This window comes from Tripterygium wilfordii, chromosome 14 (assembly GCF_013401445.1).
Source record: "Tripterygium wilfordii isolate XIE 37 chromosome 14, ASM1340144v1, whole genome shotgun sequence".
NCBI lineage: Eukaryota > Viridiplantae > Streptophyta > Magnoliopsida > Celastrales > Celastraceae > Tripterygium > Tripterygium wilfordii.
Genome location: NC_052245.1, coordinates 1 through 530,848, shown reverse-complemented (window position 1 = coordinate 530,848; position 530,848 = coordinate 1). Strand labels below are relative to the sequence as shown.

Sequence of the window (530,848 nt, the reverse complement as noted above, 5' to 3'; positions counted from 1 at the left end):
ATATCAAGCTGCAAAAGTACAAATAAACATCAACAAGTAATATGGTGAATGTTAAGGATTTGTCATGTAGTTCATCTCACATTAGGGGTTCATGGTAAAATATTAAAACAAGATACAAGTCAAACCTCAGATGCACCAAACAATGACTTTATAGCTTTTCGGTCTGAGTCAGTCGACTCAAGTCTTTTTTCAACAAGTTGAGTAGTTTCTTGTAAAGCAGCTTTACATTCAGGACCAGCTGACTCACCAATCTGCATCTTAGCCAACCATACATAAATATTTTGCATCTGGGGGCCAAGAAAAACTACAAAAGGAATAATCTAAAAAAATTGAACAACAACTTAAGGCTGTGTAAGATTTATTAGACTACCATTACCTGCTGGTCAAATTCAGTATAGTTATAGACTGCAAGAACAACTGCAGAACTTGCAAGACTTCCACATGTTAAGTGAGGGAACTTGAGACGAAACCATGCACTGAGAGCTCCGGAATACGATCCACCAAAGACAAACCATGAATTTTCAACATCCGTTCTATTGAGCTTTAGGTTTAAAGACTCCTACAAACAATGCAGAAACAGCATTGAAGAACTAGGCAGAAACAGCATTGGATCGTAGACATAAGCTACTCAAATGATAAAAGATCAGCACTGGGCAGATTAGAACTTATAAATATATTGTCTTGCGACTGATCTATTCTGTGTTCCAGACGGCAGTACTGCAAATATGATTGGATGAAAGCCAAAAATGGAGCAGAAGTAGATCTATGGTATGGCTTGCATCGACACTATGCCAGATTTGAAACAAATACGAAAACTCTAATTAGTGGGGGCCCCCCCCCCCCCCCCCCAACTTCATGAGCAGTAACCTGGTAGCGCTGACGGAAAATAGCCAAATCAAACAGAGCTTGTTTTGATGAAAGAAATCTCAAATTCTCTGTCTTCAGTGATTTGAAGGGGGAACTTTTCCCATAATAACGATGCTCCAGTGCAACAACTGCTGCACCAAACTTCTTTGCCAAAACCTGTACAAGTAGACGGTCTAAGATTTTATTAGTTATTGCATCAAGAACCTTAAAAGATCCATAAAATTCAACTTATTCCCGCGCCTAGAAAAGTATTAAGATAATCCAAAAAAATTATTCATTTAGGCTCTTTCTTGTATGCCATCAAGTATTAACCAACGCCAGCCTCCTTCAAGCTACTGATAAGTTTTAATAAAGGATGAGAACTAAAACTTACACCGAGGTAGTCGTTCGTAATGCCAGTGCATGAAGATTCACCACAGATATTCAAGAAAATCGGCCCATCTGGTGCTTGGAAATAGTCGAGAAATTCATAGTAGCGCTGCTGAAATGTAGTATGATCCTGCAAAAATCAATGCAATCTAAATCAGAAAACTGGAGCACCGTGCACCTGAATATACCAAAATCAGCCAAGATTCCGTTCATTGCTTGCACTAATAATTATTGCAGATAAAACATTTTGGAAAGCGCTCAAACCGCTACTTAAATAGAGAAGTATGAAATTAAGTAATTCTGTAAAACAAATTGATTCAGTTTCTTAACTCGATCTCTCATATTCAATCTCATCATCTTCAGATCAAGAATTTAAGCTAATTTTCTACCACAACAACCGCAAGCAGATAATAGGAGCAGAGAGCAATAATCATTTCCAAAAGAAAAAAGAGCAAATCCGAACCAAAACATGTATTATCCACAGTTCATCGGTGAAATAATAGTTACAGAAAGAGAGAAGTACATAAGGAGAGAAGTGATCGAGAGTCTGATTGAACCAGTGCTCCTCAGTTGTCAAGTAATGGTCGCTTGCAGACACGCGGTGAAACATAGTGCGAGGTACTACATAACCATAAGAGAAGCTCGAGAACATCACCATCAACACCACCACTACCACAGACGAAGTCGTTGCGGCCATCGAAATCGAGCCTAGCGTCCGCATCTTCTGTTCTCTGCTCCACAATAGGAAATTTACGAAAGGATAATCAGATGCTGGTCAGGGGAATACTCAATTACTTCGTTAAACTAGACGAGACACGTGCGTCTTTTGTAATCTTGAATTTAATCTGATCTTCCATCTAAACTGCGATTAACCAAAGTAAAGCAGATAATAGGATGTTGAAGACTCAGAGAGTTGAAGTAGTTTCTTTCTTCTTTTCTTTTTTTTCTAATATTTTCTTTTTCTGGCAAAAACTCGACTTTTATAGAAAACTGGACTCCGAAAGCAACAGGGCCCGTTATATTTTTCAATTCGAGCCTGTCAGGCCCACTTATTGATAGGCATCAAATTAATGGCGGGTATATCCCCACTTTTTATGTTTTTCTCTTCTTCTTTTTTTTTGAATTCTAATAGTTGTGATTTTTTTTGGGTGACCGCACATCATATAAATTTATCCTTTAGACATTTGATATGGAACTAAACTCAAGCCATCAAGTCTTCTATCTTAACCCATGATACGTGGAACAACAAGCGATTCAGGAGATAAATATTGGGAATTGAAAAATTTGCGAGCACATAAATTTTTCACCTGACGATAATATAAGTTGGGCAGAAGTCTAGTGCATAGCCACAAGGACATTGCTTCTAATGAGAATCGAACTGTTGAATATCTTAAGCATGAAAATAGAATTAAAAGTGAACAGACATAAACCTATAAATAATGTAGGGTTATACAAAAATTATCGATATAACTGAACAAATCGATCGGTTGTTTTCAAAAAAAATTACATATTTCTTAAAAATCGACAGATAACCAAAATAATTAATTGGTTAGTCGGTTAAATTCATGTCAAAAAAAATTAATTGTCACCTACCATTTTCACCCCTAAATAATGATTTCATTAATTATTACTAGAATTATAAGAGCAATTTTTATGATTAATTATTATTAGACTTATAAGAGCAACTTTTTAAGAGATAAGGACATCGTCAACATCGTAGAGGTCCAATTAAGAAAATCCATATTTTATGGCCCATATAATAAACTTTAGCCTATGGGGACCAGTATTGCTTTGCGCGGACGGGAAGTTTCCCAGCACTTTCCCTCAAAGCTTTAAGCAACAAATTCAATCAAGAAGTTAAAAGACACATTCTTTGTTCTTATGCTGAAAATTTTGGATGATGCCCACCACAACAGGAACTCTAAGCTATACAAATACAAGGTCATGGTACAGTTCTGAAACACTCTCACCATGCATCCAATGATTCAATCAAAATATTGCAACATTATATTTCTTTGGATGTAACCATGTAAGGGTATGACTATCATCCAACTATTCTAACCATTGTGCTATGTTACCAAACAAAAAATATTCTTCAAGCCTCTCAATAAGCACATTGCTGGCTTTAGCAGAATGAAGAGAGCGAAAACACCAAAACATACTGGAAGGAAATACAGGTGTAGATGGACCTCGCTCGCCTTTTGGACCGTCTTACAGCATACCCATTGAATCATGCTTCCAGGTTGTTCATCATCATCACTGCAGTTTTAGAACAAAAAAATTATAGTTAACTTGAGATGTGACATGCAGTAGTAAACTTGTGATGCTCAGAAGAATCAACATATCTCACAAAATGGAACAATTAAGTTAACTGATGGAGAAAGTATACGAAATTATAATGCGAAATTAACCCAATACCCTTCGGAACTGACGAAAGAAGAAACCGAGATCCCTTTTAGTACTCCATCTCAACTTTATGTTTCAACTCCTAATTCCTAAAACTAAACAGAACGTAATTTATTTGTGAAATTTTAAGTTTGAAGTCAAACAGTGGTTTTAACTTTTAAGCACTCAGAAACTATAACCTTATTCATTTCGTCATCTGATACATACCCGCCTCGTGATTCATAACTGCCTGCAAAATCTTAGTCTCTAGAAGAAGGTAAAATCAAAACTATATTAGCTATAACAGCAACCCGCCTCGAGTCCAAAGGACAATGAGTCAATGACTCATGTGCCATGAACCCACATTGGCACTGTTCCATGTCTTTGGAAAAGATTGGATGCATGGAGAAAATAGATAAGCTTGAAACTTTACAATCCACTCCCAAAATGTCAAACCTGATTATCGGGTAGTCCATGTATTCGTTGAGGCTTCAAGTTCAAATCAATTAATTTGGTAGCATGCCCATCAACTGCACCATCTGGAACAGGTGAGGCCCTGTGATTCTGTTGATTATCTCCCACAATGAGGTTAGCTGGCTGACTTTGTCCTCTTTTTGTCTCACCCGGATCTGTCTGTTGTGAAGCTGGGTCATCAAGCTGATCAAGTTTATCCCCAGGAAACTAGAGAACAACAGAAGAATGTAAATCTTACACTGGCCTACGCATAACATAGTTGAAAAGTTAACCAGATCCATTATGGGAATGAAAAAGACAAACCTCAACTCTCTGCCTGAACAGCAGATATCTTCCATGCATTCTTTTACCTCCAACATGAACAGCCATATCACATTGCAAACAGAGTGAAGTTCCATCTATCTCACAGTAAAAGAAAGCTAGACAAATTCCAGGAGGCAAACATCAATTTTCTAATGTTAATACTTTCATAAAAGGAATGCTTCGGCAAGAGGAGTGCATATTTCAAAACAAAAGGAAACCGCATACCAGGTGCATTTTCACATATGTCACAGCGAGGAATATCACTGGGGGCAGCTAGACCCACACGAACATGCCGACTAGCAAGCTTATTACACAAGTGGACCTACCATCCAGATCAAAAGTTTTAGGCTTTTAACATTAAGAACAGTTGTTAAACACAGAGGTTCAAAACAACATAGCCTTGTGGTGAGATTTACGATCTCAAACTAATCATAACAAGATATTTGGTCAGTTACACCAAGAACAAGAGCATGATGTTACAAATTTTAAGCATTTATAAAGACAGAAGCAGTTCGAGTTCACATTTCTTTTAAAACTACAAGTCTACAAAATCTCTACTCCAAAATCTTTATCATGAGCACAAATCTACAAACATGGAACATCAAATAGCTCACATCGTTATGAACAGTTGACCCAGTAGATAAAGGACAAATTCCAATTTCTGGAAAAGGGTTAATAACAATAATAAACCTTAAAATCATCGCCTAAGAACAATCGGATGCTTAGTAACACGTAAGAGTGTAAATAATGGAGTTTGTATGTTGTGTGAATGTGATGACCCATTATATCAAATGGGTCTCTTCCTTAGCTGTTATACTAGCAGGTGGCGGAGCAGAAGAAGTATTATAAGTGGACAATAAGACATGGAGTCGAAAGCAAACCTTATCATCACAGGAACGGCAGAGAGCAGCCTCATCGGCGGCGCAAAACACGACGGCGACGGCGCTTTCACAGGCGTCACAAAGCGTTCGCATAATTCTCTTCCACTCTCATCTCTCCAACAACGGAACCACCCACCAATAACCGTACTCATACACGACAAAAAAAAAACCACCCAGAATTCAAGTACCTACGATGTTACTTTTTCTTGCTGGTGTTTTTATTGCTGTTGCTGAAGATGATGATGGATGGATGGGATTTCAATGGTGGACCTGGAGGGATCATGGAAGACATTGTCTTGGATTGGAACATGTGGCATTGTCATAGGCGCACAACGGCACAAAGAGAGAGTCACTCTGTTTCTGTTTGCTATGGTGATTTTGTGGCCACAAACTTAAAAGTCTAGTGGGCCAGGGTGGTTGAAAGCGGGCTCTGGATTATTCTAGCCCACTAATTTGATATCTAAGTGGGCCCCCATCTATCTCCGTTTTATTGAGATTAAAGCCCAGCCGTACACGAGGGATCTCAGACTGAGTGCACCGACACCGCATAGTTCATAACAGGTGTCACAATCACTATTGGTCGTCGAATTTTCTTTTAGAAAATTAAATTTCGATATTTTATATTTAAAAACTTGAATAATTCAAAGACTTCCACCATTTCCCTTGTTTATTATTATAAACCACATATTTAAAAATCAGAATTTTAGTTTGTTGAAAGATGACTATCAAAGTACGAAAAAGACATTCGTCCAGCAATTGAGATTCCAATTGTTGAGGTAGGGATTTCAGTTGTTGTGATGTCTAACATTGTTGATGCAAAGTAAAGGAAAAAATGCTCACCCAAGCGAAATTATAAAAAAGCAAAGAGACCAAAAGATTAATGAAGAATTTTTCTTTTGTGCTCAAACCATAAATCCAATTCTTACTCTACTTCTCTTTCACAGAGCATGAACAAAAGAGGCTTGTAAGTTGTAAATGTGCCTTGTGTTAAGCATGATCTTCTGGAGAACTTAACTGGGCCTGCATTCAGCTGAGGGCAATGTTGGGCTCGTGGTGGTCCATGAACAGCATTTTTGAGGGCACAAATTTTACTATGGACTCGTTCAGACAGGTTTCGGCGCTTTGCTTTGTTTCGATGTTTTGTACTTTTTGTTGGGCTTGAGAAGGCCCACATCACATGCTAATAAATATAACGAGCCCCGGGCATGTAGGGCTACTTTGTGGCTGGCTTGAATAGGGAACCTTGGGCCTTTGCTTTTCGTTCGTGATTGACAATTATGGCCCTCAAGATAGTCATAAACAACTTATTATTGACATGATATATTCAAATAAATAAGTTTTGGTTGAGATCGTGAAATTGATTGTGTTAATTCTTTATAAATACGGAAGATTACAAGTTCAACTCTTATATCCATCAATTTTGACGTAATTTCCCACACTCGGCCCGAGTTTAGAGCTTGTCTAGTACATGATATATGTTCAATTTTATATGCAGCATTCATGGGGAAGAAAGAAAAAGTGGAAGGCACACCGCACATGCGTAATACGCAGACATACATATTTTAAACATCACAAAAGTACAATTTCGAATGGATGCGTATGTATATTTGTGATAATTAGTGTCTCCATTAATTCAAAAGTATAGTAGTGACATGTATGGCATGGGGTCTCCTAGCAAAGACTAATGTTCATGAATGAAATTGGTTCTTCTCTTCTCATGTGGCACATGGGGCTGTTTACTTCATGATTGATTTCTTTTAGTCAAAATGGCCCCTCTATCAATCGGCAGCTTTTTGTTTGCCGAGCTATAAAAGGGCAGGAAATTCAACGTTGACCCACACCTAATACTTCCAAAATCCAGTATCCTATCTGTATATGTTACTCATTTTTCTGTATCTTCCGTAATAATACTTTTTAACCAAAAACACACTATACAATATTTTCATTTGGATATCCAATTTATATCTTTTAGACATTCAATTTGAGTCTAAATTCAGGTCGTTAGGCCCACATACACATAAGTTTATCATTCAATGACATGATAAATTGGGTCAAAACTCATACAAAATTGTCATCTAAACATTCAATATGAATATAAACTCAGGCTGCCAGTGTCTCTAACATCCATACAATTTGACTACATAAAGATTCACCAAATAGGCTATCATCCAAGTGATTTTTAATATTAATACACATTGAGACGATTTGATAACTTTCGATATATTAATAGATCGAGTATGACTTAAAAATCACCATTAAAAGCATTCATCCTCTCTAATTCAACCACCCTAACACAATTTCAAGGCCGTCGTTTTAATCGTAAGAACTACATTGTTGCACAAACTATTAACTACAAAATTTTGTTTGAAATCAAATAAATTTAAATGGCATCGAAGTATAGTCTCGATCCTAAGACCTCAACCCATTTGGATCACCTATTGTTGGACTTTTAAGATGTTCTTATGGATGGACCATCCACAAGGTGAGAGTGGTACTATATGGACCTTAATTAACTTGTATAGTCCATTTTTTAAACCTCGCATGATCTAACCCACAAGTGCAGAGGAGTGTTAGAAATACAAAATATCTCATATCGATTAGGTGAGAGCCAATCGAGTGTTTTATAAGTTTGAACTTAAATCCTCCCAATTGTAGATGACCCTTTTAAGGACAACTGGACGGATCTTATGGCCTAGACCAGACAACGCCTCTACAAATGGATTTAGTCAAACATTTCTCTCATCTTCCTACTTCTTTTTCTTGTCCCTCTCAAAAAATTTTCAAATTATAAATTAAATTTCATATAAAAAATAAAAGATTCTGACTTCAATCTATCCACCTAACACAAAATAAAAAAAAATAAAACACACAAAATAAAATTGATATTTTTATTTTATATAATAATTCATAAATAAGGGAAGTCAATCTGTCAATGGAAGCTTACAAGGCATGTAGTAAAGCAGGCCTGGCCCAGGTTAGAGGCACAGTTGCTTTCGTTATGGCCAATAGTCCATCACATATATATTAATTAATCTGTAATTAACCAAGCAGAGGCGTGGTTTGGAAGCAAATTAGGTACAGCTTTATGGCTCGAGTAGTAATTTCGCGGTTGTTATTAGCATTAACGTCCTACTTAGCGCGGTTGTTTGGCTAATAATGCAGTTTAATAAAGAAAGCTTAAGCAACCTAAGACAAAAGCAGCAGTAACGCCATAACTACTCCGTGATGATATGCGTGAATATAAGACCCCGTCATTTTGTTACCAATCATAGGAAAACCACTGAATTTTTCACTCTCTGCTTTGAATATTGGAGAGGCTACAATTGTCAAGTTTTCTCTTCGCTCTCGAAGATCTTGTTAGTGGAGGTCGTCTCTTCACTGATCATGACTGGACGTCAGATCACAGCTGCATGAGGTGAGATGATGTACAGAAGTTCTTTTGTGCTTCGTTTGTTATTTGTTTTTTTTTCTTATTTCGAATTTTCGCGTTCTTCTTGTTATTTTCGTCGTTGATTTTTCGAAAATGCTCGTCAAATCCCGAGAGAATGTCACGGAATTCGAGAAGAGTAGGAAGATTTATGAGTCATTGTTTCCAATCGGATTTGATTTGTGAATTCCATTCCTATGAACTTGAAATCGGTTATTTTAGTTGTTTAGCGACTTCAGATGCGACGAAAGATGAATCTATTAAGAGTTTCGTTGTTTTCTTAGCTGATGCAACCAAACACAGTCTTGTGGATGCTCAAATTTGCTTTGATGCTATCGTTTTCTGACTTTGGACAGATTTTCTTGCTAAGTCCTTGAAAGTCTTGTTTTGGTTTTGATTTCTGAATTGTCTATTTTTTGGAATCCTTGTCAGGATTAGCTGGAAACTCGTTAATGGAGGGCCAAATTTAGACGTCTCTGAAACCGACAAAAATCTGAAGAAAGAAAATCCAAATCCATTCACGGTTTGTCCGCGAATATAGATTTCTCTCTGCACAGCACTGCACTGCACATGGAGTCAGGGAAGAATCTCCGGGAGACCTCAAACATTCTTCGGAAGGGACTCTGAATTTTCAATCCTCAACGTCTGGTATTCCTTACATTCACTTTTTTTTTTCCTGTAAGTTTTTTATAAGAAAAACTTTCTAATTTTCTAATTGCTGTAACATGGCAACAGCGTTTCGACAGTCTGTTATCCGGGACCATCTAAGAAAACGCCAAATTCTCTAATAAATTACTGCTTGTTTTGTGCGGAAGAACTGTATGCTCATGATTTGGGATTTAATTGGTCTGGCATTATTTAAATTATAGAAGATAAGAGACTGGATTCCTATTTTTTAATATGTTATTCGTCTGCTCGGGGTGAATCACTTAACAAAATGTCAGTGATAGCAGGGTCAGACCATGATTAGTTTTTCAGTAGATCATGATTATGGGTGTAAAAGTTGGGTGGCCCTAATGTTTTGCATGAACCCAACACTTGCTTTGATACTATGCATCTTAATACATTAATTGAATTTTGAAGAGAGTTTTAGCAAGGTGAAGAAATGAGGAGGAATATATATGTGCATTGCCTTTATTAGAATGCATTTAGTTCTCTTTCTGTGGTCTCATTTTGAGGAATGTTGGGAGGTTCGTTTGCGCAGAAGCGGGAGAGGAGGTCAGAGATGGGGGCGGTCGCTGGGGAGGAGCTAATGCAAGCACCAAGCGGCCTTGATGAGAGAATTCTAGTTTCAGTTCGCGTACGGCCTTTGAATGTAAAGGAGACTGCAAGAAATGATGTGTCTGATTGGGAATGTATCAATGATACCACCATCATATACAGGAACAGCCTCTCAGTTTCAGAGCGCTCCATGTATCCAACTGCCTATACCTTCGGTAAGGAAGTGATTACATTTCAATTCAGTACCTTCTGAACCATTGTCTTTTTCTTCCCCATTTGTGGGTCAAGCTGATCAAGATGAGAGGCAGCCGGCATGGCTGTCAAAAATGGGCAACATAGGGAGTTCAGAAATTCGTGGTTATCTTTTCTATATATCAGAATTTGAATGGGCTCATTTTCTTCCTACTTTAAGTCAAGGAATTGATAACTATGAGTGAGTAAATGTCATATTGATTGAGTCTGCTGTTCCAGAAGTGTCCATATGGAAAGCATTTTGTACTTTGTATTTGACAGCCTACCAGTTTTTCTTCTTTCCTTAAAATCCATCTAATGCCGTTCTATTCTTTGTTTCCCGTATTCTTTGTTCCAGACAGAGTATTTAGCCCTGATTGCTCATCAAGACAGGTGTACAAGGAAGGTGCCAGGGAAGTTGCTCTTTCTGTTGTTAGTGGTATAAATTGTAAGTACCAATTTTTTTTTTCATTATTTTCCCTCAGTCTTGTTTTCACAAACTCTCATGGAATTCCATAACAATTTTTTTTTTCTTTTCCATATCAGCAAGCGTTTTTGCTTATGGACAAACAAGCAGTGGAAAGACATACACCATGAGTGGCATCACTGAGTATGCCATAGCAGACATTTATGACTACATAGACAAGGTGATAAAAACATAAAGATCTTATATGCTTTCTCTTACATTTATTATTGATTTGTATGCTTCATAGGTTTCATTGTGTTTGATGATCTTCGCATTATTTATAGCACAAGGAAAGAGAATTTGTATTGAAGTTTTCTGCCATGGAGATCTACAACGAGTCTGTCAGAGATCTCCTCAGCGCAGATAGCTCCCCACTTCGACTTTTAGATGATCCGGAGGTGAATTTGATTTTTGGTGAGGTACATAATTATTTTATTTACTTTTAATCACAATAACAGTTAGTTGCTTGACAGAAAGGAACCATTGTTGAGAAACTCACTGAGGAAACTTTAAGGGATTGGAATCACTTCAAAGAACTTCTATCCATCTGCGAAGGTACTTTCCTGACTAGTTTTGATTTTGCCAGATGGTTTGTGGCTCAATGTTTAGTTTGATGTCCTACTACACTTTTCCAGCTCAAAGACAAATAGGGGAGACTTTGCTGAATGAAACAAGCTCCAGATCTCATCAGATCTTGAGAGTGGTATGACTGTCTGATTACTTCAACCAAATATCTTAAATATAGCATTGCTTTAAAACAACCTGGCAGCCCCTATGATTTTTATATGTCCTCTCAGAGTATTGAAAGTTCTGCATTGGAATTTTTGAGCAACGACAAATCCAGCATGCTTGCAGCCACTGTGGTATAGTGCATGAATTGATTATAAACGGTATTACAGCGAACACAATATTTAAAACCATTTAGATGATATTTCTCTTTCTGTGCAGAACTTTGTTGATCTAGCAGGCAGTGAGCGCGCATCTCAGTCATTATCTGCTGGCACACGGTTGAAAGAAGGCTGTCACATAAATCGAAGTTTACTGACACTTGGAACTGTTGTTCGTAAGTTAAGGTAAGCTTAAGCAGTTTATTATTAATTTCGTCAGTACAACTTGAGTATCTTTATTGATTACATGAAAAAAAGTTATTTGGACATAGTGGTGTATTAAATAGCTGAACAATTTTGCAAGGTTATAGTTGGAACGCATTTCTCAATTTTCATCACATCTATCCTGTGCAGATATATTTGAAGAAGTACAATGACATATTTGACATCATATGTGCACTAGTCACTGCTTCTAGTATTATGTATGATTGACTGCAATGAAAATCATCATTGTCTTTTCATATGCCCATCCTATCTGTCAATACAATAGATATCATCTTTATAGTGCTTATTCTTTGTCCTTCTCTGTTTCTTTATTTTCGTGTTAGTATGAAATGATAATTGTTGAATCTATCAGTATATCACGCAACTATGTGGTTGACTGCAGCAAAGGAAGAAATGGGCATGTTCCTTTCAGAGATTCAAAGCTAACCCGCATACTGCAGTCCTCATTAGGAGGCAATGCTAGAACTGCCATCATTTGTACCATGAGCCCTGCACGAAGCCATGTTGAGCAATCAAGAAACACACTCTTGTTTGCAAGCTGTGCTAAAGAAGTGACGACTAATGCACAGGTGAATGTAGTTGTAACTGATAAAGCATTGGTTAAGCAATTGCAGAAGGAATTGGCTAGGCTGGAGAGTGAGTTAAAAAGTTCAAGACCAACTTCAACTACATCTGATTTGGCTGCAAAACTGCAGGAGAAAGACCTTCAAATTGAAAAGGTGATGAAAGTAGGTTATTGGCATATGTTTTAGTAACAATTAAATTTTGTGAGCACCATTCCTGTAGAATTATCCATATACGAAGAAAATTCTAAGGTTTTTTTTTAATCATTTTGGAGTTCTAGATCACTCTCCATGCACTAGGTGCATTTGCCTGCTAGAGCCTAGCTGCTACTGCTTCTTATTCTCTTTAGGTTTGTCAAACACATAAATTATAGAGAATCTTCTTATGCTATTACGGCATCATTGTCTCAATTCTCCATCTTCTCCAAATATGCAAAATATATATATAAAAAAAAAAACTATAGGAATTCTTTTTTGTTTACATATGCAATTATATTAGTAATTAGATTGAAAGAGATAAGAAGGCTATAAGTTCTCTCCTTTTTTGAAAAATGCATGTACCTTTTTTACTTCTATCAATTATTTTTTCAATATAAAAAAACATGTGACCTAGTGGTAGAGTTGTACGCGTGCAACCTAGAGGTTATAGACTTATAGGTTCAATTCTAGAAACAACCTATTCACATATTATATGGGGATAAGGTCTGCGTACATTCTACTTGTCCCCAACCCCACCCACTATGGGAGTTTGTGCACGGGAGTTGTTTATCAATTATTTTTTCAATCATATGCAGAGGAAACTCCTTCCGGGCCCTCTCAGACCTCCCAACCACCCGTAGAAACCTCCCTTTTTGATGTGATAGCATTATGCTTTTCTGTATTGGAACAAATACAATTTGGCTTGAGGCCTATAACCACAGCCTAATAGTTTACCCCTGCAGAATGACACTGCAGAGTCAAAAAAAATGTTGTTATAAACCTTTACTGTCAGGATTAGCTAATGCCAAAACATGTGTAGTTCTTCTTGAGAACTTAGCTTAATTAGATGCAGATAATAATCCGAACACAATTTTGTATGAACGTATGCAGGCACAATTTTGTTCATAGATGCTTCTGGTACTGACTTTCTTATTGTTTCAATCTTGAAGTTTTCTGTCTCTTCATGCAGCTAGAAAAAGATGTAATGGAGCTGACTCGGCAGCGAGACCTTGCACATGCTCATGTTGAAGATCTGCTGCAAGCAGCTGAAGATGATGAACCTTCAATAGTATTGGTATGTGCTGCATTTCCCCTCATTTTGGATGGGTGGGGGATAGAGATTGATGTATTCAGATTTATCTATATGTGTCTTCAGTGTTCATTGTCTTATTCCTCTATTTCCTCCAGCAGGAAGATCATCGGTACCCTAAATTGCGAGTACGAAGTTCTCGGAAATTTGACAATTCAATGTTGGAGTTGCCCATTTATGTGAACCCTAGATGCCTTGATGGTAGTGTCGGGTCTTTTGATGCATCTCAGTATTCAGATGGGCATAGTAGTCGCTCTGATGACAGTTTTATCCAACTTCCAGAGTTTGAAGGCAACTTTCAACATATCAATTGCTCTCCGCAACTGTCAATTAGTGTTTCTAATTATGGTGAAAATGATCAGCACGGGGAGGATATTGAAGAACCTACTTATGAAATTTCTGAACATCATTGCAAGGAAGTTCGATGTGTTGAGATACAAGAGACAAATCATAACAAGTACAACATTTTAGAGTCTAACAAAAACATGCGTGTTGATTCTAACACCGCATCTCCTGCTCGGACCATAGCTACTTCTGGATTGACGGTTCTTGAGAATGAAGGTACAGCAGATGAAAAAATAGGGTCTCTCAAATGTAAGGATCAGAAACTTTTGAATAGGATCCGTCCTTTAGTTCTCGAGTCTCTTGAAAAACCATGTCCTTACATGCTTGACAAGGATAATTTGTACACCAGCATCTTGAAGTTAACCCGGAGTAGAAGCTGCAAAGCAAGACTCATGTCTAATATGTCCTCACGTTGGTTTGAGAAAACAGATAGTAATGAAAGCACTCCCCAAAATTTGGTTGAGAAAGATTTCACTGGTAGACCTCAGAATTATGAAAGGAAATTGGTAGCATTGCAGTTCGATTTCAATACTGAGGGGTTATCAAGCAATGCTTCACAAAATTCTGTGAGGAGTACTTCGGTCGACGAGCATCAGATGAAAGATGTTGAAATGGTAGATGCTGAGGAGAAAGCCAGACTCTGTAACATAGATGCAGGACCGAAGGAAGTGTCTGATGTTCAGGATGAGAGGCAACTTGGTGATCATCTGGTGAGTCTGTCTTAACTCCTTTGCAACAGCTAAAAGCTAAGCTACTGGGTGCTCTGTCCTGTGGTAATATACTGCATATATTTACATACTACTCTTTTGTTTATGAAAAAAAAACTTCTTTTTTAATAAAAATCTAAAAATTTAATTTGGGAGTGTGTATGGTGGGGTGTGTGTGTGTGTGGGGGGGGGGGAGGGGGTACTATTTTCCTTAGTTTGGAACTTGACAAAATTCTAATGAATTTCTATCTATTCATTCAGCTTACATGGAGTGTTATGGATGTTAGGTACAGGAGACAGAACCAAAGACCATTGTACCTGATGAGAGGAATGTGAAAGATGTTGGTTTGGAACCAGTACAGAATGATGTAGGAAGTCCTTCAGAAATGAAGAGGCTCCCAAAAGATGCAAGAGATGTTGGCTTGGACCCAATACAGGATGAATCAAGAAGTCCCTTGGAGTGGCCTTCAGAATTCAAGAGGCTCCAAAGAGAGATTATTGAACTGTGGCATGCTTGCAATATCTCTCTGGTTCACCGAACATTCTTCTTCTTGTTATTTAAGGGTGAACCGACAGATTCTACCTACATGGAGCTCGAACTCAGAATGCTCTCTTCCCTTAAGGAAACGTATTTTAAGGAGAACAATGCTCTAGATGATGGTCAAACGCCAACACTTGCTTCAAGGTGCACTCATGTTATCTCATTTCATCAACAAGGTTTCTCTTGATTGTTACATTTGTATCCCTCAGATAGGCATTTGTTATCTCAGCTTGATATGTTTCTTTCATGAACAGCATGCGGGCTTTACGTCAAGAGAGGCAGACGCTGAGCAAGCAAATGCATAGGAGGCTTTCTAGAGAAGAAAGAGAGAATCTTTTCCTTAAGTGGGGTATCAAGTTGAATTCAAATCATAGAACATTGCAGTTGTCCCACCGCTTGTGGACTAATACAACAGATATGAAGCACATTACAGAGAGTGCCACCATTGTTGCAAAGGTTGTTGGTTTTGTACAGCCAGGAAAAGCTTTCACGGACATCGCTGGGCTCAACTTCGCACAGGAAAGCACAACCAGAAAATATTCTATTTGGATGCGCAATTTAATGAAGCCTAAACTTATGAAGCGCAGCATGATGTCCCTCTTGTAAGGTTAGAGTTCAAATTTATGAGTTCTTTTTTTGTGGTTAATTGTTGGTCTCAATTAACACGTACAGTTTCACTCTTAACAAATCTTCACCACCCACGTTCTAATTCACTGGATTGGTTTACGAAATCTTGTAATTAGTTTCTGCTAAAGGTGGTGCGTAATTGTAATGCTGTTGTTTTCCTTCTGTTTTGTAAACTGCTACTCCAATAGCAAATAATACTCTGAGAGAAATGTACCAATACGAGAGTTTAATGTGTTACATTACATATTGCGAGCCCTTGACTGTTGACATTTGGTTCCTGATCTCTCTCGGTTGTGCTGTCTGCTTGTTTCCTTAATTGGGCCCAATCGATGGGCTTATGGGCCAGGTCATGGCTTCCACTGTCCATTTGGGCTTGAAAGGTGCAGCCATTTTTAGACTTAAGGACAAGTTCTTTTTGCATTGAGCCCGGGTCAAGGGCCAAGCCCGATGATGGACTCTATGGGCCAGGTCATCGAATCAGGGGTTTTGCAGTATTTCGGCTTGAAAAGTGGAGCCATTTTTAGGCTTTAAAGTCAAGTTTCTTTTGCTGAAGTTAGGTCTATTATAAAATATTTGACCCATATTTTCCTTTCAAAAAATTATTTGTACTTTTTCATGTACTTGGCATTTCTGTCCCTACTAATCAGTAATCACACACTCACCCACGTGACCGTCGGCTAAACAAGAAAACACACATAATAACAAGACCTGAAACTGATAAGATCAGCTCCTTTATTGGTTATTTAGTTATTTGTTTGTATTGATGTCCTTTTAGAAGGTCAACCAACCCAATCCATCAATTACACCGGATTAGATCAGCTCCTTTATTTCTTTTTTAATTTTTGGTTGGGTGTTTCGATCATCAGAGTGGTTATAAATTTCACTTTCAAAAGCACAAGATAAAGTGGCGTGGCAAACATACTCGTACCAGAAGAATGAGAATCCCAAGACAATCATAGATTTCTTACCAGCTATAACTGCATGCCACCGTTGATCAGCTTTACGGGCAGATAACATTTCTCACTATATAAAACAAGGTAGCACCAGTGAGCACCAAATTCCTCGAACTCTCCATATGGGTTGGCACAAACTAGTTTACAGTAACTTCGGCCTCCTTTTTCTTTTCATTTTTTTAAAATTTTTACAGTTTTTTTTTTTTTTTGATACTAGGGAGAGGGAATACCCACAGACAAATCAAATGATTAAACCTCTACTTGCAAGACCCGCCTAAGCCAAGCAACTCCAATAAAATCCTCCCAAAGCAGACCTTGAATGCCAACAATAGGATGCTGAAGAATCGTTAGCCCATTGCCATGGTTGAGAGACTCAGATGCAAGGAAATCAGCAACCCGATTCCTTTCTCTATACACGTGAATTACTTTCACCTCCCAAGCTTGATTTACAAGCTTCCGGCACACACTAATCAAATTGGAAAGAGAGAGTTGTGGAACACTCTGCTTATTTAGCCAATCCACAACCATAGAGGAATCTGTCTCCAAAATAACTTGACGAAAGCTCTCTTCCCAAGCTATACGAAGCCCATGAATCGCTGCCCAAAGTTTGGTACATAATAATGCATCACGAATCATTCATTGCTGTTTAATAAATAATAATGTACCACTGTGGTAAACTATATTCTCCTCCATCAAGTGGTGAGACATTTCAGCGTCAAAGTGACTAGGTTTGTCCAAATCAAAATAAAAAAATCCATAATCCAGAGGACTAAATCAAGGATTCAATCTCTCAACTATTAAGCGACAAAGCTTGTACTCCTCCAAAGCCCAAACTATAGAGTATAGCCGACTTAATATAATTATAAAATAGCAGACATGCAGTTCTTGCTTAAGATTTCAGATATACTTACAAATCGACTAAACCTTCATCAAAATCGAGCACAAGACGACAAAGAACAAGGAGAAATCCCTGTTAAATACTTCAATTAGGATTTAGGTATACTAGTATGCCTTAGATTGCTATCGCTGAACATCCTAGAATCCTAGCCAAGCAGCCTCAAATTGCCTTTCCACTTTAATTAGCTACCTTAGTATGACTTTTCCCTGATTGCTAAGCCTGCACATCCTAGTTTCATTTCACATTTGCCAAAACAAGACAATCAATCCTTTCAATCCTTTTCTTTCTTTTAATCTTTAATGATAAACCCTATTAGCGGATTAAAAACATCCGTTGCCTTCCCAGCAACTCCAAATCATTTCACTCGAATGGACCAACTGACGTCTTCCCTGCGCTAGCAAAACTATTCTCGACACAATTAGGATTTTATTAACTTTAGAAAAAAAAATCCACCTGTGACACGTATCTGCCTTTCCGCATTAATCATGGGCTTATAACGATGCTCCCAACCCCTCCCCTTTCCCTTCAAAGAAAAAAGGAAAAGGAAGAAAAGAGAGAGATTAGATATAGGAAGGAAGGAATGCAAGATTTAACTACTTTAGACAAGATATTGACAGTGCACAGCCCAATTAACTACTACTCGTCTCATTACATTAAAGTTTAAGATGCCTACCTCCACCATTTTGATGAATTTCCGTTATGCTGACGCCTGACGGGTACATAAAATATCACAGCACTGCTGTTCATCTGAGAGGTTCAAAACATAACAATGAGATAATATGATCTACAATCACTTTGTTTCATGCGGAGTCTACAATGGAAAATGATAAATAGCCGCACTAATGAGTATCTAATCATAAAATACATGTTCCTTAGCCTCCAATTGAATGCCTAGCAAGCACTACTATTGTTTTCAGTTGTCTGCGACCAAGAAGATCATCTTGTGTACATTTGATGTAAAATGACAAAAAAACTTTTAAAAGTTACAATAGCCATGTCAGCATTGATGGAACATTGGAACCAGATTGAATTATCAACAAAATTTAAAATTTTAATTGAACATCTCAAAGTACAAGCACCAAATTGAACCTAGAATCTAAGTCGAAGGACAGAGGGTGCCTAAGAAAGAAGAAAAGAAGAGGTCAAGAACATAAAGATTCAGAGAGAGAATAAGAAAAAGGTGACTCACTAATCACTATTGTCAAGGACTTACGCAGCCATATAGTCAAATATCGCACCCCTAAGAACATCAGGATTTTTGGCTGATGAGATGGTCATAAACAAGCAAAACTTGAGGCAAACAGTAATATAGCTACTTTGGGGGGGGGGGGGACAGTAATATAGCTAAAGTCACCATCAAGTCATCAAACATTACAGAGACAGTGAGATGGGTGAAACATGGAAACCTAAGGTACTTCTTACATAGACCTTATAACCCAGAAATATAAACAAGAAAAGAATCACACAAAACAACACCAATGGACAAGGCTCCCGCAGTGAGTGGGGTCAGGACAGGCAAGATACACACATGGGTGGATCCTCAAAGGAGTTTGTTGCCTCACCCCACATAATATGTGGGGAGGTTGTTTCCAAGAATTGAACCTTGTAACCTCACCCTTTCAACTCTATCACTTGGCCATATGTTCACCTATAAACAAGGGAAGAATCACAGAAGATAAAAAGCACAGAGAAAACAATTTCATGTAGGCAAGATAGAAAACAAGATAAGGAGAGATGGATTTGAGAGAGCAGGGAAGCCACAGACTTTTTTATCCAACTATTTGATCAGAAGTGAGATAATTTATACTTAGAAACAATAAACAAACACATCGAACTGTTTTGCAATGAAAACTACAAACAATTGTTTGATATTAAGCATACATCAAATAGAAAAAAACAAGCTTCACTTCAAAGAAATGCTTTGGCAAAATTATATCACCAGCATGATAAAGATACATCCAAGAAACCGCATGCATAACAAATAACTTGACATAATATTAGCTACACCAACCTCAGTAATGGAAGCAATCTCACACATTAACAGGCCTTCTACTCTACTCTGGATTGACCAGCTCGGGAAGAGAGGATGATCCCAACAATAAGGTCATATAAACCCAATGCTGCAGCAAACATAAGAATGAGAATCATTCCAAAAAAAGCTTTGGCTGCTGTGCAATAGCCCTGCAAAGCTAGAATAATATTTCAGCAAAGCCCATGCAATAACATTCATAAAGTTAGAATTAACTCTAAAAAAAAAGAATTAAAGCTGATGACAAATAACTTAGCAAAGCCCAGCCTAAAATCTAGCAAAGTATGAAGTTGCAACTAAGAGGGTCTTGGTGGAAGAAATATGTGACGGAAGAATTTACAAGAAATGTGACATTACAATATGAACAGCATGAGATTCAATGTAATTGCATATACTGTTCGGTTTTTGTGCTTAGTGAATTTTCTGGACTTATGTTGGATTGAGGGATTAGAGCTGGACCTCTGCCTACAAAAAGGGGATAGAAACCGTCTACCTCCTATGTGGAAGAGTGAGAAGATCTCCTTTTCCTTCTGTCCGCTAGGTTATCTGTGCTTTGCTCAAAGGAATATGACTTAGCTACCAGAAAAGGCCAACTGGACAGTTATATTTTATGCCTTTGGAAAAAGAAAGGGGCAAGCATAATTAAGTTCAAACTACATCATGCCAAAAATACTACATATTAATCAGTAACAACACATGTACTTGATGCCCCGCCCAAGAAAGAGACCCAAGTCCTAATAGCCCGGCTAAATGGTGATTCAACATGGATTCTACATCTTGGAACCAAGCCAATTTTAGAGCAGCATTGTGATGCTATGCACACTAGATGATGGGGGTATAAAATTATAAATAGTCCACAGTCAGACTAACAGAGAAAAACCAAATCATTATATACAACAAAGCATATGGAAACTGAAGTTCTACACTTCTACTTTTACTTTCCGCTCAAAGGAAACTTGTCTCAGCATGAAATGCATGCACATGCCGAATCCAAAGCCTTGAAAATCCAAATGGAACCATCCAAACGAGTTTTGATTCAGGTTAACAACTTGAATGAATCTACAACTCTATCATTTAAGAATATATAAACATAAATAACTATTGGCATTTATTCCTTTTGTAATTTATGTAATCGTCTAACTTGCAAAAAAATAACTTTAAAAGTGAAGAAAACCATCAAACTAAAATCAGTGCATATCTCATAGACGAATTCCATAACTGAGATTCTAGACAACAAAAAGGCCAATGACATTTATTCCTTTTGTCACTTATGTAATAGTCTAACTTGCGAAAAAATAACTTGAAAAGTGAAGAAAACCATCCAACTAAAATCGGTGGATATCTCATAGACGGATTCCATAACTGAGATTATAGTCAACAAAAAGGCCAATTAAGCCTCTATAACTCTCCTATCTAGAATTCAGTGTCATCAATAACAAGATACACCTAATGCCTACAATCTACATAATGGCAGAAACTATTCCATGATCATGCTTCTCTATTCACTTTGATTCCGAATCACACAAACAAGGCCTACCATAGTCCAAAAAGAGCTACAAGCATATTAGAATCGAATTTCTGATTCAATATAACAGCTATTTAAGCTCAATAAAATGCGCAGGAAGACAAAGTATTAATAGGAGGAAGTGAGCAGCATCGCCGACAATTCCAATAGTCATACCGGCAGATAGACCAGTAAGACCACAAGCGAGACCAGAGGAAAGGTAGTATAGCCATCGAAGAAGTAACACGAATTGGCCTTAGGGTTAATTCTTGTACTACTAATGACAGCAATGATCAAACCTTACCGTAAATACCTAATCCTCCCGCCACAACAACTGGCACACTATCGATTTCATTACCAGCTCCGTCCTAATCACTTCCATCGAAGCCACGCCCACGCCGCTCTTCTCCGTACCATATGCAGCTCCCATACCTACACAAATCTTTAGTTTCACTTGATACAAATGAAAAATAGCATATGAATTAGGTATTCTTACATGAGAAAACGAGCGCAGCTGCAGCGCAGAGGAAGCCGAAAGAAGGGGGCAGTCTCATCGCCGCTGAATGTCGATGAAATTTTCTGATTACGTCTTGTTCCAGAGTGAGAGATCGCGAGTTCGAATTTGATCGCCCGGGAGCGGGAGAGAAATTTGGTCCACTTTTCAGTGTGTCCCGCGACTGCGAGAGTTGGATTCACGTGACGTGAGAAAGATACGTATGCCTACTGCCTGCCTGCCCGCCTGGCTTTGTTTGGGCCTCTAGAATTGGGCTTCAGACATCACTTGCATTGACTTGAGGCCAGTTGGACTCACTGACTCAGTCGTTTATGAATTGAACAATCTTGAAGTTGTTGCCCAAGATGCTCCTAGAGAAGGGCTGGACCAGTTGGCCCATTTTTGAACTATCGGTGTCATCGTCACACAAGCCTTTTAAGATAGAACCATTGTTTGGTTTATGCAGTAGAAATCTTTGAATATAAATGGTGGGATATTTAACTATAACTAGAGATAATTAACCAAATGACTTGTAACCTAATCAATAACGCATATGAACGATAGTATGGATTATGGACTGAATTTCAGTACCAGAAACTCTAAACCTATTTTTTGGGTTTAAGAAGATTGAATAAAGAATTGCAAGCTGAGACAAAATTAGCAACACATTTGACATTTAAAAAAAAGGCAACAATAATGTTGAAATTCTCAACCCAAACATATTGAAAATATTGTCGTCTCTGAGTTACAGACTCGCATGGATTTGTTATTCATGGGAAGTAGCCAATGGTACTTTGGCTCAGAAAACGTGTCTTCAATGTGAGGGGAGCTGAATTTTATTTATAAATTACTTAGTTAGGTTATGTTAAACCTGAAATTTTTAGTCTTGACAAATAATAACTATGAAATTGGTGATAACTCATTAAACTTTGAGAAAAGGTCTAATTAGTGGAATGGGGAGGGTTTGTGCTAATAAAGGATATTATATCTACTATCTTGTCCGTGCACTTTGGGGTTTCGGTTCCTATGGACATTGGATTTTCTCGCGGGTTTATCCTTCCCAATAAGAGCAAATGGGCTAAGCTCAACTTACTAGGGTTTAGAAAAAGGTATAGTTAGTGGAATGAGGGATGACTTGTCATTATAATTTATAAAAGATATTAGATCCACCTATCTTTTCGATCGATGTGGGATTGTAACAGAAAGTGTTGTTCTACTATCTTCTGATCTTGAGTGTGTGTGCGCCCTTATGGTTTGCATGAGGGAGCTGAATAGAAAAAGATGGTGTTGTTGCGTGCCATGACTGGCATCATACTGTTCTCCAAAAGGACAGGGAGCTTTGTTTATAGTCAACTATTCTACTAATTACATGCCCTGGCCTCTCCCTCTTCTTATTCTCGCAAAAAAAAGCTTGAAAGATTAACGTGGACTCTCCTGGAGGTAGGTCCATTACGAAGCTCAAACCCATCCAAAGCCTCAACATGTACAGTGACAGCATATGTTTTATATCTTGTTAACAGTCAAGTGTAACAATCACAATAATTATAAAGAGTTTCATTTCTTTTTGGGTTTACAGTGATTATTCAATTCAAGCACATGGTTTCTTTACACTCATTTGATGCAATGTGATTGGTCGAGCGTCTCATGGTCTGCTGAGCAGGACATAGTGGCGTGGGGGTCCAACTATTTTGACATGCAAAGTAACTAAAAGCTACCTAGCATGGTAAAAGCTTTGTGACATGGTAGAAGATGTAAGTGTGGTAAATCGCCCTAACTTTTTTCTTTTTTTTTAGTGATCGCCCTAAAAGATTCATCTATAAAATTTATCACCATCGTCTGTAAACGTAGATTAAATTGGTCGAACCAACATAAATTTTATCTCTTGTGTGATTGATCTTGATTTTTTTTCTTTCTATTTCTCTATTTTTTACGCGTGAATATCTTGAGCTGTTTTCGCACAATAACAAGAGGTTTACCTCATTACATATGGTTTCCTTTATCTTTATCTTTTGTTGTTTTTGGGATCAACAAATTGGTCCACACTTTGTTAGTGTGAAAAGGTGGTGTCGTGGATGTAGGTGTTTGCCCAATCAGAGAATCATTTTGGGCACAAACATACATTCAAAAAGCACATGAAAATGTGTCCGAGGATTAGTAGAATATATATTATATGGCAGAAAGATAATTATAATTATCTCTTAAATTAGGTACTCTTGATTTAATTAGACAAACTTGATCAGTTCGCTCATAATTAGTAGCTCTCAGTCCAAAGGACAAACTGAAAATTAATTAATTAATTAATGTGGAAATAAGAGAGAGTAAATAAAGACAAAGCATGCTCAACAGGGGCCATTGGTGCACCACGCATGCTAGACAATTAACGGGCCCACCAAGCCCACACCGAGGTGTTCCCATGCTTAGACTACGATCCAGTTTATTCAATCAAACCTCTTCTTCTTTCACTCTCAATGTTCCTAAATTCCCAGTACCATGTGTTGCGTCTTTCTTTCTCAACCAGATTCTCAAACCCTAGCCTGTATTGTTTTTGGATTTATGTATCTTTCCACAACAACAACTAATTTCCTAAAAAAAAGGAAAACACAAAAGTTCTATATAAGTCCCTTTGCAATTACCATATATATGGGTTCATCAAGAAGTATTAATGAAAATATTAAGGAATCCAATGTTTTTTTTGTCTCAGTTATCTTAAATGCTATGATAGATGCACATGAATCATAGGGAATCGTGAACCCTAAATGTCCCACATATGAAATCGTGTACGTTGATCTTGACATTTGAGATAGCTGAGACCGTAAGAATTCTGAAGCGCTAAAACTTATGGTGGGCTATGAAGATAGAGAGAAAGGGGAGTTTCTGCACTTATTCAAAACCATATTCTTACAAACGAAAATTTCTTCAAACATTCATAGTATACTACAAATCATAAAACCCTCGTCATATATCCTTAAATAATATATCTATATATCTTCATTTATCATATACGCAGATACCAATATTATCACAGTCCGAGCTTGAACTCAACAACTCAGTAATGAACTGCTCATTGTTTCCTTCGTCTCTTGATAAACCAGTCTGCAATAACAAGATTCCTGCCATTTCATCATTCTCATTACCATTATGTGCTCCAAAGCTTGAAACTCCATCACCACCGCCACCCCCATCGTATCTTTGATCTTCATGACTCAATTGAGATGCAACAAACTTGTCTAGAGCTCTCCAGTCAGTCACTTTGTTCTTGTTGCTGTAATTATCATAACAACCTCTATTCATCTGTTCTTGAAGATCATGTTCTTCATTGTTATTGTTATTATTATTATTCTCCGATGATGAGATGAGAGATATCGAGCTTGACAGCCTCGTCATCAACGGCAGAGATGGGCTCTCAAGCTGAGGTAGCTGTACAAAGCTATCTGGCTGGTGCATGAAGCTCAAGTTTTCTGGTTCTCTTTCTTGCTTGCATAAGTAATTCTGAGCCAAAAAAGTACTCTGTGGCTGCTGCCTTGATATGTAGTCAATTGGGTCAATTACAGAACTTACTCCACTTGTTTCATCATAGAAGTAACCTGAATCCCAGGCTTCAATGCTCTTGGCTTGCCCAGTTGTTCTTTTCTTGAATGCACGACAAACCACCCATCCTTCTTCCTGCATCAATCCCAAAACCATGCATATTATTTTTCAGTTTGAACGTTTGCAAATTTAGTGATCGAGTTGAACTTAGTCAACTTCTTAGTGAACAAAAGTTACATTACTCCTTATTTTTCGACTTCTTGAATATTATTAGGGGTCTTTAGAAGAAGCCCCCTAATATTGTCATTATTGAATTAATTTTTTTGTTTGTTAAAGAGAAGATAATTGAAATAGTAAGAGCGGGGGAGTCAAAGAATCAAAGGTGTTAGAAGCAATTAAGAGGAGAAATGGAATTTGTCCTTTGAAAAACTGAAAGAGGAGGAAAGGACATACACTAGAAAAGGAATGGTGGAGAAAGCTAGCTATTTGCATATATGATTTGAAAATGCTAATAACTTTTGACTTATAGAGAGATGGTGGTGGAAGTCATAGTTTGTAGACGACAAACATTCTTAGACTATAGATAGTTAGTGGTCAATGTATGGAAAAAGCTAAACTAGTACTGGGTCTTTTTGTCTCATGAGCTTCAGAGGGGATTGTGTTGTGGAAAAATCTTACAACACTTTCCATACATGAAACTGATAGTAATTAATGGATTAATTAACTTTTATGTATGGTTACATGAAGACAACCACATTAACCTTTAAAGCAACAAATGATCAATAAGAGATAGAGATTAAAGACATTAATAATAATGCACGATTTGTGTATATGTTCTTGCCTGGGGTGGTCCATTCTCGTCGGATTCAAGACGGTATTCGTGAATGATCCAATCACTTTTCTGTCCATTTGGTGCTCTTCCTTTGTAGAAAACAAGTGTTTTTCTCATCCCAATCAGCTTTGATTTGTCATACACAGCCTTGTCTCTTCCTGTTGCTTTCCAAAACCCTGCCATGGTTGCTCTATTGGTTCGTGTTCCGGTCGGATACTTCTTATCTTTGTGACTGAAGAAGTACCAATCACTCTGCTTCTCGTACCCGATCCGACATTTCTCTGCACCATTTTCCATATTCGGATCTTATAAGAACTAATATGCGAACAATTTTACACGTTGAGTAAATCATCTAGGGTTATAGTGTACGGATGTAAGATAGAAACCCTAAATAGGTAGATATATAGTCTGAGAGAGGAAGAGATTATATACCTTGTAGATCCCATGGTTCAATTCTATAAAGATCAATGTCTCTAATAACATCAAGATCGATCTTCTGTGACTCAACCTTCTTCCTTAGGTAGTATCCAACTAGCTCCTCGTCCGTTGGATGAAACCGGAATCCAGGAGGAACACATGATTCCATTGGCTCCATGATAAGCCCTGGCTGTTACTGCATCAAATTGAACACCACTACAACTATTCAATTTATCGTATTTGAATCATAAAACCAATCTAGCTTTTAAAGAGAGGTTGCTTTGAACAAAAAGTTTAAAAAGGCAAAGATGAAATTTTTTTCAAATTCTAGAAAAAAATTAATAATAATGAAACCTCCATTCGAAAAGGTGACAAGTGTTATTTGGTGGTAAGGAACACTCACTCACACCAATTTATATGAGGCGCGTGTTACATATATATTTGGATGGATGAAAGAAGAAGCGGTGAAAAGGAAAGGACAACTGAATCATGAGAGTTTGGTTTTTTTTTATTATAAAAACAGAGAGAGAGAGAGAGTTCATCTTCAGTTTGTGGAGGGTCATGTAAGAAACGGACAACTAGAGGTTTGTGCTAATGATGTTGTCTTGTGTTGGTGAATGGTCGAAATGATGCATCAAGAACGGGGGTCTCCCTCTTAAACTATTCTATAAAATACCCAACCCAGATCGACCCATAAACCAAAACAAATATATTTTTAAAAAATATATGATAATTTATGTAATATATATGTACATCTAGTAATATATATATATATATATATATATATAATAAACCCTAACAGAGATGACAGACCAAAAAGACTAACGCATAGAAAGACATGTAACAAACAAAATTTTTAGACTCCTTAATTAAACAAGACCCTCCTTTTCACAAGATTCAAACAAATTGACCTCTTAACTTATACAAGATTGGGTACGGTTATTGCGTCAAGGTAGCAATGATGAATTGAACATTCTAAGTTCTAACGATTGTAATATAGCTCTCTTTTGACTGGCCTTCACTCCTCACAACAACTATGACCAATATGACCAAAATCAAGTGAAGTAAGACAAAAACCGATTAGGGTAAAGAATACAACTGCACCTAACTGAAAGTGATGCTCTATCAGAAGACCTAATACACATTGAATTTTATGATGAAAAAGAATGCATGTTTTTCACACGTGATGGGATTGGGTTTGCCGTGAAAAAAAAATCTAGCTTAATTAATTACCTGCCGTCACTGTGAGCGTCGACCGGATTGTTGAGTCTATTAGTAGTATTGGTGGTGGTGGTGGTGGCGGCGGCGTTGATTGGGTTGAGGACAGAAGGAATGAAGAAGAAGGAGACAGAGTACTGAGGAAGAATAAGAAGATGTGAAGTATTAAAATAGGCCCCCAATTTATGAGAAAGTGATAGAGAGAGAGAGGAGAAGAAGACGAAGAAAAATTCCTTCGAGAGAGAGGTGGAGAGAGTGATATAAAAGAAGAGAGGTAGGGGGAGGACCGCTCAATTGCGCATGGGTTTATGGTTGTCCTCTGTTCGTGACGTCACTGCCTATAGCTTCCTACAGAAGCCCACGTAGTACCTTTCCTTTCTTATTCCTTCGTCTCTTGTTATGAGAACTGAGAAGTAAAAATGTCTTTTGCTTCAGGAGTCTAATAACACACTCGTTAAGTTAAATTAAAATTATCTTGCTGCTGCATTTGTCAATAAAATTTTGTACAACAAATCCTTACTGTTTTCTAATGGCAATCCTGCGTGGACAATATCTCAAGTAGATTAGTCCCCAAATCTCTCTAAAATCCTTCTTCTATTTATAAATTTTCAAAGATTTTTTCATTTTGATAAAAAAAAAATTTTAACATCATATGTTCACTTATTGATAACAAATTATTACCACAATCATTTTACATGCACTTGTCTAGTGGCGTTGTTGTATGCTATGATGGCATAAATTAGCCATTATGTGCCTTGGCTAGCTGCTTAATTAATTACTATTGGTTTTTATGAAATAGTTATGCGAATTAAATGTGTAGAATTATTATAAAAAATAACCAAACATGGTATCATTCCATACCATGAATGACCAAACAATATTATAGCATCATCCTTATGTCATAAAGTCAAACAAAACTATTATTACGTTTTTTTTTATGGTAAGACCTACAGTTGCCACCATTCAAGTGTGCACTAGATAAACTCATTGAGTTATTTATTAGCTCACAGAATTATAAATGCCAGACAAACTCATAGAAAATTCATGTTTGAGCTTATGCTTCTGAAAATGATTGAACCTAATGGACATTTTATTACCGGGCCAACACCATAATTGGCAAAACTGTTAGTAGGCTTGACTGAATATAATTTCACAGTATTATTTGATTTTTCCATTTCCGATGTCACATAGTAATTAAAAAAAATAGTCCTTCATAAGAAGTAAGAAATGAAATTAAAAATTTCTTACTAAAGTGATTCCCTTTTTATTATCCTACATTATGCATCTCTATCCTGTTTCGCCAAACGGAGTCCTATTTCATCTAATCGAATCATCCCCAAAATCTCGCGAATTGGGTGCATATTAGCTTTTCGTTCCTGCCAAGCTGGCACAAACCGACGATATATAGTCGCCGCCAAAACGACGGCTAGTCAACAAAGATCTATCAGCTCTGTATATATTTGTTCCGGGCAACTTGCGGCTCACACATGGAATCCTAATCGGCTTCTGTAGCCCACTTACTGACAAATGACAAGCCACGTTAACATCACCACCGGGGGTTTGTCACTCGAAGTGGCTTCCAGGGGGCATTTTGGTCATTAAACGTTTGACTGAACTACCATGATTTCACTGAGACAAGTGTTTTGGAGAAGGAACAGGAAGAAAAGGCTGAGAAAACGTATGTTAAGGAGAAGAGTGGGTGAAACGTGTCGGTCACTGGTTGGTTGGTGTGCATTGAACTTTACGTATAAGATACCTTTGTTCATGGTTACTTTATTAGTACCCCCACTGCGGGCTGCCACTTCAAATGAATTCTTAGTTTGTTTTAGTTATTGATGATCCACAAATGACAAAACATCTATGTAGCTCCTACGATAACCCATCTTGTTGTGAATTAAACGAGCAAAACTTGAATGTATATAGAAAATATGTGGAAACAAAAAAAAAAGAAAAAAATACAAGATTTAACGAGGTTTGACACAATTTATCTATGTTCTCGGATGAAGAATAACGAAGAATTCCACTAATAAGAATAATATTACAAAAGAGATGAGTTCTTGAACTTAAGAACTAACTCAAATCATTTTTATTTCGCTCTAGATGACACTCTTAGTATTTACAACTTAATACAACCCTCTCAAGTCGGTTCACACGAAACTCTACAAGTAAAATCTATTTACAATGGATGTCTTGAGTGCAGATCTACGATATCTGTCCGGACGACTCGAAGATATGTTCTGATCCACCAGACAGATGCCCTTTTTGAGTGAATTCTCCACACATATGTCTATGTATTGCCCTTGCCCGTATAGTTCCTCAAATAATTGGACTGCTGAGTCCATATTATCGGTCGAAAGCGAATCAATCAACAAAAATTTGTGGACAACACCTTACATTTATTGACTATGGTCCTAGTTCCACTAGAGGACGAAGATTTGAGACGGCAGACTCCAAAGTATTGGGGACGATAAGTGGCAGAAAAAAGAGAGATTAAGATCAATTGTGATGATGAACATACTAACAAAAATGCTTATAAAAAAAAAACATACTAACAAATGTATATTACGAACAGTTTTTGGAATGAAGCAAGGATTAGCTGAATATATAAATCGTAAAATAGCTAGAGATTTGGACGGGTAGTCCACGTAGGACGGTGGTGGTCGGCTTTGAGGTCTACAATCATGCGGCGGACCGCCATCATGACCCCATTCTACAGGGTGGCCCCCACCCTCCACCACCGCCACGTATACCCCTCTAAAAATCTGGGACGGTGATCCAAAACAAACACACATCAACCTCCTAATTTCTTTTTTCTTTTTCTTAAAAATAAAATCCAAAACATGCTTTCTGTGTATAGAGTATAGACTTAGCGTAACCCACAGAAGGAGATCCTTGGGGGGGTCCTATATAAGGATCTTTCTACTGTTATTGAAAGTTCTCTCTCTCTCTCTCTCCTAAAATTGATTTCATTATGTTCATGATTGATCATCATGTGAATTTGGAGTAGTGGATATACTGTGAGTAACTTCTATATGTCGGAGGAGTTACATCTCTACATCATAAAGAAATAATGGAGAAAGGAAAGCAAGAACAAGCACAAAATTAGACTTCAAAAGCAATTCACTATAGATTCTCGAATCCCCTTACAATTTTTATTCAGTCCAATTGCTTGCAATCACAGCACCCCCCGTATTTTATAAGAGTTTTATCTAGTCATTCAATTTGTTGCATGACCAAAGAGGGACATGTGTACACGTGTCAGACTCCCATTTGTTAATTAGTCGCCTAAAACATGAATGTCAGGTTGTAGGGGACTACGAAGTGCTGTCTTTCTTTGGATGGGTTAAGTGCAGGAACTGTCAAGGCACCAATTATGGGGGATTCAATATGGCTGGGCCATAGATGGGAGAAAGAAATGGTGTGAATTGTCAAATGGAGCTGGCTGGCTCCGACTGGTCAATCGATCACACTCTTGCTGATCATGAACGGCGAGTTCGATCTAGCTAGTGGATATCAATGGAGTTGTTAGATATCAATCCATCTGTGTTTAATTGTTTACTTGTGTTACTCAGAGAGCGATATGGGGTCTCATTCTCTTCGGGGGTTCTAGACACAATCTTTTTTTGGTCATAAAGGAGGGATTCTTGATTCTTTGATTGGCTTTTCTTCTTTTTCTTTATTTAAGAACAATTCAACAACTTATAGACTCGGGAGGTTATGAGTTCAATTATCACTGAAAGTAATACCCGTAAGACCAACTTACCCCATAGTTAAGTGAGAAACAACTTATGTGTATGCGAACATGACGATTCGAATTTATACTCATATAGAATGTCTAAAAGAGAAGCTTTTATAGACATTTAGACATTCATTTTCACTATAGTACAAGTTTTAACAAAAAAATACAGTCCAAGTCGCCACTAACCACATCTTCAAGCTTATCGGTTACCCTAATGGCCATTCTCTTCGATCCAATTCGAAAGAAAAATGTCATTCCCTAGTGAAGATTAATTCCATTTTGTACAGTCAATTGTGGTAAAGGAAAATGTTGATGTTGCCATTCTATGATTGAGATTAATGCATCCATGTGTGTGTGTGTGTATAATGATAACTCTTTATATGGAGGTGTCCCCATACCCAATATCATCAATAATTTCCCAGTTATGTGCTCCAATGCCCATCCATCACATATTAACATTTTCTACATTATGATATATCTGCAACAAACGTGTGGCTCAACGTATTAATTTCTCTTTTTGGGGAAAACATAAATGAGAGTTAAATCATTTTTCAGATTCATCATAACAAGATCCTCAAATAAGCATAATCAATTGCAATAGAACGAACGTAAACTTTTTAGCATTTCTCCATTGCAAGTTTCAATAGTCAACAATGACTCAAATCACTATAACCATGTATTGTAATTTTAAAAGACTCTTTAAAAGAGAGTGAGTACTATGGCCCATTATTCTGGTAAGCCCAAGCCCAATGAAGCCAACAACTTAAAAGCATGTAAGCTGCCTTACAGACAAAAGGGTCAACGTCATCCATGCAAAGACAAATAATACTTGTGAACTGCTAGTAAAGAAATACAAAGCTAAGACAAGTCACAAGTACACAGGACCTAACATATGAAACTGAATCCTTCCTACTAATGCAGCTGGAGACCAAATGCACAAGCATCATGTAATCTCGAGTCTCAAATAAGCAAATAAATATACCTACAGAACTCGTAATTTTCTAGAGAACCCAACTGCCCTTTAAGGGAGCGATAATCGGTAGTGCCAGAAGCATGTGAAGTGGGTTTATTATAAACAGAATGTCCAGTTACCAGAGGAGAGGATCATCACAGAACAAATACTACAACACAGGATGAATGCAATAGCCAAAAACGGAGAAGCAACACTGTTTGGCAATCCAGATGTGCATGCAACAACAAAACGCAAGAAAATACAAAATCTAGAATAGATAATCTGCAAACAAGGAGACAAGGGAAATTCAAGAAAGAACATCATCAAGCAACATTTGGTCTATACGTCTAATTTCCTGGAACCATTTCTGACTCAACAAAGTGCTTCATAACCAACAATGTGACAAGAAATGAAGAATAGAACTCAAACACATAGCACATCAACTAGGAGCTAAGAACAGAACTGAATCGAAATAAAATATCAGTGGGCAGAAAATGTGCTTGGATAAATTAAGGATGTCATTATGAATAAGTATATTAGCCAAACATCCAACACCGCAGCTTTATATTGAAATAAAATGTCAATACTCCAAGTCAGAATTCACGACACTAAAAAATTTGAATATGATGAACTTAAAAATAATATGCCCCACAAACTTGTATCTACCATAACTCTGCGAGGAGTGTAAAGAATTCCATTGATGAAAGATCAACAGACAAAAGCAGCCAACATAGGAGTAACAAACACACAAAACCAGATTTAGCATCTAATAAAAACATTACGAAAACAAAAGAACCAGATTTAAACTGTAATCCAATAAATAACAACAAAGAGGACAAGTACAATAGAGTAAACAGTAATACTGCTGTCTTTGAGAACAATTAAAGAGTGCAATGTTTCTAAATATCAGTAAAGAAACTCACAATATACAGCAAGACTTATTAGACTACGGTAGCAAACCTAGTAGATAGCGAGCATAAACGATGAGGTAAGCAAAAGGAAGAACAACGAACATCTAGGCCCTTTCACCGCGAATACGCCTGGCAAGCTGGATGTCTTTAGGCATGATGGTAACCCTCTTTGCATGGATAGCACAGAGATTTGTATCCTCGAACAAACCTACAAGATAGGCCTCTGCAGCCTCCTGAAGCGCAAGAACTGCATGGCTCTGGAACCTCAAATCAGTCTGAACAAAACAAGAAAAACCAAAACCAAAAGTTACATAATAAAAATTTATGACTCAAGAAACTATTTAAATAGAATGAACTTTGCATAAAAGATCACCTTAAAGTCTTGTGCAATTTCACGGACAAGACGTTGGAATGGCAACTTCCGGATCAAAAGTTCGGTGCTCTTTTGGTACTTACGAATTTCACTATTCAGAAAACATATTATTAGTGAAAAACAGAACTAATATTCTCTACCCAAATACAACTAAATCCAAAGAAGTGCACTAAAGAAAATTCAATGAAACTAAATGTAAAATTTGTACCGAAGAGCCACAGTTCCAGGTCTGTAACGGTGAGGTTTCTTGACTCCACCAGTGGTTGGTGCAGACTTTCTCGCAGCCTTTAAGTAAGAAAATAAAACAGTATTCGAAGTCAATACATCATCTAAACCCGATCATCCATTTGAAAAAACAAAACAATTGATGAATTCCGATAATTTGTCTGAATCAAAATCGAATACAGAAAAACATTACAGACAACACAGATATGAAGAGAGAACGAGAGAGAAGGGGGATGGTACCTTGGTGGCAAGTTGCTTCCTTGGAGCTTTACCGCCTGTGGATTTTCGAGCAGTTTGTTTGGTACGTGCCATGTTGCCTGTGAGAATGAACAAAAAGTTTTGAACAATACCAGATAAATAAAAGTATAAAACTGAAGCTCCTCTCTCCCAGATCGGTGAAGAGACGATGACGGCGAATTAGGGTTTGATCACCTGAAGAGGAAGTTCTTCTCTTATTTCAAATTTCGAATTCGCGTTGAAAAGTCCGTTGTGGGGGATCAAGGAAGCAACCCTTCTATTTATAAGCGGGGTTTTTAATTAGGTCGGTTTGTTAAAATCCTACGGCCGCTGTTCGAGGATCGAACGGCTCTCATCAATTCACTTAGGTTGGGTTTAGGCTTTTAGCATGGATAATGCCAACGGGCCTGGGTCCACGTAAGTTCCGGATGTTTGAAGAGGTTCCTCAACCGAGACCCAAAACCCAAGGCCCAATTAAGTAAAACGTCACTGAAAGGCCCAAACACTGGCCCGATCAAACCTTCTCTTGATCAAGTAAAATCAGATTGTTCACGTCAACTTCATTTGTGCAAATGTTGCCACGTACACAATGCACTGCAAATTAGCCCCGGCCATTTTACTAGAACTTTCTCGATTCCCTTCGTTAGGACAAACGGCCACCCGATTTCATTTTTTAACCACTGTCATGGAAAAGTAACTGCAAGATGAAGTTATCTTCACAGGCCAAGGAAACAGTGGCCACTAAAGCAACTTCTTTTTTTAAAAAAATACTAGAATTATACTTACAATTGAAATTAAACCTTAACCAAATCAACTCTCATTTTGATAATTTATTCTCCTTTTACTCTACCGTTAAATTTGCTATGAATTATAGACTAAAAAATCACAGAACATCTTCGAAAAAGAAAAAATAGTGATCGTCCGAAGGAAAATTCCAGAACGCATTTCCATTAGAACAAAACACGAAGATTTAAACAGATCCAAACACTAGATACAACCATCTACATACACAAAGGCCGTTAGTTTTTTATTTTTTATTTACTATTTCTCGGTTTCAACTTTCAACTTTTTACATTTCAAGCAGTAGCAGTAGCCCTCTTGGCCTTCTTAGCAGCAGGAGATTTAATGGACTTGGGCTGCTTGGGTTTCGCTGGGGCCGATTTCTTGGGCCTCGTGGGCCCAGCCTTCTTCGCTGTCCTCGTTGTAATCTCAGTTTTCTTCTTAGCGTCGGTGGTTTTGGCTGCCTTCGGCTTCTTTGTTGCGTCGGTTCTAGGTTTTCTAGTTGCAGGCTTGTCCTTCTTGCCTGCCTCAGAAAGCTTGAACGAGGCCTTGATCTTAACGAGCTTTCCTCTCGCGGCAGAGTTTTTAAGTTGCAGAGTCAGCATCTTCCTGAAATTCGCCGGAAGTACCGCTTTGTGTTTCTCTTCCATGTGCTTGGCTATGGCATATGGACTCGATCCGCTCTTCTCGTTCAAGGCCAATAGAGCCTCCTTAATCATCTATGTAATCAAAAAATTGATGAACACATAAAACAACAAAATCGAAAACCTAAAATTCAATAGATCAGCAGTTTCGGTTGTGAAGATACCTGAAAGTAGGGAGGATGAGAAGCGGTTTTCGCCTGTTTCGGCTTCTTCTCTTTAGGAGCCTTTGTCTTCTTTTCCTTGACAGGCTTCTCAGCCGGTTTGACTTCCTCCACCGCCGGAGGCTGCTCCACTGCTGTCACCTGAACTTCCTCGGTGGCCGCCATAACAGAGACTAAAAACGAGTACCCGCACAACAAGACGAATATTTGCCGATTTTTTTTTTCCCTGAACCGCTTTAATGTCCTTTCTGCTATTTATGCTACGGAGGCGATTCTGAGAGGGAGGAATATCGAAATCTGATTGGTCGAGTTAAGGTCACTAGGATTGCAACCTTGCAGCGAAAACAATCTGGAACGTACACCTGTGAGAACGCGAGCCGTTGCTTAAAGGTGCTTGAATTTAGAGCTTAGATGGTGTGTGACGTGTATTATTCTGGATAGGAATAGAACGTACGCTTTTGTTTCTCTTTCAGAGAAAACAACAAAGGTGTGTGTTTTTAGGCCAATCTTAGGATTGAATATTTTAAAGTTTTGTTTGTCAACGAACATAGGATATTTGTTAAGATGAAGATACGAGAATGGAGATTTCAATGACGTTCAAGCAGCAAGAAATGGTTACGATTTGCGGGAAATGTAGGGCAGTAAATGGAAACAGTCTTCATTTTCTCTTTCCCACCCTTTTTTGGTTCATCCTAGTAATGTTCTGGAAGCCAGATCCGTGTGATGAATAGAAAAGTGGGTGGAAAGTGAAGCCTATTATTCAAGACACTTGGAAATAATTAACAGGTAGGTAAGGTAAATTCCTAGACTAACCCTTTAGCCAAGGAAGCCGTTTCCTCTTGGGAAGAAACATTTGCCCTCCGCCAGTGCTCCGGAATCTCCAAAGCGTCAAATATCCTCCTGAGGCAATTGGGTGGTCTAATTTAGCCTTTAGTTTCCTCCCTTAGTTTTATGTACGGTTATTCGTTCGGTCTATGGGCTTTTTCGTTAAGCTCAAGTTCTATTTTTTGTTTCCTGTGTTCCTTTCTCGTGATTCTAACCTGTGGGAAAATAAAATGCATATCAAGTGCTGATCAGTTAAAAAGCACCACAGAGGGAAACCACAAGATCCTTGAGCCAAGTGTAAATCTCCTATTGAAATATTGCATATCAAGTGATTATCAGTTAAAAAGCGTCACGGGGAAACTGCAAGATCCTTGAGCCAAGAGTGAATCTCCTATTAGCATACAGAAAAATCGCAAACGGTGGAACGGGGCTCAACATCACGTCACAAAACAGAAATTACAGATTTTCCTACATCATCTTTCCAGCTTCAGATGGCTTTGTGGATTACCCTATCTCACCCAACATAAAACAATTCATCCAGTCAGTCCATGAAATAGGAGATAGTACTCCTGAACTTCAAATATATAACAGGAGATATTATAGACGTTATAGACAGACTACTATCAAAAAAGGGACTCCTGAACTTCAAATACATAAAAGCAAAACATCCTTAGTCGGGCCTAAAATTAACAAAATCATGCACCCTGAAACTATTGTGCAAACAGCAGAAAGAAGTCAAAAAACAACAATCATAGAGTACATATCAAATTCCAGCTCAAAGACTTCAAATTAAACAGAGATTGGATTTGTGAAAGCATCGTAACACCAATGACCAATCCTTCCCATTCGAACAAGGATTCCTAGCAGGCATAAAGAGAATTCAACCTCAAAAATGCCTGATAGCAATACCTTATCTAGGAGCTAAACACTCACGGCAGACACCAAATAATATTCCATCTTGACTGGTGGGAAAACCGAGACAACGACAACCATCAAGTTGTTTTTTCTTGTGATTCTAATAACCACCCAGTCCAAGCTTGGCTAATAAAAAGCCAGGCTTTTATTTTACAGCTACAGCGCACATCCCAATCATAGATAAATCAGATGACTAGCAGACCTTTAAAAATATCTACAAGGCCCCTTCCGATTGGAAGTACAAAGAATCCATCTCTATTGCTCTAATCAGTCATAAAGCAAAACAAAAAAAAATGCCACATGATCTACGAGAAAGGACAGAGGAAAACACCCACCGCACAGAACTCCAACAATGAAGGCAGTGCCTAAGAAAGGCATATGGATGCAACCTTGCCCCTGCATTGCAAAATGCCTATTTTCCCCATGATTTATGATTGAGCTGTTTTTGTTGCAACTCTAACATTCCTCTATGAGAACCAAAATGAAGAAACTGATTCAAATGTAGAGAAAGCAATGTGACTGGTGATTTTCACTAATAACCGACAACATGGTTATCACCTAGCAACCACAAAAGAATTACAACACTCCTAACATCCCCCAACCTTTCTTCAAATAAAGATAAAAAAGCATTACAGATCACATAATAACTTCAGATTATCAAAACCATACTCCGCTATGTCACAGTAACTTGATTATAATGCTAACATTTATCCTCTCGTCTATAAGGCATGATAACTAATTCATGATCCAGTCCTAATCTTACATCGATGATGAAATTACTCGCCTAAATCACCACTAAAATTGCTGGAAAAATAAAATTCATGTAATTCAACTATCAAAGTTCAAGACACATTAGACATATTGCATCAGCCTACACTGGCAGGAACTCCAGAGTGCTACTCCTCACTCAAGCATCTAACATCTGAGGATTGATAGCAGACCACCATAACCCATCCATCAAACCAGATAGGTTAGTCTGACCATAAAACAAAATCAGATCCAGTCTCCAACACAAACCACAAAATTTCCAATCAATAATAAAAGGATAACACAAGGAATGTTCCCAAAACATATGTAACAGCAGAGTCGCTGAAGTACCAAATCACACTTGACGTCTATCACTTGTGTCATCAGACAATCAAAAGACAACAGGTTAAAATGATACGTTTCATCTGAAGGTAGCGTCCATAATTGAAAAGATGAGCAAAAAACATCAAAATCATAAATTCTCCAAGTCATCCAAGTCATGAGCACCATGAGAGATTTCAATGCTTATTTTAGTTTGATATAAGTAGGAATGAAATCAACTTCAAGTGCTCCCTAGATCCACCAAAATAACCACAAACACTTCTCGAACAAAAACTCTATTCAATATTTCAATTGAACTCCAATAACACAACAAGTTCCATCTCTCATGATTGTGTATTGCATGAGCCCTAAACCTTTCCAATTCGCAACAAAACCTTTAAACCTGCCTCCCAAAAGCCTCCATCTGCACAGCTCAAAATTTTAACTTTGGCCTATCCACAAGTATATGAAGGCATAAATTGAAACTCTTCACTTCCAGAAGACAAAAGTCACCCAGACTGTTTCCTTCATCTTCACCATTAAGAATTATCGAGAGGTAAAGTTCTCACCAGGTTCATGCCTAGAGAAAGATGACCAGGCATCCATTCTAGTCTTTAACATAGAGAAAACCCCCTTTCTTAGTCAAGATCCTTCAAACACATAAGTCACATAACCTAAACTACAGCAATAATAAATTAATACATACTACCAAATAATAATAAAGGAACCCAGGAAGAAAAAAAGGCGGCAGGGCGTTAGGAGGAAAGCTAAATGAGAGCCATTCTCCAATTATCGATGAAGTTCATCCGCATTTCCCAGCTCACCTAGACATCATCAATATAAACCTTAGAAATATCAATATGGAATATTTAACATCCAGATATACAAATAAAATTGGGAAGTAACATTACCGATATCTCAGAGATTAGTAATAACCACGTCGATATGGCCGATTAGCCCCATAATAAGAAGGATATGCACCGTACTGCAACATGAAAGATCATTGATATAATAAACAACTATTAACTGTACATATGGATTGGATAAGCTTGGTCAATTGCTTACATCAGATCCGTAATAATCCTGTGAGTACATTCCAGTGTCAGCTCCAAAATTATCTATAAAAGCAAAACCATGTATATAGATGATTAGATGAGCCCGAATAAATAAGCACACAAATATATTTTTTCAAAAAATTAATAATACTATGCATAACAATCTGTACCGTGGTACCGAGTTCCAGGAAATGGAACTGCCGGATCACTATAATCCAATCGAGGGCGAAGTCTCCTGGGCTCCATGTAATCAGGATCAGGGTCCTAGACGGTGAGAAGCAAGGTAATAAAGAATAGTTAATACACGAAGAAGAATGAAGAGAGACAATAAATTTAATCTCTAAAAATTTGAGAAAGAAATGAAGAAAGATATAACCAACTAATTCAGCAAAAAATTGAAACCCACCCTCAGATAAAAGGGCCGCTTCATCCCAGGGGAGCCATCATTGTAGAAGTAAGGGTCATCAAAGTGCCTTCCAGTAAACGGTCTGTTAAAGGCTTGTCCGGGTGGAAATGGGTTCCTCCTAAAAGGAATTTGCTCCTCAGGCTCAATATCAGAAGCAGCATGCCAGGGTCTCTCATAATAAGATCTTGATGGACCAGCAACATTGCCACCTCTGCTAGGTACATGATAACCACCCCTAAAAGAACCCCTTCTTCCACCTACTTTCAAAAGGCATATATTAGATTCATAATGACAGCTAACTGCCGTATCGAGTCACACACCCTGCATTTAAGCCCGTGCAGATAAGAGAGAGAGGAGGTATTACCTCGTCCAGTGATTTGCCTCTCAGGAAAATCATCATATCGGTTACCGAAACCATAGTCATTGGGACTCATTCTATTATATTGACCACCTCCGCGTTGATAGAACCCCCTGCCACGGTTAAAATTATTCCAGTTGAAGTTATGTCCTTCACGCCCAAAACCCCTCCCTGAAAGGAAAATTGAATAGCATTATCAAAGGAACTAATGTAGTTGTACACGGGCATAAATAATCATAGATGGTGAACTACCAAATCTCTGAAAGACTCCACTGCCAGCGCGACCAATTTTGAATCCACCGCACATTCCACCCTTCACAGCTTGAGTTTTAGGCATAGGATTTGAAAGCCTTGCTTTAACTTTTGCCTACGAAGGAAAGGTGCTCAGTTGATTTGCATCTTTTACAAAGGCAAAACATGGCTCCATGTCATATACATGAATTCGTTATTGTTTTAAGGGAATGAGCAATAAGTACCTTTATGTTCCCATCAGTCAAGTCTTTATTGTTTACAGCATTAATGCAAGCAACTGCATCTGCATGTGTAAAGAAATCGACAAATCCAAAATCCCTCCTCTTGGCAGTTGACATGTTGCGGGCTAGGACAACTCGTACCATCTCCCCACAGCCCTTTAGTTGCTCTCTGACATGATCTTCATCCCACTGAGGAGGAATGCCATCAAGAAAAACTGTCTTCACCTGGGACATCACTTCTGGGTCAGGCTCACGTAAGGGTTCGGCAAACGCAACTTTGACTGTTCTTTCAGGGTGACCAAAAATAGCGTCAGGCTTCTGAAGCCTCTTATATGCAAGCATAGCATCATTGTGACAAGAGAACTCAATGAATGCAAAGCCACGACTCTTCCCTTCATGTTGAACGTCTGCTACAAGAGTAATGTTCTCAACACCTTCAACACCATAATCTTTCAACTTTTGTTTGATCTGCCAATCCATGTTATGTCAGAAACGAGTGACACAGACAGAGAAAAAAACGAGCACTATATATTTCTATTTACTTACAGCTTCTTTTGTCCATGTATTACAGATATTCCCAACAAATAATGTGTCATTGTCCTCACTGGGTGCTGTTCCACACCTTTTTCCATGAATCTGCCAGGAAAAAAAAAAGAAGAGGAATTAGAATGGGAAAGCAATATTAAGCAAAAAGAAACTACAAGGAGATTCATACCACAGGGTTTTTCATTTCTGACAGAGCCCGCTTTGCATGGTCTTTATTAGCAAACCTCACAAATGCATAACCCTTGTTCTTATTATTTGAGACATTCTTGTGCAGCCGAACGTCAACTACCTCTCCAATATTTCCAAATACCTTTTTCAAATCATCCTCAGTTGCATCCCTGTCCAAACCACCAACAAATATCTCGTGCTCTTTCTTAATCCTTCGTGCTCTAGCAATAGCTGTTAGTTCCCTGTGTTCATCTTCCAGTGCCTCACTTTCTTCACCAGGTTCCTCGGCATAATCCTCCACAAGTTCATCCTCCCCATGATCTTCAAAGTCCACCCTGTCTTCATAGTCCTCCAATGCTTCATCTCCATCAAATTCGCCGTGTTCAATTAAAGCATATTCCCCCATTTTGTCTTTGATATTTATTTCTGTGGTAACAGCCTCACTTTTGAGGTCCTCATTGTTAATATTTCTTTCCTCTTCTGGCTCTTCATTTAATTCCACTGCCTTCTCCTCATTGTTCTGTCGTTCCCTATGGGAGGACTTGCTGATCCGTACTACAACAGACTCTTCTTGATTGATAGCATCTCCAACAATGGCAACAGGAGGTACATCCATTTCCACTGCAGTTTGCATACCTTCCATACCAATAAATGAGGTTGTCTCGCTCCTTGTAGATTCTCCAACATTTTCAACTACAGTATGTTCCCCCTTTGTTGATTCTCCGACACTGGCATGAGCATGTTCTCCTGATTCCATAGTTGCCCCTTCATACTTTGCAGATGCTTCAACATTTTCAGCAGGAGGATCCTGTGGCCTCATACTTTCCAAATCCTTTGCTTCCTCCCCCTCCTCCCTTTTTGGGGTTCCTTCAACCTTCTCCTGTTCAGCCTCCCCTGATTCTGTCTTCGAGCCAGCAGATTTCCTCGAAGCAAGAACTTTAGGTCTTCCAGGTGTTTTCTTCCCAGCTAATTTAGCGCCCAAGGCAAATTTTGTCTCTGGTGTAGCAAGTGTTGCATCTGTAGATGCATTTGTTTCATAAACAATATAGTATGTTACTTTTGTTAATAATAAATAAATGTCAGATAATCAAACAGCTGTTGCATGAAAGTCAATTGGAATGAACATTCAAGAGTAGTGTCAAAATTTATCAGTTATCAGTAGGACATGGACATCATCAAACGGCCCCCTCAAAGAAACTTTGGCAAGAAGCATAACCTCGAGGACAATACTTTCCAGTCTTTGCCCTGTCAGCGTCGTACCATCATGGTTCATTTAACATTATTAACAAACGTGAATAGAAGGATTGGACTGGTAGTGGGAGTAATGAAGTTTTGGAAAACTATCGTTGATATATAATTTATAAGCAACAAGAATAGTGGACTTGCAAATAGTTATCCGGTTTACTCTGTTAGATAAAATGATAAACAAGCTGTATCCTAAAGATTACAGCAATTCTTGTGTACTACCAATTCAACAGTAAAGAACAAAAAGATGAGATTCCACAGCAGTTCAAGAGATTCGAGAAGAACGATATAATTAGCTACTCTATGTTCATTTGAATCTTCAGCAAATCCACAAACAAATTTCAGTCACGGCCATAATAGGTTCACAATAATTTCTTCCAAACAAACTCACAGATTTTCTTTTCTGTCTTTGACTGATTTGTTTGGCGCCTATAACTGCCTAAAAGTCTTAAGAGTTATAAACTACAACGATACCAGTAGTACCAAACAAAAACAAGCTATAACAAGAAGGAAAGCAATTATACCATTAGAGTGTTCAGGGTTTGAATCCGTTGTTGCTTTGCTTTCTTTCGCCTGCTTGGCTTTCGCAGCAACCCCTCGCTTCGTATCTGCTGCTCTGGGAGTCTGAGATTCCGCAGCAGAAGGAGCAGTAGATGCAGGTGCAGCTTTACCAGCGGACTTGGTCGCCGGTGATGTCTTCTCCGCCGTCCCCGCTTTGGGCGTCATCGATCTTCTAGTTCTCATGTCGTAAAACCCTAGGGCCTAGACGACGATATAACCAAAGAGAACTTGGCGTTTCGATCTCTCTCTCTGATGAGGTCTTCGGCGAGTGCAAAATAGCGTTGTTGCCTTTGTGGGGAAGATCAGCTACTACTTTTCAGGACTGCCACGCACACAACCTGACACCTGTAAGCCTGTGAATGGTGATGGGCTCGTGATGTGGCTTGGGAATTTGGCAAAAGGGCCCAAAAGGTATTAAACTAGGCCATGTCTACCACAATAACTGGATCGGCCCAAACTGAATAATCACTTGTGCTGGATTCAGAGAATAAAAACGGGACTTTTGGTGGAGGTACACTGGATTATACTTAATTGTAAAAAAATGCAACCACTAAAACATCATTTTAAAAAAATACACTGGGGATCATCTTTTACCAAAATAACCTCAAATTTGATTTTCTCTCTCCACGAACTGTGATACAATAGTGATACTTTTAAATAGAAGATTCAATTTAGTGTTCAATTTATATATTTTGCTCATAAAATGATAATACAAATGTTAGCATGTAAATTTGATTGCATTACATGTATTTATGGTTCAATTATGTCATTTTAGTGGATTTTTGGTGTTGGTGATATTATAGTGATACATCTCTGCAGTTGTAAATGTTTTTTCAGAACAAGCAAGAGATGTACAAACCAAGAAAATAAAACCAAGAAAGGAAAAGTAATTAGGAAGAAGAAGTATGCATATTGGTTCAATTGTATCATTTTAATGAATTTTTGGTGTTCGTGATACTATAGTGATACATCTCTACACTTGTAAATGTTTTTCCAGAACGAACAATAGAGGTAACCAAGAAAAGAAAATCAAGAAATGAAAAGTAATTAGGAAGATGAAGTATGCATACTGGTTTAATTGTATCATTTTAGTGGTTTTTTGGTGTTGGTGATACTATAATGATACCTCTACAAAAAAAGAATCATACTCCAGATCTATCAAAAAACGAAGCACAACCCAGATTGAACAACGAAGCATAGTCCAGATCTGTCAAAAACGAAGCAGAGCAACTCGACGTAGTCTAGATCGAGCAACGATGAAGAAGGCGATGAAGAGAGGAGAAACTCGGCCAAAAAGGAGAAGAAGGCAACGAATAACAAATTCAGATCGAGAACCAGAAGAAGAAGAAGGAGAGAAAGAAGGAGATAACTTTTAGTAGAGAAGAAGGAGAGAAAGAGATGACACACTAGAGTCGGATAGTTGGAGGGAGAAGAAGAAGAATAAGGGTATTGTAGGTATAAACTAAAAAAATCTTAAGTCAGATGACCAAATTACCCTTAAATTGCATTTTTTTATAATTTTTAAAATGTCCATGACCTTTTTACAATTAAGTTGTCAAAAGTGCTCTTACTGCCAATTGTCCAAATAAAAAATAAAGAGAAAATGTATCTTTACACTTTATAAATAATATATTAATATAAAAAACATGAAGAATTCATACCATTCAAATGTAGAATACTGTATCAATTTGAAAATAATAAACAAATCATTACACAATGTTCACACATAATTTCTGTAAATTTTAAAATTATAAAAAAGATTGAAATCATTTTAATTTTAATTGAAATTGGGTTTGCACTCATATGTCGTGTGCTTAGTGCTTTCTCGTGGGTCATCCTCTAATTAACGATTGAAAAATACTTGACTTGATTTGGATTTGAAGTCGTTTTTACTGGAGTCAAATTTGAGGCCCTTTTGATTTGAGGTGGATTTGATTTGTCTTTAAAGGTGTTAATTTGAACTTGATATTGTTGAGCTGTTTGACTTGATTTTATTTTGTGGAGGCATGGATTTGATTTGATATCTTAGAGTTCTTGATTTGATTCGCATAGATGTTGAGTTGATTTAGAATTTTGAAGGCGTTGATTTGATTTGACGTCTTGAAGTTGTTAACTTTATTCGTAAGCTTTTGATTTGATTTGGAGACTACCAACTTAATTCAAAAAGTTAGATGGAGATTTCCTAAAAATTTGATTTAGGACTGCAAACTTCACTTAATAGGATCAAATATTTGATTTAAAAGAGACCATAAAATTGATTTGATGAAGGCCACAAACTTGATTTGAGAGACAGCATAGATTTCTTCACTTAATAGGATCAAATATTTGATTTAAAAGAGACCATAAAATTGATTTGATGAAGGCCACAAACTTGATTTGAGAGATTGCATAGATTTCTTGTTGATTTTATTTTGAGAATGTGAAAACTTGACCTAGCGAAATAGAATAAATGTATTCTTTTATGCAGTCATTTTGGGAAAAAAAGAAAATCATATGTCATAAGTCTACTTTTTGGGCCTGGACGTGGGGTCTACATAGTTTGTGAAAGGGCCTTCGATTATTTCAATAAAAATTATTTATAAATTAAAACTTTAGTCACACTCCTATATTTATTAAAGATTTTCAATTAATTAATTTTTATAAGAGGTAATCAATTTAAATTGGAGTGTTTTTCATAAATTTAAGGGTGTGATTAAAATTATCCTTTATAAGATTCAGTTAGGCCTGGCAGGCCCATCAGTATCTGGGCTCGACTGAGCCCACGAAATCCGACTTCTCCTGCTTACATTGCACGCGCCTGCCGGGCGTTCTTCTGTGGGGCAGTGGACTAGCAGAGGCCAGAGAACGGTTGCAGACTCTCTCTGTAGCAATGATAGTCAGAGTTTGTTGAGCTCATAACCAAAATCAAAAAATACCGAATGGGCGCTTCGGAATCCATTCTATCGAGCTCACAGGTAGCTAGTTACAGTCCTCAAAATGCACGAAACTTTCCTTGATTCTGCGAAATTTCATCCTTGTTTAATTTCACTATTTATTAACGTGAAGGCACTCGCTGATGAAATCACCACCGTCTCCGAGCGAATGGAAGTGGTTGACCCGATCTTAGAAAGGCTCAAATCCCTGAAAATGGTAAGGTTAATGCATTATTGTTGTTCCTTGGGAAATGGATTCTAGGGCTTTTGGTGTTGGAATGCTCAAATATGCATTTCTATGAATCAAGGGCTTTTGCATTTACAGGGTTATCATGTTTTTTTACTGGGAAATTTGATGTTTAATTGTAGACAACGCCTATATTAACTTCACCACCCGCAGAGGGCAGTTTGACTGATATTCTGGTGAGGAAACCATCTGCTTCTTCTGCTCCTGGTAAGCTTCCTTGCTATAGTTGTTCAATTAGCTGTTTGTATCTACTTCCTGTGAGAACGTTATTTTGGGTTGGATGGGGAGTTTGCTTCTGATTCGGTGTTGTGGCATTGAAATTTTGTAGAAATGTCCAAATGTAGCTATAGAGAAAACCTCAATAAAACAAATTATCATGATTCAACCAGCATTCTAGAGTGGGCAAATGACTTTGAAAGATTTAGGTATTGATGGATATTCTCTGAATGCAGGTTGTGATGGGAAAAAACTTTTGAGAATTTTCCTCTTTCCAGGATTTGGAAGCTCATAACTTCAATATATAACGTTAAGAATGCATGTGAATCGTGTCAGAATGATCATGCCCAGTAATTTCTTCAACAAGGGATGCTTTTGTTTTTTTTTTTTTTGTGGCTGGTATTATCCCCATAAATATGCTAGAATGTCCTAGGTCATGATTTTTCCTTGGACGGATCAAATTTAAAAGGAAACTGAAGATTTTATTAGTACTTTGGTGCAAATCCCCTACCCATAACAAAATCCATTTTTAGAAAATGCCATTTCAAAGACATTCAGTAAAAGATTAGAGTTCCATCCGAGATTTGTAAACAAAAGGATGTAAATATACGGGCATGTGACTTCAGGAAAATTATTTTTGGTTTGGCTCATGGATGAGTTAAGTGCCTCTCTAGTTGTTTTGAGCATAAAGAATTTAGAATAGGTGGGAAGTTTGTCCATCCTCCAGTCATTTGGCTGGGACATTGAGATGTGCCTCCTTCCTTCTTGTACTTGTTCTGTTTTCTTCATTGTTCAATGGGGACACAGATTCCAACCCCTGCCCTAGGGAGTTTTACCACTTGAACCAGTGGTGTCAAACTCTTATACTGGTTGTGCTGAGGCTAAATATTTATTGTACTTATCAGCATCCAATGTGTTTTTGTGATTTGAGAATCTGTAGCTGAATACATTCAATTTATTCCGTTTCTCCCCATATGGAAAATATTCATAATAAGAACAACAATTTTGGATGTCAAGCAATTCTCTTCCAATTTGTGTGGTCACATCTGTGAAACTATTGTATTAAATTCTGTTATCTGTTATCTTGTTTATGCTTGTCATCACCTGCTGAGGTTGAAATATTTTGGTTGAGAGCATAATTATTCTTATTTTCTGTGTCGTGGATAAAATAGCCACTGTGAATCCAAAGATACTACTTCAGCTATTTTCAATGTACCGAGCTTGGCAGGAAGAGAAGACCCAGAAGATCAGCAAGAAACAGGTTTGCCTCAATGATCATTGCTCCACACAGTACAGTATATAGATATGATTCAAGAACCATGGTGGCATGAATAGATTGGTATTGCGGTAGATCCTAATAAATTTGTGCAAGGTCTAAACATTGTCAATGTCGATCTCGATATGGATGAAGGTTCAAGTTAAACTGATTTATATATTGAAGGCCTTCCTTACTGACATAAACATTGAACTACGATCTAGAACAAAATGTCCGTAGAACTTATATTTAACTTTAATTTTTGCTTTCTTGTAGCCCATTACAACATAGTTTGGGCACCATCTGGAAATCTAAGAAAGATGTTTATTATGGTGTTTACTGGCAGGATGTAAATTTGTTATCTGAATTGTCCATCCAATTTAATTGGATTATGAGATCCACGATAAATATCAGTACTCAAGAAATCTGGTTTCATTTGCTCTCTGCTCAAGAGCTGAAAATTTTCTTTGGCCAATGACGTGCTTGTAGTGGATATAGGATTAGACAAGCAAGTTGTGGGTAAATTAGTGCTTGCGTACCAGATTGTCCAATCTAAATCTCATTTTATGGCACTGTCATCGGGTGGGGAGAAGCTTGATTTTGAATCCTCTTTGTAGTTTGGCCTCTCTTCAAAAAAAAATGCCTTTTTTCTCCCTGATTCAGATGTGGGATTATTATTTGGTAACTTATTTTGCTCTCCTCTGTATTGCTTGGACTATGATCTGATGAAAATATATTGCAGGAAGAGATAGAAAACAAGATAGAAGTTGCAGATGCTTTGGCGGTTAAACTTCATCAGCTCCTAAATTACTCAGTCTCAGCTATGAAGACGACTTCACAACATCTATCAGAAGGTAATTACCCAGGTTCAAAAGTTACCCAGCATGGGTTTTATTGGGTAAGAGAATATCCAAGGATTATGAACTTTTGAATCATTTTTGACCTAAAATAATGGAAGATCAATGTATATAATACTGCTGGAATCCTAGTTTCCTTACCATTTTGGCTGCACTTTTGATTATCAGAGGGATTGAAGATGATATGGTACAATTATAGTCGTCTATTATTGCTGATCTTTTCAAATAAGTTGTGGACTTCAAGTAAGTTGGCTACTTGTGCCTGCAGTTCATGGATTGCAGGTGGAGATCGGCGAGCTTAAAGGGAGGTTAACCGAAGTTATCAGTAATTGTGATGCATTGCGCAAGAGAATTGCCGCAGAGGGACCAGAATCTCTCAGGTCATCTATCAAGCCATTCCAGGTTGCCGTTTCCGAGTCCCCCACATCCTCTTCTACACAAAGAGAGCTCAACAGAAAGACACCTTCTAGTGAATGAAATTAGGCCTGGGTTTACTTCCCTTCTCTTTTCCCTCCACTTCTTGTATATATAATAGTAAACATTATTCTTCAACTATTCTCATTGTTCATTGGATTATGATCAAATATGAACTTTACTGAAACTGAAATGAATGAGGTGACAGAGAAAGAAGCAACAGAACACAAGATTTCATAACAAAACACAAGAACTAGAATAATGCCGATGATCAAATACCCTCCTATGTTTCTGTAAGGCAGAGTCAATCAAGGCTGTTGATGTGCATCCAGGTACCCCGCGTCGACAAGCACTTTCTCCCTCTTAGCGAGCTCAACATCTTCATCAACCATCATCGTCACCAACTGCTTGAATCCCACTTTGGGCTTCCACCCGAGCTCCTTCCTTACCTTGCTTGAATCCCCTTTCAAATTGTCCACTTCAGCTGGCCTGAAATACCTTTTGTCGATAACCACATGGTCCTTCCAGTTCAGCCCAACATACCCAAAAGCCACCTCCAGGAACTCCTCCACAGTGTGCGACTCCTCCGTCGCCACCACGTAATCGTCCGGCTTATCCTGCTGCAGCATCATCCACATTGCCTCCACGTAATCCCCAGCGAATCCCCAATCCCTCGACGCCTGCAAATTCCCCAGAAACAGCTTGTTCTGCAGCCCAATCTTGATCCTTCCCACGGCCCTTGTAATTTTCCTCGTGACGAAATTCTCTCCCCTCCTAGGCGATTCGTGGTTGAACAAGATCCCGTTGCAGGCGTACAGCCCATAGGCCTCACGGTAGTTCACCGTGTACCAGTGCGCGGCACATTTGGACGCCGCGTAAGGAGATCGAGGGTGAAATGGAGTGGTTTCGGATTGCGGAGGAGGTGTAGATCCGAACATTTCGGAGGATCCGGCCTGGTAATACCGGACATCGTTCCTCCCAGTGGCGGCGATGTGAGATCTCACTGCCTCGAGGAGGCGGAGGGCTCCAGTGGCCACGACATCAGCTGTGTAATCGGGAATCTCGAAGGACACAGCGACGTGAGACTGGGCGGCGAGATTGTAGACCTCGTCTGGGCGAATAGTGTCGACCCACCGGCGAAGAGAGGAAGCGTCGGTGAGGTCAGCATAATGAAGCTTCATGCGAGCTTTGTGCGTATTGTGAGGGTCGATGTAGATGTGATTGATTCGCTGAGTATTGAAATTGGAGGAGCGACGGATCAGTCCGTGCACCTCGTAGCCCTTGTTGAGGAGGAATTCAGTCAAGTAAGAACCATCCTGGCCAGTTATGCCGGTGATCAGAGCCACCTTGAGTGGCTCCGGCACTTGAGCTGGAATGGCCCCGCCGTTGCTCTCCGTGGTGGCGGATCCGGATCTAGACGTATCATTCTCGGACGCCATTGATTCTGCTTGATCGATGGCTGAGCTGTGGAATTTAACAGCCCGATTTTTTTCCCGAACAAGACGCGTCTTTTGCTTGGTAAGAGTCGTTCAGTCCGGTCAATATATATACAGGAGTAAATGTATTGATTATCATATTATAGGGTATTCAAATTAATTTTATTTTTTTAACTAACAATTACCTTTTGAACATTCGACGAGGGCTTAAACTCGAATCGTCAAGTTTGTGTTTACTTAAATTTTCCATCTTACGACATGATAAGTTGGGTTAAAGCTCAACACGTGTCTACAAGGCTTTTGTAGTGGTGTCCATGGGGTAACGCGACACGGGCCATCATCCAGGGCCCCCAAATCCCTGCGATCCCATATTTTTGAAAAAAAAATACTAGACTATTAGTTAGTAGTCATAAGATATGTTAAATAAGTTAGTCATTTGTCTATTGAGAGTGATTTAGCGGAAAAAATTGATGACACCAACATAATCAGTGATTTTGCATCTAAAAATGCTATAAGATTCACATCTTTAAGTAATATATGAGCATCTAAATTTTTCTCAAGAGAATCCATTTTTTAAAGTTTGTCCGAAGTCCCTCAAAAACTCGGGTACGCCACTGATATTGCTTATAGTGAGAATCAAAGTCGATACCTCCCAAATTCATACACTTTGAACCCATAAAAATTCACCAACTTATTACCACCCAAGTGGTTTTATTTTTGCTCCTTTTAAGGATGCATGCATTATGATGAGGCATTAAATCTTCATTTAATTTTTTTATTTTAGGGTTTGGTTTAGGACTTAAGATGTGATAAAAGCACTAAAAATCAAGTTAGGGCAACCGTTATACAAAATGAGCATTGAAAGTAGTGGAAAGTTAACAACGACAAAAAAAAAAGAACGTGTTTTTTGTACTTGTCGGTGGGTGGATCTGGTTCCCATTTCTGGACACATTTTTGAAGGGCCCAACCTGCAATACCTTTGCGTTTGTGTGCCGAGAGAGCTAGATTGGGCTTTCTGTTCGAACAACTTACAGTCTTCCTTCTCGGCCCAAAGACCTGCTATGCTTTACAATTTACATAACATACTCGTATGTTGGTTTTCAACTCAAAAAGCCCAAAATGTCCTATTTACTGTCGTCATACCATCACGGGCATCATCCATAAAAATTCACAAACCACAAACCACAAACCACAAACTAACAATGTCCTATTATCATAAGTTTCATAGCAATGTAAATAAAGCACAAACATCATATCAGTCTTGATGCCTCAAACACAATCAATGAGCCAATACCGCTGCACATTATAGGGTTATCACCAGATTAATCTGCAGCATATGACTAGAGGCTCATTTTATCCAGAGTATCAATGACTCAATACTCAAATATGTTTGCTTCACACAAAATAAAATTTGCCAAATAAGACGAATGCATCTCCTTTCCGCTTCAACCAGTCCTCAATATGATGTGGGCGCCACTATCAGTATCCACAATGTCACTTATCTCACCAACTTTCAGATCATATGTAGCATCTTCGAAAGGCTTTTGCATTTGTCCCCGACCAAATGGACCTGAAACATTATTTGAATACAACTCTGTTAAGACCAGTTGATGTCACCAGCACACTACGACCATTTTTTTCCTTAGCTAAGCACTATGACCAATACATCGTTCATATTGACATCATCAAAATTTTGATTTATGTAGTAGTGGTAAAGGAGTTCGAAGGCAACTCATATTAAGATATACATGGCCACAGTATAAGAAGACGGGGACCAAAAACTGGCCGAGATTTACTAGTATGAAACACATAGACAAACTTCAGAGACCACAGCAAGGAGAACAAAAAAGAAAGACAAAAAAGTAAATCTATATCAGAATAAAACAAAATTCTCAGGGTAATCAAACATTGTTTTATGGTAAGACAAGGATATCAAGAATGCAAGATGTAAACCAATCACTAGCCATGTACACTGAGACTATTCCATAAAGAGAAGAAAAACAAGCTGAATAGCATATTAAAAACAACATAAGATTAAGAAAACCATTACACCTGGTAACATATATAGCATTCAGGACTGTGGTCAATTTAACCAATGGTAGAATGATCCTTCAATGAATACCTAAAGGTTCAGTACTGTGGTCTAGGAAAGCATCATACTACATCTTCTATATTAGCATATCTGACGTGTGCACTTACATTGGACCAATGAAGACTTCTCCAGGAAATTTTGATTTGTCGTAAAAAAGCAATTCAATGGAAGCATCAAGTTGCCTTCAAATGAATCACAACAGCTCCCAGGATGAATCACTGGTCCAGATAAGTTCAAGGCAAGAGCCCGCAATCCAAAGTAATAAAAGTATCTACGATAACAGAATGATAAATGGAGATGCCAAAAAAGCTCAAGCACCTACCATCTCATGACACCAGCCTACTAATGTTCAATCCATCGTTCATGCAAGATAGATGAGAACACTATCCTTGATGGATAGAGCTAGTGTCCTGTAAATCAAATTTGCAGTATCACGGCACTTTTTATGCCACAAGTTAACCATGGAGTATTGACAGACATGGTGCATAGTGCATAGGCAGACTAGATTCAGGTATTAATTTCACTAATCCTATAAATATTTGTTCAGAGAATGGCTGTCTCAGCAAGAATCTAAAATTAACTTCCCTGTAACTCTGCTATGCCAAACTGTGAGTAAAGACAGATACAAAAATCTCCATGAATACAACTGTCCGGTAGCACTACAAATTTCAGTAGATAATTTCTAACTATAAAATCCATTCATACTTCAGTTGAATAATCAGTCGAGGAAAATGATACACAGTGAATAAAAAATCAGATATCTGGAAAAGCAAGTCAGTCAATACGAAATTTTGAATCAAAAATTAATAATCTGAAACTTAAAATGAAAGTCCGAAAACAAAACCCTAATATCAGATCCCAAACATCTCCAAACACGAAACCTAACAAGAACTCTGGGAGAACCAAGCACAATTAGATTCGTTAATCAACAACTGATATATCTAGATTCCACGCATCGAACAAAATTAGAAAGCTATTATACAACGAAAAGAAGGATATGGAAAATATGAACTAACCAAGATCGCCGCCACGCTTAGCAGAGCTACAGTCCGAGAATCGGGAGGCGATGTCCTCGAACTTAACCTTGCCAGAAACGATGTCATCACGGAAGGCTTTGAGCTGAGAGACGGCGCTCTCTCTGGTGGTGTTTTTGATGACACGGCCTTCTGGATCCTTCCAAGATGCCTTCCTGCGAGAGCCCTCGTGCTTTATGAGGATGTGAGAAGCCCTCACTTGATTAGCCGACGCCATTTTCGATTTCTTCTCGCTCCTCTCTCTTCCTCTCTCTCTTGTTTTCGCTGCTTCTGATGCCGCTAACTTCGCTGCCGTTCGATCTGCTGATGAGATCGAAGAAGGTTTTTTTCTCTTCCGATCGGACTCTATCTTTGCTAGCTGACAGAGGGATTACTGGGAGAGGGAAAGGGCTCCTTTTTCACTGGAGAATCTAGATGCGGTGTGAAAAATGTGTATGCTACAGCCGTTCCTATACTCATACAGTCCGTCTCCACTCGTGAACGTACACGTGTCCAGGAAAGGCCATATGGAGCCAATGGAGGTCAAGATTCTGTAAAAATAACCATACGAATCATTAATTGTTCCACTGAACGATATCATAAAAACATGTCTTTTGAATGTCCGATATTAATCTAAACATAAACCTAATGATCCGCACGCACAAAAATTTATCTCATATTCACATGTCTATATGATAGGTTGAATCAAAACTCATCTATCTTTCGGACATTAAATATGAGTATAAACTCAAACCTAATGGTTCGCACGCACAAAAATTTCTCACATATCAACATGATAAGTTAGATCAAAACTACAAAATTGCAAACACACCATGACAAATTTTTTTACAGTTTAAACCCTTTGTGTATAGATGGTTAGCCCAAGTACTAGATTGTTGATTCACATCTATCCCAAACAAACTATATAATGATAACAAGATATCCGCATCAAACCCCATAGCTTACCCATTTTCCGAGTAGAATAGATCATATAAATCAAAATAACAAGAAAAATTTTAGTATGAAATACTAGACTCCATATAAATGTACAAAAAGTCCCTATTTAAGACCCTGAATGTGATCTTTTCTATGCTGCAACAGTACAAAGGCCAGTAGCAAATTCAGGGCATCTAAACCCTAAAACTGAATCAATGAAATGTCGGGTTGCGATTCTTTTTCCGTAGCTTGTAAATTATCAAAGGCCTCAAGTAAACAAGCAGATGGCATGGATGGAGCCTGTAAGGAGAACCAGTTTGATCTAAAATTCCACTCTGAAGGCAAGTTACATCTCTCTCAAAACAGGCCAACCTCTTTTTATAATGTCATTGATCTTGGCATCAATCTGCCTTTGCATCCTAGGAGGGCAAAGATCTGCAGCATAGCCATTTAGTTTTGCTGCCAGTGTTGACCTCTCCAGCTCCTCTTCAGCCAAGTTTCCCATCAACTGGAGAAGAAGTGAACTCCGCTTTAGCTCAAATTTCTGCAGATTTCAAGAAATGGAAAGTCGCTTATTCATTCATGGAAGATAGTTACTGCAGTCTCTATGTTTAAAACAGCCAAGAAGTTGATTATAAATGAATGAGACAAGGTTAGGATGTTTTCCCATATCATAATCTTTATCAAAAGCCTTACCCATGTTTTCAAACTATCAAAAAATGGTACCAAAAAAGATAGAATAATAACACACATGTTTACTATATATAGAAGACAAATATCACACCAAGAATTGTGGAAAAAAAAATTGACATCACTTCTAATGATCCATTGCTTGTCCGAGATGAGACTGAATAAATTCTTCCAAGCTCATGTGCACACTCTCTTACCAATAACTAGAGATATCTGATACTGCAATTCAGAAAGTTCAGAGTCATTTCGATGGCAATCTTATATGTTCTTGCCATTTGTTTTTCACATTTACCTTTAATCTTATAGCTCTAAGCTACTTACAGGTTAACTATCAAAGGTAACGTTACAGTCTATCCAAGCTGCTGTCTGTGGTTCAAATACATTCGAATTTCCTCAAGTAAATTTCTGTTTGGGAGAACAGGATTCCAGAAAAAAAGGTGTGCAACTTAAACATTAACAATTATTTCACAAGAACAAGCTCAAATGCAGACAAACTCAGAAATATGTAGTGGTAGTAGTAGTGCCAAAGTAATTGTAATAATGATGTTACAAAATCCAAACCTGATGTTCAGGTTCTGCAGTGTAAAATGCTCCTAGTGGTAGAATCTGAGTTGTCACAATGTTACTCCTGGATTTCATTTGCTCTCTCTCTTTGCTCACAGCAGCTAGGCTAGATTCTTCAGTTCCATTTGTAAAAATAATTGACCTGCATCGCATGCAATAGTTTTGTGGGTAAGCAAAGGATCCAACATAAGGTAAGACACTGAGTGTCTGGTCGTCGTCTAGAAAATCACCTGTACTGATTACCCACATCAGGACCTTGTCCAAAGACTTGCCTAGAATCATGACTAGACCAGAAAACGTCCAAAAGTTTCCTGAAACTAATTAGTTGAGGATCATATTCAACCTACATGGCATTCAGATAGGGATTGATTATTGATTACAATAACGAAATCAGATTAAGAAAAAAAAACTCATAACAAAAGGCATAACTCAAAGATGTTACTAATGACCAAATAAATCAGGTCTCCGGATAAAAGAACCAAACGCCAACAGTGTAAGCTGGCCAAGAGAAATAAACTATTTTTACTTCGTAGGGCGGGTACACTTAACAATGAAAGCATATGCCATTAAATCTAATGAAAGACAAAGCTTCTTAGAAGCTATCACTTCCTATCTATCAGCATAAGACTGGACCTGAAGCGAAATAGAATTATCTAATGGGATCTGAAAATTGAGAAAGTTGTTCTATATTCTTACACTTCAATCAATGACCCATAACACCTTCAACTTCAACGAGGTACTACTAAGCATTAAATCGAAATTTCTTCAATTGGACATAACCTAGACTAAGAATATGCAAGTACACAAAACAGAGGATCCAGTCACAAAAATGCAAAAGTAGCTTCTCAAAAATCCAAGAGCCGTCAGTCACAGCATAAACTCTAGGCACCATTATTCCTGCAGCCAACAACATGATCCCTTTTCACTAACAGATATCAGGACGTCAGCATAACCAGAATGAACTGCATTTGACTTCAACTGAACAACATCATCTATGAACAGTTTTTATCAGGAATTCGCTACTTCACATTAAAATTCCACTTCAAGGCCAAGCAATTCAAAAAAGTTTCTATCAACTGGTTTCCGAAGCATGAATACATCCAGCACAACCCCTCATTCCACATTCAATCATTAATAACCATCTATTGTACAATAATCACCAATGCAAACAAATTAGCATTCAAAATAAAACAAATTTCAAGTGATCCCATCAATAATTCAATTAACAAACTAATTATAGAAGGGAGAGAAAAAAAAGAAAAGAAATACGCATCCAATAGCTAAATAAGGAGCCTCACGGCAGACCTTTACGGACTCGGCATGATCGCCAAGGCTTCTGTATTCCGGATTAAACTTGGATCCACCGGCATAACCGGCTGTTACCCTAACGACGCCGTCCAAGCAACCAAACACAGCCTCCGATCTCCAGAAGCTACCTAGGGCGAAAACCGCTGTTTTGAGGGGCGTGTCCGACGGGTACTTAACGGTAGTCGATACCCGATCCGGTAACCGAATACAAAGTCCTCGATCAGTCACCGAAACAAGTAACACGAGGAGAAGAAGATGAGGAAGAGAGAGGTTGATTCGCTGAATCATCGCTTGTTTACCTCGACGAATATCAACCGAGCGGTATCATATTAATGAAGACGTAAAAATAGCTCATTTTTATTGTTCTTTAATATACATCCACGTAAAGACTACTGCTCAAAGATGGGCCGTTCATACATGGGCCTGAGCAGGCCCAAGTGAGGCTCGGTCCATATTTTTTTCCACGTACAAAAAGATGGACCGAGCTGCACTTGGGCTTGCGCCTGTCTTAACATAGTTCTCTCAAAAGAGCTGCAAAAACCCGGCCCATTTCGCAAAAAAGAAGTTTATTTATATATGGATAATACTTGAGACCCTAAAAAGTGACCTCAAAAGACCCCATTTAATGTGTAGTGTTGGATGTGAAGTGGGCTCTACAAATGTGTTTTTAATCAATAATTATTTTAATGCCACATAGATTTGAAGACTTTTGAGGGTCATATTTTGGGGGTTTCTAGCATTGTCCTTTGTATATTATGGATGCGTTTTAAAAAAGTGTATTTTCTAAATTCGAATCTATTAATTTGCAACTAGACATAATTTTTAGATAAATATATCAAAGTAGTTTGTATATTGTGGATGCAATTTTTACGTTCAAGGTATTACTCACTCTGTGGTATCTCTACATACATTTTTACCCTCTCTTTCATTGATTTATTTCATAAAAATATCTCCTATCCTCTATTTGAACTCATGAACTCGTATGAACGGCTTTTGTTTTTATGTAGTAGTAGATTAGAATGACATGTAATTGAGGGCAATTACCAAACTCCTCACATGCATGCATGGATTTGAGTCCAAATGAACAAGGATTCATGTATTAAAGCAAATCTTCTTCAAGTTCACATTGAGGACGTACAAATCAAACATGTGAAGAACAACCAAGCAAAAAGCAAGCCATATTAATGTCACCAGACAAGCAGCTTAAAGAAGGCTCAAGCACAGAATACAGCTTCACTTGCAGGAGACATTTTTGATATTTTTCTTCTCAAATTTGGCAACTTGTGAAAGATTCAAAACTGACTGCCTTTGTGTGCCACAGCCACAGAAATAAAAGGACCCAATTATAAGTTTCTAACCAACCTTTTGTAAAGAAATCTTTTAAATGTCGACCCACAAATACAGGTACGGAACCCTTAAGATTGGTGGATCCAACATGTCTCTCCCTACATATCATCTTGGCAAAACCCTTAACTTATTTGAGAGAATGTCACGAGCCCTAAACAAAGAGACTTGTACCAAAGAATATTGCGAAGGTTGGATGATACTTCACAATCTCTGAACTTAAGGTTTAGGGATTTAGGGGTCAACAATTTCTCAACCGAGGTGGTCAAGACATATATTTGAATTTAATGTACCTAAATTCGAACCCCCACTCCCGTTTTGCTACCAATAAAAAAGTTGGGATTGAGATTATTCTACAGGTATATTCTAATTAAGATGGAGAAATTTTTCTAAGAACTAAAGATTTCTATTGACTGATGACAACCAAGTTCTGCAAAATATTTTATTTTCAAAATGTTATAAATAATATGGAAGGCGTCCTCAAGTTTCCATTATTCAAAAAAAAAAAAAAGAAGTTTCCATTATTGAATAAATATTAAGTTTGATTTTCATCTACTTAATTGGAAGGAATAATATAAAGAAACAGGAAGTCAAAAAATAAATATTAAATTTCAATTTCCTTCTAATCATAATAAAATTCAATTTCGGTTTATCAATAATGCAACTTAATTTCTAGTTGTGCTTACGCAAGATTGTTAATTGAAAGGATTAGAGACAAGAAATTAGGTGTCTCCTCATCAATCAACTGGAGAAATGAGTCCCCACTTGCATGTGCACCAAATGTACAAGTATGAGTGAGTTTTTTTTTTTTTTTTTTTTAATATTGTGGGAACCTCTCCAAGCATAGTCCTTTGAACCCATCCTAACGGAATAAATCCCTAGACTCATACATCGTATTCTCAAAAGTTTCTCTACAGAAAATCAATGTACCTCACTATAACCTAAGACTCGTGAGTTTGAACCAACTTAGCCAACCCTCGGAGTTAAGCACGAGTGAGTTGATTAAGCACGTCTATGTAGTATTCACACCAATTCATGGAAACACATTATTAATTCTGATTAAAGTTCTTCATTACAACTTAGGCATCACTAGTTTGTGTCCAAGACTACAGCATACAAGCAAAAGCAAGAGTTTTTCTTTCACTTATGTCCCAAGGACCAAACTAGCACTGCTGCTAGCTAATGCTAGGAAAAGAACCTCCATGAAAATAAAGCAATGTACATATACAATTATACAAACAACCAACACCATCTTTTCTTTTTTTGGTGTTGGGGTTAAGGGTGAATGATCAAATCTAGTTAATTAACTAGAGGTGTTTTGAAGAATATCAAAGAGTCTGTCAGATATAATGGTATCTTGCTTCATCTGATCGTCGCTGTTAGAGAGCGAAAAACGACTTCTTGACAAGGGATAGTAAGACCCATGTCAGGATTAAACCCAAACTCCTCTTCTGCACTTTGAAGTAGAGTCTGGAACTCTGGATGATTCAACCAAGAGATTGGGATAATGTATCTGCTTCTGTTCTCTCCGACGTAGACGACAAAGTGACCTTTCGGTACATCGTCTGGAAGCTGTTCGTATCCTTGCTTCTTCCCGAAACTTGAACATCTTTTCAGAATCTGCTTCAGAGCTGCTGTTTGAGGAAGTCCTTTGTTTGATGACTTCTTGATGGCCATATCTTAAAAGTATTTCTTCTTGAGAAATAGTTTGGATGTGGTTCTGGTGGGGAAGGATTGATGGAGCTAGAAGCATTTATAAGAAGAGAGAGGAACAAAGACATGTGGGATGTTTAACTGTGGACAAGGGCATGCATGCAGACTGCAGAGGTCTTAAAGCCAATGGGGGATTTACCCTAACTTGTTGCCCTTCACTAGGACATCATGGGGGCCATTCTTCTTTCTCTTTCAAGTCCTTGTTCCACCATATTTGTCCATAGTCATATACAGCCTATTCTATCATTTCTAAGGTCAAGTCTTTCCAAACAAATTAAAGAACAGGATACAAATACAAAAATAAAAACATAGTCCGAGGGTGGGTTGATAAGTTGATTTATCTTATCATATTCTGGTATGATACTAGACACATTTCTAAACACATTTCCAGAAAGTTTTTTTTTATTGGCCTGTGCATTAAGCAAAATCTCAACCTTAATTGGATTTGGAATTACCACTATTGCTATATGCCTAAACAATTTAATTTCCACAACATTCACTTAACCAAATATGTCAACTCTGGATCATATATCATAGGTGCTGGACCGATGGCAGGCCTAAGGAGTTTATCCTTTAGTCCCCACCTTATCCCCTACTAAACAATGCCCTAAAGCCATGAATGAATGAGGGGAAATATATTTAGAAACAAGTGTGAGAGTTGAGGAAACTAGTAAGTAGTAACCCATCATACTGTCTATCACAAAATTTCCAAGGAGAACCAAAGCTTGTTCCATTAAAAGCAGTTGGACCACCAAGAAGTTGCCAATATGAATAATGCCTAAAATCTGATATTGGTTTCTAGCTGCTAGTCATTTGGGATCCTGTCAAGGACCAGAAATCTGGTAGTTTTCTTACCAATGGACCACAAGGCACAAATCAAGCTAATTACTGATATCCATCCATATAATTTTGTCGTTCTATCTCGAAGAAACGTGCTCATTCTTCTAGCTAAATGTTTGAGCTCTAGTCACTGCATCTACACTCAAAACCATCAAACTTTCCCCCAAATACAAGGCCACAAAAAACCCCTTAAAGACAGAAAACTTGGCTGGGCTTGAAATTCACTGTGAAACCCTTTGTGTCAAAGACAAACAGGGCAGACATCCACTGAAGCAGCAAACATCAAAGGCTTGTATTATTGGACTTTCCTAAGAGAATATAAATGTCCTCTGTTCAACCATGGACAAAGTAGAATTGTCTGAACTCTGAACCACAGTTTCAAGTTACGATGTCGTATATTATCCAGCTATATTTCATTCCCATCATTGCATTTGCAATGAAGAATTGGGGGGAAAAGGATCCAAACATTGGGTTTTTTGGTGCTTCAGTTGGCTATCAAGAAATTTATTCCTAACACGCAATCATCAAGAGAGATGCTAGAAGAGATATAAGCAGACATTTATTCCTCCTAAAATGGAGCACCACTAGTTATCTCAAATGCTTTTGTAAGAATGACACAACTTACTACCCATGTTCTGAGGTCAATAGAGCTACCTTTAAAGCCCATATGGGCAGCCAATCTGTCTTCCCTGCTCCCCTTTCGTTTTCTTTCATATTCCATGGCACCCAACCACCTGCACAAAAGACAGCAAACAGAACTCCTATTATTAAGATATATCACCAAACACCGAAGCTTGGAACTACTTCCAAGTCATCCCATAGCAATAGCTCATCTGACTAAGACACTATCAACAAGGGGGTAAGCTCTTAAAGGCAACTTCCCATGTTCAGTGAATGAAAACGAAAACACAGATGTATATTATTCAAAGGATAAGCCATCATTGTCAATAAGAGGCAGAGACCATAATAGGTAATCATGAAATAGCATTCTTCTTCAGAAGATGGTGACCAAATCCAAATGATTTAACCATGTGAAGGCCATGTTGCATGGTCTTCAAAACACCCTATAGAGACAAATTGGGAAGACAATGCAACGATGTCTCAATAGCATACAAATTCAGCTCATCAAATGCAGCCATCAGGAACTGTTAAGGGGGAGTTCTTCCGTGGGCTTTTTCCTGTCGAACTCAATGAAATATCAGCCGTCTCTCTTTCTTTGGATTAGAATAGCTTTTTCTTTCTAACATAATTGTCATTGGCAGGGAGTGGAGAAAGCTCACACAATCAGGTATACATCTAGGTTGTCAATTTCCATTATAGGTGCATGTAAGAGTTCAGGAAAAGTGAGGAAACTAATTACCGCAAACAAAATCTACGCTAACCAATATGAAGTATGTTTTAATCACATTCTACTAGAAGAAGGTTCAAGTTCAACCTAGTTTCTCATAATTCATAAGATTTTTTTACTCTGGCTGAGGAATTGGGTATCACAAGGAAGCCCAATGTTTCCCGGGGACGGGTAATCAAAATATATCACAGAACAAGTACAAGACCCTATAAATGGTTAAAGGATGATGTCCTCTGATATGGAGAAGCTACATCAAAGACTGCGGAGAAAAAAATGTTTATGCTTGAGAATCAAAACATTACGACAAACAGATGTGAAACTGCATTATAACAACACAATTACAACCATCAATGCTATCTGGGTTCAAATTTCCTGACAGCATAAACAGTACTATAAATAAAACATGGGGATTGAGATCTTCAAATACATTTTCGAATAACGTATCTGAAACGACTGGCAGAATCCAGCATTCTCCGATTACCCATACGCCCTCTGGCATACTGTCAAATTGTATGAAGAAAACAGCTGCCATCCAATGCAGAACAATGGCAGAATACAATACGCCCAATGGTTAGATATTTGAAGCATTCAACGCCATCACCTTGCATTGTTCATTCATAGCTAGAAGCTGGGCTTCTTTTTTATCAAGAAGAGAACTTAACCTCACGTTCTCTTCCATAAGCTTCTGAACTTCTGCCTCTTTCTGCATCTTCTCACCCTCCAATTGAGTTGTCTTTGCAACTAGCCTGCAACACAACTTTTAGGTGACTGACCAAAAAAAAATTCCAAAAGAAAAGTATTTCGTGTAAGGGACAAAACAACATTGAACCTGGAAAAAAACATGCAATGAGATTCTGGGGTAAGAGGCCCCCTAATGAGTATAATAATTGAAACCAACCCAATTGACATCCCTAATTGCCACAGTGGACTATTCAACTGGAAGAGGAATTTCCCAGATCAAATCCACTTGGCATAATAAGCAGCGCAGCTAAGAACACGGCACCCACCACCAAAACACATATCGACAGCTACCAACCACAAGTTCTGACAGCAATTTCAGAAAAAGGAGGATGGACATTTGAGAACTAAAAACTAAAAACTGAAAAAAAAGAAATCCGTGTTGAAATCATATAATTCATATTGTTAAAACTTAAATGTGAGTTATCAGGCAATAGGGAAATTCTGTGAAGCAGACAGCTACAAACCTGGAGAACAATATGAAGTAGGGAAAGAAAAAATGAGCAGAAGCATCAGGCCCAATAGAGTTAAAAGTCCTTTTTTTTCGCTGTTGAAAAAGGAACTAACACCCAATAGAAATTAAACTCTTAAAGTAATCAAGCAACTTCAATTGAAACTTTAGATATGTCCAACTATACTGACCGTTCACAGAGCTTCTCAATAGTTTGAAATTGCTTCTCCGATGATAAGAGAGTTTCCCTTACACTTATGAGACTGCTTACATAGGATTTCAATGACTCAAAGTCACTCCTCACCCGACAAAGCTCCTGTTCATTTTCTGCAGCTCGTTGCCTCTGTCTGGATGTTTCTTCTACCAAATCCTCAACCTTCTGGCGCATTTCATTCAAAATGCTATTTGTTCCCAGGGCAAACCTTTCCATTTCATCTAATTTCAAAGACATGCCATCAATTTGTACGGACTTCTTTCTGATTTCTTCCTGTCCTAAAATTACTTTTTCCTTTTCATTTGCAGTTTCAGATTCTGCCATTACAACCCTCTTAACAAGAACTTCCATTACATCAGTGACCATCTGAACAGACTTAAGTATTTCACCAATATAAGCTCCATCCTGCTCATCCAAGGAGCCATGGAGCTTACTAATTTTAGTCCACGTTTCTTCATCAGGACTATCAAATGAAGAAAGATCAACATTCCTTGACCAATCAGATAAAGGAGTCCCATTTCTATCAACAAGCCCAACCCCTTCTAACTCTTTGATGCCACATGATGTCTGGGCCAAATGGGGAACAGCCATGATTCTTGCTTTTGATCGCAAGTATGTCAATAATGTTGCAGTAGTTTTTACTCTTTGCCAAAGAAGGTCTAACTCTTTCTTTGCATCTTCTTCAGAACTCTGTATACAAGCCTTTACCTCCATAAGCTTTGCTTGTAAAACATCAACTTGGGACTGGCGCCACTCCATCTCCTGTTTCCAAACTTCATGAGTTTTGCTCAGCTGAGACTTCAAACTTGACAAGTCAACATTTTCCTCTGTTGCCATGCCCTTTCCTCTGCAGGATATAACATGAATGAGTACTTCAAGTTCTAAACCAGCATAAAGGTTATATCCAAAGCATGAGCTGACCCATGCAAATAACACCCATATAAATTCATGGGCATAGGTATCCTCACTAGATAACTAAACCTAGTCAAGAGAGTCCAAAGGGATAGTTGGAGACAAATTCTTGCCTGGACCAGAACATCTGTTCTTCTATTTAGCTAAAATTCCAAAGTCTATCTCATAAAGCTCATGGGAATTCATTAACAGAAGGATGTGACTAGCTAATTAGACGAAGTAGGGCGCACCCAAGGAGATTAAATGTTATCAACACAGAATCAACCACTGTCCAATTAGGTTAACGCCTGCGTACATCCTACCTGTCCCTGACCCCGTTCATTGTGGGAGCCTTGTGCACGAGAGCCGTTTACCTTTTAGAATCAACTATTGTCCACTTAGCTGGAATTCCAAGGCTTATCTTGTAAACTCATTTATTTTCAAGGGCACAAAAAATCTTCACAAGCTAACTGAACATAGTAAAGAAGGTCCAAAAGGACAGTAGAAAAACACATTCAGAGAGGCTCCTATTCCCTTCTCTCCTTTTTGGGTATAAAATAATTTTCAAAAAATCTCAAAAAAGAAAAAGAAAAGAAAGTATGTAAGATTTTGATCCTTAGATCATGTATTCACCTATTCGATCTTTAAAAAACATATTACACACTTTGCATCAAACAGTTTAGAGCCATTCAGTTTTTTCATCCATTTTCTTTAATGAATTTGGTTTTTTTACTCAACACAAAATACAACATTAGGTTCAAAACTATTGATACTTATCATTTATTATTTTTGGGAATTTTTAAAAAATATTGATGTCAAAAAAAAGGAAAAGGAACCCCTCCAAATCCATAGCACATTTTACCGAAGCAGAAATATGATCTCTTCCAATAAACTAAAGCTCCTACACTCACTAACGCCATTCAAGCAATCCATAAAAGAAATCATGATTTAGCATAGACCAAGCGAAACTATACAACTTTCATAGTCTAGCATTCACCTGCATCAATATTTACACACTGTCCGCTTAGTCTGGCCATCTATAATTGTTTACAACCACATTACTAAGGAGGAAGTTGCTTGTTTTACATTATTCTTTAAAACAAACAGAAGTAGGTGAAATATGCAATTCCAAACTCAACCCAAGTCTAAAATCTTAGAGCTACCTAGAAATCCAAGGAGAAATACAATATAAACATGATAAATGCGTTTACTAGAAACACCTACAGAATCTCTTTGACTTCCAAGGGACACCATTTTGGCCACTATCATAGAAATATTAAAACAAAAATATTTATGTCCAGCACAGCTAATACATGATATTTGCAACCACAATCGTTCGAAAAACTTACAACCGATATAAGATTCTGGATCATCTTAAACTACATATACCACTACCAAAAAAAAAGCCACTATCGCGATCATGAAACTCAATTAGAAGATCGCACCTAATACACCTAAAAATTCCTGGTTAGCTTTAAGAATCCCTAAATGAACCCTAATCTTCGTCAATCATTCAGTAACACCACGCTAAATGCACCATTTTCCTAATCAAACCCTTAACGAAACAAAAATTACACTACAATTAGAAAAAAAAATAAAGGACAAACCAAACGCGTTGGCGGAGAACTTGAGCTCGCCAGACAAAGCAAGAGGAATTGATCGAGAGAGAGACCTAACGCTCTGATTGGAAGGGAAGGCAGGAGAAAGGAAAGGGCAAAGAGGTTTTGATTGAATGCAACTTACTATAAAATAGGAAAGGTCTTTCTGTTGAGTTCAAGACGACACGTGTCAAATAAAATGGATGATTGGCCATCTCAGCCTGCACCGGTAGCAGAAGTGATAGAGATCCCAGTAAAAAGTATCTCAGTTATCCCAATAGTTGATGTGTCATTCTCTGGTTCAATTATCAGGTTTTGTGGAACTACACTTACATCAATAAAGGGATGAGATTCACTATTGAGATGCTTTTTACTGGAATCCCTAACATTTTTGCACCGATAGTTACTTGTCTTCTTGTTAATTTACTTTTTATACCTTTTGCCTCTCATTAGTGGAGTGGTTACCAACTAATTATTTATCACACAACAGAAGCATACACATCCATAAAATAAACATTCATAACATACCTATGTGGCTTGTTACTTATGTAAGTTTATGGATGAGAAAATTATGAACATGTATTATTTTGGATGACAGAAACTATAAACTTATCACAAAACATCAATTCAACCCTCAAGTTTTTCTTTTCGTATTCAAACGAATCCCTCAATTTTAAACAAAAACAACGATTAACAATAACCCTTTGATCACTTTTTGATAAGTTTAGGGTTCTGTTTTGCTTATTTGTTATTTGTATTTGGCTTTCTATACGCATTTATTGGCTGAGCTTGGGATGGTCTCTTATGGCACCATCTTAAATTGAGGGATCAAACACCAAAAGATCTCCACCAATGTATCTTACATATAATACATCACAACAAAACCATACACGAATTGATCAAATACCAAAACACTAAAACTCAACCAAAGCAACATCTGCGATAGTCGACACTGAACTTATGGCCTAGGGTGGTGTCCGAGATCGGGAGTTTGAACCAACCAATAAAGATATTTTCTTATGGAATCCTAATTCCGTGAGTTTGTCCCACTTCTGGGCCCCTACCCGCATGGTATTCGGCCTAGTCTTACCTATCACCAGTGTGGTGAACATTGTTCTTGTGACCCGAGATCATGTTAGACTGAATGCTTCCAGACAAACTAATTCTATGAGGCAACAAAGATTGCAGAGAGCATGTACAAAATATACAGGTTTGATTATTGTCGAGTGCCCTAGTGGAGGAAAGACTGCACCACTGACGAAGATGCAGTCAAGCCAGAGAGAAGGGCAACAACTAGAGCACTGTTGTAAGTAGTTGGTTCACCTTGCATTGAGTTGTTCCGGGAATCAATGTAAGTTTCATTCAGGAAGGGACCACCAACCAGTGCTCCAATAGCCACATTTGGATTGGGAGTAACTGAGTCGAGCCAAATGAATCCATCAGCGCACCCAGTGTTAGCATCGATTGGAATTGAAGATCCTCTATGGTGCACAAATTGAGGGTAGTCACTTCCATACCCAACTAGATAGCTCATTTTCATTGGATTGTTCCCCAAAACATAATCTGCCTGAAAGATAAAGCAGACTGGTTAACAAGTAATACAGAAGGAACGTAGTTTTTGCACTTGACATGCTCAAATGTTTCAGCAATCACCAAATGTCTGCTTAGAAAGAATAAGACATGTATGTACATAAGAAACAAGGGAATCCATTATTTTTATCTGCTTCTAAGAGTGCCGAGGAATAGAGTTGGTGTGGCAGATAATCAGGTTTCTTGAATGCATCGAGTCTTTTGAGAAATTGAATATAAGCATGTATTATGTATTATGTATACCTTCTCAAGAATATCACCTTCCTCTTTATAACTTATAAGATCTGGTATTATAAGTAAAAATGCCAAAACAACTTTAGTTCCCCATATATCATGATTAGAAATGCCTTAATTATATGCTCCATTCTATTAGTGCCTGCCATTAAGATGGAGGCTTAGGGTTATGGCTCCTATAAGAAGAAAGGTGAGAACTTAAAAATACTGTACAAGGAAGCATTCAGTTCAGTAATATATGTTCCTCTTACCGTGGGTTTTGTATGCTTTTATGCCCCAATATTGTAAGTTAAAAAGTGAATTGTGTAAACTGATGCAGCTAGGTTGATGTGAACGCAACAAGTGAGAGTCGATCATCTTTCATCAATGAAAAGTAAGCATTTAATTCAATGCCAGACAAACACACACCTGTGATATGGCAAATTCACGCAGATCTGCCGGCTTATAGAGTTTCCCGCTGCAATACAGTGTTTCAGTCCGTGTTGTAATCATGTAATCACTAAATAGAACAGCTAGGAACGCAGACGCAACAGGATGCTGCAGGCTGTTCCACTTTTCAACCCATATCAGTCCACCTGCATAAAAAAAATTGCATCCAACGCATACATTACTGAGACTAGAAATGCATTCATCATTTTGGTGTGCAAATAAAAAAACGGAGAATATTATAGAATCAAAAAGCGTGTGCTACTGATATGCGCATAGTATATTGGCATTTGGCACCTAGCAACAAATGTGGCCTGTGTGGTGGATTGTTGATTAAGATATATCTCAAACCATTTACTTTACTGTAACTACTCGTGCAAAGCTTTTTCAATTCCGTTGTTCAGATTTTAAAGCACGGTCCACAAGCAGCCTGAAAAGCAAGAGAAACAGATAGAAATTCCAATTTTCTAAACTCAAACAAGAGCCTGTGCATTATGCTTGTGTCTAATCAATCAAAATGGGAACATGGAAAAGATATATGCATGTAACTAAAAATTCCTATTAATAAGTTAAGGAAAATTACTTTCAGTCCTGCTTGATGTGGCAGTCGGTGAATCTGGAAGAAGCCCACACAAGATATGCTCTGAAGCTTTCTGGTAAAGCTGGAGGTCAATATTCTCCTCTCCAGAAATTCCTTTCATACCAAAGAAACCTACCCTGGACAGCAGAACCTGCTCCAATGTTACAAAAGAAAGGATTAGCACACGTCACCCCAATCCATAATACATACAGCAATATTCTTCATAACATTATCAGCAGTATTTTGCTTTCCTTTATTAATGCAACAACTTAACAGATGAAATGGAATAGAAGGTAAAAGAGGTCCAACTACATGATTAGTAATTTTAAACATGCTCCAAAAATAAGTCTTTATCTAACATTTCTGGCGCAGCATAAACAGATGGTATGCAAGAACTGCAGAGGTAACAGTATTGACATTGGTCAACACATACAACTTTGTCATAAAAACAAACAAAATTCTACTCAATTGAAAACTGGGATGAAACATCCAAAACACTGCATTCACAAAATATACACCTGAGTTCCAGCATGCTTGTCATCCCAACTGAACCAAGTTGGATTCCCCCAATTGGCAAACGCTTTGCCGTTTTCTTCAGTTACATATCTGAGGTATGAAAGGTCTCCAGTGGCATGGTAGAGCCAGGTGGCTGCCCATAAGAGTTCATCTCCATATCCTGTAGAGTTGTAGTACTTCTGCACTTGGGGGATGCTGACGGTATAAGAACCTCTATAAGTATCGGCGAAAGTAAACAGTTGTTGGGCATGCAGAAGAAGTAATCCAGCATAAGTGGAATTGGTTTTTTTGAAAACCAGAGATGCTGATGCCATAGCAGCAGCAGTTTCCGCAGCAACCTCCGTTCCTGGGAAAGAGGTGTTGACCTGCATGAGAGGCCGCTGCTCCGTCATGTTTTCTGGTCTTTCCCAACATTTATGGTCCAGTTCAGGATCGCCTACCTTCAACAACCCAAATAAAGATGCAACTATTTGAGAGACTACAAGCAATTTTTTGGTTAAGAAATTAATCTTATTGGGATCTTTAAGCATGTGACATACTAATGAACATATGCAGAAAGTGCAAGATTTTAAAAAAGTGGAAGACATGAATATTTATGAAACAAATGAGATATAGGTCATCATGAGTGATGGTTGGCAAGAGATTGTGCAGATCACATAAACATGAGTTGAAAACTCAATTAAGAAAAGTGAAAGTAAAATATTCACAAATTCTAGGCAATTTTTAGATCAAGACATTTGAAGCAGAGGCCATAAAACTCTTTAGCAGTGAAATGTAAATCAAGGGGCAGGTTGTTAAAATTAGAGAACCTGAACATAGAGAACGTTAGTAGAAGGATGGGCATTGATAAGAAAATCTGTGATCCACTTCAATGAGTCTTGCGCGTGCCCAAGCTGCTTCACTGCATTCATCTGATCACCATATTCAAGAATCGCCCACGACAGCATTGTTGCCGTGAAAGCCATCGGATATCCAAACTTGATCAGATCCCCAGCATCGTAGAGTCCCTTCGTTAAATCCAAGCCCTCTTCTCTCCCATCATGCAGTCCCGAATCCCCTCTCCATGCAATCTTGTTATTCACCAACATCCCGGCTGCATCAACCAACAGGAAACACCTCTAAAACGTTCCAATTGTAACAAAAACTACAATTCGGGAGATATACAGTTGGTAAATATCATACACTTTTGAACATCGAAGAAATTCAAAGCAATTTCAAGAGCGTCCGCATATTTCTTCACAATGTCCGCGGGACGATCCGAGACTGAGTCTCGCTTATTATGATGAAATTGTTTCAAAATTGTGAGGACGCCTGCAGCTACAACTGAAGCACCGAACACGAGCACAAGCAACCACCAGATCCACCCCTTCTTAGACTTCCTATCCTCCGCAGAAACTTTACCTTCCATTTCCAATTGCTTCAATTTCACCTAGAAAAAAGAAAAACTGATTCGTGTTTCCAGTTTCACTAAGAACCGATCAAACTCTCGACTGCTATTTCCATAGATTCATACTGTCAATGGTGTTGATGAACCCTAACGAACTTAAATATGCGCGAAATCGGAAGATTTGGAGCCAAAATTCAAGTGGTTTCTTTCAGTAAACGTCGTTTTCCAGGGCAAGGTAAAGGCCGAGGTGCGCCATCGGATCGTTTCGAGGTGATTGCGAGGTGGAGGACTGGAGCGTCAGGATGTAGCCGGACGTTGATATCGAAGTAGAGTATAATGGCAGATCGGTTTTGTCGTTTGCTTTGTAGTGTGAAGCGGTTTGAGAAGGAATATTGCGTTGCTTTGTCGAGTACCATAGATAACGAGGACGAAGAAAGATTCCGCAGTAAACCACTGGGATCTTGCTTCAGCGTCGTTTGGCTCAGTCCGCAGCTTCGAGAACATTAGCTTCCCGCCAGATTTTTCTCCGTTTTAGGGTTTTTTGATCTGAAAAGTTCGTTCTACTGCATCAACATGTGGAATAAAACCCAACATTTGAGGCCCACTTATCCGATATAATGGGCTGAAACTGAACTTATCGAGACTTGGGCCCAGCCACAACGGACAGAATAATAATTTTCCCCCCAATTTTCCAACGTTATGGGCTGTTGGAATGGGCTTAAGTTGTCGAGCCCAGGCACCAAGCTGACCCAATAATAAATCCGGCCTAATAAGTAATAAGTCTCCTCCTTCCCCGATCCCTGAGATTCCATAACGTCCAAAACTTCCCTTCTTCGCGGGCAATACTGAATTGGAAGCTGAGCTATAGTCGCCGGAATCTGTGAAGTTCGTCGCAAGAACGAAATGGGTGGTAAGAGAATTATCTTTTATGTTAATTTCTTTCTATTTGGCGTTTAATCGGTTAATTAAAGCTTTGATTTTGTTTGTGTCAATCTTGGTCTGGCCCATCGATGTTCCAATTTCTAGGGACACAACCGGAGAGGGAAGAGAAGGTCTCGTTGGAACTAACTGAGGAGATTATTCAAAGCATGGAAGTTGGCATGGCGTTTAGAGATTATGTAATTTACTACTTCTTCTTTTTGAATTTTGAGTTCAGTCCCCATTTCTTTTCAAAACCTATTTTTATGTTATATAGTGCGATTGTTAATGAAGTTTGAAGATTTTTTGTTTGTTTGTTACATACGCAGAATGGTAGAATTAGTTCTATGGATTTCCACAAGACATCTAGTTATCTGGTAACTGCTAGTGACGATGAATCCATCCGCCTCTATGATGTTTCCACTGCTACGTAAGCTCCCTAATTTTCTTTTTTGTCTGTCTCCGCTATGAACAGTTTGATGATTGTTTCTTATGAATATTAATTTTGGGGACATGACTTGCTCTTTAACTGTATTTGTGTGAAGTGTTTCAAGAAACCTTGATATAGATTAAAATTAAGCTTAGATGAAAGATATGGATTTCAGATAGTGTGTTGAGTTGTCGCCATATGAGATGTGAAAGGTGGGAAGGTTGAAAGATTTACCAATTTCGCTGGGTAGTCCTATGTTAGGGTTTTGTTTGTGTTTTAAGGAATTCTGAGAAAGGGTAATATGATGATACAGTTTGGTTCCCCAAATGGTGTCTTGTTTTAAGGCTAAATATTAGTCGTATACAACTTGGGATTAGTGTATAACAGTGCCCGTCTTGAAGAAAAACCTATGGGGGAAGTGCCTTCATCTTATGGTCTCTTTTGGATATTACATTACAATTTGGTCTTGTTAGTTAAATTTTTACTATTCTTTGATGCTTCAGCTTAATTGCCTTCCTTATTTTGTTACGGCTTGAATAATGAACACCTTTTTCTATTTTCAGATGTTTGAAGACAATTAATAGCAAAAAATATGGAGTTGATCTTGTCTGCTTTACATCTCATCCTACAACAGTCATATACTCTTCAAAAAATGGTTGGGATGGTACGTTTATCAGAAAAATTACTGTGATTGAGTTGAACTTTGCCCATACTTTTTTTAACCTACAGTCATATATTTAGAATCTCTAAGGCTTCTGTCCTTGCATGACAACAAGTACTTACGGTATTTCAAAGGTCACCATGACAGGTTTGGTTTCTGATTTCAGCAAATTTTCTTTGGCTTCCAAGTGACTGTGTCTTCCAAAATCACGTATTCTATTCTTTCTTTTTTCCTAGGGTTGTTTCTCTTAGCTTGTGCTCTCGTAATGATTGCTTTATTTCTGGCTCACTGGATCGAACAGTTTTGCTTTGGGACCAACGAGCTGAGAGGTGTCAGGTAAATAGCTTTGAACACATACAGAGGATTCTTCTAAGCATAATCGCCCTATTTTTCTTTTTATTTGATCTATCATCCATATTCTAGGGACTTTTACGTGTACAAGGAAGGCCTGCCACAGCATATGATGACCAAGGACTAGTTTTTACAATTGCATTCGGAGGATTCGTTAGAATGTTTGATGCTCGGAAGTATGAAAAGGTCAGTGGCTGATAACTCATGGAATGTTACAGCGTACAAGATGTGAACATGTTGCTCCATTTCTGTTAACAAGGTCAGGATGTTGCTAACTTTGGTAGATTTTTCAATCCTTATAGGGCCCTTTTGAAATATTTTCTGTTGGGGGAGATGCATCTGATGCAAATGTCATAAAATTCAGCAATGATGGGAGACTTATGCTTTTAACAACAATGGATGGACACATTCATGTTCTTGACTCATTCCGTGGCACAATAGTAAGTTCTTTTGCCTGTATCTGTGTTTGACAGTAAGTTCTTTTGCCTTTATGTGTGTTTTACAGTGGGCATGTGAATTCCTTTGTTTTTAGATGAAGTTTGTTGTCGTTTCAAACCTGAGATAGATTATCTGATGTCTTTTTATTGTCACTGTTGTTTTAGCTATCCACATATAATGTGAAGCCAGTTTCAAGCAATTCAACATTAGAGGCATCTTTCAGCCCTGAGGGGATGTTTGTTGTATCTGGTAGCACCTCTCTCTCTCTCTCTCTTAAATTCAGGTGATATGCTTAGAACATTTATCGTATCCTTGCGTTCACTAAGCAAAGGTAAGTTCCAATTTTTTGATGGTAAGCTGTGGCATGTGGGTACTCTTTGGTGTGTAGAATTACATGGGGCTTGAAATGCATTTTAAGGGCCGCACCTGCCAAATAAAGTAAAGCACCCTATGACAAATGCAGGCACCTCTCTTGCGAGTTTCATTGACACATTGCTTCTGATGCTTATGCTAATTGAGTTGGTTCTGACATTATTGCCAGGTTCAGGTGATGGTAGTGTTCATGCTTGGAGTGTACGAAGTGGGAAAGAGGTACTTTGAAAACTTTAATCAGTTCCCCTTATTCATAGCTAAATATCTCTCTCTCATGTTTCCACAATGTCATCATTGAACATGTGTGTTTGTTTACAATCCAGGTTGCACATTGGATGAGCTTTGAAACTGTATGCGCTGCTGAACCTTGCAATCTCTTCCTCTCTGTATCTCTCTCTCTCACACACACACACTACTCCCCTCAAATAATGGTTATGCTCTTTGCAGCCGGCAGGTGCTTTCTGCACCGGTTAAACTCGTTAACTCCTTTTGATTCTCTGCAGGTTACAAGTTGGATGAGTACTGAAGTTGAGCCCCCAGTGGTAAGGTGGGCTCCTGGAAGTCTCATGTTTGTGAAAGGATCTTCTGAGCTGGCCTTCTATATTCCAGACTTATCGAAATTGGGAGCTTACGCCGGAAGGAAGTAGCGCTGCTATTGTCGACGTTACTACGTTTTCACCAGAGTCATGAGTTGTGGGTTGAGCAAAGCATTCTCTTCCAGGCATGTTTCTTTTGATTGAGAAGCTTTACAATGTTGAATTACGCAATCCGCACATCTTTCACAGTGTATCATAGAACTGGTAGGAGGCATTGTAACTTTACACTCCTCTCTAAGTTCAGTTATTCAAGGGTAGCTTTCTTATTAAACGTTTTACCAATTCTACAGCTTTATTGGATGCGTACCGTGTGTAGCAACTAAGAATCGGATTTGGGTCTAATTCTAGTTCTAGCGGCAGGTCTATATATATACAAAAGTGGAAAACAAGCATGGATTTAAAATTTGGGCTAGCCCATTGTCTGAAGGTGGGCCTGCATATAATATAAATGTATATTAACTTTAACCCATTTAAGATAACGATGGCTGGTGTACGTAGAATCTACATGATAACATAAATGACATATATAATATATAAGTAGAATTAATTTAGTAACTTGGATAACATCAATCCATTTAAGGTATCACTGGTGTACGTAGGATGAGTTCAAAAGGCAAAGAAAATAAATTAAACGCAAAAGAAAAGCTTGTGGCTAGGGTTTACCCCCACCCCTCTCTCTCTCTCGGTATGTGTGTGTATATATATGATTATATGTTGTTAGAAGTCTCTGTCTTAGGCTCTTAGCATTAAAAAGACAGAAAGCAAAGAGTGTACATAGCAGCCTAGTAGTCTTGAGGGAGAGAGATGGAATGATATTGTGATGTGGTGTTTAAGAGATATGGAGTTAGAAAATAAGTGAAAAGTAAATGATTACCCCAAAGAAAAGGGAAGGTTTGCCTCTGCACTACTTCGGCTGCAGCACACTACTAGACCCTGATGAGGTAAGCACCCTCTCATCATCTCATGATCTAATTGGATAAGAGACAGAGAGAGAATGAGAGATTGCTTTACAGGCAAATCCAAAAAAAAACCCTTAAAAGAACGATCAAAACAAACAGAATGACTACTACTTACTTGGGCCAATGACCCAGAAAATTAAACAAAAGATATATGATACAAAACATAAACTTCCCCATATACCATATTAGTCTTTTTGAGCAGACGAAGACCTTGCAGAAGAAGTCACTGCAGAACGTTTAGTCTGTTCGATAAATTTAAAGAATTGTGTGGATTCCAAACTAATAAATATGCGGAAGGGGCATGATTAAAATTACAATGACTTCTGCAGATGTCCAGTGCCCTTAGCCTTGAGAGAATTGGGAGAGAGAGAGAGAACAAAAGGCAATGTAAATGCATGATAAGGAGAGGAAGATCTCATGATGGCAGTGTCAATATCAAACAAATAATGCACACTCTGTCTGAAAACCAACACAAAAGTTGAATGAGACACTCGCAGACAGGCAGCTATACATATATATATACATGTATTTTATTATATATTATGGGCCTTTTGGCTATGTAATGATGAGCCTTTCGAAAAAATTCGATTGCAAGAAACAAGAAACACTAGTTTCCACCAAGATACATATACTCAGTCTTGGCTTTTCGTTCTGTCAGTCTTTTCTTTCTTTTTTCTTTTACCCACATGAGACAACACCAATATTTTCATGTACTGTGTTGATAGTCCCCAAATCCAATATATACTAATATAAAGCAACATATACATACATGATTATAAATATGCATGATTGTTGAACTGGGTTTTGTTTAGTGAATGAATGTTTCTTTTACTCAATCATCAGAAGATCCAGAAACCATGACATTCCTCTAAAGAATGATACCATATCCCCCATTGAAAGAAGAACCCAGAAAAACAAAAGCCCAACTCTAGAGGTTTTTTTTATTTCATTCATTCACTGTTCTTTATTTCTTTCAATCCAAACACATCTCAGTTAGCAAAAGGACAAGTTGTACTAAAAGATCTCCATTCAAAGAAGATCCCCAAAAAGAGAAAACCAAACTCTAAAAATCAAAAATTTATGGCAAATTCATTCACATTTCACTCACTAGCCCTCTCTTCTTTTTCTTTTTTTCAATCCAAACATATCATCTCATATGCCTCATTCTCTACTTGATTTCCTTTTCTTTTATCTGCAGGTGCAAAAGGTATCATGATTAATCATATATGTGTATATATGCATTTATATATGCATATATATACACACCTCGTCATGCCTTTTGATCCAAGTAATTAAAATCCTCTGTTACCCTCCCAGCTTTCTATGCCTTCTTTTGTCCCTTCCCTTTTTCATCTCTCTGTGTCAACTTCACTAGTCCTTCTCTCTCAGATATTTCTCTGATCCTCTCCCTTTTTATAATCATCAACTACCACACCCTTCATCTCCATATCTCAACCTTCAATTTCTTTGTTTTTTTTCCTTCTGTCATGGACCCTCAACAACAACAACAAAATGATCAAGACAGTAATGGTGGCTGCAGAGGAGGAGTTGGAGTTGGAGGAGGAGGATCTTCATCAAGCTATCTTTGCAGGCAAAGTAGTACTAGGTGGACACCCACAAGTGAGCAAATAAGAATCTTGAAAGACCTTTATTACAACAATGGAGTTAGGTCCCCAAGTGCAGAGCAGATACAGAGGATCTCTGCTAGACTCAGACAGTACGGTAAGATTGAAGGGAAGAATGTGTTTTATTGGTTTCAGAACCACAAAGCCCGTGAAAGGCAGAAGAAAAGATTCACTTCTACTGATATTACTGATATGGCACTCCCCATGCAAAAAGCTACTTGGAAAACTGATCAAGATTATTCTCTCCACAACAACCACAAGTACCAAAACAACATTTCTACTACCACGCCTGGTGTTGTATCTTTCTCTTCTATTTTCGATTCTTTGTTTTTATTTTATGTGAATTGTTGTTCTATGTCAAGTATTTGTCACTGCTTCAGGGTTTTCTTCTGCATCTTCTTCTTCAGGTGCTGTGTTTGGCTCTGTTGGATACATGGGGAACCATGGCTATGGTTCCATGGCCTTGGAGAAGAACTTCAAGGCAAGTAATTATATATGGGTATCATCTCCTTTTGGGTTCAAAAGCAAAGCAAGCATTTCTGTCTAAAGTGCAATTTCTATGGAAACGATATATCATGAAGAGTTTCTATATAACTATTTGTTTGGTATCGAAGGGACAAGCCCGTGGAACCAGGATTCCACGAGAAAATATCCTAACTGGTTGGTTCGAACTCTCGCGGGAGTCCGGAGAGATAACCAACTAGATTAACGCCGGGTGGTTGAAGAGTTTCTAATTCTATACAACTAGTATACAAATGAAAGTCCAACTTTTAATTAACTCCATATTTGTCTCTATTTCTGTTTCTTGAAGCAGGGTTGCTCAGCATCAGCTGCAGGAGGTGGGAATGACATTAATGGTGGAACCATAAGTCACAACTTTGGATGGGTTGGTCATGAAGATCATCATCCTTATAATTATCATAAGAGAAGGTCAATTGACTTGACTTTTCAAGAACATCAAGAACAGGAAGAAGAAGAAGAAGAGGAGGAGGAAGAGGAAGCTGCACCAGAGATTGAAACTCTCCCTTTGTTCCCCATCCACGGCGAGGACATCAATGACTTCTACCAGAAAAATAATAACGAGTACTACTCCCATGGCCAGTATTACAGTAACTGGTATCGCTCCGGTGAGGTTACCGGCCGTACTTCGTTGGAGCTCAGCCTCAGCTCCTACACCGGAATATCACCGGATTAATTCTAATGTTCCCTCTCTGTTTGCCCTAATTTATAGATCTAATTAATTATTACGCTAATTGTGCATGGTTTATTCAAAAGCTAGTTCAAACGATGCTGTGAACTTGCCACTTGTTTTCATATTGAAGTACAAGTCTTTGTACTTTCTCTATGAAGTATATATATCTTTGATTAATTAGCTAAACTGCATGGATTAACGAACGTCACTTTCTCAGACTGACGATATCATTTATATATGAAGTCTGCAATCAAGGAGATCATGATCATGATCATGATCAAGATCCAGATCAGACGGCTGTCGATGTGGGCCTACTTGGCATAGTTCTCTTTAGGATTGTGTTTGTTTTTATTGATAGAGATCCCAAATAACTCAGATATGATGTGTGAAGCAACGAGTGAATTTGTGCGAGTCTCTTGTATTTAAGTTGAAAATAAAGTAAATCATTCATTGTATGACATATTATATTTAGGACAGTTCAAGGAATTTGAACTTCAATACAAGTGTGAGGTGAATTTTTTTATAACTAAGAATGCCTTGAACATTCGATATGGACATTCCAAGTCCATGCGGTTTATCTCCAGAGAGATTCACTATTAGACTATCACTCAAGTTATAAACCTAACCAAACACCAATGAAAAGGAAGTGTTTGATTGGTCCAATTAATCATTCTAGTACTTGATCCTTGAACAAACTCTGAGTTCTCATGTGCTAAAAGAACCAAAAAAAAAGGGTTTTTCTTCTTAAGGTGAGTTTTTGAAGAAGCATCTCTCTCTTTACTAGGCTGCTGAAAATTTCACAAAACAGAACAAAAATGGTGATGCTTATAAAGACATTCAACAAATTGAAGTTCATGTATTTATTGCTATTGCTATCTTATACAAGTGGTCTTCTTCATAAGCAGGCTTTGAAGGTTGAAAAGGTCCCCATCACAAAGATATTGAATGGATGCATTTCCTTTATTTGAGGTTGACATTTTGTCACTCTTCATGGTGAGAATGATGAATCTTGTGCCGTTTAGGGCATTGAGAAATTTGAAAGAAGGAAGAGAGAGATGTCCTAATAAGGTAAGTACGGACAATATGGGGTCCGGACTAGTAGGGTGATCCTAAGTTGGACTCCTGTTGAGAGCAATATTATTTTGGTCACGCACTGAACTTTGACCTAATTTACTATGTCATTAAGTTTGAATCTTAAGTACATATGAGCATGATGATCCAAGTTTAGACCCGTCTCGAATTTCTTAAGGATAAACTTGTATGACGTTATGATTTCAGTTGTCGATCCAAGACGTATCGCTAAAGCTTTTGGAGACTTCAAGTACGTAACGTCCAAGACCAGTAATGTGAAGCATGACATGCATTAAGCTTTTGCACCAATTTTGTGAAAAGTGTTGGGAAGGCTTTTCCTTGGTGGGTTTTCTTGCTATTCTCTTCACAGCCTCTTTTGTTCAAAACTTCACATTCTTCTCTTCTGCTGTAAAAACCCTTCACAGAATTATGAAGGATGAAAAAAAACAGCTTCAAAGAAATAAATTCACAGTTAATCTATCCTGTAAAAATATCTATGCATCCCATACTAGCTTAGCTAGACGTTCATCCAATAGTGTCAAAGTCACAGTTCACAACTACAAAAACCTTAATCAGAAAATCATAATCCTGTATTACAATACTCACAAATATCACACTACAAATATAATTTGAGGGGGAAAAAAGTGGAAAAACTCAATATGATACAATACAACACATGGATGCCATGCCGGTACAATCAATGTGCAGCTCAACTTCTCCAAGAAACAAAACCCATCAGACAAGCAGCCTAAAGCTACAGAATCCAGAGTAATTGGGTTCCATATGTGCTTCAAACCAGTATAACCTCGTCAATTACTAGATCAAACAAGAACCCACAAACAATTCGAGCAAAAATAACAGAAAACCATTCTTAGATACCCCTTCTGGCTAACTGAAAACAACTCCTACTCATATGCATCACCATTCACCAGTCACTTTGAAACCTTTAGCACACCTATAACCCATGTACACAAATATAATACCCCCTCGTACACAAATATGTGGAAATGTTGTATCCATGAATTGAACATGATCAATAGGCTGCACCCTACAACTCTATCACTGGGTCGCATGTTCGCATGTTAATAGGCCCTATAACTCGATCATTTGGCCGCATGTTATAGGCCTTATAATTCTACCACTTAGCCGCATATTCACAATAAATTACTTACTTGAAATACCAATTCAGATCCACATTCCACAATCAAACATAGCTGCCTATATATATTGGCCAATAACAAGTATATCTCCAAACTTATACACTCATCAGTAGTCAGGATTCATCCTAAACCTTCGCTTATAAATAGGCCCTTGTCTTGTCCGAGTCAAGTAATGGGGCTCTGGTTGGGTATAGCTTCTCTGAGAAAATCCTCTGCCTTCCATCTTACCCTCTCTTCTAAAAGGCTGCCTTTTAATACGGCTGTGAGACTTAGGAGAATCAAGCCTCTTCACTTTGCCTGTTTCATATGATAATGGCTGAATCCCTTGCAAATCAGGTTCTGGAACAAACCCAATCGGCCTCTTTGATTCATCCATTTTTCTGAATGTGATTGATATTCTATGACATGGTAAATAAACAGAAGTCAGTTTACCAACTGCAGTCACAACCAAGCTGTAGAATTATAATAAATTTTGACTTGATACCTCTTTGCGGCAACTGCAGGAACACAATGCTTCGCCACATCAGCCCCATTTCCATTTAGAACAAGAACAGACCTGGAAAAGAATAAAAATGCCAACTTTAAAGCCTTGAATTTCAGCAACCATTTTGCAGTAAGAAACCATGGGAAACATAAGGAAATACACAAGACAACTACAAAGACCTGCGGAATTTAAGTAAGTTGGCAAAAAATCATACTTACCCCACAGGAAGGGGAATAGCAATTGAGCCAGCAAACTCTCCTGCAGCCAAAATCTTTAAGTTTGACCCAAATACAATATTGCACTCGCTAAGAAATGACACAGTGCAGAAGGGTCGGACAAAATCATGGTTGTCAATGTGAGGAGGTATGCAATCCCCTTCTTCATAGATGTTCACAATGCAACTGTCAGGTACACAGCTTGGAGGAAGAACATGCCACTTGACCAACCTTCTAATGATGACCTTGAAAAGAGAAGGCAAAGGATCTACAGTTTCTTTTTGAAGAATGCCCTGAGGGTTGCCCATTTTATCCTGACACCATCATATTCAAATTGTGAGCTTTGCATCCCTCATTATAAATCTTATTGTCATCACATCACCACATAATGGCCAGATAACTTAGATCAAGAAGCAGCATGAAGATCACAAAGACAAGGCAGTGCCCACACCTACCATCAATCAATCGTGGATCTAACTAATATACAATAAAATATGCACACAAAGAAATTATTGGAAAAACAACCGAGAGAACCTACAATGGAATAATTGTAACAACAGCCAAACTGTATGGTTACACGCCCTTTGCCCCTCATCCACTTCTTGGGTGCTGAATAAGTCCGCTCTGCAAGAAAATTCGGGCAAGCATGAGTAGATGTTAAACAAAAACGAGGAGCACGTCCCTAAAAGCTGCATGCCAAGATATAGAAGTGTACATGCATAACAAATGAAGAACTTAAAGCACTAATTGGAAAAATCAGAGCAAATAAATTTCATTAAAACAAACAGAGGTATTTTCTTGTTAGTCTTTATGAAGAATCTCTCATAGTCTCATTACTTGGTTTTGGCATCAATCTCACAAGGCATATTCGCCACAGATGAGAATATCCCTCCATAGTTAAGGCAATTTCCCGGCATGTATTATGTTTCATATGTATCAACATGAAATAGAGAACTAAAAGTATCATAGATAATTGATCGAACACAATCAAAATATAACGCACAAAATAGGAAATCCTTATTAGGAAATATACAAAATCACATAAAAAAGAAGATAGGCTCACTAACCTTTCAATTCCCCCCTTTTGCCCTTCTCCTCAAGGGCATAAACTTCTTCAACTATTCTTTTCTGTTCTGCAGCACTGAAAACGCCACTGTGAAGCTCAAGCCCCCCAAGAATGTTAACAATCTTCCCGTTAACTCTCTCCAAGCAAATAAAATCTTTCTTCCTTTTAACATTTTTGAACCGAATGTACTCTCTCTGATCCCTAGAAAGCGTAGGCTTCTCAATAACCTTCGTCACTGTCAAGTCTCCACTCAAAGGATTCCTATTAACCACTCGCTTATTCAATTCAGATTCTTCCTCTTCTTCTTCTTCTTCTTCAAGCTCATCTTCCTGTGCCATGTCAGCCCAAGATATTCGAGGACTTGGGGTGATGTCAACAGAAGGTGATCCTGAGGTTAAACCACTACTAGAAGCTTCCTTGTGGGGTTCACAGCACCCATTTTCCCCATCTTTCCAACTATCTAATGAATTCGTATCATCACCATCTTTGCAACTGCCTCGCGAATATGTGTCATAGTTATCCTCATATTTCTCTATGGTCTCTCCTGATTCCTCATTGTTAGGAGACAAAGATGTTACACTCTTATCTGAATGCAAGGCTTCTGCTTCACCATCAAGTTCTACAATCATGTCAAAAAATAAGATCGTTCGAACTTCCAATCCAATGACAAACCCATTTTATAACCCCAAATTATGAAAATAAATTGCAACTATGAAACAGGAATCCCAACAAGATACCCTAACATACCCAACGTCAGGCATACAAAACACAGTTTGCGAAGCAAAAACATAATCTTCCACTAAAACTACAACAGTGCTTTTTCGGTCTTTTGGCCGCTAAATCTAAATTTCATTACATACGTCCCAACTCATATATTTGCATCAAAACGCACATGAGAAAGACGCAAAAATACAAAAACATGCAAGCAATAATCAAAATCTCCGTGGCCGGAACAAAATTAACTTTTCTCGCCCAACAAACAAAACCTAAAACAGACTAAGAGAGCACTACGAGCAATTGAAATTATGAGTCACCTGGGTCTAGAGAACGGATGCGGTCGGAGAGGTTTTGAGTGCAATTGTGACAAAGATCTCGGGAAAGGAAGGGGAGCCACGTCGTCAAGAACTCCGATGCTACGCGGAGTTCTGATGGCTGGTACTGCATGAGGAACGGGTCGTCCTTTCTGATCCGATCAAGATCGCCTGTAACAGGCATGGCTGAGTGGACTCCGTTGTTGGAGAGTAGATTCGGTGGTGGTCGTTGGTTCCCGCAAAATAGCCAAAAAAAAGCAAACTGAAGAAACACGAGTTACCCGGCTTCGGTCATCAAAGACGGGAATGAGTTCGAACTGTAAAAAAACCCGAGTCCATGCCCACCTATAAATCCACGGGCCTTTTTCTTCATTGGGGAATCACTATGCACTTTCACAACTGGCGTAAACTTTAAGCAGAAGAAAAGCAATGGTGAGTAAGACTCAGCTAAAATTCGTACGGATGGGGAAAAATCCACGAAATTGAGATTATATTTACAAAAAAAAAAACCATTTCAGCTGGTTAATTCGAACGAAAAATGATAAAAATTTTAAAAGTTGGCATCTTAATTATTTCAGTGACGGAGTTGGACGCATGTAAATGTATTTGTGGGCTACCCAATGTTAAAACGGGTAGGGGCCTTCACACCAAATCGGAACCCATCGAAGATAAAAGGGATGACAGATTACATCCACCCATTCAGTTCAAGCCCTCTAGCTATACCAAGCAAACAATGGATTCCAACATCCTCCGTTTCTTACCTTCAAAATCACCAGCGCCAGCTATCCTCATCTCCCCCAGAAAACCCTCAACAGCAACAGCTATGCCATTGCTTCTATCACGGCCGCCGCGGAGATGTCTCAGAATCATTTCTACAAACGGCACAAGCAACAGCAGTAGCAGAGACACTCCAGGCAACGATCCACCATCACCAACACCAGAAACTGTGGAAATACGGTTTAGACGAGGTTCGAGGAAGCGAAGACAGCAGATGAAGGATGGACAAGCCATGAAGGCCCAAACTTCTTCACCTCCTGCTCCCAAGAAGTGGGAGGACATGAGTGTTGCAGAGAAGGCAACAGAGCTCTACGTGGGAGAGAAGGGACTGCTCTTTTGGCTTAACAAGTTTGCTTACGCCTCCATTTTCATTGTAATTGGAGGTTGGATACTGTTTCGGTTTGTGGGTCCTTCGCTCAATCTGTACCAGTTGGATACTCCTCCACTGGCTCCTACCTCCATATTTAAAGGTTAATAAACTGTCGTCTTCAAGCAGGAGAGCCATTTACTTTCTTTTTTTTCTTTTCGCTCTTTACTACCAGAAATTTTGTATGATAGATTTCTAGTTCACAGCCGAATTGCTTATAGTATTTAGCAAACCTGCTACACAATTTGATAGTCAAATCAACATAAAACAGAGAGGGAAAGAAAGGAAGATCTCTCCCAAGATCTTCTTTACCAACCAAAAACTGATTTACTGTTCATTGCATTCATTGGGAGGGTAAAACTTGCCGCTGTTTTTGACAATTTCATTCTATGATATACTCCTATCACCACCATGACAGTACCTAATTAAAAACTGACCCAGAATCTAAGCAAGAAGAAGTTTAACCTACGGCAATTGAAGCCTCCATAAATTTGCAAATTGCAACTAGACTAGACAGCATTTACAGTGAGGAGCGTGAGGTTGAGCTTCCGCTTGGCTTTGACCATTCATATCACGACACGTCTCAAACGAGAACCTTTCGGTGGCTCTGGCTCTGAGCCCAAAACCATGTACAGAATTTGGGTATTAATGTAAGTCTCTAAGGTGGCCCAAGCCCATTAATGAACCGCTTCACGGCTGGTCTTTACTCTTTGTGCCTGTTTGGTAAAGCGGGCCCGCTAGCTGGCCCGCTCTCGCGACCCGCTTTACCAAACACCCCCTTACCGCTGAGCGGTACCGCCCGCAAAACGGTGGGGTACCGCTCTGCCATAAAAAGCTCCCATTGGGAGCTTTTTCTGGGCGGTGGGGAGCTGTTAATTTTTTTTTTGTATTTTTTAATGTGGGACCCACGTGGATCCCACATGTTTTAGGTATTTTTTAATTTTCATGTGGGACCCATGTGAATCCCACATGCTTAAAGGTCAACTTTTTCAATTTTTTATTTAAAAACTATGGGACCCACCTGTTTTAAATATTTAAATAATATTTATATAAATTAAATTAAATCCTTCCTAAACTACAACATGTACTATGATTATTGTATTTAATTTTTAATAAATATTGTATTAAATTAATAAATGAATTATTAATTCTTATAATAATTTAAATTTATCCATTTATAATTATATATATTAAATTGTATTTATTCATTAATATATTTATATAATTCATATTATATTACAATTTAAATATTAAATTAAAGTAATTATAATTTTTAGCCAACAAATTATATTTATAAATTAATAATAATACAAATACATATATTTTACACAACCTAACCGCTAACAACAGTTAACAGCTTCACCAAACACCTCACAGCTTATTTAAAAGCTTTAAGCTCAGCTTTTTTTTCACAGCTTAACGGTTAGCGTTGAAAATCAACACAACCTTACCTAACAAGGGAAGCCAAAAACTGTAAGGCATACTCTGAGCCCATTACAACGGTCCCGTCATAGTTATGAAACATTTCTTATCTCTATTCAAGGCCCAAGCCCACTTCATGGCCTTGCAAGCAAAACTGATCATTATAAGACTTTTGAAATAATTCACCAATTTAAAACACCCAAAAAAAAAGAGGAAAAAAATGCCAGTGTTCTTTGTGTCAATTATTCCAAATATTGAGATGAGCGCACATGATTCAAATGAAATCGTGTGAGTCCATTTCAGTATTTGAAATAACTGAGATAAAAAAACATTGAGATCCGTAATATTTTTTAAGAAAATAAAAATAAAAATTGAAGAACAACGCTAGACATTGATATTATTACCTCTCAATCCTAAAAATGCTACAATTAATATAAATATTCTCTAAAGGTCTCTCGCTCATCTTCTTCTTGGATTGCCTCTCTCTTAGACAAAAAGCCATTCTAAATAGGATTAATAAGTAATGGCTTCTTTGTCTTATTGACCAAAGGTGGTCTTTATAGAGTTTCTTATTTGCTCACAATGAATTGAGTTAGTGAAGTAGGAGTTGCAAACTTCACATATCTCTTCTTTTGGAACTACTCCTTAGTGATTTGGACTTGTTTCCTAGCCCTCTTGTCACCATAAAATGGACCAACTCATACCCAACTGTAGCACAAATCATTAGGGAATCCATAGTAGTGCCATATTTTGAAATAGAAAGGCCAGCAACGGAAATTTTTACTCACCTTAATACAATAAATTATTAATCTACGCTTGATATAATTTTTACTCAGCTTAATACAAGAAATTATGAATCTAATCTAATCACGGGGTAATTTCGTCATACGCAGGGGTAGGCCCAAAATCTGTATCTTTTGGCCCATTATGTTTCAAATTTAAGCCCATTGAAACAAGTATACGTGTAGGCCCAAAATCTGGATCTTTTGGCCCATTATATTTCAATTTTCAGCCCACCGAAACAATTATACGATTAGGCCCAAAATCGATCTTTTTCCCCATTATATTTCAAATTTCAGCCCACTGAAACAAGTATCCACCTGGGCCCAAAGTGCAGGCCGTTTAAGAAAGGGCCCGTGGAGATCCTCTTTATTAGCTCGCGAGCTGGATTGTTTCGTGTGTGAACCCCACAATCAAAACTAGGGGTGAATATCGGGTCGGGTCTCGGGTTATCGGACCGGGTCTGACCCGACCCGATAATTTTTAAGATCAGTAGACCCGGTCCGTTAGCCATGTAAAAAATATTCCGGGTTATCGGGTTCGGGCCACCGGGCTTTCGGGTTCGGACCGGGTTAACCCGGTGGCCCGGTAGAAAGAAGACATTAAAACAAACAGCTGACTGTTCAAAGGCTTCTTTGTGCTCTTTTTTTTTTTTTTTAAGTAAAACTTCTTTGTGCTTTAAAGGCCCGTTCCATGTGCCTCTCTTTTTATAAACAATGTGGGATACTAAAAAGTGAACTAACAAGTTGCTTAAAAAAATATATATATTATATTTCTATAAAAATAAATCGTTTGTCTTCACCAATACAAGCCTTCTTTTCTCCTTGAAACACCACCTTTTAACTAGACCAGGTGAAAGAGTGAGGAGACTGAGACGAGCTAAGTTTAGGGGTGTTTCAGTGTTTTTGTGTTGGTTAAAAAGTGAACTAAGTTTCAGTGTTTGTGTGTTTTGGTTAAGATTCTTAAGGAGCACTAGTTGAGCTCTAATTGAGCTTCAAAAATCTTTTTGATGCATCATGCCGTTGGACTGTACAATGCTTTTGTTTCACCTAACCCATTGGACTGTACAATTCTTGCTGGCAGAAAGATTTGTTTGAGAAATTCCCATCACAAGTGAGAATCGCAATGAGAAACACATGCAAAATCAAATTGTCAGACATGTCAGTATCCCACATCGTAAAAGTTGAAAGAGAAGCATGGGCAAAATGGCTATAAAAGCACAAAGAAACACACGATTTGACACAAAGTCAAAAACATTTAATTTAAAAATTATCGTGGGCCGGGTTATCGGGTGACCCGATAACCCGAAAATGACATAAATATTAACCTGGAACCCGGTCCTGTTATTAATTTTTCGGGCCGGGTTTGGTCCGGACCGATAAATAATGTTTCGGGTCAGCCCGATAAGCTCCGGGTCGGTCCGGGTCTCCGGGTCGGACCGGGTTTGCAGACCCGCTGAACACCCCTAATCAAAACCGACGTGGTTGGGCTCGGTGGGTCCACCACGGGCCTTCGTGAAAATTAAGCTATATATTGGGTACGAAGTGACCCGTTACGTATGTCTTTCCTAATTCTCTCGAGTCCTCGAGGACGTGAGGAACAGAAAGAGATGGAAGTGTTTCGTGATACAACAAACGACGTCTTTTGATTGATCCTACTCGCTTCAGAAACCCTAACCCTAACCAGACCGAAATCTCTTTTTAAGCACTCGCAAATACGTTTGAAGCTCGACGAATTACGCAATTTGTAACGGTTCGCTGTGAGCAAGTACGGAAGAGCTTGCTTCACTTGTTGGTGAGGGGAAGTGGAAGAATTTGTCGCGGAGCCACTCGAGAGGCAGTCACTGGGAAGTCCTAGAAAACGGAATTGAGAGGGAGTTTCTCTTCAATTGAGGGAACCGAGTTAGGGTTTTGTTGTCTCAATTGCTGCGGTTACTAAGCCATGGGTCCCGTTCAGAATTTCGAGCAGCACTCTCGCCATCTTGTTGAACAAGACCTCCGTAATATTTCCTACTCTGTCTCTCACTGCTATGTGTTTCTGTTTGTTTACACAGAAGAAAATTGATATTTATATTTGTTTAGTGCTTTGTGTTACTCGAGTATTCAAAATAAGACGTATTATGCTTCAATGTGCTCGTTATGTGATTCATTAAGGGGAATTATTTAAATTTATAAGTTCTTAAGCCGAATGTTTTAGCCTTTGTTACCATGCTCCCACTAACCTTTGGCGCCCGCTTGGTGAAGCCCTTTTTTTAAAATAATATTTTTTAATAACTGGAAAGCCTTTAGCTGCGTTGGTGGAAGAAAGGTGAGTTATGCAGTTTTGTTCTTAAAGTGAAGTTTTTCTGCTCTTACGTAGCACAAAACTTCCCAAAATTTGAACTCTTTTTAATATAATTATTTTATGTCTTCTTTGGAACAGCCATTCATACAAGGCTACAGATGGCAATGGAAGTGCGGGACAGTCTTGAGATCGCCCACACTGCAGAGTACTTGAATTTTCTGAAATGCTATTTCCGGGCATTCTCAGTCATTCTTTTGCAAGTCACAAAACCACAGTTTGTTGATAATCCAGAGCACAAGCTGAGAAACATTGTTGTGGAGATCCTTAATCGTCTTCCCCATAGCGAAGTTTTGCGTCCTTTTGTGCAGGACCTATTGAAGGTTGCCATGCAAGTTCTCACCACTGATAATGAGGAGAATGGATTGATTTGCATTCGCATTATCTTTGACCTTCTTAGGAATTTCAGGCCAACCCTAGAAAATGAAGTTCAGCCATTCTTGGATTTTGTATGTAAAATATATCAAAACTTTAGATTGACTGTCAGCCATTTTTTCGAGAGCAGTGCAGCAATGACAGGAGTGGAAGATGTTAAGCCCATGGATTCTTCATCGTTGGATCAATCGATTTCTCCTGCTGGCTATACTGGCACGGGCCAGCTTAACCCCAGTACACGGTCCTTCAAGATCGTTACTGAGAGTCCACTTGTGGTGATGTTTTTGTTTCAACTATATGGTCGGCTTGTTCAGACTAATATTCCTCACTTGCTGCCATTGATGGTCGCTGCCATATCTGTTCCGGGTCCTGAGAAGGTCCCACCCCATTTGAAAACGCACTTTATTGAATTGAAGGGTGCACAGGTTAAGGTAAATGTGGTTGTTTGCAATGTTATTTATTTTCTAGATCGTTCTTTCAATACTCTGAAGTTGATGTCTCAGTGGCTGATGCTACAGCTGAGATATGTGGATATGTTATCATTTGGAGTAATCTTTGCAACTATTACAGTTACGGGTTGTTTGACTCAGTATTGTACTATTTTGCATTTAGGCATGGGAAATAATCTCTTCTAATCAAATACGTAGGGTGACACATCAGTGCAGCAGATAATAGATTAAGGGATGCCGCTTATTATGCATTGAGATAACAAATGATGATGCATTATCATCAAATCCTTGCAAATATGTACTTCTGAATTTCAATTTTCGCCAGGAGGGAAGAATGATGGTCACTAGTTCTTTGAGGTTTTTCAACCCTTTGCTTCAGTGTTTTGTGTCAGAGAATTTCAAAAGGTTTGGAGTGAACTTTCCACGAGTCATGTAAGGAGGTTACCTGGTTTTCTTTGCTACAAATGCGGGAACTTCTTCTCCCAATTTCCTCCAAGTTGAATTTCTAAAGTGTTTCTGTGTGTTCGACTAACTTTCAAAGGGTGCTCTCTCTTTTTCTGCAAAAGCTGGGAAAGATACTCATGAAAGTTTAGGTGTGATGGAATTTAATTAAAACTAAAAAAGAACTTCACCATCTTGTTAAAGGATGAGCCAATCTGGTTGGACACATGGCAATATACTGCCTTAGTTTCATAATTTTGATACTTTCTTTTAACTTTAATTAAATTTTTATTATTGTCTTACACAATTATTTACTAACCTTCTTTACTTTATCCATCACTGCAGACGGTGTCCTTTTTAACTTATCTGTTGAAGAGTTTTGCTGATTATATTAGACCACATGAAGAAAGCATATGCAAAAGTATTGTGAATTTGCTTGTGACTTGTTCAGACTCTGTATCCATTAGAAAGGTGAGTATTCTAATTTACAAATATTGGTTTTTTTTTTTTATAAAAAAATTTCTGTACATCCGTCTTTTGGGGTCTAAATATTGATATTTAAGCATGTTGGTTGCAGGAGCTGTTAGTTGCGTTGAAACATGTTCTTGGGACCGATTTCAAGAGGGGCTTATTTCCTTTGATTGACACGCTATTGGAAGAGAGGTAACAGTGTCTAGGAGTGACATAAGGCTGTATAATTTGGATAAGTAATTGCAATTGTTGATATATGATGGAGTTAAGAATGAAAGAAGAAAAATGTCAACTACTTATGCGAATCTCTCTATGTATGCAAGTTTTTTGCTGGATCTTTTAAGTCTGTTATGATTAAAATTTGACTAAATAACTCATGCAGAGTTCGATTTTGTTTTGCGGCTAAACCCAATTTTTTCTTGTCTTTCTTTTTTTGTTTCGTGGAAAGGTTAATTATCACTGCATGTCATTTATTTTTCCAGTTAGTTTTAGGTTTCAGTTGCGTTCCTTCAATTTTCTTTTGTATGGTATTCAGCAATATGGCTCTACTTGTATGTGTTATACGCAGGCTTTTAATCCTTTTATCTTCTCTTAATTCTGAAAAGAGGAAAGTGGTCGTAAGAAAATGACCTGACTGCTTGAAACTGAATGTTAACCCCCCCCCCTCTCAAGTCTGATATTTGCTTGGCAGATAATTATCTATTATTCTATGTAGGCCCGTATTTTTGCTGGCTGTAGCATTCAAAATTTCTCGTTTCACACCTTTTACTTCATAATTCCTTCCAGGGTTCTAGTTGGAACTGGTCGGGCATGCTTTGAAAGCTTGAGGCCATTGGCTTATAGTCTACTCGCGGAGATTGTTCATCATGTGCGCGGGGACCTTTCTTTGGCACAGGTGTTACTTTTGATGAGACATCTCATGCCAACTTGTTTCTGTTCTATTTTTCTCTCATCTCTCAAGGAATTTTTTTTTATTGTTTCTGCTTTCATATTTGTCGACTTATCTTCTAGTACTTTCCTGCTGATATGACATGTTTTTGTCTATGAGTGCTGTTGTGCGATGTGTTTGATGCTTTACATTTTGCTGGCTAACTATTATGATATTGTACTGCAGTTATCACGGATTATTTACTTGTTTTCAAGTAACATGCATGACGCTTCACTGTCGCTCAACATTCATACTACTTGTGCTCGGTTGATGCTGAATCTGGTGCATATGCGAACTCTATTCCTTGAATGATTCACCTTCCTATCATATGTTTTCATTTCTGATTCTTCACTTCCTATGGTTTAATGTCTTGGGTTTAGGTGGAGTCGATTTTTGAGAAAGGGATTGACCAACAATCAATGGATGAAGCACGAATTTTACTGGTACAACTTTCAGTGCAATTGTTCATATGAATTTTCTTGTTTTGGTACTGTTTTTGTGGATTTTTTATATCTTGGAATAACTTGATTCTCTTTTATAGGGCCGTATTTTGGATGCTTTTGTTGGAAAATTTAGTACTTTCAAGCATACAATTCCACAGGTATTGTTACTTGTTAATTGCTTGGCTTTACGATTCAATACCTTGGTACACTTTCAGTTGGTTGGCTTAATTTACCTGTATATGAAATTATGCTTGAATCTTAGCAATTTAGTAAGGAAGGTCGCACATTTCTTTTCCGTTGCCTAAAATTCTTGACCCCTGTCTTTGGTGGAATTTGTTATTTACTTATTTCTTTTGTTTCCATTTCTGCTCTAGCAATTGATTGCATTTCTTTTGTGTAAGAAGTTAAGAACTTATTTCCTGAAGTTTTCCTCGGCATTAATTCCTTTTAATTTAAGTTCATTTTCTATGTTTCCACTGAGTTAAATTTCATTAGTCTAGTCACATATAATTTTCTTTTGTTTAAGTTATTCAGTACCCTTCTCCCCATTAGTGTATGTTTCAAAAAAAGCTACCTTTGACTTCGAACATTTGTTGAAGCATGAAAGCACACATATTGTTCTTGGAACTTGCATTAGTCAATTAATAGTATTTCTCATTATTTACTGTGTTTTTTGTCTTTTATATTTTTTGTATTGAAATTTATCTATTTTCTCTTATCATAGCTATTGGATGAGGGTGAGGAAGGAAAGGATCGTGCTACTATGAGGTCAAAGCTTGAACTGCCTGTGCAGGTTGTTGTTAGACATGTCTTTGATTTTGCTTCTTTAGTTATCTTTTGAGATTCTGAACTGCTCGAGTTACCTGATCTTTTTCTTTCCCCAGTTTTTTTCTCATCTATGCACTTTTATGCTCTATTTCGACAAAAAAACTTGATTTGGGAGAGATTTAGGATTGGGACCTAAAACTGTTCTGATGATCTAGGTTAAAGGAAATTTGGGTTCCAGGGTCAGAAATGAGATCTGGCAGCAAGGAAAAGATTTTTTTTTTTTTTTTGTGGTCTCTTGTTGTGAAAAGGTTATGAAGCATTATGGAGATTTGGCAGCTTGATAAATAAGATCCCAAAAATAGACTTTTGTTCCCGTAACTAACGAGTCTGGCATCATGATTTGCAGCTTGGTGGAGGATGTATTAGGTCTTCACCAGGCGCGCCTTTAACAATTATGTGGAATCTCCTATGTGCATAAAAAAATAATGGAATCTTTTATGATGATGATGTTGATTATTGATGCAAAAGGACTCTTAGCAGTGGGTCAATAATTTTCCTTTTTATTTTTGTGAATTTGCAGTCTCAGATGAGTCTTTATGATTGTTTTGAAACATCTAGAAGTCAACAGGCATTGTTTGCTGTTAAAGTACTTGGGTTTATGATGACTATATACTCCCGGAGAGAAGATAAGCAGTTGGACAGTTTCGTGTGCATTGGTTGTTGGGGGGGGGGGGGGGTGGCTGAAGTACCAGAGGATTATTGCATTTTTTTGCTGCATTAATCCATTGTAGTTCTTTTTTCCTTGTACTATCACATCATCTTAGACTACTAACTAACTAAGAACTGTTTTGTGGGGTCTTTGTGCCTTAAATGCTGACATGTGGCGTGGTTGCAGGCTGTTTTGAATTTACAGGTTCCTGTTGAACATTCCAAGGAAGTCAGTGACTGTAAGAACCTGATTAAAACCTTGGTCATGGGTATGATTGTCTTCATTTGTTTATGCTATTACTTTTCATGTGATATTGACTAATCATTTTAAAGAGTTTCAGGAACTTATGGTGCTTGATTCGTTACAAAATGACCAAAACTTTATTTCTTTCTATAAATAACCAACTTTTGGGCTCATCAATACTGCAGGAATGAAGACGATCATATGGAGTATAACCCATGCACATTTGCCTCGATCTCAGGTTTTCTTTTCTGACATTTTACTGATTGACACAGAGACTTGAATAATAGTTGACACTTGACAGTACCTAATAGGGTGATCTATGCTTCAGGTTTCTCCTTCCTCACATGGAACTCACTCACAAATGCTTGTTTCACCAAACTCTACTTTACCAGCATCTCAAGCATTTAAAGGGATGAGGGAAGATGAGGTACTGTCATGACTTGAGATATCATATTAGTTTTTTTTTTTTTGCTTTATCGGTTAGGTCTATTAAAGTCTTAACTTTAATATTTTCAGGTGTGGAAAGCTTCTGGTGTTTTAAAGAGTGGTGTTCATTGCTTAGCTTTATTCAAGGATAAGGAAGAGGAGAAGGAAATGCTTGGTCTTTTCTCCCAGATTTTGGCTATTATGGAACCTCGGGATCTTATGGACATGTTCTCGTTGTGTATGCCTGAGCTTTTTGAGTGCATGATTTCCAACAATCAACTGGTTCACATATTTTCTTCGCTTCTGCAAGCGTCTAAAGTATATCGGGCATTCGCTGATGTTTTGGTTAATTTTCTCGTAAGCAGCAAACTAGATGTCCTGAAGCATCCTGATAGTCCAGCAGCAAAACTGGTGTTACATCTTTTTCGGTTTATATTTGGTGCTGTTGCAAAAGCACCTGCAGATTTTGAGCGTATATTGCTGCCTCATGTGCCTGTGATAATGGAGGTTTGCATGAAGAATGCTAGTGAAATTGAGAAGCCTCTTGGGTATGTGCAGCTTCTTCGTACAATGTTTAGAGCACTCATAGGATGTAAATTTGAACTTCTTCTGCGTGAGTTGATTCCCATGTTACAGCCCTGCTTAAATATGCTATTGACAATGCTCGAGGGTCCAACTGGGGAAGATATGAGGGACCTTTTGCTGGAGCTATGCTTGACACTACCTGCTCGCTTGAGCTCATTGTTACCTTACCTTCCTCGTCTGATGAGACCTCTTGTATTGTGTCTTAAGGGAACTGATGACCTAGTAAGTTTAGGGTTACGAACGCTTGAGTTTTGGGTGGACAGTTTAAATCCTGATTTCCTGGAGCCCAATATGGCCAATGTTATGTCTGAGGTGATTTTAGCCTTATGGTCTCACTTGAGGCCTGCACCATACCCTTGGGGTGGGAAAGCTTTGCAAGTCCTTGGGAAGTTAGGTGGTCGAAACAGACGCTTTCTGAAAGAGCCCCTTGCGCTTGATTGCAAAGAGAATCCAGAACATGGGCTACGCTTGATTCTTACATTTGAGCCCTCAACTCCTTTTTTGGTGCCTTTGGATCGATGCATAAATCTCGCTGTAGCAGCTGTTATGCACAAAAGTAGTGGCATGGATGCTTTCTATCGAAAGCAGGCACTAAAGTTCCTTCGTGTTTGCTTATCATCTCAGCTTAACTTGCCAGGAAATATTTCTGATGAGGGATTCACACCGAGACAGTTGTCCACTCTTTTACATTCTACAGTTGACTCATCTTTGCGAAGATCTGAGACATCAGATATTAAGGTTAGTTGATATTTGACTGACTTTAATGCTCCAAACAACCTGGAAAAGAAAGGAAGTGGAAATGCAAAAAAGAAAGGAGTAAATTCTAGTTTTTGCACGGTTCACACTTCTTTATTTAGTTGTCTCCTTTTCTTCCGTTTTTCATTTGAAACTTTGTTGTGAGCATTGCAATTTTGCAGGCTGACTTGGGTGTGAAGACTAAGACTCAGCTTATGGCTGAAAAGTCAGTTTTCAAAATTTTGTTAATGACCGTAATTGCCGCCAATGCTGAGCCAGATCTTGTCGACTCTAATGAGGATTTTGTCATGAATGTTTGCCGTCATTTTGCAATTATTTTTCACATTGATTCTACCTCAACGAATGCTTCAAGTACCTCTGCTACACTTGGGGGTCCTATACTTTCATCAAATGGGAACTTACATGGCAGGTTAAAGAGTAGCACTTCTTCTAACTTGAAAGAGTTGGACCCATTAATATTTTTAGATGCTTTGGTTGATGTGCTGGCAGATGTAAATAGGCTGCATGCCAAATCTGCTCTTAACGCCCTAAATGTGTTTGCTGAGACTCTTTTGTTCCTTGCGCGCTCTAAGCATTCTGATTTGCTAATGCCAAGAGGAGGTCCTGGTACTCCTATGATTGTCTCCAGTCCATCAATGAATCCTGTGTATTCACCACCTCCAAGTGTCCGCATCCCAGTTTTTGAGCAACTTTTACCCCGTCTTTTGCACTGTTGCTACGGTAGTGCATGGCAAGCACAAATGGGAGGTGTGATGGGGCTCGGTGCATTGGTCGGGAAGGTCACTGTTGAGACTTTGTGCGCTTTCCAAGTAAAAATTGTCCGGGGTTTGATTTATGTTCTTAAAAGACTTCCCCTTTATGCTAGCAAAGAGCAGGAAGAGACTAGTCAAGTGCTTACACAAGTTCTTCGTGTGGTGAATAATGTTGATGAAGCAAACAGTGAATCACGCAGGCAAAGTTTTCAAGGAGTTGTTGAATTTCTTGCTTTGGAATTATTTAACTCCAACGCATCTATTATCGTCAGGAAGACAGTGCAATCCTGCTTAGCACTTCTGGCTAGTAGGACTGGCAGTGAGGTATCTGAGTTGCTTGAGCCTTTGTATCAACCTTTGCTTCAGCCCCTTATTGTGAGACCTCTTAGGTCTAAGACTGTTGACCAGCAGGTAGAGTACACAACTGTTCGGTACATAAATGCATGCATAAACTCTTCATATGTTTTTTTGTTTACTAATTGATATGATGGCTTGAAGGTTGGGACAGTTACAGCATTGAACTTTTGCTTGGCTTTGAGGCCCCCTCTTCTCAGATTGACTCAAGAATTAGTTAACTTCCTGCAAGAGGCATTGCAAATAGCTGAGGCTGATGAAACTGTATGGGTTGTGAAATTTATGAACCCAAAAGTGGCAACTTCATTGAATAAACTGCGAACTGCTTGCATTGAGCTGCTTTGTACTACCATGGCGTGGGCAGACTTCAGAACTCCAAATCATTCTGAATTACGTGCAAAGATCATTTCCATGTTTTTCAAGTCTTTGACATGCCGGACGCCTGAAATTGTTGCTGTTGCTAAGGAGGGCCTACGACAGGTTTCTTGAATTTTTACCATATTATAAAAAAAAAAATTAATAAAAATTCTTGGATTGTCAAGAAGTATGATTGAGGTTTGCTGCAGTGTCAAGTGAGCTTAGTTTTTGCGTTTTGATGCATGTTAACAAAACTGTAGTAACATCTGCAAGCAACTGTAAATCATTTTAGCAAATTATTTATGCTGTTAATTGGAATATTCATGAGTTTATTTGCTAATCTTCATTTTTTCGTTTAGGTTATCAACCAACAAAGAATGCCAAAAGAGCTTCTGCAAAGCAGCCTCAGGCCTATATTGGTCAACTTGGCCTCCACCAAGAACCTAAGCATGCCTCTTCTGCAAGGTCTAGCCAGGCTACTTGAACTATTGTCCACTTGGTTCAATGTTACCTTGGGTGGCAAGTTGTTAGAGCACCTTAAGAAATGGTTGGAACCAGAAAAACTTGCACAGAGTCAGAAGTCCTGGAAGTCTGGTGAAGAGCCAAAAATTGCAGCCGGTAAGGATATAGGTTCTGGCAATCTGGCTTGTGATTTGAGATGTTGATATAGTTAGTTGCAATTTTATCTATTGGCATACATACATATTTCGCACGCAAACACGCGCATGGACACAACACACATATACATACATATATGTTTACATGAACCACTTGGGTGATAGCCCATTATTGAATCTCTCTGGGGTAAAACCGTATGGACTCGGAAGGTCCTTAGTTTGATTCTCACTGGGAGCAATACCCTTGTGGTTGGGCTTTGACCCAACTTACTCTGTCGTCAAATGGGAAACTTCTTGTGCGTGCGGACCTGACGGCCTGAGTTTAGACCCATATCGAATGTCTAAAGAGCAAGCTTGTATGCAGCTATATATGTTTACGTGGTTATGATATCTTCTTGATTTTATTTTCTATGCAGCTATTATCGAGCTTTTTCACTTGCTTCCTCAAGCTGCATCTAAGTTTCTTGATGACCTGGTGACATTGACTATTGATCTGGAAGGGGCCCTTCCTCCAGGACAAGTTTATAGTGAGATTAACAGTCCATATCGACTTCCACTCACAAAATTCTTGAACCGTTATGCTATGCTTGCGGTTGATTATTTTCTTGCTCGATTAAGTGATCCAAAATATTTCAGGAGGTAATGCAGGAATGAAGTTTTTGTTTCATTAATGACTTGAGAATGTGAATTTAATGAGTATTCTTCTCCCTTTTCTTCTTGCTTCTATGAATTTCAGGTTTATGTACATTATTCAATCGGATGCTGGCCAGCCTTTGAGAGATGAGCTTTCAAGGTCACCGCAGAAGATACTTGCAACTGCCTTTCCTGAATTTCTCTCACAACAAGGCACAAATATGGGTGACAATGGCCTTATTAACCGCCCATCTGATAGTTCTAATGTATCATTTTTTCCTACTGGGGAGACTACGGATGCTTATTTTCACGGACTTGCTCTCACTAAAACGTTAGTCAAACTGATTCCTGGCTGGTTGCATAGCAATCGGCTTGTGTTTGATACCTTGGTGCTTGTTTGGAAATCGTCGGCAAGAATAACTCGCTTAAACAGTGAACAGGAACTCAATTTGATACAAGTAAGCTTTGATCCCTACCATAGTCTCATGTTTTGTTTTGGATTAGAGACGATAAGGTTAATCAATGCGACTATAAGTCTATAACCCCTACCCTTCCAAGCTAACAATGCAGTTTCTTCGCACTAGCCACCCTATATAATATTATCAACTATAAATGAAGTCTATAATAATATAGGATCCATTGGAATCGTTAGAAAAAACTGGATATAATGAAGCATAAGGAAAAATGTTCGGAAGAATTTTATTATTAGTGTTTGTAATAAAATTCCATATAAATTCTATGGTTTCTGGCATGTCATTGCCCTTCAGGTACGAGTAAGAGTTGTTAGCCTCCTGATAGCTCATCTTGTCATAGTAAAAAAGTTTGAACTATTTCTTTTTGTAAAGTTATTCGGATTGTCATTCAAATAGCTTCATTTTCACTGATCATGGAATTAAAATTGAAATGAACTTCCTGAACATTAAGATCGGCACTTAAATGTTCTCTTTGGAATGTTGCCCTATTTGATATTGATTTTTGGAGGATGTGTACATGAATTTGATATTTTTCTGTTTTGCCCTCTCGAAATTCATGCATGGCAGGTTCTAGATGCTATGTTCTTTATGTTCGCTTTCCTAGGGAAGTTCAAGATATTGTATAGGCAGCATGCTAACCCCATAGTCAAAGGCAGCAGCTAAATCATCGACATTGTCAATGGTGCCTAATGGGGTGACTTTACCTTTACTTGATGGACTTTTAACCCTGAAACATCTTGGAAACCCAACAGAATGGCCTGAATATTGATGAAATGCTCTAATTTGCACCACAAAAGCATAGAGTATCATCTGCATATAATAAGTTAGAAATCATTTGAAATAGCACCTTCAATTAGCCAATGTGAAACTTCTCTGTCCTACATTCAACTTAAGATTTCCATCTCCAATATGATGTAGGAGGAGAAAGTGGGTTACCCTGTCATACTATGTTAGAGGATTGGGGAATTCTGTCTAAATAGAAAATCTTATTAGAGCATGAAGCAGGTGCTCCTAGATGTTGACACGTAACTGTAATTTTCATTTCAGCAATTACATGGCTCATTTTCTTAACAAATATTGGATTTCTGCTCCTAGATGTTATTATCTCATCATGATCTCTGATGCAGATAAAAGAAAGCAAATGGCTTGTCAAATGTTTCTTGAATTATCTACGACATGACAAAGAGGAAGTGGATGTTCTCTTTGACATCCTCTCCATCTTCTTGTTTCATTCTCGTATTGACTATACATTCTTGAAGGAGTTCTATATTATTGAGGTAATTTCATCTCAGTACTCTTTTATACTGAAGCTAAAAGGATTGTGTGCCGTGTGCTTGTCTCACAACCCCAATGTTTGGGTTTAAGTAGCCATACTGGCACTTTTAAGATGGGTGGATTTATTTGTAAAAGTTATAATTTTTCCTGATATTCCGCATTCACCTATGTTTCGGTTTTCGTTTCATCTTTCTGATTTGCCTAGTTCATTTGGTAATAATTCTCCTCTTCTTTAGGTTGCGGAAGGTTATTCATCAAGCTTGAAGAAATCCCTTCTGTTGCATTTCTTGAACCTTTTCCAGTCAAAACAACTTGGTCACGATCATTTGGTGGTTGTAATGCAAATGCTAATTCTTCCGATGCTTGCCCATGCCTTCCAAAATGATCAAAGCTGGGATGTTGTGGACCATGGTATCATAAAAACAATTGTTGAAAAGCTTCTTGATCCTCCAGAGGAAGTGAGTGTCAAATAGTACTTCTTTTTTTATTCTTCATTACTTTTTCTTAGGCAAAAAGGTACTTTTTGTCCCTCAACTATGGGGTGAGTTTCATTTTCGTCCATAAGCTCTTTTTTTTCTTTCCCTTTTTCGTCCCTCAACTATGGGAAAGTATCATTTTTTCCTTCAAGTGAGATTGAGGTCGGAAAATGCTTGCGTGGCACCTATGTGGCACGCCGGCGAAAATGATGCCACATTGGATTTTTCCGTCACCGGATTTATTCGAGGGACAAACATGGTACTTTCCCATTGTTGGGGAACGAAAAAGGGAGGAAAAAAAAAAAAGGAGCTAAGGGATGAAAATGAAACCCGACCAATAGTTGAGGGATGAAAAATATCCTTTTGCCCTTTTTCTTATTAACTAAAACAGTATCATTAGTAAATCTTAGATTTTCTAACATTCAAATGTTCCGTAATTCTTGCATAGGTTTCTGCTGAATATGATGAGCCTTTGAGGATAGAACTTTTGCAGCTTGCTACTTTGCTTCTCAAATATCTCCAGAATGACCTTGTTCATCACAGGAAAGAACTTATAAAATTTGGTTGGAATCATCTCAAACGTGAAGATAGTGCTAGTAAGCAGTGGGCGTTTGTCAATGTTTGCCACTTTTTGGAGGCCTATCAGGCGCCAGAGAAAATTATACTCCAGGTAAGTTATGGACTTATTTATGTGCAAGTATTAGTTTGGACAGATTTGGAAGCTGATTTATCCTTTCGTGATCAGTATACCACATCTGGTTGTTTTTAATTTGAATCACAACATCAGAATTGGACTGTAGTTGATATGTTTCTGTCATTTCAATCTGATGTTTTGTTGGGCATGCTGACTTAGATTTGAAAATTCAGGTTTTTGTTGCTCTTCTGAGAACTTGCCAGCCAGAAAATAAAATGTTAGTCAAGCAGGCCCTAGATATACTAATGCCGGCATTGCCAAAAAGGTTGCCTGTGGAGGCTCGTATGCCAATCTGGATTAGGTACACTAAGAAAATTCTTGTTGAAGAAGGCCACTCAATTCCAAATCTTATTCACATATTCCAGCTCATTGTGCGCCATTCAGATCTCTTCTATAGCTGCAGAGCACAATTTGTGCCTCAGATGGTGAACTCTCTCAATCGTCTTGGCCTTCCTTACAATACAACAGCAGAGAACAGACGGCTTGCTATTGAACTTGCCGGATTGGTTGTTGGTTGGGAGAGGCAAAGACGAAATGAAATGAAAGTCGTAACTGAAGGAGATGATGCCCCTGGCCAGTTGACTGATGGATTTAATCCTGGGCCTGCCAGCACTGATGCTAAACGTCATATGGATGGGTCAACGTTCCCCGAGGACCCGAGCAAGAAAGTTAAAGTTGAACCTGGTCTTCAGTCCCTTTGTGTTATGTCACCAGGTGGTGCTTCTTCAATCCCTAACATAGAAACCCCTGGTTCCACTGGCCAACCTGATGAAGAATTCAAGCCAAATGCTGCTATGGAAGAAATGGTTATTAATTTTCTAATTAGGGTGAGGCTTCTTTCATCTTGTAGTTTCTGATTTTTGCTTGATATATTGAATATCCGAGGTTGTTGTTTTGTTGAATTTGGTGCTAACCATTTAAAATACAGATGCATTGGTCTTAAAGCTGTCTCAACTAATGATTTTTTAGCCCAAAATGCAATTTAGGCCAAGAATAAATCTGTTATATAAGTTGTGGATTCCACTTTTTCTTACACAACTTTTGTTTCTTTTCATTATGGCATTCAATATTTTGCTCCATCTTCATCATCATTGAGTTTCTCTGCCACCTACTATGTGCATTTCCATTTTCCATGATACCCATGCACTTCAAGTTTGTTATATTTGGTTGACCTCCTGGTTACAGTTAGTCTCTCAAAGCAATTTTCTGCAAATCATAACGGTATTCAGAGGTTGAGAGAAATGGGATTGTTTTGGAAATTTGCCCTCTCTGTGTATAAATGCATTATGCATGTCTGTGATCTTGGATTTTGAATGTGAGAGCTTAACCTGGATTCAACTCTTATTGTTGCTCCATTCATTTGCATATAAGTTTCTTGACTTTTCTGTTTCTTATTTTTGGCATTATTTAATGAAATGCAATTTAATTGGCTCTGTGAAAGTAGGTTGCCTTGGTGATAGAGCCTAAAGATAAGGAAGCAAGTACAATGTACAAACAAGCTTCAGAGCTACTTTCACAAGCTCTTGAAGTGTGGCCAAATGCCAATGTCAAATTCAATTATTTAGAAAAGCTGCTGAGCAGTCTCCAACCATCTCAGTCAAAGGACCCTTCAACCGCACTAGCGCAGGGTTTGGATGTGATGAACAAGGTCTTGGAGAAGCAACCCCATTTGTTTATTCGAAATAACATCAATCAGATTTCTCAAGTATGTTCCTGGGGTTTAGCTTTGTTTTTCTTTTCCCAATGTAGGGACACTCATTATGGTCTTGCTGTTTATCATAATCATTTCAGATTCTTGAACCCTGTTTCAAGTATAAAGTCTTGGATGCTGGAAAATCATTGTGCTCCCTGCTGAAGATGGTCTTTGTTGCTTTTCCCCTTGAGGGTGTCAGTACACCGCCAGACGTGAAATTATTATATCAGAAGGTTGATGAATTGATCCAGAAGCACATTAACACTGTTACTGCTCCTCAGGCATCGACAGAAGATAACTCTGGCAACTCAATAAGTTTTGTGCTGCTTGTCATTAAGACATTGGCTGAGGTACATAAGAATGTGGATCCTTATACTTTGGTTCGTTTCCTTCAACGACTAGCACGAGATATGGGATCATCTGGAGGTTCTCACCTGAAACAAGTATGTTGCCTTTTCTGCTGCTTTGGATCTATTTTGCTAGATTCCTTCCCTTATTTAATGGAAAAACTTTTGGTTTTTGTGCTTATGCTCTGATTTAAATGGGGTTTAAATTTAGTATGATATTGGTAAAGAGATGTTGCTCACCACTGATGAGCATCAACCACTTTGCTGCTTCATTTTGTTGTGCTACAAAAAAGTTGGAAGGGATGTGCTTGTAATTTGTCGATACTTCCTATGGGAAGAAATGGGGTGCATGCTCAGAGGTGGACAATAGTTGGAAAATTACTCAATATTTCCGTATTAAGGTTGAATGGTCCTCTTCTCATTATGTCTATATGTACTATGTAGAATTTCTTCTCTTTACTTGACTTTTAGTTGCTACCTATCTAGTGCTACAGTTTCACAGTTTTGAAATTTACATTAACACCATGAGCGATGAAATTATTTTTCTATTGGGTCATGGAGGGGGTATTGCAGAGATCAATTAGTGAGCTTTTTGAAGGGGTTTTAGAAATTTCTGATATTTGTAATTAAATTTTAAGGAAGGAGCAGATTTTTTATGGCCTTCACTGGAAATTCATCCATAAGCAATACCACAATATGTTGCCCATAGAAAATGAACTTCATTTAGCAGTTCACAAAAACTTACTGAGGCTGTGACTACCAACGGATATAATTTATGGGCTGTACAATATATATTGTTGTACTATCTATGTGCTACTAGAAACTAGAGAGTTAATGACACGTTTGATGCTATCGAAAATATCAGCTCTCTGATACCTGCACAACCTGCATAGATACAGGATTGAAGAGATTGAATTGTCAGAATATGGATTTAATAGGAATTGTAAGTGCGTAACAATCCTCCTTCAGGCGGGAGAGTCATGCAAGACATGCTTGGCAAATGAGCTGGATTAGTAATTTCGATTTCTGAGCCCTCGAGTCTGTTTCAGAAGCAAGAATAATTATCATGTTGTAATAAATCTTTTAAAAAAACAATTATCTCATTGTTAGTTGCTGCTGACAACTTTGCATTCACAAAAAAAAAACTGGTGCGAACTTCAAAGCGATCGGATTCAAACATTTTGTGCATGACTTGAGAAAGCCATTGATCCGTGCTCAGTCAACTAGGTTGTCTAAGAAGTCTGTTGCTTGAATAATTAACTGCAAAAAAATGAACTTGAGAAATTATATGTTTTTGCAACGCTTTAATTATTTGGTTTTGTGATAATTATTACATATGATACTTGTTTCTTCAGGGTCAGCGAACTGATCCAGATTCTTCTGTCACTTCATCTCGTCTGGGAGCTGATGCTGGAGTTGTCATATCTAATCTTAAATCAGTCCTGAAACTTATCAGTGAAGGGGTCATGCTTGTTTCAGACTGCAAAAGATCTGTAACGCAAATTTTGAACACCTTGCTTTCGGAGAAAGGCACTGATGCTGGTGTGTTGCTTTGCATCCTTGATGTGATCAGAGGCTGGATTGAAGCTGACATTTGCAAATCAGGAACACCTACTACGGCGAGTACTTTTCTCTCTCCAAAGGAAATAGTCTCATTTCTTCAGAAGCTTTCACAAGTTGATAAGCAAAATTTCTCACCCAATGCTGTTGAAGAATGGGACATGAAATATCTTGAGCTTCTTTATGGACTTTGTGGCCATTCAGATAAGTAAGTTATATATTCTGATTCCATTTTGGGTCAAATTTTGATCACATATTGATGATTTGTTTTGACTGACTTCCAGATATCCATTGGCTTTACGTCAAGAGGTGTTTCTAAAAGTGGAGAGGCAATTCATGCTTGGTTTACGGGCGAGGGATCCTGAAGTTCGGAAGAAATTTTTTTCACTCTACCATGAATCTCTTGGGAAAACTTTGTTCATTAGGCTGCAGTACATAATCCAAATTCAAGATTGGGAAGCTCTAAGTGATGTCTTCTGGCTCAAACAGGGTCTTGATCTTCTGCTTGCAGTCTTAGTTGGTGATAAACCTATTACACTTGCGCCAAACTCGGCCAGAGTGTTGCCACTTGTGGCCGCGGCCACAGGCTCTCTTCCAGATAGTTCTGGGATGCAGCACCAGATTGCTGATGTTCCGGAGGGTCTTGAAGAAGCTCCATTGACATTTGATAGCCTTGTTCTTAAGCATGCACAGTTTATGAATGAGATGAGCAAGCTCCAGGTTATTGCCTTTCTTCATTTTATGGGTTTGTGATTGTTATATCTTAAGATTTAAGAACCTGATCTATTGTTTCTTCTGTTAGAAATCAATTACAATCCCTATTTTTTAATCTTTTTGCTCAGTGGTGTCAATCACTCTTTCCGTAATGTTTCTTTATGGTTGCTGATAGTAGCAAGCCTGCATACAAGCTCATTGGGTTTTATCTCTAGTATTTCTTAGACATTGTTTTGGCATTCAGACTTTCCTCCCTCTTATGCCAGGTGGATGATCTTGTTATTCCTTTGAGAGAGCTAGCTCACACAGATGCTAATGTTGCATACCATTTGTGGGTGCTTGTATTTCCCATTGTCTGGGTAACCTTACACAAAGATGAACAGGTAACACTAGCTAAACCAATGATTTCTCTTCTATCAAAAGATTATCATAAAAAGCAGCAAGGCAACAGACCGAATGTTGTGCAAGCACTTCTGGAAGGGCTTCAGTTGAGCCACCCTCAGCCTCGGATGCCCAGCGAACTCATTAAATATATTGGGAAAACTTACAATGCATGGCACATTGCTTTGGCTCTGTTGGAAAGTCATGTGATGCTTTTTATGAATGAAACAAAGTGCTGTGAGTCTCTAGCTGAGCTTTATCGTTTGCTCAATGAAGAGGATATGAGGTGTGGGTTGTGGAAGAAAAAGTCAGTCACTGCAGAAACCAGAGCTGGACTTTCACTGGTACAGCATGGTTACTGGCAGCGTGCTCAAAGCCTCTTTTACCAAGCCATGGTTAAGGCAACTCAGGGGACGTATAATAACACTGTGCCCAAGGCTGAGATGTGTCTTTGGGAAGAGCAGTGGATTTATTGTGCTACTCAACTTAGTCAGTGGGATGCATTGGTCGACTTTGGTAAGAGCATTGAGAACTATGAAATACTTCTTGATACCTTATGGAAATTGCCTGATTGGGCATATATGAAGGAGCATGTAATCCCTAAGGCTCAAGTAGAAGAAACTCCTAAGCTTCGTCTGATTCAATCCTTTTTCGCCCTCCATGATAGAAATGCAAATGGTGTGGGGGATGCTGAAAATATAGTAGGGAAAGGTGTTGATCTTACTTTAGAACAATGGTGGCAGTTGCCTGAAATGTCTGTTCATTCTCGGATTCCCCTTCTGCAGCAATTCCAACAGCTAGTTGAAGTACAGGAGTCAGCTAGAATACTTGTGGACATTTCCAACGGAAACAAACTTTCTGGAAATGCTGCAGTTGGTGTGAATGGAAATCTTTATGCGGATCTCAAGGACATCCTTGAGACTTGGAGGTTGAGAACTCCAAATAAATGGGATAACATGTCTGTTTGGTATGACTTGCTTCAATGGAGAAATGAAATGTATAACGCTGTCATCGATGCCTTCAAGGATTTCAGCAATACAAATGCACAACTTCATCACCTGGGATATCGTGACAAAGCGTGGAATGTCAACAAGCTTGCTCACATTGCTCGTAAGCAAGGCCTTTACGATGTTTGTGTAACAATACTTGAAAAGATGTATGGTCACTCAACCATGGAAGTGCAGGTAATTGAAGCTTAACCAGCCGTAGGTCTGAACTTTAGTAGAGAATCTTTGCACTTACAAACTTCCATTGTTGCTGAGGCTCAATGTTTATTTGGTACTCTGCCGGTTTTTGGGCATCTATCAGTTAACTTTTGGTTTGCTATGTGTTGCTTTTTGTAGGAGGCTTTTGTTAAGATCAGAGAACAAGCAAACGCTTATCTGGAAATGAAGGGAGAGCTTACCAGTGGTCTGAATTTAATCAACAGCACTAATCTGGAATATTTTCCTGGAAAACACAAAGCTGAAATTTTCCGCATTAAGGGAGATTTCCTGTTAAAGTTGAATGACTCTGAAGGTGCTAATGTTGCATATTCCAATGCCATAACGCTCTTCAAGAATTTGCCAAAAGCATGGATAAGCTGGGGAAATTATTGTGACATGGTATTTCTTCTTTTTTTTCCTGCTCTTTTGCTCTGGCAGTGATGCAGTTCCAATCTGAAACTCTTATCTGATTTTTCAGGCTTACAAAGAAACCCACGACGAGATTTGGTTAGAATATGCTGTTTGTTGCTTTCTTCAAGGCATCAAATTTGGTGTCTCAAATTCAAGAAACCATATTGCTCGCGTGCTGTATCTTCTTAGCTTTGATACTCCAAATGAGTGTGTGGGTAGAGCATTTGATAAATACTTGGATCAAATTCCTCACTGGGTTTGGCTGTCTTGGGTTCCGCAACTGTTACTTTCCTTGCAGAGGTCAGAAGCATCACACTGCAAACTTGTTCTCCTAAAAATTGCCACCGTGTATCCACAGGTACAGATGATTTAATATTTTATGGATTGTGGTTTATATTGATAACAGAAATAATCTTGGTTTGTCTTGTCAAAATTATCAGGCTCTGTATTATTGGCTTCGCACGTATCTGCTTGAACGCCGTGATGTTGCTAATAAATCTGAGCTAGGTAGAATGGCAATGGCTCAGCAAAGAATGCAGCAAAACGTATCTGGTTCCGGTGCTGGTTCGCTTGGCTTGTCTGATGGAAATGCAAGAGCACCAGTTCATGGTGGTGGTGCTTTAACCTCGGAGAATCAAGTTCATCAAGGCTCTCAATCTGGTAGTGGGGTTGGATCCCATGATGGGGGAAACTCTCATGTGCAAGAAGCTGACCGGTCTACGGTCATGGAGAACAGCATGCATGCTGGGAATGATCAACCTTCACAACAAAGTACGCCGTCAGTGAATGAAGGTGGACAGAACGTAAGACGCAATGGTGCTTTGGGATTGGTGGCTTCTGCTGCCAGTGCTTTTGATGCCGCGAAGGACATAATGGAAGCTCTTAGAAGCAAGCACACTAATTTGGCTGGAGAACTTGAGGTGATGATTTCCCTTCTGAGATTCTTATTGCATTTCAACGACCTTTTCAGTTATGCTTACGTGTCCTAATTAAACTGCCTGTAAATGGAATCCACCAAAATTGACCTCCAGATAAGATGGTATCTCATTTCTTGCTGTTGGACTTGTCTATCTCTTTGCATGCTTTTTGTGTGATAGTAAATATGAAGATAAGTAGTGAGGGCAACTCTTCTCCTTGAGTTTGTCTCTCAGTTAAATTTTTTAATTATGATAAGCGGGTATTTTGAATTAGAAATGTTTGCTTTTGCAGTCTCTGCTCACGGAAATTGGTTCAAGGTTTGTCACTCTTCCAGAAGAGAGACTCCTTGCTGTGGTTAATGCACTTCTCCATCGCTGTTATAAGTACCCAACTGCCACCACAGCAGAGGTTCCCCAATCTCTCAAGAAGGAGCTCTCTGGAGTTTGCAGGGCTTGCTTCTCTGCTGATGCCGTGAACAAGCATGTTGACTTTGTGAGAGACTATAAGCAGGATTTTGAGCGTGATCTTGATCCAGAAAGTACGGCTACTTTCCCTTCCACCCTTTCCGAATTGACTGAGCGACTGAAACACTGGAAGAATGTTCTGCAGAGCAATGTGGAGGACAGGTTTCCAGCTGTCTTGAAGCTGGAAGAGGAAAGTAGGGTATTGCGCGATTTCCATGTTGTTGATGTTGAGGTTCCAGGACAATATTTCAGTGATCAGGTAAGTTGGCTTCGTGCTTGCATGTTCTCCAGTCATGTTCTGCTTTGAAACAAAGAGTTACTAACCTAACTTTGTCCTTGGTGCTCTGGATTGATTTAATAGGAAAAAAGTCATTCATGTGTAGTGTTGGTGGTCAATTTTTGTTTTGGGGTTGAGTTCCTAGCTATGCCCATAGCTATGACTTAACAGTTCTTTGTGCTGAAATTGGCTTATGATTCTCTACTGTTTCTAGGAAATAACACCTGACCATACAGTCAAGTTGGATAGGATTGGGGCAGATATTCCAATTGTTAGAAGGCATGGAAGCAGTTTCCGGCGTTTGACTCTGATTGGCTCTGATGGGTCTCAACGTCATTTTATTGTACAAACGTCTTTAACACCTAATGCCAGAAGTGATGAGCGCATACTGCAGCTTTTTCGTGTGATGAACCAAATGTTTGATAAGCACAAGGAATCAAGACGACGACACATTTGCATCCATACGCCAATTATTATCCCAGTTTGGTCCCAGGTGATTTACTCTGTCTTGTAAGTTTGAGCATATTTAGTTGTCCAACTTGATGAACTTCCTGGCTTGCTTCAGAACTATGCAGCATAGTGGGACTTGTAATCTGTTGGTAACATGTTCCTTCTTCTTTTTTTGTCTGTTTGTATAGAGGAGACTGGACAAACAGTTATTACCCTGATGACCGATTTACAGCAAAGACAATGTAGACCTTTATTCTAATAAGCATATGCTGCATTGACAGGTACGTATGGTCGAAGATGATGTGATGTACAACACGTTGCTTGAGGTGTATGAGAATCATTGCGCAAGGAATGACCGAGAAGCTGATCTCCCAATTACATACTTCAAGGAGCAATTGAACCAAGCTATATCTGGACAAATCACACCTGAAGCTGTTGTAGATCTCCGCCTCCAAGCTTATAATGACATAACAAAAAATCTTGTGACAGACAACATCTTTTCACAATACATGTACAAGACTCTCTTGAGTGGCAACCACATGTGGGCCTTCAAAAAGCAGTTTGCAATCCAGTTGGCACTTACTAGCTTCATGTCATTTATGCTGCAAATTGGGGGAAGGTCGCCAAATAAGATTCTATTTGCTAAGAACACGGGAAAAATATTTCAGACGGATTTTCATCCTGCATATGATGCAAATGGAATGATTGAATTCAATGAACCAGTACCTTTTCGCATGACGAGGAACATGCAGGCGTTCTTTTCCCATTTTGGAGTGGAAGGCCTTATTGTTTCTGCTATGTGTGCTGCAGCACAGGCTGTGGTTTCACCAAAAGTAAGTGTTACCAACTAATTTTCCATTTCGACCACCGAGTCCACTTGTAAAATACAATATTAAGCTATTTATTGGCTGCTTTTTTTGTATTTCTAAAATGCAGCAAAGCCAGCATCTGTGGTACCAATTGGCCATGTTTTTCCGTGATGAACTATTATCATGGTCATGGAGAAGACCGCTTGGAATGGCCCTGGCGCCAGTGCCTGGAGGGGGTAGCATGAGCCCTATTGATTTCAAGAATAAGGTTACCACCAATGTTGATCATGTTATTGGCCGAATTAGCCGAGTTGCACCGCAGTATTTCTCTGAAGAGGTAAGCTTCAATTATAATAGAAGATAGCGGCAATGGCCTTCTAGCCTTTCTTTTCTTTGCCCCTATAATATGGGGCATAGGTTGAGGTTGTGGTTTGTTGTGTTTGAGCATGTGATCATTTTTTTATAAGCGGCATGTGATCAATTGTCACAGAAGTTTTGACCCTCAATCATTTCTGGTCTCGTCCCCCCCTCCCCCGAACATGCATTGTGAGTATCAAGTGTTGAAGCTATTTATACATGCGTTTTTGTTTGTGTTGTATTCAGGAGGAGAATGCTGTTGACCCACCACAAGCGGTACAAAAGGGCGTCGCTGACTTAGTTGAAGCTGCATTGAGTCCAAGAAACTTGTGTATGATGGATCCAACATGGCATCCCTGGTTTTAAAACTCCTTGTACAGCAAGATGTTATTGCAGTTTCAGCCAAGATAAACAGCAGTTCTTCGTCGTCAATAGATCGCTGCTAAAAATCTCGTACTATTGTCATTTTTTATAATGGAGCCTAATTTAGGTTCTGGGGCCTCACATGTACATAAAAAGAAATAATTCGGTGCAAGTTAATAGTTATTATGCAAAGCAGTTATTGCAGAGAGTCCGGCGGCAAATCTAAAATGATATCGCTTAGACAGATAGATTGGTGACATGAGATTAAAGAGATTTATGTGCAGTGCTTTGGTCGGCTGTTTATCTTTTGTCTGTTCCTCATTCCTCCCTCCCGGTGATACAAATCCTTAATGCAAATCATCTCTTTCGTTTACCACTTAGAAGATTGTAGTTTACAATGCTGCTAGACTTGGAAAGTAAAAAAATAAAGGCATTAGTTATTGTAACGCTCAAGTCAACCACTTATTTGTCTGTGATTGCAGCAGCTTTTGACTTCCATTCATGAATAAAAAGGGACTCCCCCACAAGTCCGAAGATATCATAAAGGTATGTTTTCAAGCAAGTAACAATTGCATGTAAAAAAATAAAGAGCACCAGCAAACTTTCTTCGAAGAACTTCTTCAGTTATCATCTCCCTCCATAGGAAATCGCAAGTGCTTTCCTTTAGGTGTTGGCAATCCCTTCAATCGAAGCACACTGGGGGAGAGACCAACTAAGTCAACAATCTCATCATCATCACTGTTGTACACAAACCTAGTGTGCTTTCCACTGAACTTCGGCAATGCCTTGTCATTCACACTTATCTTGCTTATGCCTTCACACAGTTCATCAAGCAACCCTCCATCTTCTCCTTCTTCTTCCACTTCCCCCTCTTCTTCATTGTCGTCATGATAGTAGAATTCATCATCATCTTCTTGTTCAATCACTTCTTCCTCTTCTTCGTCGCGAGTGCTACTTGCATTGGCCTGAATAGACCATACAGAGGCATTGTCATCATCGATGAATGATGACTTGTCTTTGCAAACACTTCCTCCTCCTAGTCCTCCTTGGTCAGTTACCACAGAGGAAAAAGAGTCTGATGAGTCTGTGATTTCAGATTTCTCTGAGAAATCCAACAGTAGCGACCTGTTTAGACTCTTTTGAGATTCAAGACTTTCTGGCTTGGATCCATTAAAAATATGAGCGACCAACTGCCAACAATATCAACACTCTCATGTATTAGCAATCAAATTTTCAAGAGTTGATATTAAAACAGAATCCAATTTGTCAAGATTCAAAATTTCTTTAAAAAATGATCAAAAAGCTAGAACGAATTATCAAAACATCAAAGAACAAACCTGACAGATCTTCAGTTGTTCTTCAATAACTGGTAAGGAGGGTGTGATGGAGGCCATTCCATTGCTGTTGACTTCATCTCCAGATTCAGATAGATTTGAGATCTGTGGAGTATTCGCTGGAGTTGGCGCAAGAAGACCCATTGGAGAGCTCACAAGGCCTTTGAGATGAAGAAAAGGACGGCTCTCCATGGAGAGCTTCGGTAGGTCAGCCTCTTCTTCCACTCTCTGCAACAGAGTCTTAACCTGACCCCTAAGCAGGGCCTCTCCAGATCCAGGGGTCAGAGCAGCTCTGGCTCTGTTGCTCTTCTGCTTCGCAATGGCAGAAGATGGGGTTTCCAAACTCTCCATTGCAAGCCCAATGATCGGCGAGTCGTTGGTTATGTCGAATAGCGCAGACCGATCTTGCTGTTGCTGTGGTTGTTTCGAACTTCTTGTTCTTGATTTTGAAAAGGCACTCTCAGATTCGGATTCCAACTTCCCTGAAACAACACCGCAAACAAGATAGATGATTTAATCAAAACCCACTAAAAATCTTCGATTGTTCCACAAGAAAAAGAAACCCAAATCTTTTAATTTGTAAAATCAAAGACTACTCGAAAGAATTTCTAACGGAGCAAAAGACGACTCACTTGAGAAAGGAATGTTACTGTCGTTATTCTCGCTGTTGTTGCTGATGTTCTTGGTGCTGCTGTTAAGGGGGGCCAGAGCCTGTGCCCTTGCTTGTGACCTGGTCATTCTTCTTGTTGACAATGGAGTCTCCATTGAAATAAGATCACCGGAGAAGGGTTTTTTCTTTGATGGGTCACCGGAGAACGGATTTTATGTGGCTGGATGCTGATCGGAGATGCAGAGTTTAGAGAGAATTAGGGAAAGCAAATACAAAGTAGATGTTGAAAAGCCAATGGAAAAGGTGCATATAAAGAGTAGTTTGGCTAACGGGGATTGGAGCAAAATATGACCGTTGGAGCCTACGTCACAAAAACGATCCGTTGCAGATTTTTTTTGTTTGAATTGTGCGTGTCCATGCGGCTTTCTTAATTCTTATTATGTCCTTAGGTAAAGCCCATTGAATTGGGCTTTTGATTGTACTAAATAGACATTACCATTTGGGCCTCCTATTTACCTGTTTGGGCTTCGTAAATGGAGATCTTTCCCCTTTTTTGCTTTATTTTTTGATTGCACAAAACTTTCAAAAAAATCTCATGATTAATGGTTTTGCAAATATGAACCAGATTTTTTTTTATATAAATTTGATTGGGAACGTTTCTGATACTTGCCCACGTAAAATTGAAGGATTTTTTTTTTAATGAAAATCCATTTTATAATAGTTAGATTTTCTTAAAATTTTTTCTCAAGTTTGTACCCATATATTTCATTTCTTTACGCAACACATGGATATTTTATTTTTAAAAAAAAATAGGGGAAATTAATATCTCAGATGGACAAGCAAGTTCATAATAGACTAAATAGTGTTTGTTTCTTATAACAAACAAACAAAGGTCGGTGGGCACGTGCGGCACTTGTTAGGTTGAAGAGTGAAGTCATGTGATGTGGGTTCCAAGTTCTAATTTCTAACTTGACCAAATTATACACAACACAATTATTGAGTAACCCAATTTTTTTAAAAAAATTGAAAATGACATTGTATAAATTTGTCCTTTGAACATTTCGATATTGGCATAAACTTGGATCGTCAGACCCGCGCACGGCGTATAGGAATTTTCTACCTGATGACAGAATAAGTTGAATCAAAGTCCAATGACGAATACTTATTTTCCATTAATAAATATAAAATAAAAAGCAATGTCATCCTTTTTTTAAAAAAAATTATTACTAGCCAAACAGTCCTCTATAGTTTCTCATCCTATGTTACCCTAATTACTCTCTCTCTCTCGTGAGAAAAAACAGGATTTGTTTCGTTCCAAATTAAGGAAGGAAAGGAAGTTGAAAGAGGTATAGTTAACTGAGGTTATTTTACCCAATTTTATGGAACTGAAGTTTAGACATGCCCCGTTAATTCTCCACATTTATTGCCACCAAAATAGCCATGAAAACGGTACACAAGCTTTAACTGAGTTGGAGTATTAACTATAAAGAAAACATGCCATGCTTTTTTAGCACACTCTTTTAGTATCTCAATCTTTTATTTCCATTCCTCATATAATTGATAATTAGGCATTTCTTTTCCTTTCTAGAATCATTAATTTTCTTTCTACCTAAAAAAAAAAATTGTGTCAAGATTAAAAAACTCACATCGATCTGACATAACCCACTCAAGTGACTTATAAGCAAAGCTGAAACATGTATAAATAAAATTTTCAGAGTGAAGCCGATGTATCCACAATGAATCGGAGATCAAATAAGACAATATCTCGTGAACATAGTGCATTAGTTGCGATGCTCTAACCCCTTGAAGACGTGTTTTCCGTGCCTAAACACCAATGACGATGGCCTATGGAAAAAAAAAAATCAGACAATTCCTTATTCAGAGTGGACAATATCTTCAATGTGTTTGGCTGGAAATTTCAGTAGCTTGTTTTTTGTTTTTTTTTAATCTCTACATATTTGTATGTGACTACCTTATATAAGAGAGAGAGGTTAAAATTTTTCTTCAAACCTTTTAGTGGTCACCGAGGTGACACAACCACATGGTACATGGTTCATATCTAACATCGCACGCCCTTCAAAAGTACAATTATTTGCATTAACAGAGACCAACAAGAAACTCAATGAGGACTTTTTAGGGGCAGTGAGACAAACAACAAAGCAAACAGAGCACTAGACACCCTCATAAAGAAAGAAGCAGAGACTGGTAGCTATCAAAAAATAAAAAAAAAAAATCTAGAAGAATACAAGGAGTTTGGTAGCTGTGATCAACTCTTCATCGCTCCCTCACATGAAGGGGTAGTTGGAGCTGCCATTGCCACAAACCCTTATCAAATAACCCACCACTCCATTCTCTCCACCTTCAATATATATAGGGACATCCGTTTCCATCATTTGAACCAAACACCCACTATTTTATCTTTAACATTCCATCATTTTCTCCCAGTATTTTCCCTAAATGGCTCCATCAACACTGACCGCCTTGGCGGAGGAGAAGACTCTGAATCCGAGCTTCATCCGGGACGAGGACGAGCGTCCTAAGGTTGCCTACAATGTTTTTAGCAACGAAATTCCGGTGATATCTTTGGCTGGAATCGACGAATTGGATGGAAGGAGATCCGAAATCTGTAACAAAATTGTGGAGGCTTGTGAAGATTGGGGGATTTTTCAGGTCGTCGATCATGGGGTCGATGCCGGATTAATCTCCGATATGACACGGTTGGCGAAGGAATTCTTCGCTTTGCCGCCGGAGGAGAAGCTCCGTTTCGATATGTCCGGCGGAAAGAAGGGTGGATTCATTGTCTCCAGTCATCTTCAGGTACTTTCTATTCTCAGCTCTTCAACATCCCTGGTTTTGACAATTTAACTGCCATTTATTAAGGCCATGTTTGGTTAGTTAACAAATCCATCGTCAATTTTTATCCTGCGAACCAAACGTGCCATATTTAGGGAGAGGCAGTGCAAGACTGGCGGGAGATAGTTACCTACTTCTCTTACCCGATCCGTACCCGAGACTACTCCAGGTGGCCCGACAAGCCGGAGTCATGGCGGGCGGTGACGGAGAAGTACAGTGAGACTTTAATGGGCCTGGCCTGCAAGCTCCTTGAGGTGCTGTCAGAGGCAATGGGCTTGGAGAAGGAGGCACTGACTAAGGCCTGTGTGGATATGGACCAGAAAGTTGTGGTGAATTACTACCCAAAATGCCCACAACCCGACCTCACTCTCGGACTCAAGCGTCATACGGATCCGGGAACCATAACACTCCTGCTCCAGGACCAGGTTGGTGGGCTCCAGGCCACCAGAGACAATGGCAAGACATGGATCACAGTCCAGCCCATTGAAGGTGCCTTTGTGGTTAACCTTGGTGACCATGGTCATGTAAGTATCAATCAATTATGCACCAACACGGATTTTCTTTGTAAGCTTGAAAGTGGAAAGGACCGTGGGGTTTTTTCTTATGGCCCAGAACCCACTTTCTTCTTGTACGTTGAATTAATGCATTTACAGTCCACTAGGCTGAAACTCGGCCGGGGGTAGGCCCTCGTAAACCCATCCAAAGGTTAGTTGGACCGAGATCCAACGCAAATCAAATAGAAATAATTGTGCTAATTTAGAATCAAGCTTTCAACTTCATGCGAGATTTTTTATGCCTTTAAGTCCTAAGAGATAACCAGTTACATTATTGTCAAGTGATTTTCTTATAATTTGTAAAGAAATTACATTTTATTTTGAAAACTGTGATTAGTGTTTTCATTCAATTAGTGTTAACTAAGTATTAATAAGAAACTATATATATAATCATTGTATGTATGCATTTTGAATGAGAGCAGTTCCTGAGCAATGGGAGGTTCAAGAATGCAGACCACCAAGCAGTGGTGAACTCAAATTACAGCCGGTTGTCGATAGCGACATTCCAGAATCCGGCACCGGAGGCCACCGTTTACCCACTGAAGGTAAGGGAGGGAGAGAAACCAATACTGGAGGCACCAATCCCATTTTCAGAGATGTACAGGAGGAAAATGGGTAAGGACCTTGAGCTTGCCAGGCTAAAGAAGTTGGCCAAGGAACAGCAATTGCAGGACTTGGAGAAGGCCAAGTTGGAGTCAAAGCCCATTGAAGAAATCTTTGCTTAATAGATTTGTTACTGTTGTTTCCTCAACACTATATATGTATGCTATGTTTTATGTCCCCAATTACCACTGAATCTGTGCTGCTTGTGTTGTGTTAGGTTGTTGGCCTCTTTTGATGTGTACTTTGATCTACCAAATCACAAATATATGAAAAATAAGTTGGGCCTTTCTCCTTTTCTTTTTTTAATCAAGTACGACATCATATAAAATTTATCTAATATTGACTTAAATTCGAGTCGTCAGATCCAAAAGTTCCTACTTGACAATAGGACAAATTGGGATAAAGCCTAACGCGCGACCACGACAATATTGATGCCAATGGGAATGGAACTCATGAGCTCTCGACTCCCAAGTCCATATAGTTTGGTCTCAAATAAATTTATCAATTATATTATCACCCAAATGATTAAGTTTCGCCATTATTAGTACGCCAGAGCAGAATTATTCAAGTCACATTTGCTTGTCTGAGTCCACATATAAATGGAATCTATCTTTTTATGATGTTTGAGGATATTTGTGGGTCAAATATTGCATTATCGTTAGTTTTGTAGACTGATTTGTGTGGTCGATGCTTGACCCATTTGTTTATTAGACTAATTACTCAGATTAGGGTAAGCACTCCTTGGCAGTCAGAATTAGACTTGCAGAAGAATCTTGAATATTGAATTCACTCCTAGGTCTAATTTGACTAAGCCTTCTTCAAGTCGTGATAATTTTACAAGGCCTTGCATCCCCAAACCCCAAGTAGGCCTTGAATAAGCAAATATGGGTTCTTGATGCTTCTACTTGTATGGGCTCTATGGGCCGATTCACGAATATGGTATGGGTATATGGGCTTATGGGCTCATCTCTCTGGCCCAACCCACCAAAACTGTGGTACATATTTTGCCTTCTTAGGCCGATTTGAAATAATTGGACATGTGGATTGTTAGGCCCCTATTGGATCTTTGGACACCTAAAAGAAGACAAGGTCAACAAGTCCAACGGGCATCGTGATGGTGCCCAGAGACGCTCCGACACTTTTGTAAATTTTCTCTCCTAGGTAGTATTAGTATTAGTCAATAGTAGTAAAAAAACCACTGAGAAATATGTTTCATATTGGACACATGTGTCTAACTCAATCGATTGTCAACCGAAACATCTGTTAATTCGGATGATTAATTGATTGGCCCAATTTAATCACTAATGCAAAACGCAAATGTGAACATACGCTATTTTGGTATGCCGGCTTTGATACTTGATAGTTGATAGCACGTGCCATTGAATAATTAGGTGTGCGCCCCGGAATAAGGTCTCTAGAATTCATGCTACCATGTGTGAATGTATATATATAGATCTTGAATTGTATAATTTTAGTTTATTACATCCAACATTAAACATATGTCTCTGATGAGAGGGACCATCAGACCAATGCACTTTTCTTTTAATTGCAAAGACGTGAGTTTGATTTACAAAACCCCACTAATAGAACAGAAGCTGGTCCTATATTGTGGACCAAAAATAGGTGAAATAAAATAAATTTGGGCCTCATGTTAGAAAAAAATATCACGTTGCTAAAATAAAGATTTAATGAATATGTTATAAATCCGTGTATTTACTTGCTTAGTAAAACACTAGAATCCCTGTGTTTAATCCGACATAAGATCATGTGTTTTCTTCACAATCTTGATCAGAACTATCATAAGACATGCGTTGCAGCCAGAAAAATCCACATCATCGTCAAGAAAAGTCAAATATGAACGAGAGAGGGACAAAACCAGCAAATCGGTGGAAGAAAACACCATATCTGAGGAGAAAACCACAAGATCTAGAAGAAAAATCAATAAAGAAAAGAAAAATACTTTTAGAGTAACATCTGGAGAGGAGGAGAAGCATCAGATCTCGATTCCTTCTGGTACTGCCATGGAGAAATGAGAGCTTTTAGAGAGACCATTAGAATATACACTATGTGCTACGTAGATATACAATTCTTCTGGAGTGTTTTGATTATATTAGCTCTCAATTAAGTTGGGTTTAAAATTACACTGGAATTAGTCAAGTATGACCAGGTCTTCAAGCACCAGTAAGTCATCTCCCAAAACCCTTTTTGAAAGCATCAACGACCAACTACTGGGTCTGGAATAAATGTTATATGCCACTTATTTGGTATCTTTGCACAAGCTGTATATGACATGTTACTTGAATCAGATGCAAAAATATGTGGTGTATATATATATTCCTACTATCCTTTTCAGTATATATATGTAACAAATTATCATCCTCCTCGGCAGATTCATTAAGATCATGAAATTGAATATCTTAATTAGTATTTTTTTTATATGTTCCTGTTACATTAAGAATGGTCTATGTATCTATCTATTTTCTTAATATATAAAGTGTTAATTATGTCATACTTATACCCCAAAAAGTCGTGATGTTCTGTTTTGTTTTCTATTTGTTGTCGGTATCTAACAAAAAAAATCTCATATTCACATTGAGAGTTGCTATCTTGTTATCTTGTCTTAAATTATTATTAGGAATTGATAAATTATGTTTCATATAATCACTTTGATTATCGAATAGAAGGTGAACTGATCATCAGATGGTAAATTTATGCGTGAAGGAGCATGAGTTGTAAACTTATGTGTGAACGGATCCGATGGCTTGAGTTTAGATTTACATGATCATATCGGATCTTAAAAGAGCATACTATAGCGAATGTTAAAAGAACAAATTTGTATGGTGTGGTAAATTTACATGATCATAAATTACCAGCTTTGTCATTACATATTTAAGGACATAAAAACACAGCAAAGAAAGAATCAAACACCATCATGTTTATATATATTCTCCACATTGCAGAGTTTTCGTCAACAAAGACTTGGTATGAACTCATTATGTATTGTGTTGATGAGATCAATCGAAGTTTGGAAAATAAATCGGATCGGACAGCAGGTCAATCGATGCGACAAATAAGTAAACAAATCCACTTTTTTTTTCTCCATCTTCTCCGTCCAATAAACGGACAAAGATCAAACACCCAAGAGTTTTCTGTCTCAAATGCTTGTTATTTATTCAAAAGCTCTCTTTTTGACCACCTGCACCTGATCTGACTCTCTCTTTCTTCCCGTCTTCCTCTTATCTGCACCTCCCCTTCCTCTTTTTCTTCCCCACCATTTCTCTCTATTTCATTATTAACATCCCGCATTTATATCTATACATAATTGTATACGTGTATGCATTTTATATATATAGACGCAGCTTTTGATCAAGAAGCCTTAAATATATGGTTCTTGATCTTGAAAAAGCTAGTTGGATATCATGGGTCTTTGTTTCTCTGCCAGCAAGGTTAGTGGCTCCAATAGCAACACCCACGCCGCGAACCACCAGCATAACCGCAAAAAACCCGTTAAATCGACTGTGTTAACGACGGTGAATGATGCAAATAAACGGCAACAACAGAGACAAAGACTACAACCAGCATCACAACATGGGAGGAACAATAATGAGGCCCAAAAACAGCCGGTAAGGGCAAAGGACAAGGGTAATTCGAGGAAACAGAGTGGGAGTCTTCCGTGCGGTAAGCGCACGGATTTTGGGTACGCGAAGGATTTCAATAAGACATACACGATCGGGAAGTTGTTGGGTCACGGCCAATTTGGGTATACCTATGTTGCCACTGATAAGGCTAATGGGGATCGTGTAGCCGTGAAGAAGATTGAGAAGATGAAGGTAGTCTTCCCTTTGTGGAAATGGGTTTTTGTTGGTCTATTTGTCTTTATCCGATTGGTGCGAATTTCCTTGATTAATTGGTAATTGATGAATCTGGTTTAACGCCTATTGGCCTTTTGTTGTTAGTTAAATTTTTTAATTGGGTGGGTGATGACGAATTTCATTGAGATGTTTATGTTTTCGGGTTAATAGCTCTGAGAACAAATTGAGTTTGTAATTAGGCAATATTGATTTACTTTTTTTTTTCCCCTACAGTGACTACGGATTATGTTTGTGGATTCTGATTTTTGTTAATAGTCTTTTATACTTCAAGGATAGGATTCCATATCTGTTTAATTGAATTTTGATACTTCTGTTTTTTTCTTCATAATCTGCGGATGAAATCCTACCTTGGCTTGAATTTTCATCTTCGCCATAGTAAACCTACACATTGTGGTGTTTGATTGTTCACTTTTAACTTTATTGGAAATATTTGTGCTGCTAACCACATAACAATAATTATATTACATTCCTTTATTCCCAGTTTTGGTTTTCTTGATAATTTATTGTGTCGCATCTCCTACATTGCTAAAATCAATGTGAAGGTTCATTGCTTTATCACACACTAGTTCAAGATTACATTCATAGAAATGTTTTCTCACCGAGTTTAACAATGTTCATTAGTTCTTAGCCTTTCTAATTTGTACTTTTTTTAAATATAAAATCATGTTGCTCTCTGTGAACTGAAATGGTTCAACGCTTAAAAAGTTATCAACTCTGAAGATTGAAGAGAAAATGAAGTGTCTTCATCATTGATTTATAAATTGGTACACAGAGAATGTTCTGATAGGGCATGGAGATTGAGGTTGTGCTCTATATTTTTCCTACTAATGTCACCCTTTAAAGTTTATACTATAAGATTTGCTATTTCAGTACTTCAGTAGCTTGGTTCTTTTCTACCCCTTTTCCTTTTCAATGTCTTTTTGGCGATAGATGAAGTTTTTGTTTCTGTGTCCTGTTCGCTTGTATATTATATTTATTATGAACGATTGAAATCTATAAAATGGAACTTCTATTTTGTGCTTTTAGACCTTCAGAAACTTTTTCCTTTTCTTTGGAATTTCTTTTTCGATGTCTCAAACATTCTTCACTTTGTTGGCAGATGGTTCTTCCTATTGCCGTTGAGGATGTCAAGCGAGAGGTCAAGATTTTGCAAGCTCTTACAGGCCATGAGAATGTGGTTCACTTCCACAATGCATTTGAGGATGAAAATTATGTGTATATTGTTATGGAGTGAGTTTTTCATTCCAATCTACTTTTTGTGACTACTGCCTGCTTCAATGTTTGCTTCCCATTGTTCCATCTCGTTATTTTTATGTTTACTTGATCTTTATTTATTCGGTAAAAGATTTTCTTCAAATACCACTTGTTTCTAATTCTTCATGCTTTTATTTGTTTAACCCATATCTTACTGGTTTATTAGGTTATGTGAAGGTGGCGAATTGCTTGATCGAATATTGGCCAAGTAAGAGTTTACTTTCTCTGAAACTTCATTGTTCTTGGGCGTGGCTGCTGCTCAATTCTGATTTTACTGTCAAAACATAATGTTTTTTCTTTTTTTTGTTTTTCAAGCATTTTGGTTTTAGGGAAATATTATAAATTAGGACATTCTGTTTGGCCTGCTTGAATCAGGAAGGACAGTCGTTATACTGAGAAAGATGCAGCTGTAGTTGTACGGCAGATGCTCAAAGTTGCAGCTGAGTGTCATTTACATGGATTGGTTCACCGTGACATGAAGCCAGAGGTATGTTCAAATTTTATTAGGGGATGCATATAAATAATATTGTCCTCATGTTTTTTGGGCTGATTGACGCTGGTTCTCTTATACTTTGTCTTGTCTAGAATTTTCTTTTCAAGTCAGCCAAAGAGGATTCGCCTCTGAAGGCCACGGACTTCGGTTTATCTGACTTCATAAAACCAGGTATGTTCATTTCCATGCTTTAAAAATGTTGCTAACACGCTAGAAACACAATTTGTTGGACTATTTTAGAGGGTAAATTATACTTTATGCCATTTTTTTAGGTATATGATGATATTATGCTCCTGACCAAGATTCCTGAAGATTTTTGTTGAAATTTTCAAACTTATAGAATCATATATTTCCCCTAAATGCAGGCAAGAAGTTTAATGATATTGTCGGCAGTGCTTACTATGTAGCTCCTGAAGTATTGAAGCGTAGGTCTGGACCTGAATCTGATGCCTGGAGTATTGGTGTTATTACCTACATTTTACTCTGTGGAAGACGCCCCTTTTGGGATAAGACTGAGGATGGTATATTCAAGGAGGTGTAGTACAAATTCCATTCAAGACATGCTCTTTGTTTATCTCTAGTCTAGGACTGAGCATTGTAATTTCATTTACCTTTAATCTAGTAGAAATTTGGCATCTCACATTTTCATCACTAGATTGAATGAATGATATGTCAATTGCTAATCTAAGCTCCGCAACATCTTCAATACATCGTTGATAAAACTCCCTGGTTATTATGCTTTATCATCTTGTGGACAAGATGGCGATCTGGCTACCTTTCTGATTCTCCATTAGTTCATTTATGTCTTCAGCCTTTTCATTACCTTGATTTGTTATCGTTACTGTGATTATAACTTGACCATACCTATATGTAAGCCCATAAAATCTTTCTTAAGTAATTGGATCTCAATATCTTTTTGAATGATTTTCTACTTTATTTTGTCAAATTTTTTTTTTTTGGAACTTTATTCTGCTGCCAAATGTATGTAGGTTTTGAGAAACAAGCCTGATTTTCGCCGCAAACCATGGCCAAGCATTAGCAACAGTGCAAAAGATTTTGTGAAGAAACTACTGGTGAAGGATCCTCGAGCAAGACTCACTGCGGCTCAGGCTCTATGTAAGTGATTTGATCCTTGGGAGACATATAGACTAGTTAATATAATGAACTATAAGTATGTATAGATGTTGTTATTGTTCCTAATGTGATGTAATTTGTTGGTTCAAAGGTTTAATATGTTTTTAACTTCCAGCACACCCGTGGGTTAGAGAAGGAGGAAATGCTTCTGAGATCCCTATTGATATATCAGTTCTGAATAATATGCGGCAATTTGTAAAGTACAGTCGTTTGAAACAGTTTGCTCTAAGGGTAAATAACCTCCTTTGTTGGTTATATTCAAGATAGAAGACATAATATTTTCAGTCGACCATAATTTCTCCTTAATTATTTGGTTTGCAGGCATTAGCTAGCACACTTGATGAAGAGGAGTTAGCTGATCTCAAAGATCAATTTGATGCAATGGATGAAGATAAAAATGGTGCTATTAGTCTTGAAGAGATGAGACAGGTAAACCCATTCTTCGCATTTACGATAAGATCCACCTAAAATGTATTTATCTATGGTGCATTTGTTCGCCCCTCTCTCTCTCTCACAGACGGTTTCTCTCTCTCTCTGTTTTTTTTTTTCTTCTGATAATGATAATTTCAGTGCAGGCTCTAGCTAAAGATCTTCCCTGGAGATTGAAAGAATCACGTGTTGCAGAGATTCTTCAAGCGGTAAAGCTTGGATTGTTTTTCATTTACCATTTTGCGCATCCCCATGCCTATGAGTTCTTCTTTTGATGATAAATCGTTTCAATGCTACCTCTTCGCTTGCCCTCCTTCCTCTTAGTTTCAGGAAATGACATGCACAAGTCATTCTACTTTTCCTTTTGGTTTTTGGACATGGCCTATAGTTTTGAACGCCGTAACAGTGTTGTTTATCTTCTTGATGTAGATTGATAGCAATACAGATGGATTCGTAGATTTCTCTGAGTTTGTTGCAGCCACTCTACATGTGCATCAGTTGGAGGAACATGACTCTGAAAAGTGGCAACAGCTGTCTCAGGCTGCCTTTGAGAAATTTGACTTGGATAAAGATGGTTACATAACTTCAGAGGAACTAAGAATGGTTAGTAAGTTACTTGTTTGCCTTTTATTTTCCCATGCCAAAGAAACAAGGTCAGGATGTTGGCTTGGTAGAACAAATCATTCCTCTCATTTCCTCTACCGCATTTAGGCAATGTGTCTTTGAAGTCCCAAGACAATATTTTGTTTGTACTTTATTTGTCATAATTATATTTTTGGAATTTGATGGAACTTATTGTTTTGCGGCTATTTTGAGTCAAATCACGTGGCTATGGTTGGATGCGTGACATGATGGCTATGTGATCTGATTTTTCAGTTCTGGCATCATTCTTCCGAAGTATTCAAATGGTAGGGCTTTGGAACATCAACTCTAATTTTGAGATGTTGGGTTATTGGGTCTGGTGGAAATATAACAAACTTAAAAATCACTTAGTAGTAGTGAATTCGATGATATGCAAATACTTTTTCTCGGACTTGTTAATCATCTGTAGGGAGTTGAATGTTACATTGTTTTTTTTTCCCTGCATCCGTCGGCATCTTATAGTTCTTCATTACTCACTGGAAGTCTGTTACTTTGCAGCACACGGGTTTGAGAGGCTCTATCGATCCGCTACTTGAGGAGGCTGACATCGACAAAGATGGAAAGATAAGCCTTCCTGAGTTTCGCAGACTTCTAAGAACTGCAAGCCTTGGTTCACGAAATGTGCCTAGCCCATCTAACCATCGGAACCCTAAGAAGCTGTAAATTAGAGCTGGAACTTATTGAGATGAGTTAGAAAAACGGAGGGCTCGAGTCCCTTCGTCCCAGATGTTATTTATCTCAAGGAGCGTGCTCGACCCCAGCAGGCCCTTCCCTCCCTGACTCCCTCTCATGTTCAAACCCCCCGGTTTACATAGTGTTCTGGAATAAAGAAGTATGGGATCATGGGTTTTCATTTAGGACCAAGGTGTTAACCTCAGAAATAGGAATGGCTTGGGCTTTAAGGGGTGATGGGTTGTAGTCAAGTGTACATTGTTGATGGAGTGTGGCCGTGGGGGACTTTCATGGCTGTGACCTGCGATTTGTATTCCTTGAGCATGACTATTATTAATCCAAAAGTGTTGTGTTTCTACTCTTAATTCTCATGTCAATCAGTAGGCCAACCCATAATGTTACTATTGAGAGGACCTGCACCCGCACTTGCACTCAAAAGTTACTGCAGTTTTAATCACACACAGCCCTTCTGTGTCTGTGTCTATTGTCTGTGGGACTTAGACTTGGGCTCGCTCATGGCTCTTGTGGGCCTATTATTCAATGTAGAAATAGGCCTCGAAAGCCCAAGAGCAATTTGTCTGGGCCTCCAAAGTCTAATCCTAGATTGGGTCATTTGCTTTGTAACTGCGAATTGGGCTCAAAGTGTTCGATTGTAGGCTTCACAGAAGTGCCTATTTTCTTCTCTCTTTGTTTTTTTTTTTTGAGAAAGAAATAATTTCATAAAACGGAACTAAGAATTAAGAAACAAACTCGGCCGAAGCCAAAGACAGAAACTGAGGAGGACATTTCTCCAACCACACATTGAAGCCCTCTAAACTTTTCCCCAACCTAGCAAGATGATGCGCCATGCACCTTGTTCCTATCTCTACCAATGTGAGTAGATGAACATACATTAGAAAGCCTCATTTGCAGCTTAGTTTCTGCTATGAAATTCCCTATAGGTGGACAATCGTAAATATCAGATAGAAGTGCCTGAACTACATTAGATGCATCCAGTTCAAGGTAGAAGCCAGTGAAACCAGCCTCCGTCGCGGTTCTTAAAGCACAACTAACCTCCAAGGTTTCTGCTAGCATCGGATCAATTAACCAAGCCAGGGAATCTCGCCATCAAACTTAACAGAAGTGCATATTAATTTTCAAACATGCAGAGAAACACGAAACACATGTGCCACCTTTTCACTGTAGTTTCACCCTCTCTATTGGTAGATGATGCCAAATGAACAAAATCCTGAAAAGTGATTCAGAATATCAGAAAGTGCTTTATTTGTCCTCAATTTCTTAATGTCCCTTTCTAGCTATTCTTGAAGTTAGAGATACAAGTTTCTAACACGTGCATGCAACAATATATACAAGAGCCTAGACTCCACTCTAACTGTCCAACATGATTTGCCTCCCACATCAATATATGTTTAGTTCTTGCTCCAACTTTTGGATAAATAACTGATTTTATTCTCTTTTTTTTTTTTTTAATTTTTAAACCTGAAACGATATCATACAAGTTTGTCATTTGGACGTTCAATATGAGTCTAAATGCGGGTTGTCAAGCCCGTAAGCACAAAATTTTCTGACTGGACAACATGGTAAGTCGGGTTAAAACCTTGCGTGTGAGTGCGTGACCCAAACGATGTTGCTTCTGTGAGAATTGAATTCATGAGCTCTCGAGTCTATGCGATTTGATCCCCGAGTCCATACGATTTTCACCCCAACTGAGAGATTCACCAATTAAGTTATCATGCAAGTAGTTAAATAGTTAATTTACTAATATATGCTATAACGCTAATTATATATCCTCTTTAATTCAAGGTATACATTTGTTTTCTTATCAAGCAATGCGCAACATCAGAAACTATACATACATAGTTTTCTATATATAGCTATATACTATTAATTATAAGTAGTTTCATGAAACCAGCCTCCTCTGGGAGCTTCGATAATTCAGGGAACACATGTTTATGGCGTACATTCTTTTACTTGAAAGAACAAGAGTCGGTAAAAGAAAGATAACTGGAATGACATAAAGAGTGGGTACTTGTCTCTCTTTCTCTTAATGTAATATTATACGTTAATGTTCCAACATTTTTTTGTTTCCTTTCCAATTCTTCACATTGAGCCAGATCTTGGGGGCTTCCGGGAAAGACGTATTCAGTTGACAAAGCTAGTACTATATACATATATATATGTACACACCAACATACATTAATTGCATATATATATAGATATATTCAGTGTCAATGAACCCAAATTAAGCACATGTTTGATGTGGATGGGATGGCCAACACATTTTTGGAGAAATATGGTCTGAGGGTGGAAATTATGATATAATTCGATTATTAAGACAATCGTAATTAACAGTGTAAATCGCACGGCTAACTTGAAATGGTGCGTATTTCAAAATGACATCTTAATGTTATTTTGGTCTTTTGTTTTATTTTTGTCATATGCATCGATTTTATTATTCTTTTTCCTTTCACATTATTTTAGGGTTTTTACATTCATATTATTTAAGGTTGGTAACCCCTTGGGAGGGCAATCCCTAGTTTTGACTTTTGATTTTGAAATAATATTAAAGAGACGAGCTAGTTATCCTTCTTTTTTTCCCTCAATTTTTGACATTCGTTTGAATTAACAAGGTGTTGGAAGTCTTAATCTTAGCATTCATGATTCGAATTAACAAATTCAAGTAGGGCATTTATTCATCACGCTGCCCTCCATCACATGCTCATGTTTATATAGCCTTGGCTATCGATTCTTTTGTGATTGATAAGCCGAACGAAAGAGAGTAACATAATCTTCTAATACATAACATGCTCCAATACCCTAATATTCTAGACGTACGTCACAATTCATAAATAGTAACCCTAATTTTGTCTTTTATTCCATCCTTCCTTGTTGTGACCTTTTTAATGTAAAGCGATTAATTTGGCTCTTTCTCTCTCTTAATTGTGACAATAAATTCAATAATACAAGTATTTTTTTAGCTTTTTTCTAAATACCTAATTGTGAGTTTTATTTTGATTATTTTGCAATGTTATTATTACGAATTTCACATCCCTTAAAAATGTGAGAAGGAAATGCAAAATATAAGTGAGGCCAAATTCTATAACTAATAACCATTTTTCCGGAAGCTTGGCCACCGGACCTGGACCAGCAGCAGATTGGTTGTTGGATAAGGTCTCCTGCCTTTAGTATGGATTGCAAGTAATGCCTATGGGATAATTATAATTAAAGTCAACAAATGAAAAATACTAGATTACTTAGAGATGACGCAAGAAGCTAACATCACTAGAACAAATTATTATTGGTTTTTAAGGTCTTATGTGGTACCGGGATTGATTCGGTCGTTGCCTTAACAACGTGTAAGTTTATTGTCAAATCTAATATCCGAGGAGCAACACATGCCCACAATTATTTAAAAGTAATTATTTATGGTTATAATTTCATTTGACAAGTAAATGGTATACCGATTGATGGAGCTAGTCCATCATTTGATGATCCCACCAACCTTGTTACGTGGTTGGCACCACCATGGAATTATTGTCAACTCTTAATTCAATTCCCAATTTTTTTAAAAATTATTTAGACCTAACAGGTTAACATGATTTGAGACCTAAAAAGTAAAAAGTAGAGAAATGTTTTCTTCTTTTATTTTGAACCCTTTTTTAAAAGGATTGCTAATTAGGGTTTGTCATGTTCATTTATGTTTTACAAGGGTATATATTTATTTGTTTATTTATTTACAGTCACCGGCGACTTTTCATTTATGAAGAGGACGGAAGCTGTCAAAGTAAAAGCCATGGCACCCCCAAGGCAGAGGAAAGCCGCGTTTGACGACCTTGTAGAAGCCATCCTCCACGAACGACTCTTCCAAATTCTGCACACAAACACAAATCTCACTATCCAACAAAACACCCACCTGAACTCCTACGCATCCGCATATATTTCCAGCTCATCTATCGACTTTTTCCTCCATTTCTTCCGTCCATCAAGTCCAGAATCTATAATTCTCTCTGTGCGGCCTTTTGATCTGTGATTTTGGGTGTGTTGTTAGAAAGGCTTGATCTTTGGGTTTAAGACAAGATTTGTGGGTTTTGGTTTGGTCTGCTGTGTGATCCATGGCGGACTTAGTGAAGCAAATGTTGACGAAGCCGATCCAATGCGCGGACCAGGTGGTGAAAGCTGCGGATGAGTCCTCCAGCTCGTTTAAGCAGGAGTGTGCGGAAATCAAATCCAAGACAGAGAAGCTGGCGTCACTGCTTCGACAGGCGGCTCGTGCCAGCTCCGAGCTATACGAGCGGCCCACGCGCCGGATCATCGACGACACCGAACAGGTTCTCGACAAGGCCCTCTCGCTTGTCCTAAAGTGCCGGGCCAATGGCCTTATGAAGCGTGTATTCACTATAATCCCGGCTGCGGCGTTTCGCAAGATGTCATCTCAGTTGGAGAATTCGATTGGCGATGTTTCGTGGCTCTTGCGAGTATCGGCCCCCGCCGAGGATCGCGACGACGAGTACTTGGGTATGCCTCCTATTGCTCAAAATGAGCCAATTTTGTGTCTAATTTGGGAACACGTTGCCATACTTCATACAGGGTCACTTGATGCGCGATCTGACGCTGCAGCTTCTCTGATTTCGCTCGCGAGGGACGGTGATCGAAACGGAAAGTTGATTATTGAAGAAGGAGGGGTTCAACCACTTTTGAAATTGGTGAAAGAAGGGAGACCGGAAGGTCAAGAGAACGCTGCGAGGGCAATTGGATTTCTGGGTCGTGATCCGGAAAGCGTCGAACACATGGTACATGCTGGTGTTTGTTCAGTGTTTGCGAAAATACTTAAAGAAGGTCCTATGAAGGTTCAGGCAGTTGTAGCCTGGGCTGTCTCTGAGCTCGTCGCTAATTATCCTAAATGTCAAGATCTTTTTGCTCAGAACAACATAATTCGGTTGTTAGTTGGTCATCTTGCGTTCGAGACTGTTCAGGAGCATAGCAAGTACAACGTTGTCAAGGCTACCTCCATCCATCATGCTGTGGTAATGGCAAGTACTAATTCCAATTCCAATTCCGTTTCCGATGCTGATGGTAATGGCAATGCTAATACTGCCAAAAAAAGGGTCGTCCATGATGATTGGAACCATAGGATTTCCCATCCTAATGTGAAACAGACAAAGCCTCTGATGCACGATGTGGTCAAACGTACTATGGCAATGATGGCTGTGCCTAAGCCACCAGTGCAACAAGGCAATGGTACGACCCAAAACAAGAATATCAAGAACAATGGTGCGGACAACGTGAAGCAAAATCATCAGCCAAGCCATTCACTTTCTGGGCATAGTCTTAAAGGGAGGGAATCAGATCCTACTATCAAGGCCTACATGAAAGCTATGGCAGCAAGGGCACTTTGGCAACTCGCCAAACGAAACTCGCCTATTTGTCGCAGCATCACTGAATCAAGAGCACTCTTGTGCTTTGCAGTTTTATTAGAAAGAGGGTCTGAAGATGTCCAATACAATTCTGCAATGGCATTGATGGAGATCACAGCGGTGGCAGAGCATGATGCTGATTTGAGAAGAGCTGCATTCAAGCCCAATGCTCCTGCTTGCAAAGCTGTTGTTGATCAATTGCTGAGAATCATCGCCAATGCTGATTCCGACCTTCTAATCCCTTGCATGAAGGCTATTGGGAATTTAGCTCGAACATTTCGGGCCACCGAGACAAGGATGATTTCGCCATTTGTTAGTCTTCTCGATGAGCGGGAAGCTGAGGTTACGAGGGAGGCTTGCATTTCACTCACCAAATTTGCCTGCACAGATAACTATCTCCACCTTGACCACTCCAAGGCAATTATAAGTGCTGGAGGAGCAAAGCATTTGATCCAACTGGTCTACTTCGGAGAACAAATTCTTCAAGTTTCATCATTGATTCTCCTAGGCTACATTGCGTTACATGTCCCGGATAGCGAAGAGCTCGCGCAAGCTGAAGCGCTTGCAGTACTAGAATGGGCATCAAAGCAATCCTTCCTGACACAGAATGAAACTGTGGAGTCATTGCTAGAAGAGGCCAAAAGTAGGTTGGAGCTTTACCAGTCTAGAGGTTCAAGGGGATTCCGTTGATCCCAACCAAATGTGTCAATTTAGTGTGTTTTGCAAACAAAAAAGATGAAAACTTTACAAATCTTCTTCTTTTTTTGTGTATTTAATTTATCATTAACAAATTGTGTATATAACATTAGTACTATCATGTTCAAATGCCATTTCCAGTATGTTTTTCTCCTGTTACTTAGCAAACCTTGCTCAGTTGCTCCTGCTGTTGCACTATGTGTTTTTGGTGTACTTGCAATGCACAATGAGGCTTAAGGCAGTGTCCATACCTTTCCAGTTTTGTATGTTTGATTGCAAGGCCATAGAATATCAATGTAGGCTCTACCTTGGCATCATGTAACAATGTTAGCTGGGCTGGAACAGCTAGCCAATAATTTTTTATGACCAAGCTTGCCCATTAGACATCTGATATGAAACTAAATTTGGGCCGTCAGACCTGCTTACACTAAAATTTCTCACCTGACAACCGCGTAAGTTGGATCAAAACCCAATATGTGAACACAAAGTTATCGCTCTCAGTGGAAATCCAACTAGCCAATAAGCCATCATTGGAAATACCTTTCAAGTGAATGGATCCCAAAAAAACGTGAACTAGAAATGCTGAGGTTTGGTTCTTCTGAGAATCCTTAGCCTCCATGGAATAATTACGTCTTCAAACAAACTTCCTGATTTGTGCTGATTGTGGACCATGCATGAGGGACTGCCCCCCCACATTTAAAGACAGAAAAAGACTTCATGCTGATCTTTATTGTATGTACCCTTCAATCTGCCATGATTGAGACCCAATACAATTCCCAAGTTGACAAGAACTACTTCTAATTATGTTTATGAAAACCATGCCTTTCGAACCTAACGCAAGGCCCGGACTAATCCTATTTTTAAGACGAGAAAGGGAAAGTTAGGGATCGTGTTTGGTTACAAGGATAGACTCTATTCGATTGTGAGAATAAACCGTGGTGTGAATTTTTTTTTTTAAATTTCGAAAACCAGGGAGTACAAATATTTTTCAACCACGGAAATTTTTAAAAAAATTATACTACAAAATTTTTACATTGGACAAAAAAATAGATCCACCGATCATTAAATGAGCAAAACAAACCGAAAATTATTTTTCGGGCCTAACTTTAGCCCAAAATTTTGAGCTTTCCATTATACTATTGGGGTCAAGCCTACCGAAAATTGGTTTGCCCGCCTAACTTTACCCCCATTGAGCCCATTGAGCTTTCTGTTAGATAGTTGCCCGCAAGCTCACCAACATAAGGAGACTGTAGAGTGTAGACTACAGACAGACGGACAGTAAATTTGGCCCAGACAAAAAAAAATAAAATACAAGCCTGTTTGTTCCAAGAACGGAAAAGTCAATTGTAAGACCCCAAAGGGTCCTTAGGATTTGCTAGTGTCATACATTCTTCTCTAGACTTATCCTCTCATCAACCACTGCATTGGTCTCACAATCTCCTCCACCCAATCCATAATCCAATTTACTTGAATCCAAAAAGATCACAGTTCACACCCTTTTCTTCTCTCTCACTCACTTCTCCAAAACAACCCACCAAGGCACTTGTTTTTCTTTTCCCTCTCTTCTTCCTTCTTCTTCTTCTATCATCACAGCAATGGCTGCTGCAGTAACTGCTGCAGTCTCCTTTCCATCCTCTAAGTCCACTTCTCTTCCCACAAGAACATCCATTACCTCACCAGAGCGAATCACCTTCAAGAAGGTAATAAATATAAATTTTCTGAAAATACCTTTTTCTCATTGTTTATAAGAGATTGTGATCTGGGTTTTCCTTCTTTAGTTCAATGCTGTTTACTACAGAGATGGCTCTTCTGGTGGGAGAATGGGTTCAATTGTCAGAGCCCAGGTCACGACCGAGGCTCCTGCTAAGGTCGAGAAGGAGTCTAAAAAGATGGAGGAAGGTTTGATAGTTAACAAGTTCAAGCCCAAGAATCCTTACATTGGTAGATGCCTTTTGAATACCAAAATCACTGGTGATGATGCTCCTGGAGAAACTTGGCACATGGTCTTCAGCACTGAAGGTATGAAAATTCCGTTCTTATATATGTATATATATGGAGAATTGCACAATTCTAGTGCTTAACGCATTAGTACAAACATTTATACTTTACATATGATACGCTGAGAATGTCTGGGGAAAAAGAAAGGAAAAGAGGGAAGAAATTCTGTATAGAATGATAGTGTTTGTTGAATTGTCTAAGAGAAGATATAATCATAGTCCCTAATTTATAAAAATAGTATTGGTATGTATAGTTGACTGGTTAAGTTGAAGATCAAAATTAATTGAGGCTAACTTGTGGATTGGGTGGCTTAGGGGAGGTTCCTTACAGAGAAGGGCAATCTATTGGAGTCATTCCAGATGGTATTGACAAGAATGGGAAGCCTCACAAGCTGAGATTGTACTCTATTGCCAGCAGTGCCATTGGTGATTTTGGTGACTCCAAAACTGTGAGCTCCTTGTCCACTTTGATTCACCTTTGATTTGATGTACAAATTTCCCTGCTATTGCATTTGGAGCGATCGATGAAGGCTATTCATTTGATGGTAAATACGCTCATCTTCATACAGGTTTCCCTCTGCGTGAAACGCCTTGTATACACCAATGACCAAGGAGAACTAGTCAAAGGAGTCTGCTCAAATTTCTTGTGTAAGGAATCAACTATTAATTTATCACCGTTTCATTGCGCATCATATTAATTTATGGCTCCTTCACTGTTTTCTAATTCAGGTGACTTAAAACCTGGTTCCGAAGTGAAGATTACAGGGACCAATTGGGAAGGAAATGCTTATGCCGAAAGATCCCAATGCCACTGTCGTCATGGTATTATATCATTCACTTTGCGCTTTCAAGCAAGCACAAAATCAAACATATTCTCTCATATACGCAATGCTAGCTTTCAATTGTTCTTTTTCAGTATAGTTCTGACCATTTGTCATGGCAGCTTGCTACTGGAACCGGTATTGCTCCTTTCCGCTCATTCTTGTGGAAAATGTTCTTTGAGAAGCACGAAGATTACAAGGTATAGCAGTCGTTTGAGATTTTTTTTATTCACATACGAAGTGTGTTTACTTGGAATGCTGACATATACTGAAAAGTAAAGAAAATTCCTACCTCTATGTTCTTGTAAGTACTCTTTGTTTCCCAACTGCTTATTATCAACTGAGTGATTCATCTTTGCCATTCAATATAGTTCAATGGTTTGGCCTGGCTTTTCTTGGGGGTTCCCACAAGTAGTTCATTGCTTTACAAAGAGGTGAGCCGACTAAAATTCCTCACCATCGGAATGCTTGTTCTCAAAATCAATTGTACTAACGCTTCTTGTGTGTGCAACAGGAGTTTGAGAAAATGAAGGAGAAGGCTCCTGACAACTTCAGGCTTGATTTTGCCGTGAGCAGAGAACAGACGAACGAAAAAGGAGAGAAGATGTACATTCAAACCCGAATGGCTCAATACGCTGAAGAACTATGGGAGTTGCTCAAGAAAGATAACACCTTTGTCTATATGTGTGGGCTCAAAGGAATGGAGCAGGGAATTGATGAAATAATGGCGTCATTGGCCGAAAGGGATGGTAGGACCAATGAGCGGATCAATCTATCTGAAACACTAAACCAAACTTTATATGAATTGTGCTTCTAAATTGGTTTTCTTATTGTATTTTTAATTTTTCAGGCATCAATTGGGTGGAATACAAAAGGCAATTGAAGAAGACAGAGCAATGGAATGTGGAAGTCTACTAATGCTTGATTACATTGTACAAAATATCACCCCCCCCCCCCCACCCTCCTTTATTTTTGTTATTTCAAGCATGTTTTCCACTCCCAATGTGTAGATAGCTAATGCTGGTGTAATTTTCTTTAAAATTTTGTTCTTGGTAATAAAGAAGCAGTTGTATTATCTATGGCCTCTTGATCATGGGCCATATTTATATTTGTAGACCAATTTCATGCACATGTTTCCAGTAAATACCCATTTTGGTTATCAAATATGAATCGTTTCAAATCTGTCACGAAGCTTTTAAAATGAGCTGTATCTTCCGGTGATGATAATGAATATTTACTCCATATGTTTCCCTTGATTTCTGTTTGATTGCAACACCTACTCCTAGTTATGGGACCAGACTTGAAACAGTTGGACACCTAGTTATGTGAAAAATGGGCCCATGTCAGTGGCCCATGGACTTTAATAATGTGGGCCCAACCCACCAACCGTGAAAGCCGTAGCCTATAAAAATGTAGCCAAACCAAAGCGGTTTCGCGCATTAGGGTTGTCTCTACTCTCTAGGCTTCTTCTCATCTTAAGAGATCGAGATCGGCGATGGCGCAACAGGAGGAGAGATCCGCAGGAACTGTTCAGTGGTTCAACGATTCGAAGGGATTCGGCTTCATCAAACCAGACGACGGCGGCGAAGATCTCTTCGTTCACCATTCATCCATCAAGGCTGAAGGTTATCGCAAACTCTTCGAGGGTGATTTCGTCGAGTTCCAGATCTCGCTTGGGCCAGAGGGAAAAACGCAGGCCATCGACGTCACCATCAAGAAGAACGCTGGAGGGCGCAGCGGTGGCGGATTTAGAGGAAACGAGAGAAGGAGCAATGGTGCTGGTTACGGTGGTGGAGCCGGAGGTGCCGGATGTTACAACTGCGGCGATCCGAATCACATGGCTAGGGACTGTGGCCGTGGTGGTAATAGCGGTGGTGGAGGTGGTAGTTGCTATAATTGCGGTGACAGGGGTCACTTTGCGAGAGACTGTACTGTGGGGAACAACGATGGGGGAAAGAGTTGTTATAACTGTGGGGGGTACGGGCACATGGCGAGGGATTGTGTTAGTATCAGCGGTGGCGGTGGTAATACTAGTGGTGGTGGCGGTGGGTGTTACAACTGTGGGGAGCATGGACACTTGGCAAGGGATTGCGTTAGTATAAGCGGTGGCGGTGGTAATAGTAGTGGTGGCGGTGGTGGGTGTTACAACTGTGGGGAGCATGGACACTTGGCAAGGGAGTGTAGGAACACTGGAGGTGGTGGTGGGAGATTCGAGAGGGACAGGGGGGCTGGTGGCGGAGGCGGTGGTTGTTACAATTGCGGGAGGCCTGGGCATTTTGCAAGGGAGTGTACTGCCGCCTGATCATGAAAAGAAGAGTAAATAGTACATATTTCTCTTTTTTTCTATAATATTTTGATTATCTCGGTTTCTTTTTCAGTTGAGATATACTAATTGTTTGCATGGCATCTATATTTGTTTTGTTTTAAGTTTGGGGAATCACCAGCGAGGAAAAATTTTCCGGTTTTGACACTCAAAGATGGTGGTTCTGATAAAAGATTTTCTTTTTCCAATTGTTGGTGACTTGGATAATTTTCTAATGATCTCTCTTATTATCTTTTAGCGTGACTTGATGTCTCTCATTTATACCTAAACTTTCCAGACCGATGTTATTATTTTTGTGATGGTTTGGCTCTGTATTGATATCTTATCGTTGGAAGATAACTTGATCCTCTTAACTTAGATGGAAATTCCCTGTATCAATAATCTAATATGCTGATTCCAGATAGTGCTTGTGATGTGTGGTTGAGACAATTTTAGGTACCTATTGCTCAGTGATGATGGCTTTGTTCTGGTGCTAGTTTGTAAGGGTTTTTTTGGTGCAGAAAGTTTGTAAGGTCTGGGCATCGGTTATCCTAATATGAATTGAGTTGCATTTTAATGGGGAAAGGACTACAGTAGCAGTACAAAGAATGCTTGGTTATGGGATTGCTAACTGTTCTTGAGCTTTGTTGGTGATAACTGCTGAGTTCTCAAATAATATGCAGATGGTGTCCTTGTTATGAATGAAAAATAACCATTGTTCATACAGTCTGTCTTGTTCTTCTTTGACTTGGATCTCTTATTTAACTTATTGTCTAAGCACTGGGTGCATGTTGTCACTGTTTTTTTGTTTTTTTTTCTTTTTTTCTTGGTCACTTCTCTGTTTGCTATCGTATAGGCACAATGCTAGTAACTAGAAGAACATTAGAAAATGCTAGTAACTAGAAGAACATTAGAAATGCATGAAATTGGCGTATGAACATTCTATTATATCTGGTATGTTTATAACTGGAGTACATTCTGTTTGAAGATGGTTACATTGAAGGCCTTGAATCATACATTCCATATTGGAGCTTCTCCATTTTGATACTAGACGTGTGCTGGCCATCGCTTATTGTTTTCATTTATGGGGTCATTGTTCTGATGATGATGGAAAATTTTACTTTACACATTGCTGTGAAACTTAGTTGGTGAGTGCTTCGTCCAGTGGAGAGGGCAGAGAGGTTTCTGTTTTGATATCTTGTCTTGAATTTGGTCTTTGATTTCTATACATTATTCTTGTCTTGAATTTCTGTAGATCTTTTTGTGACAATAAAGTTATGGACGAGGTAAGGATCCTTTTCCATTAGAAAAGTCGGAGTAAAGAGTGCGGAATTACCATCAGTAGCATATTTCAGGAGACTAAACTGGCAATTGTTTTTATGCAGGAAAGTCCCCTCCTCGCAGGATGCATATAGATTTGTAATGTTTCTTCTTGTTAGGGTGGGATCTGGTCTATCTTGAAAGGGACCAGCCATGAGCACATGACTATTAGAAATTTTTGCAAAGGCCTTGTAGGAATTTTTGCGGCCACAAATGAAGCTGATTGCTATGATTAAATTTGGTGTTTGAAGTTAAATGGCTATAAATCATGTGAATATTATGAACATGAACAAGTATAGAGTTTTTAAATCATTTAAATTCACCTGCTTAACCGGCGATTGCGGCTCCTCCATAATTGGATGCGTAGGAGGCGGTGCCGCTCCACCCGCAACACTAGCTGAGTTCACTCTGAACGGCACAGACGGGCTCCTCTTCTATGATGTCAGCCTCGTCGATGGATAAAATCTCCCAATGCTGATCACACCTCAGGGAGGCGGTAATTGCACAACCACGGGATGTCTTGTGGACTTGTATCTCGATTGTCCGGTGGAATTGAAGCTAACGGAAAGCATGAACGGCGAAGGAGTGGCGTGCAAGAGTGCGTGCGAGTAGGGGTGTCCACAATTGATTCGTAAACCGAAAACAAATACGGTTAGTGGCGTGCAAGAGTGCGTGCCGAAAACAAATCCGTAACCGTATTTTGGGATTCGGTTTTTTCGGATATAGTTATGATTTTAGTAAAATTTAGAATATTTTTTCAATTACGGTTATGGTTATAATCAAAAAACCAAAAAATATTAATATATATTATATAAATATCCAAACATTATGATATATATTATATATGGTATATTATATTATATAAATATCTAAACATTATATACATTATATATATATATACAAAAATTACATATTGAGATTAAAATTCTGATTATATCTTGATAACGAATTATAAATTTAGATATCAATTAACCTAATCATTACATAAATTATAAATTAAGATTGATTAATATCAATAAACCTAATCATTACATAAATGATAAATTAAGATTGATTAGTTGAAACCCATGGTGGCCTTATCATTTTAAAATTTATATAAATTAAGATTGATTATTGCTAAAGTGAAAGTGGAGAGACATCTTCATGTTTTTTTTTTTTTCCCTTTCTAGATCATATTATTCTTTTCGGTCTTGTAAATTTATTTTTCTTTAATTGTGATGAGATAATATATTTATTATCATTATCAAGAATTTTTATCTAACTTTATTGGTTAGAGTCTATCATGGACTATTTTCTCATTCTATTTGAGATTTTTTTTTTATACTTTTCCATTTCTTCAAAAACCAAAAACCAATTCCGGTCTAAAAAATATGATTATTTCGGTTTGGTTATCCGAACATATGTGGTTCGGTTATGAATTCAAAAATCTACTATTCTAACGTTATGAACACCAAAATACTCAATAATATTTTTTAATTCTTGATTTAACATAGTTTTGTGGAAGAATTGGAACCCCCTATCCTGATAATTGGTGGATAAAAGGATTCATTTCCTTTTTATCCTTATCTTTCTTTGTCAAGTTGAGCTTATTAAGTTATTATTATGATCTAAATATGTCTAATGATCTCACTACCAATACAAGTTGAGTTCAAAAGCTTACACTCAAAGACAATTTTGATGCCATACTCAATACACTTTAGAAATCTTAGGGAAGTAATTGATAAAAAGAAAGAACACAATGGGACTTTCCCAACAAAAATAAAATTAAACCCTTTACCATGATAAGGCAAAATTATACTCAATATTTCACCCCACTTTGTCATCTTTTACCAACTTTGCTTCCACACCATTTTCTTTATAATCCCATATATATATATATATACACCTATTTAGTGCTTCCTTTCTCCTCCTCCTCCTCCATCTTTTTCTTCATTCAATTAATGGGTTGTTAATGATTCAACCCTTGAAGTGGGAGACCATACTCAACATTATATATTATTCACACAACCACTCAATCAAGATTAACAATATTATCCCATTTCTTTTCATGCAAAAACAAATTTCACAGAACAAAACATGCACAAAATGTCAAAAGACAAAAATAGTGTTTTGTAGTATCTAGTGGGGATTATATGCATTCCTTTTACAATACTTTTATTAAAGAACGGTATAATTCTAAGATTAAAAATGCAACAAAAAGGGTGTTGATCAATGTTCATAAAAAGGAAAGAAAAGTTAAATCAAAATAACATTATCCATACGATGCTTTACTACTTGGCATTTGACGCAGCGACATTGATGACTGTATGAAATTTATAGAATGTACGAGTACAAATTGGTATTTGTATAATATTTTCCCCGGAAAAATGACTAATTTTCTGTTAGTGATTATTTATTTAATAGATAAATCATCATCACAATTGGTTAGTGGAGGGGACCTCCACAGGGACGTTGGCTGAACAGAGAGTGGTACTGATGTCGGCCATGGCCAGTTCTTCCCTTGTACTATATAAATACCAACACCCACTTAACCAATCACTGATATTTGATATACAGAGAAGGAGAAACAGAGAGAGTGAGGGAGAGGGAGAGGAAGAGAGAGAGTTTGATGGGTTGTAATCTTCATCGTCTTCTACACTGTTCCTCCTCTCTGTTTGCTATCTACCACTGCAAAAAGCCCTGCTTAGGCTACTGTTCTTCTTTCTACCATTCAAAACTTTGATCAACTAACTTTACCATTCTAATTCTGTCTGATTGATTGAGCTAAGAACTTTTTAAGCCATGAGTCTCTGCTCTTACATCCACGACCATTGTTGTACCCTGTTTACATTTATTCTTCTCTTCAATTCTAAAGGTAATTAATCAATCCTATCAAAATTCTCCATAAATTTTCATCTTGGTATAACTCAATTTCGCTACTTTTCAAGCTTTTTTTCTTATTCTTCTTGTGATTTCAGGTATTTCAGGTGCTACATTCAATTTCGTGAACAAATGCGATTACACTGTATGGCCTGGAATCTATGGCAGCCCCAAATTGGACAGTACCGGCTTCGAGCTCTCAAAAGGTAGCTCTCGTTCATTCCAGGCTCCGACAGGCTGGTCGGGTCGGTTCTGGGGCAGAACAGGTTGTGATTTTGACAATTCAGGTCAGGGAGTCTGCGCCACTGGCGATTGTGCGTCCGGACAACTAGAGTGCAACGGCATGACAGCCGCGCCGCCAGCCACTTTAGCCGAGTTCACGCTCGGTTCCGGCTCGCAGGACTTCTATGATGTGTCACTCGTCGACGGGTACAATCTCCCGATGATGATTGACGTGAGTGGTGGCTCCGGTACTTGCGCGTCAACAGGATGCGTGGAGGACTTGAACCGTCGTTGCCCGGCTGAGCTTAAAGCGGATGGCGGTGGAGCTTGCAAGAGTGCCTGCGGCGCGTTTGGGAGTCCTGAGTATTGCTGTAGCGGCGCATACGGTTCACCTTCTACTTGTAAGCCGTCGATATACTCCGAAATGTTTAAAAGCGCGTGTCCACGATCGTATAGCTACGCATACGATGATGCTACGAGTACTTTTACGTGTACTGGAGCTGATTATACGATCACGTTTTGCCCTAACTTGCCCACGTAAGCTCTTTTCACAGAAATTCAATTTATTATTTTGAATTTATTTTTCATCTTGGTTAATGTTGTTTATGCAGTCCAAAATCTGCAATGGACCCACCTCCCAAGCCAACAACAACAACAACAACGGATGGGTCTGGGTCCGGGTCCGAGTCCGAATCTGGAACAGGGTTCAGGCCAGTAGAAGAGAGTGAACTGGCTAGTTCATGGCTAGCAAACTTGGCCACTGGAGAGTCGAGCAATTCTGGACCTTTATGGAGCGTACAATATTCTATTTTTGTGGGAATTTCTCTTTTCCTATGCTTTATTCACTTTTTTATAGTTCTCTTTATGTATTGATAAGAAGAGAATCCCAACTATTCCCATATCTTCCATATTTTAAGGTTAAAATTCATGGAAAGCATTTTTAATTTAGAAATAGAATGTGCCTGTTTTTGATTTCTCCTTTCACATTTATGATACATTTTTAGTGTTCCTGTTCTCAAATGAAAATTCTAAGTTGATGCCAAGTATAAATAGCAATGAATAACGATAATGATACTTTCATTTACTAAAAAATGGGTGATAGCAAGTGTCGGGGTGAGATACGATCGATGGGTGAGTGCCAAGATGGTCTATATACCTCGACCAATGCCCAATATTAAAAGCATTATGTATTTATTTTAGCAAATGTTCTGGCTATAACGTATAACCTCATGTAAGTGAGAAAATGAGTAACCAAATACCAGCAAGCAATAATCCCAATATACTTCCACACTTCCTTCTACTAGAAATCAAAGCAAAAGGAAAAAAAAAAATATTCTTACCTAAGCAAAAAAGAAATATTCTTAACTTTTGTCTATCATTTTCTATGTAAAGATGACATATTCTTACCTAAGCAAAAGGGGGGGAAAAAAAAAAAAAAACGTTTATGGACCAGTTATTGACCAAATTGACTGATCCTCTCCTCCTCATCAATACCTACTTGATTGTTATAGTCAATAATCAATTATGTCACTTTTGAAAACCCTTAAAACATTTGTTAATAATGACAAAAGAACAATTGGAGAAAGAAACTCAAGTGGGTTGTGCTTATGGTCTAGTTGGGAATGAATAATTGGGGGAAACATATGACAAAAAGAGACAATATATATATATATATATATATATATATATAGTTAATTTGTGGTTAACCTTCCTTTCTTTGTTAATATTCTCCATTTTAAAACATTGAAGGGAAAATGTACGTCTTCCAACAAGAGTGTGGCACAAAAGAGGTGGAATCATAAGACATACGTGGTTGGCCTCCAATATTTTGGTGTCTGATATTATTCTTGGACGGCAAAAATCCTGCAATTTCAATGCAGCAAAAATCTCAGGACCGTCACTGTTTGTCGAAATGCCTGAGAGAGAAATAAAGCTAAAGAAGCCATTATAAAGAATGACCCAAATAGACATTGAGATGTGATTCTCCACCCAACTTGTGTAGGAAATAAGCCACAGAAACAAACCAACTTTCTTGTTTCCTTCTCCAAAAGAGGAGAGATGAATAGAATGATAGAATGTGGTTATGTGCCCCTTCAACTTTTTCAAACGTGTTAGGACCTTTGTAGTGGAAAAAAAAAAAAAAAAAAGTAGACGAAAAGGGAAGGACAATATGATGTTCCCTTATTTTACCTTCAACTTCCAGCAGCCGCAACATAATTTAATCAAAAGAGCATTGTATGGCTTTTTGACATTGTTCTACATCATCCTTTAGGTGAAGGGCCTATATCTACTCATGCATATCTCAAAGCTTTTAAATAGTTAACCAACCTCTATGCTCTCCAAGGGAGGGAAGGAATCTTCTGTTGAACGTTTCAGCGCACTCATCAACAGCGATAAGATCAAAAAGGATATTATAATAAACTAATCATTCAAAAAACAGTATCTCTATATTTTCCATTCAAAGAGATTAGCAGAACCATAAACCAGTAGGACCATACATAAGTTAGTGGAGACAGGTTAACAATTTAGTTTACTCAGATGCACCAGTTATAGATGTCAAGTGATACAGGAAAGTTCAGGGAATCAAATCTCAGTGAGTAATGCAACGAAAATAAAAGCAAATTAGAGAAAGTTTACCTTGTAATTCTGACCAATAATGGGTAGCAGTGATCTCTCTCATAGCCGGGCCAGGAGTCATCACCATTCATGAAGCACTGATGGCGCTTCGAAACTTCTGCATCACAAGTCTCTGTTACAGTGAAGTGCAAACCATTTTTCTCAATTTCCTTTAGAAACTTGTACAATGAGAAAGTTAATTCCCTCCAACAAATATATGATAAGCAGGGACATTCATTTGCCTATGTAAAAACCACATACACACAAAAAAAAGAAAAAAAGAAAACTTAGAATAATAGTACATATTAAAAATCACAAATTAAAGATGCTCTAGATGTTCTATTCAAATAAATTGTTAATTACTATTGCAGAAAACGTAGAAACATTAGCAATGGTAGCACAGAATGCGATAGATATATTTGATCAAACTAAGCAAACCATACATCACAAGCCTTCCATCCACAATCTAGCTAAATCACCAGTTCACTTTTACCCGCACAGCTTGGTGGTTTCAGCAGTTTACACAGTAGCTCCAAACATGGTAATCTCAGCGAATATGCTTGGTTAGAAACCATGATGACTTCACCAGTAATCTCCACAAGAGCATTTTCCATCTTTAAAGTGATGAAACCTTTTGTTGTCCCTAACAATCAATTCTCTCCCAACAAGCTTAGACATAATCTTAATGGCATTGTGACAGTCACCACATACACGCAGGTTTTTTATAATCCTGAGTGGTGTCCTAGCTGGAGTGCTGATCAGGCCGAATGCAATAGCCAAACGCTCACTGTGATAAAGCAAAGCCTGCTCCTTTGCCTCCTGATCAATGTCGTGAAGAACAAATCTTGTGTCTGGCACATAACTTTGTGCTTTCAAATTTTTGAACGCCTTTAATTTTTCATCATCTTTGTAAAGCGTTGGATTCCGAACCTCGCTGATCCTATGCTTCCCCTCAAGCATGCTAATCAGAGTGTATTTCTTTGGTAGTGGTGTAGAGATCTTTTTAGGATCAGCTTTTGATGGGTCAAGAGCAATCACTAGCTCCTCTGCGTGATCTTCAAGATCAACATCTCCATGAATTCGAGCATAATTCCGCAGAGCCTCCCAAATCTCCAGTGTGGGCTCAAATGGCAGTTTCTCAATATACTCCTTCACTTCATAAATATGCCCAGACTTTCCAAGAACATCTATAATCCCCAAATAGTGTTCCATTCTTGGAGAAATTCCATAATCATTTTTCATCGACTCAAAATGTATAAACCCTTCATCTATTGCATCAGCACTAGCACAAGCTGATAAAACCAGAAGGAAAGTCTGTTCATTGGGTTTCAACCCTAAATTCCTCATTTGCTCAAACATCTCCAGCCCCTCATCCCCCAATGCATTATCCGCATACCCTTTTATCATCAAATGCCAGGAATCCATATCCCTGCTTGGCATATGATCAAACACTCTCCTTGCGTCAGTCATACTCCCACACTTCCCATACATTTCAAGCACTTTATTATTCAACTGAAGATCACTCCTAAAAGTCGACTGCAAAAAGTAATCATGTACCTTCTTCGCATCCTCTAGTTGCTTTGATTTTCCACACAATTCAAACAAAGTGTAGAAACAATTAGCATCAGCCTTAACTCCCTTATCCATCACTTCAATAGCCTCCTTGATTTTCTCCACTTGGCAAAAACGCACCAAATCAACAATACTAGGAGGAGGAGGAGGAGGCGCCGCATTCACATTCTGTGCTTGATTCGGATTGATTTGGTTATTCCGCTGAATAGGGTTCTGAACCTGTGCTTGTGGATTTCCATATTCGTGCCGTTGACTCGAGTAGCTATCGGCCAGATTATTTTGATTATATCCAGGTTGAGGCTGATAGCTCTGACCCTGACTCTGTCGCTGTGGAGGAGGCGGCGCCTGATTCGGGTTGATTTGGTGGTTCCACTGATTAGGGTTCTGAACCTGTCGTTGTGGATTATTATATCCATGCTGTTGGCTCGGGTAGACATCTGGCCGATTATATCCGTGTTGAGGCTGATAGCCCTGACCCTGACTCTGGTGCTGCGGAGCCCACTGATTGGGGCTTCTCTGGTGGTCACGGTAGAGGTTAGGATCAGAGGGCGGTGGTTGCTGTTGGTGATATTGAGGCTGATGAGGTGTTTGTGGTGGCGGATACTGATTTGGGAATGCAGAGGTGCTTAGGGTTTTAGCTAGGGTTCCATTGCTGGAATAGATATTACCGAAACCGAAAACGAAACAAAAAGGGTGAGAACGAGAACGCACCGCGAAGGAGAAAGAAGAAAGTCGAGAACGCCGAATAGCCAGATGGATCGCCATGTCTGAATCTCTCTAGACGATAACACTCTACAAAACCCTGAAGATAGAGCCACACGAACGCCCTGCGGCCTAAGGCTTTGTTTGGAATATGCCGAAAATGGGTTTACCCTAAGGTTTGTTTAAGCCATCAGCCATTCACAACTCACAAGTTTAAAATATGGATCAAACAAACAACAAAGCCCATGGATATAAAAATGGGCTACATCTGGGCCTCCCTTGTCCAGCCCTTCATATATTTGTTCCAAAGCTCAATCCTGGCCATTGAATCAGGTGAAAATTTCAAAAAAGAGATTAGAGCCATGCAATTGGAATTCCAAAACATTTTCATTGCAGTTCCACAAAATGGGAACAATCTGGATTTGAAGAACATTGTACCATCATGAAGCCATAAGACCAGAAGGCCCTACAGATCATTTTCTCGATGCTTAAATTTGATAAACGAATTAGACGTCTGGGATGACCACTACAATCACTTCTATTGCAGTGCTGTTGACCATTTCAAAGTCTTGTATTGTTGTTTTCCATGCGAGGGTAGAAAACGCTTCAGGTAAGTCCGTACTTGTTAAACAAGGAAGTGATTAAGTTCAATTACCTCCAAAGTAAACAACGTCAAACGAGCATTAAATAATTTCATTAGTTTTTCACTCCCCATTATGCCAAACAACAACAAAGTGGCCTTGAAAGATCTTGTAAATGAATTCATAAGAGTGTGATGGCTTCAAAACGGACAACTAAGCATCACCAACGTCCACCGGAGTATCTCTTGCTTAAGTATAATCAAAGCATAAAGGAAACAGCGCCACAAAAGCCTCGTGTATGTGCAACTTAGACCGCCCACTTCACCGTCAACGTGCAGTTCATTAGGTGCAGAGGATAGTAATCCATCGGTGAATTATAAACCAGAGGAGAAATCTGAAATATGCCAATGATTTTAAATTGTTGTTGATCAAAGTAGAACCCCAGCGAAAAAGGAAAAATAAAAGAAAAAGAGCAAACCTTGGTTATGAAGCCAGTTTGGTGAACTTTGCTACAAACAGTCCACTAGTTTGTGATGTCAAAGGATCAAAGCGCAACGTCTTTGCCATCCCCCCACTCCTACAAGGCCATTGCTTGGCCGACTCTATCTCCTGGAGCTCTGCAAACAAGAAGGATCATTATGACTTAACACGTCAATGAGTCGTTTTGGATTAAAGCTTCGACTATGATGACAGAGTGTGCGAAAAGTTGAGTTTAGATGTCATATGTCTCTTGAGAACAAGTAAGCATTTTGTTTGAGATTAAAAGAACAAAGTTGGCTGAAGTTCTTATTCAATTAAGCATTCAATGGGCTACTAAAATACGGAGTTGCAGTAGAAAACCATTACGATAATGGTTGAATGGCATTTCCGCTCTCCAAATGTCACCCAAATTTTGCTCATGAATTTCTACTCTAAGATTCAGCTTATATCATAAAATATAGCACACTATAAAAAGTTAAATTACCAGCAAAAGCATTTTCTGAGAGGAACTGCTCTACTATATCTTCATTCTGAGCAGCTGTAAGACTGATCAACCAGAAAGCAATTACTAAGAAACATTAACACGATCTTTCACTGGCATGAATGTATATAAGATAGAAGAAGAAACTGATAAAATGCACCTGCAAGTGCTGTATACAAGAAAGCCCCCAATTTTTAGCAACTGAAAACCATTCCTGAGTAGCTTTAACTGCAAATAAATTAAATTCTATTCAATGTGAAGAAAAAAGGGAGCAAACAGTAGATCGAGCAAGGGAGAGGGATATCATCCAATTGAGACCATGTATCAACGGCACAATTGATCCAAGCTGGAAATTGACAACTGATTTGGGGAAAACAACAAAGTGTTCCATGCATACTTTAGGAGTGGATGACGCCAACAATATGGTCATCTGTCAAGGTATGTAGTAACTAGTAAACCAATATCAGAAATTCATAATGATATGTCGTTTTGCCCATTATAAGGTCAAGCTACACCCTATCTATAATGTCTGTAGGGCATGTTTCCAACTCGTAGATTCTCTACCAAGGAATTAGATGGGAATCATGATCAAGAACTCTATGCATTGTCTTGAAACTACTCCATTGCTTGTAGAGGAGACTTTATTAAGAGAGACAGGGTAGAAACCAGAGCAGTCACCGGGTTGGACTATAAAGTATAATGTCATCACTATGGGTAAATTGGATAATCACTGAGTGAGTGACTTAGAAACAATTAGACGCAGCAATCCCATAATCCCACCAAAATCACCAGTGATCTTGGAGTAATTACCAAATAGCAAACACCCCCAGAGTGTATCTTTTTATCCCTATCTTAAGTGGCTTAAATGACAGCAAATGACTACTGATTATCTGTTCTGAGGACTGTCACAAGATATTCAACAATGAAGAGTCATTTGCTAATGAATAACCTTGTTCCACTATATCACATAATCCGTATATATCAGCAGCTAAGAGTGATCTTATACCATATATCACAAGTATGAGAGAGGTAATCCATTACTTCTATCAAATTAAATCCCATAATAACTTAAGTGGGAATTTATTATAAACTATCTTTTGTCTTTTTTGCTAGAAAATGAAGAAATTACCTGAAGAGTGGTCAGGCTATCAGTTCTCTCTGCATTCAATACACGGCGTTGAAAAGTTTGCCAGCCCCAATTCTCAAACTTTTGGACGTGGCGAACTGACCCATCATGGGTGCACTCCGCATCTACAAGGATCTAAATTGCATTCTCGGCAAGCGTTAGCTTCGGTAAAAGATGGACAATACATACACAGGAGAAACCCTGATAAACAAGAGCAATAGTAACATATAAAAGGGAAACAATGCTCTTGAAACAGGGAAAATTAGTTGAACTCAAACTAACCTTGTCATATCCACAGGTAGAAATTTCATCACCATCCATCTTTTTGTATAATTCAGTTTTACTCAGTCCAACTATGCCAGAATGAGTCCCATAAAAAATTAGTTCAGGATATTCACTGCCTGCAACTGGTAGTGAAGCAATACCATCCTTTGCTTTCGCCAGCCTTTTCCTTTCTTTCCATGGTCTCCTGGAAGTCCATTCCCCAAATGCATCTGTTTTTCCTTCCCATGCTGATTCATCTGTTTGATACTAGCAGAATAAATACATGTCAAAAACAGATGGATATCTTCAAGGGTTACATTTGGGCTTAAATTAAATGCATGATATGTCTTTTCGTATCGATTACATGATTTGGAATATGAATGGTTCCTTGGAGGTAGGAGGGAAAATGTTGTGCCATCAGCAATGAAAAGACGACACTTATCACCCAGTGCATATTTCTGCAGCATGGTTCTACAAGCAGCTAGGCGATGTCTTGCAACATCAACACCCGTTACAGAACCCGAATCACCAAGGAGGTCCAATATCATACAAAGTTTAGCACCTGAACATAGATAATTGGCATTTTATAATGAAATCTTATCAGAAAGCAGAAACCTATGACATTTTAAATATCTTCTCTAAAATCATCATAAGCAAAAAATCCGAGAAATGTAATTGAAAACCTATGTCCATCTTTGTATGAAGCTCAATATAGATAATCCGCTGTTTCAAAAAGTTATGGCTAAGAACTACAAGAACAATATCACTAACCAGGAGCAGCACATAGATCAAGGACATGATCACCGGTAGAGATATCCAATGCTGCAACAGCAGCTCCGGAAGCTGCATCAATCCCGTAAATCTAAATTACCAAAATAAAACAAGCCACGCATGAGCATCAATTCAAAAAGGAAACAAAGAATGTATGCGGAAAAACAGAACAGCAGGTCTTGGAAACTCCAGCGAATAACTGCAAAATCACGGCTACCTTTCCTTCCTTGTAAGCCTTTGTGTTAGCAATCTGAATATCAGGCGGAAGCGAATAAAAACCAGGCAACCAACCTACTTTCTCAAGCTTACACTTAATCTCAGCTTCAATCTCTTCCACATAAGCGGCTCTACCAGGCTTCAACCTTTCCAAAGTATCAGAAAAAATACATAAAAACATTATTTAACCTAAAAAAACAAAGCTCAAGTAAAAGAATTATCCAGCTTATGATATGAGAGCTCGTTGTACCTTACATAGCGAGGAATACAGTCACCTGCGACGTAAATCGACGGGTCCAACCCGTTCGCTTCAAGAAAATCAAGGAAGGCCTCCGGCAAGTCCAGTTCCGATACGTTATCCATCGATGAGCAAAGTCCGGTGATTGACTTGAAAAGGCTGCGACAGAGAAGGGAGAAGAGTGCGGACCAACCCCATCTGAGTAACTATACGTTGCTCTACTGAAATGTACTGGGCCTAGAGCCCGGTAGGCTGTTTATGAGTTTCATATGTCAGGCCCACTTTTGGGCATCGGAGGATGATTGGGCCCTGAGCCCAGGGAAACTTTTGCTTTATCATTCATCGCCGCCGAGCTGTCCATATTCCCACCTACTCTACCAACTGCCCATATTCGTCGTCGCCCAGTAGTGGGAAACTTTTGCCACTCTCAACCAACTGCCCATATTCCTACCTACTCTACGTTCTTGGTCTGCAACTGCAAATAGCCAAGCACAGGGGGAGAAGAGAGATGAAGCAGTCCGTATTGTTGCTGTATTTGTATTGTATCACTAGGTCGTTAGCATCCGCCGCCGTGGTTTTGAAGCCCTTCTCTTTAGCCTTCCCAGACCTTCCCGCCAAATTTGGTGACTATTTTAAACGCATCCTTGGCTCGACCTAGAAATTGATTGATGCTGCCCACTCAATTGAACTGAAGTTCATTTCTGTTTTGTGTTTGTGATTAATAGGTCGTAGGATCGATGATTCTGGTGTATGTGGGAGTCTGCACTTGGCGGATCCTCTGGACGCGTGTTCTTCACTTCGATGGGGAGTTCAATCCAACGCGACCGATCAAATCAGGTTCGCTTTGATTGTGAGGGGTGGTTGTGCTTTTCAGGAAAAGCTTCGAAACGCTCAGGATGCTGGTTTTCACGCAGCAATCGTTTACGACGATAGAGAGAAGGCGAATCTGGTTTACAGTGAGACATTACTTCTTCTTCCTCACCATTTTTCGATTTTTCGATTCTGATTACATGTTCTTCTGTCCTATATTTAGATTTTACATATTTGGTCGTAGTGGTTTGCTTTCAATCAAAATTTTCTTCAATTTATATGTTTGTTATTTTAGATTGTGTTTCAATATTTTTTTCTAGAGTTAAAAGAGAGATCATCCAATGTTTTTAAAATCCTCTAAAGAAATTGCTTAGTAGTTTGGCTTTTCATTGTTTTCTGAAGATGATCTATGTTGATGCGGTTTTCGGTGACACTTGAGCGCTAACCGCCACCAACAGTGGAGGAAGCCTCCGTGGCTTTGCACTCCACCCTACGTAGGTGGGTGATGAGAATCGAACCCTTGACCTCGTAGGAGTGGGAGAGAGATATCAGTCATTACACTAATGGTAGTGGCTCTCTCCCACTCCTACGAGGTCAAGGGTTCGATTCTCATCACCCACCTACGTAGGGTGGAGTGCAAAGCCACGGAGGCTTCCTCCACTGTTGGTGTCGGTTAGCGCTCAAGTGCCACCGAAAACCACATCAACATAGAAGGCCACTACCATTACACCAATTGGTGTAATGGTAGTGACTCTCTCCCACTCCTACGAGGTCAAGGGTTCGATTCTCATCACCCACGTACGTAGGGTGGAGTGCAGAGCTATGGAGGCTTCCTCCACTATTGGTGTCGGTTAGCGCTTAAGGGCCACTGGAAACCGCATCAACAATCTACTACTAGTACTAGACTACTGGTAAGCTTTGTTTTAACATATATTGCATACGTGCAGTGATGTTGAATCATGAGATCACCAAGATTTATGCAGTGTTTGTTTCAAAGGCTTCTGGTGAAGCTTTAAAGAACCACGCTAGAGGGGTAGAGGGTGAATGCTGCATCTACCCATCACACAGTGAAGCTGCGTGGACTGTGCTGGCAATATCGTTTCTATCTGTTATTGTCATATTTGCTTTACTGGTGGTAGTCTTTATGGCCCCTAGACACTGGCTATATGGGCAACACACAAATTGTCAGTTCAAATGCATAGATACGAAACTAGTGGAGGCCTTTCCATGTAGAACATTCAACTCTGATCATCTGAGTAACTACCATGGTGGAGAAACCTGTCCCATTTGCCTCGAGGATTATAAAGATGGGGAAATTCTTAAAGTTCTCCCCTGTCAACACGGTAGGACTTTGCACTTGTGCTAAATACTATAGACTTTCCAGAATTGGAATGCACGTATTTCTGCTTATGAATGTTACATTTAGGCATTGGTAGTATAGGTTTATCTATGTGGCACTGAGTTCTTACAAGTGATGGGTTATATCGACATGTTTAGGTGCAGTTAGATTCTCCAATTTTCCATGAGATTGTATATGATACTTGCTCATGTGTCGAATTATGTGATGAGATTTATACTGATGCTTCATTTCGAAATTTATAAACAAGCTATCAGATTGGGATGATGAGCTAAAATGAAGCTCTAAATATTATTATCTTAAACTATGGATATACGGCATTTTTTGACAGCAATTTGTACATAATTTTAGATTTCACATTTAGAAAACTGTTTTGACTCTTGTCAAAACAAGTTTTGCGTTTTTTTTTTTCCTATATCTGGAAGACAAATTAGATTTTCTTACTTAATGCAATGGTGGATTATAACAAGCATTAAACTTTCATTGTTTTAGAAGCTACTTTCTCCGTTGATGTTTGATCTTTTAAAGTATTTGCAGAATTTCATTCAAGTTGTGTGGACTCATGGCTGACTAAGTGGGGGACATTCTGCCCAGTTTGCAAGCTTGATGTCAGGACCAAAACTGCATATTCGGAGGTGAGTGAAGAGCATTGTTAGTCTCTAGCATTTGATAGGTCAATGGGGTTTTTCTTTTGTTGAATATCTTCAAGTGACTGAGTTACTTTTTCTAATTGTTCGTGTTTTTTCTATCCAAATTATGATATGTGGTTGGCACTGTCGCAGATACTGAAATGCTTTGATTTGATTTTAAGTGAAGGGGGGTGTATTTACGGTTTGGTAGTGTTAATTTTGGTGCTTCCTCTGCTCTCAAATTTTAAGCTTCATCCTGCTTTTGAAATTGAGAACTACTATTTTCCTAATACTTGACCTTGAAATGGGAACATTGTTCTGGGTGCTAAAGTGATTCACTAATGTGTATGATTTTTCGACTTTGGAAGAATTAGCATAACAAGGATGAAAGAATCACCAACTTCATACCTTTCACTTTAGTGCATGTGTTTTTCAGTTGTGCTTAGTGAAGGTCCACTGCAACAGAAAAATCAATGATATTGTTGACATTCATTGTTTGTTCTAGCTTTCATGCTAGTTAAGAAGTTACATGGCCTTGAGCAATATGGTGCAGTTTGGAGGGAGAATATTAGGATTTTAATTCAGATGGTGCCTCACCTAACATGGATCCTGTGCCATTGGGCAGGTGTTGAAAGTGTTAAAAAGTACATAAACCTCTGCCTTATATTTCCTCACGAATTCCACGTTAGGTCAGCATGCCATTTAACAAGGCATGCGTTTTTCTTATTGGAAGTCATTCTTCTTTCATGCAGGTTAAAAGGGGAATCTGGGCATAGAATTGGTGGAGTTGAATAATGAGTTTTCTGACTTTGAAATGAGGTGTTTCTTTCTTTCTTTTGCGGATAGTATATTTCTCTTATACGCACTATAGGGCATGTCATTGATCATGGCAAGGGATGTTTATTTTTATTTGGCTACACATTGGACCTCTGCTGTATGACGTTTTGCTTTCATCTTCAAAACAGTGGCTTATTGTATTGGTGACTACTCTCAATATAACTTTTATTCGTTTTTTCCTCTCTATATTTGTATTCCAGGGGACCATTCTTTAGCAGGGACAGCCAGTTGCGACTCTACTGAAGTACTTAAACCCATCAACATGTTGTGGGAAGTCTTTAAAGAGTGATCAAGGGGGATGACATATAGTCTCTTCGAGCAGAAGGTCCGGAACGATTGTTCTTCGTCTTTGACTCCATTGGAATGCGACAGAACAATGTCTAACCTCCCAACCTAGCTTCTTGTCCTCGACTTGATCCAGAACTTGAAATTATGGATTGCCTGCAGCAAATGCGGCATCAGAATAATACTATTAGGCACTCCAATGGCAATGGTTTATAGATAATGTAAAAAAAATAGAACTGTTGTATATGTATGTCAAATTTCAATGATGGGGAGTTGGCCCTGTTACTATCAATTTGGCCGTGTTAGCTGTGCATATTTGGTTTCATAGGGTTGTACAAAGGCTGCCCCTTGTCTCTTTTTTTTCCATACTTTTTTGATGCACGATCTTCTGGTTCATAGTTTTCTTGGAATGCATCTAGTAATAAATATTAGCATAATAACCCTCATTCAAAATTATTTTGCAAAATAGCATTTTATTTTATCCCACGTTGGATTGGTATAATCGAATCGAATGGCATATAAACATATGATCAATATCTCAATCAATGACGATGAGTCAAAGCTTTGCGAGTCTTTGGTCAAAAGCGGACAACATTGATGATTTGTGGTGTTTGGGTTGTATTTTTTAACATGACACTCTTGTTTGAAAATTGAAATTAAAATACTACATGACTACACGACACTGTTGTTTGAAAATTGAAATTAAAATTTTTAATCTTAAGTGCTCTGACAAAAAAAACGTATCTAACTTATGACAAATAATAATAATAAAAGTCGTATTAAATGGGATATATACAGTTTGACACTAAATTAAAACGTCACGGAAGAAAAATCTGGGAATTCATACCTTGTAGGGAATTTTTTTTAAAATTTTCTGACTCTGCACGCCATTATCAACAATATATTGAAGATCCATAAACATATCCACATGCCATGAATTCATTGCCATATATAATACATTAATATAAGATTTTCTTATTAATTTTCTTATATGGTAAGAGATACATATATATGTGTGTGTGTGTGTGTGTGGTGTTCTTCTCTCTTAATATATGTAAATGATTGTGAATTGTACGATCCATCACAAAAGAATGAAGGGAACAATCTCTCTACAACTCATAATATTTTCAATCCTTTTCTTTTCAGTTTCATGGGCAGTTCCTCCCCAAATTCTTCTTGCCAACTTTCAACAATGCCTTGCTAATCAATCCAATTCAATCTCAAATGCCATTTACACCCAAACAAATCCTTCATTCCAATCTGTTCTCAGATCATATGTCAGAAACAAAAGATTCACAACACCCACAACTCCAAAACCTCTAGCAGTAATCACAGCATTGGAAGAACCTCATGTGCAAGCAACAGTTGTTTGTGCCAAAACACATCTCCTGCAACTCAGAATCAGGAGTGGTGGACATGATTATGAGGGGCTTTCGTATCGATCCGATGTCCCATTTGTTGTCCTTGACATGTCCCATCTCCGATCCATCGATATCGAGCTTGGAAATGGTAGTAGTACTGCTTGGGTTCAAGCAGGGGCACTACTAGGTGAGCTGTACTACAAAGTTGCTAACATAAGCAATATCCTTGGCTTTCCTGCTGGTGTTTGTCATACTTTGGGACTTGGTGGACACATTTCTGGTGGTGGGTATGGTAATATGATAAGAAAATATGGTCTTTCTGTTGATAATGTTATTGATGCGAAGATAGTCGATGTCAATGGTCGAATCCTGGACAGGAAATCTATGGGAGAAGACCTGTTTTGGGCTATTAGAGGAGGTGGTGGTGCAAGCTTTGGTGTCATACTTTCCTGGAAAATAAATCTGGTTCCAGTCCCAGAAAATGTGACAGTCTTCAGGGTTCACAGGACTCTAGCACAAAATGGTACCGATATCGTATATCGCTGGCAAGAAGTTGCTAGTAGATTACCTGATGAGCTCTTCATAAGAGCAATGCCGCAACTACAAAATGGAACTGTGGATATTGCTTTCATTGGATTCTTTTTAGGCCAAACAAACCAACTTCTTCCACTGATGCAAAGTAGATTCCCTGAATTGGGTCTAAAGAAGGAAGATTGTCAGGAAATGAGATGGGTTGAATCTGTTGTTTATTGGGCAGATTTGCCAAATGGAACATCCATTGATGCTCTACTCAATAGGCCAAGTGATGCTGAAGTGTTCTTGAAGTTCAAATCTGATTATGTAAAAAACCCCATCTCAAAACAAGGCCTAGAAACCATATGGAACATGATGATCAATACAAAAACCAATATGTGGATGCAATGGAACCCATATGGAGGAGCAATGGATAGGATTCCAGAACCCGCAACCCCGTTCCCTCATCGATCCGGTAATCTGTTCAAGATTCAGTATGCAGCAATATGGACTAATGAGAGTGACATTGATCACAATGTAGATGTGATGAGGAGGTTTTATGATGGTATGACTCCATATGTGTCCAAGAACCCTAGAGAGGCATTTCAGAATTACAGAGACCTTGATATTGGTAGCAGTAATAGTGATAGAATAGTGGAGACAAATGCTACTGCTTATGGGACCAAGTACTTCAAGAACAACTTCTGGAGGTTAATACAAGTGAAGGCCAGAGTTGATCCTTCTAATTTCTTCATACACGAACAGAGTATACCTCTACACAAATGAAAATTTTATAGGAAAGCTGAAAAGCTTAAAACCCATATGCCATATAAACATATGCTGATGTACATATATGCTTTGAAACAATAAAACTCAAATTTCATATTATTGATCTTTGCTTCTATTTACGTGTATTTTGTAAAATTTGTCATACTAATATACTATGTTGGGTGAGTATGTGTGTGTGTGTTTTTTTTTCCTTTCCTTTTACCTTGTTCATAGCCGGCCTCTTTGAAGTAAAAAAACAGAAAGATTATATTTGTGTGAATGAATAAAAAATAGAAAATAATGTAGGAGATGACATACGTTTTCATTCTATCTGCTTTCCATGTTTTTTAGAATTAGTAGTTGAATCTCTCGGGTCAAACTATAGGGACTCGAGGTCCTAAGTTCGATGTCTATTGGGAGCAATATTTTTTGTGAGTTTGCGGTTATGCACTTAACTTTAATCTAATTTATCTTCTATGCTCGAGAAGCGACAGTATGAATTTACATCATATCGGAATCTTTAATTTAAAGGATAAATTTGTATGAAATCATTATCAGTTATAAAAAAAAAATGTTTGTAGTAGACTGAATCTGTCCATATTAGTTTTTCTTGACTATAATAAATAATTAGATACAACAACTCTGTTATATTAATATTTTTTAAAAAGAAAAACACCAAACAATGAACAGTCAGTCCTAAAACCCAGTCATGCCTTTCATCATTCTGGTACCTAATCCCAAGTTCATGGCTGTTTTTTACCACAAAATCATGATTTTATTTATTGTTATTATTACTTTTAATTCAAAATCATAATTGACTTGGCTTGTTTTGGGATCAAAATAGGAAAATCAAAAGGCAATTAGCTGATTAGTCTTCTTTCGGGTTGATTTGATTATACCTTGCAGAATGGGGACCACGTATCCAACCAGTTTGGGAACATCCCATGCAAGCGTTCTTCAACTCCATTTATGAATCAGCTCCATTGCTCCAATTTCAGGGAACAAACCAAAAAACCCACAAATTTAAGTCATTGCCATTAAAGGCATTGGCAGCCAATGAGGTCTTCTATAGAAAACGCGAATAAGATCTGTTTTTTCAGGAGATGGGTCTGTGTATTTTGATCGCTGAAGCTGTCAAATAGAAGAGAAAAGAGAAGAAAGTAGGAGAGAATTAGGGGTTCGAATGGGAGAGGAAGGAGAGAATAGAGAAGAAAAATCACTAGCTGATACACCCACTTGGGCGGTTGCTACAGTGGTTACTGTTATGGTTGTTTTTGGGTTCTTCTTTCATGGTTGTTTGAAACAGTTCGGAAAGGTAAACCCTTTTTGTGTCCATTAAATGTTCGATCTTTGTTTCCATTAAATAACTTTACATTGTTGTTTCAATCCATTTATGTTCCTTTTGATGGTTACATGGGCTTCTTCCTTCTTTTCAATGTATCTAAAATAATATGAAACTTCTACAGTTTTCTATTTCTCTGCCTCTGTTGATTTATCTTTGTGTTGATTTACATGTTATTCTCTCTGTTCTTCAAATAGTGGTTGGATAGGACTAAGAGGAAATCGTTGCTTGCTGCCCTGGACAAGATAAAAGACGGTAAGAACTGAATTTCCCAAATATGGGTTTTGCTCAATTTGTTGATTTGTTTTCTTCCAGAAAACTGGTATATTAAGTGGTATGTTGTGATTTCTATCTGCAAGCAGAGCTTATGCTTTTTGGGTTTCTGTCGCTGTTGATGGGTCATTGGAGTGTTTTTGTGGCCAAGATTTGTGTTCGATCGTCGGCATTCAGCACCAGATTTTATCCATGTGTCTCGAAAGAGGATCTAAGATTTGTGGAACATGTTATCACTTCAACATCAAACTTTATGAATCACACAGTTTCTAGAGAGCATGTACCCACAGGGCGGCATCATTATTGTCCGGAGGTGACTCTACTGATTTCTGGATTCTTGATAGTAATTAAGCTACTAAGCTCTTTGATGTTCAATTCATTAAAATCTTGCTTCTAAACTTATTGAGCTTTGTCTTCCAGGGTCAGGAGTCATTTGCCTCGTACGAAAGTCTTGAGCAGCTTCATCGCTTTGTATTTGTTCTTGGTGTCATCCATGTTTCATACAGCTTTGTTGCCATTGCCTTGGCCATGATTAAGGTTGAATGTTCTCAATAATACATGTTCTATTGGTACTCCTCCAGAGCTGAATATTTATGTGCTATAACAAACCATTTGTATATTGTGCAGATATATAGCTGGAGGACATGGGAAAACCAAGCCCAGTCCATGGCTATGCAGAGTTTAGAAGGTGCAAAAATTCATCCAATCAATGATTTTAGGATTTTTTTTCTGGGATAAATATTTGAGAAGAGCAACTCTTATATTCCCTTAGAATTTGCTGATAACTTTACTTAATCTCAAAATGCTAGATTCTGCACAATCAGAGGCAGGTAATATAAAAATGAGGCGGGTATCTACCTTTATCGTTCACCATACATCCCATCCGTGGAGCCAGCATCGAGTTCTTGTGTGGTTGGTATTGTCACATGCTCAATTTCTTGTAAATCTCCAGGGCTTATGTGCTGCATATATTACCGTACTGTTATCTTCCTAAATGAATTATGTCTTACTTAACTCTTAATTGTATTATTAGACAAGACTGCAAAGGACTTGCCACTATCAGGTTTAGGGTTTATTAACAAATATGAATTTATGTGATACCAGTTTCTGTGCTTAGATATTATAGATTTGGGGTAGTTAATCCTGTAATTTTCCTATAGTTTTCTATGGTTCAGAAGTGACCCGAGTAAACATCTACCATTTTTCAGCTTTGTTTCAGTCGCCAGCTGTGGAGTTCTATAAACCGAGCTGACTACATGGCTCTGCGTTTGGGCTTTATCAGTGTATGTTCTTGACTTAAAATGAGACCTTCTACATTTATACTTGGTCACTATATAAGCTACTTATAACTCTGTTTTTTGCTCTTGTTATCAGATCTTACAGTATCTTCAATCTAATGCAGCTAATTCAAATACAGCAGTGAAGATTACAGGATAAAATTTGTTGTCAAAATGAAGTCACTAATGGCCTTCTCTCTATCTCTCACGTTTTCTTTGATCACAGACGCATCAACTTCCTTTGACGTATGATTTCCATAACTACATGCTTCGAAGCATGGATGAAGAGTTTCGTGATATCGTTGGCATTAGGTACCATTCTTGCAATTGGCTTTGCACAGAGTTGTGCATTGAATCAACGAAATAGCAAACTCTGCGTACATCTGAGCAATTTTTTTTCTCTTTTCTACAATTCATTTGATTATCCCCTTCCGCATGTTTTGCAGTGTGCCCCTCTGGATTTATGCCATTGCTTGCTTTTTTCTAAATTTTCATGGTAATTTTCTCGTACTCTAGGATGCTATAGTTTCTGAAGAGTGAATCTATATATATATTATCGTTTGCTCACTATTGGATGAAGCAAGAAGTTGGTTTTATTTGGACATAAGATTGACAGCGAACCGCTCCAACAGAATTTACATATAAATCAGGATCAGTCTTCGTTAACTTCCTAACAAGAAAAAGATGCAAAATCTTGTAGTGATGGATATGAAATTTTCCCACACACTTTTAGCATTGTACTGATATCTATGTTCATACAAGTTGTTAAGTCATTTCCTTCTATATTTTCTCAAGCATGAGCTGTGCGTGGACTTTTTTTTGGTCAGGAACCAATGTCTACTTCTGGTTATCCTTTTTTCCATGCATTGTAAGTCTCCTTGTAATATTTTTCACTCCTCTCGTGTTTATCCCACCTGAACTCACTTCAATATTTGCTCTTTGTTTATGCATATGAAAGTTGATACTGCTAATTGGCACGAAACTGCATCTAGTGGTTGTAAAGCTAGCTGTTGAAATCCTGGATTCAACTCCGTGGATGGGAAACCATCGGTTCAACCTGAGGGATGATCTTTTCTGGTTTGGAAAGCCTGTGCTTCTTCTGCGATTAATACAATTAATATCATTCCAAGTGCGTGTTCATAATATCTTTCTTATGTAAAGTTTTGATATGAAAGAAATTTTGTTCTTATTCATCATTGTTGCTTGATATGCAGAATGCTTATGAGATGGCGACATTTCTTTGGTCCTTGGTAAGACTTTTAGCTCTCACAGCAACATAACTGCTGATAAATCTCCATTTTCACTACACCGCGAAGCCTCACTTGTAATTTTGTGCGATCTCTATGTCATGCTAACATATAACTCATGCTTCCAGTGGGAAATCAAGGATTCTGTTTGTTTCATGGACAATCCAGCCTCTGTAGTAATCCGCTTGACATTTGGGTAATACATAATCATGAAAATAATGTAACTTTTGTAGTAAAATAATATCGTATTTACTATTATTTACCACCAATTTTCACATGATCACTGCACACATCGAACAATGCAATGCAGGCTCCTCTCCCAGTTCTGGTGTAGCTTTAATACATTCCCGCTCTATGTCATCGTTACACAGGTTACCATTTTCTTCTTGATTGTTCTTGGTATTTTTCTTCTCCTCTCTTGCAATCTTATTTTATGTGGTTAATACAGATGGATGCGAGGTTGAAGAAAACCGTTGTTCCCGAACATGTAAGGAGCTCACTGCACGGATGGGCGAGGAGAGTGAAGCAAAGGCAAAACACCTCTACTCAAAGCCATAGCACGAGATCAACTCTACTCTCGGATTCCTTGACGAACAGCAGCAACAAAAGAAGCTCCAGGAAAGTAGAAGATACCTCAATCCACAATGAAGAAGCAACAGTCCAGCGGCTTGAAGGTGAGAACCATACACAAAGGACTGAGGAATTTGGGGTTTCATCGTTTCCTGGTCCTCACAATGACAGCTCTAGTGATGATGATGATGCTGATCATGGTTATCCTGAGAATAACAACTATGTCAGATGAAATGCGTCTCCTTGCACTATCTTGAGCTTTTTATATTTGATTCTCTCTTTTTTCAGTTTTTTTGGCAAGTATGGAACTTCTAGTTTACTTCTTGTTTGTATATTCAGAAGTTTAAAATCATTGTGTGGTTTTTATTTGACTTGAGGAGTGAAAATTTCAACTCAATTCTTCTAATGTTTAGCGCTTGAATTCACAAGTGTTGGCTCAATTAAAAATTCATGTCAGATGAAGCCGTTTATGAATTTATTTACTTTTGTAGTTACGCACTGGGTTTTGCCTCAATTTATTATGTCCTCAGGTAATAAATTTCTGTGTACACGATCCTGACAATCCGAGTTTAGGTCCGTATTAATTGTCCAAAGAGCAAGCTTGTTTAATGTCGTTCTTGGTTATAAAAAGATTTCATTTAATCTCTCTCTTTCATTTCTCCTCGTCTAAGCTAATCTACCCTCTCTAATTGTAGAGTTGTAGTTGCATGAAATGGTGACGGGGAGCAAAATTAAGCTAAAACTTGGGTTCGGCCCAAGAATTCAATAGCAGGCCCAAACGTGGTCGAAATTGCGCTGAATATGGGTATGGCCCAAACATTTAAAACCGGCCCTCGGAGTCTGGCCGTTTGGGACAACAACTTGGCCCAAATTTCGAATGGATTTAAGTGACAGCTTGCAGATTCGAATTGGTAATAGAAATCCTCGCATGTAAGCCTATGGAACCTGACCGTAGCATATAATAACCGCGATCGTCTGGCCTCTTCAGCAAGTAAACCACAATTATTCTTCAGTTCTCTGCATACCTCTTTACTCTCCCCCTAGATTCATCGTTTTGCCCTATCAATCTCTGACGATGGTTCTCGAGGTGAGACCCTAAGTTATCTTTTTTGAATTTTTATCGAATTAGGGTTCACTGTCCTTACCGATTCGTTTTTGTGTTTTGATTAATTCTCTGTTATTTCGATTTTAGGCGACCATGATCTGCATCGACAATTCGGAATGGATGCGAAACGGAGATTACTCCCCCAGCAGATTTCAAGCTCAAGCTGATGCTGTTAATCTTATATGCGGAGCTAAAACACAGGTCTCACGACTTTAACGTCTTGTTACTCTCTGTATTTTAGCTTGTTTTCTGTTTGGTTCTTGAAAAACCATAGAAAACTGCGAAAGAAGATTTAAGATGTTTTCTAGCTGGATTTGTAATTGAGTGGCGCTTGCAGTAACTGATAATTTATGGTATTGGTAACGAAACTTGTGTATTTCTTGTTTTTTCATAAATTGCTTTGGGTTTTTGTGCATTCTAGGATATATATGGAAATCTTTGGACTCTGGGTTGTTGCTGCTTTGTGGAGCTCTCGATTCCTGATTATTATTTTCAGTTTTATCTGTAGATTTTTATCTTGCTAATTGTGGTTAGTTTGGGATTGTGATATGGAATGATTTTTTTCCTGAATGCAAGCATAAGAGTGTTTGTTTGGCTAATGTTGATGAGATGTATTTGCATGCAGTCTAATCCAGAGAATACGGTGGGAGTTCTCACGATGGCAGGAAAGGGTGTACAGGTTTTGGTCACTCCTACTAGTGACCTTGGCAAGATCTTAGCTTGTATGCATGGTTAGTCTCTTTATTCGCCTTTGCCCCTAATCAAATTGACAGAATTTTGTCATTTAGTTGGATCATCATAGTTTCTACTTCATAGTGAATATTTCGGTTTGATTCTACTGCCTCTTGGCTTGTGTGGATGATTCAATTCCCCTGGAATCTTGACTTTCTTTTGTACTGCGTCGATTCTTAGTTTCCTTGAATAATATTGAAGGACATTACTCCTCACTTAGTATATCTGAAATATCCTTAACAGCATAGAAAAGTCTTCAATTTTCAGTTGTTCCTTTAGGGTGTTACTAGAATCTTAGGTGTATATAGAATGTAATTTATTGCCATTCTAAGTAATTTTGTTTTATTATTATCTGCATCTTTTCTGTGTGAGGCAAGTATGTTGCACAGTTTTACAGTTTCAAAAGAAATAGCGGTGAGCATTGATGTAGGTTGGAGTTCTTACCCAGTGTAATTGGGTACTGATTACTGTGACAGTAGTGAATGTTTCATCCTTAATGGATTAAGCATTTTTTCCTTCTGCTATTGCTAAGTTGTACTTTTGTGACTTGACATGTCTAAGCTGTAGAGGAGGCCTAGTACGTCCTCAGTCTATTTCGTCCTCTGTTCAATTAGTTCCTTACTTCCTTTTACTTTTGAAAAGTGTTAGAATAAATTAACATTTCTTCTGTATCTTTCTACAAGATGATGACTACTATTTTTGTTGAATTTTTTGTTTTAAAAATCTTAATATATATCCTGAACTAAATCTCTCCTCCTAATTTAGGCTTAGAAATAGGTGGTGAGATGAACCTGGCTGCTGGTATCCAGGTGGCACAGCTAGCACTTAAGCATCGTCAAAACAAAAAGCAGCAACAAAGGATTATTGTCTTTGCTGGAAGGTATGCTTTCTGTTATTTTGTGGTTTCATTCTAAGATTTCCCATTCTCACTCATGTTTTTTGCTATACTTTGTGCTACCAGTCCCGCCAAACATGACAAGAAGTTGTTGGAAATGATTGGAAGGAAGTTAAAAAAGAATAGTGTTGCCCTTGATATTGTTAATTTTGGTGAAGAAGATGATGGGAAGACAGAAAAGCTGGAGGCACTTCTTACTGCTGTGAACAACAATGATACCAGCCACATTGCCCATGTCCCTTCTGGTCCAAGTGCTCTTTCTGATGTGCTAATAAGGTAGGTGGTTCTGTATCTTCCCTGACTAAGTGATTTGCTTCTTGGTTTAAGTACTTTTATGATCTTGGAAATATATTTACTTTTCATGACAGTACGCCAATCTTCACTGGGGATGGTGAAGGTGGAAGTGGCTTTGCTGCAGCAGCAGCAGCCGCCGCAGCTGGTGGTGTCTCTGGTTATGATTTTGGTGTCGATCCGAATTTGGATCCTGAGCTTGCTCTTGCTCTTAGAGTTTCAATGGAAGAGGAGAGGGCTCGACAAGAAGCTGCTGCTAAAAAAGCTGCTGAAGATGCTGCTAAACAGGAAAAAGGAGGTGAACCGCAATCCAGCTCACAGGATGCAACTATGACTGAAAATAATAGTGTTACAGCTTCTGAAACTGAGAATAAGAGAAATGATCCCACTGCTGTTAGTATCAGTGTTTCTCAGATCTGCATATTATATTTTTATCATTGAGCAGCTTTTAAGACCAACTTGTTTGAATGGTTTCTCATTATATTAGAGCTATTAGTTTTGTCATTTAATATTGGCATGGGTTGACTGTCTTTTTTGCTTACATAGACTCAAACACAGGGATACACACGCTTTTGGAATTTCATCAGTAATGTGTTGCATTATTACTTGATATGTTTGAACAGAGCTCTGGCATTTAGGTTACTTGAGGGGCTATAAAGTGCTCCTCAACCAACTTGCAATAGTGATGCATTTTGATGGTATTGGACTTTGCAATTAAATTTCTTCTTTCGTGTTTGTATTCAATATCTAGGTGTCAAATTTATTGAGGTTAACTTTCCTCATCTAATGTTAAAAAATCTGTAGATCTAACTTCCCTCCTCCCAAACCATAGACGAAAGGGATAGCGTATCTACAAAAGAGAGAGTATTGGCCCTTGCCCATAATTTGGTTGAAATATTGTCTGTCTGTATTTAATTTTGCTATTGCGCCAATTTCATGGGGACATTATATTTCAAAAGACATCCCAGTTCAATTGCATTTGCCTTCTCTGCCTTATTTTTGTTTGCATGCTTGTATGTTTGGGTGATGGATGGGTGGGTTGCTTTTGACTTCTTCCCTGCTTGTAATTGACCATAACTATGAGATTTATTAATTATTTCTGTGTGAACTGACTTTAAACTGATACAGGATGTGGATAATGCGTTGCTACAACAGGCCCTTGCAATGTCAATGGATGATCCTGCCACTAGTCATGACACGCGGGACACTGATATGTCAGATGCAGCCGCAGATGATCCAGAGCTGGCATTGGGTGAGTTGTTATTAGTTGAGTCGATTTCTTATGCTATGTGTATAGGTAGATTGTTTTTGTAGACATCCCGGTGGTATGCCACTTGTGGCGAGTGCATGATTGGCCAAGTGCCTTATGAAGATAAATTGTGGGCTTCTGAGGCAATGAAAAGAAAGAAGTATTGGACTACCAAGGCAAATGCTTTTGTTTAGCATGAGGTAATGCTATCTGTTAAAAGAAAGACATGATACCAATAATGAGAGAATAGCCCATATTGCATAGTATTTCTGATAGTGTTGAGATGCCAATCTTGGTTTGAAAGAGAACGTTAACACCTATACTGGTTGGAGGTGATGTTCATCATTGCTTTAATTTGGCCGCTTTGTAGTGGTATTTCCGTAGGCTCTGAAGTTATAACAAGTGGTTGACTGTTAGAGGATGATAACTCGAAGAAGAAGAAGAGCAAGGAGAACAAGAAGCGAAAAGCTTTGGACATCGAGCTAGAGAATAGGTATGGAGAAGAGAAGATCAAGACCAGCTTGGAGCTTGGTGAGCCTGTGAATTTGAAGGCTGATTCTAAGAAGAAGAAGGCGAGATTGGAGGCGGAAGAGGTGGAGTTAGAGGGAGGAAAGAGAGAGAATCCGAATGCGGTGTCAAGGTTCGTAGCTCAGAGCTGTTGTGGGAAAAGCTCGAAGGAGAAGGGAATTGAATCGTTGTTTCCTTTTCAAGCCATGACTTTTGATATGATTTTGGATGGATCAGATTTGGTGGGATGTGCACGTACTGGGAAACTGGTTCTGGAGGATGCTGAGCCAGGTGTATGCTGACTTTGAAGTTTATGGTGGGGCAATGGGTTTGATGTCATGCTGTTTATATGGAGGAGCATCATATGATCATATCACTCTCAGGAATCTAAACTAAAGAGGGATATATATTGTTGTTGGAGCACCTGGTCGAGTAAAGGATCACATAGAAAGGGGCAATCTTGATTTGAGCACATTAAATTCAGGGTTCTTGATGAAGCTGATGAGATGTTCCGGATTGGTTTTGTTGAAGATGTTGAACTTATTCTTGGGAAAGTAGAGGATGTAAGCAAAGTTGAGACTCTTCTCTTCAGTGCCATTTTACTGGGCTGGGTAAAAGATATATCTTCTAGGTTTCTTAGACCAATAAAGAAAACTAATAGATCTTGTCGGTATTGAAAAATTGAAGGCCGGTGTCAGGAATATTGTTCTTCCCTGTGCCACTTCAGGAAGTTGTAGACTGTTAAGAATCCCAACATCCTTTAGTGTTTGAACTTGGAACCTATTTGACTTTCTCTAGACATAGATTTCAATGTTGGCAACTTAGCATGTCCAGATTATTGACCTTGTTCTGAATATGTTTTTCCATATGCATGCAGCTCTTCAATTGTCTGTGCAGGACAGTGCAAAAGATTCAGCAAACCAGGCAGATGTGAATAAGCTGTTGGAGGACCCATCTTTCATGTCCTCCATCTTTGCGTCGGTATGTGCGTCTCTCACCCTTAGGCCAAACAAATAAAGAAAAGAAAACCTGAAAAAGTAACAACGAATTGATCTATTTAAGATTGGAATGATTAAATGTGTTTTTTCTTTTCCTTTCTTTTAACTTTTTGCAGCTTCCTGGTGTTGATCCAAATGATCCATCTGTCCAAGATTTGTTTGCTTCCATGCAAGGCCAGTCTGAGGTGAGTTTATAAAGCTCTTGAGTAGGATAAAGTTTCATAATTTGTGGTCTTGGGATTTTGCCTTAGCCCAAAATTTTCTAATCGATGAATAAGGGGGAGGTAAACTGAGACATTGTATATATGTAGTGTTTGTTATTTTTGGAATGCAAGTTTGTGGTTATAGAAGTAAGTTCGTTAACATGAGTCATTATTCCTTCAAATAGTAGTACTTTTTTCCCCCTGTTTGAACATTTTTGTTGATCCCTGCTGTTCCCTAATTGCATCATTTCTATTTTAAGTCCCAACAGAAGAAGACTGAAGACAAGGAGCCAAATGGAGAGGAGAAGTGATGATCATCTGGAGTTCTCCCATTTTGCTGTCCAATCCTTTCTAGGAGGCCATCTTACCAACTGTTCATTACTTCTGTATTTAACAATCCCAAATCAGGCTTGGCAGTTCTTCAATGTGGCCTTTGAAGATTCATTGTAGTGAAAACTAATATGCAATGTCCAGACTTACATTAAGTATTTAATATTTCTTAACTGAAAAGATTGAATGTCTTTCTGTGATTTTATGCTGCCGGCATGGAAATAGGGTATAGGCAATAGTGTCCCAAATATATTCCAGCCTTGTACATCCCACTCTTTGTACTTTTTAGCCTCTTTTTAGTACAAGGCACAATTAACCATTAATTCCCCCTCTTTTTACGATGTTTCTCGACGTGGCGCTTTCCAATTCGTTGAAATATGAATCAATTTAACACGGGTCGTGGAGGTGGGCCTGGCTTATTGTTTTATTTTCTAGGCCCAGCATGGTTTAGAGATTGGGTCTTGAAAGCTAGGCCCATGGGCTATATTTTAAAAATCAAGCCAGCCTTTTAGGTAGATGATCAGAGGCCGAGCTAATCGGGCCCATAACCTCTCTAACCCAATAGAAAAGCAAACAGAGAAGTGACTTGTTGCCTAAAAGTCGGGATGGATTCCTAGTAAGCCTGAAGAAAAACGAAGAATTCATTTTACAGAACAGAACGAGCTCTCCTTCGCAATCGACGGTGACGGAGCGATCATCACCAAATTTAGCTGAGAAAGAAGAATGGCGAGATACGACAGAGCAATAACTGTGTTTTCACCGGACGGACATCTGTTCCAAGTGGAGTATGCACTCGAAGCTGTTCGTAAGGGCAACGCCGCAGTCGGCGTCCGGGGCACTGACAATATTGTCCTTGGAGTCGAGAAGAAATCTGCCGCAAAGCTCCAAGACTCCCGGTACCCGTCTGAGCCCTCTTTCTGTCGTTTCGGTCCAATGGTTTATAATCATGTAATGTAGATTTGAATTTTCAGAGTTGGTTTTGGCTTTAGTTTTTGTGGGAGATTTATGCATAAATTAGGATTTCCGTTCAGAGATATTTGCTTGAAACAGGTGGATTTCTGAATGGTCTATACTTATAGGTCAATACTACTTCCATAGTTTCATAGCACATAAAAATGCAATTGAACTTTGCTCTCTATCAAACCTAGCTAATCTTGTATCCTGAAGATTTCTTGTATGCTTAATTTATGATGCATGTTAAGATTTCTATTGATTTCTAGTCTTACTTAGCTACCGGGACTTTGAATTTGGCTTTAGAAAGGCACAAAAAGTATAAGAATTGAGAGACGAAACGTCCTTTTGTGTTTTCTGCTGAAATGCCATTAGCAACAACAATGGACATCGGATGGGGAGCTACCAGCTACTCTCTGTCAAACAGTGTGAAAATGCATTATGTGCAATCTTCTTCTAATGCCTTGGACAACGCAGGAAAATCTCATGGGAATCTTTTTTTTCTTTGGGTATGCTTTTTTGTTTGTTGCATGCACTTAACAGAAGTGAATCACATTCCTTATTGTTCACAGTTTCTAAGATAACTATTTCTATTGATCTTAATAATCTACAAGCAAAGAGTTGGCTTGAAAAAGACATGAAGAGAAGTAAAAAAATTAGGAGATTGTGCCGGTTTACATCACAGAAATCCCACTTGGTAAACTCCTCTAGGGATTCACCCCGACGGCCCCAAATATTTGGACTTTAGGTTTTGATGATGATGAAGATTTTGTTGATCATGCCTGCATCACTTTATTCTCTCTTGTTGCTGACTATTTATATGCTTTGTGTTTTTCAGATCAGTTAGGAAGATAGTGAATCTGGATGATCACATTGCTTTGGCATGTGCTGGACTTAAAGCAGATGCTCGTGTCCTGATTAACAAGGCTCGGATTGAATGTCAAAGCCACAGGCTGACTGTCGAGGATCCTGTAACTGTTGAGTATATCACTCGTTATATCGCAGGACTCCAGCAAAAGTACACACAAAGTGGTGGTGTGAGACCATTTGGCCTATCGACCCTGATTGTGGGCTTCGATCCATACACTGATGTGCCATCCCTATATCAGACTGATCCATCTGGAACATTTTCAGCTTGGAAAGCTAATGCAACTGGGAGAAACTCAAATTCTATCAGGGAGTTCCTGGAGAAAAACTATAAAGAAACATCTGGACATGAAACTCTGAAACTTGCGATTCGTGCATTGCTCGAGGTAAGTTCATTTGTTTTGTTTCGTTCCTTATTACTCCACTTTGATTAGTTTTCATGAGTTATTCTTAGAACTGCACAACCTGCTTATCCAAAAAAAAAAAAACACTGCACAACCTTCATGGTTTTAGGTCCTTGGAGATAGTGTGATATTATCTTGTTTTTTAAACTAAGTTTTCCCATTACGTTTTTTCACTTGAAATGTTTTATTCTAAGCCACACACAAGAAAAAAGATATACAATTTGACATTAAGATTCTCAGGATATTCATCCAATGTCATATTTGTGATGCCTACCTACTACAGCCTTTGTTGGTGTGGCGTCCCTGGGTTTTTGCCTCTGGCATGCCTGTGGATATTTCTCAATTCAGTGCTCATTTTACCTTTAGAATTTGATTTTAAATGTTTATAATTCGGTAAGCGTTAATGAAATAAGCTTTAGATAGAAATCTTATTGTTCTTGCATCCATGCTTTTATGTTCCAATTGCAATCTGAGAAGATGGTTGACTTCAACTTTTGTATCTCCTGTTGTTTTTACTTCTTGAGGAGATTGAGACAGAGCCTGTTGTGCTTTATTGTGAATCCATATTGTATACAACTCATTGATGCTGCTCTCAAGTCTCAAGCGTAGTTATTATATTAAATCACTAGAATTTGTTTTAATCCTCCTAGCACAACTTTATTCTCTGGGTTTGGGTCCATTGTGGCTTAACCTTGGAGAGGTTCCACATTCTCAATCCTTAAAGCACAAGAATATGGCAGTATGCCTTTGGTTGGTGCAAGTTCGAAGAATGTGTCCGTATATACCAATTATTGTTTCTTTTTTCTTTTCTTTTCTTTTTTGCGCAAAATTTACTGGGATCAATGGCTTGATACTGTTCTACAAGTTCAAACTGAAAGTCAAATATTTGCAAGTTACACCTTTTGAAGTAAATTTTTTACTGTTTCATATAGGTTGTTGAGAGTGGGGGCAAGAACATAGAAGTTGCTGTGATGACCAAAGAGCATGGCCTGCGGCAACTTGATGAGGCCGAAATCGATGCAGTTGTTGCTGAGATTGAAGCAGAGAAAGCAGCTGCTGAGGCTGCAAAGAGGGCACCTGTGCAAGAGACATGATTTATCTCCTGGTGTTCTCATTGCTTTCCTTTGGTCAAATTTCCCTGTGACAATTTCTGATAAGAGACTTGCTCTTGTATTTTATTTCTTATACAGGTAGTCATCGTTACCATCCTGAGTGCTACTGCAGCATTTTCACTATTATCTTACAAAAACAGCTTGTTACAGGACACTGCATTTCTTGTTATCTGTTGCATTTAAATTGATTGATTTGGAAACCGGATAAGCTCTCTGCCACTGAGATGATTCAAGTGAAGGTATTTGATAGCCATTGCAGGAACGCCATTAAAGATGTTGCTTGGTTGTATACTTGTACTCTGCTCACATAAAGAACTGATGAACAAGGATATTTCCAGCAAATGGTTTCAAACTTGAAGAATTTACTTCATCCCTTTTCGGATTTTCTTGCTTTCAAATTTACTCTTTTTTTTTTATAAAGACTTTACTTTATAGGTAAGAGTATAGGGATTGAACTTGAACACGAAGGATGTGAGCAAGCCAAGTTATGTGCTCCCGGTCAATCTTCTACGGGATTCTAACTCGATTGTTTGATCGAATTCCCACTTTCCTGTGATTTAGCCTGGCACTGGGCTTTGCCCTTGAGGCGGATGACACCGGCATCTATTAGTATGATCACAACCATCTATCTAGTTGATATAACTAGCAAGGGAACTCAAGAAACATTATTTCAGCTGGCTGCAAGATAACTGAGATAGAGACCGTGACTATATAGATCATTAGTATTCATTGTCTACAGACCTAATCATAATTCATTCAACCTTTTATTACTCGGACAGTAAATTTTTATGGAATCCCATAATGCATATGCTTAAAAGAACCAGATTACTGTGCATGTAAAGTTCCACAATGGACAAGGTAATCAAGGATGTGATACCTGTTAGCTCTAGACTTAAAGTACAGCATGACAATTTAGCTTCAAACTACAGTGCCTGAAAACTGTCTGCTTTATCAAGTCTAGCAGTGCCCGAGCTTGATGACTCCCCCATTGCATCAGGGGAAGCAACCGTCTGAGACGACTCCCTCTTCAGAGAAGTTGGCATCCCTGAAATCTCCTGAAAAGCCAGAGAAATACAGAAGGTTAAGCACTAGGAAAATCTAAGGTATCTCGTACAGGCTTTTAAATCACCTTCACGTGAATCATCAAATCAATTACCTCTCCCTTATAATTCCGAATCGAAAATGCTAAGGATCTTAGTGTTTTTCGTCCCAATTATCTCAAATCCTATGATGGACGCGCATGATACATCTGAAATCGTGTGCGTTCATCTCAGCGCCACATGATCCATATGAAATCATATGCGTCCATCTACGCGTTTGGGATAGCTGAGACAAAAAATATTGGGATCCCAAAAATTGTTGATTCCGACTCTAATCTTTTTACAATTTCTTCTCTTTTTTTTTAATTTCTGTAAACCCATGAAGCACTCTACCACAGCATAGCAGCACAGTATTATTACCTTCATCAAGTGCAATCTCAGATTGCAAGGTCTAACTTGATTCCCAATACATGCCATCACAAATTTGGAATACTGAAACAGCGCATCAGCAGCAGCCTGCTTTTTCTCTTCAATCTGCAATGCAATGAATCTAAATATGGTCAAAAACAACAACAAACATACATCAAAGCAGAGAATTCCCAACCATTTCAGAACGACAAAACGTAGCCTAAATCAGATTTCACAGTACTAGTAAACCACTCAAACAATGAGAACATATTCAACCCAAGCATGAAAAATCCTCTGCCTAGTTACATGCTCAACTATTGGACACAGAAAGAAAAACAATCGTCAATTTTATCAACACAACCAATGATTATGAATTAATCCACATACAGGAATACTTCTCGAAAGATTTGTCATCGACTAGTAAGCTGCTAAACTATTGAAGAATGAAGACACTAAAATTGAGCAACGATTGTGAAATACCCACAAAAAGGCATAAATGTCAGGAAATTTGTAAGAACATCTTTATTCCACTGATGTCAACTCCGAGGCTCATGGCTAAACACTAGTATCGATCCACAAATATTTCCGGCCATTTCACACCAATATTCCTCCTGGTCTTCCAAAATTACAGTTCAGATGATAAATTTTGATTCCTCAAAGAAACAATCAGCACGTAGTTAGCAGCATTTACAGTGGCCGCACAGCCCTAGACGTAATGCTAAATCACAAAGGGGTTTCTCCGATGGAGACTCCTTTGGCCGTGAAAATCCAAGCAACAGATTAGCAATATCCAATCATCCAAGAAACAAAAAACTAATTCCTTATCAAATAAAAAAAAAAAAAGTGCTAACGGATTTCTAATTCATAGGAACACAAATTAGAAGAACTTACTAGGCATTATATGAAATTCCGACCGGGTGATTACAGACGGTGTTGAAGACAGATGATAGAACCAGATAAATAACGGAATGACGATTCAATCAAATTCCTTACCTCGTAATCTTCTTTCATCGTTACAAGTATATGAATCTGTCTTTTTTCCTCCCGCGTATCTCGGTGGATAGGAAAAGAATAAGGAGCTTAAAGCAGTGATATAATGAGAATTCTCTTACCCTTCACAAATTGGCCTATTAGCTCAGCTGGTTAGAGCGTCGTGCTAATAACGCGAAGGTCGCAGGTTCGAGACCTGCATGGGCCATTTACTATTTTGCAATGGGCTCAGCCTCATCCACGTGGCAAGGTCGCCGTTCAAGACCGGCCATTTACTATTTTGAGCTTGGGCTCCGACTTGGGTTAACTGGGCCGACAATTTTCAGCCTTCTCGTTAGTGAACCTAGTCTAACTGAGCAGATAGGCCATTTTCTTTTTTGCGCATGGGCTCAGCCCTACCTATCCACTTGGCAAGGTATCCGTTCGAGACCTGCCATTTACTATTTTGAGCTTGGGCTCCGACCTTGGGTTAAATGGGCCGAGAAATTCAGCCTTCTCTTTAGTGAACCTAGTCTAACTGGGCTGAAAATTGTTACTTCCACCTTCTCTTTTCAGAATCTAGGTGGGCCGACAATGAAAATGAACTACGTATTTCAGGCTTTCAGCCTTCTCGTTACCGAGCCCAACACAACTGGGCCAAAGAATTGGGCTTCCGCCAAATCTTACCCTAAATCTAAGCTAGCGTAGTTTACAATTTACCCAGCATCTGCATAAACAGTTCAACGTAATATTGCCACTACAAGCCAACTTCCTTCTGCTGTTCTGCATGACTTCAAGATGTTCAATCAGGTCTAATTACATAACTTCCAAATGAAAAGAGCAAATTCAATGTATGCGTTCTGCATATGAAAAATTCATGAATTCTTCTGTTCACTTGACTCTACCGTGAACTTCAATCTTCATAGAGGAAACTCAGCAACAAGGCAGCAACAACAACAATCATTCCAAATACACTTTGTACCAATCTTGCACTGCCCTTGGTTTGTGGAGTGAAACCAAGCTCTGAAAGTTTCTTATGTGAGGCTGCATAGTCTTCGAAGAACGCATCTTCATCCTGATGTAAATATGCATTAAACACTCAGTTAATAATGTGAGTCATCAGATGATCCTGTCACAGTAAAACTTCTTTTCAGATTTTTAGGATCACAAAGTCGTTTAGCCCATCTCTATATCGATACTAGTAGCAAACCTTCGGGGTATAAACGTAGATTGTTCACTTTCACATAAGAGATGAGAGATAGAGGTGGAAAAAATAAACGTAGTAGCATGCGGAAACAAACTTCCCTACATAATGCATTTTACTTCATAATATCAAATTCCAGACCACCATAGTATTGCTTTGAACATTTTCACCTTTGCATATAGCTCGACGTAGCGACAAAACTCTGGATCCTCAACAAGAACCTTGTCTGTGGGAAGCTTTAGGAGTCCCTGTGAGTCCCCTTTCAGAAGTTCCCTACAATTAGTCACAATTACAAACATGCATCATGAAAATTTTATCATATGCCAATAATTCAACTAAAAGAAGATCGATTGAGTAGGGGTTGCTGAGATTTTATTAATTTCTTACTTAAAGTAAGAATTGTCAAATTTCAAAGGATTGCTTGTCCAGGGGCCATCGAAGCCTGATCTATCTTGATGGGCCCTTCCCTACAGAACCAAACAAGAGATAAAACTTTTGTGTTTTAAGCATGGAAGACATTTTCCTGAAAGTTTAATTTGATCACACATTACCAATGTATGGCCTCCAGATAGAGCCACAATGTCCTTGTTTGTTAGCCCCATGCGATAAAAGACATCCCTTAAATGCAATGAACCTGTGACAAAGGATATTTTATCTGTAAACTTCCTCCCTTGTTCATATTCATGGAAGGAACTCAAGGGACTTCTGTCTCACTGCAGAACCCAAAATAAGTCTATGCTGTAAGTATGTAACTCTGTAATGACAAACCTTGTTTTGCATCTGGAAGGCGTCCTTCTTCAGGAGATTCCGATGAATCCTGATTTACAGATAAAGAGAATTACAAAATGATTAGGTTGTTACAAAGCCAAACTTATGGACAGATGTGGGGAAAGAAAACTAGATAATTAATAATCACTAAGAAACTCTTGTATTTCCATACCTTTCTGCCAGGAACAAAGTCAATGGTTGGGCCTCCAGTGACCTCAACTGCAACAACCCCAGCAAGCTGAAAGTCCAGAAATTACTAACATTTGTGAATTTAAAGGTTCCGAACTTGATCTAGGAAGAGTAATTTATGTGGCTCATCTAATAATAAGAAGCACCATTGACCATGATTGCAAAAGCTATAAATTATCCAATGGACTTTCTAAGCAAAATAGTTTCAGGTGCAAACCTGCAGATTATGAACATATAATTGCAATAATGCTGGTATGGATGCATATGTTCCTAGCTCATCACATTTTGAAACAGCCTTGAGTTTGCACTCATAAGGCAGGATAAGATCTAAATTCTCTTTATTAAGCATGCAACTGTAAGAGACAAGCTTTGCTTCAGAGAATTGACGATTAATTCAACAAAAGATGGTTCTGGAACTTGTCACACCTGATAAAGATCCGCATATGTGATTTTCGGATATTTAGCCTTCACTTCCTCTGAAATCAGACAGAACTAGGAGTTACAAGGAAATCAATAATTCAGTTTCAGCACAGGATCCTTAAGAAAAGCTCTGTAATACTGAATTCAGAACCTCCCAATAATTCAGATTACAACCAAAGGTCCCCTCCCATGAATGCCAGCGATCAATTAACACACCAAAAATAACTGAGATGAAATAAGCTTCATCTATAAGTTTTGAGTTTTCTGAATTTCTTTGCATTAATGGAAGCCATATAATACTTAAAAAAATTTCTGAGCATTTCAAAGCTCGCATGACATATAAAAATCAGAACGGAGCTATCTTCAATATATTAATACTTAAATTCAGCAAGGGATTCATACACGGTGCCAAAAACAAATCGAAGGAAAAGCTCACCACATAAATCAACTGCAATTTTCAAACCATTGTTCGCACTATGTTTTAACTCTTCCTCGTTACTGATGGAGCCATTAGGACCTCCTGTCTTCTTCTTGGCATCATAAGTTCCCGCATCATGCCACCTGCAATAATCGGTGAAAGTAAAACCCTAACACAACCAAAAAAATGCATTAAAACCAAAAGATCCACTTAAAACAAGACATAAATTGCGTGCATTCACATACGCTAAGCGAAGCATGATAGGCGCACAATTTTTACTGGATATTAGGGCACGAAGATCTCTCCGAGCCTTTTCGATTTCCTTCAAGTACTCTGCGTCGACAACCGGTGCCGCCATCTAAGCCAAAACCAAAACCGATCAAACAAATCAGCAACTACGGCAACAAATATAAAGAAGAAGAAGAAGAAGATTTAGAAATATCTTTTGAACTTCTTCGGATCTTATTTATGGACTTCCAAGAGAGGAATCTGATAACCCTTCGAGGGTCGAAGAGTTGGTTCGGGAAGCAAAGCATTGATTTTGTTCGTGGTTTTACTTTAGAGGGAAGAAGAGACTTCTCGTGATCTTTTTGAAATTCACATACAGGAGAAGGAATATAAGTCTAGAGCAAGCGTGTATAATACGTGCTTAAGAAACCGTTTGTTGGATTCCATCAAGGGTGTCTTGGATGATCGTGGATGGCAGAGCAATGAGAGCGCGTGTAATAAGATTGGTGCTCGTATCTTTGTTGAAAGTTTTTGCGTGGATAATGGGCCGGTTCCTAATCCATGTTATAGAACGAATTAATGTGGTTATGGGCCAAATAAGTCTCATGGGCCTATGGGATTTTAGCCTAAAGGCCCTAAACCCCTTTTTTCCAGTTTCGGCCATGGATAAATTTATATGCATGTATTGTCATATAACTTACTTATTCCACGACTAGTTCAGATGACACTCTCGCACTCATATGTGTGATATCTTATTAAATCTCAAGTTTGAGTCTTTCTATCCCCTTCCCTTGTTTTCAAAAAAAATTGTTCACCCCCACATTAATGGTCACACACACCTAATATTCACATTAACACTCAGACTAATTCAATTATGAATCCAATGCATGTTGTTGGATGATTGAATGCACTAGAACGAGGAAATTATACTAAGCAGTAAGCAGTAGGCAATCATCCAAATGTCCACTGCGACAACTTTATAGTAACAATTCCAAGCTAGAGGAGTTAGTATATTTTATCATTGGAAACATGCTATACGAAGAATTAAATTCCCAAGGCCTGAAGTAGCTTTTTTTTTTGGGCATGAAGTAGCTGTTACACGTGGGATATACGGTGCCATTACATGTGGTATTCCAAATTCCAAGAGCTGAAAAGCATAAATAAGTAAAATACCCCCCCCCCCCCCCCTCTTTTCTGTTTTTTTTTGTTATATATAGACTGTTTTGTTTACTCTCTGTTACACGTGATTCTTTGATTTGGGGCATTGCTAACATGATTATGCTATGATTTACTAATTGCATAAACACCTTTCTTTCGATCACTACAGATCTTTTTTTATTACAACGAGAAAATGCGCTTAGTATCCTTGGTTGGGTGCGCACTACCATATAATCTATATGTGGTCTGCATAATAATTCACATCACGTACGTATGTCAGGCAGCCCATAAAATATTTGGATGCCCACTAATGTAATTCATCGGTTCCGCATTATAATCCACAAAACATACATGTCGAACACCCTGTAAGTGCTTATTATATTGCTCTAACTCTCTATTAGTAAGAATTAACTTTTCATTGATGACTCATCTCAAAAATTGAAGCAATTCCCATAATAAGGTTCTGTCATCTGTGTCTGTGACGCCCGTTGGAAATTTATAATTACCAAAACACCCTAAAGGGCCTAAACCACTTCCGTACAAGTACAACCCTCATCTAGCAGGATCAAAAGCATCGACCTGTCAACCCAGACATTTAGGTTTGGGTTATGTTCAAGACAAATGTACTTTGCATGTTAAAAGGGTAATTAGCAGTAATTAAATGACACTGCAGGAGGGTATTATCGTCTTTACATTCCAATATAATATTTACTGGCTCTCTGCCCAATGACTCTCAGTGTGTCCCCACTGTACTTCTCAGACTCCAATTCCTCCACCATAACCAAAGTACACAAAAAAAACCTCCATATCTAGCTAAGAAAAGTAGGAAACTGAGTGAGCTTCACAGGCAACGAACTGATTTTTTTTTTATAAAAGACCCACAAATTTTTAGGTCTAGTTTTGGGAAGAAATACAAAGACAGGATCTTTCAACGATGTTTGACAGAATGAAGAAGAAAGACCCGCCATTGATGAAAGCTTCAGAGGTCAGAGGAACAGTACATTTTTAATAAGGAGGATCTGAAAGAAACAGCGAAAGAACCCAAAGTTTTTTGTTCTTTTGAAAAGCACTGAACTTTCTCCACTTTCAATTTGAAGATCAAAAACAGAGCAACAACAGAGACTTGATCGATCTGCTAAGAAGAAAAAGAAGAAGAAGAACAATGGGTTGTTGCTACTCACGAATAGACAGACAAGAAATGGTTTCACGGTGCAAGGCAAGGAAGAGGTACATGAAGCAGCTAGTGAGAGCAAGACAAGCATTTTCTGCTTCACATTCCATGTATCTCCGCTCTCTACGAGGCACTGGTTCCGCTCTCCTTCAATTCGCCACCACCGAAACCACTCTCCACCACCACCTGCCGCGCGTCGTCCCACAGACCTCTCATCCACACCCACATACACGCCCACCGCCTCCTCCTCCTTTAAGTCCGAGTTCCGACACGTGGACATCCATAACTGCGTCCCCTGCTTTACCCCCTCCGCCGCCGCCTCCACCGCCGCAATCTTCTGTGTGGGACTTCTGGGACCCATTTATGCCACCAACGGCTACGTCGTCGTTAAGGTCCGGGACGGAAGAGGAGCGGGAGGAGGCCGGCACCACAGTCTCTGATTTAGTTCCCAGTGCAGCAATGAACGCACCGAGCATGGAAGCTCCGCAGTCGGTGACGAGTGGGTTCTCGAAGGATACAACTAGCGGAAGCACTGAACTAGCTGTGGTGGTTTGTAGGAATACTAAAGACTTGGTGGAGATTGTTAAAGAGCTTGATGAGTACTTCCTCAAAACGGCAGATGCTGGTGCCGTTTTGTCTTCCCTTCTCGAGGTTCCAAGTCCTGGGTTTTCTGCTCAAAGCAACGGGGGTGAGTTGATGAGAGTTTGGTTGCCTTAAAAATCATTCACGGGTTCTTCTTATTTTCTTTTCGGGTGTTTGGTTGTCAAGAAAATTATTTGTTCTTTTTTGGGTATTCTTGTGTCAATTGCAGGTAAGGTTTTCAACTATGGATGCAATTTGAGTCCATCACTGTGGACATGGAGTTCCTGTCAAAAGCTAGATGGGATTGGGAATTTGGAAGAAATGGTAGGTGGTCTTGGCCACTGTTCCACTGTGGAGAGACTTTATGCTTGGGAGAAGAAGCTCTACCAAGAAGTCAAGGTAGATTAGATCATCTCTACTTTAATCACTCTGTCTTTGACCTTTTGGGGCCCAAAATATGATGATCTTATATAATTTGTTGCTTTTTGGTTGATTTACACTGTGTCTATACAATCTTAGGCCTTTTGTCTTTGCTGTTTTTCATTCATAAGAGTGACTTGATGTCTGTTTTTCTATATTTTTGTGGGTGGCTTTAGAATGCTGAGACTATAAAGATAGAGCATGAGAAGATGGTAGCACAGCTAAGGAAGCTGGAGGTGAGGAGGGGAGACTACATGAAAACTGAGAAGACGAGGAATGTGGTGGAGAAGCTACAGTCTCAAATGCAGGTTGCTTCACAAGCCATAGAGACCACCTCTGCCGAAATCATCAAACTAAGAGAAACAGAGCTCTACCTGCAACTTATTGAGCTTGTTAAAGTGTAAGTTAAACATTTCCTCATACACCTTTAGCGCATAAGAATTGCTTTCGGTCTTGGCTTTGTCTAATCACTTTCCTATACTGGACATTGTCCAAGGACTAGTAAAGAAAAGCTGCATTTGGAAAACCTTTGTTGGGTACTTGTGAAGTGGAGCGTACCTCTTATTGGAGTCTTGTCTTGTCTGTTGTGAGAAAACAAGAGCCTTCAATTGTTGATGATGATTCAATCACGGGTGCCCAAATTACTGAGTAAAAGTGTGAGTCAACTGTCTTAATAGTTCTGTCCTGAGGAAGTGAAGATTTTAGTCAATACATGGTATCCCGTTTTGACTGCTTTTATTGGCTTGGTTTTTGGATTTCTTTTGTTTTTAGTGCCTGTGTTTTGAAGCCGGAAATGCGGTCAACCGCGTTGTATTGGGAGTGGAAGCTCCCTGCAGCTTCAGCTTCAAACTCACTGTATATCGTAACGCACTGCTTGGCCAAACATTTTTTTGTCTGAATGCAGTTTAGGGTTTAAGTCAAAAGCAGTGCGTTTGGCAGGTGCAAACCAACAGCCAACAAACCCGGGTCTGGGTGAAATGTACCCTCTACAAGTATGGGGCTTGTCCTCTTCATGTAATCTCCTTTCAGTCTTTCTTTTTTACTTTCGCAGGTCTTAGGATTTGAAGTGAATACAAGAAACCAAAAGGTCAAACCCAAATTTACGGGTTTGGCTAGCAGAAGGCTTGTAATACCCTGTGGCTTTAAGTCCCTTAGCATTTTAAGACAGTGAAGGCTTATTTATGCATATTTTGATTAGGGTACTGTGAACAATGTTGCGGAGCTATATGTATAGATGTGATGATATACAAGTGTTTTTCAATTATCTTTCAGTTAAACTGAGTAGAAACTACTTAACGCAGAATTGATGGAAAGTCTTTTGATTTGCTTAGAGTTCTAATTGGAAACAAATTTACTTGATTTGCAGATTGATGTATATGTGGAGAAGCATGTACGAGTCGCACCAGGTCCAAACCCACATAGTTCAGCAGCTCAAGTACCTCAACACCATTCCATCCACGGAGCCAACTTCTGAAATACACAGGCAATCAACTCTCCAGCTGGAGCTTGAAGTCCAGCAATGGTACCAGTCCTTCTGCAACCTGGTAAAGGCTCATAGGGACTACATTGAGTCCCTCACAGGTTGGCTTCGGCTGAGCCTTTTCCAGTTCAGCAAAACCCAACTTTCCAGAAGCAATCAGGAATCACAAATTTATTCTCTTTGTGAGGAATGGCACCTTTCTGTTGACCGGATCCCGGACAAAGTGGCATCCGAAGGAATCAAGAGTTTCTTAACAGTAATACATGCCATTGTACTTCAGCAAGTAGAGGAGCATAAGCAAAAGAAGAAGTCGGACATTGCTTTCAAGGATTTTGAGAAAAGAGCTGCTGAGCTGAGATCACTAGAGAACAAGTATGGCTCGTATTTGATGCCTGAATCGTCCAAAAACCCAGTGACAGAGAAGCGAGCCAAGGCAGAGTTCTTGAGGGCAAAGGCAGAGGAAGAGAAGACTAAGCACGAAAAGGCAGTGAGTATAACAAGGGCGATGACAATCAATAACCTGCAGATGGGTTTTCCTCATGTATTTCAGGCAATGGTGGGATTTTCGAGTGTATGTATGCAAGCATTCGAGGCTGTATACAACCAGGCCAAAACTACTGGTGTGGAGCATGATGTGAAGAGGCTACTACATTAAGAACCTAAAGAGGATAAAGCAGCTTCTGCAATCCACTACTGGTGTGGAGCATGATGTGTATAGTTGAGCGTTCTAATTATTGGAGTGAACCCATGAATCTCTAGCTGAACTAATCCTCCTGCATCTTCCCACAACACAGATTTTGCAGAATGCGGGTGTGATCGAGTCTATGGCACATTGGTTGAAGGAGAACTGATAGCAATAGTTTTATGGTTTAACCACTCACTTTATGGGGCATGACGCAGCGGAACAACCAATGTGCAGTTCAGGAGTTTTGCCGTAGGTTTTCGAGTGTGTCGGAGTGTGTATGCAAGTTTTGATTTTGACTTGCTATTAATTGAGGACGTTGGGGTTGATTTGCAACTGTGTGGGGCTGTTTTGGTTGTTTGTCAAAACTAGTCATTATATAAATAGTAGTGATAAGTTCAATTTTACGAAAATAAACTACAAAAAGATGTTTAATCCATCAAGTTCAAACAGGGGGGTTCAAGAATGATCTTGTCTCATAAAGAATAATTACATTCTGGGCTTCTAGGGGATGCAATACATAAATCATTAATCTTACCAAAAAGCTCTACGCAAAAAAGGGTTTTTTGAAAAAGTAATACTTTTCAAAACTCCTTTTTGAAAACTAACTCACTTTTTTAAAAACATGAAATTTAACACTTTTTTGAAAAGAAATGTCTCAAATACCTTTATTCCACATGATTTAATTCAAAAACCTTTTCCCCTCTTCCTGGGACATCACTTTTCAATTCATTCTTCTTTCTCTTCGTTCTTCTTTCACTTCAACCCTGTTAATCTATGATTTTTGTCCCATTCGACCACCCCTCTACACCTGATTATTCATTGGTATGTTTTATTTAATTTTTTATTTGTGATTTGGGTTTCGAGTATTCATTCGAGCAGTTTAGGATACTTTGTGTGCTATGTTCCAGTATTTCATATTTGTTGTTTCGAGTATATTGTTTCATCTGTTCGAGTATTTCATATTTGTTGTTCGAGTATTTTGTTGTATCTGTTCGAGTATTTCGTTTTATTGTTCGACTATTTCAGATTTTGTTGTTCGAGTATTTTGTTTTATATGTTCGAGAATTTAAGTTTTCCAACTTTGACCGTCCATAACTTTTGATCCGCTCTTGTGTTTTCTTAATATAATATGTTTCCGAGTACTGATTTTGAAGACCTAAAATTCAATTTAGGGTTTACCCCAGTTGAGATTCGGAAAGAGATCAAAAAGGCATCGTTTTGAATTACATGTTACAGTAATTGTAATTATTTGTTCGAGTAATTGTAATTATCTGTTCGAGTATTTCAGATTTGTTGTTCGAGTATTTCATTTTATTGTTTGAGTATTTAAGATTTGTTGTTCGAGTATTTTGTTTTATATGTTCGAGTATTTCAGTTTTTCAACTTTGACCGTCCATAACTTTTGATCCTCTCGTATGTTTCCTTACTATAATATGTTTACGAGTACTGATTTTGAAGACCTAAAAGTCAATTTAGGATTCACCACAATTGAGATTCGGCAAGAGATCGAAAATGCGTCGTTTTGAATTACATGTTAGAGTAATTGTAATTATTTGTTCGAGTAATTGTAATTATTGTTCGAGTATTTCAGATTTGTTGTTCGAGTATTTTGTTTTATATGTTCGAGTATTTCAGTTTTCCAACTTTGATCGTCCGTAACTTTTGATCCGCTCGTGTGTTTCCTTATTATAATATGTTTCCGAGTAATGATTTTGAAGACCTAAAATTCATTTTAGGATTCATCCCAATTGAGATTCGGAAAGAGATCGAAAAGGCATTGTTTTGAATTATCTGTTAGAGTAATTGTAATTATCTGTTCGAGTATTTTGATTTATAAAGTGTTTCTGAATGAATTTTACATTTTCTTTTACAGAAATGAGTGTTGTTGACCTTGTTGTTATATACGGCGAATATTGAGAATTTTCAAGAGGAATTTATAAATTCATTGGTGTTACTAGGAAATGTTTAGTAGTGAATGAGTCAATTTTCTATGATGATTTTTTGGAGAAGATATACAATATTGCAGGAATTGATCGAACTTCGAATGAGGTGGTCATGAAATTTTTCTGTAACACACATTTCCATATGAAACGGTTGATTGTATTACTCGAACCAAATATAGTATTACTCGAACATATACACCATTTCCATTTAGAAAAAAAATGTTTTACTCGAACATATAAACTATTTACTCGAACAAATATTTGTAATACTCCAACATATACACCATTTACTCGAACAAGAAAATGTATAACAAAAAAATGTACTTCACATCTCTTATTAACTCCGTTAGACTTCAAAACGATGCATTTTCGATCTTCCTCAGAATCTCAACTGGGGTGAACTCCAAATAAAATTTTAGATCTTCAAAATCAGTCCTCAGAAACATATTATAATGAGGAAACACACGAGCGGATCAAAAGTTATGGACGGTCAAAGTTGGAAAACTGAAATACTCGAACATATAAAACAAAATACTCGAACAACAAATCTGAAATACTCGAACAACAAATTTGAAATACGTGAACAGATAATTACAATTACTCGAACAGATAATTACAATTACTCTAACATGTAATTCAAAATGACGCCTTTTCAATCTCTTTTCGAATCTCAACTGGGGTAAACCACAAATTGACTTTGAGGTCTTCAAAATCAGTACTCGGAAACATATTATAGTAAGGAAACACACGAGCGGATCAAAAGTTATGGACGGTCAAAGTTGGAAAACTGAAATACTCGAACATATAAAACAAAATACTCGAACAACAAATCTGAAATACTCGAACAATAAAATGAAATACTCGAACAACAAATCTGAAATACTCGAACAGATAATTACAATTACTCAAACAAATAATTACAATTACTCTAACATGTAATTCAAAACAACGCCTTTTCGATCTCTTCCCGAATCTCAACTGGGGTAAACCCTAAATTGACTTTTAGGTCTTCAAAATAAGTACTCGGAAACATATTATAATAAGGAAACACATGAGCAGATCAAAAGTTACGGACGGTCAAAGTTGAAAAACTGAAATACTCGAACATATAAAACAAAATACTCGAACAACAAATCTGAAATACTCGAACAGGTAATTACAATTACTCGAACAAATAATTACAATTACTCTAACATGTAATTCAAAACGATGCCTTTTCGATCTCTTCCCGAATCTCAACTGGGGTAAACCCCAAATTGACTTTTAGGTCTTCAAAATCAGTACTCGGAAACATATTATAATAAGGAAACACAAGAGCGGATCAAAAGTTACGGGTGGTCAAAGTTGAAAAACTAAAATACTCGAACATATAAAACAAAATACTCGAACAACAAATCTGAAATACTTGACTAGATAAAACAAAATACTCGAAACAACAAATATGAAATACTGGAACATAGCACACAAAGTACCCTAAACTGCTTGAATGAATACTCGAAACCCTAAGCATTACTAGATTGAAAAATTCATACCCTAACCATTGTAAACTCGAAGCACAAATACAAAATTAAATAAAACATACCCATGAATAACCAGGTGCAGAGGGGTAATCGAATGAGGCAAAAATCGTAGATTAACACCATCGAATACAATGAAAGAACAAAGGTGAAGAAGAGCGAAGGTGAAGAAGAACGAAGACGAAGAAGAAGAAGAACGAATGTGAAAAGTGATGTTCTGGGAAGGGAAAATGGGTTTTGAATGAAACCATGTGGAATAAGGGTATTTGGGACACTTCCTTTCAAAAAAGTGTTAGATTTCATGTTTTTAAAAAAGTTGGTTAGTTTTCAAAATTGGGTTTTAAAAAGGGCTACTTTTCCAAAAAAACCCTTGAAGAAATACATGAACAATACTTGAAAGTCAACAAGCTACTTACACTAAGCTGGCAAGAACATATACAAGTCAAAGATAGACAATTCCAATCAACTATCTAGGGAGCTGGTTGGAGCGCCACACTTGCAGCGCAACCAAATCAAGCGCTTGTCACCTTTCAGAGACGAGAAAATCTCCCTTGCATCACGGCTGTCAAACAAATCAACTGCAGCTAGATAGACTACTTCGTCCACATCTTGCATCTTGTCCAATTCCTTGATACAATCAGCTATACTGTACCTGGCGTTTATTTGCTTTACAGCAGTTGTCCATTGCTTTGATGCAGAGGCCATCTCCAGAATTGCTCCTGCAATGACTTCATCAATCCCCTTCCTACCTCTCTTGCGGTTGGAAGTTGTAGGTGCAATAGGATCAATTGTGTCTTGATTCTCCACAATGTCCTCCATTTCCTCAGATTCCGAAGAGGATTCTTCTTGGAATCGATTTACAGGCTCCATGCAAGAAAATGAGGAAGGATTCCCACCCTCAGCTTCAGTCGACTGGTTATGCTTCCCATTGGTTGCTGGCTCTGAGAATATGAGGCATAGCTGTTCGTAAACTGGGCAGCCGCCTCGTTTTATAGCCTCAACATCAGGATCTTCCTAAAACATTTCAGCGAGTTAGCCATATAATTACAGAAGAACAAACTTATTCACTTCCCAATTTAGTTGGAGGTTCTAAACCAACTGTAATCATAATAGTTTTGGCTCGAATGGTCTCGTGAATATATGCATTAGCATCAATAATCACACCAGATCTACTAAACACAAAATTTTCACTCCCAACAGTCTAGACACTTCGACAGTTACTTTGCTGCTTTTGTAACAAGAGAACAACAAAGGAGAGGGGCATACCCTGATGTTTTCAGCCCATACTTCGTCAGTAGCAATTATATTCCCGGTAGATTCATCCCAAGAGAAGTCAGTTTGATCAAGAAGGGACTTCACGATAACAAACTGTCTCCTTAAGACAGCATATTTGTTCTTTAACCGCTCCTTCTCCCATTTTAGGCCAGTTTTTCTTTGGAATTCATCACACATAAACGTCCAAGCAGTCTTGCTGAAATAACTGTTAAGTCTATTTCCCTTTTGAACTTGGTCAACCATCAGATCCGCAAATATCTTTGTGATGCCTGCTGTCCACTTAGCCCTTGATTGTTGCTCCTGCTGCTCGATTACTGACCTCCTCGACCGCGTGAGTCGGGTTGCCATCTCTAATTTTCTGTAAGCCAAACTTTGGGACATAAACAAAGCAAAAGAAGAGGTGGGGACAATTAAGAAGGCTCGCCAATAAATCCATGGGATATGACCATACACGACATGGAATTTATTCGCCTGCAGCCACAGGAGCAAGGAAGGCAAGAATGATCTCAAACAAATAACTCCGGCGGCCTAAAAAGAGAATGGCTAGGAATCCATAGAATCCCTTTATCTTGATCTCTAACACAACTTTTTTTTGACAAGCGATCTCTAACACAACTTACAAATCACAATAACGTTGAAAAAAATGTAGTCTAATTATACAAATCACAAAAGTGATCCACAATGTAAATTATATTATCATGTCCATATCTAATCAGCAAAATCCCAACCAAAAGAATGATAGCTAGTATAGGATGCTTTAGCTATCCCACTGAAACCATATTAACTTGCAAGTTAAAATGCATTCTTGATAATAACAATAATCAAGAAACATTAAGAGCTCTTACAGCAGATAAAGAGGAGGTGGAAGCCAGGACTAAACTTAACAAGAAACAGTAGTCAGTGCTCAGAGCATGTAAATTTTGTTCCCAAAAAACAGACCCAAATAAAAAGAAGAAAAGGCATCACTGATTTCTCCTGCGATGGATAAAAATAGCTAACTATGGAGCTCCGATGGGTAGAAAAGTAGCTTACTTTAGCCGAAAACAATGACAAGAGAAACTATAGATTTCCAATTACAGAGTCCATCTGTGACAGCAAATTTCTAAAACCCTTCCCAACAAAAACAAGCATCTAGCAGAATTTACTTCAATTACATGCTGCAGTGTGAATCCTCCAGTGAAATCAAAAACAAAATGGTTGCGCGCACGGAGGATTATCGGCCAATTTTGAGGAGAAGATTATTATTTAAAATCCCGAACACAATAATAGAAGAGGATTGTAGCAAAGCGAAAACCTACAGAAGCAGGAAGAAAGAAATTAGTTACCTTGTCCTTGTGAAGAAACCCTCTCTCTCTCCCCAGCGCGTTAATAGACTAAAAACTTCTTCCAAAATTTCCACTTCATCTCCTCCTTGTTTGGGTCAAATCGTGAGGAAGAAACAGATGAAAGGGCTAGGGCCCAATCATCCTCCAAAAGAGGCTAAGCCCAATATATGGGAATACTTGCGGGCCAATATTTGGAGGCGGCCGGCCCATACATTGAGTTTGTCTGCTAAAAAAAGCCCGTCTAGATAATAAATCTTATTCCTATTGCATTTTTTTTTAAACCATCCTTATCACTGCAACTAGTGGTTTAGGTATTATTACATGTTGTTTTAATGATACTGAAAACATGATTCTTATCTCTTTTTTATGGACTTCCATTTTTTTTTTTTTTTATGTTTATAGAGGCTACAAACTACAAACAATTTTTGTTTTATAATTAAAAAATACACCATATAAGAATCAGATTACATTTGTATATTCAATATGAACCTAAACTCGAGTCATCAAAAGTTATTCCCAGTGAAAAATGAACTGAGGACCTTCCATATAATTTGACCCGAGATATTCATGAAAACAAACTAGAAAGACATTATATATAGCAACCTAAAACGTGATATTAATTGGACAAAAAGAAAATATTCATTGGTTGAAAATTGTGATAAGAGAAAGATATGATATTAGCAATTTGAGGTGCCTTTGCTAATGTCCTTATTTTCTTACCAAAAAAAGAAAAAAAAAAACCCTTAGAAAATCAGTAAATCTCCTTCAAAAATCTTGAGTGAAAAAACTTTATCAAGGAAACAAAATCTCCACTTTCTTTTTCACCCAAAAAAAGAGTATTTTTTGGAAGGGAAAAAAAGTCGAGACTCACCAAGAAGAAGGAAATAACTTTTAGGTTAACATCAAAAATCAGGCGATAAATAAACAAATAAATGATAAATAGACAGTCCAAAAAACTGGGCCCACAGAGTGTCCCCCAGCAGTGGGACCCACAACCGTATCCAAGAACCGACTTAGCTAACCTTTGACCCGCAAAGAACCACCAATTTAATCTTCTTTTCCAATTGTAATCTTCTTTTTTTCATTTTTTTTTTCCAATTTATTATTCTTTTTCTACCATGATTGATCATCAAATAAGACTTTTTTACGTAATCTTTTGGATTTTAATTTACACTTTTTCGATAAGAATGAATGTTGGAAGGATCTCTGGCAGTATAACGACCTATCCGGTACCGACTCAGAAAGAAGCCGACCTTTGAGACTCTTCGTCAGACAGAATCGACTTCTAGGAATTGATTGATTTATGGGGTCCACTAGATTTCATCAAGAAAATTTGCAGCGTTTTTGTCTATATAAGTACAAACACCCAGTTCTTCTTGTTTCTCCATTCAATTTCTTTTTTTTGCTTCTGTTTTCCAATATACTCTGTTTTTCTTGTATTCTTTGTTTGATTCAGTCCATGGCTCCTCCTAACTTGTTCTCTGAATCTCGTACAAGTAATACTACCCCGGTCGATTTCGTGGCGAAATCGAGGTTTTCTCTGACAGAGGAGAGAAATCTTGCTGTAGATGGTGTCACCCTGTTTTCTCATGTTCCAAGCAACGTGACTCTGTCTAGTTTCACTTCACTCCCTCATTTGGCTACTGATACTCCTGATTATATTCTGGAATCCGTTTCTTTGAAATCGAATAATGGGTCCTTTCTGGGTTTATCAGTGGAAGAACCCGCTGATAGGATACTGAATCCTATTGGGAATTTCTTTGGTCGTAAGTTTTTGAGTATTTTCAGGTTCAAAACATGGTGGTCTACTATGTGGGTGGGTTCTAATGGATCCGACTTGCAAATGGAGACCCAGTTGATACTTCTACGAGTCCCAGAATTGGACTCCTACGTGCTTGTCCTGCCATTGATAGAAGGGAGTTTCAGGTCTGCCATTCATCCAGGAAAACATGAAGGAGAGGTGGTTCTGTGCGTCGAAAGTGGATCGGAGAAAGTGAAAGGAAAAGGTTTCAGTTCTTGTGCCTATCTCCACATAGGAGACAACCCTTTTGATCTCATGAGAGATGCTTTTGCTGCAGTTCGTGTCCATTTGGGGAGTTACAGGCTTTTGGAAGAGAAAACTCCACCAAAAATCATTGATTCATTTGGTTGGTGTTCCTGGGATGCATTTTATCTAACAGTGGAACCTGTTGGTCTGTGGCATGGTGTGAAAAGCTTTGTCGAGAACGGGTTTCCTCCGAGGTTTTTGATTATAGACGATGGTTGGCAATCCATAAACATGGATCATGAGAACCCTTTTGAGGACTCCAAAGACCTAACCGGTCTTGGCTCTCAAATGCTTTGTAGGCTTTACAGATTCAAAGAGAATGACAAGTTTGCCAAGTACCAAGCAGGCACCATGTTAAGCTCCAATGCACCAGCTTTTGATCAGGACAAGCATGACAAGGTGTTCGAAGAAATGATTGCGGTGGCAGAGTTGAAGAAGAAGAAGTTGAAAGAAGATGGAGAAATTGACATTTCAGACCTTCCAGAGCCAAAGATTATTGAATACTTCGACGAAAAGGAAGGGGTTGAGAGAGGGGGTTTGAAGGCCCTTGTAAGTGATTTGAGGGAAAGATTTCCAAGCTTGGAAGATGTTTATGTGTGGCATGCTTTATGTGGTGCCTGGGGAGGTGTTAGGCCTGAGACAACCCACTTGGATGCCAAGGTTGCAGCTGCAAGATTGGCCGCCGGACTTCAGACAACGATGCCGGATTTGGCTGTTGATATGATAATTCAAGGTGGGATTGGACTGGTAAACCCAGATCAAGCCACAGAGTTTTATGATGCCATGCATTTCCATCTTGCTGATGCTGGTATTACTGGGGTTAAAGTGGATGTTATGCATGTAAGTTTGTATCTTTCCTTATTTTCAGTTTCATCTCATTCATCAAAAGTGAAAATTACAACATCATAATCATAATCATCATCACCATCATCATCATCATCATCATAATCAAACAGAGTTTCAGAGTTCATGATGGTCTGCCTTGCTTAGTGTTTGCATATGTTTTCTTCATAGGAGTTGTTCTAGTCAAGAATTTCTTTTAATCATCAACATCTCCCCATTGCTTTCATTTTTGTCATCATTATCATCACCATGGCCTTTGTTATGATGGCACATAGATGCAGGGAAAGTAGGCATTAAATCAGTTATGTAACTATTAATCTGTAAAATGAGTAACAGTATATCAGGGGCAGAGGATGGAATGCATATTAGGCGTATGTTCTGCAGGGCCAGTTCAGGTAAGCTCTGTTTTTCAAATAAAAGTAGTTAAATTCAAACATTATATCTGTCTGGAAGTTTGAACATAGGGACTAATCTTGAATCTAGAATGTTTCAATATCATTCACTATCAAGTATATGAAATTTTTTAAGTAGGATTATTCATCATGTTCTTTCTGTGAAGCAAAACCAGATTAAAATGCAAATACGATATCATCTGATATGCAGAAAGATTGAAAGTATTACCAAAATATCATGTCTCTTCCCCATCTAACATTTTCCGTCGCATTTGATAGGCTCTGGAGTATGTCGCTGAAGACTATGGTGGCCGGGTTCAGCTGGCTAAGGCTTACTACGACGGCTTGAGCCAGTCCTTGAAGAATAATTTTGGAGGAAGTGGACTCATTGCAAGCATGGAGCAATGCAATGACTTCTTCTTCCTAGCCACAAAACAGATTTCCATGGGTAGAGTTGGTAAGTTCTAGCCATTGATACACTAATCTATAAACATAAGAGTGAAGACAATCCTTGACACTAGACACTGTAGATCGTTAAGAGCTTGTACCAGAAGATTCCCTGCACTGAAACCTGGTTTCAATGTTGATACAGGTGATGACTTCTGGTTTGAAGACCCTAATGGAGATCCGATGGGAGTGTACTGGTTGCAGGGAGTCCACATGATCCACTGCAGTTACAACAGTTTGTGGCAGGGCCAGTTTATCCAACCCGATTGGGACATGTTCCAGTCAAATCATCTATGTGCAGAATTCCATGCTGGATCAAGAGCCATATGTGGAGGGCCAGTCTATGTCAGTGACAAAGTTGGAGGCCATAATTTTGTTCTTCTGAGGAAGTTGGTATTTCCTGATGGAACCATACTCCGATGCCAGCATTATGCCCTCCCCACCAGAGACTGCCTCTTCGAGAACCCACTTTTCGATGGCAAAACCCTGCTTAAGATCTGGAATCTGAACAAGGTACCTGAAAAATTCACTCTCTCTCAATTAAACATTTGATAAATGCTAAAAAGACATGACTTGAAATAGTAAGAAATGATATGGTGAAAACAAATACACATAATGGATTCCCCTTGATTTTCTCATAAAGTTATGTAGCCAACCCAAAACTTTTGGGATAACGACTCGGATGATGAAATGAATGAAAGAGCTAACGTTTGCTTGAATGTAGTATGTTGGTGTTGTTGGAGCATTCAACTGTCAAGGAGCTGGATGGTACCCTGAAGAGCGCAAATGCAAGGCATACCCACAATGCTACAAGTCGATATCCGGAATGGTGAGTCCAGATGATGTTGAGTGGGAGCAGAAAGACTCAACTGTGCAATATCGAAAGGCCAAACAATTTGCTGTCTACCTTCACAAATCCGATACTCTTAACCTAGTGAATTCCAAAGACCAGATCAACATCACATTGCAACCTTCTTCTTTCGATATATTTACCATCTCACCTGTCCACAAGCTCAATGAGAAAGCTAAGTTTGCACCCATTGGCCTCGAAAACATGTTCAACAGCGGAGGGGCAATCGAATTCTTGGACTATGGGTGCAAAGGAAGCATTCCCACTGTGAAGATTCAGGTAAAGGGAACTGGGAAGTTCTTGGCTTTCTCCTGTAAGAAACCAAGGGAAATTATACTGAATGCAAAGGGAGTGGAGTTCGAGTGGTCAAGCAATGGAATCTTGAGGTTTGAAGTTCCGTGGACTGGTGGTAAATTATCCAATGTGCTCATTTTGATGAGCTGAGAAAGTTCTGAAGACTGCAATAGTATTACCAAAAAACTTTCTATCCCTTCCTCCTTAATTGTTTTTCCCCTTTTAATTTAATCGCAAATGTAAAGACTGATTAAATTGACATTCTGTCTGTTGGTCATCCAATTAATGAAGTCCTCCTTTTCACCCTTTTAGTTGGGGTTTCCATAATATCAGTTCATCAAATGTAAGGGTCACAGCTGATTATGGACAGAAGAGTAAAGATGACCACAGCACCAAACAAAAGCTTGGATATTAAAAGAGCCAAACAAAAGATTGGCAACATCAAAGATCATACCTTGGCTAGGCCAGGCATGACGGGATGAAACTATCGCCTCTGCTCGCTCTTAGAGGCTTGCAGTGTACCGGCGGCTCCCTTAATCACTGCCCGAAGAACATTACAATTAAAAATCCAAGAAGCGGAGATCTAAATTGCTCACCTTTTGAGAAATCCCATTATCTCTGAATTTAACGACTCTATAATTTTTAACTTCATCGAAGTCTTGGAATTTGGAAAGAAGTTCTGATCTGCATTACGAAAAATCAATATCAATATAATATTCCCACAATTTTAGCAGAAGTAAGAAAACGAATAAAAATATTCTTATGCTTCAGCAAGTCTAATAATAATATCAAAGCAGATTCGAAGGTCAATTGTAATTAAAACCTAACAATGCGGCATAAGCATACACAAACACACAGTAGGAAATTGAAGTATACCTCATCTATATGACTAAATTCTATGCTAGAATCAGAAATGCGACGCTTCTTCTTCCCCACTTTAGCTCTGTTCGAGTAACCATTGACCTGGAATTCGGCTTTGAATAACTTCGTTTTGAACTCAACAAAGGAACATAATCTTCGTCATCTGACGACTATAAGACAACCACGGTATTTCTCTTCCCCATAACCATCACCAGCCAGAACCTCTCCCCACGTCCTAGTGTTCGGTACGGACAACCCTAGCTTTCAAATCCTCCATTGACGTTTCGAGGAGCTTCTCCGATACAACGAAACGCTAACCGACAACCGGAAGCCTCAAATTTCCGTAGACCAGAGATGCAATGGAATCACAGGAGAGAGAAAGGAGTGGAGACGTGAATAGGCGGGGCAAAGCGTACGCGACAAGCTAATAATGAAATAAAGAAAATAAAAAATTGAGCCGAATTTTATTTGGGCCAAGCCCATTTTCATTAACTGATGGGCCTTCCGACTAAAAAGGTCGAGAGTGTTTCTTTCGAGTAAAAGTAAAAGGAAAACTTTAGTCACACCCCACTTTTTACTAAAGACACCCCGTCAACTGAGTTTTACAAGGGATGGTCAACTCAAATTGGGGTGTCTTTAATAAAAGGTGGGGTGTGACTAAAGTTTTCCAAAGTAAAACTCCCTTAATGACTAGTAACAGTCATGGACCCACCATTAACCACTTGCATAACGGGCTCTAAATGGTTTAACGTAAAACTCTTCAGAGCAGACGCACACCCAAGGATGATAAAAAAAAGAAAAAAAAAACTCTGGCCGGACACTACACGTGGCACACCTAAGGATGACAGGTTTCCGATCCATTTAAAACTCGAATACGGTTTTAGTTTTGATTTTCAAACTCGTCACCGTTTAAACTTTAATGCATGATTCTAGTTTTGGGTTTGAGTTTGGGGGCAGATTAGGTTCGATTTGCAGGTTTGAAAACGATTATCCAACCATTTATGAAAATTTAAGAAATATTAAAAGTCAAGTCGTAAACGGGTATAGAACGGTTCCATTTTTGACAATTTAAGTTATTTTCGTATGATTTTGGTATTCCCCAATTAGAAGGGTATCCAACAGTTTTGAAAATTTAAATGATTTTGATATAGGGTACTTTAAATGGAAACAAAACGATTTTGGTATAGGATCCTAATTGGAAGGGTACTCGATGAGCGACAATTTTGAAAATTGAAATGGTATGGAACGATTTTTGAACGGTCTTGATATATGATACTTTAAATGAAAACGATTTTGGTATTCCATAATTAAGAAGAGTACCCAATCCGTTGAAATCCGTACGCACAACCATACCTCGCTTTCCTTCTTTGCACCCAAACGAGTTATAATGATGATTGATTATATATTTGCATGTGCTTGTGATTATCAAGTATGTTATATACATAAAGAGTAGCCATTGATGCTAAATTGAATAAAAGAACAAATTTGCTCATATGGAGAAAGCAACCAAGGAAATGCAGCAAGTCCTCCACATGAAAGGAGGGACAGAAGATGCCAGTTATGCCAAGAACTCCAAAGTACAGGTCAGTACCTCCATCAGAAATAACAAAAACTTATGGGTAATATATAAAACCATGTATTTGATAATTTTAATCGCAGGGAAAAAAAATATCTGCATTGTTAATGTTTCCTGTATATATATATAAATATATATCTATTGTGGAGACCCTGTAATCTTTGAAAATCCGCACTAGGTGGCACATACGCACCCTGAGACTGAGCTAAAGACTGTTTTACTGAAATTTGCATCTTCAAGCAGTTTTGCTTGATGGGTTTTTACATGTTTCGAACCTATAACATCAAAGAAACTAAGACATGTAATCGCAAGTAACATTTTTCTGTATACTTGTAGGCCGTCTCAATATTCAGGTCAAAGCCAGTACTAGTGCAAGCAGTTCTTGATCTTTGCAACGCCAATTTACCCGATCGCGTGGTTATTGCAGACCTTGGATGTTCTTCAGGTCCTAACAGTCTGCTTCCAATTTCCGAAATCACAAGCATAATCTACAAGAGAAGCTCTGAGAAGTGTCGGCTGCAGCCGGAATATATGGTCTTTTTGAATGATCTTCCAGGGAATGACTTCAACACTGTTTTCAAGTCTCTGACTGCATTTCAAGAGAAAATGAAGGTACAAAATGGGCAAGATTTTGGGGCTTGTTATGTTGCAGGCGTTCCAGGTTCATTCCATGGGAGGCTTTTCCCATCAAAAACCCTGCATTTTGTGCACTCCTCCAATAGCCTTCACTGGCTTTCCCAGGTTTTGCTTGCAAACCAAATCACTCCCTCTGGACTCTTGATTCCATAAATCTGCATTTTAGGAGATTTTCATTGTCAATTTTCTCTGGCTTACCACTTATCTTTTTCTGTAAAATGTGCACAGGTACCTCCAGAGCTGACCGACAAAGAAAACCCAGTGATAAATAAAGGAAAAATATTCATTTCAAAGACTAGTCCACCAGCAGTGATGAATGCTTACAGAAACCAGTTTTTGAAAGATTTCTCTTCATTTCTGAAATCAAGATCAGAAGAAGTTGTTTCCGGAGGACGTATGGTTTTCACATTCGGGGGAAGAAGAACTGCAGACCCATCTCCAGATGAGACCTGTTTGTTATGGGATTATCTTGGACTTGCATTTCAGGACTTGGTTTCACAAGTAAGAGCCGAACTACTTTTAGTGTCAAAAGACAACCAAAAAATGCACATTAATACCAAATAATTTGTTTATTACATTACACATAAATTATCTGTTTCTGGATTCAGGGTGTTATAGAGGAAGAAAAGCTGGATACCTACAATGCACCATACTATGCACCATACATTGACGATGTTCGAGCTGAGATAGAGAATGAAAGATCATTTGCTCTAGAGAAACTGGTGATTACTACAATTCCATGGGATGGTTGTAGTGGAGAAAAGAAGTATAACAGGCTGACGACAGCGAGAGCAACTGCAAAGGTGATGAGGGCAATCCATGATTCAATGATTACTAGCCATTTTGGGGATGGAATTCTGGATCCTTTGTTTGAAAGGTTCATTGAAATAATGGCAGCTGATACAAAGGAAGTTGAGCATGTCAATCTTGCTGTTTCTTTGATCAGAAAAGATTGATAATGTGACAGTACAGAATGGAAGCCTGATCATTTGAACACTGGGATCTGATAGCGATTGTATCAACTGGAGAGGCAAATCCACAAAAAGACAGCAGCAACAGACCCAAAGTAACACAATAAGATAAGGCAGTGTAAGAATCAAAGCTGAAGACCAATTATGAAATGTTTCTCAATTCATCGAAACATCCAAAGCTTACATAGTACACAAACAAAGGAAGTCTTGTTGCATTTTCCCCTAACAACAAACAGGGGAGAAAAATACTTAAAACTTCAAAATTTGAGACCAGTACAGAACTAAATACACATAAAAAAAAAACACTACCAAAGCCATGTCCTGACACCATAATTATAAGAGAACAATCGTGACTCATGTAACATAATTACTTAAGTGACCAATATGATACAGAAACTGTTAAGATTATTACTTTGGCATTCAACCCAACAAGCTAACTTGTTGGGTTGGGGTATTTCACATCATTTATATCATATCCTAACAAAAACACAACAAAAATATAAAGAATAGGAGCGTGGAAACAATTCCATGTGGAACCATATAAATGAGCATGTCAAGCAAAGAGCAATATATGCTAATTTAACATTAAAGGCATACGCAGATACCTTGGATCCATAAATAACTTCATCGAAGTCTTGGAATGAAGACCTGAAATGCATTACACAAAATCAATATCATATTCCCTCAATTTCAGCAGAGGTAAGAAAATGAATAAAAATATTCTCTGAAATTACGCTTCAGGAAATCTAATAATACTATCAACGCACATTCAAAGGTCAATTGCAATCACATAAGCATACACAAACATACAGTACGAAATTGAAGTATACCTCATCTACATAACTAGATTCTATACAAAATCGCGAGCTAGAATAGGAAATGCGACGCTTCTTCCGCACTTTAGGGTCTTTTCGAGTAACCAATGACCTGGATTTCGGCTTTGAATAACTCCGTTTTAAACTCAACAAAGGAACATAATCTTCGTCATCGGACGACAAAAAGACAACCACGGTATTTCTCTTTCCCATAACCATCACCAGCCAGAACCTCTCCCCACGTCTTAGTGTTCGGTACGGACAACCCTAGCTTTCAAATCCTCCATTGATGTTTCGAGGAGGTAAACTCTAACCGACAACCAGACGCCTAAAGTTTCCAGATACCAGATGCAATGGAATCACTGGAGAGCGAAAGGAGTAGATATGTTGAACATAAAAGGCGCGATTTGAGTCACGCGGAGGCTTCAGAACTCAGAAGGAAGAGAATTTCGCGCGGGTTGGGGAATAGGCGGGGTAAACTGTAAAGCGTAAGCGATGAGCTAATGCCTAATAGTGAAATAAGGAAAATAAAAATGGGCTAACATGGGCCGAATTTAAAATCTTATTTGAGCCAAGCTCATCGACGTTTAATGATGGGCCTTCTGATTAAAAAGGCCTAAAGTAATTGGGCCCATTTGGCCAACATAACGGCCCAACCATTTGGGCGCCTGTGAACCCAGTTCTACTGAACGACATGAAAGTACACGGGGGAATCTTGAATGACTTGCTTAGTAGCATATTAGCTGTTAAACATACTAATAAACTAATATTATTTTCAATTAACAATGGAAAGTAGGAAGGAGGCCATCAAAGCTCAAGACAAATCCATCATTTCAATGATTAATTATATAATGTGCTTATGATTAGCAAGCATGTTATATACATAAAGAGTAGCCATTGATGCTAAATTTAATTAAAGAACAATTTTGTTTATATGGAGAAGGTATCTAAGGAAATACAGCAAGTCCTCCACATGAAAGGAGGGACTGAAGATGCGAGTTATGCCAAGAACTGCAAAGTACAGGTCAGTTCCTTCATCAGAAATATCAAAAACTTCTTGTTGATATGTAAAAAACCATGTATCTGATAATTTGAATCAAAGGAAAAAAGAAAGAAAATCTGTATTGTTAATGTTTACTCTATATATCGATTGTGGAGACCCTGTAATCTTTGAAAATCTGCACTGCGCATTTTCAAGCAGTTTTGCTTGATGGGTTTTTATATGTTTAAAATCTATACGATCAAAGAAACCAATATATGTAATCGCAAGTGGCATTCTTCTGTATATTTGTAGGCTGGCTTTATATCCAGGTCAAAGCCAGTACTAGTGCAAGCAGTTCTTGATCTTTGCGACGCCAATTTACCCGATTGCGTGGTCGTTGCAGACCTTGGATGTTCTTCAGGGCCTAACAGTCTGCTTCCAATTTCTGAAATCACAGGCATAATCCACAAGAGATGCTCTCAGAGGTGTCGGCCGCAGCCAGAATATATGGTCTTTTTGAATGATCTTCCAGGGAATGACTTCAACAATGTTTTCAAATCTCTGACTGCATTTCAAGAGAAAATGAAGGCACAAAATGGGCAGGATTTTGGGGCCTGTTATATTGCAGGCGTTCCGGGTTCTTTCCATGGGAGCCTTTTCCCATCAAAAACCCTGCATTTTGTGCACTCCTCCAATAGCCTTCACTGGCTTTCCCAGGTTTTGCTTGCAAACCAAATCACTCTCTCTGGACTATTGATTCCATAAATCTGCATTTTGGTTGGTTTCCCACCTGTCTTTTTCTGTAAAATGTGCACAGGTACCTCCAGAAATGACTGACAAAGAAAACCCAGAGATAAATAAAGGAAAAATATCCATTTCAAAGACTAGTCCACCAGCAGTGATCAATGCTTACAGAAACCAGTTTTTGAAAGATTTCTCGTCATTTCTGAAGTCAAGATCAGAAGAAGTTGTTTCCGGAGGACGTATGGTTTTTGCTTTCGCGGGAAGAAGAACTGCAGACCCATGTCCAGATGAGAGCTGTTTGTTATGGGATTATCTTGGACTAGCATTTCAGGACTTGGTTTCACAAGTAAGAGCTAAAGTACTTTTAGTGTCAAAACACAAGCAAAAACTGCACACTATTACCAAATAAATTCTATATCTGTTAATCTGTTTCTGGATTCAGGGTCTTATAGAGGAAGAAAAGCTGGATACCTACAATACACCATACCATGCAGCATACATTGACGATGTTCGAACTGAGATAGAACGAAGGATCATTTGCTCTTGATAAACTGGTGATTACTATAATTCCATGGGATGGTTGTGGTGGAGAAAAGAAGTATAGCAGGCTGACGACAGCGCGAGCAACTGCGAAGGCTATGAGGGTGATACATGATTCGATGATTACTAGCCATTTTGGGGATGGAATTCTGGATCCTTTGTTTGAAAGGTTCATTGAAATCATGGCAGCTGATACAAAGGAAGTTGAGCATGTCAATCTTGCTGTTTCTTTGATCAGAAAAGATTGATAATGTGATAGTACAGAATGGAAGCATGATCATTTGAAAACTGGTATCTGATAGCGATTAGCGACTGTATCAACAGGAGAGGGGAATCCACAAAAACTCAAAAAGACAGCAGCAACAGACCCAAAGTAACAAAATAAGATAAGGGCAGTGTAAGAATCAAAGCTGAATGCCAATCATGAAGAGTCTCTCTCTTTTTCTTTCTTTCTTTTTTTTGAATTCATAAAAATATCCAAATCTTAGATGGTACACAAACAGAGGAATCTTATAAGGTCTTGTTGCATTTTCCCCTAACAAACAACAAAGGAGAAAACTACTCAACTTAAAAAAGTTGACACCAGTACAGAACTAAATACACATAAAAAACACACTACCAAAGCCATGTCCTGACACCAAATTTATAAGAGAACAGTCGTGATTCATGTAACAGAAATACTTAAGTGACCGAAATGACACAAAGCAATGTGTGCTAGCTAATCTTACATAAATGTCATACCTGCAGATACCTTGGACCCAGAAACAACTTCATCTAAGTCTTGGAAAGAAGACCTAATATGCATTACACAAAATCAATATCATATTCCCACAATTTTAACAGAAGTAAGAAAATGAATAAAAATATTCTCTCAAATTATGTTTCAGGAAGTCTAATAATAATATCTTCGCAGATTCAAAGGTCAATTGCAATTACAACCTAACAATGCAGCATAAGCATATACAAACACACAGTGCGAAATTGAAGTATACCTCAATCGCGAGCTAGAATAGGAAATGCAACGCTACTTCTTCCCCACTCTAGGCTCTATTCGAGTAACCAATGACCTGGAATTCGGCATTGAATAACTCCGCTTGAACTCAACAAAGGAACATAATCTTCGTCATCTGACGACGATAAGACAACCACGGTATTTCTCTTTCCCATAACCATCACCAGCCAGAACCTCTCCCCACGTCTTAGTGTTCGGTACGGACAACCGTCTTTCAAATCCTCCATTGATGTTTCGAGGAGCTTCTCCGATACAACGAAACGCTAACCGACAACAGGAAGCACCAAATTTCAAGAGACCAGATGCAAGGGAATCACTGGAGACCAAAAGGAGTAGAGATGTGGAAAACGAAAGGCGCGATTTGGGAATCTGTTAAGAGTCACGAAGAGGCTTCAGAAGGGAGATAATTTCGCGCGGGTTGGGGAATCATACGCGGGGTAAAGGCGTACGCGATAAGCTAATAAGGAAATTAAAAAAAAGAAAAAAAAGAAGGGCTAAAATGGGCCGAATTTTAAATTTTTATTTGGGCTAAGCCCGTTTTAGATAAATGATGGGCCTTTTGATTTAAAAGGCTGAAAGTGTTTCTTTCACTCTCTCTTTCAATAACTTGAAGTCCACTAAAACGGCCCATTTACATACGGTCCAAGCATTTCCGCTCTTCCGAAGTCAGTTTTCACGCAAGGACATGGGCTCCGTTTGGTACTCCCTATAGGATAGTATAATATTACTATCCAATGTATAATTTAATCCTCGTATAAGTTGATGTATAATTTAATCCAATCCAGTGTTTGGAAAAAATCTAATATTAGGCTTGAATAGTATAAGATTTGTGATAATATGTCTAGATTACCCCCAATTAAAGTGAGAGTGAATGTTTTTTTTGTCATTTGACATGTTATTTCTTATACTAAGTGTTCCGTATAAAATAAAAACGAGTTGGAGGTGTTTTAATATTATACTGTCGGCATCGTATAAGAATCATTTTTGTATAAAGTTATACTATCAGGAGTATTTTAAAAATCATCCAAACACCCGATAATTTCATTAAAGAATAATTTTATACTATACGAAGTTTTATCCTCCCATCCAAACGGAGCCTGAGAGTATAGTGGGGAATCTTTTGATGGTTTGCTTAGTAGGATATTAGTTGTTAAACTTAAACATACTAATAAATTAACATAATTTTCAATTAACAATGGAAAGTAGGAAGGATGCCATCAAAGCTCAAGACAAATCCATCAATTTTTATGATTAATTATATATTTGCATGTGCTTTTGATTATCAAGTATGTCAGTTATATACATAAAGAGTAGCCATTGATGCTATATTGAATAAAAGAACAAATTTGCTTATATGGAGAAGGTATCCAAGGAAATGCAGCAAGTCCTCCACATGAAAGGAGGGACTGAAGATGCCAGTTATGCCAAGAACTCCAAACTACAGGTCAGTTCCTTCATCGGAAATAACAAAAACTTCTGGTAAGTACATAAAACCATGTATTTGATATATTATCGATTGTGGAGACCCTGTATATACCTTTGTGGGAGCTCCTAGTATTGAGCTTTTTTTTGTTGTGCTCGTGTTGGGTTGTTTGTTGAGCTTCGTTTGTTGTGTATATGTTGGGCCTTCGGATCATTCAGTTCACACTTGAAGGGAGTGTTAAAATATGTATAGATGATTTGAAATCTCAAGCGACTCTTTTCCGTACGTTTGTAGGCTGGCTTTATATCCAGGTCAAAGCCAATACTAGTGCAAGCAGTTGTTGATCTTTGCGACGCCAATCTACCTGATTGCGTGGTCATTGCAGATCTTGGATGTTCTTCAGGGCCTAACAGTCTGCTTCCAATTTCTGAAATCACAAGCATAATCTACAAGAGATGCTCTGAGAGGTGTCGTCTACAGCCGGAATATATGGTCTTTTTGAACGATCTTCCAGCGAATGACTTCAACACTGTTTTCAAGTCTCTGATTGCATTTCAAGAGAAAATGAAGGCACAGAATGGGCAGGATTTTGGGGCTTGTTATGTTGCAGGCGTTCCGGGTTCTTTCCATGGGAGGCTTTTCCCCTCAAAAACCCTGCATTTTGTGCACTCCTCCAGTAGCCTTCACTGGCTTTCCCAGGTTTTGCTTGCAAACCAAGTCACTCTTTTTCCGGACCATTGATTCCATTCCATAAATCTGCATTTTAGGAGGTTTTCATTGTCAATTTTGTCCTGTAAAATGTGCACAGGTACCTCCAGAGCTGACTGACAAAGAAAACCCATTGATAAATAAAGGGAAAATATGCATTTCAAAGACTAGTTCACCAGCAGTGATAAATGCCTACAGAAACCAGTTTTTGAAAGATTTCTCTTCATTTCTGAAATCAAGATCAGAAGAAGTTGTTTCCGGAGGACGTATGGTTCTCATATTCGCGGGAAGAATAACTGCAGACCCGTCTCCAGATGAGAGCTGTTTGACATGGGATTATCTTGGACTGGCATTTCAGGACTTGGTTTCACAAGTAAGAGCTCAGTACCTTTTGTGTCAAAACAAATAGATTCTGTGTCTGTTAATCTGTTTCTGGATTCAGGGTCTTATAGAGGAAGGAAAGCTGGATACCTACAATACACCATTCTATGCACCATACATTGGCGATGTTCGAGGTGAGATAGAGAATGAAGGATCATTTGCTCTCGATAAACTGGTGATTACTACATTTCCATGGGATAGTTATGGTGGAGAAAAGAAGAATAACAGGCTGACAACAGCACGAGCGGCTGCAAAGATGATGAGGGCGGTCAATGATTCGATGATTACTAGCCATTTTGGGGATGGAATTATGGATCCTTTATTTGAAAGGTTCATTGAAATCATGGCAGCTGATACAAAGGAAGCTGAGCATGTCATTCCTGCTGTTTCTTTGATCAGAAAAGATAGATAATGTACTCCTCAAGCAAAACCCAAAGAACAGCTCAGTTCTTGGAATTTCGAGCTATCTTGTGAGATACTTTATTGTAATTCCTACAGGCATAGTCAAAATATTTCACGCTCCGATATTCGCAATTACAGCCTAACAATGCGGCATAAGCATGGACGAACACACAGTACGAAATTGACGTATACCTCAATGGCGGGCCAGAATAGGAAATGCGACGCTTCTTCTTCCCCACTCTAGGCTCTATTCGAGTAACCAATGACCTGGAATTCGGCTTTGAATAACTCCGTTAAAGGAACTTAATCTTCGTCATCTGACGACTATAAGACAACCACGGTATTTCTATTTCCCATAACCATAACCCTCACCCTCACCCTCAACATCCAGAACCTCTCTCCCGCCTCAAGTGTTCGGTACGGGCAACCCTAGCTTTCAAATCCTCCATTGATGTTTCGAAGAGCTTCTCCGATACATTGAAACGCTAACCGACAACCGGAAGTCCCAAATTTCAAGAGACCAGATGCAAGGGAATCACTGGAGAGCAAAGGGAGTGGAGATGTCGAAAACGAAAGGCGCGATTTGGGGACTCTGTTAAGAGTCACGGAGAGGCTTCAGAAGGGAGAGAATATCGCGCGGGTTGGGGAATAGGCGGGATAAAGCGTACGCGATAAGCTAATAAAGTAATGGAGCAAAATAAAAAATGGGCTAAATTGAGCAGCATATAAAATTTTATTTGGGCCAAGCCCATTCTCATTAACAGATGGGTCTTCTGACTAAAACGGCCCATTTGGCCAACATAACGGTCCAAGCATTTTCGCTTTTGCCAAGTCAGTTTTCATGCAAGGACATGAAAGTATACGGGGGAATCTTTGACAGTTTGCTTAGTAGAATATTAGTTGTTAAGTCTTAAACATACTAATAAATTAATATAATTATCAATTAACAATGGAAAGTAGGAAGGATGCCATCAAAGTTCAAGACAAATCCATCAATTTCAATGATTAATTATATATTTGCATGTGCTTGTGATTATCAAGTATGTTATATACATAAAGAGTAGCCACTGATGCTATATTGAATAAAAGAACAAATTTGCTTATATGTGTTATGGATTTTGCCCGAATCCTCCTTTATATTAAATATCACATAACAAAAGAGAAAATTTAAAAAAAAAATACAACAGCATAAGATTTAATGTGGAAAACTCTAAAATCGGAGAAAAATCATGAGTGTTATCTGAGACCACTAGAGAAATTTACTATATGTGAAAAAAATATTACAACCACACTCTCTCAAACTTGTTCTCTTTCAAGGTTAAGTCTCTTTGTAATTCTTGTTCTATGGCTCTCTACACTCTGTTGAGTGATATTGATAACTATAGCTATGCCTCTATTTATAGGCATTTGACAAGTCCATTTAGCAACAAGAAATCATCTTAGGCACACAGTCGCTTAGGCGGTTTACATGCATCAAGGCTTCAATGAAAGCACCCAAGCCACCATAATTGACCTTAAGAAGCCTGTTTTCCTCATTTGATAACTTATTGACAATTCAAGGAACAATTGATGAATGTGTCTCTCTTTGATTGGCTTTGAGACACTCGCTTTCAAAGCAATATTGTCAAGTTTATAGCCACTTCTTTTGTCCAATATTAGAAAGACAAACTTAATCAATATTTTTTGATCAAACATTAACAATATGGAGAAGGTATCTAAGGAAATGCAGCAAGTCCTCCGCATGAAAGGAGGGACAGAAGATGCCAGTTATGCCAAGAACTCCAAAATACAGGTGAGTTCCTCTATCAGAAATAACAAAAAAACTTCTGGAGAGTGGAATATTTGATAATTTGAACCACAGGGAAAAAAAGAAAGAGAAAATCTGCGTTGTTAATGTTTCCTCTATATATATCGATTGTGGAGACCCTGTAATCTTTGGAAATCTGCAGTATGTGGCACATATACCCTGAGACTGAGTTAAAGATTTTGTACTGAAAATTTCAGTTTTCAAGAAGTTTTGCCATGATGGGTTTTATGCTTTCATATGTTTCCAATCTATAACGTTAAAGAAACTAAGATATGTAATCGCAAGTGACATTTATCTGTATATTTGTAGGCTGGCTTTATATCCGGGTCAAAACCAGTACTACTGCAAGCACTTATTGATCTTTGCGACGCCAATCTATCCGATTGCATGGTCATTGCAGACCTTGGATGTTCTTCAGGGCCTAATAGTCTGCTTCCTGTTTCTGAAATCATAAGCATAATCTACAAGAGATGCTCTGAGAAGTGTCGGCTGCAGCCGGAATATATGGTCTTTTTGAATGATCTTCCAGCGAATGACTTCAACACTGTTTTTAAGTCTCTGATTGCATTTCGAGAGAAAATAAAGGCACAGAATGGGCAGGATTTTGGGGCTTGTTATGTTGCAGGCGTTCCGGGTTCTTTCCATGGGAGGCTTTTCCCCTCAAAAACCCTGCATTTTGTGCACTCCTCCAGTAGCCTTCACTGGCTTTCCCAGGTTTAGCTTGCAAACCAAGACACTCTTTCTCTGGACTATTGATTCCATTCCATAAATCTGCATTTTAGGAGGTTTTCATTGTCAATTTTGTCCTGTAAAATGTGCACAGGTACCTCCAGAGCTGACTGACAAAGAAAACCCATTGATAAATAAAGGCAAAGTATGCATTTCAAAGACTAGTCCACCAGCAGTGATCAATGCTTACAGAAACCAGTTTTTGAAAGATTTCTCTTCATTTCTGAAATCAAGATCAGAAGAAGTTGTTTCCGGAGGACGTATGGTTTTCACATTCGGGGGAAGAATAACTGCAGACCCGACTCTAGATGAGAGCTGTTTGACATGGGATTATCTTGGACTGGCATTTCAGGACTTGGTTTCACAAGTAAGAGCTCAAGTACTTTTTGTGTCAAAACAAATAGATTCTGTATCTGTTAATCTGTTTCTGGATTCAGGGTCTTATAGAGGAAGAAAAGCTGGATACCTACAATACACCATTCTATGCACCATACATTGACGATGTTCGAGCTGAGATAGAGAATGAAGGATCATTTGCGCTTGATAAACTGGTGATTACTACATTTCCATGGGACAGTTATGGTGGAGAAAAGAAAAATAACAGGCTAGCAACAGCACGAGCGGCTGCAAAGATGATGAGCGCGGTCAATGATTCGATGATTACTAGCCATTTTGGGGATGGAATTCTGGATCCTTTGTTTGAAAGGTTCATTGAAATCATGGCAGCTGATACAAAGGAAGCTGAGCATGTCATTCCTGTTGTTTCTTTGATCAGAAAAGATTGATCGATTATGTGATAGTACAAAATGGAAGCCTGCAGATGTTTTGTATGTTTTATCTGAGTTGGGTTTATGATCTGAGCTGATTTATATGCCCAAATAAAGATGTATAAATGGTTTGTCAGTCTAAAATAACACTTCATTTCAAATGGTAAGTGAGAACAACCCTCAGCTAAGATGACAAAAACACAATCTGCAAACGCGAAGAAGACTCTATCTCTTGAAATTTCGAGCCATTTGGTAAGTTACTTTATTGTAATTCTTAGAGGCATAGTTAGAACATTCCACTCAAAAGAGATTTGCTTCGCAAATTTAATGCATCAATTATATGACCAAAGCGGTATGCCATGGACAGATGGAATTGATTGTCGAGATCACAATCAATGAGTTAGCCTCAACTTCAATATCCCCAAACATATTTATAAGTACTTCAAAATAGTCAAATGTCTCACTCATAATTGAAGAAAATACACCATTCACAAAGTCAGCTAATGTCAATCATCACACATAAACATTAGATTTACTGAAAATTCATTAAAAAAACAACCATAAAGATCGATTTAACTTAGCCCCTGTTAGCGTTGTAATTGAGCATAATTTGAACTTGATTTGGTTAGGTGTTACCTAAATTTTTGGTTCAAGACGAGTTGTTAATGGAATTTTCCTTTAAATAAATAATTCAGACTTGATAGTTGATACTGAACCTTATTATGCTGTAAACGACATCGTTTCTTTCACCTCCCACCTACCCAACCCAACAACTCCTCTCCTCTTTCTTCCTCCCCATCCACGAACCAGGTCCTCGCAATGCTCAACAACCTGCGTTCACAAGCTCTTGCTCGTTCTCTGACCCGAATCCGAATCGGGACGACATGTCATCCACTGCTTCAAGTTCATTCTCTCTTTCTATCGCCAAGCCCTCATCTTTCCACAGGCCAGGTTTCTACTTCGGGCTTCGGCTCCCCAACTCAATCTCCATGAGCTCAGAGGGATTTGTGCCTCGGAGTTCTGTCGAGTTGAATCGAAGCGGGTTGAGAGTGAGCCAGACGAGGTCGCCGATACGCGCGAGCGCGGCGACGCAAGTGATGGATCTGTCTGTTGGCGAAACGGGCTTTAAGGCTCCCACGATTGTCGAGGTCGATTTAGGGGACCGGAGCTACCCGATTTACATTGGATCCAGCCTTCTTCATCAACCCGAACTGCTCCAAAAGTAATCTCTCTTTTTTTCTTTTTATCTGTTAGTGTTGTAGTTGTTGTTTTGCTCTTTCTATTTTTAACATTTCGAATCCATTCGCCTAAAGTTTTGATCTTTTTTTTTGTGTGCATCGAATGCTTTGCTCTTGTTCTGTAGAATGAACTGATGAAGTTGTTTGTTCTGCTTCAAACAAAGTGCAAGAACCTGAACCCATTGTCATATTAATTTCTACTTGCATTCAACTATTCAAGTGATTTTTTTATTCTAAGTGCATGGCTTTCTTTTGAGCTAGTGGCTTATATTGGTGATTATACCACGGCAGGCATGTTCATGGGAAGAAAGTTCTTATTGTCACTAACAACACAGTTGCGCCTCTATACCTGGATAAAGTTGTTGATGCCTTAACTACAGGGAACCCTAATGTTTCAGTCGAGCATGTGATTTTACCCGATGGCGAGAAGTACAAGGACATGGTGCATATCCTACTGTTTGTACTGGCATTTCTGTGTTTAGACTTTAGAGTATAGTGGCAATTGCAATCGAACTAACTGTTAACTTGTGCTGATAGGACACTCTTATGAAAGTCTTTGACAAAGCCATCGAATCAAGATTAGACAGGCGATGTACATTTGTTGCCCTTGGAGGTGGTGTGATTGGCGACATGTGTGGTTATGCAGCAGCTTCTTTTCTCCGTGGTGTTAATTTCATTCAGATTCCTACAACTGTTATGGCACAGGTGGTTTTTTTTTTAAATTTCTTGCTGCTCCCTTTTTGGAATTCTCGTATGTCTAATGAGTCTAATTGCTTCATTGTATTTTTTGTATTTCCCAGGTAGATTCATCTGTTGGCGGTAAAACTGGCATAAACCACCGCCTTGGGAAGAACTTGATTGGTGCATTTTACCAACCTCAATGTGTCCTTATAGATACTGATATGTTAAACACACTGCCAGATAGGGAATTGGCCTCAGGGTTTGCAGAGGTTGTTAAGTATGGACTTATTCGGGATGCTGAATTCTTCGAGTGGCTGGAGAAAAATATGCAAGCATTGATGGCAAGGTATATTATAGCTTTCTTCCCTCGTAAAGCCTTGGATTACTTTTTGGCCACTACAATAACGTGCTTCTCCGAGTTTGTGAAAAAATACTAGTCATATTAATCTTTGAGTATGTCAATATCGTTCCCATTCATTTTTTGTGCCAAACTAATGATCTTTGAATAAGGCCTATACTGACACTGCATTTCAGTTAATCTCCTTACACGTGCAATTAATTATGTCTACGCTTATGCATGAGTATTTTGGCTTGGCTTGTTGCAGAGATCCAAGTGCTCTGGCTTATGCTATAAAGCGTTCATGTGAAAACAAGGCAGAGGTGGTTTCATTAGATGAGAAAGAAAGTGGGCTCAGAGCGACACTGAACTTGGGTCACACATTTGGCCATGTACATGCTGCTTTTATACAATTAATTATCTTACAATTCTAGATGAGCAAATGGTAATTCATAGCATATAATTTGGTCATTTCATTCTCTGGCATGTCTTTTTTCAGGCAATAGAAACTGGATTTGGATATGGACAATGGCTTCATGGAGAAGCTGTTGCAGCTGGCACGGTATAATATAGCTTTACTTCCGCATGTACACCTTACGTTATCCTCAATCCATCTGCCTCTCTCTTGTATGACTTTTGAATTCCCGACTAAGATGCGTATTAATGTTCAGGTTATGGCTGTTGACATGTCCTACCGCCTTAGTTGGATTGATAAATCAATTGTGAAACGAGTTCATGACATTCTAAATCAGGCTAAATTACCCACCACCCTCCCAGAAACAATGACTGTGGAGATGTTCAATTCTGTCATGGCCGTGAGTTACAGGCCACTGTTATTCTTTGAAGCTCTGCCTTTTATCATATTTTTTACTCACTTTTTATGTATTTCTCTAATGTGCCAGGTTGACAAGAAGGTTGCTGATGGGCTGCTAAGGCTTATCCTTCTGAAAGGTCCTCTAGGCAATTGCGTTTTCACAGGCGACTACGATAGAAAGGCCCTGGATGACACTCTCCATGCATTTTGCAAGTCCTGATTGGGATCCACTGATGTCTGTTTATTGCAGCTGCATATACAATTGTTGTACTAGATTTTTGTGTTGTTATGCTAGCTGGTAATGCCCTTAATTTTGATGCCTTGTTCTTCCTAGATTCTTTTGCCAAATGCATCGGCCAAGTTGTAACTTAAGAAATAATGGCTCAGTCAATAAATGTATTTATTTCCAACTATTTTTTCATCTCTGTATGTATCATTATCTCAATCATGCATCCTCCACATTTCATCTCTGGATTTGGCTGCCAAGCATGCTTGAATTGATAATGTGGCGAAGTTGATTTGAAGGGTGCTCCATTCTACTGGGGACTTCTGCTTGGATCCCGATTGCCGGCCAGTCACCTTTTGCAATTCCTCAAAACCCTTACTGATGTTTGTCATTTAAGTAATCTATTTCTTGTAACCACATTGAATTTGGATGGCTAGAATTTTTGAGACACCAGGGCAGAGACGGGCATCCTTGTCGAATATCGCTTGCTCGAATGGTACATAACATCTGCTCTTTCCCAAGCAGTGCTGCAAGACATTACCAGAGAATTTGGTTAAAACTGTAGAAAACTGGTTGAGAAACAGTTTCTCAAAATTGGCGTGTTCTCACTTTCATTTTTGTTCCTAAAAGCATAATTAACTGTAATATATAGGTTGACAGACCTTTTCAACGATTTTCTGGCTATTGGGTGCGGTGCAGTTTCCCAGATCGTAACTTCCACACACACCAGCTGGGTTACCATAGCTAGCAAAGTCTACATGGGCAATCTCTTTGCTGTCATGGCACATCAAGTAAGCAGCTGGTTTTGGATTCTTTGAAATAATGTTTATATGACTATCCTCTCTTCCCCATGACCGAACTTGTGGTGGATGATTTTCACTTATGTAGCTGCAGACTGTGTCTCTGTTGGCAGATAAAATCCGAACGCCATTCAGGTTTCCTCCTATTTCCTCTAAGATAACCACGAGATTTTCCGTTGGCTTCAGGTAAGCTCTTGGGATATGGTATCTAATATGCAAAAGCCTATGAGATGCTACCTCAATATAATCCAAATTAAAGGAAAAATGGAGAATGTTATAGTGATTAGTGCATACTTACTTAGACTGGGAAGGCTGTTCTAAAGGAGATAGGTAGGACACCCAGTACCGACCAATGCTTTTCCCGTTGATCCACACCATGCCTTTTGACATAGTTTTCATGTCGATCACAACCGGTTCATTTCCTTCAGGAGCATCAAAATAAGCCTGGTATGACAGTTAATGTTGTTTAAAGCATATCATAATACATTTCTTGAAACTCATCTTTAGTTCTACTTTCCGTTTCAACTATGCTTAGGAATTCACCATATGTAGAGAACATTCTTGAAATGCATACCTTGTACCATGTAAGGGCTGGTCCTTGTCTCTGGGCTTCAGTCCAATTTACACTATGAGAGCCCTTGTGAGTGAAGACGTGAAGTTTTTCACCATCCAAGCCAACCTGCAAGGAATTCACAAAGAACCAAGTCCAGAGTATATTCCCTCGTCAGCTAATTCTTGGAGCTGTTCTTTATTCTATCTAAAGATTAGTTAATTTCCTTATGCCCCCACCCATTCATGGACAGATCGAGGGTTCCAGTGTTAAGGCCTTTGATTGCCACAGCATGTACCCCCGCCAGCCTACGCTCCAAGTATACCCCGCTATCCTGTTAGTTACCGGTAGATTACAGTGATTCATTGGCATCTTCTGAAAATGAATGCAAAAAACTGTTAAAATGAAGGAAAGTGGAAGGTCATAGATCATTACTGCAAGTCCAACTGTTGCTCCCAACAGCGATATATGGTTAGTTCCAACCTTCAAGGTTATCAGCTTTTGAAAGACAAAACTCTTGTCAATATTGCTTCCATGTCCAGATCCTATAACACAGCATTATGAACAATTAGCAATTTTATAGCCAGAACTTCTAAGGGGTTTCTGTTTCCAAAAATTGATTTTCAAAATTCGGATCGATTGGATGACATTTTCGTTTAAGTACATAGGAAACCCTTCACCTTTACTTAACTTATCAATAGGCCAATAGCTATGAATATGATGATGAAGTTGTCAAACGAATGTTTGTTTTATGCACCAACTACAAGAAGAAGAATGGTCTTCCATATTGTGGATTAGCATGCCAATAACAAATCTAAGATTCTAGCGTAGGAGGAGATCAGAGGGAAACATTACCTACATATTCTCCATTTATAAACGCATGCATCAAGTGGCCTAGACTGACAACCTGAAGGACAGAGTGAATCTCTTTCCGGAAGGGCAATTCAGTGTGATCCAAATAGATGCTGTGAATAATATGCACCACATATACCAATCCAAATAGAATGACTTAATTCAATTTTTTCTGATAGTTTGAAATTTCATAGATTACTGAAACTTAACTCACTGAGATTAGATTCCGCATGGATGAATGAGAAAAAGCTAACCTGGTGGTGTACCACAAGTAGTCAGTAGTGTCCTTGGTGGTGCTGATCAGTTCTATGGGAGACCTTTCTTTCACGGGAACATCTTTAGCAGTTGGAATACTTTCTCGCAGCATTTCCCAGTTGAGGCCCTTGCTCGCTTTCTCTGATATCTCAAAGTTTCTTGAATTGTGTTGCGCAACAATCTATTTCATACCAGACGGAAGTTACAATCTGTTTTATACTAGGAAAACCATACGAGCTATACACGTTTGGCTTCCTCGGCGTGTTTCACTTCTTAATATTAAGTCCTTAGCTCCATAATCTGAAGAAAAAGATAAGAGGGTGATGGTTACCATTTTTGTGTTGTACACAACAGTCTTGCAATCAGGAACGATGCTTATTGAATGTTGTGGTAGATAATATTGATGACCCCTGAATGTTACAGTTGCAGGTGTTCTAGAATTGTTGTTGCTCAAGAAAGCTGCACAAATGTCAGTTCCTGGTTTTTCATAGATCTGAGCCTGCAATGAATTATATTTTTAGTTATCAGTTACTCAAAAACATTTTTTTTTATCACCCATAAGAAAAATGTGTTTTCTATAGAGGAGACTAGAGGACTTACCTCTTGTTGTTCACCCAATTTTTCGACAGATGGATTTCCCCAAAACAAAGCTTTCTGACACAATTTCAAAGCTCCATGCAAGTCTCGTAGGTGACCCCATTTTGGTTCCCTCAGCAAACCTGGATTCACAGACGGAAGCAACTCCATTGAAGAACCGAAGCTTGCATTCAAACAGGAAATAAGAAAAGTGCAGTCAACATGAACCATAGGAGATTTTCAACTTGTGGTCATCTATTTGAAGCGAGCAAAGAAAGTGTCTACATGCATAATGCCAACCAATTGACATTAATACATCATGTGTAATAAAGGCTGCAACTTCTAACTGGCCTTACCATATTCATCAAGAGGAGCTTCATCGTAGTATCTAGTTGTCACGAAAGAAGAAGCTGTTCTGCCAAAATTTGTCCCTCCATAATACTGTGAACACAGAACAATAGGAATATTACCAATCGGAGAAACTTCAAGACCCTATCGGAAATTCCCAAACTGTAAAAATCTTGCCAAGTTGTTCTTAGTGACTGCATAGTGCATACCATATAATAGTTTGCAAGTGTGCCATTCTTAGAGAAGAAACGTGCAACATAGAATGCAATATCTTCTACTGTCCTTTGAGATGGAGGATCCCCAAATACTCTATTCCTGCAGTTATGAAATCACTATATGAAAACAAATGAAATACAGAAGATCAAGGAATGAGATTGATCAATGAAGCAGTATCCTACTTACTGCGCCGTCCAATTTTCCGTCCATATCGACGGCTTGTATGGTTCATTTGGACCTGTGAAAGTATCTCCACATTTCCTCCCATTACATGTGTTGATCTGCACTCAATTTATTTACTCTCTTCGATAAATCGGCGAATAAAATCATGTTCCAAAGAGGACAGTTAATCCAGAGAGTCATATTATTAAATTACCACAGGATCAGGAGCATCCTTTTGCTTGCACATCATCCACGGGACTCCTGTATGAAGCCCCACGGCCATGTTCCCTGCCCAGTGGACATAGCGTGTTCCGAATTCTTTAAATGCAGGTTCAATATAGCTATATTCATTTTCAATCTGCGAAAACCCATAACCCAACAAGGATATAATTAGTTGTCAAACTTATAGTTAAACACTCATCTTTATATTTCTTCTATGGAAAGGAACTTAACCTGTGCCAAGATGATGGGGCCTCCTTGAGGTGCAAATAACTTCTCATCCTTCATCATCTTAATGATCATTTGGGTGAACTTTTTCATATGTTTCTGCATACAATGTCCAGTTCTATAATCCAAATACAGTAACTTAGTAGATTCTCTAGTCACTAGCAGAGAAGAAAATCACCTTGAAAGGCAGGTTATCAGTCCGGAAAGTAATGTTTGGAATCTCTCTTAACCAATATGGAAATCCACTGCACATACCAGAAGAACAACATGAGTGAGAATTTCTTTTAGAGCAATTTCAGTGTGTGAAAATCCAATCTCAGTTAACTGAGACATACCCATGATTCCATTCAGCCTCAATATATGGCCCAACCCTGAGTGTTGCATACATTCCTTGATCACCAATCATCTTTATGAACTTCACCAAATCATACTCTCCTTGAAAGTTAAACTGCATAATTAAAAAATCCTAAGAAAGTTAATTAACTTGGCCTAAACCTCTCATTGTGGAAAATCATCAAACACATGACATGCAAAACTACCTGACCCTGTATTGGCTCATGAATGTTCCAAAAAAGGTAAGTCTGAATCACATTTAATCCTCCTCTTTTAGCTTTCTCAAGAACACCTGCCCACATCTAGAAACAATCAAACCATCCCCATTAGCAAAACCCATCCTATAAATCAACAAAAAAAAAATCAAAAACTCATTGTGATTAACTTCAACCTCAGGAGGACTTCTGGGATAGTGGATTGAACCAGAGAAAAGAAGCTCTCTTTTCCCACCAATGATTAACGATCTTCCATCATAAGTCACAGACTTGTCTTGCTTTCCTGCATAACCATAAGCAACTACCAATATAACCCACAAGGAAACAAGTGCCACTAGAAGCACTAAACTTGGTATTGACACCATTACTTCTTGAACATGAAGAAAAACCCCAACTCTGTTTTTCTGCTGAAGTTCAAGTCTTTGTTAGTAGAAAGTGAACTAATCCATGCAGTTGTGATAATAGTGACCAAAAAAGGGTAAAAAAAAAAAAGAGTAAAAAAATAAATTTGAGGCATAGAGTTCTTATCGGACATGTCTATCCCACTCTCTTTCTTGATTTGGAAGCTGACCCAGTCATTAACTGAAATTCGAAACTGGCGGGTGCCCACGTGACAGTTCTTACCACTTCCCTCCATTTCGGGTTCAAATTAAAATTTAAAAACTATGAAATAAATATAAGGAAAATGCCATAATTTTTTTTTATTTTGCTTGAAAAAGGAAATAACTTGCAAAAAACTTTTATGCTGTTTGATTTGCAAAATTAATTATTAATTATATAGCATTAAGGGATAATATAATTAGTATTCTTTTAGTTCACTGAGCTTAATTTGATTTTTTTTTATCATCACTAGTTCAAAATAACATAACAATATTAATGTAATGTGATTTTTTTTTTTTGTTGAGATTTTGGGTCACTAATTTCACGTTTAAATTATTTTGAATATTTGGTTGTGAGGATGGTTGTGATGGTTGTGAGGATCCGATCCATAAGTGGGCGGATCCGGATTCCCTGGCCCAACAACTCCGATTAATTAGCAAATAAAATATAGGAGAAAAAGAAACGAAAATGAAAAAGAAAAACAATCTTACAATCGGTGGGTGTAGTTGGCGAAGAGTGGTTCGCTCAACGAACGCTTCAACGGCAACATTTCACGGCCCAGAGAAGGTCTTCTCTTTTGATCTCTCCGAACTTACAATCCATCTTCCCCCATTTTCCCACATTTTCTAGGGTTAGGGCTCCAATTACTGTTCTCTTTTCTTTGATTTCTCTCTTTAGGGTTTCTTTCAAGTTTTGCATTTTTTCTTTTTTCTTTTCTTCATTGCAGAGATGGCTGATTGAAGAAACCCAGATTGGTGGGTTTTTTGGTTTTTCGTTTGTGGGATTGAAGAAGGTCCTCAGGTGAAGATCTGGGGCTAATTTCTTTTCTGGGTTTGATTTTCTTTTGTTTAGGAATTGGGATTCTTGGGGTTAAATTTGAATAAGAATTAGGAAGAAAAGAAAATGAGCGCATCGAGGTTTATCAAGTGCGTCACAGTCGGTGATGGTGCCGTTGGTAAAACATGCCTCCTCATTTCCTACACCAGCAATACTTTTCCTACGGTAATCTTCTCTCATTTCTTTTTCTTGTTTATTCGTTCATTTCTATTTGGAAAATATTGGAGCTTTGATTTGAGCTCCTTTTTCGTTGATTTAGTGGCACAGATTTATTTTCTTTTTTTATTTCTTATGGTTCTTTCTGTTATGGTGAAAATGGATATCAAAGGGGTAAATAAAGGCGTACTACTGTGTTGAGGGAATGAAATTTGTTTCTTTTTGGTGAAAAGGATCGTGTTTGGTCTTGTCAGGAAAGAGAGCAAAAACATAAAAACAAAAAAATCGGTGAATATGATTGGGTGATGAATGCAGATAAACTATTGAAGATTGTTGTTTGATCTTATATGTATTTTGGGATATTGAAAGTGCTGGTGACTTTAAGATTCCATTCTCCTGACTTTCTTCCTTAATTTTGTATTTTGGCCTGACCATACAGTCATATGCAATTGTCATTTTTGATCAATAATTAGGATGGTATAATTTTAAGATTCACATGACACCCTCGCTTGTATGTATATCACATTTCCAAAGAAAATCCATTAAGAAAATAATGTTTGAACACCAAATAAGTTACAAATATGTGCTACGAGCCTAGGACACATTTTTTTGATGCTTTGTAAGGAACACTGTTGAATGATCTGTGCTATTGTCTGATTCTTTTCACCCTGTTGATGGGATGCAGGATTATGTGCCAACTGTATTTGACAATTTCAGCGCCAATGTGGTTGTGAATGGAGCCACTGTCAACCTGGGATTGTGGGATACTGCTGGTAACTTTTTCCGTTTCACCTCTTTAGTTTAATGGAACAGTTAGCATAGAATTTTTTCTTGTGTCTGAAATTGTTGATGTTTTGGATCAGGACAAGAGGATTATAACAGATTAAGACCTTTGAGTTACCGTGGGGCAGATGTTTTCATACTGGCATTTTCTCTCATAAGCAAGGCCAGTTATGAAAATGTTTCCAAGAAGGTCAGGATCTACTTATTGATCAAGTTCTTTGTCATTTTCCTTTTTAAGCAAAGAAATAACTTCTCCTGATGGCTTCTATTTCCAGTGGATTCCAGAGTTGAAACATTATGCGCCTGGTGTTCCAATAGTTCTTGTTGGAACCAAGCTTGGTAAGATTCCTCTTTTTAGTTGCTGATTTTACTTTAGAAAAATCCCATTTCTTAGCTTCCTTGATCTTCTTTGCATGGAATTACTTAAAATTTTATCTGTCAGAATTTGTTCTTCAGAAGAATGAAGTTTTGTGAAAAGCAATGGAATCATATGCGTGAATTTTGCAAATATGGCGCTCCACTCATTTCTTTAGTGACTGAAGTTGTAATTACATTTATCATGTATACGCTTGCTTAAATGATTGATATTTGACCCTCTTGTAATTACATTCTCTTTGCTGAACTCATTCAGTTTCTTCTTATTGGTTGTAGGCTTGTAGCAATTAGGCTTCCTTGTTTGCAGTTTAATTTTCTTCCTTTAGTTTATCATGCTTTTTCAATATTTGCGGTTGCATGTCATTTGAAAATTCCATTGTTGTGATGATCATTCTGTTGAGAAGATAACATTTTTCTGCAGCATTGATATTTTTTAACCATCATAATTTCTACCATGGTTTGGCTTATGCATTCCTATGCCTTTCTCATCCCCATTCTTTTATTGTTGGTGAATTCTTTGGTGCTGCTTGCATACGCTAGTGTTGTATGTGATCTTAATTTTATTGTTATCCTAATTACTTTGCAACTGAGCTGCTTTTTATAAATGATTTCCTAACATAATACCCCTTATTGTTTTATGGCATTTAATGCGCCAGATCTGCGGGATGATAAGCAGTTCTTTATAGACCATCCTGGTGCAGTCCCCATCACCACCGCACAGGTAGAGAATAATGCTCCTCATATGCTGACTCCATGAACAACTTTGAGCATGGAAATTGTTTCACTGCAAGTTTTGATTTCATCATGACAATTTAATCTTTATTTATAGGGAGAGGAGCTGCGGAAGCTGATTGGTGCACCTGCTTACATCGAATGTAGTTCAAAAACGCAGCAGGTACATATATTTGTCCTACAGACATTTCCCTTTCTTTTGATGATCAAGTTACTGGCATCTCTATTGACATAAAGTTGTGGAACTTTTATCTGCAGAATGTTAAGGCGGTTTTTGATGCCGCAATCAGAGTTGTCCTTCAACCGCCGAAGCAGAAGAAAAAGAAGAGCAAAGCACAAAAAGCTTGCTCCATATTGTGATTTGAAAGAGTGCAAAGACTCACGGTCACTGTCCTACCAGGTTCCCTCCTTTCTTTTCTACCCTTTTGTTGCTCTCGAAGAAGCTGGAGGCCTCAAATTATTGTCTTAAGAGACTATCATTAGGATCTCATTGAAGCGTCAGGTGGTTTGATTTTCCTTTCCTGGAATTTGTGATTCTAATTGCTGAATTCCATTACAAGATTGGTCACCTCCCCCTTCGGTATTGATATGTTTTAATGTATTAATTGGACTGGATGACCAATTAGGGAAACAACCTTGCCGCTTCGCACGGATACGTGAACTATGGTCTTTGTATGTTTTTTTTTTTTCAATGATTTGGGTATGTTTGTCATGTTAGTATTTCATGTTTAGTCTGTTAAACATCTTGATAGTTTATTATTGAAATCTATGGGTTCCTTTCATCTATGCCTTTTGAAGGCATTTGTAGAAAGTTCGGAAGGCCAAGGAGGAAGGAATTTATGGAAATGTTAATTGAAACTGGATACTCCACTTATTGAAGGAGGATGGACTGATACTAAGGGATTGTTGTTCTAATTCAGTATGATAGAAAATTATAGCCAAATTCAGACGCTACAAGACCTGTGAAATTAACCAAGGATTGTGAGACTGATAATTTCGATACCTACCAAACCAGTACATTGAATTTCTATTGCTTGCTTAGCACTCGTGATGTGCGGACGATCATGCTCAACTAGAAGGGTAATTGACTGCAGGTTTCCAAATATAAAAGGAAAAACAAATCATAATTTGGGAAGCTCTAATATCTTCATCAAGCTGGCCATTACATCCTCTTCTTCAAGGAGAGCGATAAAGCTACATGGGCACAAAATTATTATCAACCAGTAGGACCGTAATCTGGAAGAAATTACCGCTAGACAGACCAAATATCACACCAAATACCCATTTACGAGGAGGAATGAAAAATAAGCATGCCAGCTCAATTCTGTGATAGTTAACCAGTATCTTACCCTTCCATCATAATATGCCTGTCAATATCAATTTCTTTGACTAAATTATTAACAATCAAAACATCTCAGACGATGTGGTATTTTGATTTGGTAATTTTGGGACCAAACCAACTGAACAACTTGACAATTAATTGAGGAATAAAGCACAATCACATGATTCCCATAATTAAACAAGGAACCAAAGACCACAATCATTTATGCACAAATGCACCACAAAAAGTACAAAACTTGCCCACAACACCCTAATATAGATAAACCTCAGATGCATTCAATCGTCTAATAAGTCAAGCCTTGACCGGCTCATATTTTTCAGCAATAGCACCACCTTTTTGTTTCTGAAACTGGACATATCGCAGAGTGCTGGCAAATAAAGCCTCGGCAGCTGGATCAGGGGTGGTTGAATCACTTTGCATCTCTGTAGTGATCAATTCAATTAGGCTCTGGATTGCAGCAACAGTTATCTGCGGGTTCCCCTTCTCAAAGAAGTAAAGGTACCTAGAAATACAACAGTAGCGTTTCAGTTTGTGTTGTTTGCCAAAAAGGTGACACGAATGGGAAATAATGGAACCAGGGTTGAAACAGTTACTTGTTCAAAATCTCGACAAAGAGCGTGACTGAGCCAGTACTACCTCGCGTGGCATTGGACATTTGCTGAGCAGCATTTGCAATTCTTAAAGCACGCTTTAGGCATATTAGGACCCTGGTAAGTTTACAAATAAAAATGGTGAACGGAGAAATCATAATTGAATAGAACTCCCTTCAATGCCCAAAAACAGCATATTTCAGCATTCTAAGAAGCAGGTTACATATTCTATCAGAATAAACCTTGAAACCCCATCCGAGTGCAAAACTTGATATTCAATTTCAAATACGTCACCCTACAATCTTCTATACATATCATCTCTTCATACTCAAAATTGCACATACATTGTAACAACTCACCTCTCTCCATCTTTTAAGTTATCCTGATCGTCAACCCAGAAGAGATGTGAGCATGCATAAACAGCTCTGCACTGATCAGGCTTCTTTAAAAGCTTTGCAGAATACTGCTCATAGCAAAGGCCACCGCATCAGATTCTCAGTAAGAAAAAAGCCTTCAATAGATGAACCCATAAAGCTGGTAATCAAGGTGAAAATAATAGAATGATTACCCCTGTGGCCTTGTGTGTTAAAGTATCCCTGTTCTCAACACCAAAGACATGCATCCTCTGGAGAGTTCCTATAATTAAATGTAGTGCAGTAACCTGTGCTTTGGAATCCTGTTACACCAAAATATAAGCTGGGAAGGATACAAGTCTACACAAGCTATTGGGAATGGACACTGTGGGAACTCTTTCTTTCTTTTTTTTTTTGAGTGGAACTCTGGGAATAGCTTACCGAAATTTCTTCTTCATACAAAATATATGCTTGGGTGAAAAATTCATATGCTACTGGCTCAAGGTCAGCGTCATTTGCAGCCTGATTTATGAAAACCAAAGCCAAAATGCACATTAGATTAAGAGTTAACATTCTCACTGTTATTCATGTAAATGGCTTCTTAGCTTGAAAATATTTGAATTGTCCAAATACCTCTGCGCACTGCAAGTACAACCGCAATGCCAATTCTGGAGCTGAGACAGTTGACAAAGCCTCAATAATCTGAGACAAAAAAATGTTGTTCACAACATGACCACATATTCACAAGGGGACCAATGAATAGACTAAAACTGCAGAAAACAATGCATGGGAAACCCTCTCTTTTCCAAATACGAGATCGACAGAAACCAGTCACAAGAAATCCAACCGTACAACTTGGAATTCAGATCCAAACAAAAACTTGGCATTCTCATTTGTTCATAATGTCAACTCATGTCTCTCCGCAATTAAACCATCTACGACTATCACATTGCAAAAGTACATATAGCATTAGCAACTCTGGAGAGAAGTTACCTGATTCAAAAGTTGAAAAATTTTCTTCGGGTTGATTGATGTATCATCTGCAAAAGGATTTTCTTCTTGGCTCTGCAGTTGTCTAACCAACTGCATGCATGTCACAAACAACAAACCATGAATAAATGGCAACATGAGGTTCGCAAAGCAGAAACATGAATAGAGACTGACGCTAGTCAAAGACAGCGAAGGTGGCAGATTGAGAAGAGGAAGAAATAGCAAGAACTGGTGCACAAGCTATAACCTTAAGGAGAGTTTCACATCTTCACCATATTTTTATAAATAAATGTGTTATCAATGTCTATAAAAGCAGTAGCACAACAAACCTGGTCATTACAAAGTCCAACAATGATATACAATACCATGCCGATTTTTAAAATTGAAATGTAAAATTCAACATGTACAAACCTTCAGAGAAGAAAAAACAAGGGCAGGAACAGTAAAAGGTAGACGCTTTACACCTCCAGTCACAATGTGCTGCCACACTGTAGATATGATCTGCAACTCAGTACAAATACAACAGCCAACGTCAAGCTAAAAAGATATTCACACACAAAACAAAAACATCAATGTTTTAAAAAGCGTACCAGCAATCAAATCATAAACTCCGGCCTTTTCTGGTCCAGAAAAAACAACTAGAACTTATAACAACACTTCTAAATATCCCAGCAGTATCAAATAGTTCAAAAAAAGAACAAAATATATTCAAACGCAAAAAATAAACATACGATTGAGGTCCTTTCTACAGATATCGTATACATCAAAACGCATAAATATGGCAGTGGTCTTTTCTCTATATATGTTTTATAATCCAAATAATCCCGCCTACTGAGATATTTGAAGAAAAGACGAGTGCTGACAAACTATTGTATTCACCAACTTGAATACCTTGAACATCTCTTCAGGTACGTCATTGTGCAGCATCTGAATAAGACATGCAACAGAATTCTGCTCCTCTATGAAGTCATCTTCATCAACCTAAAGAAATGAAAAACGTTGCATCTTGTGAAAGAATTCAATAGAAAGATAAGATGCTTGACAGCTTCATTGCAGGCAAAGAATGGATTGAAAAGAGCAAAAAACTTCATAACATTTGATATCATATGCAATAAAAAAGTTATATCATAATCATTAGAACAGATAAAAAGGCAAGGAACTCAGGGAAGTGACTTCAGAACCTCTTCATAAGGAGACCCATCCAAATCGTTGATAAGGCCTTTTATCAATTCAAACAATGCCTCAACCTACACAGAGATGAAGCCAGATTACACAGAAGCACTTAAAGAAACGGATAACCAATGGGGGAAAAAAGGTACCTTTTCAGCAGAAGAGATATGAGTATTGTTTTTCATAATGCTTTGGATTATAACAGTTGCCATTACTTTATTAGTTTCACTGTCAAGATACTCCATGACTCGAGGATAATTCGAAAGCTTTAGTGCAGTGACAATATCATTATATTTCTCTAAAGGTGCACTCAAAAGTGCAACAATCTGTTTCGTTGCTTTGCTGTCATCGATCTTCCCTTTGCTCGAGAGTTTTTTAACACATTCTCCCTTAAAATGAAGAAAATAAATTAGTTATGTTCTGAACTTAAAATCATATCAATAGCAAAATAGCAAAAAAATACGAAGGCCACATAAAGCTAACTGGTCGTGTACCAGAATCTGGATAGTGACAATAAAAATCATACAACCCAAACTTGATATAAAATTTCTGATCTTTGCATTTAAAGGGGATCACATACCAGCACTTGATCTGCATAGTCAAGTCGATCAGGGTGAACATGAAGAGTAAATTTAAGAAGAGATGAATATAAAGTTACAGCTCCAAGAATCGGCATGTCAACCTGTGCCTCTATCACCTGCACATAAATTGGCATCAGAATGACAACTGCATTAAGATTTACCGATCAAGTAAACTGAAGATGATACATAACTAATTTGGCAAATGAACATGCAAGGCCACAAACATTTACAGACATTGTCAACTCCACCAGATGCACAACACATATATAAACAACAATACTGGTAGAAAAATTTTTGTGACACTCTAAAAGAAAATAGTCAACTGTCAACACCATTAAGTTGCCTTTATGGCTTGCATTTTCCAATAGCAAAGCCAAAATTTTACCTTCCCTATGGAATTGTTCAATTTCGAAAAAGCTTCCACTTGCAAGAACTCAGGCAACACTCCTGGACTTGAAGCGGCATAGCCTGAAAGCCTTTCCATTAGGCGAGATAGCACAGTCTTGATATCAACAGATGGCTGAGAAACAAAATGGTATGAATTTAGACTCGTGGGGTCAACTTGCTGGATTTATGGAAGAAAGTTAAATATCATCAACTCAGACTTAGAAACAAAAAGGCATACATTAAACCAAATGATGAAGTCTTCTAAGGGAGCACAAACAATTTACTAGTTGTGTGAAAAGAAAACAAGATTATGAGCTCTGAATGAGAATGGAAGATGCAATACTACTTACTTGAAGTTGAGGGCAAGCACCCAACAATGTTTCCAGAGTTTGCAAATGATATTCGTCAGGAAAAACTTGAATTATGCAATCCATCAAATAGTATTGAGCAAGTTCATCTTTACAATTAACAACCTATCAATATACTCAAAAACATGAAATACACTGTCAGATGGTCATACACAAAAGTCCAATCATGGGCACCAGAAATAAATTGAGAAAACATCAAGAGCAAATAGACAAACCAAACCTGCTCCAGGATCCTGGGGAGTACAATATCCCGGTACATATCAAGGTCAACACCATCTAACTGACTTAGAACGTGCAGGTTCTTGCCAACCTAACAGAAGAACATGGATGGAGAGCAGATCCTCGTATTACTCTAAGTTGAACACAACATACAAGTTCATCGCAAGGAAACTAACAAGTTGCAAGTCACTGAAATTACAAGATCTCGCAGCTCGTTCCTCTCTTTCTCCCGTTTCTCCTTTTCGCGGGCAGATCCCTGCCACCAGAAAGCCCGAGAGCAATCCTCAACTCAGGATCAGCTAAGAGTATGAATGACTCACAGGCATTAAAAGACCTGCATGACCAGAAATCATGCCCTCATGACATATTTCTACCTTCATGACATGCAAGCATGTAGTACGTGCATGCCGAACATTAAAGCAGGCAGTCCATAGATATTTTAACCAACCTGATGTTGCATGCGCACCCATAATTTGTTCATCTCAGTGAAGTTTTGGAGTACAAACTCCACTGCATCCGTGAGAGTGTCCGCGTCCCTGCAGAAGTCCAAAAAACTAGGCATGAGCTCCAATCTCAATCCGCCAACACCACCGTCACTGGTTAACAACCAGGGCTATAACACTTGATCTATCAATCAATTAAAATGAACGCAATTTTGATCAGAAACGAAAATTAAGTCATCCTGTCTTCTAGATTATGACTTATGAGAGAACTGATATAAAAGATGCCAACTCGATGCCATTTTGATGAGTTCTCACCTTACTCAAGATCACATATTTTCAATTTTCCCAAAGCTACCGAATCTTTTTTTCCTATTCAAACACAACTACATAATATTCAACCCAAGAAAACTAGAAAAAGACAACCACCATATATATACATACCCTTCATATTCAGAACCAATATCAGGTAGTTTATCCCTACTGACTTGAGAAAGGTAACTCCTTAAGAAGAGCCCGCGAAGAGGATGCTGAATTCCACGGCACATTTCAACAAGATCTTTGAGGACATCCTTAGAAGGAGCTTCGTTAAGTTTGATGTACACAGACCCAACAGTACAGAGGAGATACCTGACAGCATAGGCGTAACTCATTAGATCAGACATACAACAAGTTTTGCAAACTTTCACAGGTCAATCAAAGGCAAAGTTTAGGCCTACAAATCTATAAACACCGCATCATCGAGAGCTGGAAACACAGATGAGCCATCATAAGTGCAGTTCACATTAAGTTTTGGATAGTCTCTCCCTGAGTGTTTAGTTTCATTTTAGTTCCATGCGTCAAGTGATTGAAGTATAATCAAGATTAGATGCAAACTCAAAATTCTAGAGGCACAGTGGGTTTATTCTTGCACACACAAGTAAACTGACGATGACTGGCGAAATTCATGATCATCAACTTCAATAAAAAAAATTAAAGAAAGAATAAGATGACCACGCCAATCTTTAAATACTCGAAAGTTGAAACCCACTCTTACACAAAGTAGATAAAGCATGCTCTAGGAACAAAAAACCCTAATGTCATGTGTTTCTAATTGATAGTGGTGTTACCATGACTGATACTCAAAGAAAACTGAACAATTATGGTGGCAACCTCATAAGTCATAACTCAAGAGCTATAGTCGTCCACATGAAACAAGTAAAGCGTCCAAGTAAATAACACTCATCTCCACTCAAAATTAGAAACTCAACTAAACAACACAATTATGCATCTAACGAATCATGGTTCTTTGGATACAGTGACAACAAAAGAAAAATGAAGCATCGCAGGAAGACCACAAACTGACAAACCAATAAAGATGGAATGAGAATGAAACCTACAATCTTGGTAATATGTTTCCCGCGTGCTGCACAAGCTCGTAAAGTTCAACAACCGAGCAACCACGCCGAGTCTCTTCCCCGAAGAACATCTCCAACTTTCTCAATTCATCAAATGCACGCATATCTAGGGCACCAGCCCCGAATCAGAGTCAGTCACATGTATCCTTCGAATTTAAAATAAGTAGGAAAAAAGAACAAATCGATCTTACAATTCAAAACAACGAATAACCAGATCTCAGACAGAAAAAAAAAAATACTCACATAGTTCATAGTACTTGTGAGGAGACAGCTTCGAAGTCCTAAGCTCAGAAAGCATCTGCGCGGAGTACTTCAAAGCGTCCCTCAAATTGTTCGAATCCTGCGAAATTAGAGCATAATTAGCATTCCAAATTAGGAATTACTGATTAACTTTCGTATCTCCCTCTTTCCCCGAAATTAAACAGATAGCTCATCAAAATAGCGAGTGATTAGGTTTACCAAGGCTCGATGCATGTAGAAGGCGTTCTGCTGGAGGCCGGCGATCCCCGCCGCCAGCCACTTCTCCTCGTCTTCCGCTCCGTCTGCAATCATCGCTTCTTTCTCTCTCCCTAAACCTCCGTCAATCGTCGTCTCTCTAACGCGAAGTGATCTCGGACCGGACCTCAACTACCTGTCAAGTCTAGTTTGTTTCGCTTGGCTATGGACGCTACTTCTATAAAGATTCGACTGGACAAATCTGAACCGTCAATTGTGAGGGTGTTAGATCGTGATTTCGACGATCACGGGCCAATACTAAGGTCGGTTTCTACCAACGGATATACCGATATACTCATATACTTTTGACTATTATTTAATTTATTTTGCATTAAATTAGTTTTTTTTTTAAATTATCTCTAGTTGAGCCACATCTATTATTCTTAGTCGAGCGTCTCTTTGGCACGGATTTGGACCCTGTAATTCTCTAAGTTTACAATTTACATTTAATATTGGAGAGACAATTAGATAATTTTTAAAAATACAAATGTGACGTGATATATTATACCCCTCAATATGTGATTTACAAATTTCAACTTGGTCAACGATTTAGTATAAATTATGTAGAGGTCACAATACACAAGACTTAATCCTGTGATCAATATGGAGAAAGACCCTAACCAACCGGAGTATCGCTTATTGATAAGTAAATAAATTACATTAACACCTTAATAATCTTCCAATTCATATATAAAATAAACTATATATTTAAAGAAAACATGGTTTCATTTGTACTAATATAAATTAACTAACTCGTCACACCTTAAGCACCAACAGATAAACTTGCTTGCTTCAAGGTGAAATTCTTTGAAAATACATCCTCATTTCTCGACCATTTTAGGATTAGAATTATACATTATTTGAGCCCAATATCGGTCACGATAACTATATGTCCGCAAGTAAGGAGCGTAACTTATTTTAAAGGTTGAACAACTATCATACACAAGACTCCCGAAAGAAATATAGAATCAATAAATGACATGATGTTCAACCTTATTGATTATTGGAGAGTGATGCTCTTATGTCTGGTTGCTCTTAAAGAGGCTCTGGGACAAGTTGAGCAGATGATTATGGTCATTATTAAGAATACTCTTTTAAGGTTGTTTTGTTTTCTTTTGTATTGTCTGTTGACTGTGTCTTCCTATTTAATCATGTTAATTCCTCTCATTCTTGTGCCTTCGCTTATAATCATTTTGGTCTTCAAATTAAACTTGTCCATCTTCACAGCTCTCTTCCTCTTGTTTCTTCTTACATATATTCTCTTTATTCCTCCACTTTTTGGCTTAATCCCTACTCCTCTCTTCGGATAGGCAAGTTGGGCCGCTGCAAGTGTGTTTGTCTTCCAGGAGTTATAAGTGTTTCTGGGCCGACTCCAATAGCTAAACGGATGTCTGAATGGGCCCTAACTTTTTTTTTCAGGAGTTACGAGCGCTTTTGTATGTTTGATCTTGGGCCGACTCAACCGATAACAGGGCCCATGCAAGTGTTTCATTCAGGAGTTGCAAGTATTTATGGATCGGTGTGTAATGACCCGCCCACTCATGATTTTGGGCCCAAGCTTTGTTTTCGTTTTTTTAACCGATAATGATAATGTATTTTTTGAATATTTGATAGGAGCCTAAATTTAAAGAATCGGATCATGCGTAAAAAAATTTATAAACAAACGATAGGATAAATTAGATAAAAATTTAAATTTAATACGTGACCACAAAGATACTATTCATATTCCTAGTAAAAATCGAACTAATGATTTTCCAAGAACATGCTCTTTGGCTCTAGATAAGATATATCACCAACCGTATTCACAGCCAAAACATAGGAACGACGTCACATAACTACACAAGCGTTGGGGTTCTCGTCACTAAACGCAGTCGTATACGCAACTTCGAAAGAGCTAGCACGTGCGAGTGCGGATTTCTCTGGATCCGGATCGTCCAGAACATTCCGAACATATCCGGGTGGGGCCTTCTTATCGTAAACCCCCGGGGCATACGGGTGGGGTACGACATCGAACGGCACATAGGGCCAGAACTCGGCCTTCTTCCCCGTTCGATGAATGACACGATGTAGAACCTTGTTGGGGTCCACGTAGCCGGTGACCGTCAGCTTGCTCTGCTTGGGATCCACCTCAACATCGGTCACTCCCTTCATTCCTTCCACAGATTTCTTCACTCTTCTTACACATCCTTCACAGTCCATTTTTACCTTAATCTCCACCGTCTATCAACCACCATAAACAAATGAAGACAATTAAACATCGTATATAAATATGTGTAAATATAAATGTCAATACTAAAAATCTTCATCCATCAAGCAAGCGTATATAACTCAACCAAATGATTTATAACCAAAATCCACTAGTCCAGTCTCACATTGAAAAACAAATTCATGAGAGTTTTTATGGTTGAGTGGTACCCGTAGCTGCCTTTTCTTGAGCTTACTTTCGCGGTGAGAGTCATAGCAGTCGCATTTTTCAGAGACGTATTCGAGAAAACCCATGTCTGAAACAAGTGGTCTTTCAGGAGGGGATTTGTGTATATATAAGACACAGCTAGCACCAGCTTCGTGAGCAGAGTGTTACTGTTAAGCATTGACACATGTAAGCTAAGACCTGACACGTGTGGGTGTCAAAGTTGGATGACTCAAGTCACACCGCGTCAAATTAAGCTTCTTGGTTACAATAGGGGTTTCATTTAGTGATATTATTGGGGTGTACACATTCGGGTTGATCCATGTTATGACCGGAATCTTCTAGCGACTACACCAGCTTTTCAAACTTATTGTCAATTATATGAGAGAAACTTATTGTCAATTATATGTGAGGCAGATGCATCATGAGTCCACGCCCCTGTTTTACAACGAAACAATCACCAGAGTTTCAGAAAATTAAGTAAAAAGCAGATTGGTATATATATAAATAAAGGTCTTGTATTTCGACGTGTTTTATACATCTAAAAAGAATTAATGGTGACGGTTCAAGAAAAATAAATTTGTACGTGTTTGTAGTTTGGAATAGACAATATATTTGATGTGTTTGAGTTCGGATTGGAATAGCATACTCATGACTGGAATCACTAGAGTAGAAGAATCAATTTGGAGAAATGCCACCTCTTTTGATAAGAGTTTTCAAGACGTTAAATTAAAAGCACCAAATGCATGCATTGCTATATATGCATCCACAAACAACTTGAACGTCTCTTTTTTATGAGAACCCCTAAAGCCATGATATAAAAACACCATCTAACGCCTGCAAACTCATTCATCGGCGATCACTACTAGCTACTCAAGTTTCTAGGCATAGAATGAAGAATACTATGAGGATTTTATATTCACTTTATCATATTCCGAAATTTAGATATGTTTTAGTGGTTTTCTTTCTCAAAATCTATGCTGCTACTTCAGCAGGTAATTTACCAAAGAACGAGACAGTTCCAGCAATGATAGTGTTTGGAGACTCCATAGTTGATACAGGCAACAATAACTACATCATCACTACTATTGTCAAGTGCAATTTCTTACCTTATGGAAGGAATTTCATGGGAGGAAAATCCACCGGAAGGTTCAGCAATGGACAAGTTCCTACAGACTTCGCTGGTACATTCTAATTATTATTATTTTTTGGTTATATGAAAGAAAAGAAAACATACTAATTCATTATCAAATAATAATTTCCAGCCCAATTTTTTGGTGTAAAGGACTTCGTTCCACCATATCTTGATCCAACTCTGCAGCTCCATGACCTCCTAACCGGTGTTAATTTTGCGTCTGGTGGCTCTGGGTTTGATCCTCTCACACCCAAACTAGTGGTAATTAATATACTCCTTTATCTTAATTACCTCCTTAATTATATATATATGTTGATTCTTCGTCTATATATATATATATATGAGTAATCACAGGGTGTGCTGTCATTGGACGATCAATTAAACCTGTTCAAACAGTATTTAAGCAAAGTGAAGGCACTAGTGGGAGAAAACAAAACAGCTACCATCCTATCCAAAAGCATATTCGTTGTCTGTTTGGGAAGCGATGACGTTGTAAATACATACTTAACAACTCCCTTTAGGATTCCCATATATGATCTTGGTAATTATACTGATCTAATGATCAACTATGCCTCAGATTTTTACAAGGTAATGCTTCTCATACTCCAAATTAATGCAAAAATGTTAAAAATCCCAGTTATTTTTATTTTTATTTTTATTTTTGTCTCATCTATCTCAAATATTGAGATGGAGCATATAATCCATATAAAATCATGTATTTTCATTTCAACATTTGAGATAGCTGAGACAAAAAACGTTGGGATCCTTAAAACTTCTGATTTTATAAGAAATGCATGCAATATAATTGGCAGGAACTTTACAAGCTTGGAGCCCGGAAAATTGGTATACTGAGTTTACCACCTTTAGGGTGTTTGCCATCAGTGAGAACATTACATGGAGGGTTGAGAAGGGATTGTTCAGGGAAAGCCAACAAAGCATCTCTTCTCTTCAACTCCAAGCTCACCAACCTAGTCAAGTCTCTCAATCAAAAGCATCATGACTTCAGGCTTGTCTACCTTGACATCTACACTGCACTCAATTCAATCCTTCAAAACCCTATTAAATATGGTAATTAATTCATTAATTACATTATTTTTATTCAGATAATATCCTACCATATCAAAATTTTGAATTTTCTTTTATATTTTTTGTTTGGATTTAGGATTTGAAGTGGCAAAGAAAGGGTGTTGTGGGACGGGACTGTTGGAGGTTTCTATACTATGCAATTCTTGGTTAAACGTTCATTTATGCACAGAACCTTCAGATTTTGTATTTTGGGATAGTTACCATCCAACGGAAAAAACTTACAAAATTCTTACTGATATGATCCTTACCAATGAAACTGTAAACAAGTTTTTTTGAGAACATTATTCTTCCATTATATGTGTAAAACAAAGAATACTTGTGGATCTGTAACTGGATAATGGACTTATATATTGTGCTCCTAAATAGGAGTCCCAAAGATGGTTATTGTTTTGTATACAAAGATGAAATTAAAGCAAGTTGTGTTATTAATTAATGCTCCTTGTAACTATTTTTTTTTTTAAAATCTATTAATATTCCTTGTAATTCACTAATTTGTTAAGGTGCAATGTTTCATTCCTTTAAAAAAATTTAATAAAATTAACCAAATAACTAACCGTAAAAAAAAAACAGTCTCACAATTACGGTTTCATTTGGTAGAGCGTTGCCTAGCCACTGTACCGTTAAACGCTGGCACACGTTGTGCTACTGTATTTTTCGTTAAAAAAACTAACTGTTTCTTCTGTTACCTCTCACACCTTCTCCTTTGATTAACGGATTTGGGAGCTTCACAATTCATTTAAAATTATAAAATTTATAATTTAAATTCAATAATTTTGAAGTCACATCAATTAATTATGAATTGTAGAATCTAAACAACTGTGGCCCCCAAATCCTTGATTAACATATTAAAAAAATGCACGAAATTATGGTATCTCTCAGTCAGTCATGTTAAAGAGATGAGAACAAATCGAAGCAGTGCCCAGGAGGCTCGCGAGTCGCGCCAACGAAACAACAAATGCCGAGCCCGAGCCCGAGCCCTTTTCAGTCCATTGGGCCAGAGTGACGGCCCGGGAATTTCGAGCCTGCTTACTTTCAAACAGAAGTACAGAACAATAAGCTAGAACTGAATTTGGGGACCTTCCCAATCTTCCACTACAGATCTTAGATTCTTAGTACGAAACCCTTTATGGCTAATAAGGAATCGATTCACTTCAAGGCTACATTAAAACGACCTGATCGAGTCATAGATTGTTGGCTTATTGAGAGACCACAGAACGAAGCACACCTAGTTGACAGCCTTCTTGCATGTAAGGTGTTTGTGTTTTTTCCCCAATGAACAATGTTTATATTTTATGGTTTTGGGCATCATGCTCCGACATCTACACGGGTCTTCGGGAATATTGCTTTATGGGTTGGTGTGTTTTTCGTGGTTAGTTTTTGGTTTGTCTCTCGTGGCGTGGTTAGTGTTCTTTTAGCTTGTGTTTTATGGTTATTGATCTCCTCCTCATTTGTTTTGTCTTCAAAAGTTATTTCCTTTGCGATTTGAAAACCCAATGCATCAATAACTTGTGCCATACAAATACCATTCTTGTTAGGAGTTGATAGGACGTGAAAGCACAAGCACCGAATGCATTTCCAAATATCACAACCTGTACGACTCTTTTGAAAGTCCCGTCAGCATCTAACACAACCTAACGCATGCTGATTAATACAGGCCTTGCATTGGCAACCGTTAATTCCTTGCTATAGAAAACATGAAGTTTTTCTCTGGAAAATCTAGACTTGCATCGTCTACTTCAGTACTCATCTATGTATTAGTGATTTTCTTTCTCAAAATTGGCGCAGGGTCAGTGAGCGTTGGACCTCTTAACAAAACTGTTCCAGCAGTAATAATATTTGGAGATTCTGTAGTTGACACTGGCAACAATGACTATATCACCACTATCATCAAGTGTGATTTCTCACCTTATGGGAAGGATTTCGAGGGAGGAATCCCTACCGGTAGGTTCAGCAACGGAAAAGTCCCCGCAGACTTTATAGGTATAGTGTTGACAATTCAATCACTATTCAATTCAGTTTGTAAGTTATTGTTCTCTTTTTGAAAGTGAAACCTTGGGGAAATGGTTACAATAGTTGAGCAATTCTGACTATTAAAACTCTATTAAAATGGCAATAGCTTATTTATATGGAGATGACAATGGTACTAGCTCGTTATCAAGCAATCAAACTTGCTCAATAAGACCTGTTACGGGTGCAAAAGCTTACCCCAACACCATTGTCTTTCCTATTTGTTTCTTCTAACGTGTAGGTCTGTGATAAAAGAAGTTTCCTCATCTTTTTCCCCTTTAAACATGGATTCTTAAATAATTTTCAGCTGCATTATTTGGTGTGAAGGATTTAATGCCATCGTATCTTGAACCCAACTTGCAACTCCGGGACTTCCTTACCGGTGTAAGTTTCGCATCGGGTGGTGCTGGGTATGATCCTTTCACATCAAAATTTGTGGTAATCAACTCTCTTCTTCCTTACTCTTTTAGTCACTTAGTGTCAGTTAAACCCATGAAATTTTCTCGCTTATCTTATTTTCTTATCTGTGCCATCAGAATGCCCTGTCAATGGACGATCAAATAGACATGTTTAAAGAGTACATAGAGTTAGTAAAGGCAGCAGTGGGGAAAGAAAGACTGGCTACTATGCTATCAAAAAGCATATTCATTTCTGTTTTTGGAAGCAATGACATTGCAAATACTTTATCAAATCCAATTCGGAGGCTGCAATATGATGTTGATCAGTACATTGATTTATTGGTCAACTCTGCCTCAGAATTTTACCAGGTATATCTTCACAAACTCAATATTGGTTCTCCTATCCATTCAATTTTCTTTGTGATTGATTATTTCCTATCAAAGCTTGTCAAATGTAATCACTGCTAAAAGATTTAGACCTTTAAAAAACCTGTTTCAATATCTCTTAATCTAGTTAATAAAATAAAATGGCAGAAACTTTACGCGCTTGGAGCGAGAAGAATTGGAGTATTCAGTTCACCACCAATTGGGTGCGTTCCATTGAAGAGAACAGTAAAGGGTGGCATACGAAGGGACTGTTCTGAGTCAGTGAATAACGCATCAATTCTCTTCAACACCAAGCTCTCTTCAATGATCAATTCTCTCAACAAACAGCATCATGACTTTAGGCTCGTCTATCTTGACATTTTCAATACGCTACTTTCCCTGATCCAAACTCCTGCTAAATATGGTAATTCCTTGTCCCTGTACATAATATTATCACGGCGAGATTGGTTTCGTTTTCATCATCACCATCATCCTTTTCCATAGTTGTTATTTCTAATCTATGTTCATTTGATCTTTTTCTGTGAGTTCAGGATTTGAAGTATCAAGCAAAGGCTGTTGTGGCCCTGGAACGTTACCAGCCGGTTTTCTTTGTAATGCTCTTGTGGAGGATTTCTTATGCAATGACACCTCAAAGTACGTATTCTGGGACACTTTCCATCCCACTGAGACAGCTTACAAGATTCTCAACACTTTGGTCTTCACCAAGGATACAATAAGCAAGTTCTTTTGAGGGCCTCTCTCTTTTAAGTTTTAACTACATCAAAAAATTCTCTAAATACCTAAATAATGTGTATTGACCATTGGAGCTTGCACAGATGCATATGATGGTCTCCTCTAATGTATTTCTCAGAAGGAAATTGGAATATATGTTTCTATATATACTTGTATCTATCCTATTACAGGATTGCATAGATACATTAATAAGATGGTTTCATCATTTTTTGTTTAGTAGAAATTGGACTAAGATCCTCAAACTCCTATTTTCACACTGAAGCCCATGCTTGAGGAGGCTCAGTCACAAAAGCGAATTGAAATCGCCTTGACCCAAAAGTAGGTTGGCCTAGTCCAAAGGATTCTTTTCACTAAGCCCAAGTTTTGACGAGGCCCTGTCCCAAAGACAGTTCTATTCAGTATTCATGGAAAAAGGAGAAATGCAGTTGGGAGAGAATGAAACACTGGTATTTATTGGGGATGTTGGTTTCTTGCACATTAATGAGATAGATGGATTGTGGGCACAAATGTAATAAAAGGTTCGTGTTACCTTAATTAAAACAATGTAATAAGTGCTGAAGGAAACAAACAATAACAACCACCACGTACCATCGTTCCCAGCTGTATTGAGCTTTAGCAAAAACACCACTTCGATTCCAGGTCCATTCCAGTTCATAAAAAGCCCTATGCCACTACATGTTGAACTATACGACAATGCTGAAGTCTTCACGTTCCTAAGCGTAGTCTTTTCGAATAGTCATCTCGCCTAGAGAGCAGATGAACGAGAAGAAGGGAGGGAGGGAGAGAGGCGGAGAGGTAAAACAAGAAAAAGTGAGGAATTTATTTAGGTTTAATGAGAGAGGAGAGGAGAGGACAGGAGAGGGGAGGGGAGTATTTTTAAGTTAATTTAATTCGTGCCATATCGTATGCTACTGACGTTGAGATAAAAATAGGTGGGATATTTAGTATTTTTGTTCTTGTACATTAATGAGATATATGGATTGTGGGCAGAGCACACTATCCTTTTCAATTACGTGCCATTTATCCTTAAAAAAAATAAATAAAATTAAGTGGCTTTTGTTATCTATCCTTCCGGATGTAAATTAGCAACAGGGTTGTAGTACAAAAGGGTAGGGCGGGAAAAAAATTCGTCATTGTTTTGAGAGAGAATATATATATATATATATATATATATGTCATTGTCAGGAAAAAAAAATCATGATGGTTTGGAGAGAATTATATTATAGCCAATTCAAACTAAACGAATCGTAACCCCAATTCTAAATTATCACATAAGTGTTTGAAATTTAGGGACCACTGTCACCGTAATCACTTAGGGTTTTTACCCTTTTAAGTTGAACCAGCGACCATTTTCTCCTGCGGCCTCAACAAAAATTGCATGTAATTATAACTTTTCATGACCCACCCCTTAATTAGGTAATACTGTATGATGCAGCTTTCCAACAGCGAACCTCTTCGATATCGATCATGATGGTTTGGAGAGAAATTATATTTGTCTCTCTCTCCTAACTCCTAAGTAGTTTCTTTGGCAGAAATTGATGGATATGGAGTCTCTGATTTTGTTATTCTTAGTGGGTTTTGTTTTCCAGGAAAGTTTTTCTGATGCAAAAGGATATGAATGAGACAGTGCCAGCAGTGATAGTTTTTGGAGATTCAATAGTTGATCCAGGGAACAACAACTATATGACCACCATTATCAAGTGCAATTTCCCTCGTTATGGCAAGGATTTCATGGGAGGACAACCCACTGGAAGGTTTAGCAATGGAAGGATCCCATCTGACCTTTTAGGTAAATTATAAATCATATTCTTGTTTTCAATAATCAAATCATTCCTTCTTTTCTTTTTTTTTTACAACATCTAAATTTATGCTAAACAATTTTCAGCTGAAACATTTGGTGTAAAGAAGCTAGTACCTCCATATCTTGATCCAAATCTGGATATTCAAGATCTTGTGACTGGTGTAAGTTTTGCCTCGGGAGGTGCCGGTTATGATCCTCTCACAGCCAAAATTGTGGTAATAATTTTTGAACTTTTATGGCCATGAGTTAGACTTTGGCCCAACTTACTATGTCATTAGGTGAAAAACTTTTGTGCGCAAGGCCCATATCTAATGTTTAAAGAGCAAATTTATATGGTGTCATTTTCGGTTACTAAAAAAAATAATTTGATTTGAATGTATACTAATGAATTTATTGTTTATTATCAGTCAGTGTTGTCGTTATCGGATCAACTAGATCTTTTCAAGGATTACTTGAGCAAGATTAAGCAAGCAAAGGATGAAGAAGGAGAAGACACAGTGGGAAACATACTAGCAAAAGGCATATTCATAGTGTGTACAGGGAGTGATGACATTGCAAATACCTACTTCCCTACTCCAACTAGAAAACTACACTATGATATCAACTCTTATACTGATTTCTTGGTCAAATCAGCCTCAACCTTCTATCAGGTAATTCACAACATAAAACTTACTACACTTTAATCTCAGTCGTTGGGTTTAGGACAATTTGCGAGTGCAAATAAGAAAATAATTTTTAAATTTGGTGTTTAAAAATCAAGTTTTAATCTCAACCGTTGGTCAGAACCAACGATTGAGATTAAACAGTCAATAGGCAAGGGCAACAAGGGAATAGCAAAATCTCTAATGTAGGGTTCAATGGGGGCATAAATATTTCATATCAAAAAAGAATGTTTACAAAGACTTTATTTAAAACATGATGTTCACTAGACTAGCTAACATCACATCTCCTAAATCCTAATTGACACAACGTACCATACCTAATCCTTTACTTTCCCCCTCATACATTGATTGCAATAAATGTTTAATATGAATTCCTCTGTTTTTTTGTTATTTATTTATTTATTTTCAAACTCAATTGAATGGAAAATAACAGCAACTTTATGGACTTGGAGCAAGAAGAATTGGAGTATTTGGAATCCCACCAATAGGGTGTGTACCATCACAAAGGACACTTGGTGGAGGTCTACAAAGAAAATGTTAGCAGCATTTCTCTTCAACACAAAAATTTCCTCAGAAATCAATGCTTTGAACACAAAGTTTTCAGATCTCAGGCTTGTCTACATGGACCCATACGCCTCACTGCTTCGCCTTATTCAAAACCCATCTCAATATGGTAACAATTTATTACAAAATTAAAAATAGCTGTTTGTGAATTTCTTTCAAAACCCATTTTTGTAAAGACCGTTCATTTACGAAAATGATAGGCATCTCAGTGTTTTTTGTTCCAATTGTCCCAAACATTAAGATGGACGCACATGATTCATGTGAAATCGTGAGCCCCACACGTCTGACATGATCCACATAAAATCATGTGCATTCATCTCAGCATTTGGGATAACTGGGAAAAAAAACGTTCGATTTCCTTAAGACTGATAATTAATACATTTATATATTGTATTTGTATTAATCAATTCTTCCTCATTTTTCAGGATTCGAAGTTGCAAATACAGGGTGTTGTGGCACAGGAAATATAGAGGTCAGCATTCTGTGTAACAGTGTAAGCGATCAAAAGACATGCTCAGATGCCTCAAAATACATATTCTGGGACAGCAACCACCCTACAGAGCAGGCTTACACAATCCTTCTAAAGCTTATCGTTGAAAACATCATTTACAAATTCTTCTGAGGCACTCTTTATGATCTCTCTTCCATTTTTAATTGGCCAATTTATTAGCAGATTGCAAAACAAGTCATGTGAAGAAAGATTGTCATATTATCCAATAAACAAAATTTCAGTATTTCTCACACATAAGATAGCAAAATAGCCCAAAGCTTTTCTATACACTTTGGGCTAGGCCTCAAACTTTAGCATTCGACCCAACTCTCAACCAGTCTAGTGTTTTGACCCAGTATTATAATCAACTATGAGTGAGCCGATGGATATGTTTTGCTATGGCCCAGCCCAGTAGAATGCAAAATTGGGCCATAAGGCTCCTACGCTATGGTTTAATCACAACGTACAGTCTATTTTTGTTTGAATGTGGTAAGCAAGCATGACGTAAGTGAATCCTGCTGCGTCTGCTCCTCGTAAGCGTTCAAGCAATGGCTCCATGATTATTGAGCTTTTGTTTTATGACTGCTCACTACACGTGTCCCTGGATACAGCATCAATGAAAAAGTGAGCAACCCATGCCATTACATAACAGCTGGCAATGTCATAAAGTGCAGTCATCCTCAATTGCTTCTCATAAGATTCGACCAGTTTTCTATTCTGTTTGGCTTATTGGAACCCCCCCAAACAGATTGTGTCCAAAATTAACGATAATCACTAGTACCTCAGGTGTATTGCCTTTCATTCTATTAACTTTCATGGCAAACAAACCTACTGCAAGACAACCACTTTGCGTATCAAACAATTACAACCACCTCAGGCGGATCTACAGCAAGACAACCACTTAATTTGCGTATCAAACAATGACAAACCATAAATTTCCCTCTCTTTCACGAAACTTTTAAGAGAAAATGAGCAAGTCATCTTCTACTTCATTGACTCTAGTGTTTTTCTTAGTGGGTCTTTTCTCCCAAGAAAATGGAGCAGCAGCCCTGAATTTACTGAAGAAGGGGAGAGTTCCTGCAATTATAGCTTTTGGAGACTCCATAGTTGATCCAGGAAACAACAACTATCTCACAACTATAGTCAGGAGCAATTTCCCACCTTATGGGAGGGATTTCATAGGAGGAAAACCCACAGGGAGATTTAGCAATGGCAAGATACCGACAGACTTATTAGGTAATGTCGCCCAAACATTTCAATGCATAACAATATCTTAATGGGACTAGCGATGAGACATCAAGGTTATGCTTATGCTAAACAAATTTCAGCTGAAGCATTTGGTATAAAGGACTTATTACCTGCTTATCTCGACCCAAATCTGACGATTCGCGACCTTCACACAGGCGTAAGTTTTGCCTCCGCTGGTTCTGGATACGATCCTCTCACGGCTAAACTTGTGGTAACTCTACAACTGCATATATATTTGATAGTATTTCTTACTCAGATTACAAATAGTTTTCAATAAAAAAGTTCATATAATCGCCTAAATATTTCGAACTAAGGTCTAGCACTTATTGTTGTACTTTGTTCTATTACCAGTCGGTGTTATCATTATCGGATCAGCTCCACCTTTTTAAGGATTACTTGAGAAAGATTAAACATGTTATGGGAGAAGAAACAATGGGAAGAATACTGGCCAAAGGCATATTCATAGTGTGTGCAGGAGGTGATGACATTGTGAATACTTATTTTCCCACTCTATTTAGGATAATCGACCATGATATACATTCTTACACTGATTTGATGGTCAAATCAGCTTCAAGTTTCTATCAGGTAAACATACTTATTAGTAAAGCAAAACACACTGCTATTATAAGAACCTTAAAAAATTATAATCGTCTTTTTCCTAACTTTCTTACCCAAGATAAGCCAAAAAAAAGTACTTACGGTAGCAAATAAATCAAAATTCCAATGAAATTGGAACTCATAGTTCCCAGATTCAGAGAAAGTCCAATACAGGACATCTTCAGAACCCTGCCAACTGCTATTTGCTAACAAGATACAGCAGTATTATTTGTGAAGTCCTATGTTATGTCATTGTGTAATCATTCATTCCCAAGACTCTCAATTTCTTCTCTTTTGGTTTTATCTATCAAATCTAATTCAAAGGAAAAGGCAGGAACTTCACAAACTTGGAGTTAGAAGGATTGGAGTATTTGGTGTTTCAACAATGGGATGTTTGCCATCACAGAGAACAACACGTGGAGGCATACAAAGAAAGTGTTCAGCTTCTGAAAATCAAGCTTCACAGATCTTCAATTCCAAGCTCTCTTCAGAAATAGATGTTTTAAATGAAAATCTTGTAGATCTCAAGCTCGTCTACTTTGATTCCTACCACTCACTATTACATCTTGTGTCAAATCCTTCTCAATATGGTAACAGTCCATCACAATAATGAATACAACAAAATTTTCTCATCTGTTGAGCTATTTGGGAATGAATTACAGGATATGAAGTCGCAAATAGAGGGTGTTGTGGCACAGGAACTATAGAAGTCAGCTTTCTTTGTACGAGTTTGAACGATCTGACTACGTGCCCAGATGCCTCAAAGTTCATATTCTGGGATAGCTACCACCCTACGGAGAAGACTTACAGGATCCTTCTAAACCTTCTGCTGGAAAACATCATTCACAAGCTTTTCTAGAGAAATTGTATCTCTTGATTTTGCAGTTGCCTATGTCATTACATGTTTCGCCCAAGAACCTTTCATCATTGTTAGATCTAGAAGGGTGAAATTGATCCGGCAAAGGGTGAGATCAACATACATCGACCTTTTCGGCTATGTAGTCTCTTAACTATATTGACCAACCCCTGTTCAGTGTATCATAATAGATACAAAAGCTATGTAAAGAGTTCAACATAAAGTAGTACTTTTCAAGTCATGTATTCTGAATGTATACACAAAATATATCAATGAAAAAAATGGATGAAACTCTATTATAATTATCAAAAGATGTCCCTTGCCTGTTGATGAGTCAAATAACGCAGTGGTAACATGCTCAAGAAATCTCCTGTTGCCACAATCAAAATCAGATTCTCAACAATGTGTATATTTGAATTCATCTTGATAGAATCAGTTCTTTAGTGCTACAGTTCGATAACTCACCTGTCATATTTTCAGTTTTTTCAATGAGCCCAATACAGAGTTAGAAAAAGCATCCAGAAACACATGTAACTAAGAACTGTGTTCACCAACAGAAATTGAGTAATACATCAACGAATTAGCAATAGGAATAGAATGATAATGATCCATTGGATTGAGTTGATTGACACGAGCACCATTATAATTTGAAAGCATATATAGGAAAATATACAAGTTACCAGTTTCATATATATTATTCCCACTGGCCACAACCATCATCTAAAATTTTCATCTCACATAGCAAATCTAGATTTAGATATCACCTAATACTGCAAGAGTAAAGATACAAAATTGCTAATCCTACCCACCATAACTAAGACCAACTGTAGAGATCAAAAACAAACTATACACATAGAGGATATATGGTGATGGGAAAGAAATCACAATAAGTGATCAACGAAGCTTGTTCTGAGCAACTGCCTGACATAACTCATCCTCATAAAATAATACCCTATTAGAAGCCAAAGATTTGCATGGCGGCTTTGGCAGAACAGAAGGTACAATACACCTTGTGGGAAATGCTGAATCTTGGAACAAAACAGCTGCAATTTGTTTCATTTCAGATGCTTTCATACGAGAGGGGGGACGAGCACCATGTCTTGGTGCTTTTGGGGTATGTGGGCTAGGCATGAAAACACCCTTGCGATCCCCTCTGCACCAAATCAATGTAAAATAAACAAATTAACATCATTTTGAATAATTACAAAAGTCTATACAGAATAAAAAAAAAGTTATAGATACCAACTTTACAAAAGGCCAGTGTTCTGTAGGTCTTGGGGTCATTGTCATTAACATCTCTTGTCGACTGCGATCTGGAGTTGTGTAATTAAAGTGAAATTGCCTAGCAATCACAACCTGTTTCAAAAGATGTAAACTTCATATTAGTACACCATAAAAAATACTGTAACAGTTAACGTGAGAGAGAGAGAGAGAGTGTGTTACAGCTTTTCTAATCCTTTGGGAAACGTGAAAAACTGCCTTCAGTTGATCATGGTGCAAGTGACACAATATTTTAACCTTCAGTCAAACAAAACAGTAGGAATCAGTATCCAGGGGGAAGAAGTGAATGTTTAATGCAATTATAGCCGTAGATATAACAAATAAGCACAAAGCACTTCATCCAAATCAAATTTCGGCAGCTGCAGTAATTTTAAGTTAAGAATCCAAAGAACTTAAGAGTTTAAAGAAGAAAGGGAAAAGAAAGGAATTCTCAAATGCTCTTCATTTAGCACGCCTTTTTCCTCACTTAAATCAAAGCAATCTGGTGACACCAATATAGATGCACTGATGCAGACAATTGATCCTTGTCATATAGTTTACTTATGATTGTAGACAGACCAATATTATAAGAAATTGAGAGGAACACAAGAAGGAAACAATAATAATTAATAAAATTTTCATTATCTTGAAATTAACATAAATGATGAATACACCCATTAGTAGTAAAAGGAATGGCAAAAACAACACAGTATAACACCTTCAAATCTAAAAAATAACACTATCTCATGAAACATGCATCGTCATGCTGAAAGAAGCACAAGGGTTCCGAATTACTAATATCATATAAGTGAAAATTTTAACCAAAAAAGGATATTGGATACGACGTATACCAGTAAATCAGTGGGAAGACATTCAAGGCGTGATTCAGATTGACACTCTTCGGTTCTAGGAGTCTTTGGTGTCCTTACCAAACTATTCTGCTTACGCAAATCCACAGGTGACAGAATCAAGGGGGATTTATCGGCAACCTTATCTTGAATCATTTGCTGATCATTCTCCGTCTTCTTGGCATCCACCAATGCAATCCTTTTCTTCCCAAGATCAGTACATGACTTGGCAGCAGAGGTCTTGCTGTACCTTAGCTGAGCAAGAGCTCCCGGTTTCAAGTACTTGTTGTTGTTGGTAGAGCTCCGTAATCGTCTCTTCTGTTTGGGTGTTCTCGCATTCCTATCCTTTGGAGACGTTTTTGCCATACTTTCCCTCTTCTGATTTGTTTCTTTATACTTTTTTAAATAATTCAGTCATCAACCAAAAAAAACTTCAGGAACCACCAATTCGAACCTGAAACAAGTATACTAAAACATCACTTCCGTTTAACAGAAATCACAGCTGAAGCCCTAAATAGCTAAGCCACGCAAACTGGGAACTCATCCGATTAAAACGAAAATTTTAGTAATCAAGAGTAAATACCATATGTATCCCAAACTACGTAATCAGAGACAGGGAGTTTCCCAAACTACATAATCAGAGACAGGGAGTTTCCCAAACTACATAATCAGAGACAGGGAGTCTCCTCACTCAGATTCAATTAACTATAGCCAAAAAAACTCAGAACGAACACATAACCGTTGAACTATATCTATTCCAACAACGAAACCGTTGATAATCAAATTCGAATAACAAACGGACATAAACCCATCAAAAATAACTTTCTAGAAAAAGAAAGTTAACAAGACAGCCAAAACCGACAAAAAAATTGTAAATTAGAAATCCCAAATCAAGACCAATAAGGGAAGACCAGAAGGTACAGACCTCAAATTGAAGGCAAAAACGAATAGTAAGCCGGAGCAAGTTTGGAGAAGCAGAGTAGAATGGAGACCGAGGCAGCGAGAGAGAGGAGGTTCAGAGAGAGAAGCGGAAAGAGGGAAAATGATGGGGCCGCTAGGGTTTGCTCTTTATTTGAAATTCTTTCGGATGCCCGCCAAAATTTTCTACTACAGTTGCAATTGCGCTAAAGCGAAACAGAAACACTCGATTTGATTTTTTGGAAGAGACGTCTAACCACAACGTGGCATCCGATAATAGGACCGCTATATATATTTTCCCTTTTTTTAATTGTAGTGAATTATTATTGGGTACTTAACCCGTATTATCCCCCTGAATCCCTTGATTATATTAGATTAGATTCCGTATTTTTAAATTTCTAATTTATGATAAAGAGGGAAATCAGATAATTGATAATTCAAAGTTGCCACTATATATCCATCCTCAATAATGTTATTTGAATATTTGTGACTATTTGTTTGTTTTAAAATTCAATAATTTACATAAACAGTTGGATGGATGGTATTAGATATTTTGAAAATTCGGCCCAATAATGTGGGGCCCATATCATGCATTACTAATGATACATTCTGTGACATGAAAGTACGTACATTCACGCTGCATTCACATACTCGTGAATGGCGCTTCAGCGGAATCGGCGCTTCTACGGACTTCAATCTTGGACTATGCAGTCTATCCTTGGGCTTGGCGTAAACTACCCCTTGCATATTGGGCAACCCAACACTTTTCTTGGGCCAGGCCCACGAACAACATGCATCTGTCCTCTTCAACACAAGAAAAGCTGCACCTCTTTGGGCCTCCTCTAACTCAAGAAAAACCCAAACAGGTCACCACCAACCTCTGGCGCTTAAAATCATATGATACTGCCTAATGGCCGGAAGCTGGTGGCATAACATGGGCCAGCCCATCAAGAAATTCTGGGCCTGTCCTCATTCACGAATCTTGGAATCGAGCCCATGGACACGCATGACTAACCCCGCTTCCTCGTAGCTACTAGAACTCATAAACTCCTCTTTCTTTAATTTGTGCGGGTGAGTACATGAAGCGGACAATACCTAAATCCAAAAATAAGACAATCCCAGTAATCACAACGCACCTTTTTCATCCACGTAACAAACATGGCTCAATCATGCAGGGAATCTCGACAGGAACTGTGAATAAGGTGGAGTTCGCACCTGTAAAAAGGCTACAATCTTTGGAGCATCCATTAGCAACACTTGACATAAACATTAGTATATTTGTACACCAAAGTTCCCAAGTGCAAGTTCTCTTCTTGATAAACAAATAGCCTTCGTGGATTCCAAGTGATCTTGCAATACCGATCCACTTGAACTCCATTACTCCAGTCTGTAATACAGATGGTTGACGAGTGCGAGTAAAGGCATGTGCGACCTTGCTCGTTGTGGGTCCACATGGCAGTTGGCAAGAGAATGGCTGTTTAGAACCAACAGAATAATGAATATGCGGTTGTATGTATGTAGCTTGTGTTTTCCTTTTATGTGAGTCATGTTTTCAAGTTGGCCCGTGATTGACACCAATGCCCTTTTCTTTATGGGGATATTGACATTTTAACATCGAGTATTTTCCATGGGACCAAAAGAATCTTACAACCAAGTCTAGTTGGTGAACTCCTGTAGAATCAAATCGTATCCTTGTGATTACGTATTAGGTTTTAACCAAATTTATCGTGTTGTAAATGATAAATTTCTATATACGCAAATTTGATGACTCAAGTTTAAGCTTATGCTGATATTGTTCTACCATCATTTTCTATCAATGGCCCAACAAAAGTCATAAAAAACACATTCATGTCCCAATATAACAATCATTGCAATTGCTCACAATCAAGTTTAGTTAGTGAATTCTTCTAGAATCAAACTGTATAGACTTGGTAGCTCCTAGATTCGGTCCTCACTAAAAGCAGTATCACTGTGACTGTGACTGTGACTGTGTAATGGGTTTTAACCAAACCTTCTCTCTCGTTAAGTGAGAAAATTCTAAATGTGGGGGCTTGACGAGTCAAGTAGTTGGTGGAAAGTCAGGAAAGGGCAAACTTGGAGCAACCGTTCCACTCAAGGGGCATTTTCGTACAACACCATTGATGGTTTGGCGTGGCATGGGGCGTGGCGTGTGCATTCGAGTCCAAAGGTCACTGTCTTTTTCTGCATAGAAGAGAAGGGACAAACTACACCGAACCTGTGAGCCGAAGAAGGATAGAGCGAGAGAGAAACTGTAAGTCTGTGCCTCTCTCTCTTTCTGAGCTCAGATCGTCCAAGAATTCCATCAATTGTAACATAAGAAGATCTGCTTTTGCGCAAAGCAATGCATGTGAGTTCCAGAATTCGATGCTATTTTTTCCTCGCCGATTCGATATTTTCTTTGTTATGATATCGAAATTTCACAGTATTCTAAAAAGGGGAACGTGAAAGAAATAACATGGAAAATGCAGGAATCTCAACTTCTTTTCGTAATTTTTGTACGGTTGAGCTGAATTTGTGTCTGCAATCCGATTTTGATGTCTCATGGCAGGTCCTGAGTTTCAGCTGATTTATTATTGTTTTACTCAGACGAGACTGTAATATTAAACGGACGGGGAAGCTCCGGCGACGAACGGTGAGTTCGTGGCTTTTGAACCAACTTGATTCACAATGATTTCACTGAAGCAACTTTACTTTTTCGTCTTTGCACTAATTAGGTGTTTCAGTGCCAGTCACCGTGTTATATTCTCGTCGTCGAAGAAACCACCAATTCTTAACTTTCCTTCTTTGTTCTTTGAATGATTTTTTCCCTTTAATTTTTTTCCCGCTGAAAAGTTCAAGAAACGTAATGGATAATCTTCAACGTTTCGTTTGTGTTTTTTGCCTTTGCTTTTGTAGTAGTCGAAGTGCACTCTACAACCGTTACGATTCTGTAAGTCCAAGATCTCGAAAAACAATGCCGTTCCGAAGAAGATCTCGCGTAGGAACCCTGGATCCGGCTTGAAACCAGAGACTGCATGCTTTAGCGCTTGGTTCTAACGAATGCAATAGGTGTAGCAAATCAATTTTAATAAGAAGACTGAAGACGTAAAACAAGTTGCTCTCCCTTAATTTCGTTATGCATATCCCAAGATCTTTAGATATTTAATCAAAGTCCTTTGTGTTATGATTGTATGAATCAGGTTGATTGGGCAGTGGAGATGGCGGCGACATGGGAGCATTTTGGAGAGATTGCAAATGTGGCACAGATAACGGGTTTGGATGCGGTGAAGTTGATTGGGTTGATAGTGAAAGCGGCAAGTACAGCGCGTATGCACAAGAAGAATTGCAGGCAATTTGCTCAGCATTTGAAGTTGATTGGTAACTTATTGGAGCAGCTGAAGATCTCGGAGTTGAAAAGGTATCCAGAGACTCGAGAACCCCTGGAGCAGCTTGAGGATGCCCTGAGGAGGTCTTACATTTTGGTTAATAGTTGCCAGGACAGGAGCTATCTGTATTTGCTTGCAATGGGTTGGAACATTGTGTACCAGTTCAGGAAAGCTCAGAATGAGGTTGATAGATACTTGAAGATCGTCCCTCTTATTACGCTGGTGGACAATTCTCGAGTCAGGGTATACATTTCTGTTACTGTATTGTATTTGTATCTTAGTGATAATTGGTATTGTCATTTTTGCCTTGCATATTTGTGCACCGTGTTCGAGCCTTTATGATACAACTAATCAGGAATTTTCCATTCCGGACCTTTGACTTTGTAGAACTTTTTTTATGGTGATTCCTCATATGCAGCTAGTTCCTTCTTCACCAAATATGTTCCTAGATTATGGTTTTCTTGATTATGGTGTTTCTTTTTGGTAGTTCTGTCAGTAAATCCTTGTGTTCTAGTTTCATGGTGCATAAATATTCACACTTTTCATATTGCAGTTTGTTGATCTTAAAGCTCATAAACCACAAAGTGGGGAAATGTTGTTATTATAGTTATTATAGTAAGTTTCATTTTATTTACTTTGGCTTAATGATTTCTTTCTACAACTGAGAATGCTTAGCTAATGAAACGTCTACTGCTACTGCTACTGTTGAAGATGGTAATGGGAGGATACTTGATAATTCCTGTGTAGCACTGATGTTAACACGAAATATGAATGGTTGCTAGATTAATGTGGTTTCTAAAAATGGTAAAAGTAAGCTCTCGGCCGCTCTCTGTAAGGGCTGAAGAATATCTTTCTCATAATTTACACTCATTCAAATCTTTCTTATTAGCATTAGCACAACCATTTGAATTTTGAATTGCAACACAAGATGATCTGTTGTGGCTTCTATAGGTAGCTAATGGTTTAAACCTCAAAGTTCTGGAAAACGCCGACACAAGAATGAAGGAATTGGACATCGGCAGAATTATCCAATCCTAGGCTTCTTTTTATGTCATTAGTTATGTGCTGACTAGGTGATTGAGCCAGAGATCTGGAATCTATCTTATGGAAAGGACTTGGAAACTTGGAATTGGAATGCATACTTCTTCTCGGGTTCTTGCTGATTTGTCATATGAACAAAGATTGCATAGTTTGATATTTTTGCAGGCCAAAAGACGGTGACTTACTGCTAATTCTATAACTGGGTGGGGTTTTATTGGTTTTTTTTTTTTCTCTATGTGAATTTAATCCAGGGTGAGAAATATATTGGTACACAGGTCAGCACCATCTTCGTAGAAAACTGATAGGCGTGCGTTCTTTCATTATGTAGGATACCTATGCCTCGATCAAATTTATGGCTTAGACATCCAAGAGTCCTTGCTGGAGATAATATTCCTAACCACCACTTGCTTTTCTTAAATGTAAATAGTGAATCCCTGGTGAACTTATAGAATGCCAAATTTTAATTTACACATGGCACTCTTGTCATTCTCGCCTTCCCTGTTGGTATTTAGTAATAAGAAATTGATCTCCTTGGTAGAGTCACTGCTTGTACTTATGTGCAACTTGAGTAAATTATTCTCATTTGGTTTCTTTCCACAGGAGAGAATAGAATATATTGAGAAAGACCAACGCGAGTACACATTAGATGAAGAGGACAGAAAGGTGCAAGATGTGATCATGAAACCAGAACCATCAAAAACTGATACTATGATATTGAAGAAAACTCTTTCTTGTTCCTACCCAAAGTTGGGCTTTAATGAAGCACTGCAGGAAGAAAATCAAAAGCTTCAACTAGAGCTACAACGGTCACAGGCTCATTTGGATGTAAGTCAGTGTCAGGTTATCCAGCATTTGATTGATGTAACAGAAGCTGTTGCATCTAATTCTCTCCCTGACAAGAGTTCACCCATCAACGGTTCCAAAAAAGTGGATAGTGATAAAGAAGACTCATTTGAAGAAAGCAATCCTAAGAAAATTGCTTCTCTGAGAACTTCAAGGTTGGTTTGCTTTAGCCTCTAAGATAGACAGAGAGCATGATCTGGACAGATATCTGTCTCTGAATTTTTAATTTCCCGTACAGCAAAAGTTTGAATCGGGGTAAAATGGTCCCAGCTTGCCTACTTATGGTTGCTGCAGGGATTGAGGCTTTCCTAACTTTGTTTGTTTGCAGAGCGGTTTCTGCCTATTTCATGTGTTATGCGTTCAACTGTCGCAAGTTATTGTAACTAAATATGATTTTTTATGTGTAACTAAATATGATTTTTATGTGTAACTAAATATGATTCGACTTATGCCTATCTGAGAATGGCATATTTACATGATCCAGGAACACTGAATGATCTGAAACCTTGAAAAGTTTTGACACCTTTGAATTTGTTTCGAACTTAGTGTGTTCTGATGCTCTGAGGGTATGCCTTTTATTTTCTGTCCAGAAACACATCTTCGGTTTCATCGGGACATGATCTGCTTTCAAGTAAAGGTTCACATCGGCATGAAGAGTGGAATACTGATTTACTGAGTTGTTGTTCAGAGCCCTCTCTATGTATGGTATCGTGCAGTTTGTCGGTTAGAAGAACATTTGCCACCTAAGATTCTGTATCTGTTGATCGTCTTATGAGTTTGCAGTCTTATCTTGCAGGTATAAAGACATTTTTCTACCCTTGTGGCACGTTTTCAAAGATTGCTACAGTGGCAACCAACAGCCACATGTGTGAGCAACTTAAATTCTGTTCCAAACTTGTTTACTTTCAGTTACATATGTTTATGTTAAAAAATTGTGAAGTAGCTGCATCAAAAGATTACGCATTGGTGCAACTCATGACTGCATCAATGCTCTTACAGAGTGTAGATGGTTGGGCCTTTTTTATTTGAGATTTATGAATGACTTGCATGCTTGAACTAGTATATTTTTTCCAAAGGCAACTGGTTAAATATAGAAAGTTATATATGCATTCCTCTTATGCTTGTGGTATGACTTGAAAGCTTATATGATAAGGTCTATCTTTCTGTTATTCATTGATTTCAGCTTCAGCGGAAGCATGTAATGAATTGATGGCATATTCGTTGATATTGTCATGCTGTTGCTATACCTGCTGTGTGAGGAGGAAGCTTCGCAAGACATTCAACATTACGGTAATCATCTCTGGCACTTCATGATCAATGATCACCATGATCACCACCGAGGGATTAACTTGTTTGAGTGCATTGTTTAAGATATCATTATTGCTATCATCTCTATGACCATATCTATTACAGGATGCATGTACTAGCATAATTGGTGTGGGAAAAAGGTTTTCAAGTGTTTGATTGAAATTTCACCGGCAGAGTTAAGTTGATTGAAATTGCTTAACACCTTGCTTTGGCAGGGAGGCTTTATTGATGATTTCCTTTCACATTTGATGTGTTGCTGCTGTGCTCTTGTCCAAGAGTGGCGAGAGGTGGAGATCCGGGGGGGTTGTGGTATGTTTTAATAGATATATTTTAGACTTCTGTCCTTGAAATTTTTTTTAAAAAATATTGTTTCTTCCTCCGGCCATGGTGACATATTATCGTGTCTGATGGCTTTGCTTTTCATATCAATATGATGTTTTCTGGTTGGGCTTTCTTGTACTCTCATCAGCAGGGGTCAGATCACTACCATAAAACAAGTCTGTACAAACACTCAATTAAAATCATTTTGCAGGTCCTGAGAAGACGAAAACAAGCCCTCCAGCCTCACAATTTATGGAATCCTCAGAGATTGAATGAAAGGTTTTATGAATTGCTGCTTGCAAATTTATAAACCTGGTTTGAAAACTGGAGGTAATGGCATGTCGTTTTTATTATATGAATTCCCCACATGTAAAGTATATTTTGACCCCCCATATTTAGCTGTTTGTATAATAAACTAATTGTTTTACTTAAGCGTTCTTTGATACCACTTTTCTTTTCTCATGATCATACTAACTCTTAACAGTGGCTCCTGAGTCCTGACGGGGCTTGTGACAAAAATGCTTCCTCACTAGCTGTTGGGGGTCGGGTCCGCTTGGCGGGCCATCCAGGCCTCATTCAGCAAGTGAGACCTATATGGGCCGGGCTGGTCTCACGGGCTACTGGCCCACATTGACACCTCTACTTACCCTCACTACATTATCATTAAAGCCATCATCCCAGACAATATTGGGGTATGCTGTAAGGATCATATGAAAAATTAGTTTGCTCGGGGAATTCTCGTAATTTAGAGACAAGTATTGTCTGGAACCAGTGCAGATTTTGGCCCGTAAAACCATAGCAACGTAAATCCTACCAACCAAGCAAGGGACGAGGATTCCTGATGTTTAGTAAGGGTTTAGGGTTAATTAATTGCGCACTTATCAAAAATAACAACACTAATTCGGACAACGCAAGCCAACTATTTAAGATAAATGTCTATGCGGAGAAAACAGAAAGAGTTGCCTATGAAGAGAGAGGCTTTACCCCATGCATATGTTGATGAACTGCTGTGAATCCCCTGATAATGGAGCTCCACCACATACGCTAAATTGGAGATTCCTTCCTAGTAGCTATCCAATAAGATATAAATCATTCTTGTGTTTGGTTTTATGCATATAAGATTTGAAGCCATGCATCATCGTCCTTGCAGTGAAATGTGCTGATATACAGGGAAGCATCCATGATTTAGAATAAGCGGGCATTGAGGTGTTTTGGCCTTTGGGGGGTAGCGCCTCCAAATTTTTTGTATTGCTATTTATATGTCATTTGTTAGCTATAAGTCTAATGAATATAATTAGTTTTACGAGATTATAACCATTATTAGAGTACCAAAAATCATAACACATCATCAATCACTATCCAAAATTTTCAAACAATGTTTAAACATTTCACACTCCAATAAAAACTTAGAAGTGATGGGTTTACTCTATGAAAAATGTTTGAGATCTTAATTTGCAGTTCTAATTTTATTTTCAATTCATGTGAAATATTGAATGTTACGTGAGCACTACACATATATGATAGTAAAAAATACCTAAAAGATTATGGGTAAAATGAGTATCCTAAATTGGGGATCATTTCAGTCTTCAGATACGGAAGTCTCCAACTCTCCATGTCTAAAGTTCACAACTTCTGAGTTAGTGGTTAGTGGTTCGAGAAGCAATGGCGTTGTCTCCCAAGAAGGTTACGCTGATCAGTTCCGTCGGAGAGCGTTTTGAGGTGGAGGAAGAGGTGGCGCTGGAGTGTCAGACCGTCAAGCTTATGATTGAGGACGAATGTGCCGACGGTGACATCACCACTCTCGATGTGTCCGGAAAGATTCTGGGGATGGTGATCGGGTACTGTAAGAAGCACGTGGAGTCGAACAAGTCTGGAGATAGCACTGCGGTCAAGACTGAACTTAAGGCCTGGGACGCGGAGTTCGTCGAGGTGGACACGGACCAACTCTATCATCTCCTCCTGGTACGATTTCTTATACTTGCTTTAGTGGAATTCTGTCAGGGTTTCGAGATTGTGCGGGTTTTTCGATCACTTTTGCGATTTGGTGTCCCCTGTCAGGGTTTTGTTGATTCGATGAGGCTAGGGTTTTTGAATAAAGGGGTTTTGAGTCTTATGGGATGCAATCGTATGATTTTGGGGAGAAATGTAGATTTTTTTTTTGCTCCTATTAAGTTAGGAAGTCATTAATATTACTGATAGCATTGAAATCACCAATAATCATTCATGGATTCCCCCTGACTGTAGAGAGGCCTTACATACTGTATGCAAGACCCCTTTTAATGATGACAGTGGTTACAAATGGACTGATTTTTCTGGGAAAAAGTAAAAGAGTTGCCAGTAGCCCACTAAGTGCTTGAGTAAATTGAGAATGGTTCTTAATGTGGTTATTGCTTATGCTAATTGTCTGCAGATGTTTTGTCGTTAACATTTCAGTTACAGTATTGGATTTTCTGGCTACATTTTTGAAAAACTGTTAAGGCTTGCTACACTTAATACCTGATAATTTTAACTTTGTTGTGTATATTTACTTCATGGTTATACCGTTCCATGTATATAAAGTCATAATGGTCTTGGTTTCATTGTTACTGAAGGTAAAGTTGTTGCAGAACTGTTGGTCTTTAAGCTATTTATATAGACAACATTATTCACACCCCGGAATAACTAATAATATGCAGTTTTGTCAATTAAGTATTTGTTTTGCAAAACAACTTGCTTGATAAGATATTAAGATGTTTAACTATGTTTGTTTTTTTTAAGATAGGCCAAGGCTTGTGACTCTTGTCACTTGATGGTTTATTTCCCAGTTGAATATGAACTATCTCGTGGTTTTTGTTGTTGGTGCCTAAGAATCTATGTAAAGAATAATGGTCTTATTATTCAATACGGTCACTGTAACCTATAAGGTAAGGAAGTTGTGACAGAATTCTCTTCCTAATGGTCTTTTTAAGTTTCTTCTACAACGCAGTCCATGGCCCTTGGTCACTCTGACAATGTCGTTTAGGCAGCGATTCCATAATACTGTGAGTTCAAGATAGTTGACAGCTATTTTTCTGTATTCTATCAGGCTGCAAACTATCTAAACATCCCAAGGCTGCTCGAACTACTTTTCCAAACTGTGGTTGACATTATTAGGGGAAAGACTCCGGAGGAGATTAGGGAGGTATTTGGCATCAAGAATGACTTTACCCCTGAGGAGGAAGCAGAATTTCGCTAGAAGCACCGGTGGGCAATCCTATGAATTCTTTGGTTGTAGGTTTTAAGGGGAAATGTTGTGAACAGTAACTGCATTCAGATTAAGCTAAATATACTACTGCGATTTAGCATAAGGTTGTATTAGGAATAGTTATATCATATTATGTACAACAGTGTTTTTTTTTTTTTTTTTTTTTCCCATTTGAAACTCGGTTGCATGGGTAGAAAACAGATTGTTTCTGGTCAAGGGTTTGAGGATGTCTTCATGCTTTCATCTTAGTTGTAAGCCGCGTTTTCGCGCATGTTATTTAGTAGTATTATAATTCTTTCACAATAAACGCTCGACCTTTGATGGATAAGTTGGTAAACTTTCTCCAGAGTACGAGGTTGATTATGCTCTTTGCTTCTATCTTCTTCGCCCTTCTTGACTTCTTCCCCCCATAATCCGTGTGTTCTTTTCCTTTTCAAGTCCTCTCATGCCTTTTCTGATAGTAAAAGCCACAGGGTTACTTCAACAGTAAGGAGAAGAAGGAGGAGAGCTTGATTCCCACCCGAAACGGCACACCAAGGAAAGCTCTTATAAGCTAACAAATTTGTATTTTATGATATACGAACAGCTAAATTATAACTCCTACGTTTCCTCACAATTCAATTAATGACAGTAAATAAAGTTTATGTTCCACCCATCAGATTCTTCATATTCCTTGCCCTTGGGTGTGTATTAGAGGGGCATCTCTGGCACACTCGACCAAATCAGTCTGAGATGAGTCATGTTGGAGTCGGTTTCCTCTCCATTCATGCTCTACTAACCTCTGATTGTAATAAATTTCTTTCGTTTTTTCTTCTTTTAAAAAAGTCTTGGAAAAAAAAGACATCGGCCCACTGGACCGGAGGCGGAAAAACATTAAAACAGTCTTTCGAAGTGTATAAATAGAACGAGGGAGTCTCAAAACCTATATGTTGAGAGGGTTTAGGTGGTATTCGATGGCGTCTTCAAAGAAGGTCACTCTGATCAGTTCTGACGGAGAGCGGTTTGAGGTTGATGAGGAGATTGCGTTGCTGTCTCAGACCGCCAAGCATATGATCGAGGACGAGTGTGTCGATGGCGGTATCCCTACTCCCAACGTGACGAGCAACATTCTGGCGAAGGTAATCGAGTATTGTAAGAAGCACGTGGAGTCGTCCAAGGCTGAGGATCGCAGTGCCGCCGAGGAGGAGCTTAAGGCCTGGGATGCCGAGTTAGTGAAAGTGGACCAGGCAACACTCATCGATATCATAATGGTAAAGTATTCTTTATCCTTCTTTGATTTATACGTTACTTTATTTCAATTACTCAAGTTTTAAACCTGAAAATAGGGTCTTCGTTCATGAATTTTCGTGTTTGAAATTTGGATTTTCTTATTGTTGTTTCGTTGATTTCAATGGGATGGGGCTAGGGCTTTTAACTTTTCAGTCATGTGATGCAGGTACTGTATACTTTATGGGGGGAAACCGGAAAAGTAGGGTTGTTTGCTTGCTTTGACGTTAAGAACTAAGAAGTCTACTATTGGGGTCGTTCTCTGTATATTGACTAAAGAAAGCTTTTGGTGTTGGTGGTTATTACTGTTAGTTTTGCTATTGGGAGATGATTTGCAAACTGTATTGGATTTTCTGGCTATGTCTTTTAAAACGGGCTATGCTTGGTGCTTAAGGCCTGATACGGAGTGGTGATTTTAGGTTCTTTGTCAATTTTATATTATACTAGACATCTAAACCCTTAATGATCTTTGTTTGTTATTATTGATAGTGAAGTTGTTGCCAGATAGAACTGTGTTGATTATGGTCTTTAAGCTTTTGATCAGATTGTTATCAGTGTGGACAATGTAGTTCTTCATTACCCAGGATCACTAATCATACATCTATTATGCAGTTTGTTAATTTTCTATTTATTGTGCATATCAATGTCCTGTGGATGATGGTTACATTGTTGAGATATGCGAAGATTTGGCACTTGAAGTTCTTATTTCCATGTTGAACATGTAATTTTATTGCCCATATCTGAGTGTCTGTCATTCTTTTCACGCGTTGAGAAATTCTACACACACAATGGTCTTATGATTCATTGTTGCCAATTGGAAGAAGTTGCTCACAGAATCATGTTCAGATGGTTTTACAAGTTTTTCTTCATTTTTACTATCAATGAAATATTGAAGTCAAGGAAATCAATGACCCTAGGTCACTGATAATGTATATGATGTGGATGATTTAGTTAAATAATATTATGAGTTCAACATGTTTATGTGGCATATAATACAAGCTTGAAAGTTTATTTTCTGTATATTCTATCAGGCTGCAAATTATCTAAACATCAAGGGGCTCTTTGACCTGACTTGCCGAACAGTGGCGGACATGATGCGGGGAAAGTCTACGGAGGAAATCAGGAAGATATTTCATATCAAGAATGACTATACCACCGAGGAGGAGGAAGAGGTTCGCAGGGAGAACCAGTGGGCATTCGAATGAATTCTTGGGTTTTGAGAGAATGTTATAGGCAGTAGTAGACTGCTTTTAGTTGAAGTTATATACTTCCACCTATCTCTGTAGGTGTATTTGGAAATCAATTGCAAGTGTTGATGTCAGTTGGTGCAATGGTGTTGTGGAGTTAGTCGATTTATCAAATGGCCTAACTTGACGTCTGTTCTTCGGTTGGAAACTTTAGATAATTGCCAACAACAAAACGTTTTAGCTATTTTGCCAATGACCAGAGTTAATGTGATCAATTCTGAAAATCTGAGATCGAGAGTGATTCCCCTATACTGACAATACTACATAGTCTGTTCTACTGTTATAGCAGCATGAAAAACTTCCATCATTCCAAAGGACACACTACTCTCAATCATCCAAGGAAGTCTATAAGACAGTATGCAAAGCAAATAAACGAACGAACATCACTGAGAGAAGATGTCAATTGCCCTATTACATCAAAGAAACTAGTATGTAACTTTAAAAAGCGAGCAACAACCATCTTCATGGGAGTCTCCCTCCCATCATATCAATTATGCCTACATATTGCATCCCCTTGTTTTAAAGCTTTAATGATCCAATTCAGGAATTCATTCAAAAAGTTGAGTGAAGGCACAGAGCTAGACTTCCTTCTTGAGCAAATCAGAAATCCTGAACTCCTAAAAAGGTATTAATGGCGCGATTACCTTCCAAGATAGAAACGAAGCAAGGCAATAGAGCGATCGCACCTCTGGTATCACATCAGGAATGTCCACCCATATTGGATTCAATGTTCAATTCTGTGCTCTGAATTGTGCAATGGTGGCTGCTTTGATACTGTGGGGAAATTCTTCACCTCTGAGCAGTATCAGGCCGCATCATGTTACCGCTAGAATCTCTTCTTGCAAACTACGCTTCACTTTTAATCCATGAACAATTTGTTTTAGGTCCACAAGCCTGCTTCCAGGAATTCTTCCGATTCTTCTTTCCTTCATTATATCTTTTACAGCAGCAACATCCCCCCATCGACCTGCTACAGCATATATATTTAAGAGCAACCGATAGTATGCAAAATTCCATGGTTCCCTGTCTATCAGAGCTTTTGCAATTCTTTCCCCAAGTTCAACATCCCCTTGAAATCGACAAGAAGCGAGTAAGTTAGCCCAAACCATGGATTCGGAGGACAGATCCTCGACATCTTCCGGCATGTTCCTTAACATTTCCTCTGCCTCCTGAACAAGGCCGGCACTGACATGAACATTAGCCATGCACCAATAATGTGCGAAATTGGGCTTTATGTTATACACAGAAACCATCTCACTGTAGTACTTTCTTCCATCTGTTAACTTTCCCGTACGAGCACAGGCACAAAGGATGCCAATAAAAGTAATTCCATCAGGAGGATTTGTCTCTCCATCTCCTAACCCAATTTGGTCCACCATTTCTGCATATAATTTAAGCCCATCTTCTGGACTCCCATGAATGCAGTGACCCAAGATTATGGCATTCCAACAGACCAGATTTCTATCAATCGTTAAATTAAATACTCTGCGAGCAGTTTCCACCTTCTGGCACCTGCTATACATATCTATCAAAGCTGTATAAATCATTATGCTGAGTTTCAAAAATGTTTTGAATAGAAATCCATGAAGTGATCTCCCTTCCTTTAGTCTAGCTGACCTACCACAGGCAGTAAGCACACAGACCATGGTAGTATCATTCGTTCTCAATCCTATCTCGACCATTTTCCTATAAAGTTTCAAAGATACCCCAGGTTTTCCACCATTCAAGTATCCATTAATAATGGCATTCCAAGAAACTACATTTCTTTCAGGCATTAGATCAAACAACTTATGAGCAACATTCAAGTTTCCTACTCTAGCATACCCATCAATAATGGAATTCCATGACACCAAATCCTTTTGGGACATTAAATCAAATACCTTCCTTGCATACGCCGTAGCTCCACAGTTGCCATACATGTGAATTAAAGAGTTCTGTACGGGTAACATCCAATCGACACAAGTCTTCACGGCCTGCCCATGTAACTTTTGTCCTGATTCAACACACTCGGCCTTCGAACAACACCCAAACAGCGGCACAAACGTGAAGCTATTTGGAGAGAACCCATTCTTAAGCATCTCGAAATAGAACCCCACAGCTTGCCTTGGATTAGAACTACTCAAGTATCCCTCAATAAGAGTGTTCACGCAGAACGTATTGGGCGAATCAATACATCCAAAAATCAAGACTGTGTAATCGAAATCGCCGAAATACAAAGAATGTTGCAAGACCCTGCTGCTCCAATACGGGTTATAAAATATACCAGAAGTCAGCAAGTGAGCTTGGATTTGTAAAAGCTGCTTTATACTCTGACATGTAGATCCTCTAAGAAGTTTGAGGCTTGAGTGATAAATAGAGAATGTTCTATTTTCTCCAGAATAACAAGAAGGGGAAGAGGAACGCGAATGAAAGAGAGTGGGATTGGACTGAACTATCTCGAGATGGCGATTGCGAATGGTGGGTCTGAATCGAACGAGCTCTTGCATGGAAATTCTTGCCATTCATTTGAAAATTCAACGCTTTGATTTCCTGTTGAACTCGATTTGGTTGAATCCATCAGCGCACATTCCTCTCAGAACATCCTCCGTCACTTGTAGCCTCAAGAGTTCAGGGTCAGCTCCCGGCGGCGAAAAGAAAGCTTACGGCGGCATCTTCTGCAACTCATATTATGACATTATGCAACACGGAGTCGAGGATTGTCTTCTTGTTGGGCCATACTTGGGCTTTTTTTTCACTGAGCCCAGATGTGCGGAACACTGGATTGTTCCAGCCCACTCACATGCAACACGGAGTCGAGGATTGTCTTCTTGTTGGGCCATACTTGGGCTTTTTTTCACTCAGCCCAGATGTGTGGAACACTGGATTGGATTGTTCCAGCCCACTCACATACGGCGCCGTATAGCAGCTTGTTGTTTCTAAAAAAGAATTCCGTTGCCGGGAATCGAACCCGGGTCTCCTGGGTGAAAGCCAGATATCCTAACCGCTGGACGACAACGGATTTAATGCGACCAATGTCGTTCGATCATTTAAGTTCTATGTGCGTTTGAAGTTCATATTCATATTGTGAAAATGATTATTATGGAGGTATGTCTTAAATGTTTGTCAAAATATTTAGAATAAAAACACTTGATCCACGTTTAGAAGGTTAATAGTTAAGTGAAATCAAAATTTAAGGTTTTAATCCATGATATTCAATGAGAAAAAATAGCCACCCAAAATTTGTTTTGTATTCTAGGAGGGGACACAATGTCAAACTATAATTTGACATTGGTATGAAATAACCCAACTGAATAGCTTGTAAGTAAAAGCTCATATCCTCTCACATTAACGACGCACGTAAAACAAAGTCGCGAGGGTGATTCGATCCATTCACAATGAATTAAAACCCAGAGAGAGTAATATTATTATGTGAAAGGCCAAATCTCCAATACCAAACAACATGTTTTTTGGGCATAAGTATCATTATGAGACAACCCATGAAAAACAAAGAATTGCGGCCTGATGTGTTCATAGTAATTCAGTAAACCCCTGCATGCTCTATATACATATCTCCCCAACAACGAGCTGTCAATCAACCAAAAAAACAGTCCTTTCAAGATGCTTATATTCGGTGTTAATAACTTTATTGATGAAATCCCATACGTTGTACAAGAAGTTGGAACATTTCATTTTCATGACCCTTATATATACAAGAAACAACCAATACTTTATATTAATTTACCTTTCTTATACGTTAATCACTCCAAAAGAAGCAGCCTAAAACCATAGCCTTCCCGATTGGAGTTTGTATATTTATATAAGCATTGTGTATGTATAGGTTGGTTGGGTAATTGTAAACGGTTTGCAATGATTTTGGTTACTAGAACGGAAAGTTGGGAAAAAGCACATTCAAACAAGACAAAATGGCAAGTGTTGGGCTCTTATTTCCTAGTACTGTTCGTTTGGGACCCACTTTATGTACTATTACTAGGGTACACCTTGTTATCCAAGGGTTAAACATACTTATGTTTCTATATCCAACGGTTCATAAGAGTGACACCTGCAGAAAAAATAGAAAGAATCAGAATCTAATTGAATATCTTTTTTCTGCTAGTCTTGATAGTGTCTATCGAGTCTATGTCAAATCAAAGTAATAGTGGACAAGAATGAGTGTGTGCATTGTGCAAGACCCAAAACATTAAAAAAAAAAAAACTTTGCCACGTTTGGTTTGTTGGCCTTACTCGACTTAATTTCCTTCCCCTTTCCTTCAAAGGTAGTTTTTTTTTTTTTTTTTTTTTTTGGTTGGCAACTACTTTGCTACCTTATCTTCCTCATTTGATGGTGTTTATAAAATGGGGTAGTGTTTAAAAATGAAAAATTTGGATCAAAGATCAAATTTAGGGAGAGAGTGGATTTTTATTTTTATTTTGAATGGTCTCTTATTATGTTGAAAGGCAATTCCAAATCAATTGTTTTTTACCAGATTTGTAAGCTTGGTTAGATAGTGGTTGCGATCGTCCTCTTCATCACTTTGGTTTGTTTTCTTCTGGCTTTTAAGCCTTTGCCTATTAAAAAAAAAAAAAAGTTATAAATAATGCAACTATGAATATCATGGAAAGATTGATCTTGACTCAGGATGAACGTTGACGACATCTTAACACATGTAAATTGTACAGGAATTGGTGTTTTCAGTGGTGGACGGGTGAGCAACACGTAAGAACCTTCCTATGAATGGAAAACAAAAAACAACTACAGTCAGGTCAGATGAAATTTTTATGTGTACATGGATTTGACGACCGAGTTTATACTTTAGATATATATTGAATGTTTAGAGGAGAAACTTGTATTATATCTTTGGTGATTATTTTAAAAAAGTGTATATAATATTTATATACATTTTTTGGTGATACCATAAGGTTCATAACTACAAATAATGACCGCAAAAACAAAGAAACGAAGGTGAAAGCTAGCTATTTAGCTATTACCCCATGAACAAAACGGAGGAGTTTCAAAATCCAGAGAGAGAGAGAAAAGAGCAGAGCATCTCCTCCATATAAGAAGAACAAGACGAGTCTCTCGAATGTTGTCTGGTGGGTGTGGAGAAATCAACTACCACAAAACCCATTTCCTCAACAGAGGCTCATCATTATCATCATCTTCTTCAATTAACTCTTCATCATCTTCAATTTCAGTTCCATTAGGAGCCAAAACCATGGAAGAAGTGTGGAAAGACATCACTCTCCTTCAGGACCAGTCAGTCATGACACCAAGACCTGCAATAACCCAAAACCACCACCACCATCTTCACAATAATCCCAACTATACCCTCCAAGACTTCCTTGCCAGACCCTTTAATAAAGACCCACCAACGACAGTCATCCATGGTGCTTCGCATCCGGCGAGTCCTGTTCTTAACTTGAATTCTGGTGCTGGGTTTGATTTCCTGGAGCCTAATGAGCAGTTCCGAGCATCAAATGGCTCTGCTTTTACCAACCCATTTGATGCTTTGGGTTCTTCTAATGGATTACCTTGTTTTGGGAAGAAGAGGGTTCGGGAATCTGATAACAGCTCTGTCGATAGAAGGCATAAGCGCATGATCAAGAACAGAGAATCTGCAGCTCGATCAAGATCTCGAAAGCAGGAATGTGAATGTCCTATTTTAAAGTCAATTTTTCTCTGCATTGTAATGTGTTCTGAAATTAGTGTATTTTGACAGGCGTACATGAACGAACTGGAGCTTGAAGTGGCACAGCTAATGGAAGAGAATGCGAGGCTCAAGAGTCAACAAGAACAGGTACATAACGAGGAAACCCAAAAAGGGTAATTGCCGTTTTTATAGTTATTCAACAATTCCTCATTTGGAAGCCATGTTTGTCTGGTTTTTTGTTTCTCATAAACTTGTTTTGGAGATCCAGTTGTGCCTAGCAGCAGCAGCAGCAGCAGCTCAGATTCCCAAAAAGCACACGCTTCATCGAACGTCAACCGCACCATTTTGAGTACTGGTGATATCAGAGCCAATCCACCCTAGCTAGTGCCTTCAAGTGGCGAAACACGTATTTATTTATGGGGGTTTTGCCTTTTCATTTTTTCATGAACAATGGTTTTTGGTGACAAGTGTAGAAGGGGAATGGAAAAAAAATGGCCTGTTTTGGATTCCAAAGAGGGTGGAAGTGGAATTAGGTGGGTGTTGGTGTTGATTTGTATTTTCTTTTGTTGTGAAGCTAAAAGGATAGAATTGTGTGGGGGAGCAAGGAAAGAGTGAGTAGGGAAGTGGTTCCAAGAAACTGTACGGTTTGAAAAAGATTGGACGTTTATAGTTCTTCACTGGCCATCACTTTGCATATTTTGGGCCTCTCTCTTTATATACATACACAACATTATTCATCTTTTTTGTTTTTTTTCCCACTCTTTTCTTTCTTCCCCATCTTTTGTCTTTTTCTGCTACATTTTAGCTTTTTATCATTCATGATGAGTTATGGGCTATTGCCCAAAAATACGACTTTGATTGAACCACAATCCGACGAGAAAAATGGGAATTTATGGTAAAGGAGAATGTGGTGGGTGTTGTGGCAATTTCAACTGGACTATTATCCTATAGTGCAATGGCCTTTTAAGGTACCACTTTGAGTACATGCATGTTATGTGTTCAAAGTCTTGTTAAAGGAAACATTTATAGGAAAAACAGAGTGAGAGACGAAGTCCTTGGAAAGTTATTTAGCCCGTAGAATTATGGGGGCCCAGAGCGTCAACCACAGCAAAAGCTCATCACAGACCTGCAACAAGTTCACAGGCCTAAACCCGGACAGTCCAAGCAAACATCAGTCTTTATCCGTTTTCATTGTCTAAACTAAAAAACCAAGATTGTAAATGAGAAACAGGGGCCTACCCATGGTAAGCTAAACAAGTCTAATAACAAAATCCTTTGGAGGAAGTGGAATGTGCATGAGAGTTCTATCATTGTCTTGTTTAAAACCGGTTACACATTTCATAATGGTAGAAGTAATACAGGGCAAGGGATGAACTCAGCTAGCAGGTTAGCATCTACATGCTTAGAATGGATTGCTTCCATGCTTAACACCACTAAATCCAGATTTAGCTCATCAGCAACCTCACCAATGATAGCCGTGGGCTTGCTGCCTTCCCCAAGCCGTTCTAATAGCTTGAATTCCTGAAACCCACCTGCACATATAAACAAATAATGTATCAAGATATCTATACAGCTTCTTTGAACAAAAAAAAAGAAGCTCTATCTATATATGCAGGCAAAAAATGCAGTCTCTTCACTAGAACAAATGCATTTTCGTGTTAATTTGTATAAGACACAGGCACATATTGATTCACGGAACATAGGCTTACTAATTGCAGACAATCATTGAAATCCTTGGCTAAAGAACTATTGGTTCCTCCTCAAGATGATATATAACCATCCAGTTAAATCAAAAATAATTAACGCGTATACCAACCTTCCGAGAGATGCCACCGGATGCTGGACAGTAGGGTTTCATGCTCCGTCAATGATTCTTTCTCCTTTTCATCAATAACTGCAAAAAATACAAAGTTCTATATTCTTTGAAATCTTGCATTGAGAAAAGTCTGGCAGAAAAAAAAAGATCACTTCGTTTCCAGCACCAGCACACATGCAAACAGCAAGAGCAGAGATCAGAGTGCCCTACCCACTACTGTAATGTCAGCCCCATATTTCTTTGCCAAAGCAGCAGTTGTTGAAGCTGCCTGTCAAAAATAATGCGGAAAAGAATCAGTAAGGCGCTAAAGAAGGAAAGATCCAAGACCTTTTTCAGTGCAAGGAACAGGAACTCACAGGCCTCACTAAAACCATACACAATCTCAAAGACCCACAACCATGGCATCTTGTGTATATCATAAGCTGCTTATAACACTAAATTGTCACCAGACACTAACAGTATTTTTTGCATCAAGATGCCAAAATTTAAGACACGAATACCAAATTAAAGTATTTTGTCAACCAAAGATGAATCCAAAACCTTTTCGTTATTTGTATAACTTTCAATAATTCAATTTTTTTGTTCAAATAGTTTTGCCATCTTAAACTAGGAATTCAGCTTTCAAACAGTGATGTCACAAACTCGTGTTGGTAATCATAAAAAAAAATCATATCGAATGTCTCAATTTTCTCGTGGACTCCAACTCCTTAATTGGGCTTCGTCAGTTAACATGAATCAATAAAGACAAATAAGGAACAAATAAGGATTATCCATGCAAAGACTCCCAACGGTATTATTGGGAAGATTGACCAAAATTGGTCTCTTAATGAAATAACAAGAATGCAAAACATGTAAGGTTTTGTTAGAAGGATGAAAAGTTGATAACCTGTCTTGTACCCTCAGAAAGATAAGGGTTCTGATCTGCGATTGGAAGAAGCAGATGCTTGAAACCAGTTAAGGCATCTACAGCTGCAGTGACTTCAGAATCTTGCGGCTGAGCCTTGGCTAATTAACATTCAAAACAAAAGAAGCCAGGATCACATAAATGCAAAATATCACAACTTTTCGCATTAACCAGAAATAGTTCAAACTTCAGAGGTACCTTGTCAAATTTTTCTTTAATACTAAAAGACTCAGCAAACCCTATCAGTTATAGGGAGAACACCCAAATTCACCGAAGTTGCAAGACATACAATTCTAGGAACCTCAATCACACCCAAGTCCTACTTCCCTCAAATTCTTTATAAAACGCTTTGCATATTCTCGTTTACAATTGTTTATTTATTATGCTGCGCATTTTCACAAACACAGGGTGTACATTAAATTGTGGTTCAGACACTGTAAAACTAACCGAAATCAAACGATCCTATCAAAACCAAAAAAAGACGAAATCGATTACCTTTGTCTCCGATTCTGCATGGACTGGGAAATATGGAGAGCTTAAGCGCTCTGGACCGGCGAAGACAGAAAGAGAAGTCTAAAGAAAACAGAGGCCCTCTTGCAGAAGAAGAAGAAGCTGTAGAAGAGCAACTTAGTATCGATGTTCTTGCGTGTTTGGATGTCTCGACAGGAACAGAAACCAAGTAGTGAGCGAAAGCCATTGAAGAGAATCAGAGTAGACTCTTGAGTCTTGGACGGAAGTGATGGGTTGATTCCAGAAACTGCGAAGAGACACCGAAAGCCAACAGGATTGATATGATTGCATGGCGAGACGTGTCAACGATCCAATCGTTCGTTTACGCGCGGGCCACCAACTTTGGGAGCCTCTTGATTACAGATCTGATCAAATCAGTGGGATAGTTTTTCAATCATCACCGTCCATTTCTTTATACCGTTTTTCGTCTTCGAATGGTCGAAAGTCAAAATATAGGATATGGGATTGCGAAAGTACTAAGTTAGCCCCAAACGATTTGTTCCCACTAAACGCCGCGTTTCGATATGGTGCACAGAGGACTAGACCGGCGATGGCTTCCGCGGGGAAATGGACAGCACAGACGATGATGAAGAACCATCCGACCAGCTGATGAAGACGGTATCTCTTCATTTTTCCGGTTAAGACTCGGATGAACCGGATTTTTCAGTCTCAATCATCGAGGTATATTATACTTTTCTTCTTCTTAGTATGATTATTGTTGGTGGTAATTGTTGATATTGAATCAGAATATGAAAGAAGAATACGGTCTGTTTGTGTGGCCTTGTAGCAAAATCCTCGTCGAGTATGTTTGGAAACATAGATCACGCTTTTCTGGCACTAGTGTGGTCGAGGTGAATTTTCTTCCCTAGCCGGATTTAGCCTCTCTTATCCTTTTTTGTGTTTTCAATAGATATCTAGTTTGCAGCTTGGAGCTGGAACTGCATTGCCAGGTTTGGTTGCGGAAAAATTAGGCACCGATGTCACTCTTACAGATGCTTCCGACAGAGTAGAGGTATCGCATCACTTGCAAATTTTGCAAGTTCTATTACTTTATGAAGTGATTTGTTATGGAAAATTATATTATCTTTTAAGCCAGGTTTTATGAGCAGAACATAACAACAACCAAATCTTTATCACTTGTTTGCTCAATGTCTTCAACTGTGATGTTTAAATCATGGCTTCTTATTCTAGCGTAAATGGATTTAAGCGGCCATGACAAATTGCGGTCTGTTTTCTGGGTATTGGGGCTTAAGTTTGGGATTCATCTATATTCAGTTTGAAACCTAGAATTATTCTTGGGGTTGATGTATTATATGATGCAAGTGGTAACTTGATTTTCCCTGCAATTTTGATCCCAACTTTCTTAGAATGTACAAGTTTATATGGGCTGAAAACTTATTCCCTTTTTTTCTTGCCATCGGTGACTTTTTCGCCACAGTGACATTCTTGCTCCAGAATTCTCCGGGCTCAGTCTTCATAACTATGTACCACAACCGGAGGTATTCTTTAATCTGCTTGGGATTCTGATGTAATTTTATCCCAACAGAAAGATACTTCTTTAACTTTTATCATTTCGTTAATTTACTTGTTTATATATATGCCCAGTGGTCATCATCTTATTGTGGTTTTGATGTGTGCAAAGCTTCTTGATGCCTTCTCCTTCATGCCATTCTATAAGGCATCTGTGCTAATGGCAACATTTAATTGACAGAGATAGTACTGAAGTCTTAAAAGTTGAAGTTAATTGCCTTTTATCAGCATGTGCAGCTGCACAAAGATCCAGCTACTCCAAAAAAACTAAAGCTGTTTTTTTCTTCTTTTTTCGGGATGGGAGGGATTACAAACCCTGCCCTGAGGATGGGATGGTTAGCAGCAACCATTTGTGAAGGTGATTATTGTGTCCCTTACTAACTAAAGGTGAAACGTATAAAATTTCTTCTACGTGATGTGCCTGATCTTTCTGAAATAATATTGTTGCCCATTTGCATTGGTCTGAAGTAAAACTGAGAACCCTTGCTTAATCATTTAATTTATTTTGCTGTCCCCCATTTTTTTTAAAAAAAAAAATAAAAATAAGTAGTCCCTTTAATTGATTACCCAGCTCTCATAGCTATGACCGAAAAACCTAAGGTAATTACTAATTTACCACCCTACAGTCCTTCCTAACCTCCTGTCCACCTGTGATGCTGCTCATCTTGATCATGGAGTTCACGAAGGCCTCTGAGAAAGCTCCTTGTGAACTAGCAAACTTGGACACCAAGTCTTTAGTCTTAGGAATACTGACTAGAGCTTGGTCTGAAGAGAAGAGGCCTTTTCCCTGGAGAATTAATTTGAAGTATGTGTTATCAAAAGTGGTCGCAGAAGGATCCATGGTAGCACCAGCATTCTTCTCTTGTTTTTTTACTGGGCACACTTTCTTTAAGCTTTCTGCAAAGGATGGATGCATTGAAGGATCTATATCGTGTGTAGCGTTGAAATTGCGGATTCTGCTTTGGAAGGATGAACAATGAGAAAATCCTAGAGTATGCCCTCCTGGACAAGAATTCAGTCATTTGGTTAGGGGAAGTAAGAGTCTACTATCAACTGGTGCGCTTATGCTTTGTTTACCTGAAAGAGCCACTAGGTCATTCATGGATAAACCTCTCTGAGAAAAGCTTTGTTGCAGCTGCGATATGCTAAAGGTTGGAGCTGGCAATTGTGTTGTTTCACTGGCTCTAGACACTATACCATCTTTCCTTCCTTTTGGCACCTCCCATGTAGGACCTCCAGACTGCAAAACAAAATTCAGAGTAAGATATGCTTACTTTCAGTGTTTTCCCTATAATTGTGTGGTTTCAATTTTCTTCCCATTTAACCATTGTGAATAATTTTGCAGAACCACTTACTAGACCAACTGCATCTCTGGCAGCACAAGCCAAGATATCAGCACATGATACCACACCAGGACACACAGCTTCCAGTTCTTCCTTGGCATTGTCAATTACATAAAACGAGCGCAGTGAAACATTAGGCGGCCCGTCTTTCTCTGCTTTGTCACTCCCTTGGGAGTTCAACAACACAGAGGCATCACAGCCCTTCAAAGTGTAGCAAAGAGGTTTCGGGTCAGTAACGAATATATATAGTTATATGAATGGAGTACAGACAGCTTTAGATAAGATGATTTCCTACGTACCCTTATGAAACAGTCATGAAAATGCATTCTGAGTAAGGCTGCAGCCACCGTTTTGTCTTTCATGATTGCATTCCTGACTGCTTTTGCAACTATCAACTCTGCATCAGGGCATGTTTTCTCATAGTAATTCAAGCTTAATGAAGCTCCTAGTGAAGACACTGATAGAATGATGAAAAGGGATCTCAAAATTGCAGCAATGACAAACATGGTATGGATTCTCTCTAAGCTCTCTCTAATTGACTTTGCACTGAAGGAATTAAAAGCACAATAATGTTATATATAGAGATGATGAAGGCCCTAGACAGTGAATTCGTTAAGCAAGAATGTTGATGATGAAAGGGGTACATTTTAAGCATTACTACTACCAGATAATCATCATTACTTCTTTGAACCCAGAAACCTCTTGTTAGTTTTTGCATGGAAGGATTGTAACAACTCCAGTTATCAAGTTTTGCGTAAATATGAAGTTTACATTGGACACTTTTGCCTCTTTGTCTTGAAGCTTAAGGAGTTGGTAAACGGGGCTCATAATAACATATGATTTGTTTTTGTAGTGGAAGGTGCCGACCGAATTTATTCGGTCAACCACTTGGATGATAGCATGGAGGAAATTATATAAACTTAGGAGGTTCTGAGTTTGATTTTCATTGGAAGCAATATTTTTGTAACCATGCATTGATTTTTGGTTTAATTTATCCTGTCATCATGTGAGAAACTTTGTACGCCCGAACTTGATAGCTCGAGTTTAGACCCATATTTAATGTTTATAAGACAAGTTTGTATGGTATCGTTCTCGATTAATATTTTTTTTAAAATTATTTGGTCTCTAATAACAGATTTCAAACCGAGTTGAATTTAGGATTTTATAAGATATTCTTCTCTATTTTTTCCGGAATAAAAGTTTCTATTAAAACTTTTAAAGAGAGTGGAAATTCATGTCTTTCCAAGTTTCATCTCCAAGAAATTTTGCTAACCATTGGCCCAGCCTATTGTTAATTGAGGAGTCTATGTCCATCCATCCTTAATTCCTTGGTTCTGTGGAGAAAAGCCCAACTGGCCCAAACAAAACCTGATGCAACAGCTATTATAGTATATTAGTCGTATAGTTTTAGTTACATCTTATTTTTTTTAAAGACATTTCGTATTTTTTCTAAGGATGATCAACTTAGATTGAGTGTCTTTAAAAAAAATCGTGACTAAAGTTACTTAGTATTGCGTAAGTTTTTTTTGGGCCTTATAATAATAGGCCAGGTCCATTGCGAAGCTGTTTCCCTTCCAGTCTCTTCTTCTTCGGTGGTGGTTATTTGTTAAACCCTAGAGGACCGTTAGGAGCTCCCGTGCTCTCCGTCGCTGCGCCTATACTCCCAAGATGGGCTCGAAAAACGCAGAAGATCAGAAGAAGAGGAAGAAGAAGCATGGCAAGAACGACGGGCATGAATCTACCGCTGGAAAGATCGTCGAGGACTCTCGATTTGCGTCCGTCCACTCGGACCCTCGGTTCCAGAAGGTTCCGAAGCACAAGACGAAGGTCGCAATTGATTCTCGCTTTGATCGGATGTTTACTGACAAGAATTTCGGCTCATCATCTGCTCCGCTCGATAAGCGAGGCAAGCGGAAGAAACAGAAGTCCGGGAGCAGCCTCCGCCATTATTATCGAATTGATGAAGAAGGGGAGGGGAAATCGGAAGAGAAGGGGAAGATTGTGAGCAGTAGAGCTGATGTTGAAGAGGAGGGTGAGAGTGAGAGCGAGGAGGAATCTAGGAAAGTGGTTGCTGAGGTGGCGGTAAGCAGTTCGACTGATCAGGAAGACGATGAAGAGGAGGAAACCGAAGACGAGGAGGAGGAGAGAGATGGATATGAATCGACAACGGAAGAGGAAGTGGACGAAGAGCTGGTCCAGGAGGACGAGATTGAAGTACCTGTATGCTTCCTTAGTTGATTTTTTTGAGATCAATTTCAAATGATTAGTTTCAGTTTCGTTGCTCAGAATGAAATGGACCAAAAAAAGGGATAAGACTACCATCGTTTACGAAGCTAAAGAATTAAAATACTAGGCTTTGTGCTATTTCGGTTCCTTAACACTATTAATTGAAATTCTATATCTTGCGTAACTTTAATTGAAAATATATGTGATTGATCAAATTTCTGGAGTCTAATTAATGGGGAATATGTGTGGAACAGATGGAGGACATACCTGTAATCGAGAAAGAAACTCGCAGGCTTGCTGTTGTGAATATGGACTGGAACCACGTTAAGGTATGGTATCAGATCTTGGAATTGATTTGAATTTGTGCTTTCTAAATATTTAATAAATATGATTGTTGAGTATTATGTAATTCTTTTGGAAAAGGGCATCATATGTTTGAACTCCAAAGCTGGAGTAGTTTAAAGGTTCCTCATCACAATCCTGATTGATAGAAACCGGAGGACAGTATATAAAGTTAGGCAGTTCATTTGCATGCATTTTCACAATTGTGATAGTTAAACGCTAGTTTGATGTGAGTCGTATAATGGATGCTGGTATTTGAACTTTATTCTAATGTATATTTAAAAAACAGAATAGTAGGAGTGTGAATAACTCTACATGAATAAGTCCAGCTATATAGCAGTTCATTTTCTTTTACTGTTTGGCTTTTAAATGTGAGCTTTCTTCTGATAAGTTGGTTGTCTTTACACAGGCTGTTGATTTGTATGCAACGTTGAGCTCATTTGTTCCTAAAGACAGACAGATTATGTCTGTAAGTGTCTATCCTTCTGAATTTGGACTTCAGCGAATGAAAGAGGAAGATGTTCGAGGTCCTGTTGGTATATTTGATGATGAAAATAAGAGTAGTGATGAAGATGATGAAATTGACGAAGGAAAATTGCGCGCCTATGAGAGGAGTAGACTAAGGTATTTAAGCTGAAGTTCTGTGTTCTTTCTTTGCAGTATGTGTAAATTTTCTTCTGCTATTTCATGATAATCTGGCCTATTCTGGATCTTTTTCTCATTGTATGTCCCTTATCTGTATAGAAACTCTATAAATTACTGTGAGCAGTTTTTATTCTTCTTCTTTTTTAAAAAAAAAACTGGGGTTGATAATTTTGGGAAAGTGTTTAAAGTGCCACTTCTTTTTTTTTTTTTCTTTTTTTTTCCTTTTTTCTTCTTAAAAATTTGGGTTTCATAATTTTGGGAAAGCTTTTCAAGTATCTTTCTTTCCTTGCATCTTGTTCTCTTGGGAGGAATGGAAGATGAACTAGTAGGGAAAATTTTAAATCCTTTGGTTGGAAGGCTTAGTTGTTTGTTTAAATTCCATTGAGTTATGCATCATAACTGTAGGTCCTGGCAACAAAGTTCATTACTAACACAAGCAGTTGTGCCAGCTGCACGACTCTTTGGAGGTTTTTGTTAGTTCACCTCCCCAACTAGAATCCATGTGCCAGAACGCTTGGAAAGGTGAAACTTTTTGTACTAGACCTTTCACTATAATGCAGGACTGATTTTATATCCCTTCTTCTGCTATAACGAGTGTTTATTTCATGTTGCTGTGTTGTAATAATTTATTTTGTCTGTGTTTTCAATAATTGTCTGTTGCTATGTGTTTTGTGTAATTGTCTCCCTCCCAGGTACTACTATGCTGTTGTGGAATGTGATTCAGTAGCAACGGCTGATTACCTTTATAGTTTTTGTGATGGACTTGAGTTTGAGAGGTCTTCAAATGTGCTTGATTTAAGATTTATTCCTGAATCCATGGAATTCAAACATCCACCCCGTGATGTTGCAACTGAGGTATTCATGATGCATTACCAATGGGTTTTCATATTTATGATTATCGAGTAGAAACTCAGGGTTGCTATTACTAGAGAGCATGATTTCTAAATATGTATTTCAGTGAAATATGCTGCTTTATTAGAAAATATATATTTTCTATCAGGTGCCTGTGAACTATGAAGGTTTACATTTCCATACTCGAGCACTACAGCAGAGTAAAGTTCATATTTCATGGGATGAGGATGAACCACATCGTGTAAAGACCTTGAATCGAAAGTTTAATGCTGATCAGGTCGGTATGCACAATATGAATTTCTTATTAATTTTTACTTTTTTTTATAAGGAGCTATTAAACTTACTTGATTCATTTTTTGTATGCCTGGCTTTATCATGGACACAAATTTTTTAATGTGTTTTTGTCTTTGGTATGGTATCATTTAAGAAGTTGAAACATATGATAGTCCTGGTATGTTAATATGCTTTTGAAGACGAGATTATCCGCTGTTTATTTCATTATCTTGTATATGTTTGAACTGCTGTGAGGGCCTATCAAAATGCTTGTCTGTGGAGAAAGTTTTCTGTTCAGTCTTATGGGTATTTATTTTTCTGTCGGGACATGTTATCATTAAACTATGTCTTATTAATCTGAATTTAGTTATGTCAAATTCTAAATCCTGGGCATACATGTGAAAGGAAGTATAATATGGGGCGGTTTACAAGCCATAAGGATGTTTTCATGTGTTACATGTGCCAATATTGAATATATGCCTTAGCCAAATATAGACTTAGGTTCCCAATGCCAATATATGAATGCAACTATTCCCGTTGTGAATTAGCTAAAACTTTTTTACACAACAATATTGGTAATGATGTAAGCTGGAACGTTAGAATACCATGTTTAAAATGGCTTGTGGCAAGCTCCATGAAGACGTCTTATATTCTTCTTGTGCTCCCAAGTTCCAGCAGACTTTGAATATCATGTTTTGTGATTTGTGAATATCTAATGATACTGGTTCTTATTTCATATAGCTTGCTGAGTTGGAGTTGAAGGAGTTTTTGGCTTCTGATGAGAGTGAAACGGATGATGATGAGAATGATGAAGCTGCAGAGGATCAATCTGATGTAAAATACAAAAAAAGAGATAAGTACCGTGCTTTAGTCCAGGCGGGTGATGGTTCAGATGAAGATGGTGACGAGGAAGGCCAGGATATGGAGGTCACTTTCAACACTAGGTTAGAAGACCTGAGTAAGCGTATCTTAGAGAAGAAGGATAAGGAATCAGAAACAGTTTGGGAAGCGTATCTCAGAAAAAGGCGTGAGAAGAAAAAGTCACGAAAAAATAAATCCAAGTATTCTTCAGAGGATGACAGTAGCGATGCAGATCAAGAACCAATAGAACAACCAGATGACTTTTTCATTGAAGAGCCTTCAGCTAAGAAAAGTAAGAAGGATCGTCATGTTGATACTGATATTGAAGCTGAAGCAAGCAAAGCAGAGCTCGAGTTATTACTTGCTGATGACAAGGGGGCTGATACTGGTCTTAAGGGATATAATTTGAAACCTAAAATGGCCAAGGGTAAGAAGGGTAGAGATGTTCCAGATGAGGATAAAATACCAACTGGTGATTTTGACGATCCACGGTTTTCTGCTCTCTTTTCTTCCCACCTCTATGCTCTGGATCCCACAGATCCACAGTTTAAAAGGTACATCTCAAATGTTATCAAATTCTTGTTGTAGTCATTGATACATATTCATTAACCCAGTTATTTTTACCTTAGTAACACAAAAATATATATTAATTGCAAAATTTGATCTTCCTAACTAGTAATTACATACTACTGTGCAAGTTAATTTGGCCTATTCCTTTGCTGAACGTTAATGAGATTTAGCCCTAAATTGCTGTCTGGTTCATAAATTGGTTGGACTATTGGGGCTAATAGTCTGGACTTGGCTGTTTCAGGAGTGCTGCTCATGCTCGGCTGATGGCACAGAGACAAAAAAAGACTGATAGGCAAGAAGGCATGGAACCTAAAAAGGCTGATTTGCTATTGGATGAGCCTCGGCTGAGCAATGACAGAGAGGTGGCTTCTGATGCTATGCTCAAGAAAGACCAATATGAGTTGTCTTCGCTGGTCAAGTCAGTTAAGATGAAGTCCCAGCAAGTTCCTTTGCTTCCAAAGGGTAAGACATCAAAGACAGGTGAAAAATACAAGTCTGCTGGTATAAAGGGAATGGGTAACCATGAGCTCTCGACATTAGTTCAATCTGTAAAGAAGAAGGCCAAAGGTGGGAAGAAATGACATAGAGGAAGTGGAAACCTTTTTCAGATGAATTGCTGAAGCAAACTGCTTCCATCAACTCCTGGAGATTGAAGGATATTTGGTGGATTTTCTGGCTAATTCTGCCTTTTTTTGTTTTTCATTCTCCCGTGGTCCAGGTCTGCAGCTGTTGTAATTTTGATATTCTTGTTAAGCTTATCCATGTGTAGTATGAAAATTTTGTTAGGGAGAGGAGCTGTGTGTGAGGCAAATCACTGAACATGATAGTAATTTTCCTATTTGCATTTATGTTCATGCTTGTTTATCAATATATTGACTTGGAAGTGATCACTACTCTCTTGTCTCTTGTAAATATTGTAATGGTCCACTAAGCTTTGTCTCGTTAATCATTAAGTTGTGGACAGGCTGCCATGCTCTAATAAAGCATGAGTAATTTCGAAGCCAAGAACTTGCCAACTCAAACGCACCTGCAAGACTAACCACCTCAAGAGCATTTGGGGATTAGTGTTTCTTTGTTTAGCATTTTCTTCGGCTATATGATTTTTCTTCCTGGCATAAGCTATTCCGGAATGGTTTTATGGTAGTGTAGTACCGCTTACTTAACATTTGCAGTTTCTGTTTTGGGTTTTGAATATTGCTAATCCAACAATATGCCTTTGGCCCTCTAATCAACTTGTATTAGAAAGGACCTTTTTTAAGCTTCTGTACAAGTATTATTATAACGTTAATATACCTAAAAATTGTTTACAAAACGGGGGATAATAATATGCTTCCGGTATACTCTGTACCTTCATCTAGAGAAATGCCTATTAGTACACAATAATGTATACTCTGTAACTTCATCTAGAGAAATGCCTATTAGAACACAATAATATATACTCTAGAAGGGAGGAGAAACAATTATCAAAAAATGGTGAAAAATGGAAGAACAAAAATAGAAACATAAACAAATGGGTTCAAGTGTAGTGGACCATTTCCTGCGGACGATGGTATACTTGATACCTGAGGATTGTTGCTCCCTCCTGCTGTGGCGTCTGGATTGAATGCCGTGGCCGGGGGAACTACGGTAGATCCTGTTGGGCTGATCGGCAGAGTGTTGGAGTTCGCAGCATCGTAACCTACGAACATAGAACTCATCAGTACACTAAAGAGTTGAGAGCAAGGTTGTGAGAGAAGGTATCAACCATAAATTTCAGTAAAATGCTTGTGTTGTACTCACAGTCAGAAGCCTTCCAACCCAATACCATCTTCTCGCGATCAAAAACTATCTGATAACCAGTCATGAAGTTTTCTGGAACAAGAATACAGATTAAATCGAGATAAACAATTTCTCGAAGTGGACAAGCGAAACAAAAATCGAAAGAGAGACCTTAGCCAATTGTGAGAGCCATCAACCATTTTGACCATCTAAATTCTCGTCTCTTGTTTTTCATAATTTCATGATCTATCGCTCGTTTGGTGGAGCTTATGAGGTAGCTTATAAGCCCCACCCCATATTCAACCAAACGCCTAAAATAAGCTAGCATACAAGTTAGCTTAATATAAGCTCCTCATAGTATCACCCGACACATTAAAGCTAACTTATTTTTGACCGTATATAAACTAACTTATTTTTCCTAAATATAAGCTTTACCAAACGGAGGTGAGGCTGATTCTGAGGATATATTTCTAAGACTGCAATGTTTGTTTGCTAGGAGCTGAAATTAGTCATAAGCCACCTGTTCTTGAATTCAAATAGCTGTTCAATTTTTCGGCAAGAATTTTCCACCACTTTTCAGAAGTTCAGAGTTCAGAATTGACAGAGATGCAGGCAACACACATAATCGTGCAGATCACACTAAGAGGAATCCTCATAAAGTATAAAGGCAACGAATTGACAACTCTAACAATATCAAAGTTCATAACTTAATGTTCCAAAAACAAGCAATGGTATATGTTTGTGGATACTTACGTCCAATGATATTCACATCTTCACTTTTGACAAGTCCAAGGCAAAACAAAGTTTGATTCTGCAGATTGCAAGAATCAAGTTTAGCCAAACTTAAAAAGGAAACAACAAGATATTGAAAACCAATAGGTGTGGCCTTACCTGATCAGAGATGATCACTAATGGATCGGTGATGAAAAACTGCTGTCCCCCTTTCATTGTCAGATTTAAATTGGGAACATCTATAGTTGTTTGGTTTGGACTGCATGTGAAGTGTAATCTTTTTAAGTTTTTGAATGGGTGGAAAAAAAGACATTAATTTGTACAGAAATTACCTTATGTCATAACAGTAATCAAAAGGGATATTGGTATCAGAAGAATGCCGCCTTTCTTTTATGAAAGAATCAAACTGCAAAATGTGACAATGTATTTGTATTTGATAAAAAATGTACAATAAAACTCGTGAAGAATGCAACAGTAAAAATACTCACACTCTCGGATATACGCGTATAAGCTGGATCATTCAGGTATGTGAATGAGGTACCGGAGTCAAAAATTGCACTGAAATCGATATCAGTAACAGTTCCATTCATGTTTATTTGAGTGATGCTGACATTGTAAGTTGGACTGTCGAAATAGTTCCAAGTGCGAAAATAGTTAATACAACCAGCATGGGATTTCAGTCAAGATTAACTCGAAAAAACTTTACTTACTGCCGTTGTCCAAGAATATTGAATGGTGTTTCTCCTTGATCTGAGCTTCCATTATCTCCAAATCTGATTCTCCCAATGCCATCGGGTCCAAAGCACATGGAGAAAGAATTTGAAGCAATCCCTTGCTCTGCTAAGATGCTTGGAACCGAGATGTTACTCATACCAAGTCCAAATAAGCCATTTGGAGCTGCACCCTCCAAAAAGGAACCTGTTTGATTATGCCCGCAACTGCAATAGAAAAAGTTTGCTAAGCGGATCCCACAGCCTAGATTAATAGAGCAGGTTTCTCATACAAAAAATAACAAATAAGTTACCCACCCTAGCGTGATCTGTGTATCAACAACTTTAAATTGATTATCATCCGGGGTCAAGTGCAATACATCCTCTACCAAAATCCCAGTCGATGAAGTGTTGACAGAAAGATACTCCACTTTATAAGGACAAGTGTCACGAGCAGATGAGCATAGTCTCTGCTGTGCACATAAGGAACTGCTGCAATTAACTGCTGCACTAGAGGATGATGCATTCGGACTGTAGATGTTAAAGGCAATTTGCTGTTTGATAAAAACATCATGAACTTGTCAAAAGTAGTGATAATCATAACAGCAGTGAACACTTCCACAGCTTAGAACTGGGAAGAATTAAGCACAATTTCATGAGATTTAACTTGAGATTGTGTTAGCAGAGATAAGCTTAAAATGAAAGAATCGTGTCCAAATTGTGAAGCCATGTCAAACTTTCTGTGTGTCCAAATTGTGAAACACCATAAAATCCCAGAATAGACTTACAAAGTAAGTGAAGTGACTGAAGCAAAACTTGTCACTTGAAAGTAAAATTAATAGTACCTGTCTTTTTGAGTTAATTAGTCCATGAACACAACTGGTATTACAGTCACACGGCAACCAGAAAAGGTCGCTGCCTGTGTCCAGTGCTACGAGGAACCATTTACTTGGCGTTCCGAGTGTGATATTGGCATAATAGAGACTGAAATACCAGATAAACAATATTAGTCAAAAGAGCAATCTCCAGAGAAGAAAAAGAGGAACAAGAGCACAGAAAATGAAGTGAAGTTTTTCATTAATACCAAAACTATTCATTCATGAAAAATACGGTGGGAAAGGCCAATAGATTAATTTCCCACTTGATGAAAGAAATCTTACTCCTCTTGTTTTCCTAATCTAATGGATTCCCTTTTTCCTCCACTTTCTTGGCTACCAAACAGAAAACAAGTCCAAAAGCGCAACTATGCAACTTTTCAACACTTGCCCAAAACCAAAACTCTAATATTAGCAAAAGAAAAATTATGATTATATAAACAAGACGAAAGACAATAAAAAGTTCAGTAGCTTAAGAGAGGGAGAGACGTACAATCCCAAAGAGTTGAGCATGTAAGTGTCATTGCCATTGAAAAAAGTGAGAGCCGTCGGATCGTTCGACTCCGCTAGGTGGCGACCACGCATCACTCGGTCGCGGTGGGCCATAGTCCAGTAGTATTCCACGGAGCCCTTCTCCGGTAGGTCATCGACGGACAGAATCCCCTTGACCGGATCCGAGAAGCGGTGATGAACATCGAAACCGAATGTACCGAACCCATCACATCTCTGCGAGGCCCAACCCAACATCAAGGCCCATACTAAAGCCCAAGTCCTTGTCCAGGCCACCATCGCTGAGGAAGCCGAAAAAGCGGTAAACGAGTAACGAACTTTCGACAGAGAGAGAAGCTTTTGGGTACGCAGAAAAATTGGGATTATTATGAATATAGAGCCTGTCTTTCTTGTGTGTGTGTGTGTGTGTGAGAGAGGGAGAGAGGGAAGGAGTTTTTGGGTTTTCAGAGATATGGAAGTCTTCAAAAGAGACGACTTTGTGGTGGCAGAAGACAGCGTTCCCACCTGATCCAAGGGAACGCAAACGAGAGAGAGAGAGAGAGAGAGAGAGAGAGAGAGAGAGAGAGAGAGAGAGAGAGAGAGAGAGTAGTCTATGGATATTACAGAGAAATGGAATCGTAATAAGATGGGAAAAAGAGAATCTTTAAAGGAGAGACGGTGAAGGGTTCGACGCTTCTTCCGAGTCAAGAAAGTCAAGGCAATGGGAACTCACTCTCTCTCTCTCTCTCTCTCGAGCAGCTTTTGAAGAAACTTACGCCTGTTTGTTTTGGTGTCCCGAACGTGCAATCATCAATCACGTAAGCTGGGGCCTATTTCACAAGGCCGCCTTGGACTTTTCTATCCCCGATTTTAGTATTTTTTTTCCTTATTTTTTGGTTGTCAAGACAATTTAGTATCTAGTTAACATGAGAAGTGGCCATCGGAGAAATTTCAGATAGATATACGAGGGTGGAAATGACAAATAAAATAATAACAGGGCCTGCACTGAGTATACTAGGAAGAGGTAGTTGGAAGTCGTTGGCAACCGGTGAAAGAAAAGACAAAAGGAAAGGGAAAAAAGAAAAGAAAAACAGAAGGGGAAATGCGTTGACATGCAAGGCCAGTATTGGCCGAGCTACCACTGTCCGGAAATCAGTCCACCTGTTCAAAACAATAAAGTCCTTTACCCCCACTAGTGGGACCCATAATGATGTCTGTCTTCCGTGGCCTAACTTGGTCAATCGGGCACCATTAAAAAAAATAATAATAAAAATCAAACGACTTTAAATTCGCGGATTCCGACTTTCAAATATTTTTAAGTCCCAACCACCCAGAAATAATATTATTATTATTATCGTCTACTTTTTTAAGGAAGGATGGCTCCAAATCAAGCTAAGCCATCAAGTGTAAGTTGCAGCAGAAACAGAAGGTGAGACGTTACGATCCTTCCTTGTGAGTTGAGAGTTCCATTTGCCAAAGAAAAAGAAAGCCAAACTAGTAGGCTCCAAGCAACAAGAAGAATAGGTAAAGGTAAGCAAAGCACATGACCATTAATATTCACCTAGACCTAGTGTGTTTGTGTTTGTGTGTGTGTGTGTGAATCCATTCAGTCCAAGTCCAAAGTTTAATCATCACCATTCACCCAGTTGCTGTCCATTCTAGGGCTCTTCCTCAACAACCGACTCTTGACTATATCCCCCCCACCCACTTAAAATGCTTCTAGTCCATATTTTTTTTTTTCCATTTGACTCGTTCCAATTAGGTATTAAAAATACACTCCGCGTAAGACTACGAACCATTGACCACTCAAGTCTGTTTTTACGATTTTAGACAAGATTACCACAAGGAGTCGGTCAATATGTGCTGTGCTGCCTGCCAATCTTGCCATACTACTACCACCGTGTAAGACGGAGGAAAGGAAAGAGTTTTATTATCTATCTATGCCAGAAATATTTGGCTTTGCTAAGTTTCCCCTTCCTCTGGAACGCAATTCAAACAAAAACGAGGAGTATGAAAAAGGGCAAGGGTTTAGTTTTAGTGATGCAAATCTTGTCCAGAATAATCTTTGATGAAAATGACAAGAACGGTGAAGAGTGCAATGAGACCCAATTTGATGAGCTCGTGTGAGCGGAGTATTGAAACCCTCATGGAAAATAACTGAAGAACTTGAGTGGCTTATAAACAAGTGGTTGGACCCAAGCTAGCAAAACCATGGTTTTGTGAGCCATAATGGGCCTCCCAACCACTTGTGTAGTAAGCCCAATTGTAGATCCATGTAATGTGGGCTATCACAAGGTCCAAAATCTCAACAGAACTACTAGAATAATAGATAGATATAATGCAAAGGGGAAGTAAAGACTGACAGAAAATATTTATGGCTATGATAAGACAGGAGAGACAACTGAACTCCGTGAAATATTCCTGGTCTTTTTTGTTAAATTTGAAGTAGGGTAGTAACCAAATCCAGCGGCAACAGCAGGAAGTAGAGTGGAGATGTGACATTCAATTGGGAAAGTATTATATTCATCAAGGTCATAACCTGCACAAGCGGCGGAAAATTATGTAATTAAGGAAGCGGAAGAATAGAGAGAAATCCTATGTATCATAAAAAAGCACTCAATTGAACTTTTTCCAACCCAAAACAAGTTTTTCTCCATCAAACACAACATGATAGCCGGTCATAAAGTTCTGTGCAAAAATCAATCAATTGGCACATAAGTAAGCTCATTAATTGGACAAAAAATCTTAACGAAAAGTTTCAATAGATAGCATGCATCAATATTTTTATGCTAGGGAATTAAGAACGCCAATTAAATATGTTTTATATGGTCAGTGTGATTCACATATAGGACCTCCCAGAAGTCGCTGAAAGAGCACCATGTTGACCAGATTAATATGAAAAGTAATAGGTAAAACTTACACCCAACAATATTCAGTCCTGCACTCTTGGAAACAGCCAAGCAATAAACAAGTTCAGTCTGCATTTAGATAATTGGAAGAATGCCAATAATTAATTTAAGGATTGTCTTGACACACAAATTAAGCGAATGAGAAGGGGACTACAGAGTGGAGATGACGATTATAGGATCATAGACGGCAAAGTGGCTCATCGGGACTGCCCATCAAGAGAAACAGATTATAGTTCTGGAGGATTTTAATGGGAAAAGAATGAGAAGAAGAGGAATATGATTTGTTAATCTAACCTCATATAATTGGTATCCTTGAATCAGGTGGACAACGCATATCTCCGGCCTATGAATGGAACTGCCAAAAAGAAAATCTCAACTTAGATTGGATAAAAACTAAGATGCGAGGGTAAACTAATTTTTCATCATTTTGAGCACTCACATTCTCAGCGAGGCTCGTACAAGTTGGGTCCACCAGACATGTAAAAGAGGTCCCGGAATCAAAAAGAGCTGTGAAATCCTTATCAATCAAATATATAAGAAAACAATAAGCATAAAGAAAATTTGAGAATTACCACTTACTGTGGTGGATTCGCATGAAATGGGGTCTCTTCCTGGTAAGAACTGCTCTTGTCTCCGAAATTGATCCTTCCGATTCCATCATGTCCAAAACACATAGAGAAAGAATCCGCTGTCAAGCCTTCCCTGGAAAAAAATGCAGGGAACTGATATATTTTCCATACTGAGCCCAAACAAGCCATTTGGAGCCGCAATGTCAAGAAATAAGCCACTCTGAACCTGTTCACAGCTGCACAAATCATATCATTTTCATTACAACCCAATTCCAGATTATGTAGTAAGAGAACAATGTCGGTATAGGGAGTTCAAAACAGTTCAGTTCATAATCAAATAACTTACCCAAACATGACATATGCCTCAACCAACTCCTCATTGATATCTCCTGTTACTAAGTGCAGAACATCCTCCACCAAGATCCCAGAAGTAGAAGTTTGAGCAGAGACATAAGAGATCATGTAAGGGCAATCACTGAATGTTCCAGGGCAGTGATTACGGTGATCAAACAAAAGGATGTTGCAGGTGACCTTTTTGCTTGTTGATGACCCTTTAGATCCGTAAACACTTAGCTCAAACTCCTGCAAGAATAGTTATCCATTTCTGGAATCAATAACTAGATCATACTGACTTTAAGACCAAAAGGAAATGCCACTCCCATAAGATCAAGAGTCATTGGACTAGGTCTCACATTGAAGCTAGAAATATTAACAAAACGAAATACTAAACAACCAAGATCGTTATAGGGGATCAACAACTAAAAAGTTCAATTAATTGGTTAGCATTTCCATCTTGCGAAACATTTCATGCAGTGCAATTAACTCATAAGCAATACATATCAAATGAACAAGAGATCCATAACACTCCAAATTTAAAATAAAATAAAAAAGAAAAAAAGGGAGAAAAGAAAAGAAAAAATGCCAAAAGTAATGAGAATAGAACATACAGAAGCATAAACAGTACCATGAGTAGGCGCGCATCTACTACAAGTCTACAATCACATGGAACCCAAAACAGACCACTCCCAGTGTCATGCGCCACCATGAATTTAATCCCCGGCGACCCCAATTCAACCGTCGCATAGTGCAAACTATACAAAAATAAACGAACCCCCAATTGAAGAAAACCCCAATAAAACACACACACAAATTCAATTTACTTGATACATAACACAAAAGAGACGTACAATCCCAGTAAGCTAATCCGAAAAGTCGAGTTTCCGTCAGAGAAAGCAAGGGGCGACTTCAAATCGGAAAGCTTGCAGAAGTCGATAGCGGTGGGCCAAGATGGCATAGTACTCGAAGCTTCCCTTCTTAACGGGCCAGTCGAAGAATTTTCCAGTAGAGAGGGACCAGTTCTTGATGGGATCGGAGAAGCAGTGATGCGTCTTCAAGCTGAAGATGCAGCCGCCATGGCAATGACAGCCTTTGAAGTGAAAGGCGAGACAGATCGAGAGGGCGAAGAGTTAAACCCTAGATCTTGGCCCTCTCTCAGACTCGATCGAGAGAGAGGGAGAGTTAGTTAAGTGAGGCCACAAATGCTTTTAGAGGAAGTTTGGAAAGAGCGGGCTTTTACAGAGCTTTTCGACGATTTTCGAATCGCGCCAAAAAGTTGTGGGACGCTTCACCACGTTGATTACCTTTTCTGATCCAACGGATGAGAATTGGTTATAAATTACTACGGCCCAACCCAAAATCAGGGCATGAAGTTTCTGCTTAAGTGCGTCCAAACTCCAAAGTATAAACTAAGGCCCAGTACTTCCCTCGAACAATCAACATAATTAATGATTATCAAAAAAAATATTATCAAGCATTTATGTATAATTCAAGATGCATGATGTCTAGGAAAAGATGAAAGTAATTCAGAAATGAGATTTTTTGTTTTATTATTGGATCTGAATAATGAATATATATATACATATTTTAAAATTGACTGTTCAATACAGAAAAATATTATATATATATATATATATATATATAATTCATTTCACCTCATTGTATTTACAAAAAAAACAGAGAGAACCCACCAATAAAATTTAAGAAAAAAAATTGTACACGAATCAATTACAAGTTTTTAAAAAAAAATCCCTTCAAACTGGTGGTAAATTCTGCTTGAAGAAAATGGGGATGCTTTGTTCCTCTCCCTGGCTTACACCATTTTCTTCTGAAAATACTGTGATCAAACAGGAGAGGCAGAAGAGGTGAAGGCAAGTTTATCAGAAAGGTTGGTTCTTTTAAATGGTGATTTAAGCCAAGTTTATCCATCACCCATATGGGTAACGCATAAAACCAATAAAAAGAGTATTAGAGAGAGAGAAGAAAGTTAATTAGTGACCAGTAGAGTCACATTGCGACCTTGTTGTTGGTGGCATTTGCTTGGCCAAGAGTGGATATAGGATGGGTCTTGACCAGTTGGGTTAAATCCCCTAATTTCTCTCCATTGCTCATGTCGCCTACACTTCAGTTGGTCCAAGTATTAAACATTTCCTGCTAGCTATTTCTCATTCATATGCTTCATTGGCCACATTTTCAACGTTTTCTCATGTGCATATATATAACCCGATGTGTTTCATCTATGCCTCATCAGCTTGAAACATTCACATTTACAGCATGAACTAGCTAGAATTTTGTAACTTCATGATCAGCAATATAACCTTATTATCCTTAACCTCCCTTCAATGGCAGACATACCAAAATGCGCTAAAATAACAAACATGTATCCAATTAATGTAGAGGCGAACCTTTCTCAATGTGGGTTTTAGTGGTTTTGGACAACTGATCGGGCATTAACTTCTTCTAGCCGAAGAGGTCCATATCAACTCTAGTCCGCCCCAACTTTGACATGCTTGATTCCACTAAGTATAATATTCCATATACGTATATTTATCAATCAAAACCTTTTTCTTTTAATTGAAAACGATCCTGCCCAACAACGTACGTGTCCTTTAAACAGTTGAGTGAGTCTAAAGATTATAAATTCGGGTCGTCAAGTCAACGCACATCACCCTAACGACAACTACGACTTTGTCAAAATTCATGCATGTAAACCCCACATACGAGACAATCTCACCATACGATACGACTACCATTGAAAAAATATCTCATAAAGAGTTTTGAATGCCGGATGCCCACATATACATAATGCCTAACAACGAAATAATCAAAGGGGCTAACCTAGCGTGATTCATCAATCAAAACATATGTATGATGTTTCCACAAAAGCAACTTTATACGCGCTTTTGGCTTTGTTTCTCTCAAGTTTCAACATAATATATAAGCATGCCTATATAATTGCCGACCCTATATGCTATATCTATAGATTGTTTGACCAGTATTTCTCTTTTTCTTTTCTACTCTATTTTCTTGGAAAAATTACTCTCGATTTGTTTGGTATGTACTAAAAGAATCATCACCTAAGAAAGCCGATTGAATTGAAGGGTGACTACCCTGACCAGGGCAAATACACATATATATACATACGTGGTCTATAGAACAACCCAAAAAATCTTAATTAATTTTTTGAAATATTTTCTATAACTCACTTTTTAACTGTTAGGCTTGCTCTTGCTTCACAATTAGGTAAACGCAACAAGGTAAGGCAAACACAATATTTTTCTATTTTGGGTCATGGAAAGAAAACGATTGAATCAAATGTTGCAATCAATCAACATAAACTTAGGTAGTTAGACTTGTTGGATTATCATATTCTTCATTCATTTAGGGACCAATATTGAAAACTGATCCCATAATTAATTGTGAAAGATCTTTTAAGCTTGTCACAACATGTTTGAACTTCATGTGGATTATATTTTTAAATTTTTTTTTATCAGGGATGAGACTTGAACTTGGAATTCGAGATTATATACGACCCAACTCGCCAACTGAGCTACTCGAGATTCATGTAGATTACGTTATTCTTCGAAGGCATATTGTGATGGTATTATGTCAACTTCCATGAAGCTCTAATTATGATAGTATATTATGATGATGAATGTAATTATGGCTACTTGGCTAGGTTTAAAATAAAGGCGCATATCATGCATGGCCTAAAGACTAAAAGCTTCCATGGAAATTAGGTATTTGTGATGTTTGGATCATGAAACAAAATGATCTCACTTTGAAAGGGGACCAAACCAATCCAAAAATTCAATTCGATCAGTTTCAATCAATCACCTTGGACCTTTTTGGATCCTTAGATTATTGTTTTCGGCTTCTATTAATTAAGGACAAAAATAAAGGAATATATACACATATTATATAAATACATAACGAGGATTTCTCACATAAGAATTTAATGTAAAGGTGTAAAATAATTGTTACATTTTAATAGTGTAGATGAATGAGATGACAAGTGGATTCCACTGCTTTGGGTCCCGCATGTTTCAAATCAATGGTGTAAACATAGACCCTTATGTGAGAATTCCTATATACATATATATATTATTAGACAATAATTAATTGTGAAATTCAAGCTTTATCGATAATTATTGGTACTCAAAAAATTGATTAGTAATTAAGGATGTAAAATTATACTAAAAATATTATATTTCTTGGTCGGCGCCGCATCAACAATTAATACAAAATTAATTAATCAAAGTCTTCTCAACATGCCAAGGATCTTAATCTCCAAAAACAATAGATTCCAAATCCCAAATTTATTTCTTTTTTCTCTGGAAGATTTGTACTATATGACTCTCTCTTTATTTATTTTTTCCTCTTCACATCCTCTAAATCATGCTTTTGGTGCCATGATTGTGTTAAAAATGCAAATAATTACATGTCAATAAAATATATAATCAACAAAGAAGCAATCCACTTGTTTTGTGCCACTTGGCAGAGACACGTGGATATTATTAAATAGACACGTGTACCCTATTTGGGATTTGGATATTGGTCCTGTCCTAAAAGAGTCACCAACATGTCTCAAATCCCACGCAACAAAGAATAAATATACACCTGTTGCTGTTGATATTATGTAATTTTCATGGCCTAACATGCATAACCCTGGGTATTATTGGTGACCAAAATGGTTCGGGATAGTAAGCAGCGCTCATCACCGAATATAAAGTAAATCTACAAGAGATCTTTAGATGATTCACCTTAAAAAAGTTCGACCGTAATTAGGGACAATCAATTATTTAAAATTCAATAAAATGGAAACTCCACTAAGGTAAATCACTCTCATATTCTCATTATTTACTTACTACTAACTAGAGAGAGCCTCAAACATTGAGCGATCTTAATGGCCTATTGTTTACCAAGACTGATTTAAGCGTTGAAACATCCTCATGAGATACACCTCAAGGATCCCAAAGTTAAAATTCTCTATTTGTTCAGATACAAAACAACAACATCCTATATTTTGTATTTTGATAAATTGATACGTTTGCACAATTCATCAATCGATTATCATACATTGAGAATTGATACGATTTTGCATTTCACCAATAAGCATTCTCAAAATTGAATAATTAAGATTGACTCATACTGACATTTGCATTAATTTAATTGGGCTTAAAACAAACAAAAAAAATTAAGATTTTAATGGGAAGTAAAAATATTTCGAAGAAAATTATGGTGGGCCGAAATAAAATGTCTCAGAAATGATGGGATGCAAATAAATAATGTTCTCGTTCTATCTACTTTCTCTGTACGTGGAGCCCATGGGTGCCCATATGCATTGCTGGCTTTCGGGCATCGCTTTGTTGGTTTTCTTTTATAGGGAGGTTTGTCTGCTCAGACTCAGAGAGAGACCCGAGCAGGGATAGAGTTTTCAGTCTGTTCAGTCACGGTGATTTGTTAAACAACTTCTGTTCTTTTCTCTGTAAAAGAAAAGTGAAATTAAGAAGCCAACCGAAACCCACAAAATTAAAGAAACAACGAATTCCCAACCTTGTTTATCCTAAAAAGCTTTGATCTGACGGATCCATAGATCTAACGCGTTCAACCCACATGTATTGCTCTGTTGCCTTTAGATCTCCATCCTTTTCATTCGGTTTTTGATTCAGTAGCTGACCAGAAACTGTGCTGATTGGCCTAATTATACTGTGAGTTCAATTTTGGTTTCTCTTTCATTGCGTTTGCAATTTATGTGATCCAAGATGTTATCTTTCGATTTACTTGAGCACTTTGAGCTCGTTAAATTTCTGGGTGTCACCAAATCAGACTCCTTTTCATGGATACTCCGTTTGTTCTGCATTTTTTTTAGCATTGCACACTTGTTTTCAAGCCGAACTGGATGTGGGTTTCAAATATCAAAGCTCGATTCTATGATTTTAATAAGATTGGGGCTTTAGTAAATGGAAGTTCACTTTTTCTGACAATTACTTTGAAGTCCAATACCAAATATTTCTTGCCTCTTAAGTCTTAGGTGGTCTTCAAGACTTAAACTCAAAGATAGCTCAAGAGCTTCATTTCATTTGATGAATAGCTCAAAAAAGCTTCATTTCTTTTCATGAATCTTCAGTTTGTCAAATTGTTGATGCTTATAATTACTGTTTAAAGGTTTTACATGAATGTTTTATGCAGAGGACGGGAAGGGCGGATGTTCTTGGTTTGAAGTGCTGATTGCATTCATTGTGGATTTGAGGGACCGGATGCTGACCCCGGTGAGATGAGGGATGTTATCAAAGTTGATGAACTTCTTGAGGGCCTGTTGGTGGCTGTCCCCGGAACGTTACTTCCACAAGGGGTCAGATGCAACAGGCCGGCAAGACGGACTCCTATGGTACAAAGACAGTGGGCGACACTTGACTGGTGAATTCTCCATGGCTGTTGTTCAAGCCAACAACTTACTTGAGGATCAGAGCCAGATTGAATCTGGTCTCTTGAGCTCTAATGAGTCCAGCCCCTATGGCACCTTTGTTGGGATATATGATGGTCATGGGGGTCCAGAGACCTCGCGTTACATTAATGAACACCTTTTTCAGCACCTGAGTAGTAAGTACTCTAAACCAAAATTGAAGTTTTTGTCTTAAAAATGCATGTTTGTGCAACTTTTGATTCATTGCCAGAGCCATCTGTCAGTTGAATTTGGAATTTAAGGACATGCTACAATCTCTTCTATGGTATATAGTTTCTATGCTTATGGCTTATTCATACTTTAATGGTCAAGACTTGAACTCAAGAACTGAGTAGTAATTCCCCGATGATTCAGTTTTGTTTGTAATATGCAGGGTTCACGTGTGAGCAACAATCCATGTCTGTAGATGTGATACGGAAGGCTTATCAAGCAACAGAGGAAGGGTTTCTTTCTGTAGTTACCAGACAGTGGCCTGTGAAGCCCCAGATTGCTGCTGTTGGTTCTTGTTGCCTGACCGGTGTGATATGTGGTAGGACACTTTACGTAGCAAACCTTGGAGATTCCCGTGCTGTGCTTGGAAGGCTTGTCAAGGAAACAGGGGAAGTACTTGCAAGCCAGCTCTCATCTGAGCATAATGCCTGCGAAGAGTCTGTTAGACAAGAGATGCGTTCTTTGCATCCTGATGACTCACACATTGTTGTTTTAAAGAATAATGTATGGAGGGTAAAGGGCAAGATACAGGTAAGTTGAAAAGACATGGTTTGCTAGATTCTTTCTATGAGCTTTGCCCCTATCACATGATAACTTGTTTTCTTTCCCTCCTGATTTTGTTGTATTATTTTTTTAAAGCTGCCGCCGTATTATTATAACATCATAAAATGTTTGGAAGCGTCAGTCGCAAGTTGATGTCTTCTGCAAGTTTCTTCATATGTTACACTGGAATTAAGTTTAGTACCATTGCAAAGACCATGCATGTTAGGGGAGGTTAATTCTGTCAGACAACCAACTGAGCAACTAGAGGTAAAAAGAAGGGATGTTCTTTAAGTTTCCCTTCTTTTGTGGGTGGGCAAGCAGGTGCACGGTCGGCTAAAAGAGGGCTACAGGGAGGTGCATCAAGTCAGTAGACTCAGTACTAAGTTTGAAGACCTTGACATGGATCAATGACACACTTGAAAGTTTAAAACAGACGTGGCCTTTAAATAGAGAGACAATGATTTAGATTGCAAGATCTCGCTTGCATGATAGGATTGTATTGACACAACACAGCGACATATTAAAACGGTCCCGATTGAGTGCATTGGCTGGTGTTGAAATAGTGGAGTTGTGGAAATAATTTGCATCTCTCTGATGTCCTGGGACTGTGGATGAGTATCAAGTAGTTGTAGGGTGTGATGAGGTATGATATTAAGATGAAAGTGTTGGGAGTTAGAATCATGTTTGAACTATCATGCAAATTGTATGAGAATCAAGTTGTGAATTGAAACTTGAATTGATTATTCTAGATAGTTTTGGTGCACGGACTTTCAAACTTGATGCTCAAGATCAAAAGTCGCGTGATTTTGCATACTGTAAGAGAAGTTATCCAGCAACACAAAAGTAATGATTATATTAAGTCGCTCAATAGTTAAACTTTTACTGCAAGGATTCTGCATTTCAAGAGCATTAGACGGTTGTAAAGTAATATATTTTATGGTCAGATGAACACTTAACATACTTATTAGCTTGTTAACTTTTGGCATGTAGTCAGGAAAAAATTACTTTTTTTCCTTTTTCCAAGTATAGAAATAGTCTCGTGATTTTGGTTCTTGTTCCTTAATTCCCATTCCAGCAAAGCCCTAAGCTGTCATGTGGTGGTGAATTCTTGAGTACGCATTTGGGGAGAGAATATCAGTTAATGACTGAAATACTACTTGTTTTTTTCTTTGTCATCTAAGATAGTTGACAATGAAAGATACTTTAAAGTACTAGGGTGGAATGACATAAATCAGCATGTAAATATGACTTCAGTAATTTTTATAATGTCATTATGAGGCTTGATGCCCTTATGAACATTTGCATTGCAGGTTTCTAGATCCATTGGAGATGTGTATTTGAAGAAGCCTGAGTTTAATAGGGAGCCCTTGTATGTGAAGTTCCGTCTTCGTGAACCTTTCAGAAGGCCGATTTTAAGTTCGGAACCTTCAATATCTGTGCATGAACTCCAACCTCAGGATCAGTTTGTCATATTTGCTTCTGATGGGCTGTGGGAGCACTTTAACAATCAAGAAGCAGTTGATATAGTCCAAAATAATCCACGCAGCGTAATATTTCTCTCATAGAACCAACTGTTTATTTCTATCTTGTTGTGGTGGATTTCCTATAGGCAGAAACTAACAATGGCTAACTAGCATATGTTTCTTTCGGTTGCTGTATTGTCCTGAATATGTTTTTTGTTTTCAGAAAATTGCCGCTAATTGGAAAACTTGATTTGTTAAAAGAAAATTTATATAAAGAGGTTGAAAACAATAGAATATGTTTCCTTAATCATCGAACATGTCAAATAAGCGACTTGAAAGTTTCTCCCATAATCAGGGAAGGCCGTAGGAGAGCCATAAAGGCCGTAGGAGAGCCATAAGAAGAATCTACTATGTAGATTCTCGAAACATTATTTTCTGCTTGTGGATTGTGCATCTGCCTCATGACTCTAAAGTGATTACTGCTGTTCTTGATGAATTGCTGTAAATAGTTTTGATTGATTACTGTTTTAAATATTTGGAAACTCTTTCACCATGTTCATGGGATAAGGGCATCTGTTTGTACTCCATATCTTGTGTCTATGTTTTTACATTAAGGCTCTTTATGGAAAATCCCAGCAGGAGCTCTTGGAAAATGATGTAATCTTGGTTTGTTGTTTCATGCAGGGCATTGCTCGGAGGATTGTGAAGCTTGCCTTGCAGGAAGCTGCAAAGAAAAGGGAAATGAGATACTCTGATCTGAAAAAGATTGACCGAGGTGTTCGCCGGCATTTCCATGACGACATCACAGTCATTATTGTATTTCTGGACTCAAAACTAATTAGCAGAGCCAGCTCCCTCAAAGGACCTTCTGTATCTGTCAAAGGGGGTGGCATTAGCCTACCTGCCAAAACCCTAGCCCCCTGTGCCACTCCCATGGAACTCAACATCAACTAATTAAGCATGCTCCCTCTACTGTTGTCCCTAGATGCAGAAACCCGTCTTGTTCTTTCATGACCCGGTATAAAGGAAGACGAAGAAGGGGTATTTTGTTTCACTTTCTATGTGCAATGTAGGTCATTATCATGGGATGTGTATTTTATTTAGTTATGGAGCTCTTAATGCCAAAAAGTGAAGGGAGAGAATCAGAAGAATCGAGCTGCAGAGAAGACCCACCAAAGATTTTTTCTTTTCTTTTTTTTTTGGTAAATTATGTTAAGCAAAACATCCCTTAAGATCAAAGTTTCTTTCATCTTTTCCAGAGTTCCAGTCCTGGAAAGTGAGTTTCTCCATTGGTTTGTTCCGACTCAAGTGCTTGATACTTTGTTAATTGACAGGTTATCTTTGAACCATGTTCTAATATGCTTTTAACCAACTGAGGATACTCATTTATGACAGAGCAAAGAAAACCAGCCAATTCGCATTATACTAATAGACCCTCCTCCTTAAACTCAAAAGATAGCAAGTTCGGGTTCTATTGCTATGGCAGACAGACAGGCAGATAGGATCCATTATTGTCATTTGTCAAGACTTTTACGCTCCAGCTCTTCCAAAATGGCAGTAATGTTATGCTGTCACTTCAAACCCAGACCACATGTAAATTGCGAGAAAAAAGAAGTGTTTTTTACTCTCTCTCTGCTTCTTTTTTGACTCGTGTATCTCTTCTTTCTTCTTGTTCAATTATTAGCAGCATTCAAACTGTGTCACCAAATACAAATCTCTCCTAAATGTAGCAGAATCACATCTGACCGAACAAACATTCATGTGATCCAATTTGGAGAGCGAAACGAAAGTCGAAAGACTCGCGCAAACCCTACTTCTTAGCGTTTGGGTAACAACAGAATGGCGCAAAAGATAGAAGCTTGAGGGAGAGAATCGGCGTTTTAGAAGGTTAGTGCCCACGGTGACCATGGATTTTTATTCAACGGTTCCTATTGCAGTGGGCCTCAGCAGCTTTTATCAATGAAAAAGTTTCAAAAGCCCACTAAAACGAAGAGTGGGCCTTGAAGGTCCAAATCCAATGGACCGGCCGCACAAATGATGGAACTTCTGTTTTTGGTAGAATCAGGTCTTCATCGCCTTGTCAATGAACAGATCAAAAAGTTAAAACCAAACCAATCGAGGAAAGGAAAACGACCAGTTCAGATTAAATTATACTCCAGCTTTACACTATTTTCCACTGGCAGACAAAGATTGCCAGGTAAGATCCATTATTGCCATTTGTCAAGACTACTTCTAAGCTCCACTTCTTCCAAAATACTAGCAATAATATTTTATTGGTTAACTAAAACTCATCTCACATGGATTTTGTGGATGCTTAACTGCTTATTGTTTGTTATTTTCCTTCTCTGCCCGTTGTCTTCAATTCAACAGCAACCAATTCCAATGTAGTTGTAGTAAGATATCATTATCTGAACCACCACAGAAATATACTCCCCCTCTCTTTATCTCTTTGGACTCTTCAGTATCTCCTCTTTTTTCTCATTCATTTATTAACATTCATGTTAAAACTCTGTCACCAACTATAAAAAACTCTGCTAAATCAAGCAAACATCCCTCTCAAATGGGGGTCCCTTTGTTTGTTGACATTAAAATCCCAGTGCCATGAATGAAATGGATTGGTTGGAGGCAAATGGGTGGGTTCGTTTGGATTGGTTCTCTGTCTTGTCTCTTTCTTTGAGTTCTGAGCTGTTCTTTTGTTTTCTCTTCAACCTCACCCGCCTTAATCAACCACATTCTTCCAAGCAACGACACGGAAACCAGTTTCTGTGAGTGAAAGATAAAATTTTGAGGGTTTTGATAAAAAAACCCATCTGTCTATTTTGGAGGAAAGTAGGGATATGGGGTGTGTTGCTTCAAAGAAAGATGAAGACGACAATGTTGTTTCGCTGTGTAGGGAGAGGAAAAGACTTCTGCAATTGGCTATTGAAAGAAGGTATGCCTTTGCTGATGCACAGTGTAAGTACAATCAGTCTCTCTGTGCAGTAGCAGCCGCTATTAGGTTGTTTCTGGCCAGACATTCCTCTTCTTCTTCCTCTGCGTTCCTCATCAGTTTCCCTTCCATTGAGCCATTTATGACCAACTACCCCACCCTTGAACCCATTTCCGGTCAACCTGAGAGTCAAAAAGAAGTAAAAAAGACAGAAGAAAAACTTGTCAGTCACGAGGCATTCCAAGAAAAAAAGGAAAGTGAAAGTGAAAGTGAAGAAGGAGAAGTGATCTGTGAGCATTTTTATGATGATTCCATTGCCCCACCACCAGAACCATCACAAGGGAGAGATTTTGAGTGGGATTTTTTCTATCCATTTGATGAAGTACTAAGAGAAGAGGTGGTGAATAGATTTAGTCAAAGCCCTGATGACGAATTGAGGAAGGTGTGGGAGAAAGAGGGGATACCTGAGCTAGAGGAGGAGGGAGAGAGAGTAGTAATGAATGCAAATAATGGTGATATGGATCATGAGGAGAGTAAGGGATTGAGAGTGATGGACACACCCACAAACGGAAGGGAATTGTTGGAAGCATTGAAGGATGTTGAGGACTATTTTGTTAGGTCTTATGATTCTGGGTTGATTGTCTCAAGGATGCTAGAGGTCAATAGAGTTCGCTTACTATCTGGTTTGGAGGGAATTAAAGGTACCCTTTCCCCCATTTTCTATTGTATCAAGTTTCTTAAGCCTTCATGTGGTTTTGATATATTTGTTTCAATTATGCTTGTCCTCATGTGGTTCCCTTATAGTTATAGCTAAATCTTTTCCATTTTATAATTGGGAGACAAAATGGGTCATTGACTCCATGGATAAACCCTTGTCTCATTGTAAATGTAGCATTGCTGGCTTTCTTCTTCACTTTCAAGGGAGTTGTATATTGTATGTCCAGCCTTTCTTATAGAAACCACTACTTATCGTTAGAAATTAAAAATGGAATTGATTTCCTTCTCTTGTGAGAACTCTGAAGCTGTTGCTGAATTGTTTAAATACTTGTGATGCAGACATAATTCTGATGGAAGATAGTTGAAATATTTGAGGAAGACTTTAGTTCCCAGTCTATGATTCACGTTTATAACTCCTTGGATTGATTGAATATTTCAGAATTTGGGATCCTCACTCTCTCCTTGTGCTTGTTGTGCATCTAACAATAATCTCATATTCAACTTATGCCATTTGGGTGCAGAAAACTCGAATAAACTCATGTCGTCAGCTACATTGAGCCGATCCATGTCGTTTTCTTCTTCCTCTTGTAGAAGTCTCCTTAGATCTACCTCCAGAAGTTCCTCTATGTGGACCGAACTGAACGATGATTTGTTTAAGGACTATGGAGGAATGGAAGCTGGTAGTCACTTGCTAACGCTAGAGAGGTTATATGCTTGGGAGAAGAAGCTGTATGAGGAGGTTAAGGTAAACTCTGAATTCATCACAACTGATATCAAATTTGTTTGATTACAGTGAAGTGTCATCTGAACATGTTTTCTGTAAGCCTTGATCTGCAGGGTATACATACATATATATACAGAACATAGAAGGATAGAATTTGCATTAGACAACTAAGACAAGCTATCAAAGTTTTTTTATTTAACAGGAATTTGATACTTACTTTGTTCAGTTATTGATTTCCACTTATTTTAACAAATTATGATCCAAAAACTCAGGCTGGAGACAAAGCGAGAAAAATTTATGAGCGGAGATATTTTCATTCAAAAAAGCAGGAGCAGGATTATAAGCAAGATAGCAGGGAGAAAAACCAAGTCAAAGCAAAAGACTTGCAATCCAGGCTCTTTCTGGCCATAAGAAGGGCGGAATCGATCTCTGAAAGAATTCAGACACTGAGAGACAAAGAATTGCAACCTCAACTTGTTGAGCTACTACATGCGTAAGAAATCTGATGAGCTAGCTCTTGGAAAGACTAATCAAAATCAAAATTTTGGAACTTAATTTTCTCCACCTTCTGCAGCCTGAAGAAAAACTGGAAGACAATGGAAGAATCTTACAAAACCCAAAGCCAAATCATTCTTGAAGTGAAATCTTATGACTGTCCAACTCAAGGCAAGTTCGGTACCAACTCTCACCAACTTGCCACACTTCAACTCAATGCAGAACTTCAAAACTGGCGTGCCTGCTTTGCATCATATGTTTCTACACAAAAGTCATATATTGAAATCCTTACTTGCTGGCTGTCTAAGTTCATTGCGCCTGAACTTGAGTCCTCTACGGTGGGCAGGTATCTTACTCCACCATGGACAATCAATGGGCCACTCTTGCTGGTTATCTGTCATAATTGGATGGCTTACTTGGAGACATTGCCTGATAAGGCAGTAATATTTGCAATGAAAGGCTTTGCAAAGGATATTCGAGCTCTGCTGGTTCAGCTAGGTGAGGAGCAACGGCAGAAGAAGAAAATTGATGGACTCGCCAAAGAGCTTGAGAGAAAGGTTTTAGCAGTCCATAAATTAGAAACCAGGATTCTTGAGTCGAATACATTTGACCAGAAATCAGAAGCATATCTTGAGAACCAAAAACACATTTTGGATATGTTAAGGAAGAAACTGGATTTGGAGAAAGCAAAGCACCTTGATGACGTGAAAGAGACAAAGCAAATCACTCTAAAAGGATTTCGGACTGGATTTTATTCAGTTTTCGAGTCCTTGGCTGAGTTTTCAAAGGCTTCTGAGAATATGTATGCAGGTCTAGTAGAATGCAGAGAAATTGCAAATGCAGCAGAAGAAATGGACTCCGAGCTCTTAGGTTAGATTGGATAACTTACGTGGGACACTAAAGGGGCTTCGGAGATCTAAGGTTCTCGGAACCAGGTCCAGGTACTGTATAGGTTCTCTGACCAAACTGTTAAAGCAAGCTGTTTTAGATGGTTTAAAATTTTCTATTTTAGCCAATTTTTTGTGTTACCTCATGATTACTTGATCAATTCAAGCACTTCAATGTTTCATTCACACAAAAAAATAGGTTACACAACAACTTCAAACTTGCATATTGGTTACATAAGCTTTTAACTCATGATATCTTCTTCTCTACTTGTTTCCTCACTTATTCCTCTCAGATTGTTCTTATCAGTATCAATACTAACACTGCTGGCCTCAAAGCACCTCAAGCTTGTGCTTTGAAAGGAAATACTATCCATCTCTACTCGAAACCTTTGAAACCCAATGCCATCTATGCTCACAAAGCTCTGAGACTGCTCATAATCCATCGACCTAGAACTCCTTCCGGTAGGCTCTTTACGGATGACGTTACAGTCAGTCAAGTACAGGGCCTCTTCTAGTTCCTGCCATACCTGAGACATTCTAGGCCGGTCTTTGGGTGTTTTCACTACACATCTTAGACCAAGTTCTCCCATCTTTAGCATCATCTCCATGTTGCAGGGCGTGGATAGTAGATTAGCATCTAAAATCTCCTCTATGTTGCCCCTCTCCAAGCTAGGTCTTGCCTGCATTAAACAATGAAATGAACATTCAAACATGGCACTCAGGATCCAACAGAGGAGTGGTTTGATGTAGGTTACTCGGATTGCTTACCCAATCAATAATATGATGATTACTCGGATTTCTCGTTCTCTCAACTGCAGGCCTGGCTGAAACAAGTTGCAAGAGAATGACGCCAAAGCTATAGACATCACTGAAGGGACTCAAATGGAAGGTTGAGCAATATGCAGGGTCAAGATATCCTGGTGTTCCTTTGACCTGGCTACTGACATGAGACTGATCTCCAATAGGTCCAATTTTTACTAGTCCAAAATCCGAAACCTTGGCTTCGAACCCATCGCCTATTAAGATGTTACTCGGTTTTATGTCGCGGTGTATTATGCTAGGCTTGATTCCATCATGCAAGTGAGCTATCCCTGCAAAGTTTTCAAAACAGAGAGTTTTTTATAAACAGTTTGTGATTCACATTCAGAAACTGTATTCTATCAAGCATTTCGTCGAACAGTTTGGGAACTAGACTTGAAGGCCCATACCTTTTGCTGCTCCAATCGCTATGTTTACTCTCTGCCTCCAAGTTAAGCTCCTTCCTCCTCTACCTATACAGGGCAGTGAGCAAATCTTATAACACTGTTCTTAGAATTGTTGACAGAACAAACTAAGCGGCTAGTGATGAAGCTCTCACCCATTATGTACTCAAGAAGAGAACCATTTGGCACATACTCATAAACTAACACTTGATCCCCCTTTGCACCTGTTCAAAACACATAGCACAACTGGTAAACTTGAACTGCACTTCCAGTTGCTTCGGTGATCAATCAATTGAGGCACTTATTTGTAGTTACTGACCAGTTTTTTCACAAAAACCCACCAAACCTACAAGGTTGCTGTGCTTTACTTGGGAGAGTAGCATCACTTCTGATTCGAAAACAACACTAAATGCAAATCAATTACACAAAATCCAGAACCTTATAAATAACTACAACTTTAGTTTCATATATCTGAGAATATATATATATATATATATATAGATGAAGTTAATTACCATTTCTAAATTCTTCGATGCTCTGGTACGAATCAGCATGAGCTCTCTTGATAGCTAGAGTGCCTTCCCCCTCAAAAGACCCTTTGTAGACATTACCAAATCCACCAAACCCCAACAAGCATTCTTCACTGAAGTTGTTGGTAGCCTTTTCTAGTTCCTCCATTTGAAACTGCCTCAACATCAACTTCTTGCCCTTCAAGCTTCCTGCCATATATATATATATATAGACACACATACACACACACACACACACAGAGGAATCATTTCAATCCCAATCACAACAAATTCTCTCTTAGTTATAAATAAATTTTGATTAATTACCTTTACGAGTCCACCTTTGCTTGAAGATTGGGAAGACTTTTCTCTTTATAAGCAAGAACAAGGAGGCACTCAACAAGAATGTAACAATGATGATAATAAGAATCCCCCATATTTGATGCTTGTTATGAACATGATCAGTACTAGTAGTATTCTTATGATCATTAGATTTTTTAGTAGGAAATGGTGCTGCAGCTGCTGGCGAACTTGCCATCATTTGGTACCTCATCATCATCATCAAACTTATCTCACATTATAATTCCTTTTGCATGAAAATTTTCCGGGAAAGGGAGAGAAAGTGGAGGAAGAAATGTTGGCAGAGCATTTAGAGTGGTTTATAATTAGTTGATGAAAGATTAACTTTTATTGCCGGCCAGACCTCAATTAGTTTTGAATTCGAAGAACCAATTACTCTTAGTCTCTAGCTTACAGTTTATTTCATATGATTTTGACATATATATATTTTTTCCCCATAAAACATTAAACATGCTCTTGTCTTGACTGGGTCTTCTCTTCGGACGGCACGTAAGCCAAGCAAGCATGAAACATGTATATATATATATATAGATATAGATGTATATACACTTGTACGTGTCTTCATGCTTGCATGAGCTTAATTAAATGGATAAATACGTCTTATTTTAGTTGGATTAAAATTAGTGTCATAAGATATGTTTGTTTGTAATTGTCGTGGTGTATATATATAGATATACCTATACCTTAATTTGGGCGTGTTAGGGAGAGAGTCTGTCTCATTGGATGTCGATCGGATTGTGAAAGATTTTCAACAAAGTTGAAAGCAAATCATGCATCGATCTTTAGTTTCAACTAATTATAATTATAATTAGGACGTTATTAATTTATGGATTAAAGTGAATTACTAAATCACAAGGGTTCTAAATCATAAATTTTAAATTTGAGACACCAAGCAGCACTCATAATAATAGAATAATAATTCTTAAAAGACTTTTTGTGGGGATGATTGGAACTTGAGCATTCAGGTAGATGAGTAGATCTGCTGCATTTAATAATATTTGGGAACATTTTATTTTTTGGGTTGAAATTCCAATTTCCATAAAGTCTATGGTGACCTACATACATAGCCAGTTTAAATGTGGTAGCTGACCAACTAATGGTAAAAAGATTAGTTAATTTTGTTCAATTTGCTGGTGAGAAATATTGGTTAGTATTAATCAAGGTAGCTAATTTTGTTGTTAAATATCTTACATTTCTCAATCAAAGATTAGTTAAGATTTCTTTTTCTTATTTCTATTATGAAAAATATTTAATATAGTTTTAATTAATATAATATGATGCACACCAAGACCCACCAACCAAATCCAATCAAGCTTGTATTTAATTACACAAATACAGTAGTTTAGGTCACTGAATTAGACCAAGAACCTCTTATTCACAATCTACTTAATTATACAAACTTTCCCAAATATTATCAAAAACAAATCAATTATAGAGTGTTCCTAATTTTAGCTAAAATACCTTTAATTTGTGTAAAATGTATGCATGTCTGTAAGCTTCCTTGGATGGGCATTTATTGCAGGAGCTTGTGATTTGCTTGTTTTCTGCTAGACACAACATGAAAACTGGAGGGACTTGTAGCTTTAATTTGTGGAATGGATGCTTGTTTACTTTAAATAAGCAGAGAAGTAAGCTGTGTCCGCCTGCAACAACTAGTTGTTGTTGAATTTTAATGCATTGCCCATGCCTGCAGCCATGGAAGCTTGAGATTTTCCAATATTGGGGAAAGCAACAGCTCATCACATAATTCATTCACACTAGCTGATGAACTAATCAGATTAACCAAACCAAGTCAGCTGCAAAAATTGATGAATGTAGCAGTTACTAGCACCACCAGTTCTTGCAATTTGATGCTTCCCATCTCTTGTTAGAGAGAGATTCCAATACAGGCCAAAGCTACTGGTCACTAATTGCCAATAATAAACAATGATGATTAGTTTTAATCGGTGAAAACCAAAGTTGGTGATGGAGTAATATACACTACCAGAAGAAGCATAGAGAACTATCAGAAGCCAAAATTTTTCTACATATGGTAGTTGATTACAATGATTCAACCACAGTGTAAAATAATGAAAGAACTCTCTCTCATCTTGTAACATTCTACAGAAACAACCTCACAGATCCCTTCTGCACATTGGGCAAGAACCATGCCTAAGAAGCCACTTATCTATACATGGTAGGTGAAACATGTGATTACAATGAGGCAAGCTTCTGACTGTCTCTCCCATTTGAAAGTCCTGTAACAAAGGAAATTGAAATCTCAACCAATTACACCTAATCAAAGTGAATCACAGAAAAGGGTCCGGGATGTGGCAAAGCTACCTGAAGACAAACTGAACAAGAAACTTTCTCCCCAGAAGCATCAATGTTGTTATTGCTGGTGATTTTGATCTGTGGGATCTTTTCGACTAGATGTCCAGGCAATCCTTTAGAGCCACCAGTGTCAAAGAGGTTCGGTACCTCCTCAAAGGTCACTTCTATGGCACCCATCTGATTGAACAACAGAAGAGTTAATTTCAGCATATAAAATATGGGATCAAGCATTGGTGTATAGTCTGTTGACAAAGTTTGATTAACATAATACCTGACTTTGAACTGCACTTAACATGGCTGGACCAATTCGCTCTCGAACAAGTCTCCCACTAAGAAGGCTTGCAAGTACATCAATCTGCAATGTTTTGAAAAATACATCAAGACTCGTATCAAGGACAATCTCAGCATCTACACTGAAACTCACGTTGAAATTTACAAAATCATTCATCAATTAATCAAATGTTTACCAAGTAGAGGAGACACCCAATCCCAGATTCATCTGATTGCCACAAAACAAGAGAAGACTCGAAAACTTCAATAGAAAATACAGCTCCTGATATGGCCCCAACTGCAGCTCCTCTAACAAAACCGCTCTCAGTTTCTTGACCAATTAAAGCTCCGGTCATGGCTCCCAACAAGGTTCCAACTGCAGATGAAGATGCCACTTACCTTCAGTGGATATTTTAAGACAGCCAAAGATACACAGACGGAAGCATTTCATGCATAATTGGACATAATTATAAATGACTAAACACTCATAAAAGAAAATTCAAACCAAGGATCCCTATGCATTATAGGACCCTTTTTTCATACTATCTTCATACTGTTCACAAAAAAATGATATGTAAGTTCAGACAATCTAAACTTGGATTCTTCTGAAAGAACTTAAAGCAAACACCTAGGAATCAATTCAAGAATCGAATTTTCTACTCGCGTAGCTGATAAATAATTCATGGGAAAGAAGAAAAAACCAATACCAATCTATTGCAACAAACCCACATCAGAGCATAAAGAAAGATCAAAGACATTCCATGCGTCTCAAAAATAGGGAAACAACGTTGAAAGCAAATGAGGAGAAAGAAACCCACCTAAAGCAAAGAAGAAGGTGAAGATCGCAGAGAAGAGATTCCCAAGAACGGTAGAAACTGCGAAATTGAATATCTCTTTAACCCTCTCAACGTGACTCCCAAACGAAGACAACAAAGGCATAAAAGATCGAGATGGGTACGCACAGAACTCCATTATTTCTTGATCCAAACCCCTCTTACGCAGAACCTAATATATAAACAGAGCTCGTTTGATTGATCTACAACGATTGGGTCTATAAACCCCTCAGAGCCAAGACTTTATCAAATAGGGAGAGAGAGAGAGAGAGTGATAGAAAGAGATGGGTATGCTTAGTTCTTAAGGTCATTCGAAAAAGAGAGGCATGAAAGAAACCAACATCAACCAACTCGCATTTAAAGCTCTCACCTTTATTTGTCCAACACAAAAACCAGTTCTCGTTTTGTGACCAAATCGAAAAGCTGAATTGAAATACCAATACTTTCCCTTTTCAAAGAAACACGGGAGAGAGAGGAAGAAGGTTCGGTTGACAAAAACTTCGACGTGTCGTTGAAGGAAAAATAGGTCCACAAAAATTAGATCACAAAAAAAGCAGTCATTTTTTCTTCTTTTTTTGTGGGGTTGTTTGGACATCGATTCTGTGAATCACTCGTTTTGCACAAAACAAAAGAGCGGAGGAGAATTACATTAGAAGAGCATGAGTTGGATTGCAAGTGGTACTATTAGCAGAGAAAATCTCTTATTCCGTCTTTTATTGCTCTGTTTTATTCCTTCTTTTATTGCCACAAAAAAATCAATAATACCCAATTCATGTAAGAATGCATAAATGATATGTTCCCACTTAACAATTTTGGTATTAGTATGAAATTTGAGCAAGTGGTGAAAGGAATAAAATCTCCAAGTTGTCAGTTTGCATTTCTTTTGGTTTTACTAATTTAATTTCATCATACTAAAGTAATCAACTTGTAAATTTCTTACCCTACACCATAGGGAATTATTGTGTAGATTCGTGTTTCTTGGAAGTGATATTTCTTCTTCAATCGGATTGTTTATAATCAGATTAACTCTACTAGACTAAGAAGCTAGAAAATTCCAATACCAGATTCTTCAAGAAACTTGCCTCCTGATTAATTAGGGCATTGAAAAAAAAATAAAATCAAAAGATTTGCTGATTTGATGGGTTTTTTTTCTGCTTTGAAAATGCGTAGAAGTTCATAGAAGAATTTTAATTTCAACCAACCAAAAGATTTTGTTTATTTTTTAAATAATAAAGCACGTCAGTACAAGGCTGTTTGTTTGTTTTTTTTCTCATTCTTTATTGGTGGGTGAGCAAAACAACGACCCTACCACCTTATCATGAGTCACACCTTGCAAATGGTTAAAGGCAATAAGCAAGCTTCACATGACCCAACTTTGAATTGTGAAGTTAAATCAAATTAGGATATGGTTTTTGGTTAATGTTGCAAAGGGTTTTGGGGGGTGTTAATGTAGTGAGTTAGAAATTAAGTTTTCCAATTGAAAAAAAAAATCAACTTTAATCAATTTGATCAACAACACAACTGTCATGACTCCTAACTAAAGTCACCAAACCATAAGTGGCAAAAGGGTAAAAAAGTTTTTACTGAAATTCAATATGTAAAAACATTTTTCAGCAAACAAAATGGGGGTTATTAAGCGTAAAACACTAAAAAATAAGGAAAATAACATACATTCATTATAGAATGGTTCTTGCTTTCCCATTTGGCAAAGAACTTGTCTCTATGAACAGCCAATGCCAAACCTTTTCTGAAGCTCCGGATACCCAGGGAACATAGAAAAACTTATTTTTATCAGTTGTTTGAAAGGCTCCAAACAATAGTGCGAGTGATCCTACGGATAGCAGAACATCAGCAAGGATGGAAGACGCTGATGAGCTTGTATACAAAATCATATGAGCTGAAATTCTCTGCTGAGCCTGAGACTACAACTTACAACGGAGAGACCAGGTGAAAGTCATAATTTTAACCTGCTAAGTGGGAGAATGTTAATGTTGATGGAAGTGGGAAATCAATGCAGTGCTCCATAACAAAGAGCATTCAAATTGTAAGATGGTTGGCAGATAATGTGGCTAAATGAGAGCCCGTCTGCTAAAACTCTAATGGCAATATATCATTAATCAAACAACCCTAGAAATATGAGGGGGCCAAAAAAAAACTTTAAAATACAAACCATTAGTTGTCTCCTCTGATACCTTGCAGGTTCAACTTAGACCTTGTACTCATTGACACGCATCCATTTTGTAGACGACCATTTGTTACCATTAATCACTGCACAACCACCTGGTAAAAAAAGGCATTAGGTAAAATAGAACTCGTAAGTAACTTCAGTGAATAATGAATGGAAAAACTTACGGAAGACAAACTCACAAAAAGATGTCACAGGGTCAGAATAAGGAGGTGATTCAAAAGCGAGGGAATCCCTAACCTCACACCCAATTTCAAGACTATCCCCCCACGTATCAGCAAAAACTCAAAATAAATAAAACTCACCATGCAAACTTGATGGATCTAAGGTGCCATCAGGCTTCATGCTCCAAAAGAGCAATGCGTCTCCCATTTTTGGTTTAACAGAAAGCCCCCTTTTCCCACACTCAGATAATTCATTCCAGTAGGACAGAGTACTAAAATTGCCTACAGCAGCAGGGAACACTGTCTCGCCACCTTCTTCAACATCTGAGCTGTGTCAGTAATAAAAGGGTGTCAATTAAAAAAAAAAAGAAACCATTATTGATAAAGCAAATATTGAGGAACATCAGAAGTCAATGATAAACAAGGTGGACAGATCGCACAACTTACAGGTACATAAGAACCGTAGCTATGCGTTGACCCCCATTCTTTGTGTTGTACTCATCCATAAAGTAGTCAAAGTGAGGCTCATACTTTTGTCCAACCTCATAGTGGAGTATTTGTAGTCCTTCACCATGGTCTGCAAATTGCGTTTCTCAAATAAGTCATTGCTTGTGCAAGGTACAATAACTAAACAACAACAGATAAACCGAAAGGCACTTGGGGCAGAGTATTTGAGTAAAGATCAACTTCAAGCGAATCATATTGGAGAGAAGTACCAATCTTGATTCTTAAAAGGGGGTCTCATCCGTTAACGATTCAAAAGTGAACTGTTCCATATTGTGGCAGTGGTAGCAACAAAGTGAAAGAGGTAAAGCTGGTTGGGATGGTTGAGGCAAATGCCACATCATATCATCAATCCAAGTAACAAAAGATGATTTATAAGTGGAGGAATGACTGCATATGTAGCTGCTATTCAGCACCATTTTGGCCATGTACGCAGGAAGAAGGAAGCTATGGGTAGCCTAGGTATGGAAGTGGGCAGCCTACACAAGTGACGATTATTTCATCAATTTTGAATGATTTCCAACTCGTATTCAAAAATATTTCATCATAAAGTGGAAGAGCCTGTCCAAGTTAGTTCATTATTCATATGTGCAAAAATTAGTTTAACCAATAATTAGTAGCAAGAGCAATTTTATTTCCAGTTTTGATAGGAAAATAAAATCTTTGCCTACCTCAGCCCTTGCTCAGCTCCATAATAGCATTCTCACATCCCTTTCTTAATCGCTATGCAAACAAGTTAATGACTCACGCATATCTTCTCATCCAAAAACACTAAATCATATTCCTTCAATGCCTATGGAGTGGAATTAAGGAAATAATTTTGGCAGAACTTGACAATGAAAAGATAATTTTATAAGGCAACTTCAAACAAAAAAGGAAGAGCGATAACGAAAACATAATCTGTAGACTATACAACAAATAAATGAAGTAGAGATAAAAAGTCAAAACTGCATACCTACAGGTATGAAGGTAAAATCTGCAATCTTTTGCTCTATTTTCCTAATCATTTTATCACGTCCTCTAGCTAGGAATGTCCCAGAGCTTGTGCGCACCCTGCCATTAAAGGTATAAGTCAAATCGTCACATATTAGCAAAGTGAAAAGTTGAGATCATTTGCAAGAATAAACTCGAGCACCACATGAGAAATGGTAACAACTGCACACCTGCTATCCTTACTCTTTCCCGTTTCACTATCAACAACTGTTGACTTGTGCATATGAGGCTTGGCAAGATTGATGAGATACTCACATTCCTCCTTGGTCTGCGAAAATTCTCACCAAATTCAGTGTTTGCCTACACTAGCTGATACATATTTGAGGTTTCTTTTTGTCAAACAGAAATGCTAAAGGAGAGAATCGCAACCATGGCCCAACAAATTAAATATTTCATCACGACGAGCACAACCCCATTAGTTGAGAAAATAATCAGATAGCTATTAGCATCGATCATGATGAATTAATAAATCACAAGCCTCGGAACGAGCTTGCATCTAACTTTCTGGCACTAAGGGACCCTCCTTCACTTCAATCCTCCCCTCTGGAGTTGGGATTGTCTACTCGCATTGCATATTACTCCCAACATAATCTTAGCAGCCACTTAAAAACATGATATAGGCAAGATCTGAGATATTAAACCAAAAAACTTACAACCTAAATGAATACCATTCTCAGAAAACACATACACGTCCCTTACAGCGGATCTTTTTAAAGCTTCTCGACTTTTAAGCATTTCAAAAGAAGGACTAGCTTGAAAGATGAATTATTAGGGAATAAAACAATGACATCCATGGCCTTTACTGAACCTGATGACCACATTTAGAATTGATTAATTGAGACAAATGCAAATCTGGATTCTGGAACATAGAGATCATATTTTGAAGATTTAGAAAAGGAGAGCTCATAACTATAAAAAGGCATAACCAATAACAGAACAACTGAAGCTACATCCAAATCCCTAATATCCACAAATAAAGCAGAAATTCTAAATTGGGAAAACTCACCAAGAAATTATGATACACGAAGGCTCTCGGCTCCCAAGAGATCACTTCCACCCACTGCTCTCCTCTCCCCTCATCTCCTTCACTACTGCATCCCACAGAAAACAATCAAAAAACATTCACCAGATTGCACCGTACAAAACAAACGACAACACGATAACAAACACAAACCTGTCCACATTCCTCCGTACAATTGAGTTGAGATCGTTAGCTTTGGGAGAGTCTCCTGAGTTACTGGGAATCGAGAGGATCCCAAGGGCAAGGAGGATGAGAATGACGAAAGTGAACATGAGAAGCATAGTGAGGATAAGAGTCGACGACGGTGACTTCCGCGTCGACATGCGAGAATTCCTCGGCTTCGCCATTGTCGGAGAGACGGATGTCTGAGATCGAATCGGTAAAACAATCTCGATCACCGAATCCTGAAAAGTCGATCTGGAAACCCTAATGAGAATTTGAAGACTGAGATCTGGTGATCGACAGAGAAGAGTACGCGGTCTTTCTGATTTTTTTTTTTAACTAATTATTTTCGGTGCTTGTCAGTTAAAAAAAAGTCTCTGCTCTGCTCTGCGCGCTTGTGTGTGTGATACGGTGGCGGTTTGTCTGCGAAGACTCGTCAAGGTAGGGTTTATTTATTTATTTTCATTGATAAATGTAATATTCTCTTCAACGCAGTGAAGTTGTTGATATAAAAATGGACCATGCGATTAATGGATAGACTTTTTGTACCACCTATTTGGTCTTCATTTAAAAATATATAAAAAAAAATACATGTAGTTTCGTCATCGTCCAAGGAAATGGTGAAGTTGTGGATGCTAAATGTTGAGTTGGTTGACAAGTTGTGTTATAAAATTCCAGCTCGAGCAGAAAAACAACGCATTGGTTGTGTGGGAGAGACTAAACTAAATTTTATTTATATGATACTCGGTTGTTTTATGTCAATCCAATGCCGATGTTATATAAAATATTAACATGTTGATCAAGAATAGGAGGATGCTATGGTTCTAAAGTCTAATGCTTTTAAATTGATACTAATCTCCGCTTCATTTGGTCAAATATTAATTGATTAGGTGAGAAGTACCATATGAGTTATAACTTCATCCAAATAACTAATCTTTTGGGTTGAAATCTAACCTCTTGTGCCATTGACTCCGTATCACTTGTTCTTCTTCTTATTTTTTTGATAAGCAAAAGACACATTGAAAATATCACTCGATTTTTCATTCACTAAACACAGGTACTTATTTCACATTGACATTCCATTCAATTTTCCATGGTCTTGCTTCAGAAAATACATTGGATTACAGAAAACAAAACAAAACACAACACACTCATATACGAAGCAACAAATCTCAATTACAGAGGAAATCATGGACCTAGAACAACTTCAAAAAACCTCGGGTAATGAGGTGAATTGAAGTGACTCCCACATGCAGCTAATAAACACCGAGGGAGGGAGGGAGGTAGGATAGAGTGGAGTGGCCTTGTAATGGAAACAATTGGGAGTGTAAGTAGAGGCTCTTCTTTTTGCTCTGGAAGCATCACTGGTCTCAATGGCTGGTTGGTTCAAGTATGCATTCTTTAATGCCAACTCGCACTTCACTTTGCTTCTCATCAGTGCTGCTGTTGATGGGGCCAGTGGGGCTGTTCACATGAGTTTCGCCATCTGCTTCCTCAAAGCGCTTTCGGCTCCTAAACTTAGCTATCTGATTGATGCCATGTCAGATCGAATCCATATTGTTATAGCTCAGAAAACCTAAATGGGACCTCAGCCATCGAGCAAAATTCCAACAAGAAGAACAACAAATTAGGACAAAATCAATGATAAACAATGGCTAATCTACATACAACAAATCAGTTGTAAATTTTCAGTAAACCTTCATCTTTCTCGGGCCAGAGAAACAACTTGTCTGCCATCTTACCTGGAGCCTGCAGTGGCAGAAGCTTTATCCAGAACAGATAATCAAAGATAATTTAGACCAGAACAGATAATTAAACATGGATGAAGCATCAGATCATAAAAGATGCCATTTTATACATACACCAGATTCAGCATGGACTATTTTGGAGTCTTCGCTATAAATAGCCTCATGTCTGGACATTGATACTGCAGTTCATCCCTTTCAAGAGGTTGGCTTCGTCAGGCTTCCTGCACTCCTTGCTTCTAATTCATTCTTACCCTAACAGCCCATCTACTGCTGCAATGCAGTGCCGCGGAGAAGGAGACGGTGCCCTTGTTTCCTGCCTCGAAGTAGAAGTCTGGTGGGTAGAGATGGGACGGGCTGAGGCCCAAGTTGGTCCCGCATTCAAAGAAGGAAGAACTGTTTTCAACCATTTTTACAGGAAACAAAATCAACTAAGTAACTAGCCGTAATTTACGAAGCTTCCATTAGGGGAAGAGGCCCAGGAATGTGAAAGTCGACTTTTCAATTGGGCCCAAACGTTGTAGATTTCTTTTTTAAATTGGGCTCAAAAGAGGCCCCAATCCAACCTCATAAAACGAGGTCATATCCGTAAATTTATGATGGCGTAGTGCGCACCCAGTACATGATAAGTTAGCTCGATGGCCTAGGGCGGCCACCGTTTCTCTATAAATAACCCCTCAAGGTCTCGTTATTGGGTTATTGTAGCCTCTCCACAGAGAGATCTGAGAGAGCGAGAGAGAAGGGACGACCCGATCGCTTCCTTTCGAAATCTCGAGCGGGAGAACCAAAGAGAGGGAAAATAGAGAAATCGAAGCATAGAAAACAAAAACCCCAAAATCAATTTTCATAAACGTTTCTAATTTTCCACTTCAATTTTATAGTACTAGGGTTTGCAATGGATTTGCGATTTCCTTACTCTCCGGCGGAGGTTGCCAAAGTGCGCCGAGTCCAGTTCGGGATTCTCAGTCCCGATGAGATCGTAATTCTCTATGGCTTTTTTACTTCAATTTCTGTTTTGTTGCTGAGAAATCACAGCCAGTCGGTTGTAATGCAAGTTTTTCTCCCATCGTATGCTATATTACTGTGATTTCTTAGCAGCTGAACGGGAGTTCTGGTTATGGTTGATTGTAAGTAAGGTGAATATGTTTAGCTGAATATGTTTTGGTTTGGTTTGGTTTGCAGAGGCAAATGTCTGTGGTCCAGATTGAGCATGGTGAGACGACAGAGAGGGGCAAGCCAAAGCCTGGTGGATTAAGTGATCCTCGGCTGGGTACAATTGATAGAAAGATGAAGTGTGAGACTTGTATGGCGAACATGGCCGAGTGCCCGGGGCACTTTGGCCACCTTGAGCTTGCCAAGCCTATGTTTCATATTGGGTTTCTAAAGACTGTGCTTAGCATCATGAGATGTGTCTGCTTCAATTGCTCAAAAATTCTGGCAGACGAGGTACCTCAGGCCTCAAATGTGTCTTTACATATGGATGGATAGAGCTTTTAGGGCCGGGATATTGAAGTTGTAGGGGATGTGTTGTTAGCATTTGGGTTTTATGTTGTCTAAGTGTTTTTAACAACTTTTTCAAAAAATACGCCAGTGAATGCTGAATCATTTGGCATTGTTCCATAAATATGGGTAATCAAACACTCAAGAGGAAGCGTGTATTTTATTGAGACGAGTAAACAACTCAGGAGGTCTGTTTTAATTGAATGTTACGTCTGAAATGCAATTTAACCACTGTTTAGAAAACTGGGATTTAGCTGAAAGGAAATCACAAATCATTAAATGGGTCCATTATCAAAAAGAATCTTGAACTCTCTAGTCCATAGTGCAGAGATACTGATTATGTCAGTATGTTTGATAAATGGACATGAGATGAGATTTTTTTTTTAATGATGGCTTAGGCTTTTTGGAGGTTTCAAACCATTTTATAGATTTCAAGTCTTGCTGGTTTTCTGTTGTACATGTTCCATTTTGGTTTGCTATCTCTTTGCCTTGACCTAGACCTAGTGGTAAGTTGTTTCACCAGAATTTAGAGGTCCTTTTTCAATTCCTATGAACTGTGTTTTTGCTATGTAAGGCAAGGCTGTGTACATCTTACTATTTCCCTTCGCTACTCCTCCTGCTCCCCCTACAGTGGGATCTTTGTGCAATGCAGTTGTTTAGCTAGGGTCTGGTTCTCTGTCTATTAGTAAGGTTGCTTTTCTAGAAACTAGAGGTCTATGTTCAATTTCTGTAACCAGCTCCACGCTATGCGGTTAAAGCTACTGTACTCGTGCCCTTTTCTGGCCTTGTGTTTACTGTGAAAGCGTTGTGCATGGAAGTTGTTAACCTTTATCTCTTGGCCTTGCAGGAAGAACCCAAGTTCAAGCAAGCATTAAAAATAAAGAACCGCAAAAGCAGGCTTAAAAAGATTCTTGATGCCTGTAAGAACAAAACTAAATGTGATGGAGGTGATGAAATTGATGTCCAAGGTCAGGACACCGAAGAGCCAGTTAAAAAGAGCCGTGGTGGTTGCGGCGCTCAGCAGCCAAAGATAAGTATTGATGGCATGAAGATTATAGTGGAGTACAAGGCTCAAAGGAAGAAAAACGATGATCAGGAGCAGCTTCCTGAACCTGTGGAAAGAAAGCAAACGCTTACTGCAGAAAGAGTATTTCATTTCATAAACAGTCTCCTGTTATGATTATAATTTGCTGCATGGTGTTTATAGTTAATCGTGTGCAGGTTCTCAGTGTTCTAAAGAGGATAAGTGATGAGGACTGTGGATTATTGGGTTTAGACCCTAAGTATGCCCGTCCTGATTGGATGATTCTTCAAGTGCTTCCAATTCCTCCACCTCCTGTGAGGCCCTCTGTGATGATGGACACCTCGTCGAGGAGTGAGGCAAGTCTCTTTTGCAGTTGCTATCACATTTGTGCTCATTATCTTCTGTAATTGTTGCTATTAAGTTGTAGCAACTAGCAATGGTACCGATGATCAATATTTTTCCTCCCTCTCACCATATTTGCACTTAAGATTTTGTAGTTCAATTCTGATTTCTATTCTATCGTGCTTAATGCAGGATGATTTGACCCATCAGTTAGCCATGATTATTAGGCACAATGAAAATCTTCGTAGACAAGAGAGGAATGGGTCAGCTGCACATATCATATCTGAGTTTGCTCAGTTGTTGCAGTTCCATGTAGCCACCTATTTTGACAATGAGTTACCTGGACAGCCTAGGGTATGTCCTATAACCTACTCATTTACATATTAAAAAATATATGGTTAGGATATGGATATTATTGAATTTAAGGTACAACATTCATGATTTCTTTTCCTCTGCACTCTGCAGGCAACGCAGAGATCTGGTAGACCTATTAAGTCAATATGTAGCAGGCTTAAGGCAAAAGAAGGGCGGATTCGGGGTAACTTGATGGGGAAACGTGTGGATTTTTCTGCACGAACAGTTATTACACCAGATCCCACCATTAATATTGATGAACTGGGGGTACCATGGAGTATTGCCCTAAATCTCACGTATCCGGAAACTGTAACTCCATATAACATTGAAAGGTTATTATATTTCTCATCCGTGGATTCTATTTATTCTTTCAATTTTTTATTAATTTGTTGTAAGATGACTAATCCCTGGGAACAGATTAAAGGAGCTTGTTGAGTATGGGCCACATCCTCCGCCTGGCAAAACTGGTGCCAAGTATATCATTAGGGATGATGGGCAGAGGCTTGATCTACGTTACTTGAAGAAAAGCAGTGATCACCACTTAGAGCTTGGTTACAAGGTACTGTCTTGTGTTTGACAGGTTTTTGGGTTACTATTGGGTTTAAAAATTGTATTGATGACCTATGTCCTATAATTGTGGTTGCAGGTAGAGAGGCATTTGCAAGATGGGGACTTTGTCCTCTTTAATCGTCAGCCAAGTCTCCATAAGATGTCTATAATGGGTCACAGGATTAAGATTATGCCATATTCGACGTTCCGCCTTAACTTGTCTGTGACGTCACCATATAACGCTGATTTTGATGGCGATGAAATGAATATGCATGTTCCTCAGTCATTTGAAACCAGGGCAGAAGTTTTGGAGCTGATGATGGTACCTAAATGTATAGTATCCCCTCAAGCAAATCGGCCTGTAATGGGAATTGTGCAGGACACCCTTTTAGGATGTCGTAAAATCACAAAGAGAGATACCTTTATAGAAAAGGTGATTGGGAGATGATAATGAATTTTTTCCTCTGGTAAATTAGAGACTACTTTCTTTTAGTGGATAGTCTGAAGTCTAATCTGTTTTGGTTTTTTGTAGGATGTTTTCATGAACATCTTGATGTGGTGGGAAGATTTTGATGGGAAAATTCCTGCCCCTGCAGTTCTTAAGCCACGTCCACTTTGGACTGGCAAACAAGTTTTTAATCTGATTATACCGAAGCCAATTAATTTATTGAGAACTTCTGCCTGGCACTCAGAGTCAGAAACTGGGTTCATTACACCTGGGGATACTCAAGTACGGATTGAAAAAGGGGAGCTTCTTGCTGGAACTCTTTGCAAGAGGGCACTTGGTACTTCAACTGGAAGTCTTATACACGTTATTTGGTAAGCCTGCTTACCAAATGTTTAAAGAGTAGTATGTTTTCCGGCAATCTTTTTGCCTCATCATAATTATTGAGCACCTTTTTCTTGTCAAAAATCTCCGGAGTCATGTTCTTACTAATTTATAAGCATGTACGAGTTCAGAATGATGGAAAGTGACAATGTTGAGTTTATAGAATATAATTTCGTTGGTTTTGCAGACATTTTTGGATGATGAAAAGAAAATCAATTTTGTACCTATCAAGGATGTATTTTGGATTATTCCGCATTGTTTGATGCACTATGCTTATGAATGTAGGGAAGAGGTTGGTCCTGATGCAGCTCGCAAATTTTTGGGACATACACAGTGGCTTGTTAATTATTGGCTTCTGCAGAATGGTTTTAGTATAGGGATCGGAGATACAATTGCTGATGCTGCAACGATGGAGAAAATCAATGAAACCATATCAAAAGCCAAAAATGATGTGAAAGAACTAATCAAACATGCTCAAAATAAGGATTTGGAACCTGAACCTGGTCGAACCATGATGGAATCATTTGAAAACAAAGTGAATCAGGTATATATGTCTAACTGCTGTACTTCCATTATCTGTTGATTGGGTTGCGTATTGATGTGTACTAATATGCTTCCTGTCTTCTAGGTGTTGAATAGAGCTCGTGACGACGCTGGAAGTAGTGCACAGAAGAGTTTATCCGAGAGCAACAATCTGAAGGCTATGGTCACTGCAGGATCCAAGGGAAGTTTCATTAACATATCGCAGATGACTGCTTGTGTGGGACAGCAGAATGTTGAGGGTAAGCGAATCCCTTATGGATTCATAGATCGGACATTACCACATTTCACCAAAGATGATTATGGGCCAGAAAGTCGTGGTTTTGTTGAGAACTCATACCTACGTGGATTGACTCCGCAAGAGTTTTTTTTCCACGCCATGGGTGGTAGAGAAGGTCTAATAGACACTGCTGTTAAAACTTCTGAAACTGGTTATATCCAGCGGCGACTAGTGAAAGCTATGGAGGATATTATGGTCAAGTATGATGGGACTGTGAGGAACTCGTTGGGGGATGTTATTCAATTTCTATACGGAGAAGATGGTATGGATTCCGTTTGGATAGAGTCGCAGAAGTTGGATTCCTTAAAAATGAAGAAATCAGATTTTGATAGGGTCTTCAGATACGAGATAGATGATCCCAGCTGGAGTCCAAATTACATGTTGCCAGAACATGTTACAGATTTGCAAGATATTAAAGAACTTCGTGATGTGTTTAATGCTGAAGTTCAAAAACTTGAAGGAGATAGGTACCAACTCGGAACAGAGATAGCAACCACAGGTGACAATACTTGGCCAATGCCTGTTAACCTCAAGAGGCTTATCTGGAATGCACAGAAGACTTTCAAGGTTGACTTCCGAAGGCCCTCTGATTTGCACCCAGTGGAAGTTGTAGATGCTGTTGATAAACTTCAAGAGAGGTTGAAGGTTGTTCCTGGGGATGATCGGTTGAGTATGGAGGCTCAGAAAAATGCGACCCTTTTCTTCAATATTCTGCTTCGGAGCACATTGGCTAGTAAAAGAGTGTTGCAGGAGTACAGGCTTACTCGTGAAGCATTTGAGTGGGTTATTGGTGAGATAGAGTCACGATTTTTACAATCCTTGGTAGCTCCTGGGGAAATGATAGGTTGTGTTGCTGCACAATCTATTGGGGAACCTGCTACTCAGATGACTCTCAACACCTTTCACTATGCTGGTGTGAGTGCAAAAAATGTAACTCTTGGTGTTCCCAGGTTGAGGGAGATCATTAATGTTGCCAAGAAGATCAAAACACCTTCTCTGTCTGTTTACCTCACACCCGATGTTAGTAGAACGAAGGAGAGGGCCAAGAATGTACAATGTGCTTTGGAATACACCACTCTTCGAAGTGTCACCCAAGCTACAGAAGTTTGGTATGACCCAGATCCCATGACCACAATAATTGAAGAGGATAGTGATTTTGTCAGGTCTTACTATGAAATGCCGGATGAAGAAGTAGCACCTGAAAAGATCTCTCCTTGGTTACTTCGTATAGAGTTGAACCGTGAAATGATGGTAGATAAGAAGTTAAGCATGGCTGATATTGCTGAGAAGATCAACCTTGAATTTGATGATGACTTGACGTGTATTTTCAATGACGATAATGCTGAAAAACTGATCCTTCGCATCCGCATCATGAATGATGAAGCCCCTAAGGGAGAGCTGGAAGGTGATGAATCGGCAGAAGATGATGTTTTCCTCAAGAAAATTGAGAGTAACATGCTGACAGAAATGGCTCTTAGAGGCATCCCAGATATTAACAAGGTGTTCATTAAGCATGGGAAAGTAAGCAAGTTCGATGAGAATGAAGGTTTTAAAACAAGTGAGGAATGGATGCTGGATACAGAAGGCGTTAACCTCTTGGCTGTTATGTGTAATGAGAATGTCGATGCAAGGAGGACAACGAGTAATCACTTGATTGAAATCATTGAAGTATTGGGGATTGAGGCAGTTCGTCGGTCCTTGTTGGATGAACTGAGGGTCGTTATATCTTTTGATGGATCTTATGTGAATTACAGGCATCTGGCTATCCTATGTGATACTATGACCTATCGTGGCCACTTGATGGCTATTACCCGTCATGGTATCAATCGGAATGATACTGGGCCCATGATGAGGTGCTCCTTTGAAGAAACCGTGGACATTCTTCTTGATGCTGCTGTGTATGCCGAAACTGATTATTTGAGGGGGGTTACAGAAAATATAATGTTAGGTCAGCTTGCGCCAATTGGCACGGGAGACTGCTCACTTTATCTCAATGATGAAATGCTGAAGAATGCCATTGAACTTCAGCTACCAAGCTATATGGATGGCCTGGATTTTGGCATGACACCTGCCCGTTCTCCCATCTCGGGAACCCCTTATCATGATGGTATGATGTCTCCAAATTACGCGCTGAGCCCGAATCTCCGTCTATCGCCCATTTCAGATGCTCAGTTTTCACCTTATGTTGGTGGAATGGCATTTTCCCCTACTTCTTCTCCGGGCTACAGCCCCTCATCACCGGGATACAGTCCCTCATCACCGGGATACAGCCCCACCTCTCCCGGGTACAGCCCCACCTCTCCTGGGTACAGCCCCACATCGCCTGGCTACAGCCCAACTTCACCTACATACAGCCCTAGTTCTCCTGGTTATAGCCCGACGAGTCCTGCCTATTCTCCTACAAGTCCATCCTACTCTCCTTCGTCACCCAGCTACAGCCCCACGTCTCCCAGTTACAGCCCGACATCTCCCAGTTACAGCCCCACATCTCCAAGTTACAGCCCCACGTCTCCTAGCTACAGTCCAACTTCACCTAGTTATAGCCCCACATCTCCGGTTTATAGCCCCACCTCCCCGGCATACAGCCCCACCTCACCAGCATATAGTCCAACCTCGCCTTCCTACAGCCCGACGTCGCCTTCCTACAGCCCGACATCGCCTTCCTACAGCCCGACGTCGCCGTCCTACAGCCCGACGTCGCCTTCTTATAGCCCTACTTCACCAGCTTATAGTCCCACTTCACCTGGTTACAGTCCAACCTCGCCAAGTTACAGCCCTACCTCACCTAGTTACAGCCCTACGTCACCGAGCTACAATCCCCAGTCAGCAAAATATAGCCCCTCGCTTGCATATTCACCAAGCAGTCCAAGATTGTCACCATCCAGTCCTTACAGTCCTACTTCTCCAAATTACAGGTGGAATTTCTCACCATATATGCTCGAGTCTCTCATATTTCTTTGTCATTTATGGTTGAACCTTGTATTTTCTGTTGCAGCCCAACTTCACCATCAATTTCTCCTACATCTCCATCGTATTCTCCTTCAGGTCCAACCTACAGTCCCAGCAGGTAACGCTTCTTGTCACTTTTTAGGCCACACCTCGTACTTTTTGAGTAAAACACTTTTTATGGTTGATTTAGTTGGTGCACCTTTTGAGTAAAACACTTTTACATTATCTTTTTTTTTTTTTAAATTTATTTTGCCAGTCCATATAATTCTGGAGTGAACCCGGACTACAGCCCAAGCTCACCACAGTACAGGTAAGCTGATGCTATGTTGCACTTTTATGTGATATAAATTATTATCTTGAATAACTGATTCATCAGTTGGGTTCTGCTAGTTTCTTTCAAAGTTCTGATACTGTTTACTATTTCATGCAGTCCAAGTGCTGGGTATTCACCAAGTGCACCTGGGTATTCGCCATCCTCTACCAGTCAGTATACACCTCAAACGAGCAAGAAGGACGAAAGGAATGATAAGGATGATATGAGTACTCCTTGAGACATTGGAACTGTAAAAGAGCCTTGTGAGAAAGCAAAAGGTTTTGAACTTGCACCTGAATGTTGACAATGCTAGCTGTTGCTTCTTTTTTTTTTTTTTTCCTTCTGTAGAGCAGCCCTTTTTTTATTATAGATTATGGATTGTTCATTCAAGAACCAAACGGAGTGGGTAGAGGTAAAATGAAAATATAAGATATCTATATAACTGACCTTTGGAGCATTGTAGTTTTGATTGAGGTGTGGAATTCCCACATCTGCTGCTAGTAATTTATCTTCCTTATTTGTTTGTTGATGAATGTGAAGCTGATTTTTTTCTTTTGGTTTGTGATGTTCATTTTGCAGTGTTACCAAAAACAGAGGAGCCATGGAGCTTGTAACCTGAAATGTGGTCAAGGCATTGCAAGTCACCAGTAGTAGCTTTGTTATTTTGTTGATACTAAACTAGTCTGTTGATGTGCTGCTACTAGCTAGAATGTTGCGGGCTATGTTTATAAACATCGGACATTGAAGTTGATTGTACTTGGATGTGTTGTTGATGAACAAGTACAATTTTTGTTTTTGGTTGATATATTTTTTTCTTACTACATAATTGATATGATAATGCAATTTGACTCCCTACTTATGGGTTTATAAATTTATGAGTCAGCGTGTGGATTATAGTTGTAAGCTTTTCTACTCTGTATTTTCTTTATTGTATGTTTGTTATTAGAGCTTAATGCGGTAGAATGAATATTCGGCCGAGTTAAGTTATATGTTGAAATTTTGGTTTATACTTGGAAACAAAACCCTTAGGGCTATGTAATTCTGTAATGGATACTCATTGTGGTTTATTATTCCAAACAAAGAAAGAGGGTGTATTAATAGTTCTAATTTTTGGGGCAGCCGTCATAGTCACTATGGTGGTCATTGAGTAAAGAAGAAAAATTATAAGAATAGGTAATTAGGTATGCATGCAATACGCCATGAATGAATGAACCATGGTGGCCCTGGCCCATATTTGGAATTATTGCCACATCAAATACAGCATGAGCATGAGCATGTAGGATTCGGATGTTTTAGTTCAAAACCAATACCCGCGTGTTAACAAATGATTCATCAACTGTCGATCGTGCTGCTGCCTGCCTGCCTGCCTTCAAAATCTTTCTTATCTTTTAATTAATCATAAAACAGTTGAAATCCCAAATATCTAATTAAACAAACCTCTCATGAATATTATTAATCTCATCCCCCCACACACAGAAATAAAAAAACGGAGGTCCCCCGTGGCGTTACTTACTTACAGATCAAGCCAACCCATTCAACAAAAAAAAAAATAAAACACTTGCTCTCTATTCTTTACTTTCCTTGTTATACTCTTCTGTAACTGTTCACTTTCCTCTCCAAACTCCAAATTCCTTTCCTTCCGCCAACTGCAACTACTTTCTTTCTTTCTGTTCCTTTAATTCCCTCCTCATCTGACCTTCTTCACCCGTCTTATTCTTTCCACAGTAGTTAGTTTCTTCCGCTCTGTGCTGCAGAAACTACTGCCACAATGGAGAACGCCACGGACGAGAAGCAGCTCACTTGCCTTCATGGTGATCTAGACTTGCACATTCTCGAGGCGCGTGGGTTACCCAACATGGATCTCGTTACACGGCGCCTTCGCCGCTGCTTCGCTGTCTGTGCGCCGCCGAGCTCCACATCTGACGCAGAGGACCAAGGAAGAGAACGGGGAGTCAAGGACCACCGGAAGAATATCATCACCAGTGATCCTTACGTCACCGTCTGCGTCCCTCAGGCTACCGTCGCTCGTACTCGTGTAATTAAGAACGCTCGATGCCCTAGATGGGACGAACACTTCCTAATTCCTTTGGCTCACCCTGTGGTTAACCTCGAGTTCCATGTCAAGGACGACGACGTGTTCGGCGCCGAATTGATGGGAATGGTTAAATTACCCGCCCAAAAGATCGCCACCGGTGAGCCCATTGCCGGATGGTTCCCAATTATTGCTCCTTCCGGCAAGCCGCCAAAGCCGGACTCGGCGCTCCATATCGAGATGACGTTTGTCCCATTCGAGAAGAATCCCCTGTATCGCCACGGCATTGCCGGAGATCCTGCCCACCAAGGTGTGAGAAACACTTACTTCCCGCTGAGGAAAGGGAGTAGCCTTAGACTCTACCAAGATGCACACGTGCTTGACGGCATGCTTCCTGAGATTGAATTGGATGGTGGAAAGTCTTATAAACAAGACAACTGTTGGGAAGATATTTGTTATGCCATATCGGAGGCGCATCATTTGGTGTATATTGTGGGCTGGTCAGTTTTCTACAAGATCAAGTTGGTCAGAGAGCCAACCCGGCCATTGCCGCGAGGTGGGGATTTGACTCTTGGTGAGTTGTTGAAGTACAAAAGTGAGGAAGGGGTGAGGGTTCTGCTGTTGATTTGGGATGATAAGACCTCCCACGACAAGTTCGGCATTAAAACGGTGGGAATTCAACTTGAATAGCGATTTTTTATATGAATTTTGTATTTGAGATGCTTCAGCTGACCGTTAGTCATTTTAAATATGATTTCATAGCTGATAAGTGATGATTAGCAGTCTAGCATATTTTGGACTGTTTATTGTAATTCTCCTTTCGTAGAAGCCATTTATGACCACTAGTGGAAATGTTTCCACAATTTGGTTACTTAAGGTGCTTATGAATGCAGGCAGGAGTAATGCAGACTCATGACGAAGAAACACGGAAGTTTTTCAAGCGTTCGTCTGTGACTTGTGTGCTGGCACCTCGATATGCCAGTAGTAAGCTTGGTTTTTTGAAGCAGCAGGCAAGATTTGTCTCACTTGTCATTGATGTCTTATAAGCAGTTAATTTGTGGTTTTTTTTTATTGATGTTTGCTTGCTCTGGGCAGATAATTGGTATCAAGTTTGTTGTGGATTCAGTATCTGATGCTAGGTTGATTCTGCTACATTTTGAGCTTAACAATTGGTGAATTTTCTAGAATGTTGCCTAGTGGCAAGAGATGTGTGCATGTCAATCTCTGTTTTCCTGGCACCTAGCTATTGTGTTGTTTTGCATACTTATTTCTAGCGTGAATAAACATATAGCAATTTGTCTCTATCCTTCTATTCCCAATCCTTTATTAGTTGAGTGTCAACCTACCAGCATTGATAGGATCTTTTATCAGTCATTGACTCATTTCACATGTTGTAAACCTGTATGGTTTTTTTCTTAGTGTATCCCTCTCATTTCCATCTTTGATAATCCTGAGTAGGTTGGATTTGAATCCAAAGGCAACATGTTAATTTTTTGATGCAGTGTGCAAAATATCTTACTGGTGGTGTTGTTTCCCTTCATACTGCAAATAAGTTCCAGATGACTTTTGTGACAAACTGTCCTCCTAAATATTCCTACTAGGGACGAATGCACTGTGACTCTGTGAGTGTTAATAACATTTGATGATGGCCTGATATTGGACCCTTTTTGTTCATCTCATTTCCCATCTTTTCAGTCTAGTTACAACATAATGTCTTTGATCCTGTACTCACGATTGCAGCTTTGGTATCTTATTATGGATGATATCTGATTTTCTATCCTTTTGATTGCCTGAGAAATTGTTCTCTGAGTTTTGACCATCATTGCTTTGTTTTTAAGCTGAAAAACATACTGAATTTTATTTTGTGTTGCTGTATCCAGGTCGTTGGCACCATGTTTACACACCACCAAAAATGTGTACTTGTGGACACACAAGCACATGGTAACGATAGAAAGATCACTGCTTTCTTAGGAGGTCTTGATCTTTGTGATGGTCGATATGATACACCGGAGCATCGACTATTCCATGACCTTGACAGTGTATTTAAGGATGACTTACACCAACCCACATTTCCTGTAAGTAATTTCTCAATGAAAACAGTTCATGTTACCTTTTACTGACTCTCATAAAGTGTCTTATACATTTTAATATGATTTACTCTGAACTTGGTTATAGACTTATTAATCAACTCAAAAGCTTGTGTATCTTTGCATATGATGTCAAACACGGCAGCTTCTGCGACCATAATATCAGTATATCACAAGATTGTTCTTTGTTGTTAACAATTTTGCATCTCTTATTCATAGTTTTGACTTTTGAGCGGCACAATGCTGTTGTATAGTTCTCACTAGTTGCTTTGACATTTTCCGTGGCCAAAATTCTCCCATCTGTTACAACATTCCTTGCTTCTGAGTTTCTTCTTCCCTTGCCCCACATTTCTGCATCCTTTTCCTTTTGGATGATTAGGCTGCGAAAGGACCAAGGCAACCATGGCATGACTTGCACTGCAGAATAGATGGACCTGCTGTATATGATGTTCTTATAAACTTTGAGCAGCGTTGGAGGAAAGCAACAAAGTGGACTGAGCTTGGACTACGATTCAAAAGGGTCTCTCACTGGCATGACGATGCCTTAATAAAGATTGAACGCATCTCATGGATCTTGAGTCCTGCTTTGGCGGTGAAGAATGGTGTTACAGTAATTCCTGAGGATGATCCTATATTATGGGTTTCTAGTGAAGAGAATCCAGAAAATTGGCATGTTCAGGTTGTGAAATGCAGTCTGATTTTAAGTGAAATCTCTTAATTTTATTTTCACATTCTGTTCTCATAAAATATTGCTTCAAGTGTTTCCTGTGTTGCAGATTTTTCGATCTATTGACTCAGGATCATTGAAAGGATTTCCAAAAAATGTAGATGTGGCCAGGGCCCAGGTCTATACACTGACAACTTTGTCTACTGTCTTGCATTTTCTTCTGATCGCTTACAGTGCGTTCACTTAAAAGTGTCACTGCCTCTTTGGTACACTATTAAAATTCCCAGTTTCACTCTGTTTTTTATTTGCAGAACCTTATCTGTTCAAAAAGTCAAGTTATAGATAAAAGCATTCAAACGGCATACATCCAGGCAATCAGATCTGCCCAGCATTTTATATATATTGAGAATCAATATTTTATTGGATCATCATATGCATGGCCATCATACAAAAATGCAGGTTGTTATCACAGTGATATGTTTCATCAATGTAATTGTTCTCTGTTTGTACAAAGTTATTTCCTCTGGGGAAGTTTCATATGTTATTATGCAAAATAATGGCTCAATATATAGAATTTGATGTATAAATTGCACTTGACATAGTTGGGTTCTTGCAAGTGATGACTAGGAACTAGCATCTGTTACTTAATCTGACAAGATGACACTATTCCTAATATATCTGCATCGGTCTTAAATGTTATGATACTATATATATATATATATATATATATATATATATATATATATATATATATATATATATATATATATATGTAAAAAAATTTCAGGAATTGCTTCCCTTAGTTGATCATTGAACTTGTTGCTGCACTTTTATCATTCTCTACAAAGCTATTTTTGCATGTCCCCAGCCCCGTTCCCTGTGGGAGCCTTGTGCACAAGAGTTGTTTACCTTTTTTTATCGTCATCATCATCATTAGAGTTCTTGATCACAGAAGTTTTAGGGTCTACATGAGTCTATGAGAAAATCAATGAAAATTCACTACTTGAATTCTTTTCCGCCATTCATTTCTATCTAGGATCATGCTCTCAACAACTCCTATTGAATTCATATCCTTCCATACTATTTCAAGCCATGCCTTTTTAGGTTTGTCTCTTCACTTCTTACTCTCATAAATAAATTCTATCGATTTTTCTCATTGCCGCACTGCTATTCTCTGATATAATTTTTGCATCATATGAAAACAATTTTTCATCTTATAGCACTGTAATTGCTGTATTTTTCTGCAGTTTGTCGATGTTACATTAGTTTTACAAGGCAGAGCTGATTATCTAATGCCTTTGAGAAGATCTACTGGATAGTAGCTTTTGTCTTTGCCTTGTTAGTAGTGTTGTGCTGTTTTATCTCTATTGGAGAGCATTGGCAAGGGCTATTTTGTTTACAACTTATTCGTTTGTTAATGTGGTATTTGTAACCTTCGTTTTTCTTTTTATCCATCTTTTTAGATTTCTCATCTTTGATTGGTTAATTGAAATACCTTTTGAACCATAAAGCACAACTATATGTCTTTCATTTTCATTCTTTATTTTCTGAAATTACTTGTTTCAATGGTATGAACAGGAGCTGATAATCTAATTCCTATGGAGTTGGCATTGAAGATTGCAAGCAAGATCAGATCTAATGAGAGATTTGCAGTGTATGTTATTGTGCCTATGTGGCCTGAGGGTGATCCAAAATTCAACACAATGCAGGAAATTCTCTATTGGCAGGTAAGTTGGTCTACAATATGAAAACTGTATGCACTTGAAATATATCTAGATTTATGAGATTAGATGGTGATGGTGCACGTAAAGACAGAGATGAGACAACACACTTGCAAACAAACCAAGCCTAAGCTCCTGTTGATTCCCACGCAGAGAATAACCAGTAGCTAGGGGTTCTATACCTTGCGGCCCAATAGGCACAAGTTGATAGACAGTTTAGAGAGAACTCTCTAGTTTTATTTCAATCAATAATAATTCAATCAAAACGGAAGTGGCACTCTTATATAGATGCCTTACAAACAAATCAAACCCTAACATAAATTCGTGCAGGAATAGGAAACAAGTTAAGCAAATAAGTAGGAAACGAAATAGGAAACAATTGCAAGTCTAACTAAATAACTTATCAATCAACGGTATCCTTTGCGCTTGTCGTAACCAGCAAGGAATGCAAGGGCTATGCATGCTGCATCAGATGATCTTTGTAATAAAACCTTAAAGACCCAATTCACAAATATTCACGTAGTGCCATCTCACTGCGAAAGCATTACTGTCATGTTCTTGTTTACCATTGTTTATTGATAGTTATCGCATCAGTTAAATGTAATCTCATTGGTTGGTCCGTGGAGTTGGCATGATTTATCTCTAAAGTTAAAGGGTATTTATTTTTCACAATATTTTGGAGGAGTCTTTGCGGGAAAAGAGCCTTTGAGCGCTTCTGTTAAAAATATTCAAGAGGATGGGTATTTTGTTCATTGTAGTTAGCAAGAATGGGACTTGGATTTGAAATCTTCTCGTGTTACTGAAGTAGTTGATTTATACGTCTATCTATTAAGGCAGACATGTGTCTCAGTGGTAGAGTTGCGGGGACGCAACCTAGAGGTTACATGTTTAATTTTTGGAAACAGTCGCTCAACATATAATGTGAGGATAAGATTTGTGTACATATTGCATGTCCCGACTCCGCTCACTACGGGAATCTTGTGTACAAAAGTTGTTTACATTTTATAAGTATCTTGGCACAGCCGCACAGGCAAACATGTGGCCTAGTGGTAGAGTTGCAGTGATGCAAAATAGTTATTGCAATAATAATCCCCAATCTTTTTGTTTTTCTTGTGAGAAAAAGCACACTAACTTGTATGTTTAACTTTTGCAGTCACAGACAATGCAAATGATGTATGATGTTGTAGCACGGGAACTGAAATCCATGCAACTTTCGGATTCACATCCTCAGGATTACCTCAATTTCTATTGCGTCGGTAAACGGGAAGAAATTCCGAAGGAAATGTCAACAAACAATGGGGAGACGGTAAAACTGAAGGGAACCTTCTTTTTTTTTTTTTTTTTTTTGGTGATGTGTAAAAGTTTTTTGTTTTGTTCAGCCTGAGGCATTTAGAGTTGATTGTATTCAAAATTTTCTCAGGTCTCTGATTCTTTCAAGTCCCAACGCTTCATGATTTATGTTCATGCCAAAGGAATGGTAGTTGATGATGAATATCTAATTGTTGGATCTGCCAATATTAATCAAAGATCCATGGCTGGCACAAAAGATACAGAGATAGCTATGGGTGCATATCAACCCCATCACACATGGTCTGAGAGGAAGAGACATCCACGTGGTCAGGTTAGTTTTACGTACTTCCCTGTCTAGCTTACCTCATAACTGCCAATACAATATTTTACATTACTTAACTAGTCACTTGTTTTCTATCTTTAGAGTATTGCCATGAAGGGCCAACTAATTGGCAGTCTTACGATGATCCGTTTGATTTGCAGATCTATGGGTTTAGGATGTCACTTTGGTCAGAGCATCTTGGTTCAGTAGATGAATGCTTCATAGAACCAGAGAGTTTGAAATGCGTGAAGACAGTAAATGAGATTGCTGAAGAAAACTGGAAGAGGTATGCGGATCCGAATTTCAGCTTATTGCAGGGACACCTTCTCAAGTATCCTATACGGGTTGATGCCGATGGGAAGGTTGGCCCTTTGCCTGGATATGAGGAATTCCCAGATGTTGGTGGCAAAGTGCTTGGAGGTCATTCTGTTTCACTTCCTGATGTCTTAACTACGTAAGATTTTCCATTTTCGAGTATCATTTCATGTGAAGTAAAATATGAAAGTGAGAAGATGCTTATGAGCCTTTTAGAATATCAGATTATTATTCTTTCTACTATTCTTTTCAATTCATTGATTGAATGGGTGTGGGTCTTTGTAAAATTGTGTTGGACTGTATGTGTCAGTGTGCAAGCAAAGCAATGTGAATAATAAGAAGGCTGGGATGTGAATATTTGCTGATATGAATGATACATTTGCATTCTGTCGTCTCTTTTTGGCCTGCAATGCCATGCCAAAGGATACTTGAGATGAGAATTCGGCGGCAGATAATAATGCAGATTTGAAATTCGAGATCAACTTGGGCACCACTAAGAGTGAACACATCCTAAAATGGTCGGAAGGCATGTGTCATTTGAGGAAGTACAGATCACACACAGCAAAGCAGAAGCAGTGGCAACGATCATACAAATCAGAAATCCCCCATCCATCAGCATATCAGTGTCAAAGAAATGCGACTGCCAGCACCGGTGAGAGATGGAGAGCCTTCTCCCACAAAGGTAGCAAAAAAGCGTCCCGCATCTACATCCATCCAAAACCCATTTCAACAATTCAAGCAAGATAATTATTTCGTGCTGGGAAAAGAAACCTTGTTATCTGAAAGAAAAATTAGACTCTTTTTTTGAGGAAAATAGATTCAGAGAAAGAAACAGAGAGAGAGAGAGACAAACCTGCAAACAATATGAGGACAACCATGATTACGCTCCACGCAATGATGACACCTTCTCCATTTCATCCTCTTCATGAGCTTAGCAAACAGAATATCATGATCATCCCCATCTCTACTCTCTTTGCATCTTAAAATTTTATCCATGCCATGCAGTCTTGCACCGGAAGCAAAAGAGTTTCTTACACTTTGCCTCCACAAACACTCATTCACAACCAACTCCAAGCAATTCCTGTTAGGGCAGTAGCTCCTCTCAGAGCTTAAAACAGCTGAGTCGCAGAGAAAATCACACCAACACACCAGGTGAGATTGTAGGCCTGCATGAGATCGCGGATCCAGAATGCAGGAACAGTTCAGTCCAGGGCAGTATATGTTCCCACCCGAAGTAGTGTTTTCTTGGAGCTTCATTTCTATGTATTTGGCTATGCAGCCCTGGCAAAAAGGGTGTGTGCAGTCCTTTTTGTTCTTGAATTTCTTGCTCATAGCCACCGGTTCTATGCAGATCTCGCATGTGAAGAAGCTTGAGATGTCTTCTTCAATTTCTGTTTCTCTGGGATGCTTACCTGGGTTTTCTCTTTGGTTTTCAGCTGAGTTAATTGCCATGATGAAATGCGCTTTCAGGAGTAGATTTCCATCAAACAATCTGCAAAAAAATCAAAATAAAGTTGAATCAATGGTAGAGTTGTAGGGGTACAACCTAAAGGTCACAAGTCCTACGCCCTGACTGTCACTACACACGGGGATTATTTACCTTTTCTTTGCAGTATAGTTGTTATATCTGATGCTATATGACCTAGGAAGAAATAATGAGTGGGTTTGGTTATACAAACACATGGAGTCCTAGCACATATGTTTCTCTACACTACACTACACTGAGTTATTGTAAACAAGAAAGATAAAAACGGAACACAGAAGAAAGTAGAAAACTTTGCATAAAACCAATCAAGAATAGTTTTAGTAGATTGCCAAGTATGAGGAATCAGCTCGTGACTATTTCTGTCCCACTTCAAAACGGAACCCAGAAGAAAAATGAGAACTTTACAAAAACCCACCCAGAAAATATACTTGTAGCAATAGCCAAGTATGAGGAATCGCCGAATGACTTCAACAGCCTTATTTCAGTCCCACGGAACCCAGAAGAAAAATCAATACTTTACATAAAACCCCCCAAGAAAAATAGGATTAGTAAATAGCCAAGTATGACTTCCCCTTTCCCAGCCTTATTTCAGACCCACTTCTTCCACAACCAATCTGCAAAACACAACAACGCAATCAAATAAAAAGTTTAGTTGACAGAGTGAGAGAAAAAATAAATACAGAGGCATTGTATACTCTCAAATTCCATAACTTGAATCAACCATAGCTGCAAGGTTGATAATACTGTTTCGATACGATATTATTCAATGTATTGCGTGGGAGAAGATATTAGGGAATAGAGCCAAACTAAAGCCTAAAGACAAAAGAAACCTAAATTTAATAAAGGAAATATAAGCAGAACCAAAATCAATATAAACTAGGAAACCTAAATTAACATAAACTAAACAATTAAATAATAACAATAATAATAATATATGATAACAACCCAAAAGAAAAGAACTTCCGGGTCTGGGAATGCCAGTGGAGCTCAGTAGTTCACTCTTCCTCTTGAAAGAATATGGGAGAAGGATGGAGTATTTAGCACTATAGAGTATTAGACGCAGTGAACAAGTGGCCTACGGAATCATCGTGGGCCAATAAGGAAAGAAGCGTCAGAATTTCAAAACTGACTCTAAATGCTTTTATGAGCCCACTAAACGGGCCCTTATTTTAGATATAGACTGTCAATCTAAGGCCCAAATAAGAGCCCAACCAGGAATGTGGCCTATTTAATTGAGCCTCTCAGGCTCAAATGGGTTCCTTTTAGTTCGACTGTTCGCGAGGCTCTTCTTCCGATTCTAGGGTTCCTTTCGTCTTGTGTTGCAATGGCAAGTCATCTACGCTCTTTACGATCGTTTGCTTTGGGTTATTTTTAATTGCTTTATTCTTTCTTCGAAAGATCGAATGTAATCGTGTTTGAATTTTGTGCAGGCCGATTCTCCTCGCAAAAGGTAAGCGATCTATACACTAAATTTGATCGTTGTTTGGCTTTCATGTAATCTTTTTTTTTTTTTGTATTCAACGTTGTTACTCTGCCATATGATCCAGGATGGTGTTGATTGGTAGATGAGATTGTCTATAGTTAGGGTTTTGACTATTTTGGATGATCTTTCTGTTATGTGAAAAAGCTTTATAAGAATTCGGTTCCATGATTCGTTTTATATGAATTTGTGTTGATGTGTATTAAAAAACTTTGGTGATGTTTCGTATACCTATGATTGTGGCCGTGGGTATTGTGGTTTTCTGCTTGGGGGTTTATGGGAAGGGACATGAGGTTGTATTCAATGAACTTGTAATCAATTTCTTAAGGGGGCTCTGCTGTGTTTTTTTGTTGGATATGTGTTTTAGTCAGTTTTTTGTTCTATGGAGATCTGGAAAATGTAATAGAGGGTCTGGCTTGTTTGGAAGCAAAGATTCTTTGTTTAGAAAATTCTTGTTTAACTGCTGCTTAATCATTATCCATCTGCCTAGATATCTCCTTTCAGTTGATATTCCTTTCCGCGGTTCTACCAGGTATTCACGGTCTCCTTCCCCTTGGAGAGAACAATCAAGGTCCAGATCTAGGTCTAGGTCCAAATCCAGATCAGTGCCAAGGCCAAGGGCTAGATCCCGATCCCAAAGCCGTGGCAGGTTGGTTGGAACATTGTTTCCATTTTCATTCGTTGTGCATCATCTGAGACGTGACATTTCTATTTTTCACCAATATCTGACATCAATACCTGCTCTTATGGCCTTTTATTTTGATGGCGGTGTATTTATGGTCCAGATCAAGGTCCAGAAGCCATGGCAGGTTAGTTGAGCGTTTTATTTGGGTCCCTTAGATGATATTGCAACTATAGCTACTATTATTTTATGAAACCTTTTTTGTCCTTGCTTGCTGTAAGACCCAGGACTGAAGTTGTGAATCCTGGAAATACACTCTATGTAACTGGTCTATCTACAAGGGTTACGGAGAGGGAACTTGAAGAACATTTCTCCAAGGAGGGAAAGGTTTTTGTCTTCTTCCTTGCCTTTCTGGTTGTTAGGGGAGGTTTATGGCTGAAACTTGATGTTAACTACTGATTGTGAATGATGACTAATACATGCTTTAGATACTTCAAAAAAACTAATAAATCTTTTATGTTTCAGGTTGCTTCATGTTTTCTTGTTGTTGAGCCCCGGACACGCATCTCTCGTGGTTTTGCTTTTATCACTATGGACAATGTTGATGATGCCAACCGCTGTGTTAAATATCTGAACCAGTCTGTCTTAGAGGGTCGATACATAACTGTGGAGAAGGTAACTTGGTTTTATCGTTGTTCATATATATTAATCAGTTTAGTTGGTTTCCTTTCATTTTAACTTGCAGGTTTTCTGGTTATATTCAGAACAAATTGCGTCAGCCGTGTTGGCGGCAATCAAAGATAATCAGTTCATCCGTGTCAACTTTAGTGAAACAGCTTGATCAATGGCCAGCTTAAACAGCTTTTCAAATGCTTGTGATCAACTAAACATAGCAACTATATTGCCCAACAACTATACAACCTCAGCATTCACTTTCAACTCTCTCAACTAATCAACGGACATTACCATCAACTTTCTAATCAGGCTTTATGGTATTCCATACCTGGCATCATTTAATGGACGCTAGTCGTGTGTGCCTGATGTTGTTTTTCTTCTCCTTTTTTAAATTTTTTATTGATTTTTTAGTAAATATTCCCCTTACAATTATCTTTTTGAATGCTAAACTTGCTAAAGTTGTGTGATGGTATGGCCTTTCTTCCTTTTATTTTTCAATTCATTTGTTGTAATACCTGAGTGTTATGTTTGATTGCAAAGAAGTTTGTGTAAGCACCTAAAATGTTTTGTATATCATTTTTTTTTTCTGTAAATTTGAAAATTGAGGTTTATTTACTTTTCAGTCGCGTAGGAAACGAGCTAGAACTCCTACACCGGGACATTATCTTGGGTTGAAAAGCAATAGGGATTATGGTAAGTTGAAATGGTTAACTTGTCATTTATCCTGTCAATTTGTATTTTATGCTGATTTATAGTTTCTTATTAATGAATTTGGAGGTGGTCGTGGTGGCGATCGTGGAGGTGGTGATCGTGGAAGATATCGTGGCCGTGATGACTATTATAGATCTCCGAGGCGCTCACCGTATCGAGGTGGTCGTGATTATTCTCCGAGGCACTCTCCCTATGCTGGGAGATCAAGGAGGGAAAGGTCAAGGTCGCTTCCTTACTCCCCTTATGGTAGCCCAGACAGAAGGTATTCTCGTGGCGGTAGGTGAGCAGTAGTTATTTTCCTGTTCCTACATTAGGGAAAGCCAAACGCCGGTGAAATTCACCCATGGTGGTGTAACAATCTTCAGTTTTTGTTGTTTGGGGGTTTACTACTATATATCATTGTTTCACGACGTTTCTTATGCAGTGCTCTTGTTCTTTGTCGGACGTTTTCCATTGGAGTAGATTGATATATCGTGCTGTGTGTATTGTCTGTGGCATGTATTTGGGTTGAAAATTCTACCTTGCGCTTGCGTAAATGATATTTATTACTGAAGCCATCAACTGTTGTTTTAATCTAGTATGCCACACCTGTGATGTTTGGTTCTGCGTCTTATCACTGGATATACCCTGCTAAATCAACTGGGCTGAGCTGTTCTGTTTGCGTGAAGACATTTCCACGGCAGTGGATATTAAAACTAAAGGGTTGTGTCTGTATTTATATCCTAATGAAGTGAATTGCGTAATTGAACGCCAAATGTAAACAGAAGAGCAACCTAGAAACAAATACTTGACGACTTACTTTTTGAATCTTCATAATTGAACCCCACCGTTTTTACGCATATTCTAATTGGCGGGACCACTTGCGTCTGGGTATTTTCAGTAACAAACGAAACAGAGAACAGAGAAGCCCCAAATAATAAGCCCATACTTGATGGGCTAATAGGCCCATTAGAAAATCATTTAGAGTAACATAATAGGTATTTTCAGTAACAAACGAAACAGAGAACAGAGAAGCCCCAAATAATAAGCCCATACTTGATGGGCTAATAGGCCCATTAGAAAATCATTTAGAGTAACATAATAATGAAAAACGAGTTGCTCTTGCCTCGTCGTTTATTGGATTCATTCAACTACCTCTGTTTCCTCTTCGTTGTTGGTCCAGCAGGCTCAGCTCTCTCTCTCTCTCTCATATGATAATGCTTGCAGCTCAGCTATGTCTACGTACAGTTTCGGGTTTCAGAGCCTTCTCGGATCAAGCGTATTTGACCCCTTGCGTGAAGGACTCGTTCACAGCTTCTTCTTCATCATTTCGGTTGTCCTTTCGATTCGGGTGGAAGGCGACGCCGTTTCGAGGAGGCCCTAGGTTGGTCCTCATCTCCTGCAAGTCCTCTTATCCTGGAAGCTTCTTCGGTGCCCGATCTGGTAATGGCGATGATTACGAATATCTAGAAGCCTCCATCCTCCTTCCAGGTCCTCCCTCTATACTTTTTTGTATGACTAGATTTCTTTTATTTTGTCGGTTCGTTTTCATTAGTTCACAATTGTTGCTTTCACTGCAACGTTAGAATTAATTTTTCTCAATAAAGCACGCATTTTGATGGTCGTTCTGTGATTATTTGACTAACGAAAAGGTTCTTTTGGATTGGATAATCTGCAATTACGGATTGGAAAATCCGTAACATGCGAGTTGCTTTCAATGGATGGTAGATGGCCACACAGACGTAAGTTGTATAGGAGATTGCTACTTATCTTTGTAATCTCATTGGGTGTAGACTGTTTGTGCAGATATATTAATGGCTTTTGCCGATTTTCTGGTGTTTTCATCATTAATGTAGTTAGTAGTGGGATTTCTTGGGACGTATATTGAGAGAATGATTGTGAATGTTTTTATACTTTTTATTGTTCATCAGTCTGATTTGAGTGAATAAGACTTTCACTGGTGCAGAAAGCATTTCACACTATCGCATGCAGAAGCATGGATTGGGGGAGCAGTTTAAACGGCCGCCTTATCGTAAATTGTCTTTTTCTATTGTCCAAGCAAAGGAACCGAGAGTCAGTGCAATAGAAGAAGATTTTCTTCGACGATTTCAGAGTCCCACAATCTTTCTTAAAATTTCTTGTGATGGAGATTTTTTGCTTCCAATTAGTGTAGGTATACCAAAATATTCTCTAGCATCATCAATTTGTCATTGTCCATATGCTTATGTCTAGGGTGATCAGCATCTAATGAATGCTATATGTTTGCTACTGCAGGGGAATTTGCTATTCAAAAACTTATAGATAATTTAGAGGAGAATGCTAATGGGGTAATTTCTATGAAATTAGTAATAATTTACTATAGCTTCACTTTATATTTATTCTCTTAAATATACTTTTCTGTTGCAGGAGTGTCCAGATCAATTCGAGCTTGTGCATGACGTATCAGAAAGACTTGGATGTGATGTAAGGAGCTGATTTTCTCAAGCCGTTGACATATTTTGAACTAGCATTTCTTTTGTCTCCCTTCCTCGCTTTATCTAGGATACTCAGAAAACAGTTTCCATTAAAATGGGAATACAAGATTGGATATATCAAAATGATACAGTAAATGTAAGAAAGATGATAGTTTGACTTAGAATTTCAACATTCTCTAGGTATAATTGAGCTTCTCAACATTCTCTGTGAGATAATAAATTCGTTAAAGAGAAACTGAATGACCTCCTAGGTGAATGGTGATTGGCCTATACTTTGGGTAACTTCAACTTGAGTACTTCGTTCATGCTAATCTCACATCATGTTGTTAGCTGGGATTGCAACTCAATGTGTTAAGACTTACTTCTCATAAGAAATGTTAAAACATAGCGATATTCAGTTTAACTGATTTATTCAACCTCTTCAACCCCACCATTTTCTGGGGGGTTTGTTTCCTTCATTTCAGGTGAAAGAGGTGAGAATCACTGAGCGAGTGGTAAATACTTACTTTGCAAGGATATATTTTGGCAAGGTGGTTTATCAATTGAATAGCTTTACTATTTTAGAGAAGTTTTGAGAATTTTTTTGCTTATGTTAAACCAGTTTTATGATATATGCAGTCGGAGGGAAATGAAATTCTAAGCGTTGATGCACGACCTTCAGATGCCATGATTGTGGCAAACCGATGCAAGGTATCTATCTGCACATCATTGTTGCGGAATGCTTACTTAATTTATGTTTTGTATGTCCATTACTCTGTTTGAATTTTGTTTTGTTTCTTATGTTTTGGACTATTTTATTATGATTCTTAGGGACCAACTTAACAATCAAGCTGTATTTAGGTTGCTCAATAAAAATTTTCGGTGTCCAGAATTATTATAAGTTTAACTTGAACGTACTACCCTTGCATGATTAGTTTAATTGTTTCAAATCTTTGTTTTAATCAAAGCATTAGTCAAACCTTACACAAATATAAGTATTTACCTTAAATTTGTTGGTGAATGCTGCTGTAAATTTCATTTGAAGTTGAAACTCTTTTCATGCAGGCACCAATATATGTAAGTAAACAGATTGTGTTCACTGATGCTATAAGACTCGTCCATGGGGTTAGCAGAGTGCGTGATAGAAAGCCTACTTATGATGTATCTCTTGACAGGTATGTTCTGTGCTTAACTTTTCAACCTTTGCTATAACACTTATCCCTTTTGTTGCAAGTCTGAGCATTAATTGTACCATGTCCAGTGCCATTGATGGTCCTGATTCGGTAGCTGAAGAACTCAGTCTTCTTATGAATATGAATTTAGCTGCCAAAGAGGAAAGATACAAGGATGCAGGTAGTATTAATAGAACAGAATTAATTCATCATTCTCATACAGATTTATCTTACAAATGGCCATCTACTTTTCACATATTTTAGAACTTTTGATAATAGGGATTGTTCTACAGATGGGTTTATTGACAATATCCGTGGTACTTTAAATCTCTGGTGCTCCCATTCTTGTTACAATCTCCTTGAGGCCATTTGTTTCTCCTCCCCTTTGTAATTTTCGGCGCATCTTCTTGGTGCCTATTCTATAGAATTCTTTTCCATTAAAAAAAATGTTTGTATTTATTTGAATTATTTATCAGTGATTTCTGGTTTGTGCAATGTGCAGCCATGTTGAGGGACAAACTAATGAAGCTTCGCTACAATACATGAATAATAACCAAGTTTAAGGTATATCCAATTTTTAATGCTCCTCTGTTCATGGGTCATATGACATGTGCCTTACATAACTCTCCTTTTATCTCAATGAACTTTCTTCAAGACTTGTTTGCCTAGAGAAGAAGATCATCCACAGTGTTTGCATTCTGGCTGCCTTTTCAGTCTGTCTGTTCATCTCATCTTTTTGGCAGATGAATATTTGTCAGAGAACAGATATCGCCATATGGGCGCCCTTTGGCATAGCTTTCCATTGGGCATATCCGAGTTAGAGGAACAACATGAGGAATCTGTGCTTGAAGGAATTGGAATTTGTGGTATGTACATGTTTTTTTTTTTTTTTCACTCAATCTTAAATTAGATTTACATCATATAGACCAGCTCTCTGCCTCGCTCTATCTGGCATACATCATATGTAAAGAAGGTATGAATGTTAAGAACGAATGAATTATGTTCCTGTTCATTCTGATGTAAAGCACTTTGTTCTTTGTAAGAATTTGGTTGAAGTAAGAAAACTTGTGTATGTAACGGTCAAATTTGTGAAAAGAAAGTTGCCCCCTTGCTGCTTTTTCCTGATGCATGTAGCAGTTAAGTGGCCTTATGCATGACAAGAAATAAGCCCCTTGTAACTCCTGAATACATGGGGATTAATTAATTGGTGCTGTTAATTGAGTCCTGGAAGCATTTGCCTAAAACAATAATTGATTGAAGATCAAATATGAGTTACTCCCATATACCTGAAATGTTAAAACCCCCTTTAAAACCTAAGCCTAGCACAAGAAATGGAAATGACAATAGAAAGAATTGCAGAGCAAATGAACAATAAATTCTGTATATTTCATCAAGATTAAAGCCAAATGAGATAGAAGGATGTTTTTATTCTAAATCTCGTAACACCTAAAACAAGAGTACACGTGGCAATGTTAATTGGGTTCATAACAACTACAATCACTATGAACTTTATCATGTAATTCACTACAAACCTAATTCGAAACTTTTCCTTCAATCTTTAAGTCGATTGTTAATGAGGGTTTTTGTTCGCCCTGCCATCAACGCTTCCGTGCCTCGAACCCTTGACCTCAATGGTGTGGGGAAGAGATGGGGGAGTAGTAGTGTCTCCCCCCACACCATCGAGGTCAAGGGTTCGAGGCACGGAGGTGTTGATGGCAGGGCGAACAAAACCCCCCCCCCCACACCATCGAGGTCAAGGGTTCGAGGCACGGAGGTGTTGATGGCAAGGCAAACAAAAACTCCCATCATGTAATTCACTACAAACCTAATTCGAAATTTTTCCTTCAATCTTTAAGTCGATTGTTGATGAGGGTTTTTGTTCACCCTGCCATCAACACCTCCGTGCCTCGAACCCTTGACCTCGATGGTGTGGGGGAGAGATGAGGGAGTGGTAGTGTCTTTTGGGGAGGAGGGCTTTTGTTCACCTTGTATCCTATAATTCCTCATAGAGGTTGGACCTCGGCGTCTCGAACCCTTGACCTCGATGGTATGGGGGAGAGACACTACCATTACACCAACTCTCCCCAAAATTGTATTTGACATTGATATCAAAAGCTGCTTCTTCTGCACAGTTTATGCATTCTGGGGCGATGAAGTCGTCTCCATTTCAGAAAAATCCATATTAAAATTGGAGAGTTTGAGGTCAATTTACCCAATAAGCGGCAGTGAAACCAGCAACTCCAGATGAAAGATGAATCACATATCCTCCAGTATAATCAATAATGCCCTTTCTCAAGAAACCCCATTCCCCCAAACAACATTCAAGCATAGAAGTTCATCCTCCCCCAGCAATGACTTACCAAGAAATATCAGAGAAATAGCAGTGAAATCAAATTGACAAAAACACAAAATCTGCCATTGGCATAAACCCAGCCTCATAGTTTCTAGTCCCAAATGACATGTGATGAGCCCATAAGACCCAACAGATCAGGACCGCAGCGAACGCATACATGGCCATTTGTCTGCCTTGTTGTTCCAATAGGGGGATACCTCATCTCGTGCAAGTGCCAATGGTAATGCAAAATACTAATATAATCTGAATAATTCATACTTTCTGGGGTGATTTTCCGGGAAAATTTTGGACAATATTGGAGAAGCCTTAAAGTAATCTCTCATTCGTTAATTTCAGTTAGTCATTCATGTACAAGGTGAGAATTCTCAAAATTTACTGCAACAATAATGATTTTTGAGAATGGTGATTACCTACCTTATTTGATTCCAGCATAGCAGACAGTGATTGTTAGTTTCAAATGATTTGCTTGGATTTGGAAATGCACATTCAACACTGCATGAAATTCATACTCATATCTGTTTGATTCAAAACATAACAGTTGTGTTTTCTTCTGTGACAAAGGAGATGGAAGAAAGGAGAAAATTTACAAAATTGAAAAAAAAAAATCAAAATAAAGAAGAAAACTTGATCCAAAGATAGACAAAAAGAAAGCTTTTGTCATTCAAATTCAAGCCAAACAAGCAAATATATATTTACAATAATCAATGTTGTAATGAAAAGATTTAAGCAATGGCGAATGAAAGATCATAACTTTCCATACTTGTGCCAACAAAGAAGCATCATAATACATCTTCTAGCGATATACCACCTTGATCTTTGTTGCTTCACCATTGCCATACAACCACCTCCTCGCCTCTGTGAATCATCTGCTCTTCTTTCCCTGCCATTGCTTCCTCTAGATGCACACTGACCCATCTAATTGTATTATCTAATCAATTCTTGGTACTCGTATATATGGGGAACAAAGAAAAGGAATCCAACAAAATCTCAACTTAACCTAACAAACCCAGATATGATATCCGCTAATAAAACCCTTTCTTTTTTTTTCCCATATATAATCTAATCTTCATGTTTCTTGATTTCTTTATTGTTTGTCTTTTCCAAACGCAAGCTATATCTTGTTTCTTTGTCGTTAAGGTTTTGGTTTTGTTTGATTGGGTACGTACAAGGTAAGTGCTCCAATAATTAAGGTCTTGCCATAAAATGTTGACAAAAATAGAACAAATGAATGGAAAATTCCAGGATATATATAGCTGGAGTTATTAGTTTGTGTTAGAAAAAGTCTTGTTGGAGATTTGATACTCTCACACAACAACAATAATAATATTGTTCGCTCGAGAGTTTCGGTTCATTATGGATGTATTAGATTAACTTCACAGGTTTGTTGGCTCTCTGGCCAAACCTTGATTGTGTGAGGAGTGGATCTTTGTTTATAAATTATTCGGTTGGATTATGCCAATCTGATGTATCAGAGCATAGACTCGATCCTAACGACCTCTCGTATAGTCCACTTATTGGATCTTGGATAGCCGAACCCACAAGTGTCGGAGAGTGTAAAACTTAAAAGGTTCCACATTGGTTTGGTAAGCACCAACCATGTGATTTATAAGGTTGGACCCATCTCAAAATACTTGAGGCGCTTTTAGAATAACAAGGCCACACGAGTCTTAATCCCAAAACGTGAATAATAACTCAAGTGGATTGGGCCCAAAACCTATCTCACTTGCTTCTTCTATTTCTCATCTCAATTTTCTCATCCTTATCAATTCCTTCAAATTAGAAGGATATATTTTAGCATAATTTGACTTCTTTGAGGTCATGTTAGCAAAAATATACAAGACAAGTGTTATCTTGTAATACTTTGGATGTGTTTTGTTTGGGGAAATGATTTCTTTTTGGTGTTTTAAGTGCTCATGGAGAGCCCTCCCTCTCTCCCCTTCTTGTAAGTTATATCCTACACAAACAGTTATGACTCTTGTCCCACATTGATTGGGACAAGGATCACTTATGTGATTTATATGGGTAAAATCCACTCTCAACATGCAATAAAGTATTTTTTTCAAGCCTAATGAGTTGGGGTTTGTCCCATTAATAGTTGGGTTATCCACGGGAATCGGACAATCCGCTCAAACCCCTCTCTCTCTCTCTCCGTGTTCTGTCATCTGTGTTCTCTTCTCTCATCTTTGTGGGTCTTCAAGGTACTACCCCTGTTAATTTAGAATGCCAAGATCCCCTACAAAAGGACAAATAATTTGCTCTTACAACCATGGTTTTCTCTTATTATTTAGTTTAGCATAAGTCCAAGCCCAACCATTTTTTTCTGGGCTCAAAGGCCCCGATCCAGCCAACAACAGAATGATCAGCTCGGTTCATCACTTCGTAGAGGCCCAGCCCACCATTAGGTAAGGCAGACTAAACGGAGCCCATCAAGGAGGAAGACCATAGGAGCAGTTCCTTTGACCAAAGTTAATTGGGCCTCATAAATTTCGGATAAAGTTACGGGCCCACTATCCTGTGGACCCTATTACTGACGTGGATCCAGTCAGGCATATACGTACTTAAACAGAGAAAGAAACGCATAAACAAAAAAGCATCACTACTTCTCTCTCTAGGATTCATCGGAAACAACCGTCATGCGCGATCCATTCCTCCCTAGCTTCGTCCTTATTCCCTGATTTTCTACTACTGATAAGCCGGTTCCTTTGATATAGATTTTGTTGTTTGTTAGTTTTTTCGTTTGAAATGGCGATCGAAGAGGAAGTGGAGAGTTGCGGTAGCAGAGCGACTGAGACCTTCTCTCAGGCCAATCCGAGGCAACACATGCAGAAACTCGAGGTGTATAACGAGGTGCTGAGCAGAATTCAGGATTCGAACCACGAAGAGGCAAATCTTCCCGGTTTTGATGATCAGCTATGGCTTCACTTCAATCGACTCCCTGCGAGGTACTTACATAATCCCTCGTTTTTATTTTTCTTTCATATTTGAACTCTCTTTTTTCCTTGTCTGGATTTCTCTATTGAGTAGAGAGGTGTTTTTATTCAGGACCTAGTGAGGTAGTTTTTCGTTTCCGAGTTCCTATAGACTAGTGAGCAGAGCTCCATGGGATTAGATACTGAAAATAGTGCTTTCGAGATTACTTTCAATGCGAATGAAGCGGTGCTTATTAAAATTTGTCTTCGAATTGAGGTGCCATCGCTGTTTTATTTTTCAACTTTTGTATAGATATGCATTGGATGTGAACGTCGAGAGGGCGGAAGATGTGCTCACACACAAGAGGTTACTGAAACTGGTAGAAGACCCTGCTAACCGACCTGCATTTGAAGTTCGTTTGGTGCAGGTGCGTTCCCTTTTCACTCTTCTAACCAGTGATCTTTAGATCGATATCTTGGTGCTTTACATATTGTTATTTGTCTGTTTTTGGTCATCCTCTGCTCCAATGCAGGTTTATCCCATCTTTACTGGAGACTCTGGTGATTCTGTCCATTCAGATGCTGCAATGAAAGAGGATGCACAAAGTTCTTCTAATTACTTGAGCAGACAGGGGTATGGCTCATGAAATTGTTGACTTCAATTGAATATTTCAATTTTGTTCTGTATTCATCTACTTTTTTCTGAAGATTTTGTCACTGCCCCCTATGTCATATCTTAATTAGTTGTTTATTTGATTATTTCCGTTGTTCTCCCTCAAGAATCCATCCACCACCCACATTTGGTTCATCTCCAAATCTTGAAGCACTTGCACTCCAAGCCAGCAGATATCACATTGAAGATGTAGACAGTGCCGTTCATATAGCACCGCAAGTTCTTCAGTAAGATTTTATGATTTTCTTTTTGACTGTCTATTTTTAGTTTCACTATGGTAGTGACCTCTACATTTGATGCTCTATACGACTATACAGTCTATCCCAGTTGTCTGCTGGAGGTTTTTTTCAATTCATTTCATTTTCCGTTTTACTTTGTGTTGAATTTCATCCTTGCAAGCCATTTCTGCTAGCCAGTTGAAAAGTTTAATGACATGTCGCCATTTAACAGTGGTCACATTATATATTAGTTCATCGCCTATTCTGTGTGATTTCTACTCAGTGTTTTCTTGTTATTGGAAACTTGTAGGCCTATGCATGAGATAACATTTTCAACAATTGACAAGCCAAAGCTTCTTAGTCAGGTACCTTATAGATTTAATTTACCCTTGTGGATGGATGGAGTGCATGCGTTGAAGTTTTGCTTGTGACATTATATCCTCTCATTTACCTATGAATTCCTCTCTCTCTCTCCCCCTTCTCCCCTTCCCTCTATCCCAAATACACTAGCATACTGACATGCATTTTTTCTTTTAATACGAACTAATTAACAAATACTAGCTATTAATTTCCAGTTAACTGCCTTACTTGCGGAGATTGGGCTGAACATTCAAGAAGCTCATGCTTTTTCCACTGTTGATGGATTCTCTCTGGATGTCTTTGTTGTTGATGGCTGGCCCCATGAGGTATGTATAGAAAATTTAAAGTGCTCATTGATGGGGGTATTTATTGCTCTGCTTACATAGCACTTGGCATTATGTTTGTCTTTCTGAGTTATTTATATAGTACGCATAACATTTGGAGCTCTTTTTTTTTGGTAAGAACATTTGGAGCCATTAATATATATGTTGTTCTAGTCTCAATTTCCTAGGTGAACACAAGGATCATCTCAGACATATAGTTGTGATGTTTGCCATTGTGAAATTAGCGTATTGTTCCTCCTACTTGCTGACATTTAATTAGTTGGGCCAATATCCTCTCTGGAAGATAGTTAAAGCTAGGGTTTAAGGGTGGCAAAGCAGATTTCTGACCAACTTGCATTATATTTTCTCATTATAATTTTCTTGACATCATTATGCACTCACATGAACAAAGCTGCTACCATATGTTTTTAATTCATTAATGTTTGTTACTCTTAACTCGTCAACTTTTATCCTTGAATCCAGGTATGCCAGAATGAGTTTTTTTTTTTTTTTTTTAAATTTATTTTAATTACCAAGGCGTTGAAAAGAAAGAATTACAAAGAAGCTAAGCTAATGTCATCATGTGTAGTTTAGCAAGACAACAAATTTCGTGCAAGTCACTAACACCACTCTAGAGGTCAGTAACCCAGTGGTAAGCTGTTTTGCTTTCTGCTCTGGGCTCTGAATTCCGAGACCACTAACTTCAGGTTTTAATTTTCATGATAATTAGATCATGGCTAGATTGACTGATTCCTTTTGGCTATTTGATGTCATTCTGTTGCTTGACATATGTGTGTTGTCCAAAACAATCAGGAAACTGAGGAGCTCAAGAATACCCTGGAAAAAGAAATCCTAAAGTCTAAGGTAGTTTTTCTCCATATTATTATAATTGCATTGTCGTCTTTTGTTGCGGGACATCTTTATTATCCTTTACACTACTTGTTTGAGTTTGTTCATGTGAATACCCGCTTTGGCTCATGCCTTTTTTGCTTTTTTCGGTCCCATGCTGCCGCCATTTGAAGTTGGTCTCTATCTACATCAAACTTATTATATCTTATGTTGGCCAGCTGGAAGAAGTTGGTAATCGCAAATTTCTGTCTATGAAGATGCTGTTATACAGCTGCTTCATTCTTCCTGCCTTTCTGAGACTCGTTTGAAGTTCAAGTATTTTCATCTCCACTTCTACTAGATATGAGGCAATATGGTGAACTACTTGAATACAATTGTTATGATGGTAATAATATTTTGAAGGAAACCTAGTTTGATGCTGAATGTGAGCTAGCTGATGTGAACCCTAGGTTTAAAGTGTTATCATGTACATCTTCAAACATGGTCTCCATCAATTAATAGGACACCTGATAGAGCTGTGGTCACCAAAGGATATGCAAGGAGAGGAGCACGACGTGGCAGCACTTGAGTTGTCCATGTGGCTTGTTATTACTAGCTTAACTTTTCTGAATTCTGTTACTGCGTGTGTATATATGGTCTGTCAAGAGTAGTGGGGGGCATCTGATTTTGTGTCTGGATATCTCTGAGGAGATTGTGGAGGTCCTAGTCCTCGAAACTAGGGTTTATCTTACCTGTTCTTGGTTCTTTGAATATTGGAGTTGTAATAGCTAGTATTTGGCATCAGTAATACAATCAGTGTTTATATTAAATTCCTGTGTTGCGAATCTCTTCTGAGTTGTTTCAAAACAGAGTTCCATCAACACCACTTATTGTTTTTGTTTGATTTGCATGCCAAAACCCAAATTTTATTAGTTATTTACTTGAAGGGAAATAATGAGTCTTCCCCCCATTCATATAGAATGACTTACCCTGGAGCACATAATAATATTCTTGCTTTGTCTTTATTTATTATAGGTTGTTAATGGCATATTTCACTGTGTCTTCTAATTGAAATATAGATTTTCTAACCACTAATCATCTTTACTATATTTCAACCATAATGGAGCTCTGACTTATTTTGCACTGTTGGACTGTCTGAGTAGGGTTAGAATTTAAGTTCTTCAGCACTGACAAACTTCAAGGTGAAAACAGCTGTTGGATATGCTGTTATGACTGACTCTTTGACTCTAATATGTGTAACGAACTGCTCTGTTCAAAAAAGAAAAAATTACAACTTATTGATTTTCCTTTGACAATCCGGTTCTACACAGATACTTAAAAACTGTTTCTCAATATTTTTCTTTTGATGTCTTGTGGATTGCTGTGCAGGACCAATGTTTCTTGAAACAACATTCAGTTTCTCCCATCAACGAACATGAGAAAACAAACATTGTATCTCTTCCGGGCTGCATAGAGATACCTAGTGATGGGACTGATGTCTGGGAAATCGATACCAGACACCTCAAAATTGAGAAGAAAGTTGCTTCAGGATCTAATGGTGATCTGTAAGTTGTGTAATTTGAAATGTCAAACTTCTTTTGTATGTGATCTGGGTTCTCAGTTGATTACATCATCTAACTTCTTCAGGTACAAAGGCACTTACTGTAGTCAAGAAGTGGCTATCAAAGTCCTTAAACCTGAGCGTTTCCATGCAGAGATGCTGGGAGAGTTTTCCCAGGAAGTTTATATAATGAGGTTTGTTAAGTTGATGCATTATCGTCATGTAGCAACTTATTTAAGATGCCTTTCATTATTGTAATTCTTCCTGTATGTATATATTCACCATTTTACAAGACTCTTTTTCTTTCTTTTATTATACTTTTGTTGATGATATTAAGTAAAAACTGGGTTGGTAATGGGTGGAGCAACTACATAGCTCTACTATCGTAAAACTTAGCATTGGTGCAATAGTTTAGTATGTATGTTATGGCATGTTCATCATCAGAAGAGTTAGAAATTTGCTCAGTTGTTAACCCTCATAATCATTTCTTATTCTACAAATACCAACTCTCGTGCATAATTCTCATGTCAGTGAATTGTATCCTGTCTGTTTCTTCTTTTTGTGGGCCTGAAAAGAAAACGACACTACAAGTGCTGTTAACAGGGTAAAAGTAAAAATAAATAAACATGCATGATCTAGTGGCTACCTTAAATATGTCATTGTTTGTGGGTTCAAATGGGAAATTAGTGGTCACTACTTATGGAATTCTTCAAGGACTCTTGCCAACCCTGTTATGGCTTCTTCCGGTTTGCAGGAAAATAAGGCATAAGAACGTTGTGCAATTCATGGGTGCATGTACCCGGCCTCCAAACCTGTGCATTGTGACTGGTATCTTCTGGCGAGCCTTCTGTCTATTTTGCTATATAATAAATACTCAATTGTTTCCTTTCTCTTTCAAATGAATCACAAGTAATCTACTATCCTAGTAGGTGGAGAATAAAAATGCTGTTCACAAAATTGCAGAGTTTGAGATTTCACAAACTATATTGCACATAAATAGTTTATCAAAATTCTGGATGACTTGATTGTTTTATTGTCCTTGTATTCTTTTTTGACGGTTCTTTGTGTGTATTCAGAGTTCATGGCTAAAGGAAGTATATATGACTTTCTCCATAAACAAAAGGGTTCATTTGCGCTTCCAACTTTGCTGAAAGTAGCAGTTGATGTATCCAAGGGAATGAGCTATCTTCACCAAAATAACATTATTCACAGGGACCTGAAAACTGCTAATCTGCTGATGGATGAAAACGACGTAAGAAGTGAACCTGCTTTTCTCTATTTTTGTCTTGGAAGAATTTTGTTTCCTTTATCGGAATCAAAAACTGATTCTTCAATATGAGGTAGATATATATGATGGAGCAGCAGTACCTTAGGGCAGGATTTAAATCACCTACCCCTGCTCCGGTTTTGAACAATTCGAACTATCAAACCGAAAAATGATGTAGATATCTATATTTTTTACGTTTTTCATATTAGATGAATCTGAGATTTATGATCGGGTGATCATTACTTGCTGTGCTTTTCCTTTGAAGCATAGAGTGACTTTTGATTTTATTGCTTGCACTTTTTCTAAGCTGTTTTTATTGGGTGAAATGGCCATGAGTTATATAGTAATGCATTGCTGTAACCATCTTTTATGCATCAAAGAAAATATTTTCTTATTTGTGCATGAGCCCCGTCCTTGTGCTTTCTTGAGTTTGGACTGGTTACTCTTCGCCTTTGGCTTTGCAAAATCAGAGAGATGGCATCTTAAATTTTGAAAAGTTCGTATTTAAAGAATCATCATCTGGCGCTGGCAAAGCTACACATGAATTGATCCAATGAAACTATACCTTTTGTATATGCTCACTATCTTACTGGTGAAATCATTTATGCTCATTCTAAAGACTAGATCCTGGATGTACAGGTTGTTAAAGTTGCTGATTTTGGGGTTGCCAGAGTGCGGGCCCAATCTGGAGTGATGACAGCTGAGACTGGGACATACCGCTGGATGGCTCCAGAGGTATGTATTCATCGGACATCAACTCTTAGAGTGTGTTTGGATTGAGGGATTTGGAGGGAAGGGAAATGAAGGGAAATAGAGTTTCCTTCCAATTCCCTTGTTTGGATAGTTTATTAAAAATTAAGGGGAGGGATTTGAGGGGATTTGGAAGGAAGATTTCATTAAATTTTTGTTAAAATTCTTTCTTTCCAAAATGGAGTCATTTGGAGGGAAAGGATTACTAATTAAGTCATTTGTAAGTTAAATATCTATTTTACCCTTGTACATAATATTTTAACATAAAAATAAGGATAAATTAGTAAATTAAACAAATTTTCTTTCCTTCTTTTTTTTATCTATCCAAACATGGGAGAGGGAAAAATAGTCCCCCTTCCCTTCCCTTCTCTCCCCCTCCCCTCCCTTCTCTCCAAATCCCTCAATCCAAACACACTCTTAGTTTCATATTTGTATGATTTATTAATGCTGTTACTAGATGTCATGCTTGTTGCCATAAATTATCTGAAGTTTTTGACTTTTGAGCTTGCGTTTAGTGTAACCAATAATGTTCCTGTAGTGCTATATACATGCAGGTTAATTTTCTGATCTTGTCTCTTTTATACATTTTTTATTTCCATAATTTGGACTTCCCACTAGCCAACTCTGTATTTTTAAAGCCTTGGAATGTAATTCCTACTTGGTAAAAGAAATAGTTACTTCCTTATAATAACTTACAGTAGTCTTAATGAATGAAGGTGATCGAGCACAAACCATATGACCACAAGGCGGATGTTTTCAGTTTTGGAATAGCTCTATGGGAGCTTCTAACTGGAGAAGTAGGCCTTTTCTTTTTAAGAGGATTCAAAAATAAGTTCAATTTCATCATTACTGGAACCTTGTCTCTCATTTCCTTGTTTTCTTTGATTTATAAAGTCATTGACTTCATTTTTCCTCTCATCATTTATTTTATTATCAAAATGCCAGCTTCCACATGCCTTCTTGACTCCATTACAAGCAGCGGTTGGCGTGGTGCAAAAGGTATTCTTTTTTCCTTTTCTGTTAGCAAAATACTGCTAAACCTTTTCTGTTAAGGAATATAATTCGACTAATGCTGCTGTAGGGACTACGACCAACTATACCCAAGCATACTCACCCCAAACTTGCACATCTGCTAGAGAGATGCTGGCAACAAGATCCAACTCAAAGACCCAATTTTGCAGAAATCATAGATATGCTTCAGCAAATAGCCTAGGAGGTACTATAGTGCCTAATCCTAAATCTATATTTGCTTCCTATCAAACAAGTGTTAAGCATCGCATCCTTTGAAAAGGTTGGGCCTGATAGAGAAGATCGCTGCAAGGACAAATCATCTGGTGGCTTTTTCTCGTACTCAGAAGGGGTCATCACTGAACATCAGATGACAAAATTCTGTTTATAACTTAACCGATGATTTGATCACATTGACCATTTGCCCTAACTAAAAATTTTTATGTCGTAGGGAAATTTTCCAGATGGTTAACCCAGTTTTCACTTTTCATGCCTTTCCCAATGGTTTTTGTTTGAATAAAATAAATGGTCATTTGTGTCCATTTTCTTCATCCTTCATATATCTTAGACCACTCTGTTACATAACTATAGTGTTCTTACAGTTGATAGTGACAGTACTGTCTCAAAGTTTACAACGCTGATGTTGAATACAATAATTAGATTGTTTAGGGTGTTTCTCTTGGTTTGAGTAATGTTAGAAATCACCTTTGAAATGTTTTACACAGAAGAGGTGGAGATCAATCAGTCATCACTACATATGCCGAGGAGTTGCCTTGCACGAACCCGGACCTGTAACCGCACAAGTGCATGCATACAATGCAGGGCTATCTGTGATTGCTTCCGCACATACAACCCACGAGCCAATGCTTGCAGCTTTACCAGGCTCCGAAGTGCGCTAAATGCTCGTCTAGCCTGTTCATGGTAAGATTTAAGAGCACGCAATAGGATTCAGCGTAAATGCTAAAGTAGTATTCATAAAATGTGCTATTGAAGAGAGGTGTAAGGGCTTATAGACTTACAAGATGACCCCTGAAAACTGCTTGAATTTTTATGGCTGCAATATCTTCTTCGGTGATCACATTCTGCTCTTCCGCGATCACATTCTGCTGAGATGATGGAGTTGTGCCATGGGTGAAGTTCTCTGACCTGGCTGTCGCTTCTGTGCTTGAATCTTCTGGTGGACTTGAGCTTGGGTTGGGATGAAGAACAACAAATTGATCAGTCTGGGATGATCTAAAGAATTTCCTACGGAGTATGTTTTGCCATTGCCAGACTTGAGATAGACCCATCTCTTCACTTTAGCACTCTTGTTCTTCCTTTGAAGCTTTGTTTTTGAATTTATGTCTCTTCAAAAGAAGAGCAGTGGAAGACTTCGCTTGAAGGCAAGGCAGGAGATGGATGTGCATCCCATGTTTGCTTTTAGTTTTTCGCCCTGTCAGAAACAGAGAACGTGGCTGGCTGAACCTCCCTAACATCACCTGTGTGTAAGTTTGAAGCATTCCACACGCCTAACAAGTCATTTTGTAAAGGCAGTATCCAGGAAGGATAAGTCATATTTTTTTTTTCTTTTTTTTTTTCCTGCTTCGTGATCGAGTGGTAGTAGGAATTTGTGATCAGATCTGGAAGTATTCATGAAGCATTCCACACGCCCTGCGCGAACCCAGCAGTAGCTCAGTCAAATCGTTGTTAGCACGTCCTGATTAAAGCATAGTATTCTGGGTCCCACTTCACAAAAGCTAGTTTGACATGGGGTTAAGGCTCTGCAGTTTTGATAACAAAAGCGCAGCATATTTACTAGGGTGAGATTCACACAAATTTTTGAAATTTGATAAATAATCTAGATGTCTTGACTTCTCGTGTTTGACATTGCATTACATGTGCTATCAGAAACAACATCTAGAAATTTTTATTGAACCAGGAAGTGGCTCTACAAAGAGGATGTATGTACAAAGTCGATCGAGAATGTATTTGCTATCCGATACAGATTCTGCAATGACTTTTTTTCTTTATACAACATCAATCAACCATGCCCATAATATGCTTTCCCACTAGGATCTCTTTTGTACTACGTGGGTGGGTGTGGGTCAATTATTTTTTACTTAATTGAGTTATTAGATATAGAATCCATGTACATGCAATCATCATCGTCCTCATTCAGTTGGAAGTCCATTGTGTGTCCAAGCATCATACCCCCCAGCAATGTCGGTGATGGCAGTAAATCCCTGCATCAAACATATGGAAATCAAATCAGATCAAGCCCAATGGAGCTCTAAGAAACAGACTCACAGACAAACCATTCACTTTCCTCATCCATCATCATCAATCTAAAAAATGAACATCCTCGGCCTAACTAGTTCCAATGCTTTGTTTTGACTAAATAAAACACACATTGATTTGCTGTTGGATCTCCACCTTTTGGCGGTAGGGTAGGTGGAAAGGCCTCCTAGTTCGATTCCTAACCCACACCTTTTGTGTCAACGAGCTGTGTTTTTGACCCAACATATCATATCGATTCCTAGCAATACGCGTGTGTCAACGTGCTGGATTTTGGCCATACATATTATGTTGTCAGATAGAAAACTTTTGTACACGCGAACTTAACGACCCGAGTTTAGGCTCGTATCGTATGTCTAATGACACGTTTTTATGTTGTTGCTCTTGGTTACCAAAAAAAGGTGGAGAGGCAGCCAGTGGCAACAATTGATGCACCAACTTGAAGGAAGATTTTTGATGTTGACGTTTGGCCAGATTAGGATGCTTAATTCTCACTCAAAAACAAATATAATTGATTATTGCTCTAGAAAACCATTTGTTCAAGACTTGCAAGTTATGGAGGAGATTTGCTTACAACAGCCAAAAGATCAGTTGCAGCGATGATGGAGCTCTTACCACTCTTGCCCCCCTGAAAATTGCAAATCAATCAAATATGAATAGGAGGAGTTCCATCTTATTTAACATATAATTCGCGAGTTTTGTTTTACAGTAAAGGCACTCACAACAATGATTTCATCATGTTTTCTAAAATGAGATGATACTTCCTCCACAAATTTGAGGTTCTTTGTCATCCCTGCAACAGCACAGAAACTACTTTCAAGCTCAAAAATGAAAATTATCAAAAGCCACTTTTGATCTTCAAATTAATTAATACGACGAGGTATAAATCAACCTGATCCAACTCTGTACATGTAAGGGATGTTAATAGCTCCATCTGCATGTTCTTCACTGAACTCTTCTGGAGTCCTACTCAGACACAACCCAAGCCACTTGTTTATTGCAAAAGAACATAATACGACCCACACATCAATTCTAAAACAGAGACAGATACACACATATTTACAGAGTGAGAGAGTGCATATATATATAAATATATACCTTATATCCAAATAATGATGTCCAGCAAGAAGAAGCTCGTGTGCCACTCGAACTGGTACTGACGTTGGAACTCCGGTGACCTCCAAATTCCCTCTTAAGGAAGCCCTTGAGCTTTGAATATAATAAAAGCAGAAAATTGAGAAACAGAGAGAGATTGAAAGAAACAGAGCAAGGAAAATCTTTTTTGAAAAGCAAAGTCCAAAACTTCTGCCTACCAAAAGATTAAGCTCCTGCGATTCAAACAAATGCTGCTACTTTGAGAATTTGATGATGGTAGTAACAGTAAATTCCTACATGTAACACCGGAGGATTTGATGATTTTGCAAGAAGCAAGAAACTGAGAGACGAAAGAAACAAAACTAGTACCTGTGATTCAGATTTTGTGGGAAAAGAAGTGGAGGTATTGAAGTGGTGGAGACCATCAAGCGAGGAGCAGAGGAAAGAAATGCTGTAGCAGTAGCTTCCATTTTTCTTGTCTCTCTAATCGTGCAGCGCGAGCAATTGTATCACCAACCCCAACCCCAACCCCAACACTTGATGTGTATATATATATATATATATATATTACAGTGATGGTGCAGCGCGAGCAATTGTATCACCAACACCAACACTTGATGTGTGTATATATATATTACAGTGATGGGTGACCAATCAATACTATCAATTGTAGTCTTGCAATTAATTTTTATTTTTGGGTTTTGAGATAAATCCAACAAACAAGTAAAGGGAGAAGGTGGATTGGATTGGATTGGAATGGTGATGGTGGTGAGCGCTGGCACAAAACACAATTTCGCAATGACTCACTCACCAGTCACTACATGGATAAGTTTGTTTCCCAAAACAAACAAATGGTCTTTCTGATCGTATCTGCACATTTGTTTCACGGCCCAGTTTGGACTATGTGAGGCTTGCCTTCTAAGCCCAATTCTACAGGTCCAAAAACTGTTGAGCCCGCCAATTTTGGCCCAAACTGTTGAGCCCTCCTCCTCTCTCCTTACTTCCTTTGGTTTCCTATGTAATCAGATTGAAGGTACTCCACCTCCCATCTTTTTCTTCCCAAACTCTCCTAGTGTTCATGCATGCTTCTGTTCATCAAATTTCCTCTCCTATTCCACAAGGTTTGGGTTGGGGAAAGGAGATGGTCTTCTTCTACTACTTCTTCGACGAGCATTTCCACATAGAAATTTACTAAAAACTCTCTCACGTGTTATCCAAACAAACGTTACATTGTGAAATATGATCCATAAATTTACATATGCATTTCTATACACATTGGGTAAGAGATAGATAAACACCACACCAATTCATGCTTGGTTAACACAACAACTTCTTCTTCTTCTTCTTCTTCTTCTTATATGTTCACAATTATACAAAGACGCATGGTAAAAGCTCAATTCAGATTCACACTTACCTATTAGCATCCAAGCCAGAAAATTCGAGAATACTCGGGCAAAGATCCCAATGTTCCAATGCTACGATCCTCCAACTTGAACAAACATGAAGTAGGAGCCCCATATGTTTCAGTTCCATCTGCGAAGTAAATGCAATTCCCTCGACACCCAGAAAACTCTGCTGTAGAAACAGAGAAACTGCAAAAGTAACCCAAAACAAACACATGCTGAATCAGAGACTTCACATCAACCCATTCTCCCCACTCTTCATCCAGCTTATGAACCCTGAAACCAACTGCCTTAGGCTCAACCTTGTGATGTCTTCTAGGCCTACCCAACACAGATCCACTACCTCTCTGACGCATTAACATACTGATTCGGTTCTCATAATCTTTCCAATTCAACCTTCCTCCATCCAAGTACCCATCAACCACATGGAGACTCCCTTCTGATTCCAACAAATATTTTCGCCCCCCACAACCATACAATGGAGGTGAATACTGTATCAACTTCAATGAAGAATCGATCCAGAAAATGGTGCCCCATCTATCAACAACGTAGTATTGCCCTCTACGAACAACAATATCATCATAATGAAAGTTCACATCATCTAATAGACTCCATTCCTCATCACCCATTTTCCAAAAACCAAGCTTTCCCCCACCATAGATTGCAAGGATTGAGAACTCACTGTTTTCTCTAATGTGTCGAGTGGGATTTGGATATACCACAACTTTGTCGATACCCAATGTAAGGGCAGCGAAAGACTCATCTTTGATTGTCCAAGCTCTGTTCAATTCAACTGCCTTGACGTTCAGCAAGTTCAGAGTGGCTCGATGCGACTCCTGTGAGACCTTACCAGGCAATAGCGGACTCAAAAGCTTCAATTTTCCGTTCTCAGACTCTTCAATTCGGACCAGCCAGCTCTTCTTTTGAGGAGGAGATGAACAATTAAGAGATGTTGCTGATGGGTTGATGAGCTCCAGACGGTAGATGGTGCTCTGGGAGAGAAAGCAGTCGGGGAAGGAGTAAGGGACCTTGACTGGCAAGAGAGGAGATCGGTTTGTGAAGGAACGAACAGAAGATCGCCATGAAGTGCAGACGGAGCGGAATCGGAGATAATCGATGCGAGAATCAAGGAATTTCCCGATCAGCTCGAGGAGTTCCGGAGGAAGACTTGACCAAGACTGAATTCCATCGGCCATGATCGTTGCGTGAGTTGCAGAGTCTTGGCCTTCTCGTCTTTCTTCAATGTAGACTTGGAAGTCAACGAAGGAAGGAGACTTTGGTGACCGATCCAAGCAAAGTATTCATGAATACAGAATACTATAGGACTTGATAGAGAAAGTGACCACTGGGCAGTGGTATTGCATTGGTTTTTTTTATCTAATACACAACTGGGTCCAAGATCCTCTTTCAAAAAAGAAAAAGATTGGATTGACTCTTACTTAATTGAGAAGAAATAACAAGTCTATAATTTTCAACCACTCAGAAATATTCCTTTTATAATGTGATAATTATTGAAATAAACATGTCCAATTGTTTGGTACGTGTCCTGAATCAATAAAAAAAATTAATTAATTAAACATGACATACAAGTCCAATAGATGACTTATGTAAGTTTTAGTTCCCATACATCTAATTTAAAAAGGCCCAGTCTAACACCCGATAGATAATGGATCGAACCAACCAATAACCGAATGGACATCTTTATGGGATATATAAAAACTGATAATTCGGTCTATAACCAGCCAAAACCGACCATTTACACCCCTAAGATGAGGGGTGGGGTTTTCCAAGGTATGTATATGATTTTCATCGAGGACAATACAAAAAAAGGCATGTATGCCTTATTTAGAAGCTATACCATAAAATCACAAGCATACCAAGCATGACTCAATAAACAACAAACCCTGATGGTCTTGTCTGGTGGTGCAGTTTATTTAACATTTCTAGTTTCTTGATTTGCGATGCCTGAGAGCTTCAAAAATGTCGTCGTAATCTGGCAATTTTGGATGAACGCGAGGACCCGGGGGAGCAGGATCCTGTCTGCCATGACATGGAGGTAATGGTGGTGGAGGCCTATTGGGAGGTGGTCTTCCCATATCCATCTCTTCCTCACAGTCTGATTCATCAAACTTCATATCCAATTGTGCTGAAGGGGCATCATAGCTGTGTCTCCGACGAGGATTTCCTCCATCCATTTGTCCAGCCTTCATCTCCTCACTTTCTATAGAGGGATTCTTTTCTGCTTCGATGTCTTCATCACAGTCTGATTCATCAAATTTTATTTCTGAATGCAAAGGACGTGTGTTATTATAACTGTGTCCCCTATAGATCCTTGTATCCTCATTGCTTATATCTGGTGTTTTTGATTGATAATCATAGCAAGTCGTGGAAGGGGCTCCAAACCCATGATTGATGCTCGAAGCACTCAAGTTATGCTCAAATCCAGATGCTTGAGGTGTCTTATTGTAGTCTCTTTTGGCAATAGAGGCAGCAGCATGAGCGGCAGCAATTGCCTTTCTTGCAGCTTCTTCAGCAGCTTCAGCAGCAGACGCTGCATCTTGAAAATGTGTTTCCTTGCTTTGTCCATCATGATATGATCTGTAATAGAAAGCATAAGAACTTTATTGGTTTGACAGTGTATGAAAGATGAGAGAAGTATAAAGACTGAATTACCGATAGGAGGACTGGTTTGGCTCAGCAGGCTTCACAGGTAAGCTGGAAGCACTAACAAAATTGTGTGGTCCATCCTTGTCAAAAAATAAAGCACAAAGTTGTTTCAATGGAGTTTGATCTGAGTTTCGAGTGAAAGGGGGAGAGAGAGGAGGGAGCCTTACTATAAGCTCTTCTGGAGGCTTCAAAAGCTCCTTCTCACATTCCGTTGTATCCCAATCAATCTGATATTCCTTTGCTATTTCCTTCAAGATTTTCAACTTCACTTCACCAGTAGGGGTTCTTACGGAGAGCTTGTCGATCAACTATAAGGGAGGGGGAAAGAGGGGTCAATATAAGCAAAGTCAAGTCTAAGTTTCTATGTTCAAGGAAAAAGTGAAACTTTGCATAATTCTTACGGAACATGTGGGCTATTCAATGACAAAAAAAAAAAAAAAAATCTCAAAGAACAGCTGCAACAAATAGGAAGAGTGCATTACGATGCGATTTACACCACAGTTCGGTCGTAGGTCGGTAGCTGCAGACACAAAATCTTTTCCATATTTCTTCTCAAATATTTTCCTGATTGACACTAGTTCTGGAATTTCAGAGCACCTTGGAGCTGCAAATATTAAGCTAGCGATCCCTTCTTTCAGGTCTGCTGGACATTCCCTGGTATCACACCCATGTCAGAACTACATGTATAATAGCTTTGTGATGCGATAGAGTAAAACATATTATATACCTCTGCTTCGCAATGATGGTAAGTCTTGTCACAATCAACTCACAGAAAAGCTCAACGAACTCATTGGCAGCCAAAACATTTTGTTCACGAATTACATGTTCAACCTACAAAAAAACCACAGAAAGTGCTGGTAGTGACTCTCTGTTGGTCTATGATAATGTCATGTTGAAGTATAAACAATTAATATCAATCAATAGAATGTATGGTCTACAATACACTGTTCCAACCAACTGAAGAAACACTAAATATTTTCTAACACCACCAATAGATACAGGGTCATTCATAGATGGATAGACATGGAGAGGGGTTCAAAGCCTTGACCAGAATGAAGTTTGAGGGAAATAAAATTGAAAAGTGAAAACCATGCAACCATTGTAAGAGAAGGCCCTTATTCAATCAACTCTCAGAAAAAACCTTATATTATATATATATTGCTCGTGGGTATAAGCAGTTCATTCTACAGCTAGCAATACCAAATGTTACTAAGCATACACTTTTGATTCATACTAGTTACAGCCCATGTCCTCTAAATTCTCAGCCTAATTTTCTGTTTTAAAAAAGAAAACAGAAGTCAGTAAGAAGTCATATAGTAGTCAGGTCCTCATCAAAGATTCAAGCTTTACATTAACCAACGAGTTGGCAGTCAATATTCAAGAAAAAAAATAAAAAAAGACTTGATAGAACTTTTTATCTAAAGTACCTAAATTAAAGGTAATAATAGAGCTACCCGTGGATATGAAATCTAAAGTATAACAGTTGTTAGAATTCTATAATAGTTGTTAGCGTTTCCTACCAAGAAATAGAATGCATTCTATTTTCTCTCTTGTATTCCATTTTTGGATTTTCATATAGAATCACCCTTGGAGTGGCTTGTATTCAATTCAGTATTCTGAAATAGCAGTTATTGTACTATAGACTAGAGATGCTCCTAAGACTAATGAATTCGAAAATTTTTGAAGAGCCTGAGTAAAAATCCTTAGTAGAACAGATAAATTGAAAATACCCTGACACGAGCAGTGGCGTCCTGACGTGACTGCAGAAGCATCGCAATGTCTCGCCTCATCTGCCTCGCCACCACCTCTCTCTTGTTCCTCAGTAACTTTATCCGCGCCACCGCCATCTTCGCCGCCGTTTTGCTGTCCAATCTCACACATTCATCAAACCCACAAACACCAAGAACTGAAAATCAAAACACAAAAACAAGAAGAGAAATTGGTACCATTTGGAGGAGTTGAAGGAAGGGAGAATGAGCGAGATAGCAAACTTCATAACGTTCTTTGTGCGGACTACTGCTGAGCTCGCGACGGACATGGCGAGAGAGAGAGGGACTGAGAGAGGAGCGATTGTGTGTGTCTGGGTTTTGAGAAAAAGTAACGGTCTATTTCTATTTTTTTAATTTTGTTTTTCTTCTTTTGATCGAACGGTTGAAAGGGCACTAAAGATCACCGACTGACTTCGATCGTGATGTAACTGGTTTTTGACACGTATGGCGTTAAAAGGCAAATATAGCCGTTCTGTGATTTGACACAAGCTTTAACTGGCTAAGGGAGCTGAGAGATGGAATCCCATGCAACGGAATCCATAGGAAACAATGAGCAGCTCAATAAGCAATTCCATTGGGCTGGTTTGTATGTGGACCCATCTAAAGGCCTCTTGACAGTTGGGAAGAAGCAAGTAAAGTGGACAGTTCTGCAAATAAGATAGCCCATTAAGAAGCCCAACAATCAATCTCATTGGGCTTCTATTGTTCATTGGGCCGGTTGCGTCCCAAATCAAATCATATGTTGGACTTGGAGATGTATAGCTTGGGCAAATTAATGGGCTCAAGACCCCCCCGTCTTCACCGATTTCAGTTGGTTTTTTGTATTTTCTTGATCATCAAAAGAGAATTTCATCAAATCAACAAAAATACATTCAGGTTTATCTTTTTTTTTTTCTGGACATTCAGGTTTATCTACTACACGACAAATGACTACTGAAAATCAACCGATTACACTCAAAAAGGGGATATCAATTGATTGCGAATATACAAACGGGTGTTGAAGATCATTCTCTTCTCTAGCGAGAAAGTATGTTCAGTAGAGTGACTCTAGTGTGGATCAAGTGCCTAAACAAGCAATCCAGTTCATTTTCAAACCCTTCAAAGCAGAGGACAACAGAGAGGTACTGATCAGTGTTCAGTGGAGTAGAGTTTCCTAGCATCCCACCTATTTGTTTTAATGCCTAAATGGACTTTGAAGTTTCTTTTCTTAAGTTTTTTCTTGAGGAGATGTAAGCATTCACATTGCTTTCAATGCTTCTCAACTCATCACCCTTTTTGCGCCGAAGAGCCGATTGAAGTTCTCGAGCAGTTTCTTTCATGGACACGATAGCATCTCTGGTGTTGCTTCATACATCTAAGAACCTTAATGAAATTTCCACAAATTCACTAACACACCTCTCATTTTGGGATAGATTTTTTTGGGTTAATGGCAGACTAAGGAGAACTTCTATGTGTATGCAGAGCTTTCCAAGGCTAGACAGAGCAGAACAAATTGCTTCTGCCTTTGAAGAAGATGGTGAAGCCTCCAAAGAGTGAAGCTTTTTCAGCTCCTCTTCTATTCAAAGCACGGTTGGATATGATTTAGAAGGAAGGCTGACAGAACGGACATCGTATCGCTGAATATGATTTGGCTTTGGAGATAATGCAGCCATAGGTAAGACAGGTTCAATGTGTTATATGATACATTCTATCTCATTTTTTATGAACTCAAAAGGATGGGAATGGCCTAGAAGAAGCTGTAGGTGGGTCTTTCTTTTATGGAGTCAGTTATGTTGTCACGTCTCCCATGAAAAAGAAGGGAAAAAAAAAACCAGTTTTAGGTCCCATTCTTTAATACAATATCATGGGTGGTTGTTATTTGGATTAAATATATGTCACTTCTGGACAAGGTTTTGTGTTGACATTAGGATTCATCCAACGTCTTTCCTTTATGCACCACCTTCAATGCCACCGCCTATTTCTTCTTTCAAAGTTCTTTGGATGTAGAGAGACTTTTTGAGGCTCTATATATTGAGATCTGGACAAAATCAGTGAACCATATCTTTTCATTAGGTTTCCAAAATTTGGATGGATATGGTGGTTAGATGAAGACACTTATTTTATATTATGTGCACGAGTGGCATGTTCCCTTCAAGGCTTGCAAAGCCTGCCATTTCATTACATCATTTAATACTTGATTATCCTATCATGTGTGACAGGTCATATGTTTCATACTTGATCCATGAATCCTACCTTTTTTGCATTGACCTCAGTCGATTCTCTCGAAGCGATCCTTTCACATGCAATTCATGTATTTGCTTGAGAGATAAACTGACGTAAACCTCTTTAACGCTTTTGCTTTATTTTCAGTTCCCAAGCAAAATAACTATACAATATTGTTGGAGTTATTGTTAATCAAGAGAATCTTGTCAAACTTCTAAAACTTAAAAATCCCATATAATGGTTTATTATTGTTCTAATGTATAAACTTGTTAAGTAATTTATTTACTAGTTTATCTACATAAAAATTTTGATTTAATTTCACAAACTGAAAGCAAAGAGAAGCTGTCCGTAACTCTAGACCTTGTTTGATCATGATCTTGGAACTGGTAAAATCACTAGATGAAGCCTTAGACCTTCAGAGTCGGCCCAAGAGCTACATTTTATTTTTATTTTTTATTTTTTATGTTACGGAACTGAATGCTTCAAGCCGTGTCATGCTTCTATGTGCCCCAAAAAAATTGAATATTTTTCATGATGCTTAAATATTTCAGATTAAGGCTTGATTGATGTGGATGAACATATGAATTGTACGCCATAGGCTTCTTAATTAAACTTTACTTCATTGATTATTTCTCTTTCATTAATTACCGTCTGTAGCAGATTATCAAACGAAATTCTTGCGCTTGGAAGCACTTACGTTTGAGTTTTCGTGCTTGTACCTTTGGAATTGATGTGCATTGGCTGTGCTAAGACTCATTTGAAGTCATTACTTATTGCCATTGAAGAATAAAGGAAAAAAAGAGAACGTAGGCATGTAGATAGTAAACTCTCTCTTTGTATTTTATTATGAATTACTATAAATTGTGATTTATATACAAAGCTACTGATTTGAAAAACTGATATGCCTAAGCAGATCCCAAAAATTTGGATGCCTATGCAGGAGTCAATGATATTCTTGAGAATGCTCTATTGGGAGATTATGTTCAAAACAGAAGCTCTTGCTTTGATCAAGCGCCTGAACAAAGTCTCCAAGCCATTCTCAAGTTCTTGAATGCTGGTCTCTAGAGCTTTCAATCTCTTGTTTGTAATCTGCGTCTTCTCAATATTGAGCCCTTCACACATAGCAGCATCGACAATTTCTAGTTCATTCAAATTTTCTTGCTTTTCTTCACATGCTATCACCCCCTTGTGCATCAACTTTGAGACGAGAGACCATTTACCTTGCCTTGGCTTTGACACTGGCATCGACAAGAACAACATGAGGGATTGGAAGATGGAAATACTTGTCATGTTTACTTCTCGAAGTACCCGAATGACAGCACATAGATGGTGATCTTGATCCGAGATTGGAGATGCTCCAAGCTTGTTTTCCATCTGCTTCAATGCTGCAATAAGTCTCTTGGAATCCTTCTTCATCTTCTTTCTGAAGGAAATGTAAGTAGAGATGGTGGTCTCAGTGCTTGAGTCTCCCTTTCTTCTTCTGAGAGCAGACTGAAGGGCTTGGACATGTTCCTTAATCTGCAACAACATGTCCTTTGTAATCTCACAGACATCTAAGAGCCTCACAGATCCATCCAACAACTCTTCAATGCATTTCTCGTTTTGATTGTGAGAAAGGACTTGCTGGGTTGATCCCATGTTGAGAAGATCATCCATGCGTTGGTACAACTCTTCAAGTCCTGATAAACCAGTGCAGATGGACCCAGTTGAGGACCTTGATAATGCATCCAATGTTTTGAATTTATTGAGCTCTTGTTCAATCCTGAGTGTGCTTGGATGTGACCTTGAAGGTAAGCTAATTGATCGAACATGGTAACGACTAGAAGCCATTTTTGTTCTGTTTCTTATTTGTATTGGGGATTTGTTGATTGATTTTGAGATGGTTTATCACAAATTATCATCATTGTCTATATATAGGGGCATATGAAGATGAGCATGTGAAGCCAGCGTGGGTTTCTCCATTTAATTAGGTTAGTTGTCACATCTTTGGCCTCATAGAAACAATAATTTGATTATAATTAAGTCAGTAACATGAGTTGTCTTGTTCATTTGTCGTTTCTGTGTTTTCTTATAAAATATATACAGAAGAGTCATCCCCCATTGGTGCCTCTCTTACTGCCACATTACCCATTTTTGTCTATGTTGTCTCAACCTACAGAACCTCCAGATCTGTAGAAAGGCAGAAAAACATATAAAATTTTGCATAGAAGATGATCACGTTAATATTGTATTGTGTGCACGAATGGCTTGTATTACTCTTGTCTCTATTTGGTATTGCCATTAGTTATTTTAGTCCTTAATGATTAGGTTAGGTTACAAGTTTCATTAGGTCATTGTTTAGTCTCCCTCCTCAACCATTGAAAGGTACAGTCCAGGACATGCTTAACGATTGATTTATCGACACGTGGCAGGTTGCTAATAGTCTATTGAAACTAAGCATCTATGGAAATAAGTACATTAGGGTTATGGCATGTGCCTGTAAGAAATGTGGTGCTTTCTCATACATCCAAATATGGAGGCAGCTCCAGCCTGCAGGTGTATCAAGAGATGGCCATGTAGCCAAAAGGAGGTATGTGTGTGATATCTTTCAGACTTCTATCCTATGGAATTCTTGGGTTGGGATTGTTGTAGCCTTGAATTGTAAAAAAGAAATGTGAATTGTTTTGGTTTTGATGAAATTTTATACATTTGATGTTGTAGTGATGATAACATTAATAAAAGATGCAAGCCAAGCATTATTCATTCATTGGATTGAATAGAGGTTATGTCTCTCAACCTCTAGAACCCCTAGAGACATCAATTTAGAAACTACTCCTAGGGCTAGCTCAAGAAAAGACAATGTAGAATTAAAAATTTCCATTGCAGAGCGGCAGATCAGATATATCAATACCAAATTGCCTTAAAACTCCTGATAAAGTTAGTGTTCATAAGCGAACATATGATCTAGCGGTAGAGGTCTAGTGATATAGTTATACGGCAAATGATAGAATTGTAGGGTGCAATCTAGAGATCACACGTTTAGTTCCTAGAGGTCGAAGAGGCACTAAGCCTAGCAGGTTTAATTCTCTTATATCTTGGAAATTGATGTGCTAACCCAATAGAATAGAACAGGAAAAAGAAATGTGCATCACATCACATGCCTCATTATTTGCCCATATGACAACATGATTCCATGTGTCCCATTGTTATGCACTTGTTCAACTCTTAATTTAACGAGAGGTACGTTGTCCTTGCAATGTACCTAAAGATTATATTCTTTCACAAGTGAACCTAACCTAGCAATGGAGTTGTTTTCAATGCCGACTATTCTGTAACATTTTAAACTTTTTTTATCTTAATACACACTACACAGAGAATAATCAAGGACATAATAATAATAATAATTGCAATTACCCATCATATAATATGAAAAAGAAGCATGAACCCACCAAGTCAAACGCTCTAAACAGGAATATCCAAGGGGAAATTATGTGTTAGCTGGTAGTGTTAGTAGTTAAATACTTAAAATCTTCCTTTGTCTCCCTGTGTGCACTATGTGATTGAATGTTGATCCTGGCCATTTTCTCGCCTGGAGAGAAGGAAAGAGGAGACCGATTTAGATTAACTATATGTATGTGTCTCGTCCCATTATGCAATTATTGTTATTTAGATCCTCCTCAATCAACATGCAATGGACCGTACAAAATCCATGGAGTTTTTATCCGGATTTGTACCTTAATAATGCTGGACTTTGCCCTTTCTATAATCCTGGGCAGATCATAATATGTATTTGCTTGGTTTTGTTGGTCAAAGAAAACAAGCCCTCATTATTATTACACTTGTTATGTTTATGCATGAGAAACACATATTTGAATTGCATTTGCAGGTGAGGTGTAACATATGCTTTTGATTCTCTTACAAGATTAGGTTTTTACAAACATGGACAAATCCTATAAAAATGCGGATAATGCCATGATCAGGAATTCATGTGCAGACAAGCTTCTTCAAGGAGTGACAAGATTAAGAAGAGACACTCTGTTTTGAATTAGGCATCTAAACAAGCAATCTAATTCACCCTCAAACCCTTTGATTCTTCCATCAAGCCTCTCCAATCTCTTTTGCACTTCTTGCACATCAACCTTGGCATCATCATTATTTCTTCTGATTTGTCCATGAATTGTGTAAACAGCAGCATCAACTGCTCCCAACTCATTCAACGTCTTCTGGCTTCTCTCACTTGTTAGCAATAACTTGGAAACCAATAACCACCCACTACCCTTAGTCTTCATCACTGGCACTGAAAGGAATAGCATTAAGGACCTGAGCATGGACCTCGTAATTGCCCTTACTTCTCTTATCACTTTCACTAGAAATGACAGATGATCTGAATCCATGACAGGAAATGATTCGATGTCATTAGTTTCCATTCTCTTCAATGTTTTTATGCACTTGGTGATGTCCTTTTTGATCACCTTCTTTCGGAAGCAAATGTAGGCTTGAATGTTGCCTTCAATGCTTGAACTTCCACCCCTTCTCCTCAAAGCCGATTGAAGATCATTTACATGCTCTTTCATCATAAAGAAAAGGTCTCTTGCATTGCCACACACATCCAACAATTCAACTGACCCATCGAATGCCTCTTCGACCAAGTTCGGGTATTGATGACGGTGAAGAGCTTTTTGGGTGAGTGGAGAGTGAATGAGTTCCTGTAAGCAATTGTACAACCCTGCAACCCTAACCAAGCGTAGTTGAATTGTCTCTGATCCTGAAGGAACTGTTGATTCCCAGGATCTAAGCTTCCTTAACTCTGATTCAATATTATGGAAGGTTGGCTGTAACCTGGAAGGCAAGCTGATGGACCTGACAGGAATGTGAACTGCAGATGAGCTTTCCATGTCTGCTGCTTCTGCAAAAAAATGGTGAAAAAAATATCACAATGCTTTTCAGTGTGAGACTTGAATGTTCATCACTCATAACACTGCACAACCTCTTTTTACCAAGGAATTGAAATGACTAGAGTGACCCATATCAGGCAATGCCAGAAGGCAAGGCATGTGATGCCAATGTGCCCTGTCCTGCGACTCTGAAGATTCTGCAACAAATTTGGGCAGCAACCTGCAAACAACCTAAACCTTTCTTTAAAATTGTCAACAACTCATGCAGACTATGAATACCCATTTGTCTTCTTGCCCCCCCTCAATCATTAGTAGTACCATCTCCCATAATAATAAGAAGAGCTCTAATCATAACATTTGGTTTAAGAACATGAAAGCCTGGCAAAATACCATTGTCTAATTAGGCCAATCGCCATAGAATCTAGGGTTGTTAGAAGAAGAAATTAGTGTTGCCAAAACAAAACCTTGATCCCAAATCCATTATTTATTCATCTTAAGACTGGTACCAAATTCCGTAGCAACGTGCATCATATGCGATGAAGGGCTGAAATGGAGGAATTCTAAATATCAGGGGACAAGAAGACAATCAGGGGTATATTTTAAAGGTCACTTGCCAGAGACGGTAAACCTCAACTTTTGAAAGAGAAGAAGGCTACCACCTTGTTCACTGAGCCATCACAGGCCCTCAATAAGTTAAACTTGCAATGTCGCATTGTCTTCAAAGAGACTCAAATTTTACACAATTAAAAGATCTAGCATTGTCCCTATGCCCATCCTATACGCATTTGCTAAGTACCAGAGAGATCTTTCATTTAGATTTGTAGTCAAAATTTTGCTGCAGTGAAGTGAAGATACCCAAAGAACGTGCAGCATTAATGTTTTAAAAGTAGTCCATGGTCAACAGAAACATTATAGGCCAATTGTAGGTGATCAATGGAGAATGCAAGGAATTATTGCACTAGTTAGGTATACCAGGATATCATTATTCCAACCTGCCATACCATTCACATTTTTAGCTCATTTAGATCATGAAAAAAAACTGAGCCTCACCACTGACCTGGCTTGGCTGGACGGTTCATGGGTTCGGTGGGGTTGGTGTTAGCTAGCTAAATGGGGGGTGATTGGTAAGGATAGTATTGCATGCCGTGTACTTCTTGCAATAGAAGATGTCTCGCTTTAAGAAAATAAATGATTGACATCTGCTTTTAGAAAAGAAACATCCTGTAAACTAACACAAGTTCAAAGCGGAAAGCACTGTCCACGGTCATGGGGAAACTTTCCATGATGTATCCTTCAAAATTCTCTTTAACGCCCATGCCTCGCTTAAATGAAATACAACATACAATCACAATAGTGTGACGCGTAGATAATGCGCTTTTGTACTTCTCAAAGCATTTCAACTAGAAAAACTATGTTATCATGATCCATATATAGGGTTTATTTCAAGAAAATTGAACGGCATAGCGTGAAAGTATGGAGTAAAGAATATGGGAAGCCAAAACTTGCAGCCGGATCAACAAACTTTTCTAAAAGCAAAAATGGCTTTAATACAAGTCTTTCTGGTCAGTCTAGGGCGGCAATCACAGTGTCAACAACCTCCTGGGTGGTACTTGTTCCTCCAAGGTCTTTCATCCTATACTTGCCCTCTGAAATTACCCGTTTGACTGCAGTTTCTAAGCGATCTGCAAAAGAAGGAAACTGAAGATGTCTCAGCATCATGGCAGATGAGAGGAGAAGTGCAACTGGATTTGCCTTCTTTTGCTCCAATATTTTCTCATTGCCAACATTTCCCGCAGAAGCGCCTTGCTCAAACACAGCATGATCAGCACCCACATTCCCTGTAGCAACAGTGACAAAGTAAATGTCAAGAAGTATTTTGATTACATTGAAATGATAAATATAAATTTTTCTTCCTCGGGTCTCCACATTCAAGATGGATCACTTCAATAACAGAATAAAAGTTCATAAGAATGAGACCAACATTGCAATTCTCTGCAAATGATGATGCAATATTAACTAATCGTTTTTTAGCTCTCTACATTTGATAGGAATTATACAGCCTTCACATCTGATCTGTAGCAAGTTAAACAGGGCAGATGCGTAAATTATAATATTATATATATAATGGAGCATTCCATAAATTAGCTCCATTCCATAAATTATAATATATTAGGTAGAACCAAAAAGATGTAAATTAATCAAGCCGGCCTCAAGGTGTTATAGTCCATAGCCTCACCAATCTCCATTTCGAAATAATTAAAGCAATAATGGAATTTGATACAAATGATTGCCACACAACTGCATTCAAAAATTCTTTTTGTTTAGAGATATCACTACCAAAACGTTTGACCCTTTCAGCTTCAAGGCAGTAGGCAAACAAAACATAGAATCACTTCCAATTTCACCTTCTATTGCAAGAAGCAAGGCTAATTCGAATGATTTGGATACAGTTCAAAACATGAAGTTAAAGAAAACCACCTTACATAAAAGGTTGGCCTTAAAATTGAGGTTCCTCTATTATAAAGAAAACTACCTTACATAAAAATAATCACAAACTTATTTAACTCAATTTTCATTGGGTTATCTATACAGTTTTACCTACTTCCTCTGCAAACTTTTTGTCAGAAAGACAAAAACTATAAGATAGATGTGTTACAATAACATATTTTTTTTATGGCGTAGTCAAAGACAACAATAGGAAGATATACACCAAGCTAAAGTATATTTATTTACATACCGCCTGGCATGACTCCTGTGCCACCAGCTATGCCTGCAGCTGTATTTGCAACTAGATTTCCATAGAGATTGGGTGCGACCTGAAAAATTCAAGACCACTCTGAGTCAGTCAAGAAGCAATATTTTTTCTTTTTCTCATTACTAAAAAGCATGCAACTATTATGAAAAATGAGATGGGAGTCATTCGGCAGAGTTGCAAGCAAAATTAGAAACACAAGGTTCAACATGCACCAATTCAAAACATAAACAAATAGATCACTAAATAGATAGTAAATCCTAAGTTCTTAGACAAAAACAGCGTAATTGGCAGTCCCATCTATGAACATATTTATTGTCCTCTAGGATTTCCTTGACAGCTACAACAGTACTTTACAATAAAACAGTGCTCAATACACAAGTTCTGAATAATGATATTTAAAATTTTCCCTACCACATACACATTAAGTTGATACCATGCAGTAATTTCATTAAAAAATTCAAAAAATGGGATAGAACAGTCAAGAAAGTTGAATATCAGCAAAGGTAATACTGATTGCTAATTGTCATACCATGACATCAAATTGCTCGGGTTTTGAAACAAGTTGCATGCAGCAGTTATCCACAATGATTTCATTATACTTGATGCCAGGATATTTTGTTGCACCTCACGACAAGATTCCAAGAACAAACCATCGGCAAGCTTCATGATGTTTGCCTTGTGCACAGCAGTTACCTTCTTTCTATTGTTCAGGTAAGCATACTCAAATGCATACTTTGCAATGCGCTCCGAACAGAACTTTGTGATCACCTAGCACGTATGTAATGTGAGAAACAAAGATAGTAGTCATCAATTCAAAATCAGAGAGTTCTATTCACCAAATATGCATCCCTTAGAGTTTTAATGGAAACAGTACAATGAACATGAATGGTGACCAAAAAGTTCACCAAAGTATCTCAACAAATAAACAACGAAACACCTAAAATACCCAACAGTCGGCACTGATCTCTATCCAACACAAAATGCAGAAGCTCTTCATGTCACTAACACCAAACTATTAGTATCATTTTTCTGCTTCATAAAAGCAAACATATTCCACCTAGAATGTAAATATAGGATTGTTGTGCTAAATGCAAATTAAGTAGGAAAAGGTATAAAGGATATTCTATCATTCATAACAAAAGAGTACTTAAAAGACCTCAAGTGCTCTTTTTCTAACTTTGTTGCCACAATATCAAGGCATACTGGTACAAGCTTAGCATGAAGAACATACACAAATAGTTATTAACAAAAGGTCGAACTTAATTCTTGCAATGACTAATTAGTACCTTAAGGCTCTCAACAACACCAGGAACCACCTCGTGCTCAAGCCCGGCGTACTCTCCCTCGGTGTTCTCCCTAATCACCACGATATCCACATTTTCGTGCCTCGTCGGCAGTCCAGGCAAGTTGAAGCAATTCACGAGCGACGCATATAGGTCAAGTTCCTTCCTCAGCTGCACGTTCAAGGAACTTACACCACCTCCCATGGGCGTGACCAACCCTCCTTTCAAGCACACTTTGTTCTTCTGTATGGACTCGATCACCTCCGGCGGGATAAGCTTCATGTCTCCGTGCACGTCATACCTCTCAAAGTAAACCGGCGCGTGCACCTGCTCCACCGCCCCTGTGACCAGTGGCCCAATCCCATCCCCGGGGATCAAGGTCACCGGTCTGGGCGCCCCATCCCCAGGTCGGGGCATATGGGTGACGGATCACGTGGGATGGTTGAATCCAGAGGCTGAGGTGTGTGGCGCGAGAGATCTGGCGATTAGTTGTTTTAGAACTGGTGAGGATCTTCGAGCCATCGGATTTTGCAATAGGAGGGGTCGGGTTTATGGATTGTCGGATGATTTTGTGGACAATTGTCTGGAAGGAAATGACTAAACAAGCGAGCCCAAGGCGAAGAGGCGGAAATGAGAAGGGAGGAGCCAATAAGGCAATAAGTCACGACTCATAGGCAGTGTTAGCCTATGGCTATGTGTCTAAGGTTCAATACCACCCCACTCCCATTCTCCAATTAATTTGTTACCTGTGCTGTAAAATAATACTCCTATGTTGTGATGGTGAGATTATGTTGGGCCACTATTCAATTTGATCTCAATTTCTTCGTTTTGGATGGCACTTACACAGAGTGCATTGATTTTGAATTAGAATGTAGAGATTAGGAATATGAATCTTCTGCCAAAAGCAGCTGTCCATTCTTCCTTGCAGGAACAATGATATTAAGGAACTAATATGATTTCACAGACCTTGTTGTCATATGCAGCTTGAATAAAGATCAATTAGATTATAGTTTTCATCTTCTTCTTCTATGTCTTCTTGTTCCTACTTCCTACCACTGTTGCAATGGATATGGATTGGATTTCAGACAATTATGATGGGCCGATGATGGAACTTTACTAGGCCCATGAAGCAAAATTACTACTGCACCCTTGTCAAAATAGAAGTATTTACGACTCTTCGTATAATGACGATCTCTTCGTGGCTCATATGTCAGCATAGCATTCCAATTTCCAAAGAAGCTTATTCCTAATTCCAGCTTACGCACTGGGGAGTGGGGACTGGTGAGGGGCCGAAACGACATCGTTGTCTTTTCGGTTTCCTCCTCGCGCGCTAGACTCGCGTGAGATCCCATCTCTGAGAAGCGATCCCACGTTTCATCGTAAGAGAAGAATCCCCAAATTTTGAAAAATCCAACAAAAAATTTGCCATCAATTTCGATAGATCTCCACAAAGCCGTACCGGAATTTCTCCAATCTCTGATAATATAAAGGTATCTCAAAAACTTCTTCTGTAATCTGATTATATCTATAGATTTCTTCTATGAGTTACTTGCATTGATGGTTTTTGAAAGCACTTATGTACTTGACCTTCTATCGAAAGAGAACTGTGTTTGAAATCGTATGTGATGTGATTCAGGTCGGAATTGTTAACATTTCTTGAGTTAAAAAGACTTTTTAATCCCATGATTTTACTAGCATCTGTTAGTTGTCAATATCAGTTTCATCTTTAATGTATCATTAAGGGAGCCTGTGGTGCCATTGAAGCTCATTTATACTGAGCAGAGCATGCTGCGTTACATCAGATACAATATGGGCTAATCACACAGCAAAATCTGAAAAAGGCCGTGAGTATACTTAATTGGGTATTGAAGAAAGAAATGTGCTAGTGAATTATGCAGTGATGATTGCTGTCTCGACTAGTTATGAGCTTCTGATCCCTAAAATCCTTCTCCTTATGGTTTCTCTGGGGCTAAAGGAGTCTTACCAAAGTGGGGGATGGTGATCTAGCAGTGTTTGACAAGCCATCTTGTTCATGAGTTTATTTGCGTTGTTATTTCTGTTTTGGTAGCAGCTGGCTTAAAACAAAATAGAGGTCTGACAAGCCATCTTGTGTTTGCCTGTTGAGTTTTAGAGCTAAGTTCTTTTGCTGGGTTTTTTACGAGTATTTGTGGTTGCAGTTCTGAGGAGAACTTCAATGTCGACAGAGATAGTTGATGTTAGTGAAATGCCAGATGGTAATGCAGAAGAGCCTCTAAAGTCTGAAAATCTATTATTTCAAATGAACCATGGAAGCAATGGAAACCTTGCCAAGGAAAATGGGTTCACTGACAGCCGTTTATTGTCAGAGGAGACTCATGAACAACTTCTGCAAACAGTTATGGAGCTAAAATTTCAGAATGAATTCTTCAAATCACAGTTTGCGGGCTTCAAAGATTCTCAATTAGAGAGTGGTGGGTCTCAACTACAAATAAAAGTAGCACATGAAAACAGTGAATCTGCAGAAGTTCGGGAACTCCACGAAATAATAGAATGTTTAAGAAAAGAACTTCATGAAGAAAAACTAACACGAGGTGCCGCAGAGGAGGCTTTGAGGCATCTTCGAGAGGCATATTCTGAGGCAGATGCCAAAGCCCAAGACCTGTCTACGAAGCTTGCTGAAGGTCAAATTTTATCTTTTATAGCTCAAATATTTCAGCACAGTTTTCTTAATTTTTTCTTCCTAACATGATTAATCATGAAAGTATCAAAACACATGCAAATTTTACTTTTTACAATTTTATTGTTCCCGTCTAAAAACTCTCTGCATATAGGAAACTAATTAACATAGTTTCATTTTAATGATTCACAGACACATGCACGTATTAATGAGGATACATGTCTTAGTTTTAGGGAGAACGTAGTTTTTACCAGGAATGAATTGCGAAGGAGATTTGATGTTGATGATGTGTCTTAGTTGCAAGGTGGTTGAATTACATTGATCGAGAAACTGTGTCTGCTAGTATATTTAAGCTGTACCTGAATGCATATGCCATTTCTTTCTGTAGCTAAACAGAAGTTGGATCAAGAAATAAAAGAGCGTGAGGAGAAATACGTGGAGCTTGATTCCAAATTTCAGAGACTTCACAAACGAGCAAAACAACGTATACAGGAGATTCAAAAGGTAATTTTTTTGTTAATCCCTTTTTTAAGTTTTGTACTTATAATATTGCAGCTTGCGTATAATTGTTCCTAGATCAGGATGTTATGGTGCAGATGGATTGGTATTCGATACTATACTCAGTGTTCCAATTGAACTTTTAGGTTAGTTGCGTGCTTATGAGTGGTCATGACTTTTTTATTAGACATAGACCAGTGTCAAAAGAACTTTTATGAAGTATGTGCTCACTAAGGATGGAACTCCATTGTGTTGGTAAACTGAAAATTTTTCAACATTTGTGTATGTTTAGTTAACTATTCTCACTTGTGTGGCTGAAAACACAGTTATCTACTATTGTTGACTTTGATCAGTTGTTATTAAGAAGAGGAACTTGCACTTTTAGTTGAAGGATCTACTTTGATTATTCACAGCTAAAATGCCCATGAGATGCTGAATGTATTAGTAGTTTAGTACTGCTATGCAAGAGTATATTTTTGGCCATTGGAAAATTTTCACTGATTAGAAATTGTCATTGACTAAAGCCAACAAAACTGAAAGATCTAAATCTGTGTACGTGAAATGAACACAGAGGTATACTAGTCATACATTTGTTTTAGTTTGTAATGCAAGCCAATCTTTTTCCCCCAAGCATTACGTGCATTTCTAGTTTCATTGAAGCAAAAAATTATTGCTCTTGCCTAGTTGCCTTTATTTGGAGAGTGTTAAATTAACTTGGGAAGTGCAAAAGTTTTGTTCTAGAAATTTACTTGTGCTCTTTCTTTCTACTCCATTTCTGTGTTGTAGAATTTTTATAAAGAAAGTGTGGGAAGCCATTCGAATCAAAACTAAATTCAGATTTTTCTTGGAGATTGTCATTTTCAGGAGAAAGATGATCTAGAAGCCAAGTTTCGTGATGTGAGCGAAACAGCCGATAGAACGTCATCCCAACAATTGACATTGCAGCAAGAGCTGGAACGCACACGGCAGCAAGCCAATGAAGCGTTAAAAGCAATGGACGCAGAGAGACAACAATTACGAAGTGCAAACAATAAGTAAAGAAATCATTACCCTTTTATATTACAATCTATTGGTGGTGCTTGATAAGGAAGTCTTGTGAGTGTAGTTGTGAGCTTCTGTGCATCTGAGCACATGTATATTTGATTAACACTTCATTGTTGATTTCATTTTTATTCATTGATTTGCCTATTCTTATTACAATCATGTGGGTGATTTGGAAGGAGAGAAACAAGTGAGTTTTCAACAAAAGAGATACCAAGTGTACGGGCTCCTGTAACAATCTAGTCCTGTAACAATCTAGTTGATGCCTTGTGCTTGGCCTCTTCTGTAGTTCCTTGATTGCCCCTTCTTGGTGTTTTATGGTCATTGAATTGTATAATATGTGGAATGGATGCCTTCTTTTATTTGAAAGCTTTTATTCACTGCTCATTTTCAATTTTTCATAGATGAATTGGATAAAATGTAAAGATGGCAAAGTTTCAGTATAAGATTCAGTTTCTTGTTTTGTCTTCTTTCTATAACAATGTCTTTGGCATCCAGACTTCGAGACAGCATTGAGGAATTGCGTCGCTCATTGCGACCAAAGGAGCAAGAACTTGAGTTGTTGCAACAGACAATTCTGGAGAAAGAACAGGTAAGATTGTTGCTCAACCCTGAAATTGCTCTACTAGATTTGGTGCTTGAATAAAATTTTTCATTCAAAAAAAAAGAAAAGAAATTGCTCTACTAGATCTTTCTAACACTCATGTACTATTTAGTTTATAATATTATCAGAATTCATAGAATATAAGAGAAGATAATGAACTATAACCAAAAGTTTTCTAGAAGGCTTCATGCTCTTAAAGCTTTATTGTTTTTTGGACTGACAACTCTCATGTACTCTTTTTGATTCATGGCTACAATTTAAAATGTGCGTGTTTTCTATTGTGGGCTGCATCTCATGCCTTATTTTTTTTTCCTGCCAGTTTTTGACTGCACTTTGCCAAAATTTAATGGAAAATTGCTTTCTAGAATCTTACTTTGGTAGATACAAGTATTTGATTTTGTTTTAAATTTGGTTATCTTGGGGCAGGGGAGGGGGGCTTCCATGTCATTCCTATGTTTTTTAGCCAATAATGGAAACAAATGAAGAATTTTGGAGCTTATGTTGACTTAATGTGCATTCTATTGTTCGCAACTGAGCTTTAGCACTTGATATATTATCATTCATGCTTTCTGTATTTCATAACCTTGATTTTGCAAGTATACATTGAAACTGCATGTTTTTGATAGCATTCTTTGACATAGTGCCATTTATATCTTTGCATTGGACTTTCATTGTATTTTTTGATCTTAAATATCTTCAGTACTCGTTTCAGTCAGTAATCTCTGCCAATGATTTCACTTTATTGTGTCTTAGATGTTGGAAGACATGCGAGGGTTGCTGCAGTCTGCGGATGAGAAGAGGCTAGCATCGCTATTTGAGCTCTCTGCTAAACATCAGAAGGTAAATATATTTCCAGCTATGCGATTTGTTTTCTTTCAATATGACAAAGGTTGTTTATCATTTTGCTATTGCTTGGCCTTTACATCTAGTTGTTTTCATCATCAGAATATAGACAACTTGGAAGCCCAACTTGCTGATGCATTGGCTGACAGGAATAAGGCCACTGAAACTATCTCATCGCTGCAGGTGAGATTTATGATGATCTGATTTCTTGATTGATGATTATAGGTACACATAATGTACGATTTAAATTTCGCTACTCTTTTTGCATATTTGTTTTAATGTATGCATACAATATAGTAACTTTGTTTTGCAGGTTTGTAGTTTCTTTTCTTTTCTTTTTTTCTAAAAAAATTGAAGGAAGAAAACATCAAGCAGTTGATCAGTGGTACATGTGTTTGACAAATTTGTTCCTGTTAGTTTTTCACCTCAAAAACATCGTGTATCAGACAGATCTGGCTGGTTGCTGCAGATGTTTCCAATCGGTGAATTTAAATTGATCTTATGAATATATTTTTCCAGGTTCTAGTTGCAGAGAAAGAGTCGAAGATTGCAGAGGTGGAAGCAGGTTCAAGTGGTGAGGCAGCACGGCTTAGAGTTGCTGTGGAAGCTGTAAAAGGAGAGCTTGCTCACATAAAGCACGAGCATGTATGAACCGAACTCTTAAATGAGTTCATTGATTTCATTAAGAAGCTGAAAGACGTGAACATTTATTTCCTATATGATTAATTGCCAGTTTTGTTAGTTTACACAATACGACAGCTTTCTCTCTATTACTCTATTGAGCTGAATTCCCGTAGTAAATTTCGTGAAATCTTAGTAAATCAGAGAGAGTAATTTTATTCTCCAGTTGTCTTTACACACATTATGAAACTGCTCTCGTCTTGAATATGACATGGATGTGCTTTTGATCAACAGCTGCGAGTCAGCACTTTTGAAGAGGTCAATATTTGCACATGTAACTTTTATTCAAGTAACAATGACCAATGTTTTGTTGTTCTAATTTTATTGTGTTTCACTATATCTTGCCATAGTCAGTGTTGCTCCTTTTCTAGTTTGTCATTCATCGAAACAAGAGCCAGATTTTTGGTCCCTAATTGTTCTTTTGGGAGGCTACCCATTGCAATGAAATAGAAAAACTTGCATTTTTTTACCCTTCATCTACTCTTCCAATAAAAAAAGATTATTTCTTCTAATCCATAATGGGTGTCATGCATTAAGGAGAAAGAGAAAGATAGCTGGGAAGCTGCCTCACAAGCACTCAAAGCAAAATTGGAAATTGCTGAGAGTAATTGCATCCGTGCTGAAATTGAGGCTGCTAAGATGAGAAGTAAATATACATCCTTTTCAACTTTCCCTTTCATCCTTTGTGTCTTGAATGAAAATCAATCTTTATCTTTTGTATTTGCAGGTCAGCTGGAATTGGAAGTATCAGTTAAAGCCCAGGTTCTAAATACAAGAGATGCTGAACTATTGGCCGCCAAAGAGGAGGTGACATATGATCGGTCACCTTTCTTTATGGTTTCAATTAAGATGAAAAAAAAACGACATCATTTGTATCGTCCATAAAATAGATTGTGAATTCTAATCTATTTAGATCTGGTGCCTATGCTCATCTCTTTCAAAAATTTCCCTGTAGATCAAGCATCTTGAAAGTGAATTTTCTTCATATAAGGTTCGTGCTCATGCACTTCTTCAGAAAAAGGATGCAGAGCTAGCTGCAGCCAAGGACTCTGAACAAGTTAAAGCTCTAGAGGACGCCCTTAGAGTATGTTCTTTTAATTTTACTTGTTAATTTGATGGTCAAGCTAGTACAATTAAAAGATATCTGATTTCCTTCTGCTGACAACATTGATTTGTCCTGTAGGAGGCTGAAAAGGAGTTGGAATTTGCATCAGCAGAGAAAGATAAAACTCTTCAAGATCTTGGGGAAGCTTTGTCTAATTGTGAAAAAGAACTTGCAGAAAGGTAATTTGATAGTTAATACTATCATTAACTGCTTTCTTCATTCAGGTGGATAGCTGCATCATGAAGGCCTTTGCTTGACAGTTGTGGTGTTGTTTTGGCTAAGAACATGTAATTGTGCCAATTAGTCAATTACCCTCTCACTGGGCTCTAAACAATGAAAGAGTTTCAAGCATTCCTACAACAATTGAATGAAAATTCGAAGGTTGAAAGGCCGTAAATTGCCAAGACAACTAGCTGATGAAATTCCCATTATGCAGGTTAACTTTTAGTTCAGGGAAACTTTGAAAAGCTGAAATGGTGGCATTTATTTCGAAACATTCAAGGAAAAGGTTGAAGGATGAAGCCACTGTATCTTTTTATTAGTTTTGTTATGTCTAGTTGCCATATCTCCCTCATAAAGGGCTGCGTTGTGAGTGACATAACTGACATAACCTAAAGCCTCTAAAACCAACACAGATAGAGAATGGGTCCCTTCTATGAGTATGAAACTACTTGTAAATTTGTTTGACACTTGATAATTTTAGTCATATATTTAACAAAAAGAATATTCATGGTGCAGAAGTTCATTGAATGCGAAGAAAAGTGGCACTAGCATAAAGTTTATTGCATTTGTTGGTCAACTTAACTAACATGTTGATGTTTTGGAGCCCCCATTAGGGCTACCTAATACTGAGTTTGCTTTCTTATTTTTACCAGTTTCTGCTTATTTTATAACACGTGTTAAAATAAGAAGAAACTTTATACAATTTTAAACTCAATCTAAATCTAGCTTGTTGAGTTAATTACTCCTAGAAACAATATAATATCATTCCATTTATTTTTTTAATTATTCTCAACCAACGTGCTCAAACTTTACTCTTTCCAGAGATGTAGCTCTTGACATTGCCAATGAACGGATCAAGAGCACGGAAACAAAGCTGTATTCTCTTGGTACTCAACATGAGTTGGAGAAAGAAGCATGGGAAATGAACCTCCAAAATGTGGAAGAATTGTGGCGATGTAATAACCCAGCTTGTTGCAATAATTATTTATATCATTTTTCCTTATTGTGTTTTTTTAATCATACAATTCTCATTCATTGGGTTGTCTTTTTTGTTGTTGTTGCAGTCAGATGTGAGGCATTGAAGGCTGAAAGTGAAGCATCCTCTGGGCAAGAACTACAAAGAGAAATAGAAGAGCTTAGGTTGCAGTATAAAAGATTGAAGGTACCTTGAACTTCTGTCTTTGTCCTTTTTTGCTTCAATAACAGTAATACTAGTGTTAACGGTTAGTCAATTTTGTTATGCATAGGAAGAGGATGATTCATTTCGTGATCTTGCTGATAGAATGATTGAGGAGAAGGATAAAGAAATCTCTAGGCTGTTGGATGATAATAAAAGTCTTCAACTATCCCTGCAATCAAGGCCTTTGGTAAACTTTCTTCTTTAGAGGAACATATATATGTAATCCTGGCCTAATGCTCAAATCTTTCTTATAAAGTGGTTTTTCAGTATTGCAATCCATTGCCTGACAATGTGTTAATTTCAGGCTGATCAAAATAACAATTTTGAGTCAGGTATTCAGACATTTCTCATACTACTTGCTATTATCTACTTCAGTTAGGAGTTGACATTTCTCTAACTTAGTGACTAATTGTTCCAATATGGGTGGGAGTGGCTCTATTTATAACCCATTCCTTTTTTGATCTGGCAGTGTCAGGCATGCAAAAACAGGACGTTGAAAACTTTACCGCCTCTGCTGCAGACCAACAGATTCTGGTACAATCTAAATTTGTAGCCTGAATTACCATATCATGTATTGGTTCGTTTGTCGATTATGGGGAAGTACAAGCAAAAGTGTTTAGTAAAAATGACTTGATGAGAGAGCTTTTTGAATCAGGGTATAGGTTTGGCCACGTGAGAAGACATGATGATATAAACTAAAAATAACCCGAATTTACTTTCTTTTTTTTTTATTGCTACCATCATTGGTAGCAATGATGGTAACGATTTCCCACTCCTTTGAAGTTGAGGCTGTTTACCATTGCTGCTTGTACTTTTGCCTATAGGAAAGTTTTTCTTCCGTAGTGTTGCATTGCAAGTGAAATGTTGGTGAAGTAGTCGTTGAAGTGTTCTTTTGATATCTTTGTTTTAAAATTTCAGCTTTTGGCAAGGCAACAAGCTCAGCGGGAAGAAGAGCTAGTACAGTCACAGAGGCACATTTTAGCGCTTCAGGTATGTTGAGCCCAATTCTAGATTTTGCTTCTATGCTGCAGCTTCTTATATTCATTTCAATTCAGGAGGAAATCGAGGAGCTTGAACATGAAAATCGTCTACATAGTCAACAGGTACCTATTCACTGCATATTGCAGTAATGTCTTCTACTGTATAAGTCAGGTTTTTTTTTCCTTTTATTTCATGACTGATACGAATTCTGGGATGTTATGAGTGCAGGAAGCTATGTTGAAGGCTGAGCTTCGGAATACGGAAAGAATGCAGAAGAGGGAAGGGGTAGATATGACATATCTTAAAAATGTTATCTTGAAGCTTCTTGAAACAGGTACCTATGTGGAAATATAATAGACTGTTGCAATTAAAAGAAAACAGAATGCTCTTCAACTCTCTTACTTTGATTGTTGTATCATCTGAACATAATGTTTGCGAATTCTGGTGGTTTTAATCTATCCTCTTAATTTTTAATTCTTTTTTTATAGGTGAAGTGGAGGCTCTTCTACCAGTAATTGCTATGCTTCTTCAATTTAGCCCAGAGGAGGTAATATTCTCCTTTCTGTTTAATTCTCCATTTAAGGTGTCTGAAATTAGCCATGGCAAGTTGATGCCACCATGATGTTTTAGATTGTGCCTAGTGCTTGGAGATAAGGGCCTAGTTTTCCATGTGTCCTGCCCATGTGATATTATCCTTAGAGGAAAGGAGTAATGGACTTCTGGAAAGCATACTCATCAGTTAACTGGAGGGACAAGTAGGAAATGGCTCATCTGCTGACAACAGGAAGGTTGTTTGTCTTCAGGACATGTTCCTTTGTACAGTGGGCTGTTCTCCTTTTGACTTCTGTATTGATATGGCTGCATTATGAAAGCAACTCGCATGAAGTGTTACAAGTTGTTCCTAATAGCATCTCACCACATTATACCTCTGGCGACCATGCCTCTCAAGTTTTAACATGTTCCATAATAGAAATTCAAATGCACAGGAGCGATGCCGCTGAGTATCAAGATTTCCTGAGGCTTTGATTTTGGCTTTAATTAGCCTCCCCAGTCACTTGTGTTTTAATTACTGAATCTAAATTGCAAATGCAGATGCAGAAGTGTCAACAAGCTTATCGAGCATTGGCTGATGTTCCTCCAAGCCCAGCAAGCAATGCATCAGGATCTCTTTTCTCGAGATTCTCATTTTCCTAATGGCAGAAAAAAGGATGGCTACGACACCTGACGCAACAATGTGTCATTACAGGTTTTGTTATATAAGATCTTGTAACAATTTTTTTTTCGATTGAACTGTTCTTTGTAAAGTACAATTACGGCGGATAAATAGAGAATGATAGGTAGATGAGGAGGAAGAGCATCCGAGATTTGTTTGGTTATTCATTCTGGAAGAACTGATGGGATGAAAGAAGCGGGCCATTGAAAAGCATATTCAGAGATGAGTAGGCAAGAGAATTATTTGGGTTGTGACGTTGTGGGCTAATATGTACGGATGTTCATTAACTACTCTATTTGGTTATGATTTATCTTCTAATTCTGATAATTTAATAGTTAAATACTTGCAGGAGGCGAAAAAAAAAATTAGTATTCTTATTCAGTCAATCAATCGATGCTTGTCGTTTTGGTTTCTTTTTCTTTTTTTTTTTTTTTTTTTTTTTTTTTGACGCTCATCAATCCTTTATAATGTTTTCAACTTTTCATGGTGAGGTGGTGGATTCACTGTGGGCTCTGGATATGTGGGTTCTGTAATTCATTTAAAATTGTAGAGTCTACAATTTGAATTTAATGATTAAGAATGTGTGTCACATCATACTACTTGTTTGTTTTTTCATTTTTTAAAATTTGCTCGATTTTTTCTGGACAATTGGATCTGAATCGTAAACTCTAAGCAATTGTGGATACTATTTGTTTGTTTTTTCATTTTTTAAAATTTGCTTGATTTTTCCCCCCACAATTCGATCTGAGTTGTAGGCTGTAAGCAATTGTGGATGACCTAAATCCAGCCTCATATGGGTTGGTGGGAGTTGCTCAATATCATAGACTCTTTGCTTGGCCTCATATGGGTTGGTGCCAAAAGTAAGGATACTAAAATAAATGAACGATGTATTTTGTCATGATCAGATGGTATGGTTGGAGACACCCACATAAGAATTAAATAGTTGCAAAATTCCTAGAAAGTGAGTTTCCGATCCTTATTATTCATTTCAATTTTCACCATGAATCTGGCAAAATTTATTAACTTACACAAACAATGAACTAAATGAAGGAAAGAGCAAGACAAGAATCAACCATTCTAAAACTTCTACTCCAGCCGAAAACACCATACCCAAAACCATTTGATGAAGGAGGATTCTGAATGAATCAAGCATGCCTTGCTTGGAAATCCTTCATGAAAGCAACCAACTTTTCAACACCAGCCAAAGGCATTGCATTGTATATGGAGGCTCTCATCCCTCCAACTGACCTATGCCCCTTGAGCTGCACCATATTCTCCTTAGCAGCTTCCTTGATAAATTCAGCCTCCAATTCAGACTTCTCCAGTGTAAATGGCACATTCATCAATGACCTCACAGACTTCTCCACAGGGCACCTGTAAAACCCTTTACTCTCATCAATGGCATTGTATAGCAACTCAGCTTTCTTCTTGTTCTTCTTCTCAATCTCCGCCAGTCCTCCTTGCTCCAATAGATCCTCAAACACCAATCCACTAATGTAAATTGGCCAACAAGGAGGAGTATTGTACAATGAGTTGTTATCAGCCTGGACCTTGTAATCCAACATCACAGGAGTGATCTCTTGCGCATTCCCAATCAAGTCCTTCCTGATTATCACAATTGTGACCCCAGCTGGTGCTACGTTCTTCTGAGCCCCTGCATAGATAATCCCAAATTTTGAGACATCAACAGGCTTTGAACAGAAATTTGAGGACATATCAGCAATCAAGATCCCTGTTGCATTTCTGGGTGTTGGGTAGTCCATGAACTCAACTCCATGAATAGTCTCATTGGCGCATATATGCAAATACTTGGCGTCTGGGTTCTGATTCAGAGTATCAAAATCTGGTATCTTTGTGTACTTGTCTGTTTTTCCGGACCAAATCACATTTGGCTTACAGTACTTCTGAGCCTCCTGCAATGCCTTGTCCCCCCACGACCCGGTTACAAGATAATCAACCGGGTCATCGGCTTTGCAGAGATTCAGAGGGATCATGGCGAACTGAGTAGTGCCACCGCCCTGCAAGAACAAAACGGCGTAGTTCTCAGGTATGTCGAGAAGGGTACGTAGATCAGCTTCGGCCTTCTCAATTATTGACTTGAATTCCTTCCCTCTGTGGCTCATCTCCATCACGCTCATACCGGATCCCCGCCAGTTGATGAGCTCCGATTGGGCCTTCTTGAGGACGTTTAGGGGCAAATTAGCCGGACCGGCAGCGAAGTTGAAGACGCGATGTGTCTCCTCCATGGCTGTGGGATTCGAGAGGGCTAGAAAGTTTAGAAAGAGCGAGAGTAGGGTTGGCCCTCAGTGCAGGGTTTGGTTTGGTTTGGTTGGCAGTTGGCAGTGTCAGTAGTCATGGGTAGTGTACCAATTTAAAGCTGCCTGGACGCTGGATATTCCGTATCCTCTGTAGCAAGGGGTTGGTGAATAGTATAGCCAACACGGCGTCGTTTTATTCAGGGTCGGTAAAAGTGCAATTTTTAGTTTGCCAATTTAAGAATCACAACTCACAATGGGTTTTGAGAAGTAAAAAAAGAAAATGACAATTTTTGTTGATCTTTGCTCTAATCCCATTTTTTATTAGTATTTAGGGACATTAGTATTTTTTGGGAAGTAAAAAAACAAAATGACAATTTTTGTTCATCTTTCCTCTAATCCCATTTTTTATTAGTATTTTTGATGACAATTTTTGTTCATCTTTGCTCTTATCCCATTTTTTATTAGTATTTAGGGATATTAGTATTTTTTGGGAAGTAAAAAAAGAAAACGACAACTTTTGTTTACCTTTCCTCTTATCCCATTTTTTATTAGTATTTAGGGATGACAACTAGTCGGATGGAGTGGGGATCACAGCTGCCCTGCACCTCTATTTTTATGTCACGTTCTCATTCCAGCCCGCTCATCGACATAATTTTATCATCCTACTCTGCGGGCTCTCGTCCCAATAATCAACATAACATTAATATACCAAATCAACTTGTATAATGCAAAATAATCTAATAAACATTCAAATAACTTAAGGGGATTATTAATTTAATTTAATGTTTAGGGTTTTAATAACATAAAGTTAATTATATGTTTAAATTAATAAATTTGTTTTTGGTCGATTTGACTTAGGTTTTAATAACAAATCAAGTTAATATATATGCTTTTACATTTGAATATGTCTCTAAATTATAAAATGTACTCCAGAAAATTTAGGTGTATTTATATATAAATTTAAAATATTATTAGTCCGGACAGATCACTTGCAAGGCGGGTTATGGGACTGGTGGGAAGTAAATTTGTCCTCGTCTCGCATGCAGGTTGAATTTCATTGCCTCGTCCCCACCTCGTTCCAAAGTCGGATAGGGGAAAACTCGTGCAAGTCGGGGTGGGGCCTTCACCCTTAGGATTGAGGTGGGTCGGGTAAGAATTTTCATTCCTATTAGTAATAGCAGTGGGGGTGGGGTCTGAAATAGTGGGCCCCACTATTAATTTTGCAGAGCGATTGTTATGTAATGAAGCGGATTTATTAACATTAATTTTCACTCTTCCACCCAATCTTCTATAGTTTACATTTTGTTTTGGGTTTAACTCATCTTCTCCTCCAAGCTACAATCCTAATCATTTAGGGTCGGTGAAGTGCAATTTTTAGTTGCCAATTTAAGCGTCACAACTCACACAATGGGTTTTGGGAAGTAAAAAAAGAAATATGACAACTTTTATTGACCTTTGCTCTTATCCAGATATTAGTATTTAGGGATGACAACGAGCTGGATGGAATGGGGATCACAACTGTCCTGCACCTCTATTTGTATGTCACGTTCTCATTCCTCTATTTGTAGGGATAAAACTCGTGCAAGTCCTGGGGCCTTCACCCTTAGGATTGGGGTGAATTTTGCGAGAGGGATTGTTATGTAATAAAGCATACTTATTAACATTAATTTGACTCTTCCACCCAATCTTCTGTAGTTTACATTTTGTTTTGGGTTTAATCATTCAATTTGTGAAACACTAATAGGGAAGAGAGTCAAGAGACAAATCTGAGGAATAAATTTTATTCTCTCTTCTTCAATGAATATTATGTTCATCAATTAGAACATTGAATTTATTTCTAAAGAAAATTGAAAGGTTGAAGCCTATGAATACAACAACACCAATGTTGCAGCAGGCCTAAACAATTAACAAGAATAAAAATTATCAACTTGCAATTGCAACCCAAGTTGCTAATGTTATTCTGTGAACCCAAATCAGATGAAGTTAGTAGAGATTCTCTTGTATAGTTATAGTTGGGTCTCTAACAAGAAACCTGCTGGTTCACATTTTGCAGTATATCCAAACTTAGATGTGCAGTATTTTCTATGTACTCCAGTGAGTCTTCCTGTAGATGCCTTTTGGTGGAAACCCACCATCAATCTTGAACATTCTCTGCAAACACACAACACACAACACACAAATATTTAATAAAAAAGACATCAAAAGAAGATACCGAGATGAATAAGTATGGAGAATTAAGGTAAAAATATATGAGGTACCCACAAGAGTTGTTCTTCTGAGTAGTTACTATGCCACTCAGAGGTTCTACTCCATTGCTTGAAGCCATATAGAGTACACTGAGCAGTATACACAGCAGCAGCAGCTAACAAAGAAAATGGGAACTTGAGCATTTCGTATTCGACCAGCGCAATCTCGATCAAGAAGGAGGATAGCATCTCTAGCTGTTGAAAATTCAGGTAACAATATAAACAAACAATCTCAGAACGGAGAGATATTGCTCATAATAGGCGCATCATATGCTTAATTAAAATTCTCTGTTCCCTAACCTTCTTGTCAGACTCAGCAGCCTTAAGGAATCTTTGCATGAAGACAAATGGAGTTGGCAGTGACACGTTGAATTGCAGTGTTCTTAGCATCAATTTCTCCTGAAGGTTTTGAAAGAAATTTATGTTCAATGCATGATTTTTTTTAAAAAAAATTCTGAATAGTTTTTCAAAGAAGGAAAAGGCACCATTTCAAGAACTTCTTCTCTAGTGTAAGCTTTATCTGATATATGAATCAAATCTCCCACTATAGGAACAGAAACTTCCTCATATTTGCAAGCTAAGAGCATTGCAACCAAACCCACCAACTGAAGTTTCTTTCTGACCACTGATTGCTGGGATAAAAATCTGTCAATGAGATTTATGGTAAGAAACAATGTCTCATTCATGAGGTCGAACTTGTCGTGAACCTGTTGATTTAAAAAGAAGCAAATTTAGTAGATTGTTCAGAATCTAGCGCGCGCACACAGAGATATATAATTGAGATTCAACAGGGAAACACATCACAATGTACCTCAATAAGCCAGTCAATCAATATAGCTCTCATCTTCTCATTAATGTCAAATTGTTGCTCCATATATTCTGGTGAGACACAGCTGAATCTCTGCACAAATTGAGGTGAAAATATGACTTTCCTTAGCAAGTACAAATGAATAAATTTATCCCAAAAACATATTTGAGGAAGAAAAGCATGGCAAACTAAGCCTTGTTGAAAATCTGAAACTGATAGTATTTATATTTTTAAATCTCGTTTCGCGATAGTATACAAATGAAACCATTTAAATAATATATCAAATGTGCAAAGAAAGTTCTAAGAGAAGAAGATTCTTGCTTGGGTTAAGTTTAAAATGTTGTTCGAATTTAAAAAAAAATTAAGACCTCTATGAATCTAAAGAAAATATTTCAGGAAAAGCATACACATTCACAGCTGAAATCAATAAGAGGAAAGTACAATATGTTTTAAACAAAAAAAAGTTCCGAATTAGTCAATTACCTCCATTTTCCTGTAGAATGCATACATATCTTCAACATAATCCACAACTGCCAATGGATTCATGGCATCACGGCCATCAATATCCAAAATGGGTTCTGGTTCTTGAAATATATCCTCCATCTCAACTTCCTCCATCTCATCAATTGTTGCGTCAGGCCTTTCTTCTTCTGACTGTTCCAAGAACATTGGCTCTGGAAGGTCATTGTTGTTAGTACTAGGAGCGTCATTATCTATAAATATGCATTCTCCAAACCCATTTGTTTTTGGATCTGATGTCTTTAGCTTCTTAGTGATCTCCTGTAAAAAACGTGGCCTCAGAAAGTCAGAAATCAACTCTCCAAGAGTCGAATCAAAAAAATTCACTGAGAGAGAGAGAGTAGCCGAACCTGGGGAAGAGGTTTTTGACTGCTTACCAACTGTGCTGCGAACTTCCTGTGACAGAAAATCAAAGACGTCGAATCAGAATTTGATTTATTAAATTTCAGAGAAGATAAATATGAATTTGGTTGCTGAGAAACTGAGATCTCAAATCTCATGTGTTAAAATTAGAAAAATGTTCTTAGCTTTCCCCACATTGTCTTACAACCAACCAAACAACATTAAAGGCAAACTGAGGGGGAAAAAAAGGGTAATAGGTCGATGGACTGGATCTAGCTGCTTCTTATCATCAGAGACTCAATGTTTTCAAGGTTGAGAAAACAAATAGGAATCACTTGACCCAACCATAAAGGGAAAGATCAAATATACATGATGAACATTAATTCAAGAGAACTTACTGATCTGACAATCCTCTCTTGTTAACAACGCAAGGGTATGCTTGTACACCCACTATATTCTGATTAATTAAACTCAACGCTCTTCTGGCCTGCCTACCATCCTCCTGCCCGAACTTTCTGCTACCCATCTCTAATCCTCCTAAAATTTTCAAAAAAGAAAAAGAAAAGAAAAGAAAAAGGGGGTCAGAATCCTGGGTTTCATCATCTACATCATCAAGAGCTCAATTAAGTTTAGTGGAATCAAACTGATTATCAAGGTAGATATATGCAAACCTGGATGAACATTTGTGGGTTTGGCGATAGTAGGATTGTCGGTGTCATTAGACAAAACCATTTTTCGCACATCCGAGGAGAGAAGGGCAATCCCAGAAAATTGTGAAACTTTGAAGAAGCCTAGATCTACTCCGTCTGAATCTAGGAGGAGGGAGTGATAAACTGATAATAGAGTGGGAGGAGTAATAATAATAAAGGAAGGAGAAGGTCAGAAGGGGACTTGGGGTTGCTTTTACTTTTCTTTTTTTTCTTTTTTTAAAAAAAAAGCAACGGCTACTAAAATATGACCGTTGGATGTTAGTTTTTCCACATGTTGTGTCCTAGACAACGGTCACATGCGAGGGGTATTGATTGGGGGGTGTGATGGTGATCGGTTGATTTCGAATTAATTCGAGTTTGGGCTCATCATTGGCTTTGTTTGGGTCGGTGGGTGGGCGGTGGTTCTAAAAATCTACTTCTAGAGTAATAGCAAACAACGGCAGCGAGTGTGAGTCTCAACTCTCATCTCATGTTACGTGGAGATCCGCTCCCGAACGCTCTTGCCCATTTTTGGTAGGGTCCCCCGCTGACTTCGACAGCCAATCTTCTTTTGGTATGGGCTTATTTGTCATTCTACGACTACTACTACTACTGCCCCTTGTAACCTTGGCCGTCGTGGTGGTGATGGTGACGGTGATTATTGGATTCTGAAAACAATGCAATCACAGCATCATTGGATTGCCTCTCCTCAAATTCAATTCATTGTTGATTATAAACATAAACTACTCCCTTTGCTTCGCTTCCACATAGAATCCAATTACATTTTATGAGCTAAACTACTTTCTAATTCCTTGCCTTCCTGGCCCAGGAAGAAGCAACCAAAACATGATTTGTCTGCCATAGCTCCCATGATAGGCCCGGCCCAGCAAGAGCCAACAAAAACATCATAACTCAAACCCAAAACTATTTTAATTTTATGACTAATCCACGTGACATAATTGCCAAAAAGTCTAAAATACCAAATAATACCAATTGTTCTAAAAGGCCGCAGCCAACAGCACCAGGCGAATTCATCGGTTACACTCAAAAGAATAATAAATAAAATTTAAACAGAATGTGACCTTCATAAACCCACATCTATGCAAATTTCCTACCCAACCATACAGCCCGACATCCTGTCCTAACCATACCCTTCTCTTCTCTAATACACATTATTCATCACTCATTGCCTTCTTTCTACTAGTCCCCCTGATGCTTGCCAGCTTCTTTTTTCCAAAAAAAAGTCACACTTAATATATAAATATCAAAAAAAAATTATGCAACATAAAAAATAAGGTGCAATTTGCAATGAAAATAACCTAGGAAACTGCACCTGCCTCTACTACTTCATCTTATACCTGCACCCAAAAAAAACAAAGAACAGCTAGTCATCTAGACAATGTAATATAAATAGAAACGCATGTACACACAAAATGCAAGAGAGTACTTACTGATCAGTGGTTAGAACTAGGATATTCTACTGCCCCTTGTATGCCACATATTTTACAACACAAGTTTTTATCATCTAAATAGACAAGACAGTAACATAGGATCACTTTTTCTCTCCTTAACAATAACTCGTTTGTGTTTCTTAGTCTTCTCACTGATCATCTTTTCTAGTAATAGATCACAATCATTCTTCTCTAACTTCTTTTCCTCAACCTTATCATCCTGGTTATGCTTCCCAGTTGCCTTATCATGTAAACACCGCGTCAAAAGTATTTCTTCCTCCTTCAGCATCATTTCCTGCCTCTCTGAAGCAATCTCTGGCGGAAGAGGGCTACACTTCCCAGCAAATTTCTGTTTCTTTGCTGTCTCTTGATTTGGTACAAAATTTAAAGGCAAATGGCGCTGTCTATAGCACTTTCCAGAACCAACTTCATTCTTGACAATATCAGAAAGTTTGGAATTACTATTCTCTTCAATGGCCTTGGACATCAGGTGATTTTTCTCTCCCTCCACAACTTCTTTCACTCGTCCAAGGAGCCCCTGACTCATAGTTTCCAAAACAATTCTGCCAAGAACAGATCTCATTTCAGACTGATTTCCCTTCCCAAGAAAGTGATAGTCAATCGCATAACTTTCTCTTCCATTTTCGTAAGACTCAACGTCCTCCACAAGCACATCAAAAATTTGACTAACAGCAAGCGCTATTTTCTTCGGTACAAATACCTGATGAACCACAAGCTTTTACTCATAAAGGGGCAGATACACACTAATAAATGCAATAGAATAACTTAGAAACAATAGGAAAAATGTCCTGCATAGCATATATATTTCTTTGATGAGCAACAATGTCAAAAGCCAATTATTGGTGCAATCTCTGGAATTTCTCCAGCATGGCAGTATAAAAGCATCAACTACCATTCCTTGATCCATCATAATTGGAAAAATACATCACATAAATAAACAATTTAGGATCAAGATTGAGCCATTGGTTAAGAAATGTCAAGGTTGCCCCTTCATCTGGTTCATCTTAGCAATGATTGCATACTTTTACATAGCATGTAATGTATAATATATATTTGCAACAGGAGGCAATAACAGAGCTACTTCATTTTAACTGACCCTAACTTGTTATCCTGATGAACCAGAAGGGTGAGGGCAAAGTACGAGTCTATATTCCAACTCAATAGAGGGCAGGACAACTTCATTCATATGGTCAGTCCAAAAAGTAATGAAGTTTCATTTTCACGTCAAAAATAATATGAGCACAAATAGAGGCACACCTATTCTTGTGAAGTTTTGGAAATAAAACCAGCCAGATGTGACAGAATATTGTAATCTCGACATGCACGAGATGACAAGTGACTCAGAAATAGCAAGAATATGATAGTGGCTCTCGAAAAACCAAGTTAGACATATAACTGCATGATACAACTGAGAATGGATAAGTTTTCGAACATCCTAAGACTCGAGCTGAGAGAATGTGACCAGAAATTGCAATTATTAGTTCCTGTTATGATAAGTATATAATATGCTTTATTGTCCTAGGATGGCAAACAAAGATGACCGACTAAAACATACGGGCACAAGGAAAACGACAGGTTGTGATGACCTTGAATAAGTGGGAAAAAAAATTCTAGCAAATTCAATACTAACTTAAAAAGTTAAGTGATTATCTGAAGAATTGTAAGAAACATTGCACATCAGCACTTACCAAACCAGGGCCTTGGAAATTAGGATATCTCGTCATTAATTCGAGAAGCCTGTCTGAGTCAGTCAATGCATCTACAGAACCTTGCACTAAAGATGCTACCTCACTAACTCTTATAGCAAGTTCTTCATCTGATTGGATTTCTGAATACCCTGAGATCTCAGGTACAAATTTGACTGGCTGGACCCCATGCTCTCTTGCAAATTTAATACCATCCTTCCACTTCCCATGATACAAAACAGAAGCAAAAACCCAGATTACAAAAGAATTTTGCGGATTAATCACCAATGCTAGGTGAAAAGCCAATAGTCCAACCCTGTTAAAATCAAGAGGTATGTTTAGGAGCTCTATTTCAAACAGAGGAACTACAGATTACAAATATTGCGAACATGGATGTCATGTCTTCATATACCACCAAACAAACCCAGCATATTCTAGACTATCATTCTGTGAATGTGCATAAGCGCAAAAGGAGTGTATAAGTGTGAAAATTTAAAGTCATTAAGTCAGTATAGCTCCTCACCCTGCCTAGCTATGGCTGCTTCAGCTCATCCACTAGTACTTGTGTACGTGTGCGTGTGCACAGAATTATCTGATTTAATAGTCGAGTACTCCAATTTATTCAAGAACATGCAGTCAAGCTAATTAATAAATGACCTATGAAATGATTGGATGTGTGATGTATAAAGCACAAGGAAAAGCGATGAAGCAGGAACAAGGGTGACATTCTTACCTTAAAAGGAATCAATGTTAAAAGTAACACAGGCATTAAAAAAGTGTAACTTAACTAGTGGTGGATGCCGATGTCATCCTAACGTTAAAAAATGATAATAAAGAAAGAAAAATGAGAAGGCTCACCACAGGCGGCAATCGCAAGGTCGGTCACATGTAACCAATTTATCCAGATTGAAGAATAATTTCTGTACAGAAAAGAGGAAAGAAGAATTCAGAAATTAAGCCCATTCTAAAGCATCGCAGAACCTGAATGAGATTCAAAACAAATAAAATATACGAGATTACATCCACACGATAAAGATATCGAAGGGGAAAATCTACCATAATGAAAATGCTTTACTGGAAACTTCTAAAAAGCCACGAGGTTCAGTTCACTCTCTCTATACCCCATCCCCAATTTGCTGGAATCCTCGGGGAATATGTCATCCCCCAATTGTTCTCCAGCTTTTTTAATGCAAACTGAACTACAATTTAACCCATAGCGTTTCATGATGCATTATAACTAGCGATTGAGATGGTAGAGAGTCTAGAGAAAACCATATAATAGGCAAGATAGAGGAAAATAAAACCCACTCAGCACTTTTTTATTGACAAAAGATCAGTTTTTTTTTTTTACAAGCACTACTACTCTTCCTCCGCTCCCTTAATAAGAATAACCAACCATAGCTCTTCAAATATAAAATCTGTCTCAAACATCTCCGGATAAAATCCATCATTTCACACTTACTCGCCGATTCTACATAAATCTAAAGCTGAACAGTTTGAGAAATTCGCAATGCATTACTAGAGAACAATATCCTAAAAGCATCCTTATAGTCTTTAAGAGTAACAAGATTAAGAGCGTGCTTCTCATGCTTCTTTTCATCCTGTAAATAAACCTTACCATCAGCATGAGAGAACTTGCTGTATATTTTTCACTTGTCTGTTGATTAAGACATGCTGCCTGCAGCAAGAATAGCAAATTCAATATAAGGTTGACCAATGACTAAGAACATAGATAAATAATAAATTAATAATGTCAGAAAAAATTGGATAGTGGAAGAAGCACAAACATGAAATGGAAGGAAAATTTCAAGCAGTTTGAACCTCCGAAGCAAACAAATAGAAGGCTCAGCAGCACCATAAGAAAGCATGTAGTTCAGTTCCAACATTATCCTGGACTGGATAAATTCAAACATCAATTTGGTAAAGATTATGAAGAAGTTGATAATATTATATTAGATTCATCTGAACAACCATGGGTGTAGATATAGAAGCTTCTTTTAGGAATCTTCCAGGTTGTCAAAAAGGAAAAGCAGCAAGATGGGAATCACATATACTTACAGAGCCCAAAAACAACAAAAACCTCAAAACACATGAAAGAACGAGAAAGGGTATATATATTAGCAAGGAATTTTCATTAAGCTCTTTTTTTCCCTTCCTTTTTAGCAGCAAAATTTTCACTGAGGTCTTAACTAGTACCTTGGCCAGCATTCCAACAGAAGATGAAAGGTTGCGTATTGCAGTCGCAGTATCCTTTGACAATGACAAGCCTAGACGAGCAGCAATTCTTATGCCACGTAAGATTCTTGCTGTAAGGCAGTGTTCAGATATTGTAGTTTGGTCAGATTTAGCTTTATACCTTATTCAACACTGGATCAAATTTTAAAATCTGAATAGGTTGTATACATAAAACACATAAGCACATACCACAGTCCTCTTCAAATGACAACTTAGCAGGGACTAGTGTTCGTAGCTGAGACCAGTCGCCAAGAAAAAAAAAGATTCAAAAATTTTAAAAAGAAAAAACATACAACACTTGTAAAATACGCATGAAGGAGAAACTGAGTGGCTTATAATTATAAGAAAATGACAGAGAAGTCACCTGCAAAGAATTTAGGTCTGCCAGTCCATCAACATAATCATATATTTTATCCGCAAAAGGGTCAAAGAACAAACTGCTTCCACAATTTCAAAACACAATATTTCACAAGTTAGAAGGAATCAGAACAAACTTACGACATTTGGATTGCAATATCACTTAAGAAAGATTTAGACTTTGAGACTATTGCTGTATTGCAATATCACCCATCCAGCTGCCCTACGATGAGAATTAGAAGGAAAAGGATAATCAGACCCGTTAATTGTGAAGTCCCGTTGCATGCTATTTCTCCAGCAGAGAATGTCTTTATTGTTGCAGCCACTTGGTATCTGCGGCAGGACAAACTTCTCCTTGCCCTCAGCATGCAGTGCCACAGTCTCAAAACTAGAAACCTGTGATATATGCGCACGTATCAATGTATCATAACTAAATATCAAATAAGGGGCACCGCTGCACCAGATTTCAGACTGCGGAATATCCACCCAAAAACTGAGTGAATCTGATACAACATAAATCAAACAACTGTAAGTATTTACTACGAATTGCCAGCTTACCTCAACTGCAGAACCTTTGTAAGGCACGATGCATATAGGAAATCGTTGACCAACAATCATGGCACGATTAAAGAGCCTCTTAACCTGTAATAAATCATTAAAAAAAATTCACACAAAGGTTAATAAACCTTGTCACGAGTGCATTTTGTTACTCGCATAACTTATGGGGTCCATAAAATGATAAAATAAAGAAAAATGAAACAGATCAACACTGAACCTTTTTCAGTCCTGCCGTGGTGATAATGTCAAAATCTTTAGGTGTTTTCTTCAAAAGTAAATCCCTCACACATCCACCTACTAAGTAGGAGTCAAATCCTGCATATTGTGAGCAAGAGGGGACATCTGCATACTTATAAAACTATCATTTATGAAAACCAAGATGAATATGATAGGGAGACGCTATGTAACACTTGACTAAGAATGACTAGAGCACACCAACAAATGGATCCCCATCATGAGACAATGTCTCGGTGTTGAGGCCTGCTTGGAACCAGAATAATAGTTCTTGAACAACACATAGACATAGTTGGTCTCAAAAACCACAAAATTCAGCACACACCTTTTAGGCATTGCATTTCCCTTGAATATGGATTCTCAACAGTACTATAGCAGGAAATGACATAGTTTAAACAGATGGCGCACAGCATTCAAGCTCAAAATAAATCAAGCCATTAACGAAAAATTGCATGTGCACCAGTGATGCTCAAAAGGTTACCTTCTTTCAAAAGAATTCTCAAGACGAACAAAGGATGTAGTGGAATCCTTGAATGGGTTATGCCAAACCTACTGGCCTTGAACGTTTGCCATTTTGATGTATCAACAATGTGGCCTGCATCAGCCATCGCTAACACCGACATTCCAAGTCACCATACAGAATAAAGCAACAACAAATACAAAATCAACCAAACAAGTTACCCTAAAGCCAACCATCCATGTGCTCCAACAAGCGACACCGGCACTAGAAGCAAAAACTACCACCCATGGGTGGTTTCTTTTATTCCCTCTTCGTTAAGAAGTAATGCAACGAATGCCTTACCTTTATTAGCCACGGACTCGGAATCCATTTCGGAGTTTGATGGAGCTTGCAACTCTCCTTCGGGCTGGGTGTGACAAAACCTCTGCCCCTGAAATGTTTCAAGTAAAGAAGGTGAGCAAGCGTTCGACGAATTGCTAGAGAGAGGCGAATTGGTTGAGAGAGGAAAAGACCTGAATCTTGGTCAGGGATTTGAGTCGAGATAGCCAATCGGTGCTGCTTTTGGTCCTCACGAGTCTGGCCATTAGAGCACGAAAAGCATGGCGCTGCGTCGCCCTTCTGTTTTGCGAACTTACCGCCTTCACGCACTTTGCAGTTTGCCCTCACAATTACTGTAGTTTCACGGCACAGCAACAATTCGTCTCCTTCAATTAAATTAAACTAGAAAAAAAAAATAAACAAAAAGAAATTCTATTTAAGTTGAGGGCCTTAAGGCTATCCAAGGCCCTAAACCAGGCCCAACGGAAGTCCCACAGAGAAGCCCTTATAAATGCTTTTGAACAGAGCACAAGAAGCGCGTGTGGAGCAAACTCCCATCTTCCCATATAAGAGAGGTTTCTCCTCCAAAAGGTTGTCGACGCCAACTACTCACACTATACCTTCCCTACCTGTCTGGGCTAAGTCATCTCCGATTCCGCCTCAGATTTTGATATTTTTATTGCATTTTTTTTTCATTTTAATTTTTGTTTGTTCACATTTTTAATCTAAGGCCTTTGGTCTTCGGGGACGGAGGAACTCGATGGGAGGTGGCGGTGTCAGCGAGGGAGAGGGGGTCAGTGAATTGAGCGGCGGAGATGGGGTTACAATTAACATTAGGAGCTCGAACGGCTCGAAATTCTCTCTTCAGATTGATCTCGAATCAACCGTCGAATCGTTCAAAGACGTACTGGCTGGGAAGTGCGATATCGCGGCCGATCAGCAGCGCCTAATTTACAAGGGCCGGATCTTGAAGGACGATCAAACCCTAAAGAGCTATGGTAATCTCTCCAATCCATCTTTAAGGACTTTATTGGCTCTCTTTTTCTTTTTTTCTTTTTTTTTGGATCTGCTGTTGATTTGTTAACTTTTCAGTTGTAGAGAGCTGTCGCATCTGTCTCATGCCGACGTTGGATATGAAATGACAAAGAAGGGATCTTTAGTTATTTTGTCACTTTTATTTGAGACTTTTAGATGTAACTATGTTGTCGGTGTGGATCTCTGTAATTTAGTTGGCAGAGATGAGGCACTAATTTAGGTTACTTCTTTAAGCCAAAGCTTTGTGAATTTACAAAGGATGTTGTATTATACTGTTGCAATGCTGTATGGCTACACCTGCATTTGTCTGTTGCCTTTTTATGGCATGTGTTCTAAGCTTTTCGTTATATGGTGGCTATGAAGGAAGTTCTATATATACTTGTGCTTAGGCATCTTGTTTTCCCAGTGGAAGCGCACAATGCGTCGGTCTTTCATTACTTCTCTGCTTTTTCTGGGATCTTTCTGCAGTTTACATTTATGGTTAGTCTGTTTGTTTCTATGTGGCTCTTGATTGATAGTTTTGTGTGGTTCCATGTGTTTATTTTGTACACTAGTTGTTAGGAAAACTGAAAATATGTTTCTCCGCTGAATCATTAAGTCCCTCTTGGATTTTTTAGGTTTGGAGGCAGATCACACCGTCCACTTGGTTCGAGGTTTTGCTCAAGCCACATCTACCAATCCTTCTCCTGCCGCTGTGGCAACCATTGCTGGAGATTCAAATAATGCTCTAGGTAATGCAAGAGAAGCAGGTGCCATTGGAGGTGGGGAACTTGGAGAGTCTGGTTTTGGAGCTTCACTATTTCCTGGACTTGGCGTGGGTGGTTTAAGTGGTAATGGTGGTTTATTTGGAGCTGGACTTCCAGAGCTTGAACAAGTGCAGCAACAGCTGACTCGGAACCCCAACATCATGAGAGAAATAATGAACATGCCTGTTGTTCAAAACCTTATGAATAACCCAGATATTATGCGAAATATGATAATGAACAATCCTCAAATGCGTGAATTAATTGATCGTAACCCGGAACTGGCACATGTTCTAAATGATCCCAGCACGCTTCGTCAGACACTGGAAGCTGCAAGAAACCCTGAGCTGATGCGCGAGGTGATGCGCAATACTGACAGGGCAATGAGCAACATTGAGGCTACTCCCGAGGGATTCAACATGCTTAGGCGCATGTATGAAACTGTTCAAGAGCCATTTCTGAATGCAACGACAATGGGTGGGAATACTGGAAGTGACGGTTCAAACCCATTCACTGCTTTTTTGGGAACACAAGGTGGGAGCCAACCCAGAGATGGATCAACAAACCCATCAACTACAGGCTCTGAAACTACTGCTGGTTCTCCTGCACCAAATACTAACCCCCTTCCAAACCCATGGACTTCTGCTGGCAGTACGTTTTTTCTTAATCTCGTGTCCCTTTATTATGCTTCGGTATTTGAATTGCATCTTAGGATATGTTAGTTTTGAAGGAGCTTGTAAAAATCTGTTTCTTTTGTTTCCTCGTCTCTCTTTCGCCTCGTCTCTTTTGCAAAGTTCCTCATACTTTATTTATTGACCATTGGTGCAATGCTAATTTAAGAGGAAAAGCGCGTTCCTTGGCTTTCTGCATATGTTTGTCATTACATAAGTTTTTTTTTTTTTTTTGAGGGATTGTTCTTATTAAGGTTACTAACTTTTATGAGACAATGTGGAACTTGTAAGGTACATCAAAGAAAAAAGAAGTTTTAGCAACCTTGTTTCCAATGATGGGATCTGCATTTGGTAAATGTATATAGGTTTCCATTTCCTCCCCGTATATCCAGGGAAAAATTCCTTCAGATTGTCTTCAGTTCCATTTTCTTCAAAGATAAGACTAGGAGGTGTATTTCAGAGTTTTTTAATGCATTGCCGATGACTATACAAATTAACAGCGGGAGGTGCTCAAACTAACCCCATAAGGTCAAGTAGTAGCGGAGATGCAAGGCAACCAGCACCCGCTGGGCTAGGTGGACTTGGTCTTCCAGAGGTTGGAGGCATGTTGGGTGCTATGCCAGATCCTTCTTTAATAACTCAGTTGATGCAAAATCCAGCTATTTCACAAATGATGCAGAGCGTCTTTTCCAACCCCCAGTATATGAACCAGGTAAAATCCATCCTGCTACTTGTTCAGTCTTGGGCGTAAAGTTTCTTGTTCTCTAACGCTTGGAATTCTCAGATTCTTGGTCTAAATCCTCAACTCCGCAGTATGCTTGATTCCAATCCTCAACTGAGAGAAATTTTCCAAAACCCCGAACTTCTTCGTCAGATGACTTCTCCTGAGACTATGCAGGTATGTAAACAAAGAGTTCGGTAGTTGTTCATAATCTCTTTCTCTGCACTCATATGCGTGCGCCCACCCACATGCAGCCTTTCTAGTTATCTGCTCTCACAAGCATTTGTGCCTCCTTGCATTTCAACGATATGAAATTGTTTACTTGTTTTAGCAGCCCATGCTATGATTGAATCATTCTAAATGATGATGATTATTATTATGGTTGACATAGCAAATTAATAATTATTGACTTTTCAGATAATAATTAAGATCCATAGTAGCAGTACAAGGTTTTGTATTCATGAAGGATACTTCAGTAGTATTGCTTATGGATATCATATCTTTAAGTATTGATCTAAATAACTGCTTTGATTTCTCTCGTGCAGCAATTGTTAACCATGCAGCAATCTGTCCTCACTCTGCTTGGTCGGCAACAGTCAACCCAGTAAGTTTTCTTGGTTTTCCTTTGGGCTACACTACAAGTCGTTCTTGTTGACTCCAGATAGTGAAACACGCTTTTATTTATTTAGTAAAGTTTCTTATAATGGAAGCTCTCTCCACTGTCATGTGACATTCTTTTTAGCCTGATTACTTTTGACATTGACTTGTTTTAAGAAACGGAGTTATTGATGAATATGCTAATGTAGTAATGTTGCATTAATTGTTTGTCCTGAAAAATTCACAATTCTGCTTTGGGCATTTTAATGTACAACTGCGGTAGATAAAACTCCACATGTCAGAGCCAATATGGGAAAAAAGTTGTCCTCATTCATCCTTGTTTGGCAATTTTTATTTTTATTTTTCCAGTTATTTTCATTATTTTCTTTCCATCATTCTCTGTATTATACTGTTATAGAAACTTATATGCGTAATTGGTCAAACAAATAAAACATATTCAATTTGAACTTATGAGTTAGAAATATCTTCTGCTTTGGTTTGGGTTTATGCCAGCTCTAGAATTATTTATGCTATAAAGCCAAGTTGCTGGTCAGCTAGTCTGTGGCTGGTCTTATTAGCTGATGTTAGCTATTTGTTGGCTCTACTTTTAATTAATAAATAAATGGTGCATGTCTTGCAGAGAACCAGGTCTGGCAACTCAGACCGGAGGCGGCACAGGTATTGAGTAGAATCCAATTCCCTTGCTACCAATTTTGCAGGATCCATGGTTTATTGTCTATATCTTGAGCTGTGAACTGTTCAAATTGTAGGGGACTTGATGGTTTCATTTAAACATCTCAATACGCTATAATTTACCTTTCGCATTTTAAATCACGAGTCATTAATTTATTTCATTGTAGTAAGGTGTTTGCAGGACTTTTATGAACATGAGTTGGGGGGGGGGGGGTCTTGTAACCATTTTTACACCCATTAGTGTGTAAAGATCAAAACTCGATTATGATAGAGGTGAAAGTGTCATCATCAATAGAGAACAAACTTCTATTTGGTATTGTATGCAGAGGAAAATGAAAGGAAGGCATTAATGTTGTTATACCTCTAATATTTTTGTTTGTCCAATTCTCTAATTGGCGATTTTTATGATGATTGCAGGACCAGTTACCAATGCAGGTTTGGAGATGTTGATGAACATGTTTGGTGGACTTGGGGCTGGCAGTCTTGCTGTACCAACAAGATCAAATGGTTGACATTCGTTCCCTTTGATTTTCTGTTGCCTGTTAATTTGCTTATTATACGCCAACTCTGTTACTTCTTTTCAGCGCCGCCTGAAGAATTATATGCCACCCAATTGGCACAGCTTCAAGAAATGGGTTTCTTTGACACACAGGAGAACATAAGGGCATTAATTGCAACTGCAGGGAATGTTCATGCTGCTGTTGAGCGACTCTTGAGCAACTCTGGTCAGTAGTTTTGTGGTTGGTCAGCTTTCTTTATGTGAAGAACCTGGACGTGAGATTGAATCGGGGCCAGTTTATTGAGTTCCCATAATGATAGAAAGGGCTGCGAACCTCTTGCTATATTATTTGATTATTGGAAGGTCGCACTATGTTAGTTTCTTGTACATACTCGAAAGTTTAGTTTTCTCATATACATTATTTGCTGAATTTTGGAGTACTACCGGTTACTATTAATTAGAATCCTTGTTTTCCTTTTTTTTCTTTTTTCTTTTTTCTCAAATAAGACTGAATTTATGCAAGTATGTATATTTCAGCTGTGTAGGGCGGTCACTGTAGTCTATAAGCCTCTATTTGGGATTCGGGAGAGGCCAAGTTGGTTGGGTTGGCAACTTGAGATGAGAAATAAGACGTAGGTGACCATTTGATGGTCATGGACTATGGCTCTGTATCTGGGTTTGCTAGGACAGAAGCAGAGGCATGTCAATGATGGAGCCACCATGCATCAAAATGATAGCTGCTTTTGTTAGGAATGCTAGATTTCTTGATTGGATTAAATAATGTAAGGCCTTCAAAGTTTATAATTTGGGTAAATAATATTATTAATTTTGACTGTCAATCCAACTAAAGGCCAACAGGCGTGTGGTATAGCTAAACTAATAACTTTTGATCAAGTTAAAATCAAAATTTTATTTAATTAAAAAATGATGTTTCATGTTAACTAACTAACACCACTTCCCTAAGTAGTTTTGATTATGTTACTGTTTCAATTTTGATATATACAGTATTGGTTTGGAAAAACTCATTTCCCCTCGTTAATTAGAATTTAAAAATTGTAAATTAGACTGTTCCGTTTTTATGGAAAGGAAGGAAAATTAAAGAGGGATTGTAATTCAATTACTAGACCGTGTTTGGTGAACTGAATTTCTGCCAAAAGGACAATGGAGCAGAAGATGAGATTGAGGAAGTACCAAAAATGGGAAACTCTTAAATAAAAATTGTGGAAAAAAGGAAAATAATCCAAGAGCCAACTAAGGAATATGCATACAGGCTACAGCTCCGTCGGGGGACTAATTGGTAATTTCGAGAGCAGAAACCAGACAAGAATGTCCTGTCCTCATGCAAGGAATTTATAGTTATGAGGCGTGAAGAGTCGCGTACCTTAACATATTAAGAGCAACAAATAGGTTTTAGCCTGAATTATGATACAGCCTTCTGTCTATGACTCCATTCCATTCCAATCCAATCCAACATTCTCTTGGATCACCATGAGCAGTCCTACCAAAGATAAAGATTCTTCCATTGATCAACAACAAGGACAAGGACATGATCATGAGGATGAGGATGATGTTATTAACAATCCAATTATTGGAATTGGATCATCAATATCCTCTCCAGATCCTACCCATGCAAATGAGACTACTCAAACACCCACTAATACTACTGAAATCCAACCCTCTCAAACACCCCCATTATCACCAACACCCCCTTTAATTACTTCTTCTGCTGGTGTTTCTGATATTAGTCAGATCAATACTCATCTTCTTCCTTCTTTGACTCCTCCGGCTGCTACTAGTGTTGCTGGTTCTTCCAGAAGAAAAAGAGGGCGGCCCAGTAAGGAGTCCTCTAGTGGTGGTGATGGAGAATCATCGTCATCAATGCCTCATAAGTTACTGAGCGGTGATCATAGTAGCAGTGGTACTGAACAACCGCCGATTAAGTGTGTTGTATGTGGGAGAGAATTTTCGAGCAACAAAGCCTATTTCGGGCATTTGAGGAAGCACCCTGATCGCCAATGGCGTGGGGCTTATCCTCCACCAGTGCCAGCGCAGGTGAAGAAATTGGGTCCGACGCTGTTGGAGTTGGCTAACCAGACAGTTGCTCGAATGAGTGGGACATCAGGGCCAACTAGTTATTATAGTTCAAGCAGCAGGGGTAGTTTGGATATCAATTTGAATAATCCCCCTCCTCCTCCAAGGAGAGATGATGATGGAGCATTACCTTTTGATTTGAATATGCCTCCTCCCCTGGAGAATGAAGAACAAGTAGAAGATCCTGATGATCAGCCCAATAATTCTACTTCTGATATATTGTAATCCTCCTATTTAACTTCTAATATATATTATAATTACCTTGTCATCTTAATTTATACATCATTGTTGGTATATGTGGAACATTATTAAACAAATTATTGTATGTAAATATGTACATACATATATATATATATATATATATATATATGACAGGAAGAAGTAGAACAGAGCAGCCCCCTCCCCTGTTATGTACTTGAGAGTTTTTGCCTTACTTTTATTACAAATACAGATAATGGTTAAGTGGTGTAATTTGAAAATGAAAATGAAAATGATAATAAGGTAATGGGCTTGAGCTTGACCGCTTGACTACAAAGCATTAGCATCCTGACCCAACACAAGAGTAAGCCTGCCAATAAGCTAATTTGTGCAATTGCATATGTCATATCATAATAAGGTAATGGGCTTAACTAGAAAAAAGTGTGGCCCCAACAAAAGTAAGCCCATAAGCCCAACAATCTGTACTAAATAGACCATTATTATATATATATAACCACAAGTAATTGCATCCGACGATCCAAAACATAAAACTAATTGACTCTGTCCTAGCGGGTGAATGAATCACATCACCACTGTGATTTCTCCACGTGTACAAAATTCCGTTCTTTCTCCCGGCATTCAGCCGTTAAAATTTCCGCCCAAAAGTGATTCTCCTTCAAAACAACGATCGACTCCACAACGGAAAAGTACCCAATTTCCAGTACCGGTTAAAATTCCGATTAGCCTTTTCTTTCAAACTCCAAACACCGCCTTAGATCTTCTCCTTTCCTTGCTTCACTCAACCGCAGAGCGAAAGCTTAGCTCCACCTCCTATTGGATCTCTCTTGATTCCTCTCGCAACTAGTTTTCCTGCATTCATTCTTCTCATGGCTAGTTTTGTGTTGCTTTAACTATGTTGTAGTTGAATTGGATTCAATTCTTGGGTCGAAAAGTTTTGGATCTGGAAATTACAGGTTCTATTTCGCTCGCGATTTTTTTTTTTTTTTGCGGTAAATTGGTGGTTTGAATAATGATGGAGAGGGCGGAGTCGGGGCAGAAGTTGTATACACGTTTGCGTCTATGGGAGTTTCCGGATCAGTATGTTATTGAGCCCACTGATGGCTCCAGTGCTTCTTCATTGGTAGTCAGTCGGGCCGATGGATCAATGAGTCTCACTGGTATGCCGCTACTGATATTTTTCTATGATTTTTTATTTACGATTTTTGTTTTGAGAATGTTTGTCTAAGTTGACGTCCCTGTTTTTTACGTTATTCAGATGAAGTTCCAGAATGCAGCTCCGTTCGGGTTCCTAAAATTCGGGCGATTTTTGGAGTGGTTGGGTTGCTAAAGCTTGTGGCAAGTAAGAAAATGAATGGACATATTTTTTTTATGGATTTTTATTTGGATTACTTATAATTTCAAAACATAAATAATTTAAGATGCGAACTGACATTTAATGACACTAGATAGCAACTTTGAATAGAGAGATAAATTGTAAGTTTCCATAATAAGTGATCAATGGGCTTGGAAGTTAAATCACATAGATAATTGCCACTTAGGGAAATTGCAAATGGTAAATTTTTCATAGTAAGTGATACAAATAGTGCATATCTTTGCAGAAATTTGCATGTATATATGCAGTGTTGCATGGGTCCATTGAAGTAAGTAAACGTCTTAGCATAGACATAGGAATGTGTAAAAGGAGATGCAAATTGTCATCATTGAAGATAATAGCAGCTTATGCCAAGTTTTCCTTTCTTTCTGATGATACCCATTTTTTTTTTGCTCAAAGGCACAAAAGGGGACAATAGCACATTTGTATCAAATAATATAAAGCAGGCCAACATCAAAACTTTCCAGTATGCCAGTAACAACGATTTTTTTTACCAAGTATTCGTCAAAGATTGCTTTCATCAAAACCTCTCTTATGTATGTCCCTTCATATATCCTACAAATTTCCACTGGTATTGAATTCGCTTCTTTCCTGTATGGTTTAATGCCCAAGCACTCAACTCCTCTGGTGCCTCTACCTGCTAAGACTTTTCCATAGTACTTTAAGAAAAAGTTCCAAAGACTCCTAACCTATTTGCAAGGTAGGATAAGTCGATAATCCAATTTTTTACCTTAAAATTCTACCTTGTTTCAAAATTGTCAAAATGGTTAACATTCTTCCTATGAAGCTTCCAAAGTGTTGTAGGCATTTCTGCTTCTAAAGGAAATGTTTTTCACCCTTTCCACTGTACTTGTTCAAAAGAACCCTATACGTCATTGAATTCTCGCACACACAATTGAAAACAATCCATCCACTTACCCATAACCCAGGAATTTATCTTGGCCAGCGCCATGCTAATTCAAGATCTTAAAATTCTTGCTTGTCCATGTTGATTCACAAATTTATGTAGATTCTGTATTGGCATTCTAAACTTTGTAATGAGAATTATGTCATTCTTGTCCCAATTGGATTTCCGTGTTTCCAATTGTACGGCACACTAATTCGTATATCATGTCTTTAGGTTCACATTTAGTAGTTATAACAGACCGTGAATGTGCTGGATCTTACTTGGGTCAACCTATCTTTAAAGTTAAATCGTTGAAGATTTTGCCTTGTGATCATTCGCTTAAAAATTCCTCCATAGAGCAGGTAAGTCTGTTGCCTCTGCATCATTTCATCTTATATGGGTCATAATTGATTTTAGCTTGTTAAATGTTAAACAAAAGTGGCAGAAAAAGGTGGAAAACGAATTCTCTGCTCTGCTTAATGTTTTGGAGAGGACTTCTGGTCTTTATTTCTCATATGACACCAACTTAACACTGAGGTGAACTGTATCCCCCATTACTTGCATTTTTCCAATTTAAATGTTACTAATCAAGCACTAGCCTTTTATATTTCCATGGTAGCTCTTGGAGGACAGTTAGCCCGGTTCCTTGATTGCTTTGTTAATTAGATATGATTTTCAAGTGGCAGGCTGAATTTTCCTTTGTGAATACTGAGCATGCAGGTTAAGTACTTAAGATGTAACTTGTAAGGTATGGGATATAAGCACTTATCATGTTTTGAATTAATCCCACTTGTTGCCGCTCCTCCTAAAATATTGAAACTTTGAATTGAGATGTTCACACATTTGACTCGTTGATCACCAATTTGAATGTCCAAAACCACAATACTTAAGATGATGTGAATTGTCACATACAAGGAAGGTCAACAAATCATTTACTGGAGGTTTACTTCGTAAGAATTAGTAAATTGAAATACAAATTTCTGACTTTACTGGAATGGATTTGATGAAGAAGCACTTAGGCATCATGTGGATACTAGTATACAACATTTGTGCCTCTTTATCTTTTAAAAGTTGTTAAAATATTGACTGTACATAATTTTTATGTTACAGTGCTCAGAGATTGCATGATTTGGGTGATGAATGTAAATTGCTTCCTCTGTGGAGACAGGTCAGTGGAGATATATTAAGTAAATAGAGTTCCCTCCCTCATATTTTTAAGTACCAGCAGCTAAAACCATTGCTAGTTAGTTGTTCAGGCTTCCCCAGGGAAAATGGTTTGCATTTGCCAATATGTTGGCTGTGGTTTCAAAATCTTTATATGAATGATGCTTGCAATTTATCAATCTTTTCCTCCAAATTTGAATTCCTTGGGATTTTACTCATGTCACCCAATTTTTGCCACAGGCAGAGCCTAGATTTCTCTGGAACATATGTTGGAAGTACTTATTGATAACAAGGTCGGCTTCTTGTATTAACTGTATTTATTGTCATTTCTATTATTTCTTTTCTTATTATGAATTATGACTCACTGAGTGGTCCCATGTGCACAGCTTGATCCATACATGCTTCCCGTCATCCAGGGGAGTATCCTTTTTTGCTTGTTGAGTTTCAAATTTTAATTTTTCAGCAGGAGAATGTGTTTTTAAGGTTGAGATGTTGCATAGCCTATTTTTTTTACTTTCACTCTTTTTACCTGAGTTTATCCTTAATTCATGATTAGGCTTTCAGAACTTTCAAGCAGCGATTGGAAAAGATATCGTTGATGTCACTCTTATAGCTAGGAGGTGCACACGCAGAAATGGTAAATAAAGGATGTACCACCTTTCTATATCTTTGGTGACGGATGGCCTCTTGTTTTGTTCATATAAAAATGAATTACCTTTCTTTAAACAATTACATGCATTTTTCTATATAAGATTACACATTATTGGGTGGTAACTGTCTTGATGCTTTTGAGATTGTTATGACAACTATTGTGTTACACTACCTTGTCGTATAAGAATCTCGCAATAGATTTTTTACTTTTTAAGCTGACCTCTTTCTGGCCTCTTTTGACATTTTTATTTAGTCCGATTATTCGTTTGTCTTGGAAGGCACTAGGATGTGGAGAAGAGGAGCTGATCCTGATGGGTATGTTGCCAATTTTGTGGAAACTGAACAAATTTTTCAGATGAAGGGGTTTACAGCATCATTTGTTCAGGTACCGTTTGACATACCTGATTTTTTGCTTCTTTCTTTATTTATATAGAGACTGAAGATTAACAAAGAATCTCAAACAACAGAAAGATTAACTCTAGAATTCAGACAAGTGATTGCATCATCATCTGAGCCTTTATCCCAAAAGTTTGGGCTCGGCTATATAATTCTATGAGAAAATCAACAAGAATCTACTACGTGTATTCGTTTCCCCCAATCACTTCTATCTAGGATCATACTTTCATCAACTCCTATTGAATCCATATCATTTCTTACTACTTCAAGCCATATCTTTTTAGATCTTCCTCTTCGCTTCATACTCTCTCCTATACAAATTCTCTCGATTCTTTTTACCGCTGCACCACTATCTCTATTTGAACATGCTCATACCATCTTAAATGGATTTCTCGCAACTTATCTTCAATTGGTGCTACTTCTACATTAGATCTAATGATCTCATTAGCTACAGCTCCTCCATACATGTCTTTGATCATATTCAGTCAAGTGATTTGATGACCCAAAATCTTGTAGTATACATTGGAAAATTTGGATATCATCGTGAATTGGTGTTTGTTATAAAGTTTTTTATTGTACTTTTTTCATTGGAGATTCAAAGTTGTTTTGAACGGTTCAAAAGTTTCGCATTACACTCACACGTGACTTTACATCGGAGATGCCTAATGTTTAGTCTACTTTATTTGCATTCTCAGGTCCGGAGATCCATTCCGTTTCTCTGGGAGCAAATTGTTGACTTGACATATAAGCCTGAGTTTGAGATTGTGAGACATGAGGAAGCAGTGAGTATAGTTTGCTCATGTTATGATACTCTTTAGTCTTTAGTAATGTAGTTGGTGCTTTCTGTTATTATGTTGACTGCCATTGTTCTGTATGCAATGCAGCCTCAAGTGGCTGAGCGGCATTTTCTGGATATGAGAAAAAAATATGGGAGTGTGTTGGCAGTTGATCTAGTCAACAAGGTGCGTAAATCTGATTTGCGTAGGTTAAAAGTGTAATCATTTCTGGTTTTCTTCTGCTCTTTATGATATTCATGCAAAATGATTTGGCAGTTGAATTGCTTACTTGTATTCACATATCTCCTGGAACCAAACATGTGTCCCTGTTGAATCTGAACTTTTATGACTATAAAGTTGGAATAACATTTAAGACTCTCATTCTTGTTCCATCTCCTAACAGCATGGAAGACGCTTGAGTGAAAAATATGCAAATGCCATGCAGCATATTTTAAGTGACGATGTAAGGTAGAAGCTCCTTTCATACAATCTTTATTTTCTTTTCAAGGAAATCATAGTCTTTCATATGATGACACACTAAACCATCTATAGATATCTGCATTTTGACTTTCATCAAGTCTGTGGGCACATTCACTTTGAGCGCCTGTCCATCCTTTACGAGCAAATTGTGGATGTCCTCAAAAAGAATTGGTATGTATTCTATCAAATACGAATAGTATCCCCTATTAGATTCAACAATATGACATCGAAATATTTTTGCTTCATCTGTGCACTGGGATGTACATGGTTTTTACAATATTCTGGTTTTGAGGGTTAGTTTTTGGCTTCATAATTTGGCCACTGACTTTTATGTTGCTACATTTTTTTCCGGTTAATTATTGATAGGTACTTTCTGTTGAATGAAAAAGGCGAGAAAATGAAAGAGCAACTTGGCGTAGTGAGGACCAATTGTATTGATTGTCTAGACCGTACAAATGTTACCCAGGTAGGTTAACTTCAAGAGACGGAGAGCTCCCGGTTGCTTTGTTTCAGTATCACAACAGAGAGCTCATATAACTTCAAGTTTAATTTGCATAATTCTCTTTGGACTTCCAAGTCTTTTAATCTTTATGTTCCCAATGGTTTTTACTTGTAGTCTTCCTTTCTGGCTTTCAAACTTGATTACAAAAGGAGTTTGTCTGTAGGTGTGGACTAAAACAGAGAGCAGAGCGAGGTGTCTTGTCGTCACTATCTTCTTATAATTTTGTGTTTTTGCTATTTAACTTGGTACTATGCTATGGTCCAGAGCATGATAGGTCAGATAATGTTAGAAACCCAACTGAGAAGGATCGGTGTTTTTGGTGCTGAAGAAACTATTAGTTCTCATCCAAATTTCGATGAAAGCTTTAAAATATGTGAGTTGATTGGAGTTTACTTCTTACCATGTTTCTGGAAGATGTTTATGACGCTTCACATGTTATTTCCAATCATTAAATAGGGCCTCACACGTTTTACCTTCACTTAACACTTACCAGTACTATCAACATTGTTTTTCTCTGATGCAAAAATCTAATCTTTCGCTTCTTCTATTTTTGTCTATTCAGTGTGGGCTAATCATGGCGATGAGATAAGCATTCAATATTCTGGGACTCCTGCTTTGAAAGGAGATTTTGTAAGGTACTTCTCCATGGATCTGGACACCGGGGGGGGGGGGGGGGGGGGGTGGAGGAATTTATGTATTCATTGTTCTATACTCAAACTAAACACTCAAATTACTACAAAGTCAAATGATGGATGACTTCTAGCTATTTCTAATTCTTTGTGAGATACTAAAGTTAACTGTGGACTGACAAAATAAACCTGATCTTGGACCAAAGCATCTTATTTGCTGCCATGTAAATGTGTTTTTCTGGTTGTGTTGCAGATGTGGCCAGCGGACTGCCCAAGGGATCCTTAGAGATGGCTGGAATGCCCTTGCGCGCTATTATTTGAATAACTTCCGCGATGGAACAAAACAGGTTGGCAAGCTATATTTCTTCATTTAAACTACAGACAATTATGAATTCATCCTTTTCTCATAGAAAGATGCTTGCCTGTTCCATAAAATCCTTAATTCTGTTCCCTCTGATACACATATGAAGGATGCAATTGATCTTTTGCATGGACACTACATTGCTTCAGTAAGCCGAGACCTGACCCCTGCAACACAAACAGGGGGCCTTGAGGCTGTAGCGGTGAGTAGAAGTTGCAGTCTTTTCTCTAATGCAGTTTCAACACATCAAGATTCATCTAATTACTTCTGATGCATTTTTTTTATGCCATAATTCTTTGTATAGTATGATATAGCCATAGTTTGGGAGCAACATATTGATTGAATGCGTTATGCTGCTGATCTACATATTTATTGACATTTCTTCAGGATTCTTGGTAATTTATTGTTCTTCCCCAAACATTTCTTTGAAATATCTTTGGTGTTTAGAAAGGAACATTACTAAGCATGAGGTGAAAAAAGTTATGAAATCCTTTATCTTCAGCTAATAAAAAGGTGGATGGTTTTGTCATTCTTGGTTGTTTTTATTCAAGTTTGTAAGTTTGTAGCACTTCTATTGCACAATGGTGCCTGTGATAACGGGCAAGAGAATGACGAGCTTATATCTGTGCTTTTATTACTTGTAAATTGTCATAACTGTGTGACATAATGCTTTGTGTTGAGGTTCTATTCCTAATGTAACCCATTAAGTTTCTCGATTTTCTTTCCAAACGCCAAATATTTTAATCATGTTCTTCTTCTTTTTTTTTGCATTTATTAACTTAATTGTTAATGTGTCATATATACGTTAGCTAAATTTATATAGATGGATTATTTGAACTCAAATAGAAGATTTTATCTATGACCTTATCTTCTTATGCAGTCCTTTCCACTGGCTTTGTCCCTGGTTATGGTTGGATTTCTTTTCGCAACAATGTCACTAAGAAAAGGTGAGTGCTCTTTGCCTATTTAATGACACTGGAATTATTATTTTTTTCGCCATGGTTGACGTGAAGAGGATGGAAGGAACCATATATGGATGGATATAGCTAAGAGATTGCTACTTTTCCTAATGATAATCTCTGTTTGGTAATTTGTACTGTTGTTGAAGTAATTATAGAATTGTCTTGTAGATAGATAACTTTTGAAATATCAGCAGCGCTCCCTTCCTCATTCGGTTGTCAGTTGCTGGGAGATCGTCAATTGGTGAAACTGCGTTTTGTTTTCAATATTTCATTTACATCATGAAGAGAAAATCGGAGATATATCTATCATTACGTCATTTTCTCTGCTGCCATTGCCATTTCTCTCACCTAATGCTGAACTAGAATTTAAACAAAATGCACACATAAGCTTCAAATTCTCGTCCATCTAGTAAAGCACCTGAAGAAGGTCTAGGTCTCTTAGATCTTGTAGCTGGAAGGTTGAAAACCGACAATGTGATGACATGATTGTTAACAGTCGGTCTGATGCCAGCCAGCATCTCCTGTCAAAAGTTATATTTGTGTTCTCCATCTTAATGATGTATGACACGGTGCTTTATGTTCATCCTCTGTGTAGCTCCAAATGATCTTCGGCACTTGTTTTTTTCAATGGTGTGGGCAAGTATGAGTATTGGTGTGGCAGCTGTTATGAGGGCCAATGGACGAATATTCTGTAATCGGCCTCGTTTGCACAGGCCGTCATGGCATTGAATTTAGCTTCTAAATGCTCTCGCCAAAACGTCTTCTATGATAATGAAATCCTCCTCCGCTTGCTGCATATTTATTATTCCTTCATATTAATTTTTGTAGTCTTTTGTTTTGTAGCTTGAAATTGTTCATTAGTCTATCCGAGGGTTTGATAATATATCTGATGCTCTGAGAGCTTGGTTTTTTTGCTTCTGATTCATTGTTATTATTCCTTCTTGTAAAAATGAATTTGCATAAGTTGTATTTGCCTGAAATGGGCGAAAGGTTACAGAACAGAATGCTGTAGTTTTATGTAAGGTCGTTAGTCACAGAATCTCACAAATGATCAAATGATTTTAATTCTACTCTATGCTTCGTCAGAATTGATTACTTCCTTTCCTTGAAGGAGAGACTGAGAGGATTTATTTGCTTTCTTGTTTTTGGTTGAAATTCCATGGCGTGAATGATCAAATTGTGAAAAGCATTCCAACATATGTTCTGAAATAATTACTTGTGAACCAACCTGCCGTTAAGCATGCCAAAAAGGCTTACCAGGCTTTGTAAATGGGAAAGTCTACCCAGAAAAAGAGTCGATAAAACAACACCATCAACAGTTCTCAATCATGAGAGTGATGGCTGCTTATGAATATAAAATGGATACAAATGGTTTGCTTTCTGAATAAGGAGAAACAACTCAACCAAGAAAACCAAACTGGAAGTGGGTACAAAAGGAAGTAGGGAATGAAGAAAGGGGAAATGAAACTTGGACAATATGAAGCAGAAATAACTTGCCAGCTGGCTGCATATATAAGAACAAAAACAAAAACCCAATACACATTCAATAAGCATCACATGACATGGAAAGAGCTGTGAAAGCAAAACTGTACATAACCACTAAGTTGGGTTTTCTATCATATCCAAATGGACAAGTTCTAGTTTGCATAGTTAGCATATTGACAATGACCAACATGCGATCCTAAGTTCCCTTGGCTTTGAAGGGATCGAGCTCTATGCCTTCTCTTGAAAACGTCTTGCCTGAATTTCTTGGTCTCGCTTTGTATCTCCATAAATGGTTTCCTTTCTATATTCTCCTTCTCTCTTTCCAACATCTTTTTCCTCTTGGCCACTGCCCTGGCTGCATCCTCACTCTCCTGCTCTTGCCGCACTGCTTCTTCCTACATGAACAATCATGTTCATTTGCAAATGTCTACGGTAACTATTCAAACAATATAAGCTTGCAATCATGAAAATGATTCATTTCAAAGTACATGGTGATTAGATAACAATGTTTCAAGGACGTGCATTAGATTCGGTGATTTGATATTCCATGCAGACATGTGGTTGCTTTAAGTTTATTTGCTTCATCTCTATCAAAATCATTGCTATTGTGACATTAAACAAAGAGAAATGGAAAGAATTGACCATCTGGACCTGAAGATTGTGTATGAGGCTGTCAAGGGATTTTATTTTCCTATGCGGCCAACGAGGAATTCCAAGTTCTCTGCACTTCCTTTTCAAAACTGTGAGGCCAATTCTCAAGTTCCTCGAGGCCTCCACAATCGGAAGATCAAAGTATTTAACAATATCTTCTAGAGAAATTCCAGCTATGTCTTTGGTGGCCGCTCTTTTTCTTTTCTTTGCTATAGCACCTGTAATTTTTTTCAAGCTGTAAGCATCGACTCCATGAACACAGTAAAATCTCAAGAAAAACAAACATATACACCTGCACAGAAATGAATACACCCTCACAACCCTCTTCTAGCCATTACTAGCTATCCTTATCTTCTCAAAAAAAAATTATTTTGTAATTACCTGGTGGACATAGAAAGCATTGAAAAATACCTGGTGGACTTTGTACTGTTTTTTTGTTTTCCGATAGTTCAAATGAAGCAACTGAACAAGGTGGACAGTTAAGATCCAGACCGAACACTGGTTGACTTCTTCTAGATTTATGGAAGCCATCTCTATTCAGTTCATGCATTTCTTTGAATGCTAATGATATTGGATCTTTAATTCTTTATCTTCAGTTCAAAAGCTAAACTGGAAAATCATTTGAAGATCATTGGCAGTCTATAGATTGTCTCCAGCTTTGAATTTCTGAATAGCAACCTAAGAAAAAAAGAAGAGACTAGTCATGATTGTGGCAAACTATTTCAAATGTTTGGAAAACCGATCTAGAAAGTCCAGAAACTTTGTACTCATTTTTTTTTATTATTCACTAGATGGCATGGCCTGGGTCAGGGTAAGAACTTCAAGCAAAAGGATAATATGGAACACAAAAACAGGCATTCAGGAGCATGAAAAGTACCCATGTTCAAAAACCTCCCAAACAATTAAGTTTGCAAAAGCTACCAATCCTAAGAGAAACAACACAACAATAGCAAATAAGAACTATCGAGAACAGAAAATAAAATAGAAAACAAATACACTTTTAAAAGCACTTCAATAGATATTAATATCAATCAAATAAAATACTTCCCCCTCTACTATTGAATGAGATACCTGCTTATGCGTGTCAATATGATGAAATATCCTATTTCTCAAAATCTATCAATCATTAAAAAAAAAATATATATATATATATATATATATATAGCTGGAAGCACAGGAACAAGAAGGAAAAAATAACAAAGGGGCTTTGAAATTAAAAGATTCTGGAGGAAGAATTAGACAGAGAGATAGTGATCCAACAGAAACCGCTTCTGCATGGCAAAATCATATATTTGTCAAAACCAGAAAACTCCTCGCCATTGGAATCCCACAACCGTTTTGCAAAATTACCAATCTTAACATACGATCAAAGAAACAATAAGTATAAGCAAATAAAAATTGAGGGAATAAAAATGATTGACCTTGGAATTGAGAGTATTGAAGGAATGTGGATGGAAGCAAGAGGAGGAGGATCAGCCCAAATTGAAGCTCCTGATTAACTCTGCGAGAAGTTGAAACCCGGAAACATTTGTGAACCCTAAGCTTTGAAAATGGAATTTGATGTCGAAATCATTAAAGAAAACAAAAAATCAGAATGGAAAGAGGTACCTGCTCTGCTCTGACAGAGACGTTAGGAGATTGTAAATGAGTCCCTTCCCTTCCCTTCCCTTCACAAGGATGAAGGATCTCTCTCTTCTCTGCTACAGCCAAAACCAAAATCACAACAGAAGAGAAGAGGAGAAGAGAAGAGAAGAGGAGATTATTCATTCATTCATTCATTCTCTCTTCTCTTGCTTGCATTTTGTGGTTATTCGAGAACTAGCTTTGTTTGTCGTTTAGCATCTTTGAATGCAGGAATCTTTTCTATCCTATGTGGCAGTCACATGCGGAATTCCACGTGTACATATGTTTCTTTGAAATTCCAGTCTTAACTAATCTTATTGGTTCTCCGCTGACCATGGCTGACCTCCCGCCATACCCTCCCATCGAACCCACTACCTTCGACCTCATCGTCATCGGCACCGGCCTCCCCCTATCCATCATTTCCGCTGCAGCTTCTGCCCTCGGAAAATCCGTCCTTCACCTCGACTCCAATACCTTTTATGGCACTCACTTCGCCTCTCTCTCCATCGCCGAGCTCTCCTCCTTTCTCCAGAATCCCCCTCCTCCCCCACCACAAACTGGTAGGGATACCACCTTCGTCAATCTCACCACCCGTCCCTTGTATTCCGATCTCGATATTTCCAATTTTGCCCCTGACCTCCTCGCCGAGCACTCTAGGAGTTTCCATCTCGATGTTTCAGGGCCTAGGGTTTTGTTCTGCGCGGACAAGTCCATTGAGTTTCTGCTGAAATCGGGAGCCAATCAGTACCTGGAGTTCAAGAGCGTGGACGCCAGTTTCATGGGAGATGGAACCGGGGCATTGTGGAGTGTGCCGGATTCGCGGGCGGCCATTTTTAAGGATAGGAGCTTGGGATTGCAGGAGAAGAATCAGTTAATGAGGTTCTTCAAGCGGGTGCAGGAGCACCTGCTTTCTTATGCTGCTGAAGAGGAAGAAGAAACTTCTTCCAGGATTGCAGAGGAAGATTTGGAGAGCCGATTCGTTGAATTCCTTGAGAAAATGCGGTTGCCCCACAAGATTAAATCGTACAGTGAGAATATCCTTTTTGTTTAATGGTCGACCCATTTTACTAGAATCTCAAATCTATAAGTCGATTAATTATACATTTAGTAGCTTTTTGTTGTTTCCGACATGTTCACTCTAGCTACTGATAATCTGTTCTGGTGAGTGACCTGACTTTTTTTAACGTACCCAATGTAGGATTATTTTGTATGCAATAGCCATGTCAGATTATGACCAAGAGAATATTGAGGATTGTAAATACGTGCTCAAGACAAGAGATGGGATAGATCGTTTAGCTCTCTACCACGCATCTATCGGCAGGTTATGCCTTTTTTTAATTCTTATGTTTGTGTTGTGGTTCATTTCTATTAGTGTCATATTAATAGCAGTAATTTGTGGCAACTGGAAAACTGGCAAAGGATTTGACTTAGCAAAATTATCATCATTTCCAGGCTTCAAAATGCTCCGGGGGCTTTGATTTATCCCATGTATGGACAAGGTGAACTACCGCAAGCCTTTTGTCGTCGTGCTGCTGTCAAAGGTTGCATTCACGTAAGTGCCAATAAATGAGAGCTCTGGCTTATTTTTCTTGGACCATCACTCCTGTCTTATAATACCTTTTCTTTTTGTATTCATCCACCTATGTAGAATGGCTTCTTTATACCAAGTGTTGGTCATACAACTAGGACCGACCCAACACCCCAATAGAGAAGTAACAAGGTGGATGGGTTCATGCCTTCATGGATGGTCTGTGGTTGTTGGGTTTGGCAGGGAACAGATTTATTCTTACCTGATCGACATGCTTTGTCAAGCTAATGCATCTGCCTTGCAGGTACTGCGAATGCCAGTTACTTCTTTGCATCTAGACAGGGTATTGCCTTGTGGCACTGATCTTTTTTCCTTTCCTGGGCTCTTTGTGTTTTTCACTCTCGTATACCTGATGGGTGTTATTTCTTTCAGTAATAAATTTTGTACCTTATATTTTATTACTTTTGCAGGATAATGGATGTTTTAAAGGCATTAGATTAGCTTCGGGCCAGGATATATTTAGCCAGAAGCTGGTCCTTGACCCAGCCCTTACAGTTCCACTGTCATCAGCTTCTTCTTTGGTCGGCCATCAACATGTAAGTCTCAAAGATTGTAGTGGGAAGGTTGCTAGGGCAATATGCATTACAAGGAGGGCCTTGAAGCCAGATATATCAAATTGCCTGGTCATATATCCTCCTAGATGTAAGATCTGCATCAATTTCTCCCGCCAAATTAATTTAAAGATTAAGGAAGGAGTGCTGCTTTGTCAGTAGTTCCTCATATAAAATTATTTACTCTAGTGCTTGCTCTTTTTCCCCCCAAGCAGCCTTGCACCCGGATCAAACTACTTCAATCAGAGTTCTCCAGATAGGGCGAAATCTAGCTGTTTGTCCTCCAGGCATGTAAGTCTCAATAGTTTGCATAAATTTAAAATTTTGATTTTCCCCTTCTTGAACTTCGTGCTTTTGGTATTGCTAGTGAGTGAAGCAATTATGAAAAATAAAATATTATGGATACTTTGCTTTGTGATTTTTAAAAGCATTCTCTCTCTCTCTCTCTCTCTCTCTCTCTCTGGATTCCTGTGATTGCACTTCTTTTTTTGAATGAAAAAACAATTTATTCAAGCACCAAGGGGGTGCAACCCAAACAGATTAGAAGGGGGAGATACTGTGCTTGCACTTCTTTAATGGAATGTTCGTACAACATAAATGGCAATTTAAGAGTGCTAAAAGCTTTGGTCCTCACCTGCCCACCCTAAAGTACACTGTTGCTTCTCCAGTTCAATTTGGCATAAGATATGTTTGCAGCACTATGGACCTCTAGAAGTTGGATGTGTAGATAGAAAGGATGTAACATAACATTGTTGTGACTTCTGTTCAGAAGAATTTGGGGCGCATGGGTTGACATTTGTGTGTGTATGTGCGTTTCTCGACTTCAGGTTTGTGTTGTATCTTTCAACTTTGTGTGATGAAGGCAATCAAGGGAAAGAATTACTTCGTTTAGCCATTAATACATTGCTTACCATTCCTGCTCCTGTAAATCCTGATGGTAACTCTTCGGTAGAGTGTGAAAATAGTCACAACAAAGAAGTACGGTCCACTTTGCTTTGGAGTGCATTATATGTTCAGGAGCTCAGTATGGTAAGCTGCATTCAAATTTTCTTTGTAAGTCGATATATTACATTTCTATGGCTTGTGCCTTCTTTTTCTTATTGCTGGCCTTGGGGCAGTAAAGTGGGTGGGTTCTTATGTTTTAAATTTAGGGCAAGAAATAAATTTTGAGCATCTACTTCAATTCGCAACAGGAAATAATGGACCCCTAAAATATCTGCCTAGTAATTAGTGTGTCAAGTTCAAGATTGCTGAATATCTCTATGTATGTGCAATATTGATCTTGGACACTTGTTTAAACCAATTTTATTTGTATTTCAGGTTGAACATGATTTTATCAGTTCTGCTCCAATGCCAGATGGGAAGTTGAGCTACAACAATCTTTTAGATGCTACTTTGAAGGTATTTCATCTTGAAATCACCTGTTTCACATTGCACAAGTATCTTAATGGAGTCCTTTATGTCACAATCTTTAGCAAATTTCCCTCTGGTGGCCATCATTGATTTGTTAACGGGCGAAGTGCATTAAAACTTGTTTATTCATATAGTATGAGTTTGGGAGTGTGTTGCAACTGTGTTCAGTTGCAACACACCTCACAGCACCACAGTTTTTTGTGACACGCCAAACAGCTTTTGCGTTCCAACTCACCTCACAGCACCACAACTTTTTACCTCACCGCACCTCACCACACTCCCAAACACTTACATTATATGTTGACTTGTCCTACGTAATCAAATTAGGTCAATTATTTTATTTTAGATTAATGTACAAGGTAAACCTTAAGTGATTTTATATTAATATTATTAGTCATCTAATATAACCGTAATTTAGATACGCCAAACGCACCTCACAGTATCACACCGCACCACACCACAGTTTTAAAAATTATGCGCCAAACAGCTTTTTGCGTTTCAACTCACCTCACAGCACCACAGTTTTATAACTCACAGCACCACACCACACCTCACAGCACCTCACAGCATTCCCAAACAAGCCCATAGTAATCTTCACTGTTTCGTGCCTTTTTTAAAAGATTTCTATCGTGTCACATTCTACATGTTAAGATTATACCCTATACTGACTGGAATTTGGTACTGGCGTGTTTACTTCCTCAGCTCTTTCAGAAAATCTATCCGGATGAAGAGTTTTTCCCAGAAACTGACTTGCCTGACAATTCCGAGGAGGAAGGTGGGCTGGGCCTAGAGACATGAGAGTTACTTTGTTCAGCTAAAGTGTTTTAATTCTCAATAAACAAGGATTTGGCTCAGGAGATCGTGATGATTTCCGGTGCTTTTGGAGTAGGCACAATCCTCAAGCACTAGAAAAGTTATTAAACCCTCATTTTCTTGTGAAACCATTTATGAATTTTGAACTGGTTGGGCATGTTATTTAGAAGGCGACAGCTTTTTTATGGCACATCATTGTCTTATGGAATGAATCGAGGGTTTAGTATTTATAGTGGACCCTTGTATATCTTGTTAACCGGTGTTGGCGAGTTTTGCTTAAAGAAGCCAAGCCTTGGTAAAGATGAAAATGGGCACACAAAAATTAATATATGAACCTTTACCTCTCCAAATGCTCGAAAGAACTCAATGGATTTGTTGCATGACCTTTTTATATGGTGGGAAAAGAGGTCATGCAACAAAAGCCCATTTTTTCTCACCCACCATCCAACCCTACCATTCATTTTAAGCCATAGAAATAACCATGCCAAAAAATTATCATTCTAGATCAAGCTCAAACTTCATCAACCACTAAAACTTGAACTCCGCCACTTAAAAGAGAGTACATATTCTAATCAATATCTTAATAGTTAATACCATAAAACAACAAAGCTTTGGCATCATAAAAAAGTGGATTCACCAATAGACAGAAAGGACAATTCACAGGCTATGGCCTTTTCACTGCCTTGATCTTGACTCTGCCCTTCTAGCTTCATCTGGTGTTGAAGGAAACAGCTCCACATACCTTCTCCCAATCATCATCTTGTCCTTGCTCATTGCTCTCTTAGCCTCCTCAGTAGAAACAAACTCAACATATGCCTCGCCAGTAGCTTTCCCGTCCGGACGGCACGCAATGTGTACCCTATCTTCTACCAGCTTGAAGTCTTTAAAGAATTGGACTATTTCTGATTGTGCCACTGAGAATGGGAGACCACGCATCTTCAGAATTTCAGTGCATTCCAATTGATCCTTATCACAAAACCTCCTCGCTCGAGATGGGGGAGGACTTCCATGATAATCATTGTCATATATTCCTTCATAATTGACTTCTGTCGCCACAGCATGGTAATAGTCCTGTCTCTTGCACCTGAAAACTTCAACGTACCTCCGCCCCATGTTTAATCGATCTCTCTGCAAAGCCAACTCCACCTGCATAGGTCCAGCAAAGAGAACAAATGCTTCTCCTGTGAACCTTCCATTCTTGTTGACCAATAACACGTCCACAATGTCCAGTCCAGCAAAGAACTTAAATATGTCAATATCAGTGCAGTTGAATGGAAGCCCCCTGAGACGAACCACCGGAAAAGGAGGGGGTTGAAAGCCACCACCATAGCCATAAGGTTGAAATCCACTCGGCCCGCTGCTCACTGCGAAGTAGGGATTTGATCCCATCATTCTTTGTCTCTTTGAGCCGACCTCGTACCCGTCCGAAACCCCCCCGCTTCCCAACAATGCCCTTCAATTATCCATACCCAAAAGCAAAAAAATCCCCACTCAACCTGTTAATAAAACCATGCCCAACCCATGTTTCCCTGACACCTATATAGCCTAAGCCCCACCTTATCAATTCTAAAACTCTCCTAATATGGAAAAGCAAGTGCACCCCATATTATACGAAAAGCACATAAAACATAGAACATACCCACCCACATGATATCAATTCTAACCAAATATGCACAACTATAGTAGCAATTATAAGATTCATAAAACTCATGCCTATCTAAAGCATCAAGCTGTCACTAAGAATAACAAATTACAAAGTGTTGGTTCATATGCATTCATGCTTCAGTTGACACTCCCCTCCACATGACTATTGTTCATGTAACACCACCTTTAACATATGATGTAATCCAATGTTGATTAGCAAAGCATGATTCATGAATAGACGATTAACAAAGCAAGTTGAAAGTACTGGCAAAAGGCACAGAAAAAAAAAATTCCAGTTTAAGATGGGATTAGCGTGTCCGAGATTTACACCTACAGCTTTTAGAGGCTCGAATATTATTTCACTACAAACGTCCCCACCCACAATTAGGAACATATTCTAAAATCAGAAGTTTCTCCCTTCAATCAACCATTATTAACTAGTAAAACACAACAGACAAACAAAAATCTCACATCGCTAGAAGCATTGAATTCAACAATCAAAAACCATAACCAAAAAATCTTATAATCCATCGAGATATACAAACAGGACAGAAAACTTACCCTCTTGGCCCGTACATGGTCACGTGCACGTCCTGAGCTTCTCCAAGACGCACCTTCTTCTACTTCGATTGATTCGGCCCGACTCGATTCGCAGCAAAGCCTAACCCTAGTTTCCTAGCACTTGGCGTGCTCCTCCTAGCGTTGCTTTTATATTTATATTTTTATTTATTTATTTCCAATGAACAGATATAGACAGTTTCGCGAAATTACCGGCGTATCCCTGGACTTCATCCTTGTTCGACATACAAAAAGGAATAAAGGATTGTTTGTTTTCTTCAACAAAATGTTTTTACTTTAAAGTTTTGTTTGGATTGAAGAGCTGGGTGCTACCACATTTGTTTATAGAGTGGATTATTTTCTTAAGGAATTTGTTTCTATATATGAAAATAATTTGACAGTCAAAATGAAAATGTTAAAAAAGAAAAGAAAAAACATCTTTACAAATTACTATTTTTTTTTTGGTATTTTTCAAATCCATCTAGAATAAAATGGTGTTTACATATGGAATTTGAATTCCATATATGCTTGACATGAAGAAGGATGAACCGAGTTTCCTCAAATGCCCCAATAAGTTTAACATGGTATCGGAGCCAGCCCAATGCGATGTAAAACTCCACGTGTGTGTGGTGTGAGCAGGCCCAGGTGAGGCATTGGGCTCACAGCCCACACACGTGCGGGCGGGTGTTGAATATCCCACATCGATTGGGAAGAAGGGCTGGTGGGTGTTGAATATCCCACATCGATTGGGAAAAAGGGCTGGTGTGTGGTTTAAATTGAGGGTTCCTTCAACTCCTTAATAGGCCTTTTAGGGGGTTGGGTTAAGGGCCCAATAAGTTTAACAGATCCACGCTTCACATGTTTGAATTATTTGTAATTAATCCAACGATTAGAGTTTCTCAAGAAGATGCTGATTTATGCTGAATACTCGCAAGACCAAATATACATACATACATACGGACTGAATGAGTATGACACTCCCCCTACCACCCACCCACCCACCCACCCAAACAAACAAAGGAAGACCCCATCAAGCAAGGCAACAGTGCCAATTATGCAGGAACAGACTTCAGAACCAGCCATACTATCACTATGGCATCAAAGAATCATGGAGCACTGTATTCCTCTCTCTATTGGACAAGTCGACAAACAAACTTGCTAACCCTCGTGGACAGTATCAACCAAGGGACAATCCCAACCTGCAACAATCATTCGCAAATATATCAGACCCTTACTAAATGATCCAAATTCCACTTCATGCCATGTTAAGTCACATGAGCATGGATCATACTTCCAACTTATAAATATCCATAGAACATTATAATCACCCTTTATAGTCAAAGTTGACACACATTTTATAAACCCTAATAGACAAGATCATGACATGCAGTCAAAAGTGGTAGTATAATCAGTGCATCAGTAGAAAGCCATCAGATTCCTCTAAGTACATGATCCAAGTTTCTCATCCTACTCCGAGTAAGCAACACATGGGTTTTCATGATATGAAAAGTAGTTCTAATAGCCCTGTCCATTCATTAGTGGTGAAGGTGCAATGTGTATCCGAGAGTCTGTTGAGGTAGGTCAATTACTTGAAGCACAATAGATACTGAAAGTAATAGTGTCAGCATAAAAATTGTCAAAGCAATATTGAGAGGGAAAGGTGTACTTGTGTTCATTTGCTCTAATTTAAGGACACCATTTCTCTATGCAGTGGTCTATAACAGAACAGGAAAGGTTTCAAATTCACTCACCATAACATTGCCATTCAAGATGCCTCCACCCCACCAGGTTAACACCTTACCTGCAAATTAATTAACATATTGAATGATTGTACTGGTTTCTCAAATAATTCAGTGTTGTTTCCTCAAATAATATACTCGCAATTTCCTAACTTCACTATTGTTGAAGATTTCCCTTTTCCTTTCCTTCACAAATAGCATAGTATAGCAGAAGATGGGGCTCATAATAAATGTTTACATGGCACTTGAAGTAATAAAGCTAACCGGAAAATGTAAGCAGAACCTAAAATAGCAATGCAACTAGTTGAGAAACATGTTACCGAATGGTTGTACAAGTTGCTGAGATACAGCAGCCACTGGTTTTCTCCAAAACCAGAAAATCAGCACAAGATAGGTCACAACCTGTACAGATGATTGAACAGATGTCAAGGCTTTGTAAAGGAAGTAGAGAACATACTAGCCAATCTTCACACACCCACAATCACCTTCAAGGTAGAAAGAACTTTCAGATACAAGTCATAAGATAGTTTCATCTCCTTGCTGCGCAACTCCTGATCTGAATGTCAAGGCAATGTGTTAAAGCTATAGAACTATTACGACCGATGGAAAAATAATTTGGAAAAAAAAAACGCCACCAACAAATGTAGTCAAAAGCACAACACCTCCCTTAAAGTTTCAAACACTATGTAACTTCTAAAACTAATCAGAAAACCCTTTTTCTGCTTATTTCAGATCAAATTATGGCTTTGCAAATAGAATTTGCTATTGCAAGTCAACATAAATACATGAACACCTGAAAAGTCGCAGTCCTCTTTCCGGACTAAGTTAAATAATCACTCTAACAGCTTATGGTATTTGCTTCTCAACATTCTATATCCCTCCTATGACATGCTAGGAACCAACAGACAAGGAAATCCAATTGCATAATTAAGTAATGCACTTTTAAGAAGAATCCCGCAATGGTTATTAACAGCAATGTTCATGTAACCACATATATACACCTAAGCAGATAAATCTGATAGAAATGTATGAACAATGCAACAGTCTCACATCTTGCAAGTTCCTTTTCCTTAGCAGCGGCCAACCTCCTAAGTTTTGCAGCCTGAGCAAATGTGGATGGACTGCATCTCACAATTCATTTAAATCGACATTAGTAGTTGCATTAAAAAAAATAAATTTAAATTGCCAAAAGTGCACAATATGTCCCAACTGATTTCACAAGACTCACGGATGGCATGTAAAGAGAGTTACGATTATTATCCGAAAGTTTGGAAAGCTAAATACCAGTTTCCTTCCACACACAAGCTCCGAGAATTAAACAAATAAACATTAATAATTACAAATTCAGAGCAGCAACAATCTTAGAGAGGCAGCTTCATGAAACTCCATTAGCGGATGATTCTATATCTATAAACTACAGTACAAAGTTTCAATCTAATACGCATCCATTGAATTGCAAAGCACTTGAGATTTCACTCACCCTGACAAGCAGCTGGCCTCTTTCAAGAGTTGCTTTATTTCCCCAGTCAACTGCATCCCCCGATCATTCTTGGATCCTCTCTGCTACAGCGAAAAATCCCAATTAACAGACGGGCAATACATAATTGAAATCGAGAATGATGCGATTTCTCCAAGTCTTACCTTCTTCAAGCGTTCAAGCCACCTGGAAAGGGAATGGAAGATAATAGCGATGAGGAAGATTGAAGGAGCTGCGAGAGAGATTCGATGTTCTTCTTCTCCCATTACAAATTCACAATTCGCGGCGATTATGTCTTTTTGGCGATTCAGAAATATCGAATTCTAATTTGTTCGTATAATAATATTATAATCTGTAGCTTTCCCATTGTAGCCTTGATTTTAATATACGCGCATATAAGCTCACGTGCCCACGTAACGTTGTTAAAGGGAGAAAAATACGGATAGGATAGACGACTCAAAGATTGAGTTGTTTATAATTGGTTCACCGAAAGAAAAAAAATTTATAATTAGATTACCTAATATTTTTAATTTTTTCAATTTCAGCCATAAATTACTGACACGACTAATCGCGGTCACATATCAATGTTTTTTGCTAACACGGATTTTATTGACATTTTTAAAATTTTTAGTCACTTGTAACAAACGAAAATCATCAAAAATAAACATTCATCATCATCTTGTAACCATATGCTAAAAAAAATCACATGGTGCACTAATATCCATCCAAAACTACTTTAGGAAACTCTTTCTCCACAACTACTTCAGGAGTCTCTTCATCTTGTTACTCAGATTCATGTTGGATATCATGCCCAGAATCTGCCTCTAAACCATGCTAAGACTCATCCTCGAAGATCAAGAATTCGACCTTCGTAGAATATTGGTATCTCCACTGGATGCTCAACATATACATGTACATGATCCTTTCTCTGCGTCACTTCAATTATTCGAAGAACATCTTGGTCATTCCTAAGAGGCCTTAAACCATCCTCAATACTATGCCCTGGCATCAAGAAGGAACAGTTCCTCATACTATTATACCCAATCTCTCTCAAACATTTCAATATTTCAATCAAAGAAAACCTCTCTGAATTACAATCTTGCCAAGTGCTCACATCCCCTCCAACATATTCCACTTTAGGAGGACTATTCTTATACACCATCTTACCCCCATGATGTACTATCATATTGAAGAGAATATGAGCCAGTAACCTACAATAACAATTGAAGTGCAAAACCCCCGTGCCAATCAAACTAAATAATTTAAGAATAAACACTGAAGCATGAAGCCATACTCACTGTTTACATTAGCAGGAAGAAAATAACAAACAAAAAACACTGAAGCCATACCCAGTGTGTTTGATTAACTAAATACACACTGGGATTCTAAACCCCTTTGTTATAATCAGAGATGCCATAACCCCCATGTTGTACTTAACAAAACAAAGCAAAAAGGGTATTGACATTGATGAAATTAGGACTTACTAGCGTAAGGGAGGATGCGAGACCAAGATTGCAGAACCAGGACGAAATCGAAGCACCAATGGAGACGATAAACCAGAATGACTGAAAACGAGAGGGAGATAGAGTCCAACGCGGGATGAAATGACCTAGGTTGTGACTTCTAGTTTTTTTTTTTTCTAATTATTAAGATATTACATGTCACAGTGACATGTATAATCCACGTCAGCAAAAAACGCTGATTAGTGGCCGCGATTAGCCATGTTAGAGATTTTTGGTTGAAATTGATCGGAGTGACCTAATTGGAAAAATAAAAAACATTGGGTGACCTAATTGAAATTTTTTTCTCCTTCGATGACCCAATTGCAAACGACCCTATCTTTGAGTGGCATATACGTACTTCTCCCGTTGTTAAAGTCGTGTCTTTTTTTTTTTAATCTTTTTTATTTGATTTTCACTTGTTAGAAAAAAATTTGCTCAAAATTCTCCAGTTTTCAACTTGTCGTTTGCTCCAAAATTATCATCAAAAGTAGGGGTGGTAAAACTCTGTTCGGTCTGGATGATCGAATTTTTTCGATTCGAATTAAATTAATTTTAGACATAAGTTATATGTCCAAAATATAGATCAAAACACAACAAAATTGTATGGTTACCGGGCCAAGGTTCAAACACAAAATATATTGTATGATTTACTTGTTCGAATTGAATTCGGGTTTGGTCAATTAAGTACGTTTGAAATTCAATTTAGGTTAGGGTCCGGATATATAAATATTTGATAAACACGTTATGTTGTCCATAAATTAACAAGGAGCTGAACCACCCAAAAAGATTTAAAAAAAATAAAAAATAATAATATTAGGTTTATCTTTTCACAAAGTATAAATATACATAGAAAAAATAATTATATGGAGTATGTTTCAAGCAATAATAGTTTCACAAAACAATAAATAGATTCCCTTTTATAGGCAACAATGTATAAAAATATACGGAGGACTCATTTTACATATTTGGCCCTCCACTGAAAGCATGTTAACATGCCACGAGTGGTAGGATTGTACATTCCGCCCTTTGCATTATGGCATCTTAAAAAATAAAATAGCCCTTGGAAGATTATTACATGCCCATTCATGTCATTTCAGCAATGGAAGTCCACGTGTCCAAAAAGATAAGAGGGAAAACGCACAACTGGCAAAGCCAGGGAAACTCAGAAGACGATGGAGAACCAATCATGTGAAAGCACACGGATCGGGGACGTGGCAAAGGACTTTTAAAATCCCGCGTAAAACCGCGATTTTAATGTTGGATGGTATTAATTCGGAAATTTTGAAATTTGTTTTCAATTCGTGTTTTGGCCCAAAACACCCTTTTCCTTATCTCGCTTGCTTCCTCTTTTAGTTTTAGCACACGCTCTCACACACAAACCCCCCCAAACATATCCTTTCCTCTCTGTCTCCTAGCCCTACAGGTAACTCGGAGACCTTGCGGCGCCGACTCAGAACGATTCCTTCGGTTTTGGAACGATTTCCCGGCGATTCTCATCGATTTTCTTCTGTTTTCCTGCAGGATTCACTATGAAGGGTAAATCAAAGGCTGAAACCAACAACACCGATGCCAAGTAAGTTTTTACATGGTTGCTTTTGCTTATTGAGTTCATATGCGTTAATATAATCCGAGTGAAATTTGTGATTTGGATGTTGTTCTTAGACTGAAGAAGAGAGGTTCGGCAACGGAGAAAGTCAGCAAGAGGCAACCGAAGAAGCAAAAGAAGGCTGCAAAGGATCCGAACAGGCCGAAGAGGCCTCCGAGTGCCTTCTTTGTTTTCATGTATGATACGATCTTTCTCGATTTTATTTATTTTTCCTCGTTTCGCGTTTTGGATGTTTTTCATCTCTGTTTTACTATTTTTTGTTGTGGGTTTTTTTTTTTTTGATGAAATAAGGGAGGAGTTTAGGCAAGAGTTCAAGAGGGAAAATCCTGATAATAAATCTGTCTCTGCTGTAAGTGGTCTCTAATTGAACTGATCTATATCGTAGTTTTGTTCAATATTTAATGGTACTACCAATGTATTGAAATTAAAATAGGTGGGTAAAGCTGCCGGTGCTAGATGGAAATCCATGTCAGATGCTGTGAGTAATTATTTTAAATTGATTAGTATTATCATTTTTATTTTTATTTATTTAATTTACTGTGTGAAATTTATTTAACCTTCATTGAACTGTCAGGATAAAGCTCCCTATGTAGAGAAAGCAGAGAAGAGAAAAAGTGATTACAATAAGAATATGGAGGCTTACAACAAGAAACTGGTACTTATTGCAATCATAGATGTTTACAGTATATTTTCTTGGGGATTACAACTTTTACTTTTAATTCATAGGAGGGAACCAATGTGGAAGAGGAAGAAGAATCTGATGAAAAGTCCAGGTCTGAAGTGCATGATGATGAGGAAGATGAAGATGAAACTGGAGAGGTTGGTTTATTCAGTAACTTGCAATGGTTTTTGATCACCTTTTTCCCTTTTTATTTGAATTCTATTGATTAACTTTTTTTTTTCTTGACTTTTGTAGGAGGAAGAAGATGATGATTAGTCAAGAACTAGTGGAGAGTCATAGGTGGAAATGTGAAGTAACTTACTATAGACTTCTCAAAATATGATAAATTTACCCTTCATAGTTTAATTTTATGGCATGATAGCTTTATCAGTCAGCCTCTTAGACCAGCTTAGGACAAGCAAACAAGGGTGTTAGTTTAAGGATCTTCCTGGTGTTTCATGTGGATCTGTACTTAAAAAAAGAAGCTTTTCATTGCCCAGATTTCTTTCTAGCTTTTAATTTTTTTCTCTTATGCTCTCCAGTATAATTTTTCTCTTGGTGCTATTTTGGTGGCTCTCCAGTCTATTATTACAAGCGTGGGGTGTTAATACTTTGTTAAATTAAGTTTCTGATTAACCAACTGTTGGAATATTTTTTATTATGTAGTTGAATAGGTCAACATAGCGGAGTGTTATTTACTTTAGTCGTGCTCTTTTGGCTTCCTCGCGAAAACTCTTTGAAATGAAATGACTGTCTTTATTCTGAAGTGAAGACAAGTGGGGTACACCTATGACTTTAATGGGTTATATTTTTCTGGAAAATAGTTTTGTGAAGATGTTTGGATTATCAGTAGGAAGTGTCTGGTATAGTTGATGTTGCTAAGCGGAAATCTGTCAACCACTTAATGATATAGGGTGGGTCTGTTTAGTAGAGTGGTTGGATTGATTTTCAATGCTAGTGAAAATTCGTCAACCACTGAAGTGTCTGGTATACGAGCATGAAATGAAATGACATTTCGTTACTCTGTAGTTTAAGGTTCATCAACACTGAGCAAACTCACAAATTCATTTTCATTTGGCAGACATTTGTAATATGTGTACATTAGGATAGAGAGAGAATAAATAGTACTTCCACAAGTACGAAATTATGTTTCCAAAGCCATCTACATGGCGATGAATTATCTATACAGGAAGAAATAAAAGTAACTCCATATCTCAGTCCAAGTGTTAACCAATAATTATATGCTTCTTTTGTCGTGCTCTGCAGTTCGCAACACTTCTTTTGCCATGGAAGAGAATGACTTGGCAGTGTCTTGCATCTCTGAACTTTTTAAGCTGATACCCTGTCCAATCCAGTCCACACCCAAAGTTTAATTCGCAAAGAAACAAAATGTTTCAAGCATCAATAAAACTGCCCTTAAATTTGCAGAGTCATGAATGGTACCTGCAACTTCCTCAAATTCTCATGCAGTTTGTTTTCTGCCATCTTAAGAACACCAGACTCCTGCAGCCATAAAAAAAAAAAAAAAAAAAAGAACAATTCTCTTACATCCTAGCTAGCACAATTCCTAGTCTTAGAGATCAAGTAATGATTACTAGAACCAAGACAAAATTTACTTCAACTACATCAGAAGCATGCACTTTTGGATGCCACTCTACTTACACTTGATGAAGGAAATCCATATTTTTTCTTGATCTGATCAACTGCACTGCCCTTTTCGTCTGGCTGCTCTACTGTGGCGGAACCTTTCTTCGTCTGTTTGAAAACTGAAGAGTGAATATTTTCAAAAGTCTGTCAGCTCAAAACATCTAGCCATAGGCAGACTACAGAGTACAGATGCAAAGATTTAATGATGCACCTGAAGAGAGATAGGTATGCTGTATGCATATACAAAAGCAAGCTATTGGACTAGAACAGGTTGCAAATACAGGAAGAATCAATCTACAAGCCAGAACTAACCTTTCAAAACCTGGAATTTGCTTGCCAAGTTCTTTTTGTTAAGAGCGGCCAACATTTTCTGATCTTTTGGTTTGTCCCCAAAATCATCAAGGTCAATGTCATCTTTCACAGAAGCAGAATCAGTTTAAATATAAGCGATTAAGGCCAGGTAAACAGACTCAAAAACGACAAATTTGAGTGAAATGTGAATGTCAGCCATGTTTCCAATTCTTAGGTTTATTGACTGCCTCCAACAGCCGCAAGATGAATAAACCATATTGATAATCGAGTGATTGCATGGGGCAACCTACATACTTAGTGGTAATGATATCCAACAGGTGATATATTACTTGCAGAGTGTATACATACCTAAATTCAATTCACTCTCATCGTAATCTACGGTTGTATTTTCATCGTTATCAGCATCATTTGAAAAGTTGGCTGTTGAAAAAATCACTGCAAGTTCTTCAATATTTTCTCTTGTATCTTCAATCTCCACGCCAGGCACATGCTTCGCTCTGCTTCCTTTCATAATGGAGCTAAATAAACCCTAGCATACCACCAAAATTAACATGTTTGGAGACCATTGATTCAACAAAAAACTGTGTACTGATTGGTACAATTTCAATATTCAGTCTACCTTTTTCTTTTGGACCACGGGTGCAGGGGTAAGTCCTTCTTGTGGAAGAACCAGATCTTTCCTGAAAACTTTGCTCGCGGAGTCCAAGAGCCTGAAAAGAAGAAATATCTGGTATGCACATCAAGATCTTTGGACAAGGCCATCTAAAAAATGTATCATTGTCTATGAACAACATTTAGAAAAAGAACATGCAACATAATGTCCTTCATTTCATTCCAGAAGAAGCTAAATTAAATAGTGGACTGAAGGAATCTTGTGTGCTTGATAATATCCTCCTCCCAAATTATGGCAAGAATAATGGCACAGGTAATCAAAGGTGAATGAAAAATGCATATACCGAAAAGAAGAATTCCGTTGGTGCAAAACGGAGACAACTAGGATTTCCTGATCACGATTTACCTGTTGAATCATAAAACAAAGCAGTGGCTATGAACATCTCTAGAAATATGCATTCAAGCAACAAATCCAACGTACGAAGATCAAGCTGTTGTACCATAATGAGTTCTCCATCCCATGACGAGCAAATTGAACTTTCAGAGAAAGAGTTTGCTTCTGGAGTAGTATATGTGGAACCTCTAATTGAAGTTTCCTTTATCAACGATAACTCTGGCAAGCACCTATCATTTCATAAGAAGTTATTAGGCTAATGATCACTGAATAAACCAAATGCAGCTGCACATATGAACTATAGAAGGAAAGGGTAAAGAAAAAAACTAGAAAATGCGACAAATAGATTTATGGTAACTCATCTAGTCAAAAAATTTCAATTATGGGAACTCAGAAAAAGTACAGATTAAGATAATCACCACCTTATTTCAATTTTTCCAGTAGGAAAGAGGAGTATGAGACCAGCACTGGAGGTGCTATAGAACGTTGATGCCCAGCAACAGTATGAGGAATGAAATTTCTTTTTGTAGTGCACCTTTTTGACTCCCTTAGATGAGAACAAAGGAGCCACAGAATGTAAATAACAGCTTCGAACTAATGCTTTTTCAAAGCTAATGAGACCTTACATCTTAATCACAGTAGATTGGGATGACCTCGATTAATCAAGCAATGCTTACCTGAATGGCATGATTTAAGGAATAGACATACACAGCTTTCTCAGAACATAGCAATAGACTAGAGTCCCTTTGCATGGCATCCTCGACAGGGTTCCCTTTCCTCAAATCTCTACCAGTTGAGGTGTTCGATCCTCTAGAAATTGTATCGTTCCCATCTGTGCAACATGAATAAATGATTCTTTAGTCTGATTATTCATTGTTACCATATTCTCGCTAGATTTGCACTCTAACTTAGCCACATTCTGCGGTGCATGGTTTTCCCCTTAAGAATCATCTCATTTCTAATGCAACAGAAAACCACCGGATGATGACGCCTACCCAAAATCTGCATGAAAATGGCTCTTGAAGGGTTTTTAGGATGCACCGTGCTAGCACTCAGGGGATTTCCATTGTCACTATCGAGAGCCAAAGCAGATGATTCTTTTGTTGCAACCAATAGGATATTCTTCTCAAATCCGTGGAAATTGCAGGTTCCAAACTGCAGAGAAATGATTCCGGTACTAATTTCACTTGCAATGTGCCTATGATACAATAAGGTGGAGCCTTTCACATCAAATACTGAAACCTGCATTAACAAAATGGAATCTCATGTGATGGACTTGTATCCAAACTTCACCGTACCTCTTATATGTATAAACAAAACGTATCCAGAAAATATATGATTTCAAGGATATAATTTTATACTTCGGTAAGAATGAACCTCTGCAAAGGCAGATTGACAATGAGAGCATAAATAGAATAGAGCATAAAATAAGAAAAGAGAACATGCTTACATATCCTTGATCCGACCCAACAGCAAGATTTCGTGAGCCGTGGCTTATGTTCATAGAGACTACAGAACCATTCACCTTCACAAGTTTAAGACTCTGGATGATATGGTTGTTTCCCTTCTTCATAATTCCTGCCAAAGAAGGTTGAAGATTCATAACGGTTCCTTTGATATACTCAATTGCATTAGGTGTGGTCTCTATAACTATTTGATTATAGCTGCCGTAAAATACTTGGAGATCGCAGAAACTCATAATGATTGTAACATCCTCAAATCCTCCAACAGATTAGCAACAATTAGAAAAACGGTTGAGTAAATAAGAAATCTTATATTAGATAAGATCCCCGCCACTATGTATGAAAAGAACTCTGATGTTGCCTCAAGTCTCAGTAATACCTTGAAAAGAAATGAAGTTGTTCTCAGTGGCGTATGGTTCAGGCTTGAACCTGAAGATACGAACCTGTGGATGATATAGACAGTGAAAATAAGAACCATTCCACACAAACACACATGTGCAAATACATGAACCAATACAATTTCCTGAGCCATAAAAAAATGACACTTCACCATTCCATCCTGATCTCCAGATACGAGCAGAGAATTTCCATCAAAATACAATGCTGTCACTGCTATACCACTTAAAGATAAATCATCTTCACTCTGCAAGCAAGACCGGTTAGAAGAAACCACTAGGAGCTTAATATTTGCATGTTTATGCTAAAGAGAGACGCAAATAGTAAACCAAAATCAGTATAAAGAAAATCACCTGTTGCTTTAGTGATAGAATAGGGTAGAAAAAAGGATACGATGCATCCCAAAAGTTTATCGCTCCATCATTGTGTCCAGTTATATACAAGTTTTTGACCCTTGGGAATCCACTAAATTGGACTGATTTCAAATAAGCTTCATCCTTTTGCTTTGTCTCCAAAGGCAGAAGTGGTGGAATTCTCTTGATCATTGAAAGGTAATCCTAAATGACCAGGAAAATCATATATCGCTCACCAGCAAGAACAATCATGTATAGCTGTAGAGTCAGACTAACATATAAACTTTTAAAATAAAGCCAAAATATTATGTCACCTCATCTCCAAAACTCAACATGTGTGGGTTGTCTGTTATGAATTTCGCCACAGTGATGCTTGAATCAGTAAATGGCATCTTCAGCTCAACATCTTTTGGTAGAGAAGGCGGGGACCTGGATTGACTTTGTAAAAGATACTTTTCAATCATACAATCATCATAAACATAAATTTTTCCTGACTTTCCAAGCGCAAGGAGAGAATCTTGTTGATGCTTGCTTTGTTCACTCGAGCTTGAAATAATGGCCATGTCAATACAAGGCTCAGGCAAATGAAGCCCCACCTTAATTGTGCGAGTTTCTATCTGCTCATTCAGCAAAACGATCTGACCCACCAAAAAACAATATTTATAATTTATTCACATTGTGCTAAGATTCACGAATATGTATGTGGAATCAGGGAACCATCATTAAATTTTCACGTCAAAAATATAAAGATAGTGTCATGACAAGAAACAACCTGCAGCGAGTTTGTAGATAGCGAGTTTGTAGATGCAAAATCAGAAGTACCCATAACATATAGTCGACTTGCATTCCCTTCTGCATAAGCCCACTTTAACGATGATATAGGAATCTTTTCAACTTTGTATCCCAAATTGAGTTTAAATATGGGAGAACTTTGAACGCTATCTGATTCTGATTCAGCTGTACGATTCGAGTTAGTAGGAATGCTCCATATAAAAAGCTCTCCATTGCTGTAACCGACTGCAACTTTACTTCCAAAAGGGCATGCCCAGCATGCAGAAGTTACTTTCCTTGTTTCCTGATGCAGTGATCGCAACAAATTGCCACCAGCTGTATAAATAGATCTGTTTTCTCGAATTTCCCACAAGCTAATTATGCCATCTCTGAAAATTATAAGTACCCTGCATTTAAACAAGCAGACGAATAGTAAATAATGGTTTATAACTCGCAAAGCGTAAACAACTATGATACTTATGGCATATACAATAAATATAATATGCTACCAAAGATTTGAGGTGTTGCTAACTGCTAAGTGCTAACTAGGCTGTTTATGAATCATGCACTTTCTGCCTTAATAGACCAGTTTATAGTTAATTATAACAGTTGCATGAAAGAAACGTCAATAATATCTCGATGTCTTCGCTAATCAAAGCATATATTTTCCAACTTAATCGACATACATTCATCTTCTGATGTGCAACGTGCATGGGAAAAAAATGTTTCCCATGATCATCTTCCTGAAACCAAACATCAACGAACCTAAACTAGAATGAGTATCGGATGCAAGACTAGGCCAAGGTAGCCTTGCACTTTCAGCAGACCCTACCTTTTACTCTCAGCGGTAGGTTGAGGCAGAATGCGCACTACAGCAGTCTCAGCAGAAACTTCACTAGAGTTTCCTAAAGAAGAAGATGGAATAGAATTAAGAAATATAGGGACAAATGAACAAAAAAAACTCATGAACATGAGCATGTGTATGAACTATGAACAGTTGACGCTTTTGTTTGGACTAAAACAACAAGCCACAACTTGCATAACATATGAACAACTGAACAAGTCATGCTACCAAAGTTTACAAACAGAATTCAAAGAGGAAAATAATCTCACCACGGGATGCAGAAAAAGGTATAGAATACTTCATTGGTTGTAAATTCCATGGTTGTTGCTCAAGCTTCAGAACTGAGATCTTACCTCCAGAATCCCCAGCATACCTGAGAATACGGACCTTGTTATAGCATAAGTAGGGTGAAAGGTCTGAAGTGTTAAATACATCTTTATAATGGCATTTTTGAAGTTGAGAGACACTTACATGTAAAGACTATTTTGCATAACCATGAAAGAGATAATATCTTCTTTACAGACATGCACATGAGTTAACACCTTCTTATCTATGTCCCAAACCTATCAATGTCCGATACGGGTCACTCAAACAACATAATGTGTTGAAAAACAAGAAAGGATGACAATACTTCCCTGCTCTTCAATCAAACATAGACAAGAAATAATATTTACATGTGATACTAGTGGAGTAGTGCATGCGTTGTGGAGTTACTTACCTCTATGTGATTTTTGATGGTCACATTTAAAAGAACGCCTTGGTTTGGAATGAACTGCAAAAATGTAAAACTAGCACTGATATTTGCTTTCATTTGTCAATGCTATAAGTTTTATTTACAGTTAGTGGTAGAAGAAAATGATGCGAATATAAATAAATAAACCTGCAAAAACTTGCTTGGCAGTGCCTCCTGAGAGTGAAGCAGAGCTTGAGTGTTATCTCTTCCAAACAATTTAATTCTGCCATCCCTGAAAATACCTCACCATACAATTAGTAAAGCAAATATGCATGAAAACCTGTATAAGTTGTAAGTTTCTTTCATGGTGTAGTATTAGCACAGTGTGTAAGAAGAAGAAGGAAAAAAAATAAATAAAGAAGCTTACAGTGTGGAGATAGCAAGTATGTTTTGAATGGAGTCATAAGCAAACATGGTTGAGCCCGATGGGATCCCATAATGGAATGCCACTCGTGGCTCCACCTCACTAGACTTGAGACCATCTGCATTACCTCCAGGCTGCAAGCAAGTAAGCAACAGAAGCTTTTAATCACATTGTATTAACTAGTAATTTAACATTAAGAAGTTTCACTTTCCAAAAAAAGGCAAAAGAAGTACAGTGAATCAAAGTTCATATACGTACTACGATTTCATCTGCTAATAAATCTCAAACGTGGCAGTTTTGAACAAGACAAGTAGTGGAGTGGGCCCTTGAGAGACAGAGATGGGCCCATATTCTCCCTCGGATTCGGGCCCATTGACTTTATTCATAATGGAAAATGACATAATGGTAGCAGTAGGTGAGTGCAAATCTGGCCCTTCACAAATATCACCGCCCAATCCCATCACATGTGTATGGTTGTTGACTCACTCTTACTAAATTCTTTAATTAATTAATTCAATAATTTTAGACCAAAATGAAATACTAAAGAAAACGCTGAAAATGAACGGAAAGAAATGATAGCTGTTTCCTGGATTTACAATGTCTCACTAACCAAGGTTTTTGAGCCATTTTAACATTTCTTGGTCATCCAATTAATGTTTATAAAAGGAAATCTGCAAAACATTCCATCTAATCTAAGTGCAAAACTGCATGCTAGGAGTGGAAGAGAAGCCCACAAATGACCAAGATTATTTGCACTATCTCTCACTAACCAATTAATGCATTCAATCAATATATACAACGAGACAATTTTCAAGATTTGGCACCTTAATTGACTTGCTTAAAATATAAAGATTCTCTCTCCATATATATGTGCCACAAATTAAGGTCTCATTTATATACTCTAAAAAGATCACAACTAATTAAGGCAGTCAAAAAACTCAAATAAAGCTACAAAAAGAATTCAATCGATTTATATATTTATCCAGCATTACGGCAGCGTTTAAGGCCACATCACCGAAGCAAATGCAATAGAAACTTTGAGCTGCAGTCTGCAGATGGGAGGAGCATTGCTATCTCTACCAAATCGCAGATTAATATTTGCATTCGCTCAAAATGAACATATTAAAAACGACTTTGCGAAGCTATCAGAGATCGAGAATATGATTTACGAAATCACAAAATCCAAACAAGAAACTGAGAATAAGATGGATGAATCGATCACTAGCAGTAGCTGCAGTTGCTCACCTTCTTGATCGAAGCCTTCTCCACGAGCTTCTTCACGAACATGTGAGGATACTTTTTTCAGATTTCAATGACTCCCTCTGAATTCTCAACTCAAATCCGGCTTGCTTTGTTATAACCGGCGAGAGATAGAGAGTGAAGGAAGCAACCGTTGATTACAGTTTCTATTCGTCTTTGTATCTAATCGGGATCAGACAAAAAAACCGAGCGGCTTTTTTTTATGGGAAAATAACGGACGGTCAGGATCTTCTCGAGTGAAACTACACGTGGATGCCGATTACACTATCCAAAAGAAATTGTTTGACCGCTCCTCAGACCGACCAGTACTAGTTAGAAAGACCAAAACGATCACTCCACGTGGCATGAGTTTGACGTTGGGGGTCCCATGTAATTTTTAGCTTGCGTGTTACAACCGAAAGTGTTGGCTTGGGTTGCATTTTGCTTTTTCTTTTTTTTAATATCCCTGTCTTTTTCTATTTTGATTTGTGACTTTGTGTCTCTTCTGAAGGATTTCGTGAATTACCAATACTTAAATACACATATTGTTTGACAAAATATGGTGCCCAACACCAATCCAGGCTAAAAAACACAAACAAAACGGGAGGGGAAAAGAGGGGTATGTGCATCCTACTTGCATGAATATTGGGCCCAAAATGGAGCCCATTGATCATTGTGAAGTAGTAGGCAGGCTTTAGTTTGTCTTTACTCCAAAGGCAAAGGTTACTGAGTACGGACCGTATTCCTCCCCATGTCGTAACTGGTAAGTTGTAACATGCTACAAAGCCCAAGAGCTGGCCAGGCCTTAGTCTGGTTTGAGCTGTGTTGGGCTACCAAGATCCAGGCCCCTCTTTATGCCATTGCCAAGAAACAGGTAGAGGTAGGTCCACCAAATGTTTCACCACCAAAAGACTTGTCGGCAAGGACCAGTTGAGATTCTAATCGGATAACATAACCTAACCCACCTCTAATATAACCTAGGCCTAGCTACTTGTGTTTTTCATTTCAAATAAATTACAAGGCGAGTAGGAGGTCCCCCATAAATGGTGGTGCCATAATGGAGTCACAAGTACTCTCAAATTATAAGGCTTTCAAGCACATGACAGGCTCCCTAAACACATCATTACACGTAGAGGGGACTGGGAAAGGAGGGGAGGGGAACTCTACAAAAAGGCCTCTGCCCACAATATCATCATCATGCATGCATCTTTATGAGTTGTAAGTATGAGGTGTTCATTTTTTTTTATTATTGGGATTAATAATTTATATATAATTAAGGGACTTGTGAGAATCCCAAATTTTAATCTTCATCACAATGTGTGCAAGCTAGTTTATGATTTGATTGCGTTTATAGTCATGGATGTTTTTGCCATATACAAACATACACATAAATCCAACCGTGGCTGTAAAGTTGGTGATCCAGATGGTCAACAAATGAAGAGGCTCCTATAATATATAATAATAAAAATAATATTCTGATTTATTATATCTGACATATTCTCTATATATAGTATATGATATATCTGTCAATAAGGCAGGTCTAGTTGTAGCAAAAAGAAACAAAATAAATAAATAGAAAAAATAAGAGAAAAAGCGCACATTCCGTGCCAAATGGAAGGCAAGGCATATATAAAAGCAACTGTCCATGAGCTGTTCGTTACGTGCTACAACATTTATTATTTATATTTTTATATGGTCTTTTCATTCTATTTTAAATAAAAATACCATTATATATTATTATTATTATTCCATTACGCAAAAGACAAATAGTTATTTTCAAGGCTTTATTTATGTTTTGGAATGTTGAAAAATGGAAAAATCCAAGCCCAAGAGGACAGACAAACTCAATCCTTATTTAAGAAATGATAAAATATCTAGCTAATTGTTAAAATTGCATCAAGCCTAGCCTTAGCCTACTTATGAATCAGTAAATGTATGGATGAGACCAATTCTTATCATGCATCATCGGCTTCACACAAACCAAGTCCCTACATATTAGTGGTCAAAATATCAACCAAGCTACAGCCTACAACCTATATTACATATGAATAATGAATTCTAAATAAATAATCAAAATAATGAAATAAAAAAAAAAGAAAAAAAAGAAGCAGAACCTTCTCTCGATCGACTAAATCTAAAACTAAAAGCATGTATTTTCACTGTGTAATCATTACTTTTGTATATAATTTATCCTATCCTATTATTCTCTCTCTATATATAATTATTATTTAATTCTCAACAACAAGTGATGCCTCACAAAAATCCCAACTTTGAACTCAATTTTCCATACACAGATACCATCTCTCTCTCGATCCTCTCCTTGTCCCTGCCTTTTTCCGATACCTCAACCTGTCGCTGCTTGATCCTTCACTTTCGGCTATTAACGGTACGTTTGGACTCTGCCTGCTTTGTATCTTCGCCTTGTTTCTTCGTGTCTCGTTGTCGACAATTACGCTGGAAACGAATAGCAGATAAAATTTCCAATTCTACACTTTTGCTTGAATCTGCTAAACTAGTTTTGATCGCAAGCGGAGCTTTATTTCGTATGGACTGTGTGATCCAAGAGTGTGGATTTACAGTGAACTGAACTCGTATGTCTAAAATTTGCTTGTTAGTATTGTTTTCGTTGTTGTCGCTGAGCGGATTTTGTGTTCAGATCGTTTAAGTTTATTCACTGAGTTACATTTAGGTACTTTCTTAAGATCCAAGTCTGATACTCCGTTGCAGATTGGTTTGTGTCCGTTGAACTACACAAACGATCGGTCAAGAGTTCCCGCGAATTCTTAGCTTCTTAACTTCGTAAAACATTTACTAATTGTGCGATTTTGGAAGTAGTCGATTTGGTGTTCGCTTCTGCAATGCTCTTTTTGTTCTCTTTATCAGAGTGCTATTTTGTGGTTCAATGCCTACATCGGTTATTCTCCATTTGTATTCCCCATCAGAATGCGTGTTGATCTTTTTTATTATTTTATTTTAATTGAAGAAGGTTAAATACTGTAAGGCAGTCTGGCAGACTCAGGGGTGGCTAAATAGGCTGCTAGTCTCTGCTCATATTGAGTCACTCCACTGTAGCAGCTACAGGCTTTTATTCTTCAATCAGTTTAGTTGAGATTGATGCCGTGCAAAACCTTACGCTTATCATCTGAAGAAAAAGACATGAGAACCAGTCCTTAATGAATTTTGTCGCCAATTTTCCTCATTGATGTATATAGTTATATTTTGATGATTTACTTTATAAAGTAACGTCTAGAAACAGTGAGAAATTCGACTTCTGCTTTTCCTTACACTTGTATCTGGAACAAATTTATGGAAAAACATTGTCGATTGACTAGTGTTATGTGTGCAATTTACCTGTTTGAAGAATAGAATTGCAATAGATAATTAGATATCACCTAATTTATATGAATTCCAATTTTCATTGTACTTTCATCTTCAAATTGTTCTTATTCTTGTTCGCATAAATGTTCTCTTCTGCCTTTTGTTACCCCTGTCACATGAAGACTATGAGTTAGGGAACTTATCGGACTTGGCTAGAGTGAAAACTTATACGGTTGTTCTATTATGCACATCTCAATATTCAAATATAAAACAATGCGTAATCATGGATATGCAGCAATATATGCATGAACCTGACTTGTTGGTTCCTTTATATGCCTATTAGACATGTAAAAGCATATTGGCTGAAAGTAGAAAATTTTGATTTAGCTTTTATGAGAGATCTTTTATTTATTTGGACAATTGAGTAGATTAGGGATTCCATATAGTAGGATGAATGCAACAGTTTTGTGTGGTCTTGCTTTGTCGATTTGCCTTTTGGTATGCAGTCTGCTTTGTGATCTGCTGCTTTTCCTCAATTCTCTCCTTGTTGATTGAGAAAAATCTTTGATGCAATTGATATTTTGGTAGTTGTGTGCTACCTGAATTTTCTTTTTCCCGTTCTCTCTCTTTTCCTTCCGATATTGTTTGTGGTCTTACTTTTGCAGGCTACCATTCACTGCTGTTTCGGTTATAGAAGGGAATTTTGTGCTTTGCAGGATTTACACCTGGTCTTGACCATATATTTGGTGACTGAAACAGTCACTTTGGGTGTATATATCAACGCAGGATTAAGAAAATGACAGTTTTTTGGTAGACCCACTTGCTGCATGGGAAGTCTTTCTGACTTTAATCAGGGCAACATGGCTAGGAAGATTCTTACCCTGAATAGCATTGTTGACGGTAAGTGCTTTTGTTATATTTTATGCACTTTGATTTGAATCACTGAAATTCCAGTCTGAGATTGCTAAAGGCCATTGTAAAGTGATATCGTAGATGCTTACTGGGATTATTATGACTGGTTAAAGAGGTCAGAAAATTCAATAATGATAGTTTCATCAAGAAGATGGCTTTTGAATCCGTCACTTGTGTTTTTCTAATCTATTCCTTACGCCTATGAATCAACCACTCTGCAGGCCTTGAAGCTCCTCGAAATAGCTTGGAGTTGCAAGTAGAAAATTCTCAGAGCTGTTATACTGGAGCAGATTCCCTGGTATCTTTTTCCAATCACATGCACTATTGTACCCTTTTTTGGTATTGCGATGGTGTTATTTTTCAAGAATGTTGTATTGGACATGTGAGACTGGATTTTTTGCTATGGTGTATAAAATTGTTGTTTTATATGTGGATATCTGAGGACTTCAGAATAATTACATCTGTGGACACTATGAAATTTAACGATGGACCAGTTGGGGATAAAGTGTAAAACTAGTTTTTTTTTTTGCTTTGAATGCGATAGATTTGTAAACTTCTGATGCTCCCCCCACCCCCCTCCTTGTTTCTTGAATCTTCTTCTTAAAAGGAGATGGTCCTAGTATGGGCAGACCGCATAAATGGTCTTGCTGCTTTTGTTTGGGTCTTCTATTTAAACAAAACTTGTGATCCTCATGTATCTTGTTGTAATTCTATTAACTCACTCTCTCCTTTAACTGATCTATTGTACTTCGCTGCGAATTTTCAGTGTTGCTATCAGATTGAAGACGACTGGTCTGAAAATAACCATTATCAAGTTGAGGCTTCCATGAAGAAATTGATTAATGAGGAAATTTCGAGACAGCCTTACTCCAGAAAAAGTGCTCCAAACATTGTGGCCCGACTGATGGGCATGGACATGTTACCATTAGATACAAAGTCTGTAGTTCAGCCGAACCATAGAAAGAATGAAAACGGAGTCAAGTTTTCCAAAAAGGAAAGGAACGTAAGGGCCTCTGCTACCCATTTCTCGTATAATTCAAATTCTTCAAGGCAGCACCTCGATTTGGTTGACCATTATAGTGAGAGAGAATCTGATGGATGGGATAACGGGCAAAAGTCAGGAAAGCTGAGGCCTCGTGAACATCCTCAAGAGGAGGAGCTGCAAAAGTTCAAGAAAGAATTTGAAGCATTGCAAGCTGCCAGGTTTAGGATGTGTTCTAGACCTTTAGAGCTTGGAATCTTAGGGGATGTCAATAGACATCCTGTTTCTCAGGATAATATGAGTGGAGGTAAAATGGAATCTTACACCAACAAACCTAGTGATCATAAGGGTATTAAGTTAAAAGCGAAGTTACATGAAAGAGATGGTTTACGGCACCACAAACATAAATCAGAACTATATCCATCTGAGCAAAATGAATATTTTTCTTTGGAAAGCAGGAACATGAGTGGAGATTTTGAACCGTCTTCCCGGAAAACTTATGATCAGAAACCGGATAAATATTATGCCCCAACAAAAATTGTTATACTGAAGCCAGGTCCAGATAGAATTTGTGATCCTGCAGAGTCACGGACCAGTTCCTCTGGTACTGTGGAGGAGAGAGGTAGCATAGAAGATTTTCTGGAGGAGGTGAAAGAACGGCTGAAGTGTGAATATCAAGGAAAAGTTCTTAAAAAAAGTCATGTGGTTAGAGGAAGTGGGATTGAGACCCCTTTTAGTGAAAAGTCACCAGATCCAAAGAAAATTGCTCGACATATAGCAAGACAGGTCAGAGCAAACGTTACCAGGGATGGTGGTGTGAATTTGCTTCGATCAGAATCAACAAGATCATATAAAAGTGAAGTTCAGTTCAATGGACCAGGTTCCCCAGAATTCATCAGTAGAGACACAAGGACATTCTTGTCTGAGAGGCTGAGGAATGTTCTGAAGAGAGAAATACATCTGGATGTTCCTGAAGCTTTCAGTGGCAGCACCAGATCATCTGCTTTAGGTAATGAAAAAGTCGGATTAAAAAGTAAGTCAACAGCTAGAAATGAGCTGAGGTACTGGGAAATTGTGAATGATGAACAAGAGATGCAAACAAGATCTTTCAGGCATGAAGATGATGATGGTGCTCTCCCGAGGGAATTGTCTCCTAGGAACCTGATAAGGTCATTGTCTGCCCCTGTATCAGGAACATCATTTGGGAAGCTTCTTCTAGAGGATCGCCACATTTTAACTGGTTCCCACATCAGGAGAAAGCATGAAGTTGTCGAAAATGTGTCACTGGATATGAGAAAAAGGAAGAAGGATAGGTTCAACTTCAAGGAAAAGGTTTCTCACTTTAAATATAGTTTCACTCTTAGAGGGAGACTGTTTGGCAGAAAAATGCACTCAGTGGCTGAATCACATAGGAATGGCAGAAATATGCAATCAATGGCTGAATCACATAGGAATGAGCATGATTTTGCAAAGGATCTCTCGAGTGGACCAACAGTTGTTATGAACTTCCGTGAAAGACATGTAAGTGTGCAAATAACTTTTTTATATTATTTCTCTGGCATAGTGGAATGGATTTCATAGTTTCTTTTCCATATTTAACTTTTATCTAATAAACATGCTGTTTTTCATGTGATCTTAGGAAAATCCCACTGAGGTGCCTCCTAGCCCTGCATCTGTGTGCAGCAGTGCTCAAGAAGAGCTCTGGAGACCGATAGATTATCTCAGCCCGATATCAACGCCGGATATGATGGGAGAAGATTTTGCTATGCCAGAGGTTTTTAAAGAAATCAGTTCCAACTTGAATGGTAAGAAAACTATTATATTTAGCTTTGAATTTTATTTGTACTTGTTTGTACAGAATCTTGTAAAAGTAGTGGATGTATATTTTGCATAAATTGTGTTTTGCGTTACCATTACTGAGATTGTTGAGGTGCAGAATGAGTTAAAATCCACTACAGCTCTGGTACATGGTGTAACTTCTGTTCTCGTACATGAAGAGAGAACTAGAAAGAGAAGACCCATAAAGAGAAATACTGCTACCTTACTTCCTAGTTTCACAAAAACATGATCCGTTTTAATGGTTTTCCTCTCTTTTGTCTGGATAACAAATACTTTGATTGGAAGCAAGAGGATGAGAGTAGCATCTATAGATTAGCGACAAAGTGAAAACCAAAAGAAGTTGTTGACTTTTGTGAATTGGGAGTACTTACCTTGCAAACTATTCCATGTGGTTGTATTTGTATATTATTGTGAGATACGGGTTTGCTGAGAAATGATCCATGAGTGATCTGGTTCCCACCTCTCCAGGAAAAAATTTACTATTTGATAGTTATCTGACGATTGAATACTTCTAAATCTAACTGCCAATTGTTTTCTGAGATTCTTTTTGATGGTCTGTTTCCTTGTTTATATTATACAGAATTACGGAGGCAACTCAAGGAACTTGGGTATGATGCCCATGAGAACCCAGATCATACCACGAAGGAGCACATTGAGTCTGAAATGGTTGATTTAGAGGATCAGGCAGAATCTTACATTAGAGATTTGCTTGTTGCATCTGGTTTCTATGACGGATCATACGATAAATCGTTATGGAGATGGAACCCCCTTGCAGGGCTAATCAATACCTCAGTCTTTGAAAAAGTGGAAGAATCTTATAGAAAATCAGTCAAGGGTGACGATAGTACAATTACCGATCAGAATGTAAAGAAGTTTGATCACAAACTGTTACTTGATCTGTTGAACGAGGCACTTTCAATTGTACTTGGACCACCTGTGGCCATATCTAGATTTAGGAGAAAGATCAATGATTTCTCCAGGCTGACTGCTCCACGTGGAAGGAAATTATTGGATAGTGTTTGGGAGATGATCCAAGAATATTTATATCCTCCAACTGAGAAATCCTACTACTCACTTGATGACATGGTGGCACGTGATTTGGGATCGGCCCCTTGGACTGGCTTGATGGACGATGAAGTAACCTCTTTGGGAAAAGAGTTGGAATGCCTGGTTTTGGCAGATTTGATTGAGGAAACTGTGAAGGATTTTCATTTATGACAGTACACGGTAACTTCTGCAGTATGATGACACTGACGGTCAGCAGATGGCAAATTATTTGGTGGTGAGATTGAGTAAGACAGAGGCTATTAGGGCATCAACGTACATATTCATGTTTTACATGGTTTTATCCTAAGTAATATGAGGATTGCCATGTTTTCTTGAGCATGACTGCATGAGCTTGTAAATATATTCTTTGGGTGGTGTGATGTAGGGTCTTGGGTTAGCCAGTTAAAGACACAGTATATATGCTAATTTAAATTATTAGATTATTCTTTGACAAAATATAGTCTTTCTACATACTTTTTTACAATTTGTACATGCAGTTTTTTTTTTTTGGTGAGAAAGCAGGGCATAATATTTTGCATTCAATGCATGACCTCGACTATTTAATTGCAGAAGTCTTCTGCAAAAGTTTCTATGAAGGCTCTGGATTTATCATTTTCAATAGCAAATATGCTACAATTGATGGGGAACAGATTCAAATTGAGTGTTGAGGTAATGTGATTCAGCTCCTCTGTTATTTGCTTTGATATTTGGTGGGGACTTTCCTGCCTTCATGGGTTATCTTTCTTTTATTTCAACCGCTAAGGGGGTTGGTAAATTGTGTCTAGGGTTATATTCCCTAGTTAGTACTAGTAGTTACCCAACCCAAGCAGCAGCCGTCTCGAGCCCCGAAGTGTAACATGCGAAAATCTCTCGTGTCATGCCTCTGAAGACGATTCTGTTTGTAATTTTGAAGGGGTGTTCTGTTCTATTTTGTGATTGCCCACAATTTTTGACCTGAGCACATGCTTTGCCTCCTAATTTTGCTTAAGCAATTACACTAAGTATTTTTATCAACGTAAAAGGAAGTCAAAATTATGGATTATTGTCCAAATACACTTGTTAGGTACATTCGATTATATATATCTATATCGCGTTGAATTGTGATGCACATGCATGTAAGACACGGATTAGCCAAAAGAAAAAGCACATATACACTGTGTTTATGATATATGCGTACCGACCAAACTGAAAAACCAAAGTAAGGTGTGGTGTTTCTGTCAGAGACTCGATACTCCCTTCTTAGAACATTCCATTTTTCACCCTTCTTTTTTTTTTTTTTTTTTTTTGGTGACTATCACGGCATATGATTTTTAAAAAATCAGACTGAATGATTTCTGGGTAATTGTTAATTTAATAAAGCTGTAGCTTCAAAATCATTTGACCAGTAGTCTTTTTGTTACTAGACAAGATTTGCCATAGCTTCAACAAACAGGAAAGATAGCATCAATCATCATGATAGTAATTGGACGTATATATATATAGAGAGAGAGATAGATATAGCTTTTATATGGCTTTGAATTGCTATGCCACCATAAAATTACCTCCTACTCAATAGCTAATCATTACCCTCACCATTGCAGAATGAACTACATTGTGGCAGTAGATAAATTATAAAAATTATCTGTCAGTGTCCGTCTCTCACGCCCCCAGGCTATCTCTTTTCCTTGTCTCTTTGTCCACTTCTTCCCCTTTTCTTCAGTCTTCACTCTATTTTTCTTTCATTGCTTCATTGGATTTTATTTTTTTCAAAAGGAGAGAACAGAAAGGAAATATATGGTTATGGATGACTATTGAACTGCTGACTGAGAGAAACCATGATGGACTGGGACAGTAACAACCAACAACAACTACCCCACCACCAAAATCAAGAGAATCACAGAGCAAATGTTTCTGTTGCTGTTACTGGGAATACTGGAGGAGGAGGAGGAGGAGGAGGAGGGGTAATGTATGTCAAGGTAATGACAGATGAGCAATTGGAGACTCTCAGGAAGCAGATTGCATTTTACGCTACTATTTGCGAGCAACTCGTCGAGATGCACAAAACCCTCACTGCTCAGCAAGATCTCGCAGGTTTCTGTCTCCTTTGTTTTTCTCTCGAGTTGATTCTTCAACTCGTATTAGTAGATAATTCAACTCTTAATGGCTGTATTCATTGTGATCTCATATGGGTACGAGCTTTTATGGTGAAATCTTATGTTGGTTCTTACCCTCAATTGTGTGCTCAATGGAGGCTCAATCACATGGTCAAGTGTCAGTTTCTATCTTTGCAGATTGTTTCTTCCGTACAGATCTGACAAATTGGTTGATGACTGGGATCATTTTGTATCTTTGCATATATTTGTATTTTGTCTAAATTACTTTTTGATTCTTTTCCTCCTCGTCTCTAACTTTACTAATTACTGTTGGCGCTGTTATCGAGTTCATAATTTTCTTTTTACGTAAACCAATGTGTAGTCTGCAATGAGTGATCCTTTTGCCTCCGTAAATCCCTGATGGAATTTTGAAATACTGGGCTGCTTTCTCTTGGTTTTTTCCCCTGATGCATGTTTATGTTAAGTAATCTTCTAAAAGGATTGTTGCTTTGAGACTTGGGAGAATGTTGCATTTGTGATCTAAATCTTGACATAAGAGTAAAGTTGCTTCATTGCAACCTTCATATCACCAGTTCAAACCGTGGAAATAACCTTTCTGCAATGTCACTTGAGGTTTCGAACATCTACCTGTTCTAGACATGAATGAGGATGGGAGCCTTGTTCCTGACTGTTGTTTCTTTTTTTTCTTGTGATCTGAAATAAAGTACAGACATGTCATCTTGTTGGTTTAGGTTGTTGAGATGCTGAAGTTTACGACTTTTCATCCTGTACTTAAGTGTGCAATCTTGTATCTGGAAGTAGATCTTGTTCTTTCGGTGATCACATGATATACTGATGAGTTTCCATTTACTTTTCTCATTTCCTTTCGGAAACAAAACTTCGTCAAAGATACGGTTGCTATAACTTGTGAAGATGTATACCATGGTTCTACTTGTGTTTCAGAAGCCTGAATTTATTTTTAAATGGAGGGAGTTCCTGAATGCCGGTATTACTGCTCATGAGTACTCTAATTATCCAATGAATTGTTTGCTAAAAGTATGATGTGATGAAATTTTCATGGTAGTTGGTGCTTATACTGTTTCTATACTCTTCTCCTTGCAGGAGGCAGGCTGGGAAATCTCTACTGTGACTCGTTGATGATGGCTTCATCTGGCCACAAAATTACTGCTAGGCAGCGTTGGACTCCAACACCTGTGCAGCTTCAGATATTGGAACGTATCTTTGATCGAGGAAATGGAACTCCCAGCAAGCAAAAGATCAAAGAGATAACTTGTGAACTCAGTCAGCATGGCCAAATTTCTGAAACGAATGTTTATAACTGGTTCCAAAACCGGCGTGCTCGATCAAAAAGGAAGCAACTAGTTGGACCATCTAATAATGCTGAATCAGAAGTGGAGACAGAGGTTGATTCACAGAATGATAAAAAAACAAAGCCAGAGATTTTCCATTCCCAACAGAACCAACCTCTTCAAGCTGAAGATGTGTGTTTTCATAGCCCGGAGATGAGCTCTGAACTTCATTATTTTGGTATGTAAGTGTATCAATCCATCTATAATTTCAGACTTACTCTGGCAGTCTGGCAATCTAGTCAGGAAATGTAACATCTGCAAGAAGATTGGCTAGAAACCTGAAAATTGTGAGATATGGGTTAATTGATGCAGGGAATGACGACCTGAGTGGAAAGATGGGAACGCGGGGAAGCTATGATCTTTACGAGCAGGAAGAAAACTATAGCATGTGAGAGGGGCTGAGACTCACTTCATCCGCCTGCCCCTGCCTTTGTTAATTTGTGGCAAGAAATGATATATGACGTTGCTCTGTGATTTAGATGAAAGCGGAGAAAGTTGGTCCCAATCAAGGGAAAAACATTAAACATACATGGCTAACACCTTATAAGCTTGTAAATACTACTTATTGCTGAATGTTGACTAATGAGTTGGTTATGTGAGAATCTGAATGATCAACCTCCTTTGGGCTAGTTTTGTTTAGAAGTTTTTGCCCTTTTCTCATATATGGTCTGACAAGTCTGCTTGAATGGGTAAACGAGTGATTGTTTGGCATTGTATTGGAGTTGGCAATGACGTAAATTATTCCATGGACAAGCCGGAAGATTACTATTACTATCATCATCATCATCATCATCATCATCATCATCAAACATGGGTTAAAGTCAAAGACTTGAAGATATTTAGTGGGCTTATTTCAATATTGGGTTGGGCCTATGGATGAAAACACTAATAAAACTCATGGAGGCTCCAGGCCCATATAGTTTGCCACACCTAGGCCCTAGCACATTCAAAACAGAACAAGGGAAGTGAAGGGATGCTCCCAGTCCCATGGGCTGAGGCGGCCCATCTAGCTACATTATCATTATGAGCTTGAGCTAGATCGTTTCATTGTCCTATGATCCTATCCTATGTCGGTCCCGTCCCAGCTTAGTTAAAAGTTAAAACTCCAGAGTGGGTGGGCACTGGGCTTGTAAGCCAGCCACATCTGTGCAAACTCTTGTGCCATCTGAATCTGATCATCTGCTTCCATATCCATCATAGAGCTTTCATCGCCTCCACTGGATCCGCCATCTAAGCGAGTAGAAGAGAGCAGGTAGCTGAATAGCTACATACACAGACTGAAACAGTTGCAGGTAATTATTTTTGTTCCGGTTGTCATTTTCTTTCTTCTTGTCGGAAATTATACCTTCAATTAGAGAGAATTATGTAAAATAGAAAATCGGAAACATTTTCAGAGTTATTCTTCAAAGTGGTTTTAAACGTCCGGTCTGACTGTAGTTAAACGACGTCGTCTCTCTCTCGCATGGTCTGGTGTCGGTCTCTTTACTAGTATTCATTTGCACCCGCGGTCGGCATCGGCAAAATGGAGGTCGAGGGGCGGCCGCCTTGATCGTTAATTCGTGTTGCTTTGGAATCTTCAATGTTGATGTGAATGTGAATGTGAATATGATTGTTAGTCGGAAATATTGTTACTACCAGGAGAATCGTGATGCAATTGACCTTCACCATGTTCAAGTTGGGAGGAGGACTGGTGTTGGGGCTGGGCTCCTTCTAAGGCTGTGTCCAGCTCTTCTTATTCTTCTTCTTCTACCACATGCGTTGAATATCTTCCTGCTCAAGGTATGTGATACTACTTCCACTCGATTGCATTTTACTTCTCTGTTTAACAAGTTATAGGACAGATGATGTTTGCCTTGTTAGGTCCTACCTATATGCTAATAGTGAGTACCGTTGGCATTCTGTCTTTTTCGGGAAATTATTCCTTATTTCTTTCTAAAACTACAACTTGAGCTAAATTTGATCTTCTCATCACCGGTGGTTCTGGCTGCTATATGTCCCATCATTGCTCATCTTTGGCAGATTGTCCACTGTTTTAATTTCTTATCTAACTGTGAATCAAGGGTGAGGAAATGCGAGTGCCTGATAGTCGCACTAATTTTATCGCCATAAAGGCATTTATTGATGTCAGGCTCTTTAGATTTGGTACCAAATTTTGGATTCATTCACAGGTTTAATAATAGTTGATAACAAAAATTTTGCTTATGTAATTAACAGGACAAGTCGCTCAGTATTCTATTTTGTAGCTTCCTCTTTACTTCATTCATTGTCATATTGTTGATTCGGAAGCCGGTCAAGAAAGGTGAGCACCTGGATATCGGTTATCAAATATTTTATTTTTAACGGAAAGCCACAATAGCTTGCAGTGTAGTAGTTCATAACACGTTTCATTCCCATTTGCAAGACATTATTGTTAGGTTTTCGTTACTTAATTTTGTGCTTGCATGATCAGAGTCTATCGTAATCCTGCCGGCTTTTGGAGTTCAACTCGAGACTCATTATTTAAGGTATATCGCTCTTTGCCCCCTGGGTATGATATTCATTGTAGGTGGATATTGTTAATGTATCACTTTTGGCTCTAAAACTGTGTTCCAACTGGAGGAATGGTTTTTTCTCCTGAATGGTATGTTGGAGAGATAGCAAGCTTGCTTATCTTTTCAAGTTCTCAGTCTTGATACGTTATCCTCATCTTTGGAACCTTTCGCTTTAAACTTTTGCGAATTTGGACCATTCTTTTTCTTGCACATTTCAGCTCTGTATTGGAAGAATGCTATTGATATAACCAGTTTAAAACTTGAAGTTGCTCATGAAGACAGCAATATAAATTGTCTTTGTCATCTCGTGTTGCGACCGAGGCTAACCCTTTCAGATGCTAAGCTTGCACAATCAAAATTAGATATTATTCGTTCCTTAATTTACTGCTTCAAGAGAAATCTCTGTTGTAGGCTAGGAAAATGGATAGTCGCTTTCATTTAATTAGAGATTGATGGTTACCGCTTGTCAATTTTCAGAGCTAATGCTCATGTACTGTGGATGAAAATCAGCTTCATGTAACCCATCCCTTCTTTTAGTTAGCCCCTCCTCTGCACTCTTTGGAGCCTGGTGCCCCTCCCCCTCTCTCCCTCGCAGTGCCTTTGACTGTAATAAAAATTTGTCCACCTTTTTAAGCTCTCTCTAGGTGCTTCATGACAGATTCAATATCACTTGTGCATTTTGCATCTATATTTATTTATGCATTTTTTTGGTTTATTTATTGCCTCTTTAAGAGACTAAGTTGTTTTCTACTTTAAATGATCTTGCTCAGAGCTTATTATGTATCCTTGCCTTTTATTTCTTGTCCTTAAACTTAGCTTCTGTTCTTGTCCATAAACTGAGTTACCTCAGCCCTTAACTACAATCAAGAATTGGTATATCAAGTTTTGCTCATGTAATACCTATCGAAACATGCATGCACTGATAGATGCTCAAAAACTTTTGGTTTCTTTAATAATTTGACATTTGTCTTTTATTTTCCTCAGTGGAAAGGCTTTCCGCCGCTTTATTCCCATTGAAAAGATTCTGAAACCTGTGCTGCTAGAATGTGTGACACCGATGACTTGTTACTGGAGCTTGGCTCTGATTTTGCGTGGGGAAGAGGAACTGATGTTGGTATTCAAGGTGAAGTGGGCATTTCAATACACTGAACTTGTGCAATGAATTTTAAGATTGACTCAAATTCGCAAGATATCAATCAGATAAAACTGCAGATTTTGGTCCCAATGTCATGTCAACTGAAAAAGATAAAAGGGAAATTCTTAGGGAAGAGGTTCTGACATAATCATGACATGAATCTTGTCCAGGAATTACGTCCACCATTGAAGATGTTGATCCCCATATGGAAGGCCTTGAGCCAACTTCACTGAAGAATGTTATGATATTTTTTACAGAAGATGGACAACAATGTTGAGGGATGTGATGCACTGCTATCAGGCAGTGAACCCTGTGGAAAAATACATGTTTTGGAAGAAATGGAGGCGCAACCTACCTTCCCCAAAGCATTCAAGTTTAACAACTCCATTAGAGAGAGATGGTATGGCAAGTTCAATCTGCTACAATTAGCGGGATGCATTCTAGAGAATGTAGAATTTTTTCGTCACTTGACTGGCGTCTGACCATCTTTACGTGTATGGTGAGAGCGGAATCAAAACAGGGCTCAAGTTGTTGGGATTTGATTTAAACAGGGAAAAGGATAGACCCACCCGAGGGTCCGTCCAAAAACCTCTCATAAACGAACGCCCTTCCATGTTCTAAATTATAGTTCCAATTTGTATATTGAATAGTGGCAAGTGGTACGGGCTCATGCCAAATTACTCTTAGAGATCCTGAACCCTAAAATGAAAATGGGTACAGTAATTGACCCAAATTATGGTACATAAACTGATGATGTTTAAAAAGGATCGACATTCGTACTGTAATAAGTCTCTTATGTTCAAAGGCAAAGCTGCAGAGACATGAGAATTGCTGCCCCGCCTCCAGTATTGATCTATGGGGTTTAGGGTTTAGGGATGACCATCTCATTGAACCAGACATTTAGACTTATGCAGCGCTTCCACGTTACTAATATTTATTAAAAGCCTCTAGCTTCTGTTAATCGCTGGGCAGAACGTTCAAGACTAACTTCCTGTCTACACAAACCATGCCATGGCTTGTTTGAGTCGCCCTCTAATGCCCCAAGCTTAGTTATCTGCTTCTGAAATGCCTCCATGTTGACAAGAGGGGCAGTGGTTGGTCGTCCATGAGCACACTGCATAAAAATAATTTAAATCATTCATCATAAGAGACTAAAATTAACTCTCTCTCTCTCTCCAAACATATATTACACATGCATACAGATAGAAGATGGAAAATCAATTCCCACAATCACTTGCGTTGAAATGTCATATGCTTTTTGACTTACTTGGAAACAGAGAGAGGTCTGCTTTAGCTCTTCAACAATGAGGGAACATTCTGAAGGCAGCAAGGAATCCCCAAACATAATTGCACCTTAACCAATAAAAAAGAAAAAGAAAAAAGAAGACGACGAAAAGACCATCATGAAATGCCAATTCCAGGAAGACATACTTTAAATTATAATGCTCTTTCAATCCATAAGACATTTTAAGCGGGATCAAGCATTCACCTCTGCAAGCTTTAAAATTAAGCACTCGAATGACAGATGGTGGAATTGTTGATGCTCCATCAGTATCACCAAGCTAGAAATTGCATTAGAGAACTGTTATTAAAAGAGCGTTGCATGCTTGCAGAGAGGGAGTTGAGGGAAAAGGGGAATAGCTTATTGTAGATAATAACACCTGCTCTAGAAATTCCTGCAGATCCATGTGAGTTAGATTGACACCTAAAATGCAGGGCACCTGCATCCCAATTACAATCAAACCATCAATATAATATTATAACCAGCACTATACAGGCAAACCCATAGGGATCTTCAATAGCACAGAGCCCGCAGTCCGATCTTTACAATAGCTAAGGAAAAAATTGTTATAGTGCATTACCGCCAGAAGTGTGATAAGAGTCGGCTGCTGGTGAAGAACATTCAAATTCCTGAACCAGTTTAAAAAATATAATATATGAGGAGAAAAAAATATAATATATGAGGAGAAAAATATAACTCCCTCATTTTCAAAAATAATTGATGAAGTGATCCATAGCAATAAGGGGTGTAATGTCATTTCAAAAAAGAATTTAGTTAAAAAAGAGGTGTGTAAAATGAATCCCATACAGCATTTTTCTGTGTGTCAACAAGATTAAATCATGTCATTGGACACTGCTCAAGCATTTAACGTAGTCATCAGAGTTGATGTAATAAGAATCCAATTTTCCAATCCAAAAATAAGTCTCGGTTAATTTTTCAGTGAGAAGGGCAAACGATGATAATGAATGGATAAATGTATATCTATCATTTTATATGAATGCAAGAGCAGGTTCAAATATGAAGAACGAAATTTACAGGATATCTCACTTTTTGAAGGACCTTGAACCTTGAGAGTGGATGCTGCAGAACCAACCCCAATCTTTGATCAGATCAGCATAATTGTGCAGTAACTGATAGCCAATTTCAGGGAGGACCTATCATCAACATGGAAAGATACATGTTACAGACCTAACTGGCACAAAACCATCATGAAGATCCAAAGGATAAACTCAATTGGCATCAAAGAGACATACCAACTCTTGTTCAGTATCCAGAAAGGTAACTGCTTTTCCTTCCCCAGATAGCACCTAAACATTCAACTAAGTCTAGTAAGTTTCAACAGATATATTTAATGCAAAAATATAACAAACGCAAGAATTGTCTCTGGTGCTTATTATTAGCTTTCTCCACCAAGAAGAATACCTTGCGACGAAGTTCCTCCAGTCGAATCCTTTCATCCGCAGCATGCTGTAGAAAATAACCACTGCGGAAGTTATAGACACAGCCAAATGTCTGCAGATGATTCTTCTGTTTTATGTGTTCTTAATGTTCATCCATCAATTTGTGTGGAAAGTGTGAATGCAGACGTGCATTTTTAGAAATTGCAACATGTATATGTATTGGCATTAAACTTATGTGTTCATGTTTGAAGTATCCTCATGGTTGCAACTCATGTACTCTCGGTATGAACTTTATAGAAAAAAAAAATCCTACATGAATCCTGTCCCTTTCAATCTCTACAGAAAAAGTGGAACAACAGACTATCAAGTATCAACAAGAAAGTTATTGAATTTATGGAATCAAATGCATGACGGTAAAACTAATATCAAACAGGAATAAAGATGCACTGAAAGGACCTGATCAATAACAGCAAGAGTTCCACCAGCTACAATGGAGATGAACTTCTTATCCACCTGGTGGAGAACTCTGGCACCCGCAAGGCAGTTCTTGTTGATAGATTTAGGAAATAACAAATCACCAGAAAGATGGAAGAACCCTGAGGAAATTTCAAGTATTTTATTTTGATCATGAATATGATTTGGCCTACCGTTGTTCTGCAAAAAAAGGGGAAATTTTAGAGTAATTAATGATGAGTTCGAACAGTGAAAAAAAAAGAGTTCCAGACATCAGAAAAATTAACAAACTCTAAAAACACGGACCGTAGTTTGTGGTCTAGTGCGCCATTTGACCGCATAATGTAATGATTCCTCGGTTTCCTTTGGAATAAAATCTGGAAAAGAGGTAGTATAAGATCATAAAAAAGAATCCATTGTTGTCACAATTTAAAAAAAATACATTCTGACAAAAAGAAATGAAAACCTAAATTTGAACTTCAAATGTCTCAGAAATAGCAGAAGCTATAAGATCTACTAGCTGACCAACAATGAATCCCTCGACTGTTTGAAAAGAAATTGATGGCCCACAGTAAAAAATTTCTATGCCCGTTATATCTGATAAAGTTATAATCAGGCTTCCACCCCAATTACTATTTGTATATATTCACAGTAGATCGACCCCCTTGATAAACACTTAAAAGTATTATAGTCACAGGCGACTATGTGGCCCAATGATAAAGGGATGCAACTAAGAGGTCGCAGACACAATTCCTCAAAACAGCCTCTCCACATACTATGTAGGGGGAAGTCTGCGTACATTCCAACCTCGCCTACTGCAACAGCCTTGTGCACGGGGTTGTTTACCACACTCAAAGCAATCATATATTTTTCCTAAAGAACAGTTACCTTCAAAAAGACCAACATCATTAGCACAAGTACAATGTGAGTTCTCAAACTTCTCATCATCCCGGAGCCCATTTGTCTCTAGCATAACATCTTGTATGTTCCTATCATCTTGCCTGGAATGAATCCCACGATGAGATATAAACGAAGCAACCTCAATTTATACTGAAATGAAATTAAGCACGAAAATTATAATACCTGGTGCCAAACTCTAAATCCTCCACAGAATTCAGCTTTGAAGATGAATGCAGCACACCCAAAGATTGTCGGAGATCCTTCACTTCGTTAGCTTCTGCAAAAATTACAGCTATTTATAAAGGTCTTTGTACCATGTCAAGTTCCAAAATGCAGAGCATATCCAGGGGGAAAAAAAGAGGAAAAAAACCTGAAGTATGCAAATCACAAAAGGTGTGAGCATTGGGTTCTTTCATCCTTGTGTACTGATTTAAGGAAATAACCTTTTTCTTATTTCTACAAAATGGCGGAGCAGAATGGCTTCTTCTTGCTCGTTTTTTAGGAAAATGACCTGTTGTAAGATCTTCATATTTAAATCCCATTCTTTGGGTTCCATACTTCTCGATGCGTGCGTAATCTCTAGGACAAGTATTTAAGCATAACGAGGTCTCATCAAGTGATAAATCTGAATGCGGAGGAGAAAATTTATCACATAGATCCTTTCGAAAGTGGGTATTATCAAAATCTAACCCAGTGCCTCTAGAAATTGAGCTGCAGTTCTCCATTGTGGAACTCTTCAAAATGGCTTCACAATCGAACTGGCAGCCTATTTGTTCAAAATCAGTATAATTCCAACAATTATCTTCCTCCCCTGATCTACCACTTATTTTAAGTGCACTTTTGTTGGCATATTGTCCAAAATCCAATGGCATGGGTTGAAATATGTCCGAGCTTACTGAATGCCATCCAGAATCTGCAAACTGATGACGTGAGCTAGAGCTTCCTGTTTGAGCAACCACATTAGCTGCAAGGCCTCTCACATTCGAAAATGGCTTTATATAAGAAGGGAGTGACTTTACAGAAGCTCGTGACAGAAGATCAACATCTCCAGAATAGTCATCATCTATCTTGAGCTGGGGAAGCTGCATAGCAGTTGAAGCCTCATCCAACCACGGACTCCTCGGGAAAAAATCATAACTCTGGTCAATGGAATCTACTTCTAGGATATTGAGAGCATCATCAGAGCAAACCCGTTTTCTTTTGGTCCTGAAGCCATCAATTGAATTCTTAAAGCCACCTACATTTGCAAATAAAACCTTATCATGTAGCAGGTTTCCAAGTGAGGTACAACTTTGCATGAATGGCATTTTGTAATTATCTGTGTTTTTTTTGATAAATTCGCCAGACTCGTAAGGAGATGCACACGCCTCAGTTTCTCTTATCAAACTTGGATCAGCGTTACGGAACTCATTCTGCATTCTTGACATGAAAAGATCACCATCCCCATATTTCTTGAATTTTTTAGAAGCAGCATATCGATTTTTCATAAAATAACTATTATTCAAAAAAAGATCATCATCCGATGTCAACAGATGATTCTCACTTTTTGGGACCACAGCAGCAGCGCATTCTGCAAGGGAATCGCCACATAATTGAAAAGAATAGTCAATCTGATCAACAAATTCCATATCAGTTTGCTGCTCCAACTCAGCATACTTGTGATACTGCCAAATGTGAAGTTTATCATGATTTTCACTTAAAGACCAGTTTTTGTCCTTAATTTGCATTTCCAAAGGAGAGGAAGGAATGTAGAGAGAAGTCTGATGATTCTGCACGCCACACTTCTTCAATGTGAATTCAGAGTTCTCCACCCAATAAGCATTACGAATATCTAGGAGCACAAAGAAGTACAGAAACTTGACTAAGAGAAACCGAATCAAGGTTAATCTATTGTAGTTTATTAAGCACATATGCAGATGGCCTGCCCACAAGTCACTAACAAAGATCATTAACATATTATAAATTAAATTAGTAGATCTTTTTTCCTCCCACTTGAATAGCATCTATGGAACTGGCAGACATAGATTGAGGCTTCACTCAGATTGACATCTAAATAAAATGTTTGGCATGTATAAAACAGTAAGTACCTTCTTCTTCTGATGTGATATTGTCAGCTTCATTCCACTTGTTATCCTTATGGAATATATCAGCTCCATGACTTAAGGGTTCTCCTAGAAATATTTCATTATTCAATATGAACTCCGAGTTATAACATCTAGATAACTATCACAAGAGACAATCCAATGTGTACCATAAGTACTTCCTCTCCAAAGTTTTTGGACGGCCTCCTCAATAAAGTAAAGCACAGGTGCCCAGTCCTGACAGGAGAGATGAAGAAAGAGTTCAGAGGATGCCGAAAAGAAAGTGATAGATTTGATCGCTGTGTCATACCAAAGAATGACTCAATCAGCAATAGACCAAAACTAATCAACTAGAGGGACCTGGGAAAACATCAAAATTAAAGAAAAAATCTCAACATGGTAAGCATACTTCTTTTAAAAAAGTCACTGATTGACTTCTTTTGCTTTGCTTGTTAACTTAAGAAGCATTTCCAACTGGAATGTAAATCACCATCGAGATTGATCCTATCTGCTGTGGAAAGGAAGATATAGATGCAATATACTATGTAAAGAAGCTACAACAGAGCAAATTTTCGTTCATTCATCATCAAGCCTTTATTCCAAACAATTTGGGGTCAGCAAATCAATCCATAAGAGAAAACAGTTGTAATCCACCATGTGGATTCTCCTTTGTCATTCATCCGTATCAAAAGCTATACTCTCGACTAATCCTATAGATTCCATGTTCTGCCTTATCACTTCCATCGAAGTCTTCTTTAATCACCCTCTTTTCCTTTTAGTTCTCTAGTTTGAATTTTCACCACTATAAGCACTTGTAAAAAGGTAAACAGCACCCGTGCACAACGCTCTCCCAAAGGACGGGGTCGGGGGTAAGCAAGATGTAGGCAAACCTTACCCCACACATAATGTGGAGATGCTATTTCCAACAACTGAACTTGTGACCTCTAGGTTGCAGTGTGCATCCCCGCAATTCTACCACTGGACCACGTGTTCGCCTGTAAAAGATAAACAACTCTCATGCACAAAGCCCCCGCAGTGGACGGGTTTGGAGACGAGCAAGATGTAGCAGACCTTACCCCCATATAATATGGAGAGGTTGTTTCCAGGAATTGAACTATTGAATTTGAAACCTCTAGGTTGCACCATTGGGCCACATGCCTATATTATAAGCACTTGTGCGACACACTTTTTTCTTTTAAATTTAAAAAAAAAAATGTAAAGATACTACAAGCCTACAACACAAAATTCGTGATGAAGGAGAAAACATTTAGTAACACTATTTACCGATGCCACAAAACTAGAAGCTACACAAAACATACGACCACATTCAACAAGTGTAAATCGGATAAAATGGAAATTAAAACAGTTACTGGTTCAGCCTTGTTATAAGTTACAAAATCTCATGAATCAAGTCAGCATAAGATTATAAAGAGCCAGTATAAACAAGAAAACATTACCTTAAACTCAACAAATGTTTTTGATGGTTCGAAAGTTAAATCATAGAGGGAATGAGGGCATAATAAATTCAACATGTACGCCGGCAATGCTTGGGCTGTACTTCTCTTTCCTTTTAGGGACCCTCTATTAGCTTTCCATTGATCCAAACACACAGTCCTTGTACCCAAGTTATTTAGCAATTTATGAATGGGACCTTTGCATACAAACCGTGAGTTGATATCTGAAATGGCTAAGGTTTAAAAAAACTGCACTCTATTCTTGAGCTAAAAATCCCAAGAACATCGTTCGAAGATATTCAAAAAGCATGGATACAAACATACTGGAAAGCCTGCAAATAAGGAATGTCAAAATATAAACATAAGGCACATGTATAATAAGATAAAATATAAAAAAGAACATTTGTTTCTTCAGCATAAGCAATCGTACCTTAATATCATGGCAACCATAAGGACCAGAAACATAGCCAGACAGCTTTAATATGCCATCACTGTATTCCAGTTCATGAAGGAATTTGGAATCCTTAAGACCAAAACCACTCATCAAAAGTGACAAAGGAGAAGCACAAGGACGGGTATAGAGAAGATCATCCTCACTGCATATAGATACATCTTATGTAAATAAGGAAATACAAATTATCACTAAACTTAAGAGTCGAATACAAATTATCACCAAGCTTAAGAGTTTATTCGAGCAGATAACACCTTTCAATATCGAAAACTTTGAAGAAGACCTTTGAATGCACCAGGGCAATCCGAAGAACACATTTTTTTATCAAGTGCAAGACCTTCTTGGGGCTTCCATTATAGCAAATACAAATAACAACACAAACCAAGTCAGTATGGCCAATGGGGAACAAATTTTGTTTATTTTAGGCAGCTAAAATGATCTCTGTAAACTATATTAATGAAAAAGGCATAGGAAATAGAAAAACCAAAACCTGGATTGCATATGCTTCCTCCTTACAGGTTGGTTGTAAAACAAATCACGAACAACCACTGTTAGGAGCCAAGTACTTAGTCATCAATTAGCATCTTGTATGGTAATCATGAGAAATAGGCCATAAGGGTCATTCCTTTCAAACAGTGACTTCATTTAACATGCACATCACAACTACTAGAGGCAAATATAAAGACAAGGAAAACGAGGATTTTCAAAGAGACCAATAAAAAGAAAAAAGAGCCAAAATTGCCATATTTCAGATGCCAGGACGTTGACCAGAGACGTCTTTCTGGTATTGATCCAGAATTGAATGCTCAAGTGGGCTTTGGAGCATTCCAAATACAAATTCCAGGGTGAAAACATTGTCATTTTCCTGTTACTTTCGGAAGACAAAATGAAGAATCATTTTGAATTTTCAACACATGAGAATTTAAAAAGTGAAGCTAAATGTTTGCCATCTGCAATATCTACTATCTAGATAAACTCATATAAATTCATTAAACAACTTCTCTCCAAGAGTACAAGTGCATAGGTGTAAATATAGATCAACATTCGCAAACAATATATAAAGCAATTCATCCCAGAAGATGTACCGCAACCAGAAGGGAAAGGAGCAAGAAAATCCCCTAGATGCTATACAATTCAATGCAAAGATTACTTCGTAAAGTAGAAGAAACTTCAACACATTTTCTCAGTGGAAGCTCCAAGTTGATATTTTCCTCTCTTTAGTGTAGACACATGCAAATGTAGGGGAGAATGAGAGATTCAGAAAATAACTCAAGCACAAAAGAACACAAGAAATCTCCTTGTTGGGGAGCTAGTCAAGGTGCATGAGCTCTTGGCCTCTTACAAGCTAAAATTATGTTACCTGTGGTGCCTACATCTTTCATATCATCATCAAGTCCAAGATACAAGCACTTGGCTCCCTGCGGGGGAAGAAGAAAACGAAAAGCTCAACAACAGTCAAGTTTGCATTAATAGCAGAATAGATTATGAATGTGCACATAGGGAAGAAAAGTTTCAACCAAAAAAGTAAATTTTAAAAAGGATATAGAGCAATAAATACCTTCATGACCTTGCGATATCCATTCGGCCTCCCACAAGCTTTTGTTACAATTTCTAACAATGAGACATCAGCTATCGAAGCCAATGCTTCTCCCCGAAAGCCAAAGCTCTTAATAGTGGCATCCACATTAGCCAAATCATGTAGCTTTGATGTTGCTGCTCAGAAATTGCATTCGTCCATGCATTAACAGGGAAAGATGGTCATATCATATTCATAAAGTGTTATTTCCCCCAAATCCTTCTCCCCCATCATATCTGAATCTTTGATAGTTTTGTAATTGGCAACATAAAATATCATTCACTTATGGCACTCTGAGAATAAGAGTCTCGTTGTACTTCTCACAGGATCCATAAAGCACTATGAGAAGTTATCACCTTTCTTTATGTGATATGACAAGAGTCAAAAGTCTCGACAGTCTCCTACTGAAAATCAAGTCAACGATTTGCCGACACATAATAAACCGTTGGAAACAATCAATATTTCTAGCAAATTTTGGGATTTCTGCTAGGATAATTCACCACTTCTACATTATTCCAAAAGTGCAATTCATCAGTTTTATAAAAACAGTCTGCGTACACAAGAAAATCTATCCAATTGTGCATTTGTTAAAGGACAACTAACTCAACAATGGCTCTCTCTTTTACTGCAGTTGTGTTAGTTTGTCAGCATCCAATCTAGCAGCAAAATTGTCAGAAATGAAAAATGAGAATAATGGAACTTTTTAATTACCATATCTTTCTCCAAGTAACACTAATCCATCCCGAGAGACACCTGATCCTGCAAGCAGATAAATTATGGGGTAATCAAAATGGAAACATATTTATGAGGCTGTTTTAACCCTGAGAAGATCACAGCCTACCATCATCCACTACTTTCACATAGCAAGTCCCTAGACCCACAGCGACTGATACCTGATACAATAAACTATTGTCAACTTATCAAATACTTTGCACTGCTTTAGCATCAGAAATCTCCTATCTAAGTAATATGCATAAACCAATTAATTACAAGAAACAGTTATACATCCATGGAGGTATAACGACTCCTTATCAAAATGGAGAGGCACAGCATCCGGAAATAGCTATAAAACCCAACCCATCCAAAATAGGTATGCACTTCATCATGAAACAGATTTGGTAATTGTGCGAGACTCCACCAGAAACATCAACAAATTATCCTCCGTTTAACCTGATATTATCTATGTCTATGTATAGGGTCAGCCCAAAATCATTATCATCATAGTACCATATCGTTCCTTACCTATCAAAGAACTCCAGCAATCAAATTCCATAATTGCTTTCCATACAAATTTGGGGAGAGAAACCCATAAAGAAAAAGAAAAAGAAAAGAAAAAAGGAAGACTCTGCCCCAAAAAGCGAAAGATAAGGGCAATACCTTCGTTGCGCCGGCATCAAGACTGTTGAAAACGAGCTCCTCCACAACCCTCGTTAAGTCGAACAACACAACCCCTGAACGGACCGAACTACGAAGAGCCTCTGGCAAGGGCTTGATACTGTCCATCTCGACCTGATACTGCAATAGCAATGCATTAACATTCAGATTTCAGGCAGCGAAATGGAAGGCACAAGGAAAACCATCGAAACAGTTGCCAACCTAATTTTGGAACCAGTCGGGGCATAAGGTTCCGCTCAAACGCCGCCGTTTATATGAGTCCCGAAGAGAGCATAACATCGATTTCGCGCGCTTTCAGTAGCTATAGAACAAAAAATAAGGCGGTCTCTCTCTCCAACTGCGAAGCATTCTGAAACGAAAAGGCGCCGTTAGTAAACGAGTGACGTGGCACTTTCTGTTGCAATGAGGTTTAGCGTTTCCAGAAGCAGCAGCCAATGAAAAATTTATATGCAAAATAAATAAAATAAATATAAATACAGACCAAAGATCTTCCATTTTCCTTCACGACCTGGATTTCTCCTCCTTTCCTTCACGTGACAATGACGAACACCAAAAAACCCTAATTTCAAATCTTTGTTTCCTTCTCTGCACCTCTCGCAGACGGTAAAAGAAGGACTAAATGATCAGGTACTCGAATTGAAAATGTCCGAATTTGGCATGCCAAACATGCTTGCTCTATGTTTATCAATCCACGTTAAAGGTGCGTTTGAGCCGTATCGGATTTCACAGTTTCAAGCAATGGCGGATTGTTTCTGACGTTGACGAATTTTCCTTTTCTTATTGGTTTTGGGATCGTTAGAGAAAATTTGAATTTGGTGTATCTGAAGTATCTTTTGACGTTGAGGAATTTTCCCTTTCTTATCGTTTTTGGGATCGTTAGAGAAAATCTGAATTTGATGTATGTGAAGTATCTGATTGATTAACATGTTACAAGTTTAAACTTTTGCTTTTGGGTTGCTGTTGCTGCTGCTGTATGTAGATTTCAGATAGAGAGCGCGATCCTCAACATGATAGGATATTGCTTGAACTTTTAGCGAATAATTGTTGAGAAATTGGATTTGCAGAAACTTTAGGGTTTAGATTCGTTTTACTCAAAATCTCACAAATCATTACTGAATTTTGGTTGAGGAATTGGATTTGCAGTAACTATGGGGTTTAGATCCATTTTACTCAAAATCTCACAAATCATCACTGAATTTTATTGTGATCTAAGTAACTGGTTGGGTTGACGCTGTTTCTGAATGCTTAATGTTCATAGTTTGGTGGGTTACTAGAATTCTGAATCAATATTGGTTCTGTCTTGGGTGTTACTATATATCTTTGAATCTGAATGAATAGTTTTGCTTGCTGATACAGGGTGGATGTAGCTGAGGCCGTTGAATCATCTAGGTAGAGATTTCTTTGTCATTCTGTTGTAAAGATTTTGAAAAAGGATCGATGGAGGCTAATAAATGCGACATTAATCGCTTGGACTCAGATGTCATTTTGCCTCCTCGAAAGCGTCTACTAGCCGGATTTAAGAAGCAAAATTATGATGGTGATACTGCTTCTCATCCACCTTCGGCTGCTTCTTCTTCGTTACTCCCATCATCGCCAACATCTCCTTCTAGTCTATCTACAAGTGAATTTCAGACACGCCTCAAGAATCTGTTAAACTCTCATTTGGACAACCATAATCTTTCACCTGAGGAAATTGTGGAGGCCTCCAAATCGGCAGCTATATCTGCAGTTAAGGCTGCAGAGGTTGCCAGATCATTGGTAGAGGAGAAGGCTGCTATTGCAGCAAAAGCGGTTGCTGCAGCGAAGAAGGCTTTAGACATGGTTGCAACTTTTTCTGAAGAGGCTGCCGGCAAGGAGAGATGGCAAACAAGGGGCAAGCTGAAGAAGCATGTACCAGTTCAGCTTCTGTATAAAAGGCACCAACCAGTCGAAAAGTGTAGGACTGACGAAGAAGTAGCCCGTAGGTTGCACCGAGCTATTAACACCTCACCTAGAATCTCAAAGAATTCTTCAAGTTCGAATAAGCATAAGAGGCATAAAGGCTTGCCATCTTCTGATAATAATAGGGTTTCCAATGGAAGTACAGTATTATTGGGAGAGTCACCTTCTTTGTGCAATGGGCATGCTGTGGCAGGTGATCTGGATTTGGAAATATCCGTCCATGAGGTGCCATCCCACAAAGGAGATGAAAAGGTTACCAAGAATGAAAAAGATGGCCAGTCAGAGATGGATAATGGGGAAGCCGAATCCAGTCACTCCAAGGACAAATTTTCAGATGACTCCCCTAGTAAGAAGAGGGGTAGAGTGAAGCTAAAAAAGTTGCCCTTGAACATTTGTAATTTTAGGGACCATGTTAATCCGAAGGAAGAGTTGATTCTTGGAAGCTCGGCGTTGACTGAAAAGAACGTGGGCAAGCCTCCAGCTGGTAGTATTCCCTTGTATTCTGTGGATCCATCTGGAGATGGCGTGATGTCGGTCAAGGTGACACAAACATGGAAATGCCAGGAGTTCAAGGCACCCAATTGTTTCAAACAGAGTAAAATCATACAGTCATAATGTTTAAACCCCAGTTTGGTGACATGGGGCTGCAGATATGGAAGTTTATATACATAGCTGAGGTAGGACTTGTGGTGATGTGCTTTTTATAGAAATAGTTTTATTTGATTTATCTCTTGCTTCTTCAGGGTTGTAATGAAATGGAACCGACCAAATATATCTTTGCATGATAAATTGCTTGCATCCACAATTAAATCTCAAAAATTGGTTGTTGCTTTATACAAGAACAAGGCTGAAAGTTAGAGAGAGGTTTGGAACTACAATAAAAATACATATTCTTTTGTAAATTCATGTGTATTGATCCTGGTTTTCTGCTGATGAGTATGCATGTAATAATAATGATTTTTAGTTTTCAATCTCTTGCCTTGAGAAAATCCATTTTCTAGGTTTCATTCTCTATCTTTACTAAGTGACGCCTGAAATGTATGTGATAAATTATATTCTTTTGCAGCACTGCCATCCTTCCATGGCATTAGTGTCCAATAAAGAATGAATCTCGTATGAATGAGATTATAAGCCATTTTCTTTGCTATCATTCGTCACCAGGTTGTACGAATGGGATGTCAACCACTTCACCAAGTGGTGATTCCCTGCTATTATTGGGTACTTGTGGATTACATTTCAGGGTATGAATCAGATTATAAACCATTTTCTTTGCTACTATTCGTCACTTGAGGATTCAAAATTTTACATGAAATAGAGTTTCTTTGGCAGAATTTTTCTTTGCCAAAATATCAGGCATGCATGCATGCATGCTGTTGGAGATTGCGATGTGCCGCTGTACTAAACTCCACATCCTTGTTGAACAGTGTTGGACTGAATTACATCATCATCAGCATCAAAGCTTTTATCTCAAAAATTTGGGGAGTATATGAAAATATCAACGAGAATCCACCATGTGTACTTGTTTTTTTAATTCATTTATTTCATGGAATATACATTCATCCACTCCTACTAATTTCATATCATTTCTTATTACTTCAAGCATATTTTTTTCCAATTATCAATAGGACGTGAATTTGATCAGTACTAAAACTGGCATACGAAGGTACATATATAATTTTTGTTAAAAAGATTGATCTCCTAGAATCCACCCTTGATCTGAGGTTTGCTCACTCTAGAATCCAAATTCTCTACATTAGCTTCATTATTTCATCTCACCTTGAGTTTAATTTTCTGAGACTGAGGCTAGTTCTAGTTGCACAATATGTGATTCATCAGTAAAATAATATTTTTATGTTTTAAGTAGATACTTTGCATGCTTTAATAGTTTAATTCGTGCCGGATTAAAAAGAAGAAGAAAGAAGTAACATTTTCTTTTAATTTTCAGGCCACTAAATCTATATACAATACTTAAAAATGTGAAATATTTAGAAAATACAAATTTATGTGATTTTTATGTCAATTGTATTTGTTCTCTATGAACATAAATATGAAAAGTACTAATTTGATTATAATTCTATTATTATAACATACATATTGAAATTTTTTAATTCTATTATCATCCACAAAGAAAAATTAAAGGTTAGAATGAATTTGTAATTCCACCATCTCCAAACTCGATCAAACAGGGAATAAAAGATTCCCTTCAATATGCTAGTCAAATGCCCCATGATAATTAAATTGGCACTACAATAAGCAATTTAATAAATGCTTTTAAGAAAAGAAGCAATTTGATAATAATGAAAAAAAAAAAAAAGATTCCAATTTATCATCAAGTTCATAACAATCATGGGCGTGTCAGAATTGGAAGTGATGGTTTACCCTTTACAATTTACATGACTGAAGCCGTCAACGGCACCGTTTCCTCGGGTTTCCACTGTCATTTTTCATCACGTGAGAGAGCTGGGCCGGTTTTGGGCTTCACCTCTTTTAACAAGCTGCGGCGGGCTCTCTCTCAAACCCTTTCTATGTTTCTCTCTGACTTCTTTATGTCTTCCCTTTCTCGGGTCTGGTCTGCTCGGGTTGCGATCCGGATCGAAGATTCAGACATATTTCCTTATCTGACAGCATCGTGACCGCGATACCTGAGCTTCGTTAAACGTCGAGCCTCGAATGCTAGATTGATCGACCGGAAATGGCGGGGCAGAACGCAAATACGGATCTGTTCGATGCCTATTTTAGGAGAGCAGATTTGGATGGCGACGGCAAGATCAGTGGAGCTGAGGCCGTTGCCTTCTTTCAAGGCTCCAATCTGACCAAACAAGTTCTTGCACAGGTACTTTACATTTCCTGCCTCGACTCCGGATTTTTCAGTTAGATTCGTTGTTTATGACCCAGTTAGGGCTGCTTTTTTGGCAACATTGCAATGATCGGAGAAGAATTTAGCGTGGAGTGTGATGAGGCAGGAGAACAGTGTATACATATAACATCGAGATTTTGTACTCTTCGCTAAAGTAATCCCGAATTTGAGTTTTATTGCACGATAAGAGACTGGTCGAGCGCCGTGAAATAGTTACTCTTGGGAAGAATGAAGTTTCTAGTAATGTAATCAAGGACCTGAACAATCCGTGGATGAGATGTATGGAAGCAGGCTTTTTAGGTCTTCTTAACATTTTAGTGAGACCAGGATGTCGTAGTTGCAGTTGATATGAGAAATCTCAAGTACTCTATCAATGCTTTCTCTCTGTTGTTTGCCCTGGCCGTGAATGCTAAATCTGAGAGTACCAGCCCCGGGCTATGAACTTCTTTTCATTTCCCTTTTTCCCCTTATGTTTTCCAATTATTCACTTATAATTTTTAGGCAGGCCGAGTTGTTTATACAGCAATAGGTACATCATTGGGAACTGTACGAATGGTTAAGTCCAAATATGCTGTTGAGACATAAACTACAATTTCATCATGTAATAGTTAATGAAATTTGATGTGGAAGTTGCAGTAAGTAGTTACCCAGCCTTGGCATTTAGCCTATCTTCGTGTTCCTTGGTTTGGGTGCGTTGACTTAATTTTTCATTTTATTATATTTGGTCGACTGGAGTGCCGCAAGTGAATGTGTAGTTGCCAAATGTTGAAAAATATATCAGCGTGTCATGGTCGGAGCAGGAATGTTCTAAGTTAATCAATGGAAGGAAACTTCAGACAACACATGATATGCATGTTGGAATGGAAAGGGTAAGTTTGGAGCTGTAATTGAAGATAATTTTCTTTTATTCTTTGCTTTAGAAAGAGGGGGCTGGGGGAAGGCATTGTGCTCCAAAATGTAGTGATTTATCCAGTGCACTTCTCTCTCTATATATATGTAACTCTGCGTCCTAAAGGCCTTTTTTTTATGGAATTACTTATTTTCAGTGAAATTGAGAGTCAGTAAATGCCTCTGCCTCTGCAGGTTTGGAAGCATGCTGATCAGAAAGAAGCTGGTTTTCTTGGTAGACATGAATTTTATAATGCTCTTAAACTCGTCACTGTGGCACAAAGCAACCGAGAGCTGACCCCCGAAATGGTGAAGGCAGCATTGTATGGCCCAGCTTCAACTAAAATTCCAGCACCTCGAATAAACTTTGCGGCCACACCTACTCCAAGAGTGGCTGCTCCGCAAATAGGTAGCACCACACCATCACCATCATCAAATATTAGCATCAGAGGGCCACCTGTACCAGGATCTGTGAGCACAAATCAGCAGTTTTTCCCATCCCAGCAAAACCAATTTGTGACATCACTCCAGGCTGTATCTCCTGCTGCTGCATCACATCCACTACATCCCAGCCAAAGTATGCCAAGGGGGGGAGCTAACCTGGTAGGTCCTCGACCACCTTCTGCAAATGTCTCTACCAACTGGCTTGGTGGAGGCACAGGTGCCCCAACTTCACAAGTTACTAGCAAAGGCATCAGTACCTTCACTGCTCAGGATGGTTTTGGGCTTACAACAGGAAATTCTGTTCAATCTAGGACACAGATGACCACTTTACTGGCACCTTCTATTGAAGCGAAACCACAAAATCTAGCCACAACTTCCAACCATGTTGCAGCCAAAGAATCTAAGGCAGTAGTGGTTTCAGGGAACGGGGTTGCCTCTGAACCACTATTTGGAGATGTATTTTCTGCAACTCCGGTCCAGCCAAATCAAAATTCGTCTGCAGCTACGTCATCTGCTGGTGGCTTGCCCGTCTCATCAACGATTGTTCCGGCATCTATGGGCTCCCCATCTTCAGTAAAGTCAAATACGTTTGAATCTCTACAAAGTTCGTTTTCTCAGCAACCAGGTGGTGGTCAGTTACAGCATGGGCAGTCAAAACAAAATCAGCCGGTTTTAGCTAGTACCACTGCTTCTACTCCAACTGGTTTTTCTCTTGGAGCACAGAATTTAACAGCCCATCAGTCACAGCCTCCATGGCCAAGGATGAATCAGTCCGATGTTCAAAAGTATGCGAAAGTGTTTTTTCAAGTAGAGACTGATAGAAATGCGAAAATCACTGGTGAACGGGCACGGAACCTGTTCTTGAGTTGGGGGCTGCGACGAGGTAGGTTATCATATTTATTCCTCTTTTATTTGAATTGGTTGGCTTAACATGAGAGTACAGAGAGTTGCATTTTTATGTGTGTTAATGTTTATATTATTTACGAATTAGGGTTGTGATGTTTGTGTTCATCGTTGGAAAATTGTTGATGTTTGTGTTATAGTGGCAAGTGTAATAAATCAAGATGTACTTGGTCTAATGTCTTGTAGAGGATGTGCATGATTGGTATTCATTTATGGCTTTTTCTATAGTCTTATTTTCCCTCTCAATTTATTGAAAAGAAAAAAGAAGGAAATCAAAATCTTATCTTCTACAAAAGGAGGTGTGGTTGTTGACAAGAAATATTTCTTAACTGCAATTAATTTGTAAGCCATCAGTGTTAGAATGCTTTCTCTTTTACTGTTTCTTCTACAGCAGATTTGTGATATGTTTAAGTTTGTATGTGTTTTAGGTTAGCTTATATTTTTAGCATGTTCAAGTTGGATTTATTTTACCATAGATTAAGCTTATATTGAATTGGATAAGAAATTCGATAATTAGTGAATAGTTCTTTGTATAAAGATAAGATTTTAAATGCCCTTTTTTGTTGTAACTTTTTTAACATGTGTTTCTGAGTTATTATTTAAAAGCCAACAGCACACACGCATACGGGCATATCCTTGACATATGGGATCCTAATTGTTTAAGAATTATGGGGTCCCTAACCCACATGAAGGAGGAGGGTTACAATAGGTTGGTAGCCAGTGTTAAAACTTCATGGACATGAAAATGTATGCACACATCCATATTGTACCCGACTGGGTTCTTTTATCCATATGCATGCTTCCTAGGGATTTGATTGTAGGGTATTAGGTAATAGGTATGATGTGACGTGCTTATTGTAGGATGCTTTATCTCCGTCTTTATGCATTTATTACCTTGCTTAGCTGGCACATCCTTTTTTGGTGTGAGAGAATGTTCCTCTACTCACCTTGACATATTTATGTGCTTTATTTTCCTGTCATTTTCTCAATAATTCTTAGTAAAGTTTCAATCTTTACTTTGGATGTAATTTCGCCTGACATGATTAGTGCATGTTGTTATCTCATAACATTGATATGTTATGGTGCTTGGTATTCAGAGGTCTTAAAGCAGGTGTGGGATTTATCCGATCAAGATAACGACGGCATGCTTTCTTTGAAGGAATTCTTTGTTGCTCTCTATTTGATGGAACGCTTCAGGGAAGGGTGCCCTCTTCCACCAGTGCTCCCAAGCACTATTATGCCTGATGAAGCCTTGTTGTTTGCCATTGGTCAGCCTACAGCATCATATGGCACTGCAAGTTGGGGGCCTAGTACTGGTATGGTTTTGCTTATTGCGTCGTGCAATTTCCAGTTATTTCCCTTCTCCCTCCTGTTTAAAATGGTTACCTTTAAGATTAAAATGTGTTGAATAGGTTTACCTCAATCACAAGTTACAAGACATGCACGACCTCCAGTCGCACCTGTTACTGGAGGAAAGCCGCCAAGGCCATCTACCGTGTCTCAAAATGATGGGACTACGCAGCCCAGGCAGCTGAAACCCAAAGTACCAGTCTTGGAAAAGCATCTTGTGGACCAACTTAGCCAAGAGGAGCAGGATTCTCTAAACTCAAAATTCCAAGAAGCATCTGCAGCAGATAAAAATGTATGTTCAGGACTTGCTGCATCTTATTATGTGAAAGTGAAAAAACATTGCATTCTTATTGTACTTACTAAATCTGATATGTGCCACCAGTTCAAGCGGGGTTCAAAACCCCCGCCCCCCCTGCAAACCTCCTTCCAAAAAAAATAAATAAAAAAAGAAAAAGAGGATTATGTGAAAGTCAAAAATACTACTTTTTAAATCTGATATCCTTTTTCACACATTTTTATTAGATGACGGTCAAAATCATGTATGATTATTTTACTTCCTAAGTTGCTTACCACGACCAAGGGTTCATAGGTTTAAATCTTGGAAAAGCCCCTTCTCATTGAATGTGATGTTACAGAGTTGTTTAGGGCTGTCACTTATTGCTTTATATAGATCATTGCATTTTTTTTTCTTCTTGTATTTTCATAGTGTATGCCAAAGAAATATAATTGCCTGCCATATTGAGTATTGCCTGTGTAATGAGGGGATTAAAATCTTTTATTTATTATGTTTGTCTTTTATATATGGTGTTATCTTGTTAAAAGAAAATTTTTGAACCTTTTGTTGGAGTCACATCGAGTTTATATTTTTTAGACTCTTTATTTTGAGTTGAACTTTGGTGCTATCAGTTTCCTTGATCTTCCTCCGTGCCTTTTGATTAAAGGTGGTAGAATTGGAAAAGGAGATATTGGATTCCAAACAGAAGATTGAGTTCTTTCGTGCCAAGATGCAGGAACTCGTAAGTATAACTACCAACCCTTGCAGTTTATTGTTTTGATCCCTGAAAAAATTGTCCAAAGTACCCTGGGCAAGCTCGACTTAATATGCTACCGCTAAGATTGAAAAATGCATGAATATATGTTCTCAAAAATCTAACCTCCTTTGAGAGCAGTTTAATGCAAACTTTTTGGAACTAATGTCGTGTGTGCTATAGTTTCATCAGAGACCAATTGTACTTCTCTACCCTTCAGTATATTGACATGATATGCTACCATTGAGCTTGGAGAATGCATTCCACCTCAAGGAAAGAAGAAGAAGCAATTACCTCTTGCAGTTTCCCCGTTTGTACAGGAAAATATGTAGAAAATTACTGTTCTTTTCTTTGAAGAACGCTTTATCTCATTTACAATAAAGTCTGTCTCTAGCAAATCCTCGTCACGACACTCTTGAAACAAGTTATGCTTGAGAGTTGAGATCGCTTGCAACTCTTAAAGGCATTGCTTGATTCATCGGGATTGTGGGGGCATAATGGAAACATAAGCATAGGGATTAAAAACTCCATGCCCCCGCCTCACTTTCTTTTAAGAAAAATACATTTATAGCAGGGGAAGGTGAATGGAGGTAGCCAATCCTCTCCATCCCTTTCTCCTTCTTCCAAACTTGGGAATGAATAGAATCTGATTTCTGAAAGGGGAAAAGATAGTGATTTAATTAAAATTAACTTAAACCCTATTCCCTTAACCTTTTCACTTTCAGAAGTTTCGTGGTTAGCTTCTTTAAGAACTGCTCATTGAACTCTACTATTTCAGTTTTTTGCCATGTTTTTAAAGATGTTGAGTTTAATATTGATTGTTGCTTTTCAAGTTGGATTTCTTTCTTCTATGTGGATTTACTAGGTGTCTTAGAAATGGATTTACTAGGTGTCTTAGAAATGCACAAATTGAAGCTTATTTTAGTTCCTAATGTTAGTGAAGCCCACAGATGGAATACGAAAATTAAGGCTCTAGCCATGGAAAGGTTGGGGCTGGGGCGTAGCACTTTGATGTTATGAAAGATTATAAAAACAGAACGGAAAGTGGGGCTTGCATATTCTGTGCAGGCTTTTGATGGAGGATGACAGCAATAGGCTTTGTTGTTTTAGGCATGCAAAAGCACTAAAAAAAACACAGGTGCAACAAAATGAAGTCTATTACGTTGTTGAAAATTTTTCCCTTAGTTGTTCGGCCTTGTTTGTGGTGAACATTACTAGTAGATGTTAGTGATGGGAAGTCCATGATGCATTGCTTATGGATGCAAAAAAGAGCTTCATATCTTATCTTCAGCACATAAAATCTTTTCCCTTTTGGGTGCAGATTTTATATAAGAGTAGATGTGATAATCGATTTAATGAGATTATAGAACGGGTGTCTGCAGATAAACATGAGGTATTGTCTTTTACTTGAAAGGAATTGTTTTTGTTACCTATGAGGACTGTGCTCATTTTGGACTAACCAGGGAAATTTTTATATCAGCTTGATTTGCTAGCGAGGAAGTATGAAGACAAATACAGGCAGGCTGGGGATGTAGCGTCCAAATTAACTCTCGAAGAGGCTACATTTCGTGACATTCAGGTATTTTAGGAACTCCTTGGAGATGTTAAATTGGTGGTTAAATCGTGCAATCAGAATGTTAGCTCTGTTAGACATTGCTGTATTGAACCGAAATGTGCATTCTTTTTTCTTGAAGGATTTTTCGAAGGAATTTAATATTTCTCTGAATTACGTGTAGGAGAGAAAAATGGAATTGTATCGAGCCATTGTTAAATTAGAAGCTGGAGGCACTGACGATGATGCTCTTAAGGTATATCCTAAGTTTATTCGGTGGGAAAAAAACATTTAACTTTTATCTATGTTGACCTTTTATTGTCTTTTGCAGGACCGTGCTGACCATATCCAATCAAGTCTTGAGGAACTAGTGAAAACTATGAATGAACGCTGTAAACAATATGGATTGCGTGCCAAACCAATTTCAGTAGTTGAGCTCCCTTTTGGTATTTTCATTTCCTTCTTACTGTTTCTCCCAATTGTTGCATGACCCATCTTGACATCTTTGGCTTATCTGGGTAACAGATATACTTCATTCGGACAATTCTTTTATGCGTGTCCATGAAAAATATCTAATGAAAACACTATGCGAGAGACTGGACTTCTACTTGTTCATGTCGTATTAGGCAATATCTACTGTTTCCTCTATTCAGTGAAAAATGGTTTTAGTTTCCTTAAAGGCAGTATCCTCTTTTTTATTTCCGGAGAAAGATTGAAGAGTAACATAATTTGTTTTTCCCATAAAAGTCTTGCGTCATTCAATCCTTCTAGTTTATCCTTTCCAACTGCTATGCAAATTTGATCTTGTTTCCCTTTGCTCTCAACTTCTTAATTTAGAGTTATAGAGAGAAGCAGAGAATGCCATTGGTAATGAGATTTCATATTTTTATGACATTTTAAATATTATTAATTTATGACACTATAAACCCGTCGATTCAGACAAAAAAAAGAAGAGCATTCTGTTGAAAATTAGTGGGAATGGGGAACTCTGATATGTGATGTGTGTAGAATCAAGTCATATTCTGCTCTAGCTTTTTTCTAATGGATTGCATTAACCATGATTCTTGCTCAGTTCTAGAATCCTTTGATTACCATTTTTTTTTTCTTTCAGTTTGTCGTGGAACAGTTTTTCATACTTTCAAAATTACCATCCCCCTTTTTATTCTTCTTTTTTCAATTTTACTTTTCCCATTCTAGGATGGAAACTCATGTCTTATTTTCTTTGCTTTGAACTTGTCTTTTCGATGGTGTTTATCAAGGTTGGCAACCTGGAATTCAAGAGGGAGCGGCTGATTGGGATGAAAATTGGGATAAGTTTGAGGATGAAGGTATGCTTGAAAGTTCTATTTAGGACCAAGTTCTTCTTCAACCTTTAGAGTTTTTTAGTGAAAATTATTCAATAATGAACATTTATTTTCTCTGGAACTTGCTGTTGTCTTGCGTCTTTTTTGGTGTTTAAGCATGTCCAGCACCTCCTCTCTGAGAAGGTAAATTTGGATCATATATTTGACAAAATTATCTTCAACAACTGTCAGGATTCACATTTGTCAAGGAGCTTACCCTTGATGTGCAAAATATCAGAGCCCCCCCAAGACCAAAATCTACATCAATTCAAAAACAAGTGACATCAACAAATGAGGGTTCAAATAATTCATCAAATGATATAAGCAAGTCGGAGAAGGTTTTAAGTACAGGTGGACAAATTTCTGAGGAGTCTGCTAATGACCAAACTGAGAATGGTGTTTTGAAAAGTCCTGAAAGTCCAAATGGTGACACTGCGAAAGACAGCGACTCTCAACATATCAATTCCCATCCCAATGGAAGTGCTGGTGCTGATGGATTACCCCATGTTAGAGACACTGAAAGGTTATATGGTTTGTTGTTTTGGTTTGTGATTGCACTTTCTTTTCTAAACATGGGTTTCACAGTGGTTTTAGATTCTTCTTCTTTCTTTCTTTTTTCCTTTTTTTTTTATCCTTTCTAAAGATTAATGATCAATCAGGACACTCCAAAAAATTATGCAAGCGTGGCATGGCAGACGAGTTTAGTTATTATCTTAATTTCCCGCTTTTCTGCATCCAATGCTTCTTTCCGATGTCTTAATGGTTTGTCATGTTCTGTACAGTAATCATGGCTCAGCAGAGCCTGTGCTCTCTGGAGACAGAAGTTTTGACGAATCTAATTGGGGCAAATTTGCCACTCATTATGATGCTGAATCAGTTTGGGGCTTTGACTCTATGAGTATCAAGGTAAGAAGCACGTTGATAGTAAGTGAAATAAAGAATTGACTCATTGCATCCAAATTTGATGAAAATATCCTGTAGACGTTTGACTTTCTACTTTTTATGCTGGGATACATTGTTTAGATGATGTTCTTTTTCAGGATATGGAAAATGAGAGGCATCATCAAAATTCTATGTCTGGTCTTGATGACTTCAGTCTCAAGCCGATTAAAACAGAGCCCTCAGATAACATGTCCAGGGGAAAGAGCTCATATTTGTTTGCGGATTCTGTACCGAGCACCCCTGCAAAGCCATCATCTATTTTTGTGGATTCTGTTCCAAGCACGCCTGCGTACCATTTTGAGAACACCCCTAGAAGGTTGAGTGAGGGACCAGATGAGCACTCATTCTACAACTTTTCTAGGTTTGACTCATTTAACATGAATGACAGCACGCATTCCCCAAGGAATTCTTTTGCAAGGTTTGATTCCATGCGCAGCACAGGAGACACTGATTTCGGCCATGGGTTCCCATCAAGTTTTGATTCATTCAATGCTCGAGACTCAGAATTTGGTCATGGGTTTTCTTCAAGGTTTGATTCATTTAGCACTGGAGATCATGATGACAGTCACAGATTCCCATCAAGCTTTGATTCTTTTAATGCCAAAGAATCACAAGATCATGGGTTCATGACGAGGTTTGATTCATTTAGCGCTAGAGAATCTGGCGCTGGCCATGGATTCCCATCAACATTTGATTCATTTAGTGGAAATGACAGTGGATTCTCTCAATCCCCACGCATGCTAGCAAGGTTTGACTCTGTACATAGCTCCAGTGATTTCCCATCGTTTGATGATGCAGATACATTTGGTTCAAGTGGGCCATTTAAGACTTCGGGGCAAAGTGAAACTCCAAGAAAAAATTTTGATGATTGGAATGAAACTCCAAGGTATAATTGGAGTGAAACTCCGAGGAAAGATTCTGACAAGTGGAGTGCATTTTAGTCGGGTTCAGTGTTAATCGGTGTGCGCAATCCTTTTCCCCATTTGAAGCCTTCTTGAATCTTGATTGGTATGTTATTGTAGCTGTGGTGGCCTTGATATTTGATTGGCATATAGTACAGAAATTTAATGAGTGATTATGCTGTGTGGTGTAGTCGTGTAGTCTCTCTCCCCACCCCCACCCACAAATTTCCTTTTTATGCTAGTGTGAGCTACCTTATGCTTATTGGTTTTGGTAATTCTTTCATAAGAACATCCTGGATGTATAATTTTTTTTTTTCGTGTTATAATAGGTCTTACATCGATTCCTTTGCTCTTTTTTTTTTTTGCTACCAGACTTCAATTTATGTTATGTTTGCTCTTCGCATGAAGATTCTTGGGTCAGATAACCTGTAATTTTCTTTCCCCAATGTATTTCTCCCTTAGTTGTTAAGAATGTAAGTGGATCAGGACTACTTGGTTTGGCCAGACCTAATTCCCAGGTCCGCCACTTTGAGGCTGCCATAACATTTGGGATAAAACCCAGATGTGTCCAACCGTCCAAGTTTGTCACAGGTGAATTGGATTGCATGGTTTTGTGAAAGGCTCCTTGCGTATCATGATAATCCTCCGAAACCAGCAAAATTAGGAACCAACAAAGCCGCCAAGCTCATCTCTAAAACCACCAGCCCTCTCATCCATAAGCAGACAAGCAATACGTGGAACGGCAGAACTGCCTCTCCATGATAACATAGACAGGATTCATCATCAATGGGAAACTGAACAACAGAGTCAAGCAAAGACCCAACTGATCCATATTGCTTATGAGTCCTGGTCCAAGAGTCGTGGTGATTATGTCTTTGGTTACTTCACCAAAAGCAACGTTACCCCAAATGCAGCATACAACAAAGAAATGAATGCCATGGACAAACCCAACACTTTCCCAAGCCCGTGTTTGTCTTTAACCTCAGATTCTAAAGGCAATATCAAGCCAACCCCTTACCTAAATCATGAGAGAACAGAAAACCTACCAAATGATTCCATAACAGGCTTATGCTTTGAAAACATTAAACACATCCTCCACTATTACAACTCCCATGGCTCCAAGATCCAATACATCTGCAAATATACTCAAATGAGCCAAATGGGTCAAGCTTGCAAATTGAATTCAAACCCAGCTGAATTGGGAAACACGCCCATAGATTCAAAGACTTGGGACTTAAACCCAAAACAGGACATTTCTTTGCAAGTGTAGTTAAAAATATAAGCCAAGGTGTTGGAGTTGAATATAAGGCAGCTTACACAGAAGCCGGCTTGAGCTAAGATGATCACGGCATCCACGGAAAAGTGCCTATGGGACCAGACAGCACAGCCAAGCTCACCAAAGGAGGCAATAGAGGCAAGCTTGGAGTCAAGCTTCCAGCGAGCGTGGACCAAGAGCATCATGCAATGGTAGGAGAGGAGTGCAACAGACAAGCACGAGAGAGCCATGAGCCATCCTGTTTCTGGAAGGTGTAAGAGAGAGGCCAAGGACGCCTGCCCAAACTATGGCCAGGAAGACATTACAAAGGTCGTGGACTGGGAGGAGAGGAGTAGTGCACTAGTGCATTTATTAACAGTGGGGTGTCTTCCCTTGGGAAGGCTGGGAGACTCTTTGAAAGTGTGCTTGCTTATTTGTCAAACAACATATTTGCTATTGCCGTGGTTTTGTTCTTTGAAAGAAAGCTAATGAGGAATGAGGATGGATGGTGACTTTGGCTTTTAACTAGTAGAGAATTTGTTTGGGGCAGACAGCTGACAGCCAGGATCACCGTGAAATGAAACATAGTGATGGCAACTCAATCATAAATAGCGACTTCAAAGTCACTAGCAAACCAGAGATTGGATGTTGGAATCACATCTGTAATCATCCTTGTTCTCGGTCTCCATTTTGATGAAAACCCCGAACAACACTCAATCTGAGCATTTGGAATGCAGCACTTGACCAACAACCTGCAGGAGTCACAGCTTCTTTACCACAAAACTGTGGCTCCTTGACTTTACCAACAATCTGGTGTTTACACTGCCACTGGAACATCAGGAAAACAATTATTTTCAATAAGAGGCAAAGGCGCCTAGCAACCAATTTAAGTCTCTATTATAGACTGCAGAAGGTTATTATTGACACTAAACATATTCTTGGTTTGTAGCCTTTTAGTTTCTTGACAAAGGCAAAGCAGCAATGAATTCCACATCAAATTGTCGGGGATTGTGCCCTTCCCTACCATTTGCAGGAAAAGCCCTAATGCTCTTTGAAAGTCCCCCTTACCACAAAGAGCTTCAACCAAAGGACGGTAACTTTCTATGCTGGGTAAGCAACCTCGCCCAACCATGTCCTCCAAAAGCTTCAGTGCACTGCTGAGTTTCCCTTGCCTCAAAAACCCACTAATGATAGCATTGACTGTTGATGCCACTGGAAACTTACCAATATCAACCATCTTGTTCATCAGCTCAAATGCTTCCCGTACACAACCTTCTAGGCAAAATCCGAGGATCAAGGAATCATAAACAATAACACTTGGAATTTGCCCCTCTTCAGTCATCTGATCATATACTCTCTTTGCATCCTCAATACAGCCTTTCTCACAAAAACTTAATATCTGCAAGCTCCTATCAACCGCTTTAGGAAACAGTTTCCCCATCTTTTTTAGAAACTCCACTGCCTGATCCCGATCATTGTTCTTATAAAAACCATACAGAACACTGTTATATGGACTGCTATGACCTCTCGAACCAGCTTTGGTCTCCTCCATGAGTTCTAATATTTTAAACCCATCCTCCATTCTCCCTTCTGAACACAATCCTCTGATTAGCATATCACATGTATCAAAGTTCCAAATAATCCCATCTGTTTTCATCTCATTAAACAGATCAAGAGCCAAATTTAACATCCCAGATTCACAGAAACCCGAGATCAACATATTGTATGTATCCACAGTTGGTAGGCAGCCTTTGCTCTCCATCACTTTCAAAAAGCCATGCCCAGCTTTTACTTTCCCTGTTCTGCACAAGCCCTTTATTAATGTATTATATGCAACAACATCAACTACACCCCCCTTGCTCTCCATTCTCTCTAAGATCTCGACAGCCTCCATCACACGGCCTACATTGCAGAGAAGCTCCACCACCTTAGTAACAGTGACTACATCAGGCACAAACCCCAGACTGAAGCTCTTCTCCATCAACACAAGAGCTTGAACTAGATCCTGTTCTCTACAATACCCAGATACTAAAATGTTAAAAGTAACATCATTAGGCTCCTCCACTTCATTCATCAAGCTCCTTGCCCTCCCTACTTTCCCATTCTTGCAAAGTGCATGAATCAACGTGTTATAAATTACCGTATTAGGCCTTAAGCCCCTGGATTTCATAACCTGCAAGAGCTTAAAACCATCACCAATCCTGTTTGTGAAGCATAGACCTTTCATCAAAATCCCGAAAGTGTAATCATCACCCTGAACACCACTCCGCATCATTTTCTTTTGATAAAACTCCCTAGCCAAATTAATATCTTCCTTAACAAGAACGTCGAGTATAGAATTGAACATCTTCAAAGACGGGGCTTGATTGAACTTACGAAATAAATCAGGTACGTTTACCACTAGCCGGATCCTTCCAGCCCGGCCAAGTCCTCGGATGAGAGTGACGAAAATGTCTTCATCTGGGGGTGAGTTGATCGAGTGTGGCATTTCGTCAAGCAGCTGCTGAACAGTCTCGAAACGGCGAAAGGAGCATAGCCTGTGAATTAGAGCCCGGTAAGTGGAGTGGGAGTGGGTAAAGTTGGGGAGGGTTGATGCCCATCTGAAGGTGTGGAGGGCTTGGGATGGTGTTTTCTGTTCTAAAATGAGATGGGCTATGTGCTCGTGTGTTGGAGCTGAAAGAGATGTTCCCAATGAGGAAGATGAGATGGGTTTTGATTGAAATACGAGAGGCAACTTGGAGAGGATTGCAACCTTAGAAGGGAACAAGATTCTGGGCATCGACTGGTGCTTTACAAGTAGCTTTCCTTCCACTTCCAATATCAAGAAAATGTTGGAAACTCTGGCAGACTTTCGTCTTCTTCCTCGTTTCGCATTTTCTTCGGTTGGGCCAGAGGACTTTTTTTTAAAGCCTATGGATATGAATGAAATATCGAAATGGGCCCAAACTCATTAAAGGCCCAATTTATGGCCACTCCTGCTCACGTTTGACAACATTTTCCCCTTCCTGGACCATAGAAAGTGAAATTGAACCTCTTTGGTTTGGTTTTGCTCTGAGCATATACCTTGTTTTTATTTTCAGTTGCTCCATGTCACCGATATTTAATTATTTATAACACTGTCCACCTTATCTCCCGTGTACATGCATGCTCATTCATAGGATTGGGGTAGGCTGTTATTAAAGAATAATAACAGCTTCTGTTTTTGTTCTAATCGCAGCCATTAATTTGATCTATTGGTTAAAATAAGAGTCACGTAAGCAATCCTCTCAAATGGAGAGAAATCTAGTCTTTGATGGGTGCTGGGGGGCTGCTATAGTTATTCGCTGTAGCCCTTTTGAGGGATGAAAAAAAATTTATTTATTTTCTAAAAATTATATATGTGTAGTATTCGGAGTAACGATTCTAACGACATATTTTTTGTTCGAAACAAAAATCAAATTCATCGCGATCAAAACATCGAATGTTTTGAGTTTATATTCAACGGTTTAGAATTGTTATGCATTTTTCATGTTAAATTTGATTTTTGTTTCGAACAAAAAATATGTCGTTAGAATCGTTACTCCGAATACTACACATATATAATTTTTCAAAATAAAAATAAAAATATTTCCAGCCCCAAAAAGGGCTACAGTGGGGGCTGCCGTAGTTATTAGTACAGCAGCCCCCAAAACCCGTCTTCGTTCTCTCTCGTGCCTCTTCGTTCTCTCTCGCGCTCTCGCGTCTCTTCCTTCTCTCTCGCTCTCGCATCTCTCTGATAGCTCCAACAAATTCTGTCATTGGGGCTTGATTTTCGCCAAATTTTTTCGAGTTCAATGCCTTCCAACCTCAGATTTTCGCCAGATTTTTTCAAGTTCAATGTCATACATATGGTACTGACACAATCTTTCCCGGTCTCCAAACCTCCTGCTGAGAATGCTCTGTTCATTCTCCAGTGCAGCATGGAAATTATAACTACAGTGACCCCCATTATGTTTGGGATTAAACGCTTGCTCATGACAAAATAGTGCTTTAAGTTGATTAATTCTTTCAATGAACCTACCATCATCCCCCGAGCTAAGTGGAGCATGGATGAAGGAGTCGGATGCTGCTTCTATTCTTTTCCTTGGTGGAATAAAATAAGTCAATGGATCAGATCAGTACCAACAAGTTTTCAAATGATGTTTGTATGTCATTGACAACCCACCCAACTTTGCTTCGAAACATGAAAAACAAGAGAGAGAGAGAGAGAGGGAGAGAGGAACATCATGTTCAAAGAAAGGCTCGGTTTAATAATTGGGAATGGTATGAACTATGAGCCCAAAGAGGATTGTTTTTCAATGAATTACGAGTCCAAAGACTTTCAATCTCTAAAAGCCATCTGATGATCTGGATGTGAAAAAATGTCAGACTTTATCAGCAGGGTAAGTTGTACAGAAAATTTTCAGAAGAAACATATATGGATCCAGATAAACTCTAACCCGTGTCTCCATTTAAACCCTAAGCGCACAAACTACACAGACAAACCATCGTACATCTATACCAAGACTCAAAATCGCCATCATCTCATGCACAAGCTTTACTGCCTTCACTATGCCCACTGAAGCAGCAAAACTCCCTAGTAACTGTTTGACACATGATTTACTCAACATATATGTAACTATCCATATAGCTAAACAACAGCATGACGAACATAGCAACCTTTGTAAGGTCAAGATGTTAGCAGCGAAGGCCTAAACCTTTCAAAAAGCTGGCCAACAAAATGAACTTCGAAGATCATCCAAAATGCTATAATCCATGTCCGCTCTTCAGATCATATTTTTTTTTCTAAGAAAAGAAAAACAGAACTCGATCTACTCTAAATCAATAAACCCATAAAGCTGAACGGGTGATTATGCATAAATATAAGAATAGAATCCAGCAAAATCTCTTTGACTTTCAGATATACTAAGGGGCCAAGTGAGGAATCCACTCCTTTGTTTTCGCATTCATAGAATAAATAGAAACTTCAATGTGGATCTTTAGCGGAAATGAATTCCAAATGATCACTTGGACAAAGCTCCAAATATACACACACTGATAAAGCTTATAATGAAAGTAAAACCAAAGCACAACAATAATCCTATTGTACGCAGTCATTCGGCTGAGGAATCCACTGTGCTAATCAAGTATGTTTTGTACACCCATAGGAAAAAGCCATTCAATCCACACAAATAAAGGATATCATTCCATATAGCTCAGAGTTAAAGAGGAAGCCAAAGCACATTAATCTCATATCACATCGGTCATTTGGGAGAGTAATCCATAAGCATAAGCAGAGCTTATAAAGTGCCAATAAAGCATGATGTCGACACACACAGACACAAATACGTCTTGCCAAACTAAAAGGACCATAAATTCACTCAGATGAACTTTAAAAAAACCAGAATAGCTAAATCTCAGTGGTCGAAAATTCATTCAAATTCAATCCAAACAAAAAAGATAACGACTTTTTATGGAGTAGGTTGAGAAGGGAAAAACAAAGAACTGAATTACTCTAATTCCCTAACAACCTTAATCCCCATCGTATTAGCAGTCCCCATAATTGACTTACAAATGGACTCCAAGGGCATGTACTGACAATACGGATCAGACTGCTTAATCTTGGCAATCTCGTACACGTGCTTGATCGTGATGGAGGAGGCGGTCACGTGACTTGGGCGGCTACTCCCCGACTCGATTCCGGCAGCCTTTTTGAGGTACCAGGTGACGGAGGGAGACTTGACGGTGAACTCGAAGGTGTTGTCCTTGAAGGCCGTGATTGTGACGGCCATTGGAGTATCCGGTTTGTACTTCTGGGTCCTCGCGTTGAAGTCCTTGCAAAAAGCCATTAAGTTTAAACGGTACTGCCCCAGAGCAGGACCCACAGGCGGCGCAGGGCGGGCAGCGCCGGCTGGGACAGTCAGGCGGATTGTTGCGGCCACTGGTCGCCGGGTTAGGATCTCCTTCAGGGTCGACATGGATTCAGGTCAGTTGTGGAAGGAGAGAGAAATGGAGCCCTATTAAGGGCCTTTATCTCTTGGGTTGGGTTCTTGGCAACTGGGCTGGAGGGAGCTGAGGCCTGTTATAAGCCCACATATGTAATCCCTCGAACCCAAATCCAAAGATGAAAATACCATTCCCCTAGCTCGTGTTCTTTTTATCATGTTGTCATTGAAGTGCTGGCAAGGCAATAAGGCATGGCTTGCCATTGCCAATAATTAATCATTGGAAAATTTTATATTCACATCAAAAAAATATTATCTTTACACTATTTTTTATTTTTTTTAATTTACATAAATATCCTTATATATAATGGTATATTAACTCTTAAACTAAAAATTTAAAATAAATAATTTTTACATATTTAATTAGATAATACTAAGTTTACATCATAATTCCAAAAAAAAAAAAACAGTTTTCACGCGAAGAAACGTATTATAAGGATAGTGTATAATCAGTCTAAGCAATCGTCTCTCTGGTGGAAATAATTTTATTCAGCCATGTACATATATCATCAACAGAAGGACAAAACATAACAGGGGAAAAAAATAAAATTGGGATGAAAACCACATCAAGATTCCAATCGCTGCCAACGAAAACGAAAGTGAGATGCATGGCTGAGAGGTTATAGGAAAAGATACTTGATGCAAATAAGATGGTCGATGTGGTCAGCAGGTCGGCTGCTTATAGGGACTTGCCCCGATTATTAGGTGGGTGTTTGATAGTGCGTTCGCACTGTGTTTAGTTGCATCGCACCTCACAGTATCATAGTTTTTTGTTTCACGTCAAACAGCTTTTGCGTTCCAACTCATCTCACAGCACCACAGCTTTTTACCTCACAGAACCTCACCACACCTCACAGCACTCCCAAACGCTTACAATATATGTTGAATTGTCCTACGTAATCAAATTAGGTCAATTATTTTATTTTATATTAATGTACAATGCAAACATTAAGTGCTTTTATATTAATATTATTAGTCATCTAATATAACCGTAATTTAGATACGTCAAACGCACCTCACAGCACCGCACCACAGTTTTAAAAGTGATGCGCCTAACAGCTTTTTACGTTCCAACTCACCTCACAGCACCACAGTTTTATAACTCACATCACCGCACAACACCTCACAGCAGTTGACAGCACTCCCAAACAGGTCCTAGATGAGGTAGATTATGGTCAAAAGGGTATCAAGACCCTTCTATCTCTTGGAAGAGACTTATGTTGATATAAGCCCAGTTCGAATCTCCAAAAATTCAGTTACCACATTTGTCTCGGTGATGCGGGGTTGCAATACTATGTGCTCGTTTTGCATTGTTCTCTTTACTCGAGGCAGAGAATGATCACGCCCTGTCAATTCAATAGGTAGGCAGCACCGACTCAGATACGACGACACGGGATGCAGGTGCGGGGACACAACAATTCGCAAACCCTCAAAGAATCCAGGATGCGGGTGCGGAGGACTCGGCAAATGAAAACATGTTTTTTTTATATATTAATCTTAAGTTTCATTGATAAATATTGAAAAATAAATCCTAAAATACCTTCAAAAGAAGTTAAATATTGGTGTGGCTCAAACCCAACCCACTTTAAGTCATTAGTTATACTGGACCTTAGGCATGCCCAAACTCAAGTTCTAAAAATTTGTGCCTTAAATTGCTGTCAATAAGGGAGTTTAGTAGAATCAAATTGTCTGCACAGGTGTCTATTGGAGATGACAGATGGCGATTGGATTTTCCTGGAAATGACAGATGTCTATTGGGTTTTAATGGAGATGGAGATAAATCCCATACGACTGAAATTGTTCATCTGCAGATGACAGATATCCTACGAGTCGTTTATTTATTATTTTTTTAAAAAAAAGGGTGCAGCATAAGTATTTTGCCGTGTCACTGCCGCACTATGTGCGGGTGCGACGGCATTTTTGACGTGTCGGTACTGCCAATCAATAGTAAAGGAGGTGGCAGAACTTTGGAAGGAAGGTGTGAAGGAGGTAACGCTCTTGGGCCAGAATGTGAATAGCTAGAATGATGCATCTGGTGTTGAGAAGGAAGTTGAACCAGGAACAAATGTGTGTAAACTTAACAACAAAAATTCTAATATTTTACAAATTAAGGGTATAATCGTCTTTCTATTATAATTTTATGGGTAGATTTATAATTTTTTGATGTAAATTTATCATGTTCAACAAGTGATGTAAAAATAGTGTTGTTATGGTGTGTATATAAAATTTCTCTTAAATCATTTTATTTTTTATGAGCAAGCCCATTGACCCAACACATGATGAGGTCAACACAAAAACCTAATGAAACCCATGAGGAAAATATGAACATTTAAAAACCCATAAGTAGTGGAGCCCAATCTTCAGGAACCCCAAATCTTGAGTTGAATGAACCTCTGCAGGTCAGGACGAAAACTGTGATGAGCCCAACACAAAAACCCATGAGGAAGATAAGAACATTTAAAACCCATTAGTAGTCAGGAACCCAAATCTTGAGTTGATTGTTATCTAGCCCAGCGGAACTGCACTATCTCTATCTGTGGTTGCCTTGAAAGGGTAACCATACCAAAAAAGTTTGACTGCTCGGGGGTTAGGACTTTTGGAGGTGGTGGTAGGGGTGTTCGCGGTCGGTTTCAGTCGGTTTTTGACGACATTGAGGGTGAAACCGACACGGTCGGTTTTTGCATAAGATGCAACCAAAAACCGACCAATGATAAATTTGATATTAGTAAAACCGACCAATCGATTTAGGTCGGTTTTCGGTTTTTGTATGACCATAAAAAATAAAATTGGAGTATTCTTTCTCCATGCTTATAACTCCAAAAATTTATATGTACACACAGTTCCAAATAGCTAAATTTATGACATGTACACAAATTGATTCCATAATGTCAAATGCATAACAAATACGCAATAGCTAAATGGTAAATAGTGACTCTATCACATTAAATTAAACAAACATGATTAATTAATCCATATATGATATCTGACATAATCACATAATAGCTGACCATCAAAGAAAAATCCAATAAAAATAAAAATAAAAATTTTACAGAGTTTCATACATATAGTTAAACATTTAAAATAATCAACAAAAACACCAAAACCACCATGTTCTCATGAGACTTCTTGCTTGGCAGCAGCAGGGGCACAGCAGCAGGGGCACTTCTGAAGTACTCTGGTTTGAAGTTTGAACACATGAAATTACACATAAGTTTTAATACTTCAACAATAGTAATAAAAATCAAGTTAGCTTAAATCATGCGAGCTAAGGCTTTCTTAGCTCTTACAGGATTAAATTGTGTAAGTGAGGACAATGTCTCACCTGGCTTTAGAGGCTCGAAGTTCAATGTAGTCTGACCCTTCTCCAACTCAATCTCTTTTTCTCTAAAAGGGTTTTCAGAAGATAAGCAAACATTGACTAAATGATTCCCCAAAGATGTGGTGCCATTTTGTTTAGGATCAGCTGCATAACTCTTACTACAAAAGTCACATGTTGCCCTACGTTTACCATTTGCAGTTGTAACCTCAGTAAAAAAATCCCAAACCCAAGATCTTTTCCTAGAAGTTTCAATTTTTGTAGGTTCACTAACCTTTCTTGCACTACCAGGATCTGCTTCTTGTTGCTTATTGATAATATTGCCCTCCGTTGGATTTGGTGGATCGTTACCCATCTTTCAAAGCAAGCTGATTTGCAAATGCCAAATAAAATTCACTAACAGGGTCTGTCAAATGCAATAGCAAATCAAGTTATAATAGTAACAACTAACAAGAATTAACAAGAGAAAAGCGGGCTTGCTCAATACTAACCTCTCAATATCAGTCGCGAGCGCCGAGAAGGGCATCAAGGTCCAACCAACGCACTAGGAAACCAATGGAGTGTTGCGGCCATCAAGAAGACAAGAACAATAAGACAAATGAAGTTAAAACCCTAGCAAAAAACGAAAGGACAAAGGTAGTCGTCATTTTCAATTACAAATGGGCCTGGCTATTGGGTAGTAGTCACTAGTTTAACTGTTTAAGTGTTTCTTCAATGGGCCTACCTAAACAAATGGACAATACAATAGAATAATTAATGATATCTTTGACTTTGAGGAGTATTATATATATATATATATATATATATATATATATATATATATATATATATACACACGTGTGTGTGTAATTTTAACTTTTAAGAAGAAAGTTCGGTCGGTTTCGGTTAACCGAAATATGTTTTTAAAATTATGAATACCGATTGTTTAAAATATTGAGTTTGTGTACACCGACCGAACATCAAAAAACTTTTATAACAAAACCGACCAATCGGTCGGGACGGTTTATGCGGTCTTTTTGAACACCCCTAGGTGGTGGGATTCTGAGTTTCCACAATCATGGAACTTTGGACTTTGGAGAGGCACTAGTACACTACTACTACTACTTGTCAAAATCAAGGAGGACCACCACTAACCAGAAAAATAATTAAATGGCACTCTCAGTCCCAGGCCCAACCCTCTTCGTCAACACTATTTCAATACACTTCACAATCAGCTCTCTTGCATCTTATCTTCCTGGCCCTTGCCAATAAGCTGTGCCTTTGATGCTTTGGTTCTGTTTGCCGGGACAAATTTTTGAGATGGTCGCTGCTAAAGCTACTCTGTTTCAGCTACCTTTCACAGTGAGTTGAGCCTTCCCCGGTTTGTTTTTCTCTTATTGTTAAAAATGGGAACTTAGCACACTCTGCTGGTTTTTCTTCTCGTTTTTCTTATAGCTTTTAAGATTTGCACGCTCTCATTTCTCAATTCAAAGGCCTTATGAAATTCCCAGAATTTGAATATGGAGTTTCCATTTTGGTTTTTTCAACTTTGAGTCACCCTTGTAATTTCTGTGCAGTAAATTTTTTAAGGGAAAAAAAAAGCACTGAATCACGGTTTGCTGATTAGAATTTGGTCACCACTAGAATGTTTTGGCTTGTGGTGTTATTGCTCGTCTCCGCTGGGATTCCTATAAAAGGTGTTGGCACAAATGCCACTTCGAGACCAGATTTTGTGAACATTGGGGCTGCTATGGCATTCAATTCTACTATAGGCAAGGTCGCAAAAATTGCAATAGAAGCTGCAATCAAAGATGTGAATTCCAATCCATCAGTTCTTGGTGGAACTAAGCTTAAAGTTAAAATTCTGGACACCAAACGTAGTGGGTTTGTAGGGATTATGGATGGTACGTCTCCTGTAACATTTCTTGTTGGTTTCTTCCACTTCTCACTACTAAGTTTCTTGATTTACCAATATGGGTTATTGCTAATTACAGCTCTGGAGTTCATGGATAGTGAAGCCGTAGCCATAATTGGCCCCCAATCTTCTGTGACGGCTCATGTGGTATCTCATGTTGCAAATCAGCTTCAGGTCCCTTTGTTGTCATATTCAGCAACGGATCCTACCCTTTCTCCACTTCAGTTCCCATTCTTTGTTAGGACATCTCAGAATGACCTGTATCAGATGGCTGCAATAGCTGAAATTGTTAACTATTATGAATGGAGGGAGGTTATAGCAATATACACGGATGATGATCATGGGAGGAATGGTATAGCTATATTGGGGGATAAGCTTACAAAGAAACGATGTAAGATATCATATAAAGCACCTTTGAGTCCTGCAGCCACCCGGGAAGAAATCACTGATTTGCTGGTTAAGGTTGCTTTAACTGAGTTTAGGATTCTAGTTGTTCACATTTCTGCAGATTGGGGTATTTTAGTGTTCAATGTAGCTAGGTATCTGGGCATGATGGGACCTGGGTATGTTTGGATTGCTACTCAATGGCTTTCTACTGTCTTGGATACTAATTCTCCCCTTTCTGCCGAGACAATGGATGATATTCAAGGAGTTCTTACGCTTCGTATGTACACACCAGATACAGAATTCAAAAGGAAGTTAGTTTCTAGGTGGAGCAACTTGACTAGTAACACAACAGGATATGGACCTATAGGCCTGAGTGCTTATGGTCTATACGCATATGACACTGTCTGGCTGCTTGCTAATGCAATCAATGCATTTTTCAACCACGGTGGGTCCATTTTCTTTTCGAATATTTCAACATTAACCCCCAAACATGGAGGCGGAAAGCTGCATCTTGATTACTTAAGCACCTTCACTGCTGGAAATCTTTTGCTTCAGAGCATACTTCAGGTCAATATGACTGGTGTAACTGGCGCATTCAAGTTTACTCCGGATAGAAACCTAATAAATCCTGCATATGAAGTCATCAATATAATCGGCACTGGATACAGGAGGATTGGTTATTGGTCTAATTGCTCGGGCATATCAGTTGTGTCACCAGATACTCTACACTCAAAGCCACCTAATCCATCCCATTCAAACCAAAGACTATACAGCGTTATTTGGCCGGGACAAACAATAGAGAAGCCTCGTGGGTGGGTATTTCCGAATAATGGAAGGTATTTGAAAATTGGAGTCCCAAACCGTGTTAGTTATCGTCAGATAATCTCACTAGTGCAAGGCACTGAACTTTTCACTGGGTACTGCTTTGATGTATTTACTGCTGCTCTGAACTTATTGCCGTACGTCGTACCATATAAGTTAGTTCCATTTGGAGATGGTCATAACAACCCAAGTCACACTGAACTTCTGCGTTTAATAACAGCAGGCGTGAGTCTCATATAAAACACAGAAATGCTGAACTTCGGAGTTTTAGTTGGTTTTCATTATCATTTTACAGCTTGTTTTCCTTGCAGGAATTTGATGCAGCAGTCGGAGACATTGCAATCATTACTAACCGTACGAGGATGGTTGATTTTACACAGCCGTATGTTGAGTCAGGGCTGGTGGTAGTTGCTCCGGTTAGGAGGTTGAATTCTGATGCTTTGGCATTCTTGAGGCCTTTCACACCTATGATGTGGGGTGTCACTGCTGTCTCTTTCCTCGCTGTGGGTGCAGCTGTTTGGATTTTGGAGCACAGGTTGAACAATGATTTCCGAGGACCTCCTAACAGACAAGTTGTCACCATTTTATGGTGAGTCTTGTCTTCTTTATTTTAATAAACATCAATTGCTTGTGCTACTTATGTGCATGGGGCATCACCTGGGTTTTAAATTCTACAATAGCTTACAATAAAATTATTCTTGTGCAGGTTTAGCTTTTCAACTTGGTTCTTTTCCCATAGTAAGTTGACAACGACCCTAGTTTATTTTGTAATTTCTAATTGGCACAAAAGCAGCTTGCAATTGACTTACCAATCTGTTTTTTTTTTTTTCCTGATGTAGGGGAGAGTGTTATCAGTATACTGGGTCGCCTTGCGCTGATTGTTTGGCTTTTTGTAGTGTTTATAATAAACTCAAGCTACACTGCAAGCCTTACCTCAATCCTTACCGTGCAGCATCTTTCTTCTCCTATTAAAGGGATTCAGAGTTTAATGTCGAGCAACGAACCCATTGGCTACCAGCAGGCTTCATTTGCCCGAAATTACCTAATTGAAGAACTTGGCATTCATGAATCCAGACTTATTCCCCTTAAGTCCCCCGAAGAGTTTAACCAGGCCTTGAAAGATGGACCTAAGAGGGGTGGTGTTGCCGCAGTTGTCGATGAACGTGCATATGTAGAGCTCTTCCTCTCTACCAGATGTGAATTCAGCATTGTCGGTCAAGAGTTCACCAAGAATGGGTGGGGATTTGTAAGTATAGCTTACAGAAAACTTAGCGTTCATTCTTTTACGTGTTTTTTTTCTTCTAAATGTTCATGTCAGAAGCATCATTAATAATCTTGCAGAACTTTCAAGTTATTAGTCCTGTTAATGTAGCTTTTATGCGTTCCTTAATCAGGCATTTCCAAGGGACTCACCTTTAGCAGTTGACCTGTCGACTGCAATTTTGAAGCTATCAGAAAATGGGGATCTCCAAAGGATCCATGACAAATGGCTTATGAGAATTGCTTGCAGTTCACAAGGTGCAGAGCTAGAAGTTGACAGGCTACCATTTAAAAGTTTCCGGGCTCTGTTTGTTATGTGTGGGTTAGCTTGCTTACTCGCTCTGGCAATATACTTCACCAAGATTGCATGCCAGTTCAGCCGGCATTACTCAGGTGAAGTAAAGCCCTCTGGTCGAGGCTCACGATCTGCACAACTCATGACATTTCTTTCATTTGTCGATGAAAAAGAAGAGGAAGTGCAGCACCGCTCCAAGAGACGGCATCTAGAGGGAGCCTCTAACAGAACAGAGGAACACGGGAGCAGTTTCAGGGAATGATGTCTTGACATTTGATAGTTATAAAACTGGAAGCACGAATGCTCATAGCAAATCTAGGAACTACATCTCAGAAAAAAGTTTAAAAATACTGGCTATGCTTTGTCTATTCTTATTTTCAATGATATTTATTGGAGTTCATATATGCATTAACTAATAAAGAGAGGATAATCATACAAGGTTATTTTGCCACGAACATAACCTTAGTTACACGAGCATATACTTTTGCATTACAAAGTTCTGTACAAACAGGCATAGCATCTTCTCACTGAGTCCAGAGTCTGGCAGTAACAACTCACGGAGGTTTTAAGTAATCTTGCTATTAAAATATTTCTGAAACCATTTTTCTTCCCTGCTGAGTCTCCACACAACTTTGTATACTTCTATCAACAGTTTTGGAAATCGACTCGCAAAGTAGATTTCAAAACCTTCTGGAACTGGGCCCACAAGCTCCTGAGGAATTAAGTAAAGTTGTTATGAGCCATGTAAGGTACAGTGCATAATCCAAGGAAAAAGTTTAGTACATGGCTAAAGCATTGATACAATAGATAACATATACTTGTTTGATGCAATCAATATAGGATGTGACAAACAAGAAAGAAGGCTGGTCATACGCTCACAGACACTGAGAGTAAACCAGGTGTTCCCCAAATATATTTATTACGAAATAAATCACTGATAGGATCATAGGGAGGTCACTCTTCACATACTCCGAGTAATGACTCTTTGGGGATGAACAAACACGACAACAAACAACAGTTTCAAATCCATAATACATTCTTCAATCAGCAGGGAAAATTTGACAACTGGCCTACCAGTCTCCAACCAGTGTATTTCTCCCATTTATATGATTCCTATCAAAGCCCTCGAGTGCAATGTACTATCAGATTTTAGAAGCCCTTTAGAGAATTCTAATCATAGCTTTGCCACATCAGGGAATCAACAGGCATGCACGAATCCAGGTTGCAGCCCATTGTTGTCTCTGTCTCACAGTTTTCTAAGTACAAGTCTCAGGTTTGGGTTTACCGCTCCAGTTTACTCCAAAGTAGTCCAGAGTCGGACAATCAATATACTACAAAATCCCTTCAAGGTATAACCAGGAAAAAAAAACATGCAGAACAATAGCTGTAGGTACTCACCCAACCCAGAAACTATAGCATGTTTACATCACTGAATGTCCGTTCTTTTACCTCTCTCAGTAAACTGCAATTAAATAAATAAATATTTTGTCATCTCTTGAAACCAACCTGTATTTCTGTGGGAAGCTCTCTGTAATGGTTCAACTTGTTTCGAATGACTCGCAGTAAGTCCCGAACACTGTCAAATTTATAGCGTCGATACCGTCCTATATTAGTGATGAATGTAGGCTCAATCTTTTCATCCCATTTTGTACCCAGAACCACTGGTGCAATCCTTTCCAATGCTTTCAATAGATCAGAATCATACTCCCTAACTTCCAACTCTACTCTGTCACTAGTGTCACGAAGAAATGACAGTCTCAATTCAGCACCCCAAAACAACGGATGGTGCAACACTTCCACTGCCTTTGGTCTGGCAACAGAACAAACTGTGTTTACCAATCGATCAAAAAACCACTCAGAATCTTAGTCTTTAACATTGCTCAAATTCAAGTAATAATCCTACCTCAATTCAGGGTTATGGTTTAACAAACAGGAAATAAGGTCCCAAGCTTCGGGTATGTGCTCCACTAAGAAGAGGTCCATTTGGTTCTTAACAATGTTGATATCACGTTCAAGACGATTGCCAAATGGATGTCTACCAGCAGTTATGCAGTAAAAGAGAACACATCCCAAACTAAACATATCTACGGCACGTGTTTGACGTCCATGAAGAAGCTGTTCAGGAGCTTGCCAACCAGAACTGCCACAGCCTGCATTAGCTCATCACATATAAGAAACTGAGAAAAGTAAACCATACAAAAATTTAAGTGCTGGAAATAAATGACATCAATTTTTGTATCATTCATCTCTCTGATGACTTGGAACAGACTTCAAAACTTCTTGGTTGATGGACATAACTCGATAGAATAGATGAATACATTGACCGACAACATGGACAGTAAGTAGCATTAAACCATCCCCAGCCCCTACCCTACCATATAAACTTTGTTAAAAAATAATAGTAGACTAAATAGTTTGGACTACTTGCCAGTAGCATGGTAACCAAGAGAAGACATATCCCCAACCAGGCGCTTGCTGATGCCCATATCAGAAAGCTTTGCTAATAAAGATCTCTCCTTAATAATCAACACATTTGGAGGCTTCAAGTCTCGATGTATTATCCCCAATTCATGTAGATGCACAAGCCCAGAAACCACATCCCTGTGTAATACAATAAAGCTTTAAAAAGATGCCAATTAAATACAATATTAGAACATACCAACACCCAGAAAACTTGGGTCTGGACAGACCATAAAGCATTGATGTGTACACTGTGTGTGTTTGTGTGAATTCCCCACCTACCCAATTATCACCCTTTATAGCATTTGAAAATTTTGGAGCACTAATTAAGAGAAGCGAAAATAACTGGGACCATCATCTTATATGGACCTTTTACAACATAACTACAGCCATTATAAATGCCAGTAAACAACCAAAGCATTTGAGAACAAAAAGAGACATTACAAGGTCCTGCATATCAAATGAAGACATGAAGAGTAACTCTGACAGTCACAGAAAAAACAAGAGCCTCCTATTTTAGTTTCATAAAAAAAGTGAAGGTAAACAGCTCCCACACACAAGACTCTCAGTCTCTCACCGTGGAGGATGAGTCAAGGAAGGTCAAGTTGTATGCAACTCAACTCCTGCACTAATTAGGAGAAGCGAAAATAACTGGGACCATCCTCTCATATGGACCTTTTACAACTGAACTACAGCCATTATAAACGCCAGTAAACAACCAAAGCATTTGAGAACAAAAAGAGACATTACAAGGTCCTGCATATCAAATGAAGAGTAACTCTGACAGTCGCAGAAAAAACAAGAGCCTCCTATCTAGTTTCATAAAAACGTGAAGGTAAACAGCTCTCACACACAAGGCTCTCAGTCTCTCACCGTGGAGGATGAGTCAAGGAAGGTCAATTTGTACGCAACTCAACTCCTGCAATGCCGAGAGGCTATGTCCAGGATTAGAACCCGAATGGTAAAGCAATCTTACTACCACAAGGCTAAGGGTTTTGCCTTGTATCCAATGTTCTTGACAACAAATATATTCTTTCAAATGTGACAAAACATGTAACTGAACACAACTTTTGCGCAAAGGATACAAAGCATGACGTAGCAGAATGGCCAAATATAAAGAGTAACACTTTACTGGCATAGGGATCAACTGCAGTAATGCTGGTAGCTCTCTATGAACATGCATATTGAGAAAGACAAAGGAAGAAAGAAAAATTGCGCACAAGAAGAGGAGCAAGGCAAGCTATGCAGAAATAAAAAAATGACAATAAAGGTTTAGAAATTTGAGCTTCAATTGTTTTCGGTTGTCAGCTGACAACAACAGTGAGTTGCGTGGTTATATACAATATTACGCATTAACAATCTCTCTAATACAAAACCATATCATATCAGTTAGACTTTCAACTCACCTCATCAAGTTTAATAATATAGGTGATGGAAAGCCATTTGCCTTCCACAAATTAAGATCCTGCATAGCATCCTTGACCACTTCTAATCGATGTTTACACTCAATCATAGCATTCGTAGCTTGTTTTTTGCTACAGACAGGATTTTGGGAGGTATCTGAGTAAATTTGTATCAAATCATCCAAGCTGCAACTGCAACGTTCCAAACAAAGATACACAAAATCTTGGTCATATTCCACCCCATACCATCGAACAATATTTGGATGTTGGTCAGATGCAATAAGATTCTGAATTTCTTTAAAAGCCACTTCATGATGAGCTTGGACAAGCCGTTTCACAGCAACTAGGCGACCTTCGTATAATCCCTCAAGGACAACGGTCCCATTACTTCCCTTAGCAATTTTCGTATTTGTCACAAATAACTTGCCAATAATACGTCCATCAGCACCACTGTCAGCAAGTCTATTAAGGTCCAACAACATCTGGTTTTTATCCTCCCAGAGAGCAAATCCACCCCCACTCTCAGGTGATGTGTCCCTGTCTTTTTTCTCTTCATTTGAATTGTTCTTTCCAGATCTCCTCACTTTCTTTCTATTAGAAGCTTTAACTTTCAAACTAGAGTTACCCAACTGGTTGTCTAATTTAACTTGTCGTTTATGTACTAAAAGATAAACATAGAAGACAGAGCCCCCCAAGAGAATGCCAATAACAAGAACTAAAGACAACAGTGTCAACCCCTCGACAAACATTGTTGATATGTCATTATACAGCTTTTTCACATCATGCGCTTGAGATATTACATAATGGTCAGTCTTCAGAGGAGGCCCACGAAGCACTGCTTCACTATCATTCTTGTGATCCATTTTTGATACTTGATCATCTTGAGACGCTGGCAGCATCATAGTTTCATGATAATTTTCAGAGGATTTATTAACCGCGAGTTGTGAAGGAAGCATTAGAGTTGAATGATGTGACGGAAACATCATGTCAGCATCAATAGTCCGAGTAGAAGATTTCGAAATGGCCTGCTTTTGAAAGCGCAAGGCAATACGTTTGGACTGGCACGACAATGGCTTGTCAGACTCACTGTCAATTTCAGAATGAAGAACGTAGCTGGAGTCCAAAGTAGCATTACTAAATGGATCCTCTATACCTTGACAAAGGAAAGCAACTCCAATTTCTGCTACTCTCAGGCTCCAAGAAACTTTCTTTGATTTTGGTGCAAAATGCTGCAGTGTGTAATCTGTCCTTGTGATGTGCAGTCGAAGCTCCCTGTGAGTATTCAAAGTGTGCTCTACCAGCTCCTTATCAATCACTTGAGTATCATGTAAGCTATCACCCTCTGCATTACCCTGAAATGTAATTGGTGATCCATAAGTCTGTATTAGTTTCCCAGTCTTAGTTTCGACTTCAAACACAGTAGTTGTCTTAGACCCGATTGTTACTGCTCCATCATCCGATATGTAAGGCAAATTTTGAATGTAGTCCTCAACAGTAAAAGGAAGTTTCTGTAAACACAATAGCAAAGAAATGGTCAATGCATTATCAAAGCAAGCAACGAATAAGATAACAATGAATAAAAGCAGAAAAACCTAGTGCTCTGGCAGGCTAGTTACATTGTCAACTTTATATCAAATTTAGTTATTGCATATTTAACATACTGTCAACTGTTCATTAAAAAGAAAAAAAACAGTCAGCCCACATTTGTGCATATAGTTACTGTACTAACAAAGCAAGCAATCATTAAATGATGTGCATATACACCCAGTAATACACAGTTCATACAAAATTGCGGGTATATGGCAAACAGTAGAACGTGCTATATTATTGTAAATTGGCAATAGCTACCGAAACCATACCACTCTATAGTGATTGATTTGCGCATATAATTCCATGTTGTCCCCGCAATCGAGGAAGTAGCTGCTATTTGGTCCAATAACATTTTCATCATCATCACCACCATCCTTCTGGTTAATATGAGCCTGATAGGAAGAGTAAAGCTGTTGTCCAGTAGAAAATGACCAGAATACCCTCCCGGAATCTCCGTCATGTAAATGAATTCTTCCATCTAATGTAGCCACCAGTCTTCCAACAGTTTCACTGCGCCAAATCCGAACCCGAATCAATGAATTGGAAAAAGAAGATAACTTTCTTCCAAAGAAAAGAGATTTCATTTAATTGAAGTTGTTTACACTAAGAAATCTATTATTCATTGATATGAACTACGAACTCACGGTTTCGACAAGAGAGATCTTGTTGGGGTTCGTGATCGACCTAATCCCTCAAACGCATCCCATCCCAAACTCGAAGGCACAACCGCTGTCTCCGAGTTCACAATGTCTCCGTTCAACGTTGAAAGCAGTAGCCTAGAATGCACAATCTTCGAGGTCTCCGCAGCCGATGAGTTGCCATTCAAAAAGCTGGGGATCACCGCAACTGCCAGCAGCAGCTGGCCGAGAAGGCAAAGAAATAATTGTAGGGGACGCATCCGCCGGAAAGTAGTCAAAGGATTTGGTAATAGAGAATCGATCAATAGAAGGGGGAGAGAAGCTTATGCCATTAAGAAAATGAAACTGCAACGTCGAGGAAAGCGAAGATTCTAAGCTTCTTCCGATACCTGCAATCTCAGCATCTCCGAGTCAGAGACGTTTCCCTTACCCAATTAATTTATTTAATGGATTAATTATTAAAGGGTGGGGCCCATTATTTCCAGGGTAATCCAAGGGTCGTCGTGGCGGGCTTTATTTATTTTTTATTTTGATGACAGTAAACTAATGCCGGCTTTGGTTCGTCGTCAACCTCTGATTAGGGTTTAATGTCAGAAGAGCCTTCACAGTATTGAAATTGAACCACACAAAAGTTGTTCAACTAATCTAAAAATATAAACAGAAGAAAAATTTTATCTATCTATCACAAAAAAAATATTTTTACATCATTTTTTAATTTTTTTTATAATTTACATAAATATCTTTATATATAATGACATATTTAATCTTTTATTCATCAACTTGTAGAGAGATGAGAGAATCTCCCACCTCCAACCCCCTTCCCTCACGAACCTCGTTGCCGGAACTCCGCCAAACATTTTGCAACCATCCCCCTACCCCAACCATACCGACACAAACCCAATGGCTTGACCTCCACCAAACATCCCGAAATCTTCCACCACCACCCCTACCGCCAATCGTGATACACTGGCCAAAACCACCACCTAAAACCCAACAGTCACACCAACCACCCCAACAACCCTGTCAACAGAGCACCCATCACCCAACCTCATATTTTAAGCCATCATTATCTAGGCTGCTGCCATCATTATCTAGGTTGCTGCCTTACTACCTTTAACAAGTGATATCCTCTTGTAGTCTTGTATGCTTGGGCGGGTTTGAAGCCACTCGCAAGTATCTTCATCAATTTTTTTTAAGAAAATTATTTAATATACTGAAGAACAATAGACGAGCAATTCTTTTATCTCATTTTTTTAAAGTGAGAATTCGGTGGCAGCAATCATTTAAACAGTGATTAAGTCAATAAGAAAGTGTGAGAATGAATTTGGGGTCAAAGAGATATGTGTAAACTTAGCAATAAAATTTCTAACATTTTTACACATCAAGTGTACATTAGTTTTTTCACTATAATTTTATTTGTAGATTTATAATTTTTTGGTGTAAATTTATCGAGTGTCGGGGAGTTGTTGTAAATAAAATTACAGCAGCCCCAGTTGTAGCAATTTTGAACATCTATATTATTTTTAAAAATAACAAAAAAAATTATATATGTATAGTATTTTATGTAACGAATCCAACAATATTTTTTTGTTTGAAAGAAAAATCAAATTCACCATGAAAAAGACATAAAAAGTTTTGAATTTATATCTAACGGTTCAGAATTATTATGTCTTTTACATTATGAATTTGATTTTTGTTTTGAAAAAAAAAATATCGTTGGATTCGTATAAACAATCAAAATACATATATAATTTGTTGAAATTTTAAAAAAATACTTGAGACTATAATGAAATACAACGTGGATCGCCATAGGAAAACTACAACAACCCCCTCTCATCCAAACTTATCATGCTCAAAAAGTGGTGTAAAAATAGTGTTTTTATGCTGCGTAGATAAAATTTCTCTAAACAAAGATGTGCATTAACTCTTGAGCTCTTGATTTTGCGTTTGTTCCAATTAGGGTTATTATGGTAATGGTAAATTATCCGGTACACCGTTATTGACACATTGATTATCGAATATCACATAATATTGGTATACCATTATCAATACTTCGGTATGATAAATTTACCCTGAATTTGAAATCGGGAAATTTACTGTTTACCGACATATATATTAATATTATTTTCAATTTTAATTTTATTTAATTATGACCATTAGATTGATCAACTCTAATCTAGACCGTCGATGATTTTTAGGGTTTCTTATTCTCAGTTTCTCTCTCACACGGGTCTCAGACTCTCACCTCTATCGACTCTCTCATCTGCGCAACTCTCCTCCTCTAGGTTCTCCATGGCTCCACTCCGGTCTCGACCCAGCCTAGTTCCACCCTCTCCATGCGACTCTCATTCTCTCGTCTCTGGTCTCTCCTCTCTTCACATTTTCTTCCGCCTAGCTCCACCATAGAATCTGCCGATCTGGTATGCTTTAGCTTCCAGTTAGGTGTGGGTTGGTTGTTGTTCTGATCTTGTTATTTGTTTGTTGCCGATCTAGTATGCTTTAGCCTAGATTGATTGATGCTACCAGTTAATGCTTGTATGATTGTTATAGGATTTGCCGATAGGGCTCATACTGTATTTAGTGTATTATATCACTTTGACTTCTATTGGTGTTTCTGGGTTGGCATTCAAGAACAACTGCAAATGTATCTCTTTGTGGTAGAGTGTTTGTTTCTCTATGATCATAGATTTGCAGGAGCTAATTAGGGTTCATTTCAAGAGACATTTTTCTTTTTCTTTCTTTTTTTTGGTTGTAGGAGATAGGTTTCAGAATTGATAAATTTACCAATTACCAGTTAACCATTACCGATTGACCGATATACCGATATACCGGGAACAGTAACATTTTTTGAGTTACCACATTTTTTGAGTTACCGAAGGGATCAGTATGGTAATGATAATCCGTCTTTTATAACGGTAACCGTTACCATAAGAGTCCCAGTTCCAATTAGTCCCAGCTCGGCCCCTAACGAGGTCGAAGACTCAAAGGTGCATACAGATTGGACCAGTCCAAGGGCCCACCAACACTCTGTTAGCAGCCCGTGCCCAGTCAGGTTTCTTCGAGTCTGGCGGGCCTGTAGAGTTATAAGACATTGTTGGGTCGCCCATTTACGCAATTCAGTCGGGTGTCTTCAAATATGGCGGGCCTCCATAATACTAAATATAGAGTTAGACTTCGAGCTAATAAGACCTTGTTGGGCCGCCCATGAGCCATTGCTCGAATGAGCCTACACAAGTGTTAGAAAGTTAAAAGATAAGGACTATTTACATTCTATACTTAACTAAGCTCACCCCATTCTAAATAAACTTAGTCTAAAACATAACATTTCTGAAACATAACATTTCTGAGTACATCCCAACTTCAATATTTTTCAAATTTTACAGTCTGCACCCAATGATGAACAGTAAAACCAGAACAGAAAATCAATGCATGAAGAGTGCATCTTTCATGATAAGTGAATTAAAACAATGAACATCACATTATCGTCAACACAATCCAATAAACTCACATTGAAGACAATTACTCAAAGAAATACTGAATTACCTTCTGAACTATTAGTTGGCACTGAGTGTCTTTGCCGGATGCTGGCGCACCTGATATCATGACCCTTAAGGGCTCTTTTATCGAATAGGTGGTACTCAATCCCTGTTCAAGACAACAAATTACCCACCAATGAATACAATGGATAATGCAACAATATACAAGAAGATAAAAGCAGCAAGAAATTAGTTAATTAGTATACCTTGGGTTTCGAGTATCCTGAAGTGGGTTTGCTTGTGGAAATTGAAGGAGTCAAGATGAGAAGAAGCTGTAACAGAAAACGAGAATGAAGAAGAAGAAGAAAAAGAGGAAAGCGAATAGGGTTTAAGAGGGGAAAGCGAGGGAGAAGGAGAGTTCTCATCTTCGTCGAACGAGAGTTCTTCATCATCAACTGCTGGGTTGTAGTCCATGTTGTCTCCGGCCGATGTCCCAATTATTCCGGTGAAGCCTCCGTCAAACTCTTCATCCTCCACAACAATGATGGATCTGGTTTGGTAGGATCACATGGGGTGTTATTAGATTGAATATTTTTTATGATTTTGGGGTGTATTTAGGGCAAATGCAATGGTGGGCTTTGGGGCAAGAATGGATGGGTTAAATGGATCTTTAATGGGAAATGGAGAGGTTGAATCCATACAATGATGGGCTTTTTGGCAATCAAAGTTGCTGGACCAATTTTGGGAACAAAGACTTCTTTTGAGGCTTCAAATTGCTGGACTGGTGTGGGCCCGCACAAACATCAACTGCAAACCTACTCTCTCCCCTACGATACTGTTTTGTATGAGATACTGTTTTGTATGTGATGCTGTTTTGTATGAGACACTGTTTTGTATGTGATACGGTTTTGTATATATATATATATACAAAATGGACAGGATGAAATTAAAAATTTCAAACATTCCAATTCATTCCAATTCATTTAACAAGTATAAATAGTATCGGACCGGAATTACAATGGGCCTTTCATTGATTTATCTTTGATTCATTACTATTTTGGGGGTGGGGGGCCTAGCACTAAAGTTCATTGTGTTTTCATTGTTTTATCTCTGATTCATTACTATTTTAGGGGTGGGGGGCCTGACACTAAAGTTCATTGTGTTTTCATTTAAATATTGTATTTATTTGCTGTAAAATTTTATTAATTAAAATAATTATTTATGGTTAATGTAATTTTATAGAAAATCATTTTGAAGAGTATATATATTGTTGTATGTTATTCAAACATTTATCATCAAAATTAACTAACTCACACCAATATCTATTTAACACCATTGTACAATGGCAAGAGACAATACATTTCCATTCATATCCACATCAGCAAAACACCATTCCCAATACAACTTACTATCCCCATTACCTACCAACCATTGCATTTGCCCTTAGTCATCTATGGGGTGCAAACAGTCCTCATCATTACTGGTTCCGTGGACTTTGGCTACTTGCCATTTCTCAAAAAAACACCCCAATTTCCCTACCCCTATGAATACTTGAAACAAATAACAGTCCTTAGTCAGTTAGTTGCTAACTTCTCCGGCCCATTGCGCCAGAAAATGGGCCTCAGCTTTCTTAACTTGGTATATCAGTCTCTTCTGTTTTTTAAGCAAATAAGCGCTTACACAAGGCCCAGCCTAGGAGCGGAAACACTCGAAAGCATTCAGGCCGAGACCGAAAAATGGCCGAGTCCTGCATCTTTGGGAAGTGACCGCAGTTTCTGATTGTCCCTCTCCCTCTTTCTCTTCTTCCTCGGATACATACAGGATATTGGCAAATGCGACAGTGATTGTTAGGGGAAAAAAAAGAAAAAGAGAGCAGAATGAACAAGGAGAAGTACGGAGCAAGTGGGTACTTTGGAGTCTGTGCCTTAGGAGGCATGCTCAGCGCTGGAATCACCCATCTTGTCATCACTCCACTTGATGTCCTCAAAGTAAACATGCAGGTTCGTTTCATATGACACAACTCAAGCGAAATCATTCATGGTCTTCTCTCAGTTATACGCACAATCTCTAGATTCCATCAATTGTCTGAATTTTTGATGTTTTTTATACTCATCTGGTGACTGGGGATTTTTGTCATTCTCATTATGGAACAGCCATCCTGATGGTGCCACCCGTTTAGGATTAATGTTGTAATGGAGTTTGTAATCTGAAAAAAAGCACAAGTCTTATTGTTACTGTATCATTTGTATGGTTGAATGGATCCTCCTCTGTTGGTACTTTTTTGTGTTTTCTATGCTCAGAGGTTTTAGTAAGGTTTTAACTTATTTGCTTAATTGTAGGTGAACCCCGTGAAGTATCAGACAATATACTTGTGCTTTAGTACCCTGTTGAAAGAGCAAGGCCCTTCTGCTTTTTGGAGAGGTTGGGCTGGCAAGTTCTTTGGTTATGGTGCTCAAGGTGGTTGCAGATTTGGTTTGTATGAATACTTCAAGAGCGTCTACTCCAATGTATTGATGGACTGCAATAGGAGTTCTATTTTCTTTGTTAGTAGTGCCTCTGCTGAAGTCTTCGCCAGTCTGGCTCTCTGCCCTTTTGAGGCCATTAAAGTCCGTGTTCAAGCGCAACCCCATTTCGCAAAAGGATTGACTGATGGCTTTCCAAAGCTTTATGCTTCAGAAGGACTCCATGGGTAATGCATTCTGTACCAGTGTCTTCATTAGTATATGCCTGTTTTGTTTCCCGCAGGGTATTTACAGTTTGTTGTTTGTTACAGTTTCTACAGAGGTGTTGTACCGCTTTTGGCTCGAAACCTTCCATGTAATTGTAAAATTCCTCATAAAACTTCAATTTTCTTCTGCTTTATAGCTTTGGATATTTACCAACTTTTGTATTCCCTTTTTCATCATGGTTTGGGGGGGCGTCCTTCAAACTTCCCTTTCTATCGGTTTAATTCCTCCCCATTCTAGTGTCAACCATGATGCATCATCCTTGGAATTTTTATTTTTCCTCAAAATTAGAACTATCGTATTCAGAAAATGTTACTTTTTTCTCTTTAAATCATATGCATAAAGGAAGCTTGTCCATTGTGATATGTCCCGACAAATTGTAAGCTCTACATGAGCAGTCAACATTTTTTGAATGAATTGAGCGGTTTATTAGAACTTTTTAAATGGCTCTTTAAATTCTGAAATTGCAATAATAGACTCGCCCGTTGTCATATTTGGATTTTTCTGATAATCATGGGAGTACCAACTCCAAGAATGTATTAGTTATAATTCAAATAATTGTTCCTCGCATTAGTCCTCTTGAAATTTTTGCTGGCAGTCTCCATGGTTATGTTCTCAACATTTGAGCATTCAGTCGATTTTCTGCATCACAATGTTGTACAAAGAAGGAAGGAGGATTGCTCAAAAGCTCAACAACTTGGGATAACATGTTTAGCTGGCTATGTGGCTGGATCTGTCGGTAGCATTATCTCTAATCCCGCTGACAACATTGTCGCCTGCCTTTACACAAAAAGGGTCGATAGTCTCATCTTGGTAACTTCCTTTGTCATACTTCATTTTGCGGTTCCATCTCTAAATGTAAGTTTGTGAACAATTGTTATGATTTACTCTTTTTTTGTGGGCAGGCTGTCAAGAAAATTGGATTCTTTGATTTGTTTACCAGAAGCCTTCCCATAAGGATAATGCTTGTTGGACCTGTTGTGACCTTGCAATGGTTACTCTTTGACACAATTAAAGTGTTAAGTGGATTGTAAGTGCCTACCACCTGCCCTTTTTCTCATTCGAGAAGTCGTTGTTTAGGAGGTTATTGGTTTCCTGATTTCCTATAAGTAAAACTAGTGATTGTAACGCTCGTGGATCTCTTAGTCTTTGAAATACATTTTTCCCTTTCAAAGACCGTTATACTTGGTTTTAAACTAAAAATGTGCGATTTAAAGCAAGATGCAGATTAATGGTGAACTTATATTGATGAAATGCTTTAGCAAGAAGTATAATTAATAGTGTAGCATAAAAAGGGTCCGAGAGTCGTATTTCTGGAAGGTTGACTCGGACATTCAGATATTTAGAAGTTAGATAGCCCATCTAATTTGATTGGAGGGAACAAAAGCAACAATTTTGAGATGGTGCAATCTTATCTTGTATAGTTGTCTCGTTGTATCCTTGTTTTTTTTTCTTGTTTATTAGCTGTGTAATAGCTTGGCTTTGGCATTTGAATGTATCAGGCCAACCAGTGGAGAAATTATTCACACTGCGGAAGCTGATAGAGCAGACTAAGTTGGTGGAATTCGATTCAGACAACTGTAGACATTGAAGGGAGGGCCTTGGAATAGCCTACTTGCGTGAAAAAAATGTAAGCACGGTCTTGGATTGTTTGTCCCCGTCTATGTGAAAGATGAAATGAAAGCACTCTTTCTTTTGATTTTACATGAATAGTTTAGCACCCTGCCACCAAATTTTTGCCAGAAAGTTTATTGCTTCTTGTTTTAGATAAACGGCACCATTGCTTTTTAACCTTGTTGTGTAGTTATTCCCCTTCCCCCTTCTCCACGGTTTTACATGCTTGCTCATTCATCATTCACAAAGTATAAACAAACTTTGTCGCTAGAAACCAACTTATTACTATGAAACCAATTGGCAGGATTCAAATCATTTGTCATTCGCAAAAGGCACTAAGTAACATTAGCCGCCAACAAGTATGTTACCAGTAGTAGTATGCCTAAAAACTTTTCCTCCAATAACATGTACCTTCACCGAAATTCATTGAATTTGGTCTCACATCTGTTGTTATTTTATTGGAGAAAGTACAATAGCCCGCCAACAAGTATGTTACCAGTAGTAGTCTGCCTAAAAACTTTTCCTCCAATAACATGTGCAATCAACTCCTCTGTTTCCTAATCAAAATAACACAAGAAAAATGCATACATTACAGCCACTGAACATCTGGGGCGATTACTCTCAAAACAATGCATCATCAATAAAACTAGCATCGTCGCTGCGCCGATGGCGATCGGCGCAGCTCAATGCGCTGAATAATATCATGCATCAAGGTTAGTAACTATAAAAACTTGATTTTCCTTCATAACTGTAAACACTTGATTGTAAGTAAAACCATCTATATATAGTCAGTCAAATATCTAATCATTTATCAAATTTTTTTTTAATCTTACAACTGATTTCCATAATCAGTATCTCTCATGTCTCCATAAGTAATGGTCTTCTCTACAGCTGGGATTCAGTGTAATTTTACTCAAACGGATACTGAACAAACCAAGACCCAACACCCTCAAATTCCTTTATCCGCCACACGGATCCTTCCTAAAATTACAAACCATCTTTGGAATTACAAACTATCTTTGGCTGTTTGCCAATCGCCATCTCATCTCTTTCAGTGCCTTCACTGTACGCCAAAGAGGGCATACCATTTCTCTATGTCTTTCACATAAAATTCATCTTAATTTCTGCATAATTGGAAATGCATAAGAAATTCAAATGAAAACAAATCAGATAGGTGCGACAAAAAAACCATCTCGACTCCCTGTACCCCTCTACCATGACTGTTCACCAACTTTGAGGCAGTTTCTTCTTTTTCCCTCATGCTATCCAATATTCCTCTCTCACCATTATCCACAATCAATACCAAAAAAGAAAAATAGCAGGACAACAATATACTAACCATTAAATCAGCAAGTATGTTAACATGTATCAACCCAACTTCCCAGGATCAAACCTTATACCAGAGCTCTTTTCCCATTACTTACAACTTGTCTCACATATGACCTTATCTACATAATCCCCATTCATAATACTCAACCAAATCCAAATCCTTCATTGCCTTCATGAATTGCAACCAAAAGTTTCTCCTCTAGAAATTCCTTGGAGGGATATTCAAGTAAAACCAACTGATTGAATCTGCAAGAATTAATTAATCAAAATCAGCAATTTTTTCATATGCCAATATGTAGTATTTAAAATTGAAGGAGATGGTCAACTTTTGACAGGTCTTAAAGCAAGCAATCAAGCATAATAAAACATGCAAGTGTGCAACTCATATAAACTCACGTACAACTACAATTTGTAAATTACCAAGTATGTGCAGATGGCAAGTGATCATGGCTGCTATATGCCTTGTGTATCTGAAACTTATGTGAACCCAAAATTCCTTGAAGTGCACTGAAGCCTTCTAAAGGCACCTGGAAAAATAGAAAGACCAGCATTTAGACCCCCTAAATATATAGATCTTCGGATTCCAACTAATAAAAAAAGCATCCAACAAACTAAAGCCACAAAAAGCATCCATATTGGAAGATTTTTCCTTTAACATTCCTGAGGACATGTCTCTTCCCCAAACACATGAGTACTTCCTTTGTTTTTTCCCTCTCCCTTCAATTTCTACTTTAACCTCTATGTCTATCTATTTTGTCTCCTCTCCTCCTTTTCATCTACTTTCTTCTTTTTTCTATAATTTGATCCCTCCATCCCACTCTCCCTCCCTTCCCCTTCTTGTTCCTCTATGTTTTTCATCCCTATAAAATTTTCTACTTATCTTCTTTCTTTTTGCTTGTTACTCTCTTTTTTTAATCGAATCTCTCACCCCAGCTTCCCCCCTCTCTTTTCTTTCTCAGCCCCTCTCCCATCCCCCTTTTGATTCCTTTGTATTATTTTCCTCTATAAATTTTCCACTTACCTGCTTGTCTCCTTTTTCTTGTTTACATCACTTCTTTTCCCAAGTTTGTAACCACGTACAACTATAAAATTAATTTCTCATCACCTACACAAATGGGAATCATGTTGTAGTGGAAACCATGAAATAGTCATGCCAATTCTGCAGTAGCATGGTCCAAATGAGGAAACAAAAACGGAATCAACACTACTAATTCATATATCAACATCAACTCATCGAATATTTTCTAGGACTACCACGAATTCACTTGTTTGCCAATCCTTGTATCACAATCAATCAATTATTAACCTAATTCAACTGCCCAACACATAATGAAAAAACCCTACAAATCAATACCACAAATACAAAACAAAAAAGACCACCAAAGACCCCCTTTTGCCCCACTTGCTACTGATCAGATAGAAACCGAAACCAACAAAGCAAGATCCTTGAGAAATACCAAATTTACCCAGAAATTCAGATTTGATCAGCATCTCTCAACTTTTTTGAGCCATAACGAAAGGATTTGCCTTTGGAATCGCCGGCAGAAGTCTTGAAATCAAAAGTTCACTCGTGCTGCTTAGGGTATCAACCTCAATAGGTTGTTTCGCTTTGAAACTGAAGGATTTCTCCACGGCGGCTATCGCAGAAGCCTCCCGTTCCTCCTCCGCACGAAGATTAGGAACTTGGAGCAAAGATTCATGTTGTAAACCCATGAAGCAGAGTATTAAGGATGATATTAAGGAGGATATCAAGGAGCATGTTAAGGAGGATATAAGGAGCATATCAAGGAGAATATATTATTGATTCCATTAATTTAAATGCATGTATAAATTAGACAATGTTTCTAGTTGTTTGCCATTGTTTAGGCTTGACTTAGTGTTTTCTTCTCCTATATATATCACTAACATAGATGTAAATGAACATACAATTTTCTCAACATCATACACAATTCTTTTTCTCTGTTTTCTTTACATGGTATCGGAGCTTAGGCTTTCACCCTTCCTGTAAAACAACATCAACTGCAAATCATTATTTCACCTTGCCTCCACACTCATGGCAAAGATCGACAACAATGACCCAGAAAAATCTGAGATAACCAAGATGCAAAACCATAGGCACGATGATCCAAGTGATCCTCTCTATCTTCACCACTCGGACCAACCTGGTCTTATCCTGGTGACCCAATCGCTGAATCAAGAGAACTATCCTCTTTGGAGTCATGCCATGCTCATGGCCCTTATTGCCAAGAACAAAGACGGTTTCATCGATGGAACCGTGACCAAACCTGTCACAGGATCCACGGCAGAGGTAAAGCAATGGACTCGTTGTGATCTTCTTGTCAAAGGATGGATCCTCAACACAGTAACCCCTGCAATCGGACAAAGCGTCATGTACAATGATAGTGCTCTTGCCGTCTGGAATGAACTAAAGGAACTACTCTCTACCACCAACAGTGTGTACCTTTTTCACATTGAGCAGGAAATCCATGATTGCTTGCAAGGCAACATGACCATTGGTGAATACTACACCAAGCTCAAAAGTCTCTGGGACAAACGAGATGCACTTTGTCCTCTACCACTTTGTAGTGGGGATATTGCCAAGACTCTACATCAATACCAACAGACACAACGTACCATCAAGTTCCTTATGGGACTCAATGAGGTTTATGCAGCAGCATGTGGTCAAATTCTTCTCATGGATCCACTACCTCCTGCTAACAAAGTGTTCTCTCTTGTCAATCAAGACGAAAAACAATGAGTCATCTCCTCACAAGGTCTGGGTAAAGCATCAGAGGCAGCAGCTTTCACCGCTAGAGAAAGGTTCAATCATACAGGGAAAGCTCCTTTGTCCCACCTCTCCACTATCCGTTGCCACCGTTGCCACCTTACTGGTCACTCCACTGAAAACTGTCGGGCACACTTAAAATGTGACTACTGCGGACACAAAGGTCACACAATTGACATTTGCCGCAAGCTTAAGAGGGCCAACTCTCACGGTGATAAGAGTAATCATTTGAACACAAACTCTCATTCTCGTTCAAAGGCTTATCATGTAAGTTTTCAACCAGACAATACTGACAGCACACCACCTTCCTACAACCTCACGGCAGATCAATATCATGATCTCCTTGCTCTTATTGATCAAAACAAAGTAGGAAACATGGCTAGTCAAGTGAATGCGGCAACTACAATGAGCAACGTTTCAGGTAACACAGTTTGTGCAAACTCTCTTATTCCACATAAGGAATGGATTTTTGATACAGGTGCTACAGATCACATGGTCTGCTCATCCACTCTTATGACCACCAAGACACCAATTCGTAATCGTCATGTATACTTGCCCAATCATGCCATTGCTCCCATAACACATATAGGCACCATACGGTTTTCTGATAATCTTGTGCTCTATAATGTTTTATGTGTTCCATCATTCCGATTAAACTTAATTTCAGTAGCCAAATTAGCCAAAACATCCCCATGTTCTGCAATTTTTACTGATGTGTCTTGCATTGTTCAGGACCAACGATCGGGGGAGATGATTGGGATGGGAACTGAGCGCAATGGGCTTTATTACTTGGACGTTGCGAGGATATCTGGGTGTTATTCCGCCTCAACAATTACACCTTCCAACTCATCCCATTTATGGCACCAACGTTTAGGTCATTTATCTAACAAAAGCCTACGGGCCATATCTTTGTCTACCAAAAATATTCATTTTTGTTCAGTTGATGATTGTGCCATTTGTCCTCTTGCCAAACAAACTCATAATTCTTTTCCATTGAGTTCTATTACTACGAAAGTTCCATTTGAATTAATTCATGTTGACATTTGGGGAGGATACCATATCCAATCACTCAATGGGGCAAAATACTTTCTTACAATTGTTGATGATTTTTCTCGTTGTACTTGGATTTATCTATTACATAGCAAATCCGATGCACGTGGATCTCTTCTTTCCTTCATAAACTATGTTGAAACACAGTTTTCTACTCGCGTCAAAGTCATTAGGAGTGACAATGGCCCTGAATTCTCCATGCATAATTTCTACTCTGAAAAAGGGATTATGCATCAAACCACTTGTGTTTCCACCCCACAACAGAATGGAGTAGCCGAACGCAAGCACCGTCACCTTCTAAATGTTGCCCGCTCCTTACTTTTTCAAGCCAACCTTCCTAAATTTTTTTGGGGAGATTTCATCCTTACCGCTGCTTATCTCATCAATCGTACTCCCACTCCTGTTCTTAAAGGTAAAACTCCATACGAAATTCTCTTTCACAAAACACCTTCTTATACACATTTACGTGTGTTTGGTTGTTTGTGTTTTGCCTCCACTCACCATACTCGTCCTACTAAATTTGATGCCCGTTCTATCCGTTGCCTATTCCTTGGATACCCATATGGTACCAAGGGATACCGCGTTTACAATCTCGAAACTGGTCAAATATTCATCTCTCGGGACGTTGTTTTTCATGAACAATTATTTCCCTACACTACTTCCGCTGCCACTCTTTCCCCTCCCCCCAATTCCACGTTGTTTCCCACTCCAATGGTCTCTATTGACCCATTACCGACACCTGCACCGAGTGCCATGCCCATTCCTTCAGACACACCTAACATTCCACCAAACACATCATTCCATAGTGACACCACTACCACACTTGACCCCATTATGTCTCCGCCACACCCTAATCCCACCTCCACACCCGCACCTCGGCTACGCCGCACAACCCATGCTCCCAGTTATCTTCAACACTACCATGTGGAGGTTTCATTGCCCACTCGGGATCCACCGTCATCGCCTCCATCATTGGCTGGACATACAGGTACTTCTCACCCTTTATCTCATGTTATATCCTATGATAACTTGTCTCCTTCCCACAGGGCCTTTGCCACATCCATCTCAGCCATCAAAACACCCACCACCTTTTCCCAAGCTGTCAAGGACCCCCAATGGCGCCATGCTATGGACCAAGAGCTTCAGGCTCTCCAAGAAAATGGTACGTGGTCCCTCCAACCACTGCCACCGCACAAGAAACCTGTTGGCTGCAAATGGGTTTACAAAATCAAATTCAATCCTGATGGCACGGTTGAACGTTACAAGGCACGGTTGGTTGCCAAAGGTTACAGTCAGATTGAAGGTTTTGATTACAGGGAGACTTTTGCCCCAGTTGCCAAGCTTGTTACTGTCCGTCTCCTTCTTGCCGTGGCTGCCACCCAACATTGGCATCTTCGTCAGCTTGACGTCAATAACGCGTTTCTCCATGGCGATCTTGAGGAAGAAGTATATATGTCCCTACCTCAGGGTTTCGGACGAAAGGGGGAGACTCGTGTATGCAAGTTGCACAAATCTCTGTACGGGCTCAAACAAGCCTCCCGCCAATGGTTAATAAAATTGTCTACAGCACTCAAACTTGCTGGTTTTCATCAATCTAAGTCGGACTATTCACTCTTCATCCGAACCCGAGGTAGCATCTTCACTGCACTTCTTGTTTATGTTGATGATGTCATCCTCACAGGGAATAGTCTGCAAGACATTGAGGAAGTTACAAATGGTCTCATGAGACAATTTAAGTTGAAGGATCTCGGTGAGTTGAAATATTTCTTGGGTATAGAGATTGCACGTTCTAGCAAGGGGATTGCTATTTCACAACGTAAATATGCCCTTGAAATACTGGAGGATGCAGGCTACCTTGCTGCTAGGTCAGTCAACACTCCTATGGAACAAAATTTATCCCTCAACAAGACTGATGGAGAGTGCATCAGTGATCCTTTTTCTTATCGAAGACTTGTTGGAAGGTTGATATACTTGACACTTACTCGCCCAGACTTAGTGTATGCTGTCCATATTCTTAGCCAATACATGGATAAGCCCCGTACTCCACATCTGGAAGCAGCTTACCGAGTATTGCGGTACATCAAGCAAGCCCCCGGACAAGGTATTTTATTCTCTGCCACTAGTCCGATACAGCTGAATGCTTTTTGCGATGCGGATTGGGCTAGATGTCGAGACACACGTCGTTCCACCACAGGATATTGCATGTTCCTCGGACAATCACTGATCTCTTGGAAAACTAAGAAACAAAACACAGTGTCCCGCTCAAGCGCGGAAGCAGAGTATCGTTCCATGGCTTCGGCATGTTGTGAAATAACTTGGTTAAAGTACATTCTATGTGATCTTGGAATCAAGCATCCACAACCAGCTAGGTTGTATTGTGACAATCAAGCAGCATTACATATAGCGTCAAATCCAGTATTTCACGAACGAACGAAACACATAGAGATTGACTGTCATCTTGTAAGAGAAAAAATTCAGGCCGGTTTACTCAAGACATTTCACATCTCAACCTCGAAGCAACCGGCAGACATTTTCACGAAGGCTGTAGGTGTCCCACAATTTTCCATCTTACTTAGCAAGTTGGGCATAGTCAACATCTATTCCAACTTGAGGGGGAGTATTAAGGAGGAAATTAAAGAGGATGTTAAGGAGGATATTAAGGAGGATATCAAAGAGCATGTTAAGGAGGATATCAAGGAGGATATCAAAGAGAATATATTATTGATTCCATTACCTTAAATGCATGCATAAATTAGGCAATGTTTCTAGTTGTTTGCCATTGTTTAGGCTTGACTTAGTGTTTTCTTCTCCTATATATATCACTAACATAGATGTAAATGAACATACAATTTTCTCAACACCATACACAATTCTTTTTCTCTGTTTTCTTTACACAGAGAGAGATGGTTATTGAGAAAAGGAAAAGTAGAGGGAAAAAAGAAGCGAGAGTGCTGTTGAACACGTGTGCGTGACGTGTCAACACTATTAATCGTAAGGTGACTGGTGAGGCAGCAAAAGTTGGCCTTGGAATATAATTACAAAAAAAAATCCTGGATAAATGATACAAAACCACATGAATATGCCATCAACTCCCTAAAACACGCGAGCATAGAAATGAAATACAACTCGCCAGGACAGTACCACGGGACAGGTGTCGGTAAGCCAAGATTGCCTCACCCATTTTAATATATAGTATAGATTCCAACAGTTAACTGCATGAGTGAAAGGGTTAATTTTCCCTTTGGAGACCCAAAGATGCTACAGCTAGGAGCATAAAAGAGAGACAGCTGAGAAATAAACTAGCGAGAACTACATCAATTGCGCTACACCATTGCCGAAGGCCTTGGTAATTGTTTGCTCACAATGTACTTTTTTCTAATCTCCACTAGCATAAAACATATGCAAAAACTATTTATAGAAAGCCTAGAGATCTGACTCTTAATCAGTAAACTTACACAAAAGAGAGTAATATGATGTATGTACAGAGATAACCCAATCAAAATCAGTATGTGTAACTGCCACATGGTCATTGCATGCTATGCAGTTTCCTATTGCAGGTAGTCTTTCATCGACGGGCTTGAAATACAACTTGATCTGGTAGGCTGTTTCTCAAGTGCTGGAACTTCTGTCACCAGAAAACAAGCAAGGTAAATAATGCCAATACGAAGAATACCAGTAGTTGAAAAGAAAAGAAGCTCATCAATCAAACTATATATGAATTGAGAATCACCTTGGTCAGTTGTGTTGTGTGGCAAGAGAAGCCCATTCTTGTTTCCTGCCATCAAAAGCAAATTAAGAAATAGCAATCAACCGAAATTCCAATCAATTGAAGATCACCATCACAAGCATTATATTTATATATATACGAGGCGCCAAAGAAAAAATAAGAACCAGCGCGAAGCCGCTCAATGACCCTCGTGCCTGCAATGAAGGTTTTAACTACTGGGGTAACCTCACCTAACTCGGCCTCAAACGCACCGTATGCAAGGGATAGTCCTATATATCACCCTTTTTTATTTTATTTTATTGATGATTTCGAATGGCTTTTTATCATTTTAATGCACTAAAAGCACAAATGGCTCTGTAACTACTAGAGAGAGATAAATAAATATAGAAGTTGTCCGATCCTCCAAGAGCAACCAAACAGTATGCATTTGTTAGCTTGGAGAATACCCCAACCTCACATGAGTTCTCAAACTGAAGCCGTGAAGAAACAATAAGAAAGAACCAACCTCAATCAAAACAAATTAACCAGAACATGAGCTAAAAAAATATGAAGAATATTTGTCTGACAAAAATATAACAAGAAAGCTGCAAAAGAGAAACTATTTTGAATATACACCCCACTTACTGGTTGCCTTGCCAAAGACTAACAGGCATCAAAAGATTAACAGGCACGGTTCATTATTGCGCAATGCGTATTATTCATATGCTGGTGTGGCATGTATATTAATTGATACTTCTTTGTTTGGATTTTGTGCCCAACACATAGTTTAAAATGGATCAGCCCGTAATAAATTTGAAATCCATTGGCTTGGCCCAATTACTGACACCATCATGCTAAAGAGTAAAGATTATAAGCATGAGCGTCGGGCTAAACAAGACGGACGCTATCCAGTTAGGCAACTCATCTCCAATTGTGACAGCCAAAAAACAGAAAGAAAGGGCAGCACAAGCAGCAATAAAGAAGCCAATAACTAATTTAAGATGGCCCCTTGTTGGCCACAACGTGGACTCGTGCAATTGATAGATGCCAGTCATTCGACCTCTTCAACTATTTGGGCCACTATCTCAATGACCATCATCTTTTCCCCATGACACAAACGGGATAGGTAGGTGGCTTTTCAAGGATCACAGACAGCTCCACGGGTTTTCACTTTTCACCCCACTTTTATCTAATCATCTATAACAAAGATAAACAAATGCGATGTCGATGGCTACGCCTATGGATGTTTAGGAAAAATAAGATGGTTTCAGCTAATGCAATTTACATCTTAGACGGGTTATTCTGTGCTCTGGTGTTTCTGGCCAGCTACTCTCACTGCTTTATTGTAACGTCATAAACTCATATAACCATCCTTGAGAGCAAGCCAGCATACACAAAGAAATATTGATTCCCTATATTTGCAATTGTGAATATCCAAAAGGAGATTATGGATGATACTTCATTGAATTAAGGAACCCATACATAATACAACACTAAACCTTCCTTTAATATTTTTCGGCTCAATAGTACAACTACAACTCAAATACATTTCAATACTACAATGTGTTAACTAAGGAAATAGAATATTCATATTATGTAATTGGTATTCCTAATTGTTAGGACTTCCTTTGATATAGTGGACGATGATTCAGTATCCCACTAATTGTGGAATTATTGTAACTATATATTATGCCTTCTCATGTGAGAAGAAGAATAAGACACATCAAAGCTTTAACATGGTATCGAAGCCTCACCGAAACCCTTCCGCCGCTGCACCTTTCTCCACCATCCGTACTCATCTTTAAAACTTCATCACCAAACCATACTTTCCTAATGGCAGAAGATGGAGCCATCACCTTGCAAGAGCAGAACAAATTCACAAGCACTCCCGCAGGTGTGCCAAGTGAGTTGAATGAATCAAATAACACACAATCCCTTCCGTTCGGGTTCAGGCTGAATGATATGAACTTTAAAATCTGGTCAAGTTTGATGGAAGTTCATGCAGCGGGCCAAAACAAACTCGGGTATTTAACTGGCCAGATTTCACCAGTTAGTGTGACAGATTCAAACTACATAAAGTGGCGTACTGAAGATGCTCTTGTGCGTGGATGGTTGCTGAAAACCATGGATCCACACCTTCTTGGATTATTTATTGACCTCCCAACGGCTAAAGATATTTGGGAAAGTGTCACACAAATGTTTACGATGGTGAGGATGAATCCCAATTCTACGAATTACGTTGCAAGGCAACAAGGACGAGACAGAATGGCCGACCAGTTAATCTATACTTTGCTGAGTTGAAGGGCTTGTGGCAAGAAATCGATATGCGGCGCCCAAACAAGATGGTTTGTCCGGCTGATGTGAAAACCCGGAAGGAGGAGATCCAACAAGACCGAGTTTATGACTTCCTTGCTGGCCTAGATGATGTATTCGACCCAATCCGGAGGGACCTTCTTCGGATGAAACCAGTTCCTAGCGCTGAAGAGTGTTTTAACACTGTTCGACGAGAAGCACAACGTCAACTCACTATGCTTGGAGGAAAAAATTCTGACAATGGTTCGTCCATGGCCATGGTTAGCAAGTCTCATCTCAACGGACCTCCACGTAACCTACGTGATTTGGAGGAATCTGAAAAAGAAAAACTCCGTTGTAGCCACTGTAAGGGAACACGTCATACGAAGGAGACGTGTTTTTGAGATTCATGGTTACCCAGATTGGTTCCTGGAACGTCGAAAGCAGAATCGAGGAAGGGGAAAACAAGAGAGCTGGTCAAGCAAAATTGGCCGGGAATAGTTCTGGAATTGCTGCTATAGCAACCGGGACATGGCAGTGAAGAGTCAACTGATCCAGAGAATAAATTATCTTTACTCAGTATAGTATCTCCTGATGAAGGTAACGACACAGGTAATATGGGCACTGCTTTACTTAGCTCTGCCACACGTGATACAGGGTGGATCATAGACTCAGGTGCTACTGATCACATGACCTATGATCCGACTCTCCTCAAGTCCCAGCATTCCCCTCCACGGGACAACATCATTACAGCTAGTGGAAATATTATCCCAGTTTCTGCCGCAAGATCTATTGAACTTACTCGCACTATTTCATTGCATAACTGCTTACTTGTTCCCGAACTATCTAGTAACTTATTGTCTGTGGGTCAGGTTACTGAACAATTAAATTGTATTGTACTCATGTTTCCAATGTTTTGCTTGCTTCAGGATATTCGGATACAGGAGATCATTGGGCGTGGTACTAAGAAGAGGGGGTTATACTATGTGGAAGATATTACATTAGGACGTGCATGTCAAGTTCAGAGTCATGATAGCGTCCGGATGAAGACTATCCAACTATGGCATCGTCGACTGGGTCACGCCTCTTTTGGTTATTTACGCAAGATACTTCCTGCTTTATTTCAAAATATTTTCGCATCTTCTTTTGAGTGTAATGTTTGCACACTAGCGAAGAGCCATCGTACTCAGTTTTCTACTAGCTCTAATGAAAGAAGTATCCCTTTTGAATTAATTCACTCTGATGTTTGGGGGCCTTCCCCCGTTCCTACTCAGTCTGGGATTCGGTGGTTTGTAACATTTGTGGATGATTGCACTAGGATGACATGGTTATATACTATGAAACAAAAGAGTGATGTGAGTAGAATATTCAAAGTTTTTTTTCACATGGTTCAGACTCAATACTCTCTTCCTATTAAGGTACTCAGATCGGACAACGGTGGAGAATATATTAGCCATGATCTTGTTCAGTTCTTCCAGGAAAACGGAATTCTTCACGAGACTACATGTCCACAAACTCCACAACAAAACGGAGTTGCAGAAAGGAAGAATAGGCATATTCTTGAGACTACACGTGCTCTATTGATTGGCACTGGAGTACCACAAACCTATTGGAACTTTGCAGTTACTTATGCGGTATATGTAATGAATCGATTACCTTCTAGTGTTCTTAATTTTCGGACTCCCTTGGCAACTCTAGGAGATCATGTCCCAGTGTGCTCCTCTCTAAAATTGGAACCGCGAGTATTTGGTTGTGCAGCCTATGTTCATCTCCATAAAAATCAAAGAAGTAAGTTGGATCCTTGTGCATTGCGGTGTCTATTTCTTGGGTTTAGTCCTCAACAAAAAGGATATTTGTGCTACCATCCTCCTACTCAACACATGTATGTCACGATGGATGTCACTTTCTCGGAGGATTCCTTATTTTTTCCACCTAGCCGAACCCACCATAGTCCTCATGGGGAGCAGTCACGTATGGAAGACTATGGCCGGTTTTGCATGGGAAATGATTCTGGTGAAACAGAGGGCCTGCATGGAACTGCTGAACCTGTTATGGACCGTGAAACAGCTGAACCTGTGAATAACCAAGAGGAGAATAACCTGCAAACTGGACCTGCCGAAGATAATGTGGAATCTGGTGAGCCATCTGTGGAAGAACCCTCTTCTCAAGTACACTCCTTGACTCCTGCTCAACCGGATATCCATGAGGTAAGTATATCTGAACCCGAGATGTGTAGTGAATAGTGGAAAACCACCTGACAGGTACTCTCCAGAAGGGAAGGTCAAGGCCAAGTACCCGATTGCAAATTACATCTCAACTCATCGACTACCACCATCATACTGTGCGCTAGTCAAACAGTTGGATGACATTCGAGTACCTACATGAGCAGAAGAAGCTTTGAAGGATGCAAAATGGAGAGAAGCCATGGAAGTTGAGATAGAGGCCTTAATGAAGAATGGGACATGGAGTATAGTCACACTTGCTAAGGGAAAGAAACCGGTGGGTTGCAAATGGGTGTTCACTGTCAAACACAATGCTGATGGATCAGTTGACAGGTACAAGGCGAGACTCGTGGCAAAGGTTATACACAAACATTTGGTGTTGATTATCAGGAGACGTTTGCTCCTGTTGCAAAGATGAATACAGTAAGAATTTTACTTTCTTTGGCAGTAAATTTTGATTGGCCTTTGAAGCAGTTCGACGTAAAGAATGCTTTCTTACATGGAGACTTGAAGGAGGAAGTGTATATGGATTTTCCACCAGGATTTGGAATTCCGAATGCCCAGGGAAAGACTTGTAGACTACATAAAGCTTTGTACGGACTTAAGCAGTCTCCAAGAGCTTGGTTTGGGAGATTTGCTCAAGCGATGAAGAAATGGGGGTACAAGCAGGGAAACTCAGACCATACCTTATTTATCAAACGCAAAGGTGATAAGGTAACTCTGCTTATTATATACGTGGATGATATGATTGTTACAGGAGATGATGTGCGAGAGATTGAGTTGTTGCAGAAAACAATTGTCTTCAGAATTTGAGATGAAAGATTTAGGAGGACTCAAGTACTTCCTTGGTATTGAAGTTGCTCGTTCTAAAGAAGGAATAAATTTGTCTCAAAGAAAATATATCCTAGACCTTTTATCAGATACTGGTATGCTAGACTGCAAGCCGGCTGATACTCCTATTATACAGAACCATCACTTGGGAATTTTTCCAAATCAAGTCCCAACAAATAAGGAGCGATATCAAAAGCTAGTCGGAAGATTAATATACTTGTCACTAACAAGGCCGGATATTGCGTATGTGTTGGGTCTAAATTAACCTTACTAGCAAGTGTACTAGTCGGCGACTACAGCACAATGATAAGCAAGGGTCGAATCCACAGGGACGGTGTTATGTTTAATCCAAATGTCTATTTGTATGTATATATGGACAATGCAATCAAAAGTAAAATTCAACTCAAGATTGTTTGGTTTGGTAATTAAACTAAAACAAGCAAAGAGCAAAGTGTTTTTGGTATTTTCTTAGAATTAGGATGCAACTAATGCAAATGAGATGATTTAACAAATATGAGATGAACACCAAGGCTTCGGAATCCCCCTTGGGAAATGACTTGGAATGACATAAATTCACACACATATTTGCTAATTCGGGCATAACGAATCCGTACCTAAGTCGGTTTTAGCGCACTTAAGTCGAATCTCCCTAAAATCGATTACTAGCCATCTTATTGGTCTAGGTCGGATATTCCTAAATACATTCTAGCCATCCTATTGGTCTAAACATGCATAGGAATTCATGAAGTTCTATGGAGATTAGGATTCATACAAATTGTCATCTAATTAAAGGGAGACACATTCATAATCAAGTGTTTCAAGAAGCACAATCTACTTGACATATTATTGTCTAAGCAAATTCTCCAAACAATTTCATCCAAAAAACCTAGGTGTTGGCCAAACACCACAAGCATGAAGAAATTGCAATCAAACATAGAAACACAAGATTTATACCCAAATCAACTCATATATATGTAAATCAAGTCATAAACAAAGTCATCAAACCCAAGGCTTCAAACCTAGCCTTGGCACAAGAGATTTAGTTACACATAATGAGAGAAAAACACAAAAGGAGAGATGAGAAAATCATGAATGAACCCAATTAGTTGAGTAGATCCAAGTTGAGCTGAAGAATCTCTCCTCCTAGCTCCAAGAGTCGCCTTCCCCCTCTGGTTTCGCTCTCCAGAAACTCAGTTCTAGGTCTAAAAGTGTCGTGCGGCTCGGCAAGTTCGCGAATTAAAACATCCCAAAAAAACTGTCTTGTGCGCCTAGGCGCGTTGTATTCACGCCTAGGCGCACGCCTAGGCGCAATCCTAGGCGTGCACAACTTCAAATTCACGTCCCAACTCGCTGGACTGGGCGTGCACAAGTGATACTGGGGCGTGCACAAATATTGCGCCTAGGCGTGGAATGATTCCAAAATCTCCATACGACGTCCGATTTGCACGATTTTAGCGTCTACGGAAAGCTTGAGATGTCTAGTTTCCAATACCTTTTATTTCGCTTGATTCCGATAACGTGACAAAAAGTTATAAGTATTTGAACACACGAAGGTCGGTGGACATTTTCTTCAGTTCAGCCCTTTTTTCATCACTTTTCATCCAAACCGCAATCAACCTATCAAAAAATACAAATCAAAACATAAATACACTCATTATTTATTTAAAGGAAGCTTAAGAGGGGGAGATTCCTACCAAAAACAATAGGTATTATCACACCTATCAATATGCAGTAAGCGTAGTAAGCCAGTTTATGCATACACCAAGCGAGGATCACATGGCTGCTGTGATGCGGATACTAAGTTATTCTCAAAGGAACCCCGGGCAAGGGTTTATTTTTTAGAAAGCATGGGCACATGGAGGTACAAGGACATACAGAGGTACAAGGATACACTGATGCAAATTGGGCTGGAAATCTTATTAATAGAAGATCAACGTCTGGATACTTTACTTTTGTGGGAGGTAATCTGGTGACTTGGAGAAGTAAAAAGCAGAATGTAGTGGAGCGATCCTCTGCGGAAGCTGAGTACCGAGGAATAGCACACGGTATTTGTGAGTTATTATGGATACGCATTCTTCTCACCGAAATTGGCTTCAAGCCTAAGAAACCCATGAAGTTGTTTTGTGACAATCAAGCTGCCAGAGAGATAGCAGACAATCCAGTCCAGCATGACCGGACTAAGCATGTCGAAGTTGATCGACATTTCATCAAGGAGAAGTTGGAGGCAAAGTTAGTGGAAATTCCATATGTGAAGTCAGGAGAACAGTTAGCAGATATTTTGACACATGCAGTTTCTACAAAGGTGTTTCTTGATTCGCTTAACAAGTTGGGCTTAGGGAATATCTACGCACCAACTTGAGGGGGAGTGTTAACTAAGGAAATAGAATATTCATATTATGTAATTGATATTCCTAATTGTTAGGACTTCCTTTGATATAGTGGACGATGATTCAGTATCTCACTAATTGTGGAATTATTGTAACTATATATTATGCCTTCTCATGTGAGAAGAAGAATAAGACACATCAAAGCTTTAACACAATGGACGTGCAAATGAAATTACAATTTTAAGAAACAAAAAACAAATAAAGGAGTGGAATCTACAGTTTGAGAAGAAAAGAGTCAGAGCAATGTCTTACAAACCGACTCCCATTTCATTCTATGTAGGAATTGTTGACATCACTGTACCTATTTGACAGAATGATTGCTTAGGTTCCTGCGAAAGAAATGTCAAAACCACACCAGCCTTTGGCAACCAGCTACTTCGACATGTTTTGACTGTAGAAGATAACATGGTAACTTCAACTTATTACATGGCACGAAGACAATTTTAACTAAAAATTGAAGCTTGGAGGTACAGAGAAACAAAATGATTCCAAAACTTACCCAACAAAAAGGTTATCTTGTGTTTCTTGTTCGAATGCTGTGATTCAGGCTTTTACATAGTCAACACCATTGCGCTTCCTTTTGTTAGACTTTGAAAGAAGCACATCTGAGCCCAGCTCTTTTTCTGTTTAATGGGTTGTGATTTCACATCTCTCTTTTCGACAAGTTCAACCATATATTGAACAACAGCCTGGGAAAACCAAGAGAGAGAATTTCAGCCATGAATCGGAAACATTTCCCTTTGTAATGGAATAAAAAAACACAAATTACCTGTGCACCCATCTCAGCTATATGTCTTGGAGGCACTTCCAAAGGATTTTCTTCCACGCGCAAGACACGTAAGTGTGTTAGCATCCTAAAAGAGTCTGGAAGGACTCGTATCTGATTATTGCTAATATCCAACTCTTCGAGCATCTCAAGGTTCCCTATGGACCTTGGCAGGGATCGCAGATCAGCAAAGTTATTCCCCACATTTATCTTAGCTAGTGTAGTAGCAAAACACAAGCTCTCAGGTATTGACTCAAGCTCGTTGAAACTAATATCAAGTTCCCTCATATTCGACAAAGATGCCATTGTAGTTGGTAATTGTTTTATGTTATTATAGCGCACGGACAAAACCTCCAAGGATTCTATCTTCCCAACAGCTTCTGGAAGGGCTTTTAGTCTATTATAATCTGCACAAAGCTCCTTTAGTGACAAACATTGACCAATGGTATGAGGTATTTCTTCAATATCATTGGTCTCTACAATCAATCTCTTAAGACTGACAAGTAGACCAATAGATTCAGGGAGTGCAGAGAGCCTATTTGCACTCAAATCAAGCTCCTCAAGGCGTACCAATCTGCCAAAAGTAGCAGGTAGACATGATAGTTGGTTACCCCTTAGGTCTAGAAACACTAAGTTTAGGAGATCCCCGATGGAATCTGGAAGTTCAACAATTCTGTTTGAATGCAAATCCAATCTCGTCACGGTTGAAAGGCCTCTGATAGGGGATGGCAAGGACACATCCGATTCTCTGATAAGTTAAGTGAAACCAAATTCGACAACTTCCCTATTGAGTCAGGTAGCCAGTTGATTTGATCCATCAACTTGCCCTGAAGGTTGAGATCTCTCGTGCCTTTATTTGCAGAAACTTCAAGTAAACTAGCAAGTTTTATTAAACTCAACTTGTCACCATCTTGACCTAAACAATTTACAGAACAAATCAACCAAGAAGTCTTAGATAGTCATATTATCAATTCATCAAGGGCATTGCTCACTTTTAAAATTGAATGCTCAATCGGAACTAAATTGTTCATCATGAAAGAAAATCCTAAAAATCACAAAGAAGAGAATCACCTGATGTGGGAGTAGATTTTAAGGTCGAATCCAGTATCTGCGGTGAGGTTGAAACACCATGTCCAACACCAATTCCATCAGTATAAAACGATGATTTGGTCTTCTTGACAAAACTATCGTCTCTACTGAACAACTCAGAAGATTGAACTGGATTTTTCTCCGAGTAATATAAGCTTGAAGAAGCATTAGCAGGGGACTTGTTTATGGAAGCCCGAGGAACACTCACTCCATCAAAACTGTTCCTTGCCATCATGGAAGCAGAAACAGAACCGTCAGAGAAAGTGGTGGTCGGCTTACTGGAATCATTGGATGAGGAACCTGAGAGGCATCTGGATGCTCTCTGGATAAACAAAGCATGAACGTTCTCGAGGTTCAAGCAACTTGAGAGCCTCTCTCCTCTGCTCCTTGCTTTGGAAATAGACGAGGTTCTTCTGCATCTCCTGAATCACCATGAAGAGCTCCTCGGGAACGTCGGGCCCCTTAATCTGCTTCCCAATGAGTTCCAGACTGACCTGGTCTTCTCTCTCCATGTTCGAAATCAAGGCCTTAGCAGCCTCCACCTCCTCGATCCCTGGCCTCGCCGGCAGAGATCTGAGGATTCTCGTGATTTCCTCCAATGCTTCGTCCACAGATTGGAGTGCCCTTGTGTCCATTATGTTCTTCTTCGTCGTCTTCTTGCTCTTGTTCTTCGATTTCTAAGTGTAGATTCCCGATTCCAGCAACTGTTGTTAGCAATTGAAGAACGGTCAATCAGATATGTTTCGGATCAACAGCTAAACAAAACGACTAAGTCACTGAACAACAGTCGACTAGAGACAAAAAAAGAAAGAAATCCAACTGAAACAGTGAGGAACATAGGTTATCTTCTCTCCTTGTTTGGTAAAGCATTATAGAAAGAAGGCGATCGAATTCCCAAGAAACAAACAGAAATAGAAGTGAGTGACGAACCGTTCCAGTTCGCGATTGATTGATGGTAGTTTAGGACTTTAGGTAATTTGGAGGGAGACGAGGGGCAAATGCGAGGGAAGAGCTTCACTTGAAATCCAGAAGTTCCTGCGTCTTCTCTGAAATCCAGCTATGCGTCTATGTCCATTACCATTTCCTGGCAAGTCTGAAGCTGCCTCTACTTTGGGAATTTTTATGAGAGAATGTCGCGTGAGAGAGACTTGAAATTTGTCATATATGAAATTTGTCCAGGTGAAATGCCACTTAGTTATGCACAGTAGTTATGAATCTATTTTCTACAGGGCATGAAATGCCAGGTGACGAGAAGACGATGGGTCACCCGTGTTGGTTAGATAAGCGTCCACCGGAATGAAAGGACCGTCCAACTGTAACCAGCTGGCATTCATTGGCTAGTCTGCTACTCACGCCATAACCGTTTTTCCCTGTAATCCTTTTTCAAATACAGAACCAGACCCACCCCTCACGTGCCCTGCTCCTCCGCTCCCATACACCTATCAATAATCTCTATCTGATCACCATTTTACTGATATTACAAAATCAGCTTTTAATTTCAATAATATATCGATTGATTTCTCGTTAGGCTTTCAAACGAGTTGGACTTTTTATGGAACAGTATCAACTAAACGTTTCCAACTTTTATTATGGCATTTGTTTGTAGGTTCAGCAACACCATCACATCCACAATTCCAGAGCTTTGTGTTCTTTCACACAAAACAAGTTCCGAAAACGAAATGCTTTCGTATGGCTATGACTACGCAAAAAAGAAATGAAAGCAATGTCTCAAACCTCACTAAAACAACCCAAAAAGAAAAATCTACAACATAACCTAACTTAATCTATCCCTCAAAGGGAACTCTCACTAATCTTGTTTTCGGTAACCATAGAATTTTTTGGTAACTGAACTCTCACTAATCACTTCTTATGTGAAACTCATAAATTACATTAATTAGCTTTGCTCTTCAGTCAAGGATGGACAAGCAACCCAAGATTGTAGCTCATGCGAAGAGCATACTTACGCACACAAGCGCAACCCATCCGTAGCTCTATTTCCATTTTATATTTGTCAAGCCTTGAGGATTGCTGTTGTTGCAGATGGTTCACTGAAAGTTCCATGCGATGGTGGGCTGAATGTTGCAGATGGTCCGGGGACAAGCCTTGGTGGAGCTGACATAGGCTCAGAACTATTTCCCATCTTTGATGCTTTCTGACTTTCTACATTGAAACTGCCAAGGACAACCTGCGTCAAACCATTACATTACTGATCAGTTACTCCAAGTTCAGCAATGGCAGCAAATTCTTACACGAGCAGGTAGTTAAAGTTAGTCACAAATCAGAGTGCCAATAAACACGGGTTCAGTAGTTTTGAATCATATGGAGATCTATTCCATTACAGTATTGAAAATTGAAACTACCAAGACACTGAAAGAATGGATGAGACATCCGAAAAAGATCCATTCCATTGTTCATGAGTTATTTGACATAGCTATCTGAAACACAACTTTCTAAAGGCGCGGCAAATTAGAAAGTGACAGGATAGCGTAACCCGGCTGATATAAAAGCAAAACAAATCCAATAACTTTCCTTCACAAATAAAAATTGGCAGGTAATGGGGGCCAATTGACTGCGAAACAATACTTGCCCTCCAGGCTACCATTGAGCAACGTCCTATATCCATACGGCCGGCCTCTATAATTATATTTGAAAAGTAGTACATACACAAATATACAGCAGGAAGTAACAGAGAAAAGGCCATAAATTATGATTATAGAAAGAAACCTGAACAAGGGAAGCTGTAGTTAGAAGCCCGGACACGCCACCACCCAATATGTTACCATTTGGGCCAGATAATAACACACTAAACCCACCAGTTCTGCTGGGTTGACCGGCACTCTCTGAGAGGATAAATGAGTCAGACAAAGACAAGATCTCAAGGAAATTAGCAGATATTCATATGTAATCATATTCTTCATCGGCTATGAAACAGATTCACAATTATCTGTCTTGCAACGCCAATTTTCCCTTCAAGGAAATTAGCAATATGACACTGTGATGCATTTTATGTTGCAGTAGTGAGAATACTTCTTCTAAGGTAACTAAACTAACACATGGTCATTGGTTTCAACGTCTTTTGATATGAAAACAAGAATGTGTACTGAACCATGAGGTGAGGTCTAATGAACCGCGAAGATCAAGACTTGAGTCATCGGTTGGATGGCAAGGACAGTCTATATATACCTTGGGTGCCCAAGTTCAAAACCCCCTCCCCATTTCCTTGTAAAAAATGCCAATCTATGTACTGCGAAGACCAAATAATACATGTTTCACATGTGGAGGCGAAGGCCATTTGTGGAAGCGGTATTGTCTCATAAAAGGACAAGAAGTGCTAAATAAATGATGACAGACGTGCTAATTTTATTGCACTTTTCCATGAGTTACCAACTTAGCATGGACGACTACACTAAAAAAGTACTCTTTTCTCAATACTGCTCCATTCAAAAACTACCCTCTTTTCTTTTCTTTCCTTTCCAACATTTCAAAGTACCTCAGATGGTTATCCATCAAAATAGATGAATAGCAAAATTGCAAATCTCATTTAATGCATTTCAAAGAAAAAATAGAAAACGAGGCAGCAAGAATTTTCAATAAACCTCGACAGTAACAGTTCCTCCAGATGTGGGGAACTGACGAAGAGTGACATTGGATATTGAACCAGTCGCTGACAAGACGCAAACAGCTCGTGAACCATGTTGCGAAAACGACATGATTTTTGATAAGACATCCTGAAAATCAGAAGTCAGAAAACAACATCAGTTTTTAGCATGAGAGTGAAGAAAAAAAAGACACTACAATTGCCAAAGACTAGCAACAACAAAGTTCAAAACCTATGGAAACTTATGCCACATTAAATTCAGTCAAGGTACTCAACTCAAGGCAAAGGACAAGATGGCCAGTAGAGCAGCCAACAAAAGTTTAGTAGCACCCATCTTGTTTCAACACCATCATGTTCCATTTCCTCAGGGAAGTTCTAGAAGCTCAAAGAAATAGGAAAAATATACAGCAAGAATAATATACAACACCTTCATGTTCCATTTCCTCATGAAAGTTCTAGAAGCTCTCAATATAAAAATTCACGCTATTCAAATGTGGAAATTGCTTCGTCAGGTAATTTTGCCTATAATCACTTTGAAAGAAATCGATACCAAAAATTTTTTCCAGCATTTTAAAATTGTCACCTATTCTACAGAAGAGGATCATCTTAATTAGCATACAGTATTTTTAACGTCTACACTCGTTAAAAAATATGGAATTCCAAGGAATCCTAAGGCCATTTGTCTCCTACATAGTTAGACTATATAATATTTTGGTACACAAATTGAAAATTCATAAATGTTCATATGAGAAGATGGCACAAAGATTTAAAAAAATGTAAAGATCTTCAGTATTTAGATTATTATTTTGCATTATTTTAGGTTGACATTCAAAAACGGGATCAAAACCAATAATATACAATTTGCTTCTACCACTTGCATGGTTTTCAAATTTTAATTCCCAATTCTATGAACAAACCTTTCCTCCTATCTCATCCACATGTAAATCCAAACCATTCTATTATTGCTGCGACTAAAAAGATATATTTCACAATTACAATTCTTGTAGCACCCATAATGCTCCTAATTTACCATGCACATAATTATGCTTCAAAGCTAGTTAGAATCTACAGCGAAAAATGTTTGCATAGGAAAATAAAACCTAAATATTAAACCAACGGGAAAAAAAATAATCTCAAGCTATCATAAAAATCCACAAATGCTTATTGAATTTTGATCTAAAAATCCACAAGTCTGTATTAAAAGAATACTTCACCGACATAATGTTCTTTTTTTTCTAATAAATGTGAATAAATTCAATTGAATGGTTGCAGAGTATTGAATCAAACAAACATTTGGCAAGCTAAGGTTACGGGTGTTGCCGTAACCTGCAAGAACTATGGCTTAGTCTGAGTGCCGAGAAATCACGACTCAAGATAGCCATGGCTGGTTCAAGGATGCCCCTCATAATCTCATGTGGGATTGCAGATGTGAGTTTTGGGGTTTTTCTTTTCCCTGTTTCATTTGTTGTTTGCATGAGATAAAATTTATATTAGCCAAAAGAAAATCTGTTTATGGCATAAAATGGAAGTCAATGAATTGTAAGGGCACCTCTCCAGCTTTCACTATCATAACATGTGGTGTAAACCCGACTCCTGTAGATCCTGCAAACAAAATTGTATTAAAATCCAGTGATGGTGACATAATATAATTCGAAACAGCAAAAAGGACCAGATTCTTGAACATATAACCAGCGCAAGAAGAATATAGTACATTCATACAACAATAAATTTTTTTTGAATCAACTGCCATCTTTCGGAAATTTTGTAATAAGTGAACAATTACCAAGACATGATGAAAAGTAATTAATATTCTCCTATAATCATTTTCTTTCTTTTTTGGGAATAAAATAACTTGCTGAAACCAAGGTTTCTGTCAACATAACAATAGTCATTATTTTGAAATTATATTTCAAGTTTCATACTTTCATTAGAACAAGAGATTACATATAAGTAAAAGTGGGGGAAAGGAAGGTTATATTGCTCCAAAAAGATCACACAGGTTGGGAAAAGCTAATCATAATTTTAAGCAGATCAAGTGAAAAATGAGAGTTATATTAACTTTCCTCAATAATGAAAGATTATTGACAATCTATATCTGACCATTTTGAACTAGATATGCATATCTTAAAATGAGATGCTGACACTAATAACTGTAATAACTAACAAGGGGCATAAATGTCATTGCAGCCAGGAGATAATTTTTTAAATCCAACAGAAGCCACCATCAAAGTATATTAAAGTTCTGCTTTGGCAGTGTCTCATCTAGCCCATACCTTAATATTAAAGTTCCGTTCTCACAAAAGCCAAGCACTGAAAATATTATCATCTCTATTATGCATTAGAAAATTATTTATTTAATTTTAAAAAATGCTTTTTCGGATCATTAAAGAAGTAAAAACCATAAAGGCTCAATTTTTTTTTTTTTTTTAAAGTCATGCATATATACTAAAAAGTTAAAACTGAAGGATGAAAAAATAAAAACGGATGTTACCCATGTAGGCAGCCATATGTGTTTCCTGCCAGACCCAGGAAGCCTGCCTCTACCCTCCCCGCATACGAAAGAAGGAGATAAGACTCGTGGGGACGTTGCGTCAAGCTACCATCGAGGGCATACTTTCTTGGGCGTGCACGCTTCCGCTTGCCGCTCCTTTCCTGTATGGGCGTCACGGCAGGGACATCAACAGTTGCGGCAGCGGCGTCAGAAGTAGCTTCAAAAGCCTCGAGTCTTGTAAACAGCTGAAGGCTAACCTCATGCTGTTAGCCAAAAAGTTGCCGTCGCACTCTGATGATTGTTCTCGAGGCCGTACGATTCTCTAGTCGACATAGTAGCTCAATTCTTCGCTCAGATCCTGAAATCATTCATCGATCAAAAGTCCACTATCGATGCACGTAAACCCTAGACCGTGCAAAAATTATAACCAAGTTCAGCAAAACTCAAAATTCAAAATCGCATATCGAAGGCCACAAAAAAATTTTAACAAATAAAATCTATTTTACAGAAGAAAAAATAAAAACTGATTTTTAAAAGGAAACAGGTTCAGAAATTCGATAAAAAAAATCAGATTAAGAAATAACAAAAGGCTAACCGAAAAAGCAACTTTTTATTAGAAAATTCATATATATACTTCATAAGAATGTAAAAAGGGCACTTACTTGCCAGAAAAACCAATAAATTAGGGGTTGCAGATGAGGAAGAAGAGAGATTCAAAGCAATCCCTCGAGAAAGAGTGAGAAATTTGCTTCTTTTTTTTTTTAAATCGCATTTTTATGTATTTTGGCTGGCTTTTGTATCTGAAAAGGGCGGGTGAAACGGACCAAAACATGGAGAAAGTGCTTTCGGCCCCGTTTGGTACATAATTTGAAGGGGCATTTATATTATTTTTGAGTAGAAAAACTAGTTTCAACCAAACAATAATTGAAATACACAAAAAAAAAACGAGAGATTTTTTAAC

At 38.4% G+C, this 530,848-nt stretch overlaps 100 protein-coding genes, 3 long non-coding RNA genes, 2 other non-coding genes and 9 pseudogenes across 171 annotated transcripts in view; 55 read left to right on the top strand and 59 right to left on the bottom strand.

Moving 5' to 3' along the window:
- Window positions 1–2,187, bottom strand: part of LOC120015051 (probable serine protease EDA2) — a 5,852-nt gene extending 3,665 nt beyond the window's left edge. Inside the window, exons 1-6 of the mRNA XM_038867247.1 lie at window positions 1,760–2,187; window positions 1,241–1,366; window positions 868–1,023; window positions 377–559; window positions 126–251; window positions 1–8 (exon numbers count right to left, since the gene is read on the bottom strand). The exon at window positions 1–8 is cut by the window's left edge and continues 46 nt beyond it. Coding sequence (XP_038723175.1) covers window positions 1–8; window positions 126–251; window positions 377–559; window positions 868–1,023; window positions 1,241–1,366; window positions 1,760–1,957 — 797 coding nt within the window. The 5' untranslated portion in view covers window positions 1,958–2,187. The remainder of the gene's footprint in view (window positions 9–125; window positions 252–376; window positions 560–867; window positions 1,024–1,240; window positions 1,367–1,759) is intronic.
- An 897-nt stretch (window positions 2,188–3,084) lies between these two features.
- Window positions 3,085–5,617, bottom strand: LOC120014725 (B-box zinc finger protein 19-like). The gene is made up of 5 exons (XM_038866765.1): window positions 5,280–5,617; window positions 4,624–4,720; window positions 4,399–4,514; window positions 4,078–4,302; window positions 3,085–3,495 (listed from the first exon to the last, which is right to left on the bottom strand). The coding sequence occupies exons 1-5, from the start codon at window positions 5,370–5,372 to the stop codon at window positions 3,493–3,495; spliced, it is 534 nt and encodes a 177-aa protein (XP_038722693.1). The 5' UTR covers window positions 5,373–5,617; the 3' UTR covers window positions 3,085–3,492.
- Window positions 5,618–8,416: 2,799 nt separating this feature from the next.
- LOC120015228 (kinesin-like protein KIN-7H) lies at window positions 8,417–16,082 on the top strand. 5 transcript variants are annotated; one of them, XM_038867535.1, is made up of 15 exons: window positions 8,417–8,694; window positions 9,139–9,354; window positions 9,911–10,142; window positions 10,517–10,606; window positions 10,705–10,805; window positions 10,909–11,022; window positions 11,098–11,179; window positions 11,260–11,327; window positions 11,422–11,487; window positions 11,573–11,697; window positions 12,119–12,455; window positions 13,468–13,572; window positions 13,686–14,642; window positions 14,933–15,324; window positions 15,435–16,082. In XM_038867535.1, the coding sequence occupies exons 3-15, from the start codon at window positions 9,932–9,934 to the stop codon at window positions 15,784–15,786; spliced, it is 3,000 nt and encodes a 999-aa protein (XP_038723463.1). In that variant the 5' UTR covers window positions 8,417–8,694; window positions 9,139–9,354; window positions 9,911–9,931; the 3' UTR covers window positions 15,787–16,082. The 5 variants fall into 5 exon arrangements, with proteins under 5 accessions (XP_038723463.1, XP_038723461.1, XP_038723459.1 ...); XM_038867533.1 differs by having other exon boundaries at window positions 8,419–8,694; window positions 9,139–9,349; window positions 14,927–15,324; XM_038867531.1 differs by having other exon boundaries at window positions 8,419–8,694; window positions 14,927–15,324.
- Window positions 16,083–17,383: 1,301 nt separating this feature from the next.
- LOC120015096 lies at window positions 17,384–22,084 on the bottom strand (annotated as a pseudogene).
- Window positions 22,085–24,539: 2,455 nt separating this feature from the next.
- On the bottom strand, window positions 24,540–27,955 carry LOC120015485 (NAC domain-containing protein 37-like). Of its 2 annotated transcripts, none has more exons than XM_038867936.1 (4): window positions 27,695–27,955; window positions 26,477–26,657; window positions 26,054–26,325; window positions 24,540–25,347 (listed from the first exon to the last, which is right to left on the bottom strand). In XM_038867936.1, the coding sequence occupies exons 2-4, from the start codon at window positions 26,637–26,639 to the stop codon at window positions 24,673–24,675; spliced, it is 1,110 nt and encodes a 369-aa protein (XP_038723864.1). In that variant the 5' UTR covers window positions 26,640–26,657; window positions 27,695–27,955; the 3' UTR covers window positions 24,540–24,672. The 2 variants fall into 2 exon arrangements, with proteins under 2 accessions (XP_038723864.1, XP_038723865.1); XM_038867937.1 differs by lacking the exon at window positions 27,695–27,955 and adding an exon at window positions 26,816–26,854.
- A 5,198-nt stretch (window positions 27,956–33,153) lies between these two features.
- Window positions 33,154–34,452, bottom strand: LOC120014490 (histone H3.3). Its single transcript, XM_038866455.1, has 5 exons — window positions 34,312–34,452; window positions 34,120–34,196; window positions 33,863–33,939; window positions 33,655–33,745; window positions 33,154–33,556 (listed from the first exon to the last, which is right to left on the bottom strand). Exons 2-5 carry the CDS (start codon window positions 34,189–34,191, stop codon window positions 33,386–33,388), a joined length of 411 nt encoding a protein of 136 aa, XP_038722383.1. The 5' UTR covers window positions 34,192–34,196; window positions 34,312–34,452; the 3' UTR covers window positions 33,154–33,385.
- Window positions 34,453–35,027: 575 nt separating this feature from the next.
- LOC120015721 (histone H1) lies at window positions 35,028–35,939 on the bottom strand. Its single transcript, XM_038868259.1, has 2 exons — window positions 35,705–35,939; window positions 35,028–35,615 (listed from the first exon to the last, which is right to left on the bottom strand). Exons 1-2 carry the CDS (start codon window positions 35,864–35,866, stop codon window positions 35,193–35,195), a joined length of 585 nt encoding a protein of 194 aa, XP_038724187.1. The 5' UTR covers window positions 35,867–35,939; the 3' UTR covers window positions 35,028–35,192.
- An 873-nt stretch (window positions 35,940–36,812) lies between these two features.
- LOC120015720 (nucleolin-like) lies at window positions 36,813–43,626 on the bottom strand. 2 transcript variants are annotated; one of them, XR_005471809.1, is made up of 12 exons: window positions 43,285–43,626; window positions 41,517–42,532; window positions 41,348–41,437; window positions 40,805–41,269; window positions 40,581–40,695; window positions 40,335–40,499; window positions 39,971–40,227; window positions 39,735–39,828; window positions 39,575–39,627; window positions 39,421–39,494; window positions 37,777–39,333; window positions 36,813–37,035 (listed from the first exon to the last, which is right to left on the bottom strand). XR_005471809.1 is itself a non-coding variant. In XM_038868258.1 (11 exons), exons 1-10 carry the CDS (start codon window positions 43,502–43,504, stop codon window positions 39,435–39,437), a joined length of 2,535 nt encoding a protein of 844 aa, XP_038724186.1. In that variant the 5' UTR covers window positions 43,505–43,626; the 3' UTR covers window positions 36,813–39,333; window positions 39,421–39,434. The 2 variants fall into 2 exon arrangements, 1 of the variants encoding a protein (XP_038724186.1); XM_038868258.1 differs by having other exon boundaries at window positions 36,813–39,333.
- A 2,441-nt stretch (window positions 43,627–46,067) lies between these two features.
- LOC120015297 lies at window positions 46,068–49,392 on the top strand. The gene is made up of 6 exons (XM_038867654.1): window positions 46,068–46,275; window positions 46,367–46,450; window positions 46,603–46,687; window positions 47,869–47,957; window positions 48,694–48,805; window positions 49,077–49,392. The coding sequence occupies exons 1-6, from the start codon at window positions 46,240–46,242 to the stop codon at window positions 49,283–49,285; spliced, it is 615 nt and encodes a 204-aa protein (XP_038723582.1). The 5' UTR covers window positions 46,068–46,239; the 3' UTR covers window positions 49,286–49,392.
- LOC120015296 (GDP-mannose 4,6 dehydratase 1-like) lies at window positions 49,386–50,719 on the bottom strand. Its single transcript, XM_038867653.1, has one exon. It carries the CDS (start codon window positions 50,659–50,661, stop codon window positions 49,531–49,533), a length of 1,131 nt encoding a protein of 376 aa, XP_038723581.1. The 5' UTR covers window positions 50,662–50,719; the 3' UTR covers window positions 49,386–49,530.
- Window positions 50,720–51,838: 1,119 nt separating this feature from the next.
- Window positions 51,839–54,197, bottom strand: LOC120015185 (peptidyl-prolyl cis-trans isomerase Pin1). Its single transcript, XM_038867432.1, has 2 exons — window positions 53,767–54,197; window positions 51,839–52,228 (listed from the first exon to the last, which is right to left on the bottom strand). Exons 1-2 carry the CDS (start codon window positions 53,999–54,001, stop codon window positions 52,104–52,106), a joined length of 360 nt encoding a protein of 119 aa, XP_038723360.1. The 5' UTR covers window positions 54,002–54,197; the 3' UTR covers window positions 51,839–52,103.
- A 442-nt stretch (window positions 54,198–54,639) lies between these two features.
- On the bottom strand, window positions 54,640–57,597 carry LOC120015184 (peptide methionine sulfoxide reductase A5). The gene is made up of 4 exons (XM_038867431.1): window positions 57,259–57,597; window positions 56,184–56,296; window positions 55,951–56,095; window positions 54,640–55,243 (listed from the first exon to the last, which is right to left on the bottom strand). Exons 1-4 carry the CDS (start codon window positions 57,547–57,549, stop codon window positions 55,046–55,048), a joined length of 747 nt encoding a protein of 248 aa, XP_038723359.1. The 5' UTR covers window positions 57,550–57,597; the 3' UTR covers window positions 54,640–55,045.
- A 1,934-nt stretch (window positions 57,598–59,531) lies between these two features.
- LOC120015116 (auxin-responsive protein SAUR50-like) lies at window positions 59,532–62,623 on the bottom strand. The gene is made up of 2 exons (XM_038867343.1): window positions 61,813–62,623; window positions 59,532–60,325 (listed from the first exon to the last, which is right to left on the bottom strand). The coding sequence occupies exon 2, from the start codon at window positions 60,280–60,282 to the stop codon at window positions 59,968–59,970; it is 315 nt and encodes a 104-aa protein (XP_038723271.1). The 5' UTR covers window positions 60,283–60,325; window positions 61,813–62,623; the 3' UTR covers window positions 59,532–59,967.
- Window positions 62,624–62,804: 181 nt separating this feature from the next.
- On the bottom strand, window positions 62,805–66,560 carry LOC120015115. Of its 3 annotated transcripts, none has more exons than XM_038867339.1 (3): window positions 66,408–66,560; window positions 63,887–64,756; window positions 62,805–63,252 (listed from the first exon to the last, which is right to left on the bottom strand). In XM_038867339.1, the coding sequence occupies exons 2-3, from the start codon at window positions 64,744–64,746 to the stop codon at window positions 63,078–63,080; spliced, it is 1,035 nt and encodes a 344-aa protein (XP_038723267.1). In that variant the 5' UTR covers window positions 64,747–64,756; window positions 66,408–66,560; the 3' UTR covers window positions 62,805–63,077. The 3 variants fall into 3 exon arrangements, with proteins under 3 accessions (XP_038723267.1, XP_038723270.1, XP_038723269.1); XM_038867342.1 differs by having other exon boundaries at window positions 66,473–66,544; XM_038867341.1 differs by having other exon boundaries at window positions 66,427–66,508.
- A 607-nt stretch (window positions 66,561–67,167) lies between these two features.
- Window positions 67,168–71,668, bottom strand: LOC120014638 (endoglucanase 2-like). Of its 2 annotated transcripts, none has more exons than XM_038866649.1 (6): window positions 70,927–71,668; window positions 70,554–70,837; window positions 69,747–69,923; window positions 69,232–69,379; window positions 68,631–68,797; window positions 67,168–67,965 (listed from the first exon to the last, which is right to left on the bottom strand). In XM_038866649.1, the coding sequence occupies exons 1-6, from the start codon at window positions 71,150–71,152 to the stop codon at window positions 67,630–67,632; spliced, it is 1,338 nt and encodes a 445-aa protein (XP_038722577.1). In that variant the 5' UTR covers window positions 71,153–71,668; the 3' UTR covers window positions 67,168–67,629. The 2 variants fall into 2 exon arrangements, with proteins under 2 accessions (XP_038722577.1, XP_038722576.1); XM_038866648.1 differs by having other exon boundaries at window positions 67,169–67,965; window positions 69,747–70,184.
- A 243-nt stretch (window positions 71,669–71,911) lies between these two features.
- Window positions 71,912–75,168, top strand: LOC120015334 (protein ANTHESIS POMOTING FACTOR 1). The gene is made up of 12 exons (XM_038867713.1): window positions 71,912–72,041; window positions 72,158–72,249; window positions 72,379–72,479; window positions 73,043–73,143; window positions 73,221–73,287; window positions 73,377–73,476; window positions 73,564–73,677; window positions 73,794–73,931; window positions 74,094–74,178; window positions 74,471–74,520; window positions 74,625–74,651; window positions 74,805–75,168. The coding sequence occupies exons 1-12, from the start codon at window positions 72,035–72,037 to the stop codon at window positions 74,946–74,948; spliced, it is 1,026 nt and encodes a 341-aa protein (XP_038723641.1). The 5' UTR covers window positions 71,912–72,034; the 3' UTR covers window positions 74,949–75,168.
- A 1,787-nt stretch (window positions 75,169–76,955) lies between these two features.
- LOC120015728 (protein WUSCHEL-like) lies at window positions 76,956–78,796 on the top strand. Its single transcript, XM_038868268.1, has 3 exons — window positions 76,956–77,773; window positions 77,889–77,962; window positions 78,296–78,796. Exons 1-3 carry the CDS (start codon window positions 77,344–77,346, stop codon window positions 78,674–78,676), a joined length of 885 nt encoding a protein of 294 aa, XP_038724196.1. The 5' UTR covers window positions 76,956–77,343; the 3' UTR covers window positions 78,677–78,796.
- Window positions 78,797–80,312: 1,516 nt separating this feature from the next.
- On the bottom strand, window positions 80,313–84,047 carry LOC120015082 (RNA demethylase ALKBH9B-like). 2 transcript variants are annotated; one of them, XM_038867305.1, is made up of 6 exons: window positions 83,704–84,047; window positions 82,671–83,270; window positions 82,142–82,227; window positions 81,607–81,917; window positions 81,389–81,460; window positions 80,313–81,302 (listed from the first exon to the last, which is right to left on the bottom strand). In XM_038867305.1, the coding sequence occupies exons 1-6, from the start codon at window positions 83,882–83,884 to the stop codon at window positions 81,011–81,013; spliced, it is 1,542 nt and encodes a 513-aa protein (XP_038723233.1). In that variant the 5' UTR covers window positions 83,885–84,047; the 3' UTR covers window positions 80,313–81,010. The 2 variants fall into 2 exon arrangements, with proteins under 2 accessions (XP_038723233.1, XP_038723232.1); XM_038867304.1 differs by having other exon boundaries at window positions 82,671–83,288; window positions 83,704–84,042.
- Window positions 84,048–84,233: 186 nt separating this feature from the next.
- On the top strand, window positions 84,234–85,088 carry LOC120015084. The gene has a single exon (XM_038867306.1). It carries the CDS (start codon window positions 84,239–84,241, stop codon window positions 84,950–84,952), a length of 714 nt encoding a protein of 237 aa, XP_038723234.1. The 5' UTR covers window positions 84,234–84,238; the 3' UTR covers window positions 84,953–85,088.
- A 3,516-nt stretch (window positions 85,089–88,604) lies between these two features.
- On the top strand, window positions 88,605–111,764 carry LOC120015773 (transcription-associated protein 1-like). Of its 2 annotated transcripts, none has more exons than XM_038868323.1 (35): window positions 88,605–89,045; window positions 89,468–90,192; window positions 90,997–91,122; window positions 91,229–91,314; window positions 91,909–92,017; window positions 92,237–92,332; window positions 92,431–92,493; window positions 92,592–92,651; window positions 93,218–93,286; window positions 94,157–94,238; window positions 94,399–94,451; window positions 94,542–94,640; window positions 94,730–95,962; window positions 96,142–97,143; window positions 97,231–97,566; window positions 97,803–98,061; window positions 98,477–98,699; window positions 98,797–99,151; window positions 100,294–100,443; window positions 100,678–100,899; window positions 101,366–101,587; window positions 101,785–102,438; window positions 103,056–103,316; window positions 103,403–103,747; window positions 105,007–105,419; window positions 105,496–105,931; window positions 106,192–107,490; window positions 107,650–107,910; window positions 107,990–108,280; window positions 108,363–108,842; window positions 109,132–109,563; window positions 109,796–110,074; window positions 110,313–110,864; window positions 110,968–111,177; window positions 111,432–111,764. In XM_038868323.1, the coding sequence occupies exons 1-35, from the start codon at window positions 88,988–88,990 to the stop codon at window positions 111,561–111,563; spliced, it is 11,673 nt and encodes a 3,890-aa protein (XP_038724251.1). In that variant the 5' UTR covers window positions 88,605–88,987; the 3' UTR covers window positions 111,564–111,764. The 2 variants fall into 2 exon arrangements, with proteins under 2 accessions (XP_038724251.1, XP_038724252.1); XM_038868324.1 differs by having other exon boundaries at window positions 88,988–89,045; window positions 111,444–111,764.
- Window positions 111,765–111,997: 233 nt separating this feature from the next.
- Window positions 111,998–113,792, bottom strand: LOC120015774. Its single transcript, XM_038868325.1, has 3 exons — window positions 113,527–113,792; window positions 112,898–113,376; window positions 111,998–112,750 (listed from the first exon to the last, which is right to left on the bottom strand). The coding sequence occupies exons 1-3, from the start codon at window positions 113,657–113,659 to the stop codon at window positions 112,181–112,183; spliced, it is 1,182 nt and encodes a 393-aa protein (XP_038724253.1). The 5' UTR covers window positions 113,660–113,792; the 3' UTR covers window positions 111,998–112,180.
- Window positions 113,793–115,833: 2,041 nt separating this feature from the next.
- LOC120015517 (naringenin,2-oxoglutarate 3-dioxygenase) lies at window positions 115,834–117,807 on the top strand. Its single transcript, XM_038867974.1, has 3 exons — window positions 115,834–116,321; window positions 116,453–116,881; window positions 117,334–117,807. Exons 1-3 carry the CDS (start codon window positions 115,962–115,964, stop codon window positions 117,634–117,636), a joined length of 1,092 nt encoding a protein of 363 aa, XP_038723902.1. The 5' UTR covers window positions 115,834–115,961; the 3' UTR covers window positions 117,637–117,807.
- A 2,679-nt stretch (window positions 117,808–120,486) lies between these two features.
- LOC120015332 (calcium-dependent protein kinase 28) lies at window positions 120,487–126,375 on the top strand. Its single transcript, XM_038867709.1, has 12 exons — window positions 120,487–121,344; window positions 122,486–122,616; window positions 122,807–122,848; window positions 123,016–123,127; window positions 123,226–123,304; window positions 123,499–123,668; window positions 124,123–124,249; window positions 124,383–124,498; window positions 124,589–124,696; window positions 124,843–124,905; window positions 125,126–125,299; window positions 125,837–126,375. Exons 1-12 carry the CDS (start codon window positions 120,934–120,936, stop codon window positions 125,999–126,001), a joined length of 1,698 nt encoding a protein of 565 aa, XP_038723637.1. The 5' UTR covers window positions 120,487–120,933; the 3' UTR covers window positions 126,002–126,375.
- Window positions 126,376–129,720: 3,345 nt separating this feature from the next.
- Window positions 129,721–132,274, top strand: LOC120015266. 3 transcript variants are annotated; one of them, XM_038867613.1, is made up of 2 exons: window positions 129,721–130,525; window positions 130,628–132,274. In XM_038867613.1, exons 1-2 carry the CDS (start codon window positions 130,123–130,125, stop codon window positions 132,112–132,114), a joined length of 1,890 nt encoding a protein of 629 aa, XP_038723541.1. In that variant the 5' UTR covers window positions 129,721–130,122; the 3' UTR covers window positions 132,115–132,274. The 3 variants fall into 3 exon arrangements, with proteins under 3 accessions (XP_038723541.1, XP_038723540.1, XP_038723539.1); XM_038867612.1 differs by having other exon boundaries at window positions 130,598–132,274; XM_038867611.1 differs by having other exon boundaries at window positions 129,722–132,274.
- A 1,288-nt stretch (window positions 132,275–133,562) lies between these two features.
- LOC120015366 (ferredoxin--NADP reductase, leaf isozyme, chloroplastic) lies at window positions 133,563–136,040 on the top strand. The gene is given in 10 exon segments (XM_038867769.1): window positions 133,563–133,820; window positions 133,899–134,139; window positions 134,433–134,566; window positions 134,687–134,765; window positions 134,847–134,881; window positions 134,883–134,939; window positions 135,061–135,138; window positions 135,310–135,372; window positions 135,453–135,687; window positions 135,789–136,040. Coding segments are annotated over 10 exon segments (1,095 nt in total). The 5' UTR covers window positions 133,563–133,715; the 3' UTR covers window positions 135,857–136,040.
- Window positions 136,041–136,366: 326 nt separating this feature from the next.
- LOC120015368 (cold shock protein 1-like) lies at window positions 136,367–137,504 on the top strand. The gene has a single exon (XM_038867771.1). It carries the CDS (start codon window positions 136,434–136,436, stop codon window positions 137,238–137,240), a length of 807 nt encoding a protein of 268 aa, XP_038723699.1. The 5' UTR covers window positions 136,367–136,433; the 3' UTR covers window positions 137,241–137,504.
- Window positions 137,505–141,097: 3,593 nt separating this feature from the next.
- Window positions 141,098–142,613, top strand: LOC120015367 (thaumatin-like protein 1). The gene is made up of 3 exons (XM_038867770.1): window positions 141,098–141,414; window positions 141,518–142,178; window positions 142,253–142,613. The coding sequence occupies exons 1-3, from the start codon at window positions 141,342–141,344 to the stop codon at window positions 142,512–142,514; spliced, it is 996 nt and encodes a 331-aa protein (XP_038723698.1). The 5' UTR covers window positions 141,098–141,341; the 3' UTR covers window positions 142,515–142,613.
- A 1,858-nt stretch (window positions 142,614–144,471) lies between these two features.
- Window positions 144,472–146,704, bottom strand: LOC120015364 (pentatricopeptide repeat-containing protein At2g15690, mitochondrial-like). The gene has a single exon (XM_038867766.1). The coding sequence runs from the start codon at window positions 146,592–146,594 to the stop codon at window positions 144,840–144,842; it is 1,755 nt and encodes a 584-aa protein (XP_038723694.1). The 5' UTR covers window positions 146,595–146,704; the 3' UTR covers window positions 144,472–144,839.
- Window positions 146,705–147,153: 449 nt separating this feature from the next.
- On the bottom strand, window positions 147,154–150,873 carry LOC120015365 (ribosomal RNA small subunit methyltransferase B). 2 transcript variants are annotated; one of them, XM_038867767.1, is made up of 10 exons: window positions 150,701–150,873; window positions 150,391–150,596; window positions 150,235–150,306; window positions 149,828–150,025; window positions 149,482–149,720; window positions 149,203–149,334; window positions 148,234–148,301; window positions 148,077–148,138; window positions 147,591–147,729; window positions 147,154–147,506 (listed from the first exon to the last, which is right to left on the bottom strand). In XM_038867767.1, exons 1-9 carry the CDS (start codon window positions 150,811–150,813, stop codon window positions 147,596–147,598), a joined length of 1,224 nt encoding a protein of 407 aa, XP_038723695.1. In that variant the 5' UTR covers window positions 150,814–150,873; the 3' UTR covers window positions 147,154–147,506; window positions 147,591–147,595. The 2 variants fall into 2 exon arrangements, with proteins under 2 accessions (XP_038723695.1, XP_038723696.1); XM_038867768.1 differs by having other exon boundaries at window positions 150,235–150,325; window positions 150,452–150,596; window positions 150,701–150,872.
- Window positions 150,874–151,060: 187 nt separating this feature from the next.
- On the top strand, window positions 151,061–155,002 carry LOC120014295 (receptor homology region, transmembrane domain- and RING domain-containing protein 1). Its single transcript, XM_038866214.1, has 6 exons — window positions 151,061–151,311; window positions 151,414–151,644; window positions 152,446–152,841; window positions 153,393–153,490; window positions 154,237–154,303; window positions 154,522–155,002. Exons 1-5 carry the CDS (start codon window positions 151,197–151,199, stop codon window positions 154,258–154,260), a joined length of 864 nt encoding a protein of 287 aa, XP_038722142.1. The 5' UTR covers window positions 151,061–151,196; the 3' UTR covers window positions 154,261–154,303; window positions 154,522–155,002.
- A 681-nt stretch (window positions 155,003–155,683) lies between these two features.
- On the top strand, window positions 155,684–157,368 carry LOC120015711 (berberine bridge enzyme-like 4). The gene has a single exon (XM_038868248.1). The coding sequence runs from the start codon at window positions 155,698–155,700 to the stop codon at window positions 157,264–157,266; it is 1,569 nt and encodes a 522-aa protein (XP_038724176.1). The 5' UTR covers window positions 155,684–155,697; the 3' UTR covers window positions 157,267–157,368.
- A 582-nt stretch (window positions 157,369–157,950) lies between these two features.
- On the top strand, window positions 157,951–162,402 carry LOC120015553 (MLO-like protein 4). The gene is made up of 15 exons (XM_038868030.1): window positions 157,951–158,563; window positions 158,788–158,845; window positions 158,953–159,176; window positions 159,284–159,400; window positions 159,491–159,551; window positions 159,673–159,779; window positions 160,072–160,146; window positions 160,367–160,452; window positions 160,587–160,636; window positions 160,968–161,008; window positions 161,099–161,269; window positions 161,355–161,390; window positions 161,516–161,583; window positions 161,698–161,758; window positions 161,836–162,402. The coding sequence occupies exons 1-15, from the start codon at window positions 158,432–158,434 to the stop codon at window positions 162,187–162,189; spliced, it is 1,641 nt and encodes a 546-aa protein (XP_038723958.1). The 5' UTR covers window positions 157,951–158,431; the 3' UTR covers window positions 162,190–162,402.
- Window positions 162,403–162,885: 483 nt separating this feature from the next.
- Window positions 162,886–168,467, top strand: LOC120015029 (26S proteasome non-ATPase regulatory subunit 4 homolog). 2 transcript variants are annotated; one of them, XM_038867214.1, is made up of 10 exons: window positions 162,886–163,044; window positions 163,150–163,263; window positions 163,688–163,793; window positions 164,560–164,674; window positions 164,756–164,965; window positions 165,058–165,373; window positions 166,109–166,232; window positions 167,614–167,717; window positions 167,851–167,919; window positions 168,207–168,467. In XM_038867214.1, exons 1-10 carry the CDS (start codon window positions 163,033–163,035, stop codon window positions 168,246–168,248), a joined length of 1,212 nt encoding a protein of 403 aa, XP_038723142.1. In that variant the 5' UTR covers window positions 162,886–163,032; the 3' UTR covers window positions 168,249–168,467. The 2 variants fall into 2 exon arrangements, with proteins under 2 accessions (XP_038723142.1, XP_038723141.1); XM_038867213.1 differs by having other exon boundaries at window positions 168,198–168,467.
- Window positions 168,468–168,855: 388 nt separating this feature from the next.
- Window positions 168,856–171,875, top strand: LOC120015030 (proteasome subunit alpha type-7). Its single transcript, XM_038867215.1, has 3 exons — window positions 168,856–169,163; window positions 170,057–170,471; window positions 171,422–171,875. The coding sequence occupies exons 1-3, from the start codon at window positions 168,991–168,993 to the stop codon at window positions 171,581–171,583; spliced, it is 750 nt and encodes a 249-aa protein (XP_038723143.1). The 5' UTR covers window positions 168,856–168,990; the 3' UTR covers window positions 171,584–171,875.
- Window positions 171,876–172,280: 405 nt separating this feature from the next.
- Window positions 172,281–174,184, bottom strand: LOC120015500. Its single transcript, XM_038867956.1, has 3 exons — window positions 174,043–174,184; window positions 173,062–173,175; window positions 172,281–172,656 (listed from the first exon to the last, which is right to left on the bottom strand). Exons 1-3 carry the CDS (start codon window positions 174,058–174,060, stop codon window positions 172,525–172,527), a joined length of 264 nt encoding a protein of 87 aa, XP_038723884.1. The 5' UTR covers window positions 174,061–174,184; the 3' UTR covers window positions 172,281–172,524.
- TRNAI-AAU lies at window positions 174,174–174,247 on the top strand. Its single transcript has one exon. It is a non-coding gene; the product is annotated as a tRNA-Ile (tRNA).
- A 497-nt stretch (window positions 174,248–174,744) lies between these two features.
- Window positions 174,745–177,511, bottom strand: LOC120015397 (L-ascorbate peroxidase 3-like). The gene is made up of 10 exons (XM_038867809.1): window positions 177,469–177,511; window positions 177,263–177,375; window positions 177,036–177,160; window positions 176,606–176,655; window positions 176,163–176,228; window positions 175,991–176,039; window positions 175,774–175,856; window positions 175,610–175,689; window positions 175,393–175,495; window positions 174,745–175,093 (listed from the first exon to the last, which is right to left on the bottom strand). Exons 2-10 carry the CDS (start codon window positions 177,373–177,375, stop codon window positions 174,932–174,934), a joined length of 831 nt encoding a protein of 276 aa, XP_038723737.1. The 5' UTR covers window positions 177,469–177,511; the 3' UTR covers window positions 174,745–174,931.
- Window positions 177,512–178,923: 1,412 nt separating this feature from the next.
- On the top strand, window positions 178,924–183,178 carry LOC120015446 (protein ALTERED PHOSPHATE STARVATION RESPONSE 1-like). Its single transcript, XM_038867881.1, has 4 exons — window positions 178,924–180,262; window positions 180,386–180,555; window positions 180,753–180,976; window positions 181,943–183,178. The coding sequence occupies exons 1-4, from the start codon at window positions 179,566–179,568 to the stop codon at window positions 182,709–182,711; spliced, it is 1,860 nt and encodes a 619-aa protein (XP_038723809.1). The 5' UTR covers window positions 178,924–179,565; the 3' UTR covers window positions 182,712–183,178.
- A 3,395-nt stretch (window positions 183,179–186,573) lies between these two features.
- LOC120015452 (L10-interacting MYB domain-containing protein-like) lies at window positions 186,574–188,921 on the bottom strand. 2 transcript variants are annotated; one of them, XM_038867887.1, is made up of 3 exons: window positions 188,802–188,921; window positions 187,468–187,834; window positions 186,574–187,215 (listed from the first exon to the last, which is right to left on the bottom strand). In XM_038867887.1, the coding sequence occupies exons 2-3, from the start codon at window positions 187,822–187,824 to the stop codon at window positions 186,664–186,666; spliced, it is 909 nt and encodes a 302-aa protein (XP_038723815.1). In that variant the 5' UTR covers window positions 187,825–187,834; window positions 188,802–188,921; the 3' UTR covers window positions 186,574–186,663. The 2 variants fall into 2 exon arrangements, with proteins under 2 accessions (XP_038723815.1, XP_038723814.1); XM_038867886.1 differs by having other exon boundaries at window positions 187,468–187,947; window positions 188,802–188,869.
- Window positions 188,922–190,085: 1,164 nt separating this feature from the next.
- On the top strand, window positions 190,086–193,985 carry LOC120015444 (stachyose synthase-like). 2 transcript variants are annotated; one of them, XM_038867875.1, is made up of 5 exons: window positions 190,086–191,688; window positions 192,036–192,086; window positions 192,363–192,540; window positions 192,676–193,043; window positions 193,255–193,985. In XM_038867875.1, the coding sequence occupies exons 1-5, from the start codon at window positions 190,105–190,107 to the stop codon at window positions 193,822–193,824; spliced, it is 2,751 nt and encodes a 916-aa protein (XP_038723803.1). In that variant the 5' UTR covers window positions 190,086–190,104; the 3' UTR covers window positions 193,825–193,985. The 2 variants fall into 2 exon arrangements, with proteins under 2 accessions (XP_038723803.1, XP_038723804.1); XM_038867876.1 differs by lacking the exon at window positions 192,036–192,086 and having other exon boundaries at window positions 190,087–191,688.
- LOC120015455 lies at window positions 192,911–194,945 on the bottom strand. 2 transcript variants are annotated; one of them, XR_005471760.1, is made up of 3 exons: window positions 194,551–194,945; window positions 194,129–194,358; window positions 192,911–193,047 (listed from the first exon to the last, which is right to left on the bottom strand). It is a non-coding gene; the product is annotated as an uncharacterized LOC120015455 (long non-coding RNA). The 2 variants fall into 2 exon arrangements; XR_005471761.1 differs by lacking the exon at window positions 192,911–193,047 and adding an exon at window positions 193,556–193,691.
- A 1,083-nt stretch (window positions 194,946–196,028) lies between these two features.
- LOC120015095 (S-adenosyl-L-methionine:benzoic acid/salicylic acid carboxyl methyltransferase 3-like) lies at window positions 196,029–197,728 on the top strand. Its single transcript, XM_038867321.1, has 4 exons — window positions 196,029–196,118; window positions 196,448–196,852; window positions 196,976–197,248; window positions 197,356–197,728. Exons 1-4 carry the CDS (start codon window positions 196,029–196,031, stop codon window positions 197,701–197,703), a joined length of 1,116 nt encoding a protein of 371 aa, XP_038723249.1. The 3' UTR covers window positions 197,704–197,728.
- Window positions 197,729–199,366: 1,638 nt separating this feature from the next.
- LOC120015450 lies at window positions 199,367–201,072 on the top strand (annotated as a pseudogene).
- Window positions 201,073–203,150: 2,078 nt separating this feature from the next.
- Window positions 203,151–204,924, top strand: LOC120015454 (S-adenosyl-L-methionine:benzoic acid/salicylic acid carboxyl methyltransferase 3-like). The gene is made up of 4 exons (XM_038867893.1): window positions 203,151–203,255; window positions 203,529–203,933; window positions 204,043–204,315; window positions 204,385–204,924. The coding sequence occupies exons 1-4, from the start codon at window positions 203,166–203,168 to the stop codon at window positions 204,733–204,735; spliced, it is 1,119 nt and encodes a 372-aa protein (XP_038723821.1). The 5' UTR covers window positions 203,151–203,165; the 3' UTR covers window positions 204,736–204,924.
- Window positions 204,925–206,329: 1,405 nt separating this feature from the next.
- On the top strand, window positions 206,330–208,206 carry LOC120015449 (S-adenosyl-L-methionine:benzoic acid/salicylic acid carboxyl methyltransferase 3-like). The gene is made up of 4 exons (XM_038867885.1): window positions 206,330–206,517; window positions 206,842–207,246; window positions 207,356–207,628; window positions 207,699–208,206. The coding sequence occupies exons 1-4, from the start codon at window positions 206,428–206,430 to the stop codon at window positions 208,044–208,046; spliced, it is 1,116 nt and encodes a 371-aa protein (XP_038723813.1). The 5' UTR covers window positions 206,330–206,427; the 3' UTR covers window positions 208,047–208,206.
- A 553-nt stretch (window positions 208,207–208,759) lies between these two features.
- Window positions 208,760–211,511, top strand: LOC120015448 (3-dehydroquinate synthase, chloroplastic-like). Its single transcript, XM_038867884.1, has 8 exons — window positions 208,760–209,250; window positions 209,558–209,708; window positions 209,804–209,971; window positions 210,067–210,293; window positions 210,553–210,676; window positions 210,784–210,846; window positions 210,956–211,099; window positions 211,187–211,511. The coding sequence occupies exons 1-8, from the start codon at window positions 208,913–208,915 to the stop codon at window positions 211,316–211,318; spliced, it is 1,347 nt and encodes a 448-aa protein (XP_038723812.1). The 5' UTR covers window positions 208,760–208,912; the 3' UTR covers window positions 211,319–211,511.
- LOC120015447 (beta-galactosidase 11-like) lies at window positions 211,480–216,460 on the bottom strand. Of its 2 annotated transcripts, XM_038867883.1 has the most exons (19): window positions 216,255–216,460; window positions 216,070–216,165; window positions 215,866–215,978; window positions 215,709–215,775; window positions 215,537–215,629; window positions 215,298–215,441; window positions 215,108–215,202; window positions 214,915–215,020; window positions 214,714–214,798; window positions 214,382–214,500; window positions 214,113–214,280; window positions 213,781–213,962; window positions 213,530–213,639; window positions 213,110–213,219; window positions 212,904–213,008; window positions 212,699–212,806; window positions 212,423–212,568; window positions 211,987–212,332; window positions 211,480–211,851 (listed from the first exon to the last, which is right to left on the bottom strand). In XM_038867883.1, the coding sequence occupies exons 1-19, from the start codon at window positions 216,441–216,443 to the stop codon at window positions 211,726–211,728; spliced, it is 2,508 nt and encodes an 835-aa protein (XP_038723811.1). In that variant the 5' UTR covers window positions 216,444–216,460; the 3' UTR covers window positions 211,480–211,725. The 2 variants fall into 2 exon arrangements, with proteins under 2 accessions (XP_038723811.1, XP_038723810.1); XM_038867882.1 differs by lacking the exons at window positions 211,480–211,851; window positions 211,987–212,332 and having other exon boundaries at window positions 212,431–212,568; window positions 212,699–212,803; window positions 212,914–213,008.
- A 678-nt stretch (window positions 216,461–217,138) lies between these two features.
- LOC120015453 (rac-like GTP-binding protein RHO1) lies at window positions 217,139–220,345 on the top strand. Of its 4 annotated transcripts, XM_038867891.1 has the most exons (9): window positions 217,139–217,245; window positions 217,406–217,433; window positions 217,531–217,680; window positions 218,357–218,444; window positions 218,535–218,644; window positions 218,730–218,793; window positions 219,486–219,550; window positions 219,659–219,724; window positions 219,820–220,345. In XM_038867891.1, exons 3-9 carry the CDS (start codon window positions 217,582–217,584, stop codon window positions 219,919–219,921), a joined length of 594 nt encoding a protein of 197 aa, XP_038723819.1. In that variant the 5' UTR covers window positions 217,139–217,245; window positions 217,406–217,433; window positions 217,531–217,581; the 3' UTR covers window positions 219,922–220,345. The 4 variants fall into 4 exon arrangements, with proteins under 4 accessions (XP_038723819.1, XP_038723820.1, XP_038723816.1 ...); XM_038867892.1 differs by lacking the exon at window positions 217,406–217,433; XM_038867888.1 differs by having other exon boundaries at window positions 217,406–217,680.
- Window positions 220,346–220,931: 586 nt separating this feature from the next.
- Window positions 220,932–228,066, bottom strand: LOC120015445 (vacuolar protein sorting-associated protein 35A-like). Of its 2 annotated transcripts, XM_038867877.1 has the most exons (21): window positions 227,858–228,066; window positions 227,642–227,738; window positions 227,381–227,504; window positions 226,446–226,631; window positions 226,010–226,097; window positions 225,761–225,817; window positions 225,563–225,652; window positions 225,325–225,447; window positions 224,973–225,107; window positions 224,587–224,703; window positions 224,156–224,395; window positions 224,018–224,083; window positions 223,728–223,817; window positions 223,248–223,337; window positions 222,840–222,929; window positions 222,480–222,548; window positions 222,288–222,368; window positions 222,062–222,169; window positions 221,853–221,956; window positions 221,497–221,610; window positions 220,932–221,405 (listed from the first exon to the last, which is right to left on the bottom strand). In XM_038867877.1, exons 1-21 carry the CDS (start codon window positions 227,948–227,950, stop codon window positions 221,195–221,197), a joined length of 2,373 nt encoding a protein of 790 aa, XP_038723805.1. In that variant the 5' UTR covers window positions 227,951–228,066; the 3' UTR covers window positions 220,932–221,194. The 2 variants fall into 2 exon arrangements, with proteins under 2 accessions (XP_038723805.1, XP_038723808.1); XM_038867880.1 differs by lacking the exon at window positions 227,858–228,066 and having other exon boundaries at window positions 227,381–227,544.
- Window positions 228,067–229,574: 1,508 nt separating this feature from the next.
- LOC120015664 (heavy metal-associated isoprenylated plant protein 27-like) lies at window positions 229,575–230,840 on the bottom strand. Its single transcript, XM_038868188.1, has 2 exons — window positions 230,309–230,840; window positions 229,575–230,113 (listed from the first exon to the last, which is right to left on the bottom strand). Exons 1-2 carry the CDS (start codon window positions 230,390–230,392, stop codon window positions 229,721–229,723), a joined length of 477 nt encoding a protein of 158 aa, XP_038724116.1. The 5' UTR covers window positions 230,393–230,840; the 3' UTR covers window positions 229,575–229,720.
- Window positions 230,841–231,302: 462 nt separating this feature from the next.
- Window positions 231,303–239,697, top strand: LOC120015093 (annotated as a pseudogene).
- On the top strand, window positions 233,470–236,264 carry LOC120014471 (GDSL esterase/lipase EXL3-like). Its single transcript, XM_038866431.1, has 6 exons — window positions 233,470–233,771; window positions 234,310–234,504; window positions 234,839–234,969; window positions 235,068–235,298; window positions 235,464–235,719; window positions 235,847–236,264. The coding sequence occupies exons 1-6, from the start codon at window positions 233,651–233,653 to the stop codon at window positions 236,044–236,046; spliced, it is 1,134 nt and encodes a 377-aa protein (XP_038722359.1). The 5' UTR covers window positions 233,470–233,650; the 3' UTR covers window positions 236,047–236,264.
- An 836-nt stretch (window positions 239,698–240,533) lies between the features above and the next one.
- Window positions 240,534–242,227, top strand: LOC120015092 (GDSL esterase/lipase EXL3-like). The gene is made up of 5 exons (XM_038867317.1): window positions 240,534–240,801; window positions 240,894–241,024; window positions 241,165–241,398; window positions 241,556–241,632; window positions 241,735–242,227. Exons 1-5 carry the CDS (start codon window positions 240,534–240,536, stop codon window positions 242,018–242,020), a joined length of 996 nt encoding a protein of 331 aa, XP_038723245.1. The 3' UTR covers window positions 242,021–242,227.
- A 664-nt stretch (window positions 242,228–242,891) lies between these two features.
- LOC120014473 (F-box protein At4g35930-like) lies at window positions 242,892–245,467 on the bottom strand. Its single transcript, XM_038866432.1, has 5 exons — window positions 245,300–245,467; window positions 244,378–244,828; window positions 243,710–243,784; window positions 243,513–243,622; window positions 242,892–243,419 (listed from the first exon to the last, which is right to left on the bottom strand). The coding sequence occupies exons 2-5, from the start codon at window positions 244,738–244,740 to the stop codon at window positions 243,161–243,163; spliced, it is 807 nt and encodes a 268-aa protein (XP_038722360.1). The 5' UTR covers window positions 244,741–244,828; window positions 245,300–245,467; the 3' UTR covers window positions 242,892–243,160.
- A 2,030-nt stretch (window positions 245,468–247,497) lies between these two features.
- Window positions 247,498–252,621, top strand: LOC120015387 (protein MID1-COMPLEMENTING ACTIVITY 1-like). Of its 4 annotated transcripts, none has more exons than XM_038867795.1 (10): window positions 247,498–247,660; window positions 247,862–247,945; window positions 248,212–248,397; window positions 248,493–248,921; window positions 250,320–250,717; window positions 251,153–251,262; window positions 251,359–251,430; window positions 251,746–251,852; window positions 252,086–252,179; window positions 252,403–252,621. In XM_038867795.1, exons 4-10 carry the CDS (start codon window positions 248,511–248,513, stop codon window positions 252,465–252,467), a joined length of 1,257 nt encoding a protein of 418 aa, XP_038723723.1. In that variant the 5' UTR covers window positions 247,498–247,660; window positions 247,862–247,945; window positions 248,212–248,397; window positions 248,493–248,510; the 3' UTR covers window positions 252,468–252,621. The 4 variants fall into 4 exon arrangements, 3 of the variants coding, with proteins under 3 accessions (XP_038723723.1, XP_038723722.1, XP_038723721.1); XM_038867794.1 differs by having other exon boundaries at window positions 248,209–248,397; window positions 248,511–248,921; XM_038867793.1 differs by having other exon boundaries at window positions 248,209–248,397.
- Window positions 252,403–255,721, top strand: LOC120015389 (SKP1-like protein 1A). Its single transcript, XM_038867796.1, has 3 exons — window positions 252,403–252,521; window positions 253,775–254,153; window positions 255,256–255,721. The coding sequence occupies exons 2-3, from the start codon at window positions 253,854–253,856 to the stop codon at window positions 255,403–255,405; spliced, it is 450 nt and encodes a 149-aa protein (XP_038723724.1). The 5' UTR covers window positions 252,403–252,521; window positions 253,775–253,853; the 3' UTR covers window positions 255,406–255,721.
- Window positions 255,722–256,323: 602 nt separating this feature from the next.
- On the top strand, window positions 256,324–258,058 carry LOC120015494 (SKP1-like protein 1A). Its single transcript, XM_038867952.1, has 2 exons — window positions 256,324–256,664; window positions 257,712–258,058. Exons 1-2 carry the CDS (start codon window positions 256,341–256,343, stop codon window positions 257,883–257,885), a joined length of 498 nt encoding a protein of 165 aa, XP_038723880.1. The 5' UTR covers window positions 256,324–256,340; the 3' UTR covers window positions 257,886–258,058.
- Window positions 258,059–258,144: 86 nt separating this feature from the next.
- On the bottom strand, window positions 258,145–260,579 carry LOC120015493 (pentatricopeptide repeat-containing protein At3g51320-like). Its single transcript, XM_038867951.1, has one exon. It carries the CDS (start codon window positions 260,426–260,428, stop codon window positions 258,743–258,745), a length of 1,686 nt encoding a protein of 561 aa, XP_038723879.1. The 5' UTR covers window positions 260,429–260,579; the 3' UTR covers window positions 258,145–258,742.
- Window positions 260,580–260,853: 274 nt separating this feature from the next.
- TRNAE-UUC lies at window positions 260,854–260,925 on the bottom strand. Its single transcript has one exon. It is a non-coding gene; the product is annotated as a tRNA-Glu (tRNA).
- A 1,986-nt stretch (window positions 260,926–262,911) lies between these two features.
- On the top strand, window positions 262,912–264,224 carry LOC120014332 (protein FD-like). The gene is made up of 3 exons (XM_038866247.1): window positions 262,912–263,544; window positions 263,620–263,701; window positions 263,823–264,224. Exons 1-3 carry the CDS (start codon window positions 262,988–262,990, stop codon window positions 263,901–263,903), a joined length of 720 nt encoding a protein of 239 aa, XP_038722175.1. The 5' UTR covers window positions 262,912–262,987; the 3' UTR covers window positions 263,904–264,224.
- A 507-nt stretch (window positions 264,225–264,731) lies between these two features.
- On the bottom strand, window positions 264,732–267,048 carry LOC120014688. The gene is made up of 5 exons (XM_038866711.1): window positions 266,770–267,048; window positions 266,257–266,375; window positions 265,581–265,638; window positions 265,371–265,448; window positions 264,732–265,086 (listed from the first exon to the last, which is right to left on the bottom strand). The coding sequence occupies exons 1-5, from the start codon at window positions 266,969–266,971 to the stop codon at window positions 264,893–264,895; spliced, it is 651 nt and encodes a 216-aa protein (XP_038722639.1). The 5' UTR covers window positions 266,972–267,048; the 3' UTR covers window positions 264,732–264,892.
- A 198-nt stretch (window positions 267,049–267,246) lies between these two features.
- Window positions 267,247–270,652, top strand: LOC120015442. Of its 3 annotated transcripts, XR_005471758.1 has the most exons (7): window positions 267,258–267,465; window positions 267,695–267,796; window positions 268,496–268,672; window positions 269,254–269,370; window positions 269,450–269,573; window positions 269,660–270,164; window positions 270,511–270,652. XR_005471758.1 is itself a non-coding variant. In XM_038867873.1 (2 exons), the coding sequence occupies exons 1-2, from the start codon at window positions 268,153–268,155 to the stop codon at window positions 268,668–268,670; spliced, it is 306 nt and encodes a 101-aa protein (XP_038723801.1). In that variant the 5' UTR covers window positions 267,247–268,152; the 3' UTR covers window positions 268,671–268,781. The 3 variants fall into 3 exon arrangements, 1 of the variants encoding a protein (XP_038723801.1); XR_005471759.1 differs by lacking the exon at window positions 268,496–268,672 and having other exon boundaries at window positions 267,260–267,465; XM_038867873.1 differs by lacking the exons at window positions 269,254–269,370; window positions 269,450–269,573; window positions 269,660–270,164; window positions 270,511–270,652 and having other exon boundaries at window positions 267,247–268,283; window positions 268,496–268,781.
- On the bottom strand, window positions 268,852–270,513 carry LOC120015441 (peroxidase 64-like). Its single transcript, XM_038867872.1, has 4 exons — window positions 269,957–270,513; window positions 269,670–269,858; window positions 269,392–269,554; window positions 268,852–269,316 (listed from the first exon to the last, which is right to left on the bottom strand). Exons 1-4 carry the CDS (start codon window positions 270,161–270,163, stop codon window positions 268,922–268,924), a joined length of 954 nt encoding a protein of 317 aa, XP_038723800.1. The 5' UTR covers window positions 270,164–270,513; the 3' UTR covers window positions 268,852–268,921.
- Window positions 270,653–271,212: 560 nt separating the features above from the next.
- Window positions 271,213–276,322, top strand: LOC120014499 (pre-rRNA-processing protein esf1). Its single transcript, XM_038866464.1, has 7 exons — window positions 271,213–271,877; window positions 272,138–272,212; window positions 272,635–272,849; window positions 273,563–273,725; window positions 273,871–273,999; window positions 274,737–275,410; window positions 275,668–276,322. The coding sequence occupies exons 1-7, from the start codon at window positions 271,326–271,328 to the stop codon at window positions 276,005–276,007; spliced, it is 2,148 nt and encodes a 715-aa protein (XP_038722392.1). The 5' UTR covers window positions 271,213–271,325; the 3' UTR covers window positions 276,008–276,322.
- A 354-nt stretch (window positions 276,323–276,676) lies between these two features.
- Window positions 276,677–280,551, bottom strand: LOC120014500 (aspartyl protease family protein 1-like). Its single transcript, XM_038866466.1, has 10 exons — window positions 279,995–280,551; window positions 279,472–279,610; window positions 278,945–279,180; window positions 278,627–278,854; window positions 278,405–278,540; window positions 278,249–278,322; window positions 278,076–278,175; window positions 277,938–277,995; window positions 277,206–277,277; window positions 276,677–277,104 (listed from the first exon to the last, which is right to left on the bottom strand). The coding sequence occupies exons 1-10, from the start codon at window positions 280,288–280,290 to the stop codon at window positions 276,890–276,892; spliced, it is 1,554 nt and encodes a 517-aa protein (XP_038722394.1). The 5' UTR covers window positions 280,291–280,551; the 3' UTR covers window positions 276,677–276,889.
- Window positions 280,552–282,613: 2,062 nt separating this feature from the next.
- LOC120015091 lies at window positions 282,614–284,762 on the bottom strand (annotated as a pseudogene).
- A 4,420-nt stretch (window positions 284,763–289,182) lies between these two features.
- On the top strand, window positions 289,183–293,835 carry LOC120015261 (probable protein phosphatase 2C 46). The gene is made up of 5 exons (XM_038867599.1): window positions 289,183–289,515; window positions 289,997–290,407; window positions 290,644–291,011; window positions 292,334–292,570; window positions 293,171–293,835. The coding sequence occupies exons 2-5, from the start codon at window positions 290,089–290,091 to the stop codon at window positions 293,438–293,440; spliced, it is 1,194 nt and encodes a 397-aa protein (XP_038723527.1). The 5' UTR covers window positions 289,183–289,515; window positions 289,997–290,088; the 3' UTR covers window positions 293,441–293,835.
- A 936-nt stretch (window positions 293,836–294,771) lies between these two features.
- Window positions 294,772–299,174, top strand: LOC120014787 (protein ALTERED PHOSPHATE STARVATION RESPONSE 1-like). Of its 2 annotated transcripts, XR_005471634.1 has the most exons (5): window positions 294,772–296,116; window positions 296,654–296,877; window positions 297,129–297,349; window positions 297,431–298,292; window positions 299,057–299,174. XR_005471634.1 is itself a non-coding variant. In XM_038866844.1 (4 exons), exons 1-4 carry the CDS (start codon window positions 295,324–295,326, stop codon window positions 298,224–298,226), a joined length of 2,034 nt encoding a protein of 677 aa, XP_038722772.1. In that variant the 5' UTR covers window positions 294,772–295,323; the 3' UTR covers window positions 298,227–298,432. The 2 variants fall into 2 exon arrangements, 1 of the variants encoding a protein (XP_038722772.1); XM_038866844.1 differs by lacking the exon at window positions 299,057–299,174 and having other exon boundaries at window positions 297,431–298,432.
- LOC120014789 (probable serine/threonine-protein kinase PBL7) lies at window positions 298,450–300,507 on the bottom strand. Its single transcript, XM_038866845.1, has 7 exons — window positions 300,277–300,507; window positions 299,956–300,159; window positions 299,760–299,828; window positions 299,596–299,664; window positions 299,447–299,509; window positions 299,007–299,329; window positions 298,450–298,918 (listed from the first exon to the last, which is right to left on the bottom strand). The coding sequence occupies exons 1-7, from the start codon at window positions 300,503–300,505 to the stop codon at window positions 298,481–298,483; spliced, it is 1,395 nt and encodes a 464-aa protein (XP_038722773.1). The 5' UTR covers window positions 300,506–300,507; the 3' UTR covers window positions 298,450–298,480.
- A 1,607-nt stretch (window positions 300,508–302,114) lies between these two features.
- LOC120014537 (NEP1-interacting protein 1-like) lies at window positions 302,115–304,261 on the bottom strand. Its single transcript, XM_038866515.1, has 5 exons — window positions 303,711–304,261; window positions 303,090–303,268; window positions 302,894–302,977; window positions 302,632–302,799; window positions 302,115–302,546 (listed from the first exon to the last, which is right to left on the bottom strand). The coding sequence occupies exons 1-5, from the start codon at window positions 303,862–303,864 to the stop codon at window positions 302,424–302,426; spliced, it is 708 nt and encodes a 235-aa protein (XP_038722443.1). The 5' UTR covers window positions 303,865–304,261; the 3' UTR covers window positions 302,115–302,423.
- A 1,018-nt stretch (window positions 304,262–305,279) lies between these two features.
- Window positions 305,280–309,165, bottom strand: LOC120014338 (probable prolyl 4-hydroxylase 10). 3 transcript variants are annotated; one of them, XM_038866257.1, is made up of 8 exons: window positions 308,746–309,165; window positions 308,578–308,659; window positions 307,742–307,839; window positions 307,534–307,631; window positions 306,522–306,651; window positions 306,216–306,403; window positions 305,896–306,005; window positions 305,280–305,692 (listed from the first exon to the last, which is right to left on the bottom strand). In XM_038866257.1, the coding sequence occupies exons 1-7, from the start codon at window positions 308,937–308,939 to the stop codon at window positions 305,932–305,934; spliced, it is 864 nt and encodes a 287-aa protein (XP_038722185.1). In that variant the 5' UTR covers window positions 308,940–309,165; the 3' UTR covers window positions 305,280–305,692; window positions 305,896–305,931. The 3 variants fall into 3 exon arrangements, with proteins under 3 accessions (XP_038722185.1, XP_038722183.1, XP_038722184.1); XM_038866255.1 differs by having other exon boundaries at window positions 308,578–308,662; window positions 308,746–309,163; XM_038866256.1 differs by having other exon boundaries at window positions 305,918–306,005; window positions 308,578–308,662; window positions 308,746–309,163.
- Window positions 309,166–309,797: 632 nt separating this feature from the next.
- On the bottom strand, window positions 309,798–310,887 carry LOC120015636. Its single transcript, XR_005471802.1, has 3 exons — window positions 310,617–310,887; window positions 310,452–310,503; window positions 309,798–310,330 (listed from the first exon to the last, which is right to left on the bottom strand). It is a non-coding gene; the product is annotated as an uncharacterized LOC120015636 (long non-coding RNA).
- A 312-nt stretch (window positions 310,888–311,199) lies between these two features.
- LOC120015594 (DNA-directed RNA polymerase II subunit RPB1) lies at window positions 311,200–320,075 on the top strand. The gene is made up of 15 exons (XM_038868079.1): window positions 311,200–311,478; window positions 311,682–311,945; window positions 312,847–313,146; window positions 313,221–313,379; window positions 313,558–313,719; window positions 313,831–314,051; window positions 314,137–314,278; window positions 314,366–314,701; window positions 314,801–315,087; window positions 315,383–315,641; window positions 315,726–318,832; window positions 318,913–318,984; window positions 319,123–319,176; window positions 319,297–319,457; window positions 319,759–320,075. Exons 1-14 carry the CDS (start codon window positions 311,395–311,397, stop codon window positions 319,415–319,417), a joined length of 5,568 nt encoding a protein of 1,855 aa, XP_038724007.1. The 5' UTR covers window positions 311,200–311,394; the 3' UTR covers window positions 319,418–319,457; window positions 319,759–320,075.
- A 618-nt stretch (window positions 320,076–320,693) lies between these two features.
- Window positions 320,694–327,980, top strand: LOC120015080 (phospholipase D delta-like). The gene is made up of 10 exons (XM_038867300.1): window positions 320,694–321,880; window positions 322,105–322,221; window positions 323,092–323,286; window positions 323,678–323,977; window positions 324,075–324,143; window positions 324,277–324,424; window positions 325,544–325,692; window positions 326,840–326,992; window positions 327,107–327,307; window positions 327,460–327,980. The coding sequence occupies exons 1-10, from the start codon at window positions 320,948–320,950 to the stop codon at window positions 327,754–327,756; spliced, it is 2,562 nt and encodes an 853-aa protein (XP_038723228.1). The 5' UTR covers window positions 320,694–320,947; the 3' UTR covers window positions 327,757–327,980.
- A 97-nt stretch (window positions 327,981–328,077) lies between these two features.
- Window positions 328,078–330,127, bottom strand: LOC120015081 (E3 ubiquitin-protein ligase arih1l-like). Of its 3 annotated transcripts, XM_038867302.1 has the most exons (4): window positions 330,045–330,104; window positions 329,214–329,713; window positions 328,467–329,105; window positions 328,078–328,317 (listed from the first exon to the last, which is right to left on the bottom strand). In XM_038867302.1, exons 2-4 carry the CDS (start codon window positions 329,294–329,296, stop codon window positions 328,107–328,109), a joined length of 933 nt encoding a protein of 310 aa, XP_038723230.1. In that variant the 5' UTR covers window positions 329,297–329,713; window positions 330,045–330,104; the 3' UTR covers window positions 328,078–328,106. The 3 variants fall into 3 exon arrangements, with proteins under 3 accessions (XP_038723230.1, XP_038723229.1, XP_038723231.1); XM_038867301.1 differs by having other exon boundaries at window positions 329,214–330,127; XM_038867303.1 differs by having other exon boundaries at window positions 329,515–330,126.
- Window positions 330,128–330,331: 204 nt separating this feature from the next.
- Window positions 330,332–333,029, top strand: LOC120015257 (serine/arginine-rich splicing factor SR45a-like). Of its 2 annotated transcripts, none has more exons than XM_038867594.1 (8): window positions 330,332–330,426; window positions 330,530–330,549; window positions 331,112–331,228; window positions 331,365–331,388; window positions 331,489–331,588; window positions 331,727–331,876; window positions 332,500–332,569; window positions 332,654–333,029. In XM_038867594.1, the coding sequence occupies exons 1-8, from the start codon at window positions 330,424–330,426 to the stop codon at window positions 332,869–332,871; spliced, it is 702 nt and encodes a 233-aa protein (XP_038723522.1). In that variant the 5' UTR covers window positions 330,332–330,423; the 3' UTR covers window positions 332,872–333,029. The 2 variants fall into 2 exon arrangements, with proteins under 2 accessions (XP_038723522.1, XP_038723521.1); XM_038867593.1 differs by having other exon boundaries at window positions 331,483–331,588.
- Window positions 333,030–333,681: 652 nt separating this feature from the next.
- LOC120015256 (bifunctional nuclease-like) lies at window positions 333,682–337,316 on the top strand. Of its 5 annotated transcripts, none has more exons than XM_038867589.1 (11): window positions 333,682–334,057; window positions 334,533–334,739; window positions 334,841–334,893; window positions 334,973–335,029; window positions 335,505–335,570; window positions 335,659–335,730; window positions 336,085–336,194; window positions 336,281–336,372; window positions 336,485–336,578; window positions 336,694–336,755; window positions 336,935–337,316. In XM_038867589.1, exons 1-10 carry the CDS (start codon window positions 333,778–333,780, stop codon window positions 336,752–336,754), a joined length of 1,092 nt encoding a protein of 363 aa, XP_038723517.1. In that variant the 5' UTR covers window positions 333,682–333,777; the 3' UTR covers window position 336,755; window positions 336,935–337,316. The 5 variants fall into 5 exon arrangements, with proteins under 5 accessions (XP_038723517.1, XP_038723516.1, XP_038723519.1 ...); XM_038867588.1 differs by having other exon boundaries at window positions 336,847–337,316; XM_038867592.1 differs by lacking the exon at window positions 333,682–334,057 and adding an exon at window positions 334,084–334,308 and having other exon boundaries at window positions 336,847–337,316.
- Window positions 337,317–341,130: 3,814 nt separating this feature from the next.
- LOC120014793 (serine/threonine-protein kinase STY17-like) lies at window positions 341,131–349,580 on the top strand. Of its 5 annotated transcripts, none has more exons than XM_038866856.1 (16): window positions 341,131–341,486; window positions 341,767–341,881; window positions 341,987–342,087; window positions 342,234–342,353; window positions 342,655–342,709; window positions 342,920–343,030; window positions 343,841–343,891; window positions 345,245–345,420; window positions 345,503–345,610; window positions 346,171–346,244; window positions 346,493–346,668; window positions 347,323–347,418; window positions 348,150–348,230; window positions 348,379–348,432; window positions 348,515–348,649; window positions 349,170–349,580. In XM_038866856.1, the coding sequence occupies exons 1-15, from the start codon at window positions 341,287–341,289 to the stop codon at window positions 348,644–348,646; spliced, it is 1,650 nt and encodes a 549-aa protein (XP_038722784.1). In that variant the 5' UTR covers window positions 341,131–341,286; the 3' UTR covers window positions 348,647–348,649; window positions 349,170–349,580. The 5 variants fall into 5 exon arrangements, with proteins under 5 accessions (XP_038722784.1, XP_038722782.1, XP_038722783.1 ...); XM_038866854.1 differs by having other exon boundaries at window positions 349,167–349,580; XM_038866855.1 differs by lacking the exon at window positions 349,170–349,580 and adding an exon at window positions 348,725–349,026.
- On the bottom strand, window positions 349,170–350,183 carry LOC120014796 (protein IQ-DOMAIN 1). The gene is made up of 2 exons (XM_038866863.1): window positions 349,461–350,183; window positions 349,170–349,353 (listed from the first exon to the last, which is right to left on the bottom strand). Exons 1-2 carry the CDS (start codon window positions 349,728–349,730, stop codon window positions 349,183–349,185), a joined length of 441 nt encoding a protein of 146 aa, XP_038722791.1. The 5' UTR covers window positions 349,731–350,183; the 3' UTR covers window positions 349,170–349,182.
- Window positions 350,184–350,324: 141 nt separating this feature from the next.
- On the bottom strand, window positions 350,325–352,436 carry LOC120014795 (thiosulfate sulfurtransferase 16, chloroplastic-like). Of its 3 annotated transcripts, none has more exons than XM_038866860.1 (7): window positions 352,180–352,436; window positions 352,029–352,103; window positions 351,814–351,924; window positions 351,608–351,681; window positions 351,438–351,508; window positions 351,290–351,343; window positions 350,325–350,663 (listed from the first exon to the last, which is right to left on the bottom strand). In XM_038866860.1, the coding sequence occupies exons 1-7, from the start codon at window positions 352,278–352,280 to the stop codon at window positions 350,592–350,594; spliced, it is 558 nt and encodes a 185-aa protein (XP_038722788.1). In that variant the 5' UTR covers window positions 352,281–352,436; the 3' UTR covers window positions 350,325–350,591. The 3 variants fall into 3 exon arrangements, with proteins under 3 accessions (XP_038722788.1, XP_038722789.1, XP_038722790.1); XM_038866861.1 differs by having other exon boundaries at window positions 352,029–352,043; XM_038866862.1 differs by lacking the exon at window positions 352,029–352,103.
- Window positions 352,437–353,020: 584 nt separating this feature from the next.
- Window positions 353,021–354,580, bottom strand: LOC120014794 (putative F-box protein At1g65770). The gene has a single exon (XM_038866859.1). It carries the CDS (start codon window positions 354,407–354,409, stop codon window positions 353,228–353,230), a length of 1,182 nt encoding a protein of 393 aa, XP_038722787.1. The 5' UTR covers window positions 354,410–354,580; the 3' UTR covers window positions 353,021–353,227.
- Window positions 354,581–354,880: 300 nt separating this feature from the next.
- On the bottom strand, window positions 354,881–357,984 carry LOC120014647 (vacuolar protein sorting-associated protein ist1-like). Of its 2 annotated transcripts, XM_038866660.1 has the most exons (7): window positions 357,827–357,984; window positions 357,611–357,743; window positions 356,608–356,711; window positions 356,363–356,534; window positions 356,048–356,188; window positions 355,887–355,960; window positions 354,881–355,811 (listed from the first exon to the last, which is right to left on the bottom strand). In XM_038866660.1, the coding sequence occupies exons 1-7, from the start codon at window positions 357,916–357,918 to the stop codon at window positions 355,157–355,159; spliced, it is 1,371 nt and encodes a 456-aa protein (XP_038722588.1). In that variant the 5' UTR covers window positions 357,919–357,984; the 3' UTR covers window positions 354,881–355,156. The 2 variants fall into 2 exon arrangements, with proteins under 2 accessions (XP_038722588.1, XP_038722587.1); XM_038866659.1 differs by having other exon boundaries at window positions 355,887–356,188.
- Window positions 357,985–360,792: 2,808 nt separating this feature from the next.
- LOC120015555 lies at window positions 360,793–361,681 on the bottom strand. Its single transcript, XM_038868032.1, has one exon. It carries the CDS (start codon window positions 361,679–361,681, stop codon window positions 360,818–360,820), a length of 864 nt encoding a protein of 287 aa, XP_038723960.1. The 3' UTR covers window positions 360,793–360,817.
- A 2,153-nt stretch (window positions 361,682–363,834) lies between these two features.
- Window positions 363,835–365,804, bottom strand: LOC120015088. The gene is made up of 6 exons (XM_038867311.1): window positions 365,783–365,804; window positions 365,698–365,717; window positions 365,385–365,441; window positions 365,044–365,069; window positions 364,818–364,945; window positions 363,835–364,736 (listed from the first exon to the last, which is right to left on the bottom strand). Exons 1-6 carry the CDS (start codon window positions 365,802–365,804, stop codon window positions 363,835–363,837), a joined length of 1,155 nt encoding a protein of 384 aa, XP_038723239.1.
- A 284-nt stretch (window positions 365,805–366,088) lies between these two features.
- LOC120014462 lies at window positions 366,089–369,454 on the bottom strand (annotated as a pseudogene).
- A 547-nt stretch (window positions 369,455–370,001) lies between these two features.
- Window positions 370,002–380,173, top strand: LOC120015272 (protein GRIP). Its single transcript, XM_038867620.1, has 22 exons — window positions 370,002–370,253; window positions 370,941–371,423; window positions 371,808–371,923; window positions 372,782–372,951; window positions 373,457–373,550; window positions 374,316–374,402; window positions 374,508–374,588; window positions 374,925–375,050; window positions 375,624–375,732; window positions 375,814–375,893; window positions 376,042–376,170; window positions 376,270–376,370; window positions 377,236–377,369; window positions 377,478–377,575; window positions 377,661–377,780; window positions 377,898–377,925; window positions 378,063–378,127; window positions 378,512–378,583; window positions 378,649–378,696; window positions 378,803–378,908; window positions 379,063–379,121; window positions 379,667–380,173. Exons 2-22 carry the CDS (start codon window positions 370,958–370,960, stop codon window positions 379,766–379,768), a joined length of 2,391 nt encoding a protein of 796 aa, XP_038723548.1. The 5' UTR covers window positions 370,002–370,253; window positions 370,941–370,957; the 3' UTR covers window positions 379,769–380,173.
- A 557-nt stretch (window positions 380,174–380,730) lies between these two features.
- LOC120014445 (phosphoserine aminotransferase 2, chloroplastic-like) lies at window positions 380,731–382,146 on the bottom strand. Its single transcript, XM_038866400.1, has one exon. It carries the CDS (start codon window positions 382,031–382,033, stop codon window positions 380,933–380,935), a length of 1,101 nt encoding a protein of 366 aa, XP_038722328.1. The 5' UTR covers window positions 382,034–382,146; the 3' UTR covers window positions 380,731–380,932.
- A 1,666-nt stretch (window positions 382,147–383,812) lies between these two features.
- Window positions 383,813–386,829, bottom strand: LOC120014733 (annotated as a pseudogene).
- A 771-nt stretch (window positions 386,830–387,600) lies between these two features.
- On the bottom strand, window positions 387,601–394,350 carry LOC120014292. Of its 2 annotated transcripts, none has more exons than XM_038866208.1 (15): window positions 394,163–394,350; window positions 393,993–394,080; window positions 393,672–393,800; window positions 393,174–393,271; window positions 392,957–393,040; window positions 392,658–392,794; window positions 392,406–392,478; window positions 392,231–392,276; window positions 392,003–392,112; window positions 391,594–391,701; window positions 391,425–391,484; window positions 390,665–390,726; window positions 389,810–390,122; window positions 388,101–388,821; window positions 387,601–388,007 (listed from the first exon to the last, which is right to left on the bottom strand). In XM_038866208.1, exons 1-14 carry the CDS (start codon window positions 394,232–394,234, stop codon window positions 388,171–388,173), a joined length of 2,031 nt encoding a protein of 676 aa, XP_038722136.1. In that variant the 5' UTR covers window positions 394,235–394,350; the 3' UTR covers window positions 387,601–388,007; window positions 388,101–388,170. The 2 variants fall into 2 exon arrangements, with proteins under 2 accessions (XP_038722136.1, XP_038722137.1); XM_038866209.1 differs by having other exon boundaries at window positions 393,672–393,785.
- A 162-nt stretch (window positions 394,351–394,512) lies between these two features.
- On the top strand, window positions 394,513–399,407 carry LOC120015074 (ubiquitin domain-containing protein DSK2b-like). Of its 2 annotated transcripts, XM_038867286.1 has the most exons (9): window positions 394,513–394,559; window positions 394,699–394,966; window positions 395,621–396,397; window positions 396,918–397,129; window positions 397,202–397,315; window positions 397,684–397,742; window positions 398,376–398,413; window positions 398,846–398,935; window positions 399,013–399,407. In XM_038867286.1, exons 2-9 carry the CDS (start codon window positions 394,729–394,731, stop codon window positions 399,159–399,161), a joined length of 1,677 nt encoding a protein of 558 aa, XP_038723214.1. In that variant the 5' UTR covers window positions 394,513–394,559; window positions 394,699–394,728; the 3' UTR covers window positions 399,162–399,407. The 2 variants fall into 2 exon arrangements, with proteins under 2 accessions (XP_038723214.1, XP_038723216.1); XM_038867288.1 differs by lacking the exons at window positions 394,513–394,559; window positions 398,376–398,413 and having other exon boundaries at window positions 394,566–394,966; window positions 399,013–399,155.
- Window positions 399,408–400,349: 942 nt separating this feature from the next.
- Window positions 400,350–401,243, top strand: LOC120015087. Its single transcript, XM_038867310.1, has one exon. The coding sequence runs from the start codon at window positions 400,350–400,352 to the stop codon at window positions 401,241–401,243; it is 894 nt and encodes a 297-aa protein (XP_038723238.1).
- A 529-nt stretch (window positions 401,244–401,772) lies between these two features.
- LOC120015632 lies at window positions 401,773–410,489 on the top strand (annotated as a pseudogene).
- A 407-nt stretch (window positions 410,490–410,896) lies between these two features.
- On the bottom strand, window positions 410,897–413,352 carry LOC120015086 (protein RKD5). Its single transcript, XM_038867309.1, has 5 exons — window positions 413,347–413,352; window positions 413,161–413,249; window positions 412,974–413,053; window positions 411,553–411,770; window positions 410,897–411,296 (listed from the first exon to the last, which is right to left on the bottom strand). The coding sequence occupies exons 1-5, from the start codon at window positions 413,350–413,352 to the stop codon at window positions 411,054–411,056; spliced, it is 636 nt and encodes a 211-aa protein (XP_038723237.1). The 3' UTR covers window positions 410,897–411,053.
- A 55-nt stretch (window positions 413,353–413,407) lies between these two features.
- LOC120014677 (rab escort protein 1-like) lies at window positions 413,408–417,775 on the top strand. Its single transcript, XM_038866700.1, has 9 exons — window positions 413,408–414,198; window positions 414,374–414,496; window positions 414,628–414,727; window positions 415,008–415,046; window positions 415,174–415,405; window positions 415,530–415,605; window positions 416,142–416,343; window positions 416,635–416,715; window positions 417,430–417,775. The coding sequence occupies exons 1-9, from the start codon at window positions 413,423–413,425 to the stop codon at window positions 417,523–417,525; spliced, it is 1,725 nt and encodes a 574-aa protein (XP_038722628.1). The 5' UTR covers window positions 413,408–413,422; the 3' UTR covers window positions 417,526–417,775.
- A 257-nt stretch (window positions 417,776–418,032) lies between these two features.
- On the bottom strand, window positions 418,033–419,897 carry LOC120014678 (heterogeneous nuclear ribonucleoprotein F). Of its 2 annotated transcripts, none has more exons than XM_038866701.1 (2): window positions 419,746–419,897; window positions 418,033–418,993 (listed from the first exon to the last, which is right to left on the bottom strand). In XM_038866701.1, exons 1-2 carry the CDS (start codon window positions 419,760–419,762, stop codon window positions 418,216–418,218), a joined length of 795 nt encoding a protein of 264 aa, XP_038722629.1. In that variant the 5' UTR covers window positions 419,763–419,897; the 3' UTR covers window positions 418,033–418,215. The 2 variants fall into 2 exon arrangements, with proteins under 2 accessions (XP_038722629.1, XP_038722630.1); XM_038866702.1 differs by having other exon boundaries at window positions 418,033–418,904; window positions 419,746–419,894.
- A 704-nt stretch (window positions 419,898–420,601) lies between these two features.
- Window positions 420,602–423,289, bottom strand: LOC120015384. The gene is made up of 7 exons (XM_038867789.1): window positions 423,123–423,289; window positions 422,962–423,041; window positions 422,532–422,602; window positions 421,967–422,037; window positions 421,802–421,883; window positions 421,494–421,543; window positions 420,602–420,941 (listed from the first exon to the last, which is right to left on the bottom strand). The coding sequence occupies exons 1-7, from the start codon at window positions 423,222–423,224 to the stop codon at window positions 420,873–420,875; spliced, it is 525 nt and encodes a 174-aa protein (XP_038723717.1). The 5' UTR covers window positions 423,225–423,289; the 3' UTR covers window positions 420,602–420,872.
- A 2,451-nt stretch (window positions 423,290–425,740) lies between these two features.
- On the top strand, window positions 425,741–427,264 carry LOC120015639 (HMG1/2-like protein). The gene is made up of 8 exons (XM_038868146.1): window positions 425,741–425,883; window positions 425,982–426,033; window positions 426,123–426,242; window positions 426,358–426,415; window positions 426,500–426,544; window positions 426,641–426,721; window positions 426,793–426,885; window positions 426,983–427,264. The coding sequence occupies exons 2-8, from the start codon at window positions 425,990–425,992 to the stop codon at window positions 427,001–427,003; spliced, it is 462 nt and encodes a 153-aa protein (XP_038724074.1). The 5' UTR covers window positions 425,741–425,883; window positions 425,982–425,989; the 3' UTR covers window positions 427,004–427,264.
- A 505-nt stretch (window positions 427,265–427,769) lies between these two features.
- Window positions 427,770–436,034, bottom strand: LOC120015638. The gene is made up of 24 exons (XM_038868145.1): window positions 435,862–436,034; window positions 434,620–434,750; window positions 434,400–434,484; window positions 434,238–434,291; window positions 433,991–434,082; window positions 433,789–433,892; window positions 433,508–433,580; window positions 432,677–433,082; window positions 432,219–432,542; window positions 431,905–432,108; window positions 431,706–431,798; window positions 431,535–431,598; window positions 431,143–431,270; window positions 430,688–430,934; window positions 430,370–430,524; window positions 430,115–430,239; window positions 429,799–429,922; window positions 429,643–429,704; window positions 429,306–429,396; window positions 429,035–429,215; window positions 428,687–428,788; window positions 428,390–428,493; window positions 428,171–428,230; window positions 427,770–428,069 (listed from the first exon to the last, which is right to left on the bottom strand). The coding sequence occupies exons 1-24, from the start codon at window positions 435,901–435,903 to the stop codon at window positions 427,965–427,967; spliced, it is 3,156 nt and encodes a 1,051-aa protein (XP_038724073.1). The 5' UTR covers window positions 435,904–436,034; the 3' UTR covers window positions 427,770–427,964.
- Window positions 436,035–438,097: 2,063 nt separating this feature from the next.
- LOC120015220 lies at window positions 438,098–444,409 on the top strand. 4 transcript variants are annotated; one of them, XM_038867519.1, is made up of 6 exons: window positions 438,098–438,241; window positions 439,890–440,073; window positions 440,307–440,383; window positions 440,852–442,588; window positions 442,707–442,872; window positions 443,487–444,409. In XM_038867519.1, the coding sequence occupies exons 2-6, from the start codon at window positions 440,001–440,003 to the stop codon at window positions 444,122–444,124; spliced, it is 2,691 nt and encodes an 896-aa protein (XP_038723447.1). In that variant the 5' UTR covers window positions 438,098–438,241; window positions 439,890–440,000; the 3' UTR covers window positions 444,125–444,409. The 4 variants fall into 4 exon arrangements, with proteins under 4 accessions (XP_038723447.1, XP_038723449.1, XP_038723446.1 ...); XM_038867521.1 differs by having other exon boundaries at window positions 439,839–440,073; window positions 440,864–442,588; XM_038867518.1 differs by having other exon boundaries at window positions 439,839–440,073.
- A 1,046-nt stretch (window positions 444,410–445,455) lies between these two features.
- LOC120014476 (WUSCHEL-related homeobox 13-like) lies at window positions 445,456–448,037 on the top strand. 2 transcript variants are annotated; one of them, XM_038866440.1, is made up of 3 exons: window positions 445,456–446,023; window positions 447,148–447,577; window positions 447,708–448,037. In XM_038866440.1, exons 1-3 carry the CDS (start codon window positions 445,768–445,770, stop codon window positions 447,712–447,714), a joined length of 693 nt encoding a protein of 230 aa, XP_038722368.1. In that variant the 5' UTR covers window positions 445,456–445,767; the 3' UTR covers window positions 447,715–448,037. The 2 variants fall into 2 exon arrangements, with proteins under 2 accessions (XP_038722368.1, XP_038722367.1); XM_038866439.1 differs by having other exon boundaries at window positions 445,462–446,023; window positions 447,148–447,573.
- A 410-nt stretch (window positions 448,038–448,447) lies between these two features.
- Window positions 448,448–451,703, top strand: LOC120014477. Of its 2 annotated transcripts, none has more exons than XM_038866442.1 (6): window positions 448,448–448,687; window positions 448,885–449,174; window positions 449,610–449,694; window positions 449,845–449,899; window positions 450,911–451,049; window positions 451,232–451,703. In XM_038866442.1, the coding sequence occupies exons 2-6, from the start codon at window positions 449,001–449,003 to the stop codon at window positions 451,292–451,294; spliced, it is 516 nt and encodes a 171-aa protein (XP_038722370.1). In that variant the 5' UTR covers window positions 448,448–448,687; window positions 448,885–449,000; the 3' UTR covers window positions 451,295–451,703. The 2 variants fall into 2 exon arrangements, with proteins under 2 accessions (XP_038722370.1, XP_038722369.1); XM_038866441.1 differs by having other exon boundaries at window positions 448,833–449,174.
- An 81-nt stretch (window positions 451,704–451,784) lies between these two features.
- On the bottom strand, window positions 451,785–462,412 carry LOC120014475 (DNA mismatch repair protein MLH3). Of its 5 annotated transcripts, none has more exons than XM_038866435.1 (26): window positions 462,255–462,411; window positions 462,036–462,173; window positions 461,500–461,551; window positions 461,370–461,417; window positions 460,641–460,795; window positions 460,443–460,500; window positions 459,573–459,630; window positions 459,337–459,429; window positions 459,062–459,227; window positions 458,948–458,963; window positions 458,635–458,855; window positions 457,348–457,414; window positions 457,184–457,267; window positions 455,467–456,927; window positions 455,280–455,388; window positions 455,085–455,197; window positions 454,503–454,573; window positions 454,200–454,397; window positions 453,766–453,810; window positions 453,597–453,650; window positions 453,391–453,497; window positions 452,924–452,972; window positions 452,723–452,782; window positions 452,551–452,623; window positions 452,329–452,414; window positions 451,785–452,175 (listed from the first exon to the last, which is right to left on the bottom strand). In XM_038866435.1, the coding sequence occupies exons 2-26, from the start codon at window positions 462,159–462,161 to the stop codon at window positions 451,999–452,001; spliced, it is 3,747 nt and encodes a 1,248-aa protein (XP_038722363.1). In that variant the 5' UTR covers window positions 462,162–462,173; window positions 462,255–462,411; the 3' UTR covers window positions 451,785–451,998. The 5 variants fall into 5 exon arrangements, 4 of the variants coding, with proteins under 4 accessions (XP_038722363.1, XP_038722364.1, XP_038722366.1 ...); XM_038866436.1 differs by having other exon boundaries at window positions 455,280–455,373; XM_038866438.1 differs by lacking the exon at window positions 455,467–456,927 and having other exon boundaries at window positions 455,280–455,373.
- Window positions 462,413–462,547: 135 nt separating this feature from the next.
- LOC120014372 lies at window positions 462,548–464,839 on the top strand. 3 transcript variants are annotated; one of them, XM_038866312.1, is made up of 2 exons: window positions 462,548–462,680; window positions 463,410–464,839. In XM_038866312.1, the coding sequence occupies exon 2, from the start codon at window positions 463,491–463,493 to the stop codon at window positions 464,607–464,609; it is 1,119 nt and encodes a 372-aa protein (XP_038722240.1). In that variant the 5' UTR covers window positions 462,548–462,680; window positions 463,410–463,490; the 3' UTR covers window positions 464,610–464,839. The 3 variants fall into 3 exon arrangements, with proteins under 3 accessions (XP_038722240.1, XP_038722238.1, XP_038722239.1); XM_038866310.1 differs by having other exon boundaries at window positions 462,551–462,753; XM_038866311.1 differs by having other exon boundaries at window positions 462,551–462,879.
- A 1,648-nt stretch (window positions 464,840–466,487) lies between these two features.
- LOC120015519 (actin cytoskeleton-regulatory complex protein PAN1-like) lies at window positions 466,488–476,428 on the top strand. 3 transcript variants are annotated; one of them, XM_038867979.1, is made up of 13 exons: window positions 466,488–466,827; window positions 467,935–469,066; window positions 470,184–470,402; window positions 470,517–470,728; window positions 471,378–471,452; window positions 472,786–472,857; window positions 472,945–473,043; window positions 473,201–473,272; window positions 473,348–473,462; window positions 474,276–474,344; window positions 474,552–474,882; window positions 475,142–475,265; window positions 475,400–476,428. In XM_038867979.1, exons 1-13 carry the CDS (start codon window positions 466,687–466,689, stop codon window positions 476,240–476,242), a joined length of 3,504 nt encoding a protein of 1,167 aa, XP_038723907.1. In that variant the 5' UTR covers window positions 466,488–466,686; the 3' UTR covers window positions 476,243–476,428. The 3 variants fall into 3 exon arrangements, with proteins under 3 accessions (XP_038723907.1, XP_038723906.1, XP_038723908.1); XM_038867978.1 differs by having other exon boundaries at window positions 466,489–466,827; window positions 470,499–470,728; XM_038867980.1 differs by lacking the exon at window positions 466,488–466,827 and adding an exon at window positions 466,851–467,720 and having other exon boundaries at window positions 470,499–470,728.
- A 249-nt stretch (window positions 476,429–476,677) lies between these two features.
- On the bottom strand, window positions 476,678–478,075 carry LOC120015521 (annotated as a pseudogene).
- LOC120015520 (pentatricopeptide repeat-containing protein At2g17525, mitochondrial) lies at window positions 477,247–480,352 on the bottom strand. The gene has a single exon (XM_038867982.1). The coding sequence runs from the start codon at window positions 480,235–480,237 to the stop codon at window positions 478,345–478,347; it is 1,893 nt and encodes a 630-aa protein (XP_038723910.1). The 5' UTR covers window positions 480,238–480,352; the 3' UTR covers window positions 477,247–478,344.
- A 2,387-nt stretch (window positions 480,353–482,739) lies between these two features.
- LOC120015326 (54S ribosomal protein L19, mitochondrial) lies at window positions 482,740–483,469 on the bottom strand. Its single transcript, XM_038867703.1, has one exon. It carries the CDS (start codon window positions 483,431–483,433, stop codon window positions 482,966–482,968), a length of 468 nt encoding a protein of 155 aa, XP_038723631.1. The 5' UTR covers window positions 483,434–483,469; the 3' UTR covers window positions 482,740–482,965.
- A 2,906-nt stretch (window positions 483,470–486,375) lies between these two features.
- Window positions 486,376–487,448, bottom strand: LOC120015471. 3 transcript variants are annotated; one of them, XR_005471763.1, is made up of 4 exons: window positions 487,268–487,439; window positions 487,051–487,182; window positions 486,783–486,958; window positions 486,376–486,635 (listed from the first exon to the last, which is right to left on the bottom strand). XR_005471763.1 is itself a non-coding variant. In XM_038867920.1 (3 exons), exons 2-3 carry the CDS (start codon window positions 487,129–487,131, stop codon window positions 486,529–486,531), a joined length of 456 nt encoding a protein of 151 aa, XP_038723848.1. In that variant the 5' UTR covers window positions 487,132–487,144; window positions 487,268–487,448; the 3' UTR covers window positions 486,376–486,528. The 3 variants fall into 3 exon arrangements, 2 of the variants coding, with proteins under 2 accessions (XP_038723848.1, XP_038723847.1); XM_038867920.1 differs by having other exon boundaries at window positions 486,783–487,144; window positions 487,268–487,448; XM_038867919.1 differs by having other exon boundaries at window positions 486,783–487,182.
- Window positions 487,449–487,886: 438 nt separating this feature from the next.
- Window positions 487,887–491,836, top strand: LOC120014947 (glutamate receptor 3.6). The gene is made up of 7 exons (XM_038867087.1): window positions 487,887–488,117; window positions 488,333–488,659; window positions 488,750–490,104; window positions 490,191–490,468; window positions 490,586–490,617; window positions 490,719–491,125; window positions 491,274–491,836. Exons 2-7 carry the CDS (start codon window positions 488,401–488,403, stop codon window positions 491,694–491,696), a joined length of 2,754 nt encoding a protein of 917 aa, XP_038723015.1. The 5' UTR covers window positions 487,887–488,117; window positions 488,333–488,400; the 3' UTR covers window positions 491,697–491,836.
- LOC120014946 (serine/threonine-protein kinase/endoribonuclease IRE1a-like) lies at window positions 491,742–497,935 on the bottom strand. 2 transcript variants are annotated; one of them, XM_038867084.1, is made up of 7 exons: window positions 497,532–497,935; window positions 497,157–497,397; window positions 495,301–496,805; window positions 493,863–494,035; window positions 493,338–493,584; window positions 492,941–493,244; window positions 491,742–492,146 (listed from the first exon to the last, which is right to left on the bottom strand). In XM_038867084.1, the coding sequence occupies exons 1-7, from the start codon at window positions 497,783–497,785 to the stop codon at window positions 492,000–492,002; spliced, it is 2,871 nt and encodes a 956-aa protein (XP_038723012.1). In that variant the 5' UTR covers window positions 497,786–497,935; the 3' UTR covers window positions 491,742–491,999. The 2 variants fall into 2 exon arrangements, with proteins under 2 accessions (XP_038723012.1, XP_038723014.1); XM_038867086.1 differs by lacking the exon at window positions 491,742–492,146 and having other exon boundaries at window positions 493,057–493,260.
- A 4,374-nt stretch (window positions 497,936–502,309) lies between these two features.
- LOC120014861 (mitochondrial phosphate carrier protein 1, mitochondrial-like) lies at window positions 502,310–505,469 on the top strand. Of its 2 annotated transcripts, none has more exons than XM_038866957.1 (6): window positions 502,310–503,001; window positions 503,341–503,690; window positions 503,775–503,824; window positions 504,326–504,540; window positions 504,633–504,757; window positions 505,230–505,469. In XM_038866957.1, the coding sequence occupies exons 1-6, from the start codon at window positions 502,879–502,881 to the stop codon at window positions 505,279–505,281; spliced, it is 915 nt and encodes a 304-aa protein (XP_038722885.1). In that variant the 5' UTR covers window positions 502,310–502,878; the 3' UTR covers window positions 505,282–505,469. The 2 variants fall into 2 exon arrangements, with proteins under 2 accessions (XP_038722885.1, XP_038722886.1); XM_038866958.1 differs by having other exon boundaries at window positions 502,312–503,001; window positions 503,775–503,818; window positions 505,230–505,468.
- A 285-nt stretch (window positions 505,470–505,754) lies between these two features.
- On the bottom strand, window positions 505,755–508,395 carry LOC120014862. Of its 2 annotated transcripts, XR_005471644.1 has the most exons (4): window positions 508,128–508,395; window positions 507,091–507,197; window positions 506,681–506,916; window positions 505,755–505,898 (listed from the first exon to the last, which is right to left on the bottom strand). It is a non-coding gene; the product is annotated as an uncharacterized LOC120014862 (long non-coding RNA). The 2 variants fall into 2 exon arrangements; XR_005471643.1 differs by lacking the exon at window positions 505,755–505,898 and having other exon boundaries at window positions 506,650–506,916.
- Window positions 508,396–522,018: 13,623 nt separating this feature from the next.
- LOC120014860 lies at window positions 522,019–525,141 on the bottom strand (annotated as a pseudogene).
- Window positions 525,142–525,404: 263 nt separating this feature from the next.
- On the bottom strand, window positions 525,405–530,150 carry LOC120015085 (the record flags this gene model as incomplete). The annotated part of the gene is made up of 5 exons (XM_038867307.1): window positions 525,405–525,983; window positions 526,523–526,638; window positions 527,395–527,526; window positions 528,946–528,998; window positions 529,888–530,150. Coding segments are annotated over 5 exons (738 nt in total), but the record flags the coding sequence as incomplete, so codon positions are not given.
- Between the last annotated feature and the right edge of the window lie 698 nt (window positions 530,151–530,848).

What these genes read in the sequence shown, in the direction of transcription:
- LOC120014725 (XM_038866765.1), bottom strand. Translation starts at nt 5,372, where the DNA reads ATGCGAACGCTTTGTGACGCCTGTGAAAGCGCCGTCGCCGTCGTGTTT. An exon ending in GCCGTTCCTGTGATGATAAG is followed by an intron (nt 4,721 to 5,279) that starts GTTTGCTTTCGA and finishes TCTGGATGGTAG; the next exon opens with GTCCACTTGTGTAATAAGCT. An exon ending in TGTTCAGGCAGAGAGTTGAG is followed by an intron (nt 4,303 to 4,398) that starts GTTTGTCTTTTT and finishes GTTGTTCTCTAG; the next exon opens with TTTCCTGGGGATAAACTTGA.
- LOC120015228 (XM_038867533.1), top strand. Translation starts at nt 9,932, where the DNA reads ATGGGGGCGGTCGCTGGGGAGGAGCTAATGCAAGCACCAAGCGGCCTT. An exon ending in GACTTTTAGATGATCCGGAG is followed by an intron (nt 11,023 to 11,097) that starts GTGAATTTGATT and finishes GTTGCTTGACAG; the next exon opens with AAAGGAACCATTGTTGAGAA. An exon ending in ACGCCAACACTTGCTTCAAG is followed by an intron (nt 15,325 to 15,434) that starts GTGCACTCATGT and finishes TTTCATGAACAG; the next exon opens with CATGCGGGCTTTACGTCAAG.
- LOC120015485 (XM_038867936.1), bottom strand. Translation starts at nt 26,639, where the DNA reads ATGGAGCCAATGGAATCATGTGTTCCTCCTGGATTCCGGTTTCATCCA. An exon ending in TGAACCATGGGATCTACAAG is followed by an intron (nt 26,326 to 26,476) that starts GTATATAATCTC and finishes AAAATGGTGCAG; the next exon opens with AGAAATGTCGGATCGGGTAC. An exon ending in ACGAGAATGGACCACCCCAG is followed by an intron (nt 25,348 to 26,053) that starts GCAAGAACATAT and finishes GGATTGATGCAG; the next exon opens with GAAGAAGGATGGGTGGTTTG.
- LOC120014490 (XM_038866455.1), bottom strand. Translation starts at nt 34,191, where the DNA reads ATGGCACGTACCAAACAAACTGCTCGAAAATCCACAGGCGGTAAAGCT. An exon ending in CCTGGAACTGTGGCTCTTCG is followed by an intron (nt 33,746 to 33,862) that starts GTACAAATTTTA and finishes TTTTCTGAATAG; the next exon opens with TGAAATTCGTAAGTACCAAA. An exon ending in AAATTGCACAAGACTTTAAG is followed by an intron (nt 33,557 to 33,654) that starts GTGATCTTTTAT and finishes TGTTTTGTTCAG; the next exon opens with ACTGATTTGAGGTTCCAGAG.
- LOC120015721 (XM_038868259.1), bottom strand. Translation starts at nt 35,866, where the DNA reads ATGGCGGCCACCGAGGAAGTTCAGGTGACAGCAGTGGAGCAGCCTCCG. An exon ending in CTCATCCTCCCTACTTTCAG is followed by an intron (nt 35,616 to 35,704) that starts GTATCTTCACAA and finishes TTGATTACATAG; the next exon opens with ATGATTAAGGAGGCTCTATT.
- LOC120015720 (XM_038868258.1), bottom strand. Translation starts at nt 43,504, where the DNA reads ATGAGAACTAGAAGATCGATGACGCCCAAAGCGGGGACGGCGGAGAAG. An exon ending in TCCTGGAACTCGGTACCACG is followed by an intron (nt 39,628 to 39,734) that starts GTACAGATTGTT and finishes TTGCTTTTATAG; the next exon opens with ATAATTTTGGAGCTGACACT. An exon ending in AGGATTATTACGGATCTGAT is followed by an intron (nt 39,495 to 39,574) that starts GTAAGCAATTGA and finishes TTCATGTTGCAG; the next exon opens with TACGGTGCATATCCTTCTTA.
- LOC120015297 (XM_038867654.1), top strand. Translation starts at nt 46,240, where the DNA reads ATGGGCGCTTCGGAATCCATTCTATCGAGCTCACAG. An exon ending in CCATTCTATCGAGCTCACAG is followed by an intron (nt 46,276 to 46,366) that starts GTAGCTAGTTAC and finishes ATTAACGTGAAG; the next exon opens with GCACTCGCTGATGAAATCAC. An exon ending in ATCTGCTTCTTCTGCTCCTG is followed by an intron (nt 46,688 to 47,868) that starts GTAAGCTTCCTT and finishes TGGATAAAATAG; the next exon opens with CCACTGTGAATCCAAAGATA.
- LOC120015296 (XM_038867653.1), bottom strand. Translation starts at nt 50,661, where the DNA reads ATGGCGTCCGAGAATGATACGTCTAGATCCGGATCCGCCACCACGGAG.
- LOC120015185 (XM_038867432.1), bottom strand. Translation starts at nt 54,001, where the DNA reads ATGGCGTCGGCTAATCAAGTGAGGGCTTCTCACATCCTCATAAAGCAC. An exon ending in TAAGCGTGGCGGCGATCTTG is followed by an intron (nt 52,229 to 53,766) that starts GTTAGTTCATAT and finishes ATAATGTTTCAG; the next exon opens with GTCCATTTGGTCGGGGACAA.
- LOC120015184 (XM_038867431.1), bottom strand. Translation starts at nt 57,549, where the DNA reads ATGATTCAGCGAATCAACCTCTCTCTTCCTCATCTTCTTCTCCTCGTG. An exon ending in GATGTGGGTAATCAGTACAG is followed by an intron (nt 56,096 to 56,183) that starts GTGATTTTCTAG and finishes CATGCGATGCAG; the next exon opens with GTCAATTATTTTTACAAATG. An exon ending in CTGCAGAACCTGAACATCAG is followed by an intron (nt 55,244 to 55,950) that starts GTTTGGATTTTG and finishes TGAAATCTGCAG; the next exon opens with AAATTTGAGCTAAAGCGGAG.
- LOC120015116 (XM_038867343.1), bottom strand. Translation starts at nt 60,282, where the DNA reads ATGGCCATCAAGAAGTCATCAAACAAAGGACTTCCTCAAACAGCAGCT.
- LOC120015115 (XM_038867339.1), bottom strand. Translation starts at nt 64,746, where the DNA reads ATGGCAACAGAGGAAAATGTTGACTTGTCAAGTTTGAAGTCTCAGCTG. An exon ending in ATTGAGAAGCTCTGTGAACG is followed by an intron (nt 63,253 to 63,886) that starts GTCAGTATAGTT and finishes GTTGTGTTGCAG; the next exon opens with GCTAGTTGCAAAGACAACTC.
- LOC120014638 (XM_038866648.1), bottom strand. Translation starts at nt 71,152, where the DNA reads ATGGAAGGTAAAGTTTCTGCGGAGGATAGGAAGTCTAAGAAGGGGTGG. An exon ending in CACATCAAGCAGGACTGAAA is followed by an intron (nt 68,798 to 69,231) that starts GTAATTTTCCTT and finishes TTTTTTATGCAG; the next exon opens with GTGGACTGATATGGGTTGAA. An exon ending in GTGAATTTGCCATATCACAG is followed by an intron (nt 67,966 to 68,630) that starts GTGTGTGTTTGT and finishes TTTATCTTTCAG; the next exon opens with GCAGATTATGTTTTGGGGAA.
- LOC120015334 (XM_038867713.1), top strand. An exon ending in TATGATGTTTCCACTGCTAC is followed by an intron (nt 72,480 to 73,042) that starts GTAAGCTCCCTA and finishes TTCTATTTTCAG; the next exon opens with ATGTTTGAAGACAATTAATA. An exon ending in GTGTACGAAGTGGGAAAGAG is followed by an intron (nt 74,521 to 74,624) that starts GTACTTTGAAAA and finishes TTTACAATCCAG; the next exon opens with GTTGCACATTGGATGAGCTT.
- LOC120015728 (XM_038868268.1), top strand. Translation starts at nt 77,344, where the DNA reads ATGGACCCTCAACAACAACAACAAAATGATCAAGACAGTAATGGTGGC. An exon ending in CATTTCTACTACCACGCCTG is followed by an intron (nt 77,774 to 77,888) that starts GTGTTGTATCTT and finishes CTTCTTCTTCAG; the next exon opens with GTGCTGTGTTTGGCTCTGTT. An exon ending in CCTTGGAGAAGAACTTCAAG is followed by an intron (nt 77,963 to 78,295) that starts GCAAGTAATTAT and finishes TTCTTGAAGCAG; the next exon opens with GGTTGCTCAGCATCAGCTGC.
- LOC120015082 (XM_038867304.1), bottom strand. Translation starts at nt 83,884, where the DNA reads ATGCCTGTTACAGGCGATCTTGATCGGATCAGAAAGGACGACCCGTTC. An exon ending in CATCCGTTCTCTAGACCCAG is followed by an intron (nt 83,289 to 83,703) that starts GTGACTCATAAT and finishes ACATGATTGTAG; the next exon opens with AACTTGATGGTGAAGCAGAA. An exon ending in GCTATTCCCCTTCCTGTGGG is followed by an intron (nt 81,461 to 81,606) that starts GTAAGTATGATT and finishes ATTCTTTTCCAG; the next exon opens with GTCTGTTCTTGTTCTAAATG.
- LOC120015084 (XM_038867306.1), top strand. Translation starts at nt 84,239, where the DNA reads ATGATAAAAATTTTAAAAGTTGGCATCTTAATTATTTCAGTGACGGAG.
- LOC120015773 (XM_038868323.1), top strand. Translation starts at nt 88,988, where the DNA reads ATGGGTCCCGTTCAGAATTTCGAGCAGCACTCTCGCCATCTTGTTGAA. An exon ending in CTGAGACATCAGATATTAAG is followed by an intron (nt 95,963 to 96,141) that starts GTTAGTTGATAT and finishes GCAATTTTGCAG; the next exon opens with GCTGACTTGGGTGTGAAGAC. An exon ending in AGGAACTCAATTTGATACAA is followed by an intron (nt 99,152 to 100,293) that starts GTAAGCTTTGAT and finishes TCTCTGATGCAG; the next exon opens with ATAAAAGAAAGCAAATGGCT.
- LOC120015774 (XM_038868325.1), bottom strand. Translation starts at nt 113,659, where the DNA reads ATGGAGACTCCATTGTCAACAAGAAGAATGACCAGGTCACAAGCAAGG. An exon ending in CAGTAACATTCCTTTCTCAA is followed by an intron (nt 113,377 to 113,526) that starts GTGAGTCGTCTT and finishes GTGTTGTTTCAG; the next exon opens with GGAAGTTGGAATCCGAATCT. An exon ending in AACAACTGAAGATCTGTCAG is followed by an intron (nt 112,751 to 112,897) that starts GTTTGTTCTTTG and finishes TATTGTTGGCAG; the next exon opens with TTGGTCGCTCATATTTTTAA.
- LOC120015517 (XM_038867974.1), top strand. Translation starts at nt 115,962, where the DNA reads ATGGCTCCATCAACACTGACCGCCTTGGCGGAGGAGAAGACTCTGAAT. An exon ending in TTGTCTCCAGTCATCTTCAG is followed by an intron (nt 116,322 to 116,452) that starts GTACTTTCTATT and finishes TGCCATATTTAG; the next exon opens with GGAGAGGCAGTGCAAGACTG. An exon ending in ACCTTGGTGACCATGGTCAT is followed by an intron (nt 116,882 to 117,333) that starts GTAAGTATCAAT and finishes GAATGAGAGCAG; the next exon opens with TTCCTGAGCAATGGGAGGTT.
- LOC120015332 (XM_038867709.1), top strand. Translation starts at nt 120,934, where the DNA reads ATGGGTCTTTGTTTCTCTGCCAGCAAGGTTAGTGGCTCCAATAGCAAC. An exon ending in GTCTTGAAGAGATGAGACAG is followed by an intron (nt 124,697 to 124,842) that starts GTAAACCCATTC and finishes ATTTCAGTGCAG; the next exon opens with GCTCTAGCTAAAGATCTTCC. An exon ending in CTTCAGAGGAACTAAGAATG is followed by an intron (nt 125,300 to 125,836) that starts GTTAGTAAGTTA and finishes GTTACTTTGCAG; the next exon opens with CACACGGGTTTGAGAGGCTC.
- LOC120015266 (XM_038867611.1), top strand. Translation starts at nt 130,123, where the DNA reads ATGGCGGACTTAGTGAAGCAAATGTTGACGAAGCCGATCCAATGCGCG.
- LOC120015368 (XM_038867771.1), top strand. Translation starts at nt 136,434, where the DNA reads ATGGCGCAACAGGAGGAGAGATCCGCAGGAACTGTTCAGTGGTTCAAC.
- LOC120015367 (XM_038867770.1), top strand. Translation starts at nt 141,342, where the DNA reads ATGAGTCTCTGCTCTTACATCCACGACCATTGTTGTACCCTGTTTACA. An exon ending in TCTTCTCTTCAATTCTAAAG is followed by an intron (nt 141,415 to 141,517) that starts GTAATTAATCAA and finishes TTGTGATTTCAG; the next exon opens with GTATTTCAGGTGCTACATTC. An exon ending in TTTTGCCCTAACTTGCCCAC is followed by an intron (nt 142,179 to 142,252) that starts GTAAGCTCTTTT and finishes TTGTTTATGCAG; the next exon opens with TCCAAAATCTGCAATGGACC.
- LOC120015364 (XM_038867766.1), bottom strand. Translation starts at nt 146,594, where the DNA reads ATGGCGATCCATCTGGCTATTCGGCGTTCTCGACTTTCTTCTTTCTCC.
- LOC120015365 (XM_038867767.1), bottom strand. Translation starts at nt 150,813, where the DNA reads ATGGATAACGTATCGGAACTGGACTTGCCGGAGGCCTTCCTTGATTTT. An exon ending in TGATCTATGTGCTGCTCCTG is followed by an intron (nt 150,026 to 150,234) that starts GTTAGTGATATT and finishes ATCTATGTTCAG; the next exon opens with GTGCTAAACTTTGTATGATA. An exon ending in CCATTCATATTCCAAATCAT is followed by an intron (nt 149,721 to 149,827) that starts GTAATCGATACG and finishes AGTATCAAACAG; the next exon opens with ATGAATCAGCATGGGAAGGA.
- LOC120014295 (XM_038866214.1), top strand. Translation starts at nt 151,197, where the DNA reads ATGAAGCAGTCCGTATTGTTGCTGTATTTGTATTGTATCACTAGGTCG. An exon ending in GAAGGCGAATCTGGTTTACA is followed by an intron (nt 151,645 to 152,445) that starts GTGAGACATTAC and finishes GCATACGTGCAG; the next exon opens with TGATGTTGAATCATGAGATC. An exon ending in CCAAAACTGCATATTCGGAG is followed by an intron (nt 153,491 to 154,236) that starts GTGAGTGAAGAG and finishes TCTTTCATGCAG; the next exon opens with GTTAAAAGGGGAATCTGGGC.
- LOC120015711 (XM_038868248.1), top strand. Translation starts at nt 155,698, where the DNA reads ATGAAGGGAACAATCTCTCTACAACTCATAATATTTTCAATCCTTTTC.
- LOC120015553 (XM_038868030.1), top strand. Translation starts at nt 158,432, where the DNA reads ATGGGAGAGGAAGGAGAGAATAGAGAAGAAAAATCACTAGCTGATACA. An exon ending in GTTTGAAACAGTTCGGAAAG is followed by an intron (nt 158,564 to 158,787) that starts GTAAACCCTTTT and finishes TTCTTCAAATAG; the next exon opens with TGGTTGGATAGGACTAAGAG. An exon ending in GGCATCATTATTGTCCGGAG is followed by an intron (nt 159,177 to 159,283) that starts GTGACTCTACTG and finishes TTTGTCTTCCAG; the next exon opens with GGTCAGGAGTCATTTGCCTC.
- LOC120015029 (XM_038867213.1), top strand. An exon ending in TATGCGGAGCTAAAACACAG is followed by an intron (nt 163,264 to 163,687) that starts GTCTCACGACTT and finishes ATTTGCATGCAG; the next exon opens with TCTAATCCAGAGAATACGGT. An exon ending in TGTCCTCCATCTTTGCGTCG is followed by an intron (nt 167,718 to 167,850) that starts GTATGTGCGTCT and finishes AACTTTTTGCAG; the next exon opens with CTTCCTGGTGTTGATCCAAA.
- LOC120015030 (XM_038867215.1), top strand. Translation starts at nt 168,991, where the DNA reads ATGGCGAGATACGACAGAGCAATAACTGTGTTTTCACCGGACGGACAT. An exon ending in GCAAAGCTCCAAGACTCCCG is followed by an intron (nt 169,164 to 170,056) that starts GTACCCGTCTGA and finishes TGTGTTTTTCAG; the next exon opens with ATCAGTTAGGAAGATAGTGA. An exon ending in CGATTCGTGCATTGCTCGAG is followed by an intron (nt 170,472 to 171,421) that starts GTAAGTTCATTT and finishes TGTTTCATATAG; the next exon opens with GTTGTTGAGAGTGGGGGCAA.
- LOC120015500 (XM_038867956.1), bottom strand. An exon ending in TGAGATTGCACTTGATGAAG is followed by an intron (nt 172,657 to 173,061) that starts GTAATAATACTG and finishes CTGGCTTTTCAG; the next exon opens with GAGATTTCAGGGATGCCAAC.
- LOC120015397 (XM_038867809.1), bottom strand. Translation starts at nt 177,375, where the DNA reads ATGGCGGCACCGGTTGTCGACGCAGAGTACTTGAAGGAAATCGAAAAG. An exon ending in AATTGCAGTTGATTTATGTG is followed by an intron (nt 176,656 to 177,035) that starts GTGAGCTTTTCC and finishes GTCTGATTTCAG; the next exon opens with AGGAAGTGAAGGCTAAATAT. An exon ending in TATCTGGAGGCCATACATTG is followed by an intron (nt 175,690 to 175,773) that starts GTAATGTGTGAT and finishes TTGGTTCTGTAG; the next exon opens with GGAAGGGCCCATCAAGATAG.
- LOC120015446 (XM_038867881.1), top strand. Translation starts at nt 179,566, where the DNA reads ATGGGTTGTTGCTACTCACGAATAGACAGACAAGAAATGGTTTCACGG. An exon ending in TTCTGCTCAAAGCAACGGGG is followed by an intron (nt 180,263 to 180,385) that starts GTGAGTTGATGA and finishes TGTCAATTGCAG; the next exon opens with GTAAGGTTTTCAACTATGGA. An exon ending in AGCTCTACCAAGAAGTCAAG is followed by an intron (nt 180,556 to 180,752) that starts GTAGATTAGATC and finishes GGGTGGCTTTAG; the next exon opens with AATGCTGAGACTATAAAGAT.
- LOC120015452 (XM_038867886.1), bottom strand. Translation starts at nt 187,857, where the DNA reads ATGTCCCAAAGTTTGGCTTACAGAAAATTAGAGATGGCAACCCGACTC. An exon ending in TATGGGCTGAAAACATCAGG is followed by an intron (nt 187,216 to 187,467) that starts GTATGCCCCTCT and finishes GAAATGTTTTAG; the next exon opens with GAAGATCCTGATGTTGAGGC.
- LOC120015444 (XM_038867875.1), top strand. Translation starts at nt 190,105, where the DNA reads ATGGGGTCCACTAGATTTCATCAAGAAAATTTGCAGCGTTTTTGTCTA. An exon ending in GATTTCCATGGGTAGAGTTG is followed by an intron (nt 192,541 to 192,675) that starts GTAAGTTCTAGC and finishes ATGTTGATACAG; the next exon opens with GTGATGACTTCTGGTTTGAA. An exon ending in AGATCTGGAATCTGAACAAG is followed by an intron (nt 193,044 to 193,254) that starts GTACCTGAAAAA and finishes GCTTGAATGTAG; the next exon opens with TATGTTGGTGTTGTTGGAGC.
- LOC120015095 (XM_038867321.1), top strand. Translation starts at nt 196,029, where the DNA reads ATGGAGAAAGCAACCAAGGAAATGCAGCAAGTCCTCCACATGAAAGGA. An exon ending in CCAAGAACTCCAAAGTACAG is followed by an intron (nt 196,119 to 196,447) that starts GTCAGTACCTCC and finishes GTATACTTGTAG; the next exon opens with GCCGTCTCAATATTCAGGTC. An exon ending in GCCTTCACTGGCTTTCCCAG is followed by an intron (nt 196,853 to 196,975) that starts GTTTTGCTTGCA and finishes AAATGTGCACAG; the next exon opens with GTACCTCCAGAGCTGACCGA.
- LOC120015454 (XM_038867893.1), top strand. Translation starts at nt 203,166, where the DNA reads ATGGAGAAGGTATCCAAGGAAATGCAGCAAGTCCTCCACATGAAAGGA. An exon ending in GCCTTCACTGGCTTTCCCAG is followed by an intron (nt 203,934 to 204,042) that starts GTTTTGCTTGCA and finishes AAATGTGCACAG; the next exon opens with GTACCTCCAGAGCTGACTGA. An exon ending in TTCAGGACTTGGTTTCACAA is followed by an intron (nt 204,316 to 204,384) that starts GTAAGAGCTCAG and finishes TTCTGGATTCAG; the next exon opens with GGTCTTATAGAGGAAGGAAA.
- LOC120015449 (XM_038867885.1), top strand. Translation starts at nt 206,428, where the DNA reads ATGGAGAAGGTATCTAAGGAAATGCAGCAAGTCCTCCGCATGAAAGGA. An exon ending in CCAAGAACTCCAAAATACAG is followed by an intron (nt 206,518 to 206,841) that starts GTGAGTTCCTCT and finishes GTATATTTGTAG; the next exon opens with GCTGGCTTTATATCCGGGTC. An exon ending in TTCAGGACTTGGTTTCACAA is followed by an intron (nt 207,629 to 207,698) that starts GTAAGAGCTCAA and finishes TTCTGGATTCAG; the next exon opens with GGTCTTATAGAGGAAGAAAA.
- LOC120015448 (XM_038867884.1), top strand. Translation starts at nt 208,913, where the DNA reads ATGTCATCCACTGCTTCAAGTTCATTCTCTCTTTCTATCGCCAAGCCC. An exon ending in CTACAACTGTTATGGCACAG is followed by an intron (nt 209,972 to 210,066) that starts GTGGTTTTTTTT and finishes TGTATTTCCCAG; the next exon opens with GTAGATTCATCTGTTGGCGG. An exon ending in AAGCTGTTGCAGCTGGCACG is followed by an intron (nt 210,847 to 210,955) that starts GTATAATATAGC and finishes ATTAATGTTCAG; the next exon opens with GTTATGGCTGTTGACATGTC.
- LOC120015447 (XM_038867883.1), bottom strand. Translation starts at nt 216,443, where the DNA reads ATGGTGTCAATACCAAGTTTAGTGCTTCTAGTGGCACTTGTTTCCTTG. An exon ending in AGGATGCTCCTGATCCTGTG is followed by an intron (nt 215,203 to 215,297) that starts GTAATTTAATAA and finishes AATTGAGTGCAG; the next exon opens with ATCAACACATGTAATGGGAG. An exon ending in TACTTGTGGTACACCACCAG is followed by an intron (nt 213,640 to 213,780) that starts GTTAGCTTTTTC and finishes TATTATTCACAG; the next exon opens with CATCTATTTGGATCACACTG.
- LOC120015453 (XM_038867892.1), top strand. Translation starts at nt 217,582, where the DNA reads ATGAGCGCATCGAGGTTTATCAAGTGCGTCACAGTCGGTGATGGTGCC. An exon ending in CCAGCAATACTTTTCCTACG is followed by an intron (nt 217,681 to 218,356) that starts GTAATCTTCTCT and finishes GATGGGATGCAG; the next exon opens with GATTATGTGCCAACTGTATT. An exon ending in TCCCCATCACCACCGCACAG is followed by an intron (nt 219,551 to 219,658) that starts GTAGAGAATAAT and finishes CTTTATTTATAG; the next exon opens with GGAGAGGAGCTGCGGAAGCT.
- LOC120015445 (XM_038867877.1), bottom strand. Translation starts at nt 227,950, where the DNA reads ATGATTGCAGACGGAGCGGAAGACGAGGAGAAGTGGCTGGCGGCGGGG. An exon ending in TCTACATGCATCGAGCCTTG is followed by an intron (nt 227,739 to 227,857) that starts GTAAACCTAATC and finishes CTAATTTCGCAG; the next exon opens with GATTCGAACAATTTGAGGGA. An exon ending in GGAAACATATTACCAAGATT is followed by an intron (nt 226,632 to 227,380) that starts GTAGGTTTCATT and finishes CTATGCTGTCAG; the next exon opens with GTATCTCCTCTGTACTGTTG.
- LOC120015664 (XM_038868188.1), bottom strand. Translation starts at nt 230,392, where the DNA reads ATGGGTTTTCTCGAATACGTCTCTGAAAAATGCGACTGCTATGACTCT. An exon ending in TCAAGAAAAGGCAGCTACGG is followed by an intron (nt 230,114 to 230,308) that starts GTACCACTCAAC and finishes GGTGGTTGATAG; the next exon opens with ACGGTGGAGATTAAGGTAAA.
- LOC120014471 (XM_038866431.1), top strand. Translation starts at nt 233,651, where the DNA reads ATGGCTAATAAGGAATCGATTCACTTCAAGGCTACATTAAAACGACCT. An exon ending in CTGCCTCAGAATTTTACCAG is followed by an intron (nt 235,299 to 235,463) that starts GTATATCTTCAC and finishes ATAAAATGGCAG; the next exon opens with AAACTTTACGCGCTTGGAGC. An exon ending in CCAAACTCCTGCTAAATATG is followed by an intron (nt 235,720 to 235,846) that starts GTAATTCCTTGT and finishes CTGTGAGTTCAG; the next exon opens with GATTTGAAGTATCAAGCAAA.
- LOC120015092 (XM_038867317.1), top strand. Translation starts at nt 240,534, where the DNA reads ATGAGCAAGTCATCTTCTACTTCATTGACTCTAGTGTTTTTCTTAGTG. An exon ending in GATACCGACAGACTTATTAG is followed by an intron (nt 240,802 to 240,893) that starts GTAATGTCGCCC and finishes AACAAATTTCAG; the next exon opens with CTGAAGCATTTGGTATAAAG. An exon ending in CAGCTTCAAGTTTCTATCAG is followed by an intron (nt 241,399 to 241,555) that starts GTAAACATACTT and finishes TGGAACTCATAG; the next exon opens with TTCCCAGATTCAGAGAAAGT.
- LOC120014473 (XM_038866432.1), bottom strand. Translation starts at nt 244,740, where the DNA reads ATGGCAAAAACGTCTCCAAAGGATAGGAATGCGAGAACACCCAAACAG. An exon ending in GTCTTCCCACTGATTTACTG is followed by an intron (nt 243,785 to 244,377) that starts GTATACGTCGTA and finishes GTTTGACTGAAG; the next exon opens with GTTAAAATATTGTGTCACTT. An exon ending in CCCAAAGGATTAGAAAAGCT is followed by an intron (nt 243,623 to 243,709) that starts GTAACACACTCT and finishes CTTTTGAAACAG; the next exon opens with GTTGTGATTGCTAGGCAATT.
- LOC120015387 (XM_038867795.1), top strand. Translation starts at nt 248,511, where the DNA reads ATGGCGGCGACATGGGAGCATTTTGGAGAGATTGCAAATGTGGCACAG. An exon ending in TGGACAATTCTCGAGTCAGG is followed by an intron (nt 248,922 to 250,319) that starts GTATACATTTCT and finishes TTCTTTCCACAG; the next exon opens with GAGAGAATAGAATATATTGA. An exon ending in GCTTCTCTGAGAACTTCAAG is followed by an intron (nt 250,718 to 251,152) that starts GTTGGTTTGCTT and finishes TTTTCTGTCCAG; the next exon opens with AAACACATCTTCGGTTTCAT.
- LOC120015389 (XM_038867796.1), top strand. Translation starts at nt 253,854, where the DNA reads ATGGCGTTGTCTCCCAAGAAGGTTACGCTGATCAGTTCCGTCGGAGAG. An exon ending in AACTCTATCATCTCCTCCTG is followed by an intron (nt 254,154 to 255,255) that starts GTACGATTTCTT and finishes GTATTCTATCAG; the next exon opens with GCTGCAAACTATCTAAACAT.
- LOC120015494 (XM_038867952.1), top strand. Translation starts at nt 256,341, where the DNA reads ATGTTGAGAGGGTTTAGGTGGTATTCGATGGCGTCTTCAAAGAAGGTC. An exon ending in CACTCATCGATATCATAATG is followed by an intron (nt 256,665 to 257,711) that starts GTAAAGTATTCT and finishes ATATTCTATCAG; the next exon opens with GCTGCAAATTATCTAAACAT.
- LOC120015493 (XM_038867951.1), bottom strand. Translation starts at nt 260,428, where the DNA reads ATGGCAAGAATTTCCATGCAAGAGCTCGTTCGATTCAGACCCACCATT.
- LOC120014332 (XM_038866247.1), top strand. Translation starts at nt 262,988, where the DNA reads ATGTTGTCTGGTGGGTGTGGAGAAATCAACTACCACAAAACCCATTTC. An exon ending in GCTCGATCAAGATCTCGAAA is followed by an intron (nt 263,545 to 263,619) that starts GCAGGAATGTGA and finishes TAGTGTATTTTG; the next exon opens with ACAGGCGTACATGAACGAAC. An exon ending in TCAAGAGTCAACAAGAACAG is followed by an intron (nt 263,702 to 263,822) that starts GTACATAACGAG and finishes TTGGAGATCCAG; the next exon opens with TTGTGCCTAGCAGCAGCAGC.
- LOC120014688 (XM_038866711.1), bottom strand. Translation starts at nt 266,971, where the DNA reads ATGGCTTTCGCTCACTACTTGGTTTCTGTTCCTGTCGAGACATCCAAA. An exon ending in GGCTGACATTACAGTAGTGG is followed by an intron (nt 265,449 to 265,580) that starts GTAGGGCACTCT and finishes TATTTTTTGCAG; the next exon opens with TTATTGATGAAAAGGAGAAA. An exon ending in CCGGTGGCATCTCTCGGAAG is followed by an intron (nt 265,087 to 265,370) that starts GTTGGTATACGC and finishes TTATATGTGCAG; the next exon opens with GTGGGTTTCAGGAATTCAAG.
- LOC120015442 (XM_038867873.1), top strand. Translation starts at nt 268,153, where the DNA reads ATGTACAAGTTTATATGGGCTGAAAACTTATTCCCTTTTTTTCTTGCC. An exon ending in ACTATGTACCACAACCGGAG is followed by an intron (nt 268,284 to 268,495) that starts GTATTCTTTAAT and finishes TTTAATTGACAG; the next exon opens with AGATAGTACTGAAGTCTTAA.
- LOC120015441 (XM_038867872.1), bottom strand. Translation starts at nt 270,163, where the DNA reads ATGTTTGTCATTGCTGCAATTTTGAGATCCCTTTTCATCATTCTATCA. An exon ending in CCAGAGATGCAGTTGGTCTA is followed by an intron (nt 269,555 to 269,669) that starts GTAAGTGGTTCT and finishes TTTGTTTTGCAG; the next exon opens with TCTGGAGGTCCTACATGGGA. An exon ending in TGACCTAGTGGCTCTTTCAG is followed by an intron (nt 269,317 to 269,391) that starts GTAAACAAAGCA and finishes ATTCTTGTCCAG; the next exon opens with GAGGGCATACTCTAGGATTT.
- LOC120014499 (XM_038866464.1), top strand. Translation starts at nt 271,326, where the DNA reads ATGGGCTCGAAAAACGCAGAAGATCAGAAGAAGAGGAAGAAGAAGCAT. An exon ending in CCCGTGATGTTGCAACTGAG is followed by an intron (nt 273,726 to 273,870) that starts GTATTCATGATG and finishes ATTTTCTATCAG; the next exon opens with GTGCCTGTGAACTATGAAGG. An exon ending in ACAGATCCACAGTTTAAAAG is followed by an intron (nt 275,411 to 275,667) that starts GTACATCTCAAA and finishes TGGCTGTTTCAG; the next exon opens with GAGTGCTGCTCATGCTCGGC.
- LOC120014500 (XM_038866466.1), bottom strand. Translation starts at nt 280,290, where the DNA reads ATGGTGGCCTGGACAAGGACTTGGGCTTTAGTATGGGCCTTGATGTTG. An exon ending in TAGTGATCATCTCTGATCAG is followed by an intron (nt 277,996 to 278,075) that starts GTAAGGCCACAC and finishes TGCAATCTGCAG; the next exon opens with AATCAAACTTTGTTTTGCCT. An exon ending in AGATGTGAATATCATTGGAC is followed by an intron (nt 277,278 to 277,937) that starts GTAAGTATCCAC and finishes TTCTTGTTCCAG; the next exon opens with AAAACTTCATGACTGGTTAT.
- LOC120015261 (XM_038867599.1), top strand. Translation starts at nt 290,089, where the DNA reads ATGTTATCAAAGTTGATGAACTTCTTGAGGGCCTGTTGGTGGCTGTCC. An exon ending in CCTTTTTCAGCACCTGAGTA is followed by an intron (nt 290,408 to 290,643) that starts GTAAGTACTCTA and finishes TGTAATATGCAG; the next exon opens with GGTTCACGTGTGAGCAACAA. An exon ending in TCCAAAATAATCCACGCAGC is followed by an intron (nt 292,571 to 293,170) that starts GTAATATTTCTC and finishes TGTTTCATGCAG; the next exon opens with GGCATTGCTCGGAGGATTGT.
- LOC120014787 (XM_038866844.1), top strand. Translation starts at nt 295,324, where the DNA reads ATGGGGTGTGTTGCTTCAAAGAAAGATGAAGACGACAATGTTGTTTCG. An exon ending in TGGTTTGGAGGGAATTAAAG is followed by an intron (nt 296,117 to 296,653) that starts GTACCCTTTCCC and finishes ATTTGGGTGCAG; the next exon opens with AAAACTCGAATAAACTCATG. An exon ending in CTTGTTGAGCTACTACATGC is followed by an intron (nt 297,350 to 297,430) that starts GTAAGAAATCTG and finishes CACCTTCTGCAG; the next exon opens with CCTGAAGAAAAACTGGAAGA.
- LOC120014789 (XM_038866845.1), bottom strand. Translation starts at nt 300,505, where the DNA reads ATGATGAGGTACCAAATGATGGCAAGTTCGCCAGCAGCTGCAGCACCA. An exon ending in GCAAAGGTGGACTCGTAAAG is followed by an intron (nt 300,160 to 300,276) that starts GTAATTAATCAA and finishes TATATATGGCAG; the next exon opens with GAAGCTTGAAGGGCAAGAAG. An exon ending in AGCGATTGGAGCAGCAAAAG is followed by an intron (nt 299,330 to 299,446) that starts GTATGGGCCTTC and finishes AAAACTTTGCAG; the next exon opens with GGATAGCTCACTTGCATGAT.
- LOC120014537 (XM_038866515.1), bottom strand. Translation starts at nt 303,864, where the DNA reads ATGGAGTTCTGTGCGTACCCATCTCGATCTTTTATGCCTTTGTTGTCT. An exon ending in TTGGGTGTCTCCTCTACTTG is followed by an intron (nt 302,978 to 303,089) that starts GTAAACATTTGA and finishes AAAACATTGCAG; the next exon opens with ATTGATGTACTTGCAAGCCT. An exon ending in CTTGTTCAGTTTGTCTTCAG is followed by an intron (nt 302,547 to 302,631) that starts GTAGCTTTGCCA and finishes CCTTTGTTACAG; the next exon opens with GACTTTCAAATGGGAGAGAC.
- LOC120014338 (XM_038866255.1), bottom strand. Translation starts at nt 308,939, where the DNA reads ATGGCGAAGCCGAGGAATTCTCGCATGTCGACGCGGAAGTCACCGTCG. An exon ending in GTACGGAGGAATGTGGACAG is followed by an intron (nt 308,663 to 308,745) that starts GTTTGTGTTTGT and finishes TGTGGGATGCAG; the next exon opens with TAGTGAAGGAGATGAGGGGA. An exon ending in AGATCCATCAAGTTTGCATG is followed by an intron (nt 306,006 to 306,215) that starts GTGAGTTTTATT and finishes TTTTTTTACCAG; the next exon opens with GTGGTTGTGCAGTGATTAAT.
- LOC120015594 (XM_038868079.1), top strand. Translation starts at nt 311,395, where the DNA reads ATGGATTTGCGATTTCCTTACTCTCCGGCGGAGGTTGCCAAAGTGCGC. An exon ending in AGTTACCTGGACAGCCTAGG is followed by an intron (nt 313,720 to 313,830) that starts GTATGTCCTATA and finishes TGCACTCTGCAG; the next exon opens with GCAACGCAGAGATCTGGTAG. An exon ending in TTGAAAACAAAGTGAATCAG is followed by an intron (nt 315,642 to 315,725) that starts GTATATATGTCT and finishes CCTGTCTTCTAG; the next exon opens with GTGTTGAATAGAGCTCGTGA.
- LOC120015080 (XM_038867300.1), top strand. Translation starts at nt 320,948, where the DNA reads ATGGAGAACGCCACGGACGAGAAGCAGCTCACTTGCCTTCATGGTGAT. An exon ending in TACACCAACCCACATTTCCT is followed by an intron (nt 323,287 to 323,677) that starts GTAAGTAATTTC and finishes TTGGATGATTAG; the next exon opens with GCTGCGAAAGGACCAAGGCA. An exon ending in AGAGACATCCACGTGGTCAG is followed by an intron (nt 327,308 to 327,459) that starts GTTAGTTTTACG and finishes TTTGATTTGCAG; the next exon opens with ATCTATGGGTTTAGGATGTC.
- LOC120015081 (XM_038867301.1), bottom strand. Translation starts at nt 329,296, where the DNA reads ATGTGTTTGTATAACCAAACCCACTCATTATTTCTTCCTAGGTCATAT. An exon ending in AACTATACTGCAAAGAAAAG is followed by an intron (nt 329,106 to 329,213) that starts GTAAATAATCCC and finishes ATTTTTTTGCAG; the next exon opens with ATTGTTTGATGGAAATCTAC. An exon ending in TGTCCTCATATTGTTTGCAG is followed by an intron (nt 328,318 to 328,466) that starts GTTTGTCTCTCT and finishes GGATGGATGTAG; the next exon opens with ATGCGGGACGCTTTTTTGCT.
- LOC120015257 (XM_038867593.1), top strand. An exon ending in GCCGATTCTCCTCGCAAAAG is followed by an intron (nt 330,550 to 331,111) that starts GTAAGCGATCTA and finishes CGGTTCTACCAG; the next exon opens with GTATTCACGGTCTCCTTCCC. An exon ending in ATTTCTCCAAGGAGGGAAAG is followed by an intron (nt 331,589 to 331,726) that starts GTTTTTGTCTTC and finishes TTTATGTTTCAG; the next exon opens with GTTGCTTCATGTTTTCTTGT.
- LOC120015256 (XM_038867589.1), top strand. Translation starts at nt 333,778, where the DNA reads ATGATAATGCTTGCAGCTCAGCTATGTCTACGTACAGTTTCGGGTTTC. An exon ending in CAGAAAGACTTGGATGTGAT is followed by an intron (nt 335,030 to 335,504) that starts GTAAGGAGCTGA and finishes CCTTCATTTCAG; the next exon opens with GTGAAAGAGGTGAGAATCAC. An exon ending in GGAAAGATACAAGGATGCAG is followed by an intron (nt 336,373 to 336,484) that starts GTAGTATTAATA and finishes ATTGTTCTACAG; the next exon opens with ATGGGTTTATTGACAATATC.
- LOC120014793 (XM_038866856.1), top strand. Translation starts at nt 341,287, where the DNA reads ATGGCGATCGAAGAGGAAGTGGAGAGTTGCGGTAGCAGAGCGACTGAG. An exon ending in TTCAATCGACTCCCTGCGAG is followed by an intron (nt 341,487 to 341,766) that starts GTACTTACATAA and finishes ACTTTTGTATAG; the next exon opens with ATATGCATTGGATGTGAACG. An exon ending in ACCGCTGGATGGCTCCAGAG is followed by an intron (nt 347,419 to 348,149) that starts GTATGTATTCAT and finishes TAATGAATGAAG; the next exon opens with GTGATCGAGCACAAACCATA.
- LOC120014796 (XM_038866863.1), bottom strand. Translation starts at nt 349,730, where the DNA reads ATGGGTCTATCTCAAGTCTGGCAATGGCAAAACATACTCCGTAGGAAA. An exon ending in CAGTTTTCAGGGGTCATCTT is followed by an intron (nt 349,354 to 349,460) that starts GTAAGTCTATAA and finishes TACCATGAACAG; the next exon opens with GCTAGACGAGCATTTAGCGC.
- LOC120014795 (XM_038866860.1), bottom strand. Translation starts at nt 352,280, where the DNA reads ATGGAAGCTACTGCTACAGCATTTCTTTCCTCTGCTCCTCGCTTGATG. An exon ending in CATGTACAGAGTTGGATCAG is followed by an intron (nt 351,509 to 351,607) that starts GTTGATTTATAC and finishes GTGCTGTTGCAG; the next exon opens with GGATGACAAAGAACCTCAAA. An exon ending in AACATGATGAAATCATTGTT is followed by an intron (nt 351,344 to 351,437) that starts GTGAGTGCCTTT and finishes TGCAATTTTCAG; the next exon opens with GGGGGCAAGAGTGGTAAGAG.
- LOC120014794 (XM_038866859.1), bottom strand. Translation starts at nt 354,409, where the DNA reads ATGGCCGATGGAATTCAGTCTTGGTCAAGTCTTCCTCCGGAACTCCTC.
- LOC120014647 (XM_038866659.1), bottom strand. Translation starts at nt 357,918, where the DNA reads ATGTCCGTCGCGAGCTCAGCAGTAGTCCGCACAAAGAACGTTATGAAG. An exon ending in ACGCCACTGCTCGTGTCAGG is followed by an intron (nt 356,712 to 357,610) that starts GTATTTTCAATT and finishes GTTTTTTTGTAG; the next exon opens with GTTGAACATGTAATTCGTGA. An exon ending in ACCATCATTGCGAAGCAGAG is followed by an intron (nt 356,535 to 356,607) that starts GTATATAATATG and finishes GTGTGATACCAG; the next exon opens with GGAATGTCCAGCAGACCTGA.
- LOC120015555 (XM_038868032.1), bottom strand. Translation starts at nt 361,681, where the DNA reads ATGGCTTCTAGTCGTTACCATGTTCGATCAATTAGCTTACCTTCAAGG.
- LOC120015088 (XM_038867311.1), bottom strand. Translation starts at nt 365,804, where the DNA reads ATGAACCGTCCAGCCAAGCCAG. An exon ending in GAACCGTCCAGCCAAGCCAG is followed by an intron (nt 365,718 to 365,782) that starts GTCAGTGGTGAG and finishes ATGGTATGGCAG; the next exon opens with GTTGGAATAATGATATCCTG. An exon ending in CAATTCCTTGGTAAAAAGAG is followed by an intron (nt 364,737 to 364,817) that starts GTTGTGCAGTGT and finishes ATTTTTTTGCAG; the next exon opens with AAGCAGCAGACATGGAAAGC.
- LOC120015272 (XM_038867620.1), top strand. Translation starts at nt 370,958, where the DNA reads ATGTCGACAGAGATAGTTGATGTTAGTGAAATGCCAGATGGTAATGCA. An exon ending in CTCACATAAAGCACGAGCAT is followed by an intron (nt 375,051 to 375,623) that starts GTATGAACCGAA and finishes TCATGCATTAAG; the next exon opens with GAGAAAGAGAAAGATAGCTG. An exon ending in GAAAAAGAACTTGCAGAAAG is followed by an intron (nt 376,371 to 377,235) that starts GTAATTTGATAG and finishes TACTCTTTCCAG; the next exon opens with AGATGTAGCTCTTGACATTG.
- LOC120014445 (XM_038866400.1), bottom strand. Translation starts at nt 382,033, where the DNA reads ATGGAGGAGACACATCGCGTCTTCAACTTCGCTGCCGGTCCGGCTAAT.
- LOC120014292 (XM_038866208.1), bottom strand. Translation starts at nt 394,234, where the DNA reads ATGGCCAGACTCGTGAGGACCAAAAGCAGCACCGATTGGCTATCTCGA. An exon ending in CCACGGCAGGACTGAAAAAG is followed by an intron (nt 393,041 to 393,173) that starts GTTCAGTGTTGA and finishes GATTTATTACAG; the next exon opens with GTTAAGAGGCTCTTTAATCG. An exon ending in ACAAAGGTTCTGCAGTTGAG is followed by an intron (nt 392,795 to 392,956) that starts GTAAGCTGGCAA and finishes CATATATCACAG; the next exon opens with GTTTCTAGTTTTGAGACTGT.
- LOC120015074 (XM_038867286.1), top strand. Translation starts at nt 394,729, where the DNA reads ATGGGAGGTGGCGGTGTCAGCGAGGGAGAGGGGGTCAGTGAATTGAGC. An exon ending in CCCATGGACTTCTGCTGGCA is followed by an intron (nt 396,398 to 396,917) that starts GTACGTTTTTTC and finishes ACAAATTAACAG; the next exon opens with CGGGAGGTGCTCAAACTAAC. An exon ending in GGTCGGCAACAGTCAACCCA is followed by an intron (nt 397,743 to 398,375) that starts GTAAGTTTTCTT and finishes CATGTCTTGCAG; the next exon opens with AGAACCAGGTCTGGCAACTC.
- LOC120015087 (XM_038867310.1), top strand. Translation starts at nt 400,350, where the DNA reads ATGATACAGCCTTCTGTCTATGACTCCATTCCATTCCAATCCAATCCA.
- LOC120015086 (XM_038867309.1), bottom strand. An exon ending in TCTCTGTCAGAGCAGAGCAG is followed by an intron (nt 413,054 to 413,160) that starts GTACCTCTTTCC and finishes AACTTCTCGCAG; the next exon opens with AGTTAATCAGGAGCTTCAAT. An exon ending in GCCTCATACACAATCTTCAG is followed by an intron (nt 411,297 to 411,552) that starts GTCCAGATGGTC and finishes TTGTTCATGTAG; the next exon opens with GAAGAAGCAGTGCGGCAAGA.
- LOC120014677 (XM_038866700.1), top strand. Translation starts at nt 413,423, where the DNA reads ATGTGGCAGTCACATGCGGAATTCCACGTGTACATATGTTTCTTTGAA. An exon ending in TTGCCCCACAAGATTAAATC is followed by an intron (nt 414,199 to 414,373) that starts GTACAGTGAGAA and finishes TACCCAATGTAG; the next exon opens with GATTATTTTGTATGCAATAG. An exon ending in GGTCATATATCCTCCTAGAT is followed by an intron (nt 415,406 to 415,529) that starts GTAAGATCTGCA and finishes CCCCCCAAGCAG; the next exon opens with CCTTGCACCCGGATCAAACT.
- LOC120015384 (XM_038867789.1), bottom strand. Translation starts at nt 423,224, where the DNA reads ATGGGAGAAGAAGAACATCGAATCTCTCTCGCAGCTCCTTCAATCTTC. An exon ending in AAGTTCTTTCTACCTTGAAG is followed by an intron (nt 421,884 to 421,966) that starts GTGATTGTGGGT and finishes TCATCTGTACAG; the next exon opens with GTTGTGACCTATCTTGTGCT. An exon ending in GCAACTTGTACAACCATTCG is followed by an intron (nt 421,544 to 421,801) that starts GTAACATGTTTC and finishes ATTAATTTGCAG; the next exon opens with GTAAGGTGTTAACCTGGTGG.
- LOC120015639 (XM_038868146.1), top strand. Translation starts at nt 425,990, where the DNA reads ATGAAGGGTAAATCAAAGGCTGAAACCAACAACACCGATGCCAA. An exon ending in ACCAACAACACCGATGCCAA is followed by an intron (nt 426,034 to 426,122) that starts GTAAGTTTTTAC and finishes TGTTGTTCTTAG; the next exon opens with ACTGAAGAAGAGAGGTTCGG. An exon ending in ATGAAGATGAAACTGGAGAG is followed by an intron (nt 426,886 to 426,982) that starts GTTGGTTTATTC and finishes TGACTTTTGTAG; the next exon opens with GAGGAAGAAGATGATGATTA.
- LOC120015638 (XM_038868145.1), bottom strand. Translation starts at nt 435,903, where the DNA reads ATGTTCGTGAAGAAGCTCGTGGAGAAGGCTTCGATCAAGAAG. An exon ending in CTGGAGATCAGGATGGAATG is followed by an intron (nt 431,599 to 431,705) that starts GTGAAGTGTCAT and finishes TATCATCCACAG; the next exon opens with GTTCGTATCTTCAGGTTCAA. An exon ending in CATTTTCATGCAGATTTTGG is followed by an intron (nt 430,525 to 430,687) that starts GTAGGCGTCATC and finishes CATGTTGCACAG; the next exon opens with ATGGGAACGATACAATTTCT.
- LOC120015220 (XM_038867519.1), top strand. Translation starts at nt 440,001, where the DNA reads ATGGGAAGTCTTTCTGACTTTAATCAGGGCAACATGGCTAGGAAGATT. An exon ending in CCTGAATAGCATTGTTGACG is followed by an intron (nt 440,074 to 440,306) that starts GTAAGTGCTTTT and finishes ACCACTCTGCAG; the next exon opens with GCCTTGAAGCTCCTCGAAAT. An exon ending in AATCAGTTCCAACTTGAATG is followed by an intron (nt 442,873 to 443,486) that starts GTAAGAAAACTA and finishes TATATTATACAG; the next exon opens with AATTACGGAGGCAACTCAAG.
- LOC120014476 (XM_038866439.1), top strand. Translation starts at nt 445,768, where the DNA reads ATGATGGACTGGGACAGTAACAACCAACAACAACTACCCCACCACCAA. An exon ending in TGCTCAGCAAGATCTCGCAG is followed by an intron (nt 446,024 to 447,147) that starts GTTTCTGTCTCC and finishes TTCTCCTTGCAG; the next exon opens with GAGGCAGGCTGGGAAATCTC. An exon ending in CTCTGAACTTCATTATTTTG is followed by an intron (nt 447,574 to 447,707) that starts GTATGTAAGTGT and finishes TAATTGATGCAG; the next exon opens with GGAATGACGACCTGAGTGGA.
- LOC120014477 (XM_038866442.1), top strand. Translation starts at nt 449,001, where the DNA reads ATGATTGTTAGTCGGAAATATTGTTACTACCAGGAGAATCGTGATGCA. An exon ending in TCGGAAGCCGGTCAAGAAAG is followed by an intron (nt 449,695 to 449,844) that starts GTGAGCACCTGG and finishes TTGCATGATCAG; the next exon opens with AGTCTATCGTAATCCTGCCG. An exon ending in AACTGATGTTGGTATTCAAG is followed by an intron (nt 451,050 to 451,231) that starts GTGAAGTGGGCA and finishes AATCTTGTCCAG; the next exon opens with GAATTACGTCCACCATTGAA.
- LOC120014475 (XM_038866435.1), bottom strand. Translation starts at nt 462,161, where the DNA reads ATGGACAGTATCAAGCCCTTGCCAGAGGCTCTTCGTAGTTCGGTCCGT. An exon ending in TATCACATCAGAAGAAGAAG is followed by an intron (nt 456,928 to 457,183) that starts GTACTTACTGTT and finishes TTGTGCTCCTAG; the next exon opens with ATATTCGTAATGCTTATTGG. An exon ending in TAATTTTAAAGCTTGCAGAG is followed by an intron (nt 452,415 to 452,550) that starts GTGAATGCTTGA and finishes TTATTGGTTAAG; the next exon opens with GTGCAATTATGTTTGGGGAT.
- LOC120014372 (XM_038866312.1), top strand. Translation starts at nt 463,491, where the DNA reads ATGGAGGCTAATAAATGCGACATTAATCGCTTGGACTCAGATGTCATT.
- LOC120015519 (XM_038867978.1), top strand. Translation starts at nt 466,687, where the DNA reads ATGGCGGGGCAGAACGCAAATACGGATCTGTTCGATGCCTATTTTAGG. An exon ending in CCAAACAAGTTCTTGCACAG is followed by an intron (nt 466,828 to 467,934) that starts GTACTTTACATT and finishes CTGCCTCTGCAG; the next exon opens with GTTTGGAAGCATGCTGATCA. An exon ending in CATGTTAGAGACACTGAAAG is followed by an intron (nt 474,883 to 475,141) that starts GTTATATGGTTT and finishes TGTTCTGTACAG; the next exon opens with TAATCATGGCTCAGCAGAGC.
- LOC120015520 (XM_038867982.1), bottom strand. Translation starts at nt 480,237, where the DNA reads ATGCCCAGAATCTTGTTCCCTTCTAAGGTTGCAATCCTCTCCAAGTTG.
- LOC120015326 (XM_038867703.1), bottom strand. Translation starts at nt 483,433, where the DNA reads ATGTCGACCCTGAAGGAGATCCTAACCCGGCGACCAGTGGCCGCAACA.
- LOC120015471 (XM_038867920.1), bottom strand. Translation starts at nt 487,131, where the DNA reads ATGGGTAACGATCCACCAAATCCAACGGAGGGCAATATTATCAATAAG. An exon ending in CTTCGAGCCTCTAAAGCCAG is followed by an intron (nt 486,636 to 486,782) that starts GTGAGACATTGT and finishes ACTTCAAACCAG; the next exon opens with AGTACTTCAGAAGTGCCCCT.
- LOC120014947 (XM_038867087.1), top strand. Translation starts at nt 488,401, where the DNA reads ATGTTTTGGCTTGTGGTGTTATTGCTCGTCTCCGCTGGGATTCCTATA. An exon ending in TGCGTTTAATAACAGCAGGC is followed by an intron (nt 490,105 to 490,190) that starts GTGAGTCTCATA and finishes TTTTCCTTGCAG; the next exon opens with GAATTTGATGCAGCAGTCGG. An exon ending in AACTTGGTTCTTTTCCCATA is followed by an intron (nt 490,618 to 490,718) that starts GTAAGTTGACAA and finishes TTCCTGATGTAG; the next exon opens with GGGAGAGTGTTATCAGTATA.
- LOC120014946 (XM_038867084.1), bottom strand. Translation starts at nt 497,785, where the DNA reads ATGCGTCCCCTACAATTATTTCTTTGCCTTCTCGGCCAGCTGCTGCTG. An exon ending in AGATCTCTCTTGTCGAAACC is followed by an intron (nt 497,398 to 497,531) that starts GTGAGTTCGTAG and finishes GATTTGGCGCAG; the next exon opens with TGAAACTGTTGGAAGACTGG. An exon ending in AACCATAACCCTGAATTGAG is followed by an intron (nt 493,245 to 493,337) that starts GTAGGATTATTA and finishes TTCTGTTGCCAG; the next exon opens with ACCAAAGGCAGTGGAAGTGT.
- LOC120014861 (XM_038866957.1), top strand. Translation starts at nt 502,879, where the DNA reads ATGAACAAGGAGAAGTACGGAGCAAGTGGGTACTTTGGAGTCTGTGCC. An exon ending in TCCTCAAAGTAAACATGCAG is followed by an intron (nt 503,002 to 503,340) that starts GTTCGTTTCATA and finishes GCTTAATTGTAG; the next exon opens with GTGAACCCCGTGAAGTATCA. An exon ending in ATTAAAGTGTTAAGTGGATT is followed by an intron (nt 504,758 to 505,229) that starts GTAAGTGCCTAC and finishes TGAATGTATCAG; the next exon opens with GCCAACCAGTGGAGAAATTA.